General features: G+C 44.0%; 2 protein-coding genes across 4 annotated transcripts; one reads left to right on the top strand and one right to left on the bottom strand.

Moving 5' to 3' along the window:
* The first annotated feature begins 166,941 nt into the window (after positions 1–166,941).
* SLC10A7 (solute carrier family 10 member 7) lies at positions 166,942–431,725 on the top strand. Of its 3 annotated transcripts, XM_073576223.1 has the most exons (12): positions 166,947–167,229; positions 212,321–212,403; positions 218,438–218,574; positions 229,724–229,799; positions 265,077–265,115; positions 346,318–346,353; positions 347,627–347,710; positions 360,829–360,994; positions 364,654–364,705; positions 375,024–375,097; positions 419,049–419,194; positions 431,454–431,725. In XM_073576223.1, exons 1-12 carry the CDS (start codon positions 167,130–167,132, stop codon positions 431,490–431,492), a joined length of 1,032 nt encoding a protein of 343 aa, XP_073432324.1. In that variant the 5' UTR covers positions 166,947–167,129; the 3' UTR covers positions 431,493–431,725. The 3 variants fall into 3 exon arrangements, 2 of the variants coding, with proteins under 2 accessions (XP_073432332.1, XP_073432324.1); XR_012232376.1 differs by lacking the exon at positions 375,024–375,097 and having other exon boundaries at positions 166,942–167,229; XM_073576231.1 differs by lacking the exons at positions 346,318–346,353; positions 347,627–347,710 and having other exon boundaries at positions 166,944–167,229.
* Positions 431,726–524,528: 92,803 nt separating this feature from the next.
* REELD1 (reeler domain containing 1) lies at positions 524,529–576,442 on the bottom strand. Its single transcript, XM_073576210.1, has 7 exons — positions 576,348–576,442; positions 560,563–560,782; positions 533,401–533,623; positions 532,689–532,822; positions 530,400–530,700; positions 528,063–528,126; positions 524,529–527,216 (listed from the first exon to the last, which is right to left on the bottom strand). Exons 1-7 carry the CDS (start codon positions 576,363–576,365, stop codon positions 526,620–526,622), a joined length of 1,557 nt encoding a protein of 518 aa, XP_073432311.1. The 5' UTR covers positions 576,366–576,442; the 3' UTR covers positions 524,529–526,619.
* Positions 576,443–576,716: the final 274 nt, after the last annotated feature.

The raw sequence follows: 576,716 nt of genomic DNA, 5'->3' as shown, positions 1-576,716 counted from the left end.
GATCTCATTCACACCATCACTCAAGAGTAGGTACAAAGCAGATACTTGCATGGAGAGCCCAACAAACAGGCTCTCCATGCATGTGTCGTGACTGTGACACAGCCGCGACACATGCAGCTGCGGTGTCGAGCAGCTGATCAGCTGGAACAATCCAGGAAGCCGGGTTCCCTCTGTAGCTTATTCGGTAAGCGCTATAGCTTGCCAAATAAGCCCTGACCCAATCAGATTTGCTTATTTCTATTTGATACTCTACTGAGCTCAAGGATACCGTTCTCTCTTGGTTCTTCTCCTACCGCACCAACAGCTATGGTGTATCAATTGAAAGATCTTCTTCCCCTCCTCTTCCCCTTACTGTTGGAATTGCTAAGGGCTCAGTTCTAGGCCCCTCGTTTCTCTATACATCTATTGAACAAACTATCAGCTGATTTGATTTTTAACATACACGGGCTGTGATAGGTAATTTCCTGGACAAATAAAGTCAACTAAACAAGGAATAAAATCAAAATTTTATTGAATAATGTGGATAAAAACAATAAAAATCAGAAAAGGTGCTCACAGAACAAAAGACCCGGTAAAAGCCCATTCACAATAAATATAGTGGGATTACAAAAGTGGTGTAAAGGTAAAAGGAATAAGATAAAAAAGCAGTGGTTACCCATATACACAACAGTAACTTAGCATACAATGGTGTCTCAGTGTTCAAGTGCTAGCCAGCAGAAAAGGAGCAATTAATAGAAGGTATTACTTGTGGACCAAAGTAAGCTGGGAACCTGGCAATAAACTGAGGCAAGTTTCACACTAGCTTTCGGCAGAGCTTCGGAGGGCTGCGCAGTTCCTCCATTAAGCCCCACCCCCTGCCGCACCTCTTCCCTCAGCTCCACCAATGTCGGCGTGTGTCCTGCGTACCCTATCTTTAACATTGGGTAAGCAGGCCATGAGAATGTATGCGGCCACCTGCGCATGCGTCGTTTTGACGCTGCCCTGACCGCAACAAAATGCTACATGTTGGGTTCGGCGCAGCTCGGCGCAGTGTCAAAATGACGCATGCGCAGGCATCCGCATACATTCACATGGTGTCATGTCGGACACTGTTCACACCAGGGTGTCTGGCAGACAGCGGTAATACCCTATTCCACTACAGTATTGTCATGTCGGACACTGTTCACACCAGGGTGTCCGGCAGACAGCGGTAATACCCTATTCCACTACAGTATGCTCAGGGACTTTGTTGGGTATTCTGTTCCAGTCGGGATAGGGTTAACCAGGTTGTCATGCTGGCTGAGGGCTGGGCCACGCCCTTGGTCTTTAAATAGTCCGTCCTGACTATGGGCGTCGCCGACTATAGCTTTTGCCTAGTGCTAGCAATACCGGTCAGCAGTGGTGGTTTTGGAGCGTCTGATATCTGGTGCAGTATATCTCTCAGTTGTTCTTTCTCCTATCTGTTATATATATATATATATATTTGGTTGCCCTGGCACATTATTGTATTCCCTTGTGTATTAACGGTGTGGTGTTTCTTTTACCCCTGTCCATACGTATTTGTGGGGTCTGGTGTCTGGTCCCCTCACTGGGTGGAGGGTGGTGGGTTCAGCTTAGGGCTGGACAGTAGACAGGGACAGGGTGGAGGCCCAGGCAGGCACACCTTCAGTGTAAACCCTGTAAGTATAGATAGGGAATATAGGGGTTACTTACTATGGATCCTATACTTTCCCTAACCAAGCAGCTGGAGGCTCTATCCATACAGGTCACTGAACTTAGGGGGGCGGTCCAGCAACAAGGCCTGTCAGCTCCTGCGGTACCTGCTGAGGCTGCAGCCAGGGCAGCTGAACCCAAGTTTCCCCTTCCTGAACGATTTGCTAGTGATCGTGGTAAGTTCACGGTTTTTCGTGAATCATGCAAATTGTATTTCCGTATGCGTCCACATTCCTCAGGTAATGAGGCTCAACGCGTGGGCTTGGTGATTTCTTTGCTGAGTGGTGATCCACAGGCTTGGGCCTTTTCACTCCCTTCTGACTCACCGGCATTTGAGTCTGTAGATTTTTTTTTCTCTGCTCTGGGTTTGATCTATGACGATCCGGATAGATTAAACTTAGCAGAGTCTAAGATACGCTCACTACTACAGGGTGAGCGACCAGCTGAGGATTACTGCACGGAATTCCGGCCCTGGGCGGTGGACACGCAGTGGAATGACCCTGCGCTTAGAAGTCAATTTTTGCATGGGGTTTCTGGAAGGGTTAAACAGACTCTCCTAATGTACGAGACTCCCGCCTCTCTGGAGGCTGCGATGGCACTTGTAGTACGCATAGACCGCCGTCTCCGTCAGGGGGCGCTGGTTTCGTTGCCTCTGGGAGGTGGGGGAGTTGTAGGTGAGGTTGCCTCGGGTGAATCCGTGGAACCCATGCAGATCGCTGGTTTAGCACAGTCACCGAGTAACAAGCCTAAACGTCCTTGGCACAGAAGGCAGGGGGTTTGTTTTTTTTGTGGCAAAGGAGGACATTTTATTAACGCTTGCCCCCTGGTACCTAAGAAGGGCACGCCGGCGGAAAACTGATAGGCTCAGAGGGTTTGGAGGAGTCTAGTCTGAGCCTTTGTGTATCCTCCATCATGGTTTCCCAGTGTATGCTCCCTGCTAGGGTAGCACTTGGGGGGCAAATGCTCTCTATTACAGTGTTTGTTGATAGTGGCTCAGCTGCCAATCTCATTGATGAGAAGTTCGCGCATACAGCGGGATTTCCGGTGGAGAAATTGCCGAACCCCATCCGGGTGGTTACCATCAGTGCTTCCCCGTTGTCTCAAGGGGAGATCACAGAGTGTGTGTTGGATATACAACTCCACATTGGAGTATTACACTCAGAGCGGGTAACTTGTAAGGTGCTTAGTAACTTACCGGCTCAGATGGTTCAGGGCTTTCCATGGTTGTCAATGCATAATCCTGTTATTGATTGGAAGACCCAGGACATAATTCAGTGGAGCAGGGAGTGTCAGGAGAGGTGCCTGGCTACATGTATTTCCGCTTTGACTCCCAGTATCCCGGAGCCGTTGCTGGACTATGCGGATGTATTTTCTGAGAAATGTTGTTCAGAACTACCACCGCATCACCCCTATGACTGTGCTATTAGGTTGAAACCAGGGGCCAAGTTACCTAAAGCTAGAATGTTTAATATCTCAGGTCCCGAGAGGCTAGCTCTCAAGGAGTACATTGCGGATAGTCTGAGCAAGGGTCATATTAGACCTTCCTCTTCTCCTCTGGCTGCTGGCTTCTTCTTTGTTAAAAAGAAGGATGGCGGTTTACGCCCGTGTCTGGATTTCAGAGAACTCAACCAGATTACGGTTCGTGATCCTTACCCTACTTACCCTATGCCACTTATACCCGATTTGTTCAACCAAGTGGTTGGTGCCAAGTGGTTCTCCAAACTGGACCTCAGGGGGGCGTACAATCTTATAAGAGTCCGTCAGGGGGATGAGTGGAAGACGGCATTCAATACCCCTGAGGGTCACTTTGAGAGTTTGGTAATGCCGTTTGGGTTGACTATGGCACCGGCGGTCTTTCAACATTTCATAAATGATGTCTTCTCTCATTTGTTGGGGAGATTTGTTATAATTTATCTAGACGACATCCTCATTTTCTCTCGCGACCATGATACACATATAGAGCATGTTAGACAGGTCCTGCAGTTGCTCAGAGAGAACAGGCTCTATGTCAAGCTTGAAAAATGTGTGTTTGTCGTACAGGAGCTACCGTTCTTGGGTTATATAATCTCCGCCTCAGGGTTTAAGATGGACACCGCAAAGGTGCAGGCGGTACTACATTGGGATCGGCCTGATAATCTTAAGGCGCTTCAGCGATTTCTTGGCTTCTCCAATTACTATAGGAAATTTATTAAGAATTTCTCTATGATTGCCAAACCACTTACTGACATGACTAAGAAGGGTACCGACTTTTCTGACTGGTCTGAGCCTGCGGTACAGGCGTTTGAATTCCTCAAGAATAGTTTTGCCTCAGCGCCCATTCTGGTGCAGCCCGATGTCTCCTTACCGTTTGTCGTGGAGGTGGATGCGTCGGAGGTTGGAGTGGGGGCTGTACTGTCTCAGGGCCCATCTTGGGCCAAGTTGCATCCGTGTGCCTACTTCTCCAAGAAGCTGCCGCCTGCGGAGCGTAATTATGATATTGGCAACAGGGAATTGTTGGCCATCAAATTGGCATTTGAGGAGTGGCGACACTTCTTGGAGGGGGCTGTTCATCAGATTACTGTGATAACCGACCATAAGAATTTGCTTTATTTAGAATCTGCTAAGCGCCTGTCCTCCAGACAGGCTCGCTGGGCATTATTCTTCACCCGGTTCAACTTCATTGTTACCTATCGACCTGGTTCGAAGAATATTAAGGCAGACGCTTTATCCAGGTGTTTTCCTGGTGGAGAGTTATGTGAAGAGCCGGTGCCTATTCTCCAAAAGGGTGTGGTGGTTTCTGCCATCACGACAGAAATTGAGGCAGAGATTGCGGAGGCTCAGGAGGAGGTACCGCCGGGGTTGCCTGCTAATAAATCTTTTGTGCCACTACATTTACGCTCTAGAGTGTAAGGCGAACATCACGACACGGTACTGGCAGGTCATCCAGGGGTTAAGAGCACTCTGGAACTGCTATCGTGTCGTTTTTGGTGGCCTAAAATCCGGCAGGATGTGGCCTCATATGTGTCTGCCTGTACCACGTGCGCACGGGCCAAGACTCCTCTTTCCCGTCCCGCTGGTAGGTTGCAGCCTCTCGGGGTGCCCAGTAAGCCATGGACTGAGATTTCCATGGATTTTATTACAGACTTGCCCGCCTCGGCGGGGGACTCGGTCATTTTGGTAATTGTTGATAGGTTCTCCAAAATGTCACATTTCGTTGCTTTACCATCTTTGCCCAATGCTAAGACTCTTGCTCAGATATTTATTCGCGAGGTGGTCATACTTCATGGTGTCCCGTCTGACATTGTGTCTGATCGAGGTACGCAGTTTGTTGCAAAGTTTTGGAGAGCTTTTTGTTCTCGCCTTGGGATCAAATTATCTCATTCATCGGCTTTCCACCCTCAGTCGAATGGCCAGACTGAGCGGATGAACCAAAACCTGGAGCAATACTTGCGCTGCTTTGTTTCCGACAATCAGGAAGAGTGGTCAGCGTTTCTTCCTCTGGCAGAATTCGCAATAAACAACCATTGCCAGGAATCGTCTGGGGAATCTCCTTTTTTTTGTGTGTATGGTCAACATCCTCAATTTTGTACCTTGCGTCAGGGGTGCTCGGTTGGCGTCCCTGAGGAGGACCAGTTGGGAGCTCAATTGTCGTCTGTTTGGAGGAGAGTCAAGCAGCGCTTGTTGAAGGTGGGTTCCAGGTACAAACGGGTGGCTGACTGCAGACGTGTGCCAGGTCCGGACCTGTGTGTGGGTGATTGGGTGTGGTTATCTACAAGGAACATCAAGCTCAAGATACCGTCACTTAAGTTGGGTCCCAGGTTCATTGGCCCATTTAGGATCTCCGCAGTGATCAACCCCATGGCATTTCGTTTGGAGTTGCCGGCTGTGTATAAGATTCATAATGTGTTTCACAAAGCATTGCTAAAAAAGGTTGTGGGTTTGGTGGATGGTTCTCCCGGGCCACCACCTCCCGTCTTGGTGGATGGCGCGTTGGAATTTGAGGTGTCCAAAGTGGTGGACTCTAGGGTTGTGCGTCGCACTCTACAGTACCTGGTCCACTGGCGTGGCTATGGTCCTGAGGAGAGGACATGGGTGCTGGCCTCGGACATTCATGCTGATCGACTGGTTACTATGTTCCATCGTCGCCATCCGGACAAGCCAGGTCCTCGACATGGTGAGGTTCCGGAGGTCCCTCGTAGAAGGCGGGGTACTGTCATGTCGGACACTGTTCACACCAGGGTGTCCGGCAGACAGCGGTAATACCCTATTCCACTACAGTATTGTCATGTCGGACACTGTTCACACCAGGGTGTCCGGCAGACAGCGGTAATACCCTATTCCACTACAGTATGCTCAGGGACTTTGTTGGGTATTCTGTTCCAGTCGGGATAGGGTTAACCAGGTTGTCATGCTGGCTGAGGGCTGGGCCACGCCCTTGGTCTTTAAATAGTCCGTCCTGACTATGGGCGACGCCGACTATAGCTTTTGCCTAGTGCTAGCAATACCGGTCAGCAGTGGTGGTTTTGGAGCGTCTGATATCTGGTGCAGTATATCTCTCAGTTGTTCTTTCTCCTATCTGTTATATATATATATATTTGGTTGCCCTGGCACATTATTGTGTTCCCTTGTGTATTAACGGTGTGGTGTTTCTTTTACCCCTGTCCATACGTATTTGTGGGGTCTGGTGTCTGGTCCCCTCACTGGGTGGAGTGTGGTGGGTTCAGCTTAGGGCTGGACAGGAGACAGGGACAGGGTGGAGGCCCAGGCAGGCACACCTTCAGTGTAAACCCTGGGTTGAGGGACAGACAGGGTTTTCCCTAGTCTGAGGGACACTGCAGGGGTCCCGGGGTTTTAGCCTAAAGTAACCTAGGCATACCATGACACATGGCCTGCGTACTCAATGTTAAAGATAGGGTATGCAGTACGCATACCAACGTAGGTGGAGCTGAAGCAAGAGGTGCGGCAGTGGGCGGGGCTTAACGGAGGAACTATGCAGCCCTCCACAGCTCTGCAGAACTCTAGTGTGAAACTAGCCTTGAGTAGCACGTCCCTCCACCCCTTTGTATGTTTTTTGTCCCTGCTTCTTCTAGGGACTTGTGTTCAGAGGGGTCGTTGTCTCGTTATTAGGAATGAGCGAGCACTAAAATGCTTGGGTGCTCATTGAACAAACCCAGCAATTCCTAATACTCTCATGCTTGTTTCTAGTAAAGAGTATAACGGGAGTCAATGGGAAAGCAGAGCTTTTTCTGGCAGACCCCATAAAGAGGTATGGGGGGCAGTGAGATTGTTCAAATGGATGGAAAGAGTGCTGAATGGAAGGAGAACAGCATGGGAAAGACCCCTGGAAGCATCTCCGACTCCTAGATCGCTACTGAGAACAATGGGGTCACACTTTTACTCCACTTAAAGGACTGCCAAAAAAAACATTCCAAACTTAAGAGAAATTGCATTTTACAGGAAAAAAAAGTTAGCAATTTTTCCTGTATAATGACTTGTATATAAGGCAAAATTTAAAAAAGGATTTATAAAATATATAATTTAAGTGAACCAAAATTGATTTTTTTTATTAAAAAATAGAAGATTTCAGTTGTGTTTAGGAAGGGAGGAAGAACTGCCAAAAATAAGGGACTCCGAAACATCCTAGACATAAGATGAGGAGAGCCTCATACACATTCTGTTCAAATTGTCATGTATTGGTACTCTTAGGGCTCAGAGAAAAAAAACAGTCCGATTTCTAAACCGAAAAAGGATGAGTGCCATGCAATTGTCATGCGAATGCAATGCGATTTCTGTGCGATTTTTAAATGGAACATCCGTATGACATCCGTATGACATGCGTATGCAATCCGCATGCAATGCAAATTTAACATGAGCTTTTAGATACAGCAGTTCTCAGTCCTTTACACAGTTTTAAAAAAAATTCTTCAAAACACACATATATATATAATATATATATATATATACACATATATAGAATATATATGTACATATAATATATATTTATACTTATAATACATATATATAATATATATATACATGTAATATATATATATATATAATATATATACAGCTCTGGCAAAAATTACGAGACCACTTTCAAATGTTCAGTTTGTCTGATTTTTCTCCTTATAGGTATATTTTTGAGTAAAATGTGAATTGTTCTTTCAGTCTACAAACTTCTGCCAACATGCATCCGAATTTCCAAGCAATAAATTTTGTACTTTTTCTGACAAAAAAAAATGGTCAAAAAAGCAAAAAAAAGCAAAAAACAAGAAACAGTGCTTTCAGACCTCAAATTCTGCAAAGGAAACAAGTTCATAATTATTTGGAAACAACAATGCTAATGTTTTAACTCAGGAAGACTTCTGAAATCAATATTTCGTGGAATAAAGATGATTTTTAAAAACAGCTTTCATGCGCCTTGGCATGCTTTCCTCCAGTCTTTCACACTGCTTCTGGCTCAAAAATTTAAGCAGTTCTTCTTTGCATGATGGCTTGTGACTATCCATCATCCTCTTGATTACATTCCAGAGGTTTTCAATGGGGTTCAGGTCTGGAGAATGGGCTGCCTATGACAGGGTTTTGATGTGGTGGTCTCTTAATTTTGTCCTGAGCTGTATATATATAAATATATATATATATATATATATATATATATATATATATATATATATACATACAATTGTGGCCAAAAGTATTGACACCCCTGCAATTCTGTCAGATAATACTCAGTTTCTTCCTGAAAATGATAGCAAACACAAATTCTTTGGTATTATTATCTTCATTTAATTTGTCTTAAATGAAAAAACACAAATTGGATATAATTCCAGACCAAACATAAAAAAGAGGGTGGACAAAAGCATTGGCACTGTTCGAAAAATCATGTGATGCTTCTCTAATTTGTGTAATTAACAGCACCAGTAACTTACCTGTGGCACATAACAGGTGTTGGCAATAACTAAATCACACTTGCAGCCAGTTGACATGGATTAAAGTTGACTCAACCTCTGTCCTGTGTCCTTGTGTGTACCACATTGAGCATGGAGAAAAGAAAGCAGACCAAAGAACTGTCTGAGGACTTGAGAAACCAAATTGTGAGGAAGCATGAGCAATCTCAAGGCTACAAGTCCATCTCCAAAGACCTGAATGTTCCTGTGTCTACCGTGCGCAGTGTCATCAAGAAGTTTAAAGCCCATGGCAATGTGGCTAACCTCCCTAGATGTGGACGGAAAAGAAAAATTGACAAGAGATTTCAACGCAAGATTGTGCGGATGTTGGATAAAGAACCTCGACTAACATCCAAGCAAGTTCAAGCTGCCCTGCAGTCCAAGGGTACAACAGTGTCAACCCGTACTTTCCGTCGGCGTCTGAATGAAAAGGGACTGTATGGTAGGAGACCCAGGAAGACCCCACTTCTTAAAGCCAGGCTGGAGTTTGCCAAAACTTACCTGAAAAAGCCTAAAACGTTTTGGAAGAATGTTCTCTGGTCAGATGAGACAGAAGTTGAGCTTTTTGGGCAAAGGCATCAACATAGAGTTTACAGGAGAAAAAAAGAGCATTCAAAGAAAAGAACACAGTCCCTACAGTCAAACATGGCAGAGGTTTCCCTGATGTTTTGGGGTTGCTTTGCTGCCTCTGGCACTGGACTGCTTGACCGTGTGCATGGCAATATGAAGTCAGAAGACTACCAACAAATTTTGCAGCATAATGTAGGGCCAAGTGTGAGAAAGCTGGGTCTCCCTCAGAGGTCATGGGTCTTCCAGCAGGACAATGACCCAAAACACACTTCAAAAAGCACTAGAAAATGGTTTGAGAGAAAGCACTGGAGACTTCTAAGGTGGCCAGCAATGAGTCCAGACCTGAATCCCATAGAACACCTGTGGAGAGATCTAAAAATGGCAGTTTGGAGAAGGCATCCTTCAAATATCAGGGACCTGGAGCAGTTTGCCAAAGAAGAATGGTCTAAAATTCCAGCAGAGCATTGTAAGAAACTCATTGATGGTTACCGGAAGTGGTTGGTCGCAGTTATTTTGGCTATAGGTTGTGCAACCAAGTATTAGGCTGAGGGTGCCAATACTTTTGTCTGGCCCATTTTTGAAGTTTTGTGTGAAATGATCAATGTTTTGCTTTTTGCTTCATTCTCTTTTGTGTTTTTTCATTTAAGACAAATTAAATGAAGATAATAATACCAAAGAATATTTTGTTTGCAATCATTTTCAGGAAGAAACTGAGTATTATCTGACAGAACTGCAGGAGTGTCAATACTTTTGGCCACAACTGTATATACATATATATAGATATACATCAGTGACAAATGCAATTAGTATAGTGTGCAAATTTTTGGACATGTATTTAATTAATAAATTATTATTTCACAGAAAAAAATCGCGTGAGGTCCCCTTATAATTTATAGCCAGCAATTGCTATGCAGACAGCTGAGAGCTGATATTTATAGCCTAGGAAGGGGCCATGGATAGTGCCCCCCCGGCTACAAACATCAGCTCTCAGCCATCCCAGAAAAGGCTCATCTGTAAGATTCGCCAATTCTGGCACATAGCCTTGCCCTTCCCACTGCCCTGTAGCAGTGGCATATGGGGTAATAGTTGGGGTGTTGATGTCACCATTATGACATCAAGCCCCGAGGTTAGAAATGAATATGCATCAATTAGACGCCCCCATTACTAATCCCACATATTCAAATAGTAAATAAAACACAAACACCTATTAAAAATTCCTTTATTTGAAATAAACACACAGACTCCTTAATTAAACCATAATGACAACCTCTGCTAATTCCCTGAAGCCCTCATTCTACTGTTAAAAAAACATAAAATAAACCAACAATATACCATACCTGAAACACAGAAAAACACAGTAAAACAAACGTGTAAAAATACTCTGCTGTAAAAAAGTAACAGTAAATAGCAAGTGTTAGTAGAAAGATAACAAAACAGGGTATTTGGTAGATACATTTTTTGCAAAAAATGTATACTAAGCTGCTCTACCAAACGTCAAGGTAACCCCATCAGAGCAGTCCCTAACCGATGTATTTAAAAACCTGATCATCCGTATAGTACCTATATGAGCGGGATTCAGACAGGTAATGTCCGATTTGGACACGCTGTAGAAGACGGCTTATATGTGCACGGCCCACAAGGGAGGGATGGAAACCTCCCTAATCTTGCAAAAACAAGAAACCAATTGAATACAAACACATGGACCATGCACACAGTGAATAAGTCTGTAGAACAGTGTTCACACCACCAGAAGACTGAAACACAGAAAAACAAATGTATAAAAATACTCTGCTGTAAAAAAGTAAGAGTAAATAGCAAGTGCTAGTAAAAAGATAACAAAACAGGGTATTTGGTTGATACGTTTTTTGCAAAAAATGTATACTAAGCCGCTATGTGTTTAAATGTATTTAAAAACCTGATCATGTGTATAAAACCTATGTAGAATGTAAGCCCAAAAGAGCAGGGTCCTCTCCCTTCTGTATCAGTCTGTCATTGTTAGTTTGTTTACTGTAAGTGATATCTGTAATTTGTATGTAACCCCTTGTCAAGTACAGCACCATGGAATCAATGGTGCTATATAAATAAATAATAATAATATGTTTTTCTTTGTTTCAGTCTTCTGTACTTTATGTTAGTGGTAAATTTAGGTAGATATTTTTTGCATTTATTTATGAAAATATCAGAAATTTGATTAAAATTTTGACATTTTCAAACTTTTTATTTTTGTGCCCTTAAAGTTATGTCACACAAAATAATTAATAAATAACATTTAACACATGTCTACTTTACATCACTATAATTTTTTTAACATTTTTTTTCTTATGATTAAAAGTATATCAGCAATTTCTCATTCTTCCAACAAAATTTACAAAACCATTTTTAGGCTACTTTTACACTTACCGCTTTTTTTGCGGCCCGATATTGTGGGCCGTATCACCACAATTTTTACAGGCCGCTGCAATAACGGGTCGCAAAAAAGCTTGCGGATCGCCGTTTTTTTTTTCCAATACTATGGAAATAATATTGGAAAAAAAAAAGGCGTTCCGCAAAACCGGATGTCACTTACGTTTGTTTTTGCAGCCCCATTGTTTTTCAATGGGGGCAGTGTCCGTACGATGTAAAAAAGATCGAGCAAGCTCGATCTTTTATCATGGCCGCAAATACGGCTCCCACGGCTGTACAATACACGGCGCACCGTGTAATTTTTGCGGGCCGATTTTGTGGCCCCATAGGAATCTATTACATACAGAGGTTTGTTCCGCCAGCCTTGGGGATTCAAAGACTTGGTGTCTAGTGACACCTTGCTATGTAGTGCTTAAAGTCTCCATCCCCTGGTGTGTAGCAGTTTTATTCTCCAAGTCAAGCTGTTTAGTAAATTAGTTCTCCAACCCCTGTAGTCTAGCAGTTTAGTTCTCCATGTTCTGGTGTGTATTTGTTTAGTTCTGCAATCATAACTGTTTAGTAGTTTAGTTCTCCAACCCCTGTTGTCTATTAGTTTAGTTATCCATCGTATGGTGTGTAGTGATTTAGTTCTACAACTCTAGCTGTTTAGTAGTTTCGTTCTCCAACCCCTGTTCTGTAGTAATTTAGTTACCCATCTTGTGGTGCGTAGTGGTTTATTTTTCCATCCCCAAGCGCCTTGCAAACCTTGGCGATTGTAAAACTTGTGGAGCAGCCCCTTTTATGACTCCCCCTACAGCCACCAGAGTCACCCAGTGCCCAGTCATCTAGCTGTAATTCCACTGGCAATGCTTGCTTGTCCAGGTGTCATTGTTTAAATGCACCCTGGCAGACAGAATTTTTCAGGGAACGGGTGATGTTGTCTGCGACTTGTTGCGGTAGCACAGGCACATCTTTCTTAAAGAAGCAAGAGTGCCAGAGGAACTGGTATTGGGGGCATTGCGACGGCCATCAGCTTTCAGAAACCGTCTGTATCCATAAGGCAGAAAGGCTGCATTTCTTTGGTCAACAGATTGAAGTGGCCTTGCAATAATCACAGAGAGCACAGGCCATGAATCATACAGAAACAAGCGTTGTGATCTTAATAGCAAATAGCTCTCAGCTGGCCCCTATCGTCCAGACAATGACACAATTGGGCCATGGACCGTCCAAGGAGGCCGCAGGCTGTTCTCAATAATTAGTTCTCAGAAAAGTAATAGTGAGGATATGTCTTATCCACGTCCAGATTACAACACATGGAATACGCGTATATTGCATTCACTGCTAATCCATTAACCCTACACTCCTCGCTTCCATCAACAATCCCGTTTGTAACCCAATAAATAAATGCAGGCCAATTTTACGCCATTCTTCTTTTGAGGCTCACACTATCAGGGTGTTTCATCCCCTCTCCCTCAGAGTAGCAGTCATATACCGTCCCCCAGGCTCACCCACCCACTTCCTTGACCACTTTTATATGTTGTATCCACACTTCATGTCCTCAAAATTGACAAATCTTATCCTGATAGACTTCAACAGCTCCACCTTCCCATCTGCATCCCAGCTTCTACCTCTAGCCAATTCTCATGGCCTCTCACAACTTTCTAACTCAGAGACACTAGTGTTGAGCGATACCTTCCCATATCGGGAAATATCGGATCAGATTGGATCGGACTGATACCCCAAAAATATCAGATATCGCCGATTCCGATACCGGAAACCAATGCAAGTCAATGGGACACAAATATCGGAATGAAAATAAATCCTTACTTTCCTTGTAGGTTAATTCTACATGAAGGAAAACAACTAAGAATAATGTAGAATGTATTGGGGGAGGTGGAGGAGACATTAAAGGCATAGAGGTTTATCCCAATCAAATGGAATAGCAGGAATTAATTTTTTTTAAGACGTTTGGAGTTACAAAGATATTGACTATGTTAAACGGGTTGTCCGGGCTTTTCACATAATCTCAGTGCATATCTGGGCTGCAGAATGCTGACAATAAGTAATTTACCTTCTGTGGCTAGTCTGCACGGTTTCCAAGATATCATCTCTTGCTTCTAAGATAAACGTCCGGGGGGGGGTGTTCTGGCATTGAAAAGAGAACTGGTCGTTTCCTCCTCCCTCACTAGTTTCATTTTCCATAGATCACTGTTCAGCGTGTGTCTGCGGGAGGAGCAGCTGGGTGGTCTGCTCGCAGCCAATCACAGCCATGCCATTAGTTAACATGCCTAACATGCATAACAGGATGTGCCCACACGTCTTAGGATTCCTCATTGGCTGAAGAAAATTAAACTGGCTCATTGCATTATGGGAACTTCCGATTCCGGTATTCGATATTCTAAAAGTATCGGAACTCAGTATCGGAACTCCGATACAGTGAATATCGGCCGATACCCGATATTGCAGTATCGGAATGCTCAATACTAAGAGAAACAAAAAGATGGGAATGTAGGGGATTGGAATGGAATACCCCTTTAATGCCTTCTCCCCTTTAAGAGTTCTTATGTACAGATGTTATTAATGTAAATATTCTATTGTGTTTTAGTACTGTTACACAGCTGTGTATTATCGATAGTCTTTTTGGTACTGCCACGATTATGTGTTACCAAACTGTAAGATATTATGCTTTGTTGTGACCTTATCTTATATTGTATTGTATGCCATATTTTAACCCCTTCATGACCAAAGACGCCACATAGGCATCATGAAAGTCAGTGCCAATCCGACCAGTGACGCCTATGTGGCGTCATGACTTTAAAGCCCCCCTGCGGGTTGGGTGACCGGGGTCACTGAAAGGTCACCCGACCCGCAGATACAGGGGGCTTTGTACTTCACCACAGGGGGCGTGGCTTTGCCCCCACGTGGCTACGATCGCCCTGATTGGCTGTTAAAAGTGAAACTGCCAATCAGAGCGATAGTAATATTTCATCAATGAAAATTGATGAAATATTACAATACAGCCATGGCCGATGCTGCAGTAGCATCGGACATGGCTGGAGACCGTGATCTGACCCCCCCTATGACTCACGGGGCCGATCGGCCCCCGATACCGACTGACAGCGGCAATGTGCCGCCTCCGTCATCATCTGCTCCCCTCCCCCTTCTCTCTGCTCACTCCACCTTCTGACCACCCCCTCACCCCCCGGTACGTCCGATGTCCCACTCTGGCTCTCGGTGTCCCGCCGTCCTGTTCCATGTGAGCCGCCATCTTTGAAAATGGCGGGCGCATGCGCAGTGCGCCTGCCGGCTGCAGATTCCATTCATTCATTTTGATCACCATGATAAACTCTCACAGTGATCAAAATAGAATGAAAAGTAAATAAACCCCCCATTTATCACCCCCATAGACAGGAACAAATAATAAAATAAAGAAATTATTTTTATTTTTACTTTTCCATTAGGGTTAGGGTTAGGGTTGGAAATAGGGGTATAGTTAGGGTTAAGGTTAGGGCTAGGGTTAGGGTTAGAATTAGGGTTAGGGTTGGAAATAGGGTTAGGGTTAGGGTTGGAATTAAGGTTAGGGTTAGGGTTGGAATTAGGGTTAAGGTTAGAGTGGAATTAGGGTTAGGGTTGGAATTAGAGTTAGGGTTAGAATTAGGTTTAGGGTTGGAATTAGGGTTAGGGTTGGAATTATGGTTAGGGTTGGAATTAGGGTTAGGGTTGGAATTAGGGTTAAGGTTAGAGTGGAATTAGGGTTAGGGTTGGAATTAGAGTTAGGGTTAGAATTAGGTTTAGGGTTGGAATTAGGGTTAGGGTTGGAATTATGGTTAGGGTTGGAATTAGGGTTAGGGTTGGAAGTAGGGTTAAGATTAGGGTTAGGGATGTGTAGGGGTTAGGGTTGGGATTAGGGTTAGGCTTGTGGTTAGGGTTATGGTAAGGGTTGGGATTAGGGTTAGGGGTGTATTGGGGTTAGGGTTATGGTTAGGGTTGGGATTAGGGTTAGGAATGTGTTGGGGTTAGGGCTGTGGTTAGGGGTGTGTTGGGGTTAGGGTTGGAGTTAGAATTGAGAGCTTTCCACTGTTTTGGCACATCAGGGGGTCTCCAAACACAACATGGTGCAACCATTGGTTCCAGCCAATTTTGCGTTCAAAAAGTCAAACGGTGCTCCCTCCCTTCCAAGCCCCGACGTGTGCCCAAACAGTGGTTTACCCCAACATGTGGGGTATCAGCGTACTCAGGAAAAATTGCACAACAACTTTTGGGGGTCTAATGTCTCCTGTTACCCTTGGGAAAAAAAAATTGGGGGCTAAAAAATTATTTTTGTGGAAAAAAAATGATTTTTTTATTTTCATGTCTCTGTATTATAAACTTCTGTATAGCACTTGGGGGTTCAAAGTGCTCACCAGACATCTAGATAAGTTCCTTGGAAGGTCTTGTTTCCAAAATCGGGTCAATTGTGGGGGGTTTCTACTGTTTAGGCACATCAAGGGCTCTGCAAACGTAACAACGACCGCAGACCTTTCCATCAAAATCTGCATTTCAAAACGTCACTACTTCCATTCCGAGCCCTTACGTGCGCCCAAACAATGGTTCCCCCCATATATGGGGTACCAGCGTACTCAGGACAAACTGGACAACAACTTTTGAGGTCCAATTACTCCTGTTACCCTTGTGAAAATAAAAATTAGCGAGCTAAAAAATAATTTTTTGAGGAAAAAAATGATTTTTTTATTTTCACAGCTTTGCGTTATAAACTTCTGTGAAGCACTTGTGGGTTCAAAGTGCTCACCACACATCTAGATAAGTTCCTTGGGGGGTCTAGTTTCCAAAATGGGGTCACTTGTGGGGGGGTTCCACAGTTTAGGTACATTAGGGGCTCAGCAAATGAAACATGACGCCCGCAGACCATTCCATTAAAGTCAACATTTCATAATGTCACTACTTCCCTTCTGAGCCCCGATGTGTGCCCAAACAGTGGTCCCCCCCACATATGGGGTACCAGTGTACTCAGGACAAACTGGACAACTTTTGGGGTCCAATTTATCCTGTTACCCTTGTGGGTTAAAAATCATTTCTTTTTAGGAAAAAAATATTTTTTATTTTCACGGCTCTGCCTTATAAACTTTTGTGAAGCACTTGGGGGTTCAAAGTGCTCACTATGCATTTAGATAAGTTCCTTAGGGGGTCTAGTTTCCAAAATGGGGTCATTTGTGTGGGAGCTCCAATGTTTAGGCACACAGGAGCTCTCCAAACACGACATGGTGTCAGCTAACGATTAGAGGTAATTTTCATTTCAAAAAGTCAAATTGCACTCCTTCCCTTCTGAGCCCTGCCGTGCACCCAAACAGTGGTTCCCCCCACATATGGGCTACCAGCATACTCTGGACAAACTGGACAACAACTTTTGTTGTCCAATTTCTCCTGTTAGCCATGTGAAAATAAAAAATAATGTGCTAAAGAATAATTTTTGAGGAAAAAAATGATTTTTTATTTTCACTGCTCTGCGTTATAAACTTTTGTGAAGCACTCGGGGGTTCAAAGTGCTCACCACACATCTAGATAAGTTCCATAAGGGGTCTAGTTTCCAAAATGGGGTCACTTGTGGGGGGTTTTCACTGTTTAGGCACACAGGGGCTCTCCAAACGCGACATGGTGTCCGATAACGATTGGAGCTAATTTTCCATTCAAAAAGTCAAATAGCGCTCCTTCCCTTCTGGACCCTGTCGTGTGCCCAAACAGTGGTTTATGACCACATATGATGCATTGGTGTACTCAGGAGAAATTGCCAAATAAATTTTAGGATCCATTTTATCCGGTTACCCATGTGAAAATGAAAAAACTGAGGCTAAAAGAAAATTTTTGTGAAAAAAAAGTACTTTTTTTTTTACGGATCAATTTGTGAAGCACCTGGGGGTTGAAAGTGCCCACTATGCATCTAGATAAGTTCCTTGGGGGGTCTAGTTTCCAAAATGAGGTCATTTGTGGGGGAGCTCCAATGTTTAGGCACACAGGGACTCTCCAAACGCGACATGGCAACCTCTAAATATTCCAGCATATTTTCCATTCAAAAAGTCAAATGGCGCTCCTTCCCTTCTGAGCCCTGCTGTGCACCCAAACAGTGGTTCATGACCACATATGAGGTATCGGTGTACTCAGGAGAAATTGCCCAACAAATTTTAGGATCCATTTTATCGTGTTGCCAATGTGAAAATGAAAAAATTGATGCTAAAAGAAAATTTTTGTTGGAAAAATTAAAATGTCCATTTTTTCCTTCCACGTTGCTTTAGTTCCTCTGAAACACCTGAAGGGTTAATAATCTTCTTGAATGTAGTTTTGAGTAGCTTGAGGGGTGCAATTTTTAGAATGGTGTCACTTTTGGGTATTTTCTGCCATATAGACCCCTCAAATTGACTTCAAATGTGAGGTGGTCCCTAAAAAAATGGTTTTGTAAATTTTGCTGTAAAAATGAGAAATCGCTGGTCTACTTTTAACCCTTATAACTTCCTAATAAAAATATTTTGATTCCAAAATTGTGCAGATGTAAAGTAAAAATGTGGGAAATGTTATTTAGTAACAATTTTGTGTCACATAACTCTCTGGTTTAACACAATAAAAATTCAAAATTTGAAAATTGTGAAATTTTCTAAATTTTCGCCAAATTTCTGATTTTTTCACAAATAAATGCAAAAATTATCGACCTAAATTTACCACTAACATGAAGCCCAATATGTCACTAAAAAACATTCTCAGAATCGCTAGGATGCGTTGAAGCGTTCCAGAGTTATTACCTCATAAACTGGTCAGAATTGCAAAAAATGGCCTGGTCATTAAGGTCAAAATAGGCTTGGTCATGAAGGGGTTAATTTATAGATTAGAGTAAGCCAATGCATCCTTGGGGTTCAACAGCAGAGAGTACTTGTAGTATATAGTATTCTTAGACTGGGTAAGTGTGGTATTGAAACGGGCCACTAGAGGGGGCATAATAATGGGTCCCTGATAGGTATAGCTGTAGGAAGTTTCTAGATGGTTTAGTAAGAGCACATATATAGTTAATAGTAGGAGGAGCTGCTATGGGTTAAGCTAGTGTAGGGTGTAGGAATTAGCCAGAAGGGCAAGAACGCCCAACAGGTCCACAAGGGCTCTAAGCCCAGGACGCTATAGCAACTACGCAATGTTGTTTAGAAGAAGCGAAGCACGAGCACAGTCAGTCAGATAAGACCGGTGCACCCAGGGAAGTTACAGTCCATGTTAGCAGCAGAAACGGAGAAGGAAACGTTGTCCAAAAGTCATGCAGGGCGCAGAATGTTCATGATATGGCAGATTCTCTATAGAGCTGAAGCCTGGAAGTCTGAGGTGAAGCGGATGGACGGGATCCCCTTTGTACTGAGGTCCTATAGTAGTGAAGCTGCGGTACCGCCAAAGGCGCTTTTAAACCATAATGTACATGAGGACAAAGAAAGTCAGAAAGGGAAAGAGCAGGAGGAATGCTGTATGGACTGTGATGTAACTGTTGTGTCTGGAAACATTAAAGAATAAAGAGTTGAGTTTGCATCAGAACCGGTAACTGTGTCCATTATTTTATCTTTGAGCACTGGAAGCAAGTGTGCATTAGCTGGGTCGCTCCGCAGTGGAATCCCTGACCGTGGACCAGCAACAAGAACAGGCACACCCATAGATGTTGAAGATATTCCTATGGGAGGAGGTTAGGACACCAGAGCCCCGGTGTCCTCAGCTGCGACTACAGTCCTGCCCTCCTCTTACAGTAACACCCCTGATCTGGACTTTGTCCGGTTAAGTTCAATCTCCTACCTAGATGACTCACCTCTTACCCTTTGTCCCCCATGCATCTAGTATAACCACAACTTAGACATTTTTAGGTGCTCCCTAAAAACACATGTGTTTGCATTCCCAAATCAAAGTACTTTTTAAATATAAACTGCTTATTCTCTACTTCTCTGAACATTATTAACCATCAAACTCAACCATACACAAAAGGCTCATGCAGCCTTTATCTACCCCCCATTCTTTCAAGATGTTTGCACCATTATTGTAAATAAGCACCTGTAATTGTTGTCACCCTCACCACATTGTAGATTATAAGTTCTAAAGAGCAGGGTCGTAATTATTTTTGCATGAATTGTTTGATTATCTTAAACTTGGTAACTTATGTGAACTGCTAACATGTGTAGGAGTGAAGAATCTTTTATGTCAGCACAACTGCAGAAACGATGGTTTGCTGCTGTGCCGACACAGGGTGGAGTAGGGTGAACACGACAATCTGCTTGACTGTGAGAGAGATGCAGGCGGGGGATGTTATAGTGGATTGATAAATATGGGAAAAATCAGTCAAAAACAGCAGGCATGTCCAATTCCTTATCAGCTGACAATCACCCCAACAGTAGTGGGTAAACAAGTGGAGTTTCTTTGGCCAGAGACTTGTGTGACAACACTTTCCACGATGAGGGAGGAGGAAGAATCAGAAGATGCGGTTGATGGGGTTGACGGTGGTTGTCGAGACCCGCTAGTCTGTATTTTAGCACAATAACATTCCCATGTTGATCACTCATGTGGCAGGTTATGCATGTAGTACTGAAATTATTTCTTTTTTTTACTTTACTAGGTTGCTTTAAAAAAAAAAAATGACAGATAACATAATTTTTAAGATTTTTGCCAACATGAAAAAAGACCCAAGCTAGGCAACTGCAGAACTGCGAACGCTGCTGTCCACAGCCAGAGTTGGGCCTCAGGATGCATGTCGTGATTGCATAACTTTGTGTGTACGTAACTTCCTCATCTTTATCCTCCTCCTCTGGTGAGCTAATCAGCTGCATGCCTCTGGGTTTACAACAAGTGGGATCTACTACCTCATCATCATCCTCTCTGTCCTCCCACTCCTCGCCCTGAGAGTCATCCTCCTCTTCCTGCCTTGACAGCACAGTACAGTCCGCGTGTGCCAAAAATATCTGAGTCTCGCCACAAATGGATCACCGTCACCCAACGAGGTTAACGTCTGTTGAAGAGGGTTTAGTTTATGCTCAGACAAAACTTCATCCGGCCATAGAAGTCAGAAAAAAATTGGCTATTGGTGCAGATGATTTTCTCCTCTTCACTCTGTGAATGTTTAGAGCAGACCTCTGATACCATGGAATAGAATGTGTGAACAGCTCTGCAGAATGGCCCATATGTGGCTCCCCACAGTCAGTTTGGTGCTTGGAGAGTTGTGATGTGGGCGGGGGGAAAGCTTAATTGGGGTGCCACTATCGAGGACTGGACTGTGTGTGATGTTATGGTGGAGGAAGAGGAGCAGAGGCCACTAGATGCAGCGCTTGCTATCTACTGGAGCACATGTTCTTTCTGGCCCTCATCTACAAAATGTACCATTGTACGGCTGCCAATGAAAGGGAGTGGAGTTGCCCACCCAGTAACAGAAGTTGTAAAAATGCTTCGCAAATTCTGACTGCAGAAAAACAAACAGACTTTGCATCCCTCATATCATACCTGTCTCACAACCCTAAGCAGCTATTCAGTATTTTCAATTCTTTCCTGCGTCCACCAGTTCCCTCTCCCTCTCCACTCATCTGAATACTTTGCCTTACTACCTGTTACCGTGACACAATAACGTCCCATCTCATTCCAAATTTTACAACAGTCTTCATCACAAGCATAACCCACCTCTTCAACCTGTCACTAACAACTTGATCACACCCATCCTCAAAAACCCCACCCTTGACCCATCCTCTGTGTCTACCTATCACCTCATATCATTTTTCCCTTATGCCACCAAACTACTGGACCAACATGTCCATTTTGAACTGTCCTCCCACCTCTCCTCTTGCTCCCTCTTTGACCGCGTACAATCTAACTTTGGACCGCACCATTCCACTGGAACTACCCTGACTAACGTCACTAACAACCTACTAACCGCCAAATGAAAGCGACATGAGTTTGTCCTCCTCCTTCTCCTTGACCTGGCATCTGTCTTTGACACAGTGAACCATTCCCTCTTACTACAGATGTTCTGATCTGTTGACATTACAGACTTGGGCCTTTGTAGGATCTCCTCATACCTAAGAGACAGGACATTCAGTGTCTCCCACTCACAAACCACCTCCTCATCTCGCCCCTTATGTGTCGGTGTCCACCAAGGTTCAGTTGTAGGACCGGGAACTATGCTTAGAGGGCGCACATGTGCGCTCCCTCCCTCTAAAAAGGGACAGCATGCATCAATCTAAAGTATTCACAACCTATAGCTGGGCGACACCTTCTATTTAAGGATTCTCCTCCAATGTGTAGATGCCTGAGCTATCTTGTTAGTTTGCCCTGCATGCTTGCTAATTGTCAGGTTCCCTAGGTCCATCTCTCTGCTTGAGTACCATGTATCCATCTGCTCTTACCTGTCTGTGCCCGTCTGCTCATACCTGTCTGCGCTCCTCTATCCATTCAGACCGTATCTTCCAGTGCTTTTCTTTTCCTCAGCCGGTCCCATCTGCACCCATCGTTCCAGAGCTTGTACAATGCCTGCCTGCATTTTTCATCCCTTCTTTGGGCCTTAGCAGCTTACCCGCTGTAGGGGGTCAGCTGCCACATTCTGTAGGTCAGCCACGGAGTAGCACCTGGTGCCACCTCTTTGTACCTCCTCGGTTCGCAGTTTTTGCCTGTTGCCACTTGTCCGAATAGGAATTTGGTAGGCCACCTAGTTACGCCCCTTCCAGGCTTTCAAAAGGATACGGAACAGTGATCTAACCACCCTGCCTGTTACAGTCTCCATCTGTTTTGTCTTCTTCATGCGTGTTGCCTGTAGCAGTAGGCGTTCAAAACCGTCAGGCCTCCACTTACTTGTACTCAACTACCCGTGTTACTATGCTTAAATTTTTCTGACAATGGTAGTCTAGAAAATTGATATTTGTGCCAGTGCCAGTGAGTGTGGCTCAGCATGAAAGCAGGTAGAGGTGTTGCATGTGGTGTCAGGGCTCCCAGCACCCTCCTCGTCTTACTGTGAAGTTCATTCGAAAACTTTAAATGCTGTCCCAGATCCCGAAACCTCATGCCTGGCTGATTGCTGCAGTTCCATTCAGCAATTTGTACTGGGGTGAATTGGGGCCACTTTCCTGGTGTCTATTCCTCATTTGATGTGCTTTGGCAGCATTTCAGGCCGTTCTAAGGTATTGTGCATGCATTTGCATTTGCCTCCCATTTACATGAATGGTGTTCAGTAATACTCGGTGAATATTCACAGAATTAATCAGCGAATATTGCAAATTCGGTGAACGTAACCCGAATTGAACATTCGCTCATCTTTACTCAGTACATCAATAACCCATATATGGTGCACAACTACTGTTTGGGCGCACGGCAGCGAAATGTAGAAATGTTTGCAAATTTATTAAAAAAGAAAAACTGAAATATCACATGGTTATAAGTATTCAGACCCTATGCTCAGACACTCATATTTAAGTCCCATGCTGTCCATTTCCTTGTGATCCTCTTTGAGATAGTTCTACTCCTTCATTGGAATCCATTGCTGCCAGTAATTTGGACACCCCCGATGTTTCTGTTAACAGGTGATCGACCCGAGTGGGGATTTGATTTTTGTGGGTTGAGTTGAATCTTTTATTGGTGGCATTTTGGGGTAGAGAACATTTTGGATTAGTTCACATTTATCCTGTGCTCTACGCTGAGCACTTACATCGGGGTTTCCAACTAAATAGCTGAAACAATTGATTCAGATGAAACCCCCAATGGATCCATTGACTAATGAGGCACGTGGAGTTACTCTGAACTCTTTTTGGCCTCTGTTTAGTAGTATACAACTTTTAAGAGGTGCACAAAACTGTGGCAGATCATGCTTTTGTGCATACCTATAAAATAGACACTGCCAGATCATAGGCCTGATGGTATCCAGAGTGTCTACATCTGCATCACTATAGTGAATGTTCCATTGGGGGGTTTGGTCTGATTCACATATTTCAAAGATTTACCCCGGTGTAAGCACTCAGCGTGGAGCACAGGATAAATGTGCTCTGAGCCTTACTGCGATCCTTGGGAGACAGAAGAAACAAATCAACGGCACGTCAAGAATTTGTTTTATTTATCTTTTATGCCATTTCTCATGTGGTATAAGTGATTAGGTGACTTTATTCTTTGGGTCAGTGCGAATACAGCGATACCAGATTTATCTAGTTTTTATGTTTGGCTGCTATCACACACTAAGAAATGCTTTTTTAGCAAAAAACCTTTACACACACACATACAGTGAAGGAAATAATTTTTTAATCCCTTGCTGATTTTGTAAGTTTGCCCACTGACAAAGACATGAACAGTCTATAATTTTAAGGGTAAGTTACAGTAATTTTAACATTGAGAGATAGAATATCAGAATTAAAATCCAGAAAATCACATTGTATGAATTATTTATGCAGTGAGAAATAAGTATTTCATCCCCTACCAACCATTAAGGTTTCTGGCTCCTACAGACCAGTTAGATGCTCCTAATCAACTCATTAACTGCATGAAAGACAGCTGTCTTACATAGTCACCTTTATAAAATACTCCTGTCCACAGACTCAATTATCAGTCAGATTCAAACCTCTACAACTTGGACTAGACCAAAGATCTTTATGAGGATGTCAGGTACAAGATCATAGACTTGCAGAAAGCTGGAATGGGCTGCAAAACCATAAGTAAGACGCTGGGTGAGAAGGAGACAACTGTTGGTGCTATAGTAAGAAACTGGAAGAAATAAAAAATAACTGTCAATCGACATCGATCTGGGGCACCATGCAAAATCTCACCTCGTGGGGTATCCTTGATCATGAGGAAGGTGAGAGAGCAGCCTAAATCTACACAGAGGAAACTTGTTAATGATCTCAAGGCAGCTGGGACCTCAGTCACCAATAAAATCATTGGTAACACCTTACGCCGTAAAGGTTTAAAATCCTGCAATGCCTCCAAGGTCCCCCTGCTCAAAAAGGCACATGTGCAGGCCCATCTGAAGTTTGCCAATGAACACCTGGATGACTTTGTGAGTGATTGGGAGAAGGTGCTTTGGTCAGATGAGACAAAAATTGAGCTCTTCGGCATTAACTCAACTCGCCGTGTTTGGAGGAAGAGAAATGCTGTCTATGACCAAAATAATACCATCCCCACTGTAAAGCATGGAGGTGGAAACATTATGTTTTGGGGCTGTTTCTCTGTTAAGGGCACAGGACTACTTCAATGCATCAATGGGAAAATGAATGGAACCATGTACCGTAAAATCCTGAGTGACAACCTTCTTCCCTCCGCCAGGACATTAAAATTGAGTCATGGCTGGGTCTTTCAGAAAGACAATGACCCAAAACATACAGCTACGGCAATAAAGGTGTGGCTAAAAAACGCACGTTAAGGTTATGGAGTGGCCTAGCCTGTCTCCAGGTCTTAATCCCATAGAAAACTTATGGAGGGAGTTGAAGCTCTGAGTTGCCAAGTGACAGCCTCAAAATCTTTATGATTTAGAGATGATCTGCAAAGAGGAGTGGACCAAAATTCCTCCTGACATGTGAGCAAAATTCATCATCAACTACAAAAAAGTCTGACTGCTGTGCTTGCCAACAAGGGTTTTGCCACCAATTGGTATGTCTTGGTTGCCAGAGAGATCAAATACTTATTTCTCACTGCAAAATGCAAATAAATTTATATAATTCATGCAATGTGATTATCTGGATTTCATTTTTTTATATTCTATCTCTCAATGTTAAAAATAACCTACCCTTAAAATTATATACTGTTCATGTCTCTGTCAGTGAGCAAACTTACAAAATCAGCAAGGCTCAAATAATTATTTACTTCACACTTCACAGTATACACACACATATGTGTGTGTGTGTATATATATATGTATATATATACACACTGCTCAAAAAAATAAAGGGAACACTTAAACAACAGAATAAAACTCCAAGTAAATCAAACTTCTGTGAAATCAAACTGTCCACTTAGGAAGCAACACTGATTGACAATCAATTTCACATGCTGTTGTGCAAATGGAATAGACAACAGATGGATATTATTGGCAATTATCAAGTCACACTCAATAAAGGAGTGGTTCTGAAGGTGGAGACCACAGACCACATCTCAGTACCAATGCTTTCTGGCTGATGTTTTGGCCAATTTTGAATGTTGGTTGTGCTTTCACACTCGTGGTAGCATGAGACTTTCTCTACAACCCACTCAAGTGGCTCAGGTAGTGCAGCTCATCCAGGATGCCACTTCAATGTGAGCTGTGGCAAGAAGGTTTGCTATGTCTGTCAGCGTAGTGTCCAGAGGCTGGAGGTGCTAACAGGAGACAGGCCAGTACACCAGGAGATGTGGAGGGGGCCATAGGCGGGCAACAACCCAGCAACAGGACCGCTACCTCAGCCTTTGTGCAAGGAGGAGCGGGAGGAGCACTGCCAGAACCCTGCAAAATGACCTCCAGCAGGCCACATGTGTCTGCACAAATGGTTAGAAACTGACTCCATGAGGATAGTCTGACTGCCCGACGTCCACAGATGGGGGTTATGCTCACAGTCAAATGCTATGTAGGACGCTTGCATTTGCCACAGAACACCAGGATTGGCAAATTCACCACTGGCACCCTGTTCACAGATGAAAGCAGGTTCACACTGAGCACGTGACAGAGTCTGGAGATGCTGGGGAGAGCGATCTGCTGCCTGCAACATTCTTCAGTATGACCGGTTTGGCAGTGTGTCAGTAATGGTGTGGGGTGGCATTTCTTTGGAGGGCCACACAGCCTTCCATGTGCTCGCCAGAGGAGCATATTCTCTTGGCTCTTAGAAATTACCCTATGGAGCTCCAACAAATGGTGTTACTCGGATGTGAAGCATTAATGCTAAGAAAGGAGATGGTGGCGGTTGGTTTTCTGAAAATATTCGTGGATAAATGGCTATCAGGTAGGGCAAAATTACGTAAATCAGGAAAATCCACATCCCTCCTAAAGGTAAATTTAATGTTCAGTGCATTGTGATTGAGTGTATTAATCATAAGATGTAATTCAATTTCCTATCCCTTCAAGATGAATCAGATGTTGATATATAACATTCAGTTTTGTATCTTATCAGAATCTGGGATAGCATCATTTTGGAAAATTTCTCTTTCCCACATCATTAAGAAAGGTTGGCATATGACAGGGCACAATGGGCCCCATCGCTGTCCCTGGTATCTGTAAGTATGTCTTTTGAATGAATTTAAAAAGAATATGGGTAAGAACGAATTCCAGTATAATGATGAGATTAGTCATAGGTTTGTCAGTATTGCTGGATTTAAGAAACTATGTTACAGCTTTCAAACCGTCTGAGTGTTTTATAGATGTATTCAAGGATTCAACAATCACCATCATAATATTGCTGTTCAGTTGTATATTGCCTAATTTACGTAATGCCAATGTTTCATCTTTTATGTATGATGGCAATTCAGCTACCGGGTATTAGAGGAAAAAAATCTATAACATCACAAATGATCTCACACACACCTCTATTACATTTTGCAATTGGTCTTCCTCTCCCCTCTTCAATTCATCATGAATTCAGCAGCCAGGTTCATATTTATGTCCACCACTATACTGTTACCACCACCATGTTCCAGTGTTTGCACTGGTTGCCCATTCGCTAATGAATTCAATATAAACTTATACCTCTTACTTACAAAGCTCTCCATTGCTCTGCACTGCCCTACATCTCCTCACTCATTTCTGTTTACCATCCTACTTGTCCTCTCTGTTCCGTTAATTGCCTAAGGCCTCTTTCACACATCAGGTTTTCGCCGTCAGGCGCGATCCGGCGCTTTTGACAGAAACCGGATCCGGCGAAATGCAATGCCGGATCCGGTTTCCCCCCCATTGACTTGCATTTGCGCCGGATCGCGCCGGATGGCCATGCGTTTCATCCGGTTTGCGCCGGATCCGGCAATGTGTCGCGATCCGGCGTCTGGAAAAAACGGTGACTGTAACGTTTTTTGTCTCCGGCGAAAAAGCCGGACACGCCGGATCCGGCGCGTCCGGCTTTTTCACACAATGAAAGCCTATGAGCGCCGCAATGCGCCGTATCCGGCGAAAGCCGGATCCGGTTTTTTGGTCTGAGCATGCTCAGTAGCTCTGCCCACAAGACATATATAAAAGCAAGACAGTGGGACCCACAGCCACACCCAACATGCCACCCAAGACAGCAACCAGGCGCAGGAGTAGGCAGGAGACCACTGCAGCACCATCCGCACCACCACCACCCCAAATGGAGCAGCAAATAGAACATGCTGAGGAGGGGAGGCCAGCAGCAGGTGAGAGACGGTAATTATCAAATAACCCATTCCTCCAAACTAGGGCTATTGAATATCAAGATATTCATTGGCCCTTTGTTTCTCTTTATTCAACAGCCGCCCAATAGATGCAGCAGCTGGAACACCACCCACAGGCATGGAGTGTGGCCACCAGGAAGACAGCACATCATCTTCTGGGAGCCCTCCCTCGCATCGTCAGCGTTTGACGGTAAGTTTTTATTTCCAAAATCCATCTTCTCTGTAATATATGTCTATTCATTGCCTTTTATTTCAAAACAGGAATCACAAGATGAAGAGGAGCTCCCAGAAGAAGAAGGAAGGGGTGGACAGACACCTGGAGTGGGCTCACAATTGGTAAGTTTTTTGCATCAAAAGCAGAAACACAACATCACACTACACACAACACATAGAAAACAATGTTCTGCAGACCACACACAGCAAACAAATGCCTACATCCAAAGACATAACATTTTTTGTTTTCTTCTCTAGTCTTCCCAATCTGGTGCTTGGCCAATAGGTCCTCGCAGTGCCTCCCAGGGTCGTCGGCGACAGCAACGCGGCGGTCACCAGCGTGTAAGTATAAATATTTTTGCTTTGTTTTTTTGCACTTTTTATTTCATTTCTTTTGTGGAGGCTAATTATGTTATTTTTGTCTTTTTCTTTAACAGCCTTCACAGCGTGCTCCCGACTCTGACGGTGAGGATGGAGGGATTGATGTGGACCGCCTCATCGATCTCGTCAGAGAAAGGGAGCCGCTCTGGAATATGGCTGACCGCCGCCACGCTGAACTGATCGTTACCCGACGACTCTGGGAGGAAATCTATTCGCTCCTTGTGGGCCGCTGGGAGGACCTCGAAGCTCGGGCCCAGATTAAAGAGCGTAAGTATATACAGTACCGGTTGCTTGATGTAAACCAGTGTTTCCCGAACTCCAGTCCTCGTGGTCCCCACGGATCATGTGTTCAGGATTTCTATTTACTATGGAAATCCTGAAAACATGACCCCTGGGGACCATGAGGACTGGAGTTTGGGAAACACTGATGTTGTATACTAACCACTCCTTTCTCGTTTCAGGGAACAGAATTGTGAATCGGTGGCGGTCTGTGAGAGATCGTTTCAAGAAGGAGTTCAATAAAGAGATGCAGGCCCCGAGTGGATCTGGAGGACGCAGGAGCAAGTACAAGTACGCAGAAGCCCTGTCGTTCCTCCGGGAAACAATGGTCACCAGAAGGTAAATATTACACACCACATGTGAAAAAAAATGTTATATGTAAATTTTTTTTTCAGCCAGGGCCATACCATGTCAGTATTTTAATTGTTTTTTTTTCTCTTTATTCCACAGCACGGTGAGCAGCACTTGGGAGCCGGCACGATTGGACCCTTCTGAGGCGATCCCTGAGGAGACCGGCACCGAGGGACACTTCGACCGCCCCGGTACATCTGCACCTTCCCAGCCTTCCCACACATTCGACCCATCTGTCCCATCCACCAGCACAGGAGCATCGTGGCCGCCTACATTACATGAAGCTGCTGGTGAGGAGATCGCTTTCCCTTTACCCCACCCTTCTGCCCCTGCCACCTCTAGTACACCTGCGGGTACTGGGCGGCAGCGGCAGAGGGGTCAGGAAAAGACTTATGCGCCAGAGTTCTTGCATCTGAATGCATCTTTCCAGAACTGTCTAAAAGTCTTGTCAGAGCAAATCTCCGCAGGCTATCAGCAGATCAACTCCAGCATTCTGGAGGTGAAGACACTTCTGCAAACCATGCATTCAGATGCAAGATCTTCGCCAAACCACACCTTTTTCAGGTCTGTTGTGGAGCGCATGGAAACGCTCTCTCCTGCCCAGCAGATGCATGTAATGCATTCATGCCACGCTGCTCTCCAGCAAGTTACCTCCCAACCTCCTCCTCCTCCCACCACAGTAGTTCCTCCACCTGCACCCCCTCCAGCCACTTTCCATCCTCCCCCTCCTATTACATCTACACCCCCTCCAGCCACTTTCCATCCTCCCCCTCCTATTACATCTACACCCCCTCCAGCCACTTTCCATCCTCCCCCTCCTATTACATACCATCCACCTCCAGCCACTTTCCATCCTCCCCCTCCTATTACATACCATCCACCTCCCCAGCACCATCCACCTCCCCAGCACCATCCACCTCCCCAGCACCAGCAACCTCCCCAGCACCAGCAACCTCACCAGTACCAGCAACCTCCACAGTACCTGCAAACTCCCCAGTACCAGCAACCTCCCCAGTACCAGACATCTCCCCACTTCCAGCAACCTGCCCCGTACCAGACATCTCCCCACTTCCAGCAACCTGCCCCATACAACTTGCCATCAACATCATCTGCTCCTACAGTCCCTGCCCAACCCTCCACTCCACCACCCACCACCTCTTCTGCTTCCCACATGTCCACCCATTCTGTAGTTTTTTCCACACCTTCACCTCTAACTGTTCCTTCCCCACCACGATCCCAGTCCTCTCTCCACACTCCCAGTGTCGAAGTGTCCCGCAGCCCCTACAGCAGTATTTCCACCACACACTACACAGAATTATAATGTGTGTATTTAAATAAAAATGACCAGTTTTATGGTTTCAGTTTTATAGTTTCAAAGTTTTATTAAACAAGTTTATTAAAATTTTAAAAAAGTTTACTAAAAAAAACATTTTTCAATAAAAGTTAAATTATTTTACACTGGTTGTCTGTCATTTCTTTCTGCGGCGAAAAAGGTTAAATACAGGGTATATAAAAGGTGAAATGGTATTCAAAACTAGGTATATAACTGTGGGTAAATTTTAGCTTTTTGCCACAGTTGTGTTCCTGGTTGTGTTTGAAGCAAAGTATTTCACCTAAAAAGTTGTGTTTATTGTTGGTGATTTCCTAACAATGTACACAACTTTTGTTAAAAGGTGAAATACTTTGCATAAAACACAACCAGGTACACACCTGTGGCCTAAACCTAAAAATAGAGACCATGACAAGATAGCCAACTTTGGTTGGCAAAGGTATATACTGTTGGTACAGAAGGTACACAAGTTTGGTTAGGGCACAAATCTTTCACACTCTGTCATCCTGCCAGTGTACTCTGCCTTGAGGTGACATAAAGTATAGTGCAAAATTGTCCCTCATTACTGAAACCGTCACAGAACTTCTAGTGGTAATGTCATGGTAATCTTGCAAGGTGGTTTCTTCAGAGGTGTCCTCAATGGAAATGGGTTCCTTGCAAATAACAAAATTGTGGAGTACCACGCACGCTTTGATCACCTCGTCCACAGTTTCTGTCTTGAGGTTGATCGCAGTCAATAGGACCCGCCATTTGGCTGTCAGAATACCAAAGGTACATTCAACCATTCTTCTTGCTCTTGTGAGGCGGTAATTAAAAATGCGTTTTGGTCTTGTCAATCCTCTGCTAGAGTACGGTTTCAAAAGGTGTTCTGACAGCTGGAAGGCTTCATCCCCTACACAGACAAATGGCATAGGTGGACCAGATGTTTGCGGCAGCGGTCTAGGTGGTGGGAACTGGAAGGTGTTTCCATACAGTTTACGCCCCATGGCAGACAGTTTGAAAACTTGAGAGTCATTGGAGCGGCCATAGGCCCCAATATTAACCGCAATAAATTTGTATTCCGCGTCAGCGATGGCCATGAGGACAATTGAAAAATATTTCTTGTAATTGAAATATTCCGATCCCGATCCAGCTGGCTTTACAATGCGGATATGTTTCCCGTCCACAGCGCCCAAGCAGTTTGGAAACTGACATATCTGTTGAAACTTGTCAGCAATTTCAATCCACCTCTCTGTTGTGGGCTCTGGTAAAAACTCTTCAGCTAAGGAGTCCCACAGTGCACGGCATGTGTACTTCACAATTCCAGATATGGTGGAAATCCCGAGTCTGTACTGGAAATGCAGTGATGAAAGGGATTCTCCAGTTGCAAGAAATCTGTGGGGAATTAAAAAACAATAAATTAGTTTTAAATCACAGCATTACATACCAAAACTGACCTATAACACTTGGAGATACAAATTACCACCAACAAGATTGCAGTGAAAGTGTGCTCTGATGCGATCATATCCAATAAATGTGGCTTACCTTAAAGTCACCATCAGACGCTCTGCGGGTGAAACAGAGAAGCGGCAATAGGTGTCCGCTTTTCTTATGAGGTGTGCAATGCGCTCCACCAAGTAATCAAAATTCTCCATTTTCATCCTAACATATCCAAAAAATTTATCCGGGTTTCGTCGAAGGTCCATGCATAGGACCCCACGCGTCATTCTCTTGGCTGTGATGGGGTGGATCCACAAACGTCGTCTACGATGCTTGATGCGCTGCTGTCTCGCTCTCTCCTTCTCCAGAACAATCACCCTCAAACGATTTGCCTCCGCTGTAAAATCCACCAAATTCTTCAAAATATTTCCAATGACAACATCCATCTTTGCCAGTAACTTGCTCTTCTCTCCAACCTGCACTTTCTCCTCTACAACCTGTCAAAGAAGGGCTGTAGGAACATGCTATATATAGTTTTCCAGTAGCCAATCCCGTTCGGAAGGCCACAAGGGTCAATTTTAAAAACCGGATCCGGCGTAATCCGTCGAAAAACGGATAGAAAAATGGATGAACCGGATGAGACGGATCCGGTTTTGTCTGTCCAGAAAAAGACGGATCCGCCAGAAAACCGGATCCGTCACATCCGGTTTTACGAAACATTTGCCGGATCCGGCGTTCCGGCACGACGCCGGATCGCGCCTGACGCCGAAAACCTGATGTGTGAAAGTAGCCTAAGGCAAAAATCCTCTGTAATCCGAACTTCCCACTAACGCCTCCAGGATTTTTTTCATGCTGCACCAGTTTTCTGGAATGCACTACCCGAGACAATTTGGTTAATTCCCAGCATCCACAATATCAAGCATGTCCACACACATTTCCTTAGACTAGATTATCATCTCACTTCACTAATCTAGCTAACTATCCCCCGTACTCTCTTCCATGCACTCAATAGCACTTTGTTGCTATACTTGTAAAGATACTGGCTGATGACTGGTTTATGCAGCGTTTTTCGGATGCCCCTATTTATTACACTGATGGCTTGCCTTATACTACAAGCACTTTACTTTTCCCTTTGTTGTTACCCCTATTTCCTCAAATTGTAAGCTTGCAAGCAGAACCCTCACTGCTCTTGGTATGTTTTGGACTATGAGCTATTCTTTAATGTCTTATCTTATTTGTACAAGTACCCTCGGACTGTAAAGTGCTGCCGAATATGTTGGCAATACAGAAAGAAAAATAATAATTATTATTATTATTATTATTATTATTATTATTATTTTCTAATAAACCAGGGCATACTGGTATAGGACATGACAAAAGATTTAATTTAAAAAGTGCTGGAGCACAGTTTGTGCATTGCATAATCCAAAGGCTATGAAAAAATATTCATAGTGATCCTCACTGGCATTGAAAGCAGTCTTGCATTAGTTACAGTCTTTAATGCAGATTAGGCTATAAACAATACACATGTCTAATTTGGTGAAGTTGAAAGCACCCTTTATCCTGTAAAATATTTTAGAGATGTGGGGAAATGGATAACAATATTTTAATGTGATTTTACTAAGGATTCGTGGTCTTTTATACCCATTTCTTTTAAGAAGAAACCTGCACTGGTGTAGATGTAGATTTTCAGATGAACCCCCTTTGCAGATTTTCCACAATGTTTGCGGACATAGCCTCAGTTTTGAGCAGAGATAGAGGATAAACTTTCTCTCTGGATGGTACAGTGCATGGAAGAAGGAGTATGGCAAACTGAAATGGCAGGCCTACAGGTAGTGTGTCAGCCTTCTGCTTACAAAAGACATCTGCAAAGTCATTCTAAGAAGCAGGGAAATTGAAGACAACGGACAAAGCGCAGAGTTTCAGAGAAGGTGGTTGAGGTAAAGCTTTGAGGCAATTTTGAAAGCAAGTTGATCTCTATTGAATGTTTTGGTTGGACGACCAATCAATGAGCAGAGCATGAAAGTCCCAAGAGCACCAATGCATCACAAGGTGGCAAAACTAAAAAACAAGAGTCCAATGTGTACTGCTCTAATATGGAGAGTCACCTTCTCAGTCCAGAATTTGATACGACTAGTTTCAGAGGTGTCCAAAAAGAAATAAAAGGTATTTTCAGCTTCTTTGGTAGAGAGAGGTCAATAAATGTCTCTGTAGCTCTGGAATCAATGAAAACTTGCTACATGAAAAGAGAGGAACTAAAGTAAATAGACGAAGGTAATACAAGTTTATCTGTAGTGGGGGATAAAGTTAACCACAAACAATTCTCTTCTCCTTCATCTAGAGTCTAACGTTTTCCTTTTTTACCTTCAATTTGAATTGGTTTATATGAGAATGAACCCATTCACTACAATATACCAAAAGTTCTTCAGTAAGGTGACAGGGAGAAGATTTTGTAGAAGCTCAAGAATGTAACACATGGGAGTCTTGCGCTTTCTGCTTTAATCTATCATTAAAACACAAGTCCACTCAAGTGATAATAAAAAACAGATCATCATGATAGCAAATCCCTACCAATAAGTTTGCCATTGATCCGAATGGATAAATGGCATACAAGATAGCCAGGAGAAAATCATTATTCCAAGCCAATTCAGCAGAAAAAGTGTGGAACTAGATGGCATAATGTCCCTCAAAATTAGAAAAATTATATGTCACAGACCAGTCAGAAAAAATTGTTGTGAACAAGGCTCAAAGTATATGGTGCACTGGTTTATAAAGTCCTGGCAGGCCTAAGGATCACCATTAAAATGGGTAGGAGTAGGCAAATGCCCTAGGAAAGAGTTAAGCTATGGCAGTTTTGAAGAATCAGATGGATGACTACAGTAGTTTGAGGCAGTGAATCAATGCGGGCTGAGAGGTCACACGTATTGTTGACAACTTGCTCACACAGTAAAGGCCCCGTCTCACTAAGCAATCTCGGTAGCGAGATCGCTGCTGAGTCACAACTTTTGTGACGTAACAGCGATCTCACCAGCGAGATCGCTGAGTGTGACAGCGATCAGCGAGCAGCCCCCCTGCCAGTATCGCTGATCGCTGGAAGAAACCTCTGGACATTTCTTTGGTCGCTGGTCTCCCGCTGGCCAGCACGCATCGCTGCGTGTGACAGGCGGGAGACCAGCGATCAGGTGTAAAAAATAATAAAAAAAATAAAAAATATAGTTATTCTCACCTTCCGACGTCCCGTTCAGCCATCCTGCCTCTCTCCACGCTCCGGTCCCAGTGATCCTTTGCACGAATGACCGCGAGATGTCACGGTCTCGAGGGAAAACAAAGTCTTGTTTTGATTCTATTTTTTACAGGGATGGCCAGCGATGCTGGGCGCTCGGCATCGCTGTGCTGATCGCTGGTGAAGCTGTCTGTGTGACAGCTCACCAGCGATCACATAGCGACTTACCAGCGATCCTGACACCTTGATATCGGTATCACTGGTAAGTCGCTTAGTGTGACGGGGCCTTAAGTTGCATAACCAATCCAGGTAAGGCCTCTGTATTTATTTATTTTACTCATTTATATAGCGCCGTTAATTCAACAGCACTTTACAAACATTATTGACACTGTCCCTGATGGGGCTCACAATCTAAATTCAGTATGCCCTCCAACAACAATGGTAAGATTCCCATACACCCTTGGAACCCATAGTCAGAGCATTCAGATAAGGGCCAATCTCTAAATCGAAGGTCAGGGTAAGCAATGTGGAACAAAGGAAATGGCAAGATTTCTCACAAGGCAGGGGCGCAACTACCACGGTCGCAGCGGTCGCCACTGCGATCGGGCCCGGGGGAAGTCAGGGGCCCACAGGTGAGACCATGTTATCTCCCAACCGTGCTGATTGTCGTGTCCCGCACTGAGCTGCCACGCCCCCATGCACCCCATTATCGCCCTCCCAGATAGATCCCCCGCAGCCTGCAATGAAGTCCTTTTCTGTGTGCACAGGACCTGTGATGAGGTCACAGGAGGGGAGGAGTCAGGGGGGTCACATGATCAGGAGCCTCGTTGTCTGCAGGACTCTGCTGTGCTGGTTGTCATGATGCTGGATGTGGTAAAGTTTCTGTGTGGGGTCAGGAGGGGTTTACAGTGTGGATGTAGCAGAGCTGTGTGTGTACGAGGTGTACAGAGCAAAGATGTGTGTGTATGGGGTGTGCAGAGCAGAGCTGTGTGTGTACAAAGCAGAACCATGTGTGTATGGGGTGTGCAGAGCGGAGCCATGTGTGTATGAGGTGTACGGAGCAGAGCCGCGTGTGTACGGAGCGGAGCCGCGTGTGTAAGGAGCGGAGCCATGTGTGTATGAGGTGTATGGAGCGAAGATGTCTATGTATGGGGTGTGCACAGCACAGCTGTGTGTGTACAGAGCAGAGCAGTGTGTGTATGTGGTGTGCAGAGCAGAGCTGTGCGTGTACAGAACGGAGCCATGTGTGTATGGGGTGTGCAGAGCAGAGCTGTGTGTGTACGAGGTGTACGGAGCGAAGATGTGTGTATGGGGTGAGCAGAGCTGTGTGTGTACGAAGCGGAGCCGTGTGTGTACGAGGTGTGCAGAGCGGAGCCGTGTGTGTACGAGGTGTACGGAGCGGAGCCGTGTGTCTTACGATGTGTACGGACCGGAGCCATGTGTGTATGGGGTGAGCAGAGCAGAGCCGTGTGTGTATGGGGTGTGCAGATCGGAGCCGTGTGTGTACGAGGTGTATGGAGCGAAGCCGTGTGTGTACGAGGTGTGTGGAGCCATGTGTGTATGAGGTGTACGGAGTGGAGCCGTGTGTGTACGAGGTGTGTGGAGCCGCGTGTGTATGAGGTGTACGGAGCGGAGCCGTGTGTGTATGAGGTGAGTAGAGCCATGTGTAGGAGGTGTATGTAGCACAGCCGTGTGTGTACGAGGTGTACGGAGCGGAGCCGTTTGTGTACGAGGTGTGCGGAGCGGAGTCGTGTGTGTACGAGGTCTGTAGAGCCGTGTGTGTGCGAGGTGTCTGGAGTGGAGCCGCGTGTGTACGAGGTGTACAGAGCAGAGCTGTGTGTGTATGAGGTGTACGGAGCGGAGCCGTGTGTGTACAGAGCGGAGTCGTGTGTATTTGGGGTGTGCGGAGCGAAGCTGTGTATGTGCGAAGTGTACGGAGCGAAGATGTGTGTGTATGGGGTGGGCAGAGCTGAGCTGTGTGTGTACGGAGCAGAGCCATGAGTGTATGTGGTGTGCAGAGCAGAGCCGTGTGTGTACGAGGTGAGTGGAGCCGTGTGTACGAGGTGTACAGAGCGGAGCCGTGTGTGTACGAGGTGTACGGAGCGGAGCCGTTTCTGTACGAGTTGTACGTAGCGGAGCTGTGTGTGTGTACGAGGTGTGTGGAGCCGTGTGTGTACGAGGTGTACGGAGCGGAGCCGTGTGTGGAGCCACATGTGTATGAGGTGTACGGAGCGGAGCCATGTGTGTTCGAGGTGTGTGGAGCTGTGTGTGTACGAGGTGTACGGAGTGAAGCCGTGTGTGTATGAGGTGTATGGAGCAGAGCCGTGTGTGCACGAGGTGAGTGGAGCCGTGTGTACGAGGTGTACGGAGCGGAGCCGTTTGTGTACGAGGTATACGGAGCGGAGCTGAGTGTGTACGAGGTGTACGGAGCGGAGTCGTGTATGTACGAGGTGTACGGAGCGGAGCAATGTGTGTACGAGGTGTACGGAGCGAAGATGTGTGTATGGGGTGAGCAGAGCTGTGTGTGTACGAAGCGGAGCCGTGTGTGTACGAGGTGTGCAGAGCGGAGCCATATGTGTACGAGGTGTACGGAGCGGAGCCGTGTGTCTTACGAGGTGTACGGACTGGAGCCATGTGTGTATGGGGTGTGCAGAGCAGAGCCGTGTGTGTATGGGGTGTGCAGATCGGAGCCGTGTGTGTACGAGGTGTATGGAGCGAAGCCGTGTGTGTACGGAGCGGAGCCGTGTGTGTACGAGGTGTGTGGAGCCATGTGTGTATGAGGTGTACGGAGCGGAGCCGTGTGTGTACGAGGTGTGTGGAGCCGCGTGTGTATGAGGTGTACGGAGCGGAGCCGTGTGTGTACGAGGTGAGTAGAGCCATGTGTAGGAGGTGTATGTAGCACAGCCGTGTGTGTACGAGGTGTACGGAGTGGAGCTGTTTGTGTACGAGGTGTGCGGAGCGGAGTCGTGTGTGTACGAGGTCTGTAGAGCCGTGTGTGTGCGAGGTGTCTGGAGTGGAGCCGCGTGTGTACGAGGTGTACAGAGCAGAGCTGTGTGTGTATGAGGTGTACGGAGCGGAGCCGTGTGTGTACAGAGCGGAGCCGTGTGTATTTGGGGTGTGCGGAGCGAAGCTGTGTATGTGCGAAGTGTACGGAGCGAAGATGTGTGTGTATGGGGTGGGCAGAGCTGAGCTGTGTGTGTACGGAGCAGAGCCATGAGTGTATGGGGTGTGCAGAGCAGAGCCGTGTGTGTACGAGGTGAGTGGAGCCGTGTGTACGAGGTGTACAGAGCGGAGCCGTGTGTGTATGAGGTGTACGGAGCGGAGCCGTTTCTGTACGAGTTGTACGTAGCGGAGCTGTGTGTGTGTACGAGGTGTGTGGAGCCGTGTGTGTACGAGGTGTACGGAGCGGAGCCGTGTGTGGAGCCACATGTGTATGAGGTGTACGGAGCGGAGCCATGTGTGTTCGAGGTGTGTGGAGCTGTGTGTGTACGAGGTGTACGGAGTGAAGCCGTGTGTGTACGAGGTGTATGGAGCAGAGCCGTGTGTGCACGAGGTGAGTGGAGCCGTGTGTACGAGGTGTACGGAGCGGAGCCGTTTGTGTACGAGGTATACGGAGCGGAGCTGAGTGTGTACGAGGTGTACGGAGCGGAGTCGTGTGTGTACGAGGTGTACGGAGCGGAGCCATGTGTGTACGAGGTGTACGGAGCATAGCCTCGTGTGTACGAGGTGTACGGAGCAGAGCCACATGTGTACGAGGTTAATGGAGCGGAGATGTGCATGTATTTTGGCATGGGGGGCCCCATTTGAAATTTCGCACCAGGGCCCATAACTTTGTAGTTACGCCACTGGAATGAGTGTTAGTGAACACCAGGGCAGCAGGGTAAATAGGACAGTAGGCAAACAAGCAGAGCAGGAAACACCAGAAGACACAGAGGCAGGAGTATGGTTATAAACAAAAACTGTAAATGTATAGGGGACTTGCAGAAAAAATGGTTAATGGCAGAGTTGTGTGTCAGTAGCAAATAGCTAGTCAATTGTAGAGGCAATCAGTAAACAAATAGTGAACTGCATGCAGAAGACCACAGATAGAAGAGATGAACAGGCAAATTGAAAAATCACTTGCAGAAAGGTATTGTGAACAGCACAAGTATGGTAGAGAAGAGATTGAAATACTTTCAGCATATGAATGGTTAACAACAGGTCAGCAATGATGAACAGGCAAATGAATACTTGCTTGCATAGATGATTACACATTGTTGCTGCAGTGTTGTACTGTGAGCAGCACATGTACTGTAGAGAAGAGTTTGTAATGCTAACAGCAGATGAATGATTAACACAGGTTTTAAGTAGGAAGTAAATGCAGATAATTGACAAACACAAAGGAGTTTGCTGAAAAGATGATTATCCAGCTGGAAGAAATGGTGAAACCAATTCCAGAAATATATATGGAACTGAACAAAAAACACATAGCTGTCCTAGTCGGCCTTAAAAGGCCTTCGGTGATGTTTAAAAGGTGGTTGCTGGGTTGCATCAGAAGTCGAAAGTGCATATAGAAAAGTTGCCCTAGGGAAGAAACCAAGAGCCGGTACCTGAGCAAGGACAGGTGAGTAACTGGGATAATTTTTGGACTGCTTCTTCAAAAATCATTGATTTTTTGCTTTACAATCAATGAACCAAATGCTGTTCCAAACAAAAGGATGCAACGTTTGCAAATAAAAAACCTGTTTCTCAGTTCAAAAAGGGAAGCATTTTGGACAGTTTGCTAAAAGCTATTATTGCTTCATAGGGTATGCTATCTTTGTGCAGTGAGCAAAAAAACGCTTACAATTTTACAACAAAAATGTTATTGATGTCAAAATATTTTCAAGTTTGTTTTTGCTGATGAAATAAGCTATGGTATCCTCTCGTTTAACTCACCAAAATACAAGTTTTCTTTCACTATTTTTATAAACCTTACTTTTGCAAAAAAAAATATTTAAATTGTTTCAGCAAAGCTAAAATGGGCCACATGTCGTCTGGGCCCTGTACTGGTGCTTCCCATTGCTCCTTCATTGGCTTTATTGTCTGGGCTCTGGTGAATCCCCATTGCCTATTTACTAAACCTGTAGCTACTGCACAAAGCTTTCAAATTCATATTTCAAAAGAATTCCTCATTCCTAATGGTGAGTAATCATTATATGTGCAAGAAGAATGCTGGAGTACATCTTTAATTGTATAATATTGAGGAAATAGGTAGTTGACACCACAGGTATAGCTCTTAAAGCTCCTAAAGCAACTGGAAACCAGTTTTAATTGCTGGGGGAGCTGCAGCCACCAAAACAGATGTTACAGGGAAATATTCTAATATATAGCACTCATTCAAATGTAATGCAAGTTGAACAGAGCATGAGTCACTATTTCTTCGTGGCACATTACTCTGACTAGTGGCGTGGATATATGGACGTGGGTGCTCAACACTAGAGTTGAGCGACTTTTGGTTTTTTAGGGTCGAGTTTCGTTTCATGAAACCCGACTTTTTCCAAAAGTCGGGTCGAGCAAAATCGGCCGACTATAGGGAAAAGTCGGGGGTCCGACCGAAACACGAAACCCAATGTAAGTCAATGGGGAATTAAAGTCGGCAGTGAGAGGAGGACAGGAAACACACCTACAGCGGCCATTTGAATGCCAAAAGCATCAATTCTTATTACTTAAGCTTGTCAACCTTAATTTACTTCATAATACTAGTTACGTACTGAAAAATGGGGGTTATTTGGCTACAGTTGTGGGGGGGTAGGGCTGGCTCCAGGTTTTCGTGGGCCGAGGGCCAAAGAGCGCCCCTTTAACACATACCACAACTCATGATGCTCCGATACGGCAGAGAAATAGCAGTATAGTACAATGAAAAATACTTCACTTCTTACATCTCATGACTGATATCCATTTTAAATTCTCCAATACCTCCAAAAACGGACAGTATATAACTCCATACAGTATTATGGCCAGCGCTTAGTGCGCTATACAGAGTAATGAGGCCCATATATTTCTCCATATGGAATCATTGATCCCACATAATGTTTCAAACCGTATGTGATGAGCTCCACATAATGCTATAGTATATGTTGGTCCCAATGGATGAAGCTCCACTGTCTTATGGGCCCAAATAATGCTCCATATATAATGCGCCCCATTTCTACTGCTCTAGTGTATAATGGGCCCTGTAAATGCTGCTCCAGTGTCTGATGTCCACCTTTGGAATGCTCCAGTGTATGGTGGGCCCCATATGTCATTCACCAGAGTATAGTGCTCCCCAAAAATTGCTGTCCCAACATTGAAAACAATTATATAAGTCTCCTTGCTAGGGAATCCCAGCACTACTCTGAACTCCTTGTCGTCCCCATCTTCCATCTCACTGCACTTGGCTGTTTAGGCCCTCCCACCGGCAGAGACACTTTTGCGTACTATGCGGTGCCCTGTGCCAGTGCCATCGCCCATGAGTATGCCACCCCCACCTGCTCAAGTAACCTGCACTTTCATCTGCACTTTCCTCTTTGTCACCGTGTAAGGTGGTATAGTATGTGGGAAGGGGAACCTGAGTTTCCTGTGGGTCAGATTCTGACAGTGTAGAGTGCGAGGGGAATGTAGTGGTCTGGGTCAATGTACCAGCAGCATCATCCAGCAGTGGCTGGGCCTCAGTGCACTTGTGGCGTCCCCAAGAGTACGGTCGCCACTGTGGCATTACCTTCCTCCTAGGGAGTGTGTTGTCAAGCTTGGGAGCAACGAAGGATCTCTCTAGCAGTGAAACCAACACACAACACACTTCCCACTCCATAATATAAACCACCGATACATATCCATTTCTAATATAGGTAAAAAACCTTCATTATGGACATTAAAATGACTCAGGTAAATCCACTATACTATAAATCTTACACAAACGACGGAGATATAATCCACAAGATATATATATATATATATATACTAAAAATATATTTCATTGTTGCAAATACATAAAGACTAGTACAAAATACTGACAAATGACAAAAGTGCTCATACAAGGCTCACATGTGGTAACCGCTAACAACACCCTATATATCAGGTTGGGTAATGAATGTATATGGAGCGATGAATCTCTATACTGCCAAAATATTCATATCATAACGATATTATATATGCATAGTGCTCAGATTCGTATCATAACGATATTATATATGCATAATGCACAGGACACCATATAGAAAAAACAGCGCTAACACACTCCAAACAATGATTTAAATAGAACACAATACAAAAAATTAATATCATACCCATTTAGTAACTGCAGGTGAGCACGGCACAAGACAGAGCAGCCCCGACGCGCGTTTCGCGTGGGCTTCCTCAATGATGCACTGCGAGTGCTGGTTGGAGGAGCACTTTCTGGCAAATCCACATCCCTCCAGTCACGCACAAACCCTGTACCAGACCTTGCGACACCAACATTTTCACTTGCCCCACGAGATGCATCCTCCTCCCCTAAGTAATCATCCCCATCATCATCCTCCTCCTCCTCTTCTTCCTCCACCTCGTCCAGGAGAGGTCCCTGAGCAGACAATGGCTGAATGTCATCAAGGATTCCCTCCTCCTTGTCAACATTGGCTGCAGACGCCTGCTTCTTAAGGTGCGTCAAAGTTTGCATGAGCAGACGCATAAGTGGGATGCTCATGCTTAGGATGGCGTCGTCTGTGCTTACCAGCCGTGTGCTTTCCTCAGAACACTGAAGGACTTTACAGAGGTCTTTCAGCTTCGACCACTGCACACCTGTCAACTCCATGTCTGCTCTCAAAGTGCCTGGCCGTGTATCCTCCCACAAATGCATTGTGGCCTGCCTCTGTTCGCACAGCCGCTCAACCATGTGCAGGGTGGAGTTCCACCTTGTTGCAATGTCGATAATGAGGCGGTGGTAGGGAAGGTGGAGCAATCGCTGCAGCTTCTGCATACGAATGGAGTGTACAGGCGACTGGCGGATGTGCGCGCACAGTCTTTGCACCTTCTGGAGCAGGGCTGTTAACTCGGGATAATTGTTGAGGAAGCACTGCACCACCAGGTTCAAGGTGTGAGCCAAGCAAGGTATGTGGCTGAGTTTTGAAAGGGCTATGGCTGCCACAAAATTACGGCCGTTATCACTAACTACCTTGCCTGCCTCAAGATGTATACTGCCCAGCCGTGACTCAGTTTGTCGCTGAAAGTACTCGGCCAGCACCTCGGCGGTGTGTCTGTCGCCAAAACACATCATCTGCAACACAGCCTGCTGACGCTTTCCACTAGCTGCTCGATAGGGGGACACCTCGTGTGCAACAGTGGCAGCTGCAGATGGAGTGCTCGTACGACTGCGCTCTGTGGACGAGCTTTCGCTTCTGGAGGAGGAGGAGGAGGGTCAAACGCCTACAGCCAACTGTTTCCTATACCGTGGGCTAGGCAGCACTGTCCCACCACCGCTGTCCCCTGTGGACCCTGCATTCACCACATTAACCCAGTGCGCAGTGATGGACACGTAACGGCCCTGGCCATGCCGACTGGACCATGCATCTGTTGTGAGGTGCACCTTTCCACTCACTGACTGCTTGAGTGCATGGACAATGCGGTCTTTCACATGATGGTGGAGGGCTGGGATGGCTTTGCGAGAGAAGAAGTGGCGACTGGGTAGGTCATAGCGTGGTACTGCATAGGCCATGAGTTCGTGGAAAGCTGCTCTTTCCACCAACCGATAGGGCATCATCTCTAACGAGATTAGTTTGGCAATGTGGGCGTTCAAACCCATTGTACGCGGATGAGAGACTGAGTACTTTCTTGACCTACTCATAGTCTCTGGGAGGGTGAGCTGGACTTGAGAGCTGCATATGGTGGAACTAGCGGTGGACAGGGCGGACTGAGAGAGGGTTGATGATGGTGATGGAGTTGGTGTTCTTTCTGATGGCCTAGATTCAGTCTTTCGTTGATATAACAGTGGGATTCCCTGACTGCTTTGGCCTTGCAACGACACCTCAACATTTGCTGCTGTGCTAACCGGTGGGCTTACAGTGGGGGAAACAATGTAGCGTTGCTGACTACCTTCTTTGCGATCAGTTGCACATGTGATACTTGTGGTTTGGTGTTGTGTCCACGCTTGCAAGTGCATGCTGGTTAAATGTCTAAGCATGCAACTGGTATTCAAATTTTTCGGATTTTTCCCTCGGCTAAAGGTCTTTGCGCACTTCTTACAGATAACCTTGGCCTGATCATGAGGATTTTTGTTCAAAAAAGTGCCACACTGCACTCTTCCTACTTTGGAAGACATTTTGTGGCCTAGCACGTTGTGCTATTTTGACCGTCTGGACAAGCTGTCCAGCAACTCTTTTGATTTTTGGAACCTGTCTTTGGAGTGCTCCGGGCCTGCCAGATAACAGCTGTTGTGATGTCGATGTCTGCTGTGGATGCTCCTCCTCCTCATCTGAGCTATTGGAAGCAGCACCCTCTTCCCCCCTGGAGGCTGAGTCAGCAATGTAAGAAAAAACTTTTTCCTGATGCTCTGGCGGTAAAAGCGGTTTGCCAACTCCTAGAAAACTAAGCCTTCGAAGCCTTATGGAGCCAGACGATGACGCAGGCTCAACACCTCCTGCATTCGGTCCTATTTTGCTTTTGCCACTACCATCAGATCCACCACCAACACCATCATTACCAGCTGGCAACTCCCGCCCAATTCCACGGCCTTTTCCACCAGCCTTCCTCATTTTTGGTAAAAATGTACACAAAATCCCACAAACTATATAGTAAAGTAAAACAAGGTACGAGGTGTATATAGGACAGGGGAGATGTAGAATTTCTGAACACACTTGTGGACACTGTTGGATTTTGTGAGGTCCAGTGAATATCACACCGCTATGTCACAGGCTCAATGTCCCAGGTGTGAAAAATGTCACTATAGGACAGGGGAGATGTAGAATTTCTGAACACACTTGTGGGCACTGTTGGATTGTGTGAGGCCCAGTGAATATCACACCGCTATGTCACAGGCTCAATGTCGCAGGTGTGAAAAATGTCACTATAGGACAGGGGAGATGTAGAATTTCTGAACACACTTGTGGACACTGTTGGATTGTGTGAGGCCCAGTGAATATCACACCGCTATGTCACAGGCTCAATGTCGCAGGTGTGAAAAATGTCACTATAGGACAGGGGAGATGTAGAATTTCTGAACACACTTGTGGACTCTGTAGGATTGTGTGAGGCCCAGTGAATATCACACCGCTATGTCACAGGCTCAATGTCGCAGGTGTGAAAAATGTCACTATAGGACAGGGGAGATGTAGAATTTCTGAACACACTTGTGGGCACTGTTGGATTGTGTGAGGCCCAGTGAATATTACACCGCTATGTCACAGGCTCAATGTCGCAGGTGTGAAAAATGTCACTATAGGACAGGGGAGATGTAGAATTTCTGAACACACTTGTGGACACTGTTGGATTGTGTGAGGCCCAGTGAATATCACTCCCCTATGTCACAGGCTCAATGTCGCAGGTGTGAAAAATGTCACTATAGGACAGGGGAGATGTAGAATTTCTGAACACACTTGTGGACACTGTTGGATTGTGTGAGGCCCAGTGAATATCACTCCCCTATGTCACAGGCTCAATGTCGCAGGTGTGAAAAATGTCACTATAGGACAGGGGAGATGTAGAATTTCTGAACACACTTGTGGACTCTGTAGGATTGTGTGAGGCCCAGTGAATATCACACCGCTATGTCACAGGCTCAATGTCGCAGGTGTGAAAAATGTCACTATAGGACAGGGGAGATGTAGAATTTCTGAATACACTTGTGGACACTGTTGGATTGTGTGAGGCCCAGTGAATATCACACCGCTATGTCACAGGCTCAATGTCGCTGGTGTGAAAAATGTCACTATAGGACAGGGGAGATGTAGAATTTCTGAACACACTTGTGGACACTGTTGGATTTTGTGAGGTCCAGTGAATATCACACCGCTATGTCACAGGCTCAATGTCGTAGGTGTGAAAAATGTCACTATTAGTGTTGAGCATTCCGATACCGCAAGTATCGGGTATCGGCCGATACTTGCTGTATCGGAATTCCGATACCGACTTCTGATATTTTTTCAATATCGGAATTCGGCATCGGAATCGGAAGTTCAGTTGATTGACGGCCTGACGTCATCATGATGCGCGGTGTGTGCGCATCATGATGCGCCGTCATTTCGGGCCTTCCGGGGGTCTCTGCCGGCCTGCCGGGGGGCTGTGCCGGCCTGCCGGGGGGCTGTGTGGACTGCCCGGGGTCTCTGCCGGCCTGCCGGGGGGCTGTGCCGGCCTGCCGGTGGTCTGTGCACCCTGTGGGGGTCTGTACCGGCCTGCCGGGGGGCTGTGCCGGCCTGCCGGGGGGCTGTGCTGATGTCCGGGGGTCTGTGCAAGCATCGTCCGATGGGACTACAAGTCCCATCGGGCGATGCCTGCTACCATGACAGTTATTGACACATTAGCCAATGATGGGACAGTAGTAGTCCCATCATCCGGCTAATGTGTTAAATGTTAAAAAAAAAAAAAAAATACTACATACATACTACATGCATGCTACATACATACTACATGCTACATACATACTACATACATGCTACATACATACTACATGCTACATATATACCACATGCATGCTACATACATACTACATGCATGCTACATACATACTACATATATACTACATACATACTACATACATGCTACATACATACTGCATGCTACATACATACTACATACATACTACATACATACTACATGCATGCTACATACATACTACATATATACTACATGCATGCTACATACATACTACATGCTACATACATACTACATATATACTACATACATACTACATACATGCTACATACATACTGCATGCTACATACATACTACATACATACTACATACATACTACATGCATGCTACATACATACTACATGCATGCTACATACATACTACATGCATGCTACATACATACTACATATATACTACATGCATGCTACATACATACTACATGCTACATACATACTACATATATACTACATGCATGCTACATACATACTGCATGCTACATGCATGCTACATACATACTACATACATACTACATGCTACATACATACCACATATATACTACATACATACAATACATTCATACAATACATACATAGACATACAGTACATATAACATAGAGTAACATACTTACCAATACTTGTCACATTGTTCCCCGAAGCCATTGTCTTTCCGGAATAAATATTAACATAACAAACCACAAAAATACTCACCCACGATCCGAAGCAGTCCACGAGTGTGTCCCACGACAATCTTGGGTAGAGAACGGCAGCATCAGATGATGCTGCCGTTCTCTACGGGCTGCAGGAATCCAATGACGGAAGGTAGGTATCCTTCCGCACTGTATTCCTCCGCCACTTAAAAAAAAAAAAGTCCCTAGTCTCACTTTATGCCATTGCTGCGTGGGAATTTCCCACACAGCAATGGCATAAAGTGAGACTAGGGACTTTTTTTTTTTTTAAGTGGCGGAGGAATACAGTGCGGAAGGATACCTACCTTCCGTCATTGGATTCCTGCAGCCCGTAGAGAACGGCAGCATCATCTGATGCTGCCGTTCTCTACCCAAGATTGTCGTGGGACACACTCGTGGACTGCTTCGGATCGTGGGTGAGTATTTTTGTGGTTTGTTATGTTAATATTTATTCCGGAAAGACAATGGCTTCGGGGAACAATGTGACAAGTATTGGTAAGTATGTTACTCTATGTTATATGTACTGTATGTCTATGTATGTATTGTATGAATGTATTGTATGTATGTAGTATATATGTGGTATGTATGTAGCATGCATGTAGCATGCAGTATGTATGTAGCATGCATGTAGTATATATGTAGTATGTATGTTGCATGTAGTATGAATGTAGCATGTATGTAGTATGTAGTATGAATGTAGCATGTATGTAGTATGCATGTTGTATGTATGTAGCATGTAATTTTTTTTTTTTTTTTTACATTTAACACATTAGCCGGATGATGGGACTACTACTGTCCCATCATTGGCTAATGTGTCAATCACTGTCATGGTAGCAGGCATCGCCCGATGGGACTTGTAGTCCCATCGGACGATGCCTGCACAGACCCCCGGAGCCTGCACAGCCCACCGGCAGGCCGGCACAGCCCCCCGGCAGGCCGGCACAGCCCCCCGGCAGGCCGGCACAGCCCCCCGGAGCCTGCACAGCCCCCCGGCAGGCCGGCACAGCCCCCCGGCAGGCCGGCACAGCCCCCCGGAGCCTGCACAGCCCCCCGGCAGGCCGGCACAGCCCCCCGGCAGGCCGGCACAGCCCCCCGGAGCCTGCACAGACCACCGGCAGGCCGGCACAGACCACCGGAGCCTGCACAGACCCCCTGGCAGGCCGGCACAGCCCCCCGAAAGGCCCGTACAGACCCCAGAGAGGCTGTACAAGGGCAGGAAAGGGTTTTTCTTATTCCGATACCGGAAGTCCCATAGACTTGAATGGGACTTCCGGTATCGGAATCGGCGATACCGATACTTTTTTTAAAGATCGGCCGATACCATCCGATACGATACTTTGAAGTATCGGACGGTATCGCTCAACTCTAGTCACTATAGGACAGGGGAGATGTAGAATTTCTGAACACACTTGTGGACACTGTTGGATTGTGTGAGGCCCAGTGAATATCACACCGCTATGTCACAGGCAGAAATTGGCTAGTGTATGACAAACTACAAGGTGTATATAGAATTGGGCAGAATAGGAATCTCCCTAGAGTGGAGGTCTGTAAGAACGGAACATGTCCTCGACTTATTCTTACAGAGTCACACACAGATAGCTTCACTGTGGCCATGATAACAGCCATTACACGGTACTGAGAGAGGAGCGTGCACGTACACCGCTGTCCGGTGTCCGTAAAATTGTCATGCTCTGTGTTTTTTAAGTATACGGACTGACACACGCTGTCTCTCTATAGTTTTGAATGTGATCAAACAGCAAATATACTTAACTGTTTGAAAAACAGACAAAACTAGAAGGTGGAGGTCTGTAAGAACGGAACATGTCCTCGACTTATTCTTACAGAGTCACACACAGATAGCTTCACTGTGGCCGTGATAACAGCCGTTACACGGTACTTAGAGAGGAGCGTGCACGTACACCGCTGTCCGGTGTCCGTAAAATTGTCAATCTCCGTGTTTTTTAAGTATACGGACTGACACACGCTGTCTCTCTATAGTTTTGAATGTGATCAAACAGCAAATATACTTAACTGTTTGAAAAACAGACAAAACTAGAAGGTGGAGGTCTGTAAGAACGGAACATGTCTTCGACTTATTCTTACAGAGTCACACACAGATAGCTTCACTGTGGCCGTGATAACAGCCGTTACACGGTACTGAGAGAGGAGTGTGCACGTACACCGCTGTCCAGTGTCCGTAAAATTGTCAATCTCCGTGTTTTTTAAGTATACGGACTGACACACGCTGTCTCTTTATAGTTTTGAATGTGATCAAACAGCAAATATACTTAACTGTTTGAAAAACAGACAAAACTAGAAGGTGGAGGTCTGTAAGAACGGAACATGTCCTCGACTTATTCTTACAGTGTCACACACAGATAGCTTCACTGTGGCCGTGATAACAGCCTTTACATGGTACTGTGTGAGGAGCGTACACCACTGTATGGTGTGAAAAAATGCACGCTCAGTACCTCACCAGGACAAAAAAAAAAAAATTTGGATTGCTTTTAAAAAAGCAGTTTGCAGAGCAGTGGGAAAACAGCAATGCAGCTATCAGGAAACCTTATAAGGCAGCCTAACAACCAACACAGCTGATCCAGCAAAATATAGCCTCCACTTGCACTGCACACACAGTGACTGGTGTGTTGTACAGGCAAAATCGCTAGCAGCAGAAGCAGTTTTTGGTGTCTTCTTCCATGCCTAACGCTCTCCCTACAGAATCAGCAGCAGCTCTCCCTATTCTGAGATCAGCATGAGTAACATGGCGGTCGGCGTGCACGCCCTTTTATACCCCCTGTGACGCCCCCTAAAGCAAGCCAAACACTTGCATGCCCTTCTCAAAGATGGTGGTGACCCCTGCCTATGTCATCACGTTGCCCACAGTGTCTGTGGATCTTGATTTGCTGAAAAAGGGCGGAAAACAAACTTTTGAAATGCGACTTTGGCGCTAAAGTCGCCGAGCTCGTGGCCGACCTCACCCTAGGGTCGGGTTTCGTTTCATGAAACCCGACTTTACCAAAAGTCGGCGACTTTTGAAATTTTTCGACCCGTTTCGCTCAACTCTACTCAACACCTTTTTAGGATTCCGAGAACTTCTTTTATGAAAAACATGTTAACACTTACAAATCTTATATATTTGAATCATGTTACAATATAGGCACATACATTTCTATGTTCCTGCAATATAAATTCATATAACAAAGAGCTGTAAAACATAGCTGTAAAAGGCTGTATATGCATAAAGCCTTAAAAGGGTTGTTCAAAACTAACAGTGAATTTCATACTATATTATTATTATTTAATCTAGTAATCTAACCATGTTTCTAATATACTTCAATTAAACAATCCCTACTGTTCACTCTCTACTACAACTTCCAGCCTATTTTTCTTTATTTCCGATGATCCAGCAGACACTAAGTATTCTCAAATGGATGGTCATCAGGGGGCTGTATAAAAAAGTATTGAGGAAAAAAGCTTTTGAAAAAGAACTACTCCAGTTTGAAACGTGTTGCCTCTGCATTGGTGCGGTTTGTCTGCTACTTTCTGTTTTTATGTCCAATAAATTTTTCTAAGAATTTGGAAGCGGAATTGAAACTTTTTTATTGGACGTGAGTCTACACAGAAATTTGTGCTTCCACGCACCACTAAGCCAAGTCAGGTGAGCTGGTTTATTTATTTTATCTGATCAGGGGGCTATGGCTGTTGTCACTCCCAATTTTTGTAGAAAAAAGAAGGTATCCAGCTCAGGAAATAAAATCCAAAATCTTTATTGAAACAAATTAAAAAATAAGCTGCTTGATAACCAGTATATACTGAAGGAAGGAATTTCCTGAATGACTGAATGCGTTTCGAACACGTGTAGTGCTCTAGAGCACTACACGTGTTCGAAACGCGTCCAGTCGTTCAGGAAATTCCTTCCTTCAGTATATACTGGTTATCAAGCAGCTTATTTTTTAATTTGTTTCAATAAAGATTTTGGATTTTATTTCCTGAGCTGGATACCTTCTTTTTTCTACAAGTATTCAACGTCAAGCAGAGACGCTTCCTTGCTCGGACAAAACCATGTGCGGTGTGGACATCAATATAAGGGTGAGCTGAATCTACTTTTTTCTACTCCCAATTTTTCCCTTTTTGCCCTGAAAGTAAATTTTATCAGAGGGCAGTGCTGGGGTCATAAGCCACAACTTTTTTCACCACTGTTCCTTTATGACGTCCTGTTTCAGCAGCAGTGATTAAAAAGTGACTGCAACTTCTATCATCCCACCACGCTTTTTCTGTCCCTGCTGCCCGACATCTTTAGTCCCCACTCTTTCTGCCCTGCCACCTTCTTCATTGATACGAAATGTCATCACTGAATGAGGCAAGGTATGTGACAGCAGCTGCCCCTGATAATGATTAGTTTAAGGACAGTGATAGAAGTCACCATGCTTCTATCACCGCCACCTGATAACATCTCATTTTAGTGAACGAGGTGGTGGGAACAGAAGTAGTGGCGATTGTAGATGCATGGCAGCGGGAGCAGAAGATGCATGGTAGCATGATAGAAGTTGCAGTCATTGCTTCATCTTCTGAAGTAGGGCACCATCAGTAGATGGTGGGAACAAAAACTGTGCTAAATGACATCTGTTTCTAAGTGCAAGCTTCAGAATTTTAAAAGCAACCACTTACTGTATATGAATAGAGAATCGGGCTGTTTTCTTATTAGAAAGTTCATGTGACAATTATTATTATTATTATTTATTTTCAGAGCACCACTGATTCAATAGTGCTGTAAATGAGACGGGGTTACTTAAAAAATACAAATATGAACTAGGTATTCTTCTACTAGGACAACCATCCTTTGGCAGTAATCTATGAGGGAACCCGACAGCCAATGTTCAATATTCTATAGGCACCACCATTGGAAAATTGAAACATTACATGATTCCTAAAGTTTGTGTAATTCATGAACATCGGGTCTCCCATAGCTAGAGTGGCGGATTGTGGCTACATTAAAGGGAACCGCCATGCCCTCCAACCATGCCCTCCAACCCAGCAGCATTCACCTATGTAGGACTAAATTCCCTGCCTATACAACTATTCAGTGAAAATTAGGTTTAAAAAAGGATTTAGAATGTTCCCATTTCCTATGCTAATTAGGGCTTTGACTAGTAGAGTGGAGCAGTAGTTTCCCCACACTAGTCACCCCTCTTTCCATATTGTCACACTAGACGTCATCTCCAGCCGATGTCATCGCCAGCTCATCAATCTAGCGTCACTGCGCCTCTGTAGCCGGGTGTACACTTACCGACTTCAGAGACGCAGTGCACATGACTGTAAGTGCAGAAGATGACTCACATCCCATGACGGAGGAGCCAAAGAATAGCCAGACTCAGCAAGAACAAGAGGAACAGCTAGAATGATGTGAGTTAATAAAGCTGCGCGCATGCACGAGATTTGCATGAGCTGGTGATGGTCTTGGCTCCTGCAAATTATGTTATTACGCCCACAAGGGCACGATAACATGAAAAGAGGACTGGCTAGTCTGGGGAACTAACGCCCCATCGACTAGTCAAAGCCCTCATTAGCATAGGAAACGGGACATTATAAATGCTGTTTTAAAATCTCGTTTTCACTGAATTACGTTATACAGGGCTGGTTTGTCAGGGACTTGACTCATACATAGGGGAATGCTTCTAGGTTGGAGGATATGGGGGACCTGACAGGTTCCCTTTAAGGTATAGACATGGGTTTACTAAACCTGACAGCAACTTTAATGGCAATTTCAGCATTACTACAGCTATGCGTTAGACTTCACACTAGATGGCAATGACAAGTAAGACAACATAAGAATTTCTCCAACTGCTGCTAATACCAATCTGTTACTGCAACAGTTTAACATATTCATCATTTTAAGGTATATTAGGGCAATATATGTCAGTATGACTGATTGCATATTGACGTATTAGCTATGTTTGCCGTTGTTCATTAAAATGTAGCACAGCAGACACACACACACCATTACTTCCTATGAAGTGTTTAACTATTATGCTTCTGGATTTATTTTATCTACTATGTAGCACAAATGTTTACCTTTTAGAAAATCTCATCATCCCCTGTCCTCTGGCTGTGTGTATAACATGGAGGCCACTGTCAAGTCTCGGTGTACAACACTTAACAATTTATGATCCGTCCACGTTGGTAGGCACATATGTTATCAGTGTTAAATGTAATAATCAAAAGTTAATTGCATTAAAGTAATCTATTAAATATCTATTACATATCAAATTATTTTCAGCAAAATAATTACTTGTTTAGGTTGTTAATATTGAAAAAAAAATAACAGACATTTAAAATTGTAAATGAATAAATATACGGTATATATTGATGGAAAGCATCTTTCCTTAGGTACAAATGCAATGAACAGTGTATCACAGCACATGATATCATTTAATCCTGTATTCTTTTGTTTACATATTATGTCTCTGCTCAGCCTGTATCTGAGGCTTTTGGAGCAGGCATCCAAATCAATATGTTACAAGTTCTTTATCAATATATTCAGCTTTTCTTTCTCTTGTATTAGCATTTTCATCTTTAACAATCCTTTGCACTTTGAAGGGGATTTTTATCATGAAATATATTTATGGCACATAGATATGGAATGTCCCCAAGGTAGGATCCACATACAGGTGCTTCTCAAAAAATTAGAATATCATCAAAATGTTAATTTATTTCAGTTCTTCAATACAAAAAGTGAAACTCCTATATTATATAGAGTGATTACAAACAGCGTGATCTATTTCAAGTGTTTATTTCTGTTAATGATTATGGCTTACAGCCAATGAAAACCCAAAAGTCACTATCTCAGTAACTTAGAATACTTTATAACACCAGCTTGAAAAATGATTTTAAAATTGGAAATGTTGGCCTACTGAATTGTATGTTCAGTAAATACACTCAATACTTGGTCAGGGCTCCTTTTACATCAATTATTGCATCAATCCGTCATGGCATTGGCAAGTTTGCTGGCCAATCAAGCACAGTGATAGTGTTGTTTTTAAACCAGGTATTGGTACTTTTGTCAGTGTGGACAGGTGCCAAGTCCTGCTGGAGAATGAAATTCCATCTCCAAAAAGCTTGTTGGCAGAGGGAAACATGAAGTGCTCTAAAATTTCCTGGTAGACAACTGTGCTGACTTTCATCTTGATAAAACAAAGTGGACCTACACCAGCAGATGACATGGCTCCCCAAACCATCACTGATTGTGGAAACTTCACACAAGACGTCAAGCAGCTTGTATTGAGTGCCTCTCCACTCTTCCTCCAGACTCTGGGACCTTGATTACCAAATGAAAAGCAAAATTTACCTTAATCTGAAAACAACACCTTAGACCGCTGAGCAACAGTCCAGTTCTTTTTCTCCTTGGCCCAGGTAAGACGATTCTGGCATTGTCTATTGGTCATGAGTGGCTTGACACACGGAATGCAACACTTGTAGCCCATTTCCTGGATATGTCTGTGTGTGGTGGCTCTTGAAGCAATGACTCCTTGTGAATCTTCCAAAATTTTTGAATGGTCTGTGCGTAACAATTTTTTTCAAGGCTACAATTATCCTTGTTGCTTGTGCACCTTTTTCTACCACACTTTTTCCTTCCACTCAACTTTCCATTAATATGCTTGGGTACAGCACTCTGTAAACAGCCAGCTTCTTTAGCAATGACCTTTTGTGGCTTACCCTCCTTGTGGAGTGTGTCAATGACTGCCTTCTGGACATCTGTCAAGTCCAGCAGTCTTCCCCATGATTGTGGAGCCTACTGAAACAGACTAAGGGACCTTTTTAAATGCTTAGGATGATTGATGCTTGATGATATTCTAATTTTGAGAAAAGCACCTGTACTTTCAAGTACCAAATTTTCAGTAGAACACTGACTGCTTTTATATAGTTTTAATAAAAAGACTTGTGTTTTCTGTGAGAAGGGTGCGCTAATAAGCAGAGGGGGACGTGTAATAATTATATATTAGTAAGTGCCGCAAAATCAAGGCTAACTAAAGTTGTTAAAATAGAGATAAAGTGGACACTGTATTTCATCTTTCTAAAATGATTAAAGAGAACCCGTCAGCAGCATTTTACTAATTAAAGTACAGAAAAGACTATATTGGCACTGTCTTACTGATTAAAATGATACCTCGTGTAGAAATCCATTTTAGATTTTTTTTTAAATTCTTGTTTGAAGTTTCCTTGTATTCATACCTTCGTGCATCGGGTCTGGCCTGTGGGTTTGGTCTTCAGCTTTGTTCCATCTCCTTCGTTGTGTCTGGGCGTCTTTACTTGTTCTTTATTTAAAATGTTGGCGTTTTGGGGGTGATATATATGTAATATGAAATCCAAAGAGTTCAATTTTGGTCTCATCTGACCAAAATAAATGCTCCGGGTATTTCACAGGCTTCTATAAATGTCGTTGAGCAAACTTTAAATGCACTTGAACATACCTTTTGTGTCATGGTTAGGACATGGTTAATGTCCTGTTCTCACAGGGTTAACTTTTGCCGGCCTCTCTTTGGATCTGGGAGGGGTATTTATACTCACTCCAGACTAACATTCCCTGTCAGCTATACTGTTATTCTGGCTGTGTGTCTGACCCCCCTGGTGTGCGTGTATACTGCATTGCTTGTTTGATTCTTGTGTACAGTTGTGGCCAAAAGTATTGACACCCCTGCAATTCTGTCAGATAATACTCAGTTTCTTCCTGAAAATGATTGCAAACACAAATTCTTTGGTATTATTATGTTCATTTAATTTGTCTTAAATGAAAAAACACAAAAGAGAATGAAGCAAAAAGCAAAACATTGATCATTTCACGCAAAACTCCAAAAATGGGCCAGACAAAAGTATTCGCACCCTCAGCCTAATACTTGGTTGCACAACCTTTAGCCAAAATAACTGCGACCAACCGCTTCCGGTAACCATCAATGAGTATCTTACAATGCTCTGCTGGAATTTTAGACCATTCTTCTTTGGCAAACTGCTCCAGGTCCCTGATATTTGAAGGGTGCCTTCTCCAAACTGCCATTTTTAGATCTCTCCACAGGTGTTCTATGGGATTCAGGTCTGGACTCATTGCTGGCCACCTTAGAAGTCTCCAGTGCTTTCTCTCAAACCATTTTCTAGTGCTTTTTGAAGTGTGTTTTGGGTCATTGTCCTGCTGGAAGACCCATGACCTCTGAGGGAGACCCAGCTTTCTCACACTGGGCCCTACATTATGCTGCAAAATTTGTTGGTAGTCTTCAGACTTCATAATGCCATGCACACGGTCAAGCAGTCCAGTGCCAGAGGCAGCAAAGCAACCCCAAAACATTAGGGAACCTCCGCCATGTTTGACTGTAGGGACCGTGTTCTTTTCTTTGAATGCCTCTTTTTTTCTCCTGTAAACTCTATGTTGATGCCTTTGCCGAAAAAGCTCTACTTTTGTCTCATCTGACCAGAGAACATTCTTCCAAAACGTTTTAGGCTTTTTCAGGTAAGTTTTGGCAAACTCCAGCCTGGCTTTTTTATGTCTCGGGGTAAGAAGTGGGGTCTTCCTGGGTCTCCTACCATACAGTCCCTTTTCATTCAGACGCCGACAGATAGTACGGGTTGACACTGTTGTACCCTCGGACTGCAGGGCAGCTTGAACTTGTTTGGATGTTAGTCGAGGTTCTTTATCCATCATCCGCACAATCTTGCGTTGAAATCTCTTGTCAATTTTTCTTTTCCGTCCACATCTAGGGAGGTTAGCCACAGTGCCATGGGCTTTAAACTTCTTGATGACAATGCGCACGGTAGACACAGGAACATTCAGGTCTTTGGAGATGGACTTGTAGCCTTGAGATTGCTCATGCTTCCTCACAATTTGGTTTCTCAAGTCCTCAGACAGTTCTTTGGTCTTCTTTCTTTTCTCCATGCTCATTGTGGTACACACAAGGACACAGGACAGAGGTTGAGTCAACTTTAATCCATGTCAACTGGCTGCAAGTGTGATTTAGTTATTGCCAACACCTGTTAGGTGCCACAGGTAAGTTACAGGTGCTGTTAATTACACAAATTAGAGAAGCATCACATGATTTTTCGAACAGTGCCAATACTTTTGTCCACCCTCTTTTTTATGTTTGGTGTGGAATTATATCCAATTTGGCTTTAGGACGATTCTTTTTGTGTTTTTTCATTTAAGACAAATTAAATGAAGATAATAATACCAAAGAATTTGTGTTTGCAATCATTTTCAGGAAGAAACTGAGTATTATCTGACAGAATTGCAGGGGTGTCAATACTTTAGGCCACAACTGTATGACCTAGTCTGTTGCCTCACTCTGTACTCTGTCTCTCATTTTGGTACTATAGTCTTCTCCGGTTCTGACCTCCTGGCTTGGTTATTGTTACTCCGTTACAGTTTGTCCCTATTGTACCGTCCATTGCCCGTTCTGGTTTTCTGATCTTTTGCTACGTCCTGACTATTCACTCTGTCTAACCCTTTGGTACTGTCCTGCTATCTCGTGCTTTGACCCAGCTTGATCTGGTTTACGTCCCTCTCTATTCCCATTGGTAACTTGTCCTGTAGTTACCTTTCTAGGAGTTTCCCTTTAGCTCCTAGCTCTGTGGAGCTTAGGTCACGCCCCCAGCAGTCACGTGCTTCAGGTCCTGAAACCCTTGACGGACCTCACTCTTAAAGGGGCAGATGTAAAAAATTGGTCCGTGGCTGCAAAAAATTCCTTCCTTACATTAAAGAAGTGTTCTACCACAGCCCCTGTGTTGGTACAACCCGATTCGTCAAGACCTTTTGTCGTCGAGGTCGACGCTTCGGAGGCGGGGGTGGGGGCAGTATTGTCACAGGGCCCCTCTACCCTGCCTAACCTCAAACCCTGTGCCTTTTTCTCTAAGAAGTTCTCTTCGGCCGAGAGAAACTATGATGTCGGTAGCAGGGAATTGTTAGCGGTTAAATTGGCCTTCGAAGAATGGAGGCATTTTTTGGAGGGGGCCGCTCATCCCATTACGGTCATCACTGATCATAAAAACCTGGCCTATATCGAGTCTGCTAAGAGATTGACCCCAGACAGGCTCGGTGGGCACTTTTTTTTTCTCGATTTCATTTTACCATCACGTTCCGACCAGGGTCTAAAAATGTAAAGTCGGATGCCTTATCCCGAAGTTTTGATTCTGTGTCCCCTCCAGAACCTCCTTCCTCCATTCTTCAACCGGGAGTGGTTGTAGCCGAAATCTCCTCTGAGTTACAGAGAGAGATTCTGGAAGCACAAGCACAAGCTCCCAGGAATAAACCCCCAGGTAAATTGTTTGTACCCGAACAATTCCGTCTCACACTCCTTCAAGAATTTCATGATTCTATGTTAAGTGCACACCCTGGTATTGCAGCTACCTGGGTGCAGTAGCTAGGGGTGTTTGGTGGCCCTCTATGGGTACTGATATAAAAAGGTTTGTAAATACTTGTGGGGTGTGCGAGCGCTCTAAAAGCTCTCAGGTCCGGCTGGGGAATTGGTGCCTTTGCCAATTACGGATAAACAATGGACACACCTGTCCATGGACTTTATCACTAATCTTCCATCTTCCAAGGGCAACTCAGTGGTATGGGTAGTGGTTGATAGATTTTCTAAGCAAGCCCACTTTGTGCCATTACCTGCGTTACCATCTGCTGAAACCTTGGCCCGCTTGTTTATACAGCACATTGTTCGATTGCATGGAGTGCCCGTGAACGTGGTGTCGGACAGGGGTGTGCAATTTGTGGCCAGGTTTTGGAGAGCATTTTGTATGAAGTTAGGGGTCACGTTGTCATTCTCCTCTACCTATCACCCGGAATCCAATGGACAGACTGAACGCACCAACCAGTCGTTGGAGCAGATTCTGAGATGCCTGGCCTCCTCCAGACAGGAAGACTGGTGTGAGGTATTGCCCATGGCAGAATTTGCATTCAACTGTTGTATTAATCAGTCTACCGGTCAGGTCAATTGTGGGTTTGTTCCGCAGTTTGGGGAATTTTCCCATATGGATTCAGATTGCCCTGGTGCAGAGGGGATGGTACAACATCTAAAAACCCTCTGGAGGGAGGTGCAGGGGAACATCTCCAAAGCCCAGAAGAAATACAAACATTTTGTGGACAGGAGGAGGGGGTTGGGTCCTGCGTTAACAGTGGGGGAAAAAATCTGGTTGTCAACCCATAACATCAAACTTAAAATACCCTCTATGAAGTTGGGCCCAAAATTTATTGGCCCATACCAGATTGTAGAGGTGATCAACCCGGTGGCATACAGATTACAGTTGCCCACCTCCTTCAAAATATCTAACGTCTTCCACAGGTCCCTATTAAAACCTGTGGGGACAGTTAGAGAAGATCCCTCATCTGTGGCTCCACCAGTGTTGGTAGAGGGTCAACTGGAGTACGAGGTAGGGCGCATCATTGATTCATGGTGGGTGCGCCGGAGACTTCAGTACCTTATTCATTGGAAGGGATATTCCGTTGAGGATCGGTCATGGGTTCCAGCCAGTTCGGTGCACTCTGATCAACTGTTGCGGGCTTTTCATGCCAGATACCCTGAGAAACCTGGGGGTCCAGTGGCCCCCCATTAAGAGGGGGGTACTGTCATGGTTAATGTCCTGTTCTCACAGGGTTAATTTTTGCTGGCCTCTCTTTGGATCTGGGAGGGGTATTTATACTCACTCCAGACTAGGATTTCCTGTCAGCTATACTGTTATTCTGGCTGTGTGACCCCCCTGGTGTGCGTGTATACTGCATTGCTTGTTTGATTCCCGTGTATGACCCGGTCTGTCCCCTCACTCTGTACTCCGTCTCTCGTTTTGGTACTATAGTCTTCTCTGGTTCTGACCTCCTGGCTTGGCTATTGTTACTCCGTTACAGTTTGTCGCTATTGTACCGTCTATTGTCTGGTTTTCTAATCTTTTGCTACGTCCTGACTATTCACACTGTCTAACCCTTTGGTACTGTCCTGCTATCTCATGCTTTGACCTGGCTTGATCTGGTTTACGTCCCTGTCTATGCCCCTTGGTAACTTGTACCGTAGTTACCTTTCTAGGAGTTTCCCTTTAGCTCCTAGCTCTGTGGAGCTTAGGTCACACCCCCAGCTGTCATGTGCTTCAGGTCCTGATAGTCTGAAGCACACATTGTCACCACTGCTGCCCCGCTCCACAGGTATCTTTGAGCACTGTTTTTGTACTCAGGACACGCGCACTGGCTCAGTGAGCAAGTGCAGCGCGGTGTTCCTGACATTTTGTATAGCAATGGAGTCTAGCGTGGTGAGCGTGCATATAGTCCATGGAGGTTGAGTACATTATTTATAGTTTTCTTTTGAAACAAATGCACCTGTTGATTCCAAGTCTTTTCACAGAATGTCATTGGCTCGTAAACAACTCTTTTGATAATTATTTTCATTCTTCTGCCGGTTTATAATTAAATTATGCTCTTTCCACTTACAGATTATAGCCCCAACAGTGCTCATTGGACCCCACATTAGTTTTGAAATTCTTCAGTAATCAATGCCATCAGCATATTTTGCAACAGTAAGGTTGCAAAGGTTTTGAGGCAGCTCACTGGTTTTATCCATCATGAGATGTTTCTTGTGTGGCACCTTGGAAATGAGACACCTTTTTATAGGCCATCAGTTGAATCAGCTGCTACTATTTTTCACAAAGTTGCAGGATTGCTTTGTAATTACTGATAGAGTTCAACTTGTGTCAAGACTTTCCATGACTTTTTGCACCTCTCTTTCTTTATATGTTCAATACTTTTTTCTTTATGTAATTTCTCATTATTACACATAATTTATGAACATCTATGGTTTGATTTCATTGCATGTGTGAATTGGATGGGTTGTTACCGACATCTGGTGACAATTTCATGTCAATAGCACCTTTAGAAATATATTTACTTAGAAAATTGGTGAAGTGTTCAATGCTTATTTCACCTGCTGTTTATCAGTATATAATACAATACACACTAATATATAATGACTTTTTTTGTATGGCTGTCTTGAGGAAGGAGTTAGCAGACTCTGAAATGTATAAAAAGAAAAAGAAAAACGCGGATGGCACCGCTGTTACCGTGGTAGAATCAAGTTGTGTGCGGTGTTCGGAAGGCTGACTAGCCTGCAGCCACGGGTGCCCATCCTGGAAAGTCACAGCAATGCACAAATCCAATGAAAGACAAAAGGACCGCACTCAACAGGCTGGTTGCAGTTTTATTGGCACATGTGATACATGTTGGCTGGGGGAGTGATAGCAGGAGTGAACATGAAGCTGACAATGGCCGTTTCACGCTGAATCAGTGCTTCAACGGGTCAACTAAACTATGTTCCAAATTATTATGCAAAAAGAGTTTAGGAGTGATAAGGTTAGAATATTTTTGTTTGTCATTTAAACTCATTGATGGTGATGTGTGTCAGGGCTCTTTATATCAGTGAAAGCAATTGCAGATACCTGTGCAGGTGTGTCCAAATAAAGGCAAGACTACTTAAGAAGGCTGTTCCACATTATTAAGCAGCCTACATTTTTTGCCAAAATGGGAAAGAAAAAGGATGTGTCGGCTGCTGAGAAGCAACAAATTGTGGAATATTTAGGTCAAGGCATGACTACAATCAATATTGCCAAGACACTTCATCGTGATCATCACACAATCAAGAAGTATGTAGCTGATTCCCAGCACACACGCGTGCATGCTGATATGGAAAAATTGAGGACTCTTTCCAACAGGCAAATGCATCAGGTTAAAAGAGCAGCTGCAAAAATGCCTTGTCATAGCAGCAGACAAGTCTTTGAAGCTGCTGGTGCCTCCAACGTCCCCCGAACAACAAGATGCAGGGTCCTTCAGAGGTTTGCAGCTGTGCCTAAGCCATCCTGTCGACCACCTCTATCCACTTCACACAAGCAGAAACGGCTCCAGTGGGCCAAACGATACATGAAGACTGACTTCCAAACTGTTTTGTTCACCGATGAGTGCCGTGCAACGCTCGATGGTGCAGATGGATGGAGTGGAGGATGGCTGGTTGATGGACACCCCATGAAAACACGGCTAAGGCGCCAACAAGGAGGAGGTGGAGTAATGTTTTGGGCTGGAATCATGTGGAGAGAGATTGTCGGCCCCTTTAGGATCCCTGAAGGGGTAAAGATGAACTCCATAATCTATGTGGAATTTCTAAAACAGCACTTCCTGCCATGGTTCAAGAGGAAGAACCGTGCTTTCCGCAGCAAGATCATTTTCATGCATGATAATGCACCGTCTCATGCTGCAAATAACACATCACATCTGCATCTCTGGTTGCTATGGGTATAAAAGAGGACAAACTTATGGTGTGGCCACCTTCTTCCCCTGACCTCAACCCCATTGAGAACCTCTGGAGCATCATCAAAAGGAGTGTCTATGATGGCGAGAGGCAGTTCACATCTAAGCAACAGTTCTGGGAGGGTATTCTGTCCACATGCAAAACAATTGAAGCACAAACCATCCAAAAACTGACAAATTCAATGGACGAGAGAGTTCAGAAGCTTCTTTCGAACAAGGGGTCCTATGTGCAAACGTAACATCACCTAGAATAAAGTTTTGACTTGAAAACTGTTTGATTTCATTTTGTAATAAGCTGATAATGCTTATAATTTCACAATTGACCTTTTTTTGTTCAAAATAAAAAGGTTGAAAACTCTGCTGTGCGTAATAATTTGGAACATGCATTTTGAGTGTTTATTATTTTTAAAAATATACTGTTTTCATAGGCAGTTTGTTCAAAAACATTGCAATTATACTAGAATAGTAGATGACTGGAAAATAACAATGACTGCAATTCATATAGGCAATTTAGAGAAAATATGAGGAAATATTTTTTGCACAATAATTTGGAACACAGTGTAGTGAAAGGATATGACGGACTAAAAAAGGGTCTCGTCACGGCGTTACTCCTCCTTCCACAGCTGCTGCAATATTATCTATTATAACTCGTGTCAACGCAGGAGAATGCAGAAACACTTCCAAACTGGTTACCTTTAACACATATCAGTATATAATACAACATATACACACATCAGTATATAAAGTAACACACGTCAGTATATACAATAGCAAAGGCACATCAGAATATAACACACAATACACACATCAGTTCATAACACTATATTACACACATGGTCAAAATTGATGGTACCCCTCATTTAATGACAGAAAACCCTCAATGGTCACAGAAATAACTTGAATCTGACAAAAGTAATAATAACTTAAAAATCTATGATAATGAACAATTGAAAGTCAGACATTGCTTTTCAACCATGCTTTCACATAATTTAAAAAAAAAATAAAACTCATGAAATAGGCCTGGACAGAATTGATGGTTCCCCCTGAAAATAATGTGACAAAAGGGACATGTTACATCACAGTGTATCCACAAATCAGCATCACAGGTGTCTGCAATCTTGGAATCAGTGAGTGGGCCTGTAGAGAGGGCTACAGATACTCACTGTGCTGTTCGGTGACATGGTGGGTATCACACTCAACATGGACCAGAGGAAGCGAAGGAAAGAGTTGTCTCAGGAGATTAGAAAGAACATTATAGACAAACATGTTAAAAAGTAAAAGTTATAAGACCATCTCCAAGCAGCTTGATGTTCTTGTGACTACAGTAGGACATATTATTGAGAAATTTAAGCTCCATGGGACTGCAGCCAACCTCCATGGACGTGGCCGCAGGAGGAAAATTGATGACAACTCAAAGAGACAGCGTTAGGGACAGCGGAATGCACTAAATAATAAATAATAGTAAGTGCGTTCACCACCCGGGGTCCATCGTGCAGAGGTGTTAAGCTGCTGCTAAGTAATGTCAGACGCACAATATGGCGGTATAACGCACGCGGGTTGAACGCCACCCAGTGTGCGCTAGGCGGTCTCTCTTACTTCACAGAGACGCCGAGGCGTTAAATACAAAGACCGAGCCTGTTGACGTCACAGAACTCAGCGGAATGCATGCACGGTATATGGTCACAGGACTCAGGCCCAAGACACAGGGTCAGCGTCCCTCTGGACCTACTGTGCGTGCAGCGTCGCAACTGCGGACGCCGATAAGTACTGCTGACTGCAGTGCAGCGACAGACACTGCCGCTGTTTGACAATGCCCGGTAGTAGGCACACTGTCGGACGCTAGTACCGTGGATGATATGCACTGTGGCCTGTAGCTTGCCACTGACTGGCGCTGACTCTATCACTAGTTCCCTATCCACAAATGTAATATCAGAGGGAGGAGAATCTTAATGAGTCATTTGCAAGTCCATGAATCTGTCATCATTCACGCAAGTAGCAACTAGAGTCTAAACTAGAGCATGGCCGTGTGGCCATGCAAACCTTTTATAGCCGGGACCTTACGGAAGCTTCCAGATCCCTGAGATGAACCAATCAGACCTGGAGAAGGACCTGTGCATGTGACTCTCGATCTCCAATGGGAGATTGTCTCGTGAGCATGCTCAGTGGAGCGACGGAAGGACTTAGTGTTGTGAGTTCATTTTCCCCTTCGTCACTGAGGTCTGGTGAACTCCCTATTCTGGTAAAGGAAGGTAATGAGCCTGATTATCAGGCACCTGAGCCTAATGAGGATGACTGGCTGAGTGGAGTCACGGACTGGATATAAGGCTGCCGACGCCCTTCTGCCCTGCGGGTGATTTCTCTGTGGACTTCTAGGACACCAGTCTGATTCCTTCTCCTCTAAAGCTAAGTTTTCTGCTTTGCCTGTTAGCATTTATGTTTTGTTTTTGTTTTCCTTGCTTTTCTGGATTCTGCCATTCCCTGCTGGGGTGAGCTGAATCTCCTTTTGCCTGTAGCTCTGTCTTCAGAATATTCCTGAGTACTGACATAGCTTTTTTGAAGCCTAGCGTCTTCAGGGCCTTTTTCACTGTCAGCCTGTTGGCTCTTATTTTCATAGGGTTTATCACGGATTGCAGACAGCAGCCTTCCTGTCCTTTTCTATCTAGTTAGCTTGGGCCCCGTCTTTGCTCAGTCTATCTTTCTGCCTGTGTTAGTGTTTTCCTCTTGCTTCACCGTCATTATATGTTGGGGGCTGCCTATTGCTTTGGGGTCTGCTCTGGGGCAGTTTAGATTTCCCCTTTCTTTCTTTAGGCCTATTTAATTCTCCGGCTGTGATCGAGGGGTCTAGGGCATCGTAGGAACCCCCCACGGCTACTGCTAGTTGTGTTGATAGGTTCAGGGGTCTGCAATCCGATAGCTGCCAACTTCTCTGGTTTTCTGGACTTAGCTAGCATTTCTTTTTTTGCCTCCTACGGTGACTCAATCATAACAACTTAGCCTTTGGAGTGGCTTGCTGCTGAGCAGCCTGTGTTGCTATTGCTGGCCCATAGATGGCAGCAACAGTCAGACCCACAGAGCTGGCCTGAGCAGAGCGTCGGGAACGACTGGGCTGCTGAGCAGACTCCTCTGTGGTCAATGGAGAATGGGAGACTGCTGCATGCAAGGCTCTTGATTCCCGCTGTGCAGCTGCAGGAACCTGACACCTAACATTACCCCCCTCCTCGGGCCCCCTCCCCTCTGAGCCTCGCTACGCTCAAATGCTGCGATAAGGAGCGGGGCGTGGATGTTCTCCACTGGTTCCCAGGTCCGGGCCTCTGGACATTGACCCTTCCAATCCACCAAATAAAACTTTTGGCCACGCACCACCCTGAGTCCCACAATGGCGTTGACCTAAAACTTGTCCGAAGACAAGTCAGATGACTCGGAAAACCAGGACATAACAGGTTAGAGAAGGGACACGTGGAAGGTGTCAGAGATGGCAAAGTGTGGAGGAAGAGCCAGACGATAGACCACCGAGCTGATCCGCGAGGATTTTGAAGGGACCAATGTATCGCGGCGCGAACTTGGTGGACTCGGCCTGCAGCCTGATATTTCTGGCAGAAAGCCACACCAAGTCGCCAGGGGCAAAAGTTGGAGCGGGGCGCCGATGTGTGTCGGCGGATGCCCTCATTCTCTCCTTAGAGGCTCGAATGGCATCCTGGATGCGATCCCAAATGTCGCGGGTCTCCACTGCCCAGTCTGCCACCCTGGAATCAGTGGAAGACACTGGCATCGGGACGGGGAGGCGCGGATGCTGGCCGTAATTAAGAAGAAACGGCATCTGACCAGTGGAGTCAGCCACTGCATTATTCAGGGCAAATTCAGCCCACAGTAGTAAGGATGCCCAGTCATCCTGCCTGGCCGAGACAAAATGTCGCAAGTACGTGACCAGAGTTTGGTTGGCTCTCTCAACCAACCCATTCGTCTCGGGATGATAGGCAGAGGACAAGTTTAGCTCGATGCTGAGTAGATTGCAGAGCTCCCTCCAAAACCGAGACACAAATTGGGGACCTTGGTCACTAACTATTTTGTCCGGCATACCGTGCAAGCGAAATACGTGCTTTATGAACAGTGTGGTGAGACCACGAGCGGATGGCAGCCGCGCGAGTGGCACCAGATGCACCATTTTAGAAAAATGATCAGTGACCACCCAGATAACCGTGCTGCCACCGGATTTGGGCAGGCCGACCACAAAATCCATGCCAACCATCTCCCAGGGTCTGTCTGCCACCGGCAGGGGATACAGTAACCCAGCCGGCCTCTGCCTAGAGGACCTGTTCGGAGCACAAGAGACGCATGCCTGAATGCATTCTTTCATGTCCCGAGCCATATGCGGCCACCAATAAGACCACTGAGCGAGAGAGAGCATCAGCCCGGACGTTCTTCTCACCGGACAAATAGTGCAAGATGAAGCAGAAGCGGGAGAAGAAGAGCAACCACCTAGCTTAACGAGAATTCAAGCCCTGGGCTGTTTGTAAATAGACCAGGTTTTTATGGTCAGTGTACACCTGAAAGGGGAACCGGGCTCCCTCCAGGAGATGTCTCCACTCGGAAAAGGCCAGCTTCATTGCCAGCAATTCCCTGTCCCCGATGGAGTAGTTCCTCTCCACCGGTGAGAAGGTTTTTGAGAAGAAGAAGCAGGGATGCTTCCGACCTTGAGCATCCTTCTGGAAAAGGACTGCTCCTGCACCGATGGATGAGGCATCCAAATCTAGGATAGTACAAATTAGTCCTACCGGTAATGGTATTTCCAGGAGTCCATCATGACAGCACCACCAGGAGGTTGTCCTTCTTATCCTTGATAGGGACAGGAACACAGAAGAGGTTAAATAGCCCCTCCCCACCAACCCCTTCAGTGATTTTCTAAGCACCACACCGGGACGGATGCAACGCAATTTTATTGAACCTTCTACCACACATGTTACATCACATATCAGATAGGAAATTCAAGGGAGGGTATATAAAGGGTGCTGTCATGATGGACTCCTGGAAATACCATTACCGGTAGGACTAATTCCTACTTTCCAGGACGTCCCTCCTGACAGCACCAAAAGGAGAATTACCAAATTACTCCAACTAGGGCGGGATTATAGTCTGGAGGACTTTCCTCCCAAAGGCTTTCTGAGGACTTGCCACAACATTTAATTTATAATGTTTGCAAAAGGTAATAAATCTAGACCAGGTTGCAGCTTTGCATATCTGGTCCATAGATGCTCCCGTTTTCTGGCGGAGTCTCTCCCGCCGACATATATGCTGCACTGATCGTTGACTTCAACCATCTAGCCAGGGTAGCTTTCGATGCCTTCTTCCCTTTGTTTTTGCCTGCCATCTGGATGAAGAGGATAGAGTCTACTCTCCAGTCTTTTGTAACATCTAAGTATTGGAGGACAGTTCTTCTAATGTCGAAGAGGTGGAGAGAGTGTTCTTTCTCGTTGTTGTAATTCTGGCAGAAAGCTGGTAGTACAATTTCTTGACTCCTGTGGAAGTCTGTAACCACTTTGGGAAGAAAGGCTGGATTTAATTTTAAGACGATGCAGTCCTCCTGGATCTTCAAATATAGATGCTCTATAGACAGGACCTGAATCTCCCCTATGCGTCTAGCAGTAGTTATTGCCACTAGAAATAGTGTTTTAAATGTCATTGATCTTAAGGGGGCCTGCTGTAGTGGCTCATATGGCTCTTTGCGTAGCTCGTTTACTACCAAGCTAAGATCCCAAGGTGGTATCGAGCTACGGATTGTGGGTCTCATCCGCTGAGTGGCTTTTATGAACCTCACTACCCAGGGATGATTGGCTAGGGGAAAGTCGCAGTATGAGCCCAAGGCTGACACCTGTACTTTCAGCGTACTAGGCCTTAGTCCTTTGTCAAAGCCCGCCTGGAGAAAATCGAGAATCTGCAGGATATCTGGACCCCGGATGACTGATACTGGCCCCTTACATTGAGAACAGAATGTTTTCCAGATCTTCTGGTATATAGCTGAGGTTACCGGCTTTCTACTGTTCTGCATAGTAGATATTTTTGATTTTAGGATCTCCGCCTCAGAATGCAGGCCAATAGTTGTAGCATTTCTGGTTTCTGATTAACTAAGGGTCCCTGAGTTAACAGGTCGCGTCTCGCTGGGTAATAGTATTGGGTCTTCCCGTGCCATCCATCTTAGTAAGGAGAACCAGCTTCTTTTGGGCCAGTCAGGAGCGATCAATATTACTGATGCTCTGCTTTCCTGGATCTTTCTTAGGACTCTTGGTATAAGAGGGAGCAGTGGGAAGGCGTAAGCGAGCTCCATGTTCCATTCCTGAGCTAAAGCGTCTTCTCCTGTTGGGTTGTCTGCCGGATTGAGCAAAAAGAATTCCTTTGTTTTTGAATTCTTTCTTGTGGCGAATAAGTCGATCTCTGGTGTCCCCCAGTGTTGGGATAGCTGTGTGAAGACTTCCTCGCTTAGTGACCACTCTGAAGATTGGATCTTCTCTCCGCTCAGGAAGTCGGCTACCTGATTTCTGGAACCTTTCATGTGGACTGCCATAACTGAGGTTATTGTCAGTTCTGCCCAGCAAAAGATCTTGTGCGCTAGGTCCTGAAGGTTATGGTATCTGGGACCTCCCTGATATTGAAGAAAGGCAACTGTAGTCGAGTTGTCTGAGAAGATTCTGACATTCTAACCCTTCAGTTCTTCCTGGCATGTTTTTAGAGACTCCCAGACTGCCCTGAGCTCTCTGTAATTCGAAGACCGATTGCGTACTGATGGGCCCCATGTCCCCTGGAGGTATAGACCTTCCATGTGAGCCCCCCAGCCTCTGAGACTGGCGTCTGTAGTGGTTTTGTGCATGGCAACAGTCTCCAGGGTCTTCCTTATCTGAGGTTTTGTGTGTTTGTCCACCAGGAAAGAGACTGCTTCCCTTCCTTGGAGAGTTTCATGTTCTTGACTAGCGATGTTTCTCTGCCATCCCAGGTTGCCAAGACTTCTCTTTGTTGGATTCTTGAGTGGAACTGGCTCCATTGTACACTGGAGATGCATGAAGTCATGAGACCCAGGACTCTCATGGCTTTCCTTATGGAGATGTACCTGCGTCTCTGGACCCACTGGACCTCTTGTGTGATTGCCTGCTGTTTGTGCAGGGGAAGGAAGGAACATTCTTTCCCCGAGTTCAGTATGACTCCGAGAAACATCTTCTCTCTTTCTGGTCTTAGGCTGGACTTCTTCCAATTTATTACCCATCCTAGGCTCTGTAGGACCGATATGGTGGAAGATCTTGCTCCATTTGTTGTGGAGAGTCCGCCACTAGCAGTAGGTCATCCAAGTACGATATGATAAGGGTATTTCCTTCCCTTAGATGGGCCATGATCTCAGCTATGAGTTTTGTGAAGATCCGGGGCGCCGAGGCGAGTCCGAATTGCAAGCACCGGAACTGGTAATGTTGTATTTTCCCGTGATCTTTTATCGCGAACCTGAGGAATTTTTGGTAAGATAAGTGAATGGGCACATGATAATAGGCACTTTTTAGATCTAGGGTGCACATGACCGAGTCCTCTTTTATTAATGGTATGACTGCTTTTAGAGATTCCATCTTGAATCTTTTGTAGGTCACCCACCGATTTAACGGCTTTAGATTTATTATGGTCCGGTATTCTCCAGGTTTTTTTATGGAGAATAATGTCGAGTAGTGACCTTGAAATCTCTGAGCCTGGGGAACTCGGGTTATGGCTCCTATCTCTATCAGGTCCTGTATGTCTTTTAACAGTCTTTGGTGGGTCACCTGGGACTGGGTCTGGGTTACGCAGTATCTCCCGGGCGGTCGCTCGGTGAATTCGATTTTGTATCCTTCTGCAACCGTATTCTGAACCCACGGGTTCTGGGTAATATCCTTCCAGGTGTTTTGAAAGTAACGGAGTCTCCCTCCTATATTCCTGGCGTCATTCCCTGGAAGGTCTTGCTTTCTGCTCCTGAGGAGAACTTCTCCCTCTTCCTCCCTATGGGTAGCTCCACCTACCAGACTTTCCCTTTCCCCTATAGTCCTGTCTGGGATGGGAGCAGGTCCTCCGAAAAAAAGGCGTTCATTTAGGTTTTTCCTCTGGAAAGCCTTTCTTTTTGTCGGAAGCTTTCTCAAGTAGCTCATCTAATACGGGCCCGAAGACGTGGAGTCCGGAGAAGGGTATAGAGCATAGTTTGTTTTTTGACTGAGTGTCTCCTGTCCAGAATCTCAGCCACAGCACCCGCTTTGCTGCATTAGATAAGGCATTATTTCTTGCGGCAAAACAGACTGATTCCGCCGAGGCGTCCGCCATGAAGTCGGTAGCCATTCTCAGGAGTGGTAGTGATTTTAGGATCTCCTCTCTGGGGGTTTTATCTCTGATCTTATCCTCTAGTTCCCCCACCCATAGGCTTATTGATCTGGCTACCGAGGTGGCTGCTATGTTAGCCTTCATAACTGCTGCTGAAGCTTCCCAGACTTTCTTGAGGAGGTCCTCTGATCTCTTATCCATCGGATCCTTTAGGCCGGATGAATCCTCAAAGGGGATAGCTGTTTTCTTTGACACTCTGGCTACTGGTATGTCAATCTTTGGAACTGTCTCCCACACTTTTGTCTCTTCTGGATCAAAAGGAAGACGGTACGGTGTGGTAGATAGTCTTTTGGGACTATCAGTTTCTTCCCCGATTCTTCCCATTCTTCCAATATCATCGCTGTTATGTGTTTATTAACAGGAAATACTGTATTTCTACGGGCTCTCAGCCCTCCGAACATTTCTTCTTGGATTGTTCATGGTTCTGTAGAATCTTCTACCTTCATTGTATCCCGGACTGCCTGTAGGAGTATGTCTGTATCTTCCGAGGAAAAGAGGTATCTCTTCCTTTCTTCCGGGCGTGCTGGCTCTAGGGACTGGACGTCTGGACGGCTACCACCTTCCATCTCTACTGAGTCAGTGTGCCATCCGTCAGTGTTTCTTAAGTAGTCACCTTACCTGGCTTCAAGACATCTGATTCATCCTCCTTCCGAGCCCAGCTGCAGTTGATCATGTGGCTGCCTGCTGCGCAACTCTCGGCGCGCGGACCTGTGCGGGTCTGCCTTTTCTGACGTCCCTCCATGTTCAGGGCATCAGGACCCATGCGACGCCGGCCCTGTGGGGTTCCTTGTCTGCCCGGGCAGCGTCGCGCTGGGCGCCACAATGTTTTCTGGCCCCGCCAATGGAAGTCATCACCGGCGTGCCCCCTGATGATGCGGTGCACTGGAAATCCGGGACCCGAGGCGCCGGCGTCCTGCAGCCAGGGACCGCAGCTGCTGTGGCGCCAAGCCCTCTGAGGGGATGTGCGCCGACGGGGAGCAGCCAGCTCAACCCCAGTGCTGAGGGACCTCCAGCGGTCTCAGCGCTGCTGCGGCGGTGATCGCCACCCAAAATCTTCTGAGAGGCACCGCTCCCAGCAGCTCCTGCCACCGGGACTGATCCGGCTTCACAGGTACACGCACTGCTGCGCTCCTCTGCGTCTTGTCCCTGATAGGGACAGGAAAAACACTGAAGGGGTTGGTGGGGAGGGGCTGTTTAACCTCTTCTGTGTTCCTGTCCCTATCAAGGATAAGAAGGACAACCTCCTGGTGGTGCTGTCAGGAGGGACGTCCTGGAAAAAGGGTTTATCCACATCGGGACGGGGGAGGATAGGAGCGCCAGCAAAATGGGTTTTAAGAGACAAGAAGGCCGCGGAGACTTGTTCTGACCAAACCTTGGGTTGGCTCCTTTTTTGGTGAGGGCGACCAAAGAAGCTACCAGTGTGGAGAAGTGGGGAATGAACTGACGGTAATAATTAACAAACCCCAAAAAGCGCTGCACCGCTTTAAGAGAATGGGGCTCCTGCCAGTCCATTACTGCCTGCAGTTTGGCAGGATTCATAGCCAACCCCTGGGCCGAGATGATATAGAGCAGGAACGGCAAGGACTCCTGCTCAAATTGGCACTTCTCCAACTTGGCAAAGAGAGAATTCGCCCGCAAACGGTCGAAGACCTTGCAGACGTCTCAAAGAGGCCAAATCTGGAGAAAAGACGAGGATGTCATCCAGATAGACCACCACCGAGGTGGAGAGCATATCAAGAAAGACGTCATTTACGAAGTCTTGGAAGACAGCAGGTGCATTACATAGGCAAAAGGGCATGACCAGATACTCGTAGTGGTCATCCCTGGTATTAAAGGCTGTCTTCCACTCATCTCCTTCACGTATGCGGATCAGGTTGTAAGCCCCCCGTAACTTAGTGAAGATCCAGGCCCCTCGCAACCTGTCAAATAACTCAGAGATCAAAGGAAGAGGGTACTTGTTTTTCACTGTAATAGCATTGAGACCTCCGGGAGAGATAGAGGATACACGTGGCCTCTAGGAGGTTCCGCGCTTGGCAAAAGGTCTATCAGACAGTCGTAGGGGCGATGCGGCGAAAGCGTCTCTGCCGATTGTTTAGAAAAAGACGTCCGCGTACTGCTTGGGAAGCGTGGAGAGATCCATGGGCACTTCTGTGGAGGCTGCTAGGCGTCGGGTTCCTGCAGCTGCACAGCAGGAATCCAGAGCCTTGCATGCAGTGGTCTCCCATTCTCCATCGACCGCAGAGGAGTCTGCTCAGCAGCCCCATCGTTCCCGTCGCTCTGCTCAGGTCAGTTCTGTGGGTCTGACTGTTGCTGCCATCTCTGGGCCAGCAATAGCAATGCAGGCTGCTCAGCAGCAAGCCACTCCAAAGGCTAAGTCCTTCCGTCACTCCACTGACCATGCTCACGAGACGATCTCCCATTGGAGATCAGGAGTAACATGCACAGGTCCTTCTCCAGATCTGATTGGTTCATCTCAGGGATCTGGAAGCTTCTGGAAGGTCCCGGCTATAAAAGGTTCGGCCATGCGCTAGTATAGACTCTAGTTGCTACCTGTGTGAATGATGACGGATGCATGGACTTGCAAATGACTCTTTAAGATTCCCCTCCCTCTGATAATTCGTGTGTGGATAAGGAACTAGTGATAGAGTCAGCGCCAGTCAGTGGCAAGCTACAGGTCACACTGCATATCATCCATGGTACTAGCGTCCGACAGTGTGCCTGCTACCAGGCATTGTCATACAGTGTATGTCGCAGCGCTGCAGTCAGCAGTACTTATCGGTGTCCGCGATTGCAACGACGCACCCACGGTAGGTCTAGAGGGACGCTGACCCTGTGTCTTGGGCCCGAGTCCTGTGACCATATACCGTGTGTGCATTCCGCTGAGTTTTGTGACGTCAACAGGCTCGGTCTTTGTATTTAACGCCTCGGCATCTCTGTGAGGTAACAGAGACCGCCCAGCGCACACCGGGTGACGTTCAACCCACGTGCATTATGCCACCATATTGTGTGTCTGCCATTACTTAGCAGCAGCGTAACACCTCTGCACAGTGGACCCCGGGCGGTGAACGCACTTACTATTATTTATTATTTAGTGCGTTCCACCGTCCCTCACATTATACTAGCGCCAGGGTATGGCTAGTAATGGCGGACCAGCAGCAGCTACTGCAGTACGTTCGGCAGCTGGAGGGCAGGTTGGTGGCTCTCGAGAGTCCTACCTCAGCTGTGAAGGTTACTGCGGCCGCTGCCCAGACAGTCTCTCGTGTGTCCACATCCACGCCTGCACCAACAATTTCCCGCCTCCCATTGCCCGATAAATTTTTCTGGTGACAGCGCCACCTGTAGGGGTTTCGTGAGCCAGTGCTCTATCCAGCTCGAGTTATTGGCCGCGTGATTCCCTACAGAGCGAGCTAAGGTGGGGTTTATCGTCTCCCTCCTGTCGGGCAGGGCGTTAGAATGGGCCACGCCACTGTGGGAGCGTGGTGACCCCGTGGTTCTGAGCGCTGCTCAGTTTCTAATGTCCCTGAAGCAGGTCTGTTTGGGGCCACGGGTTACTCATGATACCTCTCTCCAGTTACTGGCATTAACACAGGGATCCCTCTCGGTCAGCCAGTACGCCGTCCGTTTCCGGACACTGGCTTCCGAGCTGGAATGGCCTGATAAGACACTCGTCCCTGTGTTGTGGAGAGGTTTGCCGGAGCATGTCAAGGATGCTCTAGCCACCAGGGAGGTTCCCGTAAGTCTGGAGGAGCTGATTGCTATTTCCACCCACATTGATCTCCGTTTTTCAGAACGCGAGCTGGAGTGTGCTCAATTCAGACAGAATGTTAGCTTGGCTCCTGACTTCTCTGAACCTCTGGAACCCCCCGAGCTGGAAATTATACTTTCTGAGCCCATGGAGGTGTCTCGCACTGGTCCCAAGCTGCGCCCGGCACAAAGCTCCGCACACTGCTACCAGTGTCGACAGCCTGGTCACCTGACTAACAGGTTCCGCAGCAGTCGAAAAAACGATCACATCCAGTGGCAATTTGTGGGGGTCTATTTGTTATGGAGACCTTCTCCCTCAAATTGGCATTCCGAGGCACGTTAGATAGCGGTGCTTCCTTCTGGGAGGTAGAGGTCACGGTGGACTCCGAGGCAGAAGGGAACTTTATGTCCTCGGCCTTCGCCCAATAGCACGCAATCCCGTTGGTGCCACTTCCTCACCCCGTGCCCATCATGGTGGTCAAGGGTTCAACCTTATCATCCCAGATAACCCACCAGACAGCACCCCTTAGGCTCTCAATTACACCATCTCACCATGAAATGCTGTCCCTGCTCATTATGCCAGAGGGCATCGACCAGGTGCTCCTCGGTGTTCCCTGGCTCCGTTGCCATTCCCCTCATATAGAGTGGTCCTCGGGGAGAATACTGGGATGGAGCCTGCGGCCAAAGGTTCTCGCCTGGGCACACGCATCCAGGTTAGGTGGTCACTTTAGATACAAGCGGACCACAAAACTCCTGGCAAGGTCTTATTGGTGGCCGCACAGGGCTCGGGACACGAAAGAATACATTCGGGCATGTGCCTCTTGTGCCTAGCATGCAATTCTAGCCTCGAAGGAGAGAATGAGGGCGTCTGCCGACATACATCGGCGTCCTGCTCCTACTTTTGCCCCTGGCAACTTAGTGTGGCTCTCTACCCGAAATATCAGGCTGCAGGTCGAGTCCACCAAGTTTGCGCCGTGATACATTGGTCCCTTCAAAATCCTCGAGCGGATCAGCTCGTTGGTCTACCGTTTGGCTCTTCCACCACACTTCATCTGCCGGGACATCAGATTTGTCTTCGGATGAGTTTGAGGTCAACGCCATTGTGGGAGGCAGGGTGGTGCGTGGCAAAAAATTTTATTTGGTGGATTGGAAGGGTCGTGGTCCAGAGCTCCGGACCTGGGAACCAGTGGAGAACATCCACACCCCACTCCTTATCGCGGCATTTGAGCGTAGCGACACTCAGAGGGGAGAGGGCCCTAGGAGGGGGGGTAATGTTAGGCGTCGGGTTCCTGCAGAGTCACAGCAGGAATCCAAAGCCTGGCATTCAGCGGTCTCCCATTCTCCATCGACCACAGAGGAGCTTGCTCAGCAGCCCTGTCGTTCCTGACAGCTCTGCTCAGACCTGCTCTGTGGGTCTGGCTGTTGCTGCCACGTTTGGGCCAGCAATAGCAATGCAGGCTGCTCAGCAGCAAAACACTCCAGAGGCTAAGTCCTTCCATCGCTCCACTGAGCATGCTCACGAGACGATCTCCCATTGGAGATCGGGAGTCACATGCACAGGTCCTTCTCCAAATCTGATTGGTCCATCTCAGGGATCTGGTAGCTTCCGGAAGGTCCCGGCTATAAAAAGTTCACATGGCCACTCGGCCATGCGCTAGTATAGACTCTAGTTGCTAACTGTGTGAATGATGACGGATGTACGGACTTGTAAATTACTCATTAAGATTCCCCTCCCTCTGATATTATGTGTGTGGATAGGGAACTAGTGATCGAGTCAGCGCCAGTCAGTGGCAAGCTACAGGCCACAGTACGCATCCTCCACAGTGCTAGCATCCGACAGTGTGCCTGCTACTGGGCATTGTCGTATAGCGGCAGTGTCTGTTGCCGTGCTGCAGTCAGCAGTACTTCTTGGCGTCTGCGGTTGCTGTAAACATGCACACCACAGCAATTATACAAAAATGCAAAAATGTATTAGTCAACACACAGTGAACAAAGTGCCATAAAACATACTGAAAAACACATGGGTAACCCCTTAGGATTAATACCAGATATGTTGGAAATGTACAGGACATTATAGAATACAATACAATATGATTCCAAAGTTTGGGTCAATATAACACCATGAATAAAATATTATGAATATATTAGACACAATAACTCATCCCACAATAAATTAAGTAAAGAAAAACATATAAATAGTCATGACTACAGTGGGACTATAGGCGGGATATCCTCCCTATGGTAAATACCATGGCAATATTTATATAAATATATATATACACTCACTGGCCACTTTATTAGGTACACCATGCTAGTAAGGGGTTGGACCCCCTTTTGCCTTCAGAACTGCCTCAATTCTTCGTGGCAGAGATTCAACAAGGTGCTGGAAGCATTCCTCAGAGATTTTGGACCATATTGACATGATGGCATCACACAGTTGGCGCAGATTTGTCGGCTGCACATCCCTGATGCGAATCTCCCGTTCCACCACATCCCAAAGATGCTCTATTGGATTGAGATCTGGTGACTGAGGAGGCCATTTGAGTACAGTAAACTCATTGTCATGTTCAAGAAACCAATCTGAGATGATTCGAGCTTTATGACATGGCGCATTATCCTGCTGAAAGTAGCCATCAGATGTTGGGTACATTGTGGTCATAAAGGGATGGACATGGTCAGCAACAATACTCAGGTAGGCTGTGGCGTTGCAACGATGCTCAATTGGTACCAAGGGGCCCAAAGAGTGCCCAGAAAAAATTCCCCACACCATGACACCACCACCACCAGCCTGAACCGTTGATACAAGGCAGGATGGATCCATGCTTTCATGTTGTTTACGCCAAATTCTGACCCTACCATCCGAATGTCGCAGCAGAAATTGAGACTCATCAGACCAGGCAACGTTTTTCCAATCTTCTACTGTCCAATTTCGATGAGCTTGTGCAAATTGTAGCCTCAGTTTCCTGTTCTTAGCTGAGAGGAGTGGTACCCAGTGTGGTCTTCTGCTGCTGTAGCCCATCTGCCTCAAAGTTCGACGCACTGTGCGTTCAGAGATGCTCTTCTGCCTACCTTGGTTGTAACGGGTGGCAATTTGAGTCACTGTTGCCTTTCTATCAGCTCGAACCAGTCTGCCCATTCTCCTCTGACCTCTGGCATCAACATGGCATTTCCGGCCACAGAACTGCCGCTCACTGGATTTTTTTTCTTTTTCGGACCATTCTCTGTAAACCCTAGAGATGGTTGTGCGTGAAAATCCCAGTAGATCAGCAGTTTCTGAAATTCTCAGACCAGCCCTTCTGGCACCAACAATCATGCCACGTTCAAAGGCACTCAAATCACCTTTCTTCCCCATACTGATGCTCGGTTTGAACTGCAGGAGATTGTCTTGACCATGTCTACATGCCTAAATGCACTGAGTTGCCGCCATGTGATTGGCTGATTAGAAATTAAGTCTTAACACACAGTTGGACAGGTGTACCTAATAAAGTGGCCAGTGAGTGTATATATATATATATATATGTGTCCCTGAGACAATAATATCATAAAAAGAAGTACTGGCCCAAAAGAAAACTCCTAATAAGGCATGCATAAGCTAGGGAGCCATAGTGAATGACCACCAAGACAGCAAGTGCATCCAACAGCAGTCCCATAGCTACCAGGAAAAGGATGCGAAAAAGGATAAGTCCAATCTGGTACAAGCCTAAAAAGGGCGCCGAGATGGTGGCCCCACGCGAATCGCTGTCACATTGACGGATTAATCAGGGGAAGTCCATGGATTCCAGAAACTCACTCAGCTTTTATGCACACACACTGATTACAAGTAAACAGGTCAAAGGTGAGGTTGTTACCTTTAGTAGCCATTCAAACCGATTTGTGTCAACTTCTATGCATGTTATCAGGCCAATCACCAGGGTATGTAAACTTTTTATCAGGGTCATTTGGATGTTTTTGGTTGTCATTATGATTTAAAAAGAGAAAACACGATAGTTTGACAATAAATGGCTTCACCCAACCACTAATCATGAGTGGAGAAAAAGTTTTGGTGCTATCATTAGTGATGAGCGAACGTGCTCCCAGTTACTCGCCCCAGTATCACGGTACTCGGTGTACTCTGTGAGCACAGAGCATTTCTGGGATTACTCGGCGGGAACTCGGGTCTCCACCCAGCTTTTTTGGCGGACTTCAGAGACCCAATCACGATGCAGGGATTGTCTGCCAGGCAGTGAAATGCCGCAGCCATCTTTGTTATGGTCGTGCAGTGATTGACTGGCTGCACAGCATCATCAGGGGTATAAGAGGCCAGACGTCGTCGTGCTCGGCGCATTCAGCTCTGGATTTAGATAGTGTAGGGAGAGCTGCTGCCGAGATAGGGTCAGAATTGGGGATTTATTAGTCAGTGTAGGGTCTACCATTGTAAACTACTCAAATCCAGATAAACCAACAGTCCTTCTAAGGACTAATTCCGGAGTATATAGGTTCCAGTGTTAGGTAGGCAGGGTAGTGTATGTCACTCTATACCCTGCAGGCACTGTATGTGTCTATATAGATCACTGCATACATCAACAGGGTCCATTCCCTTCCTGTGTTCTGGTGCTGCTGCTACCTGTAGGATATATTGGCCGTTTATACCTAGCCCCAGGTGTAATTGGCTTTGAAAAAATTTTTGGCCAGGGCTAATAGAGCTTTTTTTTTATTGCGAAGCAATCCAGAGCACTTTTTTTTCCTCCATTTGCTTTTTGACAGTGTAGAATGCAGCCAGATCCTTTTTCTAGCACAGCATGAAAATTCAGCAATGTTAAAGGGGTCCCAAACATCCCTTTTGAGTGCGCAGAGAAATATTTAATTTTTACGACGCACAGTTGAGTAGATTTTTTTTAGTGTCTTACACAATTTCTTGACACTATTTTTCTGAACACCCCCCCAAAAAAACATACAGGCCACATATTTTTTTACAGTGTTGTATATCTGTGACACGCCTCATCCATCCATCTGCTAAAAATTTTGTTGTTTTTAACCCTAAATTCAATTTATGACACACATTTGTCGTAGTGGTATCGCCATACCAGCTGATATCTATGAGTGCTCAAAGTTTGGCTAGTTTAGGCCGGTTTTTCTTTTTTTGTCCTGGGTGTCACAGTACTTATATACTGCACTAGTTAGCCCAAAAATAAAAAAAAAACAGGCCACACATTTGCCATAGTGGTATCATCGTGCCAGCTGATATTTGTGTGTGCTCAAAGTTTGGCCAGTTTAGGCCGGTTTTCCCTTTTTTGTCCTGGGTGTCACAGTACTTATATACAGCACTAGTTAGCCCTACCCCAAAAAAAAAAACAGGTCACACATTTGTCGTAGTGGTATCTCCATGCCAGCTGATATCTGTGCGTGCTCAAAGTTTGGCCAGTTTAGGCCGGTTTTCCTTTTTTTGTCCTGGGGGTCACAGTACTTATATACAGCATTAGTTAGCCCAAAAATAAAAAAACAGGCCACACATTTGTTATAGTGGTATAGCCGTGCCAGCTGATATTTGTGTGTGCTCAATGTTTGGCCAGTTTAGGCCGGTTTTCCTTTTTTGTCCTGGGTGTCACAGTACTTATATACAGCACTAGTTAGCCAAAAAAATAAAATAAAACAGGCAACACATTTGTCGTAGTGGTATCGCCATGCAGCTGATATCTGTGCGTGCTCAAAGTTTGGCCAGTTTGGGCTGGTTTTCCTTTTTTGCCCTGGGTCATAGTACTTATATACAGCACTAGTTAGCCCAAAAATAAAAAAAAAACAGGCCACACATTTGTCGTAGTGGTATCGTCGTGCAGCTTATATCTGTGCGTGCTCACAGTTTGGCCAGTTGAGGCCGTTTTTCCTTTTTTTGCCCTGTTTGTCACAGTACTTATACTTTATACAGCACTAGTTAGCCCAAAAATAAAAAAAAACAGGCCACACATTTGTCGTAGTGGTATTGCCGTGCCAGCTGATATCTGTGCGTGATCAAAGTTTGGCCAGTTTAGGCTGGCTTTCCTTTTTTTGTCCTGGGTGTCTCAATACTTATATTCAGCACTAGTTAGCCAAAAAAAACAAAAAAAACAGGCCACATATTTTTCGTTGCGGTATCTCCCTAACAGGCCTTATTTATCATTGGCAAAAATTTGGCAATTTTAGGACTATATATTGTATTTTTTTGCAGTCTGTTAACGTGCTTATTAAATCTGATAAGGCAAAACACATTTTTATCTAAAGTCCAGATAGGTAAAAGTGTGGTTTTCCAGCACACGTATCACATACAAGTTGCCTCCCAAATCACCCCTTTGTAGTGAACGTGTATAATATTCTAGTCCATTTATAATGGGCAAGGCGTGTGGCAAGGGACGGGGAAGTAGACGTGATGGTCATAGTGCAGGCCGAGGCCATGGGCAAGCTGAAATTGTCCCACCAAAAACACCCACATCTTCTCGGTGGACCTTAGTGTCCGAAGTCCAAGGGGACAGTGGCAAGACAGCACTATCGAAGCCCGAGCAGTGTGAAAAGGTTGTTGGGTGGATAGCAGATAATACTTCCAGTTACTTATCCACCACCACCAGCACCCTGTCTTCAATATGGTCAAGTCACAGTAGCCATGAATCTGGACCGCATATTCCTTACCCTGATCCTCCTTCCTCCCACCATGCTGAGTGCCCTGAGACAACTGATCCCACACTCGGACACTCCGAAGAGCTGTTCAGTTTTCCATTTGGAGATTCGTGCCTCTCGACCGGTCCACTTGAAGCGGGGCAAGATGATATTCCATGTAGTGATGCACAAATCTTTGAGCAGCCACGGTCACAAGAGGTGGACGATGATGAGACACAAATTGCTGGAAAGTCAGGAGGAGGACCAGGGTGGGGAAGTGGAAGATGAGGTGGTGGATGATGTAGTAACAGACCTAACCTGGCAGGAGGACATGCAGAGAGCACAGCAGCACACAGGGGGAGGTAGGCGTCTCACCACTTCAGGCAGGAAGAAACAGTGTGGTGGCTGCAGACAGAAGGCATGCAACCGTTTCCCGTATCACCAACCTGACGGAAGTTGCCAGTCCAACTGTTAAGTCTTCCCGAGTCTGGTTAATTTTTAAAGATTATGCCGATAACCCCAAACATGCCATTTGCAGCACCTGCCATGCCGCATCAGCAGTGGTAGCAAAACTACCAGCCTGACCACCACCAGCATGAATAGGCACATGCCAGCAAAGCATCCGACTTTGTGGGCCGAACCCCAGCCTCCAGGAACACTGTCTGCAGATGACAACACTGCTTCTTCCACTGTTTTGCGTACAAGCCAATCTCCAGTTCACCGTGCCTGTGAAGATGCCTTGGGCCATGCACCTGTTATTGCCCACAGTCAACCAGCACCATCATCAAGCCAGTCCACGTGCTTGTCCCAGCCCAGCCTTCACTTGTCTAAACCCCAGTCATTGGAACGCAAGCGGAAATATGCAGCCAATGCCCCACAGGCCACAGTACTTAATTCTCACATTTCTCGTCTGCTTGCGCTCGAAATGTTGCCTTTTAGGCTCGTTGATACAGTAGCTTTCTGCAACCTGATGGTGGCGGCTGTCCCAAGATACTCAGTCCCCAGTCGCCACTATTTTTCCCGTTGTGCCGTACCGGCATTACACCAGCATGTGTCCCACAACATTACCTGTGCCCTCAACAATGCTGTTATTGGGAAATTCCACCTAACCACGGACACATGGACAAGTGCTTGTGGGCAGGGATGGTACATCTCACTGATGGCACACTGGGTTAACATAGTGGAAGCCGGGACCCAGTTGGCCCCTGGGATGGAACACATTCTTCCCACACCGAGGATTGCGAGCCCTATGTCAATCAGGGTTGCCCCCATAGTCTACAGCTCCTGCACCTCGTCCTCCTCTTCTTCAGCCTCCATCTCTGAAATGAACACATCAGTCAGAAGCTTGAAGCACTGCAACACTGCCTCAGCCAAGCTCACCCTGCTCGCCCGCCAGCCTCCTCTTGTCCGGTTCGTCTTCCGCCGTCCAACTGGGCCCCACCATGGCACACACGCTGCTCTGCTCCGGACCAAGGGGAAGTGGAGCAGCGTCACCGTGTGACGTCAGGCGCCCCATGATGCACCCGGGCCGCTGATTAAAGGTACAGTTCCCTTTTCTGTTCGCTGGATACATTAACAACACTGTGGTGTATCTTTCAAACACCACGGTGTTTTAATGCATCGGGTGTTCGTAAGACTTGAAAAAAATGTACAGGGACCCAGGCCTCATGAGAAGCAAAGAGATGGGGACCCAAGCGTGGACCGGGCGGGCAGGCCCCCCTTTTTGCCTCTACTCACCGGGCCCCATACAGCAGTAAGGGCAGTAATGCCCTGATGGCGGCCCTGTATCTAATTTTCACCTTTTACATTTAAAAATTAACAAAAAATGGGGCAATGTAAAAGTTTGGGTACCCTGCATGGTTAGTACCTAGTAGAACCTCCTTTTGAAAGTATCACACCTTATAAGTGCTTTTTGAAGCCAGACAAGAGACTTTCAGCTCTTCTTGGAGGGATTTTCATTCTTTTTTCCTTGGAAAATTCTTCCAGTTCTGTGAAATTCTTGGGTCGTCTTGTATGCACTGCAATTTTGAGGTATAGCCATAGATTTTCAATGATGTTCAGATGAGTGGACTGTAAAACCTTCAGCTTGCGCCTTTTAAAGGTAGTCTATTGTGGATTTTGATGTGAGTTTAGGATCATCATAATCCATTTGTAGAAGCCATCCTCTTTTCAACTGCAGCTTTTTTACAGATGATGTTATGTTTGTGTAATACACCCCAGGTGCTGAGGATGTCGCCTTGGAACCGAGACAGACCAAGGTTTATTTACAGGGACTTTACTCTCCATGCAGGGAGAAGCATTAGGGGTTAAAAGTGACAGAGTAAACGGTAAAACAGTAAAAGGCTAGGGTAAGCTATTTAAACAGTTTTGCAGAGTTGAAACGGTTAAACTGGAATTCTTGTAACTTATCAGTCCGGGGAAAGCTTGATTGCAGGGTCTCATTCTCCCAAGTTGGTACCGACAACAGAAGTGCTTGCAGTCTCTGTGGTCTGTCCTCTGGATGAAGCTGGAACCTCAGGAGTTAAAGGATAGAGCAGGGAGACACTGCAGACCTGAGTCTCCCCTGCTCTGAGTCTCTGTAAAACACACCATCTGTCTTTCCGCAGGGACGAAGCTGCGCACACTGGGAAGTCTCTCTGCCACACTCAGGGGCTCTAGCCTGTCACCATGGGCACCGGGGCTGCGCGCTCAGGTCACTGTCTCTGCACTGTCAGGGGGAAAACCTGCTCTGGTCATGGAGGCTACCGAGTCCACGTACTCACGGACAGAGCTTTCTATAGCAGAAAAATTGAATAAACCAGCTCACCTGCCTTGGCTTAGTGGTGCGTGGAAGCACGAATTCCGTGTAGTTTCATGTTCAAAAGTCGAATAAAAAAATTTTCAATTCAGCTTCCAAATTTTTAGAAAAATTTATTGGACATAGAAACAGAAAGTAGCGGACAAGCCGCATCAATGCTGAGGCAACACGTTTCAACCTGAAGTAATTCTTTTTCAAAGCTTTGAAAAATAACTACTTCAGGTCGAAACGCGTTGCCTCAGCATTGGTGCGGCTGGTCCGCTACTTTCTGTTTTTATGTCCAATAAATTTGCAAAAAATTTGGAAGCTGAATTGAAATTTTTTTTATAGCGCTTTCTATATCTTGTCCTTCAGTCCCAGTCCTCTGAGTGGAAGTTCTCTCTCTCCTGGTGCATGGTTCTGCAGCCTGCTTTCTACCTGACACACGCTGCTCTGTCTCTGGCATGCTCTGCTTTCGCACTCTCAGCCTGCACAGCTTCCGGTCCACCGCCCCTTCTCTTCCCTCACTGCCCCTTACAGTCACATGGTGCAGTCAGTCCAGGTCAGAAAGTCTTCCCCCCGGCAACCCTACAGCCCAGCTATGTGGTTTCGGACACGGAGCAGGATAGGTAATTACCTTCTGGCTCTTCTTCCTCTTCACCCTCTTCACCCTCTTACATTCTCCCTCTCTTTTTGCTCGCCATTCCACAGGCGAGATTTTCTGTAGTTCTCGTTGACAGTCTTCCAAACCCTGAACAATTTGTTGCCAAACGAACTGGTCTTGGTTATAGTGAGCGGGGGGTACACCAGCCGATGAATGCTCAGATCGTCGCAAATCAGAAGGGGTAGCCATGTCAGCTGTTACTGGAGGAATGTGGGCGGGGTTGCTCCCACTGCGTTGGCAGTTTCAGGCACCAGCCCTACCTCCATGTCCCCTGGGGGAAGTTGGGAGTCTTCCTTATCTTCAAAATCAACATCATCAATGGAACAGCCTGTGGGGGCTCAGGTACTTCCTGTGCTTGGTCAGGATCTTGAGACAAACATGGCCACAACATATTTTGGTGCAGCATACGAGTGGGGGCTCCTTGCTCCGTTTCTGGCTGAACCTCATAGATGGGGTTTTTGGCACTGACTCGACACTTCACCCTGTATGGGTCTTTCTCCCACAGGTACTCCAATTTGTTGAGTGGGTGCTTTTCTCTCACAAAGACTCGGTCTCTGGGCCGTAGAGTTGTCCCCTTTAGAGGGGTGACTTGAGGGTGCTCCAGCTCCTGCAGCCTGTTCTGCACTAGTCGATGGAGAGTCAGTGGCCGACGACGGTGTTCTCGAACCCAGGACTCTTTTCCAGGTCGTCCAAATAACAGTGACTAGGGTGTGAAGCCGGTGGTGCTGTGCTTCCGATGGTTATACACCCATACGAATTCAGGCCATCGTGCCTTTTGCTCCTCTTCCAGGGTCTGCAGCATTTGGATCAGGGTGCGGTTAAATCTCTCGCAAGCTCCGTTCCCCTGTGGATGATAGGGTGTTGTCCGAGAGTTACTGATCTTATACAACTGGTGCAGCTCCTCCATCACCCTTCCAAGAAAACAGGCCCCCTGATCAGAGTGAATACATTTAAGACACCCGTACACCTGGATGAAGTGCTTGTAAATGGCATGAGCGGTGGACTCGGCAGTCTGATCCCGTGTTGGTGTCACAACAGCAAATTTCATGACGTGGTCCACCATTACTAAGCAGTACTCATAGCCTTAATGCGCTGGCCCGATTGTCAGATAGTCTATTGCCAGCAGATCCAAAGGTCCAGATGCCTTTACCGTTTGTGTGGGAGCCCGCTGCTTGGGTAGATTGACTAGTTCACAACTCCGACACTCCTCATATTGGGATGGTAAAACAGGCGCTGCAGCCACTGAAAGGTCTTTTCACGACCAAAGTGAGCTCCTTTTTTATGAGCTTCCGTAGCCACCTGCTCCGCCAAGGATGAGGGAATCACTGTCTGCCAGATAAGGCTGAGTTCTGACCATAGAAACATCTTCCGATACAGGATGCCATCTCGCAGCCAAAGCTTTTCCCATTGTCGAAGCATCCGCAGCATTTCAGGTGATGCAGTCCTCCTCTCATGATGGCTGGGCACCTGTTTAGATGCGACCCATCGTCTCAACTGGGCTATCTCGTGATCCTCCTGCTGCACTCGGACCCACTCATCGCGGAGTTGGTCCATTAATCTCGCACGAGTCTCCTCCTGGTCTGTCTCCCGCGTAGCTGCCACCATCCTGGCAGTCTCTCCAAATTCCGGGACTTCCACAGCCTCCAGCTCTTCATCCCGATTAGGCGCTGGCTTAAGGTAATTCACTCAGGAAAGGGCATCAGCATGGGTATTTTCTGCTCCATTTTTGCAAGTGATCTTGTACCGGAACTTCACCATCCGAGCTACCCAGCATTGTTCTAGTGCCCCGAGCTTCGATTTCTCTAGATGAGCCAACGGATTGTGGACTTCGGAGCCGGCCAGATACTCCGCAAATTTCTCCTTCATTGCCCATACCAGCACCAACAAGTCCAGCTTGAATGAACTGTAGTTATCTGGGTTCTTCTCAGAGTCATGTAGGGACCGACTTGCATACGCTATGACATGCTCTTTCCCATCCTGTATTTGCGACAGCACTGCTCCAAGCCCCTGCAGACTCCCATCGGTGTGCAAGATAAACAGCTGCGTGAAGTCAGCATAAGCCAACACGGGGGCCTTCGTCATAGCTTTCTTCAAGGCTAGGAACGCTTCTTCCTGGCGCTCTCCCCACTATATGTTCCTGTTTTTTACACAGGAGGGTACCCCTTTCAGCAACTCGAGAAGAGAATTTGCGATGCGTGTAAAGTCTTTTACGAAGCGTCGGAAGTATCGTGTGAGCCACAGGAATGCGCGAACATCCTTCACGGTCTTTGGGGTCGGCCACTCCTGTACCACGACAATTTTCTCCTGAGAAGGCCTCACTCCTTCAGCGGAGACAGTGTGTCCTAAATACTCGATCTGAGTACGGAAGAGGTGACACTTTTGCGGCTTCACTTTCAGCCCATGCTTTTGTAGCCGACTCAGAACCTGCTCCAGTCTCCGTAGATGTTCGTCAAAGGTGGGGGCAAAGATGATATCATCCAGGTAAATCAGAGTAGCTTTAAAGTTCAGGTCCCCTAGACATCTTTCCATGAGGCGTTGAAACGTTCCCGGGGCATTGGCCAGACTGAATGGCATGCAGTCAAATTCATACTCGTTGAAGAGAAGGCTCCCAAGATCTTTAAGCACATTCATGCCCAAGGTTACGGTATGGTCTTTGGCCGCTTCTCCATCCACCAGCACTACTCCTCTTCTCCCCACATCCTTACCACAGACCTCTATGTTCATCCATACTACCCCTGCGACCGGGATGGGTAAGTGGTTAGATGCCGTGAGTTTAATCACCAGGCCCCATTCTGGCCGCAGTGCCTCCGTGAAGTGTTGGCGGAAATATCCTTCAGGCATGGTGGTAACCTGTGAGTCAGTGTCTGCTAGGCAACGTACTGCTCGTCCATTTATTTCAGCCCAGACCAAGGTTCACGTTGAAATGAGGCTGGTGGGACTTCTGAAACTCCTCAAATTTTCATGGTCCGGCGACATCCCCGACCTCAGAGCCATCTAGTTTAATGGATGCCGTGGGGAAGGTTGGTTCCACCGAGGGCACCACCGAGCAATGTAACCGGGTTCTCTGCAGGTATAACATGTAGGTGGTCCTCTTCTCCGGGTGGCACCAGTCTCATGTCAGGGGGTGGTCTCTCTGTCGCACACCAGTGAGCCGGACTCTACAATCAGGGCTCTCTTAGACTCAGCCATTTCTTCACAAAACTGTTTAATCTCCTTCTTCAAGTCTTCCACCCATTGAGGGCCAGCGGCTGTGGTGGCAGTTACCTCCCCGCTCCGTACCTTCCCCACCGGCTCTATCACTTTCTCGAGTGTGCACGCCTCACTCCTGACCTCAGAGAAGTTATGTCTGGTTTTACCTGCATGTGCTCTCGCAGGGCATGCTTCATAAACACGTCACGCAATCCCGTCACCAACTGGTCTCTTGCCACAACGTCAATTGACCCTACACCTATGCCGTCCTTCTGTACGATGGCAGTATGGAGCTCCTGCAGGGCATTCATAAACTGTGTCACTGTCTCCCCCTCGCTCTGCACCTGGTGAACCAGTCACATGCGCAGTTCCCCTATGTCAGTGGGGTCCCCATGTGTTTCTTCAAGTATATGTAGATCTTTGTCCAGGGTATCTCACGCCTGGGGGAGCCTAAGCATAACAGAGACCCGTGCCTCCCCCTCTAGGGCCATCACTGCTATCTCTGCCTCCAGGCCCAGCATCATGGGATGCGCTTCATCTAACTGCACAACATAACACTGCTCCCGGAAAATTTTGGCAAATTATTTAACATGGCTCCCAGGGAAATGCTAGACCTGGAGCCCCCCCCAACTGCTTGGTCTGCCCCCTCCATGCTGTTGTGCGACATCCTGCTGACTACGCCACTTGTAATACACCGCAGGTGCTGAGGATGTCACCACGGAACCTTGACAGACCAAGAGTTAAAGGTTTATTTACAGGGACTTTACTCTCCACGCAGGGAGAAGCATTGTGGGTTAAAAGTGACAGAGTAAACGGTAAAACAGTAAAAAGGCTAGGGTAAGCTATTTAAACAGTTATGCAGAGTTGAAACGGTTAAACTGGAATTCTCGTATCTTATCAGTCCGGGGAAAGCTTGATTGCAGGGTCTCGTTCTCTCACGTTGGCACCGACAACAGCGGCGCTTGCAGTCTCTGTGGTCTGTCCTCTGGATGAAGCTGGAACCTCAGGAGTTAAAGGATAGAGCAGGGAGATGCTGCAGACCTGAGTCTCCCCTGCTCTGAGTCTCTGTAAAGCACACCGTCTGTCTTTCCGCAGGGACAAAGCTGCGCACACTGGGAAGTCTCTCTGCCACACTCAGGGGCTCTGGCCTGTCACTGCAGGCACTGGGGCTGCACGCTTGGGTCACTGTCTCTGCACTGTCAGAGGGAAAGCCTCCTCTGGTCACAGAGGCTACTGAGTCCACGTACTCACAGACAGCGCTTTCTATATCTTGTCCTTCAGTCCCAGTCCTCTGATGGGGAGTTCTCTCTCTGTCCTGGAGCATAGTGCTGCAGCCTGCTTTCTACTTGATGCACACTGCTCTGTCTCTGGCACGCTCTGATTTCGCGCCCTCAGCCTGCACAGCTTCTGGTCCACTTCTCTTCCCTCACTGCCCCTTACAGTCACATGGTGCAGTCGGTCCAGGTCAGAAAGTCTTCCCCCCGGCAACCCTGCTGCCCGGCTATGTGGTTCCGGACATGGAGCAAGAGAGGTAACCCCCTTCTGGCTCTTCTTCCTCTTCACCCTCTTACATTTGCATTAAGAATTTAAGAATTTATTGAAATTTAATTGAACCCATTCATCCCTCTACCAGTTAAATGTTCCCTGTGCCTTTGGTTGCAAAACAGCCACAAAACATGCTTAATCCATGCTTAATGGTTGGCAAGATGTTCTTTTCCTGAAATTCTGTGCCCTTTTTTCAAACCTATCTTTGATCATTGTAGCCAAAGAGTTCTATTATAACCTCATCAGTCCACAGGACATGTTTACAAAACGCACCACGCTTGTTCAGATGTTTTTTCATACTCCTGAAGATGAGTTTTAGGCTAGAGTCACACTGCCGTATCTCTCGTACGATAATCACAACGCACTGCACAGACTGTCTGGTACCCCTCCTGCCCTGAGCATGACAGTGTGATGGATTACTATGCAGCTGTCAAGCTCAGGTAAGGAGAGCATACAGCCAGTACGAGTTTTACGATGCGATTCTCGCAAGAAAAATACGGCAGTGTGTCTGCCGTTATGGTGAGGATGCAGGAGAGGTTTTCTTCTGATGACTCTTCTATGAAGGCTATATCCCCTTTACTCCCAAGGGTGGTTTGCATGTTAATGCCGGGACCAATTTTTACAATTCTGACCACTGTCCTTTTATGAGGTAATAACTCTGGAACGCTTCCATGGATCCTGGTGATTCTGACATTGTTTTCTCGTGACATATTGTACTTCATGTTAGTGGTAAAATTTCTTTCATATAACTTGCATTTATTTGTGAAAAAAATGGAAATTTGGCGAAAATTTTGAAAATTTCGCAATTTTCCAACTTTGAATTTCTATGCTCTTAAATCACAGAGATATGGCACTCAAAAAACTTAATAAGCAACATTTCCCACATGTTTACTTTACATCAGCACAAATTGGGAACCAAAATTTTTTTTGTTGGGAAGTTATAAGGGTAAAAATTTGACCAGCGATTTCTCATTTTTACACCATTTTATTTTTACGGACCAAATCACATTTGAAGTCACTTTGAGGGGTCTATATGATAGAAAATACCCAAAAGTGACACCATTCTAAAAACTGCACCCCTCAAGGTGCTCAAAACCAGATTCAAGAACTTTATTAACCCTTCAGGTGCTTCACGGGAATTTTTTGAATTTTTTAAAAAAATGAACATTTAACTTTTTTTCACAAAGAAAATTACTTCAGGTTCAATTTTTTTATTTTACCAAGGGTAACAGGAGAAATTAGACTGGAAAAGTTATTGTGCAATTTGTCCTGAGTACTCCGATACCTGATATGTGGGGGGAACCACTGTTTGGGCGCATGGCAGAGCTCGGAAGGGAAGGAACGCCGTTTGACTTTTCCACTGCAAAATTGGATGGAATTCAGATCGGATGCCATGTCAAGTTTGGAGAGCTCCTGATGTGCCTAAACAGTGGAAACCCCCCACAATTGACCACATTTTGGAAACTAGACCCCCCAAGGAACTTATCTGGATATGTGGTGAGCACTTTGAACCCCCAAGGGCTTCACAGAAGTTTATAACGTACAGCCGAACAATTAAAAAATCATATCTTTTCCACAAAAATGAGCTTTTCACCCCCAATTGTTATTTTCCCAAGAGTAACAATATCCCATATGATATCCCATATGTGGGGGTAAACCACTATTTGGGCGCATGGCAGAGCTCGGAAGGGAAGCAGCGCCATTTGACTTTTTTTGGCTGGAATTGAAATCGGACGCCATGTCGCCTTTGGAAAGCCCCTGATGTGCCAAAACAGTGGAAACCCCCCAATTCTAACTCCAACCCTAACCCCAACACACCACTAGCCCTAACCCTAGCCCTAATGGGAAAATGATAAGAAATACATTTTTTTATTTTATTATTTTTCCCTAGCTAAGGGGGTGATAACAGGGGGGTTTGATTTACTATTTATGGTGGGTTTTTATTTTTGGCAGCTGTCGCAGGCCAAAAGACGCTTTTTATTGTAAAAATAGTTTATGCATCACCACATTTTGAGAGCTATAATTTTTCCATATTTTGACCCACGGAGTCATGTGAGGTCTTATTTTTTGCGGGACGAGTTGACGTTTTTATTGGTACCATTTTCGGTCACGTGACATTTTTTGATTGCTTTTTATTCCGATTTTTGGGACGCAGAATGAACAAAAACCAGTGTTTCATGAATTTATTTTGAGGGGTGCGTTTACACCGTTCCGCGTGCAGTAAAATTGATAAAGCAGTTTTATTCTTCAGGTCAGTATGGTTACAGCGATACCTCTTTTATGTGTTTTTTATGTTTTGGCGCTTTTATGCAATGAAAACAATTTTATAGAAAAAAATTATTATTTTTGCATCGCTTTATTCTGTGAGCTATAACTTTTTTATTTTTTTGCTGATGATGCTGTGTGGCAGCTCGTTTTTTGCGGGACAAGATGACGTTTTAAGTGGTACCATGGTTATTTATATCCATCTTTTTGATCGGGTGTTATTGCACTTTTTGTTCGGCAGTATGATGATAAAGCTTTATTTTTTGCTTCGTTTTTTATTTTTATTTTTTAAAGGGTTCAATAAAGGGGTTAACTAGTGGGACAGTTTTATAGGGCGGGTCGTTACGGACGCGGTGATACCAAATATGTGTACTTTTATTGTTTTTTTTATTTTCAAAAAATGAATTTATTAGGGAATATTTTTTTTAATTTATTTAGCGATTTTTTATAAATTATTTTTACACTTTTTAACTTTATTACATTGTCCCAGGGAGGGCATAACTGTTATGTGACAGATTGCTGATCTGTCACATCACAGATCGCTGTGACAGATCAGCGATCTGTCACAGGCAGTGCTGCAGGCTTCCTCATGCTGGCGCTTTGCAGGCATGAAGAAGCGGCCTCCCTGCAGGCCCCGGAGGTCCCCGCCGACATTTTGGATTTGGGGACCTGCAGGGAAGGAGACCCCCGCAGCAGCGCTGCACATCGCTCTGCTGTGGGGGTCTCAGGGAAGCACGGAGGGAGCCTCTTCACTGCCGATGCTTCCCTAAACCCCCGGTACACTGCGATTGTGTTTGATCGCAGTGTGCCAGGGGTTAACGTGTTGGGGCAGTCCATGACCGCCCCTGACACATAGTGCCGGGTGTCAGCTGTGATAATCAGCTGACACCCGGCCGTGATCAGCTGCGCTCCCCAGGTGAGCGCAGCTGATCGCGCTAGACGTACTCTTCCGTCTTTGGGACTTAGGTCCCAGGGCACATGGACGGAATAGTACGTCTAATGTAGGAAAGGGGATATTTATGCAAGAGTCTCTAAACAGTAGAACAATGCACCAAAACGCTAGAGTCGGCTAAATCTTTCTGAAGGTCTTTTGCAGTCGGGGTTCTGATTTGTCTCTCTAGCAATCCTATGAGCAGATCTCACTAAAAGTTTGTTTTGTGTTCCAAACCTTATCTTGACCTCCACTGTTGCTGTTAACTACCATTTTTTAATTACATTTCGAATTGAGGAAAGAGCAACTAGAAAATGCTTTGCTATCTTCTTATAGCCTTCACTTGTTTTGTGGGCCTCCACCATTTTTATTTTTAGAGTATTAAGCAGCTGATTAAAAGAATCCAAGTGTGCTGTTTTTTGGCACAAGGTTAGAGGAGGTTGAGTGTTTCTAAAGCTGGGAAATTTGCATCACCTGAACTTTCCTAATGATGATGGTGAACAAGCCATAACATTAACAGGCTAATTAAGGTCTCAAACCTTGTACAAATTTATCTGAGCACATAGATCTCCAAGGGTGCCCACACTTTTACATTGGCCCATTTTCCTTTCAGTAATTTTTAAAATGTTAAAAATGACAATGTATTTTTTTTTGCCTAAAATACAAAGGAAAGTTTTCATCTTTAACTTTAGGCCTTTTAGAGATCATATCATCTTCAACTTGCTTAACTGTTGAAAATAACAGTAATTTTGACTAGTGGTGCCCAAAATTTTACATGCCACTATATACACTGCTCAAAAAAATAAAGGGAACACTCAAATAACACATCCTAGACTGAATGAATGAAATATTCTCATTGAATACTTTGTTCTTTACAAAGTTGAATGTGCTGACAACAGAATTGCACAAAAATCAATGAAAATCAAATTTATTAACCAATGGTGGCCTGGATTTGGAGTCACACACAAAATTAAAGTGGAATGTAATGTCCTTAAAACAAGTGAAATTCAAAATCATTCATCAGTATTGTGTGTGGACTCCACGTGCTTGTATGACCTCCCTACTGTACAACACCTGGCCATGCTCCTGATGAGGCGGCGGATGATCTCCTGAGGGATCTCCTCCCAGACCTGGACTAAAGCATCCGCCAACTCCTGGACAGTCTGTGGTCAAACGAGACGTTGGTGGATAGAGCGAGTCATGATGTCCCAGATGTGCTCAATCGGATTCAGGTCTGGGGAACGGGCGGGCCAGTCCATAGCTTCAATGCCTTCATCTTGCAGGAACTGCTGACACACTCCAGCCACATGAGGTCTGGCATTGTCCTGCATTAGGAGGAACTCAGGGCCAACCGCATGAGCATATGGTCTCACAAGGGGTCTGAGGATCTCATCTTGGTACCTAATGGCAGTCAGGCTACCTTTGGCGAGCACATTGAGGGCTGTGCGGCCCTCCCTAGAAATGCCACCCCACACCATTAATGACCCACTGCCAAACCGGTCATGCTGAAGGATGTTGCAGGCAGCAGATCGCTCTCCACAGCGTCTCAGACTCTGTCACGTCTGTCACATGTGCTCAGTGTGAACCTGCTTTCATCTGTGAAGAGCACAAGGTGTCAGTGGTGAATTTGCCCATCCTGGTGTTCTGTGGCAAATGCCAAGCATTCTGCATGGTGTTGGGCTGTGAGCACAACCCCCATCTGTGGACGTCGGGCACTCAGACCATCATCATGGAGTCGGCTTCTAACCGTTTGTGCAGACACATGCACATTTGTGTCCTGCTGGATGTAATTTTGCAGGGTTCTGGCTGTTGCCCTCCTATGGCCCCCTCCACGTCTCCTGGTGTACTGGCCTGTCTCCTGGTAGTGCCTCCAGCTGACAGGCCATTATGCTGACAGACACCGCTAACCCTCTTGCCACAGCTCACATTGATGTGCCATCCTAGATGAGCTACACTACCTGAGCCACTTGTGTGAGTTGTACAGTCCATCTCATGCTACCACGAGAGTGAAAGCACAACCAACATTCAAAAGTGACCAAAACATCAGTCAGAAAGCATTGGTACTGGAATGTGGTCTGTGGTCCCCACCTACAGAACGACTCCTTTGTTGAGTGTGTCTTGATAATTGCCAATAATTTCCATCTGTTGTCTATTCCATTTGAACAACAGCATGTGAAATTGATTGTCAATCAGTGTTGCTTCCTAAGTGAACAGTTTGATTTCACAGAAGTTTGATTCACTTGGAGTTCTATTCTGTTGTTTAAGTGTTCCCTTTATTTTTTTGAGTAGTGTATGAATGTGTGTATACAGTTGTGGCCAAAAGTATTGACACCCCTGCAATTCTGTCAGATAATATTCAGTTTCTTCCTGAAAATGATTGCAAACACAAATTCTTTGGTATTATTATCTTCATTTAATTTGTCTTAAATGAAAAAACACAAAAAGAATTGTCTTACAGCCAAATTGGATATAATTCCACACCAAACATAAAAAAAGAGGGTGAACAAAAGTATTGGCACTGTTCGAAAAATCATGTGATGCTTCTCTAATTTGTGTAATTAACAGCACCTGTAACTTACCTGTGGCACCTAACAGGTGTTGGCAATAACTAAATCACACTTGCAGCAAGCTGACATGGATTAAAGTTGACTCAACCTCTGTCCTGTGTCCTTGTGTGTACCACATTGAGCATGGAGAAAAGAAAGAAGACTAAAGAACTGTCTGAGGACTTGAGAAACAAAATTGTGAGGAAGCATGAGCAATCTCAGGGCGACAAGTCCATCTCCAAAGACCTGAATGTTCCTGTGTCTACCGTGCGCAGTGTCATCAAGAAGTTTAAAGCCCATGGCACTGTGGCTAACCTCCCTAGATGTGGACGGAAAAGAAAAATTGACAAGAGTTTTCAATGCAAGATTGTGCGGATGTTGGATAAAGAACCTCGACTAACATCCAAACAAGTTCAAGCTGCCCTGCAGTCCAAGGGTACAACAGTGTCAACCCGTACTATCCGTCGGCGTCTGAATGAAAAGGGACTGTATGGTAGGAGACCCAGGAAGACCCCACTTCTTACCCTGAGACATAAAAAAGCCAGGCTGGAGTTTGCCAAAACTTACCTGAAAAAGCCTAAAACGTTTTGGAAGAATGTTCTCTGGTCAGATGAGACAGAAGTAGAGCTTTTTGGGCAAAGGCATCAACATAGAGTTTACAGGAGAAAAAAGAGGCATTCAAAGAAAAGAACACGGTCCCTACAGTCAAACATGGCGGAGGTTCCCTGATGTTTTGGGGTTGCTTTGCTGCCTCTGACACTGGACTGCTTGACCGTGTGCATGGCATTAGGAAGTCTGAAGACTACCAACAAATTTTGCAGCATAATGTAGGGCCCAGTGTGAGAAAGCTGGGTCTCCCTCAGAGGTCATGGGTCTTCCAGCACGACAATGACCGAAAACACACTTCAAAAAGCACTAGAAAATGGTTTGAGAGAAAGCACTGGAGACTTCTAAGGTGGCCAGCAATGAGTCCAGACCTGAATCCCATAGAACACCTGTGGAGAGATCTAAAAATGGCAGTTTGGAGAAGGCACCCTTCAAATATCAGGGACCTGGAACAGTTTGCCAAAGAAGAATGGTCTAAAATTCCAGCAGAGCATTGTAAGAAACTCATTGATGGTTACCGGAAGCGGTTGGTCGCAGTTATTTTGGCTAAAGGTTGTGCAACCAAGTATTAGGCTGAGGGTGCCAATACTTTTGTCTGGCTTATTTTTGGAGTTTTGTGTGAAATGATCAATGTTTTGCTTTTTGCTTCATTCTCTTTTGTGTTTTTTCATTTAAGACAAATTAAATGAAGATAATAATACCAAAGAATTTGTGTTTGCAATCATTTTCAGGAAGAAACTGAGTATTATCTGACAGAATTGCAGGGGTGTCAATACTTTTGGCCACAACTGTATATATATATATATATATATATATGTATATACATACATACACACACTACCTTTCAAAAGTTTAGGGTCACCCAGACAATTTTGTGTTTTCCATGAAAACTCATACTTTTATTAATAAAATGAGTTGCCAAATGAATTTAAAATCTAGTCCAGACATTGACAAGGTTCGAAAAAAAGATTTTTATTTGAAATAATAATTTTCTCCTTCAAACGGTGCTTTCGTCAAAGAATGCTCCTTTTGCAGTAATTGCAGCAGTACATAAAATATTCCACCAACACACACATGATATATTTCATTACAAAAGAAAATCAGTGTGATGGATCATGTTACTGGACACACCTAAAAACATATTCAAAGAACAACACAAAAGTGTACTAGTCCAAGATATTCGTAAATAATGCAAATATTTTATTGCTAAAAATTCATAGAAAAATTGTACACAGAAAAACACAGGAGAAAAACATGAGGGGATGATGGACAAAATGTGCAAAATATGCTGCTGTTAATTAAAGGGCACACCACCCCACTGCACAGCTCAATGGGGTTGAGATCTGGTGACTGCGCTGGCTACTCTATTACAGATAGAATACCAGCTGCATGCTTCTTCCCTAAATAGTTCTTGCATAATTTGGAGGTGTGCTTTTGGTCATTGTCCTGTTGTAGGATGAAATTGGCTCCAATCAAGCGCTGTCCACAGGGTATGGCATGGCGATGCAAAATGGAGTTATAGCCTTCCTTATTCAAAATCCATTTTACCTTGAACAAATCTCCCACTTTACCAGCACCAAAACAACCCCAGACAATCACATTACCTCCACCATGCTTGACAGATGGCGTCACTCTTCCAGCATCTTTTCAGTTCTGCATCTCACAAATGTTCTTCTGTGTGATCCAAACACCTCAAACTTGGATTCATCTGCCAATAATACTTTTTTCCAATCTTTCTCTGTCCAATGTCTGTGTTTTTTTGCCCAAATTATTTTTTTCCTTTTATTAGCCAGTCTCAGATATGACTTTTTCTTTGCCTCTCTGCCCTGAAGGCCAGCTGTTATGAATGAGTCACCAAGGAGGAAAAAACAAAAAGCAAGCTAAGCCCAGAAAACCTGAGAGGTTGGTAACTAGCGGATTGCAGACCCCTGATCCTATCCACAACAACTAGCAGTAGCTGTGGAGCATGCCTACGGTGGTCCTAGGCGCCTCGTCAAGGCTGGAGAACTAAATAAGCCTAAAGAAAGAAAGGGAAAATCTAAACTGCCCCAGAGCAGACCCCAAAGCAATAGACAGCCCCCAACATGTATTGTTGGTGAAACAAGATGAAAACACAGACACAGGTAGAAAGATAGGCTGAGCAAACGATGGGGCCCTCGCTAACTAGAAAGGACAGGAAAGAAAAGCTGCTGTCTGCAATCACGCAAAAAACCCTGCCAAAAAGAATGTCCAACACATCTGATAGAAAAAGGCCCTGAAGTCGCTAGACTTCAAATCACTATATCAGCACTCAGGTATATTCTGAAGACAGAGCAAAAGAGATCAACTGATCAGAGACAAAATGGGGATTCAGCCCAGTCCCAGCCAGGGCTGGCTGAACACAAAGACTAAGTAAACCAGACAAAAACTCATATGAACAATAGCAGAGAAAACTTAGCTTTAGGAAGGCAGGAACCAAACTGGAAACCAGGAGCCACAGTCAGGAAAAATCACCAGCAAGAAACTAGGGAGTCGGCTGCCTTAAATCCAATCAGAAACTCCTGATGTCCAATCGCAGTCCTCTTCCCCAGGTGGCCGGTCTCTGCCATTTAGATCAGCTTCATTACCTCCCTTCACCAACAGAGGGAGTCCAGATAGAGAACTCACTACTCCTCTGTCAGCACAGCCAGCTCCATAACCCTCACCAGAAGCCAGAGGCAAACCCGAAAATGAGCTCACAACAGTAACCCCCTTGAGGAGGGGTCACCGAACCCTCATCCACGCCACCGGGCCGATCAGGATGGGCCCGATGAAAAGCACGAACCAATCTATTGGCATGAATATCAGAGGCAGAGACCAAAGAATTGTCCTCCTGGCCATAACCCTTCCACTTGACCAAATACTGGAATCTCCGTCTAGCCAGATGAGAATCCAGTATTCTCTCTACCTCATATTCCACATTACCTTCAACCAATACAGAGTCAGGAGGTGCAGCCATAGGAACTACTGGCTCAACATATCTCTTCAACAGCGACTTATGAAACACGTTATGGATCTTAAACGTAACAGGAAGAGCCTATCGAAAAGAAACCGGATTAAGAATCTCCAAAATCTTGTAAGGTCCAATAAATCTTGGCTTGAACTTTGGAGAAGCCACCTTCATAGAGATATTCTTTGATGACAACCAAACCATATCACCCACTTTAAACCGGGGACCAATGGTCCTATGCCGGTTAGAAAACCGCTGGGCCTTTTCCTGGGAGAGAGACAACTTATCCACTACTTGGTCCCAAATCTGCTGCATTCTCTCTACCACAGTGTCAACACCTGGGCAGGCTGAAGATTCCACTTGCCCTGAAGAAAATCGAGGATGAAACCCAAAGTTACAGAAAAAGGGCAACATCAAGGTGGCAGAACTAGCTCTATTATTTAAAGCAAATTCGGCCAAGGGCAAAAATGAAACCCAATCATCCTGATCAGCAGATATAAAACATCTCAAATAGGACTCCAAAGTCTGGTTTGTTCTCTCCATCTGCCCATTGGTCTGAGGGTGAAACGCAGAGGAGAAGGACAACTGAATTCCCAGCTTGGAACAAAAGGCTTTCCAGAATCTGGAAACAACCTGAACTCCTCTGTCCGATACAATGTTCTCAGGAATCCCATGCAACCGAAACACCTGTTGTAAAAACAAGGGTACCAACTCTGAGGAAGATGGCAACTTTGGGAGTGGTACAAGATGGACCATCTTAGAGAATCTATCACAAATCACCCAGATAACAGTCATTCTCTGAGAGACAGGCAGATCAGAAATAAAATCCATTGAAATATGGGTCCATGGCCTCTTAGGGACCGGCAAGGGCATCAACAACCCACTAGAGCGAGAACAGGGTTTAGACCGGGAACAAGTCCCACGGGACTGCACAAAATTCCTGAAACATCACGAGATAAGGCGGGCCGCCAAAAAGACCGACTCACCAAATCTCTGGTACCAAAAATACCTGGATGACCAGCCAATGCGGAGCAATGAACTTCAGACATCACTCTCTTCCTCCACTGGTCAGGAACATACAATTTTCCCATAGGACAACGCTCAGGTTTGTCCTCCTGGAATTCTTCCAGAGCACGTCTCAAATCGAGCGAGATGGCAGAAAGAACTACCCCCTCACCTAGGAAGGTAGTAGGCTTGGTCACAATAGGAGAATCAGCAAAGAAACTCCCAGAAAGGGCATCTGCCTTAACATTCTTAGTGCCTGGAAGAAAGGAGACCACAAAATCAAAACGCGTAAAAAACAAGGCCCACCTAGCCTGTCTAGGATTCAAGCGTTTGGCCGACTCAAGGTAAATCAAATTCTTGTGGTCAGTGAGGACCACAACTTGATGTCTAGCTCCCTCCAACCAATGTCTCCACTCCTCAAATGCCCATTTCATGGCTAACAATTCCCGATTCCCCACATCATAGTTGCGTTCAGGTGGGGAGAACTTTCGGGAAAAGAAGGCACAGGGATTCATTTTAGACGTCACCGGATCTTTTTGGGACAAAACAGCTCCTGCACCAATCTCTGAAGCGTTTACTTCCACCTGAAAAGGAAGTGAGACATCAGGTTGCCGCAAAATCGGAGCAGAAGTGAACCTCCGCTTCAGCTCCTGAAAGGCCGAAACAGCCTCTGAAGACCAATTCAGCACATTAGCACCCTTCTTAGTTAAATCAGTCAGTGGTTTAGCAATACCAGAAAAATTAGCAAAACCCAAAAACTTCTGGAGAGCCTTCAAAGGAGTGGGTTGAACCCAATCATAAATGGCCTGTACCTTGGCCGGGTCCATTTCAATAGTTGACGGAGACAAAATAAATCCCAAAAATGAAATCCTCTGTACACCAAAAAGGCACTTCGATCCCTTAACATACATGGAATTCTCCCTCAAAATCCGGAACACAGTCCGAACATGTTCCACGTGGGAATCCCAATCCCTGGAAAAGATCAAAATATCATCCAGATAGATGATCAAAAACGTATCCACAAAGTCCCGGAAAATATCATTCATGAAGGATTGGAAGACAGAAGGGGCATTAGTGAGCCCAAAAGGCATCACCAGGTACTCAAAATGTCCCTCCGGAGTATTAAACGCCGTCTTCCATTCATCCCCATGCTTGATGCGAATAAGATTATGCGCCCGTTGAGGTCAAGCTTAGTAAACCAGCAAGCACCTTTAACTCTGGAGAATAAATCAGAAATCAGGGGTAACGGATACTGAAAATTTAACCGTAATTTTGTTGAGGGAACGATAGTCAATACAAGGCCTTAATGAACCATCCTTCTTGGCCACGAAAAAAAACCCAGCACCTAACGGCGAAGAGGATGGTCTAATATGACCCTTCTCCAACGACTCCTTAATATAAGATCGCATAGCCTCGTGTTCGGGTACCGATAAATTGAAAAGTCGACCCTTGGGAAATTTACACCCAGGTCTCAACTCAATTGCACAGTCATAACTCCTATGAGGAGGCAAAGACGCAGACTTGCTCTCACTAAATACATCATAAAAATCAGCCAAATAGTAAGGAACATCATGCGACTGGGGAGAGGTGGAGAAAACAGGAGTGTCACCAAGAGCACACCGTCAACCCCAACTCACCACAGACACAGATTTCCAATCCAAAACCGGATTATGGATTTGCAACCAGGGAAAACCCAGAACAATGGTATCATATAAATTATGCAACACCAAAAATCTGCAATTTTCTTGGTGGTCTGGGGCGACCCGCATTATCACCTGGGTCCAAAACTGAGGTTTATTCTTCGCCAAAGGAGTAGCATCAATACCCCTCAAAGGAATAGGCGTCCGCAGAGGTGTCAAAGGAAAACCACAACGTTTAGCATTATCCAAGTCCATTAGATTCAAGGCCGCTCCTGAATCCACAAAAGCCTTTGCGGAAAATGTAGATAAGGAGCAGATCAGAGTAATTGCCAAAAGAAATGTAGGTTGTACACCACCCACAGCGAACGTGTATGCAAAACGTTTCTCTCGTTTAGGGCAGACAGAAATAACATGAGAGGCATCTCCACAGAAAAAACACAGCTTATTACGCCTTCTAAACTCCTGACGTTGCGCCCTAGAGAAAACTCCATCACATTGCATAGGTTCAGACATTTGTTCAAAATGTGGCAGCGCCTCCCGTGTAGTCTTGCGTTCACGTAAACGCCGATCAACTTGAATGGCTAATGACATAGAATCGTCAAGACCAGAGGGAACAGGAAATCCCACCATAGTATCTTTTAAAGTCTCAGACAAACCCTTCCGAAAGAGAGCTGCCAATGCACTATCATTCCATGTAGTAAGGACTGCCCACTTTTGGAATTTTTGACAGTATACCTCTGCAGGATCCTGACCCTGGTTCAATGCCAATAGGGCTCTCTCAGCTTGACCAATAGCATTAGGTTCATCATATAACAACCCCAAGGCTGAAAAAATGCATCCACATTAGTCAAAACAGGATCTTCAGGTGTCAAAGAAAACGTCCTATCCTGGGGATCGCCGTGCAGCAAGGAGATGACAATTTTAACCTGCTGCGCAGAGCTCCCCGATGAGTTAGGCTTCAAGGCAAGAAATAATTTACAATTATTCTTAAAATTCAAAAATTTAGACCGATCCCCAGAAAACACATCAGGAGCAGGGATCCTTGGTTCAACAGCATGTGAATGAGTGAGATAGGCGGAAATTCCCTGCACTTCAGCAGCGAGCTGCTCCACACGATCAGACAATTGCTTAATCTCCAACAAGGAGAAAAAAAAAAAAAGAATCCTCCTACGGCCCCAGAGAAAAAGAGGAGAAAATATACTTATAAAAAAAAAAAATTCTGACACTTTTTTTTTTTTTTTTTTTACAATTTTCTCCTGCTTTTGAGTACCCTAGAATCTGCGATATGGCTGGTGATTCTGTTATGAATGAGTCACCGAGGAGGAAAAAGCAAGCTAAGCCCAGAAAACCTGAGAGGTTGGTAACTAGCGGATTGCAGACCCCTGATCCTATCCACAACAACTAGCAGTAGCAGTGGAGCGTGCCTACGTAGGTCCTAGATGCCTCGTCACTGCCGGAGAGCTAAATAAGCCTAAAGAAAGAAAGGGAAAATCTAAACTGCCCCAGAGCAGACCCCAAAGCAATAGACAGCCCCCAACATGTATTGTTGGTGAAACAAGATGAAAACACAGACACAGGTAGAAAGATAGGCTGAGCAAACGATGGGGCCCTCGCTAACTAGAAAGGATAGGAAAGAAAAGCTGCTGTCTGCAATCACGCAAAAAATCCTGCTAAAAAGAATGTCCAACACGTCTGATAGAAAAAGGCCCTGAAGTCGCTAGACTTCAAATCACTATATCAGCACTCAGGTATATTCTGAAGACAGAGCAAAAGAGATCAACTGATCAGAGACAAAATGGGGATTCAGCCCAGTCCCAGCCAGGGCTGGCTGAACACAAAGACTAAGTAAACCAGACAAAAACTCATATGAACAATAGCAGAGAAAACTTAGCTTTAGGAAGGCAGGAACCAAACTGGAAACCAGGAGCCACAGTCAGGAAAAATCACCAGCAAGAAACTAGGGAGTCGGCTGCCTTAAATCCAATCAGAATCTCCTGATGTTCAATCGCAGTCCTCTTCCTCAGGTGGCCGGTCTCTGCCATTTAGATCAGCTTCATTACCTCCCTTCACCAACAGAGGGAGTCCAGATAGAGAACTCACTACTCCTCTGTCAGCACAGCCAGCTCCATAACCCTCACCAGAAGCCAGAAGCAATCCCCAAATTGAGCTCACAACAGTCAGCATCCCGGAGTCGCCTCTTCACTATAGACGTAGACACTGGCGTTTTGCATGTACTATTTAATGAAGCTGCTAGTTGAGGACCTGTGAGGCATCAATTTATCAAACTATAGACTCTCATCTACTTGTCTTGTTGCTCAGTTGTGCAGCGGGGCCTCCCACTTCTCTTTCTACTCTGGTTAGAGCCTATTTGTACTCTCTTCTGAAGGGAGTAGTACACACCGTACAGGAAATCTTCAGTTTCTTGGCAGCTTCTCACATGGTATAGTCTTCATTTCTAAGAACAAAACTAGACTGTCAAGTTTCACATGAAAGTTCTTTTTTTCTGGCCATTTTGAGAGTTTAATGGAACCAACGTAATGCTCCAGATTCTCAACTAGCTCAAAGAAAGGTCAGGTTTATAGCTTCTCTAATCAGTCAAACTGTTTTCAGCTGTGCTAACATACTTGCAAAAGGGTTTTCAAGGGTATTCTAACCATCCATTAGTCTTCTTACACAGTTAGCAAACACAAAGTACCATAAGAACACTGGAGTGATGGTTGTTGGAAATGGGCCTCTATACACATATGAAGATATTGCATTACAAACCAGAAGTTTGCAGCTAGGATAGTCATTTACCACATTAACAATGTATAAGAGTGTATTTCTGAATCATTTAATGTTAGCTTCAATGGAAAAAGCTGTGCTTTTCTTTCAAAAGTAAGGAAATTTCTAAGTGACCCTAAACTTTTGAACGATATTGAATATATATATATATGTTCATGAATTGACAAATCATGTTTCTTTCTTATAAATGTATAAATGGTCAGAATTAACAACTTTCGGTATCTCAAAATTTATTACACCTTTTAGTATTTTATTCTGAAGTCATGCTGGACTTCTCATATTAACACAAATACTTGTGTTACGTAGAACAAGATTTTTCAGAAATGAATTAGTAAGGATTGTTCTTCTCAAGAAATCCAATGGGGACACCAGAGTAGTGATTTTTTTCATATGAAAATCCATAACGTTTTCCAAGCACAGGATGAAATAAGCTTGATGCACAGTTTAACAAATCACATCATCTGCTCAGTAAGAAGCCTATTCAAGCAAATAACAGGTATATAGACACAAGTGGACATAGAGTTATTTTGCACAATAGTTTTATATTTGTATACTATTTAGTGCTTAAAAAGAAATTTGAGTGGTAGTAGCAAATGATCAAGTCTAAAAATATTACATTATACAGATAACCTGGTAATAGGTGACATAGCACCAATACATTTCTGATGGCAATAAACAAAATTGCTCATGGAGAGGTATCATGTGAAGAAAACTTATGTATAAAGATATTCTAACCAACAATTTTCTTTAACTATTAGTTGCTTTACAAAGTATCTGCAAAGAAAACTACTTTTTGTTGAACTCCATTCAATGTTCTTGATTTTTCTGTGAACACAATATATCATAGATTTTGTCCACATTTGTGTTTAAGGAAAAAATGGAGAGTACAAAGAACCGCCTTAAAACCTGAACTTAAAATATAGGTTTATCTTTTACAGTGCAGTGTGAAGAATGACTATTGTAATAGACTACATCAATACCTTACTTACCTTTTTATTGTGGCAGCTGCAAGAGCCATAATTTCTTTTTTATATACAGTATATACAACATAGTCATAAGTTGATTTTTTTTCTGGATGAGTTGTTTGTCAGTGGCACTATTTTGGGGTACATACATTAAAAATATTTTATTAACTCTTTACAGTCAGGAATAGAAACAAACCAATTCTACGACTTTTTTTAACATTTTAAATCTGATACTGCGTGCCATGCTGAACAAATAAAGGGTTAACTTTATGTGGGTCAGCACGGATATAGCAATACCAAATTTCTATAGTCTTATTTAGTTTTCATTACTTGCGTACAACTACTGTTAAAAAATGATTTCAGAGAGCTATAAGTTTCACAATTTTCGGTCAGCAGAGGTATATGATGGCTTTTTTTTTTGTTCAAGACAATCTGTATTTTTCACTGGTGCCACATTGTGGTAGATGCAATTTTAATAATGTCCCCCAAAAAGTATTAAAGTGTGAGACAACAAGTTGGGATGCTCCAACAGTGTTGAGACATAAAAAGTGTGTGTAATTACTGTATGGGGGCAGAAAATGTGTATGTTACTACTGTATGTGTGTCATTGGGGAGGAAGCATTACTGCTCTATTTGAGCAAAAAGATTGACATTACTACTTTATGGGGACACAATGAAAAGTTTTAATATTGTACAGGGGTCATAATATGATACATATGCATTAATTCTGTATGGAGGCAGACGTTTGTACCGTGAAAGGGTCACTAAGGGGGACATCGCTAAAGTAATATATTTTATTTGTGCAGATACTAGGAAGAGCACTTTTCTTCTTCAACTGGCGCAGAGTATAAATAGGGGACATGTGATGTGGGGTCTCTTAAAGCAACCAGTGATACATATGAGTGTATCACTATTTGCAGAGATGAGTCCTGTATGGCAGCAGTCAAAGCGGTGTGTGCTGGATAAAAAATGAAAGCCGAATATGAATAACGTCTATCTCATTTGATATAAACAGCAGTCTCCCTTGTGATATATTGTTAGTGTATCCTATGTGATGTGTACAGCAGAACCTCAATGTAACCTATGAAATGTATACAGTAGTCTCAGTGTATCCTAGGTGACGTGTACAGCATTTTCAGTGTATACTACATGATGTATACAGCAGAGTTTCAATGTATGCTCAGTGATGTATGCAGAAGAGTATCAGTATATCTTATATTATGTAGACTGCAGACTCTAAGTGTAACCTATGTAATGTATACATCAGTCTCAGTGCATCCTATTGGGATGTATATACAGCAGTCTCAGTGTATCTTATGTGATGTATACAGGAGAGTTTCAGTGTATGCACTGTAAGAGATACAGCAGTTTATCCTATGTGATGTATATAGCAGTCTCAAGGTAACCTATAGTGGGGAAAATATGTATTTGATACACTGCTGATTTTGCATGTTTTCCCACCTACAAAAAATGGAGAGTGAAACACAGAAAAACAGAGTAAAACAAACGTATAAAAATACTCTACTGTAAAAAAGTAACAGTAAACAGCAAGTGCTAGTAAAAAGATAAAGCAGGGTATTTGGTTGATACGTGTTTGGCAAAAAATGTACACTAAGCCGCTCTACCAAACATCAAGGTAACCCCATCAGAGCAGTTCCTAACTGATGTATTTAAAAACCTGATCATGTGTATAGTACCTATATGAGCAGGATTCAGACAGGTAATGTCCGAATTGGACACGCTGTAGAAGACTGCTTTTATGTGCATGGCCAACAAGGGAGGGATGGAAACCTCCCTAATCTTGCAAAGATTAAGACTATGAAAACTCGTGTTACCAGGAGAGACTCATTCCTTTGCTGCAGAGATCTAACCACAATAATTTAGTTGAGAATCTTTTGCAACAGGCCAGTCTTTTTATTGAGACCGGTATTTAATCTGTTCTAATGATTGAAGACTCACCAGCTATAAAGGACAGACATACAGTAGATATGAGTCCATGAAACCAAAATTGATGCTACAAACAGACCTATTAATGGCATAGCTTTGTGGATGGACATTACTGGCTGCGGGAGTGTAGATGACATTGACTGGATTAACTTCTTTTTACTTTAGACAAGTAAAACTTCTTTTTGTCATGATCCAGTGTTGGATCTGGCGGTATTAAATGCATTAAGTGAACTTTTTTTCCTTTGGTTCTAAAGTGTGTCGTGATAGCCCCCGGTGGCCATTAGAATTATCACACGTGGTGTCGTTCATTCTAAGTTGCCCGGTGGTGGGGAATGGTATCGCACCTTAGGTTTAGGTTAATGTTCACTTAATTATGGATCAGGTGTGACACCCTATAAAGGTGTGCTCAGGGTGTTCAATCACTGCCTGTGATATTGTGAGTTTGTGTCACTCTGAGTTGGAGAGCCTGGAGGAAGGATGGAGCTGGTGAGGAGTCCTGCGCAGCTTAGCCAGGGGGGACGTGTTTCAGCTATGGTGTCTGGACGAAGGGCTTGCATGGCGTGGTGGGGTCGCAGTGATGGTGTCAGCGGGAAGTGTCTGCATGGGCTGGTGGAGTGGCGACTATGGAGAGTGGCACTCACCATGTGGGACTTGGCCGCTGAGCTGGACTCAAGCATGCTCGACTTCGTGTCAGAAGCTGAACTCTTCCTTGGGACTCTGGTTCTAAGCAGCTGCAACTGGTGGTGGACTCTGCTCCAAGGCTGCACTAAGGTGAAGGATCCTGTTATGGTGATGGATCCGGGTGGAGGAGAAGATGCACGCAGGTGGAGGGCTCTGTTGCTGGGAGCGCACGCAGCAGAGCAAAGCTAAGTGGTGTTTCCCCTGTATTGTCTCTTTCCTCATGTGTGGTGTTAGTGCAGTGGTGGGATTAGTCTCCGCACCGACCCATTCCCTAGTGAGGGTTTAGGGTCAGGGTGAGCAAGGGCATTACGGTACGCGTGCGGCGACAGGTGCGGAGCCTGTATAGGGAATGTTAGGAGTGCAGGGACACTGGCTCAGGGGAGCTTAGGCGGTCTCCATGTCCCCATTCCCTATCGCAGGGCCCACCATTGTTAAAGTTTCCCAGGTTTCCCCCTTTATTATTTGATTTATTGTATAACGTGTAATACCTAAATTCGCCAGGTGGAGGCGGCGTATCCACCTGCACGTTTTATTATTTAAATGCGCCCCACTGGAGGCGGTGTATCCAGGGTCACGTGTGTCACATGGGTTCGCCTTGCGGAAACATCTGCGTCCAGACACACGTGACCGTGACATTATCACAGGCCATTCAGTTTTTTTTCTGGTGAGCTTTGGCCTTGTGGAGACCGCTGAGTAATTGCTGCCGGGCCTCACTGATGTGAGTGGGGAGCGGCAAGGTGTTTAGAGCCGCTGCAGCAGCAGTTATCACGGTCTGGGGCCTCTGCTCAGGTAACCAGGAAATTAAAATGGCGGCTTTGGCAAATTGCGGGTCTGGCAAAAGCCCCTGGAGTCGCTGCTGGGGAGCGGGACTTGCTCATGCACGTGGGCGTACCCAGGCAGGTGGGAGGAATGGTGCCCCACGGAGCTGCTTGGTGTTCCCCGAGGTGAAGGGGTGCTTTCCAGTGATGAGCAGACTGGTGTAGAGTCCGCGGGGCTTACACCAAATCTTCAAATACCACGGTAGAAGCCGCCCCTCCTGGCCGTGTGGAGGCGGCCAGTGAGTGTATATTTCCTCCATATGCGTTCCCTCTCCTCCTGGTGTGAGCAGCAGGTGTGCTGCGGGGGAGTAGGGACAAATCTCAACCCTCGCCATTAAACCAACCCTGGGAGGCGCAGACCTCATGGTGAAGAGGGTTGGAGGGTGGTGATCCCTTGGTGAATAGCGGGGGGTGTGAGTGTGGTGACACAGGGGGATGCCTCTGTGATCAGGTTCAGAATGAGTTCACCAATGTTATGACAAACGAATGTGTGTAATAAACGTTCAGGTCCGGACCTGTGTGTGAACGAGCGTGTATGGGTGCCACCAAAAATCATCTTGTGGAAATGTGTTGTGGAGCCTGATCAACTCATAACAAACAAACATACACATACATAAACTCGTTCCCCAGGTCGGAGCTGTGGAGATGAGTGGTGCCTCCAAAACGAACATATTTTGCCAATACCAGCGGTGCGTTTGTCATAAACCTGAGGTGTCAGGTAGTGGTGGGGTGAACTCAGGATCTGGGCGTTCCCGCTGTAGGTGTTTCCCTAATGAGGGGTGGTCTTGAGGGTCCAGAGGCCCCTCATTAAGGAGGGGGTACTGTCATGATCCAGTGTTGGATCTGGCGGTATTAAATGCATTAAGTGAACTTTTTTTCCTTTGGTTCTAAAGTGTGTCGTGATAGCCCCCGGTGGCCATTAGAATTATCACACGTGGTGTCGTTCATTCTAAGTTGCCCGGTGGTGGGGAATGGTATCGCACCTTAGGTTTAGGTTAATGTTCACTTAATTATGGATCAGGTGTGACACCCTATAAAGGTGTGCTCAGGGTGTTCAATCACTGCCTGTGATATTGTGAGTTTGTGTCACTCTGAGTTGGAGAGCCTGGAGGAAGGATGGAGCTGGTGAGGAGTCCTGCGCAGCTTAGCCAGGGGGGACGTGTTTCAGCTATGGTGTCTGGACGAAGGGCTTGCATGGTGTGGTGGGGTCGCAGTGATGGTGTCAGCGGGAAGTGTCTGCATGGGCTGGTGGAGTGGCGACTATGGAGAGTGGCACTCACCATGTGGGACTTGGCCGCTGAGCTGGACTCAAGCATGCTCGACTTCGTGTCAGAAGCTGAACTCTTCCTTGGGACTCTGGTTCTAAGCAGCTGCAACTGGTGGTGGACTCTGCTCCAAGGCTGCACTTAGGTGAAGGATCCTGTTATGGTGATGGATCCGGGTGGAGGAGAAGACGCACGCAGGTGGAGGGCTCTGTTGCTGGGAGCGCACGCAGCAGAGCAAAGTTAAGTGGTGTTTCCCCTGTATTGTCTCTTTCCTCATGTGTGTTATTAGTACAGTGGTGGGATTAGTCTCCGCACCGACCCATTCCCTAGTGAGGGTTTAGGGTCAGGGTGAGCAAGGGCGTTAAGGTACGCGTGCGGCGACAGGTGCGGAGCCTGTATAGGGAATGTTAGGAGTGCAGGGACACTGGCTCAGGGGAGCTTAGGAGGTCTTCATGTCCCCATTCCCTATCGCAGGGCCCACCATTGTTAAAGTTTCCCAGGTTTCCCCCTTTATTATTTGATTTATTGTACAACGTGTAATACCTAAATTCGCCAGGTGGAGGCGGCGTATCCACCTGCACGTTTTATTATTTAAATGCGCCCCACTGGAGGCGGTGTATCCAGGGTCACGTGTGTCACATGGGTTCGCCTTGCGGAAATATCTGCGTCCAGACACACGTGACCGTGACACTTTTGTTTGGAATCCAAAATTATACATAGGAAAACTAATGCCTATGAAGACACCAGAGAAACGTTTCCACATTTTATTACAGTTTAAGACTTTTAACCCCTTCATGACCCAGCCTATTTTGACCTTAATGACCAGGCCATTTTTTACAATTCTGACCAGTGTCCCTTTATGAGGTAATAACTCAGGAACGCTTCAACGCATCCTAGCGATTCTGAGATTGCTTTTTGGTGACATATTGGGCTTCATGTTAGTGGTAAATTTAGGTCGATAATTTTTGCATTTGTGAAAAAATGGAAATTTGGCGAAAATTTTGAAAATTTTGCAATTTTCAAATTTTGAATTTTTATTCTGTTAAACCAGAGAGTTATGTGACACAAAATAGTTAATAACATTTTCCACATGTCTACTTTACATCAGCACAATTTTGGAAACAATTTTTTTCTGTTAGGAAGTTATAAGGGTTATGAGTTGACCAGCAATTTCTCATTTTTACAACAAAATTTACAAAACAATTTTTTTTAGGGACCACCTGACATTTGAAGTCACTTTGAGGGGTCTATATGGCAGAAAATACCCAAAAGTGACACCATTCTAAAAACTGCACCCCTCAAGCTACTCAAAACTACATTCAAGAAGATTATTAACCCTTCAGGTGCTTCACAGGAACTAAAGCAAATGGACATTTTAATTTTTCCAACAAAAATTTTATTTTAGAATCAATTTTTTTCATTTTCACATGGGCAACAGGATAAAATGGATCCTAAAATTTGTTGGGCAATTTCTCCTGAGTACACCGATACCTCAAATGTGGTCATAAACCACTGTTTGGGCATACGGCAGGGCTCAGAAGGGAAGGAGCGCCATTTGACTTTTTGAATGGAAAATATGCTGGAATATTTAGTGGTTACCATGTCGCGTTTGGAGAGCCCCTTAAACATCGGATCCCCCCACAAGTGACCCCATTTTGGAACATAGACTCTCCTAGGAACTTATCTAGATGCATAATGAGCACTTTGAACCCCCAGGTGCTTCACAAATTGATCCGTAAAAAAAAAATTACTTTTTTTCACAAAAATTTTCTTTTAGGCCGCATTCACACGTTTGCGGTTTTTGACATGCGTTTTTGCAGTGAAAATGCAAAAAAACAGCATCACATGCAAAGCTATGGGATTCCGCAATACTGTGCTAATGCTGCAGATTTTACTGCGGCGGAATCGCATCGTGGAAAAATATGCAGCATGCTCTTTAATTTTGCAGAATCGCAGTGATTCTGCACCCATAGGATTGCATTGTTCTGCTTACTTTCCGCATGTGGCTGTGCCCACCATGCGAAAAGTAAGCAGAACATTTGCAGATGGTACCCACGATCCGGAGGAGAGGAGACTGTCCGTCGGGTTATCCCTGTAAAAAAAGAATAAAAAATAAAAAATTGGGTTATATTCACCTTCCAGCGTCCCGCGCAGCCTTACCGATGCTTCCGCCAACTCCCGTTCCCAGTAATGCCTTGCGAAACCGCTACAGTATCGCGAGACCGCTACATCATCAAAGGTCTCACAAGGCATCGCTGGGAACGGGAGCATCACAATGATGGGAATGCTGTGCGGGACATCGGAAGGTGAGAAAAACACCATTTTTTATTTTTTTATTATTTTTAACATTAGATCTTTTTACTACTGATGCTGCATAGGCAGCCTCAATAGTAAAAAGTTGGTCACACTCGTCAAACACTATGTTTGTCAATCAGTTTGCTCCAGATCGCTTGGAAAACGCTAGCATTCTGCAAGCTAATTACGCTTGTAAATCGCTAGTTTTTCCACTGGAAAATCGCAGGAATTTAAAACGCGTTTTTCCTGTGGAATGGAATTCCGGAATTCCCGCGGTAACTTCCGCAGGAATTCTGTAATGTGTGCAAATAGCCTTAGCCTCAGTTTTTTCATTTTCACATGGGAAACAGGATAAAATGGATCCTAAAATTTGTTGGGCAATTTCTCCTGAGTACACCTATACCTCATATGTGGTCATAAACAACTGTTTGGGCGCACAGCAGGGCCTGGAAGGGAAGGAGCGCCATTTGACTTTTTGAATGGAAAATTAGCTCCAATCGTTAGCGGACACCATGTCGCTTTTGGAGAGCCCCTGTGCGCCTAAACATTGGAGCTCCCCCACAAGTGACCCCATTTTGGAAACTAGACCCCCGAAGGAACTTATCTAGATGTGTGGTGAGCAATTTGAACCCCCAAGTGCTTCACAGAAGTTTATAACACAGAGCAGTGAAAATAAAAAATCATTTTTTTTTCTCAGAAATGATATTTGAATCTGCTATTTTTTATTTTCACAAGGTTAACAGGAGAAATTGGACCACAAAAGTTGTTGTGCAATTTGTCCTGAGTACACCGATACCCCATATGTGGGGGGAACCACTGTTTGGAAGCATGGGAGAGCTCAGAAGGGAAGTAGCGCCATTTTCGAATGCAGACTTTGATGGAACATTCTGCAGGCGTCATGTTGCGTTTGCAGAGCCCCTGATGTGCCTAAACAGTAGAAACCACCCACAAGTGACCCTATTTTGGAAACCATAACTCCAAGGAGCTTACATAGATGTGTAGTGAGCACTTTGAACCCTCAAGTGCTTCACAGAAGTTTATAACGCAGAGCCATGAAAATAAAATAAAAACTTTTTCCTCAAAAATGATTTTTTTAGCCCGCTATTTTTTATTTTCCCAAGGGTAACAGGATAAATTGAACCCCAAAAGTTGTTGTCCAGTTTGTCCTGAGTACACTGGTACCCCATATGTGGGGGGGAACCACTGTTTGGGCGCACGGCAGGGCTCAGAAGGGAAGGAGCGTCATTTGACTTTTTGAATGGAAAATTAGCTCCAATCGTTAGCGGACACCATGTCGTGTTTGGAGAGCCCCTGTGTGCCAGATATTGAAGCTCCCCCACAAATGACCCCATTTTGGAAACTAGACCCCCTAAGGAACTTATCTAGATGCATAGAGAGCACTTTGAACCCCCAGATGCTTCACAGAAGTTTATAGCGCAGAGCCGTGAAAAGAAAAAAAATTTTATTCCTCAAAAAATGATTTTTTTAGCCCGCTATTTTTTTATTTTCACAATGGTAACAGGAGAAATTGGACCCCGAAAGTTGTTGTCCAGTTCGTCCTGAGTATGCTGATACCCCATATGTGGAGGGGAACCACTGTTTGGGCACACGTTGGAGCTCGGAACGGAAGTGGTGACGTTTTAAAATGCCGACTGTCATGATACCAGTGCTGGGTGACCGGCACTGCTGGGGTTAATGTTCTGACCTCAGTGCAGACGCTCACCTGCACACCTGGGACCTATTATGGTGGCCTCTTATTGGTTCTGGGGAGGCTTCTTATAGCCTCAGGAAGCTTCCATTCCCCGTCAGTTATACTTTCGCCCTTGGCATTGTGTGGTGACCCCTGAGTGTGTTAGTGCTGTGTTCTGGTTGCATGATTCTCTGTGTATGACTCGGTCTGTTCTCTGGATATTGCTTTGTATTCTGCTTGGTACCTTCTACGTCTGTTTGGTTTTGATCTCTGCTTGGCCCTGACTATCCGTTCTGTCTCATCCCTGGTACTTTACTGATATCTTCTGTATGACCTTTGGCTTTGTCTGACCTCCCGTCTGTTTATCCCTCCTGTACCTCGCTTGCCTGTACTGTGCATGACCCCCGCTTTGCCCGACTTTGAGTTTTCTACTTTCTTTGAAAGCAGGACGCTAAGCCCCACCCCCTTGCAGTCACATGACCATTCACATGACCGTAGGTCCTGTGCCGGCTTGCTAAACTTCTACATTCAGGTCCTGTGCATCTTTATTTTCCGGCTGTTCTTGTCCCCAGGGGTCCCTACGGTGTGGGTGAGTCCCTGCTTAGCGGAGGCTGTACACCGGCGCTGTCAGGACCCTGACATTATAACTGACCATTAAGTTTTTTGGGGTTTTTTTATGCAGAGAGTTATGGATCCCATACAGTCTCTGGCTGACCAGATGAAAAGTCTGAGTCAGATGTTTCAGGGTTTATCTCTGGAGCAGCAAGCTCTGGCTCGTTCTCAGCAGCAGGTTTCTGAGACAGTGCGGGGAGCTCTAGCTGCTGGGTCTCTGGGGGCTGGGGCGAGTGATGTTGTTTTGGTGTCCCCAGAACCACCTGTTAAACTGCCTGACTTTTTTTCTGGAAACAAAAAGGAGTTCAGGGTCTTCATGGAGGGGTGCAAACTTTTTTTTAGTTTGAGACCATGTTCCTCTGGGGACGAAAGTCAGAAGGTTGGGGTCATTATGTCTCTGTTAAGAGGGTCCCCACAAGCTTGGGCTTTCTCCCTTCCTCCCACTGCCCCTGAGAGAGAGTCTGTGAATGCCTTCTTTGAGGCCCTCGGGCACATTTATGATGAGCCTGACCGAGTGCGATTGGCAGAGGACATGGTGATGAGCGTCTGTCAGGGGAAACACTCAGCTGAGTGGTTTTGTACTGAATTCCGTCGCTGGGCCGCCGCACTCCGAGGACTCTTTCGCAGAGGCTTGTCCGAGCGGCTGCAGGATGCCTTGGCGTTACATCCCCCACCTAACTCTCTCGAGGACGCCATGACCCAGGCCGTCCGGATGGACCGCAGGCTGTGGGCCAGAGGGGTGATGCAGGTGGAAACTCCATTGTTCCCCAGTGGAAAAGAGACTGCCCCTGAGCTCATGGATGTAGGCGCCATCTCCCTGAAGGATACCGAGAGGAAACGCCGGAAGGACAAGCAGTTATGCTTTTACTGCGGTAAAACGGGACATTGGAAAAGGGAGTGTCCTGATTGCCCGTCTTCAACCCGGTCGGCGGGAAACGACTAGGTCTGGGTAGTCAAATGGGAGACTACTCAGACCCTCAGGTACCCTTTTCCTCGTTTTCTAAAGTGTTACTGCATGTGGAACTGTTTGTGGATGGTAGTTCTTTTTCTTCTACAGCTTTCGTGGACTGCGGATCATCGATTAACCTCATTGACTCCCAATTGGTCACACACTGTAAGATAGGGACAGTTAGGCTCAAGGTTCCGATCAAGGTTATGGCCATTGACTCCTCCCCTCACTAAGGAGAGAATTCTCTTTATGTCTGACTTGTTTTCGCTCAGAGTGGGCGCTACTCATCTGGAAAACCTAAGTTGTTTTGTTCTGGACAATCTAACTGCAGGGTTGGTGTTGGGCATGCCCTGGTTACAACGTCATAACCCAGTTATTAAAACGGGGGAGATTGTTCAATGGGGGTTTAATGATTCGATGTTATGTGATAAATCCGCACTGCTGGTTGAACCTGTTAAATCTGTGTCTGTATCATCTGTCGAGCTGGAAGGTATTCCGGAATGCCTGAAGGACTTCGAAGATGTATTCTCTGAAAGCGAGGCCGAGATGTTACCTCCACATAGACCCTTTGACTGCGCTATTAAGCTGGTCCCGGGGGCTAAATTACCTAAAGCCTGTCTGTTTAATTTGTCCGGTCCTGAGCGCTTGGCTATGAAGGAGTACATTGCTGAAAGTCTGCGCAAAGGACACATACGTCCTTCAGTCTCACCTGTGGCGGCAGGTTTCTTTTTTGTAAAGAAAAAAGATGGCGGGTTACGTCCCTGTCTCGATTTTCGGGAGCTTAATCAGATTACGGTCCGGAATACGTACCCCCTTCCGTTGATTCCCGATTTGTGTAACCAACTATCAGGGGCAAAGTGGTTTTCTAAACTGGATCTTCGGGGGCATATAATTTGATAAGGGTCCGAGAGGGGGATGAATGGAAAACCGCGTTCCTCACGACCGAGGGACTGTTTGAAAATTTAGTCATGCCGTTTGGTCTTACCAACGCCCCCGCCATATTTCAGAATTTTATCAACGTGGTATTCTCGGATCTCATTGGTTGTTTTGTCGTTATCTACTTAGATGATATTTTGATATACTCCTCCGACAAGCATTCTCATTTGGAACATGTACGAACTGTTCTCTAAAGACTGAGAGAAAATCATCTGTATGCCAAATTGGAGAAATGTGTATTCTGTGTGCAAGAATTGTCTTTTTTGAGATTAATTGTATCCGGTGAGGGTTTTCGCATGGACCCCAAGAAGGTGCAGGCCATTGCGGATTGGGTGCAACCCCGAGATCTTAAGGGTCTTCAGCGCTTCTTGGGGTTCGCCAATTATTACCGCAAATTTATCCGGGGGTTTTCGCAAGTGGTCAAACCTCTCACGGATCTAACATGCAAAGGTGCGGATGTGAGAAATTGGTCCTCGCTCGCAAAAGAGGCCTTTGCGACGCTGAAAAAATGTTTTATGTCTGCTCCTGTCTTGGTACAGCCAGATCCTTCCAAACCATTTGTGGTGGAGGTGGATGCCTTCGAGGTGGGGGTGGGGGCAGTGTTATCCCAAGGGTCTGCCACTCTAACCAACCTCAGGCCATGTGCTTTCTTTTCCAGGAAGTTCTCTGCTGCTGAAAGAAATTATGATGTAGGCAATAGAGAGCTTCTTGCGGTCAAGTTGGCGTTTGAGGAATGGAGGCACTTTTTGGAGGGGGCCAGTCACCCGGTTACTGTGATCACTGATCACAAAAATTTGTCATACATTGAGTCTGCTAAAAGTTTAACGCCCAGACAGGCCCGTTGGTCACTTTTTTTTTTCTCGTTTCCAGTTTACTATTACATTTCATCCAGGGTCAAAGAATGTCAAGGCTGACGCCCTATCTCGTAGTTTTCACCCTGTGTCTGCCCCCGAGCCACCGTCCTCCATCCTGCACCCTGGGGTGGTGTTAGCAGGGATCTCATCTGAATTGGAACGGGAAATTGAGGGGGCCCAGTCGCTGGCTCCTGCAAGTTGTTTGTCCCAGAGCAACTTCGCCTTAAACTCTTGCAAGTGTTCCACGAATCCAAATTGTGTGCTCACCCTGGTATATCAGCCACGCGACTGGCGGTGGCTAGGATATTCTGGTGGCCTACTCTTGGTTCTGATATAAAGAAATTCATTTCTGGTTGTGGGGTCTGCGCTCGTTCTAAAAGCTCCCATAGCCGGCCGGCGGGGGAGCTGATGCCCTTGGAAGTTCATGAAAGACCGTGGACCCATCTGTCCATGGATTTTATTACCAATCTTCCCTCTTCCAGGGGTAATATGGTGGTATGGGTAGTGGTGGACAGATTTTCAAAGCAGGCTCATTTTGCACCCCTGTCCGCATTACCTTCTGCTGAGACCTTATCCAGATTGTTTGTGCAGCATATGGTCCGCTTGCATGGTGTACCCCTGAATGTGGTGTCTGATCGTGGTGTGCAGTTTGTGGCTAAGTTTTGCCGTGCTTTCTGCAAAAAATTAGGGATATCTCACCTGCACACCTGGGACCTATTATGGTGGCCTCTCATTGGTTCTGGGGAGGCTTCTTATAGCCTCAGGAAGCTTCCATTCCCCGTCAGTTATACTTTCGCCTTTGGCATTGTGTGGTGACCCCTGAGTGTGTTAGTGCTGTGTTCTGGTTGCATGATTCTCTGTGTATGACTCGGTCTGTTCTCTGGATATTGCTTTGTATTCTACTTGGTACCTTCTACGTCTGTTTGGTTTTGATCTCTGCTTGGCCCTGACTATCCGCTCTGTCTCATCCCTGGTACTTTACTGATATCTTGTGTATGACCTTTGGCTTTGTCTGACCTCCCGTCTGTTTATCCCAACTGTACCTCACTTGCCTGTAAGGTGCATGACCCCTGATTTGCCCGACTTTGAGTTTTCTACCTTCTTTGAAAGCAGGACGCTAAGCCCCGCCCCCTTGCAGTCACAAAACCGTTCACATGACCGTAGGTCCTGTGCGGGCTTGCTAAACTTCTACATTCAGGTCCTGTGCATCTTCATTTTCTGGCTGTTCTTGTCCCCAGGGGTCCCTATGGTGTGGGTGAGTCCCTGCTTAGCGGAGGCTATACACCAGTGCTGTCAGGACCCTGACACCGACTTGATGGAATGGTCTGCTGGCGTCATGTTCTGTTTGCAGAGCCCCTGATGTACCTAAACAGTGGACACCCCCCCACAAGTGACCCCATTTTGGAAACTAGACCACCCAAGCAACTAATCGCCCCTGCCAGCCGGTGTGGGGGGGTCGGGTCTCGGTCTCCAGCCATGTCGGATGCTACTGCCACATCGGCCATGGCTGGATTGTAATATTTCATCAAATTTCATTGATGAAATATTACTATTGCTATGATTGGTTGTTTCACTTTTAACAGCTAATCAGAGCTATCATAGGCACGTGGGGGCTAAGCCATGCCCCCTGGGGTTAACTATGAAATGTCCTCTGTGTACGGGTCGGGTGACCTTTCAGTGACCCCAGTCACCCGACCCGCAGGGGGGCAATCAATTCATGATGCCACATAGGGCGTCATGGGTCGTATTGGCACGACTTTTCATGATGCCTATGTGGCATCAAAGGTTAGGAAGGGGTTAATATATAGTATGGCATATTATATATGCTCTTCCCACCAGGAGGAAGTTGTATGCTCCAATATGCAAAATATGCCAAAATAAACAGTTGTTCAATACTTTTAACTCCCTCCTCCTCCCACCACTGCCCCCTCCAACTTCCCTAATCTCTGCTGAGGACTTCGCCGCGCACTTCAAAAACAAGATAGACCACACACGGCAAGTCTTTATTATTCAACCACCATAACCCTTTTGTATACCAGACCAATGCCCAAACCCCATAACCTCCTTATCCAACATCACTGAAGGGGCGCTTGCTCACCTTCTTTCCAAATCACACCTCACCACTTGTGCACTCGACCCCATCCCATCCCACCTCCTCCCCAACCTCGGCACCACTTTTATCCCATCCCTATCCCACCTCTTCAACCTATCACTTACTTCTGGTACCTTACCTTCTGCTTTCATACATGCCATAATCACACTTATCCATAAAAAGTCAACTCTCGACCCAACAGCCATGTCCAGCTATCGCCCAATATCGCTGCTCCCATTCGCTTCCAAACTCCTGGAACAGCATGTCCACGCTGACCTTTCCTCCCACCTCTCATCTAACTTGCTCTTTGACAATCTACAATCTGGTTTCCGTCCCCATCATTCCACTGAGACAGCCCTGACCAAAATTACCAACGACCTACTTACAGCCAAAGCTAATGGACAATACTCTATACTCCTCCTTCTAGACCTGTCCTCTGCTTTCGACACAGTTGACCACTGCCTCCTACTACAGATCCTCTCCTCCTTTGTCATCAAAGACCTCACCCTATCCTGGATCTCCTCATACCTTTCCAACTGCACATTCAGCGTCTCCCACTCCCACACTACCTTCTCATCCCACCCTCTCTCTGTTGGAGTCCCCCAAGGCTCTGTTCTAGGACCCCTACTCTTCTCAATCTGTACACTTTCCCTGGGGCAACTCATAAAGTCCCATGGATTCCAGTACCACCTTTATGCTGATGATACTTAGATCTACCTCTCTGGCCCAGACGTCACCTCTCTGCTGTCCAGAATCCCAGAGTGTCTATCAGTCATATCCTCCTTCTTCTCCTCTCGCTTCCTCAAACTCAATGTAGACAAATCTGAACTGATCATCTTTCCCCAATCTCACAGATCTTCCTTACCCGACTTATCTATAACAATTGACGACATCACGCTTTCCCCCGTACCAGAGGTCCACTGCCTCGGAGTAACCCTTTCCAGAATCCGTCCCTTCCTCAACCCTCATTCTACTAAAATGCTTGTACAGTACATGCCCTCATCATCTCCCGCCTTGACTATTGCAACATCCTTTTCTGTGTCCTCCCTGCTAGCACCCTCGCACCTCTCCAGTCCATCCTTAACTCTGCCGCCCGACTAATTCATTTCTCTCCTCGCTACTTCTCCACTTCTCCCCTCTGCAAATCTCTTCACTGGCTCCCATTCCCTCAGCGTATCCAATTCAAATTACTAATATCGACCTACAAGGCCATCTGTAACCTGTCTCCCCCATATGTCTCTGAACTAATCTCCCGATACCTTCCCTCACGTAATCTCCGGTCATCCCAAGACCTCCTTCTCTCCTCCTCACTTATTCGCTCCTTACCCAACTGCCTCCAAGACTTCTCCAGAATAGCCCCCATCCTTTGGAATTCTTTGCCCCAACACGTCCGACTATCAACCACAATCGGATCCTTCAGACGGAACCTGAAAACCCATCTCGTCAGGAAAGCTTACAGCCTGCAATGATCCCCGCTGCCTCCTCTCCATTACTGGAGCTACCGCCTCACCATCACTGGAGCTGCTGCAACCCCCCAAACTACTGTCTCCTCCACCATCCTGTAGAATGTAAGCCCGAAAGGGCAGGGTCCTCTCTCCCCTCTATATCAGTCTGTGATTGTTAGTTTGTTTACTGTAAGTGATATCTGTACTTTGTATGTTACCCCTTCTCATGTACAGCACCATGGAATCAATGGTGCTATATAAATAATAATAATAATAATAATAATGCCCAATCAACTTCTTCAACACCTCAAACCAATAAAAATGCCCCAAAACTTTATCATTACCATCTATATCGTATGTTTTCAACCAACTGCACAGTAGCAACAGCAGTGGATTGTTTTAAAAACACAACATTTTACAAGTGCTGCCACCCTTCAAAAGGTTTTGTGGGATTTTTTTTTAAATGACCAGTGGGAAGCCATCTTGATAAAAGAAAAGATGCGATACTTACCACAGGAGTCCACTCCCCACTACAATGCTGCCATTTCACTGGTTTCCCCCAGATTATGTCCCAACAACCTTTCACTTGACTGCTGAGGCCACACATTGGAAACAGGGTCAAGTGACTTGTGACCAGGATGTTGTAGATTCTGATCTGACAAAGATCAATGGAGCAGAAGCACTGAAGTGCTGAGAGCAATTCAGTGGTAAGTATACCAGCACACCAATGGCAGTGCTATTTTTAGCTAAAAGTGTTGTCCTCAGATGTCCATCCAGTTGAAAAATATTGCGGTGCAGAGAGCCACTTGCTCTCTGTCAAGTATTAGCTATACAAGCCCCTGGCCTATCAGAGGACGGTAGCTGACATCAGACTGTTGCGCTGCCTGTAGTGAACAATGAAAGAGAAGGAGGAAGAAGTAGCTGCTCGGCATTTTGTTAATGATCAGTATGGAGGCATTATTTGGTCATCACTTTATATGCTAGTAATATGTGGTCATGTGTCTGTGGCAATATTTGTCCGTTGTATATGATCTTATTAATATTTTGGTCTTAGTATAGTGGGTTTTGTTTAGTTACAGGATAGTGGTTATACAGTATTACATTATGTGTCTGCAATTTATGGTCATTGTGTGGGGCATTATTTTGCCAATGCATAGTGATACTGGTCTTGGTATGCACTGTAGAATTATTGGCAAGTCAATATTTTGACAGTATCATCATTTTTACGTATATTTTCCAACTCCAAACTGTATAAACTTGAATGCTTATTGGTTCGGTGCACAACAGGTGATATGTATTTCTGGAATGAGGGAGGTTGTGGTATAAGGATATGAAAACTGTCTATCAAGGTGTGCAGAATTATTAGGCAGCTGGTCTTCCTCTTTCAAAATGGGCCAAAAAAAGATTTATCTGACTGAAAAGACAAAAAAAGTTTGTCTTACAGAGAGATGCAGCACTCTTGAAATTGCTAAAGTATTTGGCCAGGATCACAGAACCATCAAAAGTTTTTGTTTTAAATAGGCAACAGGGTCGCAAAAAAACATATTGAGAAAAAACGATGCACATTGCCAAAATTTGGAGAAGAATCAAACATGAAGCAACTAGGAACCCATTATCCTTCAGTGCTGTCATATTTTTTAAAAGTTTTATGGATTGATGAGATGAGAGTGACTCTTGACTGACCAGATGGATGTGCTTGTGGCTGGATCAGTGATGGGCACAGACATCCACTTTGATTCAGCAAGGTGGAGGTCGGGTGCTGCTATGAGATGGCATTATTAAAGATGAGCTAGTTGGACCTTTTCAGGTTGAAGTTGGACTCAAAATCAACTCCCAAAATTACTGCCATTTTTAAGAAGACAATTTCTTGTCAGTGGTACAGGAAAAAGTCTGCATCTTTCATGAAAACCATGATTTTTCTGCAGGACAGTGCTCCATTGCATGCATCAAAGTACTCCACTTGGCAAGCCTTTTCTCCTCCCATTGAATGGAATGCATGGCTGCAAAAGTCTTTCAGCGGCTTGAAACAGACCCTTACCAGGGAGAGGTCTTGGCATATCCTGACTACAGTCTACCTTTCATCTTGCATACTGATGCTAGCAACACAGGACTAGGAACTGTTCTATCCCAAGTATGGAATGGACAAGAAAAAGTCATCTTCTATGCTAGAAGATCACTCTGACCATCGGAAAGAAACCCCTCTAACTACAGCTTGTTCAAGCTGGAATTACTAGCTGTGGTTTGGGCTATAACCGAAAGATTGAAGCATTACCTAGCTAGCTCCAAATTCACTGTATATGCTGACAATAATGCTTACAAATTTGAATAGTTTCACTAGCTGCTCTAGAACAGAGATGGATTGCGAGATTATATAATTATCAGATCATGATAAAGTATAGGGCCGGCAAGAAGAACAGTAATGTCAATGCGTGGCTTAGATGCCAAACCCCCCTACGTCTGAAGACCCTGACTTGATGGAGGAGGTAGAAATGCCATTTTACTGTCACCAGGATGTGAAGCAAGAATCCTGTTAAATGACCATTTCGGGTGGAAGGAAACCAAAGACAAAAATCGAGTTTTGTGCTATGTGAAGCAGCTTATGATGGACAACAAGTCATCTCCTGAAAAAGAAGCACTCCCAATGTCTATCAGCTCTGGAAAGAGAGGAAAAGATTCTTCTTTTATGAAGGCAAATTGATTCAATGCCACATCAATTCACGGAACCATGAAGTCGTATAGAAAGTAGAGTTGAGCGAAACGGGTCGAACAATTTCAAAAGTCGCCGACGTTTGGCAAAGTCGGGGTTCATGAAACGAAACCCGACCCTAGGATCAGGTCGGCCACGAGGTCAGTGACTTACGCGCCAAAGTCGCGTTTCAAAAGTTTGTTTAGCGCTCTTTTTCAGCCAATCAGGATCCACGGACACTGTGGGCAAAGTAATGACATAGGCAGGGGTCACCACCATCTTTCAGAAGGGCATGCAAGTGATTGGCTTGCTTTGGTGGGCGTCACAGGGGTTATAAAAGGGCGTGCACGCCGACCGCCATCTTACTTCTGCCGATCTTAGCATAGGGAGAGGTTGCTGATTCTGTAGGGAGAGCGTTAGGCAGGGAAGAAGAAAAAAAAACTGCTTCTGCTGCTAGCGATTTTGCCTGTGCAACACACCAGTCACTGTGTGTGCAGTGCAAGGGGAGGCTATATTGTGGTGGATCAGCGGTGTTGGTTGTTAGGCTGCCTTCTAAGGCTTCCTGACAGCTGCATTGCTGTTTCCCCACTGCTCTGCAAACTGATTTTTTAAAAGCAATCCCAATTTTTTTTTTTGTCCTGCTGAGGTACTGAGCGTGCATTTATTCACACCATACAGCGGTGTACACTCCTCACACAGTACCGTGTAACGGCTGTTATCACAGCCACAGTGAAGCTATCTGTGTGTCACTGTGGAAGGATAAGTGGAGGACTTGTTCCGTTCTTACAGACCTACACTCTAGGGAGATTCCTATTCTGCCCAATTCTACAATTCACTTTTTTCACACCTGTGCCATCGAGCCTGTGACATAGCGTTCTGATATTCAGTGGGCCTCACACAATCCAAAAGTGTCCAGTGTCCACAAGTGTCTGCAGAAATTCAAAATTTCCCTTATCCTGTAGTCACTTTTTTCACACCTGTGCCATCGAGCCTGTGACATAGCGCTCTGATATTCAGTGGGCCTCACACAATCCAAAAGTGTCCAGTGTCCACAAGTGTCTGCAGAAATTCAAAATTTCCCTTATCCTGTAGTCACTTTTTTCACACCTGTGCCATCGAGCCTGTGACATAGCGCTCTGATATTCAGTGGGCCTCACACAATCCAAGTGTCCAGTGTCCACAAGTGTCTGCAGAAATTCAAAATCTCCCTTATCCTGTAGTCACTTTTTTCACACCTGTGCCATCGAGCCTGTGACATAGCGCTCTGATATTCAGTGGGCCTCACACAATCCAAAAGTGTCCAGTGTCCACAAGTGTCTGCAGAAATTCAAAATCTCCCTTATCCTGTAGTCACTTTTTTCACACCTGCTGCATCAAGCCTGTGACATAGCGCTCTGATATTCAGTGGGCCTCACACAATCCAAGTGTCCAGTTTCCACAAGTGTCTGCAGAAATTCAAAATCTCCCTTATCCTGTAGTCACTTTTTTCACACCTGTGCCATCGAGCCTGTGACATAGCGCTCTGATATTCAGTGGGCCTCACACAATCCAAAAGTGTCCAGTGTCCACAAGTGTCTGCAGAAATTCAAAATCTCCCTTATCCTGTAGTCACTTTTTTCACACCTGTGCCATCGAGCCTATGACATAGCGCTCTGATATTCAGTGGGCCTCACACAATCCAAGTGTCCAGTGTCCACAAGTGTCTGCAGAAATTCAAAATCTCCCTTATCCTGTAGTCACTTTTTTCACACCTGTGCCATCGAGCCTGTGACATAGCGCTCTGATATTCAGTGGGCCTCACACAATCCAAAAGTGTCCAGTGTCCACAAGTGTCTGCAGAAATTCAAAATCTCCCTTATCCTGTAGTCACTTTTTTCACACCTGCTGCATCAAGCCTGCGACATAGCGCTCTGATATTCAGTGGGCCTCACACAATCCAAGTGTCCAGTTTCCACAAGTGTCTGCAGAAATTCAAAATCTCCCTTATCCTGTAGTCACTTTTTTCACACCTGTGCCATCGAGCCTGTGACATAGCGCTCTGATATTCAGTGGGCCTCACACAATCCAAAAGTGTCCAGTGTCCACAAGTGTCTGCAGAAATTCAAAATTTCCCTTATCCTGTAGTCACTTTTTTCACACCTGTGCCATCGAGCCTGTGACATAGCACTCTGATATTCAGTGGGCCTCACACAATCCAAAAGTGTCCAGTGTCTGCAGAAATTCAAAATTTCCCTTATCCTGTAGTCACTTTTTTCACACCTGTGCCATCGAGCCTGTGACATAGCGCTCTGATATTCAGTGGGCCTCACACAATCCAAGTGTCCAGTGTCCACAAGTGTCTGCAGAAATTCAAAATCTCCCTTATCCTGTAGTCACTTTTTTCACACCTGTGCCATCGAGCCTGTGACATAGCGCTCTGATATTCAGTGGGCCTCACACAATCCAAAAGTGTCCAGTGTCCACAAGTGTCTGCAGAAATTCAAAATCTCCCTTATCCTGTAGTCACTTTTTTCACACCTGCTGCATCAAGCCTGTGACATAGCGCTCTGATATTCAGTGGGCCTCACACAATCCAAGTGTCCAGTGTCCACAAGTGTCTGCAGAAATTCAAAATCTCCCTTATCCTGTAGTCACTTTTTTCACACCTGTGCCATCGAGCCTGTGACATAGCGCTCTGATATTCAGTGGGCCTCACACAATCCAAAAGTGTCCAGTGTCCACAAGTGTCTGCAGAAATTCAAAATCTCCCTTATCCTGTAGTCACTTTTTTCACACCTGTGCCATCAAGCCTGTGACATAGCGCTCTGATATTCAGTGGGCCTCACACAATCCAAGTGTCCAGTGTCCACAAGTGTCTGCAGAAATTCAAAATCTCCCCTGTCCTATAGACACCTTGTACCTTGTTTTACATTACTATATAGTTTGTTGGATTTTGTCTACATTTCTACCAAAAATGAGGAAGGCTGGTGGAAGAGGCCGTGGAATTGGGCGGGGGTTGGCAGCTGGTAATGATGGTGTTGGTGGTGGATCTGATGGTAGTGGCAAAAGCAAAATAGGACCGAATGCAGGAGGTGTTGAGCCTGCGTCATCGTCTGGCTCCAAAAGGCTTCGAAGGCTTAGTTTTCTAGGAGTTGGCAAACCGCTTTTAACGCCAGAGCATCAGGAAAAAGTTTTGTCTTACATTGCTGACTCAGCCTCCAGCTCTATCGCCTCCTCTTCTGAAGTTGTAAAAAGTAAAAGCACTGAGTCGTCATTGGAGGCTCATGTTCATGAACCACACCTTTCCTTGTGTCCTTCACCCCAACCAAGATTGAAGGATGACGCAGGCCATACTAATGATTACTCCATGGAGCTGTTTTCACATACCATGCCTGGATTATCAAGTGAAATGGTGAATTACCCAGGCCAAGATGAATCTGACATGGAGTGCACTGATGCACAGCCGCTGATAGATGATTCTGCTGGTACATTCACTCAGAGCACTACATTGTCCTCGCAGTGTACAGAGCCAGATTCTGACCCTGATGAGACTCAGGTGCCCCTTCCCGCACACTATACCACCACACACGGTGACACAGAGGAAGGTGCACATGACATTGAAGAGGAGGTGATGGATAACCCAGTTGTTGACCCAGATTGGCATCCATTGGGGGAAGAGGGTGCTGCTTCCAATAGCTCAGATGAGGAGCATCCACAGCAGACATCGACATCGCAACAGCTGTTATCTGGCAGGCCCGGAGCACTCCAAAGACAGGTTCCAAAAATCAAAAGAGTTGTTGGACAGCTTGTCCAGAGGGTCAAAATATCACAGCGTGCTAGGCCGCAAAATGTCTGCCAAAGTAGGAAGAGTGCAGTGTGGCACTTTTTTGAACAAAATCCTCATGATCAGGCCAAGGTTATCTGTAAGAAGTGCGCAAAGACCTTTAGCCGAGGGAAAAATCTGAAAAATTTGAATACCAGTTGCATGCTTAGACATTTAACCAACATGCACTTGCAAGCGTGGACACAACACCACCCCTCAAGTGCCACATGTGCAACTGATCACAAAGAAGGTAGTCAGCAACGCTACATTGTTTCCCCCACTGTAAGCCCACCGGTTAGCACAGCAGCAAATGTTGAGGTGTCGTTGCAAGGCCACAGCAGTCAGGGAATCCCACTGTTATATCAACGAAATACTGAATCTAGGCCATCAGAAAGAACACCAACTCCATCACCATCATCAACCCTCTCTCAGTCCGCCCTGTCCACCGCTACTTCCACCATATGCAGCTCTCAAGTCCAGCTCACCCTCCCAGACACTATGAGTAGGTCAAGAAAGTACTCAGTCTCTCATCCGCGTACACTGGGTTTGAACACCCACATTACCAAACTAATCTCGTTTGAGATGATGCCCTATCGGTTGGTGGAAAGCGCAGCTTTCCGCGAACTCATGGCCTATGCAGTACCACGCTATGACCTACCCAGTCGCCACTTCTTCTCTCGCAAAGCCATCCCAGCCCTCCAGCATCATGTGAAAGACCGCATTGTCCATGCACTCAAGCAGTCAGTGAGTGGAAAGGTGCACCTCACAACTGATGCATGGTCCAGTCGGCATGGCCAGGGCCGTTACGTGTCCATCACTGCGCACTGGGTTAATGTGGTGGATGCAGGGTCCACAGGTGACAGCGGTGGTGGGACAGTGCTGCCTAGCCCACGGTATAGGAAACAGTTGGCTGTAGGCGTTCCACCCTCCTCCTCCTCCTCCAGAAGCGAAAGCTCATCCACAGAGCGCAGTCGTACGAGCACTCCATCTGCAGCTGCCACTGTTGCACATGAGGTGTCCCCCTATCAAGCAGCTAGTGGAAAGCGTCAGCAGGCTGTGTTGCAGATGATGTGTTTGGGCGACAGACACACCGCCGAGGTGCTGGCCGAGTACTTGAAGCGACAAACTGAGTCATGGCTGGGCAGTGTACATCTTGAGGCAGGCAAGGTAGTTAGTGATAATGGCCGTAATTTTGTGGCAGCCATAGCCCTTTCAAAACTCAGCCACATACCTTGCTTGGCTCACACCTTGAACCTGGTGGTGCAGTGCTTCCTCAAAAATTATCCGGAGTTAACAGCCCTGCTCCATAAGGTGCGAAGACTGTGCACGCACATCCGCCGGTCGCCTGTACACTCCGTTCGTATGCAGAAGATGCAGCGATTGCTCCACCTTCCCAACCACCGCCTCATTATTGACATTGCAACAAGGTGGAACTCCACCCTGCGCATGGTGGAGCGGCTGTGCGAGCAGAGGCAGGCCATAATGCATTTGTGGGAGGATACACGGGCAGGCACTTTGAGAGCAGACATGGAGTTGACAGGTGTGCAGTGGTCGAAGCTGAAAGACCTCTGTAAAGTCCTTCAGTGTTTTGAGGAATGCACACGGCTGGTAAGCGCAGACGACGCCATCCTAAGCATGAGCATCCCACTTATGCATCTGCTCATGCAAACTTTGACGCACCTTAAGGAGCAGGCGTCTGCAGCCAATGTTGACGAGGAGGAAGAGGTGGAGGGAATCCTTGATGACATTCAGCCATTGTCTGCTCAGGGACCTCTCCTGGACGAGTTGGAGGAAGAAGAGGAGGAGGAGGATGATGATGGGGATGATTACTTAGGGGAGGAGGATGCATCTCGTGGGGCAAGTGAAAATGTTGGCGTGGCAAGGTCTGGTACAGGGTTTGTGCGTGACTGGAGGGATGTGGATTTGCCAGAAAGTGCTCCTCCAACCAGCACTCGCAGTGCATCATTGACACTGGGAACATTGGCCCACATGTCAGATTATGCCTTGCGGATCCTAAAAAGGGACCCCCGCATTGCCAAAATGATGAACGATGACGACTACTGGTTGGCCAGCATCCTGGATCCACGCTATAAAGGCAAATTACAAAACATCATGCCACAGGAGAACCTTGACCTAATATTGGCTAATAAACAAGCAACTCTGGTAAATCGGTTGCTTGAGGCATTCCCAGCACACAGCAGCGGTGATGGTTCTCACACGAGCCGTACGGGCCGGGGGCTTCATGGTGCACACAGCAGAAGTGGCGTTGGAGACAGGGGTTTCATGACAATGTTGTGGACTGATTTTTCAAGTACCGCTCACACAACTGGTAATACAGCATCGATGAAAAGTGACAGGAGACAGCAGTTGTCAACTATGGTTACAAACTACTTTTCCTCCCATATCGATGTTCTCCCACACAGGTCATTCCCCTTTGACTATTGGGCCGCTAAACTGGAGACCTGGCCTGAATTGGCACAATATGCCTTACAGGAGCTCGCTTGCCCAGCTGCAAGTGTGCTATCGGAAAGAGTCTTCAGTGCAGCTGGATCAATCCTGACAGAAAAAAGGACCCGTCTGTCAACCCAAAATGTGGATGATCTAACCTTCATTAAAATGAACCATGCATGGGTTTCCAAGGATTTTGTCCCACCTTCCCCTGATGACACATAGGGTGACAGAAAAATGGCTTGCTTTGGTTCACCTCTTCCTGGGACTTGACCTATTTCGCCTTTTGCATCAGCTGAATGTCCAACATCAACATATGCCACTTTCTAAAACTCCCTAACTGTGCAGCCTCCCCCCCCCATGGCCGGGGTCACCACCTAGCGCACGACACCGTGCGAGTGCCGTTGCCCTGGACAGGTGGGTAGGCCGACTCTTGGGCGCGGGCACTGGCACAGGGTCCCTCATAGTGCAATCAAGTGTCTCTGACGGTGGTGGTGCACACCCGCCGTCTGACACACCGCCGTACTATGAGGGGCCCAGTGCCAGTACCGACGCCCACGAGTGGGCCCCCCTTGCTTGGGCAGGGCCCCAGCATTTGCAATCTTTACCTCTCCCTGCTCCTCCGCTGTGTAGTCTGGGCCGTCAAATCCATACTGTGCCTGACACCATCTGAGCCTGCCTCCTGATGTATAGACATATCTTTTGAATGTGTACGCTATCCATACATGTTATCCGGGGATACGGTACCCTTTCTCACCTTTGTGCAATCACTTGCAAGCCATACTGGGCCTAACACCGTCTGAGCCTGCCTCCTGATGTATAGACATATCTTTTGAATGTGTACGCTATCCATACATGTTATCCGGGGATACGGTACCCTTTCTCACCTTTGTGCAATCACTTGCAAGCCATACTGGGCCTAACACCGTCTGAGCCTGCCTCCTGATGTATAGACATATCTTTTGAATGTGTACGCTATCCATACATGTTATCCGGGGATACGGTACCCTTTCTCACCTTTGTGCAATCACGTGTAATCCATACTGGGCGTGAGAACGGCTGGCGAGCTGTTAAGCAAGCTACAGCACCTGTGGTTTGCACACGTAAGTTTTTCATTTTTTCAGGAATGTCGGTTAGGCCTAATTCCGGAACTGCGGTTGACCTGCACTTACTGGGAAATCATCGTTCGCGAGTAATAATTGTAATCAGTGATCCCCATCACTAACGTTGTTCAGCGGGTTATCTGCACCTGTAAGCGACAAACGCTGGCCTTTTCAGTGTAGCGCACATGCAGCCACGGACATGTAAGGGCATGACACACCAGTTATTGGCCAATCTCATGTGCCAGAGCCTCACGTGTCCCTCTAGTAAGCCAGACTCGGACCGCGGGGCATGACGGAGTCTCGTTCGTTAACGGAATTAAGCTTGCAATGTGTGCATCTGTTCTGTAGCTGGCATGGTTGAGGTTGCCCGTGTTGAGTCAAATTACGCCGTAGGCTCCACTCCTGGTGGTGCCCTTCTGGACATTCCTTTAAGGTTCAGCTTTGCAACCATACTGCCCACGTAAAACAAACACTTTGCCTTCATGAACGCTGTTTGGAGGGTCATGACTCGTGGGAATAACGCCGCCCAATCATTTAACCTGCTAGAGAGATCCTTTGTTGCTCCCAAGCATGACATCACACTCCCTAGGAGGAAGGTAATGCCACTGTGGCGACCGTACTCCTGGGGGCGACACAAGTGCACTGATGCCCAGCCACTGCTCGATGAATCTGCTAGTACATTGACCCAGACCACTACATTCCCCTCGCACGCTACACGGCCTGAATCTGACCCTGATGAAACTCAGGTTACCCTTCCCATATACAGTTCCATCTTACACGGTGACAAAGAGGAAGCTGCAGATGAAAGTGCAGGTTCGGCCCACACGCCATCAGACACACCACCGTACTATCAGGGGCCCTGTGCCAGTGCCGACGCCAACAAGTGGGCCTCCCCTGCTTGCTCAGGATCACAGCACTTGCAAGGTTGAAATACTGTGCAGTGAGATGGAATATGGGGACGACGAGGAGTCCAGACTAGTACAGGGATTCCCTAGCGAGGAGACTTATTTGATTGTTTTCAATGTTGGGACAGCAATTTTTGGGGAGCATTATACTCTGGAGAATGATAGATGGGGCCCACCATACACTGGAACATTCCAAAGGTGGACATCAGACACTGGAGCAGCATTTACAGGGCCCATTATACACTAGAGCATTAGAAATGGGGCCCATTATGTTTGGAGCATTATTTGGGCCCATAAGACAGTGGAGCTTCATCCATGGGGACCAACATATACTGTAGCATTATGTGGAGCGCATCATATACTGTTTCAAACATTATATGGGACCAATGATTCTGTATGGAGAAATAGATGGGCCTCGTCATGAGATGTAAAAAGTGAAGTATTTTTCATTGTACTATACCGCTATTTCTCTGCCGTATCGGAGCATGATGAGTTGTGGTATGTGTTAAAGGGGCGCTCTTTCGCCCAGGGCACATGAAAACCTGGAGCCAGCCCTACCCCCCCACAACTTTAGCCAAATAACCCCCATTTTTCAGTGCGTAACTTGTATTATGAAGTTAATTAAGGTTGACCAGCTTAAGTAAGAAGAATTGATGCTTTTGGCATTCAAATGAGCACTGTAGGTGTGTTTCCTGTCCTCCTCTCACTGCCGACTTTTATTCCCCATTGACTTACATTGGGTTTCGTGTTTCGGGACGACCCCGACTTTTCCCTATAATCGGCCGATCTTGCTCGACCCGACTTTTGGAAAAGTCGGGTTTCACGAAACGAAACTCGACCATAAAAAAACAAAAGTCGCTCAACTCTAATAGAAAGTGATGGTACCGAAAGCAGATGTCTCCATGGTCCTAACAGCCTACCACGATCAGAGTGGCCACTTCGGCTCGAAGAAACCTCCAAAGAAACCTTCCCATGTACAAAGCATGGGAAACAAACAGGGAGAATTGGAGCTGTATCAGAAACAGTGTAAACAAGAGGGGAGGAGGTGTTGCATTGTATGTTAGGAAAATGTATATCTCCAAAGAGATCCAAGCTTCAGAGACTGTGTTAGAGTTGGCGGTTTGCACTAAATAAAATAAAAAAGTGCGATCACAACCCGGGGTCCACCATGCAGAGATGTAAAACTGCAGCTAATGTGAATAATGACGAACTAAAGACAGCGAGCGAACGCCTTAATAGGACTGCGTTAACTCCACACAGTATGAACAGAACGCACAATACTCAGCTCTGTTAGTTTCACAGAGAGGTAGAACTAAAGGGATTCGCTCGCTCTGTAACTGACCCATGCCAATCCCACACGGGGCCGGAACAGACGCTGAGTAACAAGAAAAATACAAAAACTGATGCTAACTACAAACCCTGTAGACTTCACAGGTGAGCACAGCTCTGTGGTTGGACCTTGCCCTCTACGTCCACTGTGCTAACCGCACACATGTTGGAAACAGATGCTAATCCAAGCGGGTACAAAATGCCGTAACTGTCTTAAACTCAGGAGGTACCTAAACACGCACGTGCATACAGAGTGGTAGCGTATCCACTCACATACACCAACCATAAATGATACTAGCACACCGGCGTGCGCCTCTGAGAACCTTTTATACATCAGGTTCATGTCCAGTCGATCAAGACCTTGCCCGTTGACCAATCTGGAGCTGCCACGTCACCAGAGCAGCAGAACTCCGACCTCCAATAGGAAGACGCCACATCATGGACATACTCAGTAAGATGATTTCTCGATTTAGACTCCAGAGGGTAACGCTGCCTCTGTATACCACTGGTTATCATAGACTTAACTGGAGACCCAACAGTAACCAAGTGTGTAACACTAGCCTCAGCAAGATGCTGGGACTGATGTCTGTGCTGAGCAGCAATCTGATTGGCCGGACCAGAATGGGAGACCGCAGAGGCAGATAAGCCTTGAGATCCATCCTGTACAGCAGGAAAATCCTGGCACCTAACAGACTGATAGCTCTGCAGAAACTGTTTGAATAAGGAGAGAAGAACAGAAAAGACACTATTGTAGATGGTTACTATAGGACACCTGGACAGACTGAAGATATGGATGAACACTTTTTACATCAGATGACTCTGTTCTCAAAAAAGTATAGTGATTATGGCAGATTATAACTATGCAGATATTTGTTGGGAATCTCTCTCAGGCAAAAGTAATGGGTCCAGAAAATTCATATCTTCTCTTTCTGACAACTTTATCTTTCGAAAGGTAGAAGAGAGAACAACAGAATCTGCAATCTTGGACCTAATTCTTACCAAGAGGGAGGATATGGTTGAGGAAGTAAAGGTGGCTGAGAATTTAGGAGGCTGCAATCATGCTATCCTCGGATTTTGGATTACAAGATTAGGAAGACCTGTGAGGACTCAAACTTAAAGTTGGGCTTCAGAAAGGCAGATTTTAAGGGACTCAGAAAGAAGGTAGGATAGGTCCAATGACTGGATGTTCTAAAGGAAAGAAATGTCCAAGAAGGATGGGAGATTTTTCTAAATTAAATTCTCATTACACAATAGGTAGCAATTCCAAAAGAAGGAAGAATTGGAAGCATTTAAAGAGACCAGGATGAATGAACTCAGAACTTAATCAATTGCAGGGCAAGCATTAGAAGAGCTAGAGCCAGTAATGAAGTGAAGCTTACAAGGGAAACCAAAAGCAGTAAAAACTATTTTTGGGGTTATGTCAAAAGCAAAATAAAAGTCATAGATGCTATAGGATTTTTACAGGATGAAAAGGGTGAAGTGGTCAAAAATGATGCTGAGAAGGTCAACCTTTTAGAATCCTATTTTGCATCTGTGTCCTCTAAGACAGCAATTGTAACATCAACTGATATTCATGGTGCTATTGAAGGAATAAAAGAATCTACAGTATGTATAAACAGAAAGATGGTGAGGGAACACTTAGCTAATTAAAATGAATTTAAATCTCCTGGTCCAGATTAATTACCTCCTAGGGTACTGAAAGAGTTAGCAGAGGAAATTGCTGGACCACTAGCCAGAATCTTTGAAAAATCCTGGAGACAGGATGTATGTAAGTAATTGGATACGAATACAGTAATTAACCAGAGCCATTATCGGTTTGTAGGAAACAAGTCATGCCAGACTAATCTAATTTCCTTCTATGATGGAATCACTGACTGGGTGGATCAGGGAAATGGGGCAGATATAGTATATCTCAACTCCAGCAAAACATTTGATAAAATATCTCACACTATCCTTATTGAGAAAATGATCAAGTATGGGATTGACAAGACTACTGTTAGGTGGATTCATAACTGATTCAGTGATCATACTCAAAGAGTGGAAAAGTGTTCCACGTGGGGTGCCACAAGGCTCTGTCCTGGACCCAGTGTTAAACATTTTTATAAATGATCTAGATAAGGGAACTGAAGGTAAACTAAACAAATTTGGAGATGATGCAAAGCTAGGAGGGATAGCTAACACTAGAGAAGACAGAGAAAGAATTCAGAAGGATCTAGATAAGCTTGGACAATGTGCAGCGACTAATAGAATGGTATTTAACAGAGCGAAATGCAAGATTCTACATCTGGGCAAGAAAAACAAAAACTCCATTAACAGAATGGGAGGAATAGAACTAAGCAATAGCACATGTGAAAAAGACTTGGTTGTACTAATCGATGACAGACTCCACATGAGTAAACAGTGTGATACAGCAGCAAAAAAGGCAAACACAGTTATAGGAAGCATGCAATCAAAATCAAGTGAAGTAATTTGCCCCTCTACTCATCCTTGGTCAGGCCTCATCTGGAATACTGTGTTCAGTTCTGGGCACCACATTTTAAAAAGGACATTGAAAAACTGGAGCAAGTTCAGAGAAGAGCGACCACGATGGTGAGTGGACTGCAAAGTATAAAAAAGAAAAGGAAAGATCAGCTCACCACTGCGAAGAATCCTCACTGCCAGCTAATGCCCAGCACGGTTCCAATTAGGGGCAAACATTTTGAACTGCAGAAAGAAAGGATCCGCTAGTCACTGTTGCTGCAATTGCAGCAGCTCATTCTCCCAGTAGTTCTCAGCCTGAATGGTCACATCTTGGCACCGGCCAAGTTGAAAACTGTTTATCCTCAAACATGGATTATGGCGTGGGACAGAACGACCGACAGGTGAGGGATATGGTTGTTTTATTTTATTACAGGATAGGTTGGCTACAATGAACTGGGCGTTAGGTGAGTATAACTGTGTTTGTTATTTTTAAAGTAGAAATAGGCCCGATGCTATCGCATCGGGAGTGCGGTGAGATTACTGGGAATAGACGTCACTGCTATTATGCACGCAGGCGCAGTAACAGTCGCGTCATTACAGCGCATGTGCGGGTAGAGCGCACAGTTGTGGCTGTTCCTGCGCATGCGTGGGAATAGCGGTGACGTGACTGCCACTTGTGCAGGCGCAGTTCGCGGCCTTGCATCACCGCTATTCCTGTGCATGCATAGTAATGATGCGGCTGTTACTGTACCTGGGAATAGCGGAGATGTGTATGCCACTTGTGCAGGCGCAGTTCATGGCTGCAAGGCCACGAACTGCGCCTGCACAAGTGACACTGCTGCAGTACCTTATGGGAGCCAGGGACAGCAGCCTCTGGTGATTATATTTGTAGACTGTTTGTAAAATGTATTTGGTACCAACAAAGGATTTTAGATTTACCCTGCAGTCCTCTTACCCACATTGAGGTCCGGTTCAATATTCGCTGCTACTTCCATTGGGAACAACTTTTAGTTAGAGCAGGGGTGGGCAATTAATTTTCCTGAGGGGCCACATGACTGTTGTGGAGGGCCGAACCAATAGCTTGAAATGAATTCTACTAATTTATTAATATTAATTGTATCACTTAATATTGAGCAGAATGAAGTATGTTGACACCCCCTATATATCTTTACACCCCCCATAGCCTCCCCATGTACGCCATGAGCCCCACACAGCCTCCCCATTATGCGGCATGAGCCCCACACAGCCTCCCCCATATGCGGCATGAGCCTCACACAGCCTACTACATATGTGGCATGAGCCCCACACAACCTCCCCATGTACGGTATGAGCCCCACACAGCCTCCCCATGTACGGCATGAGCCCCACACAGCCTCCCCATGTACAGCGTGAGCCCCACACAGCCTCCCCATGTACGGCATGAGCCCTACACAGCCTCCCCATGTACAGCATGTGCCCCACACAGCCTCCCCATGTACGGCATGAGCCCCACACAGCCTCCCCATGTACGGCATGAGCCCCACACAGCCTCCCTATATACGGCATGAGCCCCATACAGCCTTCCCATGTACTGCATGAGCTCCAGTTTCCCCCATATACTGAATGAGACCCCCACAGCCTCCCCATATACTGATTGAGCCCCACACAGCCTTCCCATATATTGCATGACAGTATACAGCCTTCCCATAGCCTCCCCACGTGCTGCACATCACCCCCATAGATTCCCCATGTGCTGCACCTCACCCCCATAGAATCCCCATGTGCTGCACCTCACCCCCATAGAATCCCCATGTTCACCCCATAGAATCCCCATGTTCACCCCCATAGAATCCCCATGTGCTGCACATCACCCCCATAGAATTCCCATGTGCTGCACGTCACCCCCATAGAATCCCCATGTTCACCCCATAGAATCCCCATGTTCACCCCCATAAAATCCCCATGTGCTGCACATCACCCCCATAGAATTCCCATGTGCTGCACTTCACCCCCATAGAATTCAAATGAGCTGCACTTCACCCCCATAGAATCCCTATGTTCATCCCCATAGAATCCCTATGTGCTGTCACCCCCATAGATTCCTGATGTTCCCTCCATAGAATCCCCATGTGGTGTCACCCCCACAGAATCCCCATGTGCTGTCACCCCCACAGAATCCCCATGTGCTGTCACCCCCACAGAATCCCCATGTGCTGTCACCCCCATAGAATCCCCATGTGCTGTCACCCCCATAGAATCCCCATGTGCTGTCACCCCCATATAATCCCCATGTGCTGTCACCCCATAGAATCCCCATGTGCTGTCACCCCCATAGAATCCTCATGTTCACCACCATAGAATCCCCATCTTCACCCCCATATTCATACACATGAAAAAAAACACCACATACTCACCTCGGTTCCGTTCCCAGGTGCTCTGCTTCTGCTACTGTCTCCTGAGCGCTGACTCTCCAGCGGTACACAGCTGACACTATGACATGGCATCATCTTGTCAGCTGTTTCACACGCTGATTGGTGGAGGAAGTGGCCAAAGGCCCCTCCTCCACCAATGCTGACAGAGGGCGGGCGGGAGACAGCGGGAGGCAGCAAGAGACAGTGGGAGACAGCGGGTGGCAGCGGGAGATAGCGGGCGGGAGGGCATGGTGCGGCCCGCAGACCTCAGGTTTCCAGCCCCACGGCTGTCTCGGTCTGCAGGATGCACTTTGCCCTGTGTACATCTAACTGTTAGAGAATGCAGCCCCTCCCCCATTCCACTCAAACTGCGCTGTGCGCTCTCCTATGAAGCCAGGCTGTGAGTCTCTGTGACAACGTGCCCGTAGTGTGGCTGGCTCCGCCCCCATTCTGATGCATTGGATGGGGGAGTGGGCCAGTCACGTGGGACGCTGAGCCACCTGACGTCACTCTCAGCTACTACGGAGCGAGCGCTGCCTCAGTGCCTTATGAGATTCGGGGACAGCGGCCATTGGCAATTATATATGTATTAAAAAAAGTTAAGTGTGATTTGTTTTTTTTTTCAAATAAAATACTTTATTTTGGCTGTGTGTTTATTTACAATATAACTATAGGATTAGTAATGGATAGGTGTCTTATAGATGCCTCTCCATTACTAAACAGTGGGCTTGATGTCACTGGACAATACTAAGGTGACATCAACCTCACAAATATGAACCCCACTTGACTTTTCTGGGGCGGCTGTCGGCTGCTATTTTTAGGCTTAGGGGGGCAATATCCATGGCCCCTTACTAGACTGAGTATACCAGCCACCAGCTGTCTGCTTTAGCTTGGCAAGAATTATTTAAATAATTTTAAAAAACAGCTTGGGGAACCCCTCTATTTTTGATAATCAACTTTGCTAAAACTGACAGCTGAGGGTTACAGCCTGCAGTTCTCCGTTTTGTCTGGCTGGTTATCAAAAATACTCCCATCAGCCGCCACCTGCTCTTGCTGTCATTAGCGGCAGCAGGTGTATGGGAGCAGTAGATCCATCAGCTGATGCCAGTGACCAGAGGTAAACTTTTTACCTCCGATTACAGCTGCAGGCTCACGCGTGAGAACCACGCTCTCTGACCGGCGGTAATAATTTTAACGCCCATCAGAAGCAGTGTTTGCTGCACGGACATGCACATAACAGAGCGAGAAACACCCGGTGTTCGGGGAGCCAAGCCCAAACAGTAATACTGACTTGCTGGTGAATCCATGTTCAGTGCCTGTGCCTGAACAGTAGGTGTTTGGTACGGATGCTGAACTTTACTTTTCGGGTTCACCCATCTCTACTGTCGAGTAGTACAATAATACATTTTTGCAGGCAACAGTGAAGATTGGTGGATGTTCCTTGTACATTTGGGGCTGTAGTTCAACAAATGGAGTTGTCAAGTTTAATAGTGTCTTCTATTCTGATAAATATGAAATACATGCAGATGATAATCCATCATGCAATACAATCAAGGAGGCATCTGATTGGCACCAAATTTATCCTGTAGCAGGACGGCCCCAAACAAACAGCCAGCGTCATGTCATTAAAAACTATATTCAGCGTAAAGAAGAGTTAAGTAGTCCTGGAAGTGATGATTTAGCCCCCAAAGAGGCCTCATCTCAACATCATCAAATCTGTCTGAGATTAAATATGGAGAGACAGAAGGATTTGTGCAAGCCTACTTCCACAGAATATCTGTGGATATTTCTCCAAGATGTTTGGAATATCCTTACTTTTGAGTTTCCTAAAAACTGTGTACAATTGTGTTTCAAAAAATATTGCAGCATTTTTTCTCACCTGCCTAAAACTTTTACATAGTTCTGTACATAGCTGCTATGATTTACAAAAACATATGCTTGAAAATGATCTAGCTGTCTTTACTGAAAACATCCTAATACACAGGGTATAGGCACTTTGGTCTTCAGATCTTTTTACTTACAGTTCTCTTTTAATAAACTTTTGTTTATGCCTACGGCTGCTATTAAATTACCAGTCAGACATTAATACACACAAGGGATGTTGTTTATAAGCCATGTCTATAGCTATGTGATTTGCATAAAACTTGCTGTAATTTCTATAAGAAAAATAAAGCAGATTGAAGTTATTTTAATTATTACCTTAATTTACATGTCACAGACAAGAGACCCAGAAGGACTCATGTTGAGGAGGAAAGGGATTTAATAGATAATCTGAGATGTTCACTGGTCAGAACTTACTTTAGAGTGTATAACCTTCATTACTACTATCCAGAGACTTTACTTGTATTCATCAGTGCTTAATGTGGTGTTGAAACAAAATATATGGTACTTGTCCTTGACATTATTTTTGGGTAGCCGTAGTATCATTAAGAATACCTTGGGATTTACTCCCCATATAATGTGTTACTCATAGATCATGCACTTTGCATAACACAAAGGTCACACATTGATTTACTAACAGGCACATTTTCAGTTTTTTTTCATACATGCGGTTTAAAGAGCTGTAGGATTTATTCTTGTTCAGAAATTAAAATATTTTTTGCATTTTTTTGTAATACCAGGTACATCATTTTTATGTTATTATTATATTCTCCTTTATTTGTCAATATTGGTTGATACTGGTTGGAGAATAAAGGAAATGTGTCTGTTTTTCACTATGTAAAAATGTAAAACCAATCCCACCACAACAAGGTGTACCCAATCGGGAAGGTACCTAACTCTTGTAGGTCACCTCACTTATGCCAGCAGACATAGAAATAGATAAGGTAATAGCTGTTCAGACACCTGCTGGTGGAAAGCTATATAAACAAAATAAATATCCAAAAAAAAGGCCCTCATTTGTACAAAGTACAAAAAACTAAACCAGAACCAAAACAAATTGAATCAGAGAAATGCATTACACTAATACCAACACATACTCTGGCTCAGTTTTTCTGGTTTTGGCCTAGAATAAGCCTGTGAACACAGTAAATGTATACATTTGGGAATATCTGATATATATTGTCATAGCCTACATTGTTGGCGCCCTTGAAATTGTTCCAGACAATGAAGTATTTCTCCAAGAAAATTATTGCAATTACACATGTTTTATTATACACATATTTATTTCCTTTGTGTGTACTGGAACACAACAAAAATAAACAGAGGAAAAGGGCTATTTGGACATAACTTCATGTAAAACTCCTTTTAAATGAGCCGGACAAAATTGTTTGCACCCTTAACACAATATTTGATTGCACACCCTTTGGAATAAATAACTGCAATCAATCGCTTCCTATAACCATGAGCAAGCTTCTTACACCTCTCAACTGGAATTTTGGACCACTCTTCTTTTGAAAACTGCTCCAAGTCTCTCATATTTGAAGGGTGCCTTCTAGTGATGAGGGAGTATACTCATTGCTCGGGTTTCCTCGAGCATGCTCGAGTGGCCTCCAAGTATTTTAGCGTGCTCGCAGATTTAGTTTCTGTCGATGCAGCTGCATGATTTACAGCTGCTAGCCAGCCTGAACACATGTGAGGAATGCCTGTTTGTTAGGGAATTCCCACATGTATTCCGGCTGGCCAGCAGCCATAAATCATGCAGCTGAGGCGACAGAAACTACATCTCTGAGCATGCCAAAATACTCGGAGATCACCCGAGCATGCTCAGGGAAACCTGAGCAACAAGTATACTTGCTCATCACTAGTGCCTTCTCCTAACAGCAATTTTAAGATCTCACCAGAGTTGTTCAATGGGATTTAGATCCGGACTCATTGTTGGCCACTTCAGAACTCTCCAGCACTTTGATTACATCCATTTTTGGGTGCTTCTTGAAGTATGTTTGGGATTATTGTCCTGCTGAAAGACTCATGACCTAAAACACAAAATCAGCTTTCTGACACTAAGCACTACATTGCAAATCAAAATCCTTTGGTAGTCTTCAAGGTACCCATTGCCAATGACAGCAAAACAATCCCAAAACATCTTTGAACCTCCACCATATTTGACTGCAGGTACTGTGTTCTTTTCTTTGTAGGCTTCATTCCTTTTTGGTAAACAGTAGAATGATGTGCTTTACCAAACAGCTCTGTCTTGCTCACATCTGTCCACAAGACGCTTTCCCAGAAGAAATTTGGTTTACTCACCTACATTTTGGAAAACTGCAGTATAACTTATTTATTTCTCTGTGTCAGCAGTTGGGTCCTCCTGGATCTCCTGCTGTAGCATTTCATTTCAATCAAATGTTGATGGATAGTTCTAGCTGACACTGCTGCACCATGAGCCTGCAGGACAGCTTGAATTTTTTTGGAACTTGATTGGGAGCTTATCCACCGTCCGGACTATCTTGCTTTGCAACCTTTCATCAATTTTTCTCTGCTGTCCATGATAAGGGAGATTATCTACAGTGCCATAGGTAGTAAACTTCTTATACTGTGCACTGTGGACAAAGGAACATCAAGATCTCTGGAGATGCACTCGTAATCTTGAGATTGTTGATATTTGTCAACAATCTTGGTTCTCAAGTCCTCAGACAGCTCTTCTCTTTCTGTTCTCCCTACTTAGTGTGGCACACACAGTGCAAAAAGTGAGCCAAATAATCCACTTTTTATCTGGTTTCAGGTGTGATTTTCATATTGCTCACACCTGTTACTTGCCACAGGTGAGTTTGAACGAGTATCACATGCTTGAAACAAAGTTCTTTACAATTTTGGAAAGGTGCCAACAATTTTATCAGGCCCATTTTTGAAGTTTTGTGTGCAATTTTGTCTCTGTTTTTTTGTGTTGTTCCAATACACACAAAGGAAATAAACGTATAGCAATACATGTGTAATTGCAGTAGTTTTAAATTTTATTCACTTTTCCAAAAGAATTATTTTTAGATATAGGACACATTTTTTCTTTTACAGGTGAGATTTGAGTGTGCCCTTCATAAGAAGATAAGATACTACTAAAGAGCATTTCAATCCACTATTTTACTTCATTTCCCCTGTAACTGTGGCAGATATACCAGACCTAGTTACAGGAGAAACTCAGTCTCATGGCTGTAGAGCATAGCTGACTGGGTCTCATAGGACCCAACAGCACCTGCTTCCTTGCTATACCTAGCAATTACATGACCACTGGATCTGGAGGAGGAAGTGGTGCTAGTGCTTCCTTTTACTACATACACAACACTTGATTAGCGCTGTGTATAGTGTTTGGAAAAGTAAGTAAAGAAGGTAGTAAGCCATTTCTGCCTTCTCTAAGAGAAGTCAGGTTGTGTCTGACAGCTGTTTTTCAGGTCCCACACCTGCACTATTGTATGCAGCTGCTCTACTTTGCAGTTTTTATTTTGGAACGTCTCTGAACAGTATAACATCGACCACCCAGACGTTTATTGGATATAGGTAGTCGAGAAAAAGTTACATTCGAGTTTAATGGATAATATATCATTATGCAAGCATGTAAACAAAAATGCAGCAATGAATGCAAAAGATAAGTATATGGACAAGTTTAATTTTTTAATTTATTTGGGCTTAATGCAATTTAAAAAAATAAATTTTAAGTGTTACCACATGTCACCCTTTCCCAGCTCTACATCAAACTGCAGCCGTCACACTATGTTACCCTCCTGCCATATCCCAGTAATTAATTAATGATGAGTAACAGTAAAGCATCCTTCCACAACACAATGCAGTGGACAGACATAATGATAATCTAAGCTTCCCCTTTGTTCAGGAAGATAGACACAACATTTGGGGGACGTCATCGCTGACATTAATGAAAGATGTTAGAAAAAAAAAATACTTTGCCTACGTCAGAAACAGGAAACCGCATTATATTAACATGGGCTGTGATCAAGCTCTGTGAACCAGGCAAGTAAAACTACAGTATATCCGGCAACTCCCAACATTAAGCTGGGAGTTTTATTCAGGTATGGTACTGTCCCATTGGATAAAGCATGGAGCTGATTGTTGCAGCTGGACAACAAGCACCCATACTGCCAGGCTGAAGGTTACTACAGGTCCCAGCTAACCAAGTCTCAGTGGCTGGAATTGTAGTACTCGCATGTATGGGGGATGCAGTGACGAGGCGCGAGACTTCCCCAGTCTGGAAGTCAATTGGTGGGGGCAGCGCTCCCCCCGGGTGTTCTACATCCTGGAGCTTTGTATGGACGATTCGGTGGAGGGTCTGCAGCCGGTGCCGGTGGTTTTGGACCCACGAGTATACTACGGTGCAGGGTTGGGGTTCCTCCGGGTTTAACTCCTCTTCCGTGATTCCTTTGCCTTCCCAAACAGCAATGAGTAGGGGGTGTAACCAGTCACCCGGTGCACCCAGTTATTATATACCCACACCAGCTCAGGGATGTATTCAGGCCAGCAGGCCTTTGGTCACTCTCCATGGTACGCAGCATTTGGATTAGTGTCCGATTGAATCGTTCGCAGGCTCCGTTTCCCTGCGGGTGGTATGGTGGAGTCCGAGACTTATCGATACCGTAGAGATGATGTAGTTCTTCCATGACTCTTCCTAGGAAGCACGCTCCTTGGTCCGAATGTATTCGTTGCGGGCAGTCATACACTTGGATAAAGTTTTTACAAATCGCATAGGCGGCCGACTCCACTGTCTGGTCTCGGGTGGGTGTGACCACGGCGAATTTGGTGAAATGATCCATCATAACGAGACAATGTTCATACGCCTGGTAGGCAGGACTTATGGTCAGATAGTCCACCATGAAGAGATTGAGGGGAGCTGATGTTACAATTGTCTGCACCGGGGCTCATTGCGCGGGAGGTTTAGCGAGCTCACACGGGCGACAGGTTCGGCAAACTTCTTCCACAGCAGCGTGCAAGCGTGGATGGTACACTATCTGCTGCAACCATTGCTAAGTCTTTTGAGCACCAAAGTGAGCCCCCTTTTCGTGGGCTTCCCGAGCCAGTTGGCTGAGATGGGTTCCGGGCACGATCACCTGGCATAATGTAGCAGACGTTGTTCATGACACGGCTCTCCGATATAAAAGTCCCTTTTTGATGAGTAGTTTCTGCCACTGGCGCAACATCAGCCACATATCCTGAGTCAAAGTCTGTCTCTGTGAGCCAGTGGGCAATTTGCCGGTGGCCACCCATCGGCACAGGAGTCCAATTTCTCCATCTTCCTGCTGCTGCTGGATCCACTTGTCGTCCAGGTATATCAACGTGGCTTCAAAGTTGAGGTCTCCCAGACACCGCTCCATCAACCACTGGAAGGTTCCTGGGGCGTTGGCCAGCCCGAACGGCATCCGATTAAACGCGAACAGTCCCATGGGAAGGATAAATGCCGTCTTGGCTCTGTCTTCCTCCGACATCGGCACCTGCCAGTACCCACTGGCCAGGTCTAGAGTCGAGAAGTACGTTGCATTCCCCAAGGCGGCCAGAGACTCTTCTATGCGGGGCAGCGGATACAAGTCCTTGATGGTGCAGGCGTTCAACTTTCGGTAATCCACACAAAAACGCAGAGTGCCATCTTTCTTATGAACCAGTACAATGGGGGCCGCCCAGGGGCTCTGGCTTTCTAGTATGACCCCCTTCCGAAGCATTTGAGCTAATAGAGTTTTCACTTCCTGATATAGCTGCGGTGGAATTTGCCGATATCGCTCCCGGATGGGGGCCACTCCTGCCGTGGGGATCCCATGCGTGATGGCCATGGTACATCCAAAGTCATCCTCATGACTGGCGAAGACACTCTAATATTGTCCGAGAAGTGTCTCTACCTGGAGAAGTTGGGTTGGTGCTAGGCCGGAAAGTTCGGCCCGCATTCTCTCCAGGATGGCTTCAAGGTGATATCTTGGTCTTCCAGGTTGACACAACGCACCAGGACGGTCCCTTCCTGCACCGTGGCCAGGGAGCAGGCTACCAGTATGCCAAGGTGCAGGCGCTCTGAGTAGCATGGTTCCACCTGCACCTCCATGCCCTCCAGTGGCATCGGGGCACGGATCGGCAGGGCCATCAAGGTCTGCCCTGGAGGAAGCACGAGCGGGGGAGCCGCTGGTGCGATGACTTTGCCCAGCACCTCATCCTTCTGGCACTCCTGGAGCACTCGCGCCTCCCACACCAACCGCTGGAAGACCTGCCCTTGGGCTGTGCGAGAACCCCACTGGTTCAGGGTCTCTTGCGTGGGGTCATTGAGGAGTAGATTGCCAAACTCCTGCAGTACGTTCATGCCCAGGATAACTGGATGATGGTGGTTAGTTTCTCCTTGGGTCAGGACCACTCCCCGGCGGTTGAGGGATTTACCACACAGTGTCATTTGTAGCCATACCACTCCGGCGACAGGTACTGGAAGTTGGTTAGCTGCTACCAGTCTTATCATGGATCCCCACTGGGGCCTTACTGCTTCAGGGAAATGCTGCCAAAAATAAGTTGCCGGCATGGACGTCACTTGCGACCCTGTGTCCACTAGGCACTGTACGGCACGGCACTCGACCTCTGCTCATACCACTGGACATTTTGCGACCAGATTTTCGGGCCTTCCACCACTCCTCGTCGTGGCTTCTGGCTCCAAGTGGCATCCCCCCTGCCCGGAGCCCTCTAGTTTAATGGCCGTCGGGGTGGGCATCTTCCCACGCCGCGGACACTCTTGTGCGAAGTGGCCTGGCTCCCCACACTCATAACACAGGAATTGCGCGGTACGGCCACTCCGAGCATTGAAACCTGGCCGCCCAGTTGTGGACTTTTTCACTTCGGCCAACTCGCCTCTGATGTTCTTCAGCTCTTGTCTCATCTCTTCAATCCACTGGGGTTCTTCATCAGCGCTTACAGAAGCCTCCATGCCCCAGACCTTTCCCACGGGGACCGTCATTCCCTGCTCCTGCTCTCGTACTCGTGCCTGACTCTCCACCTCAGAGAAGGCCATACGTGGGTTCACCCGGACCTCCTCCCGTAATGCCTGCTTAATTAACGGGTCTCGGAGTCCAGTCACTAACAGGTCACGTAAGCTAAAGTCGATGGGTCCTACCCTACACCGTCCTTCCGTTCGATGGCCGTGTATAGCTCTTGGAGGACATTCATATACTGGGTGATGGTCTACCCCTCTCCCTGCATTCGACTGAACAACCGGGTCCTCAACTCTCCCACATTGGTTGGATCCCCATGGCTCTTTTCCAGAATCCGCAAGACCCTAGCAAAGGTGTTACGGTGTCCCGGGGGCCTCAACATTACTGAATTCCAGACCTCCCCATCTAAGGCCATGAGAGCTACCTCGGCTTCTAAGTCAGGGGTCATCGGATGCATGCGGAAGAGCCCTCGCATGCGCTCGGTCCAGCTCCACCGCATGGTATTAGAGCCTGAAAACCGTGGCAGGTTGCTTAGCATAGCCCCTAAAGAAATGCTGGACCGGGGGCCTCCGTTACCTGCGCCACCTACGACCTCACCTTGGTCGGGTGCGCCGCTGTGCGCTCGTAGACTGCATCCTGCCGACTACGCCAAATGTAGTACTCGCAGGTACGGGGGATGCAGTGACGAGGCGCGAGACGGTTTGAGCTTTAAGGTGTAACTTTTATATCTATAGATGCCTTTGGGGCTCTCTTGAGCAACCGAACAAGCTAACAATAACTGCCCACGCAGGGGATCAATACAAGAAACACACGGTAATGCGAACACGACTAACCCGGCAAAGGCCGGTCACCATAGGGCCGCAGTATAGCCGACTAGGGGTCCTTAGTTATAAAAGTGTCACTTATCCTCTCTGACGTCCAGCAGGGTCCTGAACGATGATGCTTCGGCGTTGCAGCCGGTGGGCCCAGCCGACGAGGATCTGACGAAGACTTCTGGCATTCATGAGCCTAGGCAAGGTGGGGGCACAACAGGCCCCGGAAGAGTTCCGCAAGGCAGCGCCCCCCAGTGGAGGCGGTGCAGTGCCGCTTGGGGACTGGAGAATGGAGGCCGCAGCCCCGAACGGTGCTGCAGGGACCACAGCTGGCAGCGGACAGGCCGCAGCCATGAATTGGAGTGAAGCGGCGTCGGCCACGGGTGGCAGCAGGTAGGCCGCAGCTGTGAACTGGAGCGGGCGTCGTCCGCTATGGGCGGGAGCTGACGGGTCGTACCCACGGGGCGGAGTCGGGCGGTGGCGGCCACTAGGAGCGTGGCTGAATGGTCGGCGTCTCCCTCCTGGACAGCTAGGTGCCGTCTCTCTTCTGCCTGTGGTGAGTCTCCCTTGTTGCTGCTCTCCCCGCTCTGCTCTGGCTTTTGCTCTGGCTCTCTGGCGCTCCTCCCCTCTTATATTGGCTCCTCCCCCAGCCCACCTGTCAGTCTCCACCGTCCGTCCCTGAACTCTGTCCCCCGGAAAGTTTCCCCCAGAACCCAGGTGACGGTCCCCTTGGTTTCGACCCGGACACTCGGTGGGGACCCTCTCTCCCACAGAATGATCATGCATCACCCATTGCTTCTGTCCCCAATGTCTTCCCCATCACCAGCGCCGCTTTCAGAATGATCTGGCAGCTCCTGGCAACAGGAGCAGATATCACACCAGAAAGTCCCAGAGCGGTGACAACAGCCAATTAGTTGATTAGCCACTACATGTGATAATCAATTGGTTTATGTTAGTGCTATCTTAACTAGCAAACATCAATACTTTGTTTCCTGTTGCTTTTTGATGCCAGCATATACAGTACCTTAGCTCTTTACATAGTCTGTAATCATTTACACTGATCCTTGTCCCAGTGGATCTTACCATCTAAATTCTCAACATCAATAAACATAACAGCTTGTGGGTTATGAAGATCAATAAGCTTGAAATGAGACTAGAGGGAGACTAAACCATCAAAGCACTAGTCCATATGAATGCCTATAGGCAATATTGTCATATATATAGCAAGAAAGAACTATGATATTTGACTTGATTTTCTTTTAATTTGGTTTGCATGTCTGCATTTTTAAATATTCATCAATATTTACCTGAATATAATGCCCTATTAAAGACACATTTTCGATAGAGATTGTGATGTTTGGATAAAAGGAGCTGTGACAGAATACAGCACATTTCTAATTTTGAGGCCAATGTATTCTTGAGGTTGAACGAACCCCCACACCTCTTACAGTCTGACAGTATGACTGTTGAGTATCCATATATAGACAGGACTCAGAGGTGTATCTAGGTTTTCTGGCACCCGGGGCAAGAATTCAGTTGGCGCCCCACAAGCACATATGCGATTAGCACACTTAGTCATGTACCGACGAGCTGCTCTCCATAATGATCTCAATGTTCAGTGAAAAACTGAGAGCAGGAAGAGAAGCTTGTTGTCACAGGACCATAAGTATGAAAATCGCATATGAGTGAAGTGTCCATGTGATGACTACTGGAACCTGCAGAGCTGAATCCTGACATTGCAGGCTTCTGAATCCTCACAACGAATGCACTGCACACTTTTTGGATTCCCCCTTGCCGATGAAGAGAGGACAGTCATGTTAGCAAGAGAATGCGATTTGTATACTTCTGACCACATTCCGCCTAGATGTGTCTGGCCTCGCTCAGTTAATTTTCATTGAGTAAGGCCACACATGTCTAGTCAGCATGTGACCGCATCTATGTAATTCGCCAGCACGAGAGAATCCTAATAGCGTGCAGTGAGCACTGTGAGAATTCAGAAGTCTGCAGTAGCATAGAATGACTGCAGACTCATCACAAACCTGGAAAACCCTTTAATTCTTCTAATATAAATAAAAACATGAGAATTAGTCATTATCACAAATAAAATTTATAACATCTCTGGAGTCATTCTCCTTCTTTTCTTCATCTTGTCCAGACCCCATGATGAGTTTTCTCATCCACAGACATCTCTACAGACTTTCATCTTCTCCGGTCTTCTGCAGCAAATCTCCACATGATGCCCTTAAAGATAGCAGTGTCATTATAATGGTCCTGAATAAAAATATCTCCCCTACACTGAACCCCTGAATATGCCGACTGCGGGGGGTCTGTGCCGACTGTCAGGGGTCTGTACAGGCCTCTCGTGGGCCTGTATTGGCTGCCGGTGGTCTGTACGGGCCTCTCGGGGGCCTATGCCGGCTGCCGGTGGTCTGTATGGGCCAGCCGGGTGCCTGTGCTGGCTGTCGGTGGTCTGTGCGGGCCTGCCGGGGGTCTTGTGTGTGTGCAGGCATCGTCCGATGGGACTACAAGTCCCATCGGGCGATGCCTGCTACACTGACAGTGATTGACACATTAGCCAATGATGGGACAGTAGTAGTCCCATCATCCGGCTAATGTGTTGAATGTAAAAAAAAACAAAAACATACTACATACATACTACATACATGCTACATATATACTACATTCATACAACATGCATACATACATGCTACATATATACTATATTCATACATACATACTACATACATGCTACATATATACTACATTCATACATACATACTACATACATGCTACATATATACTACATTCATACAACATACATACATACTACATATATACTACATTCATACTACATACTACATACATGCTACATATATACTACATTCATACAACATACATACTACATACATACTACATATATACTACATTCATACAAAATACATACATACTACATACATGCTACATATATACTACATTCATACAACATACATACATACTACATACATGCTACATATATACTACATTCATACATACATACATATATACTACATTCATACAACATACATACATACTACATACATGCTACATATATACTACATTCATACAACATACTACATACATACTACATACATGCTACATATATACTACATTCATACATACATACTACATACATGCTACATATATACTACATTCATACAACATACATACATACTACATACATGCTACATATATACTACATTCATACAGCATACATACATGCTACATATATACTACATTCATACATACATACTACATACATGCTACATATATACTATATTCATACAACATACATACATACTACATACATATTACATATTGTAAGGATTCGGACTCGCTTAGGTGCGGCGGGAGTCAAACATGAGGCACGTTCCTTTAAAATTTCACAGGGTTTATTACTCCATAAACCAGAGACAGCACATAAACAGTCCTTAGCTGGGCTGTGTTCCCTCAGGTCCTGTGCACACAGGTCAGGGCAATGTCCAGAGCAGTGCTCTATCTGCAGCCGCAGACACAGGAAGGCTTCTCCTTCCTTGGAACACAGACCACTCTCTGTAGTGTCCCACCTGGACACATGGAAGTCTGTCCACACTCTGACAGACTTCCTCACAGTCTCTCTCACATGTACCAAACACCTTAATTACATAGCCCTGTAACCACACCCATAGGTGAGGTATGGATCACATGAGCTGGTCACATGGTCAGGACTTCACCACAGGTCCTGAACATACACATATCTTCAGGCAAAACGGAGTACATTCCGCACCCAGTGCACTAAATGACATCTTTAGTGCTCATGTACACTATAGGCAAAATACTCCGGGTTGCATCGCAGGGAGCATCCCTCCATGTGACATATCTCCCATTAACCACGCGATCACCTGTCACACCACAATATATACTACATTCATACAACATACATACATACTACATACATGCTACATATATACTACATTCATACAACATACATACTACATACATACTACATATATACTGTACATTGTATGAATGTATTGTATGCAGTATGTAGCATGTATGTATTGTATGAATGTATTGTATGCAGTACGTATGTTGTATGTCTGTAGCATGTTGTATGTATGTATGAATGTAGTATATATGTATGTTGTATGAATGTAGTATGTTTGTAGTATGTATGTATGTTGTATGAATGTAGTATAGATATAGTATGTATGTTGTATGTATGTACTATGTATGTAGTATGTATGTTGTATGAATGTAGTATATATGTATGTTGTATGAATGTAGTATGCATGTAGTATGTATGTATGAATGTAGTATATATGTAGTATGTATGTTGTATGTACAGTATGTAGTATGTATGTTGTATGTAGTATGTATGTTGTATGAATGTAGTATATATGTATGTTGTATGAATGTAGTATATATGTAGTATGTATGTAGTATGTATGTATGAATGTAGTATATATGTAGTATGTATGTAATATGTATGTATGTTGTATGAATGTAGTATATATGTAGTATGTATGTATGTATGTTGTATGAATGTAGTATATATGTAGTATGTATGTTGTATGTCTGTACTATGTATGTATGTTGTATGTAGTATGTATACTGTATGAATGTAGTATAAATGTAGTATGTATGTAGCATGTATGTAGTATATATGTATGTTGTATGAATGTAGAATATATGTATGTTGTATGTAGTATACATGTATGTATGTAGTATATATGTATGTTGTATGAATGTAGTATATATGTAGCATGTATGTAGTATGTATGTTGTATGAATGTAGTATACATGTATGTATGTAGTATATATGTATGTTGTATTAATGTAGTATATATGTAGCATGTATGTAGTATGTATATTTGTTGTATGAATGTAGTATACATGTATGTATGTAGTATATATGCATGTTGTATGAATGTAGTATATATGTAGCATGTATGTAGTATGTATGTTGTATGAATGTAGTATATATGTAGTATGTACGTAGCATGTATGTAGTATGTATATATGTAGTATATATGTAGCATGTAGGTAGTATGTATATATGTAGTATGTATGTAGTATGTTTTTGTTTTTTTTGCATTCAACACATTAGCCGGATGATGGGACTACTACTGTCCCATCATTGGCTAATGTGTCAATCACTGTCAGTGTAGCAGGCATCGCCCGATGGGACTTGTAGTCAAATCGGATGATGCCTGCACACACACAAGACCCCCAGCAGGCCCGCATAGACCACCGGCAGCCGGCAAAGGCACCCGGCTGGCCCATACAGACCACCGGCAGCCGGCACAGGCCCCCGAGAGGCCCATACAGACCACCGACAGCCGGCACAGGCCCCCGAGAGGCCCATACAGACCACCGGCAGCCGGCACAGGCCCCCGGCAGGCCGGCACAGGCCCCCGAGAGGCCCATATAGACCACCGACAGCCGGCACAGGCCCCCGAGAGACACCAACCGGACCCCCGAGAGGCCCGTAAAGACCACCGACAGTCGGCACAGGCCCCCGAGAGGCCCGTACAGACCACCGAGAGGCCCGTACAGACCCCGCCCGCACACACAGACACGCAGTGTCTGCCCACGCACCGCCCACACTCTTCCCCCCTCCCGAACAGGCTGTACAAGGCAAGAAAGGGTTTCTTTTAATTCCGATATTTCTGTCCCATTGACTTGAATGGGTATTCCGGGATCGGAATCGGCGATACCGATACTTTTTTTTAGATCGGCCGATCCATTCCGATCCGATATTTTTCAGTATCGGGTGGTATCGCTCAACACTACCCCTCACACATTAAATTATCCATCCACACTCAAAATCTCCCAACACACATTAAATATCCCTATCCCTACTCCAAATCTCCCCCACACATTAAATCTCCTCATCGCCACACCAAATCTCTCCTTACATATTAAATCTCCCCAACCCCACTCCAAATCAGCCCCCACACATTAAAACCCCCTTCTCCACTCCAAATCTCCCCGCACACATTAAATCTTCCCATCCCCACTCCAAATCTCCCCACACATTAAATCTTCCCATCCCCACTAAATCTCCCCACACATTAAATCCCCCATCCCCACTTCAAATCTCACACACATTAAATCTCCCCCCACACATTAAATATCGCTATGCACTTAATATTTGGTGTCTTCAGCTTCACTGGAGCACTTACCACTAATGCGTGCCTCTGTAGCGCGGGCAATGACGTTAGCAGCGTTATCGCATGACCTGATCACGCTTCTGGCGTCGCTCTGACTCGGCAGTCAGAGCTTCAATTGTACTCGCACCTGTAAGCTTGACAGCCGGCACAGAAAACGGCCAACTCCCAGCCAAGGGTGGGGAGGCAAAATGCAGCTGCCAGGGGGAGACACTGTGGCCCGACTGCGTCCCCTTGCCGGCTGCGCCCCGGGGCACATGCCCCGACTGCCCCCCTTCCTCGTAGATATGCCTCTGACAGTACTGCACATATACACGAAAAAGTACACAACAATCAGTCCAATTATAAATACTATAATGAATCATAAACCAATAATCAATCTATAAAGGCAGAAAGACACAACAGCACAAACAGACGGTGACACACTACAGGTTGGAAAAGTATATTAGTACAATAAAAACGTGTAAAAAAAGGCAACAGTAAGGCTATATTCACACACAAAGTTTCTGCTGCATTTTTTTGCTGAGTTTTTTATGCAAGTTTTAAGCTGTGTTTTACAGTACCAGTAAAAGTTATGATATTTCAGAAATCTCATGTTTACACATTGTTTTTTTTCCTGACTGAACTGGAAAACTGCGGCATCTCACTTCTTTCAGCGTTTTTTCCACCAATAAAAAGCAAAGTGCAAAAACCCAGCAAAAAACATAAAAACTAAAGGAAGTTGCATCATGTTTTTTTGCGGTACTAAACTTTAATAGCATACACAGGAAAAATGCAGGAAAACACAGGAAAAAAAAACTCCTTTTTGTGAGCAGCTTCTTTACGGCCAGGGGAGCAGGTTTTGCCTGCAGAAAAAATTCAGGAAAAACGCAATGTGCGAAAATAGTCTAATAGCAGAATTATGTAGATGAATCACACAATTGGCTACAATAATGTTAATAATGTATATACATCCACCTGCAGAATAATGCTTAACCCCTTCCTGACCATGGATGTATCTATACGTCCAGGTTGCTAGGTACTTGCTGACCTTGGACGTTTGGATACGGCCAGGTGATTTTGAGCACACAGGGGCACCAGGCACTTAAACCTCCTAAATACTGTGATTACTGCGACTGTTAGCTGGCATGCAGAGGGAGGAAGTCCCCTCTGCTCTACAATCGGTGCCGAAGCGATGTCGTCGCGGGGGCTCATTTGGTACCTTGGTGACCCATGACGACATCCAAGTCACCAGGCACTAGCAAGTTAGATCATGCACTGCGCGTAATCTAACTAACGTGTCAACAGGGCTGACCGTTCTAATGCATTGCAATGCTGGTGATAGATCAGACTGCAGAAAGTGAAAAATAAATGGAGGAACTTGGTAAAAAAGTTGAAAAACACAGAAAATTTAAAAAAATGACAAAATAATACTTAAAAAATATTGTACCCATAAATAAATGTTTATGAAAAAATAAACAAAAAAAGTAAACATACTGTATTTGGTATTGCCACATATGGAACGATGCGACCTATACAACTGTCCCACCAGTTAAACCCTTCAATGAACATCGTAAAAAAATTAAAAAAAAAAACAAGGCAAAAAAATAAACTTTTTCATCATACTGCTGAGCAAAAAGTGGAATAAAACACAATCAAAAAGATGAACGTAAATCAAAATGGTATAGCTGAAAACGTCATCTTGTACCGCAATAAACAAGCCACCATGCAGATCCATCTGCAAAAAAAGAAAAAAGTTATAAGAATAAAGAAATGCAAAAATAATTATTTTTTCGATAAAATAGTTTTTATTGCTTAAAAGCGCTAAAAAACAATAAAAAACTATATAAATGGGATATCACTGTAATCGTACTGACTCGAAGAATAAAGCTGCCTTATCAATTTTAACACACGTGGAATGGCATAAACCACCAGCCCTCACCACCAAAAAAAGAAAGAACATTTCCTGAATTGCTGGAGTTTGTTTTTTCTGCCTACGGAATATAAATTGATCAAAAAATGTCATGTGCCCAAAAATGGTATCAATAAATAAAACTTGTCCTGTAAAAAACAAGCCCTCGCATGGTTCTGTTGGCAGAAATATGGAAAAATTATAGCTCTCAAAATATGGCGATGCAAGTTTTTGCAAAAAAAAGCGTCTTTTAGTGTGTGACAGCAGCTAAACACAAAAAAAAATTATATAAATCTAACATCGCTGTAATCGCACCAACCAGAACAATAAAACAGTCTAATTAATTATACCGCATTAGAAACGGCAGGGAAAAAAAATAAAATCAATTCTTTACCTACTATTGATTTGTTCATTCTGCCTCCCAAAGATCGCAATAAGGCTCGGCTCACATTTATCTTGCGCTCTACGCTGAGCGCTTACACTAGGGTTTCCATGTAAATCTGATATACATGATTCAGACGGAACTCCTGGTGGAAAATTCCCTAAAATGAAGCAGATGGAGGCACTGTGGATGCGTTCTAGCTGCCAATGATCCGGCGGTGTCCGTATTTTTGGCATGCATAAATGTGCATTGGCCAGTTTTGTGCACCTCTGAATAGGACTCAGCTGAACAGAGGCCAGATGAAGTCCAGAGTAACTCTGCTGCTTCATTATAGTGAATGGATCCCTCAGTGGTTTCATCTGAATCACATCACTCGGAGATTTAGATGAAAACCCAGGTGTAAGTGCAGAGCGTAGAGCGTAGTATAAATGTGATCCCAAACGTTATGTAAAAAGTTCCTAACAAAAGCTTCAAATGAATCCACAAAAAAAGCCCCCAATCTGGTCTGTCAGCTTTCAACGAAAATATAGGGGACTTCCACGTTACTGGTAGAACAAAGGCTCTGAAAAAGCGCTATGACTCCTTGCCCCCCAAAAAGAAATCCAGAAAATTCTGCTCTCCCAAGTCCAAATGCCCCTCTCCTTTCTGAGCCATAGTATGTGCCTAAATACATTTAACATGCACATGTTTGGCATTTCTGTACAGATGAGAGTCTGCCGAATTTATGGGTGCGTGTCTCCAGAAGCATGAGCTGGACACAATGTACTGGTCATTACATCGTACTGGTCACTACAATGGCAGTTTGCAATTTTTCACTCAGCAACATTTACTGCTGCTTATTTTTTGAAAATACACAAGCAGTATAATTTCCAAAACGGGGTCACTTGAAGGGGGATTCTGCTTTTCTAGCACTTAGGGGCTGTGTATAGGGAGACCACAAACTATTCTAGGAAAATCTGCACTCCAGGAGACAAATAGCGCGCCGTCCCTCCCGTGTCTTTTTGTATGGCTAAGCAGTACTGTACAGCCACATACGGAGTATTTCTACATTTAGCAGAAATTGTAAAATTTGGGGCTAAAACAAAATTTTGGTGGTAAAAATGTAATTATTTTTTCCTTTGCTACCCAATGGTATAAAATTCTGTGACCCACCTTTCAGCACCTTTTGCTGAATTTATTGCGAGATGTAGCTTGTAACATTGGGTAACTTATGGGGGGGTTCTTCTGTTCTGGCACCTTTGTCAATATAACATGCATCCTCAAACCATTCCAGCAAAATGTGAACTCCAAAATGGCGCTTCTTCCCTTCTGTGAAGCACCTGTGGGTTTAAGGTGCTCACCACACATCTAGAGAAATTCCTAGAGGGGGTCTAGTTTCCAAAATAGGGTCACATTTGTTTTTTTTTCCAAATGTTTAGGCACCTCAAGGGCTCCCCAAATGCGACATGTCACCCACAGACTATTACATTATAGTCTACGTTCCAAAATGTCACTCCTTCTTTTCTGAGACCTGTCATGTGCCCAAACAGTAGTTTACCCCTACATATGGGGTATCTGCGTACTAAGGAGAAATTGCACAACAAGTTTTAGGTTCCATTTTCTCCTGCTACCCTTGTGAAAATGTCAAATTGTGGGCTGAAAGAACATTTTTGTGGGAAAAATGTGATTTTTTTTTTTATTTTCACAGCTCAATGTTATAAACTTCTGTGAAGCTCCTGGGGGTCAAGGTGCTCAACACACATGAGTTCCCTGAGGGGTATAGTTTCCAAAATGGTGTCACTTGTGGGAGCTTTCCATTGTTTAAGCACATCAGGGGCTTTCCAAATGTGACATGGCATTGGCTAATTGTTCCAGTAAATTTTGCATTCAAAAGGCCAAATGGAGCTCCTTCCCTTTTGAGCCCTACCTTGCGCCCAAACAGTAGTTTTCCCCCACATATGGGGTATTGGCATACTCAGGAGAAATTGCACAACAAATTTTGTGGTGCAATTTGTCCTGTTACCCTTGTGAAAATGCAAAATTTAGAGCTAAAAGAATATTTTTGTGGGAAGAATTAGTTTTTTTTTATTTTCACGGCTCAATGTTATAAACTTGGCGATTAAAGGCGCTCACTACACATCTAGATACATTCCCTGAGGGGTATAGTTTCCAAAATGGTGTCACTTGTGGGAGCTTTCCATTGTTTAAGCACATCAGGGGCTCTACAAACATGATGACATGGTATCGGCTAATTGTTCCAGTAAATTTTGCATTCAAAAAGCCAACTGGTGTTCCTTTCCTTTCGAGCTCTGTCGTGCGCCCAAACAGTGGCTTTCCCCACATATGGGGTATTGGCATGCTCAGGAGAAATTGCGCAACAAATTTTGGGGCCCATATTTTCCTGTTACCCTTGCAAAAAAAAATTGTGTCTAAAGTTAAATTTTTGTGAAAAAAAGTTAAATGTTCATTTTTTCCTTCCACATTCCATTAATTCCTGTGAAGCACCTGAAGGGTTAATAAACTTCTTGAATGTGGTTTAGAACACTTGGGGGGGGGTGCAGTTTTTAGAATGGTATCACTTTTGGGTATTTTCTGTTATATACTGTAGGCCCTCAGTCACTTCAAATGTGATGTGGTCCTTAAGAAATTGGTTTTGTACACTTTGTTGGAAAAATTTGTAATATCTGGTCAACTTTTAACAGTTATAACTTCGTAACAAAAAAAAAAATATGTTTCCAAAATTGTGCTGATGTAAAGTAAACATGTAGGAAATGTTATTTATGAAATATTATACGTGACATAACTCTCTGATTTAACAGCATAAAAATTAAAAGTTTTGAAATTGCAAAATTTTTTTGCAAAATTTCCATTTTTTTCATACATAAACGCAAATCATACCGAACACATTTTACCACTATCATGAAGTACAATATTTCACTAAAAAACAAACTCATTGGGATCCACTGAAATGTTCCAGAGTAATTACCACATAAACTGACACTGGTCAGTGATGACGTCCCCCCAAATGTTGTGACGTCATCATGAACAAAGGAGAAGCTTAAATTATCATTATATCTCTTTGACATATTGTGTAAGGATGTTTTACTGTTACTCATCATTAATGAACTACTGGTATATGGCAGGAGGGCAACGTGGTATGACGGCTGCAGCGTGCATGCAGAGCTGGGAAAGGGTGAGATGTGGTAACACTTTGTGCTGTTGGTTTTTGGTAGACATTAGAGTTGAGCGACTTTCATCCACTCAATGCCGACTTTTATTCCCTATTGACTTGCATTGGGGTCGGGTTTCGGACGAAACTCCGACTTTTTTTGCCCTAATCGGACCAGTTTCATCTGAAACAAATTTTGTTTCATGAAACCCGATATATAGAAATCTATATTGCACTTCCCATCTTGTATTTATGTTGTTTGAATTTAAAGCTTGCATGAAGTAATGTAAAGCCTCAATTGGACCCTGCCATAGAAGTAAAACATCATCAATATAGCGACCCCACAATTAACTTTGTCGATTTAGCGTGTTGGATCTGAAAGGAAGATCCCTCCTTTCCACAGTGTCAGGGACAGATTTGAATATAAAGTTGCACAGGCCGTTCCATTGTAGTCCCCTGGGGCTGTAGGGAGAAGAATCCTTGAAATAGAAAAAAAATATTAGTCAGTGCAAATTGCAAGAGCTCAAAAAAGAATTTACATACCTCATGATTAATGTTAGACATCATTAGAAAGAATCTACAGTTCAATCTCGTCATTGGATTTCTTACATCTTCTTCAGGGAGTCACTTGCGTCATTCAGGTAAGGCCTCTTTCACACTTCAGTTTTTTGCATCAGTCAAAATCCGCCAAAAGGACGGATGGCGGATCCGTTTTAGAACTGATGACAACGGATGCCACCCATCCGTTTTTTTTTGATGGATCCGACAAATGAAGAATTTTAAAGGAATCGCAGCCTGGACAAAGAGAGAGAGAGAGAGAGAGAGAGAATGAGTGTCTGGAGGATCCGCCAGAGAAAAAAACGTTGCAAGCTCCGTTTTCAAATCTTTGAGGATGGTGACGGACAGCAACTTTTGGCGGATCCTCAAAAAAAACGGATGCAACGGACGGCAATCCGTCATAATCCGCCATTAATGGAAGTCAATGGGGGGAAAAAAACGGATCCTCAAAAGAAAATTGAGGATCCGTTTTTTTCAAAACCTGGCGGATTGTGACTGATTGCAAAAAACTGAAGTGTGAAAGAGGCCTAAGAGGGAAGAATTTCAACCATGTATAGACAGCAGTCTGTCAGTCCCTGCAGAGAAGAACACAGGGAGGAGGGTTCTTCTTATTAACACATCAGGTCAGGATGATTAGTCTGCTATGCTTCTAGTAGCCAAATAGCAAAAACAAGTGTTTAATTTTGGCTAATGGACCTGAAGCTGTAATACATCGCCCATACATAGGGCAAACTATTCAGCTGACAGACCCACATAAAAATAAAATGAATGTGATGCCCAGCGGAACAGAAAAAATGGTGTAACTTTAACTAAAACGTGGCATAACGCTCAGACATACTGTACAATGCAGTTCAATGCTAAAGAAATACAGTATTAGTAATGCCACACAAAATTCATATAAATAGCAGCACACATTTTGACCTTCCCAAACCCTGCTACCAAGCTGTACCTGGTATACTGGGTTACAAGTCTTTTCCATCCACTATTCACATCTGGAAATGTAGCTATTATTGTATTATTCAATATGGACAAGACAGATGCCTCTCACTTATACATATCATGGTCAATTTAAGGCAGTTTTTGTTTTTAGACACTAGACACAATTTGTCAATCCACCCCTAATCTACTTGTTACTAGTCACAGTACACCCCTAGCACACATTTTCAGAAGTCATAAGCACAAAATTCTCTTAGCCCCCCCCTTTATGCATTCACAGCCATAATTTCCCTCATTACCATCTCATTAAATCCTATCCCTCTAAGTAGCCACAGAACCAATCCCCAGCTGCTCTATGTGGCGTCCTGCACAGCGCTGCCACTGTATGGAAAACAATGGTTGCATCCAGCTTCATACATTCAACAACAAGTGGAGGCAACTGGCTGCATGTTACTGTGATTTCAATTATCCTGGCAAAAACAATTGCCGCAACTCTGAAATCTGTCACGCTTAAAGGGAATCTGTCACCCATTTTTTGTGATATCAGGTAAAGATATCACCCTATTGTGCGTCCCATAAGTATTCTAGTAGTACCTTTCATAGCCCCTGTGTCATGATCTGCTGAGTTCGTGGGATCAGGTAGTTTAGAGGTTAATATGGACAGCCTCACTCTGAAATTCTGGGAGGCTTTTTATAGCCTCATTGTGGGCTCACTCCTTGTCACTTATACTCAGACCTTGGCCGAGTGTGTGACCTTGGTGTGCTTAGTGATTGTGATACTTTATGCTTGTTTGGTTTTGATCCGGTTCTGTCCCTGTTACGAGTTCTGCCTGTCCCCTTCGTACTACTTTGCTATCTCCGTGTATGACTCTTTTGCCTTGGACCTGACTACGCTCTGATTTCCCCTCTTGTACTGCGTTGCTATCTCGGTGTATGATTCTTTGCTTACGTTCTGACTATTCTGTCTGTTCCTCTGGTACTGCGCCGCCCTCTCCGTGTATGACCCCTCGTTTGTCTGACCTGAGTTTCCCTAGCCTGTACTCCAGGATTCCTGTAATAGAATCCTACAGTCATCTCCTGCAACAGGATGCTAAGCCACGCCCCCTGTGGTCACATGATCGTAGGTCCTTGTACTTCAGCATCGCACGTCCTGTTGTCTGAACTTTCCCTGTAGCTTCGGACCCCCGTAGTCTGGGTGAGCTACCCTGCTCAGTCACGGCAGTCTGCCAGCGCTGACAGGATCTTGATACCCTGATCTCACACCTTTGATGCAAAAACACCTTTTTAATGTCTTTAGATATATGCAAATCGCCGCGGTCTGGCCTGATGGGCGTGGCTTATTCTCCTTCCCCCCTCCTGTCTTGCCCTACGCACTTGTTTCTTCTTATTACTGCGTTCACGTAGGGTTTCCGCATGTGTGCATTGAAAACGGCCCTCGCGTGTGCGCAGTATGCTTTGCCCAACTGGGGGCAAAGCATAAAATTAGTACTGTGCATGCGCCGGTATTTTGCATCACTTTCTATGCCCCGGAAGTCTTCCAAGGCAAGCAGTCTGTTCCTGGACACCAGAAATCTTACTGAAGCCCTGCACATTACACCGGAAGGTTCGGTAAGATTTCAGTAAGATTTCCGGCATCGAGATGCCGCCGGATCTGTTTTTTTCTCATTGACTTGTATTAGCGCTGGATAGCCTCACGTTTCATCCGTCGTTCACCGGATCCGTTGAAAATTGTTTATCCGGCGGCCAGAGACGACGGACAAAGTAACGTTTTTTTTGTCTCCGGCAAAAAAACAGACAATATAGGGTATGTGCACACGTTGCGGATTATGCTGCGGATTTTTCCATGCGGATTTGGATAAATCCGCAGGTAAAATGACCTGCGTTTTACCAGCGGATTTAGCGCGGATTAGCCTGCGGATTTCCCCTGAGTTTTGACACCTGCGGATTCCTATAATGGAGCAGGTGTCAAAACGCTGAGGATCCGCACAAAAGAATTGACATTGAGTTATCATGCAGTGGCGGTCATTCAGGGATCGCTTGAAGAAGGAGTTCAACAAGGAGACGCAGGCTCCGAGTGGATCGGGAAGACGCAGATCAAAATACAAATATGCACGAGCCCTGTCGTTCCTCCGGTCGACTATGGTGAGCAGAAGGTAATTATTCCCCACCCCATTTACTAAGTAAAAATGTTTACATGTGTAACTTTTTTTTTTTGTTTTAGCCAGGGCAAAGCAATATATTAATTTTTTTTTTCTTTCTACCACAGCACCATCAGTAGCACTCGGGAGCCTGTGAAGCTGAATCCTTCAGGAGCGATCCCACAGGAGTCCACCACCGGGCACCACTTCAACAGCCCCAACCCATCTGCACCTTCCCTCACATCTGGTCCCTTGGCCCCATCCACCAGCGCTGGAGCATCTTCTTGGCAAACTTCGTTACATGAAACTGCTGGTTCCTTTACCCCACCCCTCTGACGCTGCTGCCACCTCTAGAACACCTTTGAGTTCTGGGCGGCAGCGCCAGAAGGGTCCGGAAACCTATGCGCGCGAGTTCTTGAATCTAAATGCATCCTTCCAGAACTCGCTCAAACTATTGTCTGAGCAAATGAGTGCTGAATTTAACCTAATTAACAACAGTGTGCTCGAATTAAGCACACGTCTAGATAGGATGCATTTAGATGAAAGTAAATCACCAAATCATTCTTTTTTCCATGCAGTAGTCGAGGGCATAGACAAGCTATCTCCTGACCAGCAGATGCATGTAATGCAAGCCTGACAGTTTGCTCTAGCGCAGCTTAGCACCCAAGACCCTGTACCCGCCCCGGTAGTTCCTCCCGCACCTGCCCCCCCCCTCCAGCCACTGTCCCTCCTCCCCCTCCTGTACAATACCAACTTCCTGCCCTTTACCAGCCTCCTACCCCATACCAGTTGCCACCCACAGCAGCTGTGCCTCAACTCCCTGCCCGACTTGTACTCCCTGCCCACTACCACCAGTCTCCTTCAACACCCATCATGCCCCAAATGCAACTCTCTTCTCCACCCACCACCTCCTCTGTGTCCCAATCCCTCCAATCCACCCCTCAAACCTTACCAAATCCCAGCCCTAATACAGTTTTTTTGCCCCCCCAACTTCTTGGTTTCTCCACCCCTTCACCTTCTGGTTTACATTCAGAGTCCTCACCAACACAATCCGCCCTCCATACTCCCACTGTCGAAGTGGTCCGATCTGTCAGCCCCTCCAGTAGTATCTCCACCCCAAACTATATGAATTTGTAATCATGTAATAAATAATTTTTATTTGGCTTTGTAAAAAGCTTTATTGTCTTTCATTTATTTAATGATAAGGTACAATACTTTGGTAACAAGGTACAATAACTTGGAGTAACAAAGTACAAAACTTGGAGTAACACGGGGAGTAACAAGGTACAAAACTTTAGTTAATAAAAAACAGGAATAGTGTAATCACAAATATGAATACTGTAAAGTTTGATACGCCAACATACATGATATCAAAAGACAAAGATATCAAACCATCTCATCCTGCTATTCTACTCTTCCTTAAGGTGAAATAAAGTACTCTGCAAATTTCTCTCATTCTTGAAACTGCCACAGCACTCCGAAAAGTAATATTCTGATAATCAGACAAGGAGGTTTCTACCAAATAGTCATCCATGGCAGTCTGTTCCTTGCATATTAGGAAATTGTGCAGGACCACACAAGCTTTCACCACCTTATCCACAGTGTCAGTCTTCAGGTTAATAGCAGTCAAAAGAACTCACCATTTGGATGTGAGAATGCCAAAAGCAAACTCAACCATTCTCTGCACTCGTGTTAAGCGATAATTAAAGACTCTTTTCATTGGTGTCAAGCCCCTACTTGCGTATGGCTTCAGCAGGTGTTGCGAAAGTTGGAATGCTTCATCTCCAACACATACAAACAGCATCGGTGGCCCAGAGGTTCCAGGGAGCGGTCTTGGTGGTGGAAATTGGAAGCTGATTCCATTTAAATGACGCCCCACTGCAGACAATTTAAACACTTGAGTGTCATTGGAGCGGCCATAGGCCCCAATATTGATCGCTATGAACTTGTATTGCGCATCTGCAATGGCCATAAGCATGATGGAGAAATATTTCTTATATAATATTCAGAGCCAAATGCAGCTGGTTTGATTATCCTAATATGTTTACCGTCCACTGCACCCAAGCAATTGGGAAACTGACAAATTTTTTGAAAATTTTCAGCGATGTCCAGCCAAAGCTCCGTCGTGGGATATATTCCTCATGTAGACAGTCCCACAATGCGCGGCAGGTGTGTTTAACAATCCCTGATATGGTGGATATCTGAATTGAAAATGAAGTGAGGAAAAGGATTCGCCAGTTCCAAGGAATCTGTAAAGGCAAGGCAAAAATTACTACAAACTACCAGCAACAACATTACATTTATAAGTCTGCTTTAACAGGAAGACATACAATAAAAATGGCTTACCGAAGAGAAACCATCAAACGCTCCACCGGTGAAATTGAGAAGTGGCAATACGTGTCATTTCTACAGATGAGGTCTCCAACACGTGCAACCAAAATATCGAAGTTTTCCGCTTTCATCCGAACAGTTAAAAAACTTCTCGGAGTTTCCTCTCAACTCCATAAATAATGTAGAATACACCCCACGTGTCATTCTCTGTGCAGTGATTGGGTGGATCCAAAAACGACGCTGGCGCAGATGCATGATGCACTGTCTTTGTCGCTCCTTTTCAAGAACAATTCCTTCCAAATGATTCGCGTCAAAAGTAAATGCACATAGATCTTCACAATGTTCGCAATCACACCTTCCATTTTGGCCACTTTCTCTACAACCTGTCAAAGATGGGGTGTAGGAACACTGTATATATAGGTTTTCAGTAGCCAATAATGTTTAGGAGCCCCCCATTGGGCGTTTTTAAAAAACGGATCCGTCGAAAAACGGAAGAAACGGATGAAAAAACGGATGCGATGGATCTGGTTTTTCGCCGGATCCGATAGATCCGGCGAAAAACTGATCAGTCGCATCCGTTTTTCACATTCTGTGATGGATCCGTTGATCCAACGGATTGCGACTGATACAAAAAAACAAGTGTGAAAGGGGCCTAAGACCTGCGTGACATGAAGCTCGCAGGGCCCAGTTTTGGGGCTGATGTTAACGCCAGAGGAGGTTTGGATTTTGCGGTTACTGAGTCCACGGAGCGTTGGGCACTTTTTTTGCACTATGGGCTCCACTTTGTGGCTGTGGTTCCTAAAGGCCTCCACCTTCCTGGAAAAAAAACAGAATTCAGCTGCTGTTTTGTTTTTCCAGTTTTCATTATGCGGTAAATCTGAAATGTAATATAAGACGTTAGTTGTGTCCTGTTGGCGCGGACTGTAGTGATGACAGACTATGTGCATTATAGAAGCCAGCAGGTCGGGGTCAAGTATTGCTCTGAGGAGCGCAGCGAGGGGTAAGGCCTGTTTCACACATGAGTTTTAGTGTTCAGTCAAATTCTGCTAAAATGGCGGATAGCGGATCTGTTCCTGAACTGACCACGTTTGTCACCGGACCGTTATTTTAATGGATCTGTCAAAGGAAGAATTTTAAAGGAACCGCTGCCTGGGGAAGGAGAGAGAGAAGAGAAGGAAGGATTTTAAAGGAACCGCTGCCTGGGGAAGGAGAGAGAGAGAGAGTCCTGCCGCCTGAAAAAACGTTACATAATCCGTTCGGGCATGTCGGCAGACGTCAAAATTTTGGCGGATCTGCAAAAAAACGGATCCAACGGATGGCCATCCGTCAAGATCCGCCGGTAATGCAACTCAATGGGGAAAAAAAACGGAACCACCAAAAAAAAATGGCGGATCCTTTTTTTTGCAAACCGGCGGATTTTGACTGATGGACAAAAACTGATGTGAGAAACAGGCCTAAGGTCATCTCCGCCATATGGCCGCCGCCTCACAGACCTGGGCCGTGCTCTAGTGCTATACTGTGGATCTGGACCTACTGGCTGATATCCAGCCTCCCCCTGACAGCGGCTACTCCCGTGCGGGCAGCTCTGTGCCGCTGTCACCACACCAGGCCGCGCTGAGCCCCCGCAGCCGCACACAGCCCCTCCGCAGCGCCGTCACCTCACACGGCCGCTTACGTCTGCAGCCTGTGGAGTGCGCGCCTATTCTGAGGTGCGTGGTAATGATGGCGGCGCGCTGGGACACTTCCTCAGCACGGCTAGCACTGCCTTGCCCCGCTGGAATGAATTGATTGCTTGTGCCAAACCTCCCTGTGTGGAGTTTACCTTAGAGACCGGACGCGCAGCACGTATGTAGGAGCAGGGGACCGGGGAGACGTGTCACACAGCCCGGCGGAGCCCACCCTCTGTTCCACAGCACCATGGGCCTACTGGAGAGGCTGAGGAAAGAATGGTTTATTCTGGGGATCATACTGGTGATAACAGCGGCCAAACTGGAGCCGGCCATAGGCGAGAAGGGGGGTAAGTGTGCGCTGCTGGAGGCGACGACTCTGTGAGAGGTGTACACTGCCCGCTGCTCGGCCCTCACTGCCAGTCCCCTCACGGTGCCGGCCGCTGTCCCCTCACGGTGCCGGCCGCTGTCCCGTCACGGTGCCGGCCGCTGTCCCCTCACGGTGCCGGCCGCTGTCCCCTCACGGTGCCGGCCGCTGTCCCCTCACGGTGCCGGCCGCTGTCCCCTCACGGTGCCGGCCGCTGTCCCCTCACGGTGCCGGCCGCTGTCCCCTCACGGTGCCGGCCGCTGTCCCCTCACGGTGCCGGCCGCAGTCCCCTCACGGTGCCGGCCGCTGTCCCCTCACGGTGCCGGCCGCAGTCCCCTCACGGTGCCGGCCGCTGTCCCCTCACGGTGCCGGCCGCTGTCCCCTCACGGTGCCGGCCGCAGTCCCCTCACGGTGCCGGCCGCTGTCCCCTCACGGTGCCGGCCGCAGTCCCGTCACGGTGCCGGCCGCAGTCCCGTCACGGTGCCGGCCGCAGTCCCGTCACGGTGCCGGCCGCAGTCCCGTCACGGTGCCGGCCGCTGTCCCGTCACGGTGCCGGCCGCTGTCCCGTCACGGTGCCGGCCGCTGTCCCGTCACGGTGCCGGCCGCTGTCCCGTCACGGTGCCGGCCGCAGTCCCGTCACGGTGCCGGCCGCTGTCCCGTCACGGTGCCGGCCGCTGTCCCGTCACGGTGCCGGCCGCTGTCCCGTCACGGTGCCGGCCGCTGTCCCGTCACGGTGCCGGCCGCTACTGACACGTTGCACACAGGCTGACACTTCCGTGTCCTGTACTGGGGACAGTCAGCCGCTGCCAGCAGTGAACACCGAGGGTTACAGCCTGGAAACGGGCTGCCACATGGGGATGCACGGGTTAATCAATAAGAGATGTGGTGGATACCCCTCAGCAGAGGGGCGCTGTCACTAGAGGGTCTGTGTATGGTGTATCGCCTGTCCATATACCTATCATATGTTGTATCTAGTCCATCCATCTGCTGACCCCTCGGCATGTTACCTCAGTACCTGCAAGCCAAACCCAGGAGTGCTGACGTGTTTCTATTATACTTTCCTCTGATTGCTCCTGGTTTTGGCTTACAGATACTGAGGTAAAATACTGATCAAATGCTGATAGTGTGACCGTGGCCTTATTCTCATGTCTATTGGCTGAGCTTTCCATATTCATAAATTGATCTGTTTCTCCATCTGCTAATCTACATCTCATAACTATATATAGAATTTGTACGTGTAGGTTTCTTTCTGTACAGCATCTATTACAGATGCAGCTCATAAATTAACTTTTTGATGATATTGTAATTTTATATCAGTTCAATACAAAACGTGAAACTCCTATATTATATACAGTCATTACACAGTGATGTATTTCAAGTGTTTATTTCTTTTAGTGTTGATTATTATGGCTTACAGCCGATGAAAACCCAAAAGTCATTATCTCAGTAAATTAGAATACTTTATAACACCAGCGTGAAAAATGATTTTAAAATCGGAAATGTTGGCCTACTGAATTGTATGTTCAGTAAAGGCACTCATTACTTGGTCAAGGCTCCTTTTACATCAGTTAGGCTGGTTTCACATTTGCGTTTTTTAGCGCTGGAAAAAAACGCATACTTGCGCATGCGTTTTTTCCCCTATATTTAACATGGGTGCGCATACCTGCGCGCTGGTAAGCGCATGTATGCGATTTTCATGCGCTGCGTTTTTTTGGGGTGTGCGTTTGTATTTTCCAGACGCAGCATGTTGCATTTTTTGGCCCTGCAAAAAAGCGCATGCGCACATATGCGCACGTTTTGCGCTAAAAATGGCCATTATAGCCTATGGATGCGCATACATGCGCACTGGCATGCTCATGTATGCGTTTTTTTGCACATGCGTTTTTTTTTGTTAACCATGGAATTTAGGGGTTTGGGTTAGAGTTAGGGTTAGTTAAGGGGGTTTAGGGTTAGGGTTGGGGTTAGGGTCAGGGTTAGGGTTAAGTATGGTTTGGTTAAGGGTCAGGGTTAGGGTTGGGGTTAGGGTCAGGGTTAGGGTTAAGTATGGTTTGGTTAAGGGTTAGGGTCAGGGTTAGGGTCAGGGTTAGGGTTAAGTATGGTTTGGTTAAGGGTCAGGGTCACGGTTAGGGTTGGGGTTAGGGTCAGGGTTAGGGTTAAGTATGGTTTGGTTAAGGGTTAGGGTCAGGGTTAGGGTTAGGGACAGGGTTAGGGTTAAGTATGGTTTGGTTAAGGGTCAGGGTCAGGGTTAGGGTTAGGGTTGGGGTTAGGGTCAGGGTTAGGGTTAAGTATGGTTTGGTTAAGGGTTAGGGTCAGGGTTAGGGTTAAGTATGGTTTGGTTAAGGGTTAGGGTTAGGGTCAGGGTTAGGGTTAAGTATGGTTTAGTTAAGGGTTAGGGTCAGGGTTAGGGTTAGGTTTAAGGTTAGTTAGGGTTAAGTATGGTTTGGTTAAGGGTTAGGGTTAGGGTCAGGGTTAGGGTTAGGGTTAAGGTTAGTTAGGGTTAAGTATGGTTTGGTTAAGGGTTAGGGTCAGGGTTAGGGTTAGGGTCAGGGTTAGGGTTAAGTATGGTTTGGTTAAGGGTTAGGGTCAGGGTTAGGGTTAAGGTTAGTTAGGGTTAAGTATGGTTTGGTTAAGGGTTAGGGTCAGGGTTAGGGTTAAGGTTAGTTAGGGTTAAGTTTGGTTAAGGGTTAGGGTTAGGGTCAGGGTTAGGGTTAGTTAGGGTTTGGGTTAGGGTTAAGTATGGTTTGGTTAAGGGTTAGGGTTAGGGTCAGGGTTAGGGTTAGGGTTAGGGTCAGGGTTAGGGTTAGTAAAGTCATGGTTTGGGTTAGTGTGAGAGGCCACCTAATGTTGGAAAAAAATGCAAACGCGGTAAAAACGCACTAAAAACGCATACAAACGCATAAAAACGCTGCGTTTTTTTCATGCATGCTCATAAAAATGCTTGAAAAAAACGCAGCAGTTGTATGCTTTTGTATGCGTTTTTTCAATGCGTTTTTTTGCGGGAAAAACGCGCTGCAAAAAAAAGCAAGTGTGAAACTAGCCTAAGGGCATGTTCACACTCGGCGTTTTTGCTGCATTTTTTTTAATGCTAATTTTCAGCTGCTTTTTACAGTACCAGCAAAGCCTATGCGATTTCAGAAATCTTAGGCTGTGTGCACACGCTGCGGATTGTGGTGCGGATTCATCCGCACGGATTTTGTAAAATCCGCAGGTGAAACCGCAGGTCAAAAGACCTGCGGTTTTACCTGCGGATTGCTCTGCGGTTTTGCCCTGCGGTTTTTCATCTCCTCAATGGAGGAGATGGCAAACCGCAGCAGAATCCGCAGAAAGAATTGACATGTCAATTCTTTCTGCGGATTGAAAACTGCAGATAATCCGCGCGGAAAATTCCGCACAGTCTGCACTGCAGTTTTTGATTCCCATAGGGAATCATGGTACTGTACACCGCAGCAAAAACTGCTGCGGGTCCGCAGCGGCCAAATCCGCTGCGGAACCGCAGCAAAATCCGCAGCGTCTGCACACAGCCTTATTCACACGCATTGGTTTTTGGTGTCACCAGGATTTTGTGCTTGCTGCTTTTTTTGGACATAGAACATGTCACTTCTTTCAGTGTTTTTCACCCATTGGCTTGAATGGGTATTGAAAAACCGCAACAAAAAAAGCAGGTATCATTATTTGCAGCGTTTCTTTCTGAAAAAAAGTTAAGGACATTAGCATGGACAAAGAGACAAAAACTGCACCAAAAACACACCTAAACCTGCGTTTTTGCCGCAGCTTCTTTCTTGCCAAGAAATCAGGTTTTGCTGCAGCAAAGACGCCCAGTGTGAACTTACCCTTAAGGCTAAGTTCACACGTACCGGAACTCTCGCGGAAATTACCGCGACAATTCCGGAATTCCATTCCGCGGGAAAATCACATTTTAAATTCCTGCGTAATTAGCTTGCAAAATGCTAGCGTTTTCCATGCGATCTGTATCATCGCTTGGAGAACTGATTGACAGGTTGGTCACACTCGTCAAACATAGTGTTTGACAAGTGTGACCAACTTTTCACTACTGAGGCCGCCTATGCAGCATCAGTAGTAAAAGATAAAATGTAAAAAAAAATAAAAAATGGTGTTATTCTTACCTTCCGACGTCCCGCGCAGCCGTTCCCAGTAATCCTTTGCGAAAACGCCCGCGATGACGTACGTTCTCGCGGGATCGCGACGTCTCGCGGTAATTCGCGATCCTGCGAGAACGGATGCCATTGCGAGCATTTTCGCAAAGGATTACTGGGAACGAGAGCGTGGAGAGAGGCGGGAAGGCTGCGTGGGACGTCAGAAGGTAAGAATAACAATATTTTTTATTTTAAATTCTATTTTTTTACAGGGATATGGTGCCCAAAGCCCGGAGGACAGTCTCCTCTCCTCCGGACCGTGGGTACCATCCGCAAATGTTCTGCTTACTTTCCGCATGGTGTGCACAGCCACATGCAGGAAGTAAGCGGAACAATGCATTCCTATGGGTGCGTGATCGCCTCGATTCCGCAAAATTAATGAGCATGCTGCGGTTTTTACCGCGAAGCGATTCCGCCGCGGTAAAAACCACAGCATTAGCACAGCAATGCGGAATCCCATAGGAATGCATGGAATGCTTATTTTTCGTGGAAAAATCGCGCAGTTAAAACCGCCGCGGAAACGCGAAAAAAATGCAACGTGTGATCTCAGCCTAAGGGCCCTTTACACATGGCGATATCGCTAGCAATATTGCTAAAGCGTCACCGATTTTATATCGCTCCATGTGATGCTCACCTCCGACCGGCTCCCCCGCTGGTTATCACTGATCGCGCGAGATCGGCCTGGTCCATTTCTTGTCGTCTGCTTCCTGCTGGCGCCGACGAGCGAGCTATGAACGCAGGCGGAAGAAGACATCATCGCTGCGTCTGACGGTAAGTATCGACCGCCGACCGCTGCTGCATCACTGGTGAGATCTGCCTGTGTGGCAGCTCACTAGCGACCATTTAGCGATGCACCAGCGAACCTGACCGGGTCATATCGTGGTCGGGATCGCTGGTGCATCGCTAAATGTAACGGGGCCTTTAGGCTATGTGCACACGGTGCGGATTCTGCTGCGGATCCGCAGCGTTTCTGGCCCTGCGGGTCTGCAGCAGTTTCTGCTGCGTTGTACAGTACCATTGTTTTCAATGGTAAAACCTAAAACGCAGTGCACATGCTGCGGATTTTTCCGCGGGTTACAATCCGCAGCATGTCAATTCTTTGTGCGGATTCCGCTGCGGTTTCACACCTTCACCATTGTAGAGGGGCTAATCCACAGGTAAACCACAGGTATTTTGACCTGCGAATTTACCTGCGGATTTTTCAAAATCCGCGCGGAAAAATCTGCAGCACTTCCAACTACGTGTGCACATAGCCTAAGGCTGGTTTCAGACTTGCGTTCAGGAGGGCTGAGGATGGCTGCCTACTTCCTCCTTTCTTTCTCCCTGAAGCTCTGCCTACGCTCCGCCTACTACCGCATGCGTCCAGCGTTTCCTTGCGTACCTATCTTTAACATTGGGTACACAGGGAGATGCGTTGTATGCGGATGCGTCCGCATGCGGCGATTTGACGTGTGCGGCGACCGCACGGAAATGCAAAATTTTGCGGGAGCTCTGCTGACATTTGTGAAAGGCCAGAGCCCCCCGCAGTTCCATGGTTTCCTATGGTGGACTCCGGGAAAATAGCCGCCAGGGGCGGCGGATGCGCAGATGGAGATCTTGGCACTAAGATCTCGGTAGATGAGGTCTCATCTCCCGATATCTCCCAGACACAACATACGTACACTACCGTTCAAAAGTTTAGGGTCACTTAGAAATATTCTTATTTTTTAAAGAAAAGCACAGTTTTTTTTTCTCCAATGAAGCTAGCATTAAATGATTCAGAAATACACTCTATACATTGTTAATATGGTAAATGACTATTCTAGCTGAAAACATCTGGTTTGTAATGCAATATCTTCATAGGTGTATAGAGGCCCATTTCCAACAACCATCACTCCAGTGTTCTTATGGTAGTTTGTGTGTGCTGACTGTGTAAGAAGGCTAATGGATGGTTAGAATACCCTTGAAAACCCTTGTAGAAGTATGTTAGCACAGCTGAAAATAGTTTGGCTGATTAGAGAAAATATAAATCTGACCTTGTAACTAAGTCATGTCAGACTAACTTAGTTTCCTTCTATGACAGAATCACTGATTGGGTGGATCAGAGAAATGCTGTAGATATAGTATATCTTGACTTCAGCAAAGCATTTGACAAAGTATCTCACACAATCCTTATTGAAAAAATGGCTAAGTGTGGAATGGACAAGGCAAATGTTAGGTGGATTCATAACTGGCTTAGTGATCGGACCCAAAGAGTGGTCGTAAATGGATGCACATTCAGTTGGAAGAATGTCTCAAGTGGGGTACCACAGGGCTGTGTCCTGGGCCCTGTATTGTTCAACATCTTTAGCAACGATTTAGATGAAGGAATTGAGGGTAAACTGATTAAATTTGCTGATGACACAAAGCTTGGAGGGATAGCTAATACTAGAGAAGAGAGAGAGAGGATTCAAAAAGATATAAATAAACTGGAGCAGTGGGCAGCAACTAACAGAATGGTTTTTAACAGGGAAAAATGCAAAGTACTGCATCTGGGCAATAAAAATGAAAAAAGCATATACAGAATGGGAGGAATAGGGCTAAGCAACAGCACATGTGAAAAAGACTTGGGTATACTAATAGATCACAGACTGAATATGAGTCAACAGTGTCATGCAGCAGCAAAAAAGGCAAATGCAATTCTAGGATGTATTAACAGAAGCATACAGTCTAGATCACGTGAAGTCATTATTGCCCTCTACTCCTCTTTGGTCAGACCTCATCTGGAATACTACTGTCCAGTTTTGGGCACCACATTTTAAAAAAGACATCAACAAACTGGAGCAAGTTCAGAAAAGAGCGACCATAATGGTGACCGGTCTGCAAACCCTGTCTTATGAGGAAAGGCTGCAGGGATTTGCGAATGTTTAGCTTGCAGAAGAGAAGACTGAGAGACTTAATAGCTGTCTACAAATATCTCAAGGGCTGTCACATTGTAGAAGGATCTTCTTTATTCTCATTTGCACAAAGAAAGAGTAGAAGCAATGGGATGAAACTGAATGGGAGGAGACACAGATTAGATATTAGAAAAAACTTTTTGACAGTGAGGGTGATCAATGAGTGGAACAGGTTGCCACGAGAGGTGGTGAGTTCTCCATCAATAGAAGTCGTCATACAGAGGCTGGACAGATATCTGTCTGGGATGATTTAGCGAACCCTGCGTTGAGCAGGGGGTTGGACCAGATGGCCCAGGAGGTCCCTTCCAACTCTACGATTCTATGATTCCTTTGAGCTAGTTGAGAATCTGGAGCATTACATTTGTTGGTCCATTAAACTCTCTTGGCCAGAAAAAAAGAACTTTCATGTGAAACCCGACAGTCTATTCTTGTTCTTAGAAATGAAGGCTATTCCATGCGAGATATTGCCAAGAAACTGATGATTTCCTACAATGGTGTATACGACTCCCTTCAGAGGAGAGCACAAACAGGCTCTAACCAGAGTAGAAAGAGAAGTGGGAGGCCCCGCTGCACAACCGAGCAACAAGACAAGTACATTAGAGTCTGTAGTTTGAGAAATTGATGCCTCACAGGTCCCCAACTGGCAGCTTCATTAAATAGTACACGCAAAACACTAGTGTCAGCATCTACAGTGAAGAGGCAACTCCGGGATGCTGGCCTTCAGGGCAGAGTGGCAAAGAAAAAGCCATATCTTAGACTGGCTAATAAAAGGAAAAGATTAATATGGGCAAAAGAACATAGACATTGGACAGAGGAAGATTGGAAAAAAGTGCTATGGACTGACAAATCCAAGTTTGAGGTGTTTGGATCACACAGAAGAACATTTGTGAGACGCAGAACAACTGAAAAGATGCTGGAAGAGTGCCTGATGCCATCTGTTAAGCATGGTGGAGGTAATGTGATGGTCTGGGGTTGCTTTAGTACTGGTAAATTGGGAGATTTGTACAAGGTAAAAGGGATTTTGAATAAGGAAGGCTATCACTCCATTTTGCAATGCCATGCCATACCCTGTGGACAGCGCTTGATTGGAGCCAATTTCATCCTACAACAGGACAATAACCCAAAGCATACCTCCAAACTATGGAAGAACTATTTATGGAAGAAGCAGGCAGCTGGTATTCTATCTGTAATGGAGTGTCCAGCGCAGTCACCAGATCTCAACCTCATTGAGCTGTTGTGGGAGCAGCTTGACCGTATGGTACGAAAAAAGTGCCCATCAAGCCAAACCAACTTGTGGGAGGGGCCTCTGGAAGCATGGGGTGAAATTTCTCCAGATTACCTCAGCAAATTAACTGCTAGAATGCCAAAGGTCTGCAATGCTGTAATTGCTGCAAAGGGAGCATTCTTTGATGAAAGCAGAGTTTGAAGGAGAAAATTATTTCAAATAAAAATCTTTTTTTCGAACCTTGTCAATGTCTGGAGTAGATTTTAAATTCATTTGGCAACTCATTTGATTAATAAAAGTATGAGTTTTCATGGAAAACACAAAATTGTCTGGGTGACCCCAAACTTTTGAATGGTAGTGTAGATGGATATGAGATTTATAGCTAGATATGAGGAGGTTTATAAAGGTAACTATTTAGGAATCTTGGCACCCAGATACTTTACAGGTTGGTGCTGTTATTTTTTCATTCTGTGTGTTTGGATGTATGAAGCATAGTAGAGAAATAAGATTGGTGATTGGAAATGATGACTATAAAAAAAAAAAAAAAATTAATGAAGCCCGTATCTGCAGCTTCATAAAGTTATCGGACATGACACGTTCCCTTTAATGGGGTGAAATCGTCTTGTCTGAATGCACCCTAACTATTTTTGTATGATGGTTCAATATGTTAGCATATTTTAGGGCTAGGTCCGTCACATACTGTTTATACAGTTTTCTGCTTCCATCAGCAGCATTTCTTCTTGTGGAGGATATGTCTCTACATATGACGCCTTACTGTGCAGGGTGTATGGAGGCGTATGGCCCTTCTCACAGGCTTCTATGTGCATTACTGTCCATGCATTTCTTTCACACCTTGTGTTCAACACATTGGGTAACGTTTTCGATAGATAGACCCCCTACAGCCATGAGAAATGTAGTTTTTTTGCTATATCAGAGTACTATGCAGTGCGTGTTAGAAAGACTACACTTCCCAGAATGCAGAGCAATGAGGGAATGTGCACGCAACGTCTTTTTTAGGCGGATTCCTCCAATAGAAAAAGAATGAACATAGCACTACAATGTCAAAACGACTTGCTGTGGGTGTTCATGTGGGAGCTCGTGTTAACCATTTCAGGCTTGGAAAGCCATAGCGGTTAAAAGAAGTGACCTGATCATTTGTCAAGATGCCCCGTAGTTTATATCAAAATGTCCCCCCATCCCCACCCCCCCCCCCCCGTGAGGATGATGGGGGGGGGAAAAAAACAAATCGGAAAGGTGTATCAGGCTTCTCCCCCATGAAGTATCTTCCTCTGGACACTCCTTTAATCTGTACTTTGAAACCGTGTAAAGGGCTTGTCCAGACCTGGGGGGGACAACTCTCCATTCACGCTGTGACTGTGCATGTTGTGAGGATTCTCCTGTACTGGTGCTGGGCGTGGACGGTCATGTAAATGTAAGTATGCGATTTACATACTTCCGGCCACATACCGACTAGACGTGTCCAACCTCATTCAATTCACTTACATTGAGTGAGGCCACACACGTATGATGCAAATCCCATGTTTGTTGTCATAGGCCTGCCTGCTTTTGGCACTGGAGAATCTTGTCACACTGTGTGCTGTGAGGATTCACAAGTCTGCAGACACTTAGTGACTGCAGACTTGAGCCCCAAGCCTGGACAACCCCTTTAACACACTGCTAATGACACAGTGCCAGTCTTTATTTTAACATTTGTACACATTTTACTTTAACACGATAATTTATTTTTCTTCAGTCCGGATTTTTTTCCTCACCCCCCCCCCCCACCTGTAATTTCTCCCCTGGCCATCTTGCTCCAGTTTGTTAGGAACTACGTATCGTCTTTTAGTCCCAGCTTAGGCCTCTTTCACACTTCAGTTTTTTGCATCAGTTATAATCCGCCAAAAAGGCGGACAAGCGGATCCGTTCTCAACTGATGTGAACGGATGGCACAGGATCCGTTTTCAGACGGATCCTGAAAATGAAGAAATTTAAAGGAATCGCTGGCCGGAGAGAGAGAGCGAGAGAGTGAGAGAAATTTTTTTTTTTGTCCGGCACCCAGAAAGAAATTCGGGTTAAATCAGTGTTTGCAGGATCCGCCAGAGAAAAAAACGTTACAAGCTCCGTTTTGAAATTTTTGAGGATGGTGACTGACAGCAACTTTTGCCGGATCCTCACAAAAAACGGATGCAACGGACAGCAATCCGTCACAATCCGCCATTAATGCAAGTCAATGGGAAAAAAACGGATCCTCAAAAAAAAATTGAGGATCCGTTTTTTTTTTAAACCTGGCGGATTGTGACTGATTGTAAAAAACGGAAGTGTGAAAGAGGCCTTAGGTGGGAACTAATGCCTTTTACATCAGATGTCAGATCGTGACTTGTCCTAAGTACTAGAGAACGGATTGCCCCGATGATCGAAGAGGTACAAAGAGTTGAGACTAGGTTAGAGCACGTAGCTCTGGAGGCTGTGTGCTGCTCCAGTGAGTGATAACCTTGTGGTGGTCCCTGTCCAGAGCTGTCTGAGATGGATTGCTCCTATGGAAGGTCAGGGGCTATGTAGTGAGCACTGAGCTGTGGTTTTTGGGGGCTGTGTGATACAGGCAGGAGATGGATTCATCAGTAGTTGTTGGGTACAGTAATGGGTGCTGAGATGGGTTAGGTACATTTTGTGAGGTAAAATATTGTTTAAAAAGTCAGTGAAATGTTTTAACTCACAAAATGAATCCTCTGTGATCCCCTGCTGTAATGTCAGTATTGTATTTTGCTTCCTCCCCTGCCCAGGAGGTGTGGTATGCTCCGTACACGGTCAGACAGACAATTTTTAAAATGAACTTTTGTTCGTGGGAAAACCCCTTTAATGTGACCGGCTTCCTCTGCCTGTAGACACGTCGCACATCTGCCGCCGGGATCAGCCGAATGATTCACTGCGCCTGCTCAGTGCGACGGTGTTCTGGTGGTACCGCTCAAGAGGCTGCGTGAGTGTGGTGCGTATAGAGTGTGTTTGGTGCAACGGTGTTCCGCTGGCGGTACCGCGCAATAGGTTGGTACCAGCAGCAGTTTCCATATTGAGACATCCATCACTTGGGTGTCCAAATATGGCGGTTGGTGAACTTCTTCCACTTGGAATTCTGGGATACGATGACATCTGGACAGAACAAGAAATGAAAACATTAGGCTGTGTTCACACGTAGCTTTTTTTTGCGTTTTCGTAAAAAAAGCATCCCATGCAATCCTATGGGATTCCGCAATGCTGTGCTAATGCTGCGGATTTTTCCGCTGTGGATTCGCATAGCGGAAAAATCCGCAGCATGTTCATTCTTTTTGTGGAATCGAGGGGATTCCGCACCCATAGGATTGCATTGAAACGCTCATTTTTCGCTTGTGGCTATGCCCACCATGCGTGAAGTGAGCGCTTCATGTGTGGATGGTACCCAGGGTCTGGAGGAGGGGGGAGACTGTCCTCCAGGCCCTGGGTACCATAATCCTGTAAAAAATAGAATAAAAATAAAAAATATTATTATTTCTCACCTTCCGACGGCCACCGGAGCCTTCCCGCCTCTCACCACGCTCCCGGCATCTTCCGGTCCCAGTAATGCTTTGTGCGAATGACAGCGATGACGTCGCACTCTCGTGAGCGTGACGTCATCGCACGTCCTTCGCCCAAAGTATTACTGGGACCGGAAGATTCCGGTAGCGCCGCAGATCGGGGGCCGTCGGAAGGTGAGAATAACAATATTTTTTTATTTTTTTTTAAATTTTTTTACATCCCATCTTTTACTATTGATGCTTCATAGGCAGTATCAATAGTAAAAAGTTGGTCACACTAGTCAAACACTATGTTTGAGGAGTGTGACCAACCTGTCAATCAGTTCTCCAAGCGATGCTACAGATCGCTTGGAGAACTCTAGCATTCTGCAAGCTAAAAATGCTTGCGAAATGCTAGTCTTTTGTGGGAATTCCGCATGCGAATTTCCCACGATTTTCCCACGGCAGGGAGTTGCGTAATTGCCGCGGAAATTTCCGTGGCAATTCCTCACGTGTGCACATAGCCTTACAAGGCAATTATAGAAATATATACAAGTTGCTCATTACTGAGACAGCTGGAAAGAATCTCTGCTTGTTTCCTTCTAGTCCATGACCCGCAGCCCGAATGCCACCACGATGATGTCGGCCAGTTTAGCATATAGACAAATCTACAGCAGTCCTGCGGGACCAGGCAACCAAGACCTGAGTTGGCCCCTCAGTGTCCTCAGTTTCGGTCACTATGTATTACACTGGTATACAGTAGGTTTGGTGCCAGCGACCTCTGAACAGTTTTAAGTTTACGGTGCTGATTAATAAGATGACTTTGGTTTTGATAGTTTGGCTCTAGTTTCTGAGGTATTTAATAGTTAATTACAGTGGAATTCTGGTTTCTAAAAGTCGCTTTTATAACATTGTAAGCCTAAAAGTTAAAATACAAAATAATTACATGGGCTATTTCATTACCTAAGATGCTGTTAAAGAGCCAAAAGACCAAAATCCATTGCATTTGTTATCACACACAAGCCGCATTGGGGGAATGCATTATTTTCATGGATGAATTATTTCAAAAACTAGAACCAATTCAGCCAAAGTTATGGGATTTTACAGTTCAACACCCTCAAAATGCCCTAGATCCATTAAAAAAAACCTTGCCATTTGGACATTTTTTTTTTTTTCTGTTTTGTACATTGGGTTTGCGGGGACTCATCAGTTACCTTCACCTCAGTAAGTTTTTTTTCCTCCTCCAGACGTGTGTACAAGGCAGTTAGGTTGTTTTTCATCCACCGCCTGTTTCGATTGCACTGTCACTTTGGTTTGCACTCAGCGCTTTCTACTATATGAGCCATTTACTCTGCTTTTATGTTTAGGCAGTTTTTGACTAGAGCAATGCTGAATAACTGAAGTTTGTGCATGTGTTTACTGGCCACATGTCATCCTAGCTATTAGGACTACCCTTTAATTGGTCACACTAAGCATTTTGACCACTTAATACTCACTGGTTGGTTCCATTCTGATGTGCACTTTGTACTTTATATGAAGTAACTTGTGCTCCTGCAATTCTGTGCTCAGCAGCTTTTTCTATGTTATATATTGTTCATTTTATGCTATATATTTGAATAAAAAAATTTAGATTTTAAAGATTATTAGTGATGGTGGTTTATCCCCTCCTTTTCTTTTTGTCCATTATGTATGTGAGTTTTTGTTCTTCCATTACTGATCCTGGGGCCATTAGTGTTAAATCAGATATAACAAAGAGGTTTATATTTAATATCAAATAATGTCAGACATAACAATGATGCACTAGGGAGCACCGTTTCCCCTGTTCTCACATCTCGCCACAGAGTGACCTCTGCACAGATCACAGAGCATGCTCCCTTTACTCCCACATAGACAATATAGTGTTTCCCGACGTGTTCTCTTCTGGTCCGGATGACTGATGTAAAGTACATAACTGCAGCTATTGCTGAGTGAGATGATTGGGCCATTAATCATATTATATAAATACAGTGAGGGTATGTTATCATGGTCAAACACTGCGGGTTGGACGCTGTGTACATCCGCAGCGTCAAACCCGCAGCGGCCAGATGTTACAGCATAGTGAATGGGATTTCAAGAAATCCCATGTCCACTATGTGTGCACCGACGCCGGCGGCTTATCTACGGAGACGGACATGCAGCACATCTTTCCAGACCGCAGCATGTCTATTTATCTTGCAGAGACGCGAGTCTCCACAAGATAAGTCTCACCTGTTCAATGTATTGGACACAGTGATTCCGCACGATTCAATGAACACTTGCAGAATCACCTGTATTCAATAGCCGGCAGCGCTTTGGACGGAGCGGAAGTGTTCTGCATCCAAAGCTCTGTCAATTACTGACTGTGTGCACCCGGCCTAAAACATGCTGTAGAACGTTAAAAGAAAAAAGTAATTTTATTTGGTGATGTACAACACTTCCTAAAAATAAATATTCAGCATGTGCAGATTTGATAAATGCACAAAACCATCCAAACTGAAAGGCCAAAGTTTTCACAACTTGGATGACTTTGTTTTCGTTTGACAGGGAAATCTGCTGCAGATCTTCAGTCTATACATGTATCTTATATACTTGTGTTTTAACGAGGTAGAAACTTATTTCTGTTAACCTCTGCCAGTACCACATGTTTTATGATCTTAGTACGATCTGTTGTCTTGCTTTAATTATCATTATTTATTGATATATCACCATCCTCTTTTGTAATATAGTACATTGTAAAACATTTACCAGTAATACAATTATGATTAAACTGTCATAAACGAATAATGTAACAGCGAGTCAGAAGTGCTTGACAAGCGGGTACTGCCTATATAGGCAAACAATTGGTAATCAATAGGAGTAGCTACAAAAGGCAATGGACAAGCCCAGCTAAAACAGAGAAAGGAGGAACCAGGCAGTAAGTACTTCTAGAGTTGAGCGACTTTTGGTTTTTTAGGGTCGCGTTTTGTTTCGTGAAACCCGACTTTTCCAAAAGTCGGGTCGAGCAAGATCGTCCGATTATAGGGAAAAGTCGGGGTCGTCCCGAAACACGAAACCCAATGTAAGTCAATGGGGAATAAAAGTCGGCAGTGAGAGGAGGACAGGAAACACACCTACAGTGCCCATTTGAATGCCAAAAGCATCAATTCTTCTTACTTAAGCTTGTCAACCTTAATTAACTTCATAATACAAGTTACGCACTGAAAAATGGGGGTTATTTGGCTAAAGTTGTGGGGGGGGGAGGGCTGGCTGCAGGTTTTCATGTGCCCTGGGCGAAAGAGCGCCCCTTTAACACATACCACAACTCATCATGCTCCGATACGGCAGATAAATAGCGGTATAGTACAATGAAAAATACCTCACTTTTTACATCTCATGACGAGGCCCATCTATTTCTCCATACAGAATCATTGGTCCCATATAATGTTTGAAACAGTATATGATGAGCTCCACATAATGCTACAGTATATGTTGGTCCCCATGGATGAAGCTCCACTGTCTTATGGGCCCAAATAATGCTCCAAACATAATGGGCCCCATTTCTAATGCTCTAGTGTATAATGGGCCCTGTAAATGCTGCTCCAGTGTCTGTTGTCCACCTTTGGAATGTTCCAGTGTATGGTGGGCCCCATCTATCATTCTCCAGAGTATAGTGCTCCCCAAAAATTGCTGTCCCAACATTGAAAACAATCAAATAAGTCTCCTCGCTAGGGAATCCCTGTACTTGTCTGAACAGGTGCTGTAGCTTGCTTAACAGCTCGCCAGCCGTTCTCACGCCCAGTATGGATTGCACGTGATTGCACAAAGGTTAGAAAGGGTACCGTATCCCTGGATAACATGTATGGATAGCGTACACATTCAAAATATATGTCTCAGGAGGCAGGCTCAGACGGTGTCAGGCCCAGTATGGATTGCACGTGATTGCACAAAGGTTAGAAAGGGTACCGTATCCCTGGATAACATGTATGGATAGCGTACACATTCAAAATATATGTCTCAGGAGGCAGGCTCAGACGGTGTCAGGCCCAGTATGGATTGCACGTGATTGCACAAAGGTTAGAAAGGGTACCGTATCCCTGGATAACATGTATGGATAGCGTACACATTCAAAATATATGTCTCAGGAGGCAGGCTCAGACGGTATCAGGCACAGTATGGATTGCACGTGATTGCACAAAGGTTAGAAAGGGTACCGTATCCCCGGATAACATGTATGGATAGCGTACACATTCAAAATATATGTCTCAGGAGGCAGGCTCAGACGGTGTTAGGCCCAGTATGGATTGCACGTGATTGCACAAAGGTTAGAAAGGGTACCGTATCCCCGGATAACATGTATGGATAGCGTACACATTCAAAATATGTCTCAGGAGGCAGGCTCAGACGGTGTTAGGCCCAGTATGGATTGCACGTGATTGCACAAAGGTTAGAAACTGTACCGTATTCCCGGATAACATGTATGGATAGCGTACACATTCAAAATATATGTCTCAGGAGGCAGGCTCAGACGGTGTTAGGCCCAGTATGGATTGCACGTGATTGCACAAAGGTTAGAAAGGGTACCGTATCCCCGGATAACATGTATGGATAGCATACACATTCAAAATATATGTCTCAGGAGGCAGGCTCAGACGGTGTTAGGCCCAGTATGGATTTGACGGCCCAGATTACACAGCGGAGGAGCAGGGAGAGGTAAAGATTGCAAATGCTGGGGCCCTGCCCAAGCAAGGGGGGCCCACTTGTGGGCGTCGGTACTGGCACTGGGCCCCTCATAGTACAGCGGTGTGTCTGACGGCGGGTGTGCACCACCACCGTCAGAGACACTTGATTGCACTATGAGGGACCCTGTGCCAGTGCCCGCGCCCAAGAGTCGGCCTACCCACCTGTCCAGGGCAACGGCACTCGCACGGTGTCGTGCGGTAGGTGGTGACCCCGGCCATGGGGGGGAGGCAGCACAGTTAGGGAGTTTTAGAAAGTGGCATATGTTGATGTTGGACATTCAGCTGATGCAAAAGGTGAAATAGGTGAAGTACCAGGAAGAGGTGGACCAAAGCAAGCCATTTTTCTGTCACCCTATGTGTCATCAGGGGAAGGTGGGACAAAATCCTTGGAAACCCATGCGTGGTTCATTTTAATGAAGGTTAGATCATCCACATTTTGGGTTGACAGACGGGTCCTTTTTTCTGTCAGGATTGATCCAGCTGCACTGAAGACTCTTTCCGATAGCACACTTGCAGCTGGGCAAGCGAGCTCCTGTAAGGCATATTGGGCCAATTCAGGCCAGGTGTCCAGTTTAGCGGCCCAATAGTCAAAGGGGAATGACCTGTGTGGGAGAACATCGATATGGGAGGAAAAGTAGTTTGTAACCATAGTTGACAACTGCTGTCTCCTGTCACTTTCCATCGATGCAGTATTACCAGTTGTGTGAGCGGTATTTGAAAAATCAGTCCACAACATTGTCATGAAACCCCTGTCTCCAACGCCACTTCTGCTGTGTGCACCACGAACACCTCTGCCAAGCTGCCCCCGGCCCGTATGGCTCGTGTGAGAACCATCACCGCTGCTGTGTGCTGGGAATGCCTCAAGCAACCGATTTACCAGAGTTGCTTGTTTATTAGCCAATATTAGGTCAAGGTTCTCATGTGGCATGATGTTTTGTAATTTGCCTTTATAGCGTGGATCCAGGATGCTGGCCAACCAGTAGTCGTCATCGTTCATCATTTTGGCAATGCGGGGGTCCCTTTTTAGGATCCGCAAGGCATAATCTGACATGTGGGCCAATGTTCCCGGTGTCAGTGATGCACTGCGAGTGCTGGGTGGAGGAGCACTTTCTGGCAAATCCACATCCCTCCAGTCACGCACAAACCCTGTACCAGACCTTGCCACGCCAACATTTTCACTTGCCCCACGAGATGCATCCTCCTCCCCTAAGTAATCATCCCCATCATCCTCCTCCTCCTCCTCCTCTTCTTCCTCCACCTCGTCCAGGAGAGGTCCCTGAGCAGACAATGGCTGAATGTCATCAAGGATTCCCTCCTCCTCTTCCTCCTCATCAACATTGGCTGCAGACGCCTGCTCCTTAAGGTGCGTCAAAGTTTGCATGAGCAGACGCATAAGTGGGATGCTCATGCTTAGGATGGCGTCGTCTGCGCTTACCAGCCGTGTGCATTCCTCAAAACACTGAAGGACTTTACAAAGGTCTTTCAGCTTCGACCACTGCACGCCTGTCAACTCCATGTCTGCTCTCAAAGTGCCTGGCCGTGTATCCTCCCACAAATGCATTATGGCCTGCCTCTGCTCGCACAGCCGCTCCACCATGTGCAGGGTGGAGTTCCACCTTGTTGCAATGTCGATAATGAGGCGGTGGTTGGGAAGGTGGAGCAATCGCTGCAGCTTCTGCATACGAACGGAGTGTACAGGCGACCGGCGGATGTGCGCGCACAGTCTTCGCACCTTCTGGAGCAGGGCTGTTAACTCCGGATAATTTTTGAGGAAGCACTGCACCACCAGGTTCAAGGTGTGAGCCAAGCAAGGTATGTGGCTGAGTTTTGAAAGGGCTATGGCTGCCACAAAATTACGGCCGTTATCACTAACTACCTTGCCTGCCTCAAGATGTACACTGCCCAGCCATGACTCATTTTGTCGCTTCAAGTACTCGGCCAGCACCTCGGCGGTGTGTCTGTCGCCCAAACACATCATCTGCAACACAGCCTGCTGACGCTTTCCACTAGCTGCTCGATAGGGGGACACATCGTGTGCAACAGTGGCAGCTGCAGATGGAGTGCTCGTACGACTGCGCTCTGTGGACGAGCTTTCGCTTCTGGAGGAGGAGGAGGAGGAGGAGGGTCGAACGCCTACAGCCAACTGTTTCCTATACCGTGGGCTAGGCAGCACTGTCCCACCACCGCTGTCCCCTGTGGACCCTGCATCCACCACATTAACCCAGTGCGCAGTGATGGACACGTAACGGCCCTGGCCATGCCGACTGGACCATGCATCAGTTGTGAGGTGCACCTTTCCGCTCACTGACTGCTTGAGTGCATGGACAATGCGGTCTTTCACATGATGGTGGAGGGCTGGGATGGCTTTGCGAGAGAAGTGGCGACTGGGTAGGTCATAGCGTGGTACTGCATAGGCCATGAGTGCGCGGAAAGCTGTGCTTTCCACCAGCCGAAAGGGCATCATCTCAAACGAGATTAGTTTGGCAATGTGGGCGTTCAAACCCAGTGTACGCGGATGAGAGACTGAGTACTTTCTTGACCTACTCATAGTGTCTGGGAGGGTGAGCTGGACTTGAGAGCTGCATATGGTGGAAGTAGCTGTGGGCAGGGCGGACTGAGAGAGGGTTGATGATGGTGATGGAGTTGGTGTTCTTTCTGATGGCCTAGAATCAGTCTTTCGTTGATATAACAGTGGGATTCCCTGACTGCTGTGGTCTTGCAACGACACCTCAACATTTGCTGCTGTGCTAACCGGTGGGCTTACAGTGGGGGAAACAATGTAGCGTTGCTGACTACCTTCGTTGTGATCAGTTGCACATGTGGAACTTGAGGTTTGGTGTTGTGTCCACGCTTGCAAGTGCATGCTGGTTAAATGTCTAAGCATGCAACTGGTATTCAAATTTTTCAGATTTTTCCCTCGGCTAAAGGTCTTTGCGCACTTCTTACAGATAACCTTGGCCTGATCATGAGGATTTTGTTCAAAAAAGTGCCACACTGCACTCTTCCTACTTTGGCAGACATTTTGCGGCCTAGCACGCTGTGATCTTTTGACCCTCTGGACAAGCTGTCCAGCAACTCTTTTGATGTTTGGAACCTGTCTTTGGAGTGCTCCGGGCCTGCCAGATAACAGCTGTTGCGATGTCGATGTCTGCTGTGGATGCTCCTCATCTGAGCTATTGGAAGCAGCACCCTCTTCCCCCAATGGATGCCAATCTGGGTCAACAACTGGGTCAAGCATCACCTCCTCTTCTATGTCATGTGCACCTTTCTCTGTGTCACCGTGTATGGTGGTATAGTGTGCGGGAAGGGGCACCTGAGTCTCATCAGGGTCAAAATCTGGCTCTGTACACTGCGAGGACAATGTAGTGCTCTGAGTGAATGTACCAGCAGAATCATCCATCAGCGGCTGTGCATCAGTGCACTCCATGTCAGATTCATCTTGGCCTGGGTAATTCACCATTTCACTTGATAATCCAGGCATGGTATGTGAAAACAGCTCCATGGAGTAATCAGTAGTATGACCTGCGTCATCCTTCAATCTTGGTTGGGGTGAAGGACACAAGGAAAGGTGTGGTTCATGAACATGAGCCTCCAATGACGACTCAGTGCTTTTACTTTTTACAACTGAAGAAGAGGAGGCGATAGAGCTGGAGGCTGAGTCAGCAATGTAAGACAAAACTTTTTCCTGATGCTCTGCCTTTAAAAGCGGTTTGCCAACTCCTAGAAAACTAAGCGTTCGAGGCCTTATGTAGCCAGACGATGACGCAGGGTCAGCACCTCCTGCATTCGGTCCTATTTTGCTTTTGCCACTACCATCAGATCCACCACCAACACCATCATTACCAGCTGCCAACCCCCGCCCAATTCCACGGCCTCTTCCACCAGCCTTCCTCATTTTTGGTAGAAATGTAGACAAAATCCAACAAACTATATAGTAATGTAAAACAAGGTACAAGGTGTCTATAGGACAGGGGAGATTTAGAATTTCTGCAGACACTTGTGGACAGTGGACACTTTTGGATTGTGTGAGGCCCACTGATATCTGAGCGCTATGTGACAGGCTCGATGGCACAGCTGCCTGTGACCAAAGTGACGAGAGGATAATGGAGATTTTGAATCTCTGCGCACACTTTTGGACACTGGACGCTTGTGGATTGTGTGAGGCCCACTGATATCTGAGCGCTATGTGACAGGCTCGATGGCACAGCTGCCTGTGACCAAAGTGACGAGAGGATAATGGAGATTTTGAATCTCTGCGCACACTTTTGGACACTGGACACTTGTGGATTGTGTGAGGCCCACTGATATCTGAGCGCTATGTGACACGCTCGATGGCACAGCTGCCTGTGACCAAAGTGACGAGAGGATAATGGAGATTTTGAATCTCTGCGCGCACTTTTGGACACTGGACACTTGTGGATTGTGTGAGGCCCACTGATATCTGAGCGCTATGTGACACGCTCGATGGCACAGCTGCCTGTGACCAAAGTGACGAGAGGATAATGGAGATTTTGAATCTCTGCGCGCACTTTTGGACACTGGACACTTGTGGATTGTGTGAGGCCCACTGATATCTGAGCGCTATGTGACACGCTCGATGGCACAGCTGCCTGTGACCAAAGTGACGAGAGGATAATGGAGATTTTGAATCTCTGCGCACACTTTTGGACACTGGACACTTGTGGATTGTGTGAGGCCCACTGATATCTGAGCGCAATGTGACACGCTCGATGGCACAGCTGCCTGTGACCAAAGTGACGAGAGGATAATGGAGATTTTGAATCTCTGCGCACACTTTTGGACACTGGACACTTGTGGATTGTGTGAGGCCCACTGATATCTGAGCGCTATGTGACACGCTCGATGGCACAGCTGCCTGTGGCCAAAGTGACGAGAGGATAATGGAGATTTTGAATCTCTGCGCGCACTTTTGGACACTGGACACTTGTGGATTGTGTGAGGCCCACTGATATCTGAGCGCTATGTGACACGCTCGATGGCACAGCTGCCTGTGACCAAAGTGACGAGAGGATAATGGAGATTTTGAATCTCTGCGCGCACTTTTGGACACTGGACACTTGTGGTTTGTGTGAGGCCCACTGATATCTGAGCGCTATTTGACACGCTCGATGGCACAGCTGCCTGTGACCAAAGTGACGAGAGGATAATGGAGATTTTGAATCTCTGCGCGCACTTTTGGACACTGGACACTTGTTGATTGTGTGAGGCCCACTGATATCTGAGCGCTATGTGACACGCTCGATGGCACAGCTGCCTGTGACCAAAGTGACGAGAGGATAATGGAGATTTTGAATCTCTGCGCACACTTTTGGACACTGGACACTTGTGGATTGTGTGAGGCCCACTGATATCTGAGCGCTATGTGACACGCTCGATGGCACAGCTGCCTGTGACCAAAGTGACGAGAGGATAATGGAGATTTTGAATCTCTGCGCGCACTTTTGGACACTGGACACTTGTGGATTGTGTGAGGCCCACTGATATCTGAGCGCTATGTGACACGCTCGATGGCACAGCTGCCTGTGACCAAAGTGACGAGAGGATAATGGAGATTTTGAATCTCTGCGCACACTTTTGGACACTGGACACTTGTGGATTGTGTGAGGCCCACTGATATCTGAGCGCTATGTGACAGGCTCGATGGCACAGCTGTGACAAAAGTGACTAGAGGATAAGGGAGATTGGATTGCTTTTAAAAAAGCAGTTTGCGGAGCAGTGGGTAAACAGCAATGCCAGCGTGTCAGGAAGCCTTAAAAGGCAGCCCAACAACCAACACCACTGATACACCACAATATAGCCTCCCCTTGCACTGCACACACAGTGACTTGTGTGTTGTGCAGGCCAAATCGCTAGCAGCAGAAGCAGTTTTTTTGTCTTCTTCCCTGCCTAACGCTCTCCCTACAGAATCAGCAGCAACCTCTCCCTATACTAAGATCGGCAGAAGTAAGATGGCGGTCGGCGTGCACGCCCTTTTATACCCCCTGTGACGCCCACCAAAGCAAGCCAATCACTTGCATGCCCTTCTGAAAGATGGTGGTGACCCGTGCCTAGGTCATCACGTTGCCCACAGTGTCCGTGGATCCTGATTGGCTGAAAAAGAGCGCAAAACAAACTTTTGAAACGCGACTTTGGCGCGTAAGTCGCCGACCTCGTGGCCGACCTCATCCTAGGGTCGGGTTTCGTTTCATGAAACCCGACTTTGCCAAAAGTCGGCGACTTTTGAATTTTTTCGACCCGTTTCGCTCAACTCTAAGTACTTCTATAGAGCAGTACAGTGGATTACAGAAGATGTTTGCAAGCAGATGGTGAACTGCTCACTTGATGGTGCTGAGATAGGCACAAAACCTTCCGACAACGGTTTTTTATTGCTCCATGCCAGATGCTGCCAAGTTTTGTCCTGCTGTGTTCAAGATCCATGGTGGACAGAATAGACATAAATACGTATGCAGTTTACCAGGTATGAAAAGTCTAACATTACTATTAGAGACAAAACTTTTCCAGACCAGACAAGATCCGTGCCCAAGTGATGACTTGACAAAGGGACCTGTCCAGTCTTTAAAGATGTGAAGTGGTTAAATGAAGTGATCAGTCTAAAGTTGGCAGAATCCATTGGAAGTTAGTTTAATGTGCATGGGGGTCTCACAGTTCTCCCCTCGATAGATGTCAGCGAAAGAAGCATACGGCTTGTTGGAATTCCAGCACCTGACCGTTTTTGTTCTGACAACAGCTCTCATAGAGAACACAGGAGCGCCGGCCGAGCTTATTCCTGTGTGTACGGGAGTGTATAGCTACTAGCTACCTTTTTATTGGGGCCTTTATACTGGAAAGCTGATTTGGATTAGCAAATGATCATTCTTCAGTCTACTAAATAAGAAAAAAAATAATCTTTATACAAGTGCAAATTAATACTATAAAGTAGGTCTTAATAAGGCGTCCTCACTGTATAATGAGAAGTTGTACAACTTTCAGGCTCTGTTCACACCTGCGCTGGAGGCTCTGTGGCTGGGAAATGATCTGACATTTTAATTAAGAGCAATTTTGATATTTTGCTAAATCATGATCTCAATATAAACCCCGCCCTGAAGGTAGGAATCATATTGGGGCCGAGCAGATGTTGTGCTGTGCCCTGATGAACTAGAAGCCTATGGAGCCGAGCTTCTGCTTGTATACTGCCCTGGTACCCAAGATGGAGGCCCAAGTACTCCTCTATTATTTTCACTGAATTTTAAGCCTATGAAGTTTCTTATTCATAGTAAAGAAACTACATGTACAATGTCCTCTGTACAACAGTCCTGGCTCTGCATGTCCCATGCTTTGGGAAGACCCTCTCCCGAGCCCTCATCTGATGCCCTGGGAAGAACTTTGCTTATTTCTCACTCTATCACTGTATAATCCTTTTTTCAGGGTGTTTCTCTCAGGCCTTTATCATTAAAACTGGAAAGCCTCAAAGTCGTCTCTTATGGGGGGGATATTATGGAGTGGCCTTTATGTTGAAAGGCAAGTAGCAGTCAAGCAGGTATACGGGTGGGGAGACAACAGGGATGTGACAACAGTGAGGTCAAATATTGACAGGCTGTTGGTCCACACTTCTTGCTTTGGTGCTGATAAGAGCAGAGTATACATTGTATAGATCGATGTCTGGTGACATCAGCTGGATTTACTCTAATCCGCCTGCTCTGTCGCAGATTACACTACTTCTCATGCAGCAGGATGGGCACCATAGGGAGCACTCAATGGACTTGATGGGTGTTGTGTGTCGCTGGTATCAAACATGTAAGGAGACCAAGATGCCATTGGTTTAGTTATTCTTCTATGACTGAACAGAATTTAATAGGGATGTGTGAACGGAACCTAATATACTGTTTTCTCTTCCTCACCATTTTCAAGTACGGTAACTTATTTTCTGTACAGTCCACTTCTGCTCTCAGCGGATTTGTATCCAATCTAGGCAGTGCCCTATGAGCTGAACAGCCTGGACATCAGTGATGCATTAGTGCTTACTAGCAGATGATTTTGTTGTGTCGATGTGTTTAGATCAGAGCCTTGCTCAAAGAGGAGCTTTCACTGGAATTATTAATTTAAAGTGAGCAGAGATGAGTGGATCAGTTCTCGTTACTCAAGTCAAAGACCTGAGTCATTGGTATGAGTTAGCGAGATGAGATGCCCACGAATCTCCTACCTTCTGGTGTCCACTCCGTGACTTTTGATTTGGTCAGGGCTGGCTCAACGTCATCTGTGTAAGACATTGCACATATGAAGCTTGTAGAAGTGTGTGTATATCCTCCAATAACAAACATATATTTACACAGAAAGCACCAAAACTAAATTGGGCTCCATCCTCATAAAGGGGGAGGTGCTGTGGATAAGTTGTAACCATCATTTACACATTTGGTGGATAATGACCTAGTACTCAGTCTCGCTTAGTCAGGAGATGCTCCGTACACCTTTTATCCTAAATGCCAGGAAGGATATGAGGCAGCTCGGTATTGGGATTGCCCCATAAGCTAATGTCTGCATGGTGAAAAAATGCCCAAGTGATTGGCACACGCCCAACCTGTATCCTCGGTAGCTGTGGTAGCATAATGTTTTTTTCTAAGCTTTCCTCCATATTGATGGATGGGGAATATGATAATTGGCACTTATTTTTGGGAGCTGTGATTGTGATGACATCCTAATGACTCATATGAGGCGTGGGCAGGTGTCACCCATGCAGAAGAATGTGCTGTCCTCATACTTTTGTATTGGATGGACATGCCACATCGACCTTTCTGTGTTATTGGCATGTATGTAATAAAGGGTGGTGGATGGGTGTTCTTTATCTAGTTAGCACTTTTGTCCTATTCAGAAGTTAATTTCAAATACAGTGTTCGATTAGGACAAAAGTACTAAATAAATAAGGACCCCCTTATTGCATACATTCTCATAAAACAATTATTGTGCTGCTAATATTTTCTTTCTCTTTTGTCAAATATATGTGTGTGTGTATATATAGATAATTTATATATTATAGTGACATGTCCACCAGGAATGAACATTACAGTGGTGTTCCAATACTTTTATATTGATGACATATCCTTAGGGTCAATGTAAGATCGGTAGGGATCTGACAGGCAAAACAGCTGATCAGGGGGTTGCTATCGGCAGAGGCCTGATGTAAATGCTGTATGGAGCAGAATAGCATAACACTGTACATTATGTAGCCTCTGCTGAATACTGCAGGTCAGCACTTTTTGGAAAGGATAGGAGCCTCCCATAAGTTACTGTATATTGATAGGTCATCAATGTACAAGTATTGGGCGAAGGCACCCTCTTCAATAGTAGTTGGAACCCCACCGGTCTACTTGTATTATTGATAGTTTATCCTACGACAGCACCCTTTTTAGAAGAAGTTTTCTTTAGAACTTTAGTGAGGGAATAGCCCATCAACATGTTATTGGAGCGGAATCCTGTTAATCGGCTCAGGGAAGAGGACCAAACTTTTCTGTATCTTTGTTTACCACACATGTTCAGGAACTTGTGAACAAAAAAGAAAGAATAAGGAGCATCTAATACCATATGCAAATAGTTTTTTATTGAATATATTCATAAGTTATAAAAAGATTTTTTTATTATTTATATAAAAAAAATTTATTTAAAAATGTGAAGGACACAAGACATAAGGTCCGACACAGTTACTATAATTACAGATCAGGGAGACAACCTTATAATATCTTATCTCTATATGTCTGGTACCATTGGTATATGTGAAGTTATTATAAGGCTGTCTCCCTGATCTGTAATTATAGTAACTGTATCGGACCTTATGTCTTGTATCCTTCACATTTTTAAATACATTTTTTTTATATAAATAATAATAAAAATCTTTTTATAACTTATGAATATATTCAATAAAATACTATTTGCATATGGTATTAGATGCTCCTTATTCTTTCTTTTTTGTTTACAAGTTTTATTGTAGTATACCTTTTATTATTTTTATCACCTAGTTTTAACTCCTTTTTCTGGGATTTTTTCTACATGTTCAGGAACTGTATATAAAGCTGAGAAAGTAAAATACATGCAGAAATAACATGAAAATGTCATTGTTGATGCAAATTCTCTTAAAGGGACCCTGTCAGCACAGAATGATTGTTCAAATCACGTACAGGCGCTCAGTGTTTTATGGCGGGGCCAAACATTTAACTGCACTTTCTTATCTCTTGGTTTCTATCTACCTCTGCCCTTTCTGGCTCCATGAAGCCAGAGCTGTCAATCAAAGAAGGGGATGCAGATTAAGGGAAAACACGCCGGTGGGAAGGTGTGTTTAAGCACTGAGCGGATGGACAGTTTGATCAGTCCTAAGATTGTTTACACAGTATAAAAAGAACATGTCAATTCTGAACAATCACAGAGCCTCAAAAAAAAAAAAAATGGGGTTGATGAGTGTACTGCTCTGAAGAGACTGGGACATTTTTGCATTCTGTGTACTGCCTATTAATTTCAGTACTTCCTGCCCAATGTTTTTTTTTTATAACAGGTAAATCGCAAATTTTTTTTTTTGTTTCCGAGCACTTTGCAATTTTACCAAGTTATCGAGATGAGAGCAACCCTTTAAGGAGCGCAGCTTCTTGACTTGAATGAGAATGGATAAAAATAATTGAAGGAGTGATATTTAGATTGTGGGCATATGATGCCACTAAATGCACAAATAGTAGACGTTTTTGACTTGGCCTGTAAGCACTTGTAACTTGCACAGATAGATGTGGCGTGTGACCTTTCTTGTGTTCTTTTTCATCCAGTCCCTTCCTATAGTGGTGGCTATAGAATGGAGAATAAAATGCAGGTGATGTCTGTCAGCGCTGCTGTCTGCCAGTGGCTAGGTTTCCCTAGTGAGCTACAACATGACTAGATCCAGAAAATAATCCAAGCTGTCACTTTCCACTGAGCTGAAGGACTCGCTGACCTGCATTATGAGGCCTTCAAGTCTTGTTTCAGCAGTGGGGATATATTTCTCTGCCTGGAACATATCAATACAAGTCAGAAAATGTGTTGACAAATATTCAAATTGTTGTCTTAACCTGCAGTGGAGATGTCATGCCGCACATTGCTGTAGGCTCTATACCTGTACGTAATACGCCGAGAAATAAGTTCAGTCTTCAAAGCCTTCTTTTCATTTAAATGAGAAACATGCATTTATTCATTAGAGAGCTCTGTGTATTGTATCGTGCAGCAAAGGTGGACGAGGCATCATTTCGGATTCATGCTAATGCAGAAAGTTACTCTATTAGTTTGCACTTTATTATTGTGTACAATATCTACTTGAGCATACTGCAGATATTTTTTGGAACATTTTCTAAGCACTTGCTTTAAAATAAAAAAAAAAAGAAATGGTTTACCTTAGGAAAGTCCAGTTTTTTAACTTGACACCATGAATTACGGTATGTGAGCCTCTAAATAAAAAAAAAGTTTGTTTTTAATAAGGCAAAGCTGCTATTAAAGGAAACTTGTCACGTGGGTGGCGTCTTATCTGCGCTGAAGGTTGTAGAGTATGTGAACTGAGCTCATGGATGTGCAGTTTTGTTTAACCCCCTTCTCCCCTTTTTGTTTTTGTTTTTCGCTCCCCTTCTTCCCATTGCCATAACATTTTTTATTTTTATGTCAATATGGCCATGTGAGGGCTTGTTTTTTTTGCATATAGTGTACTAGAAAACAGGAAAAAAAATTCTAAGTGTGGTGAAATTGCAAAAAAAGGGCAATTTGGCAATTGTTTTTATGGGGTTTGATTTTTTACCATGTGCACTAAATGCTAAAAATGACCTGCCATTATGATGTGAAGTGGTGAGAAAAAAAAATACAGTTTGTAAAAAAAACTAAAAAAAAAACAAAAGAAAAACTCCATTCAGCAGTATCCGATACGTGTTTTTTTTTTTTTTTTTTTTTTAAACGGTGTAGCAGAATTGATCATCTGAATATGAGCTCCGGCCATGGGGCAGCGCTCACGGCATATCCGCAATGACAACCACTGAGGTCTCCTGCAAACCCTGGGTTTTCATGCCATCCTATCGGCGCCCCGCGGTCATGTGATCGGACCAGCCATGGGCGGAACTAGTGACGTACTTCCGGTGCTATCATGTTAAATGCCACTGTTAGAGGTTTGACAGTGGCATTTTACATGTTAACAGCCGCAGGTAGATCGTGATAGGGGCACATGTCAGCTGATAAAATCAGTAGTTATGTGCCAAAAAAGATGCATGCTCAGTGCCTGAGCCTGCATTAAAGGAGGAGGCACTATATATGTTGTGAATGGGTAAAAAAAAGGTTAAAGGAAAAACAAAAACATAGGCCAGCACACCTGTTGGTATACAGTATATGTAATGTGTAGGTGCGCATTCATGCTGTGATCATTAGCAGACAAATATAACTTAGAATAAAAATAAAAGGCCCAATACATCGAGACCGGTGGTTCACACTTGTCTTGATGATGAGAATGGGTTGGAGTCAGACGCTCCTGATTCATGAAGAGGCAAACTGCAGATTACTATTCAGATGAATGAGAGCTGTTTCTGTTTACAGCTGTCTGGAGTGGATACTAGCTGACCAGTTGGCCCGCTGACCTTCACTGATGACCTATCCAAAGCAACATTGCTGTGGTAGCCATGGACTAGGGAAGAAAATGCATAGGTGTTTGTTAAAGGCATTGTGTCATCACAAAATCTTTCAATTTTCACACTGGCCATTAAGGCCTCTTTCACACATCAGTTTTTCGCCGTCAGGCGCGATCCGGCTTTTTTCTGTAAAACCGGATCCGGCGAAATGCATTGCCGGATCTAGTTTTTCCCCATTGACTTGCATTAGCGCCGGATCGCGCCGGATGGCATTGCATTTCATCCGTTTTTTGCCGGATCCGGCTATTTGTCTCATTCCAGTGTCTGGAAAAAATGGCTACTGTAACGTTTTTTGTCTCCGGCAAAAAAGCCGGAAGCGCCGGATCCGACGCTTCCAGCTTTTTGCCACAATGAAAGTCTATGGGCGCCGGATCCAGAAAAAGACGGATCCAGCCACCGGATCCGTTTTTTTTAAGGCTGCGCATGCTCAGATCCAATTGGCCAGCCCCCAGGAAACATATAACCTGCAAGACGGATCCGGCAGAAAAACGGATCCGTTTCTACAGTTCTCCAAAATTTATGCCGGATCCGTTTTTTCTAAAAATAGCCGGATCCTGCCTGACGGCAAAAAACTGATGTGTGAAAGTAGCCTTAGCTTCTCTGTACAGAAGACTTTTCAGCAGTCTCATTATTATCACAGACAGTATTACAATGACAGATATTTCTTTTATGCAGTACATGACACAGGATCCACCATTCACAATAGATGTTACAGCTTGACCTTTGTCCAGATCAAAACATGCCCAGAAAGCTCTCCTGTAGAAATCGGTGAAAACCAGTATATTGTTGCATATGTCCATGTGGTTGTTGAAAAGAATTTGTATGTGGAGATATGGCCTTCTATATTTACCTCACCAAATATGCAAATTAGCCCTTCAACCAAGCATGCGGTGACAGAATTTCTTCTCTTGGAACATTTACTTGTTCCCTTTTAAAATCCCGACCAATCATAAGAAAGTAGCACCATAGAGGGGGGAAAAAAGCAAAAGGCCACAGAGAATATGAATAGACCTTTTCAGCATGATGTGACTAATCTGATCTGACTAATGTCTCATTTGACCACACTCGGAACCCCTTCCTCCTTTTGCGTCCTATCATTACAGCATCGGTTAAGGAGAAAGCTCTGTACCTACTATAGGTATTGGGAAATAAGGAGATTGTCTGTATGCCCGATAACGGTATAAGGTCCAGAGCCTTGTAGTAGTAGTAGTAGTAGTAGTAGTAGTAGTAGTAAAAGCTACTTTTGATTTAAATAGGTTAATTTGCCATGACCTTTCCATTTGAGGAGTTGATGAGAAATATGAATATTTTTCTTTGGATTTTGAGTATTCATATTTTCCTTATTAAGTCCCATTCTCATAAGGACCAAATACCAACGAATCGGACAAACACACATGATATATCACCTAATCAATATTACGGTCATGTGCATATATGGATTACTAACACCTATCATCAATCTAATATATAAAGCTCAATGTGTGTGTGTATGTACAGTGCCTACAAGTAGTATTCAACCCCCTGCAGATTTAGCAGGTTTGATAAGATGCAAATAAGTTAGAGCCTTCAAACTTCACACAAGAGCAGGATTTATTAACAGATGCATAAATCTTACAAACCAAAAAGTTATGTTGCTCAGTTAAATTTTAATAAATTTTAAACATACAAGTGTGGGTCAATTATTATTCAACCCCTAGGTTTAATATTTTGTGGAATAACCCTTGTTTGCAATTACAGCTAATAATCGTCTTTTATAAGACCTGATCAGGCTGGCACAGGTCTCTGGAGTTTTTTTGGCCCACTCCTCCATGCAGATCTTCTCCAAATTATCTAGGTTCTTTGGGTGTCTCATGTGGACTTTAATCTTGAGCTCCTTCCACAAGTTTTCAATTGGGTTAAGGTCAGGAGACTGACTAGGACACTCCAACACCTTGATTTTTTGCCTCTTGAACCAGGCCTTGGTTTTCTTGGCTGTGTGCTTTGGGTCGTTGTCTTGTTGAAAGATGAAATGACGACCCATCTTAAGATCCTTGATGGAGGAGCGGAGGTTCTTGGCCAAAATCTCCAGGTAGGCCGTGCTATCCATCTTCCCATGGATGCGGACCAGATGGCCAGGCCCCTTGGCTGAGAAACAGCCCCAGAGCATGATGCTGCCACCACCATGCTTGACTGTAGGGATGGTATTCTCGGGGTCGTATGCAGTGCCATCCAGTCTCCAAACGTCACGTGTGTGGTTGGCACCAAAGATCTCGATCTTGGTCTCATCAGACCAGAGAACCTTGAACCAGTCTGTCTCAGAGTCCTCCAAGTGATCATGAGCAAACTGTAGACAAGCCTTGACATGACGCTTTGAAAGTAAAGGTACCTTACGGGCTCGTCTGGAACGGAGACCATTGCGGTGGAGTACATTACTTATGGTATTGACTGAAACCAATGTCCCCACTGCCATGAGATCTTCCCGGAGCTCCTTCCTTGTTGTCCTTGGGTTAGCCTTGACTCTTCGGACAAGCCTGGCCTCGGCACGGGAGGAAACTTTCAAAGGCTGTCCAGGCCGTGGAAGGCTAACAGTAGTTCCATAAGCCTTCCACTTCCGGATGATGCTCCCAACAGTGGAGACAGGTAGGCCCAACTCCTTGGAAAGGGTTTTGTACCCCTTGCCAGCCTTGTGACCCTCCACGATCTTGTCTCTGATGGCCTTGGAATGCTCCTTTGTCTTTCCCATGTTGACCATGTATGAGTGCTGTTCACAAGTTTGAGGAGGGTCTTAAATCCAAACATGTGAAGCTCATTGTTCTTTGTGCCTGAAATACTTCTTAATACTTTAGGGGAACCAAACAGAATTCTGGTGGTTTGAGGGGTTGAATAATAAATGACCCTCTGAATAAACTTTTCACAATTTAAAAAAAAATTAAACAAAGAAATAACATTCTTTTTTGCTGCAGTGCATTTCACACTTCCAGGCTGATCTACAGTCCAAATGTCACAATGCCAAGTTAATTCCGAATGTGTAAGCCTGCTAAATCTGCAGGGGGTTGAATACTACTTGTAGGCACTGTATGTGTGTGTGTATGTATGTATGTCCGGGATTGGCATCCGCACCGTCGTAGCTACAGCCACAAAATTTGGCACAGTCACACGTCTGGACCCCGAGAGCGTCATAGGCTATGTTGTGAGGCAAAGTTTTAACTCTGTGCATTCCAATTCACCAAACAATTTTGCCTCTATCTACATAATGAGGCAAAAGTGTATGTATGTATTGGCATCTGCACCGTCGTAGCTACAGCCACAAAATTTTGCACAGTCACACGTCTGGACTCCGAAAACGTCATAGGCTATGTTGAGGCGAAATTTTAACCCTGCGCGTTCCAATTCACCAAACAATTTTGCCCCTATCTACATAATGGGGGGAAAAAGTGAAAGGAAAAGTGTTGGAGGCAAATTGACAGCTGCCAGATGTGAACAAGGGGGACTTAAAGAATCAGAGTGATGGCGCCAAAGAGTATATACCGTACAGTTGCTAAGGTGGGGCCCTGACATGAGATACTCACCACACACGGGGATATGAACACACACACAAAATGCGCCACACACTACCACGTGCTTCAACACATATACCACCCTCAGCACACATTTCACCACACATACGCCAACCTCACCACATAAAAGTCGAAACACAAAAGTCGCCACTCAAAACTCGCCACGCTGTCCCAGAGCTGTTTAAAAGATGAAAAATGAGCTGTGATTGGTTGCTATCAGCAACACTTCTTTGTAGACAGTTGTGGTAACTGAGGCCTATTATTCTTACCATTTCTATGGTGTTATCGTCCTTCTGTAGAGCTGGAAATAACACAATTTATTACCGTGTCAACACAGACCACCCTCTGACACAGACTGCAGGGGGAGCCCAGTATCACACAGGATAGGATTAGATACACAGCTCAGCAGGCAGGATCACACAGGATAGGATTAGATACATAGCTCAGCAGTCAGTATCACACAGGATAGGATTAGATACACAGCTCAGCAGTCAGTATCACACAGGAGAGGATTAGATACACGGCTCAGCAGGCAGTATCACACGGGATAGGATTAGATACACAGCTCAGCAGTCAGTATCACACAGGAGAGGATTAGATACATAGCTCAGCAGACAGTATCACACAGGATAGGATTAGATACACGGTTCAGCAGACAGTATCACACAGGATAGGATTAGATACATGGCTCAGCAGACAGTATCACACAGAATAGTATTAGATACAAGGGTCAGCAGACAGTATCACACAGGAGAGGATTAGATACACGGCTCAGCAGGCAGTATCACACAGGATAGGATTAGATACACAGCTCAGCAGTCAGTATCACACAGGATAGGATTAGATACACGGCTCAGCAGTCTGTATCACACAGGATAGGATTAGATACACAGCTCAGCAGTCATTATCACACAGGATAGGAATAGATACACGGCTCAGCAGACAGTATCACACAGAATAGTATTAGATACACGGCTCAGCAGACAGTATCACACAGGATAGGATTAGATGCATGGTTTTTATGTGCAATATAATCATTATAATTTGTTATAAGTAACCACAGTTGGTTACTATGACCAGGCATCGCCGGGCTCTTCAGCTAGTTACTACATAGAAAAAAAAGATGATTGCAAGGCAAGATTTGTTAATATATGTTGAAATGTCAAGCTTTGTAGTCATTGATTGATATACTGTATGTATGCCTATGTAATCTATATTCTATAATCTATATTAATGTACATATTTATGAAACATTCTGGTGTACATCATATTGTTTGTATATTGTCTACAATTGTAATTGATAATGTTTAATTATGTACAGAGTTTGTGATGACATTAATGTAAGAATATGGCTATAAGTGTGGCCAGTTGTATTAGGGTCACATTATTTCACCACTGTAATTGTTCCACTAGTAGTCTAGATGTGTATGGTGATCTTATTGAGATTTACTATGTATGTAGGTGTCTTGGTTAACCCCTTCATGACCCAGCCTATTTTGACCTTAATGACCTGGCCATTTTTTGCAATTCTGACCAGTGTCCCTTTATGAGGTAATAACTCTGGAACATTTCAACGCATCTTAGCGATTCTGAGATTGTTTTTTCGTGACATATTGGGCTTCATGTTAGTGGTAAACTTAGGTCGATAATTTTTGCGTTTATTTGTGAAAAAAACAGAAATTTGGCGAAAATTTTGAAAATTTCGCAATTTTCAAATTTTGAATTTTTATTCTGTTAAACCAGAGAGTGATGTGACACAAAATAGTTACTAAATAACATTTCCCACATGTCTACTTTACATCAGAAACAATTTTTTTTTTTGTTAGGAAGTTATAAGGGTTAAAAGTTGACCAGCGATTTCTCATTTTTACAACAATATTTACAAAACCATTTTTTTTAGGGACCACCTCACATTTGAAGTCATTTTGAGGGGTCTATATGGCAGAAAATACCCAAAAGTGACACCATTCTAAAAACTGCACCCCTCAAGCTACTCAAAACTACATTCTAGGAGATTAACCCTTCAGGTGCTTCACAGGAACTAAAGCAACGTGGAAGGAAAAAATGGACATTTTATTTTTTGCACCACAAATTTTCTTTTATCATTAATTTTTTTCATTTTCACATGGGCTACAGGATAAAATGGATCCGAAAATTTGTTGGGCAATTTCTCCTGAGTACACTGATACCTCATATGTGGTCATAAACCACTGTTTGGGCGCACGGCAGGGCTCGGAAGGGAAGGAGCACATTTGACTTTTTGAATGGAAAATATGCTGGAATATTTAGCGCTTGCCATGTCGCGTTTGGAGAGTCGCTGTGCGCCTAAGCACTGGAGCTTCCCCACAAGTGACCCCATTTTGGAAACTAGACCCCCCAAGGAACTTATCTACATGCATAGTGATCACTTTGAACCCCCCAGGTGCTTCACAAATTGATCGGTAAAAAAAAAAAGTACTTTTTTTTTCACAATTTTCTTTTGGTCTCAGTTTTTTCATTTTCACATGGGCAACAGGATAAAATAGATCCTAAAATGTGTTGGGCAATTTCTCCTGAGTGCACAGATACCTTATATGTGGTCATAAACCACTCTTTGGACGCACGGCAGGGTCCGTAAGTGAAGGAGCGCTATTTGACTTTTTGAATGGAAAATTCGCTCCAATCGTTATCGGACACCATGTCGCGTTTGGAGAGCCCCTGTGTACCTAAACATTGGTGCTCCCCCACAAGTGACACCATTTTGGAAACTAGACCCCTTAAGGAACTTATCTAGATGTGTAGGGAGCACTTTGAACCCCCAAGTGCTTCACAAAAGTTTATAACGTAGAGCAGTGAAAATAAAAAATATTTTTTTTTCCTCAAAAAAGATTTTTTAGCACGCTATTTTTTATTTTCACAAGGGTACCAGGAGAAATTGGACCCCAAAAGTTGTTGTACAGTTAGTCCTGAGTACACTGGTACCCCATATGTGGGGGGGACAACTGTTTGGGCACACGTCGGGGCTCAGCAGGGAGGTAGTGACATATTGAAATGCTGACTTTGATGGCATGGTCTGAGGGTGTCATGTTACATTTGCAGAGCCCCTGTGTGCCTAAACAGTAGAAACCCCCAGCATGTGACCTCATTTTGGAAACTAGACCCCCCAAGGAACTTATCTAGATGTGTGGTGAGCACCTTGAACCCCCAAGTGCTTCACAGAAGTTTATAACGCAGAGCCGTGAAAATAAAAAATCATTTTTATTCGGTCGTCCATGACAGCACCACCTGAGAGAGGGGATCCGCCCTTTAGGAACAGGAAACCTACAGATACAAAAAGGGTGGCACCTCTCCCACGCATCAGTTGGTTTCCTGTTCCTAGAGGACAGGACTCTCTACAGATACGTCCGTCATGGAGTCGTCATTGAAATACCCAGGCCGGCTGACCGACCCAGGTAGCGAGGGGGTCTCCTACCTCGGTCAGTGCGGGGTCCCTGGAAGCGCCACGGTGGGGCCGGGTAGGTCACCACGGCAGTGGACGGAGCAGGTGGAGCAGGGGTCCGGTGGATGCTCTCTCCAAAACGCCGGCACCTGGTATGTATGCCCCGGTCCTGCTGCGCTTCCCCAGGCCCGTTCCGCCCGGTCAGTGCTGGCCCCTGGCAGCGCTCATGGCGGCGTGCGCGGGGGGCTGGGGCATTCCGAGCAGGGGCGCTGCGCGGCTCCTTCGCGCGCGCGCTCCCGCAGGGCTCTGGTGAGCGGCGGAAGTGACGCGGCGGGAGGGGAGGAGCGATAGCGCCGATACCGGAAGTCGGGTGCCGGCCGGCCTCCGGCACGCGCCGCGGGTGCACGCCTGTCCGGGGGTCGCACGGCGACCCGGGTGAGCCGAGGGGGGGCCGGAGCATGGGGGAGGGAGCGCGAAGGCCGGGTGGGTGGTGCTATGGCAGGATACCTGCTGACCGGACACCAGGAGGCCATATAAGGCAGATGGGGACGCCGCTGGGGTGCTTCTGAAGGCCCCAGCAATGGATACAATGGAAGCCCCCTTAGACCAGCAGGACGAGGCGCAGGAGCGCCCGCAAAAACAGGCCACGACAAAACCGCATGCGAGTGGCCAGCAGAAAAAACAGAGACGAACTAGCGACCAGAGCCGCGAAAGTTCCTCCAGGAAAGAACCCCCTGCCTCCCTCCGTGATCCGGTACCTGCTTCATCTGCATGGGTAAGAGATCTCCGTGAATGTACCCTGATGCAGTGTTCCCTTATGTTTTTTCGCAGGGGAAGAAGGCTACGGGAAAACAGAAGCACAGGGAATGTGCCCTCTGTAGTTCCCCCCTACCAGATGGCCACCCTAAAAAATTATGCCAACCATGCATTCGGCAAAAGGTAGGGGTTAATAAAGACAGGGAGTCCAGGGGTAGATTGTCAGGCCCTTATACTCTCCCCCGTTTATGCAGGTAGCGGAAGAGACACCTGACATCACTTCAAACCTGAGAGAGATGATCAGGGCAGAAATGAAAGTCTTACCTCAAAGAGAACCTTCTAGGAGAAGAGAGGCTAGTGGTTCAGGCTCGGAGACCTCAGTCGCCCCTGGGAAAGGTGACAACTCCTCGGACTCCTCAGCCTCCTCGTCGTCTTCCTCGGATGAAGACTCTAGCCGCTTCTGCTTCCCCTTAGACCAGATGGACAGATTAGTGAAAGCAATACGGTCCACCATGGGGGTAGCAGACAAAAAACGGGAACTCTCTGCACAGGACATAATGTTCGGGGGTCTAGACCCCAAAAAACGCAGAGCTTTTCCATTAAACGATAAGGTTCAGAGCCTAATTGACAGAGAATGGAAGAGACCGGAAAAAAGGGGCTCTATGCCACCAGCCTTTAAGCGGAGATACCCCTTTGATAACCCGGTAGTAAACAAATGGGATAAAGCCCCGAAACTAGACGCAGCAGTAGCCAAAGCATCTAAAAAATCCGCCATACTATTTGACGATATGGCCTCCTTGAAAGATCCGCTAGACAAAAAAGCGGATTCCTTTCTTAAAGGGACATGGGAGATGTCAGCAGGCGCATTAAGACCAGCGGTAGCTGCCACCTGTACAGCCAGATCCATGATGGTCTGGCTAGATCAGCTAGATTCTGAGCTAAAAGACGGAGCTTCAAGAACATCTATTCGGAAAAGTTTGCCTATCATTCAGAATGCCGCGGCTTTTTTAGCCGATGCTTCTGCAGACTCTGCAAGAATGGCGGCTAAAGCCGCGGGGCTATCTAATGCAGCGCGAAGAGCGCTCTGGTTAAAATGCTGGCCAGGAGATATTCAAGCCCAGTCCCGTCTCTGTTCCATTCCTTGCGAAGGGGAGTACCTATTCGGGCCCGTCTTGGACGAATTGTTAGAGAAAGCTGGAGATGACAAAAAGAAATTTCCCAGTCTCCCGAACCCCTCTTACAGACGTCCCTTTACCAGGAAAGGTTTTTTCCGGAGAAGGCCGTCCAGAGATCAGGGCAGATGGGATGAGAAAAAAAGGAAAGGTACAGGATTCATGTTTGGAGAGGGGCGCCAGGAAGGTCCAGCTCGGGATACGAAAAAGCCGCCCCAATGACTAGTTGCCCCGGTAGGAGGGAGACTAGCTGCCTTCTACCCATCCTGGTCCCTGATCTCTAATAGCAGCTGGATATTGGGGATAATAGCCGTGGGACTACGACTAGAGTTTTCTAGGGTTCCCCTTGATCAATTTAAAATCACCCCACTCAGGTCGTCTGCTTCAGAACGAGCTGCCCTGGAGGCCGAGGTTCATGACCTGTGCGCCAAGAAAGTCCTGATAGAGGTTCCAGAGGGAGAATGGGGGAAGGGATTCTACTCCCCTCTGTTCCTGGTCCGCAAACCAGACAGCTCCTTTAGGACGATAATAAACCTTAAGGCCCTCAACAAGTTTTTGGTCATACGTCCTTTTAAAATGGAAACGATTAAATCTGCAATAAAATTGCTGTTCCAAAACTGCTTTATGGTGGTGTTAGATTTAAAAGACGCATACTACCATATACCCATCCATGCAGGCCATCAGCGGTTTCTCAGAGTGGCGGTTCAGTTGGATGGGTCAATTCGACATTTCCAATATGCGGCCCTCCCCTTTGGAGTGGCTGTCGCTCCCCGAGTATTTACTAAAGTAATAGCGGAGGTCATGGCCCATCTACGTGAATCGAACATTCTGGTGATCCCCTACCTGGACGATTTTCTTATTGTAGGTAAAACGGCGAATCATTGTTTACAACAGCTACAAAAGGCAATGTCTGCCCTAGAACGGTTAGGATGGTTGCTGAACGTCAAAAAATCTCGGTTGCAACCAATGAAAGTCCAACAATTCTTGGGCCTAACCCTGGATTCTGAGAAACAGGAATGCCGTCTGCCTCCGGAGAAGCTTGTTCGCCTCCATTATCAGATCCTGAACGCCTCCAATAACCCCACTATGTACCTCAGGAAAGCCATGTCCCTTCTAGGCTCTCTCTCGGCCTGTATCCCGGCAGTCCAGTGGGCCCAGTTTCATGCAAGGAAACTACAGAGCGAGGTCTTATTATATCAAAAAGTCCTTGGGGGTTACTTGGAGGGTCAGCTAACCTTGTCCCGTAACACTAGGGAGTCCCTAGAGTGGTGGTTAGACAAGGATAACTTGTCTAAAGGGGTGCCCTGGGAGTATAACGTAACCCGCATAGTCACCACGGATGCTAGTCCTTACGGTTGGGGAGCTCATATGGGTGAAATATTAGTCCAGGACCAATGGCAACATGATCAGTTAGGAATGTCATCTAACCTAAAAGAATTGACAGCAGAAGAACAGGCGGCTAAAAAGCTCCTTGTGTATCTACAGGGCCATCACGTGCGAGTGTTCTCCGACAATCAGGTCACCGTGGCATATATCAATCACCAAGGCGGGACCCGTTCCAGACCCCTGATGATTGTAGCAGAGCGGTTGTTCCATCTAGTAGAACAATACTTTCTATCTTTAACAGCGTTGCATATAAAAGGAAGAGACAACATCACGGCAGACTTTTTAAGCCGCAATCAGCTAAAGCAAGGGGAATGGTCCCTAAACACCTCCATATTCAATCTGATTGTTCAAAGGTGGGGATATCCAGAGGTAGACCTCTTCGCTACCAGAGACAACAGACAATTGAAACAATTCTGCTCCCTAAATCCCAGAGAGAATTCTCTGGCGGTAGATGCCTTCCTGATAAAGTGGGACTTCAGACTAGCCTATGCCTTTCCTCCCCTTTCTCTTCTACCCCTGGTGACGAGGAAAATCAGGAAAGACAGAGCGAGGGTTATAGTCATCGCTCCGTTTTGGCCCAGGAGAGCATGGTTCTCATGCCTCAGGACCATGTCAGTGTCCGATCCTTGGGTTCTGCCGGACATCCCGGATCTCCTGTCCCAGGGCCCAGGCTTCCATCCGCAGGTGGCTGGCCTACATCTGACGGCGTGGAGTTTGAACGGTCATTATTAGAAGAAAAGGGCTTCTCCGCAGACCTAATTAACACCCTACTTAAGAGTAGAAAAATCATTACCACAAAAATTTGTCAGAATTTGGAAAAAATTCCTTCAAAACTCAGGAGTAGTCGCTGGGGATTCAGCGCCGATAATGCAGATATTAGAGTTCCTACAAAAAGGTCTGGACATGGGGCTCTCTACCAGTACCCTTAAAGTACAAATGTCAGCCTTGGGGGCCCTGTTTAGCTGTAACATCGCTGGTAATTATTGGGTAAGCAGGTTCATTAAGGCGGCAGGTAGATCCAGGCCAATAATGAAGGATAGATTCATGCCGTGGGACTTGAACCTAGTCCTCACTGCTATGACGGAGACCCCATTCGAACCTATCTCGTCAGCTTCCCTAAAAAATCTGTCCCTCAAAGTAGCCTTCCTGGTAGCTCTAACATCAGCCCTCAGAATAAGCGATATCCAGGCTTTATCTAGGTGTCCTCCTTATTTACAGTTCAAAGAGGATAGGGTAATACTTAGACCTGATCCAGCGTACTTGCCGAAGGTAGTTTCTAGTTTCCATAGGACACAGGAAATAGTTCTTCCATCCTTCCTCCCTAATCCAACTAACGAGAAGGAAAAGAAACTACACACCCTGGATGTCAGGAGAGGCCTCATAGAATATCTGACAGTCACCGATCCCTGGAAGAAAGATAATGCCCTATTTATCTCTCATCAAGGCCCCAGAAAAGGTTGTAGGACATCAAAAAATACACTAGCCAGATGGATTAGAGAGGCGATTTCAATAGCATACACCTCAAAGGGCAGGTCGCCACCCGGGAAGCTGAGGGCGCATTCCACCAGGGCCATGGCGACCTCATGGGCCGAAAGATCAGAAGTCTCCATTGACCAGATATGTAAGGCGGCTACTTGGTCCTCTCCGAGCACTTTTTATAGTCATTATAGGCTAGACCTGGGTGCTTCCACAGACCTCTCTTTTGGTATAAGGGTGCTGCAGGCTGTAGTCCCTCCCTAAAGCTGATGTTACTCTCTGTAAATCTCTCAGGTGGTGCTGTCATGGACGACCGAATAAAGTCTTAGTTACTCACCGGTTAACGGTATTTTTCGGAGTCCATGACAGCACCCGTATATTCCCTCCCTTAGTTTAATTGGGGTGTGCACGTCTATTTCTTGTATATGCTCACTGGTGTTAAAAGTTTATAAATTGTAAAGAATACTGTACATAAATCATGCATTAACCTTGGAAGTCCTCTTGTGCTCTGTAATCCAACTGATGCGTGGGAGAGGTGCCACCCTTTTTGTATCTGTAGGTTTCCTGTTCCTAAAGGGCGGATCCCCTCTCTCAGGTGGTGCTGTCATGGACTCCGAAAAATACCGTTAACCGGTGAGTAACTAAGACTTTTTTCCTCAAAAAAAAAAAAAGATTTTTAGCCCGCAATTTTTTTTCACAACAGTAACAGGATGAATTGGACCCCAAAAGTTGTTGTACAGTTTGTCCTGAGTACGCTGGTACCCCATATGTGGGGGGGGAACCACTGTTTGGGCACACGTCAGGGCTCGGAAGGGAAGTAGTGACATTTTGAAATGCTGACTTTGATGGCATGGTCTGCGGGCATCATGTTACTTTTGCAGAGCCCTTGATGTGCCTAAACTGTGGAAACCCCCCACAAGTGACCCCATTTTGGAAACTATACCCCATAAGGAAGTTGCCTAAATGTGTAGTGAGCACACCGAACCCCCAAGTGCTTCACAGAAGATTATAACGCAGAGCCATGAAAATAAAAAATTTTTTTTTTTCCTCAAAAAATGATTTTTTAGCTCTCAATTTTTTATTTTCACAAGGGTAACAGGAGAAATTGGACCCCAAAAGTTGTTGTCCAGTTTGTCCTGAGTATGCTGGTACCCCATATGTGGGGGGGGAACCATTGTTTGGGCACACGTCAGGGCTCGGAATGGAAGTAGTGACGTTTTGAAATGCAGACTTTGATGGAATAGTCTGCGGTCGTAATTACGTTTGCAGAGCCCCTGATGTGCCTAAACAGTGGAAACCCCCCACAAGTGACCCCATTTTGGAAACTAGACCTTCCAAGGAACGTATGTAAGATGTGTTGTGAGCACTTTGAACCCCCAAGTGCTTCACAGAAGTTTATAATGCAGAGACGTGAAAATGAAAAAATCATTTTTTTCCACAAAAATAATTTTTTAGCCCCCAATTTTTTATTTTCCCAAGGGTAACACGGGAAATTAGTCCCCAAAAGTTGTTGTGCAATTTTTCCTGAGTACGCTGATACCCCATATGTTGGGGTAAACCACTGTTTGGGCACATGTCAGGGCTTGGAAGGGAGGGTGCACCGTTTGACTTTTTGAACGCAAAATTGGCTGGAATCAATGGTTGCACCATGTCGCGTTTGGAGACCCCCTGATGTGCCTAAACAGTGGAAACCCCTCAATTCTAACTCCAACCCTAACCCCAACACACCCCTAACCACAGCCCTAACCCTAGCACATCCCTAACCACAAGCCTAACCCTAATTCCAACCTTAACCCTAATTCTAATCCTAATTCCAACCCTAACCCTAATTCCAACCCTAACCCTAATTCCAACCCTAACCCTCTTTCCAACCCTAACCCTCTTTCCAACCCTAACCCTCTTTCCAACCCTAACCCTCTTTCCAACCCTAACCCTCTTTCCAACCCTAACCCTCTTTCCAACCCTAACCCTCTTTCCAACCCTAACCCTCTTTCCAACCCTAACCCTCTTTCCAACCCTAACCCTCTTTCCAACCCTAACCCTCTTTCCAACCCTAACCCTCTTTCCAACCCTAACCCTCTTTCCAACCCTAACCCTCTTTCCAACCCTAACCCTCTTTCCAACCCTAACCCTCTTTCCAACCCTAACCCTCTTTCCAACCCTAACCCTCTTTCCAACCCTAACCCTCTTTCCAACCCTAACCCTCTTTCCAACCCTAACCCTCTTTCCAACCCTAACCCTCTTTCCAACCCTAACCCTCTTTCCAACCCTAACCCTCTTTCCAACCCTAACCCTCTTTCCAACCCTAACCCTCTTTCCAACCCTAACCCTCTTTCCAACCCTAACCCTCTTTCCAACCCTAACCCTAACCCTCTTTCCAACCCTAACCCTAACCCTCTTTTCAACCCTAACCCTAACCCTCTTTTCAACCCTAACCCTAACCCTCTTTTCAACCCTAACCCTAACCCTCTTTTCAACCCTAACCCTAACCCTCTTTTCAACCCTAACCCTAAGGCTGTGTGCACACGCTGCGGATTTTGCTGCGGTTCCGCAGCGGTTTTGGCCGCTGCGGACCCGCAGCAGTTTTTGCTGCGGTGTACAGTACAATGATTCCCTATGGGAATCAAAAACCGCAGTGCAGACGGTGCGGAATTTTCCGCGCGGATTATCTGCGGTTTTCAATCCGCAGAAAGAATTGACATGTCAATTCTTTCTGCGGATTCTCCTGCGGTTTGCCATCTCCTCCATTGAGGAGATGAAAAACCGCAGGGCAAAACCGCAGAGCAATCCGCAGGTAAAACCGCAGGTCTTTTGACCTGCGGTTTCACCTGCGGATTGTACAAAATCCGCGCGGATGAATCCGCACCTTTTCCGCAGCGTGTGCACACAGCCTAACCCTCTTTTCAACCCTAACCCTAATGGAAAAATAAAAGTAAAAATATTTTCTTTACTTTATTAGTTGTGCCTACCTATGGGGGTGATAATCGGGGGGTTTATTTACTTTTTCTTTCATTTTGATCACTGTGAGAGTGATCAAAATGAAAGAATGGAATCTGCAGCTGGCAGATTCGGGCGGGAGCACTGCGCATGCGCCCGCCATTTTCAAAATGGCGGCGCCCATGATGGACACCGGGAGCGACAGGGGGACTCAGAAGGTGCCGGGGGAGGTGAGATGGGGTGAGGGGGTTATCGGAAGCTGGCGGGGAGCAGAGGGAATGGGAGGGGGGCAGATGATGACAGCGGCGGCAGATCGCCGCTGTCATTCAGTTGCGGGGGGGCGATCGCCGGTGGGGGGGGTTGGAATCGGTGTCTCCAGCCATGTCCGATGCTACAGCAGCATCGGCCATGGCTGGATTGTAATATTTCATCAATTTTCATTGATGAAATATTACTATCGCTCTGATTGGCTGTTTCACTTTTAACAGCCATTCAGAGCGATCGTAGCCACGTGGGGGCGAAGCCACGCCCCCTGTGGCGAAGAACAAAGCCCCCTGTATCTGCGGGTCGGGTGACCTTTCAGTGACCTAGGTCACCCGACCCGCAGGGGGGCTTTAAAGTCATGACGCCACATAGGCGTCATGGGTCGTTCTGGCACGACTTTTCATGACGCCTACGTGGCGTCAAAGGTCGTGAAGGGGTTAAGCAATTAGTGGTTCTCCTTTGGATACGAGCATTATTAGTCTGCTCTGTCCGCAAAATATCCTGGGCATGTGAACAGCCTCATAGATTGTCATAGGTACGATTTTCTATCCGTGGGAAAAGGATATCACCCGTACGTGAAAAACTGACATGTGAATGAGCCCTAACTGTTTGATAATGGAATTTGTTCAATATGATATTTTATCAATTTCACAAGTACATGATTGGAACGGCTAAATTGATGCCATGAATCCTTTCTGACTTGTCTAAGAAATGTAGTTTATGGTGTGAGTAACCCTAAGACAATTGTCGGCCTTTGCGGTGATTATTCAACCAATGTCAGTACAGGGACGTTGGACAGAGCATTAGATTGGATTGTGTACTGCTGCCTTACTACTGTGGTCTACTCCCATAGTAATGTTTACTACGTGTGAAATGTAATACTAAGTGTTGGTTTTCTCTTTTCTTATAGGACCATTGAAGCCAGAAATTACCATAACATATATTGCTGTGTCTGCTATTTTCTTTAACAGTGGACTGTCGTTAAAAACCGAGGTAGAGTATATAAAATTGGCTAACGATATAATGGGCATTTGGACTTGGGTATTTTCATAATGGTCAGTGTTATATTGATGGGAAATATTATATCAGACCTAAGCCACGGCATTGTCATATGGAAATTGCAAAATGTTGAATCGATGAGCAGTTCATAGAAGACCGCTTTTTTTTTTCTTACATCTTGTCTCAAGTCCCCAAATACATGTAATTCTATTAGTATTTCCATATTTAGTTATTTTCTATCTGAAGTTTCATAGTATAGTTCTCCTTGGTGAGGTCATAGGATTTCATGATAACCTCTTGGGAATTCTATGGCTATATGTTCACTGAACGTTATCACCATCTAAATTAATAGAAGTTTCTGTGTGAACAAAAGTGTATGTACTATACCACTGAAGCTTCCACTGGTTATGGACAGAAGCTCCTATCAAACATACTGAGGATGACTTCCCAGCTCCTGTCTACAGTTAGTATTCATTTAAATAATGAGTGCATTAACCATTTGTGCTCTGTCTGTATGCAAAATGGGTGCCATATGGACAGCACACTGTCCAATGCAAGTCATTGAGGTAGTACACAGACATGTTTTTAAACACGGACCGGTGGTCTGCATGTAAAACAAAAAAAAATCATGTACTACTTTGATGTTTTTGCGCAAACTTGCTTACGAGTTACCATCCATATGAGATGTGTTTTTCACGGATCCATTACAATTATTAACATATTAAGCTGTATTTGGCCTTTTATTGCTCGTTAAATTGTTCATATAAAAACTGGCCCATGGATGTAAGAAACAGACATACAGACGTAATATACAGACATATGGGTGACATACAATAGCAAATCATATGTATCATTTCTGGATGAAAATCAAACGGTTTTGCATGTGCTTCTGTGAGCCCAACCGTATGACATAGGAGTCTGCTTATTATCCTGGCTCCTGACTGTATACTTATATTATGGTAGGTGATTTCAGTTGCTAACTAGCTGCCTGTTCTGCAGGTACTGATCAGTGACTGACCACTCCTGATATTCTTCCCTCTTTAGTGAACATGCACATGATAGCTTTTCTGTAGTTCCTCCTGTCACGCTGACTTGTACTAAGGTCAGGTTTCCAGGTGTTTCTTTTCCGCTGTTCGCCAGGTGCCCTCATTCCCACTCCCTGTGTATCGCCATAGGCTTATAGAATAATTATTATGTTGTTTAATCTAATTTCCCGCATGTTCTGCCTTTCCCCACTGTGGATCTGGGCCACTAAAATACACAGCAGCATCTTATTGCAGATAGGCAGCGTGTAAGGGAATGTTAATGGGTCTGTATCCTACAACAGCTACAAATGAAGCTTGGAGACAAATTGCGTTTATTTATCTGAACATCTCAAGAGGACGGTTATTAAAGCACAGCAAAAACCTCAAAATCCTACAAATGTAATTCATGTACCAACAGGGAAAATGCAGAATGGAAGATGGTATAATAGATGTCAAACAAGACCCAGTCTCAGAAATGAAAAGTTAAATATTTGTGCAAGAAATACATGCATGTCTTTATTTCTACGCCATTCTCTTGTTCTATTTCCCATGTTGTTTGTTTTAATATATCCTGAAAGCATTTTTATATCCTTGCATCCTGGAAATCTATATTTTGTTAGACACCATGGGGCCTCCACTTACAGAGTCAGATTGGTGTAATGAAGGCATCATCTGTAGCTTGTTTTGTTGTACATAAATACATCAGGATCAGATGCATCATATTTCCTGATTTATGCTACGTTGTTCCATAAGGAAGCGCCCAGGTGTTTGCATTTCATATATTTTTTACCATCCGAGCAGTTTTCTTTCTTGGACACTGTAGGAGTAGACACTTGTACTTACCCCTCCAATCTTTTCTCGTATTTGTGATGTGTTCTCGTACTAGGAATAGCCTCAAATGGTCTAGTGCTATAAAAGGGGTCCCATTACTAGATCACAATACAAGCTGCATACAGAACAAATCACTTAGCCCAAATGGGGACGGTGCAAATATGTTCAAAATCCATGTCCAATTGGCTGTGTACATTAGAAAAAAAAAAAATAAAAAATTCCCCTATTCTAATGCTCGTTTGTTGAGAGGATTATATGGCCATTCTGACATTGATTTTCAGAGTAAGTACACCAGCCTCATCACAGAGATCTGCTTAATAAAGTGTACTGTGAAAACTGATGAAAAATTCTCTAAATATACATGAGGGATAGCAATGTGTAACCTCATTGGAAATTATATTTACAAGTTTTAAGAAGTAAAAAGAATAGTGCTATGAAGCCCTACCTTTCACATTTCTCATCTTGTTTTTATCTGTTTTTAAGTGATGTCAGATTTACAGTAACTATCCAGCGTTGGCAAACCCCTGAGTGGTCACTTGATGACACCTGCAGACCCAACTACATGAGAACATAGCGGGAGGGTTGTGCTCAGTTGTCAATCAGTAAAAAATCAGTACAAAATAACTAGCAGAAGAGAGAGTCAAAGCGCAATAGACAGACCAGATACCTGATGAACACCGTAAACTTGCTTTCTTGGCTGAGTGACTTTATTGTAGTAGGGAGAAAAAAAAGATTCCCTGCTTATCTTTCTACAAGACAAAGGATTGGGCATATTGAAATCCAACTTGCCTTCTTCCTTCCAACACCTGCCTTGGAAGCATAGGAAGGCATTACATATGTCCAATCATTTCAGCCCTCTGAAATCCATAAACTTCTATCCTATATGTATGGCCAGCCTAAAGTATGTGCTGGATCATCTGCTGGCTACCCTATACATAAGCAGCTGCCCTATACTATTCAGCTTACTTCTGTAGGTCCTAAATCTGAAAGAGGTGTTTGCGGGGTTTGGGTGATCATAATAAAATGTTGCATGGACTATAACAAAGGAGGACAGGGAATATACAAGATGTTAAAATAATAGTTGTTACTCAGTGCCGCTGATCTTATAACACTTTCTGTGCAGTAACTGGGGGGGATTTTTAAACTGTGTGGGTATCCCACCTGTCCGTCTACAATAGTAAGGCATGGGGTGTATTTTTTTTTTTTTTTTTTTTTTAAATTGCGGGAAGGGGACATGGTAGTTTGATACAAAGAATGTATAACATGGTTTTATTTGGATGCTTTTCAATACTACAGTTATTGCTACATATTTTGAGTGTTTTAGGAGGTCGAAGATATAGATGTTCACATCTTATCTCAAACTGAAAATTTCCAAAATTTTGAAGGTATATGACAACAATTACTACTTTTATAAATTATGTCCATACTGATTTGAATTTTTCTTCCCGTTATTCCTCCAAGAGGGCTCGTGTCTACTCAGTACATTTAATGTCCCAAGCGTTGGGTGAACTCTCATTTTCATAACATCCCACACAAATTAACATCTTCCTCACCCCCAGCTTGTTGTCTTTGGAAAGGACATATAGATTTTTTTTTTTCCTTTCTTTCGTTAGCCTGTTCAGTTTTGCCGACCCATATTACCGTACTAGTAAACCTATATTACGCCTCAGCTGTGCAGAGAATTGTTTAGCGTACACCATGTGGTAACTGTAAATTCTCTAGAGGAGGTGAAATATTGATTTTTACAACAGATCAACTAGTTGAGAAACATCTGTTTGAAGAACATCTGCTGCGGTTACTGTACGGGGTTCTGCATTTGATTCTAATTTTGCAAAATGAAGACAAGATTTCAACACTTTTATTAATTTGTGGGCATTGGTTTGTCAGATCAGGTTATGCTGCTGTATCTTGTCCCTGCCGGCATCACAGATATGAAGGCTTTGTTCTTGATGTTTGTTGTAGATTGTTGTGTACATAACGTTTCATAAAGGACACCACATTATAATAACTTTTAATACTGCGTTCAACGCCTGTGGTTCATCCATGCATGATCCAGGAAGTTAGCATTACTTCCAGGTCTCCACAGAGCTGTCATGCGCTGTAAAGCCTCATGAGTCATTAGGTCCCCGCTTATGTCGACTGGTTGTCGACTTGTATTTAATGAACATTGCCCCTCACTTATACACCCCCCCCCCCCCCCCGGAAGAAGCCAGCGGAGAAACGTGCGTCGGGGTGGGGAGTCGCCACTCTTTTGATCTCCAGGTAGCTATGGTATATTATCCTTTGGCTTCAATTCTTATTGTCTTCACTGTTAAGTTGTTATATGCATATTCAACATTAAGGGACTGTTTGTGCCATTCGCTATTATCTTTTTACAAATAGCGTTTTGACCAATTAGCTCGTGTACTTAGTTTATGATCTTGTGAGACCAAGTAACTTTATTCTGTGGCGTCTCTCTTGATGAGACATTTCTGCATTTTCTTGGTTGATATTGATAGTATTTTTTAATGGATTATTAATAAACATTGTATTTTTTTTTATTCATTCTGGATCTCTTCTTGATTCTGGTGATCACTGTCACTGGAAAGGTGTTTATAATGCAAACGAAGTAGAAGAGCACTCAATAATTTGTACAGCCGTAGCCAAAAGATTTGGGACTCTCAAATTTTGTTGCTTCAATAATTTTAGATCTTGCAGTCAGATGTTTGTCGTTAATGAAATACAATTATAAACATTTTTATGTTATTACTCTTTTAGTGACAAGTGCATCCAGTTTGTACAAAGTCTCATTATTTACAGTTTGACCCATAGATTGAGATCTGGGGTGTTTTCTGACCGTAGACCAAAAATTTCAGTGTTTTGTTCACCAAACCACTTAATAATCATTTTTGCCTTGTGACACAGTACTCCATCATGCTGGGAAAAGCATTGTTCATCACCAAATTGCTCCTTTATCATTGGCAGAAGTTGCTCTTGAAGGATATTGGATACCATTCTTTTTTCATGGCAGTGTAGCCAAAATTGTGAGTGAGCCCCTTCCATGGATGAAAAGCAACTCAACACATGAATGGTCTCAGTCTCGGGGTATGTGCACACGCTGATTGGGGTGTGGATTTGGCCTCGTGGATTTTGTAAAATCCGCAGGTAAATCTGCAGGTCAAAAGACCTGTGGTTTTGCCCTGCGGTTTTGCCCTGTCAATTCTTTCTGCGGTTTAGGAATCGCAGGAAAACCGCGTGGAAAAATCCGCACCGTCTGCACTGCAGTTTTTAATATCCATAGGAGATTATGGTACTGTACACCGCAGCAAAAACTGCTGCGGATCCGCGGCGGCCAAATCCGCTGTGGAACCGCAGCAGAATCCGCAGCGTGTGCACACACCCTCAGGATACAGTTGGCACGACACAGGATCATGGTTGTGCTCACCTGTTCTTCTCCGGACAATCATTCTTTCAGATGTCCCAAATAGTCTGAAGAGGGCTTAATCAGAGAAAATAACTTTTTGCATGTTGTTCAGGGTTTGGACCGCAGAAGTCTAGGGTAATGTTATTGTCTTTGACGAAGCCCACTTCAGACTGCTTGGGTCATCAGTCAGGATTTGACCCAGAAGCCAATATCCAGATGCAAGGGTAAATTACAGAGGTCTTGAAAAATAAGGGTCAACACTGTAAATATTGAGTTTTTGCATAAACTTGATATATTTTTCAATAAAATTTAAACAAACACATTTTTAATGACATCCTTATAATTGTACTTAAGTAAACTTGGCAGCAAACTTTGTGAAAACCCTAATTTTTGTCAGTCACAAAACTTTTTACCACGACTGTACGTATGGGTGTTTTTGATGGTAGTTCTTAAAGGGGTTGTCCAGTTTAAAACTATGAATCCTCACAGCGCATAGTGCGTGGAGGATTAACAAGTCTGCAGTCACTCAGAAACTGACAAACCCCTTTATAGGTCTGTGGAAAACCATGTCATTGACCTATGGCATTTTATATATTCACTATGTCCATAGTCTTTCTGTTTTATGTTTTGTACTATAAAACAAAAAAAATAGAAAAATTGCCTTTGCTCACTAGTCTAGGGTATGTGAGTCGTTTTTGGATGTCCAGATAATTTCATAGGTGAGTGTTCTCAAATAACATTGGATTCCATTTTTTTTTTTTTTTTCCAGGAACTGACCAGTGCATTGATGCACGTGAAGCTTCACCTCTTCGTCCAGGTGTTCACACTCGTCTTCTTCCCAACAGCAATATGGTTTTTCCTTCAAGTGCTGTCACTGACGCCTATCAATGAATGGCTGTTAAAGGGGTATGTTTTACATTGTGCTCTGCAAAAATCAAAATTTGTTTGATACTTGTGCGTTAATAAGTATCTTCAGCGTGCTCAAATACTATGCTACAGCCGCAACACATGTAGGGATTTCCTAACAAACAGGCAGTCCCTGCGTTTGTTGCGCCTGTCGAACAGCCTCGAATCATGCAGCCGCAGCGACTCGAGCATAGTATGCAATCACGCTGCAGACAGTTATGTTTTTTTTTTTACTTTTCACTGAAGACAAGCAAAAATCTGCATTGATTGATTTGGTCTAAATAGTATTACTAAAACTCTTCTCACATACATTGGAAGTTAGTTGATTTAATGAAGACTTCTTTGAATTTACTCTCTGATGTGTGACCAGTCCCTAAATACGAATCAAGACGAAGGATTTGCTGCTGTACATTGTCCTGTTATTTTATTTCTGTAAAAATATTTTGCTATGAGAGGGGAACATAAGTGGAGAAAGGTTCATTTGCTCGATTGTGTATTACCCTATTGGATGTGTGGGTAAAAGGAAACTACGCAAAAGAAAGGGCAACTGTCACACCTGGAAGAGCAATACCCACTTGGGGAAAAAAGCATTTGCAAGAAAAATGAATTAATTCACAAATGCCATGGAAAAGAATGGGAAACATATCTTTTAGATGAACTTTAACAGGCTATTCCCATCATGCATTTATGGCACTTGCTATAAAAATATCTGATGTAGATTTGAGCAGTGAGGCCAGCCTCTGTGTCGAGATGGGGTCCCTGACATTTCCTACGGTCAGTGGAGAGATGGTCAAAATTCTTGTTAACTTGTGTGGAAATTCACTGTTTTCAACATAGATGCGGTTCTCACCTCTACCATATATTTATTGCATATGCCTAAACGTACAAGATGGAGAATACCCTTTTAAAGACGTTTTCCCACAACGCGCATTTTCCTCATGTCCCAAAAGTAAACAATTTCTATCCGCTGGTTAGGGGTCGCTAATGAAACTCCAAGAATCTCTAGAATGAAGGACCTATTTCTTGTTAGCAGGTAGGGACAATACAACAGTTTTTTAGATAAAAAGTATGCAAAAACTTTATTATAAATGCAAATAAAACAGGGCATTCTCAGTACTATAAAAATATAAGCTCTTACTCATGGATCCATCCATGGCTCTGTTGTACTTGAATCTAGAATAAAATTTTTGCATACTTTTTAGCCAAAAGGTGGCTAGATTCTTCCTACCTTCTACTTGATTGCTATAATCTTAGCAGGAGCGGTTATATTCCAGCCAATGATTACTTGCAACTTCAGTTTGGGTGAGCCCAATCACAATTTTTTTCTTGTACCTATATTTTCTTCACAAAAAAGACTGAAGAGGAGCTTTAAAGGGGTTGTCCCATGTACAAAGTTGATTTTAAGCAATAGATCTTGGAATAATAATCATTTCCACAATTGGATGTGTATAAATAAAATGTCCCTGTGCTGAGATAATCTTATAAATGTGTCCCTGCTGTGTACTGTGTAATGGCCGTGTCTGACCGTAAAGGGACATGGTCTGACCATACCACAGGTCCTGGGAAGGGAGGAACCAATAGGGTATTCGGACATTAGAGCAGGGGATCACAAATAATACTTTCTTTGAGGTAAAACATTAGAAAAAAAAAAAAAACAGGCAGGAAAATGTTTTATCTCACAAAAAGAATTAGCTTTGATCCCATGCTGTCCTGTCTGTATACTCTTTCTTCCTCTCCTACCCAGGAGCTGTGATATGATCAGACCATGTCCCTGTAGACACAGCCATTACACAGTACAGGAGCACATTTATAAGATTATCTCTGCGCAGGAACATTATGGTATTTTTCCACACATCCAATCGTGGATATTATTATTCCAAGATGTATTGATTAAAATTAACTTTGTTACTGGAAATACTTTCTAATTAATATCCTTGGGATGAACTGAAAGTCATTTTTTTTTTTTTTTTTTCCTTTCTCTCCCTTTTAGTTGTAAAAATCACCCTACTCATGTGTAATGTTGCCATAATACTGTGGCAGTCAAAAATATTTTTTATTCACAAAATAAATACCACAGCACCAAAGCTATTCATGATTTGAGAGCATTCTCATAATAAATAGTCGTAGATTTAAAGGTTCATGAAAAAAATTTAAGTGGTTTTTGAGACTTAGGATAGGAGAGTAGAGAATGAATGTATGGGCTTTAACTGAGTACGCAGAGTAAAATTTTTAAAAGTCTTCTTATTGCTTATGTATCTGACTTATGTTAATTTTCTGTGGCTAGATGACAAGGAGGAAGGATTAAGATGTCAAGAGAAATTAAGCTAAACACATCAGCCAATCAGTTGCATTCATCACGCCGAGCGTGAAACCTTCTTATATTTAAATCGGATCGTCTCATGTTTGACACTGAGCTCTTCGTTAAGCGCTAATAAGTGTCCTTTATTCCCATTCCACTGCAGACAGCCAGTCTTCCCTTCTGCCGTCCCCATGTCAAGAATACTTTCAAAATGGGCTCCTTATAATCATTTCAAGTGCTTAATTTGTTTCAGATTTTAAACTGGTTACTCCCTTAGGATTTGGTAGACTGGATGAATATAGCAAGGGATCATGGAAAAGACTCAAACCTTCATTGAATTACAACTCTCAAAGAAAAAGAATGAAAGGGCCAGCTCCCAAAGACAATAGAGAAAGATGTTCAAGTACATTAAATCATTCCAGTTCATTGATATTCGTCTCTGTGGCCAGGCAGACAGGCTAGATAATCTTAGGATCGCAAAAACCTGAACTTTGCTATTGTACTAGTTATATAAAGAGTAACTTGAATTTATAAAGTAGCTTAAAATTCTCTAAAAGATCATAAAATGATTGTATAGTGCTAGCATATGCAATTCCTTACTGATCAGTGTGAGTCTGACCCCAAGTATGAATAGACATACATTAGTATAGCGCTAATGTCCATTTTATTCTCGCAGTACACATTGGCACTACCCGTCTCCCTGCTTTTTGCAGGTTACTGCAGACTGCCCCATTTACCCAGTTTATTGCACAGGCCAGAGGCTTCTGAGTTATGTAAAAGTATAGAAAGGGATTTGGTACTTCACTAGCACTGATCTGAGGATCGGAGAGTATTAAAGAGGTTGAACCTTCATCAATTATAAAGGGATGACGTATTCTAGCGAAAAGCCATCAATTAATGAGATAGAAAAAACCCCTCTCTGTGTGGAGTCTCGCATTCAATTTTTGTGATGGTTCTTGATCCAAACTTTGGAGTTGACACAAAGTATCAGATATTTCCTTTGTGGTTTTTGGATGCTTATTCTTATCCTAAAAGATGTTTTAAAATGTGCTCTTTTTAACCAAGCTTGGTTAATAATTTGGTTTTATTTTACTAACTTTAAGTTCCCCGTACACTTAAGATAACTGATAGCTGAACGATTGTATCTTAGGCATTTATCTCACCAGACTCTCCCATGCATAGGAGCGCATGCTCCTGTGTTCTTGCTGACCAACAGTCAGGAATCGGACATGTTGAATCCTTAAGTCCAACAACAATAATCACCCGGGGGTGAAGTTTAGGCCCCCCTGTACCTGCGGGTCGAGTGACCTTTCATTGACCCCGGTCACCCGACCCGCAGGAGGGCGATCTATTCATGACACAGCATATGCGTGGGGTGTGTTGGGGTTAGGGTTGGAGCTAGAATTGAGGGGTTTCCACTGTTTAGGTATATCAGGGGGTCTCCAAACGCAACATCTCGCCACCGTTGATTCCAGCCAATTTTGCGTTCAAAAAGTCAAACAGTGCTCCCTCCCTTCCGAGCTCCATCGTGTGCCCAAACAGTGGTTTACCCCAACATATGGTGTATCAGTGTACTCAGGAAAAATTGCACAACTTTGGGGGCCTAATTTCTCCGGTTACCCTTGGGAAAATAAAAAACTGGGGGAAAAAAAAATGATTTTTTATTTTCACGGCTCTGCGTTATAAACTTCTGTGAAGCACTGGGGGATTCAAAGTGTTCATCACACATCTATACGAGTTCCTTGGAGGATCTAGTTTCCAAAATGGGGTCTGAAGTTTCTATGGTCCACAGATAGAACTATTGATTACTAGTACTCGGGGTTGAGCTGTAATTCCAGGCACAGTCACTACTAAAAGTGCAGTGCTGCAAAAGAAAGCAAACAAATAACATAAACGGATATACAGCTCTGGCAAAAATTAAGAGAACACTGCAAAATTTTCAGTTTGTCTGATTTTTCTCTTTATAGGTATATATTTGAGTAAAATGTGAATAGCTTTTATTCTATAAACTACTTCGAATTTACAAGCACTAAATTTTGAAATTTATTTTTAAAAAATGAGTGTCAAAATAATTAAAAAAATTCCAGTGCTTTCAGACCTCAAATAATGCTAAGAAATCAAGTTCATAATCATTTAGAAACAACAATACTTATGTTTTAACTCGGGAAGAGTTCAGAAATCAATATTTTGAGGAATAACCATGATTTTTAATCACAGCTTTCATGCGTCTAGGCATGCTTTCCACCAGTCTTTCACACTGCTTTTGGGTGTTCTTATGCCACTCCTGGTACAAAAATTTAAGCAGTTCTTCTTTGATGGCTTGCAACTATCCATCTTCCTCTTGATTACATTCCAGAGGTTTTCAGTGGGGTTCAGGTCTGGAGATTGGGCTGGCCATGACAGGGATTTGATGTGGTGGTCCTTCATCCACACATTGATTGATTGACCTAGCTGTGTGGCATGGCACATTTTCCTGCTGGAAAAACCAGTCCTCAGAGTTGGGGAACATTGCCTGAGCAGAAGGAATCAACTGTTTTTCCAGGATAACCTTGTATGCGGCTTGATTCATACGTCCTTCGCAAAGATGAACCTGCCCAATTCCAGCCTTGCTGAAGCATCCCCAGATCATCACTGATCCTCCACCAAATTTCACAGTGGGTGCAAGACACTGTGGCTTGTACGCCTCTCCAAGTCTCTGTGTAACCATGAGACAACTAACTTTTGGGCAAAGCTGAAAATTAGACTCATCAGAGAACATTACCTTACTCCAGTCCTCTATGGTCCAATCCTTATAGTCTTTGGCAAACTTCAGCTTGGCTCTCCTTTGGTTCTCATTGATGAGAGGCTTTTTTCTAGCTTTACATGACTTGAGCCCTGCCTCTAGGAGCCTGTTACGAACTGTTCTTGCCATGCGCTTCACCCCAGCTGCCATTTGCCATTCCTGATGACAGTCATCCCGGTCAGTGGAGAGTCGTTTTCACCCTCTGCCGGTCTGTAGCTTTGTTGTCCCCAATATTTGCTGCTTGACCTTGTTGTAATGGACTGTCGTGTAAGAAATTTTTTAAGATGGAGGCAACATGACGCTCACTGTATCCCTCTGCTAGAATTGAGCCCTTCTTTTTCTCACTCAGGACTTTTCTTTTCAACTCCTTTTGGCATGGTAAAAAATTATTTTTTCATTGCTATTACTTTTGGGATATTACTAGCACTTGTTTTGCCATCCAGCTTGTCCTACTGCAAGAGGATTGTGAACACCACAGCAGGTTTTTTCATACTTTCCTTTGTTAAATAAGATTTGGTTCATGTGATCACCTAATTAGAAGCACATTAAGTAGAATGAGGTGTACTCTGGTTGGAATTCAACTGGCACTGGGATGGAATGGCTGTCAGACATGTAGAGAAGCTGATCTTTATAAAACTGTGCAGTGGTCTCTTAATTTTTGCCAGATCTATATTTAGCTTTAAAATCTAAGAAATAAGAATATTTATGCACAGGGTAGTTGCTATATTAGGGCAGGTGTCCTAGGATAGAGGTACTATAGCTGCTATTTTCTAAAGACTGTTTTCCAGCCTTGTGGATTTTAGAGCTGCCTATTAGTCTTCATAAAGCTTTGACTATTGCAATAGATTTCCTGAGTTGAATTTAATGTATTCTCCATAAGTTTGTCTTTCTGCATATCTCTAGTGGTGCTTAGCAATCAAGAGCCACATACATGAAAGTGATATTCCACTGGTAGTCCGCCTTACAGTCACAGAATGAAAATCTAGTATTTCTGCATAATTTTAAGATGGAAAACAAAAGAAGTCAAGTCTGAAAGGTTAAGGCGCACTGCTGAAAAACAAAAATCTGATTTACTCCAAACTGAATCTGCACAAAATCTTTATTGCATCACTTGTGTAATACATCATCAAAATTAAATTTTGGATTCTACATCTACGCCTACCAGCACATGACTGTACAATAGATCATTTTTTAACTCTTTTTGTATTACCAGGGTTTGCAATGCACTGCAGTCTCCCTTAGCACAAATGATTATGAACGCTGCTCAATTTCTCTCTAAGGGAGCTATATATTCACTGCTGTTTAGGTAGAAGCGAGAATAGGGATTGTGGTCAGCACAATTAGCAATTATTTTCATACTCGGGCTCCTTTGTGTATTGGTACAGCAATTATTGGAAATGTTATGTTTTTGTTTTTTCCTATATAAAGTAAGAAATCTAGTTACAGTAACTGTTTAGAGTAGATTTACATGTGGTGGTAGTGTTAGAACAGAGTGGAGCATGATTACCAAACTGCAGTAAAACTGCATGTAAATAATTTCAGTTTTCATGGTGTTGTCTAATTTTGGCCATAATTCTGGAAAAGCTTTTTCTGTAGACAATAAAGACGAATAAAATAACAACATTGCTGTATATACTATTCACTAGAAAGAATGACCTTGTCCTTCGGTTCATGTTAAAATAGAAACTTTGCTTTGAATGTTTTTACCCAAAGTTAAGAAAATCAAATATCTTTCTTTTGTTAGTATAAATAGCACAACGGCGCTTGTATCAAACAGATCTACTTAGCAGCAAAAAGACACCACTTGTCTGCTTGGAAGTAATTCACACTTCTACCAAGAAAACAAAGCTGTAGAATCACTTGGTTAAACTTGGCAAGTAATTCAGTTAGTTTAACCCTGGTCATAGGCATGTGTAAGATTATATACACCATAACTTATTCCTGAAGCAGAGCACTTAGCGTATTTACGGTCAGGGCTGTGGAGTCGGTAAGCCAAACCTGCGACTCCGACTCCTCAATTTCCCTTACACCGACTCCCACATATATTGCTTATATTTAAGAGAAAAATTTATTGTAGTACAATGTGAACATCAGACATTTAATCTTTTTTATGATACAATAATCAAGATATTTAGAACATAATATATATTTATTGGAATACAACTTTAGAACACAAAAAACTGTAATAAATTGTAAATATGTAATACACTATGTAATATAGATTACATATACAGTACAAACCAAAAGTTTGGACACACCTTCTCATTCAAAGAGTTTTTTTATTTTCATGACTATGAAAATTGTAGATTCACTCTGAAGGCATCAAAACTGTGAATTTACACATGTGGAATTATATAATTAACAAAAAAGTGTGAAACAACTGAAAATACTGTGTCTTATATTCTAGGTTCTTCAAAGTAGCCACCTTTTGCTTTGATTACTGCTTTGCACACTCTTGGCATTCTCTTGTCCAAGGTGTGTCCAAACTTTTCGTCTGTACTCATATATATAATTTTAAGGCTAGAGAACAACCTCTCTACACTAACTTGGGTTGAAGGCAAAGCAGTAACCACATGGGCAACATCTCTAACAATATCCAGGTATAAAGGAATTGACTCATGCACAGTCCGTTTTGATGAACGGTTGAATTTTTCTATTTCTTTGAGAGCAAGTGAAACATTTTGCTGAAATATGGTCAATCTGCTTGCTATAGGAGACGGAGTGAAATCTTTTTCCTTGCGGCAACGCTTTGCCTGCTCCATATCATCCAAATACTTGTCAAAGTCAAACTCCTCATCTGATGAGGATGAAGATATGGCAGTAGTAGCACTGTCAGGACCCCAAGTCTTCTTGCACCTGGCAGTCCTCCTGTAGGCCACTCATCCTTACTGCTACCTCAGTCAGAGCCTCTTTTCCTTTAGTAAGCTGTTGATCATCAAGCAATATACGATGACTTGGGTCCACATAAACAGCTGCCAGAAAATTTTTATTTTACATTAGCTGTGTCTCTCTCCGTTTCATTGAAGCAGAAATGCCATCTGCGATTAAATCTCCTCTTTGGGACAGGCAAAATAGCAAGTTCTTCCACTCCCTTATGAAAATGCCAGGAGTTAACTCCTCAGCTTGTAATTTTTTAGTCATGGTAAATGGGTGATTAAGCAATTCCTTCAATTCAGCCACCTGTGTCCATTGACCTTCATTTAGGGTTACCTGAGGGTTCGTCATATCTATAAGAAACGGTTTTAGTTCAAGCAATCGCTCAATCATTAAATAAGTGCTGCCCCACCGAGTGGCTTGATGGACAATTGCCCCTTTCCCAGCACGTCTCTTCAAGATGGAATCAATTTTAGGAGTTCTGGCAGCAATAACTAATTTCCTCAATTTTCCAATCAGATTTCCAGCATGCCCCTCTTGCAGACTATCTCATTGCCAGCTGCAGCGTGCCAGCTGCGCATGTGATGAATAGGAAAGTCTTTTGAAGCAGCTTCAACAAGATCATCTATTTCTAAAGTATAATTTTGCTGTTCTTCTGTTGTAATATCTGTTTGTTACTCAGTTACATGAACAGCACTGTGGCCTTTCATCTCAAACATACTGAATCCTAAATTTTCTTCTAGCTGTTGTTCATTACTCTCATTCATCAGTTTAATTGTACTTATCATGTTTGAAGCATTGTCCGTTACAATAGCAAGAACCTGTTCTTGTGTGAATGCAGCCTTAGATTAGGAATAGAACAGCCATTTATAGGACATTTCATAACTTTCCCAAATTCCTATGAAAAATTATTCAGCACGTTCTGCATTGAACTACTGTACCCAATTTATTATATATTTTAGGAGTCGGTCCATTTTATACCGACTCCACCAAAATGAGCTCCGACTCCACAGCCCTGTTTACGGTACTCTAAAAATAAGTTATGGTGTATATAATCGTATACATTCTGGGACGAGGGTTATACTAACTGCCATACTTCCTAAGTATAACTAGGTGATTCTACAGCACTCTGTTTTCTAGGTTCTAGTAAAGCGCAAATTACTCCCATATTTTCATCTTTCTTTTTTCTGTGATTTTTCAAGGGAGTGTTCGCACCCTTAGCGTGACCAATCAGTTAAGTGCACCTTTCCATCTTGTTTTTCCTGTATCTGCACTCCCCTGTTCTTTTGATTGACAGCTGTGGCTATATAGAGCCAGAGAGGGCAGAGATAGAGGTTCACATAAAGGGAATCTGTCACCACCCCCCTCCTCGTCTTACTGTACATATTCGTTTTTGTGAATATCACAGATAGCGTACAGTTACCTCGTGTGCGCAATAAAATGGTCCCTCGCGTGTGCGCAGTATGCTTTGCCCAACTGTGGGCAAAGCCGAAAAACAGTATTGCGCATGCGTCGGCATACGCCACGGCTTTCTATGGCTTGGAAGTGTATAGGTATACATATTAGACTTGTACAGGTTTTAGGCAGTATTCTCCTGCATTGCATGATCTGTTTTTTCTGCTTCTTTTTTTTTGTACAGAAAATTTGCAACTTTTAACTGTTCAAGGAAAGTTTACGTGATTTTCATGAAAAATCAAGCCCACTGTTAAACTGTTTCTTTTCTGGTGTGGATTTTATCAATATACAGTAGCTGGAAGAAACGCATGTAGAAACACGGTTGCATTTTTAAATGAGGTCTGTGGAAATATGGACAACACTCGGACCTATGTTATCCAGTTGGGCTTGTTCAGAGTGTGTTTTTTTTTTTTTTTTTTTTTTTTTCTTCCTCCATCCGAATCTGCTTGAGAAAAAAATTGTAGCATGCACCAGTGTTCATATATTGAGTAAGAAATAGTACAAGATCTCTTTCACAGTATAGCATCTGTGTATTTTATGGATACATTGCAATTCATTTGCCTAGGAAGCTGTAAATGGTCTTGTCAATTAATAAGAGAAAAAAATAGCTTACAAATGACGAGAGAAAAACAAAATCATCCCAAGTTTTTTTTTTTTTGGATTTCTATTTTTTAATACTCTCATGTGACGGTTCAGATAAATAGATGAATGCAGAAAACGTTGTATTAAAAAAGATTGATAATGCCTATTATACTGCAGTTAAAAAGCAGCATTAAAAACACCACATTTATGTTGTGTGTGTGTGAACGCGTCTTATAGCTTCCAGATACAAGTAGGAATGTGTGCGATCACTGAGAGCGAACACAAATGATATTGGAATTGTTTTACTTATCACTTTGCAATTACTCGCTTGGCAGTGACTTCTCCTCCAGCAGAATGATCCAGTATCCTCATACCTGACCTCCTCTGTTGGAAGGTTGGAATTCACGTGTATGAGATGATTGGCTTTATATTTTTGGGTGTGTGATAGGTGTGCACTTTGTAATTAGCTCTTATCTTATGAAGGTCTTAATCTGTTGGAACGCAGTGACATGTATTGTTCCGACTACTTTGCTATGGTCAAGTCCCACTATTTTTCCACTGTATCTAATGTGATATGAAAGCATCCGGAATAAAGGCCCTTTTACATTTAGCGATGCACCAGCGATCCGACCAGCGATCCGACCCGGTCAGGATCGCTGGTGCATCGCTAAATGATCGCTAGTGAGCTTTCATACAGAAAGATCTCACAGCGATGCAGCAGCGACGCAGCGCACGTTACTCACCTTTCACACACAGCGATCCTGACGTCCTCCTGCCCGCGTCCAGCGTCGCTCGTCTCACAAAACATGAAGCCCAGCAGGAAGCTGATGACGAGAAATGGAGCCAGACATTCTCGCGCGATCAGCGACGGACAGCGGGGGAGCCGGTCGTTGGTAAGTATCACACATAGCGATATTGCTAGCAATATCGCTATAACGTCACAAAACCAGTGACGTTTTAACGATATTGCTAGCGATATCGCTTAGTGTAAAACCCCCTTAAGTCTCATTCTGTCTGATACTTTCTGGCAAACATGTTATCTTGATGTGTATTCTGCCTTCTTTATATGAAGAAATGTGTCCGCCTTTCAGTTGCTTAGAAGCCGTTTAGAAGAGTTACTTGCTTCCTTTTCCCTAACTGGCGTCATGTTGTTGCAGTCTCCAGACAGTGAGCTGTATGCCCCCTCCGGTCTCCTCTGCAGTCATTTTGACCAAAGCTGTTGGCGGTAATGAGGTGAGTGCTTCATATATGTATGTGTTTCTTTAGGTTCTCTTACAACATCCCATGATACCATGATGCATACAAGTTTCTGATCATCATACATGGATTAGGTGTAGTGACAGTGAGCTGAAATCTTTTACAGGACACAATTTACAATAATGCTGGTCATTAGTGCGTGCAAATGTCTTATAATGCTGCAATCCAGTAATTTTCTGTGAATATACAGTATTTTATCTTATGCTTAAAGAGGACCCGTCAAAAGTTGCTGTTGCCCTCCTGAGTACTCCAGTTTTTATGGTTCCAGAGATATGGGCCTTGTGATTTACTACTAATTTCAGTGGCTGCTCTGCATAATTGGCCTAAGAGCAACTCTCCCAAACACCATAAAAAGGCACTAACAAAAAGTTGCATATCTCAGTTGTAGAACCACGTAGCGGATTTTAAGTGACAAAAAATGTCACACTCGGGGAAGCAGCGGGAATAAAATAAGAGCAGAAAGTGGTCACTTGTCACCTGTTGACCTACAGGTCCTCTCTAAGTGATTCTCATTGGAATAGCAGGACAGGGATGCTATAACCTGTCAGATGATCTTGCTAATTTTTGTGGAATCCTTCATGCTCTATCCTTTATTCCATTGGACAATCTAAGTGTACATGTCCATAGGGGTAGTTTAGCAGAGTAAATTGCCACCTGAAATAGCATTTTGCTGATGGCTAATATGCGGATGGTCATCAATACAGTCATGTCAGAACTATGGAACGTAATATGTGCAGTGAATTTCAGTTCTTTGCTTTGCGCCGTCCCTCTGTATTGCTGTGTGTACCTCTTATTTTGTCTTAGATTGGTCACTCACCTGCCACCATCTCTCATCTGCAAAAATGCTTTTGAAATTGATTGCCTGAACCTTGCATGTTGACAGTCTTTAATGGTATGTGCAGACGATCAGTAAACACTGCGAGTTGGTACTTGCGCAGCTTCCAAATGTTCAAGAAATCCCATGCCCATTATGCGTCCAGAGACGGACATGCGGCACATCTTTCCCGACCTCAGCATGTCTATTTATCATGTGGAGATGTGAGTCTCCACAAGATAAATCTCACCCATACAATGTGTTGGTCGTGGTGAATCCACACGGTTCAATGAACACATGCGGAATCACCTACGTTCAATATCCGGGAGTGCTTTGGACGCAGCGAACATGTGCTGTGTCCAAAGTGCTGCCAATTACTGAACGTGTTCACATACCCTTACACCAATGATCGGACATGTTGAAATTCATGTCTAGGTTTCTCCATACACTTTCCAGCATCCACTGATCCTGACGACATTTATGTAATGTGTATAGCCAGCTATATCTTAGTATTTACAGTGGGTACGGAAAGTATTCAGACCCCTTAAAATTTTTCACTTTTTGTTTCATTGCAGCCATTTGGTAAATTCAAAAAAGTTCATTTTTTTTCCTCATTAATGTACACTCTGCACCCCATCGTGACTGAAATAAACAAATGTAGAAATTTTTTGAAAAATTGTTAAAAATGAAATGCTGAAATATCACATGGTCATAAGTATTCAGACCCTTTGCTCAGACACTCATATTAAAGTCACATGCTGTCCATTTCCTTGTGATCCTCCTTGAGATGGTTCTACTCCTTCATTGGAGTCCAGCTGTGTTTAATTAAACTGATAGGACTTGATTTGTAAAGACACACACCTGTCTATATAAGACCTCACAGCTCACAGTGCATGTCAGACCAAATGAGAATCATGAGGTCAAAGGAACTGGCTAAGGAGCTCAGAGCCAGACTTGTTGCAAGACACAGCTTTGGCCAAGGTTACAAAAGAATTTCTGCAGTACTCAAGGTTCCTAAGAGCACAGTGGCCTCCATAATCCTTAAATGAATATGTTTGGGACCACCAGAAGTGCTCCTAGACCTGGCTGTCTAGCCAAACTGAGCAATTGTGGCAGAAGCGCCTTGGTGAGAGACATAAAGAAGAACCCCAAGATCACTGTGCCTGAGCTCCAGAGATGCAGTAGGGAGATGGGAGAAAGTTCCATGAAGTCAACTATCACTGCAGCCCTCCACCAGTCGGGTCTTTATGGCAGAGTGTCCCGACGGAAGCCTCTCCTCAGTGCAAGACATATGAAAGCCTGCATATAGTTTGCTAAAAAACACATGAAGGACTCCCAGACTATGAGAAATAAGATTCTCTGGTCTGATGAGACAAAGATAGACCTTTTTGGTGATAATTCTAAGTGGTATGTGTGGAGAAAACCAAGCACTGCTTATCACCTGCCCATACAATCCCAACCGTGAAACATGGTTGTGTCAACATCATGCTATGGGGGGTGTTTTTCAGCTGCAGGGACAGGACGACTGGTTGCAATTGAAGGAAACATGAATGCGGCCAAGTACAGAGAAATCCTGGATGCAAACCTCTTCCAGAGTGCTCTGAACCTCAGACTTGGCCGAAGGTTCACCTTCCAACAAGACAATTACCCCAAGCATACAGCTAAAATAACAAAGGAGTGGCTTCAAACAACGGTCACAATTCTTGACTGGCCCATCCAGAGCCCTGACCTAAACCCATTTAAGCATCTCTGGAGAGACTTGAAAATGGCTGTCCACCAACATTCACCGTCCAACCTGACGGAACTGGAGGGGATCTGCAAGGAAGAATGGCAGAGGATCCCCAAATCCAGGTGTAAAATTGTGGCATCATTCCCAAGAAGACTCATTGCTGTACTAGCTTAAAGGGAATCTGTCACCCTATTTTTCACCTTTCAGCTGCCGGCACCGACATCAGGGGCTTCAGCATTCTGTAATGCTGTACATAAGCCCCCGATGTAACCTGAAAGATAAGAAAAAGGAGTTAGATTATACTCACCGGGGGGTGGTCCGGTTTTGGTCCGATGGGTGTTGCGGTCCGGCGCCTCCCTTCTTCTAACTGTGACGTCTTCTTCTTTGCTGCCTGTCGTGGCTCCTGCACAGGCGCACTGCTCTGCCCTCAACAGGGCAGAGCAGTGCGCCTGCGCAGGAGCCACGACAGGCAGCAAAGAAGAAGTCACTGTTAGAAGATGGGAGGAGCCGTGCGGGACAGCAACACCCATCGGACCGGACCGAACGCCAGGGTGAGTATAATCTAACTTTTCTTATCTTTCTGGTTACATCGGGGGCTTATCTACAGCATTACAGAATGCTGAAGCCCCTGATGTCGGTGTCGGCAGCTGATAGGTGAAAAATAGGGTGACAGATTCCCTTTTTAAAGGGTGCTTCTAATCAATACTGAGCAAAGGGTCTGAATACTGACCATGTGATATTTCAGTTTTTCTTTTTTAATAAATTTATAAAAATTTGTACATTTTTTTTTTTTTTTCAGTCAAGATGGGGTGCAGAGTGAACATTATTAATGAGAAAAAAATGAAAGTTTTTGAATTTACCAAATGGCTGCAATGAAACAGAGTGAAAAATTTCAAGAGGTCTGAATACTTTCCATACCCACTGTATTAGTCCTTTACACCAGGCTGTAGTGTAGGCTGTTTAGTCTTTAGGTGTATGCCAATATCTGGCAGTTAGATAAGTAAACTTTCTAAAAGGACTCGGGGAGCTGACAAAAGACCTGTCTGTTTGCTGGTAGTTTCATTACAGATCTGTTCCTTAAAAAAATGGCAAAAATCAGCGTGCTCAGGATAAATTGCACAACAACTCTTGTGGTCCAATTTCTCCTGTTACCCTTGTGAAAATAAAAAATAGCGGGCTAAAAAATGCTTTTTGAGGAAAAAAAATGATTTTTTCTTTTCACGGCTCTGCGTTATAAGCTTCTGTGATGCACTTGGGGGTTCAAAGTGCTCACCACACATCTAGATAAGTTCCTTAAGGGGTCTAGTTTCCAAAATGGTGGCACTTGTGGGGGGTTTCCACTGTTTAGGCACACAGGGGCTCTCCAAACGCGAAATGGCGTCTGATCTCAATTCCAGCCAATTTTGCATTGAAAAAGTCAAACTGCGCTCCTTCCCTTCTGAGCTCTGCCATGCGCACAAACAGTGGTTTACCTCCACATATGAGGTATTGGCGTATTGAGGAGAAATTGCACAACAAATTTTGTGGTTCATTTTCTCTTTTTAGGCTATGTGCACACACTGCCGATTCACCAGCGGATTTTTCTGTGCGGATCCACAGGTAAAACCGCAGGTAAAATGACCTGCGGATTGTCCAGCGGTTTTCGCCTGTGGTTTGACACCTGGACAATGGAATATGTGGCAAACCGCAGCGGAATCTGCAGAAAGAATTTACATGTCAATTCTTTCTGCGGATTCAAAACAGCAGCTTTTCCGCAGTGAAAAAAACGCAGAATGTGCACTTGAGATTGTAAATCCCATAGACTTACATGGTACTGTACACTGTCTGCGGAACTGCTGCGGATTCGCAGAGGCCATCGGACCGGACCGCGGCGATTTGCATACCTCTTCACCAAGATAACAAAGGTATTTTTGCATCAAAAGTGCGGGGTCGGGGGAATAAAAAATCCTGAAAGAATCCTTATGAGACGCACAATTGGGTGATATCTTTACATGATATCACTAAAAAGGGGTGACAGATTCCCTTTAATAGCTCCACTGTGCAACAGAAAATAATTTAAAAAAAAAAAAAAACAACTAAGAAAAAACCTTACCACCTGACCGGCACTGTTCCGCTGATGTTGGCGCTGTGTGCCCTGGTGGGCAGCAGCTAATAATTGACATTTAGCTAAAACCATAAAGCTCAGCATCTTCTCAGTTATCCCATGATGCCTTCAGGGTGGCACTAGAGACCTGAAGTACATCAATGTGCTAAGAGGAGCAGATGTAAATCCCATATCCATGTGTGACAATATGGGCACACTGCAACTATAATCAGGCATTGCAAGCCAGTGATATTCAATATGGAAACGTAGACACACAATTGGTTGTGCCAAAATGGACATTGTATCGAAACTGTCTTTATGGAATGCCATCCTGACAAATGCTGCCCAATCTGAGGGTGATGTCTTCCATCAGCAGTGTGCTTATTTATCAAGAAAAGGTAATTCATCCATAAGAACTGTATATCTAACACCAAGTAGTGGTGTGGATCCGGTCATAGGAAAACAATAGTGATGAGTGAACATGCTCGAATAACGTCTTACCAGAGCATGCTAGGATGTTATCAGAGTATCTCGGGCATATATTACGTTCGAGTCCCAGCGGCTGTTGCATGATTCGCCGCTGTTAGACAGGCACAACACATGTAGAGATTCCTTAACAAATAGGCAATCCCCACATGTGTTGAGGCTGTCTAACAACTGCAAACATGCAACCGCGGGGACTCGAACATAATATACAAGCACTCCCAGATACTCGGGTAACAACCGAGCATGATCTGATAAAACGTTATCCGAGCACGGTCGCTCATCACTAGAGAACAGGAAGAAAAAACAAAAACCTAACGACCAGGAATCTTTATGGCTGTAACGTGACGGGTTTCTGTGGGCTAAGTGTATCGCAGTACTGTGTGTATCCAGGTCACAGAACCCAGTGATTGCTCTTCTAGCACTTGTTACCAGCCATGATGGTATAAGTGGTGTCCAATTCTACATTCCTGGTGATACCCTAAGAACATTCAGTAGTTTTATGTGCACACATTCTTTTTCAGGTGGTTGAATCCACCAAGTTTTGCAGGAGGCAGACTCTTCAGGAAACGCTATCATTTTTCTTTTCCTGAACCATTTTTTTTAAAGCATTTTTTGGGGGTTGTTTCATTAGCAGTTTTTGGAAGTTTCTGTGCACCAGCATTTTTTTTAAGCATTTTTCTATCGTTTGTGTCTGGTATATTAATAGCATTTTCCAGGCTTTTTTTTTTTTTTTAACTTCGTTGAACAATAAAGAAACAAAAGCGCTCAGAAAGACGTCAGGCGTTTTTCTGAGCCTTCCCATTGACTTCCGTTATAAAGTATGTAGTGTCTTCAGTGGGGAAGAGAGCAGACACCTCACTATTTTTACCCACTTGGCATCTTTGGAAACCTGAAGCTGTTAAGATGCTTGAAAGCTTGAACATACAGTATGAACAAGTAGTTTTTACACAGAAATGCAGATATTTTCTAAGTGAAATGCTCCTGAAAAAGACATGCACATAACCCGTAGATGGTGTGATTTACGACAGGGCAATGATAATTACATTCATTGCCTCTAATCAGATCCATAATGTGAAAATGAATATGAAAACTAGTTCACTGTTAAAAAAAACCCAAAACATATATACGACACATAGTCCTGAAAATAGTTATGTAAGATATGCCTTCTAGGTATATCTCCCTCGCATACAACAACTAATTGCGCTACTCAATGATTCTGTGACAATTAATACTTTAGGGCAAGAACTAATAGTAACCAGCAAGAAATGTTCCACAGACGTGTCCAGATTCTGTTTGATGGGAATTATTTATATTTTTCTCTAAGCTAATGGAATAATAAAGTACTGCTGATGATCCGATCTGCTGTGCAACCCGAAAGGCATGGCCGGCAATATCGCATACATGTTTGAGCAGCGAGATGTGGTTAGTTGTGGTTCAGGTCACTTCTCTCATACACTGAGTGGGTTAATAGTCCTTCTAGTGATCACTGCTTACATAAACTCCTTTTGTTAGGACCCTCTTGTCTTTCTGCCATTTTTTTCCCTATCTATAATCCTTTGGGGCCGGATTAGTCTAAAACAGCAAAGTAGCCAGATGTCTGATTCTGAGATCGTCCCAGAGGCCGGCTACGGAAGGCAACTGAATTCGTTCAGGATAGCAGATCAAAGGTACCTGAGAATTACTTATGGGCACGTAATTTGTGTCACATCTATTATTATCACAGTCCATGACACTCATCATTGGTACGGGGGTGATAATCGGGAAGTTCCTTTTGAATATTTCAAAGTATTTCTGGTACATTGTAACAATATGTAATCTATTTGATGACTGCATTGATAGTAAGAGTGTTATCACTAGGTCTCTGGCCTGTCCTATAATGTCTAGTACATTGCTGCTCAAATATAATTATCATTGGTTTCTAGTAATTGGCTCCCAATCTGACTGTCAATTAGACAGAGTGCTGATATTCCTAATTTGACTAGATAGCCACTCCAGGGACATGCCCTATAACATCCAAGAGCTCCTCGTTTTAATTTTGTTATATTCTAGGTAAGCACGGTGATTCTCCATTGTCTCTTTATATGCCTGCCATCATTCCTCTTGGCTTCCTTAAGGTGCTTTCTCATTGCCTTCAAGCACCCATCCAGTGGCCCCCCCACAAAACGGGATTCGGACATATGAACCGATGGGATTGTAGACTATAATTGTGTTTTCACATTGCATTTCGGCACCCATTCAGTGACTCATGTCAGAGGGCTTATGTCCAAACCCCTCCCCAAAAATCAGGATTCAGACGTGTGCCGATAGGCTCATAGACTATAATGGTCCCGACAGAGCCAACGTGCTCTCTGCTGTGCATCATTTTCGGGCGCGAGTGTCCTCCTCCAGTAGGCATATACAGTGGCATATAAAAGTTTGGGCACCTCTGGTCAAAAAATTACTGTTATTGTGAACAGTTAAGCACGATGAAGATAAAATTATCTCTAAAAGTCCTAAAGTTAATGATAGATTTCATTCTATTTTAGGCAAAAACAAATGTTTTCATCTTTTACATTTCAAAAATTAAATTTAAAATGAAAATTGGCTAATGCAAAAGTTTGGGCACCCTTGAAGATTTGTGTGCTCAGATAACTGACCAAGGTTTTAAACCTTAATTGGCCTGTTAGGGTTATGGCTTGTTCACGATCATCGTTAGTAAAGGCCAGGTGATGCAAATTTCCCAGCTTTATAAACACTCAGCCTCCTCTAACCTTGTGCCAAAAACAGCAGCCTTGGGTTCTTAGCAGCTGACTAGCACTCTGAAAATAAAAATGTTGAAGGCCCACAAAGCAGGAGTAGGCAATAAGAAGATGGCAAAGCATTTTCAAGTTGCCCTTTCCCCAGTTAGAAATGTAATTAAGAAATGGCAGATATCAGGAACAGTGGAGGTCAAGATACGATTTAGAAGATCAAGCAAAATTTCAGTGATAGCTGCTTGTAGGATCGCTAGTGAGGCTAATAGGAAACCCTGATTGACTGTAAAAGACCTACAGAAATATTTATCAGAATCTGAAATTGTGGTAAATTGTTTTACTGTTCAGCAACACCTGCATACATATGGCCTTCATGGAAAAAGTCACCAAAAGAAAACCTCTCTTGCATCCTCACCATAAAATTCAGCATCAGAAGTAGGCAAAAGAACATCTATACAAGACTGATTCAGCATTTTGGAAACAAAAACTGTGGTCCGATGTGGTTAAAATAGAATTCTTTAGGAAAAATGATCAAAGGTATGTGTAGAGAGAAAAAAGGGTACAGAATTTCAGGAAAAGAACATCTCACCAACCATTAAAACATGGAGGTGGATCAATCATGGATGAATGGAGTTAATGAAATTTCAACCAATTCTTGATGCAAACATAACACCATCTGTAAATAAGCTGAAATTGAAACGCGAATGGCTTCTACAGATGGCTATTGATTCTTAATGAGAGAAAGATCTCGGATAGCTTGTTTTCTGAGCATGCTTATGTGCAAACAGTGTCTTTAACGTGGTCGAATATGTTGGAGTCCCTGCGCCTGCATGTCTCGCTGCTGTTGCGCGAGGGTGGCCTGTTTGACTGCCGCAACACATGCTGGGATTGTCTAACAGCTGCAAGACATGCAGGCGCGGGGACTCGAACATATTATTCGAGTACGCCGAAGACACTCGGTTAGCACACAAGTATGCTCGGATAACATCTTATCCGAGCATATTCGCTCAACACTAATAATGATCCTAAAAACACGTCAAAATCCACAATATACTGCCTCAAAAGGCGCAAGCTGAAGGTTAAGGCCAGGGTCACACTTGTGCGAGTTTCTCGCATCACACTTGCAAGTGTGACCCCGGCCTTACAGTGTCCCAAGACACTCGCGCGAGTTTCTCACATCACACTCGCAAATGTGACCCCGGTCTTACAATGTCCCCTGAAAATCTGTGGCTAGACCTCAGAATAGCAGTGCATGCAAGACGACCCAGGATTCTCACATAACTGGAAGAACTTTACGAGGAAAGATGGATCAAAATCCCTCAAACAAGAATTGAAAGTGTTATGAATGGGTCACCGAGGAGGAGAGCGCAATAGGCTATGCCACCAGAACACCAGAGAGGTTGGTCGCCCAGCGGATTGCAGACCCCTGATCTTAACACAACTAGCAGTAGCCGTGGAGCGTTCCTACGTTGCCCTAGACGCCTCGTCACAGTCAGAGGACTAACTAAGCCTAAAGACAGAAAGGTGAAATCTAAACTGCCCCGGAGCAGATCCCCAAAGGAATAGACAGCCCCCAAACATATATTGTCTGTGAGACAAGATGAAGCACAAACACAGACAGAAAATAGACTGAGCAAGAGATGGGGCCCACACTGACTAGATAGGACAGAAAAGGCACTGTCTGCAATCACGCAAAAACCCTAATAATTCCAACACAACTGATGTACAAAAATACTGAGGTTTTAGCAACCTCGTCCCCACTATATCAGCACCCAGGTGTGAACTGGCGGCTAGCAACAGGCTAATACAGCAGGGGACTGAGCAAGCAAACACAAGATACAAAAATACAGGGCAGGAGCCAGCAGCCCCAGGGGGAGCAAGCTGACCCCTGACAGCAAGGCAAAAACAGATGCAAAGGGTTTAGCAAATGTCACTTGGCTGAAAAAATGCAGGATCAGGCAGCAGACAGAAATCCTCAGTAAGCAAAGAAAGGAGTATCACCAGCAGTCACTGAGAGAAGTCTGCTCTCTTATGTAGTCCCAGTCACTACGACCCCTCCTCCAATTATCTTCTGCAGCTGTTGGGTTAGCATCATGTTGACCAGCACCACTACCAGCAGTATCCACCAGAGGGAGCCTTGCCTCAAAAGTCGGATCAAGAGAGCTCACAACATGAAAGACTCTTGGCTGGCTACAGGTACTAACCATGCAGGGTGCACAAACGTTTGCATTTGACAATTTTTTTGTAATTTTTTTTACCCTGGGTGCCCAAAAGTTTACACTGTGTTCCAAATTATTATGCAAATGATATTTTTCTCTGATTTTCCTAAATAGTCGCTACAAATGACAGTCAGTCTAATAAGTCATCACCGGTTAGAGTATACATCAAATTTTATTGCAGAAACCTCCCAATAATAACAGTATAATCTCCAAAATGAATAAAAACTCAAATTGCACTGTTCCAAATTATTAGGCACAGTAGAATTTCTAAATATTTGATATCATAGAATCGTAGAGTTGGAAGGGACCTCCTGGGCCATCTGGTCCAACCCCCTGCTCAAAGCAGGGTTCGCTAAATCATCCCAGACAGATATCTGTCCAGCCTCTGTATGACGACTTCTATTGATGGAGAACTCACCACCTCTCGTGGCAACCTGTTCCACTCATTGATCACCCTCACTGTCAAAAAGTTTTTTCTAATATCTAATCTGTGTCTCCTCCCATTCAGTTTCATCCCATTGCTTCTACTCTTTCTTTGTGCAAATGAGAATAAAGAAGATCCTTCTACAATGTGACAGCCCTTGAGATATTTGTAGACAGCTATTAAGTCTCTCAGTCTTCTCTTCTGCAAGCTAAACATTCGCAAATCCCTGCAGCCTTTCCTCATAAGACAGGGTTTGCAGACCGGTCACCATTATGGTCGCTCTTTTCTGAACTTGCTCCAGTTTGTTGATGTCTTTTTTAAAATGTGGTGCCCAAAACTGGACAGTAGTATTCCAGATGAGGTCTGACCAAAGAGGAGTAGAGGGCAATAATGACTTCACGTGATCTAGACTGTATGCTTCTGTTAATACATCCTAGAATTGCATTTGCCTTTTTTGCTGCTGCATGACACTGTTGACTCATATTCAGTCTGTGATCTATTAGTATACCCAAGTCTTTTTCACATGTGCTGTTGCTTAGCCCTATTCCTCCCATTCTGTATATGCTTTTTTCATTTTTATTGCCCAGATGCAGTACTTTGCATTTTTCCCTGTTAAAAACCATTCTGTTAGTTGCTGCCCACTGCTCCAGTTTATTTATATCTTTTTGAATCCTCTCTCTCTCTTCTCTAGTATTAGCTATCCCTCCAAGCTTTGTGTCATCAGCAAATTTAATCAGTTTACCCTCAATTCCTTCATCTAAATCGTTGCTAAAGATGTTGAACAATACAGGGCCCAGGACACAGCCCTGTGGTACCCCACTTGAGACATTCTTCCAACTGAATGTGCATCCATTTACGACCACTCTTTGGGTCCGATCACTAAGCCAGTTATGAATCCACCTAACATTTGCCTTGTCCATTCCACACTTAGCCATTTTTTCAATAAGGATTGTGTGAGATACTTTGTCAAATGCTTTGCTGAAGTCAAGATATACTATATCTACAGCATTTCCCTGATCCACCCAATCAGTGATTCTGTCATAGAAGGAAACTAAGTTAGTCTGACATGACTTAGTTACAAGGTCAGATTTATATTTTCTCTAATCAGCCAAACTATTTTCAGCTGTGCTAACATACTTCTACAAGGGTTTTCAAGGGTATTCTAACCATCCATTAGCCTTCTTACACAGTCAGCACACACAAACTACCATAAGAACACTGGAGTGATGGTTGTTGGAAATGGGCCTCTATACACCTATGAAGATATTGCATTACAAACCAGACGTTTTCAGCTAGAATAGTCATTTACCATATTAACAATGTATAGAGTGTATTTCTGAATCATTTAATGCTAGCTTCATTGGAGAAAAAAAAACTGTGCTTTTCTTTAAAAAATAAGGATATTTCTATATGTTTTAAAGAACTGAAAATGCTCATTTGTGGAATTTGCAGCATTAGGAGATCACATTCACTAAACAAAAAGGATATTTTGGAGTTAAATAGCTTAACAGGCCAAGTTACATGTTAACATAGGAACCCTTCTTTGATATCACCTTCACAATTCTTGCATCCATTGAACTTGTGAGTTTTTGGAGAGTTTCTGCTTGTATTTCTTTGTATGAAGTCAGAATAGCCTCCCAGAGCTGCTGTTTTGATGTGTACTGCCTCCCACCCTCATAGATCTTTTGCTTGATGATACTCCAAAGGTTCTCTATAGGGTTGAGGTCAGGGGAAGATGTTGGCCACACCATGAGTTTATCTCCTTTTATGCCTATAGCAATCAATGACTCAGAGGTATTCTTTGCAGCATGAGATGGTGCATTGTCATGCATGAAGATGATTTTGCTCCTGAAGGCACGTTTCTGCTTTTTATACCATGGAAGACAGCTGTCAGTCAGAAACTCTACATACTTTGCAGAGGTCATTTTCACACCTTCAGGAACCTTAAAGAGCCCTACCAGCTGTTTCCCCATGATTCCGGCCCAAAACATGACTCCACCTCCTTGCTGACATTGCAGCCTTGTTGGGACATAGTGGCCATCCACTACTCCATCCATCTGGACCATCCAGGGTTGCTAGACACTCATCAGTAAACAAGACTGTTTGAAAATTAGTCTTCATGTATGTCTGGGCCCACTGCAACCATTTCTGCTTGTGAACACTGTTTAGGGGTGGCCGAATAGTAGATTTATGCACCACAGCAAGCCTTTGAAGGATCCTACACCTTGAGGTTCGAGGGACTCCAGAGGCACCAGCAGCTTTAAATATCTGTTTGCTGGTTTGTAATGGCTTTTTAGCAGCCACTCACTTAATCCAATGAACTTGCCTGGCCGAAACCTTCCTCATTCTGTCTTTATCAGCACAAACCTGTCTGTGCTCAGAATCAACCACAAATCTCTTTAGGCTGAGTGCACACGTACTTTTTTGCCCTGCGGATTTTTCCGCGCAGAATGGAAGAAATCCGCAGGTCAAATGACCTGCATTTTTCCTGCAGATTTCTTCCATTTTTCATGCGGTTTTCGTGCGGTTTTCCATTGCGATTTTCCCCCTGCGGATTTGGTGACAGGGGAGATGGAAAACCGCACAAAAGAAGTAACATGCTGCAGATTTTGTACCGCGGGAAAACGGCGCGGAAAAATCCGCAGCGTCTGCACAGCGTTTTTTTTTTCCATTCATTTTAAGGCTACTGTACATCACAATGCGGATATGCAACGTTTCTGCTCGGTAAAATCCGCTGCGGAACCGCTGCAAATCTGCATCGTGTGCACACAGCCTAACAGTACAATGATCACGTTTAAATTTTTGGGAAATATCTAATGTTTTCATCTCTTGACCAAGGCATTGCACTATTTGATGATTTTCAGCAGCAGAGAGACCTTTTTATTTCCTAAATTCATTGAAACCTGTGCCCTGCTTAATAATGTGGAACATCATTCTTAAGTAGTTTTCCTTTAATTGAGCTCACCTGGTAAACTAATTATCACAGGCATTTGAGATTGATTTCAGTGATCCAAAGAGCCCTGATACACAATACCATATATGAGTTTATTTGAAAAACAAAAAATAACATCTTTATGACACTTAAATCCAATTTGCATAATAAATTGGAACACAGTGTATATGCCTCTATATCCCCGAAAATGATGCATGGCAGAGCTCACGTTTGCTCTTTCAGCACCATTATAGTATATGGCCCCACTGGCACATACATCCGAATCTCATTTTTCTCTTCATTTAGATGTAAGCCCTGACGTGAGCCACTGAATGGGTGTCGGAACACAATGTGAAAGTACCCTAAGAGTTTTGTTCTTCTACACTTGCCCCCTGTACTTTCCCTCTGTATTTTATGGCAAGGGTTTGTAGTACTGCAAACCTCTGACTTATTCCAGCCCCCGACTCATCTCTGCAAAATGTTAGACTCGGACATCTACGGCCGATCACTTATAGAGCACCGTAATCACTTTTCTCCCCAATTCTACAGTATCAGTTCTGTTATTTATTCAGCAATAACAGGATCACCAAAAATAAAATACAGTAGTGAGACCAATACAAAACCTACAAAAGACAAAATGAAAAAAACCCTGCTATAATTAAATAAGTAAAAAGCAAAAGTGCATTTAAATCATTCAGAGTTCTTAATACTGTATTTGATCAAACATAGCATAAATGCCGTCCCACCATCGACAAGGTGACTCTGTGGTCGGGGCGGTCCTACACTGTCTAGTATTAATAACCTTATCATGTGTCAAAGTTGACATCTGTGTGAATAAGGGCAGACAAGGACTGGGTCCCAACCACCGGACACCAGTCAGTGGAAGCCTTTAAATACAGTTTCCAGCTCAGGAGAGGGAGGCCACACCCCAGCTTGCCCAGAATGCAAAAATACAAAGAAAAAAACACAAAAATTGAGCTTGGTTTGAGTTGATACACATGCAGCATATAAATGCATGTTCACATGGCCAAAAAGCATACAAAACCTACAAAAGACAAAATGAAAAAAACCCTGCTATAATTAAATAAGTAAAAAGCAAAAGTGCATTTAAATCATACAGAGTTCTTAGTAATACTGTATTTAATCAAACATAGCATAAAATCCGTCCCACCATAGACAAGGTGACTCTGTGGTCGGGGCGGTCCTACACTGTCTAGTATTAATAACCTTATGTGTCAAAGTTGACATCTGCGTGAATAAGGGCAGACAAGGACCGGGTCCCAACCACCGAACACCAGTCAGTGGAAGCCTTTTAAATACAGTTTCCAGCACAGGAGAGGGAGGCCACACTCCAGCTTGCACAGAATGCAAAATACTAGACAGTGTACCAACTCAAACCAAGCTCAATTTTTGTGTTTTTTTTCTTTGTATTTTTGCATTCTGTGCAAGCTGGGGTGTGGCCTCCCTCTCCTGAGCTGGAAACTGTATTTAAAAGGCTTCCACTGACTGGTGTCCACTGGTTGGGACCCGGTTTTGTATGCTTTTTGGCCATGTGAACATGCATTTATATGCTGCAGGTGTACCAACGCAAACCAAGCTCAATTTATTTATTTATTTTTTTTTTAGTTGTGAGACCAATGTCCATTACTATAGTATTGTTCACCTATTATGTTCCTATTTGTAATATTCTCCCTTTGTGGCTCCAAACAATGTTCCCCTATTTGGGTCTCAAACAGTAGTATTGCATCCTATGTGGCCCTCATCTAGAAGTAATGACTCCACAATGTGCCTCGTTATTATTTAAATAGACAACCAAATCTCTCACCTGTCCCCAGTCTCAGGGGCTTTGTCTTCTCCATCTTTCTGCAGGCTAATTGCCTGCTACTAGTGACGCTACAGCCATAGACCTAACAGAGACCTGCAGCTACAAAGAACACATTCGTCACTCCACAGGCTGGATAAGTGTGATGTCTTTTCCCCGCGTGAAACGTAATGCTGGTGTGCTCAACAGCTCCACACCTCTGATAGGCTCACGGATACAGAGTCAATGTGGGGCAGTGACTCTCTGGGGTTCGGGTTCAGGATCCAGTTCGGGTATAGTTCTGGTACCCGAACCGAACTTTGGAAAAGTTTGCTCGAACCCAAACTTCCACGAGTCCACTGATCTCTACTGGGAGGCCTAAATCGATTGCCAGCCTATGGTAGTTTTAATCTTTTTGCTTAAAGGGTTTTCTACCAGTATAAAATTGACTTCTCCTTGGGGTAGGTTATCAGAATCAAATTGGTTGGCTTCTGACACCCAACCACTAAACAGCTGTTCTCAGCTCCAGGAGTGGACTTGGAGGTTGTCCACTCCTTTATCATTGATGACCTATTCTCAGGATAGGTCATCACTGTCAGTCGGTCGGGGTCAGCTGTTATCAGTGTCAGCAGCTGGAACTGCGCAATTGCAGAGATACTCGGGACTGTAGCACATCTGACCCCGACCGATCACACATTGATGACCTATTCTGGGATTGATCATCAATGCTAAAGTAGTGGATAGGTAGACAACCTCTTTAAACAATGTACAGAGCCAGAACACAACAAATGTGTACACTGCCGATGAGCGCCTACTCAAGATAATAGGCGCTTCGCAGCAGTTCTCACCAGTAACCCCTACACAGTGTCCAGAGCGGAGCTGTTCTGGCTCTCTGCACTGTTTAAATGCACTTCTGGAGCTGATAACACCAGACACCCCCCCCCCCCATTATTATACTGATAACTCATCCTTCGGTTATGTCATCAATGTTAGAAGTCTGAACTGAATATTCAATAATATTAACTTGGTTCCCTTTCCACAGTTTTTCTATATATTGCTTAATATTAAAGGGAATTTGTCACCTTGGAAAATGACATTTAAATGTGGATATAGGGTTAATCTGCAGGTAAGTAGCGTTACTATGCTGCCTGGCCTCCTCAGTGGGATATAATGGCCTTCCACGAGCCACTGGCCACTGTTGGTAAATGGCATTTCTGGACATGACAAGTTGCCTGTAAACAATAAAGCATTGTGCAAGGTAAATATGGAAAGTGTATGTGTTACTTTAATAACACGTGTAACATATTCAAGCAAACAATGCACCTGATAAAGCGAGGCAGAATACCAATAGTTTAGTAATATATTCTCCTTTTATTCAGCTCCCCAGTGGTTGCGTAATTTCTCTCCTTTTTTCCTTGTACTATAGTATTTTCTGTTCCTTTGCCCTTTCTGGTACGGCACATGCAGGCGCTGGTTCATGAGAATAAAGATAAGTTAAAACAAGTTTATTGGCTAACAACTGCACTTAAATCACAGTAAAGCAGTATAACATTAGCAAATGTCAATACATATAAAAATCTATATGCTAAAACTATATTGATTGCACGTACCTTCACCCTCCCACTTATAAAGACAGAGACACACATGTCCCTTCTACCACCACTTGACAATGCAGAACACTCCGTATCTCTGGTTAATAAAGGAGAGGTTAATAAAGGAGAGGTGTAGGAAGGGATAACAGGCAGTGGAACAAGGGGTTAATGTGGGTCTGTAGGAGGATATTCAAACAGGTATGGAAAGCACTTCAGGGGAGGGCTGCAGGGCCAAGGGTCCGGTCAGAGGGGGGATTCTGTAGGGCCAATGGTACTCTTCTTTTGTGATGGGGCTGCTGGTCAGAGTAGACTTAGGAATGTGAACCTCTTGAGCTTTTTAAGCCCAGCAATTGAAGTGAAATGTGGCCGTCTGCAGTGACATGCATTGTGGTGGACCTGTATTGCTCCCTACCAGCTGGCTGAGGGCCATGATGTACCTTTGGTACCTCAGCTGATAAGCCGGAATGTAACAACTGCTTTATTACCAGCCATCCCAGTCCTATTTACTTGCACTGCTACAACAAAGGTTAGTGTTCCCCGCCAGCTGACTGATGGGTATGTCCATGTACATGCATGCACGCGAAACATTTCCATTACAGCACTAAACTACAACAAGATGAGGACGACCGGTTTGATGGGGATGCCCTAAGGCTGCTTTCACACATCCGGCTTTGTGTCTCCGGCGCCGTGCAGCGAAAAGCCGTAGGGGCGGATCCGGGATGTGCCGAAGACACCGGATGCCTGTGTGGCCGGATACGGTGGCGCCCACATTTAAAAGAGCAGCGCGAGACTCAGAGTCTCCGCGCATGCGCTCTGAGAAAAACCGGTCCGGCGCTGTCAAAAAAACGTTGCAGCGAACGTTTTTTGCAGACGCCGGACGGCTACTTTTTGCCGTATCCGGCAAAAATCTGATGCGCCGCATACCCATCCGGCACGGTGCGGCAACAATACATCTCTATGGGACAAAACCGGATCCGGTAACGGATGCGGTTGTTTCAAATTTCGCCGCATCGTGCCGGATTCAAAAAGCCGGATGTGTGAAAGCAGCCTAAGCCTGCACAGTAACACCATAAGGTGGATTCACAGGATCACTGCTGATGAATGGTGTGAAAATAAAAAAATGCTTTGAGGAGTATGGAAAATGTCATCTCAAGTAAGGATGGTCGTGTAAGTCACAAAAAATTAAGGAAGAGTTGTATACTCCAGAGCAGGAGTCAGGTGTAGCCATAGCAACTAGAAATAAATAAAACGCAGCAGTAAAATGCCACAAATGACCAACAAGTAGACCTTGACATCCACATACCAATATCAAACATTAGATCATGTATTGAAGTGAGATATACATGGGGAAAACACATGGTGATAAGAGAGCGAGCTGTGCAAACATCAGATGGAAGACCCACACTGTGTGTGTGTGTGTATACTGTAGTGCAGTGCAGCGGTGTCCACGCTGTGCAGTGACCCAAGCAAGTTCAAAACAAAACAGTCCGGGCTAGTTGCCGTGAGTGACCTCTCCCGTGTATGCAGGGGGTGCCAGACCTTTTGGCTCTGCTTGGGCTTGTGTTGCCTCACACAGGGAGTGCTCTGCGGGCCACCTGCTCCTTCTCTTGCAAGACCAAAACTGACACACCCAAAGGTTTTTTTTTTTCTCCTTCCTCCAATCTGTGACCATAGGCCACTTATAAGATCTGGGTTGGAGGAAACGGACCGGACCCCACTACCTTCCTGCAGTCAGTTTCGAAAATAAAAGCCCATACCGGGTTTTCCTGAACAAGCTCGTTGGTCAAAATAACTTGACCAGGTTCAAACTTAGTTTTATTCTGCCTTGTGAGTCACAGGCACGCTGCTGTGACCACAAGGCACTCCAGCGGATCTAATACGCTTCTGAGCGCATCCTGGGGAACGCATAGCGGCCCGTACATAGTTAGGTCCATATATATTTGGACAGAGACAACATTTTTCTAATTTTGGTTCTAGAAATTACCACAATGAATTTTAAACAAAAGAATTCAGATGCAGTTGAAGTTCAGACTTTCAGCTTTCATTTGAGGGTATCCACATTAAAATTGGATGAAGGGTTTAGGAGTTTCAGCTCCTTAGGCTGGGGTCACACTGGCGAGGAATACGGGAGAGTGAGAGGCGCAAAAAGCACGCATTAGACACGGACCAATGTTTCTCTATGGGGTCCCTCGCACCAGCCGTATATTTCTCATCCGTATTCTACGCTCCGTGCCACTCGCAGCATGCTGCGATTGTCAGCGTACTACGCCCGTAATACGCCAATGCAAGTCTATGGGTGCGCAAAAAATACGGATTACACACGGAACACACGTGTGACTTGCGAGAAATACGCACCAGGTGTCTTTTAGCAAAGCCGGCAATTCAGTGCGCTATACAGTAAACTCACACTGACAGTTTTAATAAAGAAACGAAAGAATAGATATAGACGCACAGAATATATATATATATATATATATATATATATATATATATATATATATATATATATATATATATATATATATATAAATATATATATATAAATATATAAATATATGCATTCTATGTGTCTATATCTATTCTTTCATTTCTTTATTAAAACTGTCATAGGGCTCCATTATATGTCCATTTTGCAAGCCTGCGAGAAAATCTCGCCATACGGATGCTGACATGCGCAAAATACGAGACCACACCTTGATTACGGATGACATACGGAGCACTGTTTAGGGGTCTGTCATCCGTATTACGCATGTAAAATACTGACCGTATTTTGCGCAGGTTAGTGTGACTCCAGCCTTACCATGTGCCACCCTGTTTTTAAAGGGACCAAAAGTAATTGGACAGATTAAATAATTGTAAATAAAATGTTCATTTCTAGTCCTTGGTTGAAAACCCTTTGTTGGCAATGACGGGTTGGGCCTTCCAGCATAAGTTGCTAAAATGAACCGCAGAACTTGGCATAAATTTTAGTTTCTGGTACACAGACAGCCAGAAATGTGACAGATTTGCTAAAAGGTGTGTGCTTCTTCATTACACTCATACACCAGTCCTAATCTAGAGTGTGCTGGAGTAAGAGAAGGGTGGCCCTAATAACTTTCCCCCATGTGAATAACTGGTCAGTTTTATCTCATGGACTCAACTATATGTGCCAGCTATGGTAAATGTTAGTGATGAGCAGATCAATCTGCAGTGGATTGATTTTTAGACAAATTTCCTTAATGGCCTCTGCAAATTTGAACACGTTGCCATTAAAATTTAGATTGAAAAAAAAATTCTAGTGTCACATCACTGGAGACTCCGAGACCAGGCCAATAACTTCAGTCCTGGCCACATAGATTTCCCTATAATGTCCTGCAGCTATCCCATCAAATGGTTTATCACAGCCAATCATGGGTGATGACACAGCCAGAATAAAAGTCAAGGGTTCGAAGAAGCGCCATTTTTTGCTTGTACAATGTAGCGATAGGAAGTCAGAGCACATAGCTCATTCCATATAGGGATAGGAAAAGGCCTAATCTGATTGTTATGCTCTACTACAGTGCTGAAGCACATAGAAAATTTGATGGTAGTCCGAGTCTGTGAATTATAGCCAAAAGGTTCAAGTGACAAGGAAGTGTGGTAGCTCAATAATTACTAAGTGTGACTGAGAATTGATTGATCTGTGATGTATTACAGTAAAAGCACCTTAATTACAGCCTCAAACACTGCAAGCAACGAGGGCAGTTTAATATTCATCTGTCCTAATTTTTTCTACTAAACAGAAATCCTGAAACAAAGGCTTGTGTGTAAAAATATATATATATTATATTTATTTATCACTTCCTTGTGGTGATGGCCCAGTATTACACCCATACACGACACCTGACTACCCCTATTGGTTACCACCTGTTTCCATCCATATTCCCCTGCCAAGAGATTTTGAAGTCACTAGGAAATGCGTAAGACTCTATCTGCCCTAACGAGCTCCATCCAGCCCTAGGAGACGAGTTATACACGTATATCTCGTGTCGGTAGAGGCTTTGCATTATTGCGAATTTCAACAGGCAGCAAATCAAATTTTTTGGGGTAAAGTTAGATAGAAACTGGTGAATTTTAAGTTAGAACATTCCTTCCATCGCTACTAAATGTCTTTTGAGAGGTGTGTGATCCCCTATGCTTGTCCTTGGATCCAAAGAGAGAGATCAGTGACTTTGCCGTCCTGCAGAAAGCCATTTGTAAAGAATTAATAGGTCAAGTGTAAGAAATGCACCAAACGGACATGAAAAGATGGATTCCTGTATTTAGCCACAAAGTAATTGTACATTTGGCTGTGGATGCGGCGCGTGCTATTGAGCAGTCTATAACTGCCAGGGGTTGACAGGCAGCTTCCGCCAGGGTCTGCACAGGAGGCCTACCTAATATGCTGTCTGCCCTGAGGGCCTATGGGAGCGCAGCTGGATTATTATGTTAATGCCGGGCCCTCCTGCCCTCGCCCTATCCCAGCTGGGCTCCCTGTTGTTCAGCTCTGCTTTTTCCTGACAGTATAGTAATATGCTTCATGATTGAAAGGGCAAAAGGCCTCAAAAAGAGGAAAAGGAAAAAAACAGGTCGACAAAGAGATGTCAGTGCACCAGTGGAGAGATTTCTGCCTGTCAGCATCTTAGGAGCATGTATATAAGGAGACATTTAGGTAGCGTGAGTCTTCAACAGCACGGTTTTAGAATGTGGGGAGTTAAAATAATCCTTTACAAGGATGAGACACTTTACCCTAAATAGCGAGGTGTAGTAAATGTGTATGCGGCTCTGCGAACAGCAGCATTTCTCAATTAGCGGCATGCATGCTCTTCCGGAAAAGCTCCTCTCCTTCCATCCAGAAGTGCAGATCTGCCAGTCCTCCATCCGTATAGATCGGTGCTACCGCAGAATGGGCTTCTCACAGGTTTAGGAAAGCTGGATAGCAACTCCCGAAACTCAACTTTCCCAGGGACTAATACAGAAATCTAACATTTTTTGAAGAACGGGACAACACGCAAACCCACCCTGTTATATCTGTAGGATGAATATTAAGACCCCAATTCACCACTTGCATTTTTTTTTTTTTTTCCAGGCTGACGGATTTTTACGCCAGTCAATAAAATGGGAACAAAATTAACTCAAGTTTTGTTTTTTCTTTTGCTCATTTTAGAGTTGAAATTGCACCTCATAAAAAGCGGTGATCAATTGGACCCTAAATGTTGTGCTCCTCTGTTTTACTTTAGGCATAGTAATGTTTTATACCGTGCAGTTTGCAATGCAAAAAGTAGATGGCATGTCTGTTGGTTTAATGGGAATCTGAGAGCAGCATGATGTAGAGACAGAGACTCTGATTCCAGTGATGTCACTTGCTGGACTGCTTGAAGTAGTTTTGATAATCTCCTGCTTATAAAACCATGATTTTATCAATATAGAACTAGTAAACCTGCTGCCATGCAGTGTTCTATATTCATGAGCTCTATGTAACCACAACCCCACCACTGATTGGCAGCTTTCTGCCTATGCACAGTGTACACAGAAGGCTGCCAATAAGTGGCGTAGATGGGGCTATACAGAGCTCTGCATTAGAGAACTGGTGGATCTGCAGCAGATAAAGCAGGGATTTTATCGAACTTGCTGCAAGGAGCCCAGTAAGTGATACATTTATACGTTGTTGGAATCAGGCTCTGTGCCCCAACATTATGCTGCTTTCAGGTGGGGGAGCAAAAACCTGTTGACAGACACCCTGTAAACCACATGACTTTTGTAGTGATCTACTTTGTAGTACAGCTGACAATCGTATTTCACTACTGCTTTTATAAAGCCATATCACTAAACCATGCTAGTGCGATTACACCCACGGGACGGGAGTTTTTGGCCTCATTCACAGGTTTGCACTGAAACCATATTTCCATACACAAGGGTAGTAGGCAGTATTGTAATAAGTTGTAGCCACAAGTTACTGAGTTTCTTAATGAATAGGACTTGTTTTGCAGCACATAACAATGCTTGACTAGATAATATCTGGGACGTTTTGGAGACCAGGTTATAGATCTCATTGTCGTGTTCCATCCCATTTTCGCAGTGTACAGGGCACATTATCCTGCAGAAAGAGGCCTCTGCTATTAGGGAATAGCCATGCAATGAAGTCTTCAGTAATTTTGGAGTAGGTGATACATGGCACATCCAAATCCAGGAGCCAAGGTTTCCTAGCAGAGCTTCCCACACATTGTTTGCTGGTTGCTTTCATCTTCTAGTGTATTCTGGTGACCCTTTGTAGACATTTTGGCTGTGGGTAGAGTCTGCATTGGCACTATGACTGATCTGTGGCTACTGTGCCCCACGATGCCCTATGTGTTCTGCCACCCTTCTGTTATAGCCACCATTTGAGTTTTGCTTCAGTGGCTTTTATCCCTTTAGTCCAGCTCTCTCTGCCCACATACACCAGTGAGCAGTGGGCACCCGTGACCCTGTTCACCGGTGGCTCTTTTTTGGACTACATTTTTGCGGAGAACTCGCCAACAAACCACCATGCAGATTTGGAGATGCTGTGGCCCAGTTGTCTAACGATGACAAGTTTTTCTTGACCCTACCCCTTGACAGATAACATCAAGTCACTTTGTCTGTCACCACTTTTAAAGTGGCCGAGTGTGACTTTTAATTTGCTGGCTTTACCTTAGAGTAGGTCATCAGTATTAAATTGGTAAATGTCACACTGTTACCAAGGAGTTTTTAAAGGGTGCAGTGGGCAAACTTTAAGGTCTTAGTAACGACTATGCCTTGTGTTATAGGTCCATTCTATTCACATGAGCTAGACAACACTGTCATGAATTTTACTACCTGCCCGATGAGAGCGCCACGAGTTTCAGCTCCACTGAGCTAATGTCTGTCCTATCCTTAGGTTAATTTTTTTTCCACCACAGATTTAAACCTTTGTAATAAAAAGGCAGACTGCTTACATGGAAATAGGAGCAGCAAGCTCTTGACAGGCAAGGGAAACCCCAGTTATCCCTAATAACATATATTTAAAGGGGTTGTCTGGGCTTTTCACATAATCTCAGTACATATCTTGGCTGCAGAATTATGACAATAAGTAATTTACTTTCTGTCACTAGTTTGCACGGTTTTCTAGATATTCTGAACAGAACGTCCAAGGCGGGGTGTGTTATGGCATTGAAATGAGAACTAGTCGTAACCTCCTACTCTACTCCAAACATGCCCTCTATAGCAACAACCCCACCCTCCATAGCTACAGGCCCTCCCCGTCCACATGAAGCAGCCCTAATCACACAGTAACAAATTCTTCCCCTCCAGCAGCCTCAGTGCAGAGAGCAGACCACCCAGCTGCTCCTCCCCCAGACACACGCTGAACAGTGATCTATGGAAAGTGAAACTAGTGAGGAGGGAAAATCGTCCTGTATTCTAGGCCACTCCATGATTACAATACATAACTCATTATCAGTGATTCCTTCCCTCACTGTCCCAGGCTGCTGGCAGCAGTGAGAACAGACTGTGTGATGGCCAGTGATGGGGGTCTGCAGCTTCTAATCTGCACAGGGGATGGCAGTCACTGATGTCATCTGTTGTGTGACAAAGCCTCTGCTGTGTGAATGAGACAGCTGTGTGTTACTGATGTCTTCACACAGCAGCAGATTTTGTGCAGTGTATGTGTGAGCACTGTGTCTCTAATGACACAAATACTGATGGGAGCAGCCTGTCCAATCAGCAGCTGTAAGTGTGAAGTGTTGGGGGGTGTATGTATTGTGCTGCTTTCACAAATGCAAGATCACTGCTGTGTTCTTTCCAATGCTGGAATAATAATAAAGATGAGTGCTGGTGCAGTTTACTGCCAGCCAATGAGTGGGCAGTGGGTGGTGCTGGTCACTGGAGCTTGCTGGGAGTTTGGTGGAGCTTCAGCATGTGTCTGGGGGAGGAGCAGCTCTCTGCACTGAGGCTGCTGGAGGGGAAGAATTCGTTACTGTGTGATGAGGGCTGCTTCATGTGGACGGGGAGGGCCTGTAGCTATGGAGGGTGGGGTTGTTGCTATAGAGGGCATGTTTGGAGTAGAGTAGGAGGTTACGACTAGTTCTTATTTCAATGCCAGAACACCCTCACCCCCTTGGACGTTCTGTTCACAATATCTAGAAAACCGTGCAAACTAGTGACAGAAAGTAAATTACTTATTGTCATAATTCTGCAGCCCAGATATGTACTGAGATTATGTGAAAAGCCCGGACAACAACTTTAATGGGGTTGTCCAGCAATTGTTTTATTTTTTTTGCATGTATTCATTAAATTAAATGCAGGAATACTCACCTTTTCGGGTACGTTCCCGCGATCAGGGGTTAGCAGCGTTTTGTACGCATCTTGGCTGACTCGTCTGAGGCAGGTCCCTGACTGCTTTTTAAAGTCTGAAACCCCGTGGATGCAATAATGCATGGTTTGGGCAGCATGATTCAGATGACCGGTTCCCTTTAATCTTTCAGTTTTCTATGTGAACTGCTCCTGCCTTCTCAAGGCTCGTTACATACCTTGAATATGTTATGTGTATTAATACTATATATTGTTTCAGTTTTATAATTCTGTTAACATTCTTGTAAAAACTAGAATCTAATCCTGCTCTTTCTGCATCTGTGTGCCGCAGCCATGCGTGTCATTGGTGCACATTACCTTGTGTTTTATAGGCACGTTTGGGTTATGGCTACTTTTCTTTAACTATTAGCCCCATCCTTTGTGGAACGGTGTGCTGGATTCTTTTGTATGCATTTAAACAGTCTTTTTAAAAGCCCGGGTGTATTTCAGCCAGTCTTACTTGCAATATTCCATTCACCCTTAAGAATTAGAGAGAGCCATGGTCTGAACTCTATGTAAAAAGAGTGCACGCCGAAGATTTCTGTTATTAACTGTCATCATCTTCATAATATATGTCCAAATAACTGCAGTATAATAACTAAATTTCAGAATAATGGGCCCCTTATGAGAGGTGGAAGTCATTCAGGATAGTCAGTGACAAATAGGCCATGGCCGAGTAACATGCTCATATTGTCCTGCTTTCACTCTCTCTCCTCCTTGTCATTCCCATTCGTCAATGTCCCAGTTCCCCTCTTATTAAAGCACACTTCCTCAAAAGCAACTTCATTTCTGTAAAGAGGAGTGACAGAATATTCAATTGTGTGCCTGTAATCCCCTTAACTGTGTTTATTTTGGTGTTGATGTAGATGTATTAGAATAGCATAAAACACATATACGCAGTATTTTCTAGGAAGCCCAAGACTACATCTGTTTCACCCATCCTCGTAGATCATGCAAAAAAAACGGGGGGGGGGTGGAATAAATATATATATTCCACCCCCCCCCCCCCCCCGTTTTTTTTGCCACCATATATATATACATTTTTTTTTTTTTTTTGTATCTATGCACTGCTCAAAAAAAATAAAGGGAACACAATGTTGCTCAAGTCAATGATACTTCTGTGAAATCAACCTGTCCAGTTATGTAGCAACACTGATTCTGAATCCATTTCTCCTGCTGTTGTGCAAATGGAACAGACAACAAGTAGAAATGATGGGCAATTAGCAAGATGTGTCGTATGGAGGAGTGGTTCTGCAGGGGGTCATCACAGACCATTTCTCTGTTCTCATCCTTTTTGGCTGTTTTGGTCACACTTGCATTTTGTCATCGCTCTCACCCCTAGAGGTACTGTACAGTAGCATGAGGTGGTGTCTACCACCCACAGAAGTTGCTCAGGTAGTGCGGTTCATCCAAGATGGCACATCAATTCAAGCTGTGGGAAGAAGTCTAGCTGTGTCTGTCAGCGTAGTGTCCTGGGCATGGTGCAGATACCGGGGGAAAAAAGCCAGTACATCAGGAGATGTGGAGGGGGCCGTAGGAGGGCAACAAACCTGCAACAGGACCGCTACCACCTGCTTTGTGTAAGGAGGAGCAGTGCCAGAGCCCAGCAAAATGACCTCCAGCAGGCCACTAACATTAATGTGCCTACTCAGACAGACTCCATGAGGGTGGTATGAGGACCCGACATCCACAAGTGGTTGTTGGGCTGTAAGCCCAACACCTTACAGGGCGATTAGTATTTGCCAGAAAACATGAAGATTGGCAGATTCCACATTGGCGCCCTGTGTTCTTCACAGAGAGCAGGGTCACACTGTCAAGTCTTTTCACATGTGTTCAGAGTCTGGAGACGCCGTGGAGAGCGTTCTGCTGACTGAAAGATCTTCCAGCGTGACCGGTTTGGTTATGGATCAGTAATAGTGCGGGGAGGCATTTCTTTGGAGGGCAGCACAGCCCTCCATGTGCTAGCAAGAGGGGTACCCTGACTGTCATTAGGTACCGGAGTGAGATCATCTGGCCAGTCTGAGACTGCAAGGTGGCTGATAACCTAGGCAACTAGCTGTAATCTATTCATTATTGTGAGTAGTGATAGGACAAACTGTGGAAACCGTGTTTTAAGCTGACGTCCAGCACCACTGACCACCTATGCTTCACAGGGAGCTGACATACTGAAATATGGAATCCACTATAGTGACAGAAATTTCTATTACAAGCCTCGTTTTCAACATAGCGTCTTCTGCGATCAGCTACTCTGGACTGTCGTGAATTTACAGTATCCTACCATAATAGGAATCCATCAGTTCTGCGGGATTTTTTTCCCTACATTAATGCACAATATCCCATTACTATAGGGAGCTGGACAGCTCACCTATCTACTATAAACAGGGTCCTAAGCTTGACCTTCGTATTACCACAACAATTTTCAGCAAGCGGACTGATGAAGGCCATGTAGGCCGAAACGTTATGCAGACTGCGCAAATAAAAATTCTCTTCTACTTAAGCCTTAAGTTGAGTGCCAAGTTATTCTTTATTATAAGCTTAGGAAGCGGACAGTCTATTGAGGTACGTGGCCAGGTGACCTGATTGTCCCAACCTGGCTTCTCCGAACGTCTCTATGGGTCCAGGTGACAGGAGGGTCCCACTCTGGCTTCTCTGAACGTTTCCATGGGTTCTGTGGTGGTCAGTGGAGCGTATCTGTATTCTTCTGGCTACGGCCGTGGTCCCCTAAGATGGCATTCTGTAGAATGTAAAATCTGTATTCCTCTTGATGGAGCCATGGTATCCTGGTATCCCTCTGTAGAGTCTCCATGCACATTGCAATTTTAACCATTTAAGAAGCAACTTCATTTCATCAGGCCGTGTGACGAAATGAGTACAGATTAAAGACTGATAAAGTTCCCTTTCTTGCAGAAATCCTCATTTGATGTTGCCCCCTTGTGGTATTTTTTACAAATTACTGCTTTTTGTAAGATTAAGATTGAATATAGAGAATGCAATCTCCGTTTCTGTAAATCTGTTCTGCCTACGTTAAAACAGACATCAGTGGAAACTTAGTTCTGGTTGCATCTAGCGGCTAAAAACTAATGCAGAATAGATTTTTGAGTGACATTTTACATTAGAACACAGTTTTGTACTGCATTAAGATTGTACACCTTTTTTGTGATTTCCTGTAATTATTGCATTTAGTATATTATTGCTTTAACACTGATTCTTGTGGCAGTTTTATTGAAGACCTTTAAGCAGGTGGAAATGTGCTCCCTATGTAATAGGGTTGTTTCTTAACCTATCCAAACAGCATTTTATAGATCAAATATGCCATAAGTGTCATCAGACCCATAGACCACGATTCATCAGTGTTTACTGCACAAATCTGGTTTTGAAAAGTCACAAACATTTTGCAACCTTTTGTGCTTTCACACCAGTCTTTTCCAGTTGAACCAAAATGGGCAAACTGAGCAGAGTGGGACAGGACTGAGGATGATGACTCCTACTTCTATAATTAAAGACAAGCAGTGACCTACCTTACATAACAGGTCTTACTCCAGTCTCTGGAGAAAGATTTGTGGCAGGATGCGTAGAGGCACATGTCACTTTTAAGATACTCCTGATTCATTAAGTGGAATTGACGTCTTAATGAATCCGGCACCTCTGACCCCCAATGCACCTCCTCATCAGTACTGGCATGAACAAAGCCCATCTTGATGATTTGGGGTCATAGTCTGGTAGTTGTGGTCATGATACTTTAAGCTAAAATGCAAGTGCATTGCAGCCATGTGAATGAGGTTCTGTTCATATTACCCAGTTCAAATGACGATTAATTTGAGAATCCCCAGTGCATGATTGGATACTCAAACAAATCGTCATCTGCTGGCTGAGAACTGAAACTGCTGTCTCTCCACTTTCTGCCCTTAAATGAAGCATCATCGTGGTGGTGGTGTGGGGGGCTGGGACATCCTAACACACTTGCTTTGTTTGCCGCCCTGAAACGAAGCATCATCAGTGACTCTTATTTAAGGGGCTGGTCCCTTCTTTGTCTCCCTTGTGCAGTGTCTCCCTCCGTGCCCTGTGTGATGAGCACAGTGTCCGGTTTGTTGTCTAGTTAGTAATAGTAATGAATAAGTCGGCAGCAGAGTGGTGTCACTATACCCGGTGTGCAGGAGGAGTAGTGCCTCACAGGTGAGATTACTGGTCTCTGGTGGGCATAGTGATTCCGCTCTGCTGCTGACCAATTGCTGTTCATCTAAACAGACAGCAGACCGGATGCTGCACTCATTGCACATGGCGCTGGGGGATACAGCGTACCGAGGAGACACTGCACAAGAAACACACCTCAGGGACCAGGCCCTGAAACGAGTGTCACCAATGACGCTTCGTTGCAGGGCGGCAAGCAGAGCAAGGGGGAGTGTCGGGATGTCCCAGAACGCCCCCCAACCCTTCAATGATGACCCTTCATTTCAGTGCGGAAAGGGGAGTGACAGGAGTTTCTGCCAGCAGATGACTATTCGTCTGAGTTTACCATCATGCACTACAGATTCTCAAAGGAATCTTCCTAGGAAGTGGGTAATATGAACAGAACCCTAAATTGTAGTGAATGGTAGGGAATTTTACCATTAGTTGAATTTTTTACTTTTTAAAGATTTATTAATTGAAATTTATCTTTGGACTTTGGTCTAATCCTTTAAACACTCATTTATAGCTTGCCAACAGTCGGGCTACTACAGTCACCTAAAAGAAAACATCAGAATCCGGCAATAATAAGCTTAGACTTTTCAGAGAACTGTTCTGTTCCTTTGTTGTTCAGGATCAAGTAAAGTAAGAAAATGCAAAAGTGTAGATCTGATATCTGAGTGCTTACTTCGACTCAATAGCTGTTCATTTGTTCCAAAAAAATGTTGATTTCGGTGATAAAAACTGTCCTACCAAGTTTGAGCAAGGTTTACTACTTCTTGAATGGCTCTTCTGCACAGTATAAAAACAGGAAAAACATTTAGAAATGTTTGCCATCACAAGAAAGATATTGGAGAGGAAACTGAATGGCACTTTAGGAAAAGCACCGTGAAACGCCTTGCAGCTTGAGCTAGCTTCCAAGGGCCATATTCCCACCAACTCTTAACACCCATGCAACTTTTCAACTGGAGTGAGAAAAATATTCCTAACATCCAGTTTATGTACTGTACAAACCAGGAGTACGAAGAAGAGGAGAGTTGGTTAAAACATTGGTTACAGGACGCAGAACCCATTGGCTGTTTCACCTTCAACAGCCAATCAGAGCGATAGTAATATTTCATCAATGAAATTTGATGAAATATTACAATTCAGCCATGGCCGATGCTGCAGTAGCATCGGACATGACTGGAGACACTAATCTGTCCCAACCACACCGGCTGGCGGGAGCAATCGGCCCCCGCCACGGACTGACAGCAGCGATTGGCTGCTGCTGTCACAATCTGCTCCCCCTCACCTTCCCTCCGCTCGCCCCGCAGTTCGATCACTCCCCCTGACCCTCCACGGTGCCTCCGAGTCCCGCTCTGGCTCCCGGTGTCCCGCCGTGCTGGCTCATGGGCACCGCCATCTTGGAAAATGGCTGGCGCATGCGCAGTGCGATTTGTAATATTTCCCCAATGAAATTTGGTGAAATATTACAATCAAGCCATGGCTGATGCTACAATAGCATCGGCCATGGCTGCAGACACCAATGAGACTCCCCCACTGACGGCACCGATCGGCCGCCGCCATCGACTGACGGCAGCGATCGGTCGCCGCAGTCATCATCAGCTCCCCTTGGGATTAGGGTTAAGATTGGGATTAGGGTTAAGATTAGGATTAGGGGTGGGTTGGAATTAGGGTTAGGGTTGGAATTAGGGTTAAGATTAGGATTAGGGGTGGGTTGGGGTTGGGATTAGGGTTATGCTTGTGGTTAAGGTTAGAGTTGGGATTAGGGTTAGGGGTGTGTTGGGGTTAGGGTTGGAGTTAGAATTGAGGGGTTTCCATTGTTTAGGTACATCAGGGGGTCTCCAAACATGACATGGTGCCACTATTTATTCCAGCCAATTTTGCTTTCAAAAAGTCAAACAGTGCTCCCTCCATTCCGAGCCCTGACGTGTGCCCAAACAGTGGTTTACCCCCACATATGTGGTATCAGCGTACTCAGGGAAAAATTGCACAACAACTTTCGGGGTCTAATTTCTCCTGTTACTCTTGGGAAAATAAAAAAATGGGGGCTAAAATAATTTTTGTGGAAAAAAAATGATTTTTTATTTTCATGGCTCTGCGTTATAAACTTCTGTGAAGCACTTGGGGGTTCAAAGTGCTCACCACACATGTAGATAAGTTCCTTGGGCGGTCTAGTTTCCAAAATGGGGTCACTTGTGGGGGAGTTTCCACTGTTTAGGCACATCAGGGACTCTTTAAACGTAACATGACACCCTCAGGCTAGTTTCACATTTGCGCTTTATAGCGCAGCGACGGCCTGCGCACGGCCGCCGCTAAGCTCCGCCCCCTCCCGGCTCCCTGCCCGCCCCATCCGGTCATCGCCTCCTACTAGCGCACATGGACGCTTGCGATCTGCGCACCCTATCTTTAGCATAGGGTGCGCAGATCGTGCGCTAGCAGGATTTTGGCGTGCGCTGCACACTTTTGAAGATGCGCCCGTGTGCGCCGAACGCAGCATGTTGCAATTCAGCGAGCGCAGCCTAAAGGGCTGAATAAAGAACCCTTTACTCTACCAGAAGCAAGCGCAGTCCTTATTGCACTTCCACGTCATTTCTGCATCTTCCTTGGAAGAAATATAAGCTAAATCTCGTTGGATAAAAGGGATGACTTGTGTTGTGATGTTACTTCATATACAGTACATGGATAGGCATCGCATGGTCAACTGAAGGACTCTAGGGCTGAAAGCTTACAGGGGTGTTCTCACATGTGGAAGTTATTTCTTATCCATTGGATACTGCAAATCTTAATTACTGGGGCTCTGGACATTGGGACCTTTGCTGATCCAGAGAACAGGGCTCTGACGGGCTCTGTGTGAAAAGAGCAATGGTTGATCATGTTCACATCTGTTTCATTCATTTTTATTGGGACCGCCAGAGATAGCTGAGCACTGTGCTCTGTTGTCCTTTGGCACTCCCATATGGATGTGAATCTGGATGAATATAAATGAATCGCTAATGTAAGTACTTAAGTTTTTTTTTTTCAAAAGTAAATCTTGAAGTAAAATAAAAAAACAACTTATTGCGACGACCTTAAATTAAAAACTCCAGAATGCGGAGAATCAAAAACCTAAAAACAGCTTTTGATTGAAAAGAGACATTGCTATATTTCAAGAATTTGTGCTAGTTTTGTGACTTGCTTTTATGGTTTTCCAAGCAGTGTTGTGTAGTTACAGACGTCTCCCTGTATGAGCAAGGCCTTCATGCTGTTCCAGGGTCAATGTTCAGTAGACATACACAAGTCCTAAGCTCCTAGAATAAATTCTAAGATTTAGCTGTAGAGAAGTGTCCTGCCACTAGAGGACTTAGATGTTTTGAAAGATGGACAAACTTTGCCTTTAGAAAACGTCTTGGCTAAAACAATTGTTTCATTGTAAACGTTTGTGCTGAATTATTGTTTTTTCCCCACAGTATTAGTCGCATGGCTTGGCTCCCCCGTCCCATCCTTCTATGTATGGCTCAGTTCCTTGTCCTCCCCTGTCCTCCTCCATGCTCCTCAGTGCACTGTCGTCGTCCTCCGTGCTCCTCAGTGCACCCCCGTCCTCCTAAGTGCTCCCCCTGTCCTGCTCCGTGATCTCCCATCCTGCTCCGTGATCCCTTCCCGTCCTCCTCAGGCTTCCCCCGTTCTCCTCTGTGCTCCCCCGTCCTGCTTCGTTCTCCTCTGTGCTCCCCCGTCCTGCTTCGTTCTCCTCTGTGCTCCCCCTGTCCTGCTTCGTTCTCCTCTGTGCTCCCCCCGTCCTGCTTCGTTCTCCTCTGTGCTCCCCCCGTCCTGCTTCGTTCTCCTCTGTGCTCCCCCCGTCGTCCTCAGTTCTCCCCCGTCCTCCGTTCTCCCCCACCCTGCTCCGTGCTCCCCCGTCCTCCTCAGGCTTCTCCCGTCCTCTGTGCTACCCCCCATCCTGCTCCATGCTCCTCCATCCTGCTCTGTGCTCCCCCGTCCTCCTCAGGCTTCTCCCGTCCTCTGTGCTACCCTCCATCCTGCTCTGTGCTCCCCCATCCTGCTCTGTGCTCCCCCATCCTGCTCTGTGCTCCCCCATCCTGCTCTGTGCTCCCCCATCCTGCTCTGTGCTCCCCCCATCCTGCTCTGTGCTCCCCCCATCCTGCTCTGTGCTCCCCCCATCCTGCTCTGTGCTCCCCCCATCCTGCTCTGTGCTCCCCCCATCCTGCTCTGTGCTCCCCCCATCCTGCTCTGTGCTCCCCCCATCCTGCTCTGTGCTCCCCCCATCCTGCTCTGTGCTCCCCCCATCCTGCTCTGTGCTCCCCCCATCCTGCTCTGTGCTCACCCTGCTATGCCATTGCTGAACATCCCTGCATCCTCCGTTGTCCCGGCGGCAGCTGTCTTCCTGGGAGTGGAGTTGTGTCCATATTCATGACCTTAATGAGTGATACCTTGTGACCGCTCAACCCAGGAAGAAGCTGCCAGCCCTGGGACAACGGATGATGCAGGGGATGTTCAGCGATGGCACAGCAATGTGAGTATTATGTCCCAGCCACCGGCTCCTGCCGCCGCTCCCCCTCCCCCGTTGGTTTCTGCACAATGACTCGTGTATAAGCCGAGGGGGCATTTTCAGCACAAAAAAATGTACTGAAAATCTCTGCTTATACACGAGTATATACGACAAATGGATATTTCCATGTCTAGTTTTGCAGTTTATGATGATTTACTTAAATATCGGGTACAGTCCATGAACAATCGTGTCATTCCTTCTGGGGGAATAATCATTTCTTGTCCTAGGCTATGTCTTTATATAAGCACTTCTCCCATCAAAGTTTTTATGCTCTTAATATATTGCAATCATCATATTATAGAGCACTGTGTACTTACAATTGCTCATTTTGCCTTTCTACACAGTTTACTCTTCTCTTTTTTCTGCTCTATGTAGAAACAGTCTCTTTGCCTTGCATTTATCATTCCTCTCTTCAACTCCTGACACATCTGCTCCTTACATCCCTTCCAGGGAGTTTTGCAGTGACTTACGACTCATACAGATAAAATTTACCTCCTATTTTTACATAGAGCTTAGAAGGATTCAGCTAGTCAGATTTTAATCCCATGATATTATAGACCTAATGGAAAAGAGAAGAATTAGCTGGACAGAAAGGCAAAATGAGCAATTGTAAGTACACAGTGCTATATAATATGATTGCAGAATATTAACACATTGACTGCTGCCCACTTATGTATCAGTAGCTGAGTTAATTCTTTTAGCGCTGCCTACTGATATATACGTACCCCAATGAATCAAAATTATACGGTATTATATGAACAATGTTCGCGTCCTAGGGACTTTCCCTTAGCGTCTCAGTAATGTCTTCAGCAAATAGTCGCTGATTGGCCGTCTGGCTGCATGCGGGCTGCCCTGGATAATGAGATCAGCGGTCAGTGTGACCAGAGGATAACAATTTTGATGGGAGTGCTTCTTTAAAGATTCAGTAAATCCACTGTGCATAATATTGCTGTACCAAAACCTGTACTGTGTGCCTTTGCCGTAATTTATGAATCTGGACTTATTGGTCAGGTACATGTGTTTGTGTAAAATCTTGAATAATTAATAACATTCCCATGATTATCACCATATTCGTAACCACGTCTTCTGTTAGGTCCATTGCATTGTTTTATTTTTCAGAGAGCACTCAATGGCATAACACAATGAAATACAAATATTGAAAAATCTAAATATTTAATATAAATTAAACACTAACCTAGGTACCTAAAAGTTGTATGGAAAGTTTGTATAACTAGTGCTGAAAAAAAACTAAAACCTAATGGAAAATCACAAATAATAACACTCTCTTGTATATCACCATAATCTTAACAACTTTTCTATCATTTCTATGTTCACTGTTTTTATATATAAATGTATATTAATCGGCATTGCTGTTTATTTTTTTACAGGCAGCCGCTATATTTAATTCTGCATTTGGGAGTTTCTTGGTAAGTACAGCCCCTATTTTACAGATCCATAATGTCATTGTCTGTTGTGTATTGGTAAACCACAATATAGAGCCGAAAGTGAGGAGGGAGGTAATGGGCTCCCAGCTGCGCGTCGGTCTCTCCCACATTCGATTGCATCCCTTTTTGTAATAAAAATCCTTTGCTGCAGTTAACTGTCATAATGAAGACGTATGTCAATATAGTGATTTATTTTCTTATTGTCTGTAATGAGCTGCGTTGGCTATCCATTATGCAGCTACAAATGGTGCAAGTATAGTGGAGACCAAAGCACACGGCACATGATTAAGGATCTTCCATCTCCGCTGAAGTCTCTTGAGGATTCGTATACGCATTGTGTGGCACATAAATTGATTATTGCTTAAAGGGAGAAACTAGGCCCTGTGGCTGGTGGGATAATATGTATATATGCTAATTACTGCCCACTAGAACTTGTAATTGTAAGTGATCTTTCTCCAGAGTTTAGGAATACTGAAACTAATAATGTCTAGGAAAGATCAACCTCCATCGACCTGATCAGAGAGTATTGGTGGCTTCTTGTGTATATCTCCTGTAATGTAAGAATGCGCCTGCACATACATGTGTCATATCTGTATGTTGGGGTGTCAGCAGATTTTTTTTTTTTTTTTTTCCTTGCGCCTTTTTTTATAGGAATCTTTTTCCAGTGGACAAAACCTTTAAAAATAGAATTAGTGGAAGCAAATACGTTCATGACACGCACAAAATATAGAATTTAGTCTTCATTTTTTACATCTACATCACAAGCGATGAAGGCAGTCCAAAGGAAGGAATCATCATGTTATAGGCAGCTAACAATTTGATGTCTTCTATTTATACATAAGTGACTTATTTGGTATGGGTAACACTGTACTAGTAACTTTACTTTCATTTACACGGAAAGGAAAGCAACAGTTGACATTAATGAGCACGTTACCTTTCTGTGCACGTTCCAAAGGCTCTTTGAAAGATGTTATAAGCATCTCCTTCTTAAACATATTCTCAAGACTAAAGCTACCTAGCATTATTTTCTGGTATGCACTGACTGGCAGGACACTAGGGAAGAAGCTAAATAGAACAAATTGTTTTTAGGCTATATTTACACATCAATGTGTTGCTGTCTGTATGGACTGCAATGCACAGATGGGTCTTGGGTCTCCTGACATGAACACAACATCATTCTATATGCATGTAGAAGACTGCGTTTGGGTCAGGAAACCAGCAGGTAGTCCGTACATAGATGTGTAAATAAAAGCAGATTAAATACATTAGATAGGGACTGCTTCGATAGGGGTTACCTTGACGTGGTGGAGCAGCTTGGTGTACATTTTTTTGCGCAAAAAAAGTATCGACTAAATACCCTGTATTTGTTCTCCAGCACTTGCTGATTACTGCCATTTTTTATTGCAGAGTATTTTTACAAATCTGTCATTCTGTGTTTTCTTGTTGTATTATAGATGTGTAAATGTAGCCTTATTCAGACCCTATCCAGCATTAGTTCATGCAAACTGGCCATACCATATTTGTGGTTGATAAGCATATTGCAGTTTAAAGAAGTCTGTCCATCATATAAGTTTCAGAAGGTACTAAGTACAAGACCTGTAAAAATTTTTAAAGACACTTGATTGTACTATTTGCAGATCATCCTTAATTAGTAAAGTTGGATTCTACTGCTGTAAGTGCACTAAAGTCACAAGTGCTCTTGGCTGTCGGCAATGAGGGCTGCACAAATGATCCCGTGGCCTTTGAGTGTTGGCTGTAACATCCAACCAGTAAACTGCTACAGCTGTCACTCAAGATTAGAGGGAAGGGAATGTGGAGACCTTTATGGTTAAGAGCCGATAGCACTTCACACTTATTGGTCATCTATGGAACATTTCAGCTTTAGTGGTAATCTGTGCAGCTCTTCAGCATTGGGAGCCACCTATGGAGCACTTCAGCATTAGGAACTTCCTATGCAGCACTTCAGCATTAGCAACCACCTATGGGGCACTTCAGCCTTCGTGGTCCTTTATGGGGCACTTCAGCCTCAGTGGCCATTTGTGGAGCATGTCAGCCTTAGTGTACATCTGTGGAGCACGTCGGCCTCAGCGGCTGCCTGTGGGGCACGTCGGCCTCAGCGGCTGCCTGTGGAGCACATGTGGGAAAGGCACGTGCTTGAATCAAACTTTTTTTTTTTTTTTCTTTTTTTCTCTTACTTTACTGTTTTAGCAGCAGTATTAAGGTACTTTTGAACATATCTACAGCTATCCTATCTATCACTGGCAGTAGTTTTTATGGATCAAAACTGCTAACAAGCTACCCTTTTTTTAAATAGTAAAACAAATAATAAATAAAACCCAAAGTAAATGTGAATAATCTGCTGATACATTGAATGTGCCAGAACATTCCATGATTAGATGATTTATTCCTTTTTTTTTCCCATAAAATGGTGTAATCTGTGAAAAAAGCATTGTTGATATCTCAGTTGTGATGACCACGTAAACTTCGCACTCAATTAAGCAATGGATTTTTGCTAATTGTATTTTGTTTTCTTTATATTATTACTCACATATTGAGTTGTTTGGTTAGCATTGTGAGCAAAGTTTGTAGCTTCCATCCATAGCAATACACATTGTTTACAGCTGCTCAGAAGGGATTTCACCTCCCGAATGAGAAGAGCAGAACCCTCTTCACCTAAGATGCAGGTGCACGTCTGTCCTGCGCACGAACCGCTCTTGTTTGCACTTCCAGATGATGTGACTGTGGAATGTAAACAGGCCCGGCTGCAGCCGTGACATACAAGCCCACATTACGCTATCGATTATGCTCTCCTTGGGAGGGTTTATTTGACTTTTTGGCCCCCTTAGTTTATTTTTGAGCTTTATGTCCTAGTAGTTTCCCAGAACACTGCAAAATCTTGTCGTGTTTGTCTTTATCCAACCTTATTGGTATGGCTTCCCACACACATTTTTGGTGACCTGACAATATTGTGCTTGTGAAGATGCAATACTTACAGTATACACTTTATTTTTTAAAAATTTTTAGTATAAAAATCTTTTGCTGAACATTGCCCATTTCCAATTAAAATGCATTGCCTTTAAGAACTAATTGTTTTAGAAAACTGTTTTTTTATTTTTTTACTCAGCGGGTAATAACTAATTATGGATGAATTCAATTTACATAAATTTCAGGCCAACAGAATATCTCAGGATTGTACCGTTGAGAATTTCTTTAAGTTGAGCCAGTAATGTCATTATCTCCTCCTCTCATTTAAACTGCTCGCTTTACAATAATTGTAGAGCTTAATAAGTGATTTGATTTCTTCCCTTGATGAGGTTTTAATAAAATTTGATAGTGTTTGAGTAATTCAGCATAGCTAGTTATCAAAGGGGCCGATCCTGGCAGCATGCATTTATGTATCCCCGGGGAGAGAACAATGTCTGCTCGGTGCGCTGCATGGCGGCACTGCCTCTGACCCCACACAGTGGCACTCGTCTCCATTCACTACGCCATTAGCTTTTCAGATCATGATGACTTTAAGATTATTTCTTTGTCAAGTTTAGATTATTTCTAAATCTAGAGCTTTTGCTGCATCATCAGAGCTCGAATCTGCACCTCGGAGACAAGAGAACCACTGTGGTGCGAAGGAGTATACCTTTGTGGATTCATTCCCTAATGTATTTTTTAATTGTTGAAATAGTTCCCTATGTATGCAGGCGTGATAAAGATGCATAACTTTCTCCCCTAAGTCAAACATCTAGTAAGACACCCACACGTTTAAAACAGGATTTCCCTGCAGATTACCGTTATTTCTGTAAGAAAATAGCATTTTTTTTTGTGCGACACGACTTTTTATATGGAGCTTAATATTTTAACTTTTCACAATTTTAGTGCACTGTTTGGGGTAATTTTTTTTTCATTTTTTTTGCTTTTTTTTATTTTTTTTAAATGTTCGTATGACACAATTTTCATGCATGTTGCTACAGGCTTCTCGACAGGAACAAAATTCATGTGGGTGTTTAAAAAAAAAAAAAAAGACAAAAATGATTCTGTTCACTGTACAGTTCTGATTTCTGTAGTGCGGACCTCTATTCCCCCTGAATCGGCCACACTCCGAAATAAACATATTATTCAATGTCCATTTGTCTTCCAAATTAATGACACGAATTCAATTGCAGAAATAACTGCGGCTTCTAACTCAATTTTTTTTTATGTGTTCCAAACTTTTCAATTGCGGTTCATTTGATTTTTGTTATGCATTTCATTATTTTCTATGTAATTAGTAGGAATCTGCCTTACAATCCAACAGACCCAGATAATTTAAATTGCCGCAGAATAACAATTGATTTATTGTTTGCCCTGTTGTGTTTTAATCTGGACTTCAACTATTTCTGTTTGGCTTAACGCAGGTAGCATTGGGCAAATATTTATCAACAGAACATATATGGTAATATTCAGGAATAGGGCCAGGAGTTTCATCTATTACTAGCTAAACTAAACCCGTAACTCTACGCTAATTGACTATTTCAGAGGAAGTTATTAAGTATTTGAAAGCTGATCTTTACTCCCATTTGTGAGTGTGTCTATGTGTATGTATACGGTATATTTTTGGTGTGTGCGTATATGTATGTAATATATATAGATAGCATAATTATAAATTTAATTTGTCTTTACGTATTTTGCATGTAACAAATCACTGATTATGATGTGCTGGAAACAAAATCTGTTTTATAAAGGGAAACTATTTGGGAAGTAGGATGAATGCCATTTCCTAATATTTCCTATATTTATTAACTTTCCTGATATTCTCCTTTATCTCGCTGGTGCTTTGGTTGTAGTTTATAATCTTTCTATTGTTATAAAGGAAAGTCCTGCTGATTAGCTGGTGATGTTGTAGCGGGATGGTGCTATTTATACATAATATAGGCTGAGCAACTGTTTAAAGTATGGGAGATTGCAGAGATGCAAGTCTCTAATGTAATGTGGTAAATTTCAGACTAAAATCAAAGAGACAATGGGAAATTCATGTTCATATTCCTCACACGTTCACATGAGTTATGTAAGTTGGGATCATAATTCAGAAAGCATGTCAAAGCTGCCAGGATGTTGTAGCTGTAGCTACTGATTGAAAAATTAAGGCATTGACAATCACATATAAAACATGGCTGCAGATGTTTTATATACAGTACAGTGATTTTTCAGTAAAGTGGCATCTATTTACGTGCTGTTTTTCTTATTTCTGTACAGTAATGGTGTTGCTTTGTGCTTGTAAAAGTTTCCAGAGAACAAAGGTCCCACTTGAGAAGACAATTCTAAAAAAGATTTTTAATTGTCCTGAAAATGAGGTCTTGAAAATGGTAAAGAATTAATACAAATATATTTCATTATAGAGTGATTTAAAAGTAACCTGTCAGCCAAAAAGCGATATTTATTTGCAGCCATAATGCTCGTCAGCTGGTAAATACTATTTTAAATATATGTTGGTTTCTAACTAAAAGTGTGGCTACAAGGATAAAGTAAAGTTAGTATCCTGTAGCTGCTCGCTTCCATTTATGGGTTGTGAAGAGTCAGCACACCGTTACCACACTTCCTGCTTCTTCACTGACACGCCACACACACACACCCGCCTGCGCTGCCCCGATGACTGGAAGTGACTGCATAGAGAATATAACTTCATTTTCTCTCTGCAGCTACACTTCCATTTAATTAAAAAGCTACTTATCTTTAACCCCTTAACGACCGCTGATGCACCTTTTTAGCTAAGGGTACTTATTCCTCAGTTTCACTTTTTAACGGCACTGAGAAATAAGGGAATAGCTGAGACCCCGGAGAAAATGATTTGGGTCGATTTTTACTGTCCCCAGTGTTGCGATATCGGTCTTATCAGTGAATAACGGTGATCGCTAAAATTTTTTTTTATTTTTTCAATTTATTTCTCTCTCCTCTGATATGATCTAGCATACCAGAGGAGAGAGAAACAGGGTCCCCCGAGCCCTCCCAGTACCTCCGGCTCTGTCCCCCGGCTCTCGACATATTCTTCCGGGAAGGAAATGTCAGGTTCATGCGCAGTGCGCCTGCCGGAATCGGCCAGCCGGCACCCGGCAACAATATGAAATTTTTCCTATTGGATCATTTTGATCACTGTGATAGACCCTAGCACAGTGACCAAAATAAAAAAAGGTAAATCAAACCCCCCCCTTTATCACCTCATTAGTTAGTTAAAAATAATAAAATAAAAAAAATGTATTTTCATTAGGATTGGTGCTAGGGTTGGAGTTGAGGTTGTGGTGTTGGGGTTATGGTTGCGGTTTTGGGGTTATGTTTGCGGTGTTGGGGTTATGGTTGCGGACCGGTACATCAGGGGGTTTCCAAGCGCGACATGGCTCCCGCCTTTGATTTCAGACATTAAAGTGACAGTGGTCTAATTGTAAAAATTGGCTTGGTCACTAAGGGGTTAAAGCTGAGTGCACACTACCATTGAAGCTTCAAGAATATTTTGATCCTTGATATTTACGGTATGTCAAGAAAATGAGGGTGCCATTTATTGTGCTGCAGAAAACTACCTGCTGTGGCTGTAACAGAGAGGCGAGTACTGGCAGCTCATGTGCTCAGCTTTAGAACTCCCACATATTGGAAGAATTGAAATCTTAGCTTTAACATTGTGGTGAGCATGACAAGGTAAAAATAGTTCCATTTATGTGTATGAGTTACAGGAATAGACAGGAGCATATAGAACGATTAGTTTACCAATTAGTGGAGGTTCCTGAGGCTTAAAAAATGCCTTTATATTTACATCATGGGAAAGCCCTCCAAATAATTATATAACTCCAGAATATTCCAATGCATAGTGTATATCTGTAAATGTCAAAAACAGGAATTCCACAAGTGCTACACATGTAAATATATGAGGATCTTGGAGCACATTTTCATCAAATTGTATGTACCCATCTGCCAATAACAAGCTGACCTCTATTTGTGCTTATAAATACGACACAGAAAGTAAAGATTAACTTCAGGATTAGCTGCAAATAGAGGGGAAAAAAAAAGCGAGAAATACTGTAGGATGCCCTTTACATACAGGGGACAGAAAGGAGAGATATACTGCAAGATGGGCTGTATATAAAGAGAACAGAAAGGGAAAAATATACTGCACAGTGGGCTGAAAGTAGAGGGTGCAGAAGGGGGAAGAGATTTTGTATGTTGGGCCGTACACTGAGTTAAAATGAGAGTGCTAATGCAGTATGGTGCTTTGTGTACAGGGTTTGAGATTAGTTGAGTTATGTTTGTTACTTTCTGCTGAGACCAGTATTGTGAAACTGCAAATGCAGCACTATTGATGCCTATTGTAGTGGATTATTTTTTGTTAAATGCATCAACAGGGCAGAATGTGCAGCAGTTTCACTGCTCTGTTGCAGGACTACTCCACAATGGTAGTGCACAGGGAAGTTGATCTTTGCTATAACAAGCTAATGATGGAAGTCCACACTGCAACTATACTGATGTATGGTTGGGACTCTGCATAAAGTTCAATGATTTGATAACCTCGTATAGCCATATTTTATTCACAACAGAACATAGAACACAAATCAGAAGATGAAAGATATTGGGACAGGGCCATGTCCATTGTAAAGAAAAGGGTCTGCTATTTACAACAGTGTAAACGCCAGGAAAGTGAGACCAATTGGTGGCATTTTGGAAGAAGAATTTTGTCCCATTCTTTTCTGATGCAGGATTCTAGTTGCTCAACATTCCTGGATCATCTTTGCTGGATTTTTCATTTGATAATACACCAAATATTTTCAATTGGTGAAAGGTCTGGACAGGAGGCGGACAGTTCATCTGCCGAACTTTTCTTCAATGAAACCATGCTGTTGTGATGGATGCTGTGTGTGGTTTAGTTATAATCTTGCTGAAATATACAAGGCCTTCCCTGAACTAGATGACGTTCAAATGTGAGATATATTGATCTAAAACCTCTATACCTCGTATAATGATCAGCATCGATAATGCATCTAAGCATGTATCAGCTGCCCATGCCACAGGCACTAATTCTGCTCCATACAATCAGAGATGCAGGCTTTTGCACTGTTCCCTGATGACTAGTTGGATGGTCTCTCCTCCTCTTTAGTCCATAGGGCGTGGTAGTCATGGTTTTAGATAAAGAACTTTTAATTGAGCTTTGGTCCAGAGATAGATAAAGTGTTTCTGTATTGCGTTGCTATATGGCTTCTTCAGCCTTCATTTACATTTTTGGAAGTCTCCCTGGGCCCATGCAGTAACTTGCACAACTGAATCGTGTCTGTTTTTAGTGCAGTGCCCCTGAGGGCCCATAGATCACAAGCATTCAAAATTGACCTTGAACCTTGTGCACATGGATTTCTCTCGAATCTTTGATATTATGTACTATAGGTGGTGGGAAATTAAGACTTTGCAATTTTACATTGAGGATTATTTTTCTGAAATTTTTCCACAATTTTTAGACCGTCATTCACAGATTGGGGAAACTTTGACCATCTTTGCTTCTGAGAAATTCTACCTCTCTAACTTGCTTTTTTTATACAGTTGTGTGACTTAGTTAAAACTTGACCATCCAGCTGTTTTTCACTCGTACCCCACTTACATTTCCAGCCATTTGTTATGCCTGCCCCAACTTTTTTGAGATGTGTTGCTGCCATCAATTTCTAAAGGAGTTAATTTTTTCAAATAAAATTGTCAAATGTCTTTTATCTTCTGATCTGTGCTCCATGTTCTGTTGCGACTAAAATATGGCTGTAAGAGACTTCTAAATCATTGCATTCTTGTTTTCTCTACGTTTTACATTGGGCTCCAACTGGTGAGTTCTCCTTCCATGGAAGCCTTCAAACGGAGACTGGACAGACATCTGTCTGAGATGGTTTAGTGAATCCTGTATTGAGCAGGGGGTTGGGCATGATGACCCTGGAGGTCTCTTCCAACTCTTAACATTCTATGAATCAGTATAGCAGCAGTATAGCGCTCTAACTTTTGTTGTGTATTGTGTTTGTAGAGCAGAAAATAATAAAGTGCATTCTACACTTAGATTTGCTTAATAATCAGAGACTTTGGAGTAGACAGGAGCACACGGAAGAGTGATAGGGAGTCTGTATCACTGAGGAGAAGCAAGCGCTGGTGAGGAATGTAGTTTTAGTAGATAAGAATAGGACCTGCCAGTCCGCTATGTGAAGCTGGATGCACAGGGGTCAGATAGAGATGAAATCTACACAAGACTAAAGAAAATAAATGTTATTGCGCGTAGTCTGTTAACAGTAAGTATGCATTTTAATGTGTGTTGTAAATTGCATAATTAAAAGTTTATTCCCAGAATCACATTTTTCACATAGAAAATGTTTGCACTTTACTCACATCACATCCTGATGGCTAAAAGGGGTACTACAGCGGACCTGGTTGCAAACCTGGGCAGTTCATTTTTGCCTGGGTGGATCCTAGCTAATTATGATCATAGCAATGAATAATCTGTTCTGATACTGCTCAGGTGACATTTATAGATAAAGGAGGCTCCGTAGATGATGAGACAGGCGAGGAAGCTGATCGTGGTGTGCATCCATCGCTAAACCCCATACATATGTCTGCTGCATCGCAGACCCCTGTACAGGGAAGCATTCTACCACGTCTGTACAATGAACCTGATCTCATCCCCCTGCCCCATGTATAATTAATGATCCGCACGATAAGAAAAACTATTACACGTTTGATTTCAGAAAGATAAAAAGCCATGCGTGTTTTAGGTATTATCCCATTGAATAACCATTTTCTTTCAACAAATGATCAAAATATTTCCATGAGTAGACCCGTGTCACCCACGTGAAAGCTAAATAATTATGTCCCCCTGTATAATTTTTTGTGTATGCGTTCTAGATGGACAGTATAAAGATGAAAGGGAAATTTGTTCATAACGGCACTTCACAGATGACTGAAGCAGGTGTTAGAAATGCAGATGAAGTGTGTTGACTAAAGAGTGTACAAATTTGAAGTGAAAATGCCAGTGGTCGGCTGATAGTACTCGGCTCATGTGAAGTTTCTGGGAGTAAATTATTCATGTTATTGTGTGAGCCGGTTTAACATGCAGGAGAAAGTTGCCGATTTCAATGAAGCCTCCTTTTTTTTTTTTTTTCCCCCCCCTTTCCTTTTTTTTTAAATTCGTAATGAGCCGATGATCTTTCCTTATGTAGACATGAATATGGAATATTGATCCAACCACTGAAGAGCAATCAATAACAAATGCATGCTTTTGATATTCATCCAACTCTAGTTATAAGATTCTCTGAAAAATATATATGTTAGATCACAACATGGACAGAATTATTATTTTCAGATGGTTCTTATGTGTGTACTTTCAAAACACATAGTGTATGTATATATATATATATATATATAATTTATTTTATTTAAGTGTTTTGAAAGTGCACCCATTAATCAGAAGAAAATAATAATTCTATTCTGTTTATTTCCATATATCTAAAGCCCAGTGGAGGAGATTTCAACGCTTTCTACCATGGTGTTTGTGAGTTGTTGTGTGAGCCTTTAAGAATCCAGACTTTTTTTTTCTTGTTTGCTCTTTCGTTTTTTTCCATGCTTGTTCTAAAAGCCATAACTTTTTTTTTTTTCCCGCCGTCATAACTTTGTGAGGGATTTTTTGTGGGACGACTTGTAGTTTTGAAAGACGCCATCCATTTTACCATGTAATGTACTTAAAAACAAGGAAATATAATTACAATTGGGATTAAATGATGAAAAAGAATGCAATTGCCCCATTTTCTCCAGTTTTACTTCCATGCCATTCTTTCTGGGATAACCTGGCAACATAATTCTCCAGGTAAGTATGATTACATACCAAACCTATAAGGAGATGTATATCTATATCTCCAGTCACTAAAAGAAAGAAATATATATTTGTTTTAATACAGGAAAGATGTATATCTTTGTACCGTGTTAGCCAGTAGATAGAAAAATATTTAGAATTGAGAGTCCTCAGTGGTTGATACCTTTTAATGGCTAACTGAAAAGATGGTAACACATTGCAAGCTTTCGAGACTACTCAGGTTTCTTCATCAGGCATAGACTAATACAAAATCTGAAGAGTCACATATTTATGCAAAATGCAGCACAGAAAAAATGCAATAAGTGGCATGAAGCAGAATTATGATTATGGGAGAGGGAGAAACACAAATATTGGACCAGTTCATAGATAAGGAGTCCCGGATGTTTTATTGTTCTCTGATTGGGGTCTCCTAATGTGTTGTGATGCCTCCACAAGGTCTTAGGAGCAAATTCCTTAATTGATAGAGACAAACACCTTGGTCGCCTCAAAAAGACCTTTTTGAATCAGGGCTACCATCCAAGAACAATTGAAAACCAAATTACAAGAGCCACCAGAATGTCAAGGAATCACCTGCTACATTACAAAGCTAAAGAAGAAAATAACAAGTTGCCTCTAGTAGTCACCTACAACCCAAATCTGGGAGTGCTAAGGGGAGCTGCACGGAAATTACAACCTTTACTACAAAAAGATGCCCGATTACAATCCATTTTTCCAGACCCCCCCACTACTGTGCTTTAGGCAGCCCCCAAATCTAAGAAGCATCATTGTCAGAAGCTCCCTGTCCTCTCCAACAGCTGGAGGAACCTTTCCTTGCAACCAGGAAAAATGTAAAACCTGTCCATCTATAATGACCACGGACAAGATAAAGATCCCCAATTCACATCAGGACTACAAGATCCCAGGTACTTTCATCTGCATTACATCTAATGTGGTGTACTTAATTATTTGTACTAAATGTCCAACTGGGGGTCTGTATGTGGGGGAGACAGGGCAAAAGCTTAGAACAAGGATGAATGCTCATAGTCACACAATAAGAGAAAAAAAGAATGAATCTACCTGTGGCAAAACATTTTTGTATGATGGACCACAACACCAGAGATATGAAATTACTGGTATTGAAAGGTAACTTCACATCTCAGAGAGACAGGTGGGTCTGTGAGTATAAATTTATGACGACCTTTGACACTCTCAATGCTGGAATGAATGTGTCGCATGGATTTATGTCTTTTTACATCAATTAAGGAATTTGCTCCTAAGACCTTGTGGGGCATCACAACACATTAGGAGACCCCAATCAGAGGACAATAAAACATCCAGACTCTTTATCTATGAACTAGTCCAATATTTATGTTTCTCCCTCTCCCATAATCATAATTCTGCTTCACGTCACTTGTCTCATCTGTTGCATTTTTTCTGTGCTGTATTGTGCATAAATATGTGACTCTCCAGATTTTGTATTAGTCTATGAAGAGACCTGAGTAGTCTCGAAAGCTTGCAATGTGTTACCTTTTAATGGCTAACTGAAAAGATGGTATCAACCACTGAGGACTCTCAATTCTGAATATTTTTCAATATTTGTTTTTGTGATTTTTGAAAAAATTTCAGTCTTGCATTAAAAGAAAAAAGTTTCAAGAAGAGACTGTCTGGTAAGAAGTCAGTTTCAAAGTATGGTAAGTACAGTCTCTTGTAAAAGACCTTGCTTTAAGCAAGTCCATATCTTGTAGTTAAATATATATATATATATATATATATATATATATATATATATATATATATATACACACACTCACTCTGTTAGGGGTTGTCCGTCCGATACCTATAAATTGCTTTTAACATCCTGTGAATTTTCATATGAGGTGAGTCTCAAACGGGACATCATAGGAGGATGGTCTACAGTTATGTCTCCCTTCTAACACCCCTCCTGGAATAGATCCTGTTTGAGGGGGGGAGCTGATCGAGAAGTGACTACACCCTTTGTCCTCTCCAGTCACATTTTTAATGGCCGCCGCCACACTTCTGTTCCCGCCGTCACAGTTCTTGCTTCTGAAACCGCTGCTTTTGAAACGATTCGTCATCAGGGGGCGGCCCTCCTGTCACTTGTTGCTTCTATCACCGCACCCTGATAACATATCCTTTCAGAATGGTGTGAAAACTGGGTGGCGCTGGTGTCACTAACCTTGCTTCTTCCATTGCCCACTGATGACTATTTCTGGGAAAGAGGCGGCTGTGTCAGAATTGTGGACTGTAGTGGTGGCAACAGAAGTGTGGCGAAGCCCACTGAAGATGCGGGCGTAGGAGCCAGATGCTGCAGTCACTTATCCATTACCCTCCGCCCACCCTTGTAACGTCTTCAGGAGAAACAGTGGCACGTATCTTATCTTGATCTTCTGATAACTGACATTTCTTAATTATATTTCGAACAGAGGAAAGGGCAACTTGAAAACGCTTTGCTATTGTCTTATATGTGTATATATTTTACCTAAACTACAAAGGAAATGTGTCGTCTTTTAACTTTAGGCCTTTCAAGAAATTCCATGCCTACTACGCGTTCCCATATACCTGCGGTGACGGACATGTCGCTCTAGACCACAGCATGTCAATTTCTTTTGTGGAGACTCTAGTTTTGAAATAAACTAATACGGTAAACACCATAAAAGGTAGAAAATCAAAATGCCAGAATTTTTGTTTTTTTAGTTACCACAGCTCCATATTATAATGCAATAAACACTACACAAAACTTCGTATATTCCTCAAATTGGTATCAATATAACTGTCAGGACACTACTTAAAAAAAAAAAAAAAAAATGCCCTCGCACAGCTAGATCAAAGGAAAAATAAAAACATTGCGGGTCTCCAGAAATAGCGACACAATCCAATTTTTATTTTTCTGTCTCCACCCACACCCACACCCACACACACACACACACACACACACACACACACACACACACACACACTATTTAAACATAAATCCATGCAAATGTGGTATCACCATAATCATATTGACCTGCAGATTCATATTTCCAGGTAATTTTTAGCATACAGTGAATGTCATAAAAACAAACCCAATTGCATTTTTTCCACCATTTCATCCCACTTTTTCCTTTTTTTCCAATATATTGTATGGTAAAATAGAGAGTGACATTAGAAACTTCAATTCTTATCTCCCCCCAGCCCCCCCGCAAAAAAAAAAAATCTTCATTCTGCTCTGTCAACTAAAAAATAGAAAAGTTATGCCTTTTGGAAGAAGGGGAACAAAAAGATCAAAAACAAGAGTGAGAAATTGTCTGTTAGCAGAGAAATGTAAGGACTTCCCCAAGTGGCAGTATTTCTTGTTGTTCTTATTTGGGGGAAAAGCTCTACATGAAAACACTGTACAACATATTGAAGTATGAAGTGGATGGTTTGTCACACTAATGGTCATGTATATACATATGTATATCCTGTAATATGCTGGAAGCTGTGGATAGCCCACTTTCTGGAGCAAACAGATTTTTCTGCCATAATATCTCTAATTTTTTTGACACATTTCTGATATTTGTGCTGCCGTATTGCTCAGAATGAGAAGTGTATTATGCAAACAAGAGAAATTGAAATAAAACAAGTCATAAAAGGGCAAACTTATGTGGCAGATTTTATAATGTGTTGCATTCTTATTTAAATAACGCCGATTTTGCAAGTTCTATTGTAAGTAATTTCTTTAGTAATATGTCAATATGACTACATTAAGGCTTATGTCAGCAACACAACGATTTTACCTTCTTTTCTATAATAAAATGAAAATCCTGTCAATTCTTCACTTTGTTCATTGTAGCAGTGTATTGATGCGGTAAGATAATTGCAATGTTTTCTTTAACTATCGCTCTAGAAAGCCAATTTTTTTTCTTTAAGAAACCAAATGTCCCATGTGCCTTACTATACCTGTTCTTCTCAATTTTTATATATTCTCTTTTTATACATAGAAATACATTGTCCAGCGTTAGTTATTTACCCTGCATAGTAATGCCTGCTCTGGCCTTGTGCTAATTGGTTCATTACTGATTGTGGCCTTTTGGTGGCTGAAGCTAGCAGAAATTTCATATATATTTAGCTCTGGCTGGGATAGCACGCGTGCGGGCTCACGCGTGCAACAGATATTAAGTGCAACAGGATCAAGTGTTTTGCAGTTAGACAATGCATTTGGACAGGGCAGGAGACAGGTAAGGTGCATAAGTTTTTCATGCACGCTTGCTTCTTGGTCAGTCGTACTACATATGCATTGATCATATCAACCTGCTGCTTATTTGTCTTCACTTCTGCTTTTTAACAACTCGCCTGCCCTTTTACACATTCTGTGCACTCTCTGCATATCCACCCCTCCCTTTTCCCCTCTCCCATGTTTAACTCTGAGGCTCTATTGACATTTCTTACCCACACCAAACCATCCAAAACCTCCATGCAGCACTCAAAACGTTCATACAAATCATCCCACCACCTGCTTTTTCTGTTTTTTCTCCTTTTAATAGTTGCAGGTGACATCTCCCCCAACCAGCATACGTTACTCTCCTCCAGCTGCATATAGAAACCCTGCTAATCTTATTAACATTCAGTGCATGCCTTCTCCTCTCACTTTCCAATGTGCTCTCTGGAATGCACGGTCTGTGTGTAACAAACTGACTTACATTCACGATCTTTTTCTCTCTAATTCCCTTAACCTTCTGGCAATTACAGAAACCTGGATCCAGCATTCAGACACCACCGCTGCTGCCGCTCTCTCGTTTGGTGGGCTGAAATTTTCACATACCCCCAGACCTGAGAACAGACAGGGTGGAGGTGTTGGTTTGCTCCTTTCATCACAATGTGCTTTCCAGGTCATCCCCCCGGTTCCCTCACTTACATTTCCTTCCTTTGAAGTCCACGCCGTCAGACTCTTTAAGCCCTTCTCCTTACGAGTGGCGGTCGTTTATCGCCCTCCAGGCTCCTCCCGCCAGTTTCTAGACCACTTCACCACCTGGCTTACTCACTTTCTATCCTGTGACATCCCCACCCTCATCATGGGAGACTTTAACATCCCCATCAATGATCCGCTCTCCCAGTCTGCCTCTCATCTTCTTTCTCTAACTTCTTCATTCGGCCTCTCACAGTTTACTAATTCTCCTACACATGAGGACGGGAATACTCTGGACCTGGTTTTCTCCCGTCCCGGCTCGCTGCACGACTTTACTAATTCACCTCTCCCGCTCTCGGACCACAACCTTCTTTCCTTCTCTGTCAAGAATTGTCTCCTCACCCGGGACACCCCCACTTACCACACTTATCAGAATACACGTACCATTAATACCCAACAGCTTAGGGACAATCTCCACACATCTTTAGCCCCCATCTCCACCCTCTCCTATCCAGACATAGCATTGTCACACTTCAATAATACACTGAAGAATGCCCTAGATGAAGCAGCACCTTCTATACGCAGAAAGACCCGACACAGACAACGGCAGTCCTGGCACACAACGCAAACACGCTTTCTTCAGCGCTGCTCGAGGTGTGCAGAGCGGCAGTGGAGAAAATCTCTCTTAGCAGAAGACTTCATCCACTATAAGTTCATGCTCAAAACCTATAACTCTGCCCTTCATCTGGCCAAACAATCCTACTTCACCACCCTCATCACCTCACTATCCAACAACCCAAGATGACTTTTTGAAACCTTAAACTCCCTCCTGAAACCTAAAGTACAGGCCCCCATCACCAACCTCAGCGGTGAGGATCTGGCCACTTATTTCCTAGAAAAAATCAACCACATCCATCAGGATATCTCAGCCCTATCTCCTCAGTGCCTGGATCCCCTTCCCTGCCGCACCTCAAGCTCACTAGACATCTTTCAGCCTGTTTCAGAAGAAGAAGTTTCCAAGCTCCTCGCTTCTGCTCGGCCTACAACCTGCAACAGTGACCCTATTCCTTCACAGCTCCTGCAGTCTCTCTCACCTGTGGTCACCACTCACCTGACTAAAATATTTAACACCTCTCTTTCTTCAGGTATATTTCCCTCCTCATTTAAACATGCCATCATAACCCCTTTACTTAAAAAGCCATCCCTGGACCAGAACTGCACTGCTAACTACAGACCTGTCTCTAACCTTCCCTTCATCTCTAAACTCCTGGAACGCCTGGTCCACTCCCGTCTAATCCGCTATCTCTCGGATAACTCTCTTCTCGACCCCTTACAATCTGGTTTCCGCTCTTTACACTCTACTGAAACTGCCCTCACTAAAGTCTCTAATGATTTAATAACAGCTAAATCGAAAGGTCATTGCTCCCTGCTGATTCTCCTGGATCTCTCTGCCGCATTTGACACTGTGGATCACCAGCTCCTCCTCACTATGCTCCGCTCTATAGGCCTCAAGGCCACAGCCCTCTCCTGGTTCTCCTCCTACCTCTCTGACCGCTCCTTCACTGTTTCTTTTTCCGGCTCCTCTTCCTCTTCTCGTCCCCTTACTATCGGGGTCCCGCAGGGCTCAGTCCTAGGCCTCCTCCTCTTCTCTTTATACACTGCCCCTGTTGGACAAACAATCAGCAGATTTGGGTTCCAGTATCATCTCTATGCTGATGACACCCAATTATACACTTCTTCCCCTGACATCACCCCTACCCTAAATCAAAATACCAAGGATTGTCTGTCTGCTGTCTCTAGCATCATGTCCTCCCTCTATCTGAAACTAAATCTCTCTAAAACTGAACTTCTTGTGTTTCTCCCCTCTACTAACCTCACTCTACCTAACATCGAAATAACCCTGGAGGGTTCAACCATAACTCCCAAGCAGCATGCCTGCTGTCTTGGGGTCATATTCGACACTGAACTTTCCTCTACTCCGTACATCCGATCACTCAGTCGCTCTTGTCACCTGCATCTTAAAAACATCTCCAGAATCCGATCTTTTCTCACCTTTGAAACTGCTAAGACTCTTACTGTCGCTCTTATTCATTCTCGTCTGGACTACTGCAACTCTCTTCTGATCGGTCTCCCTCTTACCAAACTTTCTCCTCTCCAATCCATCTTGAATGCGGCAGCCAGGGTCATATTTCTGTCCAGCCGCTTCACCGATGCCTCCATCTTGTGCCAGTCATTACACTGGCTACCTATTCGCTACAGGGTCCAGTATAAACTCATCTCTCTCACCCACAAAGCTCTCCACTGTTCTGCACCGCCTTATATCTCCTCTCTCATCTCTGTCTATCGCCCTACACGTGCCCTCCGTTCTACAAATGACCTAAGACTAACATCCCCCGTAATCCGAACCTCGCACCTCCGTCTCCAAGACTTCTCTCGTGCTGCTCCAGCTCTCTGGAATGCACTTCCCCAGACGATCAGACTGATACCTAGCCCTGACCTATTCAAGCGCGCTTTGAAAACCCATCTCTTCAAACAAGCCTACCACATCAACTACTCAGCAAGCTAACTTTGCCCTGTTCCCTCCTTCCAAATATTATTCTGAATCTGCACCATACTATTCATCTGTCTCCACACCCTTCATGCACATGATAACTGCACTTGATACTTGTCTATTGCACTTAAACACACGGGCTGATGACCGGATCATGCAGCTTTATATGAAAATCCCTATTATAATTGCCAGACCTGAATTAACAAGCATTTCTCACCTACTGTGTCCCCCCATTTCCCTGTAGATTGTAAGCTTGCGAGCAGGGACCTCACTCCTAATGTCACTGTTTGAATTGTCTTAACTTGTATTGAATTTGTCTGTACATGTCCCCGCTTAATTGTAAAGTGCTGTGGAATATGTTGGCGCTATATAAATAAAAATTATTATTATTATTATTATTTGAACTCTAAACCTTTCACTGCTAAGGACATATCTCAAACGGGGTGGCAAAAAGTCAGTCACATGTATGATACTTCCTGATTACTAATGGCCATAACTCATCCTTGATTGCAGCTATAGGAGCATTTCAGGCTAATTTTAAATCTGAGATTTTCAACTTTAAAATGAGATGTCAAGGGATAAACTGAATGCTGCATATTGGGAGGCAGCTCACACTTACAACTCCCACATTAACCCATGATATCTAATTTTGAAAATTTCAGTCCAGCATTAGGGCTCATACTCACTTGCGAGAGACTCACACGATTCTCGCACGAGTATCTCGCATGAAAACTTGGCACTGGGACCGGAGCGTGCGGCTACATGTATTTCTATGCAGCCGCACACTCTGGTCCCAGTGCCGGCGGCAGTGCCAGGTTTTCATGCAAGATACTCGCAAGTGAGTGTGAGCCCTGAATCACATCTGTAGCTGCCATCTAGGCTGTGATATGTGTTAATGTGTTAATGTGTTAATTTACCCCCTACCATCACTACTTCCTGCTTGCTTCAGCCAATGTAAAGGAAGAGAGGAGTAGCTTTCAGGAAGCTGACAGTCTGCAGGGACAGAAGAGAGATTGTGTGTGATCTCTTCCTGTCTCTTTGTAACACTAGATTTTATCTGGTAACGTTTCAAGCCTGTCATACTGAGTTGAGGAGACTTCTAAGTCTTGCAATGCTCCTCTCGGAAATTAAATATGCAAATTGTCTTCAGTCATGTGACAAGGCTGGTTCAAGGGTCGTTATTCACTAGTCGTCTTTCTTTCTGAAGAGAAAATTTGCATAGCTTTTATGTTTCACACTTGATAAAAACGTCCCCACAACATGATGCTGCCAGCACCATGTTTCACTGTGGAGATGGTGTTCTTGGGGTGATGAGCTGTGTTGATTTGGCTCCAGACGTAGCGTTTACCTTGGTGACCAAAAAGTTCAATTTTGGTCTCTTCTGACCACAGCACATTCCTCCATACATTTGAGAAGTCTCCCACATGTCTTTTGGCAAACTCAAAACGAGCCTTTCAATTTTTGTGTGTAATTAAAGGCTTTATTTCGGCCCACTCTTCCATAATGACCACCTATATCTAGTATATGGCTTATTGTGGTTGTTTGAACAGATACTTCAGTCTCTGCTTGGGAACTCTGCAGCTCCTACAGGGTTACCTTTGGTCTCTCTACTGCCTCTCTGACTGATGCCCTCTTTGCCCGGGCTGAGAGTTTTGGTGGGTGGCCCTCTTGGCACATATGTTGTGGTACCATATTCTTTCCATTTGATTGTAATGGATTTGAAGGTGCTTGGGGGATCTTCGGAGACTTAGAATAACATTTTTATAGCTCAACCCTTACCCTAAAGTGCACACGTACCGGAACTCTCGCGGAAATTACCGCGAGAATTCCGGAATTCCATTCCGCGGGAAAATCGCGTTTTAAATTCCCGCGATTTTCCCGCGGAAAAACTAGCATTTTGCAAGCGTAATTAGCTTGCAAAATGCTAGCGTTTTCCAAGCGATCTGTAGCATCGCTTGGAGAACTGATTTGACAGGTTGGCCACACTCGTCAAACAGTGTTTGACGAGTGTGACCAACTTTTTACTACTGAGGCCGCCTATGCAGCATCAGTAATAAAAGATAGAATGTAAAAAAAAAAATAAAAAATGGTGTTATTCTTACCTTCCGACGTCCTGCGCATCCGTTCCCAGTAATCCTTTGCGAAAATGCCTGCGATGACGTCCGTTCTCGCGGGATCGCGATGCCTCGCGGTAATTCGCGATGACCGCGAGACTTCGCGATCTCGCGAGAATGGACTCCATCGCGGGCATTTTCGCAAAGGCTTACTGGGACCGGGAGCTTTGAGATAGGCGGGAATGCTGCGCGGGACGCCGGAAGGTGAGAATAACAATATTTTTTATTTTAAATTCTATTTTTTACAGGGATATGGTACCCAAAGCCCGGAGGACAGTCTCCTCTCCTCCTGACCGTGGGTACCATCCGCAATTGTTCTGCTTACTATCCGCATGGTGTGCACAGCCACATGCGGGAAGTAAGCAGAACAGTGCATTCCTATGGGTGCGGGATCACCGCGATTCCGCAAATTAATGAGCATGCTGCGTTTTATATAGCAAAGCGATTCCGCCGCGGTAAAAACCGCAGCATTAGCACAGCATTGCGGAATCCCATAGGAATGCATGGGATGCTTATTTTTCGCGGCAAAATCGCGCGGTTAAAACCGCCGCGGAAACGCAAAAAAAACGCCACGTGTGAACTCAGCCTTACTTGTACTTCTCAACAACTTTGTCCCTGACTTGTTTAGCGATCTCCTTGGTTTTCATGGTGTTGTTTGGTTAGTGGTACCTGTTGCTTAAAGTGAACCTGTCGGCAGGACTGTGCTCTGTAAACTACAGACACTGTCAGATTGACGCTGTTATACTGATTAAAATGATACATTAGTTGATGAAATCTGTCTTGTGGTTGTTTTAATCTTTATTTGCAGTTTTCAGTTAATGAGATTCTCGTGCTCCGGGGCGGCCTGTGGGGGGGTCTTTATGTGGTGCTCTGCTTAGATAGTCATCCTTATGGCTTATGACAGGCCACTGATTCCTCAGTGACCTGCCCCCTATTATACAACATATCTTATTGTTTGAAAAAAAATTACTTTCATCACTAAGGGGCATGTGCTGTAGCATGATACAATCTATAATATCCATATTTACATTTGATTATGTCATATAAATTTATTGAGGGGGAAAAAAATAAAACAAATCGTACTCAAAATGGCGTTGGTGGAGAAAAAAAAATTGCTCCATCAATATTGCGCCGGCTTTGCCTATGCAGTAGCATCGTTCGAAACAGATGCTACTGCTCAGGTGCTGCTGGCGCAATCTTGGTGGGGCCAAAGTTTATATGACAATCAAATGAAAATATGGATATTCTGTATTGTATCATGCTACATACAGCACAGGTGCCTGCATGATGAATATAATTTTTTCAAACCATATAATATGCAGTATGTAAAATAGGGGGCAGAGGGATCAGTGACCTGTCATATGCCATACCGATGAATATGTAAGCAGAGCACCACATTTGTTCGATGGCTTGTGACTATCCATCTTCCTCTTGATTACATTCCAGAGGTTTTCAATGGGGTTCAGGTCTGGAGAATGGGCTGCCCATGACAGGGATTTGATGTGGTGGTCTATTAATTTTTGCCAGAGCTGTATATACCTTAGGTGTTGGGGAGATAGATATCAATGCATTATTTAGTCATAATAATCCACATGATTATTCTAAAACTTCTATTCATGAAAGCAGTGCAGACAATATACCGTCTACGCTTGTGCATTGTACGGCCTTGTCTTTCCTCATGCAGTCATGGTGGATATGCCTTTTAGTTCTCATTTGTTTGTTGTCTGTAGGTTTCTGTGCCTCTTGGAGAGTTTCTTTTGTTTTGGATATTTACTGCTTGTAGATATATTTCTCCTAGTAACAAAGCAGATGATTATACTCTCTCTCCAGGGTCCTGTTTACATACAAGTCCCAGCTCCCTTATTCTATGTGGCCTCATTTCCCACTAAGACGCTGAATTATTAATCACCAGGATCTGTGTGTTTCAGCCAACATAGGATTTCCATTGGCATAATACAGTAACAGAGGTGTGAATATCTTGCAGTTACAAGTGTATAATACTACATTCATGATAATACAGTAGTTTTTTTTCTTGTAATGTTTTTGGTGTTTTACTTATCAAATCAACCCTTGAAGTTTCTTAAAGCACCATTAGGTCTTTTTTTTTTTTAATTATTATTAATACCGGAGTAGTGTCACTGATATAAGTTCTCTGTCCCTATTAATATACCTGGTAGCATTCTGAACACCTCTTCTGAGTTGTAGGCCTGGTCCGGCATCCTGCATGGTCACGCAGTAATGATGTCGTGCATGGCCTGAAAATCAGAAGAGGCAAGAAGAAAGAGGCACATCACAGGGCTCCTGTACAGCAGCCTCAGAACACTGACATGGATGGTGGACTAGGGTCCTGCAAATTTATTAGCTCATCTGTAGTGATCCGTAGTAATGCTAGAGGAATGAAACTGCTTAGTCCTCTCCACATTGAGAACACATGCACACTCCGATGAGGTTTAGCAGGAATAAATGCTTGTTCAGGACAGTGTATGGCAAGTTTAAAGTATTCTCTATTTGGAAATAATGGCCCTCATCATAATCTAATGGTTACCAGGGTGTTTTGACTTGTAGTTTTTTTTTTTTTTTCAAAATTACTATGCTTCACTTTTTATTGCCAAATCTCTTGTGGATTTTTGTTTTGTGGTGGCCTATTGCAGTGTTCCCCAAATTCAGTTCTCAAGGCCCACCAACAGGTCATGTTTTCAGGATTTCCTTACTATTGCCAAGGTAAAAATTGCATCACCTGTGCAATACAAGGGAAATCCTGAAAACATGACCTGTTGGTGGGCCTTGAGGACTGGAGTTGGGGAACACTGGCCTATTGTATTTGTTGAAATGTTATGTTGAATACTACTTGGGTGGACATATTGGTGCAACCTATGTAGCTGCACAGGGGCCCAAGAGGAACGCCTCTTCTGAGTTGTAGACCTAGTCCGGCATCATGCATGGTCACGCAGTAATGATGTCGTGCATGGCCTGAAAATCAGAAGACATGAGAAGGAAGAGGCACATCACAGGGCTCCTGTACAACAGCCACAGAGCATTGGACTGCAAAGATCCCATATACTGCTCTCGAACAGTGGCCATCTTCTGTTTGCTCCTGCTCCAGTACTATTGTAAGGTTTACTGTATAGTGAAATTTGGATCAGACTGGAATGGCTGCAATAAATGCACAGATAACAGATCTGTAACGGGATTCTCACATATCGTATTTACCTAGTAGTGGCAAGAAGTGCCAAGTGAGACCCTTTCTGTGATGGAGATGGTCTTATATATTCATAAGAGCGCTGACAATGTCAGTAATGAAAGTAGGGGTTGGGTATCACAGTAATTTTCAGTACTCAGTTTGTAAAGAATATGTCTTTTAAAGGGAACCTGTCTTCAGGTTTTTCTCATATACATCATTCTAGAATGCTATGTAAATCCCCAATGCGCTCTTCATAACACAAAATATAGCTTCTCCTCTACGGGGCGGTCCGGTCTGATGGTTGCCATTGGTCTTGATCCATCAACTCCTCTCTTCTTGCTTCATGTGGATTATGCATTGTACGTCAACGACAGTGTCCTCTGTATCACGCTCCTATGCAGACTTGCTTCTCTCTGCCCTGCCTAGAGCAGAGCAAAGTATGGTAGTGTGCATGCACCCTTTCCCGCACATGCGCATTACAGTAATTTGCTCTGCCCTCGGCAGGGCAGAAAGAGCGTGATGTGGAGGACACTGTGTGGATGACGTACAATGCGTCATTCACATGAAACAAGGAGAGGCACCGGATCAAGAACAGCGATGTCCATTGGACTGGACCTCTGTAGGCCAGTATCATAAAAGCTATTTTTTGTGTTCTGCAGAGCGCATTCTGGATTTATGTACGGCACTCTAGATACAGAATGCTGTATATAAGGGCGTACATGAGCTGGCCCTACTTTATATGGGGAAAACCTGATGACCGGTTTCCTTTAAAGCGGAGTGTTACATGTTGTAATGATTTCTTTAGAGGGAATCCATCACCATAAGGGTATGTGCACACGTTGCGGATTGCTGTGCGGAATTTTCATCTTTTTGTAAAAACCACACCTTTTTTATGCTGACTTCCTTCGGATTTATTGTGGATTTTGTGCGGATTTCGCTTGCATTTTTACACCTGTGGATTCCTATAATGGAATGGGTGTAAAAACGCTGCGGAATCTGCACAAAGAATTCACACGCTGCTGAAAATAAACCGCTGCGTTTCCGCTTGGATTTTTCCGCAGCATGTGCACAGTGGTTTTATTTCCCCATAGAATAACATTGTACTGTAAATCACTAGCCAATCTGCAGTGGAACAGTAAATCCGCAACTTGTGCGCCTACCCTAAAAATACAGCACAATCTGCAGGCTCCATGTGATGGAGCAGGAGAAACAGATTCATATATAGTTGTGTGAGAAAAGATTCAGTATTAACGTTTTTTTTTTCTTTCACACTTCTGCTCGCTCTTGTCTTTCAGTTCAGTGGGTGGTCCCATCAGTGACTGACAGCCATCCCTGTATGCACACTAATAGAAAGAAAGCGGTCAGCTGCTGATAGGACCGCTCACTTCACCGAAAATCCCATAAAGAGCACAGGTTTAAATGAACAAAACACAGGCTACACGGAATATTTTTTCACACAATTGTATATCAATCTGCTCAGGTCCCTCTGCCCTATTATATACTGCCTGCAGATTGTGCGGCATTTTCATAGTGACAGATTCCCTATAGCAAGTGAAAGTCCTAATGATGCATCAAGCAAAATCCAACTACTCCTGACTGTATTATTCTGTGCTGTGTCCGCTTCATGGAGTAATGTGACCGCGTTCCCTTGTATTCCTGATCAGATTGGAGGAAGGCACCGTAATTACCCCCGCGTTCAGTAATGATGATCACTCATTGTAAATAAGGGGCACCTTAGGGACTTCTGTTTCTGACGCTAAAGTGACAAATTGATGTCTTCCTGTCATTCTTCTTAGGGCCTTACTATTCATCATGTGCGTTTTATCATAGTCACAGCATCATCAGATTGTAATGATATTAAAGGTAAAGGTGGATACATTACTTATAAACATTAATTATTCTGACTGCCATGCTATGCTTGATTTTATTTGCGGATGTGGTATATTGAATCCAAAAGTTCTGTTTGTTCCTTTTTCATTGCTCCCTATGTACTGACATTGTTGGGACCTGTATGTGTAGGGCAGGATTGTCAGTGATTCTTCCACAGTCCAGGTATAAAGTCCAATTTAATCCAAGACAAATAGTGTCGTCCATTCTGATCACATATCACATGCAATTACTACTTTAAAAAAAATACCCGCCCAGTCAGACTCTTAACATGTTTTCTCACGTATACAGTACTGGCTGGTTCACGCATAGTGATTTTGCTGCATTTTTTTCGTACAGCAAAAATGCCTCATTTTACATTAGCCGTAAAATAAATGAGCTTTCTAAAATGTAATTCGCACAGTGCATTTTATCCTTGTTTTTTGATTTCTGAATTTTTTTTAAATCTCAGTATTTCAATTCTTTCAGCGTTTTTGCTGTTATTTTTACTCATTCAATGAATGGATAAAAATCATTAAGAAAATGAATGAAAACCCTTTTCCCCCTTCTGGTTCATAGTGGCCTATCCTCTACGGTAAATTGGATTAATGCTCTTGATAAGAAACGGGTGTTTCGCCATCCTGGCATGGAATGAGTTATCAGTCTCTTCATTCATTGTTGCATCTTCGATTCTAATTGCACAGACCATGTTGAACTTTGAAGAGCTTCACATAGTTGCTTTCCACTAACTATCCACCTAATCAAGGCATGACTGGCCTTAGATCTATTCTGACTTTGCTTCAGATCTACTGTGTGAATCTCTTGATACCTACTTAAATCACTCTTATAATGCAAAAACAACATACGGTGCTCGTCTCTAGCTTCTGATTACTCTTTTAGGCACTGTGCTCAGGATACAGACAGTAGGAGCTGCTCATCATCATGCTGTTAATGAAACTGAGGCTATGCCATCACTTCTTTTAACCTACTTGGATAACAATCCTAGCTTGAGTTAATTATACAGTAGGGCATTGAGATGAGAGAGCTAGCTAACTGATGGACAACGGCCCCAGCAGCATAACACTAGAGAGAGAGTCGTTTTTTTTTTTTCCTCTCTTCTCTTTTTCCTTTAATGAAATAGACTTGATTTCACATTCCACCGCTATGTTAATTACCTAGGGGATATCTATGGTTCTTCAAACAGGACCCAGTCATCTTAATATTCTATAAATTCAGATCATTTAAGTAAGTGGGGAGCAAATCCAGGTTGAGAAAGTGCATTGCCAGTTCAAAGATGTGGAATTTTATGTTGTATATTAATTTTGTGTTAAACTTCTTTTCTGTATTAGTGAAGAAATGCAATTGATTATTAATAAGCTTTTTAATGGATTTTATCACCTTTTGTTTTAAGTAGCAAAAACAGGTCTGTCTTCATGAAGGATAATTCCACCATAGATATTAGAAAAAACTTTTTGACAGAGTGATCAATGAGTGGAACAAGCTGCCACAAGAAGTGGTGAGTTCTCCTTCAATGGAAGTCTTCAAACAGAGGCTGGACAGATATCTGACTGGGATGATTTAGCGAATCCTGCTTTGAGCAGGGGGTTGGACCAGATGGTCCAGGAGGTCCCTTCCAACTCTACCATTCTATTGATTCTATGATTCTATAACTTTGTTTTCACTATTTGATTTTCCAAAGCTTCTAAATTTATGGTGCAATGCTTCAGGTGATATTTGTGTGTATAAATTTCTTTGTTTTCCTGTTTGGAGCTGGGGTATCCTTCTGGACATGGCAATAATACCCAAGGATTGTTCTCTAAAGCATCATGGCTCCTGGCTTCTACTGTGTCAGTAACTAGGGTTCTTTGTATCCTATCATCTCTCACTACATTAGGGAAATGGAGAGTAATTTTGTTTTTGAGAAGTAACATTTGTGAGCAAATTAATGTAGCTGATTTATCTGGAGATGTACAGACTAGCCCCTGACTACAGATGATATGCCTCAAAAGCATATATGAAGCTGTCAAGTTCAGGTTAGGAGACCCACTGCCAGTCTGTACTAGGACTGTGGAACATAGGTGTGCACAACCAGACAGATATATATGAGTATGTATATATATATATATATATATATATATATGTGTATATATATATGTGTGTGTGTATATGTGTGTATATATATATATATATATATATATATGTGTGTGTGTGTGTATATATATATATATATATAATATAAAAGTTTCAATTACAGTCTACATATTGTTTCCATTTACATCATTGTTTATATTTTGTAATTTTTTTTATTTTTTTGCTGAAAATTGAAACATCATCCATACTATATTGTGTACATTCACATCCCTGAGCAAATTATTTCAAGAGTTGTGCATCTTAAAGGAAAAAGTTGGGCCATAGTATAAACATACAGCTCACCTGTAGGCTTGACATATTTCTACACCAAAAGTTCTTATATCAACAGAATATTTTTTTTAGACTATACATTATATGGGCGTGTTTTCTGGGTGTACAACATTGAATGTCAACAGTCATCGCTGACTTCACTTAATAGCTATTGAGTGAGGAGGGAAGAAAATCAGCTGGGCAATGACAAGATGCACATTGTAAAGACTGAGGGGGCTGTGATCCCAGCTGTGCAGTGAACCATTGCTTAAAAACAAAGCAAATGACCTGGTTTTGTGTAGAGATAGTAAATGGGCATTCTATTATGATTTGTGATGTGGGAAAATGTCTCAAATTATGGCAGCGTAGGTTTAGTGGACAGGTGTGACCAACTGTGGTGCAACAAACTTGTGTTTGAAATTAAAAAAAAAGGTGCATAAAGTTGTTCAAGTCTGTTTGTCAGGTGTAGATTTTATTTTGTCTCTACTACAGCCCCAGATGTACAAATATTTTAAAGAAATAAATGTCCAAAATACATTTGCTGTGCAACTAATAAAACAGAAGTGTCGTTGGAAGGCTTGCAGCTCTTAATAGGGCTGCCTCAACAGGTTTTGCACTACCCACTCCATCTACCAGATCAAGAGGGTGTCTTGGCAGGCACCTTTTAACCCACGTAAAGGGATCTGGACTTGGACAAAGGCTTATTAAAGCGAGCTGGCAAAGAGTAGTCAGAAAGCCACGTCAGGAACATTAAAGGGAATGTGTCACCTTTTTTTTGGCCTTGCATCTGCCGGCATATACATCGGGGGCTTATCTACAGCATTCTGTAATGCTGTAGATAAGCCCCTGATGTAACCTGAAAGAGAAGAAAAACACTTTATATTATACTCACCGAGGTGTGCGGTCCGGTCCGATGGGTGTTGCCGTCCCGTCCGGCGCCTCCCTTCTTCATGCGATGACATCCTCTTCTCCCGTCCTGTAATGGCTCCGGCGCAGGCGCATTGCTCTGCCCTGTTGAGGGCAGAGCACAGTCCTGCAGTGCGCAGGCGTCGGGAGAGGTCTGGCGCCTGCGCACTGCAGAATTCTGCTCTGCCCTCAACAGGGCAGAGCAATGCGCCTGCGCCGGAGCCATTTCAGGACCGGAGAAGAGGACGTCATCGCATGAAGAAGGGAGGCGCCGGACCGGACCACAACACCCATCGGACCGGACCGCCCACCTCGGTGAGTATAATAGAACGTATTTTTCTTCTCTTTCAGGTTACATCGGGGGCTTATCTACAGCATTACAGAAAGCTGTAGATAAGCCCCCGATGTGTATGCTGGCAGCTGCAAGGCCAAAAAAAGGGTGACAGATTCCCTTTAAGGGTATGTGCACACGCTATGGATTCTGCTGCGGACCTGCAGCAGTTCCGCTGGCATTGTACAGTATAATGTTATCCTATGGATTTTCAAATCCGCAGTGCACATGCTGCGGATTTTTCCCTGCAGAAAAGCTGCGGTTTGAAATCCACAGCATGTCAATTCTTTCTGCGGATTCCGCTGCGGTTTGACACCTCCATTGTCCAGGTGTCAAACCGCAGGGGAAAAACCGCTGGCCAATCCGCAGGAAAACTGCAGGTCACTTTACCTGCAGTTTTACTTGCGGATCCGCATGGAAAAATCCGCAGGTGAATCTGCAGTGTGTGCACGCAGCCTAAGAGAACTGTCTTGCCAAAAGAAAATATAAACACTGTCTGAAGTCAGAAACTAGAAATAAATAGGTTGAGCATGAGATGAATTCTTGGAGTGAACCACAGCTAGTATAAACTATAACTGGCATGCTGGTTTAAGTAGGGTGTGGTGCTCTCCCTTTAACCTCAGCAGAGAGCTGATTAATCCTGCTGGATAGCACACACACATACTGCCAGATTGGGCAGCACTACAGGTTTCAACCACACGAGCATCTCTGGCTGGACAGAGCCTGTTGCAACCCATATCTCCTGGTCTTGACATCTCCCCCATCGCTAGCACCATCCACAGAATGAATACAGCAGTATATTCAGAAACAGACGTGGCAGAAGCCGCTCCTGGTGGAGATATGATCGGAAGGAAAGGTGCCCATTGATTATTATGGGATATTTGTGTAGTGTTTTGTGTCTGCCTTTAGGATAGAAAAAACAGTGCAGTCTGCAGAACTTTCACTTTGGTTCTCAAAGCTAATACATGACAACAAGCCAGCCAGTTCCTATGCTAATCAATGGGCTCCTTTGCTTTTTGTTTTTCCTTTTTTATGCAACAGATAACTTTTGGTCACGAATTCCATTTGTTCCGTCCCCTTACATTGATACCTACCTGAATATTTGAGAGGATGCAGTGTTGTATACTGTATGTAAAAATTACCGTCTTATAATTGACTCTGTATAATCCCTTTTGATCATCACTCTAAAGTTCACCACTTGTTTTTGTCTATTGTCAAACTTTATAGTGTATAAAGACTCCAAATTCTAGAATGCTGCTGGGCTGTGGGTTGCGATTGCCAAAAGCATTTTGTTTTGTGTGTGTCTCTCTAGAAACAGGCGAGTGTTAGAAGAGCACTATATTTTCACGTCAGGGTAAGTGCACATGTAGTTTTTTGGTGGTGCTGATTTTGTAGTAAAATCTGCAGATAAATCCACAGGACTAAAGTCCTGCGGTTTATCTGCGGATTTGCCTGCGGTTTGCCCTGCGGTTTCACACCTCATAATGGATGAGGTTTGAAACCGCAGCGGTTCTGCACAAAAGAATTTGACATGCTGCGAATTGTAAACCGCGCAAATCCGCGCGGAAAGATCCACAGCATGTGCACAGCGTTTTCCAGTTTACCATTGAAAACCATGGTACTGTACAACGCACCTAAATCTGCTGCGGATCCACAGCAGAATCCGCACCGTGTGCACATAGCCTAAGAGGTAATGATGATAAATGATCGGGTGTGTGCTTTTGCTGAGTAAAATTGAGATTACTGCTTCTGTAATTAGTTATCTGGGAAATCATTGGTTGGAAATTGATATTTCACACAAAGTGTTACAGCATCTGGCTCACTAGTTTTTGCTGCAGTAATGAGAAATGACAATTCTTTGCCTAAGTATAATTCAATCAATAACAGAGTGGCAGACTTATTTCACAGGTAATCGGGCCAGTGTAAAACAAAAGCTTTTGTATTGATCTGCCACTGCAAAAATCTGGCGTTTGTAGCCTATATGATATGCTGTAACAAGCCATTTCCTTACATGTATTCAGCATTGGAATATCGGAGCTTAGTATTTTGGGGCGTTTATGTGCAAAGATTCCATGCAGCATTTCATATACTACCTTGTGCAGTGCTGTATGTTTTTAGCTTTCATTCCTTTGTCTACTTGTGGGCACATTGGCTAATAAACCCATTATACCACACACAGAAATACAGCATTACATACAAACGAAATGTAGTATCCAATCCGTCTATCCTACGAAGGGGCCACCATCGGTTTCTGTGCTTCCTATCCATGCATGCAGTTATCACTTGCGAAGACCTTTTATTTCCTTCTTGTCTAGGCTATCATTCCTTCTGCTAAGTAGGAAGTTATTAGTTTCTTGTACTTGTCACATGTTGTTTCTGAAGGTCTCTTGGGGTATGTGCACACGCTGCGGATTTTGCTGCGGATCCGCAGCGTTTCTGGCCCTGCGGGACCGCAGCAGAATCTGCTGCGTTGTACAGTACCATTTTACTCTATGTAAAATGGAAACCGCTGTGCACATGCTGCGGAATTTTCCGCGCGGTTTTGCTGCGGGTTTCAAATCCGCAGAAAGAAATGACATGTCACTAAATTTCTGCGGATTCCGCTGCGGTTTACCATCTCCTCCATTATAGAGGTGATAAACCGCAGCCTAATCCGCAGGTAAACCGCAGGTCTTTTGACCTGAAATTTACCTGCGGGTTTTACAAAATCCGCGGGGAGAAATCCGCAGCACCTAAAAACTACGTGTGCACATACCCTTAAAGTTGGTTCTGCTTTCTTTATACATTTTCGAAAGTTGGGCGTTACCAGTTGGATGTGTGTCCAGGAAAACTCTTAACGTTATTAAGCCAGTATTAAAAGGGTTGTCCTCTTTTCAGTAGAGGTTTCTTTTTTTTTACTTAAATGCGTGTACTTGAGGCTAAAAATCATTTTTGCTAACTTTCAAGCAGAACACTTGCTGTTTTGGGATTATTTTTCATTTGGATCTTTCTTTCATTCATTAACTATATCCAATCACTCACTCGGTCATATCACCTGCACATCAAAAACCTCCTTAGAATTCGACCTTTCCTTCTTTTTTGACTCTGCAAAAATTCTTACAGTTGCTCTGATTCATTCTTGCCTTGAGAACTGCAAACCTCTACTAATTGGTCTCCATATAACTAAACTCTCGAAGTCACTCTATCCTGAATGCAGTAGCCGGGATCATATTAGGGTATGTTTCCACGGTCCGGATTACATCAGGATTAGCTGCGGATTGAACGCTGCGTACAGCCGCAGCATTTAATCCGCAGCGTCCAGATATTACAGCATAGTGAAGGGGATTTTAAGAAATCCCGTCTCCACTATGCGTACTAAAACGCGGGTGACACACCCACGAATCCGCACATGCGGCGCGTCTTTATAGATCGCCGCATGTCTATTTATATTGTGGAGACCCTCCGTCTCCGCAAGATAAATAATACAGTCTATGGATATGAGGTGGTGATTGCGCATGTGTTCAATGAACACTTGCAGAATCGCCGCATGTACAACAGGGGGCGGAGCAGGCTTTCCGCTGCGTCCAAAGCGCAGGGATTCCGGACCGTGGAAACATACCCTAACTGTCCAACTGCTGCACTGATGTTCCAGTCTTTGCACTGGTTGTTCATCTGCTACAGACTCCAATATAAATTTATCACTCTCCCCCACAAAGTTCTCCACAGTTCCGCACCACCCTATATCTCCTGCCTCATTCCTGTCTACCACCCTACCTGTCCTTTCCTTTCCGCTAATGACCGAAGACTAACATCCTCTGTAATCTGAACAATTCGCTCCTGTGTCCAGGACTAAAACACATTTCTTTAGACTGGCCTATCACCTCACTAGCTTAACTAACTAATAGTGCTGAGCAAATGTGCTTGGATAAGGGTACCGTTACACATAGCGACGCACCAACGATTCCGACAACGATACGATCTGGCTAAGATCGTTTGTGCATCGCTAGTAAGCAGTCATACAGACCGATCTTCATAACGACGCATCAGCGATCAGCGATGTCACTAATGACCATGGCGATCGTTGGTACCGTGTCACACATTGTCTATAATAGCAATTCAGACTTTGAATAGGCGTCCTTCAGCGCTATCTATATGAGTTCGGAGTCGCCAACGAGGTCGCTCGTCGTTGATAAGGGGCGTCAAACACAGCGATGCATGCTGGTCAGCGTGACGCCAGCTATCAAAAAATGAACCTGAACGTTCGCACACGATCAGCGACATCGCAGCAGGGAGACGGTCGTTTCCGCGTGTCACACTTAGCGAGATCGCTAGCGATGTCGCTGTTGCGTCACAAAATCATTGTCACTTCAGCGATATCGCTAGCGATCTCGCCGTGTGTAACGGGGGCTTAAGTCATTATACGAGCATGCTTGGGTGTTATCCAACTGTCTTCGGCGTGCTCAAAAAATATGTTGGCGTCCCCGCAGCTGCATGTCTCACGGCTATTAGACAGCCGCAGCACATTTGAGAATTGCCTAACAAACAGGCAATCCCCTCGTGTGTTGCAGCTATCTAAGAGCCTTGAGATATGCAACCGCGGGGACTGGAACATATTTTTTGAGCACGCCGTAGACAATTGGATAACACCTGAGCATGCTCGTATAACGCCTTATCCAAGCACGTTCGCTCACTAACTATTCCCTGTTCTCTCATCAATGTACTCAACACTTTGTATCTGTACTTGTAAAACTCACAGACAGCACACTGATGACATCTATGCACAATCATTGTGATGTTCGTGATTAAAATTGCACGATTATAGGAGACGTTTTGCAATTTTTTGTTAAATTTTATCCATGGAAATTATTGATGAAACACTGGTAAAAACTGACACCTTGGTCAAACATTGATGAAAAATTTACCTTTTTTTGAGTTTGTGAAAAATCATGATAGTCTGACATTTAATTACTCTGACTACATTTCTATTAAATAGTCTAAAAATTCTTCTGGTCCTAGAGCCGGAGATGGAGAATATTTTCCCTCAGGTGAATAAAATGTCTGAGTAAATAAGCACTCCAACTGTGAAGAGGCTACCTCCCGATGAATTTATTATGAGCTCTTCTCAATAAGCCCTGACTCCATCACAAAGTGGTAGTGTAGTCGTTGAGAGTACCACAGATTTCCATTAAAGGGGTTGTCCACCATTCGAACAACCCCTACTCAACCCTCATCCTGCAGCCAATCACAACTGGCTCCACTCTCCCTCTATCGGACAAATCACATACATCAGGAGGAAGTGAGCACTGCTGCTCTCTTATTTCCTCCAAACGTTGGCCACAGGGATTGTGTGATACAACAATGTCAGGTGGTCCTTGGGAGAGCTAGTGCCATCACCACTGGAGGGAGTTAGAAGTGTTATTATTTTACATGGGGGCCAATAAAGAAATGAGAAGTGGTTGTTAGAGCTGTGGAAAGATCTCTCAAATATGGTTACTAAAATTTTGTCTATGTTTCTGTGCCTCTAAATTGAAGGTACGTTCTTCAGTCTTCAGCTCCTCGAAGATCATTTGATATTTGGATTAAATTTGTCCTAAGGTAAATGGTAACTGTAGAGGTTATCATTGCATTAATATAAGTGGTTATGTGATTAAATAAAATATTTACAATAATGGTCTTACTACAAAGTTGTAGGACATGTTACCGAATACTAGAGAGCCAGGGTGATCATTATTCTGTAGTTCACAAAGTTTCTGAACAAAAATCCATATTTAGAAATGTGAAATAATAGCGAACTGATAAAGCTATGACCAGCTCTGACATTTTGTAATGCCACACGCTTGTGAACGGTATATACAACTAACACATTAAAACAGGTTGTATCAGCTGATCCGTGCCGCTCCAGCTCTGAAGTCTTCGGCAGCCATCTGTTATTGCTTGGTGAAGTTACAGCTGCTGCAGAGAAAATGCAATATTACACGGTGGCCATACTAGTAAATGATACCTGTTAGGGGGAATCCCTAGTAGGGTATATGGAAAAGGGATGTCCTAATTATAGAGAATGAATCTGCCTACAATGTGAACATTGCTTTACTTGCACTGATCCCTATTTAAAGTGGATATTAAATATTGGAACTGTATCCATATTTCTGCAGTGACACCATATGTACTTGCTTTTCACATTCAGGGTCTCTCATTTGTGATCTTGTGGTAGTGCAAATAGATGTATTGATATAATATCCGCAACTGAAATACAGGTTTTTCATGGCTTTATCATGTCACAAGAAAATCTCAATCTGTTGAAGGGCTTTTTCCTTTCTCATCTACCTGTAGGACAGTTGATAAGTGTCTGTTTGCTGATGGCCCCACTAGACTGAGGCACAGATCTTTATCACTGTGTGATCAGAGTGAGGAGAAGTTTCAGTAATCAAGCCACCGATGGGGATATAGAATACAACGCTGGAACGCCCTGCATTCAAACTATGCTCAACTGCAGTGAGGTGGAACAAGGGTTTTAGGACCTCATTCTCCTTATTGTGGTAGTCCCTGGGGTGGAACTATGAATTGGTACTTTAAGGTGACATAAAAAATTAATTTCATTATTGTTTAATAGTGCGGTCTGTAGTGTTCTTAGAAATCATAGAGCTGTACATGGCCCTAGTTTACACCGAGATGTATTGCAAGCATCAACATGCTTTTTTGTTTTGTTTTTAACACTCACCATTCACAATTGTGTATAGGGGAGCTTTGTGTTTGACATATTAAATAATGTATTTTTACTCACATGCAGGTGCCACTAGGGGGAGCTGTACAGTCGTAGTTTGTTATATTGCTAAAGAGCAACTTAAAGATTTTAAAATGGGATCTGGCAAATTTCAGCAAAGCTATATCTGTGTATCGGGGTGCATACATTCATCCAAGTTTAATACATTTTTGTTACAGTATTTTACTAGCATAAGGTTTTGTGGTTTAAATTTTTTGGTTCTTTAAAGGAAACTTGTCATCCGTTTTGTTCTGTGTCCTTAGTCAGCGCCTGTGCTGCAGTCCATCAATGATTATATAACCCCCTGACTCTGCCTGTATATCCCCCCCCCACAAAAAAAAAAAAAAATTTGAGAAGTTGTCCTGCTCTGGATGTTAATCCTGTTGGTTCAATAGACATGGTTTCTGCTGTCTCCATTCCTCCTCCTGGCTTCTGTAATCCCTCCTACTGCTGTAATTGACGTGAATGACGCCTACTGCATCATCCACATAGCTGGTAAAAAGCTTGCGCTGGCTCATTATGCTTTACCCTACTGCAGACAGAGCCTAACTCATAACGGCGCATGCTAGTTATATAGCCCCCTGACTCCACCTGTATACCCCCTCCCCCCCAAAAAAAACTTTTACTAATCCACTAGAAAATTAAGGGTTTGTGCACACGTAGCGGATTCTGCTGCAGATTTTTCCGCTCAGATTTGTCTAAATCCGCAAGTCAAAAGACCTTCGGTTTATCTGCAGATTTTCTGCTGTTTAGCCTGCGGTTTTCCACTGCGGTTTGACACCTGATCATGGAGCAGGTGCCAAACCGCTGTGGAATCCGCACAAAGAAGTGACATGCTGCGGATTTAAAACCGCAGCAAATCCGCGCGGAAAAAGCTGCATCGTGGGCACTGCGGTTTTCATTTTGCATTGACTTAAATGGTACTGTGTTTCTGCTGCGGATTCGCAACACACCCTTACTGAGTACCTGTCTGTGGGATTGTGTTTTAAATCTGGTAATAAGTAATGTCTGCTATGTATGTTGTCACATGTTTAGATAACTATAGATATTTTGTTCATATTTATCAAAAACAGTAAATGCAATAAAGGAAAAAAAAAAGTTCTGATTTTGGTTACATATGTGAATGATCTGCTCGGCATAATTTCAGATGACTGTCATGCAAATTATAAACCGAGCCTTGGATCTCCGAGGGCAAGGAAATTTGCGCAGCTCCTGCCCACGGCTAAAGAGCACTGACCTGGACTGTAGGACAGAGTGATTTGCTCATCTCTAACACTTAGCATTGGTAACTTCAGGAGAAAGGGTGTATAGAATGAATCTCCTAATCAGACCGCTTTGGAGTAACTGCAGCTATAATAAACTGGTTGCTAGCTTGCTGTCTTTTGCTGAAAACACATGGCGTTAACAATGTTGGTGTCATATTTGATTTGGAGAATGTTTGAATCTTGCGTAAGTAGATCATGACCTGTAAAGTTGTAAAGTGTACAGTATTTTTCTTTAGCCTCAAGTTTTAAAGTTTTCTTTATTTTGCCATGTGGTTATAATGTATTGCTTCTTTAATAATGCAAAAAAAAGTGTGGGGTGGGTGAGGGGGATATCGGAGCACTATTGTTAGAAATGAAAAGTGACACAGTCTTGATAGTCTGAAGTGATAAGCGCTGCTGGTGAACGAAGAGAGCAAAGTTCTGTCGCTCTTCCATTGGTGGAACATCTCTTACCATTAGGCCTTCAAACTCTCATTCAGCTGTCAGTACACGGGCATATTCCAGAGCCAGCTTCTCCCATGCTGTGCAGTGCCTGCAGCTTGCCTGGAGCTTAACTTTGACTAAAAGTGTTGATTTCATTTCTCTTAGCCTTGTTCCCATTTAGCGTTAAAAACCTGCTTCAGAGCCTAGCCTTTTATTCTGCAAAGCACACACACGTGTCATCTCTCGCTGCACACTTCTGATGTGAAGTTAAGGAGCTCAAAATATATGCTAGTCATCGCCATGAATAATTGATCAGAGGGGAAGCCTGGCAGTGTTAATTGTGAAGGTGCTGCTGAGCAAATGCCAAAACAAAAGCTCCCCTCAATGCTTCCGAAAAAAAAAAAAGCCTGTAAAGTCTTTAGCAGTAAGCAACAGGGTCAGCGCGCCGAGGTGGAATTTAAAAGGGCCACTTGAATATAATGAGTTTTGACTTGGATTTGTCATGTGCCTCAATGCATCATTGATTGAACGCTCGTTTGTTAAATCAGCTGTGTGGTCTGCTGTTTGTCCGCCACAGACACTTCATGCAGAGATTCTTTTATTTCTTTTCAATGGTATTTTTGTACAAATATACAGTACACACTTGTGAAGCACAGCCATGGACAGATCCTTAACGGAGAGCGGCTGAACAGGTTTGAAAGCTTTGTATAATTATTACTGAAATAAAAATGCAGATTCGGCGCTCTAGTTTATTAATGTAGGCAAAACGAGCACTGCTTCTCCATCCAAACATAAGCAAAAGTGGAAAATTCCGATGTAAAGCAGTTTGATGCAAAGCGAGAACCCGGTAAATGCGGACAAAATTGTGTGTACCCTTTTTTGATACTGTATGAAACACCCACAATGGTCACTGAACTTGAAGCTGACAAAAGTAATTTTCAATTTAAATTTACTGATTATCAAGTGATGAAAATCAGACATTGCTTTGGAAATTTGGTACAACAGAAAAAAAAAATATAAAGAAAATTACCTGAACAAAAATTATGGTTTCCATAGCTTAATATTTTGTTGTACAACATTTTGAGGCAATTACAGCAAACAAATTACGGTATTTCTGCAACTCTCATTGAGACTTCTGTCCTGGTATTTTGGCACACTTCTCATGCTCAAACTACTCCAGCTGTCTCTTACTTGAAGGACGCGTTCTCCAGACGACATGTTTCAGCTCATTACAAAGATGTTCAATGGAATTATGATGAGGTCTCCTAGAAGCCACTTCAGAATAGTCCAATGCCTTGCTCTTAGCCATTCTTGGATGTTTTTATACTTGTGTATATGGTTATTATCATGTTGGAGGACCCTTGACCTTCGACTTGGACTAGGCTTTGACACCGAGCATAACATTTCACTCCAGAATGCCTTGATCGTTTTGGGATTTCATTGTACCCTGCAGAGATTCAAGACACCCAGTGCTAGATGCAGCAAATCGGCCCCAAATCATAACGGAGTCTGTGTTTCACATAACATACAATGTTCTCCAGTCTCACAGAAGCTTTGTGGATTGTCAAAATGCAGTTTTGCAAGTTCCTGTATCACTTTTTTTATTTGCCTTCAACAGTGGTTTCCTCCTTGATCATCATCCATGAAGTCCACTGGCCAAGACAGTGACAGAAGGCGCAATCTGCTACTAATGTACCTTGCAGTTCACTTATAATCTCTTTGATAGTGGTGTTCTGGGATCTTAAGTTACCATTCATATTATCAGTCTCTTCAAGTTGTTTTCAATTTTCCTCTTGTGGCCATGTCCAGGGAGGTTGGATACTGTCCCATAGACTACTGAATAATTTGTGCAACAGTAGTAACAGGAAAATCAAGCTGTTTAGAGATGATCTTATAACCGTTACCTTTTAACATGTTTGTCTATAATTTTCTTTCAAGTTTCATGAGACAACTTGGGTTTCATAATTTTAAGGTAGACTTAAGTCAGAGTTCAACCTACAGCCTAACATATTCTTCCACAGTAAGGCAAAAACCCCATAGAGGATGCCCCTTTGTCCCTGTCACTAGCATTAGTGACGCCCAAAAACTATACCCTCAAAATGTCCTTGAATGCCAGACCCAAAAATTAAGCGTTATCCAATGACTTTACTAACTCTGGTCTCCCACTCTCTGACCTCAACCTTCTTCACTCTGTCAAGAACTGTCTCCTCTCCCGGGATAGGAATACACTTTAACATTAACACCCAGCAGTTTATGGACAATCTACACTCATCTTTAGCTCCCATTTTCTCCTGCTCCTGTCCATACTTGGCATTGTCACGCTACAATAATACATTGCAGAACGCCCTGGATGAAGCGGCATTTGCTACACACAGACATATCCATCACAGACTACAGTAACCCTGGCACACGATGCAAACAAGATTTCTTCAGCATTGCTCAAGGTGTGCTGAGAGTCAGTGGAGAAAATCACTTTCAGCAGAGGATTTCATCCACTATAAGTTCATGCTCAAAACTTATAATTCTACCCCACAAGTAGCTCTTCTTTCTCCATAAATAGAGCATATCAACTCAGAATTTAGATTTCTTCTAACACACATTTTATCAGTGGCTAAAAACGCTATAGTTTTAAATTGGAAAAGAGCCACTGTTCCTACACTTCAAGATATAATAGAGAAAACGTCATTACACAATTCTTACGAGCATATATTAGCAATTGTTAATAACACTTGGAAAAAATACTTATTTAAATGGAAACCATGGCATATCTTTTTGGAAAAATTCTTGGGCTAACAACCTACCAGTCTAGCTTTTTTTTCTGTGTTCTGTAGTTTTCGTAGTGCCGATGTTGCTATAAGTTATTTCACAACTGTTTTTTTTCTTTAAGATTTTGTTTACCTTTTTCCTTTGTCCCTCTTTTTCCCCCATCCCCTCTCCTTTCTTTACCTTTCACTCCCCACTGTTTTTAAGGGTATCAATATCTGTACATTAATACTAATCCCTGACTTACCTTAATGTCTCCTTTTTGGAAATAGTTAAAATTTGTTAATAAAAATGTTTTTAAACAAAAAAAACTTATAATTCTGCTCTTCATCTAGCTAAACAATCTTACTTAACCACCCTTATAATTTCAATAAATATCAATCCAAAATGACTTTTTGAAACCCTACACTCCCTCCTCAGCCCTAAAGCACAGGCCCCCATCATGAACCTCAGTGGTGAGGACCTGGCCCCTCTCATTACCTATAAAATAATCAACCACATCCATCAGGACATCTCTGCCCAAACTCTTCAGAGCCTGGATCCCCTTTCCTGCCACACCTCAAGCTCACTTGCCAAGTTGTTACCTAGCTGCTCACTTTTTCTCCACCTACAACCTGCTACATTGACCCTATTCTCTTGCAGTCTCTCTCACCAGTTGTCACCACTCACCTGACTAAAATATTTAACCTCTCTCTTTCTTCTGGTATCTTTCATTTAAACATTCGATCATTACCCCTTTACTTAAAAACATCCCTCGACCAGAGCTGTGCTGCTAACTATAGACCTGTCTCTAATCTTCACCTTCATATCTAAACTCCTGGAACGCTTGGTCCACTCCAGTCTAATCCGCTATCTCTCAGATCAATCTTCTTGTCCCTCTACAATCTGGTTTCCGCTCTTTACACTGTACTGAAACTGCTCTTAGGGTCCCGTTACACTATGCGACGCACCAGCGATCCCGACAATGATCAGGATTGCTGGTGTGTCGCTACATGATTGCTGGTGAGCTGTCAAACAGGCAGACTCACCAGAGATCAGGGCCAGCGAGGACGCAGGTAACTAAGCACGCGCGTCGCTTAGTTACCCACTGTGTACCCTGGATACCAGCTCCCAGCGTCTGCTTACAGCACTGAGGCTACTTTCACACTTGCTTTTTTTTGCAGCGCGTTTTTTGCGCAAAAAAACGTATGGAGAAAACACATACAAACGCAAACGCTTCGTTTTTTTCAAGCATTTTTATGTGCATGCAGGAAAAAAATGCAGCGTTTTTATGCGTTTGTATGCGTTTTTAGTGCCTTTGCGCTTTTTTCCACATTGTTTGTCTTCACCCAAAAAAGGATTTGGGGTAGGGTTAGGGTTTATGGTTAGTAGGGTAAGGGTTAGGGTTAGTAGGGTAAGGGTTAGGGGTAGGGTTATGCGCACCCATGTTAAATATAGGGGGCAAAAACACATGCGCACGTACGCACAAAAACGCAGCGCAAAAAAACGCAAATGTGAAACCAGCCTGAGAGCTCGCTGATCGATGGTCTCCCGCTGCCACACGCAGCGGCCAGCGGGAGACCAACGGTCAAAAAATGGCCCAGGACATTCCTGAACGATCAGCGATACCCGGCGGGGGGGGGGGGGGGGCGGTCGCTGATACGTGTCACACACAGCGTGAAGTGCCCCTTACTAAAGTCTTGAACAGTCTGTTATCAGTTAAATCTAATGGTCGCTGCTCCCTGCTGATTCTCCTGCATCTTTCTGCTGCATTTGACACTGGATTTCCAGCACCTGCTCGCAATGCTCCGCTCTATTGGGCTCAAGTACATTGTTCTCCCTTGGTTTTTCTCCTACCTCTGTGAACGCTCCTTCATTGTATCTTTTGCCGACTCTTACTCCTCTCCTCATCCCCTTACTATAGGGGTTCCTTACAGCCCAGTCCCCTGCCCCATTTTCTTCTCTCTATACAAAGCCTCTATTGAACAAACGATCAGTAGATTTAGGCTGCAGTATCATCTCTCTGCTGATGACACCCAATTATACACTTCTTCCCCTGACACCCACAAAATACCAAGGATTATTTGTCTGCTGTCTCTAACATAATGTCCTCCCTCTATCTGAAACTGAATCTCTCCATAATTGAAATTTTTGTGTTTCCTCCCTCTACTAACTTAACTCTGCCTTACATTGAAATTACCTAGGAGGGTTCAATCATAACTCCAGTAGCACACTCGTTGACCCGTTGTATCGGGGATATATTTGACACACAACTTTCTTTTAATCCCTATATCCGATCATTCACTAGCTCATGTCACCGGCATCTTAACATTTCCAGAATCCAACCTTTTGTTACCTTTGAAACTGCTAAAACTCTTACTGTCGTTCCTATTCACTCTTGTCTGGACTAGTGCAATACTCTTCTTGATCGGTCTCCCTCTTACTGGATGCTCTCCTTTAGAATCCGTCCTGAATGGCAGCCAGGGTCGTATTTCTGTCCTGCTGCTTCACTGAAGCATTCACCTTATGCCAGTCATTACACTGGTTACCTATTCGCTGCAGAATACAATATAAACTCATCTCTCCCACAAAGCCCTCCACAGTTCTGCCCCACCCGATATCTCCCCACTCATTGGTCCATCACCCTACACGTTCCTTCCATTCTGAAACTGACCTAATACAAGCATCCTCCATAATTCAAACCTCGCACCTCCGTCACCAAGACTTCTCACGTTGTGCGCCAGTTCTCTGGAATGCTGTACCCCAGACGATCCGACTGATACCCAGCCTCCATGTTTTTAAGTGTGCTTTAAAAACACATTTCTTTAAACAAGCCTATTACCTCAACTCACTAACCTAATTCTTTCCTGTTCCCTCCTTCTAAATAATATTCAGAATCTGATCCCTCCTATTCATCTGTCTCCACACCCTCCATGCACATAACTGCACCTGATAATTGCACTTAAACACAGTGGCTGATGACCTGATCATGCAGCTTTGTATGAAAACCCCTATTTATTACAATTGCTGGATCTGAAATAACAAGCACTTTTCATCTACTGTGTCCCCCCCTATTTCCTTGTAGATTGTAAGCTTGCGAGCAGGGACCTCACTCCTAATGTAACTGTTTAAACTCTGTATTGAATTTATTGTCTGTATATGTCCCTGCTTAATTGTAAAGTGCTGCGGAATATGTTGGCGCTATATAAAATTATAATTGTTTAAAAAAAAAAAAAAAAAACAGTTGAAGTAAATCATAGAATCGTAGAGTTGGAAGGGACCTCCTGGGCCATCTCGTCCAACCTCCTGCTCAAAGCAGGATTCGCTAAATCATCCCAGTCAGATGTCTGTCCAGCCTCTGTTTGAAGACTTCCATTGAAGGAGAACTCACCACTTCTCGTGGCAGCCTGTTCCACTCATTGATCACTCTAACTGTCAAAAAGTTTTTTCTAATATCAAATCTGTGTCTCCTCCCATTCAGTTTCATCCCATTGCTTCTAGTCTTTCCTTGTGCAAATGAGAATAAAGTTGATCCTTCTACAATGTGACAGCCCTTTAGATATTTGTAGACAGCTATTAAGTCTCCTCTCAGTCTTCTCTTTTGCAAACTAAACATTCCCAAATCCTGCAACCTTTCCTCATAAGACAGGGTTTGCAGACCGGTCACCATTCTGGTCGCTCTTTTCTGAACTTGCTCCAGTTTGTTGATGTCTTTTTTAAAATGTGGTGCCCAAAACTGGACACAATATTCCAGATGAGGTCTGACCAAAGAGGAGTAGAGGGAAATAATGACTTCACGTGATCTAGACTGTATGCTTCTGTTAATACATCCTAGAATTGCATTTGCCTTTTTTGCTGCTGCATCACACTGTTGACTCATATTCAGTCTGTGATCTATTAGTATACCCAAGTCTTTTTCACATGTGCTGTCACTTAGCCCTATTCCTCCCATTCTATATATGTTTTTTCCATTTTTATTGCCCAGATGTAGTACTTTGCATTTCTCCCTGTTAAAAACCATTCTGTTAGTTGCTGCCCACTTCTCCAGTTTATTTAAATCTTTTTGAATCCTCTCTCTCTCTTCTCTAGTATTAGCTAGATGCTCATCTGGTACATACCCCACTGTTCCAGTGCCAATGCTTCCTTTACATTGTAGTAGTGAAGACTTGTCTCATACTTTCTGTCTTCATCGCTGCTGCCATGTATACAAAACTAGTGCAGAATAAGGGGAGCTGGAGCCATGGAGGATATAACACTGAGTGTCAACACTGAGAATTAGGGCTGGCACTCATCTGCATAAATTAAATCGCTCCCATCTAGTTACTGAAAAGCAAGGAGTGTCATGCAATTTTTGTCAGGTAATATCTGTATGAAATCCATGACGTGTATGCAATCGCAATGTATTTTTAGCATCAGCTTTTACATACAGTAATTGTCATTTGTAGCTAGTTATCTAACTAATAAAACAATGTATACAGATTTAAAAAGTTGATAGTAAAAAATGTAATTGAGATATAGTGCTTTGCTTGTGTAGTTTTCTGTACTTGTATTTAGCAAATAAAACCAAATTATGGCTTTGGGTCACCTTTATTTTTAATCAGCTGAGAGGGTCCAGTTACATTTAGCAACGCACCAGCGATCCCGACAACGATACGACCTGGTCAGGATCGCTGGTGTCGCTAAATGGTCGCTAGTGAGCTGCCAAACAGGCACATCTCTCCAGCGACACAGCAGTGATACAGTGATCCATCAGGGGTCGCTGTTACCTGTCACACCGCAGCGATTCTGATGACTTCCGCCTGCGTCCATGAGTCGCTAGTTAGCGCCGAACACAGCAATGCATGCCGGCCAGCGGCACGCCAGCGACAAAAAAATGGCCATGCCATTCAAGCACAATCAGCGATATCCAGCGGGGGGACCAGTCGCAGGTACATGTCACACAAAGCGAGATCGCTGTTGCGTCACAAAATCGGTGACGCTTTAGCGATCTCACTATGTGAGAAAGGTCCCTTAAGTCTTAATAGCCTGAGATGTGGGCAGTTACCATGGAGCAGTTTCCCAGCCTATTAATATCAGATCACAGCTGTCTAATTGGCCTTTACAGATTATTACAAAGGGGGGACCCCCCAAAAAAATGGCACGGTGTCCCTCTTATTTTTAATAACCAGCAAAGGCTAATCGGCCAGCAGCAGGCTGGTATTAATAGGCTGGGAAGAAACCATGGATATTGGCCCCCTTCCAGACTAATAACACCAGCCCTGAGCTGCCCCAGAAACGATGCATCCATTAGATGCGCCATTTCTGGCGCTTAATTTGGCTCTTCCCACTTCCCCTGGTGTGTTGGCAAGTAGGGTAATTGTTTTGAGGCTGATGCACGTCCCTTAGAAACCTGATGTGTACCTTAGTTACCAGCTCCCTGCATCAGCGCGCTGGTAACTAAAGTATACAGCGACGACGCGCGCTCGGCGTCGCTGGTGAAGCTGTCTGACAGCTCACCAGCGATCATGTAGCAACTCACCAGCGATCCTAACACGTTGATATCATTGTCGGGATCGCTGGTGAGTCGCTATGTGTGACGGGGCCCTTACTCATGTCATCGCTTTCAGCGTGAGAACTTTCTATGAACTGCTATAACCTCAGTCCTATTCGAGCTGAAAAAAATGGCAGATGAGCAGATATGATTTTTTTTTTTCTTTTTTGTCGGATTGCACTCTTCTGAGATAAATGCAGATGAGTGAGCCCTAACAACCAGCATTCAGGACAGAACTCTTACTGTGTTTTGTGTGTATACACACCTCAACATTGCAACTACAACACCATGAAGGAAAAGTCATGAGTTTATGGAAATTACAGGATTGGTAGACATATGAATGATATGCAAATCGTTTTCTTTTATCATTTTTATATCTTGATTTATTTTGTATTGAATATGAGCGCCATGTTCAGAATTGCATGAATTGGCTGCTATAAATGAGGTTATTAATAGTTGTCTGCCACACTGAATGCACTTGGGCATGCAACTCATCAAGATCCACTACTGGCACCTCCCATTGCAGTTGCCATCTACTGATGTCTCCGATGTGCTTAATGGGAGACAAGTCTGGACACACTGCAGGCCATTGTAACACATACAGGCTGTTCACTACAGCACAAGCAACATGCAGCCTGATGTTATGTTGAAAAACAGCTCCGGGATGCTTTGCAGAAAAGGATCTACCACCGGTTCCACAACCAAATCATTGCAGTACCGAGCTTTTAGTTCCTGGAATGTGGACTAGAGGGATCTGGCTATCATATTGTCACGCCGTCTCTGCATACTCACCCGGCCATCGCTCCCACGCCGCAGCCCCTCGCCACCCGACAGCCACGGAGGTCACCTCTGACAGGCACGCAGCCGACGGCGTCTTTGCATGCAATGCGCATGCACCATAGGCCGTGCCTCCCTTCTGCTTCTTGTGCTCCGACTATGCCCTGACCCAGAAGTACCCCCTGACCAATGGCAGACCAGACAGGGGCATATCAGGCCGCCTCCCCCTGAGGGAGGCCCCTGATCGTTGTGTTTCCTAGCACACTGGGCCTCGCTTTTTCGTGTGCTCTCTGCAGTCTCACAGTCCCACAGTCCCGTTCTCGTGTGCTCCCTGCAGCAGCCTCGCAGTCCGGCTAGCCGTGTCCCCTGCTGTACTCCAGTCCTGCCTCCGGTGTTCCTGTTCCATCCTGCTCCAGTCCTGCCGTCCTACTCCAGTCCTGCCTCCGGTGTTCCTGTTCCATCCTGCTCCAGTCCTCCCGTCCTACTCCAGTCCTGCCTCCGGTGTTCCTGTTGCATCCTGCTCCAGTCCTGCCATCCTACTCCAGTCCTGCCTCCGGTGTTCCTGTTCCATCCTGCTCCAGTCCTCCCGTCCTACTCCAGTCCTGCCTCCGGTGTTCCTGTTGCATCCTGCTCCAGTCCTGCCATCCTACTCCAGTCCTGCCTCCGGTGTTCCTGTTCCATCCTGCTCCAGTCCTGCCATCCTACTCCAATCCTGCCTCCGGTGTTCCTGTTCAATCCTGCTCCAGTCCTGCCATCCTACTCCAGTCCTGCCTCCGGTGTTCCTGTTCCATGCTGCTCCAGTCCTTCCGTCCTCCTCTAATCCTGTCTCCTGTGTTCCTGCTCCAGCCATCCCTCCACATTCCAGTCTACTATCTTACTCCATTCCTGTGTTCCAGCTCTGTCCTGTCATCTACACTTCAGTCCCTCCACATTCCAGTCTACAGTCTTACTCCACTCCTGTCTTCTGGGTTCCAGCTCTGTTCTGTCATCTACACTTCAGTCCCACAGTCCTACTCCAGTCCATCCTGAGCCGCCCCTCTCGGTACCGGCTACCGTGGTACTCAAACCCCTGGGCCTGCTCCTAACGGTCCCTGTATAGACGTCGGTTCCACCTGGCAGCTCGCCCTGGGCCCCTCGGTGCCATGGCCCAGAGGGTTCACTCCTGGAGATTCCGGCTCCAGACCAGCCACACTAACACACATATTATGCCATCCCACACCATAATTCTGTAAGTATAACTGGTGTGACTTTCCCTCATGAAGGTCCTGTACTGTACATTGACCACACAATATTGCTCTTAAAAGCTTTCATGGTGCAATGCAAGATGGCAACAGAGGTTGAATGGAGATCCATTCTCTTCAGCAATGAGTCCTTTTACCTTGGGTTCAATGATAGCCATAGATTGGTCAGGAGACCAAGTGGGCAGTGCCATGAAGATGCATGTCCACTGCTTTTAACCCCTAAAATGCTGCAATGAATTTTATAGACTTCAGATCTTAAGCTACGCATCACAGTTCCCTTTTCCCGCAACATGATTGTTGGGTGCAGATGGGTTATGGTGGCTTACGAAGGCCATTTATTCTGCCATCTTGGTGCTTCTGTGAAGCACAGTCACAATTTTTCAATATTGGTATTCTTAAAAGTATTCAGAAAATAGTAAATTGGTGAATGGACTTTATAGTGAATTAGTTGTGCACTAATTGTGACTTTCACAACAATCGCTTATTAGATACTTCTCATGTCCAGTATCCCCTTAACCACCTCCATATAATGTCGTCACAGCAGCTATTGATGCTGCGTCTGCTGATGTACCAAGACGCCCAATATAAAATAGGTGGCCAACCATGGCAGAGTAGACTGAAATCCATCTGTGTATGGGCATCTTTCATATCTTATCCTCCTTAAGCGCGCCAATTCGCTAAGCCCTGCCCCTCAGTCATCCGCCAGCACAAAATTGTAAGCCATAGGAAACAGCCTCTGTTCTTCTAAGATTTTGTCATGGATATTTATGAAACATGCAGAAAATACTGCAGACTGACGAGCAGCGTAGACAAGTCTGTCTTTGGAATACGTATCTTGAAGAAGCCAATATATAATCTGTAATAATTGAGAACACTTTATGGAGATTTTATTAATGCATTTTTAGCAGAACATTGTGACTCTCTGACTTAGCCAATTCTATTCCTTTACTTTAGAAACAATGGTTTTTGGAGGCAATACACGACATATAATTGCATGTGTTTTCAAGTTCAGCGTGTAGTACAAGTTTATTTGCCTTTTTTCTGCCTTTGCTCTTGGCTGATTGATTGAAAAGCATTTTGTTTAGTGAAGTGTGATACCGTAGGATTTCACTGAAGTCCTAGCTTTAGGTATGCTGCAAATCATCTGTAGAGAAGTGTGAGTTTAAGGAACAGCGAGGGGAGGAGGAGCAGCAACAGCTTGACTTGGGCTAAGGGGCTTCTGAAGAATCAAAATGCACCATGTTATGAACTGGAGGAATGTAGATCCCCTACACTATGACCAAATCTAGAAATGAATACTCTATACACCCAGTGACCAAATTATTAGGGATGTTATATAAAACACATTAATAGGAGGCAGGTCACCCTTATATTGTTATTACAGGGAAACCTCAATAACAATACCTGCTTCCCATTTTATTATTCATTAGGGACACATTTAAATCATAGTAATTAAGGTTGAAGGAAGACTTTAAGTCCATCTAGTTCAACCCATATCCTATTGTAACTTTCCCTAACATGTTGATCCAGAGGAAGGCAAAAAAAAATCCCCATGTGGCAATCGGTAAGCTTCACATTGGGGAAAAAAATTCCTTCCCGACTCCACATACGGCAATCAGACTAGCTCCCTGGATCAACGCAATATCAAGGAAACTAGTGTATATAATATATTATACTTTTCAAGAAAAGCATCCAGTCCCTTCTTAAATTTTAGTAGGGAGATCTTTGTATTGATTATTTTTTTGTCCCTGCTATTTGCAAAGCTGATTTGGGTTGGGTTGTTGAATAGTAATGTTATGATCACTGACATATCTGAAATGCTTTTGACAGCCCAATGACATAAAGTGAGTATCCAGTAGAGGGCTTTATATCTACCCGAACGCTTGTTTTCTTTTTTTTTTTTTTTTTTTTTTTTTTTTTGCAATGGGCCCAATAATTTATGAAAATATACAGTGGCGGAAAAAAAGTATTAGTCAGCCACCAATTGTGCAAGTTCTCCCACTTATAAGATGAGAGAGGCCTGTAATTGACATAGGTAGACCACAACGAAGAGTCAAAATGAGAAAACAAATCCAGAAAATCACCTTGTTTGATTTGGCAAGATTTATTTTGCAAATTATGTTGGAAAATAAGTATTTGGTCATTAACAAAAGTTCATCTCAATATTTTGTTATATCTTTTGTTGGCAATGACAGAGGTCAAACATTTTTTTGCAAGTCTTCACAAGGTTTGCGCACACTGTTGGTGGCATGTTGGCCCATTCCTCCATGCAGATCTCCTCTAGAGCAATCATGTTTTGGGCCTGTTCCTGGGCAACACAGATTTTCAAATCCCTCCAAAGGTTTTCTATGGGGTTGAGATCTGGAGACTGGCTAGGCCACTCCAGGATCTTCATATGCTTCTTACGAAGCCACTCCTTCCTTGCTCTGGCCATGTGTTTGGGAGCATTATCATGTTGAAAGTCCATCCACGTTTCATCTTTAATGCCCTTGCTGATGAAAGGAGGTTTGCAGTCAAATTATCACGATACATGGTCCCATTCATTCTTTCATGTACATGGATCAGTCATCCCGGTCCCTTTGCAGAGAAACAGCCCCAATGCTTGATATTGTCACCCCCATGGTTCACAGTAGGTATGGTGTTCTTTGGATGCAACTCGGCATTCTGTCTCCTCCAAACATGACGAGTTTTGTTTCTACCAAACAGTTCTACTTTGGTTTCATCAGACCATATGACATTCTCCCAATACTCTTCTGGATAATCCAGATGCTTTCTAACAAACTTCAGACAGGCCCGGACATGTACTGCCTTAAGCAGGGAGACACGTCTGACACTGCAGGATCTGAGTCCCTGGTGGCGTAGTGTGTTACTGATGGTAGCCTTTGGTACGGTGGTTCCAGCTCTATGCAGGTCATTCACTAAGTCCCCCTTTGTGGTTCTGGGATTTTTGATCACCGTTCTTGATCATTTTGACCTCACGGGGTGAGATCTTGCGTGGAGCCCCAGATCGAGGGAGATTGAGTGGTCTTGTATGTATCATATTCCTCACCAATAGTTACACCGATGCCTCTACCTTGTGCCAGTCATTACACTGGCTACCCATCCTCTCCAGAATTCAGTATAAACTTATTACCCTCACCCACAAAGCCCTCCATGGCTCAGCACCACCCTACATCTCCTCCCTTGTTTCAGTATACCACCCTACCCGCGCCCTCTGCTCTGCTGATGACCTGAGGTTAGCATCCTCAATCAGAACCTCCCACTCCCGTCTCCAAGACTTTACACGTGCTACGCCAATTCTTTGGAATGCACTTCCCAGGTCAATACGATTAGTCCCCAATCCCCACAATTTTAAGCGTGCCCTGAAAACGCATTTATTCAGACTGGCCTATCGCCTCAACACATTAAACTAATCTATCCCTGTGTGGCACAGCCAAAAGTTTTACCATAACCAGTTTCCCTGCATCATGTTCCCACATGCTTTATGCATCCATTAGCCCTCTGTGTCTGTACTGTTACACACTTAACATTATGGCTGGTCCATACAATCAGGGCAACTGTTACCACCCACCTTTCGTGTCTACCTCTTTCCTCATAGACTGTAAGCTTGCGAGCAGGGCCCTCATTCCTCTTGGTATTTGTTATAATCTATGTGATTATTGTTATGCTGTAATGTCTATTGTCTGTACAAATCCCCTCCGAAATGTAAAGTGCCGCGGAATATGTCGGCGCTATAGAAATAAAATTTATTATTATTATGTCTTGAATTTTCTTATTATTGCTCCCACAGTTGATTTCATCACACCAAGCTGCTTGCCTATTGCAGATTCAGTCTTCCCAGCATGGTGCAGGGCTACAATTTTGTTTCTGGTGTCCTTCGACAGCTCTTTGGTCTTCATTATAGTGGAGTTTTGAGTGTGACTGTTTGAAGTTGTGGACAGGTGTCTCTTATACTGATAACAAGTTCAAACAGCTGCCATTACTACAGGTAATGAGTGGAGGACAGAGGAGCCTCCTAAAGAAGTTGTTACAGGTGTGAGAGTCATAAATCTTGCATGTTTTTAGGTGAAAAAATACTTATTTTCCACCATAATTTGCAAAATAAATCTTGCCAAATCAGACAAGGTGATTTTCTGGATTTGTTGTCTCATTTTGACTCTCATAGTTGTGGTCTACCTATGATGTCAATTACAGGCCTCTCTCATCTTTTTAAGTGTGAGAACTGGCACAGTTGAAGGCTGACTAAATACTTTTTTTCCCCACTGTATATCTGTTTGCATTGATGCCAATAGGTTTTTCAACTGCAAAATGGAAGCAAAAAAATAAACTTACACAGATTACTCATCTAAGTGTTCTTTGGAAACTGCGTTAGGTCAACGAAACTATTGAGTTTTGAAAAAGTATTTAGCAGCAAACTATAGAGCTCTGAAGCAAGTCATTGCATGTGATTAGCTTAGTGTCTGTGATGAACATATGGAAATGATTGATCGCGATTCACTGCAGGAAAAAAAAAAAATACTGATTGCATAACAAACGAGACTTGCCAGGCAATGCCTGCCACTATGCGTATTTATGGGAATTAGTAGCTGGAGGATTATTTTGAGGGCATTTTTGACTGGCACATTAATTTGTTGACGTCTGTTGCATTTGCTGCATGTATTTGCAAAGAATTGACATCATTGAAAAAAAAAAGAAAAACTTTATAAACATATTAGGAAGTTTTGGGAGAAAAAGAAACAAAGCAAAAGGTTGTGCTGCCAGGCAATGTCTTGATAACCAGATTATTATTTTTTAAATTAGTCTCAAATGAACTGACAGTTGCCTGTAATCTGCAAAAACATTTACAGTGCATTTCTCAATTGATACTATCAGAAGCTTTCAGCTGTAGAAAGGATAAAATACTCGTAAAACCTCATATTAGGGAGATTGCTATTTCTGTATTTCCCTAATATATTCTGGAAAATAGCTCCAAGGTGAAGCTTTCATTGATGAATAATGTATGATGCTAGATTCCGATGATTTACTAATCTAAATACTATACACATTTTTAACAAGGAAAGTTGCTTGTAAATTATTGGTGATTGTGGTTATGAAGGGATTGCCTCCTCACTGGATTCTGTTTGTGGAAAGTAATACTGTACGCTGCATATAGCACGCTGCATATAGCGTTTATGTGGTTTTCAGACTTTTGTCTGTTTTTGGCTACTTGTCTGCATTATAGACATAAAAAATGATTTAGTTGCTTAACTAATATGAATGTATAAAATTTACTTACCGTACATACCATATGTTCCTTATAAAAGCGGCACCATTGTCCCGATTTTACTGCTGGTCCTGTGTTTCAGGATGCTTCACCTTCACAATGGCGCTCCCCCTCTGTCAGTAAAGTACAGAAAGCTGGTGGTCCTGTTCCGGTTAAACGCTATGCCAGTCCCCTTTTTTAGTTACAGCTGATGGGGATACTGAGAAAGGGGCTAACTTAGCTAAAAAACTTAGTCATGTAGCCCTCTTTATTGTGTCACTGAACCAGCCAAAAAACTTTGTCCCTGGAAAATCTCACTAAGGCCAAGTTCCCACAATGAGTACTTAACCTAAATTAACAAAGAGTTGCAGAAATTCTACAACCTCAAAAATGAATTTTTTCCATTGCATTTTTTTACATTAGTTTTTATCGAGTTTTCTCTGCTGCGGTTTTTGCCTTTTTTTCATATGTGATTATTTTTGATTCTTCATATTAATTAGCTTTGATTTAAACTTTATCCATAGTCCCGTGTGGATTACCCGCATATATTTTTTACTGTGGATTTTCCTCGTCTCATTCAACTTTATGGTAAAATGTCCAAATAAAACATTTAATGCTAGAGAAATTGACATGTTGTAGATTTCCAAACCGCAACGCAATCCAGTTTACGTTGCGTGTAAAATAAAAGCCCATTGACTTTTCTGTGACACTAATGCACAGAAAAGTGCGTTTTTTTGCACAGCAAAAATGTGTATCTTCAGAAACGCACAAAACCCATCAAGGGAACCTGGCCAACGGGCTTGTGTACCCAACCTCTTTTAGGAAGCGGCGTACTGGCTTGAGTCTTTGAAGCAGAATGCACTTTAGGAAAACCTATGTTTCCTGAAGCATCTTCTTTTACTTGGTCATCTTTTTGGCGGGTTTGATGCCGGCCTCTTTCTTTCTTTTTTTTATTAAACTGTATATTGTAAGCAAGTGAGCGTGTAAATGTGATAATTATTCAGTAGCATTATCAACATATTTAGCTAATTCAAAAATAGATCCACAGCTACTTTGCTTTTAAATTGTGACTTATTTAAAAATAAGGTGTACTTTTGTTCAATTAATTTTTGCATCATTAATATTGTTCATTTAAACTTCTATTTCTCATATGACTTCTCCAGATTTTTTTTTGCCTTTACAGGGGTAGTTTCAAGTTATTAAATTGCTTTAGCTAGTTAGTATGAAAATAAGCAAGATTGCAATTGACTTGCATTTTCTACCTCCTCTCATACTCCTGCAGTGAGATCTTTTTTCGTTCATTGTATACAACTGGTTTCCATGGAGCTTGACCACTAGTGGCTGCCCAGACCCTGGCCAATGTGCACAGTAGTTACATTCCAGGAGAGGAGTTAACTCCAAACATACCAGTCAGCTCTCTCCAGTCTATAGATTACTTCACAGCAGTTATCTGCTTCCCTTCCTCTCAGCTCCTGACAACCTATTGTTAATATATTGCAAAATCACCAGAACGCACCATGGGTTGCATTCAGAGCAGGTCTTCTAATCATGGATGTGTGCCCTTTACTTGTTCAAATGCCCTGTCATTCCTATATGTAAATATACTGATGGTAGGGTAGACTTCAGAGCAAACCACTGATGGATGAATTTGTTAAAGCAGAACTTGTGCTGAGCCTTATAGTTTAATAATACTACAGCTCTGCTGCTCACCAGAACTGTCACTTAAGGAGGAGAGCCCGCCCTGCCAGAAGTGAAGAAGTAATGAGACTGTAAGGAGCTTGCCTTGCTCTGAGCTGGTTGGCTTCAGATTACCTCTGTTCAGACTTTGCAGATCTACAGGGACTTCACAGGCACTGAAGACACAAGTCAGTCTATAAAGGCCTGTCACACATAGCGATATCGCTAGCAATATCGCTATAACGTCACTGGTTTTGTGACGCAGCAGCGATATTGCTAGCGATATCGCTATGTGTGATACTTGCCTCCGACCGGTTCCCTCGCTGATTATCGCTGATCGCGCGAGAACGGCCTGGGCTGTATCTCGTCGTCAGCTTCCTGCTGGGCTTCCTGCTGTGGAGACGAGCGACGCGTGGACACGGGAGGACGTCTTCATCGCCTCGTCTGACAGGTAAGTAGCGACCCCCGACCGCTGCTATGTCGCTGGTGAGATCTGCTTGTTTGGCAGCTCACTAGCGACCACTTAGCAATGCACCAGCGATCCTGACCGGGTCATATCGTCGGGATCGCTGGTGCATCACTAAGTGTGACGGTACCCTAAGTCTTTTAAAAGTTCTTTCCTTGGATTGTCAGATTTTTTTTATGCTAATTGCCTCTTCAGAGAGAGAGAGAGGACTTTAACTCTATAGCACCACTTGTTGGTAGCAAAATCAGTTCACATACTTTGGACTAACAGGGGCCAATAGCCCGAAACGCCGTGTCTGCAAATTGAGATTCTGATTTGGCTTTTATCCCAAATCATATTACAAGACTCGTTAAAGGGTTGATTGTGACTTGTAGGATCGCTACTACCAACAGGTGGCGTTATAGAGTTCAAGTCCTCTCTGTCTGAAGAGGCAATTTGCATATTAAATTTTCCAGACGAGCATTGCACGGCAAATAAGCCTCCTTACCGTGACAAGCCAGAGCTGGTATGTCACTCCACAACGAGAAACCTTACCCCTCAGATTTTTTTAGTCTGTTATAAAACTTCTGGGGTTATTTTTTATATTACTTTCTGAACATTGAGGTTCCTTGCAGATTTTATGAAGATTTTCTACCCGTGCTTCAGGTAACTATGTAGTTGTGATGAGTGTGTTTTGCTGCTGTACGCGTGTTGTTAAAATTGAAGTGGTTTGTGAGCTGTCATGTGACTGGGACAACTCGGCTTTGTGCCCGGTGTGACAGCTGACTCCACCACAACATTCGATCACTACTATTTTTCTCCTTTATTAATTGGGCACCTAAGCAGAAATAAACAGAAATTTCCATCTCGTCGTAGTATTTCTATCCTCTAATAGCAGTGACAGGCGAGTGATTGCCGAGTTGGAAACCTGCTATTTTTAATGCCTTTGGGTTAGTCTGTTAAATTTTCTGCATTCATTCCAGTCATGAATATCAGACATTTCTCTCATATGAGGAAAAGTGCATTTGGGCTTTTCCGAAATTACCAAAATATTTGTTTTCATTCTTCTCAAGCAGAAGCAATTGAAGCCCCCACCGCCATCACCCATCCAGTTAGCTTCCAAATACCTTGTTAGGAAAGGCGTGATGACTATAAAAACTGGCATGTCACAGACAGGGAGAATTATTGAAATTAAAATATACTCTGGAATCCAAGGGTTAAGATAAAGTGCCACAGCAAGCAAGCGTGTTCAGAAAATTTTATTGAAGAAAACACTTCTGGCAGACAAATTCCCCAGAGACGCAAATAGACTTTAATGTGATTTGACCATGCCAACATAATAAAGGGCCACCAGCAATGCTAGCGTCAAAGAAAATATAAAAAAATTACATCTATCCATACGTAAGCATATATAATAGGGACATCCACCACTCTGGTTGTTGATTTTATTTACAAAATATAGAAAAGCAGCTTAAAGGGAATCTGTCACCCCCTTCGATGGAACTAAGCTATTAATATGGGCATACAGGTACAAGAATAATTAAAATAGTCCTACCTGTATGCCTCATATCTGCAATCTAGTTGTGCAGAAATCATCTTTTAATCCTTTGTTAATGTGCTCTTCCAGGCTTCGGGGCACCGTACGCCCCGGAGCCCGGAAAAGCACATTAACATAAAGGACTCAAAGTGGGTGACAGATTCCCTTTAAATGAATAATGTGCAAGAAAACTTTCATTTTCCAAGTTGTTTTAGTTATTTAAAGTATGCAATTGAAAAATGTGTAATATATAATATTGCATCTCATATTAAAAGTATTTATATAATTTCGGTCTCCTGTATACATACGGCACCTATTCTAAAGTTATCGGTCGTTAATCCGTGGAATTAAAATCTCTTCAGCATTAAATCCGAGAACTTTTTTCCATAGGAAGTACATTCTGGCAGCCCCATAGCACAACCTTGTGGCCAAGATGAAATACAAAATGTTCCAGTTTTCAATTATGCATTTGAAATATAACTAGATGGAAACATTCTGCAGCATAATTATGTCTTAAAAAAGTTGCTACACAGCAGTAACAGTATCATTATGTTATATACAACCATTATGTGTTTATGGTTTTAATTATGTTTTCCCTATATACAGTACTTTCATGACAATAGTAGAAAACTGGCCTTGTAGGTCACAATGAAATATACAAAATATATCTTGTATTGCAATAATAGAATTGTAACACGCTCAGACAATCGCAATAAAGATCTGCTGCGGTAGGACAATACCTCTAGTTTATAAGACAGGTTTTGCCTTCTACCATTGTTGGGCGGTAAAGTATATGTGGGAGAATCAACCTGTTAACACCTTGTGGCTTTTTGGTTCTAACTTCAGTGCTGATTCATTTCTTAGCTACTATGTTAGTCCCATCGTTTATAAATTCCCACATAGTTGGCTTAATAGGAGGCATTTTCCCATAGCCGTTTATTTCTTGTACAGCAAATTCCGCTAATACCTTAGGATCAGTTTCCTTTGCTACGGACTCTTCTGTTATTTCATATCAATTATATTTATCTTTCATTAGGATTTTTTAGTTTGTCTGTGAAAAACAGTTGGCCAAAGTCGACAGCCATCCTCCATTTTGTGGACTGTCTGTGGAAAATAAGAAACTTTCTACAAGTGTCTGTAAAACAAGTGTTTGATTTTTGGAGGAGAAAGTTCTACAGGTTAATGCAATTACAATAGTCATTACTTGAAGCTTTGCCAGTGCCCTCTTAGCAATATTTTCAGATAGAGACAGAAAATGTTTAGTCTTTCTTATTGGAGTCTCCAATTTGGCCATAAAAAAATTTACTATCTGTGATTTTTTTTTTTTTTTTTTTTATAATTAGTCAAAGTAAAAAGAAAACTGAAGAAGGGCAATTTTGTGGTTTACGGTCTATGGTCTTTGCAAAATGTGTTCATAAAAAGAAATCCAGTAGACCATGATCTTGATAGTGATGAGTTTTTTTTTTCTAAAACATGGGCTATAAATTCCCAGCATACATGTTGGCACTCTGGTTGCCTCTGCCACCACTGCAGAGGGAGTTTGTGTACAGTAATTACTACACCTTTTCTAACTGAATTTAATATTTAATCACATGGAGTAAATTAATTTTCTCATTTGATAATTAATGTGCTAAATAGTCAATCAGTAAATCACACTATTTAATAATGTTGTCTCACCCCTAAAAACGACTGCCATGTGCCAGCCGATAGTTGTCTGCCTTAGGCCAGGTTCACTTAGCGTTAATGCAGTCCGTACTACACATAGCGTTGACAGACTGCATTAACGCTACTCACATAACGCAATTGCGTTATGTGAGCCCGCTAGCTAGCAGTGACGGACCCCCGGACTGCGGCCGATTTTATGGCATGCGCTAGCGATGCGCTCCTAATGGGAGTCAATGGCAGCGTTAACAGATTTCGTTACATCACGTTATACCGCGGTGTAACACAATCTGTTAAATGGACTGCATTAATGCAGTGTGACCCCACCCTTAGGCTGGGACCAAACTACCGTGTGTGTGGTGCGAGAAACTCGCACGAGTCTCTCGCATCAACACCCGGTGCTACCGTCGGCACTCAGGACTGGAGCTGCGGCTGCATAGAAATACATGCAGCCACAGCTCCAGTCCTGAGTGCCGGCGGCAGTGCTGGGTGTTGATGCGAGAAACTCTTGCGAGTTTCTCGCATCACACATGGTAGTGTGATCCCGGCCTTAGTCTAACTTGCAGGCGAAGATCAATTCAGACACTGCCCATACAAAGGTGGACAGTGTTCGCGTAACTGCGCGATCACACAGCGCATGCGCGGGATTACAACGCCAATCGGGTCAGTATGACGCCTATGGGAGGGGGGTGAAAGTATAATGACGTGAGGAGGCAGGGGATTTCTTCCAGGCACCGCATACCCTGGAACCTTGAAGAAATCATTGACACAAAATATTATAAATCAATTTCTCAGTGCCTACACCACAGCTATGATGCAATACAGGTAAGACTGGTTTAGCTTTTCTATTACCTGTATGCCCAGTAATAGATAAAAATAATCTAGGGGTTGACCGATTCCCTTTAATTTTGTCTATATGAGGCATATACAGAGGAAGAACACCTACATGGATTCTTCGGTGATTTATTATTCACAGTTCGCAATATATACGGTAATTTAAATGTTTAGAAATTATTAGCTATTGAGAATTATTTGGACGACCGCATTATATGTATCAAAATATGTTCTACATAAGCATTGAAAACATTGGTTCTCTTGAAAGATTTTATCTGTGATTTCAGCTGCTGACATTTTACACTTGAAGAGGCGATTCATTGAAGACTTCCCCAACACTTCAGTTAGTTGATCCAAACTATTCCCTATTAATACTTAATCAAGGAATTGTCCACAATCAATATTTCCCATCAGAATACATTGTTTTACCAAGTCAGAGATGCATTTGGATAGATTGATTTCCAATGATTCTATCATTGCTTAGCTTCTGTTTTTTTTTTTTTTTTTAACACTGCTAAAACTCCTGAAATATATTGTAGCAGTCTTTCACATCAAAGGTGTAAATGGATTTCTTGAAAGTTCCTCAGCAGGCTAGAGATAGAAGGAAGCCTCTTTACACCAACACAATTGCTGTTGGAAAGCTCAGCTTTGCAAATGACTTAAACTGTGATGATGATGACCTTGCATCCAGAAGGACATAATCATTCACTGTAGTAAGTGAAAATACACCGTGCACACGTATATACTGTATTTCTAGGACCGAGGAAGGCAGACATAGACTTTACATTCAAGTAATTGGGTTGGATATTTTGTGGAGCCTCCCAGTCTACAACCTTGTATCTATCCTTCTTCTAGATTGGATGCAACTAAACTACATTAGGTTTAGCACCACTATATACAGGGAATCTTCTCTGTGTCAGACAGGAGTTATTTGGGCCTACCTTAGGAAATCATTCTCTGGTCTGAACTATACCTGGGCTTACATAGCTGAATAATCTATCTATCTATCTACTCGTGTATAAGCCGAGATTTTCAGCCCTTTTTTGGGGCTGAAAGTCCCCCTCTCAGCTTATACACGGGTCATATACCTGGGGGTCGGCGGGGGAGCGGGGGTGTCAGAGATCATACTTGTCTGTCATGCCGTGGTCTCTGCAGCCTCGCTTCTCCACTGTCTCCCTTCCTGTCTTCAGCGGTCATGTGGTACCGCCCATTACACATGAATATGTGCATATTCATGAGTGTAATGAGCGGTATCACGTGACCGCTGAAGACAGGAAGGGAGACAGTGGAGAAGCGAGGCTGCAGAGACCGCGGCAGGATGGGTGAGTATAGTGATATTCACCTGTCCCCCGGTCCATCACTGCTCACCGCTGTCTCTGCTGCATCCTGTGTCAGTGACGTTAAGGCAGCAGGGGGCGCGGTGACGTGGTTAGTGCGCGCCGCCCCTCTGCTGGCTGAACAGTCACTGACACAAGAAGCGGCAGACAGCGGTGATGGATCCAGGAGAGGTGAGTGTGGCATTTTTTTTAGCAGCATATGGGGGCATATTCTATGGAGCAGCATGTGAGGGCATAGTCTATGGGGCAGCATATGGGGCATAGTCTATGGAGCAGCATATGGGGGCATAATCTATGGGGCAGCATGTGAGGGCATATTCTATGGGGCAGCATATGGGGGCATATTCTATGGGGCAGCATATGGGGGCATAGTCTATTGAGCAGCATATGGGGGCATAGTCTATTGAGCAGCATATGGGGGCATAGTCTATTGAGCAGCATATGGGGGCATATTTTATGGAGCAGCATATGGGGGCATAAACTATGGAGAAGCATATGGGGGCATATTCTATGGAGCAGCATATGGGGGCATAGTCTATGGATTCCACCTTCGGCTTATACACGAGTCAATAAGTTTTCCCATTTTTTTGTGGCTAAATTAGGGGGTCGGCTTATACACGGGTCGGCTTATACGCGAGTATATACAGTATCTATCTATCTATATAGAATTGAATGTGTGTATCTATGTGTGTATCACCAACAAATCACAAAGCATCTTTCATTTTACCAGAGCTGTTTAAAAGAAGCTGAGCTGTGATTGGTTGCTATGAGCAGCAGTTTTCCCACTCCACAACACCTCAGCAGACACTGACCGAGTGGGAGAAATCTAGCATCCCTGGAAACACAAGCTCCCAGCCATTGGCTCCCCCCAGAAAGGAGCAGAGAGCACATGACAGAAATGAATCACCCCCTCCCTGCCCATATACACATCCTCCATCCCATAGGCACATCTTCCCTCTTAAAGGGATTTCCAGTATGGAAGTAAAGGCAAATCCCTCAGCGTTCTGATTCTGACCTCAGGCTTCTATTAAAGGGATCATTGGTATGGAAGTCAGGGCAAATCCATCCAGTGCTTTGGTTTTGACCCCAGGCCTCTCTTAAAGGGATCCCCGGTTTGGAAGTTAGGACCGTTCCACTCAGCTCTATGGTTCTGACCCCAGGGTCTCTTAAAGGGATCATTGTTTTGGAAGTTAGGGCAATTCCACTAAGCGCTCTGGTTCTGACTCCAGGCCCCTCTTAAAGCGATCCCCGATGCGGAAGTGAGGGCAAATCCACTCTGCACTTTGATACTGACCCCAGGCCTCTCTTAAAGGGATCTCCAGTATGGAAGTTAGGGCAAATCCCTCAGCGCTCTGATTCTGACCCCAGGCTTCTATTAAAGGGATCATTGGTATGAAAGTCAGGGTAAATCCATCCAGTGCTTTGGTTCTAACCCCAGGCCTCTCTCAAAGGGTTCCCCAGTATGGAAGTTAGGGCAATTCCACTCAGCGTTCTGGTTCTGACCCTAGGCTCTCTTAAAAGGATCCCCAGTATGGGTCAAGACAGTTGACTTCAAATGCTCTGGTACTGACCCCAGGATCTCTTTAAAGGAATCATTGGTATTGAAGTTAGGGCAATTCCACTCAGCGCTCTGGTTCTGACCCTAGGCCCCTCTTAAAGGGATCCCCGCTATGGAAGTGAGGGCAAATCCACTCTGCTCTGATTCTGACCCCATGCCCCTCTTAAAGGGATAACCGTATGGAAAAGAGGGCAAATCCACACTGCGCTTTAGTACTGACCCCAGGCATCTATTAAAGGGATCTCTGGTATGGAAGTTAGGATAAATCCCTCAGCGCTGATTCTATTAAAGGGATTATTGGTCTGGAAGTCAGAGCAAATCCACTCAGCGGTTTGGTCCTGATGCCAGGCCTCTCTTAAAGGGATCCCCGGTATGGACGTTAGGACCGTTCCACTCAGCGCTCTGGTTCTGACCCCAGGCTGACGGGATGATGTGTGATTTTAGGGGTAGTAGTCCGGTGACTCTGGCTGACAAGATGATGTGGGATATTAGGGGTAGTATTCCAGTGGCTCTGGCTGATGGGATGATATGGGATATTAGGGGTAGTAGTCCGGTGGCTTTGACGGGATGATGTGGGTTATTAAGGTTAGTAGTCCGGTGGCTCTGACGGGATGATGTGGGATATTAATGGTAGTACTTCGGTGGCTCTGGCTGACGGGATGATGTGGGATATTAATGGTGGTAGTCCGGTGGCTCTGGCTGACGGGATGTTGTGAGATATTAGGGGTAGTAGTCCGGTAACTCTGGCTGATGGGATGATGTGGGATATTAGAGGTAGTAGTTCCGTAGCTCTGGATGATATGGGATATTATAGTGAATGTGGCGATGCGGACTGGGCGGGGCTATACACTCAGATAGATAGAGATAGATAGAGATATATATATATATATATATATATATATATATATATATACACGTACATACATACATTCTTTCATTCATTCTTTCATTCTTTGTTATAACTAACCGTAGTTAGTTACTATGCCCGGCAGCGCCGGACTCTTCAGCTAGTAATAATAATTTTATTTCTATAGTGCCGATATATTCCACAGCGCTTTACATTTTAGAGAGGACTTATACAGACAATAAACATTACAGTATAACAATAACACATGGATCAAAACAGATACCAAGAGAGAATGAGGACCCTGCTCTCAAGCTTACAATCTATGAGGAAGAAAGGGATACACGAAAGGTAGATGGTAACAATTGCTTTTGTTGTTCGGACCAGCCATAGTGTAAGAATCGGGTGTTCGTGTAATGCTGCTTGAACCGGTTATTAGCCTAAGTATGTAACAATACAGACACAGAAGGCTATTAAATGCATAAAGCATGTGAAAACATGATACGAGGAACCTGGTTATGGTAAAAATTTTGAATAGGCAACACAGGGATAGCTAGGTTAATGCGTTGAGACTGTAGGCCAGTCTGAACAAATGCATTTTTAGGGCACGCTTAAAACTTTGGGGATTAATCGTATTAACCTGAGTAGTGCATTCCAAAGAATTGGCGTAGCACGTGAAGTGTCTTGGAGACGTGAGTGGAAGGTTCTCATTATTGAGGATGTTAACCTCAGGTCAACAGCAGAACGGAGGGTACGGGTAGGGTGGTAGACTGCGATGAGGGAGGAGATGTAGGGTGGTGCTGAGCCATGGAGTGCTTTGTGGGTGAGGGTAATAAGTTTGTACTGGATCCGTAAAGAGTGGGTGCTAAGACTGTTACATATAGGATAGCGGCATTGAACTGCAAATATAGGATCAATCTCCAGGTTAATAGTGTTTTGAAGGTGCCTGGCTGCTGCACTGAAAGTGTCACTTTCTCTCCTGAACTTTTTCTCCTGGGAACCGTTGACTTTCAGTCATGTAGGCGTAGCTGCACAGCTTCAGTCATCACTTACTATGCTGTGCGTGGTGGCTGTAAGCATGCCCCAGCATGACTGAAAGCTGGCTCTGCAATGCATCAGTGCAGGTCTTGGCTGTCAGTCAAAGGGCGAGGGCATTCTTACAGTATAGTGAGCAAGGAATGAAGCTGCATCGCCACGCCTGGATGACTGAAAGCCAGCAGCTCCCAGAAAACATAAAGTTCATTTTCTGCCAAGTGCCACTCTTTCAGTACAAGCTTGCCACTTTCATAACACTATTAACTTCCAGATAAACACTATCTTAATACAGACAAGACATTTGTTTGAAAGTTTTGTTTTTTAGGCTGTTACAAAACCTAATGTCACTTGACTTTGCTTCTTTATGTTGTCTGCTTTTCTGTTTATCTGTTTATGCCAGTGTCAGCTCTTGCTGGATTTATCCACTTTTAACTGCTGTCTCACCTTTCATCAAACACTGAATTTGCTATAAATTGTGAACAGCTTTCTGTGCTTTTATTTTCCCTTATCTTGTTTTTACAGTGATGACATAAAACACTTTTAAGTCTACATTCATATCCTAAAAGTGACCTGAAACTTCCAATGCTCCCCATAATAAATGTATCATCTGTTTTCTGATAATGTTTTAGTGATTTCTTGTAAAACTAAAAGTGTAACCGTGAGAAAACCGTGAGAAAAGTCTCAGGGTTATCCTTACTTATTTCAGAAACTTTCGTCTCCTTTGAGCTATACCGATTCCTCCCAGCCACATATACATATATACAATCAACTTAGCCAAATGTGTTTGTTTTCTAAATGGAGAGCTAGTAGTAACCTGATGCTGCCAGTCACCATTGGTGACTTACCGTATTTTCCCATGAGATCAAAAGGTTTGGCACGTTAAATTCCAAGGGCTACATTTGACATCTACTCATGGGGTTGAGTAGGAAACCTACAAGCTAGTTAGATTGATTTTATTCTGTCCTGTATGGTCACCTTTAGCTATATCTGTTTCTAGAGAAGGCTGGTTGACAATCGAGGATTTTAGTAATAATTCTGCAACTGTCAACTAAAGAGTTTCTTGAAACAAATATCATAACAGACAAAGAAGTAATGCCATAAAATATAATATTTTAGTAAGGCACACAGGCCAAACATTAAAAACCACAATAAAAGGAGATTCCGGTTCAAACAGGCCAGACAAGGTAAGTGTACAGATAAGTATAACTTAATACAGAAAAAAGTGTAAATGGCAACAATGATCTACCAGTAGGGAATATCACATTATATCTCATGTAACATCATAATGACTAACAAATATCTCCCTACAAAAATTGTTATACTCATACTGCACAGGTTATAATATACTGAAGACAGGTAGAGCATGCCTAGTAACCACCTAAGATGTAAATCATCCTGTAATGTAGCCCAAGTAGTATGTCAATACAAATGAAGGTCATATAGTAATGGTATACTAGACATGTGGTCTCCCCTGCACAACAGTAAAAGGTCAAGCACCAATGCACACATTAAGTGCATATAATGAGCACATACTATATCTACATAGAGTAAAACTAGTGTCCACCTAGAATGTCCCTATGTATGTATATAAGCTGATCAACAATAAATATGCCAAATGCGATCATAAAGGCAGGTGTACACATAGAGCCATGTTACCCCAGTGTAACATAACCTAAGTGGAAACCTGACCACACATCAATAACAGCAAAAATGTACAGTGTATGGTGCGAACTATCATATGAGAAGTCCGTACCCAAGGTGTCCTTATATGTATACTGGCTAGTCTATTGCACAAATGCCGAAGACGTTCACAAAGGTTAGTGTACACATAATGCTATATTGCCCCAGTATATACACTGAGTAGAGACCTAGACATACATCTATGACAGCAAAGGTGCACAGTGCATAAGAAAAGTATACAACCTAGTCATGCCCTGTCCCCGACATGTGTTTTGCCACAGCTTCATCCAAGGGGGTAAAGTATGTGGTACTCATAGATTGGCGTCCTTATGTAGCCCCAGACTATCAATCAGTAGCCTCACATGTGTGCTCAAATAGTTCTGCCATATATTGCTGAAGGCGGGCTAGCTGACTTCATCAGTGCGGTTAATTGTCAGTGGTTACCTGGCAGCAGTGTAAACCAGGTCACAGGAGCCCAGCGCCGCCATCTGCGGCAGTCAGCCAGCGGCGGTACTTGTTCAGCGCGTGTCGCTATCCTGCGGCACACCCACTCACTGCTCCATTACTCCCCCTTCCAACACGTCAGGAGAGGGGAGGTCCTGGAAGCACCCGGAGTGACGTAACCACCTGACAGCGAACCACAGTGCAAGGGCCCACCGTCTGCCGCTCAGCCACACCCCCATTCGGCGTGTCAGAGCAGGGAAGCTGCATGTGCTGGCTAGATGGTCCATTTAGTACCTCAGCTTTCTGATAGATCATTACCATATGGGCATCTTTGATACATATAATATTGTCCATGTAAAGGTTAAACAATAGGCTTATTGTGTTTGTATTTATGGGCACATGTGAAAATATAGATATGTACACTTCTATGTAATGTTGGTTTTTTTTAAATAATATTCTTTGTATCGCTTTATATATACAGTTGTGGCTAAAAGTATTGACACCCCTGCAATTCTGTCAGATAATACTCAGTTTCTTCCTGAAAATGATTGCAAACACAAATTCTTTGGTGGTATTTTCATTTAATTTGTCTTAAATGAAAAAAACACAAAAAGAATTGTCCTAAAGCCAAATTGGAGATAATTCCACACCAAACTTATATAAAAAAGAGGGTGGACAAAAGTATTGGCACTGTTCGAAAAATCATGTGATGCTTCTCTAATTTGTGTAATTAACAGCACCTGTAACTTACCTGTGGCACCTAACAGGTGTTGGCAATAACTAAATCACACTTGCAGCCAGTTGACATGGATTAACGTTGACTCAACCTCTGTCCTGTGTCCTTGTGTGTACCACATTGAGCATGGAGAAAAGAAAGAAGACCAAAGAACTGTCTGAGGACATTCTGGGTGGACACTAGTTTTACTCCATGTAGATATTGTATGTGCTCATTACACTGTGTTCCAAATTATTATGCAAAAAATATTTACTCATATTTTCTCTAAATTACCTATATGAATTGTAGTCATTGTTATTTTCCAGTCATCTAATATTATAGTATAATTGCAATGTTTTTGAACAAACTGCCTATGAAAACAGTGTATTTTTAAAAATAAGAAACACTCAAAATGCATGTTCCAAATTATTATGCACAGCTGAGTTTTCAACCTTTATATTTTTATTTTGAACTAAAAAATGGTCAATTGTGAAATTATAAGCATTATCAGTTTATTACAAAATGAAATCAAACCGTTTTCAAGTCAAAACTTTATTCTAGGTGATGTTACATTTGCACATAGGACCCCTTGTTCGAAAGAAGCTTCTGAACTCTCTCGTCCGTTGAATTTGTCAGTTTTTGGATGGTTTGTGCTTCAGTTGTTTTGCATGTGGACAGAATACCCTCCCAGAGCTGTTGCTTAGATGTGAACTGCCTCCTGCCATCATAGACACTCCTTTGGATGATGCTCCAGAGGTTCTCAATGGGGTTGAGGTCAGGGGAAGATAGTGGCCACACCATAAGTTTGTCCTCTTTTATGCCCATAGCAGCCAGTGATGCAGATGTGTTATTTGCAGCATGAGACTGTGCATTATCATGCATGAAAATGATCTTGCTGCAGAAAGCACGGTTCTTCCTCTTGAACCATGGCAGGAAGTGCTGTTTTAGAAACTCCACATAGATTATGGAGTTCATCTTTACCCCTTCAGGGATCCTAAAGGGGCCGACAATCTCTCTCCCCGTGATTCCAGCCCAAAACATTACTCCACCTCCTCCTTGTTGGCGCCTTAGCCGTGTTTTCATGTGGTGTCCATCAACCAGCCATCCTCCACTCCATCCATCTGGACCATCGAGCGTTGCACGGCACTCATCGGTGAACAAAACAGTTTGGAAGTCAGTCTTCATGTATCGTTTGGCCCACTGGAGCCGTTTCTGCTTGTGTGCAGTGGATAGAGGTGGTCGACAGGATGGCTTACGCACAGCTGCAAACCTCGGAAGGACCCTGCATCTTGTTGTTTGGGGGACGTTGGAGGCACCAGCAGCTTCAAAAACTTGTTTGCTGCTATGACAAGGCATTTTTGCAGCTGCTCTTTTAACCTGACGCAATTGCCTGTTGGAAAGAGTCCTCAATTTTTCCTTATCAGCACGCCCACGTGTGGGCTGGGAATTAGCTACATACTTCTTGATTGTGCGATGATCACGATGAAGTGTCTTGGCAATGTTGATTGTTGTCATGCCTTGACCTAAATACTCCACAATTTGTTGCTTCTCAGCAGCCGACACATCCTTTTTCTTTCCCATTTTGGCAAAAAATGTAGGCTGCTTAATAATGTGGAACAGCCTTCTTAAGTAGTCTTGCCTTTATTTGGACACACCTGCCAAACTAATTTGCACTGGTATCTGCAATTGCTTTCAGTGATATAAAGAGCCCTGACACACATCACCATCAATGAGTTTAAATGACAAACAAAATTCTAACCTTATCACTCCCAAACTCTTTTTGCATAATAATTTGGAACACAGTTTATATGCACTTAATGTGTGCATTGGTGCTTGACCTGTTGTGCAGGGGAGACCACATGTCTAGTATACCATTACTATATGACCTTCATTTGTATTGACATACTGTACCACTTGGGCTACATTCCAGGATGATTTACATCTTAGGTGGTTACTAGGCATGCTCTACCTGTCTTCAGTATATTATAATCTGTGCAGTATGAATATATCAATTTTTGTAGGGAGATATTTGTTATTATGATGTTACATGAGATATAATGTGATATTCCCTACTGGTAGATCATTGTTGCCATTTACAATTTTTTCTGTATTAAGTTATACTTATCTGTATACTTACCTTGTCTGGCCTGTTTGAACCGGAATCTCCTTTTATTGTGGTTTTTAATGTTTGGCCTGTGTGCCTTAATAAAATATTATCTTTTATGGCATTACTACTTTGTCTGTTATGATATTTGTGTTATTTTGAAGTGCCATTTTTTGGTAGACCTCACTATTTAGGATATAAAGAGTTTCTTGATCTAAAAATATATCTAGATCTGTAATGGAGCACAATTCTGCACACTTTTTTGGTGGTAGAATTAGGCTATGTTCGCTTGGCGTGTTTGGTCTCTGTTTAACAGGTACTCCAGGAAAAGCTTTTTAAAAGCTCATTATGTATCTTCTAAAAGGATGTCTTTGACAGATGGCATACAGTGGCATCAGTTGCCTACTGGCTAATGTGAGATCCATTTAATGGATGCATTGTGAGTAATTTCCTGGAATATCTGATGGAGAATCCATTGTATTCTATGGGTGATGGATACACCTGTTGGCATTCATTTAATGCATGTTTCACTGTAAGTCTATGTTCACGCATTGCGTTTTTGTTGCATTTTTAATGAAAATTAAAAGCTGCTTTTTACAGTATCGGCAAAAGCTATGAGATTTCTGAAATCAAATATATACACATTGGTTTTTTTCTGATTGAATTGGAAAACTGCTGCTTTTTTTAACCCCTTCCCGACCCATGACGCCCCCGTAGGCGTCATGCTATAAATAGCGCTCCTGCGGGTCGGGTGACCGGGGTCACTGAAAGGTCACCCGACCCGCGCACAAAGGACCCCTTTATGCTTCACCACAGGGGGGGTGGCTTAGCCCCCACGTGGCTACGATCGCTCTGATTGGCTGTTGAAAGTGAAACAGCCAATCAGAGCGATAGTAATATTTCATCAATGAAATTTGAAGAAATATTACAATCCAGCCATGGCCGATGCTGCAGTAGCATCGGACATGGCTGGAGACACTAATTTAACCCCCCCCCACACCGGCTGGCGGGGGGCGATCGGCCCCCGCCACAGACTGACAGCAGCGATGGGCCGCTGCTGTCACGATCTGCCCCCCCTCCCCTTCCCTTCGATCCCCCCCGCAGTCCGATCAACTCCTCACCCTCCCCGGTACCTGTCACGTCCCGCTCGGGCTCCCAGTGTCCCGCTATCCCTCCTGCATGGGCGCTGCCATCTTTGAAAATGTCGGGTGCATGCGCAGTACGATTGTAATATTTCACCAATTAAATTTGGTGAAATATTACAATTGGTCCATGGCTAGAGACAGCAATCAGACCCCTCACCCACCGACTGATGGCGCCGATCGGCTGCTGCCACCGACTGACGGCAGCGATCGGACGCCGCAGTCATCATCAGGTCCCCTCCCCCTTCTCTCCGCTCCCCCCAGCCTTCCGATTTCCCCCCCGGCCCCGGAACCTCCTGTCCCTCTGGCCGTCCCGGTGTCCTGCGTGATGGGCGCCGCCATCTTGGAAAATGGCGGGCGCATGCGCAGTGCGCCAGCTGCAGATTCATTCATTTATTTTGATCACTGTGAGAAACTCACAGTGATCAAAATGAAAAAAAAAAAGTAAATAAACCCCCCCCTTTATCACCCCCATAGGTAGGGACATATAATAAAATAAAGAAAATATTTTTATTTTTCCATTAGGGTTAGGGTTAGGGTTGATATTAGGGTTAGGGCTGGAATTAGGGTTAGGGCTGGAATTAGGGTTAGGGCTGGAATTAGGGTTAGGGCTGGAATTAGGGTTAGGGCTGGAATTAGGGTTAGGGCTGGAATTAGGGTTAGGGTTGGAATTAGGGTTAGGGTTGGAATTAGGGTTGGGGTTAGGGTTAGGGGTGGGTTGGGGTTGGGATTAGGGTTAGGCTTGTAGTTAGGGTTAGAGTTGGAATTGGGGTTAGGGTTATGATTAGGGTTGGGATTAGGGTTAGGGGTGTGTTGAGGTTAGGGTTGGAGTTAGAATTGAGTGGTTTCCACTGTTTAGGCACATCAGGGGGTCTCCAATCGTGACATGGCGCCACCATTTATTCCAGCCAATTTTGCGTTTAAAAAGTCAAACAGTGTTCCCTCCATTCCGAGCCCGACGTGTGCCGAAACAGTGGTTTACCCCCACATATGGGGTATCAGCGTACTCAGGAAAAATTGCACTACAACTTTTGGGGTCTAATTTCTCCTGTTACCCTTGGGAAAATAAAAAAATGGGGGCTAAAATAATTATTTTTGTGGGGAAAAAAATGATTTTTTATTTTCATGGCTCTGCGTTATAAACTTCTGTGAAGCACTTGGGGGTTCAAAGTGCTCACCAGACATCTAGATAAGTTCCTTAGGGGTCTAGTTTCCAAAATGGGGTCACTTGTGGGGGGGTTTCTACTGTTTAGGCACATCAGGGGATCTGCAAACGTAACATGATGCCCGCAGACCATTCCATCAAGTCGACATTTCAAAACCTCACTACTTCCCTTCCGAGCCCCGACGTGTGCCCAAACAGTGGTTCCCCCCACATATGGGGTACCAGCGTACTCAGGAGAAACTGGACAACAACTTTAGGAGTCCAATTTCTCCTGTTACCATTGTGAAAATAAAAATTAGCGGGCTAAATAATCATTTTTTGAGGAAAAAAAAATTTTTTTCACGGCTCTGCGTTATAAACTTCTGAGAAGCACCTGAAGGTTCAAAGTGCTCACTATGCATCTAGATAAGTTCCTTGGGTTGTCTAGTTTCCAAAATAGGGACATTTGTGGGGGAGCTCCAAAGTTTAGGTACACAGGGGCTCTCCATACACGACATGGTGTCCGCTAACGATTGGAGTTAATTTTTCATTCAAAAAGTCAAATGGCGCTCCTTCCCTTCTGAGCCCTGCCGTGCGCCCAGTGGTTTACCCCCAAATATGGGGTACCAGCATACTCAGGACAAACTGGACAACAACTTTTGGGGTCCAATTTCTCCGGTTAGCCTTGTGAAAATAAAAAATAGCGGGCTAAAAAATCATTTTTGAGGAAAAAAATATTTTATTTTCTCTGATCTTCGTTTTATAATCTTCTGTGAAGCACTTGGGGGTTCAAAGTGCTCACCACACATCTAGATAAGTTCCTTCGGGGGTCTAGTTTCCAGAATGGGGTCACTTGTGGGAGAGCTCCAATGTTTAGGCACACAGGGGCTCTCCAAACACGACATGGTGTCCGCTAACGATTGGAACTAATTTTCCATTCAAAAAGTCAAATGGCGCTCCTTCCCTTCCGGGCCCTGCCGTGCGTCCAAACAGTGGTTTATGACCACATATGAGGTATCGGTGTACTCAGGAGAAATTGCCCAACAAATTTTATGATCCATTTTACCCTGTTGCCCATGTGAAAATGAAAAAACTGAGTCTAAGAAAATTTTTGTGAAAAAAAAGTACTTTTTTTTTTTTGAAGCACCTGGGGGTTCAAAGTACTCACTATGCATCTAGATAAGTTCCCTGGAGGGTCTAGTTTCCAAAATGAGGTCACTTGTGGGGGAGCTCCAATGTTTAGGCACACAGGGACTCTCCAAACGTGACATGGCAACGCTAAATATTCCAGCATATTTTCCATTCAAAAAGTCAAATGGCGCTCCTTCCCTTCTGAGCCCTGCCATGCGCCCAAACAGTGGTTTATGAGGTTTCGGTGTACTCTGAAGAAATTGCAGAACAAATTTTAGGATCCATTTTATCCTATTACCCATGTGAAAAGGAAAAAAATGATGCTAAAAGAACATTTTTGTTGGAAAAATTAAAATGTCCATTTTTTCCTTCCATGTTGCTTTAGTCCTTGTGCAGTACCTGAAGGGTTAATAATCTTGAATGTAGTTTTGAGTAGCTTGAGGGGTGCAGTTTTTAGAAGGGTGTCACTTTTGGGTATTTTCTGCCATATAGACCCCTCAAAGTGACTTCAAATGTGAGGTGGTCCCTAAAAAAAAAAAATGGTTTTGTAAATTTTGTTGTAAAAATGAGAAATCGCTTTTAACCCTTATAACTTCCAAACAAAAAAATTTTGTTTCCAAAATTGTGCTGATGTAAAGTAGACATGTGGGAAATGTTAATTGTGAAATTTTCAAAATTTTTGCCAAATTTCCATTTTTTTCACAAATGCAAAAATTATCGACCTCAATTTACCACTAACATGAAGCCCAGAATCGCTAGGATGCATTGAAGCGTTCCTGAGTTATTACCTTATAAAGGGACACTGGTCAGAAATGCCAAAAATGGCAGGTCATTAAGGTCAAAATAGGCTGGGTCAGGAAGAGGTTAAACTGCAGCATGTCAGCATTTTTGCTGCATTTTTTTCACCCATAGAAAGCAATGAGTCAGTGCAAAAAAGCAGCAGAAAACGTTGCCATCAGTTTTGTTGAGTTTTTAGTGAAAAGGGCAGATAAGCAGGATGTGAAACTCGTTTATTTTTGTGATTTTTCTCAAGTTTAAATCGAAATGTCTTGGTGTCCTCACCTGAGCATGGCAGTTAGTATTAGTACAGTTTAATTAAACTAGTGATGCATTAAAGTAAACAATTGCCCGATTAGCTCAGTACTTAGTCATTGTAGAAAAGTAAACAATGCCTGACCAACTCAATGGCCCTGACCAATGTGTGAAAGTAAACCGTGTCCACCCTACAAATTGCAATGCTAATATCTTCAGTAAACTATTCCGGACCAATCTCAACTCCCACCGCTCTTGTTACATTTGTAATTGTGTATTTTTCATGAACTTTTTTGTTCATAATAGTCACTATTTTTTCAGACATAAAAAATCTTTTTCCACTAAATAATTTGATAATTTTGCCCTTTTTTTTTTTCCAAAAATGTTTTATGACTTCTCATATGTCTTGCATTGGTTGCTTAACATCTTGCATTGTTCATGTTTGTATGGTGGAAGCAAAGCTAAACTTTGGGATCCTGAAAAACGCAGCAAGAAAAGCCGCATTGTATTTTTATATGGTATGCATATGCCATATATTTCAGTGCCGAGATGTCCGTCTGCGCATGCGCGGCGGCCATTTTCCAGGAAGAAAGCAGGCATGGAGCGACAGAGACCCCCCCACGCTGAACGGGACAGAGCGCGGCGGCGGCGGTGGGGCGGAAGAAACCACCGGGGGACAGGAGCGCGGCGGTGGCGGACAGCGCAGCGGCAGCATCAGGGCACAGAGTGCCGCGGCAAGTACCCTCAGAACGGGACAGAGCGCGGCGATGGCGGCAAACACCGGGGGGACAGAGCGCGGTGGTGGCGGTAAGAACCGGGGGAGAGCGCGGCGGTGGTGGCAAGCAGGCACCGGGGGACAGCGTGGCGGTGGTGGCAAGCACTGGGGGACAGAGTGCGGCGGTGGTGGCAAGCAGGCACCGGGGGACAGAGCGTGGCGGTGGTGGCAAGCATCAGGGGACAGAGGGCGGCGGCAGTAACAGACACCGGCAGCGGCACGCTGCACATCAAAACACCCCCTCATCCCAGCAGCAATGTTCCACTCCGGCCTCCTCCATCACCACCCCTGGAAAGCAATAAGACGCATGGATTATAAGATGCACCACCATTTTATTAAAAATAAAGTTTTTTTCCTATTTTTCTCCTCAAAATTTGGGGTGCGTCTTATAATCCGGAGCGTCTTATAAAGCGAAAAATACGGTACATATTTCTAAGTACTCTGAATTAGACTAGAATTCAACTGGAATTGACTGTAAGGTAATGGGACTATAACACCACAACAATGTTTCACCTTTTTACTATCACCCCCATACTACTCTATTTCTCCCTAACTCCTGCAATCCCTCCACCCATTAATGAACTAGTCATTTCCCCCTCCATCCTTCCCAGCCATCTCACCTCTTCGTCACAACTGTTCCTCCACATACAATCCTTTTTCTCCAGAGACACATGGCCACATCATGTCCTATCCTGCTCCCACCTTCTAATGCTCTGTCTACTACTCCTCATTGCTGGCGACGTATCCCCAAATCCTGGCCCTCCTCAATACATCCCCACACTCATTTCTAACATCCTGCCACGATCCTCTACACTTTTTTGCAACCATGACAACCTCATACCTATTCATCCAGCCCCCACTCCCCCGGTCCCCCTACCTGGAGCACTATGGAACGCACGCTCTGTCTGCAACAAGCTATCATTTACTATCATTTATCCATGACCTCTTTATCACCAACAAACTCTCCTTCCTTGCCATCACTGAAACCTGGCTCACTCCCTCTGACACAGCCTCTCCAGCTGCGCTTTCCTATGGCGGATTCCATCTCTCTCACACCCCTCACCCCAGAAACAAACGTGGTGGAGGAGTTGGCTTGCTCCTGTCTGATACCTGCTCTTTTACCCCAATTCCTTTGCCACCCTCCGCTACTCTTCCCTCCTTCGAGGTGCACTCTGTCCGCATCTATTCCCCTTCGAACCTCCAACTGGCTGTCATCCCCCAGAACTAGCCATCTCCACCTTTCTCGACCACTTCACCACCTGGCTACTCCATTTCCTTTCTGCGGACATCCCCACCATCATCATGGGCGACTTCAACATCCCCATTGACACTTCCACCCCAGCTGCCTCTAAACTTCTATTGCTCACGGCTTCCCTTGGCCTCATTCAATGGTCCTCTGCGGCCACTCACAAAGATGGTCACACGCTGGACCTTATCTTCACCCGTCTGTCCCCTCACTAATCTCAATAACTCACCCCTCCCCCTGTCTGACCACAACCTACTGACATTCTCTTCCCTCTCCTCTCCTACTGCGCAACCCCCGCTCCATAAACTCGCTTACCCTTGCAAGAATCTCAAACACCTCAATTTACAATCACTCTGAGTCCCTTCTCCTTCTTACAGACATAGCTTCCCTTCATGACACAGATGCTGCTGCCACTTTTTATAACACCACAATAACAGCAACACTTGATTCGGCTGCCCCCTTCACGCAGAGCAAAACTCGTACAATCAACAGGCAGCCCTGGTTGACCAGCCTGACCAAAGAACTGAGACGGGTTTCCAGGGCCGCTGAGCGGAGATGGAAGAGATCCCATTCTACTGAGCACTTCAGCGCGTACAATCAGTCCCTTTCCAGCTTTAAGTCCACGCTCTCTGCCGCTAAACAAGCTTACGTCGCATCTGTCATATCCTCCCTGTCTCACAACCCTAAACAACTCTTCAACACTTTTAATTCTCTACTCCGTCCCACAGCACCTCCTCCCCCTCCTCTCATTTCTGCTGAAGACTTTGCCTCCTTCTTTAAGCAGAAGATCGACATGATCAGACAAAACTTTGGCCCGCAGCCCCCAATGCCCCTCTTAGCTGCTCAGCCCTGTTCTGCAAAAGCCAGCTTCTCCACCATGACAGAAGATCAGCTCTCCACCCTTCTGTCAAGATCACACCTCACCACTTGTGCCCTCGACCCACTCCCGTCTCACCTCATCCCTAACTTGGCCAGTGTCTTCATCCCATCTCTAACACACCTCTTCAACCTTTCACTTACAAATGGTGTCTTTCCCTCATCCTTCAAACATGCCTCAATCACACCCATCCTCAAAAAACCCTCCCTTGATCCATCCTCTGGGTCTATCTATCGCCCAATATCTCTTCTCCCTTATGCCTCAAAACTACTCGAACAGCATGTATATCTTGAACTGTCCTCCCACCTCTCCTGTTCCCTCTTTGACCGGTTACAATCTGGCTTCAGACCGCATCACTCAACTGAAACTGCCCTAACTAAAGTCACTAACGACTTACTAACCGCCAAGAGCAAGCGACACTACTGTCCTCCTCTTGGACCTGTCCTCTGCCTTCGACACTGTAGACCATTCCCTCCTGCTATAGACTCTCTCATCTATTGGCGTCACAGACTATGCCCTATCCTGGATCTCATCATATCTAACAGACCGAACATTTAGTGTCTCCCTCTCACACACCACCTCCTCACCTCGCCCCCTGCCTGTTGGTGTTCCTCAAGGCTTTGTCCTAGGACCCCTACTATTCTCCATCTACACCTTTGGCTTGGGACAGCTCATAGAATCCTATGGTTTGCAGTATCACCTCTATGCCGATGATACGCAGATCTACCTATCTAGACCCAACCTCACCTCCTTACTGACTGAAATCCCACAATGTCTGTCTGCCATCTCAGCCGCCTTCTCTGCTCGCTTTCTCAAACTGAACATGGACAAAGCAGAATTCATCATCTTTCCCCCATCTCACTCTACCCCTCCACCAGACCTATCCATCAATGTCAATGGCTGCTCGCTTTCCCCAGTCCCGCACGCTCGGTGCCTTGGGGTGCTCCTCGACTCTGCACTCTCTTTCAAACCACATAGCCAAGCCCTCGCCGCCTCCTGCCGCCTCAAACTCAAAAATATTTCCCAGATCCGCTCATTCCTCAACCACAAAAACACTAGTGCATGCTCTTATCTCCCGCCTCGACTACTGCAACCTCCTACTCTCTGGCCTCCCCTCTAGCACTCTGGCTCTGCTCCAGTCCATCCTACACTCTGCTGCCCGACTAATCCACCTGTCTCCCCGCTATTCCCCAGCCTCCCCCCTATGCCAGGCCCTTCACTGGCTTCCTATTGCCCAGAGGCTCCAATTCAAAACCCTAACCATGACATACAAAGCCATCCACAACCTGTCTCCTCCATACATCTGTGACATCATCTCTAGGTACCTACCCGCACGCAACCTTCGATCATCTCAAGATCTCCTTCTCTACTCCCCCCTTATCTCTTCTTCCCACAACCGCATACAAGACTTCTCCCGTGCTTCCACCATACTCTGGAACTCTCTGCCACAACTTATCACTCTCACCATCAACGGAAACCTTCAAGAAGAACCTGAAGACCCACCTGATCCGACAAGCCTACAGCCTGCAATGATCCTCGGTCTACTAAACCACCGCACGACCTGCTCTACCCTCTCCTACTGTATCCTCACCCATCCCTGTAGACTGTGAGCCCTCGCGGGCAGGGTCCCCTCTCCTTATGTACTTGTGTGTCCCTAATCTTACACATGTTTATTATACTTGTCTATATTTCCCCTTTTCACATGTAAAGCGCCATGGAATAAATGGCGCTATATAAATGCATAATAATAATAATAATAATAATAATAATGCCATTGAAACCTGTTTTTTTTTTTGTTTTTTTGTTTTTTTTTACTGCCCATAGATCAGGTTTTAGCTGCAGAAAAAGGGCTGCCAGTAAGCAATGTATGAACATAACCTAACGAGCTACCGTATATTAAAAGATTTGTCATGACAAGCTAGTGAAAAGCTCATGTTGCATCAATTAAACTGATGCCATACAGTACCATCTGTCACCCATAGACTAATTTCACTATTCTAAACTTTTTTTTTTTCCTAGTATTCTGAAGTACATTTGGCCTCCTGACTAGTGGACCTGTATGGAGAGGCTTGGAGAATATGTTGGCTATTTTCTTGATGTATACTGTACAAATAGGGAAGAATGCAATGTGGACCCATCCATAGACAAGTGCCTAAAACCTATGCTCCAGATTTGTCATCCAGCATGACGCACTGTGGTACATTGGTCTCCTCTTCAGACTGTCTGATCTAAGTTTACACTGTCTAAATATGAGACAGATTTAGTAAATTTGCTCTAATCTCTGCAAGAGGTTTGGAGCGCTGAAGCACAAAATGACAGTTCTTGCCTCTATAAATGGGGCAGATTATTGGGCATTTGGAGATCTAGAAAAGCAGACTGATATTCAAGTGGTTAAAGGCAGAGTTATTTAGAAGGTTGCTGTCCCATTTGAATATGCTTAGAACTACATGACAACACTTTCTCTGCTGTACAGAAGTAGTAGAAACACTTGCTCAAGTTCAATTATTCATAGATAACTATTACTTTGTCATTATCTCGTTATACCCAAACTATTCATATGACTCAAGTATCACATTGTTGCTAACAGTCCTGAATTTTCAGAAATAATCCTGGAAAATTTGGGCATGTCCCGATCCAAAAGTGGCAGAAAAAGGGGAGATGTATGCAAACCGTGCCCTAAAGTGGCAACCAGATATGAAGTGTCATCTGTTGGAACTTGATGGAATCTACAGGACTATATCAGATAGTGGTGTAAACACCTGAGAATTATGGTGGTTTACTTACATGCAAAGTATCTTCAATGTGCAGTAAATCATCTCTGCGTTTTTCTGCGTCACGTCCCAAGCCTGATCTGGAGTATTGCTGTCATACGTCACTTCATGTATGTTTCCTCAGTGATGAATGTAGTGCGTGCGTCATGTGGGAGATTTGTAGCTGTACAATATGTTGAGCATTTTCACTTCACAGCAGACGGAAAGCTACAGAACAGAATCACTGGTCTATAGAAATTGTAATGTGTGGAACCTGGAAGCAATACTCGGTGGTCTAAATGATGTAAAGAGAAATCTGCAGTGATGATTACAAAGAGCACCGCCTGTTGTCCTTAGGGTACAGTTTTCCTTAAAGTGAATCTGTCAATAAGTTTTTGCTGTAATCTGAGAACAGCACAATATATAGGGCACGAGAGCCTGATTCCAGAGATGTGAGACTTATTAGGCTGTGAGCTGTACTTTCTATACAATCAGTATTTTCTCAGCAGGATGTTATCAGTACAGGACTACATCTCATGTGCACACCAGTCAAGGCTAATCTGTGTAACCCTGCCTCCACCACTGATTAGCAGCTTGCTAACAATGGTATATTTTACACAGGAAGCTGCCAGTCGGGTCTGGGTGAGGTTACACACAGCCCAAAAGTCTTTGCTCTGCTATATCTAAATCAGACAAAACAGATATTCTATGAAAACTACACCAAGCAGCCCAGTAAGTGACACATCCCTGGAATCAGCCTTTCTTGACGTTTGTTATGCTGCTCTCAGATTATAGTAAAAATATAGCAAAAATCTGCTGATGGTAGGTTAAACACTATGAAATGTTCACTAGTTACCTGCTCCTGGCCCAATGGATATTGATCAGTGCACACTAAAGAAATCACACCAGAGACACAGTCAGATGTAACCTCTCTTTGATCAATCTATGGCACAGCTCCAAGAGAGCTTTATTAATCCAAACATAGGTTTATATATATCCCCTGTAAGTGGGCTCGGTTAGCTCTTAAATGGGAGTGGTCGGATGTATTCCATTGGTTAGTGGGTTGGGCAGTGAGCTAGTCCGTGGGCAGATCCATGAAGTCATCAGGCTGGGTTAGTTCATGAGGGCATCAGAGTGAGCGTTGTAGTGGGTGGATCTATGAGGTCGTCAGGGTACGCGTCATCTGGGAAACCAGCACATGGTGTGTGGTGAAACAGGAAATAGCAGCCATCTTTAGTGTCACACTTTGATCTGAAAAAGCTCATGTAAGGTGAAATAATACCCTTTATGGGTAGTTCCTCTCAATCTCTTATGTCTTGAGGTTAACTAAGTATTTGATCTTAATGCTCTCCTCTACACTGACAGATTCCTTTTAATTAGCCATTCATTTTACTTTCAATCAGAAGTGACTAGTAACACTAGTGTATATACATGTATATACATTTTTGTTATTTCTGCTGTCTTTTAATGTAGATTATACCATATATACTGTGTCTCAGCCGAACCCCTCTAATCCATTATACTCATTTTAAGTTGAGCTTTATTGTACGGACTTGAACTCTCCCACCAAACTTTACAGTTTGCATTGCACTTTCTAGTGGAAAGCATTCTCTTGCCATCTGACAAAGCCAGATTTGTCCATAGGGCTTCCAGGTCGTGTGACTCGATTTATCCCTCCAGAGAGGATGTTCACATAGTCAGTTTAGTACTCTGCTTCAGAACACTCAGCTTTTTGTAGTAAAGATTCTTCCAGTAGTGGTGTCCTCTAAGTAGTCAGTGATGCAAGTTGGGCCATTTTTTATTACACACCCGGCAATGCAGTTTTGTGACTATGGCCGCCCTTAACAAGGTGAGTGGTTGTTGCTACTAGAAACTTATACTTTACTTTCAGCTGACCAAAAATTCTCTGGCCAGACAAAATGCGACAATTTGACCCTTTGAAAAGGTAGTATCCTATGACATTGCAATACTGTCTCTAGGACTTTTGTAAATATATTGATCAATTTATTCCTATACTTTCAAAACGTTTTCTCCTGACATAAGAAATTAGATGAGATTACTATAAAATTCTGTGTTGTAGATAATAAAAAAAAAAATGTATATATCATATACATGTAAATGTGGATATATAACATTCTTTATCTGTTATGGAAAAAGTAAGAACTTGCCAATCTTGTATAAACACTTGCGGTTTTTGTTGCAGGGTATTGTTGTGACCCCAATGCTGCTACTTTTATTTGTAAGTACTTTTCGATTTTATTCAGCTTGTTGACTTTATCGTCCTGTATGTATTTCATAAAGCACCAACCCTCTAATTATAAAAATATGGGTTAAGAGCACGATAATTGTTAAAATGAAAATTACGTGCCATTCATTCCTCCTTTGCTTCGGGAGCACTGCTCACCGCCAGTGCTACAGCGATTGCATCACATCAATCATTTACATGACCCCAGTGTTGACCCTTACAATACTGCACGTGACCGCTGAGGCTAGTGTTTGACTGCAGTGGTCATATCAATTATTGACTTGATGCTATTGCTGCAGGACCAGCAGGGAACACTGAAGTAGTGCGGATTCAATAGATATTGCCCAGGTTATTATTTTAAATGGAACCTATCACCAGGTGTACCACCACCTACCACCACCAGTACGGCCACCACCTTTCAGGCCTCTTTTACAGTATGTTATATTTCTTTACCTCAGCATAGCACAAAATTGAGCTTTAGTTATACCCAAAGATGGTGCAGTCTGGCCCAATGAGTGTCTCTGGTCTTGATCCAGCGCCTCCTCTTTACCAACAATCGCCGTCCTCCTTCCCGGCTAAATTTGGGTGACACGACCTGTGTCATCCACAAAGTGTCTCACAATCACACTCCTGAGGGCAGATTAACGTTCCGGGTCATTTGCGCTCTTTGGCCTTTGCTGGTGCATGCACATTACAGTACTTTGCTCTGTGCTCGGCAAGGGATGGAGAAGTGCACCCGCACAGGAGCACGATTGGGGGACACTGCATGGATGCTGTAGGTCCCGTCATCCACACGAAGCAGGGAAGGGGGACGGCAATTTTAAGAAGAGAGCACACGACAGATCAAAACCAAAGACGCCAATCGGACCGGACTGTGCCGTCTGTGGGGAAAATAAAAGCTTTGTTTTGTGCTATGTAGATGGGATTACTTACATACAGCATATTAGAATGCTGTAAATGAGTCCTAAAAGGTGGTGGCTGTACTTTATATTGGGAAAACCTGCTGACAGGTTCTCATTAACACACATCACAATCGTAGCCATTTTTTTTTTTTTCCTTGACAAGAATTTTAAAATTCCCTTATGCGACCATAGTATTATCCTTTCTAAAGCAAGCACCGTATAAATGTTCATTTCCCACAGAATGGAATATACAATGCAAGTCTACACAAACCCATGTCATTTGTTCCAAAATTAGCTTTTACTACAATTTTGGCTGCTTTTTGAAGAACAAGGTTTTAATTTCTTTTTTTTTTTCCCTCTTATAGTTGGGATCATCATCATCAGTGCCCTTTACCTCTATATTCTCTCAGTTGTTCATGACTGTTGTGGTTCCACTGATCATTGGTCAGGTATGTTCTTACTTTTGATGGCCGGTCAACTTGTTTCTTGAAGTAGTTGTCTACTACTTAATTTTATTTAAAACCAACATGTTTTAAAACAGTGAAACAAAATATACTCAACCCCACTCATACCTAAATCTTCCTTCAACGCTGCTTATGCAATTTCTGGACTCTGTATCTACTCTTACCAGTTGGGCATGTGGGCACTAATGCAAATCACTGGCCACAGTAGTCACATACCTGTCGTCTGACTGGAAGAGGAGGTACAGAGACCATTAGGGAACCCAGCAATGTTGGAAGTGGATCAGGAAGGTGAGTATACTTTAATTACTGGTATTTTTAAGCATGGTGGATGGTTTTGAAATGAGCTATCAGGAGAAGACAGTTTCTACAACCCTGCTCAGACCTCGGATGATGATCTCCCTGTAATGGGCTGTGAATAGATCTGCAGGTTGCCTGCTTGACCCTCGCGCAATTCACACTTTTTGGTCTTATGGCTGGATAGAACGAAGGAACAGAATCCCCATTCTGGTGATCAGACACCTCGCTGATCTTGAAATTATCTCTTGTCTAAATGCTTTAGGCCAAAATAGCATTATACCGCCAGTGATCCACTTAACATCTCAGAATATGCCCCTCTGTTTCTAATTGAGAATTTAAAATATTTCATTTCACATCTTAAGATTCTTAGGATTGGCATTCCTCGTATATTGTTAGGATATGCCACCAATGTATGACCATCAGCGGCTTGTCGGCTGTAATCCAAACTCTGCTTGGCTTTCTCTAGGCTGTGACATGGTTGACCCATTTTATTCACAGACCATGTACCACCTGGGAAAATACTAGTGGTAGTCGACAAGTACATTCTCTCGCATCAGATCTTTCTTCTGCTTTTGTCCCGCTTTTGTTTCCCAATCTATGTCCTAACTGATATGATGCAAGCTAAAATCTAGAACCGGATAATGAACCTCCTTCTTGTGTAAGAAAATGGATAAATGATGCGATTGTAGTGAGAGATGGTATAGCGAGGAGCAGGTTCACTTTTGCACAGTGTCCTTTCTCATCTGTACTATATGGTTTCCTTGTAGAATACATAAGTATGCTGCACAAAGTAGCTGCTACAGGCAGCGCAGCTTTGGTCAATAGGCAAACAAGAGGAGACTCTCAGATAAAATTGTGGGTGACAGATCAGATTCTGAACACATCCAAGTTATTCTCTGGAGGTGTCTAATGAACGGCCTCTTGCTCAAAGCTCTGCAGATGTCACCAGCAATGTTAGTCCAACATCATGTATATTTAATTAGTTTTCAGATCATCAATATTAAATAGTAATCCAGGCGACATATTTGTGAGTATATTCAGAACAACCGAGTTGAATCACATCCCTCCATTAATATGTATGTTATATTAGAGATTTTTGTGATTATAAGAAATTATTTTCACCATTTCATATGCGCAATGGGCTCTAGTTGTTTTTTTTGCATTTTGCTCTAGCTCAATGTGAGATGGGTTAAGTTTAAGTATATAACTTTTTAAGTAATCTTTCTCAACCTTTAAGTGACCTTTTATTTTTCTTTAAAAGAACCAGTAAACAGAATGCAAAGATAATTCATTTTATAACCCCTTAATGACGAGTGTTTGGGCCTTCTTTTGATTTTGCATGGAAATGGATGAGCAAATTTCTTATTTTGTGTGTAAGGCTGAGTCCACACATACTTTTTTGCCCTGCGGATTTTTCCGCGCAGAATTGAACAAATCCGCAGGTCAAATGACCTGCATTTTTCCTGCGGATTTCTTCCATTTTTAATGCGGTTTTTGTGCGGTTTTCCACTGCGGTTTTCCCCCTGCGGATTTGGAGACTGGGGAGGTGGAAAACCGCACAAAAGAAGTAACATGCTGCGGATTTTGTACCGCAGGAAAACCGCGCGGAAAAATCTGCAGCGTCTGCACAGTGGTTTTTTTTTCATTGATTTAAATGCTACTGTACATCACAATGCGGATATGCAACGTTTCTGCCCGGTAAAATCCGCTGCGGATCCGCTGGATATCTGCATCGTGTGCACATGGCCTTAGGCTTTTTGAACAGCTTTTGCATTTTTTTGTTTGTTTTAATGGGGTAGAAACATTTTGGTTCCATTACATTGATTTTGATAGGGTGTAGTTTAGGGTCAGGTTTCTGGCAGTGGCTATGCTTTTCAATATAACAGGTTCATGCAGAAAACATACAGTATACTATGTAGTATTCTTTCCAATGAGAAACAATGGCAGAAGTATGCAATGGGCATGCATATAGTAGGATACACGAGAAGGATAGAAGTATTGGGACACTCACCAAAAAGCCATTTCACACTGCGATTTATCGTTGTGTAAGCAGGAGTGACCGTTAAAAATTGAATTTTAGTTTTTCAGTTCTGTTGCCATAATTGAATAATAATCCTCCGCTCGCCCTGCAGTTTGCCTTTACAAACATTGTATAAAGAACGCTGCATTCTAAAGAGCTCACTGCATTGTAGCGTGGTCCTGTAATTAAATGCCACTGTTTTCTCAAGTCAATTCATGACATTTTTTCCCTCCTAAATATTCCACAATCAGCTGTGAGTGGCATTTTCTAAAAGTGGAAGCCTTTAAGAACTACAGCAACTCAGGCGTGAAGTGAAAGTTTAGAGACAAGGTTGTTATTCAGGGCTGGTTTCGGCACCTTGAGTAAGGGAAATATAACAGTTCAGCTAGCCAAGACAGTTGTGTGCTTCCCACTTTGTGGGAACAGTTTGGGGAAGGCCCTTTGTTTTTGTTTTCCAGTATGACTGAGCCTCAGTGCACAAAGTAAGGTCCATAAAGACATGGTTGAATGAGTCTGCTGTGGAAGGGCATGACTGGTCCGCACAGAGCTCTGACCTCAAGCCCATCATACACCATTCGGGTTCACTAGAACCGAGATTGTGAGTCTCTTGTCTAACATCATTGTGTGACGTCACAAATGCTCATTTGGATGAATGGGCAAAACTTCCCACAGACTCGCTATAAAATCTTGTAGAAAGCTTTGTAAAAGAGTGGAAGCTTTATAGCAGCAAATAGGGGACCAATTTCATAATGCCTATAGATTTATTATCTCATAAGAGCTCCTGTAGATGTACGTTGTAGGTGTCTCAATAGTTTTGTCCATATAGAGTGTGTGTAGGGCACAGGTTTGCCGACATTGTTCAAGCGCTTACCATTTATATAGCCACAGTACTGCGGGAGGACAGTGTAACACTGGAACAGCATTGTAAGACAGTAGAGTAATCACTTTGGGCACTCCAGACGTGACAGTTACATCACAGAGCTTATGTACCATGCTGAAGATAATCAAACCAGGCCTTCAATTAAAGGAGCATTTACACTGCAAGGTACGGTAATTGTAAACGAGCGTTGTCAAAAATTCTCATTCACGATTATTTTGCCGTGTAAACAGTCTGCTGATCACTCAAACAAGCAAAACGGCTTGTTCATCAAGTGAAGTGATTTTTTTATTCAGCATAAAAGATCATTGATCTCGGCGTTTCATTGTCCTGTGTAAACAAGGCTAGCACTGACGAAAACCATGGCAGCCTATGCGCACTGACCGATCTAATATAGATTGCTCAGTGTGCAGCATTTCTGACTTTGTAAACAGACAAAACACAAGATAAAAACATAATAAGCAAATATCCTGCAGTGAATAAACAGCAATAGTGCATGAAAATAACATAGGGTGCTTAGTTAACATAATTTTGATTAAAAAACAATGTAAAAGCCACCCCACCACTTCACTGTGGCCCTATTCGAGACTATCCTATCCTCCAAGATTAAAACTTTACCATTTGTTAAGTGACAAGCATGTGGTAAGGGCTGAGAAGGACAGGTCCAGCTGTTGGACTCGCAGCCATTGGGAACCGCATGAATGTAATGTCCAGCTCGAAGAAAAGGTAGACCACATCTTTTTATGTACAGGGTGCAAACAAACTGAAAAAAACCTAAAGAGAGAAACTGGAGAATAAGTTGGTTTCCATGCAGTGTATAAGCACATGTTCACATTGGCCACTAAACAGACAAAACCTAAGATAAAAACATAATAAGCAAATATACTGCAGTAAATAAATAAACAATAGTGCATGAAAATAATATAGGGTGCTTAGTTAACATAATTTTGATAAATCAAATTTAAAAGCCATCCCACCACGTTTCAGTGCCCCTATTCAGGATGGTACTAACTTCTAATATTAAAACTTTACCATTTGTGAAGTGACGTAAATAGGCATTCAAATGACTGCTGATCAGTGAATGTTTTCCAAACTGAGGTGGTATTGTGTAAATGGACCTTAAGGCAGAGCTATCCAGCCGGTGAATCATTGATTGGAATTGATTTTTCATTTTTAGTTCTTTAGATTGCTTAAAAACTGTGAAGATGTGTAAGCTATACAATATAAAAGTATTCACCTTTCATACTTGGTTATTATTGGTAAAGATTTTGGAAATGCATAAAATCAATCATTGGCTCTAATCATATTTCCACATTGCTTCACAAATGTACATTACTGTTTTAAGCAGAAAAGCTTTTACTTAAAGGGGTTGTCCACTACTAGGACAACCTCTTCTTGATCAAAATGTTTGGCCCCATGACATAAAGCCTATATACTCACCTCCTGTGCTGGCGCTGTTCCTGCAGTGTTGGTGCTCGTTCTTTCCGGGGCTCACGTTATGTCGGCGCCCAATCAGCACTGGTGTCGCTGTCCCCTGCAGTGGAAGTCTGGGCTTGAGCTGACCTCGGACTTCCTCTTAATGTTCGATTTGTCCGAAGGCGTAGGTAGTGACACCAGCGCTAATTGGGCGCCGGTGTCACGTGTCACAATATCGCACGAGAGCCCCGAGGTAGAGTGAGTGTCAACATCCTAAGAACGGCGCCAACATGGGAGGAGAGTATAAGCTGCTTTATTTTATTGGGACCAAGCAAGGGGTATGATAAAAAGTTGTCCAAGTAGTGGACAACTTCCTTAAGGTCATCAGAACTATACAGGAAAAAATAGAGGGGTCTCCACGCAGTCTTTTTTTTTCTTTAATTATTTAAATAATGGAATTTCGGGCCCCCAATTCATCTGAATGGGGTCCAGGTTCAGGTACTGTTCTGGTAACCAAACCAAACTTTTATCTGTGCTTCCAAATCCACTGGACTCGAACATCCAGGGGTTTGCACATCAATAATTATAACTAGGGAAGTAAGAAAGAGCTGTCACATCCACCTCCATTTGAAGTAGGACCTCCTGCCTTGAATAGGTAATTACCACAGGTAATTTGATGAGAGAACCAGCCAACAAGCCTTGGATTGTACTCCGAGGCGGATTTCTGCAAAGTTTTTGCCCTGTGCAAAGGAATCAGCTTCTTTTGTTCAAAGGATTTAGCTCAAACTTTCTGGAGCCAATGGTCAGTGATGGATATCGGGGTTTGCATCGATCCGATGTTTATGGGAGATATATTTTAGACGTCGTAGCGAAGGGACAAACAGAACGCGTTCACTCACACTCACCGTAATGTCGGCTGAACTCCTCCAACGTAATATCGGCAGATGGATGATGCTATCCATGCCGTGTTTCACCTCTATATAAAGGTAAAATCGTGATGGGAAACATGACAATATCACCCACCTGGGACATCTACGGGGGAAGATATCTTGAAAGTTGGGGATCTTCTAAACTTCTAAAAGACCTAGCACATACCACGACCCGCCCCCATATGAGCTCATCAAGGAGACGTATGTGGACGTAACCTTCATCTAATAAAAATGGGAGTTTGGGTTTTGTTCTTTTGTCAGTCTTGGAAGATAGAGCTTGCTGTAGTTCTGTCCCTTTTTTTAAAGGAGTACCTAACTCTTCTAAGCTTTGAGCCATTTCCGTGACACAGGTTTAGTATTTTCTTTTGTTATCCCTTTTATCACGTGTTGTATATGCTGTATTGTTTTGTTTCCATTTTGAAACAAGGATCTTTTAAGGCCCTCAGGCTATGTTACCACAGTTGAGTTTCTGGTGAATTTTTTTGCATATTTTCACTTAGTCAAAAACTCCAGGTCTACATTCCCACAATGAGTATTTGTTGAGTGTTTGATGTTGCAGATTTTCTGCAGCATTTCTACACCTATTGAGTTACTTGCGTTTTTTTTACGTGCGTTTTGTGTATTTGACGCTGCTGTTTTTGTCTCTTGTTGGTGTGTCATGCTTTAAATAAAGCTGCTTTGTTTTTAATGCTTTCTGGTATCTGGTTATTGATCTAATCATATACAGATTAATTTTAGTGTTTCCTAGGCAAAAATGTACTAAAAGCGCATATGCGGTTTTTACCTGCATTTTTTCCGCAGCTAATGCAATTTTATTTGAAAAATCTGCACATTAAAGCACAGCGTTGCCTGCATGAAAAGTTGATATGTTGCAAATGTGAGACGCACATCGCAAGTCAGTTTACGCTGCATAAAAAAGGGCACAATGGGCATAAGATTTCTATAAATCCTATCCAGTTAGCTGGAACTGTAAGGATAAGTTCACACATCACATGCTTTTTTTCCCTCCTAGAAAAAACGCATTTTGTGGCCCTAGCAGTGTTGATGAGACTTTTTCACATCTCATTCACATGTTGCTTAATTTTTCTTGCAGATTTGAAGCAGTTTCGAATTTGCCGCATGTTAGTTCTTTGCAGCGAAAACACTTTTTTTTTTTTTTTTATGCAGCGTGTTTCCTGCCAAAGACATTTTTGTCACACTCTCGCATTTCTTACCCTTTATAGGCTCTATCTCTGGGGCCTCCTTACACGTCCGTGATCAAACACGTACGTGAAAAAACTGTACTGGTGCCTTCAGTGTTTTCCATCAGTGTGTTATCCGTATATCCGTGTTTACCATCAATATTTTTCCGGTATGGTTAAAAGAATTAAATTGCCAAGATTGTCCTTGACTTTGCAGTGTTATACACAGGTGACACTCGGATGCAGTGTGCTGTACGTGTTTTTCATGGGCCCATAGACTTGTATTGGCTCTTGGCATCTGTGCTGCCCAAAAACAACGAACCTGCCTCTGTGTGTTGCACAGACACATAGTCCTTGTAAAAACAAAGATGTGCAAAGGAGTTTATCTGATAGAATTTGGCCAGTTGTGCAAATTAAACTCTGGTCAAACTCTGATAAGAGTGTCAACTTAATAATCTGATTAAACTCTAGCATGCGCTGAAATGTGCACTGCCGCATAGACTAACATTGGTCCGGGTGATAGCCGATGTTTTGTCGGATCACACTTGGACCAGTAATATGGTCGTCTGCCCAAGCCATATGGGGAGACATACAGTGGGTATGGAAAGTATTCAGACCCCTTTAAATTTTTTACTCTTTGTTTCATTGCAGCCATTTGGTAAATTCAAAAAAGTTAATTTTTTTTCTCATTAATGTACACTCTGCACCCCATCTTGACTGAAAAAAACAGAAATGTAGAAACACCCCCCATGGCATGATGCTGCCACCACCATGTTTCACTGTTGGGATTGTATTGGGCAGGTGATGAGCAGCGCCTGTTTTTCTCCACACATACCACTTAAAATTATTATTACTGATTACAATGCATGGCATATAATGTGATTGTATGTAGATATATATGTGTGCACAAATATTTATTACATTATATATTTTTTTAATTTCCCTTTTCTTGTCCCCCAAATTGGTCATGTACATTAATAATGTCCCCGAATTGGTCACCTACACTCTTTATTGCCTCACTTATCCCCCATAAACTAGTAATGTATGTTACTCATTCTGACCACCACCTAGTAAAAATGTCCTCTAGATTGGCTCCCATCCTGGAATAATGTCCTTCATCCTGGCCCCCAGTCCTGAAATAATGTCCTTCATTTTTCACATACACTTTAAAAAAAAAATACTACTAAACAATTCTCACTTGTCCCTGCTCCCACGACTGCGTGTCCTCTTCCTCCTCCATAGCTGATGACGAGCATGCCTATATCAGCTGCTCACATCTCATTGATTGGCTGGTGGCTTGTGTAGGTATTGTGGTGCAGAGAGCATGTGGCTCTCTGCACCACAACACATTTCAACTGGTTGTGTGTTCGATGATGTACTGTACAGTCTGCTAAAAAAGGCATTGGCGTCAGAGAACCCTACTCCTTCAAGGGTCCAGGTGGATAGTTGTGTGTGTTACAGACTCCTGATTTAAATTTTAAACAATCTCATTCATGAGTATGTAAGATCGGAATTATAAATAAATAAATAAATAAAAAAAATAGAGAAAAATTTGCGGAAAAAGTCATGTCCCAGTAGGAAACAGTTACGTTAAAGATATTAAGACCTAATCTTTAGATAAGTCATTATTAAGTTGTGCATTATCACTCCTTTCAACCTGTTGACACTTGTCTGCTGCTGGAGTTTATATCCTCTGATCACTGGGGGCTGTCCAATCCGATATTGATGACCAGACTACCCCCTAAAGACAAGAATGCAAAATCTCATTTATATATCCGTTTTTGTGTAACGATGTAGCAATGTTACAACCATATCAATGCATTCTTTCATGCATATTATTGGATTATTTCTTGCACTACTTGATTCTCGTACCCCTGACTGACAGGTTACATGCATGTACCGCTTGCTGAGAACGTTGCTTTATTAGTTTTTTTTTTTTTTTTCCAATAACTGGAAACCAAAACATATTTGATTCTGTACCGCAGACAACTCAAATCTGAAGAACATGTAGGGTGATACTTCTCATGGTGGATGTCTTCCAGGTGGTTATGGGTTAAACAACACCCAGTTATGCTATTGATAGTCACTGCAGTGTTACTTCCCTTACGCTTTCATGCCATCTTCTTCTCCTGCACATAAGTGCTTGTGACAGACCTTTATTTTATGTTTTATATTAAAGAGCAATTTATGATTAAATGTTAATGACATAGAATTTTCACAGTGCGCCCGTATATTCTACCAGTTTGAACATTTTTCAAAGAAGCACACCAAAACCCACTGTTTTCCATGAATAAGTAATAAAAAGCATGTCTGCACATTATCATTCATGCATTCTCTAGGTACCCGGCCAGTGATTAACCCTTGGTGGGCTTTAGTCACAAGTTTCCAGTTTAGTGACAGGAGCCATGCCGTGTGCCACTGGTACCACAGGTTCTGTTATGTGTCTGCTTTTAGAACAGAAGAAAGTTCAGCCTGCTGCATGTTTTTCCCATTCTGAAAATGGGCACATTACCGAACCCAGTGAAACCCTGTAATATTCATTGGCCCCTCCACTTCCATTTGCATCATTCGGTTTTGCAACAGATCAGACATTGATTCCGTTTGTCAAGACTGATGTCATTAATTAGGTCTAAATGAATGATAAATTAGGTCTACAAAACACTTATTTTTTTTAAACATATCCAGTTGCAGAGTTTATTCTTATTCCAAGATCTGTTGATAAAAATGTACTTTTGTAGATGGCACAATCCCTTTAAGTATCTTTTATTCAATTAATTTTTGCATCTGTTTCTGAATGTTTCCTGTTTTCTAACTGGTATACATGCCTACCTTGCCTATTGGACCTTTTTAACCTTATTTGTGTCATATACATTGCAGTCCTGATTGTAAAGTCGCAAGCACTTTGTAGGCAGAGGATTTTGGATTTTTAGTTTATGTAGTGTTGGGGTTTCGAGTCACAATGAAATTAACAATCATCAGATGCATTTTGCATTGCATTTGCATATGTCCATAGTCGCCATGTCGTTCAACCCTAAATCTCTCACTTTAAGGCTAAATTCAAAGGTCTGTGAAACACATACACAATGCGTCAGCACACGGTAAGTAAGAATACATGAATTCTACAATTGCTAAACACACAAAAGCGTAAGGCACTTTGTTAACATTTTACTTTTTATAAAAAATTGCAAACGCCATCCCTCCACATCAAGACATCCCTCTCCATGTGCCCAGACACTAATCGCAGTGTGCGGAACAGTGTATGTATGTTTGTATATTGGCCACAGTGCATTTGTTCATCTGCATATTAAATACTCTAGGAGTGTGAGACCTTGTTCATGTTTGTATGAAAAAATGGGAATTGGTAACGGGAGAAGTCAGCTCACCATTTGCAGTCTTTTTCCAAGAATGAGTTCCACGCACGGAGCCGCTTGGGCGTGTATGTTCCAAGGAATAAAGAAAAAAAGGCACTCCAGCGTAGAAAAATATAGAACTTCATCTTTAATGGAAAAAATTAATAAAACCAGGCACCATGTGGGCAACATATAGATCCCAGAGAGCTAGCAATCGATGCATTTTGACACTCTGGTCTTAACCATGATTAAGACCGGAGTGTCGAAACGCGTCAGTTGGTAACTCTCTGGTATCTGTGTTGTCCACATTATGCCTGGTTTTATGAATTTTTTCCATTAAAGACAGTTTTATATTTTTCTACGCTGGAGTGCCTTTTTTTCTTCATTTTTTTTCATGCTTGGGTCGATGAAATACCGTCCCTACACAGACTGGCTGTGGGTCTCGCCTGTAGCACACGTTCTGTATTTTTTTTTCAATATCTATAGGACATTTTAGATTCAATAATGCATTATATACTTAAAAACACAACAAAAACCTTTTTAACCTGGAAATTGTGGTTTTGCAGTAGTTACAGAGGCACGAGTGTTTGTCCTTGGGTGAAAATGTTAGCTTGTGCGCATGGTTTGATTTTCTGATTCAGACTTTTAATATCGCCAATATATAATCATTACATAGACATCCGAGTGTGTGCAAATGGTGTAAACCTTGTGTATTTGAACACGTCACACCAAATAATGTTTGCATAAGTACCATCTCCTATGTAAAAAGACACCACCTAATGAACCAGCAAAACAAACTTGTGAACCTCATTCACTCTTGATATTTAAAGAGGTTTTCTGGTTTCAGAAAAGTTTTGCTCTAATGCAGTTTTGTTGTAAAACAACACAACCTGTGCCTTTTATTCATCCTGGCTGGGTCCAGTGCTGAGTCTCTGCCTCTGTCTGTTGTTTACAGCGCTGGTATCACATCGGCGGTCTGCAGCCAATCCACACACTCAGCGATTCATTCTATTTACATATCACTGACCTCAGTGATCGTCTGCAGCTCTGTTGATGTGACATCATTGCTTCAGACAAACAGAGACCAGGGTAGTAATGAGGACTCGGCGAGAGAGCGAGCAAAACGAGATTTAATTTTTAATTTATTTTTTTACATAACTTTTCTGAAGCCAGAAAACTTCTTAAATCATACCATATATTTACTTTTGCATTTTATTTTATGCTACATTTAGAGAAGGAAATGTTTGGAAGCTTGTCAAACCATTAGTATGACAGATCTGAAATACGGATGTGTATTGTCCATATTTACCATTTAGGTTGATGAATATGGTATTGTTTGGTTTTTTTTTTGTTGTTTTTTTTTATAACCTGTTGAACTGTCTACACCCTTGTTATTTGGTAAATCCCGCATACAGATGTGTTTGTACCTTTTTATTTTTTGTTTGTGATGTCTCAAATTATTGGTATCCGATGACTAACATCACTGGCATATTCCTGTTAATATACAATGTAGGCCTGTTTCACACTTCCGTTTTTGACCATCAGTCAAAATCCGCCGTTTTTTTTCCCCATTGAGTTGCATTACCGGCGGATTTTGACGGATGGGTATCCGTTGGATCCATTTTTTTGCGGATCCGTCAATTTTTTTGCGTCCGCCGAGATGCCTGGACAGACCATGTACCGTTTTTTCTACTGCAGGATCCGCATTTTGATAGAGCGCATGCCCGGAGGAATGAAGTCAGGAGGAAATTTAACAATTTAACCCTGAAATCATTTCTGGCGGACAGAGAAAAAAACTCTCTCTCTCGGCAGCGTTTCCTTTAAAATTCTTCATTCGGCGGATCCGTAAAAAAAACGGATTCCGTGGCATCCGTTCACATCAGTTAGGAACGGATCCGTTTTCCGCCTTTTTCGCGGATTTTAACTGACACAAAAAACTGAAGTGTGAAACAGGCCGTACACAGAAAGCTAATCAGGGGTGTGGGTGCAGCTAGCTTTTTGAGCTCTGCTACTTTGCTTTTATCACACCTGCTGCACCCAGTAAACTAAGTGATACATCCCTGGAATCGGAGACCCTCATCCTACATTATCCTGCTCTCAGATGAGGTAGTGAAAACCTATTGACAGATTCCCTTTAAATGTGACATGCTGTGTATAACATACATTCCTGTGTGGCACCCACTTATTGCATTCATGTATTGGCATGAAGTCTCCCTATGCTGCACAGCCTTAATTCAGCTGTCAGATGAACGCTGTATTTCAAGGTTCCTTTTCACAGTTTATATCCTCTCCCATACACCATTCACAGATTATAATGTTCCGCTTTCACTTTTTAAAGCCATTACATCTCGCCACCCCCTGATTAATTACTCAGGTGGTGATTAGTTCTTTTTCCTGCATTTTTTTAGGGAGGGGAAATAAAAGAAATCAAATGGCATTTATCTTTAGATTCATGAAAACTCTAGATATTCAGACCCTGAATTATTTAAACTCCCCCAACACATACACTTTTGCTTTTCAAGCATAAGTTATAATTTAATTAAAAACTTCTGGCGCATTCCTGGCATTTTAAATATTAACGTGTTCCATGGATCACTTTCGATTATCCACCGTCATGAAATTCCTGAAGATGTCACAATTTTAAGGTTCCTGAAGTTGCTCTCAGAATTGTCTGTTGATGCAAGAGGGATTGTGATAATTACACACATCCATTAGTATCAGCAGAGGAGATAAACATCAGGGAGTCTTAATGGGCTTGTCTCGGTGACAGCCAGCAAAGAACATTTGACATAATTAAGGATAGATTTGATTCATTTGAAAATATACTCTCATTATAGGTGCCCAGTGGAAGTTGCACTAAAATTGTTAAATTCCCCAGAATAAGACTATAGCGGCTGGGAAGCTTTTGAAATCCGCCGTGGCAGTCATCGGAATTATTCACTCCTCTTTATGTCTTTCTGCTGTCAAGTTCACTTTGCGTTTCCTTCTACTGCGAGCTCTGAAAGAGACAACCTGTTGGCTCCTCTCTTGCAGATTGTACGGAGGTACATCAAGGACTGGTTGGAGAGGAAGAAGCCTCCATTTGGCGCCATTAGCAGTTGTGTCCTTCTCATGATCATCTACACAACCTTTTGTGATACGTTTTCTAACCCAAATATTGATCTGGACACCTTCAGTCTGGTTGTGATTATATTTATCAGTGAGTGCACTTTTTTTGCTTTTTTATATTAAATACTTATCAACGTTAAAGTATTGAGATCTGATTATAGTGACAACAAGGCAATCTTATTTGTTATCATCTACTGCCTAGAAAGGTCACATCTAAACCAACATGGTATAAATAAATATTTGCTAATGTGTATTGTGTTAATTGCCCCATTACAAGCAATGTTTATTGGTAATCGAAGAGGAAAAAAATGTAATTGTCTGCTGCTTCCTACCAATCTACATAGCCGGTATGCTGTTTATGAAGTATCCATTATTAGCCCAAATTTATCAAAAGTGGAATTATTTTATCCAAGTTAAGGGGGTTGTCCATCCCAGAGTAAATTTTTGTCAAGTAATGTGCACACTGTTAGGGCCCCTCACACATAGCGACGCACCAGTGATCCCAGCAATGATTTGACCTTGTCAGGATCGCTGGTGTCGCTACATGATCGCTGGTGCACTGCCAAACAGGCAGCTTCACCAGCGATCAGCACCAGCGACACGTGGGTAACAAGCGACGCACGTCGCTTAGTTACCCACTGTGTACCTTAGTTACCAGCGGGCTGGTGCAGGGAGCTGGTATCCAAGGTACACATCGGGTTTCTAAGCGTCGTGCGGCACTTAGAGCCCCGATGTGTACCTTGGTTTCCAGCTCCCTGCTCCAGCGCGCTGGTAACTAAGGTACACATCGGGTTTCTAAGCGCTGCGCGCCGCTTAGAATCCCGATGTGTACCTTAGTTACCAGCGCCAGCTTGCTGGTCTCCCGCCTGTCACATGCAGCAATGCGTGCTGACCAGCGGGAGACCAGCAATCAAAAAAAAAGTCCTGGCCATTCCAGGACGATCAGCGACACCCGGTCGCTGGTACCTGTCATACACAGCGATCTCGCTGGTGAGATCGCTGTTGCGTCACAAAACTTGTGACTCAGCAGCGATCTCGCTAGCAAGATCGCTGTGTGTGACGGCGCCTTTAGGCTATGCTTGCCAGTTCCAGTGGTTATCACGCGACCGTATGATTTGGATACTTGTAGTCATGTGCCGATTAGAGTCTCTGTGCTTGCTCAATAGAACATTGAGTGAAGCAGCAAATCTGATACTTGTCCTGTGACAACAGCTGGAGCTGGCAGGCATAGCCGAAACCTACCGGTGTTCACATTACACACTGTTAAGATTCAGCAAGCTGCACAACTTTCTAAAAAATTTACCCAGGGGTGGACAACCCAAGCCTGGCTAATTTATTGAAATATTTTGCAACACAGTTATGACTGCAAGTATTTTTGCTAAATTTGTCACAACATGCATCGCTGCCATCAACTTTCACAGTAACAAAAATAATGGCACTTATCCGATTCCAGAGTCTGCGTGAAGTAGATAGAACTCTTTTTTTCTCATTTCTGTCATAGAAAACTACATCCCTTACAGCTTAGTCGAGCTCTTGCAGGGGGAGACTTTACACCAAACAATATAATGTGAATGTGAGAGTAGTTTTCACTTCCCTCTGCAGAGATGCTAAACTAGCGAGAAATGCTGGAAAGTTTTACTTTTGACATTCGGAGTATTGTAACTGCTTCTCTGGACGAAGACACAGGTTATAACGAAGGATCAGTACATTAATGTATTTCCAAAAGTGCCAAACTAGAGTCAGTAATTCTATATGCAAACTGTAAAAAGTGTTGAATTTTGAATAGGTAGCCCACTTACAGCCCTGTTCTGTACACTTATGGGGATGGCAGCTGGTACTTGGTGTCAGAGACATAAATGTACAGTATTACAAATTTACAATGACTCCGCAGCCGAACTTACACCATTAACGCTAGGTGTCAGCTATAACATACACACTCTCTGCTACAAAAGCCAGAATCCAAGATCCCACTATTTAACACCTTACATGCTGCAGTTATTAGCAACTACTGCATATAAGCAGTTAGACATATCAAGGAATATACTGCAGTATGAATATTGGAATAAATAAATCCCAAATAAGATTTTTTTTCCCCTATACAAAGTACCTAGAGTGGCTGAAAGTTATAAAATGAAGAAAAAATTGTCCATAACACAAATTATACAATGATCATGTTATTTATTGATTGTTGAAACTTGTTTATTTCATAGCCTAAAAGAAGGAATACAAAGTGATCACCAAAATGATATTGAATGGGTTCTCCGCTACTAGGACAACCCCTTCATGATCTAAATGTTTGGCCCCAATAAAAACGCTTATAGTCTGCTCCCGTGTTGGTGCAATTCCAGCGGTGTCGGCACCCGCGCTCCCGGGGTTCTCGTGCGATTGTGACGTGAGCTTGGAGCTCAATCTTCGCTAGCGTCACTCTCAACCTTCTTACAAAATGAACATGAAGTCCGGTCTGCGGCTGCTCTCAATTTCTCTTCTTCTTAAATTCATATGAAGGTGGGGACAGTGACGCCAGCACTGATTGGGTGCAGAGGTCATGTGTCATAACACCTGCACGAGAGCCCTGGGCACATGAGTGCTGACACCGCTGGAATGGCGCCGGCACATTAGGTGAGGATAATCTTTTTAATTTTATTGGCAGAAACATTTACATCAAGAAGGAGTTGTCCCAGTAGTGGAGAAACCCTTTATTGAAAACTACAATTCATTCCGCACATCAGCATTTTACATAGAGCTTCTGTCAACCGAAAAATACAAATTGCATGGGTCCTGGAATGCGGCAGCACCAAATCATATTACCGTATATCTTACATGTTCCGAAAATGATGCCTTCTTATAGATGGTGATATGAAAAACTGGAAAAAAGGGAAAAAAAAAAAACTAATTTCACATGACCTGATTTATTCAATACGTAATTTTCTGATGTCATACTCCCCTTTTGTAAACGAAAACCTCTAACAAAAAGCAAGCCCTCTCTTGGCTATGTTGTTGGAATAAAAGAAAAATCTATGACACTCTTAATGTGCAGCTGAAAATAAAAAATGCTGCATCTTAAAAAAGGACCTGTCGCCTGGGCATGGGTTTCTACTCCCAATTAAAATGGCGCTCCCATTAATTAACTATTTTCCCCCTAAACCTGTGGAATTGCTAGGTGTAGTGGCATTGTGTTAATATACACGCTTATCTCCGACTTCTCTGGTATCTAGCACCGTTCTGCTCCACTTCTGAGTGATGCAGACTCTCAGGATCACACTGCGCTCTGTCTAACCCCAAAATGACTTTTACATTGTAATATATGAAAGTTTAGAATGAGGCCCCATACATTTACATTGTGAAAGAGCCTTCTGACTCCTACATGGAGCACAATGTGATCCAGAGAGGCTGAACAAAAACGGACATGTCAGTGTGTTTTGCACACAGACACACGGCCCGTGAAGACCCGCTGACATCTGCATAGACACATTCATTCGAATGTGTCTACGTGTGTCAATGTCTCCGGTACGTGAGAAGACTGTCACTACACGTACCGGAGACACTGACGTGTGAAACTGCCCTTACATAGTTTTAGGGGGAAAAACAGTTAATGGGAGTGGTACTTCTTTATGGAATAAAAAAGCTTTCTATGGAGCTTGAACTTTGAGTTATATGATTTTTTATTTAATTTACAGTATGTAGCAGCAATATGTACATGTCCCTTGACTGCTGATATATAATATATGCCATCACCTGTTTCTCTTTCAGTATTTTTTATCCAGCTGGCATTTATGCTTTTAACATTCCTGTTTTCTACTAGGTAAGTTCAGTGTTGGTCATTTTGATAGAAACTGTCAATTCATGTAGATGTGGCCCAAACACCATAACATCAGCACAGCAGCGTTCCCGTCACATAATAATTTATGTACTGCTTCCATAAGTTCTTGCAGAAATAATTAAGCGTTTCATCTAGATTTAAAGAGGTTGTCTGGTTTTGCTCACTTCTGTATTGAGAGTGAGCAGTGCCAATGACGTAGCATATGCACACACTTGCTGGGACGCATGCTCTATTTGCAGGTATTGTGGACTTGTTCTGTTCTAATGAATAGTACAGTTGTGTAATACCTGCCAATCGTAGTCGCATCCTGGCAGGTATGTGTAGACACTTTGTCCTTAGAGCCGCAAAACTCCCAACAAACCCTTTTAATTGTTTTCATTATTTTTTTAAGTCTCCATCTGGGGGCAGTCTTTGGGGCTAAAATATAGCACGCTTACATATTGCAAAATACTGCAATACTTTGACGCAGATTCATCACTTCCCAGCCAGATGGATGTCTCATTTAGTCCAGAATATGCATACATTTTCTGTTTTGGCTCATTAACCTTGGAGTAATGATTCATTTCTGTGTTTTACTTAGAGGTTGACCATTTTCTCTTTAGTGCAGCTTTCTTCATAAAACTGAACAGCACATCTGTCCATACAATGGCTGCTGAAGGAGTAGCAGACCTTTCCATCAGCGTCCTCCAATTGTAAAATGTCTCACATGGAAACGCTACCTTTTTATTTAGAGGAGGCTGATGGACCGGTCAGGTCACGCAATCCTCCATAACCAAATCTTCATTTTATCTAGGAGAACACCACATGCTACAATATTCTTGTCTGCAAACCAAAAGATACTGTGCTGTAGCCCTAAAGGTCCTCCGCATAAGACTGTTAAGTCCACCCGTCACTGCATGGATGTTGTATTATGGATCAGGCTCAGTGTTGTGGCTTCCCTTAGAAACTGAAGTTATGAAATTTTGATACATTGTTATCTAGGCTGCAGATCACCCAATGAACAAGCAAAATGTTTATCTGGTTACACACAGTACAAAATATGATGTGTACTGTACAAACACGACATTAAATCTCCTACAGTCATCTAGGTAGGAAAAGGTCTGCTCATGAAGATCACCAGTTTTTAAAACCCAGTATTTCCAAATGTCTCAAAAAGTAATACTTAGTTCTTCCAAAAGTTTACTCCTTTGTGTAGCCTTTTCTGCAATAGGTCTCGCCAACATTCACTAAAAATCTCAAGGTTAAGAGTTGATTTGCCCTGCACGGTGCGCAATTAGCACAGAATGATGTGCACACGTTAAGTATTTGCTTGCAGAAATTTCTGCAAGGTTTCTGCATCTCTTGTTAGCAAAAACACTCTTTTTGCCTTCGTTTTTGTACAGCAAGGAATGCTTTTTTGAGCTAAATAACAATATTAAAAAAGGTTTTGTGATGTAAATTTTGTTCAACACCTTTTTCATTCTGATGCAGTGGCATCATGGTAATGTTATTAAGGCTTGGCGTCAGCATCTGTCACTGGTTTAGTAATGAAGAGATGTTAGCCAGACACCCTTATTACTAAAGCAGTAAGTAAAGGAGTTAAATTAAGGCTACTTTCACACATCAGGTTTTCGGCGTCAGGCGCGATCCGGCGTCGTGCCGGAACGCCGGATCCGGCAAATGTTTTGTAAAACCTGATGTTCCGGATCCGGTTTTCTGCCGGATCCGTCTTGTTCTTGACAGACAAAACCGGATCCGTCTCATCCGGTTCATCCGTTTTTCTATCCGTTTTTCGACGGATTACGCCGGATCCGGTTTTTAAAATTAACCCTTGTGGCCTTCCGAACGGGATTGGCTACTGGAAAACTATATATAGAGTGTTCCTACAGCCCTTCTTTGACAGGTTGTCGAGGAGAAAGTGCAGGTTGGAGAGAAGAGCAAGTTACTGGCGAAGATGAATGTTGTGATTGGAAATATTTTGAAGAATTTGGCGGATTTTATAGCGGAGGCGAATCGTTTGAGGGTGATTGTTCTGGAGAAGGAGAGAGCGAGACAGCAGCGCATCAGGCATCGTAGACGACGTTTGTGGATCCACCCCATCACAGCCAAGAGAATGACGCGTGGGGTCTATTCTACACTCTGCATGGACCTTCGACGAAACCCGGATACATTTTTTGGATATGTGCGGATGAAAATGGAGAATTTTGATTACTTGATGGAGCGCATTGCACACCTCATAAGAAAAGCGGACACCTATTGCCGCTTCTCTGTTTCACCCGCAGAGCGTCTGATGGTGACTTTAAGGTAAGCCACATTTATTGGATGTGATCGCATCAGAGCACACTTTCACTGCAATCTTGTTGGTGGTAGTTTGTATCTCCAAGTGTTATAGCTGAGTTTTGGTATGTAATGCTGTGATTTTAAACTAATTGATTGTTTTTTAATTCCCCACAGATTTCTTGCAGCTGGAGAATCCCTTTCGTCACTGCATTTCCAGTACAGACTCGGGATTTCCACCATATCAGGAATAGTGAAGTACACATGCCGTGCACTGTGGGACTCCTTAGCTGAAGAGTTTTTACCAGAGCCCACAACAGAGAGGTGGATTGAAATTGCTGACAAGTTTCAACAGATATGTCAGTTTCCCAACTGCTTGGGCGCTGTGGACGGGAAACATATCCGCATTGTAAAGCCAGCCGGATCGGGATCGGAATATTTCAATTACAAGAAATATTTTTCAATTGTCCTCATGGCCATCGCTGACGCGGAATACAAATTTATTGCTGTTGATATTGGGGCCTATGGCCGCTCCAATGACTCTCAAGTTTTCAAACTGTCTGCCATGGGGCGTAAACTGTATGGAAACACCTTCCAGTTCCCACCACCTAGACCGCTGCCGCAAACATCTGGTCCACCTATGCCATTTGTCTGTGTAGGGGATGAAGCCTTCCAGCTGTCAGAACACCTTTTGAAACCGTACTCTAGCAGAGGATTGACAAGACCAAAACGCATTTTTAATTACCGCCTCACAAGAGCAAGAAGAATGGTTGAATGTACCTTTGGTATTCTGACAGCCAAATGGCGGGTCCTATTGACTGCGATCAACCTCAAGACAGAAACTGTTGACGAGGTGATCAAAGCTTGCGTGGTACTCCACAATTTTGTTATCTGCAAGGAACCCATTTCCATTGAGGACACCTCTGAAGAAACCACCTTGCAAGATTACCATGACATTACCACTAGAAGTTCTGTGACGGTTTCAGTAATGAGGGACAATTTTGCACTATACTTTGTCACCTCAAGGCAGAGTACACTGGCAGGATGACAGAGTGTGAAAGATTTGTGCCCTAACCAAACTTGTGTACCTTCTGTACCAACAGTATATACCTTTGCCAACAGTTGGCTATCTTGTCATGATCTCTATTTTTAGCTTTAGGCCACAGGTGTGTACCTGGTTGTGTTTTATGCAAAGTATTTCACCTTTTAACAAAAGTTGTGTACATTGTTAGGAAATCACCAACAATAAACACAACTTTTTAGGTGAAATACTTTGCTTCAAACACAACCAGGAACACAACTGTGGCAAAAAGCTAAAATTTGCCCACAGTTATATACCTGGTTTTGAATACCTTTTTACCTTTTAAATACCCTGTATTTAACCTTTTTTTTAAACATATTTCGCCGCAGAAAGAAATGACAGACAACCAGTGTAAACAATAATTTAACTTTTATTTAAAATATTTTTTTTTTGTAAACTGTTTTTTAAAGTTAAAAAATTTTTTTTAATAAAGGTTTGAAACCAACTGGGCATTTTTATTACAAAACACATCATAAATCTGTGTAGTGTGGGGTGGAAATACTGCTGGAGGGGCTGCGGGACACTTGGACAATGGGAGTGTGGAGAGAGGACTGGGATCGTGGTGGGGAAGGAACAGTTAGAGGTGATGGTGTGGAAAAAGCTACAGAATGGGTGGACATGTGGGAGGCAGAAGAGGTGGTGGGCGGTGGAGTGGAGGGTTGGGCAGGGACTGTAGGAGCAGATGATGTTGATGGAAAGTTGTATGGGGAAGGAGTTTGGTACGGGGAAGGAGTTTGGTACGGGGAAGGAGATTGATACGGGGCAGGTTGCTGGAAGTGGGGAGATGTCTGGTACTGGGGAGGTTGCTGGTACTGGGGAGGTTGCTGGTATGTAATAGGAGGGGGAGGATGGAAAGTGGCTGGAGGGGGTGCAGATGTAATAGGAGGGGAAGGATGGAAAGTGGCTGGAGGGGGTGCAGATGTAATAGGAGGGGGAGGATGGAAAGTGGCTGGAGGGGGTGCAGGTGGAGGAACTACAGTGGTGGGAGGTGGAGGTTGGGAGGTAACCTGCTGTAGAGCACCGTGGCACGAATGCATTACATGCATCTGCTGGGTAGGAGATAGTGTTGCCATGCGCTCCACAACAGACCTGAAAAAGGTGTGGTTTGGTGAAGATCTTGCTTCTGAATGCATGGTTTGCAGAAGTGTCTTCACCTCCAGAATGCTGGAGTTGATCTGCTGAAAGCCTGCGGAGATTTGCTCTGACAAGACTTTTAGACAGTTCTGGAAAGATGCATTCAGATGCAAGAACTCTGGCGCATAACTCTTTTCCTGACCCCTCTGCCGCTGCCGCCCAGTACCCGCAGGTGTACTAGAGGTGGCAGAAGAGTGGGGTAAAGGGAAAGCGATCTCCTCACCAGCAGCTTCATGTAATGTAGGCAGCCACGATGCTCCTGTGCTGGTGGATGGGACAGATGGGTCGAATGTGTGGGAAGGCTGGGAAGGTGCAGATGTACCGGGGCGGTCGAAGTGTCCCTCGGTGCCGGTCTCCTCAGGGATCGCCTCAGAAGGGTCCAATCGTGCAGGCTCCCGAGTGCTGCTCACCGTGCTGTGGAATAAAGAGAAAAAAAAAACAATTAAAATAGTGACATGGTATGGCCCTGGCTGAAAAAAAAAAGTTACATCTAAACATTTTTTTGTCACATGTGGTGTGTAATATTTACCTTCTGGTGAGCATTGTCTTCCGGAGGAACGACAGGTCTCGTGCGTACTTGTACTTGCTCCTGCGTCCTCCAGATCCACTCGGGGCCCGCATCTCTTTATTGAACTCCTTCTTGTAATGATCCCTCACAGACCGCCACCGCTTCACAATTCTCTCCCCTGAAACGAGAAAGGACAAAGTAGTTAGTATACAACATCAGTGTTTCCCAAACTCCAGTCCTCATGGTCCCCAGGGGTCATGTTTTCAGGATTTCCAAAGTAAATAGAAATCCTGAACACATGATCCGTGGGGACCACGAGGACTGGAGTTCGGGAAACACTGGTTTAAATCAAGCAACCGGTACTGTATATACAGTGCCTACAAGTAGTATTCAACCCCCTGCAGATTTAGCAGGTTTACACATTCGGAATTAACTTGGCATTGTGACATTTGGACTGTAGATCAGCCTGGAAGTGTGAAATGCACTGCAGCAAAAAAGAATGTTATTTCTTTGTTTAATTTTTTTTTAAATTGTGAAAAGTTTATTCAGAGGGTCATTTATTATTCAACCCCTCAAACCACCAGAATTCTGTTTGGTTCCCCTAAAGTATTAAGAAGTATTTCAGGCACAAAGAACAATGAGCTTCACATGTTTGGATTAATTATCTCTTTTTCCAGCCTTTTCTGACTATTTAAGACCCTCCCCAAACTTGTGAACAGCACTCATACATGGTCAACATGGGAAAGACAAAGGAGCATTCCAAGGCCATCAGAGACAAGATCGTGGAGGGTCACAAGGCTGGCAAGGGGTACAAAACCCTTTCCAAGGATTTGGGCCTACCTGTCTCCACTGTTGGGAGCATCATCCGGAAGTGGAAGGCTTATGGAACTACTGTTAGCCTTCCACGGCCTGGACAGCCTTTGAAAGTTTCCTCCCGTGCCGAGGCCAGGCTTGTCCGAAGAGTCAAGGCTAACCCAAGGACAACAAGGAAGGAGCTCCGGGAAGATCTCATGGCAGTGTGGACATTGGTTTCAGTCAATACCATAAGTAACGTACTCCACCGCAATGGTCTCCGTTCCAGACGAGCCCGTAAGGTACCTTTACTTTCAAAGCGTCATGTCAAGGCTCGTGTACAGTTTGCTCATGATCACTTGGAGGACTCTGAGACAGACTGGTTCAAGGTTCTCTGGTCTGATGAGACCAAGATCGAGATCTTTGGTGCCAACCACATACGTGACGTTTGGAGACTGGATGGCACTGCATACGACCCCAACAATACCATCCCTACAGTCAAGCATGGTGGTGGCAGCATCACGCTGTGGGGCTGTTTCTCAGCCAAGGGGACTGGCCATCTGGTCCGCATCCATGGGAAGATGGATAGCACGGCCTACCTGGAGATTTTGGCCAAGAACCTCCGCTCCTCCATCAAGGATCTTTAGATGGGTCGTCATTTCATCTTCCAACAAGACAACGACCCAAAGCACACAGCCAAGAAAACCAAGGCCTGGTTCAAGAGGCAAAAAATCAAGGTGTTGGAGTGGCCTAGTCAGTCTCCTGACCTTAACCCAATTGAAAACTTGTGGAAGGAGCTCAAGATTAAAGTCCACATGAGACACCCAAAGAACCTAGATAACTTGGAGAAGATCTGCATGGAGGAGTGGGCCAAGATAACTCCAGAGACCTGTGCCGGCCTGATCAGGTCTTATAAAAGACGATTATTAGCTGTAATTGCAAACAAGGGTTATTCCACAAAATATTAAACCTAGGGGTTGAATAATAATTGACCCACACTTGTATGTTTAAAATTTATTAAAATTTAACTGAGCAACATAACTTTTTGGTTTGTAAGATTTATGCATCTGTTAATAAATCCTGCTCTTGTGTGAAGTTTGAAGGCTCTAACTAATTTGCATCTTATCAAACCTGCTAAATCTGCAGGGGGTTGAATACTACTTGTAGGCACTGTACTTACGCTCTTTAATCTGGGCCCGAGCTTCGAGGTCCTCCCAGCGGTCCACAAGGAGCGAACAGATTTCCTCCCAGAGTCGTCGGGTAACGATCAGCTCAGCGTGGCGGCGGTCAGCTATATTCCAGAGCGGCTCCCTTTCTCTGACGAGATCGATGAGGCGGTCCACATCAATCCCTCCATCCTCACCGTCAGAGTCGGGAGCACGCTGTGAAGGCTGTTAAAGAAAAAGACAAAAATAACATAATTAGCCTCCACAAAAGAAATGAAATAAAAAGTGCAAAAAAACCAAAGCAAAAATATTTATACTTACACGCTGGTGACCGCCGCGTTGCTGTCGCCGACGACCCTGGGAGGCACTGCGAGGACCTCTTGGCCGAGCACCAGATTGGGAAGACTAGAGAAGAAAACAAAAAATGTTATGTCTTTGGATGTAGGCATTTGTTTGCTGTGTGTGGTCTGCAGAACATTGTTTTCTATGTGTTGTGTGTAGTGTGATGTTGTGTTTCTGCGTTTGATGCAAAAAACTTACAAATTGTGAGCCCACTCCAAGTGTCTGTCCACCCCTTCCTTCTTCTTCTGGGAGCTCCTCTTCATCTTGTGATTCCTGTTTTGAAATAAAAGGCAATGAATAGACATATATTACAGAGATGATGGATTTTGGAAATAAAAACTTACCGTCAAACGCTGACGATGCGAGGGAGGGCTCCCAGAAGATGATGTGCTGTCTTCCTCATGGCCAGACTCCATGGCTGTGGGTGGTGTTTCTGCTGCTGCCATTGCTGCTGCTGCTGCATCTATTGGGCGGCTGTTGAATAAAGAGAAACAAAGGGCCAATGAATATCTTGATATTCCATAGCCCTAGTTTGGAGGAATGGGGGATTTGATAATTACCGTCTCTCATCTGCTGCTGGACTCCCCTCCCGTTGTTCAGCATGCTGCTCCATTTGGGGTGGTGCTGGTGCTGCTGCAGATGTCTGCTGCCTTCTCCTGCTCCTGGTTCTTGGCTTGGGTGGCATGTTGGGTGTGGCTGAGGGTCCCACTGTCTTGCTTTTATATATGTCTTGTGGGCAGAGCTACTGAGCATGCTCAGACCAAAGAAACCGGATCCGGCTGTCGCCGGACCAGGCGCATTGCGGCGCTCATAGGCTTTCATTGTATGAAAAAGCCGGACACGCCGGATCCGGCGTGTCCGGCTTTTTCGCCGGAGACAAAAAACGTTACAGTAGCCGTTTTTTCCAGACGCCGGATCGCGTCACATTGCCGGATCCGGCGAAAATCGGATGAAACGCATGGCCATCCGGCTCGATCTGGCTCTAATGCAAGTCAATGGGGGGGAAACCGGATCCGGCATTGCATTTCGCCGGATCCGGTTTTTGTCAAAAGCGCCGGATCGCGCCTGACTGCGAAAAACCTGATGTGTGAAAGAGGCCTAACATACACATATTTGCAACAGCCTATGTAGTAGCGTTAACAGAATGAACCTACATAGGTTGTAACTAAGGAACCACCAACACAGGGTGTATGTTAGGTAGGATGAACTATGAACAAACCTGCAAAAATACTCCTATAGGCAAAAATAATATAAAGTATAAGTTTATGAAACAAATGGAAAATACCAAAAACAGATAAAAAAGAAGTTAAGCTGAGAAATAATCATGAGGTAAATGTTGTAATATACTTTTTACTTTAGTCCTAAAAACACTCAAAATCAGTAAAATATACGAAAAGCAGCTTAATGGCATTTCTTATACCCATGTGGCAAAAACACATATACAGTGGATACGGAAAGTATTCAGACCCCTTTAAATTTTTCACTCTTTGTTTCATTGCAGCCATTTGGTAAATTCAAAAAAGTACATTTTTTTCTCATTAATGTACACTCTGTGCCCCATCTTGACTAAAAAAAAAACAGAAATGTAAAAATTTTTGCAAATGTGTACTGTATTAAAAAAGAAAAACTGAAATATCACATGGTCAATAAGTATGCAGACCTTTTGCTCAAACACTCATAATTCACATACTGTCCATTTCCTTGTGATCCTCAAGTCCAGCTGTGTTTAATTAAACTGATAGTACTTGATTTGGAAAGGCACACACCTGTCTATAGAAGACCTCACAGTGCATGTCAGACCAAATTAGAATCATGAGGTCAAAGGAACTGGCCAAGGAGCTCAGAGACAGAATTGTGGCAAGGCACAGATCTGGCCAAGGTTACAAAAGAATTTCTGCAGTACTCAAGGTTCCTAAGAGCACAGTGGCCACCATAATCCTTAAATGGAAGATGTTTGGGACCACCAGAAGTCTACCTAGACCTGGTCGTCCAGCCAAACTGACCATTCGTGGGAGAAGAGCCTTGATGAGAGAGTTAAAGAAGAGCTCCAAGATCATTATGGCTGAGCTCCACATATGCAGTAGGAAGATGGGAGAAAGTTCCACAAAGTCAACTATCATTGCAGCCCTCCACCAGTCAGGCCTTTATGGCAGAGTGGCCTGACTGGAGCCTCTCCTCAGTGCAAGACATATGAAAGCCCGCATAGAGTTTGCTAAAATAAACACATGAAGGACTCCCAGACTATGAGAAATAAGATTCTCTGGTCTGATGAGACGAAGGTAGACCTTTTTGGTGATAATTCTAAGCAGTATGTGTGGAGAAAACCATGCACTGCTCATCACCTGCCCAAAACATCCCAACCGTGAAACATGGTGGTGCCAGCATCATGCTATGGGGGCTGTTTTTCAGCTGCAGGGACAGGACGACTGGTTGCCATTGAAGGAAACATGAATGTGGCCAAGTACAGAGATATCCTGGATGAAAACCTCTTCTAGAGTGCTCTGGACCTCAGATTTAAAGGTCCTGGAATGACCTATCCAGTCTCCAGATCTTGTCAACCCTATAGAAAACCTTTGGGTGGGATTTGAAAGTCCGTGTTGCCCAGCGACAGGCCCAAAACATCACTGATCTACAAGAGATCTGCATGGAGGAATGGTCCAACATACCACTAACAGTGTGTGCCAAACTTGTGAAGACTTACAGAAAATGTTTGACCTCTGTCATTGCCAACAAAAGATATATCACAAAATATTGAGATGAACATTTGTTAATGACCAAATACTTATCTTCCACCATAATTTGAAAAATATATCTTGCCAAATCAGACAAGGTGAGTTTCTGGATTTGTTGTCTCATTTTGACTATCATAGTTGTGGTCTACCTGTGATGTCAATTACAGGCGCCTCTCATCTTTTTAAGTGGGAGAACTTGCACAATTGGTGGCTGACAAAATACTTTTTTTTCCCCCCCACTGTATATGTGCTATTAAACTTTACTAATTTATACTTTATTTTCTTGCAGTAAAAACACTGGCTTCACACCAGCAGATACAGTTGCAATAGTATTTTGTTCAACACATAAATCACTCACATTAGGTAAGTTAAAGTCTGAATTAAACATGCTTTGAAATATGTATATATCGTGGAAAAAAACGCATCAATATGCACAAAAAGTGCAGAATTCATTAAAATGATTGGGATGCTTCTTGTAAGCGGTTTTTAAGCGTTTTTGCCGTGAAAAAAAGCTTACATTTGCACACACCCTCATAGATCTTTTGCTTGGTGATACTCCAAAAGTTCTCTATAGGGTTGAGGTCAGGGGAAGATGGTGGCCACACCATGAGTTTATCTTCTTTTATGCCCATAGCAGCCAATGACTCAGAGGTATTCTTTGCAGCATGAGATGGTGCATTGTCATGCATGAAGATGATTTTGCTCCTGAAGGCACGTTTCTGCTTTTTATACCATGGAAGAAAGTTGTCAGTCAGAAACTATATACTTTGCAGAGGTCATTTTCACACCTTCAGGAACCTTAAAGGGCCCCAACAGCTGTTTCCCCATGGTTCCGGCCCAAAACATGACTCCTCCACCTCCTTGCTGACATCGCAGCCTTGTTGGGACATGGTGGCCATCCACCAACCATCCACTACTCCATCCATCTGGACTATCAAGGGTTGCTCGACACTCATCAGTAAACAAGACTGTTTGAAAATTAGTCTTCATGTATGTCTGGGCCCACTGCAACCGTTTCTGCTTGTGAACACTGTTTAGGGGTTGCCGAATAGTAGGTTTATGCACCACAGCAAGCCTTTGAAGTATTCTACACGGTTGAAGGGACTCCAGAGGCACCAGCAGCTTCAAATTTTCATCCCTTGACCAAGGCATTGCAATATTTGATGCTTTTTGGCAGCAGAGAGATCCTTTTTCTTTCCTATATTTCTTGAAACCTGTGCCCTGCTTAATAATGTGGAACATCATTCTTAAGTAGTTTTTCTTTAATTGGGCTCACCTGGTAAACTAATTATCACAGGCGTTTGAGATTGATTTCAGTGATCCAAAGAGCCCTGATACACAATACCATCCTTGAGTTTATTTCAAAAAACAAAAATTACATCTTTATGACACTTAAATCCAATTTGCATAATAATTTGGCAGATACAGTTGCAATAGTATTTTGTTCAACACAAATCACTCACATTAGGTAAGTTAGTCTGAATTAAACATGCTTTGAAATATGTATGAAGTATTTTTTTTCTACTTTTCTTTAACTATTATATGAATACAAACAACAGTTTTTAGCAATTGGAATTAGTTTTTTCCTTTTTTATATAGTTTTATTAATTTATTTTTTTAAAGAAGCTATCATGTTTTCGATAATGCCTGTGTGCTACAGAGAAGTATAGGCCCCTTTACTTGTAGCGATGCACCAGCGATCCGACCCGGTCAGGATCGCTGGTGCATCGCTAAATGATCGCTAGTGAGCTGTCACACAGGCAGACCTCACAGCGATGCAGCATCGACGCAGCGCACGATGCTCACTTTTCACACACAGCGATCCTGACGTCCTCCCGCCCGCCTCCACGCGTCGCGGACATTCTCGCGCAATCAGCGATGGACAGCGGGGGAGCCGGTCGGAGGTAAGTATCACACATAGCGATATCGCTATAACATCACAAAATCGGTGACGTTATAGCGATATCGCTATGTGTAAAACCCCCTTAAGAGCAGGAATTTGCCTCTGTGTGTGCCGAGTATAGGACATACCATAGCAGTTATTCTGTGCCCACTTGTTCAGAGAGATCTGAAAATCCGAGAATCAGTAGAGAAGAAAACAGATGATAAATGCAGACTAGAAGTCCTATAATGCCCATTAATAGTGTTACTCCTCATGTGTACACTCCATATGGCACTTTATTATGACTTATCACCTTGTCACCCAGGTTTGGCACAAAAGTCTGCAGTCAGCCTGTGTCTGCAGACTTGTGAATCCTCACAGCATGCACTGTTAGAATTCTCTGGGGCCAGCGGCAAGACTAGGCAGTAATGTGACCTCAAGAATGCAATTTGCATGTTCCCGACTGCCACATTCCGACTAGAAGTGCTCAGGCTCTCTCAGTACAAGTGAATTGAGCAAGGCTGCACACGTTTAGTTTGATTGTGACTGGAAGTATGCTTATTGCTTGTTTGCAGTCAGATGACTGCCCAGTCTGGGCACCAACACAGGACAATCCGAACGGTACACACTGAGAGGAATCAAAAGTCTGCAGCCTCTTAGTGACTGCAGACTTTAGTGCCAAACCTGGGCAACCCCTTCAAGGCGGAGTTCACACGTCGTGTTTTTTTCACGTTTTCGTGGCGGTTTTAAACGCGCAATTTTGCCGCGAAAACGCGAAGAATAAGCATCACATGCATTCCTATGGGATTCCGCAATGCTGTGCTAATGCTGCGTTTTTTTCCGCGGCAGAATCGCTTCGCGGTAAAAAACGCAGCATGCTCATTAATTTAGCGGAATCGCGGCAATCCCGCACCCATAGGATTGCATTGTTCCGCTTACTTCCCGCATGTGGCTGTGCCCACCATGCGAAAAGTAAGCAGAACATTTGCGAATGGTACCCACGGTCCGGAGGAGAGGAAACTGTCCTCCGGGCTTTGGGTACCATATCCCTGTAAAAAATAGAATTAAAGTAAAAAATATTGTTATTCTCACCTTCCAGCGTCCCGCGCAGCCTTCCCGCCTCTCTCCACGCTCCCGGTCCCAGTAATCCTTTGCAAGAATGACCGCGATGACGTTGAGCTCTCGCGGGAGCGCGACGTCTCGCGGTCATTCGCGCAAAGGATTACTGGGACCGGGAGCGGGAAGGCTGCGCGGGACGCCGGAAGATGAGAATAACAATATTATTTTTTTTTTTTTTTTTTTTTTTTTTTATATTTTTACATTTTATCTTTTACTACTGATGCTGCATAGGCAGCCTCAATAGTAAAAATTTGGTCACACTCGTCAAACACTGTTTGACGAGTGTGACCAACCTGTCAATCAGTTCTCCAAGCGATGCTCCAGATCGCTTGGAAAACGCTAGCATTCTGCAAGCTAATTACGCTTGCAAATCGCTAGTTTTTCCGTGGGAAAATCGCTGGAATTTAAAATGCGATTTTCCTGCTGAATGGAATTCCGTAATTCTCGCGGTAACTTCCGCGAGAGTTCCGCTACGTGTGTACATAGCCTAAAAATGGAAGCGCATATCTTACCCTGCATTGCAGGTGGAGATGTTGTAGTGCCTTCTAGATTGGAAACTGAAATAACAGCAGCCGTGATAAGAGAGGCATTAGTGTCATTACCTTAATCTTTCTTTCATTTTCTGGTTTGTACAGCAGGCAAAGAGGAGTAGATCTAAACATGCACAGCCCTCTTGATTCATTTCTTTTATTAGTATCTTTGCCATTGATTGATTAGTACTTGATATTAGTACTTTTCTTCTATTGATTGATTGCGGATGAAGTGACTATTTGACCTTTAATTATGAAGCTCTACATTGAAAATGACATTGAGCTATAGCTTCTTGTAATCCTGCTGGAATACCCGGCAGGAAGCCATTTGGAGTTCATTCAGGATGATCGAGAATGCCTCGAGAAAGTCGAGTACTATCACTTGAACACTTAAGAAGCAAAAAAATCACTCTATAATGGAGTCTTAGCTGCTGATTTGCACATGTAAATCACCGGAAATGTAATGTGTCGTAATTGTGTCTGGGGAAAAAACCTTGATGGATGTTCTGCACAAATTTATAGTGGAAAGGTAAAAGCTGAGATGTGCAATTGTTATCTGAGAAAAGTGAATACACAGAGTGTATATGTTATTCATAGACGATAGGTAATGGCCAACTATACACGCACTTTTCTTATCCTCAAATATACTTCTAACGAGTAACTTTTGTATTCTCTCCTGTTTCATGTGTTTGTGATCTGACTATGACTGTGATATCTTGGAACAGATATGTAAATTTTGATATATTACTGCTTGGTCATGTGCTTCCTCCAGTTATGCCCATTTGTCACTTTGTTTTATAAAGATTTCTTGAAACATTGGATCTTTATTTTTATATGATTAAGGGTGGATATACCCGAAACGCGTAGGATCCTCTTATGACCTCAGCACATGGCTACATGAGTTTTTAACTGATTCAATAAAGGAATGACGTTAGGTGCTGGAATTTTATCAACTTTTTGTATACAGGACTAGAACATGGTACAGTTTAATATAATATATATTGTGATATAAAATCACTTTGGTATCATAGCAAGGGCTCTCTGCACAGTGACACACAGGTTTACTCAATGATATCCACTGGTATTGGACAATATCAGGACCTAAAACTGGTTCCTCAGGTGTCCAGTTGTCTTCTAGTATTGGCAAATTGTAATACCGGGAGACAGATCCCCACAGGGATGCAACATAGAGGATCAGATAAGCCATCTGCTAAAATGGTACAGTTCACATTTGTATTAAGCATGAGATCTTGATAGAAACGGTGTGAATTTATTTGCATGGCCAGATCAGCAATCTTGCCTTACATCATCCACGATGCCTCTTTATATGTGATATGATGCACATGTGATGTCGCTGCAAGTTCACTAATCAAAAGAAGATCTGTGGATTCTGGGAGGCAGGAAGTAGCTTTCAGGAACCCGACTGACGGCGACAGAATAATAACTTGGCCGCTAGACCGAATCCAGTGAATCCATTAACACCAACTTCAGTTTTTGGCAATAATTCATAACTATTGGTTTACCATGCTTAAAATTACTGAGCAATATGTCACAGGTGTGTTCAGATATCTGACTGAAGATTGTTAAAGGGGTTAATATGCCTTTAAAGGTGATGATATAGTAAATGTGACAAAGCTACAATACCACACACAAGCACTACTAAAAAAATATAGCTGATCTAGTAAGCAATGAAAGGGACTTGGCAGCCATGGGTGAACAATAACCGCATTGATCAGCTAATTATCGAGGTGCTGATAGCCACACCTAAGGACAGGCCCTTTACCAACATATGACGTACTATATTGGCATACATTGGCTACTGACTCAAGGGCATTGTTTTGCATTCATTACTTTAACCAATGCGATGGGGATGCGATGATAATGTGGGCAAACTGTAAAGCACTGCGGAATATGTTAGCGCTATATAAAAATAAAGATTATTATTATTTTTTATCAAACTTCATTAACTGCATTAACCCAATTTCCAGTGCATAATAGTTTCCCAATCTGTTCAATATTTTACACATGTAACTGCTAGTTTCTTATTACTATTATTTTATTACACTTTCCTTAATATTACACTTTCCTTTTTAACCTTATTACTAATTATGTTTATGAGCATCAAACTCTTGCAACAAAATCCACACAAAGAAATACATTTGCATTTTTACACCAGCTCTCCATTTAAAGCGGTTATGTATTTCTTTTTTTAACGGCGTTAATTAGAACTCCTGCCTGGATCCTGCGGAGCCATCACCTGTCCCAGTCTCGCATTGTAGTGTGCTTTACACTCATTAAATTATGACTATACTAAACCACTAACAATAGTTTCAAACTTTATTAGAACAATACTACAAGGATTTAATCAATATAAGTTTATATTTTTTCAAAAATATTGGTCTACAAATGTCATAGCTGCTGGATTAGGTAATAGGTGCAAATTAAGCTGGATTTATGCTGAAAGATTATCATTTATCGGGTGAAATGATCTTTTGCGCCACTCAAAAGATCATTCTCTGCAGTGCATCATTCTGTGTAAACATGATTTGTACTGTCGAACAGTGGCAGCCTATGCACTCTTAGCAATAGATTACAGATCTATTAAGAATTGCTCAGTCCGCATCGATTACTGCAGTCTGCATGTGCAGTTTATTAAAAGTGAACCTATTCTGTAAAAAACGCTCTTAAACGCAGGTTAAAGCTTTACAGCTGCCACACTGAAAAGCCTTGCCGCCAGGAGGAAATTAACTTTATTCCTCCCAGCAGCCTCCGGCTTTTATTCATAGAGGTGCAGCTTCAGTCACTGCTCCGTAAGGCTAAGTTCACACGTAGCGGAACTCTCGCGGAAGTTACCGCGAGAATTCCGGAATTCCATTCCGCTGGAAAATCGCATTTTAAATTCCCGCTGAAAAACTATTGATTTGCAAGCGTAATTAGCTTGCAAAATGCCAGCGTTCTCCAAGCGATCTGTTGCATCCCTTGGAGAACTGAATAACCGGTTGGTCACACTCGTCAAACATGCAGGGAAGTAAGCGGAACAATGCAATCCTATGGGTGCGGGATCGCCGTGATTCCGCAAAATAATGAGCATGCTGCGTATTTTTCCGCGATGCGATTCCGCCGTGGGAAAATCCGCAGCATTAGCACAGCATTGTGGAATCCCATAGGATTGCATGGGATGCTGTTTTTTTGCGTTTTCGCGGCAAAATCGCGCATTAAAAAATGCCACGAAAATGCAAAAAAAACGCGACGTGTGAATGTAGCCTAATAGTGAGTGGCGCCTATAACTATGCCCCAGGACTGACTGAAATCCGAGTGCAGAGCCGGCTGTCAGTCAGCGCCGGGACGTGGTTACAGCTACTGGTCATTATGTACTGAAAGCCGGAGGCTGCTGAGAGGAATAAAGTTAATTTCTTCCCAGTAGCCAGATTTTCAGTACAATGGCTGCACAGCTTGTCTGTCCATGTAAACGAACTTTTACTTTCATCTAATACGTTTTTGGACAATTATCTCAGAAGCTCTTTAATGGACTGCATGGGTAGCCCTCGTTAATTCCCTCATTAGTCCATCATCCATTAAAGGGAACCTGTCAGCAGGATTGTGCATAGTAACCTTCACACAGTATCAGGTTGGCATCGTTATACTGATTAAAATGATACCTTGGTTGATGAAATCCGTCTTGTGGTTGTTGTGTAATCTTTACTTTCATTTATGAGTTAACTAGATGGAGGCCCGATGCTATCGCATCTGGAGGGCGGTAATGTCATGATGGGGGCAGGCTTTGCAGTGTTGCGAATCTCTCCCCCACATGTGCTCACCCACCTATCCACTCTCTCTTTCCCCACGTGCTGACTTCTCCCGTCTGTTCTCTGTTCTTTGACCTGTCTGCCACATGTGCTATCCCCTTAGTCTGCTGTCTCTCTCCTTCTTGTGCTGTGTTCTCCCCTCATGTGCTGTTACGTTTGAGCTGTCTCCCCCCTGTGCTCTCTCTCACCCCTGTGTCTGACCGTGTACAGAACATACCACAGCTCCTGGGCAAGGGAGGAAGAAAAGACAATACTGACATTACAGCAGGGGATCGCAGAGGATACATTCTGTGAGGTAAAATATTGTTTAAAAACAGACAGTAAAATATTTTACCTCACAGAATGAATCCTCTGTGAATTCCTGCTGTAATGTCAGTATTGTCTTTGCTGCCTCCGCTGCCCAGGAGATGTGGTATGCTCCGTACATCAGACACAGACAATTTTTAAAATGAACTTTCGTTCGTGGGAAAACCCCTTTAATGTGACCGGCTTCCTCTGCCTATAGACACGTCGCACATCTGCCGCCGGGATCAGCCGAATGATTCACTGCGCAGAATTCGTGCAGGCGCAGTGCGACGATGTTCTGCTGGTGAGGCTGCGTGAGTGTGTGGTGCGTACGGTGTATAGAGTGTGTGTGTGGGGTGCGACGGTGTTCTGCTGGTGGTACAGTGCAAGAGGCTGTGTGAGAGTATGAGGGTGAGTGTGAGTTTGTGAGTGTGACAGTGTGAGTGGTGCGTACGGCATATAGTGTGTGTGTGGTGTGACGGTGTTCCGCTGGTGGTACCGCGCAATAGGTTGGTACCAGCATCAGTTTCCATATTGAGACACCCATCACTTGGGTGTACTAATGTGGCGGTCGGTGAACTTCATCCGTTTGGAATTCTGGGATACAGTGACATCTGGACAGAACAGGAAATGAAAACATTACAAGGCAATTATATAAATAGATGATATGCTCGTGCTCCGGGGGTGGCCTGTGGGGGGGGGTCGTCATGTGATGCTCTGCTTCAGTATTCACCCTGATGGCTTATGACAGGTCACTGATCTGCCCCCTAGTTTACATAATGAATATTATATATATTTAAAAACAAAAAAAATCCCCTTCTGCAGGCCGGCGCTGCACCTTGATCGCATCCATAATGTGCATTTAATTATTCTTTTTGATTTCCATGAATTCCAAAAATAAGAGGTGATAGGCTTATGCTAATGTGGCAAGAACTTTTCTCACAATTAAGAAGTTTAAGTAAAAACAATACTAGAATATAGTCAAAGTTACAAAGTTAATTTGCTTCAAGGTAATGATTGTAACGTGAAAATGAATAGATACATGCCGTGGAGGAGAATATCTGGCTTCTTATGGAACACAAGCACGGTGGCTCAGTGGTTAGCACTGTTGCTTTGCAGCACTGGGATCCTGGATTCAAATCCCACTATGAACAACATCTGCAAAGGAGTTTGTATGTTCTTCCTGTGTTTGCTTGTTTCCTCCCACACTCGAAAGGCCAACCTGATAGGGAATTTAGTTTGTGAGCCGAATTGGGGACAGTGATAATGATGTCTGTAAGGGTACTGTCACACTTAGCGATGCACCAGCGATCCCGACAACGATATGGATCGCTGGTGCATCGCTAAGTGGTCGCTAGTGAGCTGCTACACAGGCAGATCTCACCAGCGACATAACAGGGGTCGGGGGTCGCTACCTGTCAGACGCGGCGATCCTGACATCCTCCCGCCCGCGTCCACGCGTCTCTCGTCTCCACAGCAGGAAGCCCAGCAGGAAGCTGACGACGAGAAACGGCCCAGGCCATTCTCGCGCGATCAGCGATAGCCAGCGGGGGAGCCGGTCGGAGGTAAGTATCAGACATAGCGATATCGCTTAGTGTGACAGGCCCTTTTGATAGCGTTATTTAGGCAAAGCATAATAAATAAACACAGATTTCAATGATAAAGGAAAACATCACAGTACTCTGGTAGTCAGCAGTGCAGTACTTGTAATACAGTTATGGGGGTGTACATATAGCACAGGCAGACTGCATTACAGTACAGGGGCTAATGGGGTTGCCAGCCCTTTTTTTCCACAGCCAGGCTCAGTATGAATATTTGTAAATATATGTGTGTATACATATATATGCTAACCTATTGATCTATCGCTACTCCTCAATGCTTCCTGAGATTTCGTGCTTCCTCTTCCAACAGGGATGGTGGCTGAGTGCTACAGCCAGTTTCAGGTTGCAGTGGGAACCTACACTTTATTTTCCTATCACACTGGACCAAGTTGTGAAAAAAGTATTGATTATTTTGCTTGTCCATAATGTGTGGTACTGATTGACTGTTCATTGGAGCCAACAAAGGCAATTTACTAGTGGAATGTTCATGCAGATCTTCCAGCTAATCGAATGAATGGGTTTTTTTTAAGTTTAAAAAATCCAAAAAGTAAAATTATAAGTTGAAAATGGTGTAACCTCAAGCCATTATAACTTCAGTGAGCACTTATATAAATAGGGAAGGGGTGACCACTCATTTTAATATGGATGCGAGACATTCAGCCAGTTAGTAAACTAAGCTTTAAGCTAGACTTAGACTTCACGATTATGGACGCTCGTTTCTCCATAATCGGGCAGTGTGAACGGGCTGCTGATCACCTGACAATTGAGAAAAATGCTCATTCGTCAAGTGAAATGATCTTTTAATTTGATTTAAATCATTATTCTCTGCAGCACATCCCCTTGTGTAAACAAGGAATGTGCTGCCGAGAAAAATGGCAGCTTACGTGCACAGAACATTCTATTACTGATCATTCTGTGCACTTACGCTTTTTTTAAAATAAATATAGGCATACCTATCAAACAATCACCAAGAAGCAAACAAGTAGTTGATAAATGATTGTTTAACGCCACAGGTTGGGTGGTATGAACCTGCCCCTAGTCTAGTGGAATATTTCATTAGCATATTATCCCATGTACGTCCTGTGGTAGCCTATGTAATATTTTTGTGTTAGCGCGCACTTAGACTAAACAAATGATAAAATCTTCTAATATTGTATTTTCTAGCAAGAGCTTCTGCTGTATAATTCCGTAAGCATTGGTGACAGGTAGATTTAATAAAAATCTAGAAAGGTAAATTACAAGTTTACAAGTCAAGAGACATAGGAATACATTCCGCAGCCCGCTTCCCATACAGAAGAAAGCCCTGTGTATCTGTTACCGCTGTCTTATACCCAGCATATAAATCCTTTGATTCCAGCATTTCTCAGATGTGTCCAGAAATGTCACCAAAGGCTTTACTTCCTGATGCCTCCTATTCATCTGTACATACTGCTAGCAGTAGGATTTTATTAATATTTAGAAAGTTTGCCTCCAGCAGTACTAAAGTGAGCATCAGAGAAACAACAGTTGTTTACCACGTTTGAACTGAAGGATCTCGCCCCAGAGATATGCTTTCACTTGAAGTGTACATCTTTCAATCTCGGCTCCCAACAAAGAGACGCATGAATAACAATTGTCATTTCCGGGCCGTACCTCTCCAATTATTTATTTGGTTTGTGTCTTCCAAGAAATGCGCATAATGGGGACAGACACTCAAAGCCCGATTGCTACTTTTAATGACAGCACGTTCCCATGTCTCTGTGACATGCGTGTGTACATAAAAAGAATAGAATAAACAGCCTGCTAAGAGGATATTGTTAATGGCATTAACCTCCTTTGCTGAGGCATATCCAGGAGCCATTTCTAGATAGAGATGTTATTTTTTTGCCACCTCTTTTGTAGCTCTTTAAAGCACTAGTGCATCCAGACATGCATGTTAAGACATCAGTTCTTTACATTGTCACCCACATGAAGGCAGCTAAATGCCTGACTGGATGTCACCACCTTAGGCAGTGACTATTGATAGGGTAGAAAGATACATCAGACTGTTCTCATTATACACTGGTAAAATAATTATTAATATTTGTAGGTTTTACAATGGCATGGTTAATGATGACTGCACTTGTTACATTTGCTGCCTGCTATATTTTGTTTAGGAGTTGTTCCATGAACAACATTTATCACCTAACCATAGCATGGATCATAAATGTATGATTGGTGGTTGTCGAGTTGTTGAGACCCTTCCCCAACGAACCTGGTGGGCCTGTGTAAATAGAGCTGTAGTGAGCATGTACACCCATCACTGTTCACACAAGAATTGAGGATGGACCTCCATCTATCTTATATTGATCAGCTATACAGTGCAATCAGAATGATTAAATCCACCTTTGGAAATTAGGTTTATTATCAACACTTACAAACTTTCTACTATTTGCAATAAACCAAAGGAAAGCAAAAATAAATATTTAAACATTACAGCCCATTTATAAGGCCACGTGCACACGTTCAGTATTTGATCAATATTTTACCTCTGTATTTGTAAGCCAAAATCAGGAGTGGAACAATCAAAGGAAACGTATAATAGAAACACGTCATCACTTCTGCGTTTTTCACCCCCTCCTAATTTTGGCTTACAAATACTGATGTAAAATACTGACCAAATACTAAAGGAGTGAACTTGGCCGAATAAAGTTTTTACAAATTCAACGCAAAATGACTTTCAACGACTACTGCAATCTCAGAATTATTTGCCTCCTTCATGACATTAGAACTTAATAGAGCACCGTTGGCTGCTATGACCTGCTCCAAACGTGTCACATAGCCATACATCAGTGTCTCCTTGCGTGAGTGAGGAATCCTTCGTCATGGACAGTGGCCTTCAATTCACGCATCTTGTTGGGATTGCATGATGCATCCACTTTCTTCAAATCAAAGGTTTTCTATGGGATTCAAGTCATGCGAATGTGACAGCCACTCCAAAGTCTTAACTGACTTCTTCAAAACCAAGCCTTGGTAGATTTTGAGGTATGATTGGGATCATTGCTCTTTTGTAAAGTCCTATGATGCCGAATCTTAAACTTCCTTTAAAGAATGTATGATGTTTTCTCGCGAGATTTCCTCATACGTGATTGTTTACATCTTTCTCTCCACATACTACAGATTCCTAGTGCCAGCTGAAGCAAAGCAGCCTCAAAACATCACTGAGCCACCGTCATGCTTCATTGTACTTCCGATGTTCTGTTTCAGGGCACAGTCAGACGGCCGTATTGCTCATGCGACAATCGCATCGTAAAACTACTCGTACTGGCTATCAGCTCTCCTGACCTGAGTTTGACAGCTGAATAGTAATCCATCAAGCTGTCTTGCTCAGGTCAGGAGAGGTGCCGGGTCAGTCCGTGCAGTGCAATGCGATTCTCGCAGGAATTATACGGCTGTCTGACTCTGCTCTTAGTGTATGCTTCATTCTTCCAGCTCCAGACATACAGCTGTACCACAGGCTTGAAAAAAATTCCAAAAAGTCTGTAGCTTATTTAACCTGTTCACAACATTTAACATCAGTTTACGTCATGGTTGGGAAGGGGTGCCCACAAAATGACGTAAACTTGCATCATGGCGATCATGCAGGTACAATTTTTGTGGCCACAAGATTGCCGCAGGGATCTTAGCTTAAGTGATAGCCTAACCCCAGCTGTCACAGCCAGAGGCGGTTCCCGTACCACCCCGAGCCATTTAACGCTCTAAAAGCTGTGAGGGGACTCTCTGATGCAATTGGCACCCCCATAACGTTTTTGCAGGCTGCCAATCATCATGGAAACCTGAGGTCATCATGATGACCTCCAGGTCTGCTAGCTGCGGCAGCCTGTTTGGTGGCCAGGAGCATGGTCTAAAAGGTCTATAACACTGACAGGTGTTATGCATTGCAATGCATTATACCAATGATCAAAGTAATAAAAGTTAAACTACCATAGAGGAACTTTTTACAAAAAGTAAAAAAAAATAATAAAAAAAAAAAAGTTGTTAGAATATTTTTTAAAAATAACAAAATAAAGAACCAAAAAATGAAGGACAATTTATACCAATAAATACTTTTACCACATGACGAACGGCATAAAAGAAGATCCCCCCCCAAAAAAATTCCTGAATTGTTTTTTGTTCGTTCTACCTCCCAAAAATAGATAGCAATCAAAAAATGTTACGTGCCCGAAAATAGTACCAATAACACTGCACCTGTAGATAAATTGCTAGAGGGGTGTAATTTCTGAAATGGGGTCACTTGAGGGGGATTCTGCTGTTCTGACACTTTTGGGTTCTGCAAATGGAGTCCGCAAATTATTCTACGATAATTCGTTCTCCAGGAGGCAAATAGCGCTCCGTCCCTCCCGAGTCTCGCCGTGTGGCTAAGTAGTTCTGTAGAGCTACATATGGGTATTGCCACATTCAGCAGACATTGTGACATTTTGGTGCCATTTTTACCCATATTCTCTTGTGAAAATGTAAAATCTGGGGTTAAAACAAAATTTTTGTGATAAAAATGTAACTTTCTTCACTACCAAATGGTATAAAATTCTGTGACACACCCAAGATTTCAATATGATAACTGCTTCCCTAGATGAATTCATTGAGAGGTCTAGTTCGTAAAATGGGGTCACTTATGGGGGGAGGGGATCCTGCTGTTCTTGCACCTCAGGAGCTCTTCCAGTGGGTGATGACGCACGCAAACCAGAACGAAAAAATCTACACTATAAATATGGTGCTCCTTCCCTTCTGAGCTTTCCACCACGCCTGAAAAGTTTTTCCCGATTAAATGTAGGGTATTGGCACACTCAGGAGAAATTGCATAACAAATTGTGCAGTCCATTTTTTTCCTATTAGCCCTTACAAAAAAAAAACTTGATGCTAAAACAACATAGTGGTAAAAAGTAATTGTTTCCTCACCGCCCAATGTTCTAAAAGTCTGTGAAGTACATGTCGTGTCAACATGCTCACTGCACCCCAAAATGAATTAATTGGCTGAAATAGTTTGTATACTGGGGTCACAGATTGAGGGGTCTGTTGCTCTGGCACCTCAGGTCAGGAGTTTTGCCAATGTGACATGGCACCCTCAAACCATACCAGCAAAATGTGCACTACAGTATGGGGCTTCTTCCCTTCTGAGCTTTGCACTGTGCCTCAAAAGTAGTTTTTGACCACATATGGGGTATTGGTGCGCGTCGAAGAAATTGCACAACAAAATGTACTGTTCATTTTATCCCATTATCCTTTTAAAAATTAAAACATTTTATTTGAAAAATTGGTAATTTTCCATTTACTCAGCCCAATGTTATTCAATTCTATGAATCGCATGAAGGTTAAAAATGTTCAGTATACCTCTAGATGAATTCCACAAGAGGTGGTGTTTCCAAAATGGTATCACTTGTGGGGGGTTTCTTCTGTATTGGCACGTCAGGGACTTTTCAAATGTGACATGGCATCTGCAGTGTACTCCAGCCAAAATTGCTCTCCAGAATTCAGTTGGCGCTTCTGAGCCCTGCTGTGCATCCAAGCAGTAGGTTTCCATCACATATAAGGTATCTGTGAACTCAGGAGAAATTACATCAAAAATTGTATGAACCATTTTCCTCTGTTAATTGGGGGCTGAAAATCATTTTTGCACAATAAATGTATTTCATTTTCACAGTTCGTTATAAAATTCTGCGAAGTACCCGTGGGTTCGAGGTGCTAACCACAGCACTTAATAAATTTCTTGAGGGCTGTAGTTTCCAGAATAGTCACTTGTGGGGGATTTCCACAGTTGAGGCACAGTAGGGGCCTCGGCAAGCATGACATGGCATCCGCTTTCTATTCCAGCCCATTTTGCACTCCAAAAGTCAAATGATGCTCCATCCCAACAGTGTCACTTTTGTTACATAGGCCCCTCAGTCACTTAAAATGCACGGAGGTCCCTAAAATAATTGTTTTTGTAAATGTTAGAAAAATGAATAATTGCTGATGAGCTGATTAACCTTTCTAAATTCCTGAAAAAAAAAAAAAAAAGTTTAAAAAATGATGCTGATGTAAAGTAGATATGTGGTAATTGCTATTTATTTTGTGTGGTATAGTTATCTGGTTTAAGGGCATAACAATTAAAAGTTTGAAAATTCCAAAATTTTCACTTTTTTGTAAAATTTTCAATATTTTTACAAATAAACACAATCATACTGGACAAAATTTACTTCTAACATGATGTCCAATGTGTCTCGAAAAACAGCCTCCTGATCAGTGGGATCCGTTACAGTGCACCAGGTGTTATGACTAGTGTTGAGCGATACCACCCGATATTGAAAAAGATCGGATTGGATCGGCCGATATCCAAAAAGTATCGGGTATCGGCGATTCCGATCCCGGAAGTCCCATTCAAGTTAATGGGACAGAAATATTGTAATTTAAAAAAACCCTTTCTTTCCTTGTAGGTTAATTCTACATGAAGAAAAACAACTAATAATGATGTAGAATGTATTGTGGGAGGTGTAGGAGACATTAAAGCCATAGAGGTTTAGCCCAATCAAATGGAATAGCAGGAATTTTTTTTTTTTTTTTTAAAGACGTTCGGAGTTACAAAGATAGTGACTGTTAACCTCTTTTATATTTTGTCAGATATGTATGTTTCACTACTTCCATGCTCTTCACCTTCTTTTATACTTCTACCACACTATCTCCTTCATCATCCTCAGCAGCATCTATTTCATCAACTTCTTCACCTTATTCATCTTCTTCTTCTCCACCTTCTTTCTATTATTCATTTTTTTTTACATTCTTCATATTCTTCTTATTCAACTATTCTTCATATTCTACTTCATCTTCCTATTCTTCTTCTTCATCATATTCTTATTTGTGACAGGCATTCCTGTAGTTATCTATAAAAGTTTGAAGATTACACCTTCCGTTCTGCCTGTCACAAAAGATTTACAACAGGATTTGTCCGCGTTCAGTTTGACCTGCAGCAGCAGGCATTTTCCAGGGGCACCACGAGGAGGAACGGACTCACCCCCATACACTGCTTAGTCGTCTTCTGCTTATAATTTAGATAATATCATTTGCTCTGATTTTTAGTCTTATGCTTAATGTTCTTCTGCTTTTGGTTTTTCTGCTTCTTGGTCTTCTGTCTCGTTGTTCTGCATCTTGGTGGTTGTCTTCATGTTCTTTGTCCTCTTGGTCATCTTCAGGGTCATCTTTTTGGTCTTCTTCGGTGTGGTCTTCTTCGGTGTGGTCTTCAGGGTCGTCGTCGTCAGGGAGTTCCAGAGTGAGAACCAAAAACCATTTCCACAAGCTCGAACTTGGAAAAGTAGCAGAAGGTACAAGAAGGCTGAGGAACTGCTGAGAACCAGCTGACGGTACTGGAACCCGGGTGGTTAGCAGAAGGAACAAGAGCAAATGGAACTAGCGAGGACCAGCTGACGGTGCTGGAACCCGGAGGGGCAGCATAAGGAACAAGAGCCAATGGCACAACCGTGGACTAGCTGACGGTGCTGGAACACTGTTACTAAGCAGGAGGTACCTGTGCTACAAAGCACTACCAAGGACCAGCAGACGTTGCTGGAACTCGGATACCGTGAAGGAGGCACCTCGGCCAAAGGCACTGCCGAGAACCAGCTGACGGTGCTGGAACCCGGATGGGTAGCAGAAGCTGCAAGAGCCAATGGAACTAGCGAGGACCAGCTGACGTTGCTGGAACCTGGAGGGGCAGCAGAAGGAACAAGAGCCAATGGCACAACCGTGGACTAGCTGACGGTGCTGGAACACTGTTACTAAGCAGGAGGTACCTGTGCTACAAAGCACTACCAAGGACCAGCAGACGTTGCTGGAACTCGGATACCGAGAAGGAGGCACCTCGGCCAAAGGCACTGCCGAGAACCAGCTGACGGTGCTGGAACCCGGATGGGTAGCAGAAGCTGCAAGAGCCAATGGAACTAGCGAGGGCTAGCTGACGGTGCTGGAACCCGGAGGGGCAGCAGAAGGAACAAGAGCCAATGGCACAACAGTGGACCAGCTGACAGTGCTGGAACATGGTTTCTAAGCAGGAGGAACCTGTGCTACAAGTCACTACCAAGGACCAGCAGACGTTGCTGGAACTCTGATACCAAGAAGGAGGCACCTCGGCCAAAGGCACTGACGAGAACCAGCTGACGGTACTGGAACCCGTATGGGTAGCAGAAGGTACCCATGAAAAAGACAAAGTTGCAAGGCCGCGAGCAGGCCGCAGTTACCGAAACCCACAGTCCTACAGGGGGTGCTTGTCCTATTGGCACTACGGAACCAGCCTTTATTACCAGAACCCTCAGCCCACATAGGAAGCACCTAAACTGCAGGCACCATAGACTCGGCTAACCCGACTGCAACACAACAGGACAACGTATTGGTGGCAAAGTGACGTTGACACTCCCCGGAAACAGCAGGCGTGCTTGGAACCAGGATGGGCAGGAGGGAGTACCTGTGCCAAAGACACTGCCGAGAACCAGCTGAATGGGGCTGGAACCCGGATGGGTATCAGAAGCTACAAGAATCAATGGAACTACCGAGAACCAGCTGACGGTGCTGGAACCCAGTGTGGCAGCAGAAGGAACAAGAGCCAATGGCACAACCGTGAACCAGCAGACGGTGCTGGAACACTGTTTCTAAGCAGGAGGTACCTGTGCTACAAAGCACTACCAAGGACCAGCAGACGTTGCTGGAACTCTGATACTGAGAAGGAGGCACCTCGGCCAAAGGCACTGATGAGAACCAGCTGACGGTGCTGGAACCCGGATGGGTAGCAGAAGGTACCTATGAAAAAGACAAAGTTGCAATGCCGTGAGCAGGCCACAGTTACCGAAACCCACAGACCTACAGGGGGTGCTTGTCCTATTGGCACTACGGAACCAGCCTTTATAACCAGAACCCGCAGCCCACATAGGAAGCACCTAAACTGCAGGCACCATAGACTCTGCTAACCCGACTGCAACACGACAGGACAACGTATTGGTGGCAAAGTGACGTTGACACTCCCCAGAAAGAGCAGGCGTGCTGGAACCAGGATGGGAACAAGGGAGTACCCGTGCCAAAGACACTTCTGAGTAGCAATTGGCGATGTTGGAGCCCAGGGTCAATCAGTGTGTAGGCTGAGGCCTAATTTCATCAAGTTTAATATCTGTTGTAGACTACTACTGATTTTAACCGTAGTAGTGGGAATGTGGACAGAGCAGGAGACATTGCTGGACACACATCAGGGGATCAACTGACGTGACTGAGCCCCAGTAACACAGGAACAAGTGTGAATTGTGCAGACGCCACTTCTGAGCAGAAACTGGCGGGGTTGGAGGCCAGGGGAAAAACTAGAGACAGTGGAGCCAGAGGCCTAAGTGAAGCACAGTTAAAAATCAGTAGTAGTTTGAATGTGGAGGGAGCAGGAGACTTTGCCGTCCACACAGCAGGGGAGCAGCTGACGTTACTGAACCCCACTAACACAGGAGCTAGTGTTTTTCTCTGTGCAGACGGCACTTCTGACTGACAACTGGCTGTGTTGAAGCCCAGGGATTACAGTTCAGGTGGTAGAAACATGAACACAACAGGAGACCTGGATACTGTTGCCAACCAATTATTTATTCTGGAAGAGGACTGGCAAATTTTGGCGAGATCCAGGCCTTGTTCATTTTCAGAAAAGTAAGCCGGTCAACATTATCGGAGGATAGTCGCGTGCGACAGTCTGTTAGTACACCACCTGCGGCACTAAAGACGCGTTCCGATAATACACTGCAGCAGGGCAAGCCAGCACCTCCAATGCATACTGGCTAGCTCTGGCCATGTATCCAGCTTAGAGACCCAACACTTGAAGGCGGGAGAGCCGTCTGGGAAAGACATGTAGTCTGTCACCATCTGACGGAAACGTTGCCTCCTGCTGACTGGAGCCATCTATGATGTTGTAGACATTTGTGGCGGACACACAAAACTTTGCCACATTTGGGCCATACTGGTCTTGCCTTGTGCTGAGGCGCTGCCTCTGCTTCCTCTTTATGCAGAGCTTCCTCCACTGCCTCGACGCACAGAGCTGCTTTGTAAAGCACTAGCAGCACTGCTGTCGGGTGGAATGGAGAACATGATGGACTGCACCAGTGTGTCTTGGTACTCCCGCATTTTACGCTCCCGGTTCAACGGTGGTATGAGGCTTTGTAAGTTGTCGTGGTAGCGAGGATCTAGGAGGGTGTACACCCAATAATCAGCCGTGTTGAGAATGTGGGCGATGCGGCGGTCGTTTCTCAGGCACTGCAGCATGAAATCAACCATGTGCTGCAGACTTCCAACTGGCCAAGAAATGCTGTCCCCTGCTTGAGGCGTCATTTCTGCCTGCTCTGCATCACCCCACCCTCGCTGTACATACTGACTAGAGCATTGTGTACCTCCCTCCTCTGGAGAGATATCTTCCTCCTCCATTGACTCCTCCTCATCCTCCCCCCAAAGTGTCCCCTGCCTAGGCCTTTGTGAGGAACCACGTAGCGCAGACTGTCCAGAAGCAGATGGCATTTGTGACTCCTCATCCTCCACCTCTTCCAAAACCACCTCCCTTAGTGCTTGCAGTGTTTTTTGAAGCAGGCAGATAAGGGGGACAGTCATGCTGATTAGTGCATCATCTGCACTCGCCATCCGCGTGGAATCATCGAAGGCACGCAAAACGAGGCAGATGTCCTTCATAGAGGCCCACTCAGTGGTGCTGAAGTGTGACCGGCGCACAGTGCAACTTGTTTGCGCCTGATGCAGCTGGTACTCCATTACTGCTGCCTGCTGCTCACACAACCGCTCCAACATACAGTATGTATCGTTGAATTCCACCTGGTGTGTAGGTCACACATGATGCGATGTTCCGTAAGGCGGAATCGGTGCTGCAGAGCAGCAAGGCGCGATCTTGCCGTGCTGGAACGCCACAAGTGAGCGCACTCTATGCGGACCATGTGCAGCAGTGCATCAAGATCTGGATAGTCCCTCAGAAAGCTCTGCATGACCAAGTTCAGCACATGTGCCAAACATGGGATGTGAGTGAGGTTGCCTAGGCCCAGAGCTGCCACCAGATTTCGGCCATTGTCACACACTACCAAGCCTGGCTGGAGATTCGCTGGCAGAAACCACACGTCGCTCTCCTGCTTGATGGCCTTCCAGAGCTCCTGCGCTGTGTGGCTTTGATTCCCCAAAGAAATTTTCATTACGGCCTGTTGACGTTTGGCCACGGCTGTGCTCATATCAGTCGTAACAGGCTCCTGCAGCGCTGTTTCTGAGGAACTTGAGTAGGAGGAGGAGTCAATGTGTACAGACTGGATTCCTGCAATCCGTGGAGTTGGCAGAACACATACAGCGCACTCTCCAGATCTGTACCCGGCTCCACAACATTGACCCAATGGGCAGTGAGGGAAAGGTATCGTCCCTGTCCATGGTTACTGGTCCACGCATCGGTGGTCAGGTGGACCTCGATACTGACGGCATTTAGTAGCGCATGTTTTATTTTTCCCTCCACATGCTTTTGCAGGGCAGGGACGGCTCACCTGCTGAAATAAAAGCGGCTGGGTACGGTGTATTGTGGGACTGCCAATGCCATGAAGTTCTGGAAGGTGTCAGTCTCCACCAGCCTGAATGAGAGCATTTCAAGGGCCAGTAGTTTGGCAATGCCAGCATTCAGAGCCTGTGCTCGGGGATGGTTTGCCGAGTATGGCCGCCTTTTATCCCATGCCTGTGCTACCGATGGCTGTAGAGTGGCCTGGGAGAGTGAGGATGACTGGGAACGTGGTGCTGTGGGTGGAATGTCACTGGGTCTCCGGACAACAGTGCCAGAGGTTCTTCCTTGGTTATCCTGTGAGGAAGCCGGACCAGCTGTGTGTGAGCTGGACGAAGAGGCCCCAACACGAGCTGAAGAGGTGGTAGGTGGTGCTGTACATCGGCCTACGTCTTCAGTGTGTCTGTGTAACTCCAGCTCGTGCTTGGTCCGCACATGTTTCCACATATTTGTGGTATTGAGGTTGCTGACATTTTTCCCTCTTTTGAGTTTGATGACACAGCTTGCATTTGACAAAGCAAATGTCATCTGCAACTGTGTCAAAAAAGGACCACGCACTGCATATCTTGGGAGCGCCCGTTTTGGCTTTTGGAAGAGGAATGCTCCTAACGGGCGCCGAAGTGGAGGCTACAGGCAACCAAGTCTGCCCCCTCCCTCTCCCTCCTGTTTTGGCCATTCGGGGAATCTCTTCCTCAGAGCTGCTCCCACCACCTTCCTGTTCCTCACGCCATGATGGGTCAAGGACCTCATCATCTACACTCCCCTCTTCAAACACCTGCTTTTCCTTCTCGCCAGCACCGTACGCACCAGAAAGTGGCACCTGAGTCTCCTCATCTGATGCGTACTGAGGTGTGCTGACCATAGGCACTGGCCCACCCACCTCTTCAGATTCAGAGGGACAAAGAAGTTGCGCATCACTGCATACTCCCTCTTCACATTCTTGAATGCTGCTTGGCTGGCCCCCTCTTTCCAAGCCAACAGATTCAGAGAGCAGAAGTAGAGACTGTGATGGCTCCTTTCCAGGGCTCTCTGACTGCCTGGGCACTTTGGCAAGTGGTGAAGAGACAGATGGTTGCTCTTCAGTGCTCTGGCCCTGAGAGGACGTGGAAGTCATTGAAGTCGATGCGTTAGCTGCCATCCATCCGACAACGGCTTCAATTTGTTCCTCCCGCAGCAGTGGGGTACGGCGAGGTCCTACAAAGCTGCGCCTAAAGGACGGTTGCCTGCTAAAATTGGGGGATGCTGACTCACTGGTGCCTGCAGCAGGCACAGAATCCCCACGTCCTCTCCCTGCAGAATCCCCACGTCCTCTCCCTGCTGAAACTCCACGCCCACGTGCCTTACTCTCTGCCTTCTTCATCTTGCTAGACTGATAAAGATAGGCAGAAAAGTTCAAAGGGGGGGCTTAGTGTGCTTATTCCTGAACAGCTGGTAACAGGTATAAGAAACACTATTTTTATGAAGTGTGTGTGTGTGGACTACACTTTAGTATGAGCTAATGTGGCCTACACAACTGTCAAATGGAGTGTTTGGTGAACTTTATTTTGTTTTTTTTCAAAAAAACTAAAATGATGTGACCAAAGATTTGAAAGTGATAGTATCACAAACTTTTTGGAGCTATTACAATGCAGGAAGGTAACCTACAATGCAAAAGATGAGGCTCCAAAAAATAGGGTAATACTAATCTGGCTGCAGCTGAATGGCACAAGCCAGAAAAAAGGCTCCTCTATCTACTATATAGTGTTTGCAACCAACCAATGTAGATGTATACGGATGGATGCACACTAATAGGAGAATGAAAAATGAGCTGCAATAAAAGAACAATGTGTGAGGCAGTGACGCACGCTGAGCGGCCTATAACCTGACGTAGCTGTAGGACACACTACAGCGCGAGCTGCACTCACACACAGAGACCTCTCAGACAGCCATGAACAGTGCAGCAAACTGTGCGCTAGCACTGAAAGGCTGCAGAGAGGCTCCGCTGTCTACTCCTATAGTGTTTGCAACCAACGTATATGGATACGGATGGATGCACACTAATAGAAGAATGAAAAATGAGCAGCAAAAAAAGAAAAATATGTATGAGGCAGTGACACACGCTGAGCTGCCTACAACCAGACGTGGCTGCAGGACACATTACTCAGTGTGAGCTGCACTCACACAGACCTTGCAGACAGCTGTGAACACTGCTGCAAGGCAAAAGAAAGCTACAGTGGTGGATTATGTAGCCTGGGTAAAGCACGCTATGATTGTGAAAATCGCTATCTCTAACTGTCCCTCAGTTTTGAACAGCAGCCTGTCCCTAACTGAATTCACAGCAGAGTGAACCCAAAATGGCGGCGGCTTTTATAGTGCATCATGACATCATTTCAGCAGCAAATCACAGCCATGCGAGTAGTTAACATGCCTAACAGGATGTGCCCACACTTCTGAGGATTGTCATTGGCTGAATCAAATCAAACTGGCTCATAGCATTATGGGAGCTTCCGATTCCGGTATTCGATATGCTTAAAGTATCGGAACTCAGTATCGGAATTCCGATACAGTGAATATCGGCCGATACCCGATACTTGCGGTATCGGAATGCTCAACACTAGTTATGACCTCACTGGCCTAGTCAAGAAGGTGAAAATGAGCTTGGGGTGAAGGTGTTAATATGGGATTAAGTATTTTGAAGCTGACTTTTCTAGTGCTTTTGCATCAGTAGAGATCTACGTCTTGTCTGGGCAGTGAGACCTTCAGCATTTAGTATGTTCATTACTGTGCAAACTGAAACCTCAGTGTCTGCTGCTCCAGATCTTGCTGCAGGTTTTTTGTTTGTTTTTTTTCAGTCACTGGAGTTTTTCTGGTGGAAGCCAGTGCTAGCTGTCAGATGAGGCACTGCTACGTACTACTGTCATGAAGGTGCTGAGACTGCAGTAATTATTTACTGTCGTTTTGTGTAGAATTTGGATAAATTATTTGTTATGTTAAGCACATATAACTATATCCACTTTTGTTTGCTTGATATACACATACCTGCAATGTCTTCCATATAGCTAAAGTTTTCACACAATGGTAAGCTGACTCCTTTCACATACCGGTGGTGGTTTATATAATGTCAAGGTAGCTCTCTTATCAAGGCAAAGGTTTGAAGGTTCAAGTTTTGCGCTCGTCTTTTTTTACTTATGTAATAAAGGCAACTGTTTTACCTACAAAATGTAAAAAATATTTTAGGAAAAAGTGTCATTCACTTTGGCGTTTCTCGGCTGTCCGTGCTTTATATGTTCAGCAATTCATTTGTAGAGAATCTGTCAGGATGATTTGCTCTTATAATATAGCACTAGCGCTTTATCAGACTCCTAATAAGAGTTCCTATCATCCCCTCTGTACACTGTTTTAATATTGCTTAGACACCCACCGTATTTAAATTACCTTAACTAGTCAGAGAAGTGAACGCTCATCCAGGAACAGTGAAGCCTAATCCTTCATTATAATGCATTAAAAGCTGTGATTGACATCTCATTTTAAGTATTCAAGATCTAGGAGGAGAGGGACTTACTGGGATGTTGACCATTCCTCTATAGGCATTATAATTCTGCAGTTAGTGGACGAGCGCCCTCCTCTCCGACTAGTCAAGATGATTTCAATATGCCGATTGGCTATCTATATTAATCTGTACTTTTTGACAATTTGCTAGGATAGCTGACTACATTAAGTGGATGAACCATTAGTAAGCTTCCTTATACTATTCTTGTGGTACGTAAGTGATAAGTTAATCACAATGTGATTAACATTTTAATAAACCATATTTTAGGCGCCCTACTGTATGTCCAAACACATTTTATTTTTGTTAACCACCATAAATGCAGTTATCAGTAAGGTTTTGATCCCTACGAGTTGACCTGTGTCCGTAAGCTTCAAGTAATTTCTCTAAATTTCTAATTTATTTTTTTTTTTTGCTAAATTAGCAAAAAAATAAATCCTATTACTCTAGCATATAGGAGGATTGATCACAAGAGCATTATATCAGCAATTGATTGCTTTATTAAAATATTTTATGGTAGAGATGAAATTATTAATGTAGTATTTATTACATAATTGCCGTAACATTTGCGCGCTGGCTGGCGCGAGCGTGGGGAATGTGGCCCCACTGGAGGGCAAACCAGACTACCCTGGAAGGGGCGTAACTAAGCAAGCTACCTTGGTTCACTGGAGCCTCTGATGGTGAGGTGAGGTTTGTATGTCAGGTAGGTGCCAGGTGCCACTCCAGGGTGGTGTCTGGCTGCGGCTGCTGATCCCATTGAGGGACAGGATACTGCGAGCAGGTGCGGGCTAGTACATACTGACATGACGGGTACTCTAGCGGGCACGGCTGAGACACTGGCGGGCTGAGACACTGGCAGGCAGGACAGGAACTGACTCAGTAGTGACAGGACAGAGACTCGGAATGGGATGAGTAGCATATGTGAACAGGTAGGGGGTTGTTCACACTGGCGGTGCAGTAATTGGTTCAGGAAGGACGGGAACATAGACAGGTATGAAGGAACAGGTTGGGACCTGTTCACACTGGAGAAGCCGGTACTAACTAGAAACCAATACAGACGGCTAGGACAAGGATCCGCAAGATACGGAACGGAAGCAAAGTAGAACCGCAGGATTGCGGAGCAGGGTAGAACTGCAAGGCTGTAAGGCTGTGGAGAGGCGCTGCAGTTTGCAGTGTTCTGCCTTCTTCCACGTATGACGCTGTGTGGAGTCCAGCATACGGCTTAACCTTTCATCCACTCCCAGAAACAAGACTGTAAGGGTGATTAAGTCTATTATTTATTGGGATGATATGGACAACGATGGGAGATGATGACAGATGGATAATTCAGCAGATTGTTGTTCAAAATGTGGATGATTCAGGTAAAAACTACAAAAGACAGACAATACAGCATGTCAGTACTTAGACAGTATACAATACGAATACTGGCAGGTAATAGCAATGCAGGGTACTATCACAACAATAGCAATGATACAGGATGCTGCTATCATGCATTATATAAGAGCTGGGCAATATAACATACACAGCAGCAAAGGGGAAAGAAATATCTAACACAACTTTTGGCTGCCAGCTTTACACTGACTGAACAGAGGATGCATAACTAGAGAATGCTCATAACAAACATGCAGTGAATAACATCACAGGAGCTGAGCATGCATTGTAAACATCATGGGGGGCTGCATTATGGCTTCTAACACAGATGCATAACTCATAATTGCATTATCCTTACCAGAATCTGCTTGTTATAGCAATGATTTTGCAAAGAGCTGAGCTAAACACATGTGGGCTGCTCAGGAGATGCTGGAGAATGGTTACATGTTGTTGACCAAGGCTAGAAGAAGGGGCGGTTATGAACAATTAACCATTCGGGGAACAGAAAATTCCAAACAAAGGAATAAAAGGAGAAGGGCAACTTATTACACCTACTGGCGATAGCTGGAACAGCACTTAAAAATATTTAGTTGCACAAAATGGGCATAACACTCCCCCGCTTGGCATCAATGGATGCCACTATTTGACTCTTTTGGGGATAATAGTACAAGTTCAGTAACTGGTCTGAGGAACAGTTTGTTCTCCCCAAGTTTGCTCACTTTGACCTCTACCTTGCACACTTTCCCATCCTTGCTGGGAAGAGGCTTGGTAACTAGGCCGAGTGGCCACTCATTACGATATGACTGAGTGTCTTTGACAAGTACCACATTGCCTGGTTGGATGTTTGGGCGGTCTTTTTGCCACTTTGTCCTGGTTTGTAGAGTGGAGAGATATTGTTCCATCTGTCCCAGAAGACATTGGACACGCTTTGTACTTGCCTCCATTTTCATCTGAAGAGATCCTTATTGTTGAATTCTCCAAGTGGAGCTCTCGGGACACAGGTTTTCTGCGTGAATAGCATTGCCGGAGTAAGGACAGTTGGGTCTCCGGAATCGCTGGAGAGTGCTGACAGTGGCCTGGCGTTCATGATAGCCGATACCTCGGCCAAGAACGTAGTTAAACTCTCAAGTGAGTCTGGTGTTTGTTTGCAAGAAGATTTGAATCTAGTATCTTACGTGCTATGCCTATCATTCTCTCCCAGGCACCTCCCATGTGCGAAGAGTGTGGCGGATTGAAAGTCCAGGTGTATCCTTGCTCACCTAGGTACCTTTCAATGTTAGCGATGTACAAATTGGAAGGGATTTGGAATTCTCTTGCCGCTCCAATAAAATGCATACCTCTGTCGGAGCGAATATGCTTCACAGGGCCTCTGATTGCGGTGAAGTGTCGCAACGCATTTATGAAACTTGAAGTGTCCATAGACTCAATTACTTTGATATGAACAGCTCTGATGGACAGACAGGTTAATAGAACTGCCCAACACTTTGCTTTGGATTTCCTAGTGCGTCGAGTAGCTACGGACCAAGGACCGAATACGTCAAGTCCAACGTTAATGAAGGGGGGTTCGGTACTGAGTCTTTCGGATGGAAGATTGGCCATCTTCGGATTTTGGAGCAAGCCACGGAGTTTGCGACACGTAACACAGTTGAAGATGAGTTTGCTCACGCTTCTCTTTGCACCGACTATCCATAGACTAGCCATCCGCAGATTCCCTTCAGTGAACAAAACAGCATTGGTGTCTCACTAAGTCATGGTGATGCTGAATGAGCAAAGTTGTGACGTGATGACGTCCAGGGATTATTACCGGGTGTTTCTCTGAAACTTCTACCTCGGTTTCTTGAAGACGGCCACCCACTCTCGGCAGCCCGGCTTGGTCAACAGTTGGAACGAGCTTCCTTAGCACACTGTTTCCAGGAATAGGTTGTCCCTTGTTGAGGTTGTCTTTGACTATTTGCATTTCCATGATGTCCAGGAACATCCTATCTTCTATGGACATCGCTACCTTGTCGTCCTCCTTTGTCCTGTGGAAGACCGTACCTCCCCTGTGGTCTTGTTCACCTTCGCAGGCGTGGTCTTCATTGGTAGGTGCTGAAAAAGGGCAAGGTAATGGAGTGCTGTTTGGCAATTCCTTTACCAGCAGACTATTGTGACATGGCCAGAAGAGAGATGGACGTCCACTTTCTAATGTGCTGGTAAGCATACTGTTGACTGAGGCTGACTTGTGTGCTCCTCCTAGACAGATGTCTCCTATGATGACCCATCCAAGGTCGAGCCTCTGTGCGTACGGAGCGTTCCTAGAGCCATTTATACACTCTCTAGTTTTGTGGACTTGTATATCTCTTCCCAGGAGTAGAGCTATTGGGGTTCCTGGATCCATCTCAGGTATCAGGTGGCCTATACGCTTCAGATGGGGGTGATGTGTTGCCACCTCCCATGAAGATATCTCTGACCTGTTGTCAGGAATCTGGTTGCACTCCAGGATGGTCGGTAGCGATAGGCAGGTCTGGCCATCTATAGACTCCACCTTGTATCCGGTTGCTTTTCTCCCCGCCGTCTCAACGGTACCTGAACACGTCCTCAGGGTGTAGGGAGAACCAGGACCTACAATGCTGAAGTTGTCAAAGAAGATGGACCTGACTAGAGACCTGTTACTTTGGTCATCCAGGATTGCATATATCTTGAAGGCTTTGTCTTTGCGGCCTGCAGGATAGACTCGTACAAGGCAGATTTTTTAACAGGATCTTCCTCCTGTGAGTCCCCTACAGATCTCTGTACATTTAGATCTGACCTTGGGGTTGTCTTGGTCAGTATCCTGCTCCCCATCGTGCTTCACTGCTTGCGACAACACTCATGGAGGTGATCCAGGGTGCATGGCTGTATTGTGATCCGTGCTGCTGCACTCTGCACATTTCACGCTAGCTTCACAGTTCCTGGCAAAGTGAGAGGTTGTGGCACATTTGCAGCACATGTTGTTCTCCTTGAGGAAACCTTTGCGATCCTCCAAAGTCTTCTCCTTGGTGGCTCTGCATTTTAGTAGAGGATGTGGTTTCTTGTGTAGAGGACAATGTTTACTAACATCCTGAGGCTTGCTCTCTTCTGGAGGGGGTTTATTCACCTTGTGAGGAGGGCCTGTGGAAACAATGTTGGTTTTGTGGACTGCCACGGGTGTTTTACCGGGTTTGACACCAGGGGCAGTGGAACATGACAGAGTAAAATCAAAACTAGGGTCATTTCTATTCCTAGATTGGTGACAAAATCAACAAATACAGTGAAAGGAGGGAATGATACATTATGATTTTGTTTATACTCTGAACCACATGTAATCCACTTTTCTTGTAGGTTGTAAGGAAGTTTCTGTACTATGAGATTGACACCCTTAGCGGTGTCTAAGAATTCCAATCCAGGCAAGTCTCCTTCCTGCTGGGCAACCTGCAACTCATTCAATAAATCTCTCAGTTCTCTAAGCTTTAAGGTACTCTCATACTTAGCGATGCACCAGCGATCCCGACCAGCGATATGATGCGGTCAGGATCGCTGGTGCATCGCTAAGTGGTCGCTAGTGAGCTGCCACACAGGCAGATCTCACCAGCGACATAGCAGCGGTCGGGGGTCGTTACTTACCTGTCAGACGAGGCGATCCTGACGTCCACGCGTCGCTCGTCGGTGCCACAGGAAGCCCAGCAGGAAGCTGACGAGAAACGGTCCAGGATGTTCTCGCGCGATTAGCGATAACCAGCGGGGGAGCCGGTCGGAGGTAAGTATCAGACATAGCGATATCGCTAGCAATATCGCTGCTGCGTCACAAAAACCAGTGACGTTATAGCGATATTGCTAGCGATATCACTTAGTGTGACAGGCCCTTTAGATAACCTTTAGGTCCTATCTTAGGAAAATCATCAATTCTTTTATATAAAGCATTCTCTGACTTCTACTGTCCCATAGCATTCATCAAGTCTTTCCCACACTTTATGTAGGGCTGTGCGAGGATGCTTTACATTAATGTCTCTCAGTCTTTGGCATGCTCGACTGACTCACTTCTGAGCCACTTTATCAGGAGATTTAACTCCTCACTACAAGAAAGGTCCAGACCATGAATGACGTTCCGGAATGAGGCTCGCCATGACCGATAGTTCTCAGGTTTGTCAGTGAACTTCACAAGTCCTTTTGTAACCAGATCTCGGCGGGCAAAGAACTTTACAATTTCCGTGGTGACTCGGTCAGTGTTGGCACGAGCCGGTGTGTAATAGTCATGTCTAGTGTGTGGTGCATCACCATACCTTTAAGACGGTTCTGACTCCGGATAGTCTGTGCGGTACCTTGTTGGTGAAGGTGTCTCTTTAAGGCCCGATGGGAGCTGTACCTTCTCAGTGGAATGGTAGCTGTGGTCGACATCCCTGTGCTGGACATCTCGCCTATGGTAGTGAGGCTTGGGGTTGGATCGCTGGTAATCGGCATGGGCTGATCGACATACTCTGCGACGTGTTGCGCTGGATCTTGCTCTAAATCTGGTCCGAGAATGCTGCTCCGTCTCTCAGAATCAGGTTTTTTCATAGCGTCCAAACACTCAGCCTTAGCTATTGCAGCTGCTGTCTCTTTGTCTCCAGCAAGTGTTTCTAGTTTTGCCTGCAGGCATGCGGTTTCAGCTTGCAGACATGCGGTTTCGGCTTGCAGACGTGCGGCTTCCGTATCTTGATCTGCTTGTCTCAGCATTAGATGCATTTCTGGTTCGACGAAGGAAGATCTTGCTTTGGCTGCCTCAGCGCGAGCCACAGCAGCTAGCTCTGTTAATGATGATCTGCTGGAGCTTGCTCGTGACCTCGTTTTGAGTAAGGATGTGCTTTTCCGAGACATTGTGCATTTAGCTGAGTACTGCTGAGTATATTGGAGGGAAACAGTCTATGTATGGCGGGCAAGATGTAGCACTTCTTAGCGGGCTGCAGTAGCATTCTGCGGCTGTATGGCGGCTGCTGTGATAACCCGTATGCGGAGCAGTGTGGGTGTTAGCGGTCCCGTACAGTCTATGCAATTACTGCATGCGACCAGCGGTCCTTTACTGAGCCCTGGACTCTTATTCCCTGCGGCTGTATGACGGCTGCTGTAATGCCCGTATGCGGTGCATTCTGGGTGATAGCGGTCCATTACAGTCTGTGTAACTACAGCTTGCGAACAGCGGTCCGTTTAACTGAGCCCTGTGCTCTTGGCTCTGTGGCTGTGTGGCGGCTGCTGTAGTACCCGTATGCCTAAGTAGTTTGGGTGGTAGCGGTGCCGTATGGCCTGGGTAACCACCACCTGCGACCGGTGGTTCCGTTTTTACTGAGTGTTCGGCTCTTATCCCCTGCAGCTGTATGCAGGCTGCTGTAGTACCCGTATGCAGAGCAGTCTGGGTGATAGCTGTCCCTTACAGCCTGTGTAACCACCGCCTGCGACCGGCTCCGTTTTTACTGTTCTGCCTTCTTCAATGTATGACACTGTGTGGATTCCAGAATACGGCTTAACCTTTCATCCACTCCCAGAAACAAGACTGTATGGGTGCTTGTCTATTTATTGGGATGATATGGACAACGATGGGAGATGATAACAGATGGATAATTCAGCAGATTGTTGTACAAAATGTGGCTGATTCAGGTAAAAACTACAAAAGACAGACAATACAACATGTCAGTACTTAGACAGTATACAATGCACGAATACTGGCAGGTAATAGCAATGCAGGGTGCTATCACAACAGTAGCAATGATACAGGATGCTGCTATCATGCATTATATAAGAGCTGCGCAATATAACATACACAGCAGCAAAGGGGAAAGAAATATCCTAACACAACTAGTGGCTGCCAGCTTTACACTGACTGAACAGTGGATGCATAACTAGAGAATGCTTATAACAAACATGCAGTGAATAACATCACAGGAGCTGAGCATGCATTGCAAACATCATGGGGCACTGCATTATGGCTTCTAACACAGATGCATAACTAATAATTGTATTATCCTTACCGGAATCCACTTGTTATATCAATAGTTTTGCAAAGAGCTGAGCTAAACACATGTGGGCTGCTCAGGAGACGCTGGAGAATGGTTACATGTTGTTGACCAAGGCTAGAAGAAGGGGAGGTTCTAAACAATGAACCATTCGGGGAACAGAAAAATCGAAACACAGGAATAAAAGGGCAACTTATGACACCTACTGGCGATAGCTGGAACAGCACTTAAAAATATTTAGCTGCACAAAATGGGCAGAAAATGCTGCTAGAAGTTCTGCAGCAGCAATAGCTACAGAAGGGAAATAGAGCTGAACTGCAAGGTATGTGGAGATGAGCTGCATCAAGAGGTTCTGCAGCACGGATCTAATACCTGACAGCACAGCAGGGCTTCTACTTTATGGTGAGTGCTCCCTGTATAGCAGGGGTCCCCAACCATCGGGCCATTGCAGTTCTGTTGCCGGTCTGCTGAGCCACGGTCAGAATGCTGGACACAAGGGGAGCCGGCGGCTGTAGCACTGTAGTGACAACTGCAACCACCGGCTTCCAGAAGACATCGATATTCACCCTCAGTTCCTGCATCCCTGTTGGGCGCGGCAGCTTCATCCAGTGCTGAGCGGTCACATAGTACCACTCATTAAGGTCATGAATATGGATGCGACTCCACTCCCATAGGTGTGGCGCCCATATTCATGACCTTAATGAGCGGTACTATGTGACCGCTCCACACAGGAAGAAGCTGATGTGCCCGGATAGAGATGCACAGAAGTTCAGCGAGGGTGTGAGGGTTAGTATGATGGGACCGTCTTGTTGCAGGAAAACAAGCCCAGTGCTCCCACTCATTCAAAACCTATGGTGAGTTGAGTCACATTCACATTATAAATGTTATAATTAAATAAGTATGCACTACTAAACTACAACCATGTCCATAGCCCGCCCCCTTATGACCAAAGCCCCACCTGTGCCACACCTCCGTCCCCACCCTGCCGGGTCATGAAAGAATGGTCTTGCTTGAAGCCGGTCCCTGGTGCAAAAAAGGTTGGAGACCACTGCTGTATAGGACCTGTGGTGAGGTCCTGAAGAGGGTGGGCTGGAGCATCACAGCACATAGCCCTCCCTCTTCATGATGTCATCACAGGTCCTGCAGACACCACACGTCAGAGGGGGTGTGCCTGGCTCCTGGGCATCTTTCTACTCACATCATGGGGTAAGCATTAGAGCAATTAAAGGCAATTTGGTGTGCAATGTCACTATGGCAGCCCCAGGGACTTTTTTTCATGATAGGCATCTTTGACAAATCTGACTTTCTTTTGGTAATATGTGCATTGGGTCAGCATAATTATTGATTTGCATTGGCTTTAAATATTTTTTTCTGTAATTATTATGGCTGATAAGGTGCACTGATATCTTTATGATTTAAAGTGCCAATTTTATTACCATGATGATAGTCACTATGTACATGCATTGATGCTATAGACCAGGGTTCCCCAACTCCAGTCCTCAAGGCCCACCAACAGATCACGTTTTCAGGATTTCCTTAGTATTGCTCAGGTGATAATTGCATCTAATAATTGATAATTGTATTCTAAGTGATGATAAGTGGTGATAATTGTTTTCTAAGCTGAATGTACCCAAAACTGGTGCAATTTAAACTTTGCACCTAAAGGGAACCTGTCACCAGAAAAAAAACACTATTAACCTGCAGATATGGGATAAATCTGCAGCTTAATGGCATTAACCTGCCCGGCTCCCGCACTTAGCCGAATGCTGCCTGCAGGGAGGAAATGAACTTTATTCCCCAATCAGCATTCCGGTTTCAGTCACAGGGGTGGCGCCAGTGCTGGTTCAGTATAGAGAGCGGCGACTGTAACTGCGCCTCCTGCCCTGACTGACAGCTGGCCCAATGCAGAGTGGGTGTCAGTCAGTGCAGGGGGCGCAGTTACAGTCGCTCTCTGCATATACTCAGAGTGATCACTGAAACAGCACTGGCGCCGCTCCCGTGACTGAAACCAAAATGCTGCAGGGGGAAATAAAGTTCATTTTTTCCTAGCATCGTTCGGCTACGTGTGAGTGCCGGGCAGTTACTGAACGCTATTAACCTGCAGATTAATCACATATCTGCAGGTTAATAGCATTTTTTCTGGATACGGGTTCCCTTTAAGAGCTTAGTTTATTGACTATGTATGCTCTGTAGCTGTGTTTATATGTGTAAACCAGTAAAGCTAAGTTCCTGTAACATGTTCTCTCATGAGGCTTCATTTGAAAAGAATGTCGCCATAAATATTTTAGCCAGTGAGTGTGGGTCACAGATTTTCCATTATGAGATACATAGCACTGTAGTAACTTCTAATAGCATATGTGTTGAAACTTACTCCAGTAGTGAATTAAGCTAGGACTGCAAAGAGGTTGATGAGGCAAAGCTTTACTATGAAATATGTGATTTTTGAACTTTTTTTTTAAGTCAAGAAAACTTAGCAACTGACAATACAAGTTTCTTTACAGTGCAAAAGTTACAATAGTAATGTAATCCACAATCATTAAAGCAATGTTGTTATACATAACCCCTGTAATTTAAACTGAGTTAACCTCCATCCCCACCATTAAACCCTCACCCCCTCCATCCCAAAGGACCACCTACTACCTTAGGTTCATGGAGAACTTTTCATAAATAAATCCAAACTGTAGACCAAGAGTGATTTTAATGCTTTGATATTTGTATCCTGGTAATTGCACAAAAATATCATGTACATGTACATGCGACTCTCAAGTAACGTATTGGCCTCGATTCATTAAGACTGGTGTTTTGTACACGAGTCATAAAGAGGGTAGTGCAGCACTAATATACACCCGATTCATTAAAAGAAATCTATCATTAGGCTCAACACTCCTAAGCGGTCTATATGAGCATGTAGGTCATAGAAAGTTTAGTAAAATTATACCTTGATATCTGCAACCTGATGTTTTATTCCAGAGTACGGTAATCCACATTTTCTTTATATTTAAATTACCTGTTAAAGGGAATCTGTCACCCATTTTTAGTGCTATCATGTAAAGATATAACCCAATTGTGCGTCCCATAAGGATTCTATTAGGATTTTCTATTCCCCCTGACCCCGCACCTTTGACGCATAAATACCTTTGTTATTTTGTTGGAGATGTATGCAAATCGCCGCGGTCTGGTCCAATGGGCGTGGCTTAGTCGCCTTCTCCCCCCCCCCCTCCTCGACTTGCTGAACGTAATCTTCATCTGTGAATATCACAGATAACATTGTTTTCCGCGCTTGCACATTGAAATAGCCTCCGGCACCTGCGCAGTTTGCTTTACCCAACTGTGGGCGAAGCATATAATCGGTACTGCTAGCGATATCGCTATGTCTGATACTTACCTCCGACCGCTCCCCCGCTGGTTATCGCTGATCGCGCGAGAACGTCCTGGACCGTTTCTCGTTGTCAGCTTCCTGCTGTGGAGACAAGCGACGCGTGGACGCGGGCGGGAGGACGTCTTCCTCACCTCGTCTGACAGGTAACTAACGACCAACGAACCCTGTGATGTCGCTGGTGAGATCTGCCTGTGAGGCAGCTCACTAGCGACCACTTAGCGATGCACCAACGATCCTGACCGCGTCATATCGCTGGTCTGGATCGCTGGTGCATCGCTAAGTGTGACAGTACCTTTAGTCAGCGCCTAGTAGTGGCATTGCCTAAGCGCCACAGTGCACCCAGCTCCTCACATGTGTTAGCGCCAGAGTGTGCCATTCAGCACAAGGCACTACCATACCACATTTACTGCAGCGTCCGTCAGAGCTTAGGTTGGTTAGTGGCGTCCGCCAGTGCAGATCTGCATGCACTTTGAGCGGTTTATCTTTAGTTACTTTATCCTGGCATCGCAGTTGCGACACCGAACGCTAGTGGGTCTAGAGGGACTCTAGCCATGTGTCCTTGTGGCAGAGTCCTGTGACTGTACACTAGCACTCACCTTGCCGAGCTCTGTGAGTGTTAACAGGCTCCGGCATTTGTTCCGTGGTTCTGTGCAGTAATAGAGTCCGCCTCTGTGCACACCCAGGTGATGCTAACCCGCCTGTGTTCAGTTGGCATATTGCCATACAGTGTCCGCCATTACCGAGCAGCAGGTAACAACTCTGCATGGTGGACCCCGGGCTGCGAACGCACCTTGATTCCAGCTTTTATTACTTGGTGTGTTCCGCTAGCCCTAACCTTATACAAGCGCCATTGTCTGGCTAGTAATGGTGGACAAACAGAGACTTCACAGGTACATCCAACAGCAGCTGGAGGGCAGGTTGGCGGTTCTCAAGCGCTCAACCTCAGCTGTGGATGTAACTGCGGTCACTATTCAGGCAGCTACGGAGGCTGCCCTCCCGTGTGTCCACAGCCATCCCTACCCCGACTTTGTCCCGCCTTCCACTGCTCGAGAGGTTCTCGGGCGATGGCACTTCTTGTAGAGGTTTCGTCAGCCAGTGTACTATTCATCTTGAGCTGCTGGCTGCTCGATTCCCCTCCGAGCGGGCTAAGGTGGGATTTGTTGTTTCCCTCTTGTCAGGCAGGGCTTTGGAGTGGGCCACACAGCTGTGGGAGCGTGGCGATCATGTGGTGAAGAGTGCCTCGCAATTCTTGGCCACTCTGAAGCAGGTCTTCCTGGGACCGCGAGTCACCCATGATACCTCGATCCAGCTGCTGGCACTGTCACAGGGCTCGTCCTTGGTCAGCCATTATGCCATCCAGTTCCGGACCCTGGTCTCAGAGCTGGAGTGGTCAGATAATGTCCTTATCCCCATGTTCTGGAGAGGTCTGGCTGATCATGTGAAGGATGCCCTGTCCACCAGAGAGATTTTCGCCACACTGGAGGAGCTTATTACCGTCTCCACCCGTATAGACCTTCGCTTCATTGAGCGAGGGTTGGAGCGGGCACAGTCTAGGCAAAGGTTTAAGCTAGCACCTAGTTTTTCTAAACCTCTGGAGTCTTCTGATAGGGCGTCCGAGCACCAAGAGGCTATGGAGGTTTCTCGCGCGGAATCTAGGTCTCGGTCCGCTCGAACACCCGTGGTCTGCTATGTGTGCCAGCAGTCTGGTCACCTTGCCTTGATAATGCTCCTGTCTAGTGGTCATTGGAGGAGGCTTACTAGACTCAGCTCCGGTTTCCTCCAAGCTGTCCTTTGAGGGGACACTTGAGTTTGGTTCCTCCACTCTGGCGGTGGAGGTTTGCGTGGACTCTTGAGCAGAGGGCAATTTTATGTCTGCTTTCGCTCAACGGCACGCAATACCCCTGGTTAAGCCATCTAAGCCAGTCACCGTCAGAGTGGTGAAAGGTGCTACTCTACCCTCACAGATTACCTACCAGACCATCCCATTTATACTCTCGGTGTCTCGATCCCATCAGGAGATGATATCCCTCCTCGTCATGCCCGAGGGTATCGATCAGGTCCTTTTAGGGGTTCCCTGGTTACATTTTCATTCTCCCCAAATAGAGTGGTCCTCGGGGAGAATTGGAGTGAATCCTGTGAGGTTAGATGTCAGAGGGAGTGCGTTCAGGTAGCCTCCACTGAGGTTCCCGCAGATCTTGCCTCTCTCCCTAAACACTATTGGCAGTATGCAGACGTGTTCTTCAAGAAGGCGGCGGAAACCCTTCCGCCTCACCGCCCCCTATGACTGTTCTATTGATCTCTTGCCTGGTGCTGAGCCTCCCCGGGGTCGAGTCTTTCCTTGATCTCTCCCGGAGACAAAGGCCATGTCTCAATATATCAGGGAGAATCTGGCAAGGGGATTCATTAGGAAGTCGGTGTCACCAGCAGGGGCGGGATTCTTTGTCCAAAAGAAAAATGGAGAACTACATCCCTGCATCGATTACAGGCATCTTAACGCCATCACCGTTAAGAATAAGTATCCTCTGCCCCTGATATCGAAACCGTTTGATAGGCTACGGGGAGCGAACTAAACTTGATCTGCGGGGGGCTTACAACCTGATTCACATCTGTGAGGGGGACGAATGGAAGACTGCATTTAACACCAGGGACGGGCACTATGAATACCTGGTAATGCCCTTCGGGCTCTGTAATGCTCCGGCCGTCTTCCAAGACTTTGTGAACGATAACTTCCGGGATATGCTCACCACCTCGGTAGTAGTCTATCTGGATGATATCCTCATCTACTCTCCAGATATTGACTCTCACCGGCAAGATGTTTACAAAGTTTTCGAGCTCCTATGGGCAAACTCCTTCTATGCCAAATTGGAGAAGTGTGTGTTTGAGCAGGAGTCCTTGCCTTTCCTGGGCTATATCATCTCCGCCCAGGGACTGGCCATGGATCCTGCCAAGCTACAGTTGGTGATGGATTGGCAGGAGCTCCATTCTCTCAAAGCGGTGCGGTGCTTTATGGGGTTCATTAATTACTATCACCAATTCATCCCCCACTTCTCAGCGTTGGTAGCCCCCTTGGTGGCCCTCACCAAGAAGGGAGCAAATCCCAAGTAGTGGTCGGAACCTGTCTCCAAGGCCTTCTCCATCAAGTCCCATTTTGCTAGCGCTCTCATTCTACATCTCCCCAATGTAGATAAACTCTTCAACTTAGAGGTAGATGCCTCTTCTGTCTGTGCCAGAGCGGTCTGCTTTCAGAAAGACGCTCAAGGTCTGAAGCAACCCTGCTTCTTTTTCTCTAAGACCTTTACACCGGCGGAGAGGAACTATTCCATCAGGGACAGGAAGTTGCTAGCTATGAAGTTGGCCTTCTCGGAGTGGAGACATCTCCTGGGGGGGGCTCGGTACCCTTTCCAGGTGTTTACCAACCACAATAACTTGGTGTATTTGCAAACTGCCCAGCAGCTAAATTCTCACCAGGCCAGATGGTCCCTATTCTTCTCTCGGTTCCACTTCACCTTCCACTTTCTCTCCGGAGAGAAGAACGTCTGGGCCGATGCTCTCTCCCACTCCGTGGTGTCATCGGAGGAAGAGGAGCTCTAGCTGAATGTCCCATCCGAGAGCCTGAGGACCGTGGCTCCGGTCGCCCTCGAGTCGATGCCTCCGGTCAAGACATTCGTCCCTGCCTGTCTGCGAATGGAGGTCCTTTCTTGGGCTCACTCGTCCAGAGTGGGTGGACATTTTGGAACAAAACAGACCTGTGAGCTTCTGGCGAGAACGTACTGGTGGCCGCATATGGCCCGTGACGTCGGAGACTATATTCGGGCGTGTGTCTCTTGCGCCCAGAATAGGTCTCCTTGGCAACGGCCCACTGGGCTACTTTACCCCCTGCCGGTGGCGGACAGTCCCTGGGAAATGGTCGGCATGGACTTTGTGGTGGGACTGCACTAGTCCAATGGCAGCACGGTCATTTGGGTTGTCACTGGCCATTTTTCCAAAATGGTGCACTTAGTGCCTCTTTCTCAGCTACCTTCTGCACGGGCCCTGGCAACGTTGTTCATTAAGCATGTCTTTCGCCTACACGGCATGCTGGACAAGATTGTCAGTGACCGGGGCCCCCAGTTTGCTTCCCTGTTCTGAAGAGAGCTCTGTTGCTTGCTCAGCATTGAGCTAAATCTCTCCTCTGCCTATCATCCCGAGACGAACGGGTTGGTAGAGACGGCCAACCAAACCCTGGTCGCATACCTATGACATTTTGTCTCGGCCCAGCAGAATTACTAGGCATCCTTGCTACCGTGGGCGGAGTTCGCCTTGAACAACGCTGTGGCCAATTCCACCGGTCAGACCCCATTTCTCAATTACGGCCAGCATCCGCGCATCCCTGTCCCCATGCCCGTGTCGTCCACCGATTCTAGGGTGGCAGACTTGGGCGGTGGAGGCACGTGACATTTGGGACCGCAGTCATGATGCCATCCGGGCCTCCAAGGAGAGAATGAGGGTCTCCGCTGACGCACACCTCTGCCCCCCCCCCCCGTCCTTTGCTCCCGGTGACTTGGTGTGGCTCTCCGCCTGTAACATCAGGCTGTGGGTTGAATCCACTGTTCGCGCCTCGCTACATAGGTCCCTTCAAGGTCCTTGAGCAAGTCAACCCTGTGGTCTGCCGTCTAGCCCTTTCTCCACGCCTAGGTATCAGACACCTTCCAAGTATCCCTCCTTAAGCCCATCCACATGTCCCGGTGTTCCGAGTCATCTGCCAGGACATCAGGCTTGTCCTCGGACGAGTATGAGGTGAATGCCATCGTGTTGCAAGGTGGTACGTGGCAAAAAATATCTGGTGGACTGGAAGGGTCATGGCCCAGAGAATAGGACCTGGAACCTGTGGAGAACATCCGTGCTCCCCTGCTCATTGCGGCCTTTGAGCGTAGTGAGGCTCAGGGGGGAGGGGGCCTAAGGAGGGGGTAATGTTAGGCGTCGGGTTCCTGTCTCTGCACAGGAGCAATCCCGAGCCTTACCTTCTGCTGTCTCCTATTCAGTCCAGACCGCAGAGGAGGCTGCTCAGTAAAGACGTCGATCCCGGCGTCTTGTCCAAGCAAGTGCTGTCGGTTTGGTTGCTGCTGCCATCCCGAGGTCAGCTTATAGCAACCTGCGCTAGCCCAGCTAGCAGCTCCAGGGACTAAGTCCCGCTTTCGGGCTACTGAGCATGCCCGTGGGTCGACCTGTCATTGGAGGTCAGGGGTCACATGCTCAGGTCCTGTTGCTTTCCTGTGGAAGGTCCATGTGCTCGGCCAAGCACTAGTATAGACAGTATTTTGTACTCTTGTGTGTGTGATTATGGATGCTTGAAACTGGTGACTGACTCATTTAAGGGGGCTTCACACATAGCGATATCACTAAAGCGTCACCGATTTTGTGACGCAGCAGCGATATTGCTAGCGATATCGCTATATGTGACACTTACCTCCGACCGGCTCCCGCGCTGGCTATCGCTGATAGCGCGAGAACGTCCTGGGCCGTTTCTCGTCGGCGCCAGCAGGCGCCGACGAGCGATGCGTGGACACAGGCGGGAGGACGTCTTCATCGCCGCGTCTGACAGGTAAGTAACGACCGCTGCTACGTCGCTGGTGAGATCTGCCTGTTTGGCAGCTCACTAGCGACCATTTAGCGATGCACCAGCGATACTGACAGGGTCGTATCGTTGTCGGGATCACTGGTGTATCGCTAAATGTAACAGTTGCCCTATGACTCCCCTTGGTTGTGCATGAGATAGTTAGCAGAGTTAGAGTCAGGGCTTAGTAGTGGCATTGCCTAAGCGCCACAGCGCACCCAGCTCCTCACACGTGTTAGCACCAGAGTGTGCCATTCAGCATAAGGCACTACTGTATCGCATATACTGCAGCGTCCATCAGAGCGGCGCCATGCGCTTTCCAGTCCTAAGTTTAGGCTGGTTAGTGGCGTCCGCCAGAGCGGATCTGCATGCACTTTGAGCGGTTTATCTTTAGTTACTTTATCCTGGCATCGCAGTTGCGGCACCAAATGCTAGTGGGTCAAGAGGGACTCTAGCCCTGTGTCATTGTGGCAGAGTCCTGTGACTGTACACTAGCGCTCACCTTGCCAAGCTCTGTGAGCATTAACAGGCTCTGGCGTTTATGCTCCGTTGTTCTGTGCAATAACAGAATCAGCCTCTGTTCACACCGGGTGATGCTAACCCGCCTGTGTTCAGTTAGTATATTGCCATACAGCGTCCGCCATTACCGGGCAGCAGGTAACATGTCTGCACGGTGGACCCCGGGCTACGAACGCACCTTGATACCATCTTTTATTACTTGGTGCGTTCCGCTAGCCGTAACAAGGCGTTACATAGAGTATCATTTCAAAGCTTAACAGCAATTGTTAGATGTGCCAAATTCATTAGAAAGAATCAGCGATGGTCAGACACTCGCAATTCTCTGAACTACGTTAAAAATATTGTGAAACAATTTCAGTACAATATTCCTCAACATAAAATTGCACCCTATACAGTACATAATAGTCCCAAAGATTCAACAAGGCCAGCTGTCAATATTGGATGCTCATGATAAATCGGCCCTGCATTAAAAATGTGGATCATTTTATCATGCAAAACTTTGCATGAACTCAGGAATACTTCCTGAAATCATTATCTGCGAACAGTTTGCCATGCAATCTACAACTGTAAGTTACAGCTCTGTCATGCAAAGAAGAAGCCATATATCAGAATACGGTAGTCGAGACGTGCTGCTGTCTTCTTTTGGCCATGAATCATTTAAAATTCACAAAATGGAAAAATGTTCTATGTTCAGATGAATAAAAATTTGAAATTCTTTATGGGAACCACAGACGTGTCCTGCGGACATAGCAGGAGAAGGACCATCCACCATGGTATCAGTGCACAGTTCAGCAGCCTGCCCCTCTAATAGTATGGGGTCACAGTAGTATGGCATGGGTAGCTTACAACTCTTTAATGACATAATTAGTGCTGAGCATTAGATAGATGTTTTAGAACAAAATATGCTTCCATTCAGACAACTTATATTTCATGGAAGGTCTTGCATATCTCACCAAGACATTGCTAAACTACATACAGCATCCATCAAAACATCCTGGTTTTGCAATTAAAGAGTTCAATAAATGAACTTGGCCTCTTGCTGTCCAGACCTTTTACCAACAGAAAAAAAAATGGCATATAATGAAACTAAAAATCCGTCAAAAGAGAACTAGGACTGTTGAGCAACTAGAATCCTACATCAGACAAGGATGGGACAATATTCCTCTCAAATCTCCAGCATTTGGTCTCCTCACTTCATAGACGTTTACAGTCTGTTGTATAAAGAGGGGATGCTACATACTGGTAGACATTGCCCTGTCCATACTGTTGAGACGTTTTGCAGCCATCAATTTCTAAATTACTTTATTTTTCAAATGAATTGAAAAATATCTATCTTTTAGCTTCTGATGTTTTATTTTTGTTGTGAATAAAATATGGCTATAAGAGATTTCCAAATTATTGCATTCTTGTTATCTTTACATTTTACACAGTGTCCTAACTTTTTGGGAATTGGGATTGTATATGCTCATGTAGATCCTGCAAAGACTAGGCCATCCATACCTTTAGATAATCCTTTCTTCCATTACCAAGACATCTGCATTGAAACAACATGCAAAGGACGCTTAAGTGCTTTCAGCTTGCGGAAACTCTTCCAAAGCCTCTGTCACTCTGGCTGTACTCTCCATCCACCACCATCTTCTACTGCTTGACTGACAGCTCCTTTACTTGAAGTCGCCCAACAAAAGAGCTGTCCGTGAAGCATAAGGTGATGTTGGTCGAGGAATAGAACTGGAGCATCAAAGGCTCTGGTAGGGTTTCCAGAAGTCTTAAGCTCTTCAACTTCATTTGCTTATTGATTCAAATGCAGATTCCTGGGTGATAGAGGAACAGACTGGCTAGGTAAAGGTGTGGATGAGGTTTGCCTGAGCTACAGGCACATATAAACAATTTGGGAGGTGAAATCATGCTGTCAGATTCCCTTTAATGTTCACATGAAGTGTTAGAGCTCATTCAAATGAGATGGAAGTTCCAGTCCCCCTCAGTGTAAGATAAAAGATTTCTTGTACTGTCTTGTTAGAAGAAAATAAGCACTTGAAGGCCTTACTTGGCAGATACCAGCTGAGAGATCTGCTTATGGATAATACTGCAGTGTCAAACTCTGTTGGGTAATTTTAGACAAATGTGTCATGTGTGACATGAAAAAGATGGCAGGCTGTACATTAGTGATTTCCTCAGTGCTCCGAGCAGGTAGTAATGTGCTGGGAAGTGCTCTGTCAGGGCTGTATCCTGCGATAGCATTGGGAAAATCTGTTTGGAGAGAAATGACTTTAGTCAGAGTAGAATCCATTTGCAACGTGTGCCTCCTAACATCTTTCAGACAATGCATTGTATTAAAGAGGCATTTTTTGATTAATGTTTTATAAACACTTTTCGGAATGACAGCTTAAAGTTCCTCTAAATGCGTGGCTCCATAAAGTCAAATGCCGTCTCATAAAGTCTCGTCAGAGTCTTTCAATCAGTGTGACTTAGAGTCCCTACCTTTAGAGCATTAAAATTAGTCTGCTTCATTTCTACCGCTCCAGCGATAGCCAGATGAAGAGACCTGTGGCCTCGCATTTGCTGAAATGTGTTATCTGGAGTGGTTTTTATTCTCGGATATTTGTGCTCTACTTTTCTGTCATCCAGAGTGTTGTGAGAGGCTATAGTTTCACGCATCATTCATTTCACCAGCGCTAGTTCATAGCGTTGTAGAAATCAAAACTTTGTTTTCTCCCATCAACCTTTTTCCTCCAAAACTGTTGTGTACCTGTTACGACCTATTACTATAACCACCGTCCAGGACACGGCACTGAGGAGTGGGGCCGAGCACAACTAAGAAATTCATCAAAATGAGTAATGCTAATTATGGCATAATGTATTGCCTGCTGTAACTTACTCTGGTGCACGGCCTCTAAAATAGGCTCCAAATTCATCAAGAGGTGCATGCTTCTTACTGAATGTGGCGCATCTTAATCTAGCCGACCTTTCATCAAGGCAAGCTGTTCTTCATAAATTCGTCCCTTTGTTTCTATTGTGAGAAATATAAAGTGCTTGAGATATTACATAATAGAAGAGTAGATGATATTCTACACGATCTTCTTATACATGTTCTATAACACCCGACTGATCTCTGACCTGATGTGATGTATGCTGTGAGAGATAAGTGGTAAGTGTTCATTTTCAGATAAGTAATAGAATTGTCTTTGTCTCCAGGTATTCCAATGCTGAAGATTGTGTTTGCGGGATATGAGCATCTCTCATTAATATCTGTTCCCTTACTGATTTATCACCCGGCTCAGATTCTACTTGGGAGCGTATTAGTGCCAACAATAAAATCCTGGATGCTTTCCAGACAAAAGGTAATGTACACGGCTTATTGATCATCACACTATCGGAGTGTTCTGGTACTGAAGTAGTGCAAACAATTGTTGACGGTGTTTAGGGCTATGTACGCGTCGGCACTGATTGTTGCCTGATTTTGCATTTAAGGAGCAATCTATATAGTATGCATTTCAGACTTGGCAAAACTATGGGAATAAAGCCGTACTTGTGTATGAAACGTGTGAAGGCAGCAGGCATATGAACATGTGGACCTGAAATCACGACTACACCTGAAAGTCAGCAGGGGGTTGAAGCTGTGTTGATGCATGACAACCATTGAACACTGCAGCATCCAGGACACAGAGACCTGACATCCAGCATGTATTACTGGAGGATACGACATCAAAAGTCTGAAACAAGGAGAAGGTCCTGCAGTCTAAAATTTACTGAAACTTTTCTTTACAGAAGCAACCACTAACATAAGTAACAATTGTATTATTTGTCTAGTGTCTTTAGTCTTTAACCTGTTCACCCCCAGCATTTTTAGTTTTTGTTTTTTTTAATCACCCTTTTTAATTCATATCATTTTGGGCTACATAAGACATTTTGATCACTTTTTGTTGCATATTTTTAGTGAGGCACGCTGACTAAAAAAAAAGGCAAGTCTGCCATTTCAACTTTTTTCTCAATGCAAAGTTTCTCATACAGGTTAAGTAAGTTTGATGAATTGGACTTTGACAGACATCGTGATACCAAATATGCTTATTTAATTAGTTTTATGTCTTTATTATTAAAGGGGGACAAAGGTGTGATTCAAATATACACTGCTCAAAAAACATAAAGGGAACACTTAAACAACAGAATAAAACTCCAAGTAAATCAAACTTCTGTGAAATCAAACTGTCCACTTAGGAAGCAACACTGATTGACAATCAATTTCACATGCTGTTGTGCAAATGGAATAGACAACAGATGGAAATTATTGGCAATTATCAAGACACCCTCAATAAAGGAGTGGTTCTGCAGGTGGGGACCACAGACCACATCTCAGTACCAATGCTTTCTGGCTAATGTTTTGGTCACTTTTGAATGTTGTTTGTGCTTTCACACTCGTGGTAGCATGAGACTGACTCATTGACTCTACAACCCACACAAGTTTCTCAGGTAGTGTAGCTCATTCAGGATGGCACATAAATGTGAGCTGTGGCAAGGTTTGCTGTCTGTCAGCGTAGTGTCCAGAGGCTGGAGGCGTTACGAGGAGACAGGCCAGTACACCAGGAGATGTGGAGGGGGCCGTAGGAGGGCAACAACCCAGCAGCAGGACCGCTACCTCAGCCTTTGTGCAAGGAGGAACAGGAGGAGCACTGCCAGAGCCCTGCAAAATGACATCCAGCAGGCCACTAATGTGCATGTGTCTGTACAAATGGTTAGAAACCAATTCCATGAGGATGGCCTGAGGGCTCGACATCCACAGATGGGGGTTGTGCTCACAGCCCAACACCGTGCAGGACTCTTGGCATTTCCCACAGAACACCAGGATTGGCAAATTCGCCACTGGCGCCCTGTGCTCTTCACAGATGAAAGCAGGTTCACACTGATCACATATGACAGACGTGACAGAGTCTGGAGACGCCGTGGACAGCGATCTGCTGCCTACAACATCCTTCAGCATGACCAGTTTGGTAGTGGGTCAGTAATGGTGTGGGGTGGCATTTCTTTGGATGGCCGCACGGTGTTGGGCTATGAGCACAACCCCCTTCTGTGGACATCGGGCACTCACACCAGGACTAACAGTGGGGGGGGGGGGTGATGCCCAGCTGACCCAGTCCCTTTCCATTAGCTTATGCTGAGCAGCAGAATAAAAGTATATTTTTAAAAGATTGAATCATTAGTAATGTAATTTAAGAGATTATCAAAAAGCAGAAAATTGCATTCATACCGCTATAGTAGCAATTGGGGACGGTCCGGGAACTGGTTTCCTCAAAATTATTCTGTTTCCATTTAAAATTATAGCGTTAATTTACATGGATAAGCTATTTATGGGTTTTATACTCATCGGTCACAAAAAATAGATTAGATATTGTTCAACCAGAGGTAATAAGGTAGTCATTATTTGTTGACTACTTTAGACCTTAAAGGGGTTATTTGGTACTTTTAAATTGACTGCTTATCCTTAAAGGGAACCTGTCAGTAGTTTTGGCAGATATATATGATGCGGCCACCACCTTTCAGGGCTTATCTTCAGAATTCTATAATGCTGTAGATAAGCCCCCTATCCGACCTGCAAGATAAGAATAATAAGTTTTATTATACTCACCCGTTGGGACGGTCCGGTCCGATGGGTGTCGCAGGTCCAGTGCCTCCCATCTTCTTGCGATGCCGCCTTCCTGTTGCTTCATTGCTCCCCGGCTTTGTGCTCCTGAGCAGGCGTACTTATCTGCTCTGTTGAAGGCAGACCAAAGTACTGCAGTGCGCAGGCACTGGGCCTCTCTGACCTTTCCCAGCAGATGGCCGTATAACCCGGTGTGAATCGCTATGTAATGCTTGGACTGACTGGTAGCACTCCCAACCCAAGTGTGACTGCTGTGTAAAAATACATGGTGTCACTTTCAGGTCAGGAGAGCCAGTGGCCAGTTATATGGCCTTCTGCCTCTTCTTTCAGGATAGATCATCACTACCAAATTTGTGGAAGTGCAACACCTGGCACCCCACCAATTAGCCGTTTCCAGTGAGCAGCTGAATGTGCTCAGTTGCAGAGCGGAACAGCACAGCTCTATGAACTAAATAGTGGCCACATTGGGGTCCTCAGATCCACGCCTATTCATTTGAACAACTGAGGGCATGCAGCCAGTGCCAAGAACAGTTGATCAGCAGAGGGTATGGGGAGACTGGCGATGCACCCTCATTGATCTAATATTGATTATCTTTCATAGAATCATAGAATCGTAGAGTTGGAAGGGACCTCCTGGGCCATCTGGTCCAACCCCCTGCTCAAAGCAGGATTCGCTAAATCATCCCAGTCAGATGTCTGTCCAGCCTCTGTTTGAAGACTTCCATTGAAGGAGAACTCACCACTTCTCGTGGCAGCCTGTTCCACTCATTGATCACTCTAACTGTCAAAAAGTTTTTTCTAATATCTAATCTGTGTCTCCTCCCATTCAGTTTCATCCCATTGCTTCTAGTCTTTCCTTGTGCAAATGAGAATAAAGTTGATCCTTCTACAATGTGACAGCCCTTTAGATATTTGTAGACAGCAATTAAGTCTCCTCTCAGTCTTCTCTTTTGCAAACTAAACATTCCCAAATCCTGCAACCTTTCCTCATAAGACAGGGTTTGCAGACCGGTCACCATTCTGGTCGCTCTTTTCTGAACTTGCTCCAGTTTGTTGATGTCTTTTTTAAAATGTGGTGCCCAAAACTGGACACAATATTCCAGATGAGGTCTGACCAAAGAGGAGTAGAGGGAAATAATGACTTCACGTGATCTAGACTGTATGCTTCTGTTAATACATCCTAGAACTGCATTTGACTTTTTTGCTGCTGCATCACACTGTTGACTCATATTCAGTCTGTGATCTATTAGTATACCCAAGTCTTTTTCACATGTGCTGTCACTTAGCCCTATTCCTCCCATTCTATATATGCTTTTTTCATTTTTATTGCCCAGATGTAGTACTTTGCATTTCTCCCTGTTAAAAACCATTCTGTTAGTTACTGCCCACTTCTCCAGTTTATTTAAATCTTTTTGAATCCTCTCTCTCTCTTCTCTAGTATTAGCTATCCCTCCTAGCTTTGTGTCATCAGCAAATGTAATCAGTTTACCCTCAATTCCTTCATCTAAATCGTTGATAAAGATGTTGAACAATACAGGGCCCAGGACAGAGCCCTGTGGTACCCCACTTGAGACATTCTTCCAACTGGATGTGCAGCCATTTACGACCACTCTTTGGGTCCGATCACTAAGCCAGCTATGAATCCACCTAACAGATGCCTTGTCCATTCCATACTTAGTCATTTTTTCAATAAGGATTGTATGAGAGACTTTGTCAAATGCTTTGCTGAAGTCAAGATATACTATATCTAGAGCATTTCCTTGATCCACCCAATCAGTGATACCGTCATAGAAGGAAATTAAGTTAGTCTGACATGACTTATTAGTTACAAACCCATGCTGACTCTGTTTGATCACTTCATTCTTATCCAGGTATTGACTTAAATGTTGTTTAATAATTTGTTCAAAGATCTTTCCTGGTATAGAAGTCAGACTCACCGGCCTATAGTTGCCTGGGTCCACCTTCTTCCCCTTTTTGAAGATAGGAACAACATTTGCTCTTCTCCAGTCTTCTGGCACTTCTCCTGTTCTCCAAGAATTTTCAAAGATTATGGAGAGTGGTTCAGAAATTTCTTCTGCTATCTCCTTCAGTACTCTGGGGTGTAATTCATCTGGACCTGGAGACTTGAATTCATTTAGGTTAGCTAAGTGTTTCCTCACTATCTTTCTGTTTATAGATATCCTGGATTCTTCTATTCCCTTAATAGGACAGTGAATAACAGTTGGTGTTACATTTCCTTTCTGAGAGAAAACAGATGCAAAATAGGAATTTAAAAGTTCAGCCTTCTCAACATCCTGTCTTACCATTTCATCATTTTCATCCTGTAAAAATCCTATAGCATCTTTGACTTTTCTTTTACTTTTGACATATCCCCAAAATCCTTTACTATTGCTTTTGACATCTCTTGCAAGCCTCAATTCATTTTCAGCTTTAGATAATCTGATTTGTGCCCTGCAGATTCTGCAGACAGCACTATATTCTTCTTTAGATATGCCTCCCTCTTTCCATTTTATAAACATTTTTTTCTTCCTTTTTAGCATGTGCTTAAGTTCTGTGTTCACCCATCCTGGTTTCCTTAAATGCTTCCTATTCTTCCCTCTTTTCGGAATTGTTAACAACTGTGCTTTGAGAATTTCATTTTTCAAGATTTCCCATCCTTCCTGGACATTTTTGTCTTTAAGGATATCCAGCCATTGGATCCCTCCAATTATCTTTCTGAATCCCTTAAAATCTGCCTTTCTGAAATCTAACCTTGACGTCTGAGTCTTCACAGGTCTTCCGCCTCTAGTTATCCAAAATTCTAAAATAGCATGGTCGCTACCTCCTAGGGTTCCAGCCACTTTTACCTCCTCAACCATTTCCTCCCTGTTTATAAGGATTAGATCCAAGGTAGCAGTTCCCCTTGTTTTCTCCCCTACCTTTTGGAAGATAAAGTTGTCAGCAAGAGAGGATAAGAATTTCCTTGACCTGTTAGTTTTGCCTGAGAGAGATTCCCAACAAATGTCTGGATAGTTGAAATCTCCCATGACAACTATGTCATATTTTTTGGAGAACTTGGCCATTTGATGCATAAAGAGTTCATCCATATCTTCAGCTTGCACAGGCGGCCTGTAGTAAATGCCTACAATGGTGTCCTTTCCATTGTTCTGTCCTTGTATTCTTACCCAAACAGTTTCCACAGAACTCCCAGTCTCTGAAGCTTCAATCTCTGTGCAGATATACGCGTTTCTAACATACAGTGCAACACCCCCTCCTCGTTTATCAAGTCTGTTTCTTGCAAATAAGTTGTATCCTTCTAGTCTTGTATTCCAATCATGTGTATCGTCCCACCAAGTTTCAGTGATTCCAATGACATCATATTTCTTTTCCTGTGTTAGTAGTTCCAATCCTCCTTGTTTGTTGCCCATGCTTTGTGCATTAGTATAGAAACATTTTAGTTTGTGATTGGTTTCTCTTTCTCCAATATTTTTATTAATTAGATTCTTTCGTCTTTGTTCTTCCTTTCCACTTCTATTAGCAGAGTTCTCAATAGCATTTGTCAGGTGTATGGCTTTTTCTGGTCTTTTGCTTCCCTTCCCATGTTGTTCTAGTTTAAAGCTCTCCTTACAAGTGTAGCAAGGCGACTTCCAAATACATGCTTTCCAGTCTTCGTAAGGTGCACCCCATCTCTAGCAAGTAGTCCATCGTATAAGTAGTTCACTCCGTGATCCAGAAATCCAAATCGTTGCTGACGGCACCATCGACGTAGCCAGTTGTTCACCTGCAGAATCTTATTCCACCTCCTTGGTCCATGGCCATCCACTGGGAGGATGGAAGAGAAGACCACCTGCGCTCCCAGTTCTTTCACTTTCTTGCCTAAGTCTTCAAAGTCTCTGCAGATGGTTTCCAGGTCGTTTCTTGCGGTGTCATTTGTCCCCACATGTAGTAGCAGGAAAGGGTAGTCATCTGTAGGTCTGAAGAGTCCTGATATCCTGTCAGACACATCTTTAATTTTTGCACCTGGAAGACAGCACATTTGGAAGTGCCTAAGGATGGGCCATATATATATATATATATAAGTTCTAGACAACCCCTTTTAAAGAACCAACCAGTTATGTTCTCCAGAAATCCAAAGACCTTTTTCTGCTCCATTCTGAACATAATTCTCCTACTTGGCATTATTAATTGATATGAGTTTATATACTTGATGAAATTTGAAAAGTAAAACTTACAGGGGTTTTATTTTTCAACAGTTAAATTTTCTTCCTCTTTTTTTTTTTTCCTTTTTCTATATTACCCTCCGTTATATCTAGGTACAGAAGACTAAAAATCAGCTTACTTGGTGTTAAATAGCAACAATCAGCTATGCTTGGTAGTCCTGCTCCAGCAATGAAAGTGCAACAGTTTTGTTTTGATTTTTTAACTTTAGTCCTTTATTTGGGGAGGTTAGAAGCACCAATATATACATAAAGTGTGTCAGCATACTGCAGTTACTGAATACGAAAATTTCACTATTGCTCTAGACATATAAAACGTTGTTAACATTCAGAAAAAAACAATATATAGATAACATTTTAAGTGGAAATGTACTTTAACAATTAAGTCTTCTTGAGCCAGAAGAACACGGTTCTTTTCTGTCTTACTTTATCAGTGACGTGCACTTGAACTAACATGGTGTCTGACTTCATAAGAGAACTCTTTGAGAAGTCTTTTGATGCTTTCAAAGTCTGTGGAAAAAGTAAAGTGTCTGTTTAAATACTTCCTCTTCTCTCATACAAAAGAGTGTTTTGAAATCTATTTTTTCCCCAGCAATTAAGTCAATCACAAACAATTCCTCACTGTCATATTGTAATATTGTTTTGCCCCCTGTGGCTTCTTGAAAACAAAGATGACACCTATGCCGACTGTTAATGTGGGACTGACGTTAAATATTTACAGCCTTTGGATTCTGTATTTCTACTTCTGGAGTGTGACTGAAATCTCAAAGTAGAGAGTCTTTGTGCAAATAAGTCTTAAGAAGTGAATGTTTACTAATGCCAGACTTTATCAAGAAAGTACCACTTTTGTTTGACATCGCAAAGGGCTGTGTTACGTCGTCATTGTTTTTAAAAGTGCTTCTTTTATTCCTGGATTTCTGAGCTGACTTCAGTACATCACTCACAAAAAGACTGTCTTCCACCTATCTTCTTACGCTCCCTTCTTTGTGGAGGGACAATAGATCACACAAAATAATACATATACCGTATTTTTCGCTTTATAAGACGCTCTGGATTATAAGACGCACCCCAAATTTTGAGGAGAAAAATAGGAGAAAAACTTTATTTTTAATAAAATGGTGGTGCATCTTATAATCCATGCGTCTTATTGCTTTCCAGGGGTGGTGATGGAGGAGGCCGGAGTGGAACATTGCTGCTGGGATGAGGGGGTGTTTTGATGTGCAGCGTGCCGCTGCCGGTGTCTGTTACTGCCGCCGCCCTCTGTCCCCTGATGCTTGCCACCACCGCCACGCTCTGTCCCCCGGTGCCTGCTTGCCACCACCGCCGCACTCTGTCCCCCAGTGCTTGCCACCACCGCCACGCTGTTCCCCGGTGCCTGCTTGCCACCACCGCCGCGCTCTCCCCCGGTTCTTACCGCCACCACCGCGCTCTGTCCCCCCGGTGTTTGCCGCCATCGCCGCGCTCTGTCCCGTTCTGAGGGTACTTGCCGCGGCACTCTGTGCCCTGATGCTGCCACTGCGCTGTCCGCCACCGCCGCGCTCCTGTCCCCCGGTGGTTTCTTCCGCCGCCGCCGCGCTCTGTCCCGTTCAGCGTGGGGGGGTCTCTGTCGCTCCATGCCTGCTTTCTTCCTGGAAAATGGCCGCCGCGCATGCGCAGACGGACATCTCGGCACTGAAATCTCGGGAGATGATATTTCAGCGCTGAAATCTCATCTCCCGAGATTTCAGTGCCGAGATGTCCGTCTGCGCATGCGCGGCGGCCATTTTCCAGGAAGAAAGCAGGCATGGAGCGACAGAGACCCCCCCACGCTGAACGGGACAGAGCGCGGCGGCGGCGGTGGGGCGGAAGAAACCACCGGGGGACAGGAGCGCGGCGGTGGCGGACAGCGCAGCGGCAGCATCAGGGCACAGAGTGCCGCGGCAAGTACCCTCAGTGGCAGCGCAAATGTATATCCTCTTTGTAAGACGCACCCCCTTTTTCCCCTCAATTTTGGGGGAAAAAAAGTGCGTCTTACAAAGCGGAAAATACGGTACATAGAAAAATATATGTAGAAATGTGTCACTAAACAAATTTCAAAATGTTGTAGTCATATGTTTTAGAAATGTACTCCGTTGGGTATTTCAGTATAGTGAGTTGCCCTGTCTTGTACAGTTAGGTCCATATATATATTTGGACAGAGACAACATTTTTCTAATTTTGGTTCTAGACATTACCACAATGAATTTTAAACAAAACAATTCAGATGCAGTTGAAGTTCAGCTTTCATTTGAGGGTATCCACATTAAAACTGGATGATGGGTTTAGGAGTTTCAGATCCTTATCATGTGCCACCCTGTTTTTAAAGGGACCAAAAGTAATTGGACAGGCTATTTCATGGACAGGTGTGGGCAATCCCTTCGTTATGTCATTCTCAATTAAGCAGATAAAAGGCCTGGAGTTGATTTGAGGTGTGGTGCTTGCATTTGGAAGGTTTTGCTGTGAAGAAAACTTTCGGTCAAAGGAGCTCTCCATGCAGGTGAAACAAGCCATCCTTAAGCTGACCTAACTGTACATGACATTCTGGCCCAGACATTTATGTTAAAGTGGTTGTCCGGTCCAAAACGATAAGTCTGCAGTCACTGTGTAAGTGCAGACTTATGAATCCCCACAGCACACGCACTGTGTGGATTTGCTGGTTTCTGAGCTGGGACCGGAGGGTATATATGAGTTATACATACTCCTGGCCAGTGGGTGTGCCCTCTAGTCAGTCATGCCCAGTGGATAGCTGCGTCACTAGTTGGGGCTTGGTCTCGTTCAGTAAGTGTATGGAGCGAGGCCACAGCCACTAGGCAGGCCCTGGCTGGTAGTATGTATAACATATCATACACACCCTCTGATCCTGGGTCAGAAACCGCCGAATCTCAGTCAATTTACGGTAGCTATGGGTCTTGCTGAAAGGGAATCTATCTCCAGGTTTTTGTTATGTAATCTGAGAGCAAAATTATGTAGGAGCAGAAAGCCTAATTACAGTGACGTGTTATCAGCAGGAGATTATCACTACAGGACAACTGGCCTTGTGTATTCTAGTCCCCCCCCCCCACCCTGATTAGTAGCTTTCACTATCCATTGTATACAGAAAGCTGTGGTGTGAGCAGGTTATACACAGCTCCTCTGTTAGATCTGCATCAGAGAAAACTGTGACTCGGTCATAACTGCTGCACCCAGTATAATAAGTGATATATTGGTGGAATCAGGGTCTCTGCCCTACCTCATAGCAATATCTAGTGGTAGATTTCCTTTAAAGGGGTATTACTAGCTTTTATATTTTGTGGCATATCCTGTAGAGTTTATCTATAAGGCGACATTTACACGATCATTATTTGATCAGTATTTTACATCAGTATCTGTAAGCCAAAACCAGGAGTGGGAGATAAATCCAGAAGTGGCGACGTGTTTCTATTATACTTTTCCTCTGATTGTTCCACTCCTGGTTTTGGCTTACAAATACTGATGTAAAATACTGATCAAATACTGAACGTTTGAACATGGCCTGACTAGTAGATGTGGTTCCTGCAATGGGACCTGCATTTATCCTGCACCAAAGGGACCTTCATCTGTCTCATGAACAGGGCACCATTAGGCTCTACTGGCAGTGCAGAGCTTCTCATTCCACTCATACAAATTAATGGGAATCACAAGCACCTCTCTCTTTGCAGCAGCAAGCATCAAGGACTTTTTCCTGAAATAGATGATGGTCCGTTTTATATTTACATTTTGTCAAATATGCCATGATTGTATGACATGGGAATACACCACACCGCTAAAGCTGAAATAGACTGTCCATTGAGTTCAGCCTATAATACTAACGTGATCATCCAAAGGAAGACAAAAACCACATGAGGCAGATGTTAACCACCCCATATTAGGGGAAATATTACTTCTGTACTCCAGATATACAGTACTATATATTTACAGTTGTGGCCAATAGTATTGACACCCCTGCAATTCTGTCAGATAATACTCAGTTTCTTCATGAAAATGATTGCAAACACAAATTCTTTGGTATTATTATCTTCATTTAATTTGTCTTAAATGAAAAAACACAAAAGAGAATGAAGCAAAAAGCAAAACATTGATCATTTCAAGCAAAGCTCCAAAAATGGGCCAGACAAAAGTATTGGCACCCTCAGCCTAATACTTGGTTGCACAACCTTTAGCCAAAATAACTGCGACCAACAGCTTCCGGTAACCATCAATGAGTTTCTTACAATGCTCTGCTGGAATTTTAGATCATTCTTCTTTGGCAAACTGCTCCAGGTCCCTGATATTTGAAGGGTGCCTTCTCCAAACTGCCATTTTTAGATCTCTCCACAGGTGTTCTATGTGTTCTATGGGATTCAGGTCCGGACTCATTGCTGGCCACCTTAGAAGTCTCCAGTGCTTTCTCTCAAACCATTTTCTAGTGCTTTTTGAAGTGTGTTTTGGGTCATTGTCCTACTGGAAGACCCATGACCTCTGAGGGAGACCCAGCTTTCTCACACTGGGCCCTACATTATGCTGCAAAATTTGTTGGTAGTCTTCAGACTTCATTATGCCATGCACACGGTCAAGCAGTCCAGTGCCAGAGGCAGCAAAGCAACCCCAAAACATCAGGGAACCTCTGCCATGTTTGACTGTAGGGATCGTGTTCTTTTTTTTTTTGAATGCCTCTTTTTTTCTCCTGTAAACTCTATGTTGATGCCTTTGCCCAAAAAGCTCTACTTTTGTCTCATCTGACCAGAGAACATTCTTCCAAAACGTTTTAGGCTTTTTCAGGTAAGTTTTGGCAAACTCCAGCCTGGCTTTTTTATGTCTCGGGGTAAGAAGTGGGGTCTTCCTGGGTCTCCTACCATACAGTCCTTTTTCATTCAGACGCCGACGGATAGTACAGGTTGACACTGTTGTACCCTCAGACTGCAGGGCAGCTTGAACTTGTTTGGATGTTAGTCGAGGTTCTTTATCCAACATCCGCACAATCTTGCGTTGAAATCTCTTGTCAATTTTTCCTTTCCGTCCACATCTAGGGAGGTTAGCCACAGTGCCATGGGCTTTAAACTTCTTGATGACACTGCGCACGGTAGACACAGGAACATTCAGGTCTTTGGAGATGGACTTGTAGCCTTGAGATTGCTCATGCTTCCTCACAATTTGGTTTCTCAAGTCCTCAGACAGTTCTTTGGTCTTCTTTCTTTTCTCCATGCTCAATGTGGTATACACAAGGACACAGGACAGAGGTTGAGTCAACTTTAATCCATGTCAACTGGCTGCAAGTGTGATTTAGTTATTGCCAACACCTGTTAGGTGCCACAGGTAAGTTACAGGTGCTGTTAATTACACAAATTAGAGAAGTATCACATGATTTTTCGAACAGTGCCAATACTTTTGTCCACCCTCTTTTTTATGTTTGGGGTGGAATTATATCCAATTTGGCTTTAGGACAATTCTTTTTGTGTTTTTTCATTTAAGACAAATTAAATGAAGATAATACCAAAGAATTTGTGTTTGCAATCATTTTCAGGAAGAAACTGATTATTATCTGACAGAATTGCAGGGGTGTCAATACTTTTGGCCACAACTGTATATCCAGGCCCATACTAAATATTTCTGAAAAGTAATGTATAACTTGTGAAAAGCTGTGCCAAGAACAATAGAAGAAATATGTTTATCTAATTAAGTGTTGGATTGTCAGTGGATATTTATTCTCCCACCTTTTTATAACCTTAACTGATATGTTTTGCTTTTATTTCACAGGCCCTGAAGCTAACGAGGCAGCCTAAGGTCCCATTGTAACACAGACCTAAGAAGTGTAAATATGTACAATATTGTACATACAAACATCGTACAAAAGACTTGTGTTTGGGAACATTTGCTTTAATGCATATTTTATTTTTTTTAAATAAAGACTCGACTAAGTGCCTTATGGATGCATTTGGTGATTATATAGTATAAGAAAAAGAAGCCATGTTGATGTCCCATGTCATATTTGTATTTTTTTTATTTGAGAAATAAAGATCTCAAGAGGTCGATGTGTCAAATCTTTTCAAAATGCAGTAAAAACAAAATTATAGTAACATTATTATAATAGTCTTCATAGTCCTTTTTATACCCTTAAAAGGGTTGTCCGGCATTGCATCCAGTGGAAGCATACTCTCCTCTTGTCACCACTGTTGGCCCCGTTTCAGTGTTCCTGAATGTTTAAAGGTGATTTCCAGCATTACATCCAGTGGAAGCATACTGTCCTCTTGTCATCACAGTCAGCCTCTGTTCCTGAATGTTTAAATGGGTTGAATGGTGCTGCTTTCTTCTGCATTGGGAAGAAATGCAAAAGAAAATGCAACACGATGCGTTTGGTGCAGGTCGGCACGCCGTCAAAAGGACGCATGCGCCGGCAAAAGCATACCTGCGCGCACTGCCTAAGTACCCAATGCTAAAGATAGGGTATGCAGGTTGCATGCAGCGTCATGCGCCATAGGCGGAGCTGACCGGAGGAGGCGTGGCAGGGGGCGGAGCTTCACGGCTCCTGAGTCCAAGTATATTCCAAGTATATTCATTCTTCACCCAACCGGCTTATGAGATTTCAGCATGGAGAAAGAACACTGAGGAGCCGTCAGGCTAGGCAGCTGGAGACTAAATTTAAGAAAGCATTTTACAGCCAATCTAACATGATTTTCAAACTAAGTAGGCCTCATTATTTCTAAGAGATCTGTTTGTTAATATTTTTTTTTGTATTGTGAATTCTGGGGACAGATCTCCTTTTAATATAGCGTTTCTCAAAATAATAATGTTTCCCCTCTTACTTCCTCCTGAAATGGCATGAATACATTCACAATTACAGGCTTCCACTATTCTTGTCAGAAAGAAAGATGTGTTCCTACACATGCACTGCCCAATCAGTGTTATCAGTGTCCAATTCTGTAAGGCTGCCCCCCATTAACAAGGACAATAACATCCGGAGGTCAGTTTATTATTTTATTATTCGTTTAGCAACAGGAACAACAAAATGCAGAGTTCTAAGAAAAGATTACAGAATTGTATTTTAATAACAAAATTTAGAACCGTATTTTTTGTACTATAAGGCTGTGTTCACACAGTGGTTTTTGTTAGCGGTTTTTACAGCGGTTTTCACTATAAAACCGCTAAAAATAAGCTTCCCAGTCATTTCTATGCACTTTGCACTTTTTGTGCACATTGATGCGTTTTTTACCGCGAAAAAAACATATTGCGGTAAAAACTGCAGCATGCTAATTAATTTTGCGGATTTTTCCGCGGTTTTGGCTGCTTCCATGCGGTTTGAAACCGCTGCGGAAAAAACGCATCCAAACAGCGCAAAAACTGCCATGGAAAAATAGGTGCGGTTTCTGGGAAGGGATTCAGGTTTTTGAGCAGAAATTTTCTGCAACGTGTGCACTTAGCCTAAAACGCACTTTTTTTTTCCTCCCATAATTTTGGGGGAAAATGGGGGTGCATCTTATAGTTGGAATATACTTACAAATACTGTGGCGGCGACAGGAGTCAGGCGATTCTGCTGTGGTCCCGGTCTGATGTTGCCGGTCGATGATCACACTCCCTTCCCAGGCTGTTTCGGCGTTTTGTGAAATCCCGGAGGCCCTGCACATCCATTGCTGCGATGCGGTGGCCTTCGGGGGGCGGTGCATGCTTAGATTGAGATCTCGGCAACGAACGTGACCCTGCTACACCAGCGCTGCTGATCACTCCCGGGAAAGCTGAATTCGGACTGTGAGACGGACCCCCATTTGACACACTAATTTTTTTCCCCTTATTTCACTTCTGAAAATTTGGGGTGCGTCTTGTAGTCCGAAAAATACGGTATGTAGTGAAACAAATTTCAAGAAAGCGCTTTACTATTAAAAAATATTACTTGTTTCAGATAATTGCATTAGAATTACATGTAGACAGTGTTCACTTATTACAACTGCTTTTTATGTTTTTACACTTGTAATAGACAGTTCATATGTGTCAAGTGATGGATCTTACTGCAGACTGATCTCTAAAGAACTGTTTATATTCACGTTGCCCGTACTTGCACTAGCTTTGTTAAAGCCAATTTTTTAGTAGCTGAGGTTTGCCAAATATAAAGGAAGAAAGAAGTATGCAAAAACAGGGATTGCCTATTAAATAACTGATATTTATTAAGATACAAGCCAAGTGCCAGTTTGGTCATCAGAGCCTTCTGACCATGTGCCTGTATAACCTGCAACACCTGTCTTACAGTAATTCTTGGCATAGCACATACTATAACAAGCACACATGATTTTACTTAATGATAGTGCAATGTTTTATAAACTTTAAATACCATGTCAGAAGCGGTGAGAAATATCACAGATATACAGAGACTTATTTACAGGCAAAGCCACAAGGAAAAAGTATACAGATTACCTATCCTCCAAAAAAAGAAAACTATGGTATCTTGTATCGGCCAAAGCAAAGATGTCTTCAAATATGAGAGAGACCGCTGTAGGCAGCTGTTTCAGGGTTATTGCCTGTTGTCACTACAGAGTATGATAATGGTTGGCTTCACGAGATGCTTGCCTTGGTGAAAAGGAGGGGGCTACTGGCTCTCATTAAAGGGACACAGCTAGTGTATGGAGACAACGTATTTACATGCAGTACTCTCTGGCTACAAGTGTGCAAATTATCTCCATCAATAGGAAGGACACTATCTTATATCTGCTAACACAATGCTGTGTCTAAAACCTCCTTTTTAGCCATCTGGTTAGGACCCTGGTTACAGATTGTTCTCTCTTCCTTTTGGAGTAGCCTTTGATTTGGGTGATATGTAACAGATAATTTACATAAGAAAACAAAGTGGGACCAGAACAATCTGTTTTGTCAGTTTCCTGACAGGCCACGTTTGACCTGATCCCTTATATGAAACCAAATATATTAAACCTAGAAGTCTTTAGAACGGGATATAAATCTGCCAGAGATAAAAAGAAGCCTTTGGTAACCATTTATTAGCACAGTCACCAAGGGGGCATTTACACTGCACAGTTATTGGGAACCAGCCTTTCTCTGTACACTCATTTCTTGATTCAGTGTAAACCAGCAGCTGATCACTCAACAAACAAGTAAAGTATGGCTGGAGCTTACCTCACCGAAACAAAGTTCTGACATGTCATCCGTTTACCTCAGCAAAACACCGTTCTTATGTCATCCGCTTACCTCACCGAAACACCGTTTTTATGTTATATACCTACAAGAGACATGGAGTACGAAGTCCAAAATGTAAAAAACTTTAACATCTTTATTACAAAATAATGACCGTAACTCACATAGTAAAAGAAAGGAAATGGCGCACAGTGTCATACCGTTCTTATGTCATCTGCTTACCTGACCGAAACACCGTTCTTATACAGTGCCTACAAGTAGTATTCAACCCCCTGCAGATTTAGCAGGTTTACACATTCGGAATTAACTTGGCATTGTGACATTTGGACTGTAGATCAGCCTGGAAGTGTGAAATGCACTGCAGCAAAAAAGAATGTTATTTCTTTGTTTAATTTTTTTTTAAATTGTGAAAAGTTTATTCAGAGGGTCATTTGTTATTCAACCCCTCAAACCACCAGAATTCTGTTTGGTTCCCCTAAAGTATTAAGAAGTATTTCAGGCACAAAGAACAATGAGCTTCACATGTTTGGATTAATTATCTCTTTTTCCAGCCTTTTCTGACTATTTAAGACCCTCCCCAAACTTGTGAACAGCACTCATACATGGTCAACATGGGAAAGACAAAGGAGCATTCCAAGGCCATCAGAGACAAGATCGTGGAGGGTCACAAGGCTGGCAAGGGGTACAAAACCCTTTCCAAGGAGTTGGGCCTACCTGTCTCCACTGTTGGGAGCATCATCCGGAAGTGGAAGGCTTATGGAACTACTGTTAGCCTTCCACAGCCTGGACAGCCTTTGAAAGTTTCCTCCCGTGCCGAGGCCAGGCTTGTCCGAAGAGTCAAGGCTAACCCAAGGACAACAAGGAAGGAGCTCCGGGAAGATCTCATGGCAGTGGGGACATTGGTTTCAGTCAATACCATAAGTAACGTACTCCACCGCAATGGTCTCCGTTCCAGACGAGCCCGTAAGGTACCTTTACTTTCAAAGCGTCATGTCAAGGCTCGTCTACAGTTTGCTCATGATCACTTGGAGGACTCTGAGACAGACTGGTTCAAGGTTCTCTGGTCTGATGAGACCAAGATCGAGATCTTTGGTGCCAACCACACACGTGACGTTTGGAGACTGGATGGCACTGCATACGACCCCAAGAATACCATCCCTACAGTCAAGCATGGTGGTGGCAGCATCATGCTGTGGGGCTGTTTCTCAGCCAAGGGGCCTGGCCATCTGGTCCGCATCCATGGGAAGATGGATAGCACGGCCTACCTGGAGATTTTGGCCAAGAACCTCCGCTCCTCCATCAAGGATCTTAAGATGGGTCGTCATTTCATCTTCCAACAAGACAACGACCCAAAGCACACAGCCAAGAAAACCAAGGCCTGGTTCAAGAGGCAAAAAATCAAGGTGTTGGAGTGGCCTAGTCAGTCTCCTGACCTTAACCCAATTGAAAACTTGTGGAAGGAGCTCAAGATTAAAGTCCACATGAGACACCCAAAGAACCTAGATAACTTGGAGAAGATCTGCATGGAGGAGTGGGCCAAGATAACTCCAGAGACCTGTGCCGGCCTGATCAGGTCTTATTAAAGAAGATTATTAGCTGTAATTGCAAACAAGGGTTATTCCACAAAAAATTAAACCTAGGGGTTGAATAATAATTGACCCACACTTTTATGTTTAAAATTTATTAAAATTTAACTGAGCAACATAACTTTTTGGTTTGTAAGATTTATGCATCTGTTAATAAATCCTGCTCTTGTGTGAAGTTTGAAGGCTCTAACTTATTTGCATCTTATCAAACCTGCTAAATCTGTAGGGGGTTGAATACTACTTGTAGGCACTGTATGCCAGCAGCTTATCTCACCGAAACACCGTTCTTATATGCCAGCAGCTTACCTCATCAAAACACCGTGCTTTTATACTTCAGCAGCTTACCTCACCGAAACATCATTCTTATATGTCATCCGCTTACCTCACTGAAACACCGTTCTTATGTCAGCAGCTTACCTCACCGAAACACTATTCTTATATGCCAGCTGCTTACCTCACCGAAACACAGTTCTTATATGACAGCTGCTTACCTCACCGAAACATCGCTCATATAGGTCAGCAGAGTACCTCACCGGGACACCATTCTTATAGGTCAACAGCTTACCTCACCGAAACACCGTTCTTATAGGTCAGCTGCTTACCTCACCGAAACACCATTCATATAGGTCAGCAGAGTACCTCTCCAAAACACAGTTCTGATATGTCATCCGCTTATCTCACTGAAAGACCATTCTTCCGCTTACCTCACCGAAACACCGTTCTTATATGCCAGCAGCTTACCTCACAGAACCACAGTTCTTACATGGACATGGCTGTAGCTTACCTCACCGAAACACCTTTCTGATATATCTGTAGCTTATCTCACCGAAACACAGTTCTTATATGTCTGCAGCTTAACTCACGATACACAGTACTGATATGTCATCCGCTTATCTCACTGAAACACTGTTCTTATGTGGAGAGAATGGCTAATGGAATCAATTATTAACCTTACATAAGCTAGTAATATATGTGGTGTGGCAAGATGGCGTCTACATCCTGGAACTACGCCCTGGAATCCTTGGCGTGTGAGGTGGATACACTGAAGGCCATATATGGAATAGACTTACCATGGACTTAACACAGACTGATGCAATGGCTGCTGAGGAGCTGTGCAATGCCCTACTGCCTGCTACATGACCTTTTGTTTATACTAATGAAGTTCAGTTCTGTGCCTTCTCTTGTTTAGATAGGAGAACACATATGACCCTGTGTCCACTTGGATCACATTTATCAGGTCAGGGAAGGCAATCACTATCTCACCTTAAGAGATCTCCCCACCATTCTGGCAATTTCCTGGTGAACCTTTTGACCGGTACGAAGTACCCGGGTGGCAGACTCTGGGCGGACTCGTCTTGGTCAGGATCTGGAATGGAAGAAAAAAACCTTTGCATGTGTTACTGACCGTTCTTTGGTTAATGCAATAACAAAATTTACCAACCCATCATGTCCTGCACTAAGCAGTTGAGGGATAATAGCATCTCAACCTGGGTGGGCCACCAAAAAGAATCTCGGTGTCAATCTGTGTACCCCCCGGAGAGTGTTTTGGGCAGAATATAGGGCAATTGGGAGAATATCCGACCAGGGTAAAGACACTTCTTGGCTAATCTTGAGGATTTTGTTTTTGTGGGGGTGGTGCGTGTCCTTGGGTGGACAATACAGCGGCCAGATACCGGGGCTCAGATGACCATAAACATTGCGGACAGGCAGGCGGGGGCTGAGTACCGGGGGACTGGATGTAAGGATATAACTGACATTGAGGATATAGGTGCCGATGGATCAGGTGGCAGAGTGTAATATTGACCATTAAGGGTGAGAACTAGGTAGGCCACTGCAGGCACCGGTGTGGCTTCAGCCAGGGCCTTCTCGGGGTGTGGTTTGGGTGTCCCAAGATGGCTGCCGATGGAAGCTGGGGACTGGACGGGGTGTGCTTTGGATGTTACAAGATGACCGCCGCTGGGAGCTGGACCTCTGGGCACATGACTGTCACCAGAACTGGGAAATGTGGGGGCAGGACAAGTGCATTGTCTAGTTGAGTGGAGTACACCACAGGTGGAGCACGTATCATGGAAATTAGGATTCTGTTGACCACAATTTTGGCAAGTTCAACCCCCTCGGCTACCATTGTCGGGCGGTGGCTGGCCAGCAGTGCCTTTGTAATACACATAATACAATACATTACCCTTCCCATCTTTCCTCTCCGCCACCCAACTATCCTTAGACAAATTTTTCTGCTGTTCTGCACCAGAGTAAAACTGCTTGCAATAATCCCTCATCTTTCAACTTCCCTTTCTTTTCTTTCATAACTCCCCGCCATTCTAACAGCTGTAATCTGCCTTTCTAGGGGAATCCACATGCTTTCATCAATTGTCTCATGTTATGTACATGCTTTTTCCCCTCCCTGGTAGCCACTATCATGCTGCAGTCTAATCTACTATCATCACATCCCCCCTTACAGAATTGTAAAAGCTTTTCCATTATCTCGCTGCCTTTAAGGGCCTGTCACACTAAGCGATATCGCTAGCAATATCGCTATAACGTCAGAGGTTTTGTGATGTTATAGCGATATTACTAGCGACGTCACTATGTCTGATACTTACCTCGACCCGCTCCCCCACTGATTATCGCTGATCGCGCGAGAACGTCCTGGACCATTTCTCGCCGTCAGCTCCCTGCTGGGCTTCCTGTGGAGAGACGAGCGCGGACGCAGGCGGGAGGACGTCAGGATCGCCTAGTGTGACAGGTAAGTAGTGACCCCCGACCCCTGCGATGTCGCTGGTGAGATCTGCCTGTGTGGCAACTCACTAGCGACCACTTAGTGTACCAGCGATCCTGACCGCGTCATATCGCTGGTCGGGATCGCTGGTACATCACTAAGTGTGACAGTACCTTTAGAAAAGCAAAAAGAGACTGAGTGTTGTCTGTCACCAGAGATCCCAAGCCAGATCTGTGCAGAGGTTCAGAGAGGTGTCTGTCATCTTGCATCCTCATGGTTTCATCATGCTGTGCCTCTGCACTTGGAACTGTTTCAAGAATCTGGGAGGCCACAGAACCCGCGCTCACCAGGTCACAGACTACCTCCCCTTTCTTCGCTTGCTATCACAGGTGGGATGGGTAATCCCAGAAGAGAAACAACACTCTCAGACACACACACATAATTGGACAGACGAACACAAAAAACTGAGCGTCCTCTGTAACTGGATTTCCGTCTCAGACCTAGTGTGCAGTCCTAGGGTTCAAATAGGTGCCTTCTTGTTTCTTGTGCCCTTGTGGTTCAACCACGCTGTGCCTCAGCACACAGAACCGCTTTGAAAATCTGGGAGCACACAGAACCTTGCACTCAACGTACCACAGATCACCTCCTCTCCCCCCTGCTTGCTACTACACAGGCAGAACTCAGATAGCCTAGAACTGTGATGACACACGTACATACAACAGGTTACAGGCAGTCAACCACGGTTTGTGTTCCTCACAGCCAGTAGCTGTGGGTCTTTTAGGGCCACCCAGGGTATGTATCCCATACCCTACCATGCCAGGTTACACAACCCGCAAGCATGAGTATGGAAGTACACAGACTTGTTCCAGTGACACAGACAAGTGCTACAGATTCACAAGGAAATCAGACTTACCATGTTCTCATGGAGGTGATCAGTCTCCGAGTAGAGCCACCCTGGACATTCCCCCTCGATCTAAGCTGGGTGTCGATGACTGGTGAGTGTACCCCCTCGGTAGCCCCATGTTGTTGCACCACCGAGCTGTCATGATACTAGTGCTGGGTGACTGGCACTGCTGGGGTTAATGTTCTGACCTCAGTGCAGACTCTCACCTGCACATCTGGGACCTATTATGGTGGCCTCTCATTGGTTCTGGGGAGGCTTCTTATAGCCTCAGGAAGCTCCCATCCCCCATCAGCTATAATGTCAGGGTCCTGACAGCGCTGGCGTAAAGCCTCCGCTAAGCAGGGAGTCACCCGCACCGTAGGGACCCCTGGGGACAAGAACAGCCGGAAAATAAAGATGCACAGGACCTGAATGTAGAAGTTTAGCAAACAGGCACAGGACCTACGGTCATGTGACTTCAAGGGGCGGGGCTTAGCATCCTGCTTTCAAAGAAGGTAGAAAACTCAAAGCTGGGCAAAGCGGGGGTCATGCACAGTACAGGCAAGCGAGGTACAGGAGGGATAAACAGACGGGAGGTCAGACAAAGCCAAAGATCATACACAAGATATCAGTAAAGTACCAGGGATGAGACAGAACGGATAGTCAGGGCCAAGCAGAGATCAAAACCAAACAGACGTAGAAGGTACCAGGCAGAATCCAAAGCAAAATCCAGAGAACAGACCGAGTCATACACAGAGAATCATGCAACCAGAACACAGCACTAAGGCCGGTTTCACACTAGCGCATTTTCAACGCGCGCACGGCCGGGGGTAGCTCCGCCCCCGATCCGGCTCTCTGCCCGGCGTGCCCGCCCCTTCCTTGTAGCGCCGCCTCCTAGCGGACAGCGGCGCCTGCGATCGGCGCACCCTATCTTTAGCATAGGGTGCGCCGATCGTGCGCAGGCCGTGCGCTAGTTGCGCTTTGACCTGCGCTGCGCACTTATGACGGTGCGCCGTGCGCGCCAAAATCGAACTTTTCGGATTTTGGCGCGCACGGCGCACCGTCATAAGTGCGCAGCGCAGGTCAAAGCGCAACTAGCGCACGACCTGCGCACGATCGGCGCACCCTATGCTAAAGATAGGGTGCGCCGATCGCAGGCGCCGCTGTCCGCTAGGAGGCGGCGCTACAAGGAAGGGGCGGGCACGCCGGGCAGAGAGCCGGCTCGGGGGCGGAGCTACCCCCGGCCGTGCGCGCGCTGAAAAAGCGCTAGTGTGAAACCGGCCTAACACACTCAGGGGTCACCACACAATGCCAAGGGTGAAAGTATAACTGATGGGGGATGGGAGCTTCCTGAGGCTATAAGAAGCCTCCCCAGAACCAATGAGAGGCCACCATAATAGGTCCCAGGTGTGCAGGTGAGAGTCTGCACTGAGGTCAGAACATTATCCCCAGCAGTGCCGGTCACCCAGCACTGGTATCATGACAGTACCCCCCTCTCAACGGGGGGCCTCTGGACCCCCAGGCTTGCCGGGTATCTAGCACGGAAAGCCCGAACCAGACGATCCGCATGCATGAACCGGGCCGGCACCCAGGACCTGTCCTCCAGCCCATACCCCTTCCAATGAACTAGGTACTGTACTGACCGCCGTACCAACCTAGAATCTACGATGTGACCAATGTCATATTCCACATGTCCCTCAACCAAAACCGGAGGAGCAGCGGACTCGGATTCTCCCCGGACTGCTTCAAACGGTTTCAGTAGAGATCTATGGAAGACGCTAGGGATCTTGAAAGAGGGTGTAAGGCACAGCCTGTACGCTACTGGGTTGATTTTTTCCACAATCTTGTACGGGCCAATGAATTTGGGACCCAACTTGGCTGACGGAATCTTTAACTTAATGTTTCGTGTGGAGAGCCAAACTTTCTCTCCAACCTGAAACATGGGACCAGGTGTTCGTTTCCTGTCCGCGAAAAACTTATACCTGCCTTGAGACCTAGATATACGCCGCTGGACTTCTGCCCATGTATCTTTTAACCGCTGAACAGAGTCCTCAGCCCCGGGGCACCCTGAATCCAGATGAGAAAACTCACAAAAATGAGGACTGAACCCATAGTTGATCAAGAAAGGGGACATACCAGTGGATTGACTCACCCGACTATTGAAGGCAAATTCAGCCAACGGCAGTATATCACACCAGTCATTCTGTCTAGCAGAAGTCAGACATCTGAGGATCTGTTCCAGAGACTGATTAGTGTGTTCCGTCTGACCATTACTCTCAGGATGGTATGCAGACGAAAAGGACAGAGATATCCCTAATTTTTTGCAGAAAGCACGCCAAAACTTAGCCACAAACTGCACACCACAATCAGACACCACATTCAGGGGTACCCCATGCAAGCGGACCACATGCTGCACAAACAATCTGGATAAGGTCTCAGCAGAAGGTAATGCGGACAGGGGTACAAAATGAGCCTGCTTTGAAAATCTGTCCACCACTACCCATACCACCGTATTACCCCTGGAAGAGGGAAGATTGGTAATAAAATCCATGGACAGATGGGTCCACGGTCTTTCGGGAACTTCCAAGGGCATCAGTTCCCCCGACGGCCGGCTATGGGAGCTTTTAGAACGAGCGCAGACCCCACAACCAGAAATGAATTTCTTTATATCAGAACCAAGAGTAGGCCACCAGAAGGTCCTAGCCACCGCCAGTCGCGTGGCTGATATACCAGGGTTAGCACACAACTTGGATTTGTGGAACTCTTGCAAGAGTTTAAGGCGAAGTTGCTCTGGGACAAACAACTTGCCCCCTGGCTTGGCCGCAGGAGCCAGCGACTGGGCCCCCTCAATTTCTCGTTCCAATTCAGACGAGATCCCTGCTAACACCACCCCAGGGTGCAGGATGGAGGACGGTGGCTCAGGGGCATTGACATTCTTTGACCCTGGACGGAATGTAATAGTAAACTGGAAACGAGAAAGAAAAGTGACCAACAGGCCGGTCTGGGAGTTAATCTTTTACCAGACTCAATGTATGACAAATTTTTGTGATCAGTGATCACAGTAACCGGGTGACTGGCCCCCTCCAAAAATTGCCTCCATTCCTCAAATGCCAACTTGACTGCAAGAAGCTCTCTATTGCCTACATCATAATTTCTTTCAGCAGCAGAGAACTTCCTGGAAAAGAAAGTACGTGGCCTGAGGTTGGTTAGAGTGGCAGACCCTTGGGATAACACTGCCCCCACCTCGGAGGCATCCACGTCCACCACAAGTGGTTTGGAAGGATCTGGCTGTACCAAGACAGGGGCAGGCATAAAACATTTTTTCAGCGTCGCAAAGGCCTCTTTTGCGAGCGAGGACCAATTTCTCACATCCGCACCTTTGCATGTTAGATCCGTGAGAGGTTTGAGCACTTGCGAAAACCCCCGGTTAAATTTGCGGTAATAATTGGCGAACCCCAAGAAGCGCTGAAGACCCTTAAGATCTCGGGGTTGCACCCAATCCGCAATGGCCTGCACCTTCTTGGGGTCCATGCGAAAACCCTCACCGGATACAATTAATCTCAAAAAAGACAATTCTTGCACATAGAATACACATTTCTCCAATTTGGCATACAGATGATTTTCTCTCAGTCTTTGGAGAACAGTTCGCACATGTTCCAAATGAGAATGCTTGTCGGAGGAGTATATCAAAATATCATCTAAGTAGATAACGACAAAATGACCAATGAGATCCAAGAATACCACATTGATGAAATTCTGAAATATGGCAGGGGCGTTGGTAAGACCAAATGGCATGACTACATTTTCAAACAGTCCCTCGGTCGTGAGGAACGCGGTTTTCCATTCATCCCCCTCTCGGACCCTTATCAAATTATATGCCCCCCAAAGATCCAGTTTAGAAAACCACTTTGCCCCTGATAGTTGGTTACACAAATCGGGAATCAACGGAAGGGGGTACGTATTCCATACCGTAATCTGATTAAGCTCCCGAAAATCGAGACAGGGACATAACCCGCCATCTTTTTTCTTTACAAAAAAGAAACCTGCTGCCACAGGTGAGACTGAAGGACGTATGTGTCCTTTGCGCAGACTTTCAGCAATGTACTCCTTCATAGCCAAGCGCTCAGGACAGGACAAATTAAACAGACAGACTTTAGGTAATTTAGCCCCCGGGACCAGCTCAATAGCGCAGTCAAAAGGTCTATGTGGCGGTAACGTCTCGGCCTCGCTTTCGGAGAATACATCTTCAAAGTCCTTCAGGCATTCCGGAATACCTTCCAGCTCGACAGATGATACAGCCACAGATTTAACAGGTTCAACCAGCAGTGCGGATTTATCACATAACTCAAAATCATTAAACCCCCATTAAACAATCTCCCCCGTTTTCCAGTTAATAACTGGGTTATGACGTTGTAACCAGGGCATGCCCAACACCAACCCTGCAGGTAGATTGTCCAGAACAAAACAACTTAGGTTTTCCACATGAGTAGCGCCCACTCTGAGCGAAAACAAGTCAGACATAAAGAGAATTCCCTCCTTAGTGAGGGGAGGAGTCAATGGCCATCACCTTGATTGGAACCTTGAGCCTAACTGTCCCTATCTTACAGTGTGTGACCAATTGGGAATCAATGAGGTTAATCGATGATCCGCAGTCCACGAAGGCTGTAGAGGAAAAAGAACTACCGTCCACAAACAGTTCCACATGCAGTAACACTTTAGAAAACGAGGAAAAGGGTACCTGAGGGTCTGAGTAGTCTCCCCGTTGACTACCCAGACCTCGTCCTTTCCCGACGACCGGGTTGAAGACGGGCAATCAGGACAGTCCCTTTTCCAATGTCCCGTTTTACCGCAGTAAAAGCATAACTGCTTGTCCTTCCGGCGTTTCCTCTCCGTATCCTTCAGGGAGAGGGCGCCTACATCCTTGAGCTCAGGGGCAGTCTCTTTTCCTCTGGGGAACAATGGAGATCCCACCTGCATCACGCCTCTGGCCCACAGCCTGCGGTCCATCCAGACGGCCTGGGTCATGGCGTCCTCGAGAGAGTTAGGTGGGGGATGTAACGCCAAGGCATCCTACAGCCGCTCAGACAAGCCTCTGCGAAAGAGTCCTCGGAGTGCGGCGTCGTTCCAAGAGACCTCTGCAGCCCTGCGGCGGAATTCAGTACAAAACCACTCAGCTGAGTGTTTCCCCTGATAGACGCTCATCACCATGTCCTCTGCCAATCGCACTCGGTCAGGCTCATCATAAATGTGCCCGAGGGCCTCAAAGAATGCATTCACAGACACTCTCTCAGGGGCAGTGGGAGGAAGGGAGAAAGCCCAAGCTTGTGGGGACCCTCTTAACAGAGACATAATGACTCCAACCTTCTGACTTTCGTCCCCAGAGGAACGTGGTCTCAAACTAAAAAAAAGTTTGCACCCCTCCATGAAGACCCTGAACTCCTTTTTGTTTCCATATAAAAAGTCAGGCAGTTTAACAGGTAGTTCTAGGGACACCAAAACAACATCACTCGCCCCAGCCCCCAGAGACCCAGCAGCTAGAGCTCCCCGCACTGTCTCAGAAACCTGCTGCTGAGAACGAGCCAGAGCTTGCTGCTCCAGAGATAAACCCTGAAACATCTGACTCAGACTTTTCATCTGGTCAGCCAGAGACTGTATGGGATCCATAACTCTCTGCATAAAAAACCCCCCAAAAACTTAATGGTCAGTTATAATGTCAGGGTCCTGACAGCGCCGGCGTACAGCCTCCGCTAAGCAGGGACTCACCTGCACTGCAGGGACCCCTGGGGACAAGAACAGCCGGAAAATAAAGATGCACAGGACCTGAATGTAGAAGTTTAGCAAGCCGCCACAGGACCTATGGTCATGTGACTGCAAGGGGGCGGGGCTTAGCATCCTGCTTTCAAAGAAGGTAGAAAACTCAAAGTCAGGCAAAGCGGGGGTCATGCACAGTACAGGCAAGCGAGGTACAGGAGGGATAAACAGACGGGAGGTCAGACAAAGCCAAAGATCATACACAAGATATCAGTAAAGTACCAGGGATGAGACAGAACGGATAGTCAGGGCCAAGCAGAGATCAAAACCAAACAGACGTAGAAGGTACCAGGCAGAATCCAAAGCAAAATCCAGAGAACAGACCGAGTCATACACAGAGAATCATGCAACCAGAACACAGCACTAACACACTCAGGGGTCACCACACAATGCCAAGGGTGAAAGTATAACTGATGGGGGATGGGAGCTTCCTGAGGCTATAAGAAGCCTCCCCAGAACCAATGAGAGGCCACCATAATAGGTCCCAGGTGTGCAGGTGAGAGTCTGCACTGAGGTCAGAACATTAACCCTAGCAGTGCCGGTCACACAGCACTGGTATCATGATACGAGCATTGTTGAAACTGCCGCGCACCACCCTGGGATGGATGTGTGGGGACTCCGGGCTTTCACAAAATGTCACAGGAGCCCCTGTGCCACCGACCATCTCCAAAACTGCCATGCACCAGCCTGGGATGAGACTCCTATTAAGTATATTTGGATTATAAGACGCACCCCCATTTTCCTTCAAAATTTTTGAGGAAAAAAGTGCGTCTTATAGTCATAAAAATACGGCTTTTTGTTTGCGGGACAACCACTTTAATTATCAAAAAATACCAAGTTTATCAAGTTCAGCAAATCCATGATACCGAAAAGTCTCAAATTAAATCCCAAAAATATGCAGAAACTGTTTTAGAAGCTTTCCAGCTACATCAATATCAAGGACAAGAACTTGCTTAATAAAAAAGTCAATTGCTACCATCAGTTGTTTATACACTTTAGAGGTTTCTGCACAGAATCTACTGTAAAATAAACATCAGAAACCCTAGCATAATGCAATGGAGACTTCAAGCATGAACCTGAAAGAGCAGGGACCACCAACTTTAACATATTTTACATAGTGCTGTTATGGAGGGAATGGGAAACAAGTAACATTTTCCTTTTAACAATTCTACAAAGGAAAGTCAACCGTACATTGACTGTTACATTTTCATCTCTTATATCTAAACTGACTAATGAAAACATTAGAATGAAACATGAAACATTTTTCCAGTGCCTCTGCCTATGACAATGCCTCTTTTTTCTGTTCTTCATGCACACAGCATGATGCCATCCATGTATTATGATTTGAAAGGCTGAAAATTTGCATTGCTTGATTTGCTGTCACCACAAGAAAGCATTATTTTCATTTTTTTAAAGAAACAAATAAAAGTGGCCTATACAAAATACAGTGACTACAAATATACATTGTGACGCTCATCACTTGTTTGCCCGCTGTATGCAGTAGATATAATAGAATACAGAAAAAAAACTAAAAACATTGACCACTAATTGTGTTTTAATGGGAAAGTTACAGTTAGACAGTGACTGAATCTTTGTGATTTGTGCTCTGTATACCACTATACAGGGTGGGCCTTTTATATGGATACACCTAAATAAAATGGGAATGGTTGGTGACCCAGATCGGCATGCTAAATTTGCAAAACAAAACTTGGAACAAGACCTTCAGTTTACACAGAACATTGTATTCAGTGATGAGGCAAACTTTTTTGGGTGGGCCATTTATATGGATACACCTAAATAAAATGGGAATGGTGATAGTTTTCTTGCGTAGGGTGTCTTGCATTGAAATCGGCTGCAATGACCTGGGTACTGCGTTCACCAGGCATCAACACAATTTCTGTCCACTCCTCATGTGTTAACCTCTGCAACATGTCAATGGCTATAAACAAAGATAAACTTGTAAATAACTCATGAAAGAATAAAGTTACGTTAAAACCAAGCATACCTGTCATGATCCATGCAGGATCATGTCAGATAAGAGCACTGGTAACCTTTTTTTACCTTTCTCTAAGCTTTGTGCTTAGAGATAGTTTTGCCCCCGGTGGCCAGTATGGTCATTGAACTGGAGTGCTTAGAGATAGTTTTGCCCCGGTGGCCAGTATGGTCATTGCACTGGTGGTTTTAGAGATAGTTTTCCCCCGGTGGTGGTTAGTCTAATTGCACGGGAATCACTAACAGGTGTGTTTACTCAATAAAGGTGTGTCAGTTGTTCTGACTCACGTTGGTATTATTGTTGGGCTTTTCCAACCATGCTGGGTGAAGGAAGGAGCTGAGGAGAGTCCAGGACAGCTCAGTCAGAGTCCTGGAGTGGCAGCTATGGTGTCAGCGAGGAGTTCGTGTAAAGCATAGTGGAGTGGCAGTTATGGTGTCAGTGAAGAATTCTTGCAAAGCTTGGTGGAGTGGCAGCTATGGTGTAGAGCTGCACTCCAATGCTGGAAGCTGCACTCAGGTGCTGGACTGTTGTGAGTTCATTTTTCCCTTCATCGTTGAGGTCTGATGAATTCCCTCCTCTGGTGAAGGAAGGTAGTGAGGCTGATTACCAAACACCTGGGCAGCTAGATGATGACTGGGTGGCTGGAATTGAGGAGTGGATATAAGGCAGTCGACGCCCTTCTGCCTTGCTGGTGATCCTGCTGGATTCTTGGAGACCAGTCTGATTCCTGCGTCTCAAAGCTAAGTTTTTCTGCTCTGCTTTGTACACTTCAGTTTTGTTTTTGTTTTGCCTTGTTTTTTGGGAGTTCTGCCATCCCCGGCCGTGGGTGAGCTGAATTCCGTTTTTGTCTCTGATCTGTTGATCTTTTGCTCTGTCTTCAGAATATACCTGCGTGCTGATTTAGTCTTTTGAAGCCTAGAGACTTCAGGGCCTGTTTTTCCTATCAGTCGGTTGGCACATTTTGGATAGGGTTTTTGCGGATGGCAGACAGCAGCTTTCCTATCCTGTCCTATTTTAGTTAGCTTGGGCCCCATCATTTGCTCAACCTATCTTTCTATCTGTGCTAGTGTTTTCATCTTGCTTCACTGTCATTATATGTTGGGGGCTGCCTATTGCTTTTGGGTCTGCTCTGGAGCAGTTTAGTTTTTCCCCTTTCTGTCTTTAGGCTATGTAGTTCTCCGGCTGTGATCGAGGGGTCTAGGGCACCGTAGGAACCCCCCACGGCTACTGCTAGTTGTTGTGGATAGGTTCAGGGGTCTGCAATCCGATAGCTGCCAACCTCTCTGGTTTTTCTGGACTTAGCTAGTATTTTGTTTTTTCCTCCTTCGGTGACTCATCATAACACTGGACTCCGTTGCTGGACAGCTGCACTCGGGTGCTGGACTCCGTTGCTGGACAGCTGCACCCAGGTATTGGACACGGTGGGAGGAAGATGCCCTCTGGTGTTGGACTCTGCTGCCTGGAGCAAGTGCATCAGAGCAAAGCTAAGTGTTTCCCTGTTTGTCACTTTTCTTCATGTTGGTGTTAGAACAGCGGTGGGGCCAGTACCTGCACCACCCAGCTCCCTAGTAAGGAATAGGTGTAGGGTGTGCTAGGGTGACAGGTATCCTGATCGGCGACAGATGAGGAGCCTGTATAGGGAACGTCAGGAGTGTTAGGGACACTGACTCAGGGGAGTGCAGGAGGTCTCCACATCCCCCGTTCCCTATCGCAGGGCCCACCATTGTAAATGCTTCCCTATCCCCTGTGTCTTGTTGTATTAGTTACCGGCCTGCGGGCCGTGTCACACAGGATGGGGCACGTGACAACACCTGTGTTTTTCTTGTGAAATTCTCAATAAGCATGATGTGTCACATGACCCTCTTCCCATTGAAGAAAATAAAGTTGGATCCAAAATGGCCAACTTCAAAATGGCCGCCATTGTCACCACCCATCTTAAAAAGTTTTCCCCCTCTCATATACTAATGTAACGCAAGCAGGAAGTTGATATCACCAAAAATTCCTATTTTATTTAGGTGTATCCATATAAATGGCTCACCTTGTATTTTATTTAAAATTAAACAACTGAGATGCAATTGATTTGTAGACTTCCAGATTTAATTAATTAAAGGGGTTGAACAAAAATATCCTGTGAAATGTTTTGGAACTGTAACCATTTTTCTACAAAACCTCATAATTTCAAAGGCACATAAGTAATTGGACAAATTAACTTTATCATAAACTAGCTGAAGAGCTTGGCGCTGCCCGGGCATAGTAACTAACTGTGGTTAGTTATAGCAAATTATAATTATCCTCCATCCCATAGTCCCGTGCCCATATACCCATCATACATATCCCCGATCCCATAGGCCCGTGCCCATATACCCATCATACATATCCTCCATCCCATAGTCCCATGCCCATATACCCATCATACATATTCTCCATCCCATAGTCCCATGCCCATATACCCATCATACATATTCGCCATCCCATAGTCGAGTGCCCATATACCCATCACACATCCTTCATCTCATAGTCCCATGCCCATATACCCATCATACATATCCTCCATTCCATATTCCCGTGCCCATATACCCATCATACATATCCGCCATCCCATAGTCCCGTGCCCATATACCCATCATACATATCCTCCATCCCATAGTCCAGTGCCCATATACCCATCACACATCCTCCATCCCATAGGCCCGTGCCCATATACCCATTCTACATATCCTCCATCCCATAGTCCCATGCCCATAGACCCATCACACATATCCTCCATCCCATAGTCCCATGCCCATATACCCATCATACATATCCGCCATCCCATAGTCGAGTGCCCATATACCCATCACACGTCCTTCATCTCGTAGTCCCATGCCCATATACCCATCATACATATCCGCCATCCCATAGTCCCATGCCCATATACCCATCATACATATCCTCCATCCCATAGTCCAGTGCCCATATACTCATCACACATCCTCCATCCCATAGTCCCGTGCCCATATACATATCCGCCATCCCATAGTCCCATGCCCATATACCCATCACACATCCTCCATCCCATAGTCGAGTGCCCATATACCCATCACACGTCCTTCATCTCATAGTCCCATGCCCATATACCCATCATACATATCCTCCATCCCATAGTCCCGTGCCCATATACCCATCACACATCCTCCATCCCATAGGCCCGTGCCCATATACCCATCATACGTATCCTCCATCCCATAGTCCCATGCCCATAGACCCATCACACATATCCTCCATCCCATAGTCCCGTGCCCATATACCCATCATACATATCCGCCATCCCATAGTCGAGTGCCCATATACCCATCACACGTCCTTCATCTCATAGTCCCATGCCCATATACCCATCATACATATCCACCATCCCATAGTCCCGTGCCCATATACCCATCATACATATCCTCCATCCCATAGTCCAGTGCCCATATACTCATCACACATCCTCCATCCCATAGTCCCGTGCCCATATACATATCCGCCATCCCATAGTCCCGTGCCCATATACCCATCACACATCCTCCATCCCATAGTCGAGTGCCCATATACCCATCACACGTCCTTCATCTCATAGTCCCATGCCCATATACCCATCATACATATCCGCCATCCCATAGTCCCGTGCCCATATACCCATCATACATATCCGCCATCCCATAGTCCCGTGCCCATATACCCATCATACATATCCTCCATCCCATAGTCCAGTGCCCATATACCCATCACACATCCTCCATCCCATAGGCCCGTGCCCATATACCCATCATACATATCCTCCATCCCATAGTCCCATGCCCATAGACCCATCACACATATCCTCCATCCCATAGTCCCATGCCCATATACCCATCATACATATCCGCCATCCCATAGTCGAGTGCCCATATACCCATCACACGTCCTTCATCTCATAGTCCCATGCCCATATACCCATCATACATATCCGCCATCCCATAGTCCCATGCCCATATACCCATCATACATATCCTCCATCCCATAGTCCAGTGCCCATATACTCATCACACATCCTCCATCCCATAGTCCCGTGCCCATATACATATCCGCCATCCCATAGTCCCATGCCCATATACCCATCACACATCCTCCATCCCATAGTCGAGTGCCCATATACCCATCACACGTCCTTCATCTCATAGTCCCATGCCCATATACCCATCATACATATCCTCCATCCCATAGTCCCGTGCCCATATACCCATCACACATCCTCCATCCCATAGGCCCGTGCCCATATACCCATCATACGTATCCTCCATCCCATAGTCCCATGCCCATAGACCCATCACACATATCCTCCATCCCATAGTCCCGTGCCCATATACCCATCATACATATCCGCCATCCCATAGTCGAGTGCCCATATACCCATCACACGTCCTTCATCTCATAGTCCCATGCCCATATACCCATCATACATATCCGCCATCCCATAGTCCCGTGCCCATATACCCATCATACATATCCTCCATCCCATAGTCCAGTGCCCATATACTCATCACACATCCTCCATCCCATAGTCCCGTGCCCATATACATATCTGCCATCCCATAGTCCCGTGCCCATATACCCATCACATATCCTCCATCCCATAGTCGAGTGCCCATATACCCATCACACGTCCTTCATCTCATAGTCCCATGCCCATATACCCATCATACATATCCGCCATCCCATAGTCCCGTGCCCATATACCCATCATACATATCCTCCATCCCATTGTCCAGTGCCCATATGCTCATCACACATCCTCCATCCCATAGTCTCGTGCCCATATACATATCCGCCATCCCATAGTCCCGTGCCTATATACCCATCATACTTATCCGCCATCCCATAGTCGAGTGCCCATATACCCATCACACGTCCTTCATCTCATAGTCCCGTGCCCATACCCATCATACATATCCGCCATCACATAGTCCCGTGCCCATAAACCCATCATACATATCCTCCATCCCATAGTCCAGTGCCCATATACTCATCACACATCCTCCATCCCATAGTCCCGTGCCCATATACATATCCGCCATCCCATAGTCCCATGCCCATATACCCATCACACATCCTCCATCCCATAGGCCCGTGCCCATATACCCATCATACATATCCTTCATCCCACAGTCCCATGCCCATATACCCATCATACATATCCTCCATCCCATAGTCCCATGCCCATATACCCATCATACATATTCGCCATCCCATAGTCGAGTGCACATATACCCATCACACATCCTTAATCTCATAGTCCCATGCCCATACACCCATCATACATATCCTCCATCCCATAGTCCCGTGCCCATATACCCATCATACATATTTGCCATCCCATAGTCCCGTGCCCATATACCCATCATACATATCCTCCATCCCATAGTCCAGTGCCCATATACCTATCACACGTCCTCCATCCCATAGTCCCGTGCCCATATACATAGCCGCCATCCCATAGTCCCGTGCCCATATACCCATCACACATCCTCCATCCCATAGGCCCGTGCCCATATATCCATCATACATATCCTCCATCCCATAGTCCCATGCCCATATACCCATCATACATATCCTCCATCCCATAGTCCCGTGCCCATATACCTATCACACATCCTCCATCCCATAGGCCCGTGCCCATATACCCATCATACATATCCTCCATCCCATAGTCCCATGCCCATATACCCATCATACATATCCTCCATCCCATAGTCCCGTGCCCATATACCCATTATACATATCCTCCATCCCATAGTCCCATGCCCATATACCCATTATACACATCCTCCATCCCATAGTCCCATGCCCATATACCCATCATACATATTCTCCATCCCATAGTCCCGTGCTCATATACCCATCATACATATCCACCATCCCATAGTCCCGTGCCCATATACCCATCACACATCCTTCATCTCATAGTCCAATGCCCATATACCCATCATACATATCCTCCATCCCATAGTCCCATGCCCATATACCCATCATACATATCCGCCATCCCATAGTCCAGTGCCCATATACCCATCACACATCCCCCATCCCATAGTCAACCATTATGACATCATAATGAGCGGCGGGGCTTGCAACCTATGATGACATCAGCATTGCCATGGCAACCATTGTGACATCATAATGAGGGGCGGGGCTTGATACGCACACACTGTTTCCCCATTATGCAAATAGGGGCATTATGACAGCATAATGAGGGGCGGGGCTTGACACGCACACACTTTTTCCCCAGTATGTAGATAGGGGCAAAATTGTTTGGTAAATTGGAACGCGCGGGGTTAAAATTTCGCCTCACAACATAGCTTAGGACGCTCTCGGGGTCCAGACGTGTGAGTGTGCCAAATTTTGTGGCTGTAGCTGCGACGGTGCGGATGCCCATCCCGGACATACACACATACAGTACATACACACATACATACATACATACACACTTTGAGCTTTACATATTAGATATAATGTTCATTGTTAATACTTTGTAGAGAATCCTTTGCAAACAATGACTGCCCGAACTCTGGAAGCCATGGACGTCAACAAATGCTGGGTTTCCTTTGTTATGCATTGCTAGGTCTTTACAGCAGCTGACTTCAGTTGTTGATGGTTTGTGGGTCTTTCTCTCTTAAGTTTTGTCTTAAGCATGTGAAATGCTGCTCGATGGGGTTGAGGTCTGATGATTGACTCACCCATTGCAGAATATTCCTCTTCTTTGCCTTTAACTCCTGGGTTGCTTTCACAGTATATTTTAGGTCATTATCCATTCGTACTGTGAAGCGCTGTCCAATCAACCTCCCTGAATTTGGCTGAATTCAAGCAGAAAGTATAGTCCTGTACACTTCAGAATTCATCCAGCTGCTTCTCTCTTCAGTCACATCATCAATAAACACTAGTGACCCAGTGCTATTGGAAGCCATCCATGCCCATGCCATCACACTGCCTCCACCATGTTTTACAGAGGATGTGTATCATGAGCCGTTCCAAGCCTTCTCTATGCTTTCTTCCCATAATTCTGGTGCAGGTTGATCTTAGTTTTATCTGTCCAAAGAATGCTTTTCCAGAGCTGGGCTGGCTTATTTATATTTTTTTGGGCAAAGTCTAAACTGGCCTTTCTATTTTAAAGGCTGATTAATGGTTTGCACCTTGTGGTGAACCCTCTGTATTTGCTCTCATGAAGTCTTCTCTTTATGGTAGGCTTAGATACTGAAACACTTACTTCCTGGAGAGTGTTCTTCACTTGGGTGGATGTTGTGAAGAGTTTTTTTCACCATGAAAAGGATTCTGTGGTTATCCACCACTGTTGTCTTGAATGGACATCCAGGCCCTTTTGAGTTCCAAAGCTCACCAGTGCGTTCTGTTTTATTTTTTGCAGAGTGTACCAAACTGTTGATTTGGCCACTCCTAACATTTTTGCTATTTCTGATGGATTTCTTCTTTTTTTTTAGTTTAATGATAGTCTTTCACTTTCATCAAGAGCTCATTTGACTGGATGTTGTGGATTAAATGTAACAGCTTCCAAGTGCAAATGTCACATCTGGAATCAGCTCGAAGCCTTTCACCTGCTTAATTGATGATGGATTAATGAGGGAATAGCTAATGCAACCTATTAAAGAGATTTTGAGATAATTGTCCAATTACTTTTGGATCTTGAAAAAGTCAGCTACATATTAGTGCTGTAATTCCTAAACCCTTTTTTTTCAATTAGAATGTGAATACCCTCAAATTAAATGTGAGAGTCTGCACTTTAAGTCCATATTGATTATATAACTGTATCTTGAATATGTTTTAGTAAACAGCAAAAATGCCAAAACTTGTGTCACTGACCAAATATTTCTGGACCTTGTCTTTTATCTACAACTGTTCAATGCTATACAGTGCCTTGCGAAAGTATTTGGTCCCCTGGAACTTTTCAACCTTTTCCCACATATCATGCTTCAAACATAAAGATACCAAATGTAAATTTTTTGTGAAGAATCAACAAGTGGGACACAATTGTGAAATTGAACGAAAATTATTGGTTATTTTAAATTTTTGTGGAAACTCAAAAACTGAAAAGTTGGACGTGCAATATTATTTGACATGACATGTGGGAAAAGGTTGAAAAGTTCCAGGGGGCCGTATACTTTCGCAAGGCACTGTAAATTTCAATTATATATACTGAATTTGCTTTTTCTGAGAAAATTTACATATGGAAAAATAAAATCACACAGTATATTCAAAGTAAAATGTTAAGTATTTTTTTGTCGTTGGGGCAGCACTGTCTTTAATTTAAAATCAAGTATAAGCTACAGTTACACAATAACAAAAATCAGATATGTGTGTGAAACATCTCTGTTCATCTTCAGTTTTGTGAAAGTCACAGCATTTTCTCTAACTACCAATTATGACAAGTGAAGTTTGGGGTCATCTTCTGGATTTGTTTTAATCATCATCCGATTATTAAAGGAATCATAACCCTCATTTCTTCATCACACCAAAAGTTACAAGGTTCATTGCACATCAACACATTTTCAGATAATTTCATATTTTTTAGTCTTTCACCATTTTTCCACCAGTTAAATTGTTTACACGCATGCCATTGCAATATACAGTATAATGCAGTTTATGAACCCAAGTCAGAAATTTCAGAAATCTCCGGACGCTGAAACTGCACATGTGTAATGATTCGTGATGAGCCAACGTGCTCGCCACTACTCATTACTCGCCCGAGTATCATTGTGCTCGGTGTACTCGGCGAGCACCCAGTATTTCCGGGATTACTCGGAGGGAACTCGGGTATCCACCCAGCAATTTTGGTGGACTTCAGAGACCCAATCATGGTGCAGGGATTGTCTGCCAGGCCATGAAATGCCGCAGCCATCTTTCCTGTGGTCGTGCAGTGATTGGCTGGCCGCATAGCGTCATCAGGGGTATAAGGGATTGGACGCCGCACTGCTTGGCGCATTCAGCTACGGATTGAGAGAGTGTAGGGAGAGCAGCTGCCTTGATAGGGTCAGAATTGGACATTTCTCAGTTAGTGTGTGGGGTCTACCATCCTAAATACTCACACCCAGCTAAACCAACAGTCTTTGTAAGGACTAATTCCGAAGTATATAGGTTCCAGTGTTAGGCAGGCAGGGGAATGTACGTCGCTGTATACACATCACTGCAAGGCCTGCAGGCACTGTATGTGTGTATATAGAGCATTGCATATATCTCAACTGTGCGTGGTGAAATTTTGGCCAGTTTACGGCTTTTTTCTGTTTTGTATCTGGCTGTTAGTTTTGCTTCAATAAGGCTGGTTTCACACTTGCGTTTTTTTGCGCTGTATTTTAGCGCTAAAAAACGCATGCACTTTTTTTCCCTATATTTTGCATGGGATGCGCTTATGTGCGCATACACATGCGTTTGTATGCGTTTTTACACGCATGCGTTTTTTTGTGGTGTGCGCTCTCGTGCACAAAATGCATCCTGTTGCATTTTTTGGGCGTCCGACTTGCCTCAAAAAAACGCATGCGCGTGCAATGCGGTTTTTTACAGCAAGACACCCATTATAAGTCTATGGGTGCGCATATGTGCGCATTGGCATGCTCATGTATGCGTTTTTTTGCGCATGCGTTTTTTTGTTGACCATTGGTTAGACAATGGAAATTAGGGGTTAGTTAAGGGGGCTTAGGGTTAGGGTTGGGGTTTGGGTTAGGGTTAGTATGGTTTGGTCAAGGGTTAGGGTTTAGGGTTAGTTAGGGTTTAGGGTTAGGGTTAGGATTTGGGTTAGGGTATGGTTTGGTTAAGGGTTAGGGTTAGGGTATGGTTTGGTTAAGGGTTAGGGTTAGTAAAGTCATGGTTTGGGTTAGTGTGAGGGGCCAACTAATGTTGGAAAAAAACGCAAGCGCGGTAAAAACGCACTAAAAACGCATACAAACGCATAAAAACGTTGCGTTTTTTTCATGCATGCTCATAAAGATGCTTGAAAAAAACGCAGCATTTGTATGCATTTGTATGCATTTTTTCCAAATTTTTTTTGCGGGAAAAACGCGCTGCAAAACAAAGCAAGTGTGAAAGTAGCCTTAAGCAGTATTTAGGCAAAAAAAATGGCCACCCATTTTTTGTTGCGGTATCTTTGTGTGAGCTCTTATCTGTGCGTGGTGAAATGTTGACCAGTTTACGGCTTTTTTCTCTTGTGCCTGGCTGTTTTGCTTCAAAAAAGCAGAATTTAGGCCCCAAAAAATTAAAAAGGCCACCGATTTTTTGGTATGGTTTCTTTGTGCCAGCTCTTATCTGTGCATGGTGAAATTTTGGCCAGTTTACAGTTTTTTTCTCTTTTGTGCCTGGCTGTTGGTTTTGCTTCAATAAAGCAGTATTTAGGCCCAAAAAAATTAAAAAAGGCCACCCATTTTGGTGCGGTGTATTTGTGCCAGCTGTTATCTGTGTGTGGTGAAAGTTTGGCCAGTTAACGTCGGTTTCCTTTTTTGTGCCTGGCTGTCACAGTCATTATATCCAGCAGTCTTTTGTATCCAAAAAGTAATAAAAAATTAATACAGTCTGTTATCTCAGGCTGAGGCCTGGTGTATCTGTGGTCTAAAGTTGATTGCTTTGCAGGTACACTTATCACATCTAATTTTTCTCACAAGAAATTCATTTGTATTGAGGTTTTGAAATCTTTCAGCAGTCCTTTTAAAATGGGCAAGACAAGGGGCAAGGGACAGGGAAGTGGACGCGATGCTGATGGTGCATGCAGAGGACGAGGCCGTGGTCAAGCAGAAAGTGGGGCACAGCAAAGACCCACATCTGCGCGCTCAACCTTCCTGTCCCAGTTTCTAGGGAACCTCACCACACCACTATTGAATCCAGAGCAGTGTGAAACGGTTGTTGGTTGGATAACGGATAATGCTTCCAGCCGGTTAGCCACCACCACATCATCCACACGGTCAAGTCTGAGTAGCATTGACTGTGGACCGGATATTACTCACCCTGATCCTCCTTCCTCCCACCATGCCGAGTGCCCTGAGGCAACTGATACCACACTCGGACACTCAGAAGAGCTGTTCAGTTATCCATTTGGAGATTCATGCCTCTTGCCTGCTCCACTTGAAGTGGAGCAAGATGATATTGCATGTAGCGATGCACAAATCTTTGAGCAGCCACGGTCACCTGAGGTGGATGATGATGAGACAGAATTGCCGTAAAGTCAGGAGGAGGTGCAGGATGCGATTGTGAAAGATGAGGTGGTGGATAACATAGTGACTGACCCAACCCGGCAGGAGGACATGCAGAGTGAGGAAAGCAGCACACATGGGGAAGGAGGCATATCACCCCAACAGGTAGGAAGAAGCAGTGTGGTAGCCGCAGAGAGAAGGCGTGCATCCATTCCCCGTAACACCAACAGGATGGAAGTCGCCATTCCTTCGGTTAGATCTTCTCGAGGCTGGTTATTTTTTAAAGACTCTGCTGACCACCACGATGGGCACATGGCAGCAAAGCACCCAACTTTGTGGGCCGAACCCCATGTTCCATGAACACTGTCTGCAAGTGACAACACTGCTTCTTCCACTGTTTCACGTCCAAGCCAATCCCCAGTTCACTGTGCCTGTGAAGATGCCTTGGGCCCTGCACCTGTTGTTGCCCAAAGTCAACCAGCACCATCATCAAGCCCATCCATGTCCTTGTCCCAGCCCAGCCTTTAGTTGTCTATACCCCAGTCATTGGAACACAAGCGGAAATACGCAGCCAATGCCCCACAGGCCACAGTACTTAATTTGCACATTTCTCATCTGCTTGTGCTCGAAATGTTGCCTTTTAGGCTTGTTGAGACAGAAGCTTATCTCAACGTTATGGTGGTGGCCGTCCCAAGGTACTCGGTCCCCAGTTGCCACTATTTCTCCCGTTGTTATGTACCTGCATTACATCAGCATGTGTCCCACAACATTACCCGTGTCCTCAACAATGCTGTTTCTGGGAAAATCCACCTAACCACAGACACGTGGGCAAGTGCCTGAGGGCAGGGACGGTACATCTCACTGACGGCACACTGGGTTAATATATTGGAAGCTGGGACCCTGTCGGACCTTGGGATGGAACACATCCTCCCCACGCCGAGGATTGCGGGTCATACGTAAATCAGGGTTGGCCCCACAGTCTACAGCTCCTGCACCCTCGCCTCTTCTTCAGCTTCCATCTCTGAAATGAACACATCAGTCAGAAGCTGGAAGCACTGCAGCACTGCCTCAGCCAAGCGGCAACAGGCTGTATAGGTGACAAACCGCACAATGCAGAAGAGCTGTGGACAGCACTGAAAGAGCAGTCAGATATTTGGCTCACACCACAGAACCTACAGCCATGCATGGTCGTATGTGACAATGGCCGGAACCTTGTGGCGGCTCTGAGGCAAGGTGAGCTCACACACATACCTTGCCTGGCTCATGTGCTTAACCTCGTGGTTCAACGTTTTCTCAAAAGCTACCCGGAGCTGCCGGATCTGAAAGTACATTGTCTGTCTGCCCATTTTAGAAAGTCAGCCACGGCTTCAGCCGCACTTGCTGAACTTCAGCAGCATTTGCATTTTCCGTCTCACTGACTGGTGTCTGATGTCCCCATGCTTTGGAACTCTACACTGCATAAGTAACACACTATGCCACCATGGACTCAGATCCTGCAGTGCCAGACGTGTCCCACTGCTTAAGCCTGTACATGTCCGGGCCCGTCTGAAGTTTGCTAGAGAGCATTTGGATGATCCAGAGGAGTTTTGGGAGAATGTCCTATGGTCTGATGAAACCAAACTGGAACTGTTTGGTAGAAACACAACTTGTCGTGTTTGGAGGAAAAAGAATACTGAGTTGCATCCATCAAACACCATACCTACTGTAAAGCATGGTGGTGGAAACATCATGCTTTGGGGCTGTTTCTCTGCAAAGGGGCCAGGACGACTGATCCGGGTACATGAAAGAATGAATGGGGCCATGCATCGTGAGATTTTGAGTGCAAACCTCCTTCCATCAGCAAGGGCATTGAAGATGAAACGTGGCTGGGTCTTTCAACATGACAATGATCCAAAGCACACCGCCAGGGCAACGAAGGAGTGGCTTTGTAAGAAGCATTTCAAGGTCCTGGAGTGGCCTAGCCAGTCTCCAGATCTCAACCCTATAGAAAACCTTTGGAGGGAGTTGAAAGTCCGTGTTGCCAAGCGAAAAGCCAAAAACATCACTGCTCTAGAGGAGATCTGCATGGAGGAATGGGCCAACATACCAACAACAGTGTGTGGCAACCTTGTGAAGACTTACAGAAAACGTTTGACCTCTGTCATTGCCAACAAAGGATATATCACAAAGTATTGAGATGAAATTTTGTTTCTGACCAAATACTTATTTTCCACCATAATATGCAAATAAAATGAAAAAAAAACAGACAATGTGATTTTCTGGATTTTTTTTTCTCAGTTTGTCTCCCATAGTTGAGGTCTACCTATGATGTAAATTACAGACGCCTCTCATCTTTTTAAGTGGTGGAACTTGCACTATTGCTGACTGACTAAATACATTTTTTCCCCACTGTATGTACCAACCTCCAGAACTTTGAGGACTGCACCAAGATGGTGTGCGGCGATGACACCATCATTAGCATCACCATCCCACTTGACAGCATTCTGAAAACCACTCTGCTCACAATTAAAGATGATGCATTGCAGGCAGAGCACGAGGACATGGAGCAAGTAACCATACAGGATGATTACACTCAGCCCAGCCTCATGTCGTTGTATTGTGGATTGGTAGACAATGAGGAGGAGGAGCAGGAAGAACAGGAGCTACTTTCATGCGCTATAGACAGTACTACAAGCACAGAACAGCTGTTATACCGTCTGTTCAGCGGGGATGGCCTGAGGACAAGGAGGAGGAGGATGAGGAGGAGGAGGACACCACAGTTAGCCATCCTGCTGGTGAGGACATGGAAATCTTGCCTGTTACTAGTCTGGCACACATGACTATGTTGCTTTGCGTTTCCCATGACCCTCGCATTATAAAAATTTTTGGGGATACTCATTAGTGGTTGGTGACACTTCTAAACCCACACTACAAGGAAAACTATCAATCTCTTCTTCCAGAGGCAGAGAGGTGTACAAAAATGTTGCTGTACCAGAGGGCCTTTGTAGCAGAATTACTGAAAATATTCCCATGTGAGAACGTTGGCAGCATATGCTAGAGTTTGTTGAACAGCCAAGGAGTCCAAGCGAGAGAGACAGACGTCCAATCCAGCTGCCAACAGAGGAACAATGGCAAAGTTCTGGGACAGTTTTCTCAGACCCTCACATCGTGCCGCCACAGAGGCAAGGGGTGGTGGTGTCACAAGAAGTGCAATGTTTGGGAAGATGGTGATGGAGTACTTTGCAGATCATACAAATGTCCTCCTGGATTCCTCTGTGCCTTTTAATTATTGGGTATCCAAGCTGGACATGTGGCATGAACTGGCTCTCTACGCCTTGGAGGACCTGGCCTGCCCTGCTGCTAGTGTTCTGTACGAGCGGATTTTTAGTGCCGCTGGAGGAAATATAACAGATAAAAGCATCCGCCTGTCAACTGACAATGCTGACAGACTGACTCTTATAAAAATGAACAAGGGCTGGATTGGCCAAGACTTCTGTACACCACCGAATGAAAACATCGAAACATAACCTCAAATTAATTTTTTGCTTTGTTGGGGATGTCTATTCTTATGCACCGCTTCACAATCACACTTGGTTATCCGCTTCCTGATTGGGTCTGTTTGGTGTTATCCTCCTCCTTATCCTCATCCTCATCATCCACAACCAGTAGAACACCAGGGTCAACGTAGTCTATGATGCAAAAGTCACTTTTTTTTAATTTATATCCCTGTCTGTGAGCTGTTGCTAGGGACAAACATATCTTGTTGGACACATTCTGGCTTCATATCTATGAACCTGTGTTTGCCCCTCTCTTTTGTTATTTTCTTTCATAGGTGGATTCACATTTTTAATTTATTTGTTTGATTTCAGTCTGATTTCTCATGTCTCCTCATTCTCCACCACTAGATCACCAGGGTTAACGTGTTCTGGGCTGCTACAGGCAGTCAAATTTTTGGAAAAGGTGTCTCTGATGCCCATATTATACTTTTAAAATATACCAATAACTAAGTGACAAACAAGATCACTCAATAACTCTATAGCATAATAGGATATTCATAAGTAACATCATAACCTTCTCAAAAAAATGAATAAACAAACAAGAGTCCAGAACTAAAAACTCGAATAATTTTATTTATTAATACAAAAAAAAGGGAAAAACAGAGCAAATGGACATATTGAAATACCATAAAAAATATTTTAAGAATTAAAAGAAGATCGATGCATAGTAAACACATTGGCCACAATAACAAAAGTAATCATATGAGCATAATAGCAATGATAAAGTGCATAATATGAATAGGCTGAAACCAGCCTGTTAAAGTGCTTAAAAAGTATGACTAAATCATAGATACCCGTAAAAAGTGGCTCCGTGTGTCCCAAGCTCCCTCCAACGTTTGTTTCGCCTACTGAAAAAGCAGGAATGAGTCGAATGCTTTCAGGTTCTATTGAAAATATACATGAAAACCAGGAGGACATTTTCAACAGACTGAACTCATAGGATGAAAGCTGGGTCCATCACTATGATCCTGAGTCCAGTCGATGTAATGGAAGCATCATGACTCACCGCCTCCAAAGAAGGCACGTGCCCAACCCTTGGCAGGCAAGGTCATGCTCACGGTATTTTTGGATCAGCACTAAGTAGTATTGATGGATTTCCTAGCAAAGGGTACCATGATCACTGGGGCAAAAATTGCGGGAGGCCATCAAAACCAAGAGACGTGGCATGCTCACCAAAGTTGGCCACCTTCTGTAAGACAATGCACCAGTTTACAACTCACATGATACCCATATGGAAGCATGCTCATGTGGCTTTGAAATTCTACCGCATATTCCTTATTCACCCCCTGACCTCGCACCTTCGGACTTCCACCTCTTTCCAACAATTAAATTATTTTTGAAGAGCAAGTATTTTCCAGATGATGAGAATCTGACTTCCGAAGTTACAACGTGGCTTTTGAAGCAACCTGTCAACTTCTACAAGCGAGGTTTTTACAGTTGCTTACAGAGATGGGAGAAGTGTGTCCTTAGGTGGCACCTATGTACAAAAGGACTAATAACTGTTCCAAGTTTCATTGCTCTAAGTCCAAAGGAAGTGGTTCAGGGGAAATCTTTAATGAACGCTCCTCATAATATCTTTGCATTTTCCATGTTGTTCCCATGCCACCTCTCCTGTCTTTCTGCTTCCTACACAGAGAAAATGTCACTCTCACATGTAACTGCAGCATTCAGTCATTGACACCCCTGAGGTCACAGATGTGGACTACCTTCAAAATATAGGACAGTACTCTGGTTCATAATGTAATGACATCATTGCGAAAAAAAATTCCAGTTTGGAGCAGATTTATCATACTGACTGATTATGAAATGTTCTGCAACCCAGTTCATTATTACCAGAAAATCTCTCATATGTAAAAGATCTGTTTTCATTTACCTAGTAATGTTTTGCTATCTTGCTAACCAATATCGCTAAGGTTTAGCACAATAGTCTACATAAAAATAATGTGTCAATAAATAATGTCAAAAAGATTCACAAAATATTTAAAGTGGGTAGTGTGCAATTCTGAGTGCCTAAAAATAAATATGTATGAAAGCAGGAACCTGAAAGGGGGAGAGAGAAAACCTAAGCACTGTAAAAAAAACCTTTACAATAACAATGGTGGCAAGGACATCAGTGGTATTATTATTATTATTATTATTTATTGTTATAGCGCCAATTATTCCATGGCGCTTTATATGTAAGGAGGGGTATACATAAAAACAAGTGTTATCCCACACATCCAGTAAGTCTATTCCTATGCTCTTGTATATGTGCATTATATCTTTTCTAAACCCCTTGTGGGCTTCAAACTTCCTATCATTAACTTATTAGCACCTTGTGTGCAATCAGTATTCAGCACCGAGCACTTTATTTTACTGATATTTGCATAGTTCGGTGTATTCTTAACTACAAATACCTAATTTGGCATATTAGGACTTTCTTGGTCACTAGGGCAATTTATTATTAATCTTGCTTCAATAATTTTTTATTTTTATTACTTGTACATTGCACTTTTCTTTAATTGTTGCTGTTATTGTATATTATATTAGGACATACATAGAGCTGTACTTATCTGGTTTTGAGAAGTTTGCCCTTATTGTTGTATTTTTTGGATAACACTTTGTTCCTGTCTAAATTGGTGTCCAGCAGTGTGGTATTACCTATTTTAAATTGTTTATGGCTTAATACAATTCTATTTTTATGGATTATACTCTGTGGTGATAGTTTATAGACTCCCTTCCTCTCTTTTTTGTGGTTTAAGCATTTAGGTTATGCCTGTGTAGCAACTCACTCGAGATTGATAGGTTAGATACTAAAAAAAACTAATCCCAATTGAGCCTGCTGGTTCCTGTACAGACTAGATATCCTGACACCACAGTCCCAAGTGGTGCCTGCAGTTACAGATATAGACCTAACCAAAGAACTATTAGATGGCACCTCGGACCTAAACTCCCTAATCGGCCGTAGAGTTGATTCCTCCTAAAGAATAAAAGGGCACAGCAACTACAAGAGGAGAAGTTTGCTGAATAAAGGAGAGATGTTACAGTGAGTAAATTAAATAACAAAATACTAATAAAAGAATAAAGAAATTACTCCTAACAAATATACAGTCTTCTTACTAAAGTTAAACAGAAGAAAAGTGCAAAGTATAGCAAGAAAACAACAAGGTGAAAATCCTTAGCTCAAAGAGCACAGACTGTCTCCAAACATCAATACAATGTCAGAACATCTAGATGACTCTATCACCAGCAGGAAACGCCAGTGGGGAGACAGAATATAAAGCTGCACCCAAAAGGTGATAGGTGGACAAAGGAAAACAGTTGTGCTAAGCTAGACAGACTGCAGACAGAAAACAGAACCCAAACACTCAGAGAAAAGGTATGTTCCTCTGGCTCGGCAGAAAGAGAAGCCAAACACAAGCTCAAGGGATCAAATCAATGAGCATGACAGCTTCAACAACTTGGTGGAAGACTATGTGTCCACACATCTCCACATACTGATTGAGATGATTGATGACAATGATTTATTTCCCAGACTACTAGAAAACAGATACCGTTCCTGAAAAATTATTTATTTGGATTACTCATGGCAATGAGAAGACTAATTCATATTATTTATGTCTTAGACAACTACAAAACACACACTGATCCTGAAATATAAATTTTGGGGCCCAGAAACGAGATGGCTGTTGCCAATTTTTTATTTCTCAGACTAATAAAAAAATACAGAGAAAAGGGGGTGGTTGGTGCTTACCATGCTTGTAAGATTAGAGTCCATGGGAGGCAAAAATCAGTGGGTGCTATGTCTCCAGCTGGTGCAGCACAGCAATAACAGAAGAAAAAAAGAGGGAAAGTGGCACTTCCAGTGGCTCAATACAACAAGGATTTTATTTAGCAAGCCATAAAAAAGACAAACGGTTAAGAAAACGCATTTCTGACGTCCAGGATGCCCTTAATCATAATAATCATACAATGAAATCTACCCAAAAATATGTAAAAGTCTATGGATGAGGATGGAAGTGCAGACTCAAAGTTGGATCTCCATCTGGTGGCTTGCCTGTAGTAGAAGGTGTGCAAGAGGCCCTTTATACTGTTTCTACTCTGGGGAAACTGATGCCACTTTAATAGTGTGTGACAATTATTTTTTGAAATGTGAAAACTCCAGGTTGGATCTCCACCTGGTGGGTTGCCCGTGTAAGTAGTGCTCCCAGACAAGCAGACCTGCACTTACTTTCAGTCAACTACCTGTGTTACTTACCTTACATTTTTTCCAATATTAGGCTAGGTTCACATTAGCGTTTGTGTGTGCAGCGTATCATCTGCATGCGCAAGCACATGCAAAAACGCATGCAAAGCATTTTTATCCGCATCATCTTACGCATGACAGCAAAAAAAGCTGCGTGAAATACTCGTCTTTGGCTGCTGTATCAAGCTGCAAGATGGATCTTGACATGGACAGATTCTATGAAGATCTGGATTTACAATTGAAATTGGCTTTTGCCTTTGCTGTGGCTTGTAAAGAAGAAAGAAGAAGACAAAGACGGAGAAGATGTCGTCGTCACTATTGGCAACACCCCATTCTTGAACTCTGAGAGAACCGTGGAGCCTACCATTCGTTGTATACCGAGCTGCGTGAAAACCTGGAGAAGTTTTTTGACTACATGAGGATGTCAGAACAGAGCTTCGATGACTTACTACAACGTGTCCGAGGATCCATCACCAGGCATGACATACAACTCTGTCGAGCAATTCCTGCTGAGGAACGTCTGCTGGTGACCCTGAGGTACAGTTGTGGCCAAAAGTATTGACACCCCTGCAATTTTGTCAGATAATACTCAGTTTCTTCCTGAAAATGATTGCAATCACAAATTCTTTGGTATTATTATCTTCATTTAATTTGTCTTAAATGAAAAAACACAAAAGAGAATGAAGCAAAAAGCAAAACATTGATCATTTCACACAAAACTCCAAAAATGGGCCAGACAAAAGTATTGGCACCCTCAGCCTAATACTTGGTTGCACAACCTTTAGCCAAAATAACTGCGACCAACCGCTTCCGGTAACCATCAATGAGTTTCTTACAATGCTCAGGTGGAATTTTAGACCATTCTTCTTTGGCAAACTGCTCCAGGTCCCTGATATTAGAAGGGTGCCTTCTCCAAACTGCCATTTTTAGATCTCTCCACAGGTGTTCTATGGGATTCAGGTCTGGACTCATTGCTGGCCACCTTAGAAGTCTCCAGTGATTTCTCACAAACCATTTTCTAGCGCTTTTTGAAGTGTGTTTTGGGTCATTGTCCTGCTGGAAGACCCATGACCTCTGAGGGAGACCCAGCTTTCTCACACTGGGCCCTACATTATGCTGCAAAATTTGTTGGTAGTCTTCAGACTTCATATGCCATGCACACGGTCAAGCAGTCCAGTGCCAGAGGCAGCAAAGCAACCCCAAAACATCAGGGAACCTCCACCATGTTTGACTGTAGGGACCGTGTTCTTTTCTTTGAATGCCTCTTTTTTCTCCTGTAAACTCTATGTTGATGCCTTTGCCCAAAAAGCTCTACTTTTGTCTCATCTGACCAGAGAACATTCTTCCAAAACGTTTTAGGCTTTTTCAGGTAAGTTTTGGCAAACTCCAGCCTGGCTTTTTTATGTCTCGGGGTAAGAAGTGGGGTCTTCCTGGGTCTCTTACCATGCAGTCCCTTTTCATTCAGACGCCTACGGATAGTTCGGGTTGACACTGTTGTACCCTCGGACTGCAGGGCAGCTTGAACTTGTTTGGATGTTAGTCGAGGTTCTTTATCCAACATCCGCACAATCTTGCGTTGAAATCTCTTGTCAATTTTTCTTTTCCGTCCACATCTAGGGAGGTTAGCCACAGTGCCATGGGCTTTAAACTTCTTGATGACACTGCGCGCGGTAGACACAGGAACATTCAGGTCTTTGGAGATGGACTTGTAGCCTTGAGATTGCTCATGCTTCCTCACAATTTGGTTTCTCAATTCCTCAGACAGTTCTTTGGTCTTCTTTCTTTTCTCCATGCTCAATAAGGTACATACAAGGACACAGGACAGAGGTTGAGTCAACTTTAATCCATGTCAAGTGGCTGCAAGTGTGATTTAGTTATTGCCAACACCTGTTAGGTGCCACAGGTAAGTTACAGGTGCTGTTAATTACACAAATTAGAGAAGAATCACATTTTTGAACAGTGCCAATACTTTTGTCCACCCTCTTTTTTATGTTTGGTGTGGAATTATATCCAATTTGGCTTTAGGACAATTCTTTTTGTGTTTTTTTCATTTAAGACAATTTAAATGAAGATAATAATACCAAAGAATTTGTGTTTGCAATAATTTTCAGGAAGAAACTGAGTATTATCTGACAAAATTGCAAGGGTGTCAATACTTTTGGCCACAACTGTACATAATTTTGAAAAAGAAACACCTGTCATTAATATTATTGTTATAAAAGCCATGTACTGAATTTTTTTTCCATTTTTTTCTAAGCCATGTACTGTTTTTTTTTCCGTTTTTCTCTAAAAGCCATGTACTGATTTTTTTCACTTTTTTTCTAAAAGCCATGTACTGATTGTTTTTCCATTTTTTTCTGAAAGCCATGTACTGCTTTTTTCCATTTTCTGTTTGGCAGATTCCTGCCTACCGGAAAGACCTTATCATCTCAACATTTCCAGTTCCGGATTGGAGTGTCCATGCTTTCTGGGATTGTTGCAGACACCTGCCATGCTTTAGGTGACGTTCTGCATCAAGAATTCCTCCCCCAACCAACAACTGAAATGTTGATGGAAAATGCTGCAAAATTCCAGGACATTTGTAATTTTCCTAACTGTGTGGGGCTGTGGACGGCAAACACATTCATATTCTTAAACCTGCTGGAAGTGGAACCGAGTATTTCAATTATAAAAAATACTTTTCCATTGTTCTAATGGCGATTGCAGATGCTGACTGTAGATTTGTCGCTGTGGACGTTGGCTCATTCGGACGAGAAAATGACTCACAGACTTTCAAAAACTCTGACATGGGCCAACATTTGTATGGTAATAATTTTAATTTTCCACAGCCACGACATCTTCTCAACAGTGAAGGACCACCAATGCCGTTTGTTGTGGTTGGGGATGAAGCGTTCCAAATGTGTGCCAACCTCATAAAACCGTACTCAAGTTGGGACTTAAATCACACAAAATAGATTTACAACTACTGACTGACAAGGGCACGGAGAACAGTGGAGTGTGCCTTTGGATTGCTGGTATCTAAATGACGCATTTTGGGAACAGCCATTAATCTAAAAATTGAGACAATTGATGAGATTGTGAAAGAGTGTGTTGTTCTGCACAATTACATCATGGTAAAAGAGTGACCAACTTAGAACTTGAGGAACCTGTTACATTGCATGATTACCAAGATCACCCTCTGAGGACTACAGTGGAAGTTGCACAGATGAGGGATAAGTTTGCTGAATTCTTTGTTTCTGATAATGGGCGTGTGGCATGGCAAGATGAACTGGTTTAAGCCCCTATCTAAAATGTTCCTATCATGTTAAAATGTACCTGTAATGTTAAAATTTACCTGTAATATTAAAATCTACCTGTAATCTTAAAATGTACAGCACCTGTAATTAATTTTAAACTGTACCTTTAATCTTAAAATTTACCTCTAATCTTTTTTCCTGAGTTAAATAATAAAATGCCTCCAGTAAAACACTCGTTACAAGTTCCCTCAACAATACAATACACACGTGTGTGTTTGCGGTGGCGGTGCATAATGATACAAAGAAAACACAGATATTGTGCAAACAAAATAAAAATTTAATTTAACAAAAAATTGAGTTTAGGATCGGGGTAAAACTGAGAGTGAGATGGGGTGGACTTTGGGGGAGTGGAGCTGTGAGGATTGGGTGGTAGTTGATGAGGAAGGGGTTACAGGGGAAGGGGCAACAAATTGAAGGATTTGATCATGGATGGGGTGGAAATATTGGGAATTGAGGAAACAGTGGAATGGGAATGGTAGACAAACTGGAAATCACAGACACAAGGGAAGGTAGTGACACAAGAGAAATATTGGTAGGTGAGGGTGGAGGTGGTGGGTCCAATATTTGCAAGGTTTTTTGGCTCCGGGTCTTTGTCCTGGTGGGAATATGTTTTGCTTTTGGCCTTTGTTTTCTTGACCAAGTAGGAGTGGTGGTCTGTTGTGAGTTCATTTTCCCCTTCACCATTGAGGTCTGATGAACTCACTCTTCTGGTGAAGGAAGGTAGTGAGGCTGATTACCAAGCACCTGAGCAGGATGATGATGACTGCGTGACTGGAATTGCTGACTGGATATAAGGCAGCCGACGCCCTTCTGCCTTGCTGGTGATTTCTCAGAGGGATTCTAGGAGACCAGTCTGATTCTTGCTCCTCAAAAGCTATGTTTTCTGCTCTGCTTTTTGCATTTGTGTTTTGGTTTTGTTTTGCCTTGTTTTTCTGGATTTCTGCCATTCCCTGCTGGGGTGAGCTGAATTCCTTTTTGCTCTGTCTTCAGAAAATACCTGAGTACTGATATAGTCTTTTTGAAGCCTAGCGTCTTCAGGGCTTTTTTTCCTATCAGTCTGTTGGCTCTTGTTTTGATAGGGTTTTGGCGGATTGCAGACAGCAGCTTTTCTATCCTGTCCTATTTAGTTAGCTTGGGCCCCATCATTTGCTCTGCCTATCTTTCTATCTGTGTGAGTGTCTTTTCATCTTGCTTCACCGTCATTATATGTTGGGGCTGCCTATTGCTTTGAGGTCTGCTCTGGGGCAGTTTAGATTTCCCTTTCTGTCTTTAGGCTATTTAGTTCTCTGGCTGTGATCAAGGGGTCTAGGGCACCGTAGGAACCCCCCACGGCTACTTCTAGTTGTTGTTGATAGGTTCAGGGGTCTGCAATCCGATAGCTGCCAACTTCTCTGGTTTTCTGGACTTAGCTAGTATTTCTGATTTTTCCTCCTACGGTGACTGATTCATAACAGTGGTCTCTGTAGCAGTCTTCTGGCGTGGTGCTGGACTGGGCAGCGTTGTGGATACTGCTGGCTGCAGGGTTGTTGAACTCGACCACGTGGTGGATCCTGCTGGCTGTAGGGGTGCTGAACGCAGGAGAATGTTGGATGCTGCTGGCTGTAGGGGTGCTGAACTCGGAAGCATGGTGGATGCTGCTGGCTGCAGGGGTGATGAGCTCGGCAGCGTGATGGATCTGTGAATTTGAGGCGGTGGTAGTGGAGGATAGTTCAGTGCTGTGGGAGTTGGAAAGTAGATGTTCGGCTGCTGGTAATATCCTCCTACCTGTGGATTGTAGTTTTGGAACTGCTGCTGCAATGCATGGCTGTAAGCAGCCTGGCAGGCCTGCATGACGGTCAGCTAGAGTTGAGGCGTAAGGTTTACCGACACGTCCCGCTCTATTGCAGAAAAAAATGTTGTGCCGGTCTCTCATGGTTGGCTTCCAGGCGGTCAAGGCGTTTGTTGACATCCTGTATGTGTATTCACATGGGTAAAACCACTCTTCAGTCCAGCACTCTGGCACCACTCCAATCCATCCTGCACTTTGCTGCCTGACTAATCCACCTGTCTCCCCGTTATTCCCCAGCCTCCCCCTATGCCAGGCCCTTAACTGGCTTCCTATTGCCCAGAGGCTCCAGTTCAAAACCCTAACCATGACATACAAAGCCATCCACAACCTGTCTCCCCCATACATCTGTGACATGGTCTCCCGGTACCTATCCGCACACAACCTTCGATTCTCTCAAGATCTCCTCCTCTACTGCCCCCTTATCTCTTTTTCCCACAACCACATACCAGACTTCTCCCATGCTTCCCCCATACTCTGGAACTCTCTTCCGCAACACATCAGACTCTCACCAACAACGGAAACCTTCAAGAAGAACCTGAAGACCCACCTGTTCCGACAAGCCTACAGCCTGCAATGATCCTCAGTCTACTGAACCGCCACACAACCAGCTCTACCCTCTCCTAGTATATCCTCACCCATCCCTGTAGACTGTGAGCCCTCGTGGGCAGGGTCCTCTTTCCTTCTGTACTGGTGTGTCCCTTGTCTTGCACATGTTTATTGTACTTGTCTATATTTCCCTTTTCACATGTAAAGCGCCATGGAATAAATGGCGCTATATAAATGTATAATAATAATAATATCACCAAGCACCTTAATCCCATCCTGGAAGACCAAGCTTAAGTGCATAAACTCGGGAATGACTAGCCTCTCCCTGGCCCTCTGCTGCTGATGAGAAGACCCAACAAAAGCAGCGGAAGAGGACTGGGAGAGGGGAAAACCAGATGGACAGGATGCCTGTTCCCCAGCCTTTGAAGCCTGCCAGGTTGCTCCATCGCTGGTGGATGATTGGGACTGCGTCTGTTCGGTGGCTGGTCAATGAGGGGCCGCTTCAACAGAGGACGATCCAGGTTGTGTTGAGCTGCACCAGGTTCTGTGTGGAAAATTAAAGAAAAACATTAGTAAAGCAAAAAAAAGTTTAAATAATAGTTAGACAACACAAAAGATACTCACGTTCGCTGAGCAAGCGCAGGCCTCAGAAAAGCAAGGTTATGGTGGTATTTGTATTTCCTTAGTCTTTGAGCAGCACTACTTTTAACTTGAATCTCCTTTCTCATCTCCTTGTTGAAGCGATCCTTCATCGAACGCCAACAGACTCTTATTCTCTTCACTGTGAAGGGGGAAATAAAGGAAAAAATTAATTGTAAAACAATGCACCTACATTTACATGTTCACTGGCGCGTCAGACCACACTGCAATACTTACCAAAATCATTTCTGGCATGTTGCGTGGAACGGTCCCAATCACGCAACAGCGATCTGGCCACTTCTTCCCAGAGTCGTCGAATCACAGCATTGTCGGAGTGCTGACGATCATGGGTGTCCCACAAGGGTGCTCGCTCTTGCACAAGGTTAATTAGTTGGTTGTTGTCAATGTCCTGTTTGGCTTCTTCCCATTGTGGACCTATAGATCAAAAAAAAAAAAAAAGAATTTTAAGTAAAACTGAAAACAAATTCAATTACAACTCTGATGAAAAGACTACTTACACCTCGTCTTGCCTCCTGAGATACGTGAGCCCGATGGAAGGTACCTGTAAAGAAATTATATGATTTAACACATGTGTAGTATTGCCAGTCAATACATACCAATCAGTATAGCAAATGTGATTACATAATCGGTGTCAAGTCCACCCTGGGAAGCAGTCAGTTCTTCACTTGAGGACATGATTGAAGAGCAGGCAGCAGTCAAGTGAAACACTGCAGGAAAGAACAGATAAGAAAAATTAAACTTGTTAAGAGCCAAACACAATGTAGCCAAAAAAATCCCCCAATACTTACATTACAGGCAGTAGTCCAACAACACAGCAGGCAGCACTAGCACAGACGGCAGCCCCAGGAAACACCGCAGTACCAGCACAGATGGCAGCACCAGCAGAGACAACCAGTCTACAAGGAGAAGAAAAAGCAATGAGAGAGACAGACATTTTCAAAGCTTCAATACTTACATAGACAGTGTTGTCCTCACCAGGAGAGACTGCAGCACCAGCACAGACGGCAGCACAAGGAGACAACCAGTCTAAAATTAACAGAAAAAGTAGTACAAAGTACAGACTGCAGTGAGAGAGACAGACATTTTCTATACTTACATAGCCAGTGTTGTTGTCAGATCCAGAGTCTTGAAAGTAATGGCTTTGCAGTTTCCACACTTCATTTTATAGTTTATTTTGGGGGTGGCTGACCTGCTCATTCTGAAGTACACATGCGTATCGAACGCATGCATACACATGTCCTTGCGTACCAATACTTTCACATAGACAGTAATGTGTTGTTTTGACACACTTCATCCGCAATCATCTGTATGCGGATGACCGCATAATTGACGCCTCAAAAAATGCAACATGTTGCGTTCACTGGACCCCGCCGCACACCGAGAAATGACGCATGCGTACGCATCCGCATGCGAACTGATGCAAACGCATGTCCCTGCGTACACAATGTCAAAGATAGGTACGCAAGACGCATGCGGATCTATGTGGATCAAGCGCTGCACACAGATATGCAAATGTGAAATCGGCCTTACTGTATGAAACTGATGTTTGTGCCATCTGAGTGTGGCTGGAAAAAAAATTGTGAGGTGTTGCATGAGGTATCAGATCTCCCAGCTAAGAAGGCTTACACCGCTCCCTTATCCACCAGGTCCTCATTGAAACTTCAATTCCAAGCTGTAAATGCTGGACCAGACCCTGATACCTCATGCGTGGCCCATAGCTGACTGCTTGTGTGCCATTATAACAGGTTCTACTGTGGGTCAATTGATCAGTCAACAACCTGTGTTACTTTCCTTACATTTTTCTACCAATAGTACTATATGAAAATGATGTTTGTGCCATCTGAGTGTGGCTGGAATAAAAAATAAAAATTGGAGGTGTTGCATGAGATATCAAGTCTCTCAAATATGAATGCTTGCACCGCTCCCTTTTAACCACCAGGTCCTCATTGAATCTTCAATTCCAAGCTGTAAATGCTGGCTCAGATCCTATCACATGCACGGCCCATGCCTGACTGCTGCGCTGTTATAACACTTCTACTGTGGGTCATTCGGTGCCACTTTACATGATGTCTACCCATAATCTGAGCTTTTTGGGCAGCTTATTACATCCCCTGAAGGTGTTGTCTATGGGCTTGCTTTTGCCTCTCATTAAATTTAATGAGGTTTGGATACGTTCGACGAACCATTCGGCAAAATGTTTGGCGAACATTGTTCCGTTCGCCAAATCCAAACCAAACCTTGGAAGGTTTGCTCATCTCTGCTCAGGACCGTCCAAAATACCTTTTTTAATCAAAGTTATGTTAACAAAGTACTCTATATTATTTTCATGCAATATTGCTATTTATTTATTGTGGTGTATTTGTTTATTTTGTGTTAATCTTGGGTTTTGACTATTTAGTGGCCAGTGTGAACATGCGGCTACATGCTGCATGCACACCAACGTATATTCCAGTTCATCTCTAGGTTTTCATTTTGAGAGTAGCAAACCTGTTGCGAACCCCAAAAATGAGATTATTTTTTGCCTACTAGTTGAGAACCATTGATTCTTCAATTCAGGAAGTGTTAACCACACCTGTTTTTGTCTACAAAATGAAGGGATAATTTATGGACATTTGTGAAAATGCTTTTGCTTCTTTGCTAAGCAGAAGAGCAAAGCTTTTTAGGGATAAAACACACACTGATCCTGAAATATAAATTTTGGGGCCCAGAAACGAGATGGCTGTTGCCAATTTTTTATTTCTCAGACTAATAAAAAAATACAGAGAAAAGGGGGTGGTTGGTGCTTACCATGCTTGTAAGATTAGAGTCCATGGGAGGCAAAAATCAGTGGGTGCTATGTCTCCAGCTGGTGCAGCACAGCAATAACAGAAGAAAAAAAGAGGGAAAGTGGCACTTCCAGTGGCTCAATACAACAAGGATTTTATTTAGCAAGCCATAAAAAAGACAAACGGTTAAGAAAACGCATTTCTGACGTCCAGGATGCCCTTAATCATAATAATCATACAATGAAATCTACCCAAAAATATGTAAAAGTCTATGGATGAGGATGGAAGTGCAGACTCAAAGTTGGATCTCCATCTGGTGGCTTGCCTGTAGTAGAAGGTGTGCAAGAGGCCCTTTATACTGTTTCTACTCTGGGGAAACTGATGCCACTTTAATAGTGTGTGACAATTATTTTTTGAAATGTGAAAACTCCAGGTTGGATCTCCACCTGGTGGGTTGCCCGTGTAAGTAGTGCTCCCAGACAAGCAGACCTGCACTTACTTTCAGTCAACTACCTGTGTTACTTACCTTACATTTTTTCCAATATTAGGCTAGGTTCACATTAGCGTTTGTGTGTGCAGCGTATCATCTGCATGCGCAAGCACATGCAAAAACGCATGCAAAGCATTTTTATCCGCATCATCTTACGCATGACGGCAAAAAAAGCTGCGTGAAATACTCGTCTTTGGCTGCTGTATCAAGCTGCAAGATGGATCTTGACATGGACAGATTCTATGAAGATCTGGATTTACAATTGAAATTGGCTTTTGCCTTTGCTGTGGCTTGTAAAGAAGAAAGAAGAAGACAAAGACGGAGAAGATGTCGTCGTCACTATTGGCAACACCCCATTCTTGAACTCTGAGAGAACCGTGGAGCCTACCATTCGTTGTATACCGAGCTGCGTGAAAACCTGGAGAAGTTTTTTGACTACATGAGGATGTCAGAACAGAGCTTCGATGACTTACTACAACGTGTCCGAGGATCCATCACCAGGCATGACATACAACTCTGTCGAGCAATTCCTGCTGAGGAACGTCTGCTGGTGACCCTGAGGTACAGTTGTGGCCAAAAGTATTGACACCCCTGCAATTTTGTCAGATAATACTCAGTTTCTTCCTGAAAATGATTGCAATCACAAATTCTTTGGTATTATTATCTTCATTTAATTTGTCTTAAATGAAAAAACACAAAAGAGAATGAAGCAAAAAGCAAAACATTGATCATTTCACACAAAACTCCAAAAATGGGCCAGACAAAAGTATTGGCACCCTCAGCCTAATACTTGGTTGCACAACCTTTAGCCAAAATAACTGCGACCAACCGCTTCCGGTAACCATCAATGAGTTTCTTACAATGCTCAGGTGGAATTTTAGACCATTCTTCTTTGGCAAACTGCTCCAGGTCCCTGATATTAGAAGGGTGCCTTCTCCAAACTGCCATTTTTAGATCTCTCCACAGGTGTTCTATGGGATTCAGGTCTGGACTCATTGCTGGCCACCTTAGAAGTCTCCAGTGCTTTCTCACAAACCATTTTCTAGCGCTTTTTGAAGTGTGTTTTGGGTCATTGTCCTGCTGGAAGACCCATGACCTCTGAGGGAGACCCAGCTTTCTCACACTGGGCCCTACATTATGCTGCAAAATTTGTTGGTAGTCTTCAGACTTCATATGCCATGCACACGGTCAAGCAGTCCAGTGCCAGAGGCAGCAAAGCAACCCCAAAACATCAGGGAACCTCCACCATGTTTGACTGTAGGGACCGTGTTCTTTTCTTTGAATGCCTCTTTTTTCTCCTGTAAACTCTATGTTGATGCCTTTGCCCAAAAAGCTCTACTTTTGTCTCATCTGACCAGAGAACATTCTTCCAAAACGTTTTAGGCTTTTTCAGGTAAGTTTTGGCAAACTCCAGCCTGGCTTTTTTATGTCTCGGGGTAAGAAGTGGGGTCTTCCTGGGTCTCTTACCATGCAGTCCCTTTTCATTCAGACGCCTACGGATAGTTCGGGTTGACACTGTTGTACCCTCGGACTGCAGGGCAGCTTGAACTTGTTTGGATGTTAGTCGAGGTTCTTTATCCAACATCCGCACAATCTTGCGTTGAAATCTCTTGTCAATTTTTCTTTTCCGTCCACATCTAGGGAGGTTAGCCACAGTGCCATGGGCTTTAAACTTCTTGATGACACTGCGCGCGGTAGACACAGGAACATTCAGGTCTTTGGAGATGGACTTGTAGCCTTGAGATTGCTCATGCTTCCTCACAATTTGGTTTCTCAATTCCTCAGACAGTTCTTTGGTCTTCTTTCTTTTCTCCATGCTCAATAAGGTACACACAAGGACACAGGACAGAGGTTGAGTCAACTTTAATCCATGTCAAGTGGCTGCAAGTGTGATTTAGTTATTGCCAACACCTGTTAGGTGCCACAGGTAAGTTACAGGTGCTGTTAATTACACAAATTAGAGAAGAATCACATTTTTGAACAGTGCCAATACTTTTGTCCACCCTCTTTTTTATGTTTGGTGTGGAATTATATCCAATTTGGCTTTAGGACAATTCTTTTTGTGTTTTTTTCATTTAAGACAATTTAAATGAAGATAATAATACCAAAGAATTTGTGTTTGCAATAATTTTCAGGAAGAAACTGAGTATTATCTGACAAAATTGCAAGGGTGTCAATACTTTTGGCCACAACTGTACATAATTTTGAAAAAGAAACACCTGTCATTAATATTATTGTTATAAAAGCCATGTACTGAATTTTTTTTCCATTTTTTTCTAAGCCATGTACTGTTTTTTTTTCCGTTTTTCTCTAAAAGCCATGTACTGATTTTTTTCACTTTTTTTCTAAAAGCCATGTACTGATTGTTTTTCCATTTTTTTCTGAAAGCCATGTACTGCTTTTTTCCATTTTCTGTTTGGCAGATTCCTGCCTACCGGAAAGACCTTATCATCTCAACATTTCCAGTTCCGGATTGGAGTGTCCATGCTTTCTGGGATTGTTGCAGACACCTGCCATGCTTTAGGTGACGTTCTGCATCAAGAATTCCTCCCCCAACCAACAACTGAAATGTTGATGGAAAATGCTGCAAAATTCCAGGACATTTGTAATTTTCCTAACTGTGTGGGGCTGTGGATGGCAAACACATTCATATTCTTAAACCTGCTGGAAGTGGAACCGAGTATTTCAATTATAAAAAATACTTTTCCATTGTTCTAATGGCGATTGCAGATGCTGACTGTAGATTTGTCGCTGTGGACGTTGGCTCATTCGGACGAGAAAATGACTCACAGACTTTCAAAAACTCTGACATGGGCCAACATTTGTATGGTAATAATTTTAATTTTCCACAGCCACGACATCTTCTCAACAGTGAAGGACCACCAATGCCGTTTGTTGTGGTTGGGGATGAAGCGTTCCAAATGTGTGCCAACCTCATAAAACCGTACTCAAGTTGGGACTTAAATCACACAAAATAGATTTACAACTACTGACTGACAAGGGCACGGAGAACAGTGGAGTGTGCCTTTGGATTGCTGGTATCTAAATGACGCATTTTGGGAACAGCCTTTAATCTAAAAATTGAGACAATTGATGAGATTGTGAAAGAGTGTGTTGTTCTGCACAATTACATCATGGTAAAAGAGTGACCAACTTAGAACTTGAGGAACCTGTTACATTGCATGATTACCAAGATCACCCTCTGAGGACTACAGTGGAAGTTGCACAGATGAGGGATAAGTTTGCTGAATTCTTTGTTTCTGATAATGGGCGTGTGGCATGGCAAGATGAACTGGTTTAAGCCCCTATCTAAAATGTTCCTATCATGTTAAAATGTACCTGTAATGTTAAAATTTACCTGTAATATTAAAATCTACCTGTAATCTTAAAATGTACAGCACCTGTAATTAATTTTAAACTGTACCTTTAATCTTAAAATTTACCTCTAATCTTTTTTCCTGAGTTAAATAATAAAATGCCTCCAGTAAAACACTCGTTACAAGTTCCCTCAACAATACAATACACACGTGTGTGTTTGCGGTGGCGGTGCATAATGATACAAAGAAAACACAGATATTGTGCAAACAAAATAAAAATTTAATTTAACAAAAAATTGAGTTTAGGATCGGGGTAAAACTGAGAGTGAGATGGGGTGGACTTTGGGGGAGTGGAGCTGTGAGGATTGGGTGGTAGTTGATGAGGAAGGGGTTACAGGGGAAGGGGCAACAAATTGAAGGATTTGATCATGGATGGGGTGGAAATATTGGGAATTGAGGAAACAGTGGAATGGGAATGGTAGACAAACTGGAAATCACAGACACAAGGGAAGGTAGTGACACAAGAGAAATATTGGTAGGTGAGGGTGGAGGTGGTGGGTCCAATATTTGCAAGGTTTTTTGGCTCCGGGTCTTTGTCCTGGTGGGAATATGTTTTGCTTTTGGCCTTTGTTTTCTTGACCAAGTAGGAGTGGTGGTCTGTTGTGAGTTCATTTTCCCCTTCACCATTGAGGTCTGATGAACTCACTCTTCTGGTGAAGGAAGGTAGTGAGGCTGATTACCAAGCACCTGAGCAGGATGATGATGACTGCGTGACTGGAATTGCTGACTGGATATAAGGCAGCCGACGCCCTTCTGCCTTGCTGGTGATTTCTCAGAGGGATTCTAGGAGACCAGTCTGATTCTTGCTCCTCAAAAGCTATGTTTTCTGCTCTGCTTTTTGCATTTGTGTTTTGGTTTTGTTTTGCCTTGTTTTTCTGGATTTCTGCCATTCCCTGCTGGGGTGAGCTGAATTCCTTTTTGCTCTGTCTTCAGAAAATACCTGAGTACTGATATAGTCTTTTTGAAGCCTAGCGTCTTCAGGGCTTTTTTTCCTATCAGTCTGTTGGCTCTTGTTTTGATAGGGTTTTGGCGGATTGCAGACAGCAGCTTTTCTATCCTGTCCTATTTAGTTAGCTTGGGCCCCATCATTTGCTCTGCCTATCTTTCTATCTGTGTGAGTGTCTTTTCATCTTGCTTCACCGTCATTATATGTTGGGGCTGCCTATTGCTTTGAGGTCTGCTCTGGGGCAGTTTAGATTTCCCTTTCTGTCTTTAGGCTATTTAGTTCTCTGGCTGTGATCAAGGGGTCTAGGGCACCGTAGGAACCCCCCACGGCTACTTCTAGTTGTTGTTGATAGGTTCAGGGGTCTGCAATCCGATAGCTGCCAACTTCTCTGGTTTTCTGGACTTAGCTAGTATTTCTGATTTTGCCTCCTACGGTGACTGATTCATAACAGTGGTCTCTGTAGCAGTCTTCTGGCGTGGTGCTGGACTGGGCAGCGTTGTGGATACTGCTGGCTGCAGGGTTGTTGAACTCGACCACGTGGTGGATCCTGCTGGCTGTAGGGGTGCTGAACGCAGGAGAATGTTGGATGCTGCTGGCTGTAGGGGTGCTGAACTCGGAAGCATGGTGGATGCTGCTGGCTGCAGGGGTGATGAGCTCGGCAGCGTGATGGATCTGTGAATTTGAGGCGGTGGTAGTGGAGGATAGTTCAGTGCTGTGGGAGTTGGAAAGTAGATGTTCGGCTGCTGGTAATATCCTCCTACCTGTGGATTGTAGTTTTGGAACTGCTGCTGCAATGCATGGCTGTAAGCAGCCTGGCAGGCCTGCATGACGGTCAGCTAGAGTTGAGGCGTAAGGTTTACCGACACGTCCCGCTCTATTGCAGAAAAAAATGTTGTGCCGGTCTCTCATGGTTGGCTTCCAGGCGGTCAAGGCGTTTGTTGACATCCTGTATGTGTATTCACATGGGTAAAACCACTCTTCAGTCCAGCACTCTGGCACCACTCCAATCCATCCTGCACTTTGCTGCCTGACTAATCCACCTGTCTCCCCGTTATTCCCCAGCCTCCCCCTATGCCAGGCCCTTAACTGGCTTCCTATTGCCCAGAGGCTCCAGTTCAAAACCCTAACCATGACATACAAAGCCATCCACAACCTGTCTCCCCCATACATCTGTGACATGGTCTCCCGGTACCTATCCGCACACAACCTTCGATTCTCTCAAGATCTCCTCCTCTACTGCCCCCTTATCTCTTTTTCCCACAACCACATACCAGACTTCTCCCATGCTTCCCCCATACTCTGGAACTCTCTTCCGCAACACATCAGACTCTCACCAACAACGGAAACCTTCAAGAAGAACCTGAAGACCCACCTGTTCCGACAAGCCTACAGCCTGCAATGATCCTCAGTCTACTGAACCGCCACACAACCAGCTCTACCCTCTCCTAGTATATCCTCACCCATCCCTGTAGACTGTGAGCCCTCGTGGGCAGGGTCCTCTTTCCTTCTGTACTGGTGTGTCCCTTGTCTTGCACATGTTTATTGTACTTGTCTATATTTCCCTTTTCACATGTAAAGCGCCATGGAATAAATGGCGCTATATAAATGTATAATAATAATAATATCACCAAGCACCTTAATCCCATCCTGGAAGACCAAGCTTAAGTGCATAAACTCGGGAATGACTAGCCTCTCCCTGGCCCTCTGCTGCTGATGAGAAGACCCAACAAAAGCAGCGGAAGAGGACTGGGAGAGGGGAAAACCAGATGGACAGGATGCCTGTTCCCCAGCCTTTGAAGCCTGCCAGGTTGCTCCATCGCTGGTGGATGATTGGGACTGCGTCTGTTCGGTGGCTGGTCAATGAGGGGCCGCTTCAACAGAGGACGATCCAGGTTGTGTTGAGCTGCACCAGGTTCTGTGTGGAAATTTAAAGAAAAACATTAGTAAAGCAAAAAAAAGTTTAAATAATAGTTAGACAACACAAAAGATACTCACGTTCGCTGAGCAAGCGCAGGCCTCAGAAAAGCAAGGTTATGGTGGTATTTGTATTTCCTTAGTCTTTGAGCAGCACTACTTTTAACTTGAATCTCCTTTCTCATCTCCTTGTTGAAGCGATCCTTCATCGAACGCCAACAGACTCTTATTCTCTTCACTGTGAAGGGGGAAATAAAGGAAAAAATTAATTGTAAAACAATGCACCTACATTTACATGTTCACTGGCGCGTCAGACCACACTGCAATACTTACCAAAATCATTTCTGGCATGTTGCGTGGAACGGTCCCAATCACGCAACAGCGATCTGGCCACTTCTTCCCAGAGTCGTCGAATCACAGCATTGTCGGAGTGCTGACGATCATGGGTGTCCCACAAGGGTGCTCGCTCTTGCACAAGGTTAATTAGTTGGTTGTTGTCAATGTCCTGTTTGGCTTCTTCCCATTGTGGACCTATAGATCAAAAAAAAAAAAAAAGAATTTTAAGTAAAACTGAAAACAAATTCAATTACAACTCTGATGAAAAGACTACTTACACCTCGTCTTGCCTCCTGAGATACGTGAGCCCGATGGAAGGTACCTGTAAAGAAATTATATGATTTAACACATGTGTAGTATTGCCAGTCAATACATACCAATCAGTATAGCAAATGTGATTACATAATCGGTGTCAAGTCCACCCTGGGAAGCAGTCAGTTCTTCACTTGAGGACATGATTGAAGAGCAGGCAGCAGTCAAGTGAAACACTGCAGGAAAGAACAGATAAGAAAAATTAAACTTGTTAAGAGCCAAACACAATGTAGCCAAAAAAATCCCCCAATACTTACATTACAGGCAGTAGTCCAACAACACAGCAGGCAGCACTAGCACAGACGGCAGCCCCAGGAAACACCGCAGTACCAGCACAGATGGCAGCACCAGCAGAGACAACCAGTCTACAAGGAGAAGAAAAAGCAATGAGAGAGACAGACATTTTCAAAGCTTCAATACTTACATAGACAGTGTTGTCCTCACCAGGAGAGACTGCAGCACCAGCACAGACGGCAGCACAAGGAGACAACCAGTCTAAAATTAACAGAAAAAGTAGTACAAAGTACAGACTGCAGTGAGAGAGACAGACATTTTCTATACTTACATAGCCAGTGTTGTTGTCAGATCCAGAGTCTTGAAAGTAATGGCTTTGCAGTTTCCACACTTCATTTTATAGTTTATTTTGGGGGTGGCTGACCTGCTCATTCTGAAGTACACATGCGTATCGAACGCATGCATACACATGTCCTTGCGTACCAATACTTTCACATAGACAGTAATGTGTTGTTTTGACACACTTCATCCGCAATCATCTGTATGCGGATGACCGCATAATTGACGCCTCAAAAAATGCAACATGTTGCGTTCACTGGACCCCGCCGCACACCGAGAAATGACGCATGCGTACGCATCCGCATGCGAACTGATGCAAACGCATGTCCCTGCGTACACAATGTCAAAGATAGGTACGCAAGACGCATGCGGATCTATGTGGATCAAGCGCTGCACACAGATATGCAAATGTGAAATCGGCCTTACTGTATGAAACTGATGTTTGTGCCATCTGAGTGTGGCTGGAAAAAAAATTGTGAGGTGTTGCATGAGGTATCAGATCTCCCAGCTAAGAAGGCTTACACCGCTCCCTTATCCACCAGGTCCTCATTGAAACTTCAATTCCAAGCTGTAAATGCTGGACCAGACCCTGATACCTCATGCGTGGCCCATAGCTGACTGCTTGTGTGCCATTATAACAGGTTCTACTGTGGGTCAATTGATCAGTCAACAACCTGTGTTACTTTCCTTACATTTTTCTACCAATAGTACTATATGAAAATGATGTTTGTGCCATCTGAGTGTGGCTGGAATAAAAAATAAAAATTGGAGGTGTTGCATGAGATATCAAGTCTCTCAAATATGAATGCTTGCACCGCTCCCTTTTAACCACCAGGTCCTCATTGAATCTTCAATTCCAAGCTGTAAATGCTGGCTCAGATCCTATCACATGCACGGCCCATGCCTGACTGCTGCGCTGTTATAACACTTCTACTGTGGGTCATTCGGTGCCACTTTACATGATGTCTACCCATAATCTGAGCTTTTTGGGCAGCTTATTACATCCCCTGAAGGTGTTGTCTATGGGCTTGCTTTTGCCTCTCATTAAATTTAATGAGGTTTGGATACGTTCGACGAACCATTCGGCAAAATGTTTGGCGAACATTGTTCCGTTCGCCAAATCCAAACCAAACCTTGGAAGGTTTGCTCATCTCTGCTCAGGACCGTCCAAAATACCTTTTTTAATCAAAGTTATGTTAACAAAGTACTCTATATTATTTTCATGCAATATTGCTATTTATTTATTGTGGTGTATTTGTTTATTTTGTGTTAATCTTGGGTTTTGACTATTTAGTGGCCAGTGTGAACATGCGGCTACATGCTGCATGCACACCAACGTATATTCCAGTTCATCTCTAGGTTTTCATTTTGAGAGTAGCAAACCTGTTGCGAACCCCAAAAATGAGATTATTTTTTGCCTACTAGTTGAGAACCATTGATTCTTCAATTCAGGAAGTGTTAACCACACCTGTTTTTGTCTACAAAATGAAGGGATAATTTATGGACATTTGTGAAAATGCTTTTGCTTCTTTGCTAAGCAGAAGAGCAAAGCTTTTTAGGGATAATGATCATTTTTACACTGACATGTTCCACAATGTGAAAAAGTCATAGCTTCTTCCATTATATACATACCTGCATGGTAGACATCTGCTCCCCAAAAAAGAACATTTTTGGAGCGTTTCTACATTTTAAGAATAACCAAAGAAAAAAATGGACAGTCTAGCGATATTGAAAATGATGTGTTCAAGTTTATTACACATATAAATATGAACAAAGCACAAACAACAAGGGGTAAAAGGTCAAAAGTAACAAGTAAAATTTAAATTTTAAAGGGTGGCGAAACCTTAGTGCCAGGTCAAAAAAGGTTGGTGAATAAGTCTATGAAGATATCTAGTCAAAGTAAAAAAAAAATGAAATATTATAGTTAAAGGAAATTGTGCACTGATCAATAAAATTGCAATCAATCCAGTTAGTAAAACTTATTGACTGTGTAACAGATTATATAAGGTGCATAATGCAATAATTATACATGGTCACCTGACCTACAGATAATATAAAAACCTATATGGTACAGATACAAGGGTACTAATCAATGCTACTTCATAAAGTGAAATTATAAAGCCATATATCAATCCAAAGTGAATGGCAAAAGACCCTGACATGTGGAAGCTGGGGTGCTAAATAAACATGAGGGGGCACAGAAAGAGACCAACCTGTATATGTATGTGGGAGAGGGCCCCCAACGCGCGTTTCGCAATGTGCTTCTTTGGGGGGACGTTCTACATTTTAAGAAGCCTAACAAGCCTGACATTGCAGTGTCTTGCTAAATAGCCTTTAATTTACAATCGGTTACCATCTGTTTTCGCCTAGCCTGATATGTTAAGGTCACTTGGATATTAAGAAGGCAGTAATTGCATTAAAGTGCTCAAAAGGGGGTTCAATCTAATATGAGACCTCCAAGTTCTACACCAACTTTCAGTGCAATTAGATGCTTCCCAGTATTGCAATTTGCTGCAAATTTATTTGCCACCAATCCAATTTTTGTGGAAAATTTAGCAAAGCTGGTGAATTTGAACTGCAAATGGTTTGAACAGCTACTAATGTCACTATTTGAACAGCAGGTTGCACATAATAACCACCAACAGAAGTAGAAAAATCAACCTATCACCAAAAGAATATCGGTGCCAATTACATGAAAGCAAAAAAACAAATTGCAGCAAATCACTACAGCCTCTACCACACATGTACAGTAAATCCCTGTATTTTGGTGAGGGGTCTGCAAATGTATCCAAATCCTCACACAGCAGTGCATCAAGGCTGTATTCCTCTCTAGCATGGAGCCATAAGTTCCAAGGGTTGCTGTGTGTACAGAGAAAATTTACACTGAAAGAAATGCTTCTACTAAAGAACAGCTTTGCACAATGTCTACTTAAGCCCCCGTCACACACAGTGAGATCGCTAGCGAGATTGCTGCTGAGTCGCAAGTTTTGTGACGCAACAGCGATCTCACCAGTGATATTGCGGTGTGTGACAGGTATCAGCGACCGGCCCCCCTGCCAGGTATCGCTGATCATGCTCAAAAGGCCTGGACTTTTTTTTGATTGTTGGTCTCCTGCTGGCCAGTATGCATCGCTGCGTGTGGCAGGCGGGATAGCAACAATCAGCGAGCTCCCAGCTCGTATCAAAGGTAAACAGCGGGTTTCTAAACTCGCGTGGCGCTTAGAAACCCGCAGTGTACCTTAGATACCAGCGCGCTGGTGCAGGGAGCTGGTAACCAAGGTAAATAGCGGGTTTCTAAGCGCCGCGCGGGACTTAGAAACCCGCTGTTTATCTTGGATACGAGCTCCCTGTACCAGCACACTGGTATCTAAGGTACACTGCGACGCGCGCGCTCGTCGTCGCTGGTGCTGATTGCTGGTGAAGCTGTCTGTTTGGTAGCTCACCAGCGATCATGTAGCGACACACCAGCGATCCTGATAAGTTCATATCGTTGTCGGGATCGCTGGTGCGTCGCTATGTGTGATGGGGCCCTTAAGCATGTGATGATTATCTGATATGAATGGAATGCAACGGGCTCAACTTCCATTTCTCAGCTATGTATTATATTGGGAGCATATGGAGGTGCAGTGGTTCGGTTAATACAGCCATGTCCATAATCCATAATATTAAAAATATTTGGGAATTGTTGTAAAGTGTATTCCCTAAGATAAACACTTAAATAATTTATATGTTTGATGTAATTGCATTAAATTATACTTTTCACAATTCACAAAATAAGATATAGACAAGTTGTAGATTTTAGCATCAGGGTGTACTTTTTTGTTTAAACCATTAAAACAGGAAATGTTCAATTTAAAAAGAATATATTTAACAATACTGCCCTCGTATGGTGAATTTGTGGATTTACATGTAGTTTATTTAAAGGACATACTGATTAGTTGAAAGAGTAAATTGAAGACAATGAAGAGGGAAAATCTTACTGTATGACACTTCAACTGCAGACTTTTATTATTCTGACATAAAAAGTATATTTAGTTTTAAAATTAAAATAATATGTCACTAATGCATTGAGTAGGTAATGCTCGTATACATTATACTTTAGGACAAATAATACTTAAAAGTCAATGTTTTTTTTCTCCTTTTAACTTACAGTAATTGTCTTTAGGGTATGAGCATTTACTGCTAAAGATAAAGCAAATCAAAGTCTCATTATGTCAGGGAGGCAGAATATATCTTATTCTTAGATATTATACTCCCAACATTTCAGATGTGCAACTGAGGCATCAAAAGGGTTCTACAAATCTGACATGTCCTGCATGGCTAGTCTGAAGACAAACCTGTCATTGAATTTCTGTGGCCGATGATCTCAGAAGACTGACATAGAGTAGCTTAATAGTCAATATTACAGACTGTCCCCTGGCTTTGAAACCCTCAAATGTTATCTAAAACCTCACCTCTTCAGGGAAGCCACTAACCTAAAAACTCTGCTGCTGCTACTCTGTCATGTGAGCAGCTTCTATTCTCACTAGTTTCCTGTAAATAGTAAGCTCTCAGGAACGTGTCCTCTCTCTTCCAATGTACTAGCCCGTCACTCATTTAATTACATGTATTGTACTTCTTTTGTACTTTATGCTATATGGCTATACTGGTTCTACTTATGTGCTGTAAATCCTGCGCACACCTGTGTAGAATTAAAGGAGTCGTCCAGAACTCTTATATTGATAGCCATGTAACATGGCGTGGAGCGGTATATGTGAGTGAAGTACCCGTCTTTCACGCCCTCGGCACATGACATGAAGATTAGGGTCCTGGATGGGTGTGTGGACTTTTTCTGCGGGGGTCTACGCCCTTGCAGGTAGCATGGTGCTGGTGTCTCTGGATGGCCAGGACCAGATGTTGAGAGGTTCAATGAAGAAGATCACCAGTAAACAATAAACAGTTTTTTACCGAACAGTAACTTGGTGGGGGATATGTACAATAGATAGCGGTGCATAACTTCACTAATGCTTCCTTTTACAACACTGCGCATCTCACACACGGTCTCTCTAACCCTTCCAGGCTTACTTGCTAGTGTTCACAAGTGCCTCTGCCTTCACCACAACCCAGCATAGTACTACAGTCCAGTAAGTGGGAGTCATGTCCTCAACCTGCGGGTCCTCATCCTTTTCCCCATAGGGCAGCTAGTTTGCCGCTATGGCTGTTACTTAGCTTCTCCGCTTGATGCTGTAGAACTCCAACCTGAGGCACTATCTTTATTTCACACTCTCTGTTCCATCCTGACCCGTTATTTCTCTGAGTTGCAAACTCAGGGACCGTACTGCAAGGTCTCCTGGGACAAGTCCTGTCTTCAGTGCATCATTCTATCTTTCTGGCACTTTTCTTCATCTTTACTTTGGATCTTGCTATCCATTGCCTCGGTCTCCACTCATGTCAGAGACACCAATGTCATGCGGCTCTGATGACTAGTCAGACCATAAAGCCCCCGTCACACATAACAATGTCCCAGCGATCCCACCACCGATACGACATGATGGGATCACTGGGACATCGTTAGGCTGATCGCTGGAGAGCTGTCACATAGACAGCCCCAGCGATCAGTACCAGCGACGCTGGTTTCTAATGTAAACGTTGGGTATCCAGGAGCCGCGACTCCTGGATACCCGCTGTTTACCTTGGAAACTGGCGTACACGCTGGTTTTCAAGGTAAACATCGGGTATCTAAGAGCCGCGGCTCCTGGATATCCGATGTTTACCTTAGAAACCAGTGTCGCTAATCGCTGGTTTTTCGCTGCCACACGCAGCGATGCGTGCTGGTCAGCGAGCGAAAAACGGCCCGGGACGTTCGACGACGATCAGCGATAACCAGCAGGGGGGCCAGTCGCTGATCCCCATCACACACAGCGATCTCGCTGGCGAGATCGCTGATGTGTCACAAAATCAGCGATCTTGCTAGCGAGATCGCTGTGTGTGACGGGGCCCTAAGTCTGCTTCTACTGCTGGCTCAGCCCTATCTGCTGTCCTGATAAGAAACTGTCTCTGTTCCTTCACTTTAGCCCTTGACACTCTGGACTTTTCCCAGCTATTAGCCCTAACTGTCCCTACTGTTGGGTAAAATACACCGCCGTCACTAATAACGCATGTCACAATACACATAATACATCATAATATGCGTGTCTTCAAGGGGGAAGTGGGCAGTATGTCCACCTCCTTACAACCTATCCTTAAGATAGTTCAGCTACACAGCACAGCTACTTCAGATATGAAGTACCGGGCCTGACCACTATGTAGATAGATGTCCAAGCTGTGCTGTGATGCTCCACAACTCAGCACATCCGGCCGCTCAGAGCACCAGGAACAGCTGATTGGCTGGGTACCAGGTGTCGAATCACTAAAAATCGGATGTTGATGACCATTCGCAAGGACAGAATTTAAAAAATTAGGAAAGACTCGTACAAAAGATTGGTTGCACTTATTAAATTTATACAATGGAAATCTTTTTCAAGTAACAAACACAAAAGCCTAAATAAGACAATAAAAACATTTAAAATTGTGCACGTTGCACCAGAACCTGGCTCCTGGGGCAAAAATTGGCACTGGTACACAACCGTTATGAGCAGCATGATAACCAATAATGTAACTGCAGTGCATGCCCAAGATAAGTATGAATGGACACTAACCCTTAAAGTGATGTCACGCAGTATTCAGTAACGAAGAAATGTGCAATGCTCATGCACAGACAATAAATTATGCAGTATCAAAAGAATATATAAAGAAAATAAGCAATCGCTATGTGCAATAAAGTGCCATATACTGAGTCCCCCAGGTAGACTGGCTCATAGAAAGCGCATCAGATGGGAGAGAAGACCCTGTGTTTGTTACTTAATAAAGACTTACATTGATCTTTAGTCTGTGTCTTTCCTCTTCTTATGAATTGCATTTGCTGTTCTCGGACTTTGGTTAGCACTGCATTACTATACATGGGCAGCACGGTGGCTCAGTGGTTAGCACTGCAGCCTTGCAGCACTGGGGTCCTGGGTGCAAATCCCACCAAGGACAACATCTGCAAGGAGTTTGTATGTTCTCCCCGTTTGCGTGGGTTTCCTCCAGGTTCTCCGGTTTCCTCTCAAATTCCAAAGACATACTGATAGGGAATCTAGATTGTGAGCCCCAATGGGGACAGTGTCAATTATGTTTGTAAAGTGCGGTGGAATTAATGGCGCTATATAAGTAAGTAAAATAAATACAAATAAAATGTGGCACTCCACTGTTCCTTCTTGATATCCTAAGGATAGGCCATTGATTTAAAAGATTCTTGTACCACTTCTTAAAATACTGAATCATTATCTATATCGATTTCATTGCTGCCAGAATCTAAATATTTTGTTATCTAATAATTTACTATAATTGCGTTTTCTTTAAGCGTTTTTAGGCATAAGTTAACTCTTTGCTTGGAATCTTTTACTTTGGCTCCTTGTCCTGGGTTCTCTCCTTACTGCTCTGGTTACTGGCGTCGTATTCCTCACTATATAGCGGTTTACCAGTAGCAGCCGCTGGTGAAGATCTCTGACATTGTAATGTTTGTTTATATTATAGGTAATTGAACATTAAAAATTGGAGGTGTCCCCTGTACCAGGCAGCACAATTTACAACTGCACGCAGGCACTTGTGACCTCTCCGCCCTGTAGAACAATCTGGGGTCGCTGCTTACCAACCCTGTGATTAGAGGCACATCACCTTAAGATGTTCTAATGAATCATGGCTGACATCCTCATTTGTTTCTGCACAGCAGTGAAAGAGTCCTGTCTGCTGCATCAGTGTATTAGGACGTTACAGTGACTTGTAAGCAATCTATCAAGCTGTCTATAGGGGAACACTAGTATAATTCATTACTTTATGAATGATTATTCTTTCTCTGCAGTTGCAGAATATTTTGCCGCTGAGAAGTCTCTGCCATCCTGTGACCAGACAGCTAATGAGAGGTATAAGAGCCAGGCTGACAGCTTAGGGCAGAGACCACGCAAGTGCCCTGAAGGGTTAACTCAGGTAATGGCACATCAGAGCCGGTTGGCTTCTCTGGATGGACTACAATAGCAAGTGTCTAAGGTTTACATTGTCTGCCCCGAAATATTTTGCTACAATCAGCTTTCTCTACACCAGGATTATGGTGTTGTTTTCTGATGTTTTAATTTTTTCTCCACAAGAAGCAATATCTTTATAACAATACATTCGGAAAATGTTACCATGTCACATGGAGTCTCTGTACACATGAGAATGAGGATTTACTGTGTTTATGAGTCCAGTGGGCGGAGACTCCAAATTACTACCTGCGGTGAATGTACATACATAATGTTAGAGGCAAACACCAATTAGGTCCATCTACTGGACTCATAAACCCAGTCATGTTTTTCCAGAAAACTATATTAGTCTGTTAATTTTGTTTAGCACCATAAGACCATGTTCACGAGTTCAGTATTTTACCTCAGTGTTTGTAAGCCAAAATCAAGAGGGGGTGAAAATGCAGAGGTGGTGCCGTGTTTCTATGATAATTTTCCTCTGACTGTTTCATGCCTGGTTTTGGGGTGCAAATAGTGAGGTTAAAAAACTGACCTCATGATACAAGTGACAAATTTACTTGCAATATGTCAAGAAAATTATCAATTCAGTTCCATTACATTGAGACTATTTTCTGCCAAAATAAGCTCATATATGTACACACACAGACACACTTGCATAAAAGTGTTTATCCCCTTCCTGATTTCCTATTCTTTTGCATGTTTATCGCACTTAAATGTTTCAGATCACAAACCTAATTTTAATATTAGACAAAGATAACACAAGTAATCACAAAATGCAGTTTTTAAATGAAGGTCTTTATTATTAAGGGAGAAAGAAATCCAAACCTACAGGGTCCTGTGTGAAAAAGTGATTGCCCCCTAAACCTAATAACTGGTTGGGCCACCCTTGGCAGCAACAACTTCAATCAAGCATTTGCGATAACTGGCAATGAGTCTTTCACAACGCTCTGAAGAAATTTTGCCCCCACTCATTTTGCAGAAGAGGTGTAATTCAGCCACATTGGCAGGTTTATGAACATGAACCACCTTTTTAAGGTCATGCCACAGCATCTCAAGTGGATTAAGGTCAGAACTTTGACTAGGCCACTCCAAAGTCTTAACTTTGTTTTATTAAGCCATTCAGAGTAGGACTTGCAGATGTATTTTGGATCATTGTTCTGCTGCATAATGCAAATGTGCTTCAGCTTGAGGTCATGAACAGATGGACTGACATTCTCCTTCAGGATTTTTTGGTAGACAGCAGAATTCATGGTTCCATTTACCAGAGCAAGTCTTCCAGGTCCTGAAGCAGCAAAACAGCCCCAGACCATCACACTACCAACACCATATTTTACTATTGGTGTGATGTTCCTTTTCTGAAATGCTGTGTTACTTCTTCATCAGCTATAATGGGACATACCCCCTTCCAAAAAGTTCAACTTTTGTCTCATCAGTCCACAGAGTATCCTTCCAAGGGACTTGGGGTTCATGAGGATGTTTTCTTGCAAAACCTGAGACAAGCCTTTATGTTCTTATTGCTCAGCAGTGGTTTTCGTCTTGGAACTCTGCCATGCAAGTGAGACCTGCAGTTCTTTGGATGTTGTTGTGGGTCTTTTGTGACTTCTTGGATGAGTTGTCACAGCAATCTTGGGGTAATTTTGGTCGGCCGGCCACTCCTGGGAAGGTTAACCACTGTTCCATGTTTTCGGCATTTGTGGATAATGGCTCTCACTGTGGTTCGCTGGAGTCCCAAAGCTTGAGAAATGGGTTTATTACCTTTTCTTGACTGATAGATCTCAATTACTTTGTTTCTTATTTGTTACAGAATTTCTTTTGATTGCAGCATGATATCTAGAGTCTGAGGATCTTTTGGTCTACTTCTCTTTATCAGGCAAGTCCTATTTAAGTGATTTCTTGATGTGTGGCAGTAATTAGGTGTGGCAGTAATTAGGCCTGCATGTGGCTAGCAAATTTGAACTCAGCTTCCCAATGATGTCATAAACCACAGTTAATTTATTTTAAGGGGGGGGGGCGATCACTTTTTCATGCAGGGCCTTGTAGTTTAGGTTTCTTCATTTCTTTTTCCCTTAATAATAAAGACCTTCATTTAAAAACTGCATTTTGTGCTTACTTGTGTTATCTTTGTCTAATATTTAAATTTGTTTGGTGATCTTAAACATTTAAAGTGTGACAAACATGCAAAAGAACAGGAAATCAGGATGGGGCAACAATTTCTTTCTACATCTGTCATTGCATCTTTATCCTTTATCTGCTTTCTTTTTTATGTATCATATTTTGTGCTTAATTTTCATTTCATTCTACTGGCTACTTTCATTAGATTTCTTGTTTCCTTTCCAATAATAATATCATTATTTGCACATTATCCTTCATTTCATCTCATGATTTTTCTCTAGTCCCTAATTCTTTGCCTGTCAGTTTGATGTATCTTTTGTTTTCTATTGCTTTTCTGTTTCTCTCCTTTGTATTGTTACCCAGTATTTATATCTCCCATCTTTTGTATTTTAATTCTTTTTATGTCTTCTACAGCTGTGTACTCTTTCTTCTGTTTTGACTTAATCCTTCCATCCTTTTTTCTTTTTCTCAGCTATTCTCTTTTTTAGTTTAATGTTTTTTTCTCTTTACTTCTCCATATTTGTCTTATTTTATTATACATGTATTGTGTTGTTGATACACTGGAGAACAAGACTGCATAATGTGGATGTGGAAGTGAATAGCTATACAGAAAGACTTTATTCATTTATTCTCTATTCATACGCAGCAGATTTGTTGTAAAAATCTCTGTGACTGTCCAATTCTTCCGAATATAGCTTGCAGAAATGTATTTTTTTGCTGTGTCTCACTATGTAGGAAAATATAGTAGACTATGCTTACTACTGAAGGGAATCTGTCAGTTCATTGTTGTATTTATACTATTAGTATCCTGAAATAGGGCTTGGGCAGCCCTTTCTGGATATCAAACTTTTATTTCTCTATGTGGCCCTGTTATGTAGCTGTAAGCCCCGAATAAGTTTATTGTCTCGCACCAACAAGTCAACCATATTTAAATTGCAAATGACTATTCATCCCTTCCCCCACTCATAATCCTGCCCACCCCTGAAAGGGGTTACATATTATGAAAGGGCTGACCAAGCCCTATTTCAGGATACTATTAGTATACTACACAAAAATCGCCTGACAGACTCCCTTTAGGCTATGTGCCCACGTATGCAGAAAAAACCCGCACTTCTTCCCAGGAAAAACGTGCGGGGTTTTTTTGCGTCTTTTTCCGCGCTTTTTGCACTTTTTTCACGTTTTTCCCTCAATTTTCACGTGCGAAATTCAAGCACTTTCCAAGCGATTTGAAGCATCGCTTGGAATGTGATTGACAGGTTGGTCACACTCGTCAAACAAAGTGTTTGACGAGTGTGACCAACTTTTTACTATTGAGGCTGCCTATGCAGCATGAGTAGTAAAAAGATCAAATGTTAAAAATAATTAAAAAAAAAAAAAAATCGGGTTATATTCACCTTCCGGCGTCCCACGCAGCCTTCCCGGCCCTCAGCGATGCTTTCCTTCCCAGTAATGCCTTGCGAGACCTTTGATGACGTCGCGGTATCGCGATGCTGTAGCGGACTCGCGAGGAATAGGGACCGCTACATTATTGCGAGACCACGACATCATCAAAGGTCTCGCAAGGCATTACTGGGAACGGAAGCATCGCTGAGGCCCGGGAAGGCTGTGCGGGACGCCAGAAGGTGAATCTAACCCGATTTTTTAATATTTATTCTTTTTTTACAGGGATATGGTACCCAGGGCCTGGAGGACAGTCTCCTCTCCTCCACAAATAGGAATGTTACAGGTAAATAACATAGGATACTTAGCTAACATTGTTTTGATAAAAAAAATAAAACCATTCCCACCACAACAAGGTGTACCCAATCTGGAAGGTACCTAACTCTTGTAGTTCACCTCACTTGTGTCAGGAGACATGGATATAGATAAGCTAATAGCTGTTCAGACACCTGCCTGTGGAAAGCTATATAAACAAAATGAATATCCCAAAAAATGTGAGCAACGCCCTTGCTTTTACAAAGTACAAAAAACTAGACCAAACCCAAAACAAACTGAGTCAGAGCAGTGCATTGCACTCATACCAACATACAGCTCTGGTAAAAATTAAGAGACCACTACAAAATTTTCAGTTTGTCTGATTTTCTCTATATAGGTATATTTTTAAGTAAAATGTAAATTGCTCTTTTATTCTATAAACTACTGACAACATGTCTTCGAATTTCCTAGCACTAAATTTTGCATTTATTTTCAGAAAATGAGAAATAGTCAAAATAACAAAAAAAATGCAGTGCTTGCAGACCTCAAATAATGCTAAGAAAACAAGTTCATAATCATTTAGAAACAGCAATACTAATGTTTTAACTCAGGAAGAGTTCAGAAATCAATATTTTGTGGAATAACCATGATTTTTAATCACAGCTTTCATGCGTCTTGGCATGCTTTCCACCAGTCTTTCACACTGCTTTTGGGTGACCTTATGCCACTCCTGGTACAAAAATTTAAGCAGTTCTTCTTTGTTTGATAGCTTGTGACTATTCATCTTCTTCTTGATTACATTCCAGAGATTTTCAATGGGGTTCAGGTCAGGAGATTGGGCTGGCCATGACAGGGATTTGATATGGAGGTCCTTCATCCACACCTTGATTGACCTTGTTGTGTGGCATGGTGCAATGTCCTGCTGAAAAAAAACAGTCCTCAGAGTTGGGGAATATTGCCTGAGCAGAAGGAATCAACTGTTTTTCCAGGATAACCTTGTATGCGGCTTCATTCATATATCCTTCGCAAAGATTAACCTGCCCAATTCCAGCCTTGCTAAAGCATTGCCAGATCATCACCGATCCTCCACCAAATTTCACAGAGGGTGCAAGACACTGTGACTTGTACACCTCTCCAGGTCTCCGTCTAACCATTAGCGACCAGGTGTTGGGCAAAGCTGAAAATTAGACTCATCAGGGAAGATTACCTTACTCCAGTCCTCTATGGTCCAATCCTTATGGTCTTTGGCAAACTTCAGCCTGGCACTCCTTTGCTTTTCATTGATGAAAGGCTTTTTTCTACCTTTACATGACTTGAGCCCTGCCTCTAGGAGCCTGTTGCAAACTGTTCTTGCTGTGCACTTCACCCCAGCTGCCATTTGCCATTCCTTTTGTAGGTCACTTGATGTCATCCTGCGGTTGCTGAGTGACATTCGAATAAGATGATGATCATCCCGGTCAGTGGAGAGTCATTTTTTCCCCATGCTGGTCTGTAGCTTCATTGTTCCCAATGTCTGCTTGACCTTGTTGTAATGGACTGCCATCTTAGAAATTTTAAGGATGGAGGCGACATGACGCTCACTGTATCCCTCTTCAAGTAAAGCCAGAATTGAGCCCTTCTTTTCCTCACTCAACACTTTTCTTTTCAACTCCTTTGGCATGGTTAAAAGTTATTTTTTAATTTCCATTACTAGCACTTGTTTTGCCATCCAGCTTGTCCTATTGCAAGAGGATTGTGAACACCACAGCAGGGTTTTTTACACTTTCCTTTGTTAAATAAGATTTGGTTCAGGTGATCACCTAATCAGAAGCACATTAAGTAGAATGAGGTGTACTCTGGTTGGAATTCAACTGACACTGGAATGGAATGGTTGTCAGACGTTTGAAGAGCTGTATATTCTGTCTCAGTATTTCTGGTTTTGGCCTAGAATAAGCCAGAAGGAAACTATTTTGGCATTTGCTGGGTGCATAGGGACCTATGAACACATGAGACACATACATTGGGGAATATCCCATACATACATTCATGGCCAAAAGTGTTGGCACTCTTGAAATTGTTCCCGAAAATGAAGTATTTCTCCAAGAAAATTATTGCAGTAACAAGTTTTGTTAGACACATGTTTATTTCCTCTGTGTGCATTAGAAAAACACAAAAAAAGAGAAAAAAGGGCATATTGGACATACAGTGGGGAAAAAAGTATTTAGTCAGTCACCAATTGTGCAAGTTCTCACACTTAAAAAGATGAGAGAGGCCTGTAATTGACATCATAGGTAGACCACAACTATGAGAGTCAAAATGAGAAAACCAATCCAGAAAATCACCTTGTCTGATTTGGCAAGATTTATTTTGCAAATTATGGTGGAAAATAAGTATTTGGTCATTAACAAAAGTTCATCTCAATATTTTGTTGTATATCCTTGTTTGGCAATGACAGAGGTCAAATGTTTTCTGTAAGTCTTCACAAGGTTGGCTCACACTGTTGGTGGTATGTTGGCCCATTCCTCCATGGATATCTCCTCTAGAGCAGTGATGTTTTGGGCCTGCCGCTAGGCAACATGGAATTTCAAATCCCTCCAAAGGTTTTCTATGGAGTTGAGATCTGGAGACTGGCTAGGCTACTCCAGGACCTTCATATGCTTCTTACAAAGCCACTCCTTCCTTTTCCTGGTGGTGTGCGTGCAATCGTTATCATGTTGAAAGACCCATCCACATTTCATCTTCAATGCCCTTGCTGATGGAAGGAGGTTTGCACTCCTCACGATACATGGCCCCATTCATTCTTTCATGTACACGGATCAGTCATCCTGGTCTGTTGTGAATTCTCTTGATCTGACTTCTGAGTCGGGGCTCCCTCTGGTGGTTACTGCGGGTAGTGGAGATGGCCGGATTGACAGAAGTCTGCCACCTGACGACGATGATTGGAAATCAGGGGTTACTGACTGGGAGGATATGTGAGCAGGCTTTCCTCAGTTGCTGCTGGTGATTGTTTCTTCCTGTGCATTTTGAGGTCTGCTGTCTCCTGCCTGATCCTGCATTTTTCAGTTAAGTTGTTCATTTGATAATCCTTTGCATCTGATCTTGTTTTGTCTCTTTCTGCTTTGCTGTGAGAGTTCAGCGTGCTCCCTGCTGGGGCAGTGCTGCACCCCGCTCAATATGTTACAGCTTGTGTCAGTTTGTTCAGTCCCCTGTTATATTAGTCTCTTTTGCTTTGCTGCCAGTTCACACCAGAATGCTGATATAGTGGGGAGAGGTCGCGAGACCTCAGTGTTTTTTGTACATCAGATATGTTGGATTTTTTAGGGTTTTTGCGTGAATGCAGACAGTGTCTTTCCTTTCCTATCCTATCTAGACAGTTTGGGCCCCATCATTTGCTCAGTCTATTTTCTGTCTGTGTTTGTGCCTCATCTTGTCTCACCGACAATATATGTTTGGGGGCTATCTATTTCTTTGAGGTTCTACTCTGGGGCAGTTTAGATTTAACCTTTCTTGCTTCAAGCTTAGTTAGTTCTCCGGCTGTGCCGAGGCGTCTAGGGCATCGTAGGTACGCCCCACGGCTACTGCTAGTTGTGTTGTTAGGATTTGGGGTCTGCAATCCACTGAGTTACCAACCTTTCTGGTTTCCTGGTGGACTAGCCTATTCCTGTTATCCTCCTCGGTGACCTATTTATAACACTGGTCCCTTTGCAGTGAAACGGCCCCAAAGCATGATGTTGCCACCCCCATGCTTCACAGTAGGTATGGTGTTCTTTGGATGCAACTCAGCATTCTGTCTCCTCCAAACACGACGAGTTTTGTTTCTACCAAACAGTTCTACTTTGGTTTCATAAGACAATATGACATTCTCCCAATACTTTTCTGGATAATCAAAATGCTCTCTAGCAAATTTCAGATGGGCCTGGACATGTACTGGCTTAAGCAGGGGGACACGTCTGGCACTGCAGGATCGGAGTCCCTGGCGGCGTAGTGTGTTACTGATGGTAGCCTTAGTTATGGTGGTCCCAGCTCTTTGCAGGTCATTCACTATGTCCCTCTGTGTGGTTCTGGGATTTTTGCTCACCGTTCTTGTGATCATTTTGACCCCACAGACTGAGATCTTGGGTGAAGCCCCAGATTGAGGGAGATTATCTGTAGTCTTGTATGTCTTCCATTTTCTTATTATTGCTCCCACAGTTAATTTCATCACAAAAAGCTGCTTGCCTATTACAGATTCAGTCTTCCCAGTCGGGTGAAGGGCTACAATTTTGCTTCTGGTGTCCTTCAACAGCTCTTTGGCCTTCACCATAGTGGAGTTTGGAGTGTGACTGTTTGAGGTTGTGGACAGGTGTCTTCTATACTGATAACAAGTTCAAACAGGTGCCATTACTACAGGTAATGAGTGGGGGACAGAGGAGCATCTTAAATAAGAAGTTACAGGTCTGTGAGAGCCAGAAATCTTGCATGTTTTTAGGTGACCAAAAACTTATTTTCCACCATAATTTGCAAAATAAATCTTCCCAAATCAGGCAAGGTGATTTTCTGGATTTGTTTTCTCATTTTGACTCTCATAGTTGTGGTCTACCTATAATGTCAATTACAGGCCTCTCTCATCTTTTTAAGTGGGAGAACTTGCACAATTGGTGGCTGACTAAATACTTTTTCCCTCACTGTAATTTCACACAAAACCCCATATATGGGCTGGACAAAATTGTTGGCACCTTTCCAAAATTATGGGTAAACAACTTGGTTTCAAGCATGTGATGCATGTTCAAACTCACCTGTGGCACGTAACAGGTGTGAACACAAGATTAAAAGGGAAAACTCTCAATCTTTGCCTTGTGTGTCTGTGTGTGACACACTAAGCATGGAGGACAGAGAGAGGAGAAGAGAACTGTTTGAGGACTTGAGAACCAAGATTGTTTAAAAATTACAATTTCAAGGTTCCAAGTACAATTCCAGAGAACTTGATGTTCCTTTGTACACGGTGCACAGCATAATCAAAAAGTGTACTACCTATGGCACTGCAGCTAATTTCCCTGGAAATGGATGGCAGAGAAAAATTGATGAAAGGTTGCAATGCAGGCTAGTCCAGATGGTAGATAAGCAGCCCCAATCAAGTTTCAAAGAAGGTCAATCTGTCCTGCAGGTTCAAGGTGCATCAGTGTCAGCATGAACTATTAGTCAATATTTGAATGAAATTAAACACTATAGCATAAGACTCGGGAGGACATACAAAAGCTCGACTGCAGTTTTCTAAATTGTGTGCGAATAAGCCAAAAGCCGTCTGGAAAAGCATCTTGTGGACAGATGGGACCAAGATAGAGCTTTTTGGTAAAGAATAACATTCTCCTGCTTACCGAAAATGGAATCAGGTCTACAAAGAAAAGAACACAGTACCCACAGTCAAATATGGTGGATATTCAAAGATGATTTGGGGTTGCTTTGCTGCCTATGGCATTGGGTGCCTTGACTGTGTGAAAGCCATCATGAAATCTGAAGACTACCAAAGGATTTTGGGTCACAATGTAGTTCCCAGTGTGAGAAAGCTGGGTTTGCATCCTAGGTCATGCACCTTCCATGAGTACAATGACCCCTAACATACAGTTGTGGTCAAAAGTATTGACACCCCTGCAATTCTGTCAGATAATACTCAGTTTCTTCCTGAAAATGATTGCAAACACAAATTCTTTGGTATTATTATCTTCATTTAATTTGTCTTAAATGAAAAAACACAAAAGAGAATGAAGCAAAAAGAAAAACATTGATCATTTCACACAAAAGTCCAAAAATGGGCCAGACAAAAGTATTGGCACCCTCAGTCTAATATTTGGTTGCACAACCTTTAGCCAAAATAACTGCGACCAACCGCTTCCAGTAACCATCAATGAGTTTCTTACAATGCTCTGCTGGAGTTTTAGACCATTCTTCTTTGGTAAACTGCTCCAGGTCCCTGATATTTGAAGGGTGCCTTCTCCAAACTGCCATTTTTAGATCTCTCCACAGGTGTTCTATGGGATTCAGGTCTGGACTCATTGCTGGCCAACTTAGAAGTCTCCAGTGCTTTCTCTCAAACCATTTTCTAGTGCTTTTTGAAGTGTGTTTTGGGTCATTGTCCTGCTGGAAGACCCATGACCTCTGAGGGACACTCAGCTTTCTCACACTGGGCCCTACATTATGCTGCAAAATTTGTTGGTAGTCTTCAGACTTCATAATGCCATGCCCACGGTCAAGCAGTCCAGTGCCAGAGGCAGCAAAGCAACCCCGAAACATCAGGGAACCTCTGCCATGTTTGACTGTAGGGACCGTGTTTTTTTCTTTGAATGCCTCTTTTTTTCTCCTGTAAACTCTATGTTGATGCCTTTGCACGAAAAGATCTACTTTTGTCTCATCTGACCAGAGAACATTCTTCCAAAACGTTTTAGGCTTTTTCAGGTAAGTTTTGTCAAACTCCAGCCTGGCTTTTTTATGTCTCGGGGTAAGACGTGGGGTCTTCCTGGGTCTCCTACCATACAGTCCCTTTTCATTCAGACGCCGACGGATAGTACGGGTTGACACTGTTGTACCCTCGGACTGCAGGGCAGCTTGAACTTGTTTGGATGTTAGTCAAGGTTCTTTATCCAACATCCGCACAATCTTGCGTTGAAATCTCTTGTCAATTTTTCTTTTCCATCCACATCTAGGGAGGTTAGTCACAGTGCCATGGGCTTTAAACTTCTTGATGACACTGCGCACGGTAGACACAGGAACATTCAGGTCTTTGCAGATGAACTTGGAGCCTTGAGCTTGCTCATGCTTCCTCACTATTTGGTTTCTCAAGTCCTCAGACAGTTCTTTGGTCTTCTTTCATTTCTCCATGGTCAATGTGGCACACACAAGGACACAGGACAGAGGTTGAGTCAACTTTAATCCATGTCAACTGGCTGCAAGTGTGATTTAGTTATTGCCAACATCTGTTAGGTGCCACAGGTAAGTTACAGGTGCTGTTAATTACACAAATTAGAGAAGCATCACATGATTTTTCAAATAGTGCCAATACTTTTGTCCACCCTCTTTTTTATGTTTGGTGTGGAATTATATCCAATTTGGCTTTAGGACAATTCTTTTTGTGTTTTTTCATTTAAGACAAATTATATGAAGATAATAATACCAAAGAATTTGTGTTTGCAATAATTTTCAGGAAGAAACTGAGTATTATCTGACAGAATTGCAGGAGTGTCAATACTTTTGGCCACAACTGTACTTCAAGAATCACCCAGAAATAGATGGAAACAAAGAACAGAAGAGATCTGAAGTGGCCAGCAATGAGTCTGCATCTAAATCCCATTGAACACCAGAGATCTTAAAATTGCTGTTGGGGGAAGTACCCTTCAAATATGACAGACCTGGAGCAGTTTGAAAAAGAATTAAGTAGTGTAAGAAGCTTGTGAATGGTTATAGGAAACAATTGATTTTAGTTATTTATTCCAAGGGGTGTGCAACCAAAAATTAAGTTGAGGGTGCCAACAATTTTGTTGATGGATCTCTCATATGATGTACACCAACAATAGGCCATGGATACCATTGACTATATTACAGTATGCCAGGGTTAATCTTTTTACAGGAAAATAATAGCACTGGCAACTCGGTTGTGAGCCCTAATGTACATAGTCCTGTTTTCATCTGAGAAGCAGGTTACAACTGTATCCAGTGTGAGCGAAGATATAAGAAGACAATACAAGACAGAATCAGCGGTGTGCGGCTCTGTTTAAGGCTTGAACTATCCGGGCTGTCATCACTGCTAGCAGGGGAGATTTCCTCTGGGCGGGAGAAACCATCTGGTCAAACAGCAGGGGGCATGGGGTAATTAAGGGGGATTGAGCACGGGAACAGGTCAGACTTGGCGGAAAGGCGACAGGAGACAGTTGACTCCCTCTCCTCAGCTCCTACTGACGACTCCCCTGATTCCAAGCCTCCGTGCACGGACATTGAGACTTCCCCTGATGCTATTGAGTTACTGTCTGTGAGCAAACCATCGGATACTGTTGTTTTGATGAGGATACAATCCGCACAGCCTAGAGACTACTCAGAGAAACCGCAAACTGTTGTGGACAGCGCACATGCTTGCGGCCTGTGGCTGGCACCATTCCTGGGATGTTCATTCAGAGGACTGCATCCTTTGGCACTGTCGGGTGACAGTGCTATTCTTTCTTGCGGAACAGAGCCAGAGACTTTGTGCGCCATTTGCGCAGCCGCCGTGAGATATTCCAGCCTTACCCCTGCCAGAATTTCAACTGATAAGTGCACTATTTATTTTGTATATCTCTGTTACCCTATTTCATTGCCTCCCTGCGAGGAGTATTTTTGTGAACTACTGTTTAGTAAAATCTGTTAACCCTTCTCTGTCTCCGGTTACTCACTGCATCAGACGAACTGCTTTCCCCTCTAACATAGATAAATGCTTTGTGAGCCCAACTACCTTGCCACCTGACTGAGACTGATGCAGATGTGTGCTGCTGGGGTCTTTAGCTCACAAGACATTGCCTATAATGAATAATAATATATCATGTACCCAGCTGAGAGCAGAAAGTCTTTCTATGCAAATTGCCTCTACAGTGATAAAGAGGACTTGAACTTTATAGCGCCACCTGTTGGAAGCAGCGATCCTATAAGTCAAATAAACCCTTTATCGAGTCTTGCAATATGACTTATGATAAAAACCAAATCAGAATCTTAATTTGCAGACACTGTGTTTCGGGCTATTGGCTCTTGTCAGTGCAAAGTATGAGAACTGATTCTGCTAGGTGAAAGGCTCTGGACTGGGGTCTAAGGGGTAAAGTTTCTCCTTGTGGAGAGTGACATATCAGCTCTGGCATGTCAAGGTAAGGAGGCTTATTCGCAGTGACAAAGGGCTCTACTTACTTCAGCACCCTTGGTTTCTCCAGTATGAGATCACAAAGACAGGGAGGACAGCAGTATGAGCAGCCTCTACTTATCTCAGCACCCTGAAATCTCCAGTATTAGATCAGCAAGACAGAGTGGACAGCAGTGTGAGCCTCTTCTTACCTCAGCAAATCTGATATCTCCAGTATTAGATCAGAATATTGACTGGAAGGAAATCTTTCTACAAATGAAGGAAGGGTTGTTTCCTACATTGTTTCTTACCTTGATGTCCTATCCTCTGCCAATCAGCTGTTATCGGGTTTGGTGGTGGCAGACGCATGCCGGTAGTACTCACTTACCGAGCTGCTCCATCTACTTGCAATGGCCAGGGCTTGGTACTGCACATCCGCCTCCTGTTCAAATCAATAGAAGGCGGATGTGTAGTACTCTGCAGCTGCCATTACAAGTAGATGGAGCAGCGCGGTGAGTGAGTGCTTCCGGCCGGCAGACGCCGCCACCAATAATTGCTGATCGGCAGGGGTGCCGGGTGTCGGACCCCAGCAGATTAGACATTTTATATAAATATATGCAAATACCTCAGTGACATCTCAATATGTCAGGAAGAGGTAGGGCCAAATTTGAAGCCCAGGCCTCGGATTTGAGGTCACGTTTCTCTGATCGCGGGTACTCAAATAGATGCATCAAAAAAGGATATCAGAGGACGAGGGCTACTCCAAGCGGCAGTCTCCTCAAGTCCCAGAGGGGGAACCTTCGTACTGACAAAGAAGTGCCCATCAGGTTTATCTCCACTTTTAATCACGAATGGGAGGCGATGAGGCAGATCCTTGTAAAACATTGGCTGATTTTGAGTACCGAGCCCTCTTTGGGTGTATCCTTGGGTAAATATCCCTCGATGACCTCAAGGAGGTCCAAAAGTCTCAATGACCTCCTTGTTAATAGCCACTATGTACCTGCTCCTGTCAATCCCTTTGGCTCCAGGGGCCCTACATTTGGATCTATACGATGCGGCCACTGTCTGGCATGCACAAATATCCTGCGCTATACCACCTTTAGCTCTTCAGATAGACAGAAACAATTTGAGATCCGGCATAGAATCTCATGTAGTAGTACAAATGTAATCTACTATGCCACATGTGGCTGTCCGAAAATTTATATTGGTCTCACGCCCAGGGAACTCAGAATACGGGTACATGAGCACGTGCGGGACATTTGTGCATCAAAGTCAGTGGCCGATGTCTCACTTCTCAAGACACTTCCACGCCATTTCAGGCAATTTCATAATAGTGAATCTACTTACCTAAAAGTCAGAGGGATTGACCAAGTCCATCTCGGTATAAGAGGTGGCAACTATAAAAAAAAGATTGGCCCAAGTTGAGGCCTAATGGATTGTAACACTGGAAACAATGACCTCTCGAGGCCTAAACGAGTTTGTCCTTCTCCACTTTTTTTGTAGGATTAATTCCGGGCTACATGTTTATATTTATCCGACATTGATTATATGTTCCCATTTTCCTGCTTTTTGTCCCTTCCTCTGTTACCCCCCTAACTGGGTTTTTGGGGGTGATTCTTGTTTTTAATTTTATCTTTTTATTGTTTGTTTTTAACATGTGATATTTTTCCTATTTTCTGCTTTAGTGGGACCTTCTGACTTCTCTTGGACGCATATTCTACACTCCTGCCGACCTTTCTATTTGATATCGATCTGCATTTTATGTGCTTCCAAGCAAAATTTGTGTACTTCTCTGTTTGATATTGATTTGCACCTTGTGTGCTTTCTAGCAAACATATGTACGTTAATATGGCTGTACCTATGATTGTTTGTACATATCAAACCCCTTCTGTTCCCCTTATGTTTACATCTCGTTGGTGATATAGTGGTTGCGCGTGTGCGCTCTGCTCTCCTGTGTTGCCGGCAATCAGGGAAGCGTCTCCTTGCCTTCCTCCGGGCGCTCGGGGACTTTTCTCCCCTCCCCGCGTGCCCGCTGTAATGCACGATGCTTTCTCTGTATTTGCCATCACGCAGGACGTGCAGCGCGCATGCGCCGCCTAGAACCACCGTGATTGGCCTATCGGCCATCACGTGACCTGTCACATGGGGCTTACGAAGGTCCTGCTGATACCTGTATTCACACTTCCCTTGAGAAAGCGTGCTCTGTGACATGCGAAACGCGCGTCGGGCCCTCCTTCACCTGGCCCAGGGTCCACATTGCCTCTGCCTCCGGTAAGCCACTACCCCATTATATGGTCTTAATACTTAGACCGATTTAACTCTTCCTATGCACATACGTTAAGAGGGTTCTTTACCGCGGTGCATGAGTATGCAGTACTTTGTTATTCGCACTGGCTACTTATTGTGACATCTCTATTGTCCTGTACTTCATGCACCTATGTGTAGTTTGGCATATTGTATACCCCGTGGTTTCCTGCTCTCACCCTGCGGTGTTGTCAAATTTATTATCTATTGTTACCCTGATCATGCTTTTACTGTATTAAATAAAGATGCAATTTTTACACTATTCATCTAGTTACTCCTGTTCCTCCTGGTATTCATTTTGTATAAGTAGTGGACAGCCTCTTTAAGTTTTGAGTAAGCTAAGGATTTAGAAATATATTTGTTACGACATTTTCTTACTTTATTTTCTTTTATTTCTGGAGAACGCCTTTAATGAAATATATTTCATCCTATACTGAAAAGAGAATTATATACTGTCATAATTGTGTCAATAGCAGTTTAGAAATTTTCTATTTTTTAGAAGACAGAGTAAAGAAATTCAGCAGGGAAGAACTATGACAAATTTCAAGGTAAATAGCAAATTTTAAGGCTATGTACCCACGTGCGAATTTTTTGTGTTTTTTCCAACGTTTTTATCTGCCAAAACGCTGCGAAAACACATAAAATAAGCAAACCATTGAATTCAATGGCATTCCGCACATGCTGTGCTAATGCTGCGTATTTTTCCGCGGCTAAATGGCATTGCGGAAAAATATGCAGCATTTTCATTCTTTTTGCGGAAAATGTGCGGATGGTACCCAGGGTCTGGAGGAGATGAGGCTCTCCTCCAGGCCCTGGGTACCATATCCCTGGTAAAAAAAAAAGAATTAAAGTAAAAAATTGTTGATATTCTCACCTTCCGGAATCTCCAGGCCTCAGCGATGCTCCTGACAAGTCCCGTTCCCAGTGATGCCTTGCGCGACAATGACCTGTAATGACGTAGCAGTCTTGCGAGACCGCTACGTCATCAGAGGTCATTGTCGCAAGGCATCGCTGGGACCGGGAGCTGCCGGGAGCATCACGAGGATTGGGAAGGCTGCGGCGGACGCCGGAAGGTGAGAATATCCCGACTTTTTTTTTTAAATTATTTTTAACATTATATCTTTTTACTACTGATGCTGCATAGGCAGCATCAATAGTAAAAAAGTTGGTCACACTAGTCAAACACTATGTTTGACAAGTGTGACCAACCTGTCAATCAGCATGCAGATTTTTCGCGGATTTTTCACGGATTTCCCGCAGCAGGGAGTCGAGGAATTTTCCCGTACGTGGGTACATAGCCTAAAGAGGACCTATCACTAGGTCAAAAATTAGTAGTGTTTGCTGTTATTTTACTGCTGCTGCTTCCATGGGTATGCCTTTTTTTAAAATCCACCATATGGTGCCAGAGATATGGGTCTTGTTATTTAGTGATAATTTTTATGGTCTGTACCAAGAGAGTGTGGCTCACAGGGTAATAAAATGCACTAAAAATTAGAACTACATAAAAAGGCCCATGTCTCTGGAGCCATATGGCAGATTTGAAAAAACAAAAGAAAATGAATATTCAAGGAAGCAGCAGGAATAAAATAAGCAAAAATTGTTAACTTTTGATCTAGTGCCAGATTCTCTTTAAAATGAGTGTTGTCTCAAATGATCATTCCACTAATTCTAATTCATTCTAATGAACATTGTAAGGATTTTGTATGTAAAGTGGACTCTTGTAAATACTCACCAACTTTTAAAGAGCAATTTATGTCACATGTGAGAAATCCAAGTAACATCTAAAAAATTTCCAAAGGATGTCCTGCTGATCAGTCGGGTTGTAATCTGAATGCAGAATCTAAAGTGGAACTTAAAATTCTGCTAATATATCTTGTACGTTTACTTGCAACATAGTTACATCAAAGCTGAATCTTTAAAAGGTTGTCTTTTCTGAGCAGCAACTACTAATCATCTAACTGCTAAACATGGTAAAATCCTCACCATTTAGATTACATGATCCTGACTTTTATAAATATAAAACTTTACAATAACATGGACAGGGATTTAATGAGAGCATTTAATAATGCAAATGGCCCAGCATGCTTACACCTTATATTAGATAATGCAAATTAGCTCTGATCCAGAAGGATGGAAAATGTCTCTCTAGTGCCACCTACAGGTAGCGACCTTGTAAATTGGTGTCTGATCTAAAAAAATAGAGCCTTGAAACACAACTAGGAATACCACCATGCATTGAATCTACTAGAGCTGCAGCATTGGCAGTTGGCAACCAAAAACATTTTTTGTGAATTCTTCAAATTCTTCATACAGGAAAGATGTGTATCTTTGTACCGTGTTAGCCAGTAGATAGAAAAATATTCAGGATTGAGAGTCCTCAGTAATTGATACCTTTTAATGGCTAACTGAAAAGATGGTAATACATTGCAAGCTTTCGAGACTACTCAGGTCTCTTCATCAGGCATAGACTCATATAAAATCTGAAGAGTCACATATTTATGCACAATACAGCCTAGAAAAAATGCAATAGATAAGACAAGTGACGTGAAACAGAACTATCAACATGGGAGAGGGAGAAACATAAATATAAACATTGGACCAGTTCATAGAGAAGGAGTCCGGATGTTTTATGGTCCTCTGATTGGGGTCTAGTTCTGTGTTGTGATGCCCCCACACGGTTTTAAAAGGAAATTCCTTAATTGATGTAAAAAGACATAAATCCATGCGACACATTCATTCCAGCACTGAGAGTGTCAAAGTTCATCATAAATTTGTACTCCCAAACTCGTCTCTCTCTCTGAGAATTGAAGTTACCTTTCAATACCAGTAATTTCATATCCACGTTGCTGTGATCAGGGATACAGAAATGTTTTGCCACAGGTAGATCCATTCTTTTTTCTCTTATTGTGTGACGATGAGCATTCATCCTTGTTCTAAGCTTTTGCCCTGTCTCCCCCACATACAGACCCCCAGTTGGACATTTAGTACAAATAATTAAGTACACCACATTAGATGTAATGTACTTTCACCTGCATTACATCTAATGTGGTGTACTTAATTATTTGTACTAAATGTCCAACTGGGGGTCTGTATGTGGGGGAGACAGGGCAAAAGCTTAGAACAAGGATGAATGCTCATCGTCACACAATAAGAGAAAAAAGAATGGATCTACCTGTGGCAAAACATTTCTGTATCCCTGATCACAGCAGCATGGATATGAAATTACTGGTATTGAAAGGTAACTTCAATTCTCAGAGAGAGAGACGAGTTTGGGAGTACAAATTTATGACGAACTTTGACACTCTCAGTGCTGGAATGAATGTGTCGCATGGATTTATGTCTTTTTACATCAATTAAGGAATTTCCTTTTAAAACCGTGTGGGGGCATCACAACACAGAACTAGACCCCAATCAGAGGACCATAAAACATCCGGACTCCTTATCTATGAACTGATCCAATGTTTATATTTATGTTTCTCCCTCTCCCATATTGATAGTTCTGCTTCACGTCACTTGTCTTATCTATTGCATTTTTTCTAGGCTGTATTGTGCATAAATATGTGACTTCAGATTTTGTATTAGTCCAGCCTGATGAAGAGACCTGAGTAGTCTCGAAAGCTTGCAATGTGTTACCATCTTTTCAGTTAGCCATTAAAAGGTATCAACTACTGAGGACTCTCAATCCTGAATATTTTTCAAATTCTTCACTAATTAGACCAAAACTCACACTACATCCAGGGTTTATGCCTAGTAATGTGAAACATATGGCCATACAAAAGGAGGTAACCCCTGGACTCATCACCCACATTGTCTGTCTTTATTTTGCCTTAATTTTTGCAGGTCTTTGCTTAAGTGGAAGAGTTGCAGTTTTGTTTGATGCTGCCACTTTTTGTGCCAACTCTGGATATTATGCAAGAGGATTTCTTGCTTTTTCTAACTTTGCATGCCAACATTGCTGATTGAGCATGTGATCAGTGTTGAGTTCGCTGTGGATTATTTTTTTTAATTTTTTTTTTATTCAAGTAGTTTTTATTGATTGGACACAATACAAAAAAGCAAAGGACAAAACCTTGTCCCCCGCCCCTTTAAGTCATTTCAGCTAACCACTAATAATACATTAATTAAATACCAGCCAATTGCTGTTAAGTTACACGGCTGGTAGATTGTAACGGGCTTGGTGGTGGAACCACAGTGCCAAAGCTCAAGGAAGACCTGGAGGGGCATGACTAGGAGCCTCAGGCAATCTGACCACGGACATGCAGCAGCTTATGACACTGAGGTCCATGGAAGACAAGGGAAGTGATCCAGGTGCTACCCCAGGACTGACCTTGGTTAGATGGCAGCTGACCCCTAGGAATGGGTAGCTGGGATCACACGGGGGAATGTCCAACAGAAGCAGGCAGGTAGAGAAGATGACAGGAACCGCAGGTGCAGTCAGTACAGTCTAACGGAGAGATGAGCACTGGTTGGTGCAGCTGGCTAGACTGCTGTTGAGGTGAGCACTGGCGGGTGGCAGCTGGCTCGACTGCCATTGAGGTGACCACTGGCGGGTGGCAGCTGGCTCAGCTGCTGTTAAGGTGAGCACTGGCGGGTGGTAGCTGGCTCGGCTGCTGTTGATGTTAGCACTGGCAGGTGGCAGCTGGTTCGGCTGCCGTTGCGGAGAGCACTTGCAGGTGCAGCAGGCTAGGATACACGTACTGGGACTGACAACCATGTTAGGAACAAACTCACAACATTGCACAGGCACCTCCATATTGGAGGAGGTGCTTTAAATAGTAAGAGACCTCCAGCTATTGGCTGGGGACACTTTAGAGAAACAAGTGCGGCTCCTTTAACTGCTTCATGACCGCCAATGGCAGATAAACGTCGGCGCTAGCAGGGCTTTGTACAGCGCCAAGGTTTGTCTGCGGTCCATGGTTTTATGTTGATCGGGACCCCCACATACCTTATAACGAGGGGATTCTGGCGCACAACGCTTCCTGTGACCCACAACCTCATCGAGACCTGATTGGTTCAGGTCCTGATGACGTCAGTGTAAAACCATCCAATGAGACAAATCACTGGGAAAATTTATTTCAACAACAGACTTTCCCGGGCAAACTGCCTCATAATAACGCTATTTCTCGTCTGATCTCTTGTCAGTGAGAGATTAGAGGAGAAGCAGTGTGACAAGTACTGCTGGAAACAGCTGTGCCAGTAAGCGATCTTGTTATAAAGTAAATAAAACAGATAAGACAGGTTAGGGTTAGTGCTATAGTTAGGATTAGGGTTATGCTGAAGTTAGGGTTAGGCTAAAGTTAGTGTTACACTTCGGGTGCCGGAAGCGAGAGTGGACCCACTGGGCCGTGACGCCGAACCCTCCCCGAGCGAGCGCACCAAGTGGACCGACCCCTATACAGGGATCATTAGGGAACAGACTCGGGGAGTTCAAGCGCCACGGCAGCCAGGACCAGGGGTCGGCTCAAGAGGGTGAGCGATGAAGAGGAGTAGTGGGAGATCCGAGGAGGAGACGGGTACACCGGGATCCGTAGGCGGAAGGAGTGGAAGGTGGAACGGCGGGACCAGCAGGAGGCAGGAAAGGGAGCAACACTAAAAGGAAAGAGGACACAGAGGGTTAAACAGCGGGCAGGAGCAGGAGACACAGCGATAACACGATGGCACAGCAGGAAGCACAGAGACAGGGAGCACAGGGACAGGGAGCACAAAGGCAGGCAGCACAGAGGGTTAACAGGATAGCAGCTGCTACAGCAGCGAGCACGGCCTCGACACAAGAGACAATAACTCAATAGTCAGGCGCCTCCCCTAGGGGAGGGCGGCCTGAAATACCTAGTGGAGGGCGCTGATAGGTCGGGCGGAGGTCCGAGCAGGTCACGCCGACAGACTGCCATAGGCGCACGATCTAACCCTCCGGCGCGTGCGCAGAGGTACCATGCGCGCGGCCGAGGGAAGTGGAGGAGGACGTCGGGAGACCAGCTGCCGGAAAGCGCACAGAGCGGGAGCGCGTGTCAAGGCAGAGACTGAGGAGGAAGCCGGACCAGGAGCGGGAGCGGTGAGTACAGCCGGGGAGCGGGGAGCGGTGGGAGCGGTGCTAACAGTACCCCCTCTCTTACCCTCCCATCCACTGCGTCTGGCTAAAAACCTCTTAAGAATGCGTGGAGCATTGATGTTTTCCTGTGGCTCCCAAGATCTCTCCTCAGGACCGAAACCCTTCCAATTGATTAGGAAAAAAGTTTTACCCCTGACTTTTTTCGAGGCCAAAATGTCTCTTACCTCAAAGATATCATCAGAACAGACAGGTAGAGGAGAAGGGTTGGGAGCCGGGTGGAACCGATTCAAGACAACTGGCTTAAGGAGAGAGACGTGGAAGGAGTTGGGGATCCGAAGCGAGACGGGTAACTCCAGTTTGTAAGATACGTTGTTTATGCGTTTGAGAATCTTGAAAGGTCCAATGTAGCGAGGTCCCAGTTTGTAAGAAGGGAGCTTTAGCCTAATGTACTTGGCCGAAAGCCAAACTTGTTGACCCGGGAGGTAGATCGGAGAGTCCAAGCGTCTTTTGTCAGCGTGTCTTTTCATGCGCTCCCCAGACTTTTTGAGAGCCTCCTTAGTCTCAGACCAGATCTTAGAGAACTCCAGGGTCAGAGAATCTGCTGAAGGCACACCAGAGGTAGTGGAAATAGGTAGCGGGATACCAGGATGCATCCCAAACACCACGAAGAATGGAGACTTGGCTGAAGACTCGCTGGGGTGATTATTGTAGGAGAACTCTGCCCAGGGGAGGAGATGGACCCAGTTATCCTGATGAGCGTTGGTGAACTGCCGTAAATATGTCGCTAGTACCTGATTAATGCGTTCCACTTGGCCATTGGACTGAGGATGGTACGCGGAGGAAAAGTCCAACCTTACCTCCAGAAGCTTACATAAGGCTCTCCAGAATCGCGAGGTGAATTGTATGCCTCGATCAGACACAATATGCTTCGGAAAGCCGTGGAGGCGAAAGATGTGCTGGATAAAAATCTTCGCCAACTCTGGGGCGGAGGGCAAGGCTGGAAGAGGCGTGAAATGGGCCATCTTGGAGAAGCGGTCGACAGTTACCAGGATAGTTGTATATCCGGAAGAGTCAGGTAGATCCGTAATGAAATCCAAAGCGATATGTTGCCAAGGGACTGAGGGAATCGGCAGGGGAAGCAGAAGGGCAGAGGGTGATCGCCTAGGAACCTTGACCTTGGCACAAGAGGAACAGGATGCCGTGAAGTCAGACACATCCTGGTGGAGAGAGGGCCACCAGTAAAAACGAGCAATGAGCTCCATCGTCTTTTTGACTCCGACATGTCCAGAAACTTTAGAGGAATGTCCCCAATGCAGTACCTTTTTCCTGTCTGCCTCGGGCACGTAGGTCTTGCCTGGGGGAGGAGTAATCAGTCTCACCGGGGCCACCGTGATGATCTTGGCAGGATCGATGATGTGAGTCGGTTCCTCCACCAAATCAGGAGACTGCAGAGACCGGGACAATGCATCCGCCTTGAAGTTCGTTGGCCCGGGGCGGAAATGCAGCTTGAAATCGAACCGAGCGAAGAATAGAGACCATCTGGCTTGTCGAGGATTAAGTCTCTGGGCCGACTGGAGATATGCCAGGTTCTTGTGATCGGTAAAGATGGTAAACGGGTGGACCGACCCCTCAAGGAGGTAGCGCCACTCCTCCAATGCCAATTTTATGGCCAGCAGTTCACGATCCCCGATGGAGTAGTTTCACTCTGCTGGAGAGAAGGCTTTCGAAAAGAACCCGCAGGTAACCAGTCGGCCGGATGGGGATCTCTGAGAAAGCACTGCACCTGCTCCGATGGAAGAGGCATCCACCTCCAGAATGAATGGCTTGGTAGCCTCGGGTCGGTGTAAAACAGGTGCCGTTGCAAAGGCTTGTTTCAGACAGGAGAAGGCCTCCTCAGCCTCCGGAGACCAGGACGAGGGGCTGACGTCTTTGCGAGTGAGACTGGAGATAGGTCTGATGACGGATGAAAAATGTGGCACAAATTGGCGATAATAATTGGCGAAGCCGAGGAACCTTTGAATCGCCTTGACTCCCACCGGCCGGGGCCACTGAAGAATTGCCGACAACTTTCCAGGATCCATCTCCAGACCAGAATCAGAAACAATGTACCCCAAAAAGGGTAAGGAAGACTGCTCAAAGAGACACTTCTCCAGCTTCGCGTAGAGGTGATTCTCCCGTAGGCGTTGTAGAACCAGTCGAACGCTCCTCCTGTGAGAAGCCAGACCCGAGGAAAAAATAAGGATGTCGTCCAGATACACCACCACGCAGGAGTATAATAGATCTCGGAAGATATCGTTGACGAATTCCTGGAACACCGCGGGAGCGTTGCAGAGACCGAAGGGCATGACCAGATATTCGTAATGCCCGTCCCGGGTGTTGAAGGCGGTCTTCCATTCGTCACCCGGACGGATGCGGACGAGGTTGTAGGCTCCGCGTAAATCCAACTTCGAGAAGATGCGGGCCCCACGCAGCCGATCAAAGAGTTCTGGGATGAGAGGCAAGGGATACTTGTTTTTTACAGTAATGTCGTTCAAACCCCGGAAATCGATGCAAGGACGGAGAGAACCGTCTTTCTTCTTCACAAAGAAAAACCCGGCTCCGGCAGGCGAAGAAGACTTCCGTATGAAACCTCTGGCTAAATTCTCACGAATGTACTCAGACATGGCCGCAGTCTCAGCTGGGGACAAGGGATAAATTCGCCCACGGGGCGGAATGGTCCCGGGTCATAGCTCAATAGGGCAGTCATACGGGCGATGCGGAGGAAGGATCTCCGCCTCCTTCTTATCAAACACGTCTGAGAACGACAAGTATGCGGCTGGTAAGCCCCCAGGACCCGAGGAGACTGGAGGAGGACTGACTGGACGCACAGACCTCAGGCATCTCTCCTGGCAGGGATGTCCCCAGCGGAGGACCTCCCCGGAACGCCAATTCAGGATGGGTTCGTGTGTTCGAAGCCAGGGTAGGCCAAGTAGCAAGGCATGGCCTAAGTCGGGAAGAACGTAGAATGCGATCCGCTCCCAGTGCAAGGCCCCGATTTGCAGACACACCTCCTCCGTAACCAGGGACACAGACTCCTGTAGGGGTCTTCCATCTACGGAGGCGATAACACGCGGAGTTTTCAGGGTAATAACGGGAATCCGGTACTTCCTCACCTCCTTCAATCTCATGAAGTTCCCCGCCGCGCCCGAGTCCACATAGGCCACCTCCGAGCCACGTCTCTGACCAAAAACCAGCTGAACCGAAAGGGTAAGGGGATGAGAGGAGTGAGATACACCTAGGTCGGCCTCTCTTACCTGCCCTAGGTGGAGGAGTTTCCCGGCCTCTCAGGACAAGAACGCAGGAAGTGGGATGCGCTGCCACAATACAGGCATAAACCCTCCATCAGTCTCTCCTTACGGCGCTGTTCAGCCAACTTGACTCGATCCACCTGCATCGGCTCCGGTGCCAGACTGGAGGACAGACCAGGAGGACAAGGACTGGATGGCCTGTGAAAAGAAGCAGATGGTCTGAGCGGACGCCTCTCTCTCGCAGCCTCTCTAGCGCGTTCCTGGAACCGGAGGTCAATTCGTGTGGCCAGAGAAATAAGATCCTCCAAGGTGGTCGGGGTATCACTCCCTGCCAGTTCGTCTTTGATTTTGCCGGAGAGACCACGCCAGAAGGCCCCGACCAAAGCCTCGTTATTCCACCCCAACTCAGAGGCTAAGGTACGGAACCGGATGGCATATTGTCCAACCGTAAGGGTACCCTGAGTGAGGCAGAAAAGGGACTCCGTAGCGGAAGCTACCCGACCGGGCTCGTCAAAGACTCTACGGAAGGTGTCCATGAAGTTCTGGACACTAGAGACTACGGGATCGTCCCGCTCCCACAGAGGATTCACCCAGGAGAGGGCCTCTCCCTCCAAATGGGACACAATAAAGGCCACCTTGGCCCGATCAGTGGGATACTGTTGGGGCAATAGTTCGAAATGCAACCTGCACTGATTTAGGAAGCCCCTGCACAACTTTGGGTCGCCGCCATACCGAGGCGGTTTACCCAGCCTGGGTGACGGGGCAGGTACGGAATCGGAACCGCGGGACGGATCGCGCGCGGCAGCCGACTGCAGGGACAGCAACCGATCGTCGACCGAGGCCATGTAAGAGAGGATGTGGGATTGGGTGTCTCGTTGCTGAACCAGCTCCTGCTGGAGGCTGGCCAGTTGGGAGGCGTTGCCAGGGTCAGCGGCCTGTAAGGCCGACAGGCGGGAATCCATGGTCTTCATAAAAGACATAATTCGAGTCTGGTTCTCCCTCAGGAATACCAACTCCTTTTGGGCGGCGGCCCCGGTGGGGTCCATGGCCTGACTATTCTGTTACACTTCGGGTGCCGGAAGCGAGAGTGGACCCACTGGGCCGTGACGCCGAACCCTCCCCGAGCGAGCGCACCAAGTGGACCGACCTCTATACAGGGATCGTTAGGGAACAGACTCGGGGAGTTCAAGCGCCACGGCAGCCAGGACCAGGGGTCGGCTCAAGAGAGTGAGCGATGAAGAGGAGTAGTGGGAGATCCGAGGAGGAGACGGGTACACCGGGATCCGTAGGCGGAAGGAGTGGAAGGTGGGACGGCGGGACCAGCAGGAGGCAGGAAAGGGAGCAACACTAAAAGGAAAGAGGACACAGAGGGTTAAACAGCGGGCAGGAGCAGGAGACACAGCGATAACACGATGGCACAGCAGGAAGCACAGAGACAGGGAGCACAGGGACAGGGAGCACAAAGGCAGGCAGCACAGAGGGTTAACAGGATAGCAGCTGCTACAGCAGCGAGCACGGCCTCGACACAAGAGACAATAACTCAATAGTCAGGCGCCTCCCCTAGGGGAGGGCGGCCTGAAATACCTAGTGGAGGGCGCTGATAGGTCGGGCGGAGGTCCGAGCAGGTCACGCCGACAGACTGCCATAGGCGCACGATCTAACCCTCCGGCGCGTGCGCAGAGGTACCATGCGTGCGGCCGAGGGAAGTGGAGGAGGACGTCGGGAGACCAGCTGCCAGAAAGCGCACAGAGCGGGAGCGCGCGTCAAGGCAGAGACTGAGGAGGAAGCCGGACCAGGAGCGGGAGCGGTGAGTACAGCCAGGGAGCGGTGGGAGCGGTGCTAACAGTTAGGGTTAGTGTTAGGCTAAAGTTAGGGTTAGGCTAAAGTTAAGGTTATTGTTAGGCTAAAGTTAGGTTTAGTGTTAGGCTAAAGTTAGGGTTAGGCTAAAGTTAGGGTTATTGTTAGGCTAAAGTTAGGGTTATAATTAAGCTAAAGTTAGGGTTATTGTTAGGCTAAAGTTAGGGTTACGGAGGGGAGTCTTGGAGCTGCCACGAAATCAGTCCATGTGTCCAAATTAGTTGAGCCACAAAGATGTAACAGGTGGGTGCACGTCCAGGCTAATAAGCATAGCAAATATAGAAAAAGGAAGGTGACGGCACACCAAAAAATAAAATTAAAAAACTTTATTGAGGCAAATCAAGCCATATTAAAAACAAGTAATCTGATGTGTTTCGAGTGCGTTCATTGAACCGTGACTAAGGGTGCAATGAACGCACTCGAAATGCGTCAGCTTACTTGTTTTTAATATGGTTTGATTTGCTGCAATAAAGTTTTTTAATTTTATTTTTTGGTGTGCCGTCACCTTCCCTTTTCTAAAGTTAGGGTTAGGCTTAGGTTAAAGTTAAGGTTTTTGCTTTTACTTATTTAGTTATAGCAGAGTTTTTGTTTATTTAGTTTCTTGTAGGTTTTTTCAATGTTTTATGGCCAAAGTGATCATGCGTTTATATGCTGCATGTATACCAACTTTAACTAAGCTCAATTTTTGTGTTTTTTACCTTTGAATTTTTGCATTCTGTGCTAGTTGGGGTGTGGCCTCACCCTCTTGAGCTGTACATCACATTTAAAAGCCTCCCTGGGCTGGTGTCCTTAGGTCGGGACCTGGTTCTTTTGTCTACCCTCATTCACACATTGAGGTCGACTTTGACACATGGTAAGATTTTAATATTAGACAGTGTAGGGACCGTCTCGATCAGGGTCACCTTGGCGATGGTGAGATGTCTTTCATGCAATTTTTGATCAAAAAACGTATTACTAAGAACCCTGTGTTATTTAAACGCACTTTTTGCTTTTACTTATTTAGTTATAGCAGGATTTTTGTTTATTTATTTTCTTGTAGGTTTTTTCATTGTTTTATGGCCAAAGTGAACATGCATTTATATGCTGCATGTATACCAACTTTAACTAAGCTCAAATTTTATGTTTTTTTTCTTTGGATTTTTGCACTCTGTGCAAGTCAGGGTGTGGCCTCACCCTCTTTAGCTGTAAATCACATTTAAAAGCCTCCCCCTGGGCTGGTGTCCTTAGGTCGGGACCAGGTTCTTTTGTCTGTCCTTATTCACACATTGAGGTCGACTTTGACACATGTGTAGGGATCATCTCAATCAGGGTCACCTTGGCGACGGAGATATGGCTTTCATGCAATTTTTGATAAAAAAAAACATATTACTAAGAACCCTGTGTTATTTAAACTCCGTTTTTACTTTTACTTTTGCTTTTATTTAGCTATAGCAGCGTTTTTCTTTATTTAGTTTCTTGTAGGGTTTTTTTAAAGTTAGGGTTAGCTAAAGTTAGGGTTAGGCTAAAGTTAGGGCTAGGGTTAGGATAAATATAGGGATAGAGTTGGGCTAAAGTTAGGATTAGTGTTAGGCTAAAGTTAGGGTTAGTGTTAGGCTAAACTTAGGGTTAGGGTTGGGGATAAAGCTAGGGTTAGGGTTGGGACTAAAGTTAGGGTTAGGATTGAGGCTAAAATTAGGATTAAGGTTAGGGTTGGGCCTAGAGTTAGGGATGGGATTAGGGATTCTCCTGTTACCTTGTGAAAATAAAAAATTGGGGGCTAAAATATCATTTTTGTGGAAAAAATATGATTTTTTTTATTTTCACGGCTCTACGTTATAAATTTCTGTGAAGCACTAGGGGGTTCAAAGTTCTCACCTCAAATCTGGTTCCTTGGGGGTCTAATTTCCAAAATGGTGTCACTTGTGGGGGGTTTCCACTGTTTAGGCACATCAGGGGCTCTCCAAATGCGACATTGCTTCTCCTCTCAATTCCAGCCAATTCTGCATTGAAAAAGTCAAACGGTGCTCCTTCTGAGATCTGCCGTGCGCCCAAACAGTGGTTTACCCCCACATATGGGATATCGGCATATTCAGAAGAAATTGTACAAATTTTGTGGTTCATTTTCTCTTTTTACACTTGAGAAAATAAAAAAAATGGTTCTGATTTAAAATGTTTGTGAAAAAAAGTTAAATGCTCATTTTTTCCTTCCACATTGCTTCAGTTCCTGTGAAGCACATAAAGGGTTAATTAACTTCTTGAAAGTGGTTTTGAACACCTTGAGGGGTGCAGTTTTTAGAATGGTGTCACTTTTAGGTATTTTCTGACCACTATCAAAAAGTACAATACGTCACAAGAAAACAGTCTCAGAATCACCGGGATCCGTTGAAGCGTTCTAGAGTTATGATCTCATAAATTGACACTAGTCAGAATTGAAAAAATTGGCCCGGTCATGAAGGCAAAAACAGACTCTGGAGTGAAAGGGTTAAGAAAGAGGAAGTGTGCATGCTCTTAGCACAGTGCCTGGAGACCTGCTAGAAGTGCGTGCATCCCGGGCAGCAGCAGACCCGGAAGGAGCAGTACTGAAGCCTTGGCAGTAAGTACGCTGATGTCTCTGCAGTGAGAGAGGGACTGCAGGCAGAGATTCGGGCCCTACACAGATGCCACTTGAGGCCTTTTATCATGTCTGAGATGCCTTTATTAAGAGTACCCTATGGTTAATTTAATTTTCTTAATACTGATTTGCTCACAATATTCTGTTATCTAGAGAGTACAGCTCAGAAAGCCACGGAATATGCTGCCACATATATAGGCTGAGAGGCATAATGGTGATGGCAGTGTAACAATGGTGACTGGGGTTTAGGTGTGGCGAGTTATTTAAAGGCGCAGTATATACACAGAGTTCACTGAGCAAACGGTCAGCGAGCACCCCGCCGGGCTCTTGTACATAGATAGGCGGGACCAACACAGCTTTTACCCACAGGTTACCTTCTCTTCCTCTGGTCACAGCAGTCCAGGCAATTAAGGGTCTGGGAATGCAGCTGTACTCCAACAGGGAAAAATAACTTTTATTGAACAACGATGAAAGATGGATGAAAAGATAATTTCAACACTGGCTTCCTGCTCTCTCCCTGACACTTGCTGCGGCTGGTTGGTATATGGGTGCCTGAGACCCCTTCAGCAAAGGCTCTTCCCAAGTCCTGGGGGTCTGTATTGTAATTCTTCAGTCCGTATCACTCCTTGATCCACGGCAGCAGATCTCTCCCATCTGGGAGTCTGGCGATGCCCCTTCAGTAGCACACGTCTGCCCTGGCCAAGTACCCAGGCTTTCTCTCTTGCAGACCGAGACTTTCTGTCTGCTCTGAAGGCTGCTGACCCAGCCCTCTAAGTTACCTAACTCTTTCCCTAACTATATACAGCATAGGCAATACAAAGACAGGAAATAAACGAACATTACACATGGTACAATAGGACAAGTCAGACACAGCACAATACATTAAGAATACATAACATATTTATATAAGGTGCACAGGGGGGTCACACGGATGGATAGGAGGGCACAATTGAGGGGACCTGCCACCCCCATACACTCCCCCCACTTTAAACATGGCCATACCCGGCCATGGCATCCTTGACGAACACATATAACAACATAGTCCCAGTCTCTCTGCAGGTAGGTCCATAGTCCACAAGGGCCATTTGACCCTTTAACACTGGTGGCCGGAGTCTCTAAAGTGGGCCTCATTCAGACCCAACAGTCTATATTGCGGCCATAGTCCTTCTGGGGCAGTCTTCCCCTCTCTCCTTTCTGCGGACCACGGGCCCTTTTAGCGATGGTGGGCTGCATGTTAAACATGGGGCCAGGTGAAGGGTTAAAGTGGGGGCAAAGTTCAGGAGCACACAGTCCTGTAGCCACATCCGGAGTCCACCGCTACTATGCCCCATGGGGTTTTGGTCCCGTGATCAAGTAAGGGAGGCATCAACAGGTGCAAAACAAACTGGGAGGGGAAACTGTGCAAATATGGTGGTCATCCAGTCGCCACATTAGACGCCATTGTCCTTGAGGACCATCTAGGGCTTACTGCCCTTTTAGGGGCGCAAAACAGTCCCTTACTCTGGGGGTTCAACCGGCACCAATATCAAATCTTAAAGGAGCCACTCAGTTTGTACACAGTTGCTGAGTTGCATAGTCAGCCACATTTGGCCTCTGCACCACTACATAGACATTAGATGAGAACCCACTGTTTTTCCAGCTCCGCACTCCCTCCAGTGGTGGTCCCAAAGCTCCTTGAGCCTATGGCTCTGTTGACACATCTGCTGCCTCACTGCCCTGAGGCACTGCTCTTTCCTGTATGGCCTGGGCAGCTGCGTCTGTAGCAGCCAGCCGTTCCACACCTGGGGTCTCCTGTGGTGGACCAGTCTCCTGATTGGAGGCCATTCTTGTGGCCACTGCATAGGGCCCAAATCTTAGGATAACTGTCAGTGGACAGCTCAATCTCTTCCAGTTCAGGCAGCGCATCACAAATTTCAGATTCACAGTCCCAGTCAGCTGTCATCTCTAATCCGTCTATGGCGGACAGCATTCCGAAATCACAAGTCTCACATATTCCATCCATCAGTCTCTAGCCCGGGGGGGGGGGTCCTTCCTACCGCACTACGCCAAGTGTAATAAGGGTGACTGGAGGGGTAGCTGTGGCGAGTTATTTAAAGGCACAGTACATAGAGTCCACTGCGCAAATGGTCAGTGAGCACCCCCCGGGTTACCTTATCTTCCTCTGGTTACAGCAGTCCAGGCAATAAAGGGTCCGGTAATGCAGCTGTACTCCAACAGGGAAAAATAACTTTTATTGAACAATGATGAAGGATGGACGAAAAGACAATTTCAACACTGGCTTTCTGCTCTCTTCCTGACACTTGCTGCGGCCATACCCACTGTTAGGGGGTGGCACGTCCCCTCAGTTGCGCCCTCTGCTCCTTCAATGTGACCCCCTTGTGCACGTTACATAAATACGTTATGTATTCTTAATGTATTGTGCTGTGTTTGACTTGTCCTATTGTACAATGTGTAAAGTTCTTTTATTTCTTGTGACTTTTCATGTGTTGCCGGCCGTGACAGGATTGCGGATAATAATAATAATAATTTTTATTTATATAGCGCCAACATATTCCACAGCACTTTACAATTAAGCGGGGACATGTACAGACAATAAATTCGATACAAGTTAAGACAATTTAAACAGTGACATTAGGAGTGAGGTCTCTGCTTGCAAGCTTACAATCTACAAGGAAATGGGGGGGGGGAACACAGTAGGTGAAAAGTGCTTGTTAATTCACTGCGGATGGCGGATGTTGTAGAATCAGAGATGGCCCTAACTGCTGCTGAAAATATATTACAGCTGTTGGCGCGAAAAGTAAAGACAAGCCTGCTTGTCGTAGGTGTGACCCAGGAAACTTGGCGCTAGAAGAAAGGTCACACCCGGTTGTGACAGAGGCCCACCCGAAATGGGTGCAGGCGAAGACAGAACTCCCACCCCTGCGACCAAACCTAGAGAAACGGGTGGAGCCGCAGGAAATCTCCCTACCCACGAATGGGTGTAACCCGAAAAAGATGGACTGTCTGTCAGAGGATGAGACGCCATGTATGTAGATGTATGAAGGTGAAGTACGGAGGCAGAACTATCTTCCAGGCAGCGTCCTTCCCAGAGCCTGAAAGAGGTCATTTATATAGAGTGATAAAAGATGATTTCTCAGCAACATGATATGAGACATACAGGTCTCACTCTCCTCAGCAGTCTATAACCAGTTTGCCCATATTAATAGCTTAGATTGGACAAATGTGGTGACAGATTCCCTTTAATCTTCCTTTGTGTGAACTTATGTGAACTTTGGTATCCAAATATTATATATTCTATTGGCGCCCTATGAGGCATCTGTATGGCTTACAGTCATGTTAGAGGTCAGCTATCATAGCATCCAGATGCCTCCAGCAAATCTAGCTGCTACATATATGACCGATTCCTATGCACTTATTAGGATAAAATATGATTAGGGAAGTATAGCTCCAAAAACGTTAACATTTTACATTTTTACCCAAAACATGAAATGCATTTTTCACTTTGATTTGTCACTTAAAAGACTCACGGATACAAATCCAGTCTTCATTGTTCTCTAGAGCTCTGTCAGAAAACATGTGAAAATAGTGACAATGAAAGTATTGAACTGACCTGAGGTAATACTGCAGAGTCTTCTTGCTGTTAGAATTAAACATGTCTCCTTATCAGGTGTGAATGGATGCAAAGAATCTCTATCCATTTGCACCTGATGAAAAGTCATGTTTGGTCCTAGAAGCTGACATTTATTTTTTTTTACTATTTTGGTATGATGTGTCACCTAATGACACTTTCCTTCTGTGATTTTATTATCATTATTGCAATCAATATCTTTATGACACTTCCAATACCCGCGACAAGTTCCCTTCGATGTAGTGGTCAACAGGCACAGAAAGTTATATTACGTAGGAAGGAAGAAAGTTACATGGTCGGGTCAGGCGAAAAAAGGAACCAATATAGACTCATAAAAAGTAGATTTATTTTCAATATATTATTTAAGAACTAAATAGCAGTGAAATTGTAAGGTTATTACTAATGTTACATAGTTACACTTACCCTAAAAAAATAAATAGGACTCGCAGGCATACAAAACTAAAGAACACTGCACATTATTCAGTAAGTCTAGGTGCCTCAAATAAAAAGAAAAGCCAATTCTCCAGGAAATCAAGTAACATCTGTTATGGATTAGTATTATTTAAACATACCTGTCATAATGATAGAATTTGCATATATCAGTAGTGGATGTGGATGCATGCAGCATGTGTCTGCCTCTCCCTGCCCACAATCAGGCAAATATCCGTAATCCTCCTCAGTATCCAAATATCTATCTAGTGTACAACAAGAAGTATCCAATGATCCGATATGGACTCGTATAAAATACATTTATTATCATTACAATATTTTATCATGTTCTAAGGTTAAGAAGGATTGATCGGCATGTTATATTGTCAATCGGTGGTCGTGCTTGTTTCACTCCCATTTTACATGCAGCATTTATCTACATGTGTAAACTCCATTGTAAGGAAAGGTCATTACTGCGGCCCCTTGTACAATTGGCATATTCTTACAAGTGAATGTGTTGCTGACTAACGTTCATTTCTAGGTCCGCAGAAAATGTTAGATCAGCCTGATTCCTGGCTCATTTACATAAGGCAATGATCAGGGATAAACATTATTATCAACATTTGTTCAGTGGGTCATTAACCGATGCAAAATTTCCTTAAAGGGAAACTGTTAGCAGGTTTTTGCCATTTAATCTAAGAGCAGCATAATGTAGGTGAGTTGATTCTGATTCCAGGGATGTGTTCCTTATTAGGCTGTGTGTTGTAGTTTCAATATAATCAATGTCTTATCAGGAGGAGATTGTCAGTGCCTGACTAGGGCTCACATGGCCGATCCAGCTAGTCTGTGTAACCCCGCCCCCACCACTGATTGGCAGCTTGATGACAATGCAAAGTGTACAATCAGGGGTGTGGGCGGAGTTATACTCAGTTCAGCATCCTGACCACAGCTACAAGAAAAAAAATGGGATGTTACCAAAACTAAACCATGCAGTGCAGTAAGTGATGCATCACTGGAATCAGGCTCTCTGCCCCTACATCATGCAGCTCTCAGATTGCATAGTAATAACATTCAGATTCCATTTAAACAGTAGACAGGGGGAGTGCTAAGGAGGGGGATGCAGCTGCAACTTCCAAAGCAGTTTTAACAGCATCAGGAAGCATGGCAAAGTAAAAGACTTACTTTATGCAGGGTACACACTACATTTCTGTCCAAACTGCAGCTAATGTACATTTCAGCTGCCTATAAACTGACTGTATCTTTTTTCATAACAATAGATACACTGTAAGACAACCTTAAAGTAAATCGTAGGTGATACATAAGTATCATGGCTGTTTGACTGCTGGATCCAACCCCACTGACTAAATATGGACTAGTAGAGTTTCGCGGAATTTATTTGAGTGAAAATGAATTCTACAGAAGTCTGTGTTCTTCAGAATGCAGGGTTTTTGTAATTAAGCAAGATAGGCCCTGTTGGTCGCTATTTTGCTGAACCGTAGAAGGCTTCCCGGCCACTTCACTGCATGCTCTCCCCGTACGGTCCTTGTCGCCTCTTCTCATTATTACAGTGGAGATGAGCAGAGGTGAGTATTGTTGGGTTTCTTTTCTACAGCTTAGTTTTATGATGCCTTGGGGTCTGAAGAGACGAAATAGGAGACGAAGAAAAAAATTAGGGGCATTAAATTCGTGGAGAATAAATTCACTTCAAAAACAAGTTTCACGGTAATATCCGGCAGATTTGTTGAATTTGAATCTTGTCAGATCCGCTCATCTCTAATTATGACCTGCCCTGTGGATGGGTGATGCATTTTGATTACAAGAAACCACCATTACATGGCCAACAATTTTCACCGGTAGTGTTATAATTTAGCTCTCCTACATATGTACCTGCTATGTCATTACCCACGTTCCCTAAAAACAGGGCTTTTGCTCAAAACATTAGAAAATATCCAAACCAATGAGAGCGCTGTACAGTATATATAACTATTACTGTGATTTTCCAGTAACAGCCGGAGTGATCCAGTTATATTCTGCTTGGACCAGCACAAAACTGTTCTCCCTAAATTTCTTAAAGTGCATCATTTCTCCACTTTCCCTCAATGTAATAACATTGTTGTCTGGTTCACTAAAGGAAACTTCCGTCCTCTTCTGGCAGTATTGGGCATGAATGCATCGCAGACCGGCTGCAAGGGCCATCCCAAGAGCTACAGAGCACCCTAGTAGGATACCTAGCTGGGTCATGGCAAGCTGCATCCCTCTACCGTTATTTTCTTTCCCATTAGTTGGGACACCAAACTCCTGGACAGGCCTAGTCACCCAGGAAGGAGTACTGATCTCTGTGTTTCGTTCCAGAGCTGGAGATTGTGGCTGGTGTAAAAAGTTGGCAGAAAGTTCTTTGGTGGCTTTGAGCTCCTTATATTGTGTGTTAGGAGAAGAGGAAACAAGAATCTGAGAATCCTTTAAGGTTAGTTTTATGGGTTCTTTCATCATTTCTTGATTTTGGAAAAGTTGCGTCTGCAGAGCCAAGGAAGCATGCTGAGTGGTCGGCCTCGGTGAAGTCAATTTTCGCACTCTATAAATCGTCTGGAAAAAAAATGTGACAGTTTTTCATTGTGTTCTTGATATCGCGTTGAAAGTATAGCGACAATAGCAATGACTAATATATGTTCTCTATAACAATCCCATATTCTTGTGCAACTTTCTATTAATTAATTCACTCATTCTACAGATTATCCAGTAGCTTTGGCTCTGTAGTTGTTCAGAGATGAATTACCATTGCTTATTATTTATTACCAATTATATTTTTTATAGCTATGAGCTAAGAGAAATCCCTTTAAGTTACATATACATTCAATCAATTAGGATCTTCATGTGCCCTTAATGGAAACTAGTGAAGAATAGTGTGTGCTAGGTACCCCTCAACCCAGAACGCAGTAGGTGATGGCAGCAAGTTGTGTATCTACAGCGTTTGGTTTGATTTCTGCTTAGCTTGCAAACTCAGTGGAAGGTGCAAGATTGTATAAGTGGAAGTAGCTTAACCTTTTACGGTTGTACCCACATAATGTGCTGTGAAGGTGTGTACATGGCAACACTATTATATGTAAAGGGATGGCACCTAAAATGTATTTTCTAAACACCCTAACCACTTTTGTAATTTGCTTTATTACACAACACCCTTCCCTGTTCCTTATCTATCTAGTCCTCGCAAATGTGATGTCACAGGAGCAGGGGGCTGCACTCATTCCCCACCCTTGTATATGTTGGGGGTTTACATCTTGCATCTGCCAAACGTGAACCAATAGCATGAAGCCAGCGCAGAGTCCTGGTAATTCTCTGAATATTTTACTATGGAAACTACTGTTTAACTATTTTAAAATAAATATTTACTAAATTTCATAGTGTTAAAACAATTCTTCATCAGTCACTTACCTTGCTTTCTTCTCCACAACCACTGCAAGGAGTTGTGAGTCTTCTATGAAATAAGTGTGGAGTCCTAAAATAAAAAAAATAAAATGAAAAAAATATTCCTTTGGTCGTACAATGATAAACCAACAGCACACTGTACCATCAATGATGCAAATGCTTAGATCATGATGTAGAGAACAATTTTACTCAACTTTGTTCTCAAATACTATAGGTATTGAAGTAATTTGATATGCTCCAGATTTCAAATCCATATTTTTTATATGCAGAGAGGAGATGAAATTTGGTAAAATCTTACCCACTAGGCTGCTACTGTAAGGCTGTAAAATATTATGGATTTTTGGCCAGCATTTCTGTCACGTAAACTATACTTTACAGCTACAGCACTAAAATAAAGGATTAATATTAATTTTTGCAGAACAATCATGCTCAGCTTTCTTTTGCCTTTATAGAGATCACACTAACACTGTCAGCTAAGTCACAGTTTCTCGCCACTTATAAAACCTCTGTCTGCTTGAGAATCAATACACTAAGGCCATGTTCACACATTGCAATTTAGATGTGTTTTTATGCAAATTAAAAGATGCATTTTGCAGTACCAGCAAAAGCTATGAGATTTCAGAAATCTCATGCGCTCATATTGTTTTTTTCCCTGACTCCGGGGCCGGCCCGAGAGATTACGGCGCCCTAGGCGAAACTATTCTGTTGCGCCCCTACTATTCTTGGCAGTAGATGAAAACATGGGATATAAATTTAGGAGCAAAATAAACCACAACAACAATGATTAATTAACTCTCTCCTAACTCTTTAATCTTCTGAGAAGTTGTATAGGACAAATATATACAAAGTAATCAATAACACAAAACAAAAACGACCATAGGTAATTAAAATTTTTGTTTCCTTGCCTTTTTTTTGAAAAGGATGACACTAAGTCACCGAGATTAATTTGTTTAGCAACTTCAGATTCTATCGAAATTGTTGCCAACCCAACCAACCTCTCTTGTGTCATATTTGCCCTTAAATATGGACACTTTTCTTTCCATCCCCAAAACTTTTTGCCTTTTGAAAAGATTTTTTATAATTTTTTCTATTTTTTCTCTGGCGCCCCCTTTGGGTCGGCACCCTAGGCGGCCGCCTAGTTCGCCTATACGTTCGGGCTGGCTCTGCCTGACTGTTTTGGAAAACTGCTTCGTTTTTGAAAACTGATTCAGGTAACTTCTTTCAGTGTTTTTGCAGCGTTTTTTCACACATAGAAAGCAATGAGTATAGCTATGCTCAGTGTTCACACGCTGCATTTTTGCTGGTTTTTTTTTTTTTGCTGCGTTTTTTAATGCAAATTTTAAGCTGTGTTATACAGTACCAGCAAAAGCTATGAGATTTTAGAAATCTCAGGCAAACATCTTGCTATTTTTCCTGACCGAATTGAAAAACTGCTGTGGTTTTGAAAACTGCAGCTTGTCACTTCTTTCAGTTTTTTTTTTTTTTACCATAGAAAGTATTGAGTAAGTGAAAAAATGCAGGTGTGAGGTTTTGCTCCATTTTTGGTGCAAACGCCTCAGGAAGTTGCATCATGATTTTTATGCACCAAAATTTATCAGCATGCACAAGAGACAAATGTACCTGATAAAAACGCACAAAAACAGCCTTTTGTAAGCAGCTTCTTTACTGCCAAGTGAGCAGGTTTTGCCTGCAGAAAAAAATGCAGCAAAAAAGCAAAATGTGAACATATATTAGGATCAAAGACACAGGTATCAGGTTTTGCTGCGTTTTTGGTGTAGAAAACTCAGGAACAGCAGGCACTAAACTGCGCATGAAAAACACAGCAAAACCTGCTTTTTTAAGCAGCTTTTTTACTACCAAGAAAGCAGAAAAAAACGAAGGAAAAGCGCAACATGTGAACATGTCCTAAGGCATTGTTTCTTTACATTCTGTTCTGTAGGACTTGTTACTCCCTATGGCGTTATCCCTGGGCTTTAGCATACAAATGAGTAGCCTCTATTTTATGATTCCCTGAGTCCCAAGGGTCTAACTTTTTGTCACTGTTCCCTCCTGTCCTTCTGTTCTTTGTGTCACTCAGAGGTTAGCTATTTAAAGGGTTGGCCATTGCTTAGATTTTGATGACCTTAGGATAGGTCATCACATTCATGTGGGTAGGAGTTGCATCTGTGGCTGCCTGATGCAAACAGAATATGAAGCCAGAACAACGCAGCGCTGTACAATGTGTAGCTGCCATTCCAGGGTGCTGCAGATCAGCTTCCATTCCAACCAAAAAAATCTGAGTTTAAAGTACAGGGTCAAATTTTCTTTATTCACATTTTGAAATTAATATTTAATATACAATACCTGCTATTTATGCTGTAAGTTGAGTTTGGATATTGGGTTTTGGTCTTCTGTAATGTGACAGGATGGGCAGTTGATCCACGATACTGGAGGAATAATTCTGATTCTACATGACTATCAGCACTGGTAGGACTACTGGGCAGATGCTGCGGAGAAGTTTTCATAGAAGATGTGACATTAGGAAAGACATGCTTTATTTCCTCTATAACTGCCGCAATGGAAATTTCTGGTGGCTTTGTTTTGGTAAAGCTAACTAAAGAAGTCTTGTGTGTATCAGCTGAAGTATTGGGGTACTTAGGACCTGCTAAAAAAGCAAAAAACACATTACAAATTCTCAATTGCTAATGTTTGAGAAAAAGTTGAAGAGTGAAGTAAACCCTCTTATTCTGTATAAGTGATAACTGTGTGCTATATTTATCTGTTAAGCGCAGACATAAGTTTGCCAAAACTATACATGTTTGGTATTTGCGTAATCATCCTGACTTGGAGAATCATACTGTTCAATCAGTTTTACTGGATAGTGAACATGGGGAAAAAAAAAAAAAAAAACTATTGTGGGATTGCATATTTTTTCTATTTCAACTTAGTCTTCTCCCGCTTTCCAGTGCATCACATGATAAAATGAAAAGTATAACTCGTCCCCCGAAAAAAAAAGTCTTCACATGATTATGTGGATGAAAAAATAAAAAAGTTATAGCTCTTGGAAGAAGGGAAAGAAAAAACGAAAACGAAAAGAAAATGAAAACTAGCCGAGTCAGGAAGGGGTTAATATTAGATTATTTTGCCTTCTACTCTTACAAACCCCAGACTGCAGTGATATTTTAATAGCTGAGTTCATGCTCTCTAAGGGCCCCGTCACACACAGCGAGATCGCTAGCGAGATCGCTGATTTTGTGACGCATCAGCGATCTCTCCAGCGATATTTCTGTGTGTGACAGGGATCAGCGACCGGCCCCCCTGCCGAGTATCGCTGATCATGCAGGATCGTCCTGGGCCATTTTCTGATCGTTGTTCTCCCCCTGGCCAGCAAGCATTGCTGCATGTGGCAGCGGGAGATGCACGATCAGCGACGCTGCACGCTGGTTTCCAACGTAAACATCGGGTAACTAAGAGCTGCGCGGCTCTTAGATACCCGCTGTTTACCCTAGATACCAGCGGGGTAAACAGCAGGTATCCAAGAGCTGCGCGGCTCTTAGTTACCCGATGTTTACGTTGGATACCAGTGTGCACGCTGGTATCTAGGATAAACAACGGGTATCCAAGAGCCGCACGGCTCTTAGATACCCGCTGTTTACATTGGAAACCAGCTTGCTCGCTGGTCCTGATCGCTGAAGGGGCTATGTGACAGCTCACCAGCGATCAGCCTAACAATGTCCCAGTGATCCCATCCATGTCGGATTGTTGGTGGGATCGCTGGGACATCATTATGTGTAACGGGGCCTTAAGAATCTACTTTCATCTACTACTTAGCAAGCATTCCTACTCTATTTACAAACCATCTGTTGGAGATCGTCCCTATCTGACTATACGGTAAGGGAGCAGAGAGGCTCAGATAGGGAAAGTCCCATACTCTCCATTGTAAAAAGGATTCATGCTGAGCAGCAGTTGAAAGCAGATTCTTAAGGCCCCGTTACATGCTTCAATGTCCCAGCGATCCCACTAACGATCCAACGTGGATGGGATCGCTGGGACATAGCTGATCGCTGGTGAGCTGTCACATAGACAAACCCACCAGCGATCAAGACCAGCGAGCAAGCTGGTATCCAAGGTAAACAGCGGGTATCTAAGAGTCGCGCGGCTCTTAGATTCCCGCTGTTTACATTGGAAACCAGCTCCTAGCGTCGCTGATCGTTGGTCTCTCGCTGTCACACGCAGCGATGCGCTCTGGCCAGCGGGAGATCAACGATCAAAAAATGGCCCAGGACGTTGGAGCGCGATCGCTGTGGCGTCACAAAATGAGCAATCTCACTGGTGATCTTGCTGTGTGTGACGGGGCCTTTAGGGAGCTTGAACTAGGCCGTTAAACCAGAATTGGGTTATAGTGTTTAGAAGATGGGAAAGTAATGTTATTGAAGTATATTACTTAAAGGCTACATCTAGAAATAGTGCTCCTCATCCATGTCTACATAAGTTCTACCTGATATTTAATCAATCTAACACATATAGAACCAACAAGAAATCTGCAGATTGTCATTGTGAGCTAGAATTTCAGGCCTAATAACAACATGTAATAGAATAAATGGCAAATAGCTGCTTTATTATTTAAAAGTACCAAATATGTAAGACATGTACTTGTAACAGACGTTGTCTCCATGTCTGATGCTTTTATTTCTTGGTTCACTGATGTCCCGTTCTGTATGTTGGTAGAGATGACAGAGGACTCAATTTGTGCCCAATAAACGAAGTATGACTGAACTACAGATACACTGTAAAAAAATATTAAAAAGTCATAATACAGCATGATACTAGCTCCCAATTTGGTCAGATCCATGCCAATGCGCTCCTCTGATGTCACAGAGACAAAGCCTTGCAGTGCGGGGGTACTGGGTTCAAATCCCACCAAGGACAACATCTGCAAGGAGTTTGTATGTTCTCCCAGTGTTTGCGTGGGTTTCCTCTGAGTTTTTCTGGTTTCCTCCCACATTCCAAAGACTCACTGATAGGGAATTTAGATTGTGAGCCCCATCATGATACATAATGTATGTAAAGGGCTATTCGGAACATTCATTTCTCTTAAGTATCGGCACACGTGAGGCAAAGGGCAGTCACACAAAATATTTATTTGATTGAGATTTCTCTTTTGTTCATTGAATTTTCATTTATTTACAGTAGTTAATAAAAATAAAATATTTAAAAGCATTCTTACTTTACAGCACAGTACTGTATAAATTCTTGTATTTTCAGATATATTGCATATCAATTCTCAATAGTCAGTGTTCCTTTTTGAGGCTGTTTTTAACAAACATGAAAACATTTAAGCTGAATATGTATTGTACACACTCACAAGAATTTAATGTCTCCCACTGGCTGATTAGGTGACTTCCACACAAAGGACAGATTTCTTTTCAAGGACTTATCTGAATGGGTCACAGTGTCTCCATCCTCAAAGCAGCTCAGTAGTTTGGAGCCAGGTGGAATGAGTACAAAAGACCCAGCTACTTGGTCATTCGATATTCTGCGAGCTTGAAGGAAAAAGCCCATGAAATCTCTTGTACTTCTTAAAGTAACTGTAGGGAAAAATGCAAAGGAATTAAATAGCTCAATACTTTAATTTATAATCCCTAATGACTTCAGAAACTATGATCAAGTGAACAGTATATTGGGGGTCAAATACTTTCCCATGAACATGTGTTTTCTCATTTTCTGCATTACTGAATCTATTAGATTTTCAGCCGAATCCTTAAATTAGATTAAATTAGATTAAAATAATACTTAATACTTATTTGGGTATATGCATTCTCAGAATATTTATATATTTAAATTCAATTTCTATTTACTGATGAATTAATATACAACAAAGTCTGACAACCACACATGGTTCAATAACCATGTACGGCTGGATTGATATAGCCTATCATCAATACCACATAGACCCAAAAGAAAAGTGATGATCAAAAGGCAGTGATCTTATAAAAAATATATTTTTTATTAGGACATTAGTAAAATTCATATTGCCAAATATCAGACAAGGTGGAATTGTACAAGAACAATTGTCACTCACATAACTCATACGACGCCCAGGAACTAATAAAGACAGTTATATAGAGTTAATCAATAATCCAAAGAGGTGCCGCTGAATAGGTACACACTATTAATACCACAAAAGTAATACCACAAAATGGCCAATACTAGGGAAAATACCCCTCAATTTATTGATTAAATAATCCCATTGCACATCCCCCAGAGGTCCAGAGCACTCTGGAAGAGATTTTCATCCAGGATATCTCTGTACTTGGCCACATTCATGTTTCCTTCAATTGCAACCAGTTGTCCTGTCCCTGCAGCTGAAAAACACCCCCATAGCATGATGCTGCCACCACCATGTTTCACTGGTGGGATTGTACTGGGCAGGTGATGAGCAGTGCCTGGTTTTCTCCACCCGTACCGCTTAGAATTATCACTAAAAAGGTTTATCTTCATCTCATCAGACCAGAGAATCTTATTTCTCATAGTCTGGGAGTCCTTCATGTGTTTTTAGCTTACTCTACGCGGGCTTTCATATGTCTTGCACTGAGGAGAGGCTTCCGTCAGGCTACTCTGCCATATAGACCTGACTGGTGGAGGGCTGCAGTGATAGTTGACTTTGTGGAACTTTCTCCCATCTCCCTACTGCATCTGTGGAGCTCAGCCACAGTGATCTTGGGGTCCTTCTTTACCTCTCTCACCAAGGCTCTTCTTCCACGATTGTTCAGTTTGGCTGGACGGCCAGGTCTAGGAAGACTTCTGGTGGTCCCAAACTTCTTCCATTTAAAAGTTATGGAGGCAACTGTGCTCTTAGGAACCTTGAATACTGCAGAAATTCTTTTGTAACCTTGGCCATATCTGTGCCTTGCCACAATTCTGTCTCTGAGCTCCTTGGCCAGTTCCTTTTACCTCATGATTCTCATTTGGTCTGACATGTGCTGTGAGCTGTGACGGTTTATATAGACAGGTGTGTGCCTTTACAAAGTCCTATCAGTTTAATTAAACATAGCTGGACTCCAATGAAAGAGTAGAACCATCTCAAGAAGGATCACAAGGAAATGGACAGCATGTGACTTAAATATGAGTGTCTGAGCAAAGGGTTTGATTACTTATGACCAAGTGATATTTCAGTTTTTCTTTTTTATTAAATTTGCAAAAATTTCTACATTTCTGTCTTTTTTTCAGTCAAGATGGGATACAGAGGGTACATTAATGAGAAAAAAAATGAACTTTTTTGAATTTACCAAATGGCTGCAATGAAACAAAGAGTGAAAAATGTAAAGGGGTCTGAATACTTTCCGTACCCACTGTATGTTGTTGTATACCCCCCAGGAGGAAATGTTTGTCAGCCCATACACTTGCTGCATGGGAAATACAAGTATAGGAGACCCTCTCTTTTGTAATGGGAACAGATTTTTATGAGGCCATCCTCCACGTCTCTTCATCCATCACCACTAGATCACCAGGGTGACCGTGGTCCGTGATGCAACACCAACATTATTGTTTCAAAGGGTGTTTGTGATGCACGTAAAAAAAAATTTGTAGACAGTATGTTGCTATATCCCCCCAGGGGAAAATGTTTGTCAACCCATACACTTACTGTATGGGCATTACACGCATACAGTAGGAGACTCGCTCCTTTGTAATGGGAACAGATTTTTAGGAGGCCCTCCTCCACGTCTGTTCAAAGAGTTTTTGGGGTGCATCAAAAATTTGGAGCAGGCCTTGCATTCACTTCATGGGCAAATATTATGGGAGTGCCAAATGAATAATGTGAACTTTGGTTTTATGCGGCCATCCAGGATGTCTGTTCAAAGTGTTATTGGGGTGCGCCCAAACTTGGAGCAGGCCTTGCATTCACTTCAAGGACAAACATTATGGGAGTACCAAATGAATAATGGGAACTTTGTTTTCATGTGGACATCAAGGACGTTGGTTCAAAGGGTTATTGGGGTGCGTGTAACTCTGGGGCAGTGGGAATAGAGAGGCTAAGTGCCAGGAAAGGCGCATCTTACAGATGCGCCTTTTCTGGGGTGGCTGGGGGCAGACATTTGTAGCCGGGGGGTGGGCAATAACCATGGTCCCTTTCTAGGCGATTAATATCTGCCCTCAGTCACTGGCTTTCCCTCTCTGGCAGAGAAAATTGCGCTGGAGCCCATACAATTTTTTTCCAGGAATATACCCGTTAATTTAACACCTACATGTCCCAAATTTTACTCACATACACTAATCTAATTATTAGTCAAATACATATATAAATCTAAATGAAATGAAATGGCTTACTGTATGTAAACCATGTGTCACTTCATATCGGGTTCTGTAATGATTTTACAGAAGCCGACAATTGAATTATCGGCTATTCTGTTATCTATCTGTCTATGAAATATATACACTGCTCAAAAAAATAAAGGGAACACTCAAATAACACATCCTAGATTTGAATGAATGAAATATTCTCATTGAATACACTGTTCTGTACAAAGTTGAATGTGCTGACAACAAAATCACACAAAAATCATCAATGGAAATCAAATTTATTAACCAATGTAGACCTGGATTTGGAGTCGCACACACAATTAAAGTGGAATGTAATGTCCTTAAAACAAGTCAAAATGAGGCTCAGTATTGTGTGCCTGTATGACCTCCCTACTGTACAACGCCTCGGCATGCTCCTGATGAGGCGGCAGATGGTCTCCTGAGGGATCTCCTCCCAGACCTGGACTAAAGCATCCGCCAACTCCTGAACAGTCTGTGGTGCAACGTGATGTTGGTGGATGGAGTGAGACATGATGTCCCAGATGTGCTCTATCAGATTCAGGACTGGGGAATGGGTGGGCCAGTCCATAGCTTCAATGGCTTCATCTTGCAGGAACTGCTGACACACTCCAGCCACATGAGGTCTGGCATTGTCCTGCTTTAGGAGGAACCCAGGGCCAACCGCACCAGCATATGGTCTCACAAGGGGACTGAGGATCTCATCTCAGTACCTAATGGCAGTCAAGCTGTGCGACCCTCCAAAGAAATGCCACCCCACACCATTACTGACCCACTGCGAAACCGGTCATGCTGAATGATGTTGCAGGCAGCAGATTGCTCTCCACGGTGTCTCCACACTCTGTCACGTCTGTCACATGTGCTCAGTGTGAACCTGCTTTCATCTGTGAAGAGCACAGGGTGCCAGTGGTGAATTTGCCAATCCTGGTGTTCTGTGGCAAATGCTAAGCATCCTGCATGGTGTTGGGCTGTGAGCACAACCCCCATCTGTGGACGTCGGGTCCTCAGACCATCCTCATGGAGTCGGTTTCTAACCATTTGTGCAGACACATGCACATTTGTGAAAACCAAAAAGAAGAAAAAACCGGGATTGAAAAAAATCACATATAAGGAATACTCCAAATAATATCAGTCATTCGGACTCAATGCCCAAAAATCCCAGAAAAATCATAAGGAATATATTATAAATAATATAAATCATACAAACAAATGATCAAAAAAAATCCCAGATGCTGGAAGCGTGCCTGATGCCATCTGTCCAGCATGGTGGAGGTAATGTGATGGTCTGGGTTTGCTTTGGTGCTGGTAAAGTGGGAGATTTGTACAAGGTAAAAGGGATTTTGAATAAGAAAGGCTATCACTCCATTTTGCAATGCCATGCCATACCCTGTGGACAGCGCTGGATGGGAGCCAATTTCATCCTACAACAGGACAATGACCCAAAGCACCCCTCCAAATTATTCAAGAACTATTTAGGGAAGAAGCAGACAGCTGGTATTCTATCTGTAATGGAGTGGCCAGCGCAGTCACCAGATCTCAACCCCATTTAGCTGTTGTGGGAGCAGCTTGACCGTAGGGTATGCAAAAAGTGCCCATCAAGCCAAACCAACTTGTGGGAGGGGCTTCTGGAAGCATTGGGTGAAATTTCTCCAGATTACCTCAGCAAATTAACTACTAGAATGCCAAAGGTCTGCAATGCTGTAATTGCTGCAAAGGGAGCATTCTTTGACGAAAGCAAAGTTTGAGGGAGAAAATTATTATTTCAAATAAAAATCTTCTTTTCGAACCTTTTCAATGTCTCGACTAGATTTTAAGTTCATTTGGCAACTTATTTGATTAATAAAAGTATGAGTTTTCATGGAGAACACAAAATTGTCTGGGTGACCCCAAACTTTTGAACAGTAGTGTATATATGTATTCTATGTGTATATATCTATTCTTTCTTTTCAATTTTAACCTGTCATTGGGATCCATTATATGTCCATTTTGCACGCCGGGGAGAAAATCTCACCATACGAATGCTTAGATGCGAGAATATTGCATTCTCGCATTTCACATGGATGACATACGGATCACTGTTCATGAGACATAATAATAATCTTTATTTTTATATAGCGCTAACAAATTCTGCAGCACTTTACAGGTTTGCATACATTATCATCGCTGTCCCCAATGGGTCTCACAATCTAAATTCCCTATCAGTATGTCTTTGGAATGTGGGAGGAAACCGGAGTACCCGGAGGAAACCCACGCAAACACAGGGAGAACATTTAAACTCCTTGCAGATGTTGTCTTTGGTGGGATTCGAACCCAGGACTCCAGCGCTGCAAGGCTGCAGTGCTAACCACTGAGCCACCGTGCTGCCCTGTGACATTTGTGCGATTCTCGTCCGTGAAAAATGGATCGATTTTGTATACGTTGTGTGTGACTCAGGCCTAAGTATAAGTATTTTGTTAGATAATAAACCTCTGTGATCACAACAGCATGGACAATAATTTAAAGAAAATTAACCCTTTATTGACAGAGCCAATTTTCACCTTAATGACAAGGCCAATTTTTACAATTCTGGTCACTGTCACTTTATGTGGTTATAACTCTGGAACGCTTTAACGGATCCCGCTGATTCTGAAAATCTTTTTTCGTGACATATTGAACTTCATGTTAGTGGTAAAATTTCTTCGATATGACTTGCGTTTATAACGCGTGATCAAAAAGACGCATATAAATATCCATGGTACCGCTGAAAACATCATCTTGTCCTGCAAAAAACGAGCTGCCATACAGCATCATCAGCAAAAAAATAAAAAAGTTATAGCTCGCAGAATAAAGCGATGCAAAAATAATTATTTTTTATATAAAATAGTTTTCATTGCATAAAACCGACAAAACATAAAAAAAGACCTAAATGAGGTATCGCTGTAACCGTACTGACCCGAAGAATAAAGCTGCTTTATCAATTTTATCGCACGTGGAACGGTGTAAACGCACCCCCCAAAAGAAATTCATGAAACGCTGGTTTTTGTTCATTCTGCGTCCCAAAAATTGGAATAAAAAGCGATCAAAAAATGTCACGTGCCCAAAAATGGTACCAATAAAAATGTCAACTCGTCCCGCAAAAAATAAGACCTCACATGACTCGGTGGGTCAAAATACGGAAAAGTTATAGCTCTCAATATGTGGTGATGCAAAAACTATTTTTACAATAAAAAGCGTCTTTTAGCATATGACAGCTGCCAAATATAAAAACCGCCATAAATAGTAAATCAAACCCCCCGTTATCACCCCCTTAGTTAGGGAAAAATAATAAAATTAAAAGAAAATGTATTTATTTCCATTTTCCCATTAGGGTTAGGGCTAGGGTTAGGGCCAGGGCTAGGGTTAGGGCTAGGGCTAGGGTTTGGGCTGAGATTAGGGTTAGGGGTGTGTTGGGGTTAGGGTTGGAGTTAGAATTGGGGGTTTCCACTGTTTGGGCCCATCAGGTGCTCTCCAAATGCAACATGGCGTCTGATCTCAATTCCAGCCAATTCTGAGTTGAAAAAGTCAAAAGGTGCTCCTTCCCTTCCAAGCTCTGCCATGCGCCCAAACAGTGTTTTACCCCCACATATAGGGTATCAGCCTACTCAGGACAAATTTCAAAACAACTTTTAGGGTCCAATTTCTCCTGTTACCCTTAGGAAAATAAAAAATTGGGGGCAAAAATATAATTTTTTTTGGAAAAAATCATCTTTTTATTTTCACGCCTGGGCATTATAAACTTCTGTGAAGCACTTGGGGGTTCAAAGTGCTCACCACACATCTAGATAAGTTCCGTGGGGGGTCTAGTTTCCAAAATGGGGTCACTTGTGGGGAGTTTCAATAGTTTAGGTACATCAGGGGCTCTCCAAAGGCAACATGACACCCGCAGACCATTCCATCAAAGTCTGCATTCCATGACGTCACTACTTCCCTTCCGAGACCCGACGTGTGCCCATACAGTAGTTTTCTCCCACATATGGGGTATCAACGTACTCAGGACAAATTGGACAACAATTTTTGGGGTTCAATTTCTCCTGTTACCCTTGGGAAAATAAAAAAAAATGGGGACTAAAAGATCATGCTTGTGGAAACAATACGATTTTTTTATTTTCACGCCCGGGTGTTATAAACTTCTGTGAAGCACTAGAGGGGTGAAAGTGCTCACCACACATCTAGATAAGTTCCTTGGGGGGTCTAGTTTCCAAAATGGTGTCATTTGTGGGGAGTTTCCACTGTTCTGGTACATCAGGGGCTCTCCAAACGCGACATGGTGTCCGATCTCAATTCCAGCCAAAAACGTCAAATGGCGCTGCTTCCCTTCCCTTCTGCCATGCGCCCAAATAGTGTTCTACCCCCACATATGGGGTATCAGCGTAATCAGGACAAATTGCACAATAACTTTTAGGGTCCTGTTACCCTTGGAAAAATAAGAATTGAGGGTGAAAAGATTATTTTTGTGGAAAAAATATGATTTTTTAATTGTACGGCTGTATGTTATAAACTTCTGTGAAGCCCTTGGGGGTTCAAAGTTCTCACCACACATCTAGATAAGTTCCTTGGGGGGTCTAGTTTCCAAAATGGTGTCATTTGTGGGGGGTTTCCACTGTTTTGGTACATCAGGGGTTTTCCAATCGCGACATGGTGTCCGATCTCAATTCCAGACAAAAACGTCAAATGGCGCTGATTCCCTTCCGAGCTCTGCCATGCGCCCTAATAGTGGTTTACCCCCACATGTGGGGTATCAGCGTGCTCAGGACTATTTGCACAATAACTTTTAGGGTCCTGTTACCCTTGGGAAAATAAAAATTGGGGGTGAAAAGATCTAGATAAGTTCCTTGGGGGTTCTAGTTTCCAAAATGGGGTCACTTGTGGGGGGTTTCCACTGTTTAGGTACATCAGGGGCTCTCCAAACGTGACATGGCATCCGATCTGAATTCCAGCCAATTTTGCACTGAAAAACGGCGCTCCTTCCCTTCTGAGCTCAGCCATGCGCCGACACAGTGGTTCCCCCTCACATATCAGGTATCAGCGTACTCAGAACAAATTGCACAATAAATTTTGCAGTCCAATTTCTCCTGTTACCCTTGGTAAAATAAAAAAAATTGAACCTGAAGTATTTTTTTGTGAAAAAAAGTTAAATGTTCATTTTTTTTTAAATATTCAAAAAATTCCTGTGACGCAACTAAAGGGTTAATAAACTTTTTGAATGTGGTTTTGAGCACCTTAAGGGGTGCAGTTTTTAGAATGGTGTCACATTTGGGTATTTTCTATCATATAGACCCCTCAAAGTGGCTTCAAATGTGATGTGGTCCGTAAAAATAAAATGGTGTTGCAAAAATGAGAAATCGCTGGTCAATTTTTAACCCTTATAACTTCCTAACAAAAAAAATTTTGGTTCCAAAATTGTGCTGATGTAAAGTAAACATGTGGAAAATGTTACTTATCAAGTTTTTTGTGTGCCGTATCTCTGTGATTTAAGGGCATAAAAATTCAAAGTTGGAAAATTGCGAAATTTTCAAAATTTTCACCAAATTTCCATTTTTTTCACAAATAAACGCAAGTTATTTGAATGAAATTTTACCACTAACATGAAGTACAATATATCACGAGAAAACAATGTCAGAATCACCGGGATCCATGGAAGCTTTTTAGAGTTATTACCTCATAAAAGTACAGTGGTCAGAATTGTAAAAAATGGCCCGGTCATTAACGTGCAAACCACCCTTGGGGCTTAAGGGGTTAAGTGGCCCTTTAAGTCAATATCCAGCTCTTTACAAGTTTACAGATATGACAAGGGAAATACCAAGGCCAGGTATCCATCCACAGACAGCTCTTTCGGGGTGTTGCCCCTCATCAGTGTGGAGTAGGATTCTGGCTAGGTGGGAGCAATGCCTAGTAGACCAACATCACGAAATAATCACTGACCTCAGGGAGACCAGTCAAAGAAAACACTGCGGCTGTTAGGGACGGCGGAACGCACTAAATATAAATAATAGGAAGTGCGTTCGCCGCCCGGGGTCCACTGTGCCGTAGGTGTAACAACCGCTGCTGAGTAATGGCGGACTCGCTTATATGGCGGTATACTGCACTCGGGTTAAACGTCACCCGGGGTGCGCAGAGCAGACTCTGTTAAACTCACAGAGGCCCTAAAGCATAAACGCTAAGCCTGTTACCTTCACAGGTCTCAGCTGGCGTGCACACACGGTATATGGTCACAGGACACGGCCCAAGACAGAGGTCGGTGTCCGTCTTGACCTACCGTGCGTGCGGCGTAGCAACCGCGGACGCCAGTAAGTGCTGTTAACTGCGGTAACTACTGCCGCTATACGATAGTGCCGTGAGGTGTGACACCATTGGACGCTAGCACAGAGGTGTGGTATGCACTGTGGCCTATAGCTTGCCACTGACTGGCGCTGACTATCTCTCTAGTTCCCTATCCACATGCGTAATATCAGAGGGAAGGGGTTTCAATTGAGTCAGTCACCAGAATCATACATCCGTCACCATTCATACATAGCAAGTATAGCCTATACTAGCGCATGGCGGAACGGCCAAGCGCGCTTTTTATAGCCGTGCGGGACCTTCCAGATCTCTGAGATGGACCAATGAGATCTGGGACAGGACCTGGGCACATGACTGTCGATCTCCAATGGGAGATCGTCTCGTGAGCATGCCCAGAAGGAGCACAGAGGAACTTAGTCTCTGGAGCGGTCTGCTGCAAAGTAATCTTCTCTGCAATAGATGGGCAGCAGGAGACCACAGAATGTGAGGCTCTGGATTCCTGCAGAGCAGATGCAGAAACCAGACACCTAACAGCGGCAGCCGGCAAAGGTGCTCAATCAGTGAAATCCTAGGTGCATTGCTCCGTGGGAAATACGAATATGCAAATAAAGTCCATGGAGCCTCATTTAAGAGTCTCAAACACGGGACTAGCCAGATCTTCCTCCAGGGAAGGACCCAGCCAAGGAGTGGCTCCTTTTGGAAACCACCATTACCACCATATTAAGTGGCCCTTTAAGTCAATATCCAGCTCTTTACGAGTTTACAGATATGACAAGGGAAATACCAAGGCCAGGTATCCATCCACAGACAGCTGTTTCGGGGTGTTGCCCCTCATCAGTGTGGAGTAGGATTCTGGCTAGGTGGGAGCAATGCCTAGTAGACCAACATCACGAAACAATCACTGACCTCAGGGAGACCAGTCAAAGAAAACACTGCGGCAGCCGGCAAAGGTGCTCAATCAGTGAATTCCTAGGTGCATTGCTCCCTGCGAAATACGAATATGCAAATAAAGACCGTGGAGCCTCATTTAAGAGTCTCAAACACGGGACTAGCCAGCTCTTCCTCCAGGGAAGGACCCAGCCAAGGAGTGGCTCCTTTTGGAAACCACTATTACAACCATATTAAGTGGCCCTTTAAGTCAATATCCAGCTCTTTACGAGTTTACAGATATGACATGTTTAATACAAGGTGCATCTGAGTCTCTCTGAGTCTCTAAATTTTTGCCAGTTCTTGCTTCTTTCATAAATTACACTGAAGTTTCCTGTTTTTTAATAAAACGACTACATTTTGGTTTATTTAACCCCTGTACTCCCAAGGGTGGTCTGCATGTTAATGCCCGGGCCAATTTTTACAATTCTGACCACTGTCCTTTTATGAGGTAATAACTTTGGAATGCTTCCATGGATCCCAGTGATTCTGACATTGTTTTCTCAAAACATATTGTACTTCATGTTAGTGGTAAAATTTCATTCATATAACTTGCGTTTATTTGTGAAAAAAAATCGAAATTTGGCGAAAATTTTGAAAATTTCGCAATTTTTCAACTTTGAATTTTTATTCTTTTAAATCACAGAGATATGGCCCTCAAAAAACTTAATAAGTAACATTTCCCACAAGTTAACTTTACATCAGGACAATTTGGGAACCAAAAATTTTTTTTATTAGGAAGTAATAAAGGTTAAAAGTTGACCTGAGATTTCTCATTTTTACAACACCATTTTATTTTTAGGGACCACATCACATTTGAAGTCACTTTGAGGGGTATATATGATAGAAAATACCCAAAAGTTACACCATTCTAAAAACTGCACCCCTCAAGGTGCTCAAAACCAGATTCAAGAAGTTTATTAACCCTTCAAGTGCTTCACAGGAATTTTTTGAATGTTTAAAAAAATGAACATTTAACTTTTTTTCACAAAAAGAATTACTTCAGGTTCAATTTTTTTATTTTACCAAGGGTAACAAGAGAAATTAGACTGTAAAAGTTATTGTGCAATTTGTCCTGAGTACGCTGATACCTGATATGTGGGGGGAACCACTGTTTGGGTGCATGGCAGAGCTCGGAAGGGAAGATGCGCTGTTTGACATTTTCACTGCAAAATTGGCTGGAATTCAGATCGGATGCCATGTCACGTTTGGAGAGCTCCTGATGTGCCTAAACAGGGGAAACCCCCCACAAGTGACCCCATTTTGGAAACTAGACCCCCCAAGGAACTTATCTAGATATGTGGTGAGCACTTTGAAACCCCAAGGGCTTCACAGAAGTTTATAACGTACAGCCGTAAAATTAAAAAATCATATTTTTTCCACAAAAATGATCTTTTCACCCCCAATTATTATTTTCCCAAGGGTAACAGGACCCAAAAAGTTATTGTGCAATTTGTACTGAGCACGCTGATACCCCCATATGTGGGGGTAAACCGCTATTTGGGCGCATGGAAGAGCTCGGAAGGGAAGCAGCGCCATTTGACTTTTTTGGCTGGAATTGAGATCAGACGCCATGTCACGTTTGGAAAGCCCCTGATGTGCCAAAACAGTGGAAACCCCCCAATTCTAACTCCAACCCTAACCCCAACACACCCCTAACCGTAACCCTAGCCCTAGCCATAAACCTAATGGTAAAATGGAAATAAATACATTTTTTTATTTTATTATTTTTCCCTAACTAAGGGGATGATAACGGGGGGTTTGATTTACTAGTTATAGCGGGTTTTTATATTTGGCAGCTAAAAGACACTTTTTATTGTAAAAATAGTGCATCACCACATTTTGAGAGCTATTATTTTTCCATGTTTTGACCCACCGAGTCATGTGAGGTCTTATTTTTTGCGGGATGAGTTGACATTTCTATTGGTATCATTTTCGGGCACGTGACAGTTTTTGATCGCTTTTTGTTCCGATTTTTGGGATGATTTTTTGGGGGTGCATTTACACCATTCTGCGTGTGGTAAGACTGATAAGGCGGTTTTATTCTTTGGGTCAGTACGGTTACAGCGATACCGCATTCATGTCTTTTTTTATGTTTTGGCACTTTTATGCAATGAAAACTATTTTATATAAAAAATAATTATTTTTGCATCGCTTTATTCTGCGAGCTATAACATTTTTATTTTTTTGCTGATGACGCTGTGTGGTGGGTCGTTTTTTGTAAGACAAGATGACGTTTTCAGAGGTACCATGGTTATTTATATCCGTCTTTTTGATCGCGCGTTATTGCACTTTTTGCTCGGCGGTATGATGATAAAGCATTATTTTTTGCTTCGTTTTTTATTTTTTAAGGAGTTCAATAAAGAGGTTAACTAGTGGGACAGTTTTATAGGGCGGGTTGTTACGGACGCGGCGATACCAAATATGTGTACTTTTATTGTTTTTTTATATTTAAAAAAAATGAATTTATTGCCGAATATTTTTTTTTTTTAATTTATTTAGCGATTTTTTTATAAATTATTTTTACACTTTTCTTTTAACTTTATTACACTGTCGCAGGGGGGACATCACTGTCATGTGACAGATCACTGATCTGACACATCACAGATGCGCTCTGCGGGCAGTGAGGAAGCCGGCTCCCTGCATCCCATACTGGATCCGGGGACCTGCAGGGAAGGAGGCCCCCAGAGCAGCGCTGCAGCGCTACTCGGGGGGTCTCAGGGAAGCACAGAGGGAGCCCCCTCCCTGCGCGCTTCTCTCCTATGCCCCCGGTACACTGCGATCATGTTTGATTGCGGTGTGCCAGGGGTTAACGTGCTGAGGACACATAGTGCCGGGTGTCAGCTGTGATAAGAAGCTAACACCCGGCAGTGATCAGCGGCGCTCCCCACGGTACTATTCCATCCTTGGGACTTAGGTACCAGGTCACATAGACAGAATAGTACGTCTAATGTAGGAAAGTGGTTAAATAATATTTTTTTAAATTCTTTTTTAAATTTTGCCTTAGATACAAATAATTAGATAGGAGAAAATGTTTCTCAACGTTTTTTTCCCTGTAAAATGCAATTTCTTGTCGGTTTGAGATGTTTTATTGTCACTTCTTAACCCCTTCACGACCCAGCCTGTTTTCACCTTTCTGACCCTGCCAATTTTTACAATTCTTTCTGACCACTGTCCCTTTATGACTTAAAAACTCTGGAACACTTCAACAGATTCCACTGATTTTGAGAATGATTTCTCGTGACATATTGTACTTTATGATAAGAGTAAAATTTCTTTGATGTGACTTGTTTATTTGTGAAAAAAAATGGAAATTTGGCGAAAATTTTGAAAATTTTGCAATTTTCTAACTTTTAATTTTTGTGTCCTTTAATCAGAGTCATACTGCACAAAATAGTTAATAAATAACATTTCCCACATGTCTACTTTACATGAGCACAATTTTGAAACCAACATTTTTTTTGTTAGGAAGTTATAAGGGTTAAAAGTTGACCAGCGATTTCTCATTTTTTCAACAAATTTTACAAAACCATTTTTTTTAGGGATCATATCACATTCAAAGTGACTGAGGGGTGTAGAAGTCAGAAAATACCCAAACGTGACACCATTCTAAAAACTACACCCCTCGAGGTGCTCAGAACCACATTCAAGAAATGTATTAACCCTTCAGGTGCGTCTCAGGAATTTTTGAAATGTGGAAGGAAAAAAATAAACATTTACTTTTCTTTCACAAAAAAATTTCATTTAGACCTAATTTTTTTTTTACTTTCACAAGGGTAACAGTAGAAAATGGTCCATACATTTTGTTGTGCAATTTCTCCTGAGCATGCTGATACCTCATTTGTTTGGGAAATCTACTGTTTGGGCGCACGGCAGGGCTCAGAAGGGAAGGAGCGCCATTGGACTTTTTGAAAGTAAAATTTGATGGAATAATTAGCGGTTGCCATGTCGCATTTGGAGAGCTCCTGATGTGCCTAAACAGTGGAAATCCTCCCACAAGTGACACCATTTTGGAAACTAGATCCCTTATGGAACTTATCTAGATGTATATTGAGCACCTTGAACCCACAGGTGCTTCACAGAAGTTTATAGCGTAGAGCAGTGGAAACAAAAAAAAAAAAAAAATCACATTTTTCGCAAATAAATCTTTTTTAGCTCCATAGTTTGCATTTTCATAAGGGTAACAGGAGAAATTGCTTCATACAATTTGTTCTGCGATTTCTCCTGAGTACGCCGATACCCCATATGTGGAGGAAAACCACTGTTTCGGCACATAGCTGAGCTTTTTTATTGCAAAAACTATATTTTGAGAGCTATAATTTTTTCATATTTTGGCCGAGAGAGTCATGTGAGGGCTTGTTTTTTGTGGGACGAGCTGATGTTTTTATTGGTACCATTTTCGGGCACATGACATTTTTTCATTGCTTTCTATTCCGATTTTTGGGAGACAGAATGAACAAAAAACAGAAATTCAGGAATTTTTTTTTATACCGTTCCGCATGTGGTAAAATTGGTAAGGCAGCTCCATTCTTCGGCTCAGTGCGATTACAGATATACCTCCTTTATATATTTTTTTTTTTTTATTGTTTTGACGCTTTTACACAATAAAAACTATTTTATAGAAAAAAAATATTTTTGCATCACTTTATTCTGAGAGCTAAAACTTTTTTATTTTTCTGCTGATGGAGCTGTATTGCGGCTTGTTTTTAGCGGGACAAGATGACGTTTTTAGCAGTACCATTTTTATTTACATCCATCTTTTTAATTGCGTTTTCTTGTACTTTTTGTTCGGTGGTATGATCATAAAGCATTGTTTTTTACCTCATTTTTTATTTATTTTTTTACGGTATTCACTGAAAAGGTTAACTAGTGGGACAGTTTTATAGAACGCGTCTTTATGTGTACTTTTATTGTTTTTTTATTTACATAAATAAATGTTTTTATTGGTAAAATATTTATTTAATTTTTTTTTTTTTATTTGGGGATTTTTAAAAAATTATTTTTACACATTATAGTAGATTTTTTTTAACTTTATTACATTGTCTCAGTATGGGATATTACTATATAATGTCAGATCGCTGATCCGACACTTACCACTGCTGAGTATTAGATCAGCGATCTGACAGGCAGAGAAGGAGGCATGTCAGGTCCTGCTCTCAGCAGGCGCTGTGAAGCCACTTCCCTGCAGGACCTGGAAGGACCCTGCGGCCATCTTGGTGCTGGGGGTCTCCATGGAGACCATCAGAATAACACGATCACATTGCGCTATTCTGATGGAAGCGCGCAGGGAGCCCCCTCCCTGCATGATGCTTCTCTATGCCGCTGTCACTACTGACAGTGGCATCAGAGGAGTTAAATGCCCACGATCGGTGCTAGCTCTGGGGTGTCAGCTGTTACATACGGCCTCACCGCGACGCTCAGTGTGAGGCTGCGGTGATCGTGCCGCCGTACTAGTACTGCTGCGGGCAGAAATGCAGTTCCCGCAGAGCAGTACTAGTACGGCGAGGGTCGAGAAGTGGTTAAAGTGAAGTAAAAGTGTGACACCATTGTTCTCAGCAGGGATCTGGGAGTCAGAGATGCTTCCAGGGGTCTTCCCCATGCTGTTTTCCTTCCATTCAGCACTTTTCCCAGACCTCTTTGTGGGGTCCCCTGGAAAAAAAGTTGGCTTTCTCATTGATTGCCATTACACTTGTTACTCAAAACGACCATGGGAGTATTAGGAATTGCTCGGTTCTAGCGAAGAGCACCCGAGCATTTCAGTGGTCGCTTATCTCTGTTTACTACCTGTCACTGGCACAATGATAATTTATTGATTTGGAACATGCAGTACATTGATGTGTCATCTATATATTTAACAGCATAAATAGGAAAGTTTATTTTTTCCAACGACTACTGAGAAAATACTGCCAGATGTTAATTAGTGGTTGGCAGCAATGCTGAGTGAGGAGGTGCAGTACATCAGCCATAATTGTAAAGAATACCAATGATGTAAACACATTCAACAACAGAGTACACAACTTTGTGACGCATAACCATCCTCCCAAAATATATATGGCATTGAGAAAGTTAGGTTAATATTTCTTTAGATGATTTGAAAACATCTTTCAAACAGTAATGGTTTAGTAATATAATTTTACATTAAATGCGTCTACACTGAGTTCCTGAGTTTTAACATTACTTTAAGTACAGTATATACTCGTGTATAAGCCAAGATTTTCAGCACTTTTTTTGTGCAGAACACGCCCCTCTCGGCTTATACACGAGTCATTGCCGGCGGGAGAGGAGGGATGGGGAGCAGAAGACCTCATACTCACCCTCCTGGCGTCATCACTGCATATTAGTCCCTGCATCTCGGGCGCCGGCATCTCGCTTCCTGTCTTCTTCCTTCCAGTGCTGAGCGGTCATGTGGTACCGCTCATTAAAGTAATGAATATGCACGCGACTCCACTTCCATAGGTGTCGAGTGCATATTCATTACTTTAATGAGCAGTACCACGTGACCGCTCAGCACTGGAAGAAAGACAGGAAGAGAGATGCTGGCGCCCGAGATGCAGGAACTGATATGCTGCGCCAGGAGGGTGAGTAGGACTGAGGAAGGGGGGGAGCCATGCAATATTCACCTGTCTCCGTTCCACGGCCGCACTGTGCTGTCTTCTGCATCCTCTGGCTGTGATGTTCAGGTCAGAGAGTGCGATGACATGTTTAGTGCATGCCCTCTGCCTGAACAGTCACTGCAGAGAGACAGAAGACACAGCAGCGAGTGGCCGTGGAACGAGGACAGGTGAATATCGCAAGTGCCGGGGCCTGAGCCAGCAGCGACACCGGCAACTGGCCCCATAGCGCGCCGGTGTCCCCGCCTGCTCAGGACACCGGCACCTGGTCTTCAGCGATGAGAGGTGAGTATGTCATTTTTTTTTAATCGCAGCAGCATTATATGAGGCATATTTTAATATGGAGCATCTTATGGGGCCATCATTAACCTTTATGCAGCATTATATGGGGCATATTTTTGTATGGAGCATCTTAAGGGGTCCATCATGAACTTTATGGAACATCTTATGGGGCCCATCATAAAATGTATGGAGCATTATATGGGGCTCCTGATTAAATATGGATATTCAAAAATACTTAACCTACTGATTTCTCAATTAATTTTACTTTTATTGGTATCTATTTTTATTTTTGAAATTTACCAGTAGCTGCTGCATTTCCCACCCTAGGCTTATACTTGAGTCAATAAGTTTTCTCAGTTTTTTGTGGCAAAATTAGGGGCCTCAGCTTATATTCGGGTCGGCTTATACTCAAGTATATACGGGACATCACATACAGAACAGTCACAATTCTATATCTTTGCAACATAGATACAATGAGCACACAATATTCTAGTGTGACTACTTCAGTAGCCCAGTTTTCCAACCTGGACAATCCTCTTTTGAATGAATATGACCATTTATTATCAAACTGATATCAAAGCTATTTCACTTCTGTGTTTCTATTGTGAAGGTTAAAACCTATTTGATAAAATGTTACGGTTCTAAGTAGGAACCAGAGAGTGGACCCTCTGGGTCGTGGCTCCAGAGCCCCCGAGGGCGAGCGGCCCAGGTGATGACCACCCCCTATACAGGGAGTGTTAGGGGCAGGCCCAAGGGGGGTGAGACCACGACAGCCGGAACCAAAGGGATGACCCAGGGAGTGTACAGAGGGAAAGGCCAAAGGATACTGACTAGAGTAGACCCGGAGCAGGAGGGAAGAGAACGTAGGGAACCAGGACCGATCAGGATGGAGCCAGAGCAGGAACGCTGGAAGAAAGAAGGAAGGAAGGTTAGGGGGAACTGACCTAGGGGTACAGACGGAACCCTAGCTAAGGGGCTACCGACGACAGCAGCAGGGAAGGACCAGGCGAGGGTCAGGCACGGAGGCAGCAGAGGGAACTGAGCGGGGGTCCAGACGGGGCTATGGAGCGGAGAGCAGAGCGCAGACTAGGAGAGAGGGGGGACCTGAGAGTCGGGGCGACGCTGCGCAGGAACGCTAAGTGCCACAGAGAAAGACAAACAGGCGTCTTACCATTCAAGACGCCAGACAGAAATACCCGGTGGGCGCAGCCATGTTGGGGCGGAGCCACCGGGTCACGTGCTCCCAGGATGCCCCGCGGTCAGAAACGAGCGAGTGCGCATGTGCGTGCCTCTGACGCACCGTGACCCTGCAAAGCCAGACAGGGCACGGCGCGAGGATGAAGGAGGGATGCACCGGGAGGAGGGGGACCCCAGGTGAGCATCGGGGCGCATAATAGTACCCCCTCTCTTACTCCCCTCCTTCTTCAGGCGGGATAGAAACCTTCTCATGATATGAGGAGCATTGATGTTCTCCCGGGGCTCCCATGACCTTTCCTCAGGACCGAATCCTTCCCAATCTACCAGAAAGAAGGTTCTACCTCGGACGGTCCTCTTTGCCAGGATGTCCCTGACATCAAAGACGTCCCCAGTGGAGCTAGGTTGCGGAGCGTGGGACGAGGCTGGCTGAAAGCGATTAAACACTGTGGGTTTGAGGAATGAGACATGGAAAGTGTTGGGGATCTGCAGGGAGGCAGGCAATTTTAGTTTATAGGTTACATCATTGATGCGAGTCAAAACCTCAAAGGGGCCAACGTAACGTGGACCTAACTTATAAGAGGGGATTTTAAGTCGGAGGAAGCGCGAGGACAGCCAGACCTTATCGCCTGGATGATAAGGAGGGGTGTCCAGGCGCCTCTTGTCGGCGTATCTTTTCATCCGATCGCTAGCTCTCTCAAGGGACCTTTTAGTCTCCTCCCAAATTTTAGAGAATTCTGAGGACAAGGAGTCCGCCGCCGGCACGACCGAGGTGGGGGACACGGGAAGGGCAATGCCCGGATGCTGCCCAAAAACTACAAAAAAGGGAGATTTGGAAGAGGACTCGTTGGAGTGATTGTTGTGAGCAAATTCCGCCCAGGGAAGCAGTGAGACCCAGTTACTTTGGTGTGCATTAGAAAAATGTCGAAGATAAGTGGTTAACACCTGATTGATCCGCTCCACTTGGCCGTTGGATTGTGGATGATAGGCGGAGGAGAAATCCAGGACAACCCCATTGAGCTAGAGAGCTCTCCAGAAACGAGAGGTGAATTGAACACCACGGTCAGACACGATGTGCTGGGGAAAACCATGAAGTCGGAAAACATGATGCACGAAGATCTTCGCCAACTCGGGCGCAGAAGGCAGACCAGGTAGCGGGATGAAATGAGCCATTTTGGAAAAACGGTCTACCACCACCAAAATGACAGAGCAGCCGGAAGATGGAGGTAGATCCGTGACGAAATCCATGGCGATGTGGCTCCAGGGAACTGATGGAACCGGCAAAGGATGTAAGAGACCAGAGGGTAGCTGTCGTGGAATCTTATTCCGGGTGCAGGATGAGCAAGAAGCGGTAAATTCCAGGACGTCCTGGCGGAGTGAAGGCCACCAATAATGGCGGGAGATGAGGGATAGAGTCCTCTTGGCTCCGACATGCCCGGCGACCTTAGAAGAGTGTCCCCAGTGCAGAACCCTTACTCTGTCATGGTCCAATACCAAGGTCTTGCCTGGTGGTGGGTTGACCAAACTTAGAGGGGCTAGGGTGACGATCTTTGCTGGATCGATGATGTGAGCGGGGCTCTCCTCTTCATCGGTCGGGAGAAATGATCTTGATAGGGCATCAGCTCTGATGTTCTTATTACCCGGACGAAAGCGGAGCTTGAAATCAAAGCGTCCAAAAAATAGGGACCATCGGGCTTGCCGGGGATTGAGCCTTTGGGCAGACTGAACATAGGCCAAATTCTTGTGGTCGGTAAATATCGTAAAGGGATGGACAGCTCCTTCGAGAAGGTAACGCCATTCCTCTAAAGCCAGTTTGATTGCCAGTAGATCCTTGTCCCCAATGGAGTAATTGCGTTCGGGGGGAGAAAAGGCTTTAGAAAAGAACCCACAGGTGACAGTCCGGCCAGAGGAGGTTCTTTGCAGGAGAACCGCCCCCGCTCCCACGGAGGATGCGTCGACCTCGAGAATGAAGGGTCTCTCGGCATCAGGACGGTGGAGAACGGGCGCTGTAGCGAATTCTCTCTTCAGAGTTTGAAAGGCGTCTTCTGCCTCGGGAGGCCAGAGGCGGGGATTGGCTCCTTTGCGCACGAGAGCAGAGATGGGCTTGGTTATGGTGGAAAAATGAGGAACGAATTGCCTATAATAGTTAGCAAAGCCGAGAAAGCGTTGAATGGCTTTGAGACCAAGGGGACGGGGCCAGGCCAGGATCGTGGACACTTTCTCGGGATCCATCCTCAATCCAGACTTCGAAACGATATACCCAAGGAACGGCAGAGACGGTTGTTCGAAGGCGCATTTCTCCAACTTGGCAAATAGGTGGTTCTCCCTTAGACGCTGCAACACTTGCCGTACATCTCGTCGATGGGTGGAGAGATCTGGAGAGAAGACAAGAATGTCGTCAAGATAAACCACGACACAGGAGTAAAGGAGATCCCGAAAAATATCGTTAACGAGCTCCTGGAATACCGCTGGTGCGTTACAGAGGCCAAACGGCATCACCAGGTATTCATAGTGACCGTCACGGGTGTTGAATGCGGTCTTCCACTCATCCCCAGCGCGAATTCGGACCAAGTTATAGGCTCCTCGAAGATCAAGTTTGGTAAATATTTGCGCCCCTCTCAGGCGATCAAAGAGTTCGGGGATGAGGGGTAACGGGTACTTGTTCTTAATCGTGATGCTGTTCAGACCTCTGTAATCAATGCACGGGCGGAGCGACCCGTCCTTCTTCTTGACAAAAAAGAAGCCTGCACCCGCAGGGGAGGAAGACTTCCGTATGAAACCCTTGGCTAAGTTCTCTTGAACGTATTCCGACATGGCTTGCGTCTCTGCTGGCGAGAGCGGATAAATCCTACCCCGCGGAGGGGTGGCTCCAGGGACGAGCTCGATGGGGCAATCATAGGGTCGGTGAGGCGGAAGGTTCTCGGCCTCCCTCTTGTCAAAAACATCCGAAAAAGAGCTGTAAGCAATGGGCAACCCGGAGGGTAAGGAGGGGGAAGGAGAACCACCCACGGGACACACCGGCAGCAGACACCCAGACCTACAGGACTCCCCCCAGCGCAGGATATTACCCTTATGCCAGTCTAAGGTAGGGCCGTGGGCTCGTAACCAGGGAAGGCCTAGAAGGATAGGGTGAGAGATGCTCGCTAGGACATAAAAAGCAATCCTCTCCTTGTGTAGGGCCCCTACCTGGAGTTCTACCTCATGGGTGACCAAGGTAATGGTCTCTTGGAGAGGTTTACCGTCCATGGAAGCAAGGATCCGTGGAGTTTCTAAGGTCTTGACCGGGACCGAAAATTTAAGAACCTCTTTGAGCCTAATAAAATTTCCCGCTGCGCCGGAATCCACATAGGCTGCCAGAGAAAAACGTTTTCCACCAACGTGCAACAAGACAGACAGAGTGAGGGGTAGAGAGGTATCATACACACCTAGGGAGGCCTCTCTTACCTGACCTAGGCGGAGGAGTTTTCCGGACGTTCCGGGCAGGTACGGACCAGATGGGAGTCACTACCACAGTAGAAGCAGAGACCGTGAGTGCGTCTTTCCTCCCGGCGTTGTCCAGATACCTTAAGCCGGTCTACTTGCATGGGTTCAGGCATGGAAGCAGAAGCGGATATTCCGGGCCGGAGACAGGGTAGACCGAGGATGGTTGGGGAAGCACTGGGAAGTCTCCTCTCGCGAGCACGTTCCTGGAACCGAAGGTCGATACGTGTGGCTAGCGAAATGAGATCTTCTAAGGCAGTGGGAGTATCCCGCCCAGCTAACTCATCCTTAATTCGACCCGCGAGGCCTCGCCAAAAGGCCCCTACCAAGGCCTCGTTATTCCATCCCAAATCAGAAGATAAGGTTCGGAATCGGATGCCATACTGACCCACGGTTTGGGACCCTTGGTGGAGGTTAAATAAAGATTCCGTAGTAGAGGCCAGGCGACCCGGCTCGTCGAACACTTGACGAAACGTCTCGAAGAAAGTACTTAGCTGGGAGACTACCGGATCATCACGCTCCCAGAGGGGGTTAACCCACGCTAAAGCGTCTCCCTCAAGATGGGAGACAATAAAAGCCACCTTAGCCCGCTCAGTGGGATATTGCAGGGGCAGGAGTTCGAAATGGAGGTGGCATTGATTCAGGAAACCTCGGCACAGCTTGGGATCCCCGTTATAGCGGGGTGGCTTAGCTAAACGGGGTGGCGGGTGAGGCGCCTGGGCTGGAACGGGGGCTGCAGCAGCCGACTGTAAGGAGAGTAGGCGGTCATCTATGGAGGCCATATAACTGAGGATATGGGTCTGGGTATCTCTTTGCTGGGCCAGTTCCTGCTGCAGATCAGCCAGTTGGGAGGCATTCCCAGGGTCAGAGGACTGGAGCCCGGAAAGACGAGAATCCATGGATTTCATGAAAGCCATGATACGAGTTTGATTCTCCCGCAAAAACAGCAACTCCTTTTGAGCCGCAGCGGCTCCAGCGGGGTCCATGGCCTGTTTGTTCTGTTACGGTTCTAAGTAGGAACCAGAGAGTGGACCCTCTGGGTCGTGGCTCCAGAGCCCCCGAGGGCGAGCGGCCCAGGTGATGACCACCCCCTATACAGGGAGTGTTAGGGGCAGGCCCAAGGGGGGTGAGACCACGACAGCCGGAACCAAAGGGACGACCAAGGGAGTGTACAGAGGGAAAGGCCAAAGGATACTGACTAGAGTAGACCCGGAGCAGGAGGGAACAGAACGTAGGGAACCAGGACCGATCAGGATGGAGCCAGAGCAGGAACGCTGGAAGAAAGAAGGAAGGAAGGTTAGGGGGAACTGACCTAGGGGTACAGACGGAACCCTAGCTAAGGGGCTACCGACGACAGCAGCAGGGAAGGACCAGGCGAGGGTCAGGCACGGAGGCAGCAGAGGGAACTGAGCGGGGGTCCAGACGGGGCTATGGAGCGGAGAGCAGAGCGCAGACTAGGAGAGAGGGGGGACCTGAGAGTCGGGGCGACGCTGCGCAGGAATGCTAAGTGCCACAGAGAAAGACAAACAGGCGTCTTACCATTCAAGACGCCAGACAGAAATACCCGGTGGGCGCCGCCATGTTGGGGCGGAGCCACCGGGTCACGTGCTCCCAGGATGCCCCGCGGTCAGAAACGAGCGAGTGCGCATGTGCGTGCCTCTGACGCACCGTGACCCTGCAAAGCCAGACAGGGCACGGCGCGAGGATGAAGGAGGGATGCACCGGGAGGAGGGGGACCCCAGGTGAGCATCGGGGAGCGTAATATAAAATATGAGATTTTTTTATTTATTACTGTATATTATACAAACATATATAAGTATATTTGTGTCTCTTACACATACATATACCATATTTTTCGTATTATAAGATGCACTTTTTTCCCCAAAAATTTTGGGGGAAAATTGGGGTGCATATTATAATGCAGATGTACCTTACCAGCTGCGGTGGAGCAGGGTCCCAGGATCACTGCTGGAGGAGGCAAGAGTGGAGTGTTTCTGCAGTCAGCAGGCTGGGATGAACGGGTGTTCCGATGTGCACTGCTGCGGGTATTCGGTGGTGCGGGGGCCCTGCCTCCTCCAGCAGCAACCCAGCTTAACCTCAGCCACCACCCCCAGTAAACAATAAGATGCATGGATTAAAAGAAGCACCATCAGTTTATTAAAAAAGGTTTTTTTTCCTATTTTTCTCCTCAAAATTTGGGGTGCGTCTTATAATCCGGTGCTTCTTATAATCCGCAAAATACAGTATACATGTTCCAGAAAATGAAGTGTTTCTTCCAGAAAATTATTCCAATTACACATGTTTTGCTTTGCACATGTTTGTTTCATTTAAAAAAAAAAACAGAGGAAAAAAGCAGATTAAGCATAATTTCACACAAAATAGCAAACATGGTTCAGACAAAATTGTAGGCACTTCTACAAAATTGTGGGTAAACAACTTTGTTTCAAGCAAGTGATGCTTGTTCTAACTCACCTGTGTCAAGTAACAGGTGTGAGCAATATGAAAATCACACCTGAAAGCAGATATAAAGGGGGGAGTTAACTCAATCTTTGCATTGTGCATCTGTGTGTGCCACACTAAACATGGAGAACAGAAAGAGAAGAGAACTGTCTGAGGACTTGAGAATCAAAATTGTTGAAAAATATCAACAATCTCAAGGTTACAAGTCCATCTCCAGAGATCTTGATGTTCCTTTGCCAAAGAAGTTTATAACACATGACATTATAGCTAATCTCCCTGGACGTAGGAGGCAGAGATAGTCCGGATAATGCATAAGCAGCCCCAATCAAGTTCCAAAGAAATTTAAGCTGTCCTATAGGCTTAGGGTACATCCATGTCAGCACAAACTACAGTGCCTTGCAAAAGTATTCGGCCCCCTGGAACTTTTCAACCTTTTCCCACATATCATGCTTCGAACATAAAGATACCAAATGTAAATTTTTGGTGAAGAATCAACAACAAGTGGGACACAATTGTGGAGTTGAACGAAATTTATTGGTTATTTTAAATTTTTGTGGAAATTCAAAAACTGAAAAGTGGAGCGTGCAATATTATTCGGCCCTTTTATTTTCAGTGCAGCAAACTCACTCCAGAAGTTCATTGTGGATCTCTGAATGATCCAATGTTGTCCTAAATGACTAATGATGAAAAATATAGTCCACTTGTGTGTAATTAAGTCTCCGTATAAATGCATCTGCTCTGTGATAGTCTCAGGGTTCTGTTTGATGCACAGAGAGCATCATGAAGACCAATGAACACAACAGGCAGGTCCGTGATACTGTTGTGGAGAAGTTTAAAGCTGGATTTGGATACAAAATGATTTCCAAAACTTTAAACATCCCAAGGAGCACTGTGCAAACAATCATATTGAAATGGAAGGAGTATCATGCCACTGCAAATCTACCAAGACCTGGCCGTCCCTCTAAACTTTCATCTCAAACAAGGAGACGACTGATCAGAGATGCAGCCAAGAGGCCCATGATCACTCTGGATGAACTGCAGAGATCTTCAGCTGAGGTGGTACAGTCTGTCCATAGGACAACAATCAGTCGTACACTGCACAAATCTGGCCTTTATGGAAGAGTGGCAAGAAGAAAGCCATTTCTCAAAGATATCCATAAAATGTGTCATTTAAAGTTTGCAACAAGCTACCTGGGAGACACACCAAACATGTGGAAGAAGGTGCTCTGGTCAGATGAACATCATTCTATAGATTACCGAAAATGTAATGAGGCATACAAAGAAAAGAACACAGTACTTACAGTCAAATATAGTGGAGGTTCAAAGATGCTTTGGGGTTGTTTTGCTGCCAGTGGCACTGGGTGCCATGACTACTTGCAAGCCATCATGAAACATGAAGATTAGCAAAGGATTTTGGGTTGCAATGTAGTGAATAGTGTTAGAAAATTGGTTTGCATCATAGGTCATGGGTCTTCCAGCAGGACAATGACTACAAACATACTTCAAGAAGCACCCACAAATGGATGGAAACAAAGTGCTGGAGAGTTCTGAAGTGGCCAGCAATGAGTCTGGATTTAAATCCCATTGAACACCTGTGGAGAGATCTTAAAATTGCTGTTGGGAGAAGGCACCCTTCAAATATGAGTGACCTGGAGCAGTTTGCAAAAGAAAAGTGGTCCAAAAATCCATTTGAGTGGTGAAAGAAGCGTGTTCATGATTGTAGGAAGCTATTGATTGCAATTATTTATTCCAAAGGGTGTGGAACAAAATATTATGTTGAGGGTGCTAACAATATTGTCAGGCCTATTTTTTGGGTTTTGTCCGAAATTATATCCAGTTTGCCTTTTCTCTCCGTTTTTTATTGTTTTGCTACAATACAACTGTGTATAACAATATACAGTTGTGCTCAAAGGTTTACATACCCTGGCTGAATTTTTGCTTTCTTGGCTTTTTTTAGGGAATATCAATGATGACACCAAAACTTTTTCTTCACTCGTGGTTAGTGTTTGAGTGAAGCCATTTATTGCCAAACTAGTGTGTTTTCTCTTTTTAAATCATAATGACAACCCAAAACATCCAAATTACCCTGATCAAAAGTTCACATACCCTGGTGATTTTGGGCTGATAACATGCGCAGAAGTTGACACAAATGGGTATGAATGGCTACCCATTTGGCTGAGGTTCCCCTATACCCACGATTAGGCTGCACCACTGTAGTTGTGATCAAAATTACTGGTGTTAGGGACTGACTCAGAAGTTTTGCATTCTCTCAGCTGAACCACTAGGTACACCTCTGTGTGTATATGTGTATATTTGTGCATGTGACGCTCATAATCGATGCTGAATAAATCGAGATGTGCTGAAAATTTTGATTACATTTTTAATAATTTGCATATAGTTAACATGTATTTTGATCCTGTGATTTCTATAATGCCACAACTTTTTCTACTTGGTGTTGCCATTTCAATGTTGAGAAGCTTATATATAAAGTTGACCAAAATAGTGTTAAAATTGGAGTCCACAAAAACATTAATTAACAGGATATTCTAAAACAAAAATTCTAATTCTTGGTGTCCAACTTCTTGGACCCCTACTATACTGTAGACAATGCTCCAATTGACTATGTGCCATGCCATTTTTATATTCAATGTCTGTGACTGACAGAAACATTCATGTACAGAACTCAGCTGTTTGAATCTGTTTTACAGACACTAAATGGATCAGTAAAGTACATGCTCAAACGTGACTTTTTACGAGACCCACCAAAACACTGACTGAAGCAACAAGATGCATGCTCAACTGCCTCATTATTAAAACTCCTCTTAATTGGGTTATGCAATTAGAAGAAACAGGATTCTAGTAATTGTTGCTGATCTTATTTTTCTTTGGATATGTGATAAATGTTCATTGTGGCTCAACCATATCATTTGTAAAATAATCAACCACCGATTAGTTACCAGGGACTTTCTCTCCCGGTATGTATAAGGACTGATTGGTGTATATGCTGACATAGTTCTTCTTTGGATTCTGTGGCAAAACTCGGATGTGTTTTGGCTTCATGTCTAAGCAAGCAGCAAGGCTTCCACCATGAGAGAATGCTGAAGAGTATGAATTAAAACCAAGGCTGATGTAGATCCACACAAGTTCCCACAATCTACACTTCATGAAATCTTTCACCTTGAGAAAGCAGAGAACATTTATTAATATCACAAAATGTATATTTCTATTTATTGAATATGATCAATGCAGGCAACATGACAAGCATATGTCAAGCCTAAATAGAAACAAATTCCATTACAATTGAAATTAACCACCCATTGATGCCATCTTTCATATTTGCATTTTCATTTATTCCTCCCCTTCTTCAAAGAGTCATTTGTCTTTTTCTGTTGACATAGTCAAGAGGGATTGTAAGAATGGAGCCTCACTGCATATGCCCAACCACCTCTCCGTTCATTCCCTATGGGGCCAATGGAAAAAAAACAAGCAATGCGCTTGGCAGCCTTATGGGGAATCAATAAGGAGGTGGTCAAGCATGTGCAGTGCTGCCATGTTCTAACGGGGATAAAGGTGCCCTTTTCGGTCCATCAGGGCAGGTCGCAGAGGTTAGCTCTCCACTTATTTTTAAAGAGTACCGTAAGTAGGATTTTAGAAAGTAAAGTAAGGACATGACTGCAATGGCCATAATAGAGCTTTAATGTGCAATAAACTAATAATTTTTTGAAGAAATCCATGTTGTTATTCTTTAGTAAACACCTGATGAAGTTATATACTAATGTGGTGCCCTGTCGGGATAAATGTTCCCCATTCTACCGATTGGTGGAGATGTCAGCAGTCAGACACCCACCGATCAATAAGTTATCAACTAATACGGAGGAAACCAAACTTCTTCTGTCTAAGCCATGTAAAAAGGTTAACTATTTTTCAACTGTTAGTGATTTTTGCTTTCCAGTACCTCTTGTGACCAAAAGATGGCAATCTTACGCCCAAGTATTGAGGTCCCGTGTGGTGTACTGCTTGTACATGCTGCCTTGCCTGTCTGTAATATTTTATTAACATTCAAGTCTAAAAATGAATAAAGTGTTACTACGTAAAAAAAAACAGTTATAAAACCCCAAATGTAGCCATCAGATCTGCAGGAAAAATTCACATTATAGCAAACTAACATTTCAATTTTAATTAATCCGATCTGAGAGTTATAAATCTGAAAAATACTGATGAACTCCAACATTTTATAGCATGTGCTGCAATCACAGTGTTATTGCTATCCACATTGCAGGCACCAAAAAAGGCCAAATATCTATTAATCATAAGTTAACTGGCACAACAAAAGAAATGTTCCAAGAATGTCTGGTTTGCAGAGGGACAAACATCTACAGAGCATTAATCAATCAAGTCTTCTAGGCATTTACCTGTCACTGAACAGTGATGGATCAGCGGTGCCAACTGTACAGCAGCCTGGCACACGGCTATGACTTGTTAGGGTGTTTGGCAGAAACTGAACTGGGATCATTCTGCTAATCTTGGCAAGTTGAGAGGCAATTACAAAGTATCCAAAGAGACATTGTAGTTACTATCCTGGAACAAATATTAACCCTTTGATGTATAAAGAATTATAGCAATGGGATTTATATCCCCATAAAATATAGAACAAAGCTTGATTCCTTAAAGAGGTGGTCTGAAATTGATTTGATTTTCATCAGAAATGTCTCTCTATTTATTTTAATAATATAATTGTCACAATGTGACTGGCCCTGTGTGACACGACCCAGCAATCGGTCGGTCACCAAACAGCAAACAAACAAGGGAACACCGGGGACACAATTACAACGGTGAGCCCTGCAATAGGGAAAGGGACACCTCCTGCACTCTCCTGAGGCTGTGTCCTGGACTATCCTGATGTCCCTATATGGCTTCTTTCAAACCGTCAGCCCTCACTTGCCCTGCCCCTATTCCTCAGTAGGGAATTGGCAAGTGTGGACACTGGTGCCACAGCTGCACTAATACAACACCAAGGGAAGAAATAACAGACAAGGTAAAACAAACAACACTTAGCTTTCTCTGCTTCCATGCAACGCGCAGCAGAGTTAGGCACCCGAACACAGCTTCCAGCTGAATCACCACTGCACCAGACGGCTCCACTCTTCGGTTGGTCTGCAAAGAGGAAGTGTATCACCAACCATGTAGTAACACCTGTGGCCACTGGGGGAAAAACTAATATTAGCCCCCGATGGCCTGAAAGGAAAAAAGTTTATATGTAAGAAGCCCGAACTGACACAGATCCAAAAATGGATCGTCACAATAATAGTGATGAAAGTGATGTCAGTTTCAGGGGTGTGGCTGATCTCTGCTTGCTGTGTTCTTTCTGTCATGACTCTGGGCAGGATGGTTCCGCCTCCATCCTGGTCAGGTCAGGGTTAATTCTAGCTCGCCTCTAATTGGTTCTGGGGTGGCTATTTAATGTTAGTAGTTCCTGGGTTTGGTGTCAATGATACTTCCGTATAGTTGGTTTGTGGTTGCTGACCCAGGTTACTCGTCTGTAATTGTTGTGCCTCTGTGTGTGTGAGCTTTGCTGTGTATGACCTGGTTTGTCCCATGAGTTTTGCCTCTGTATCCTGCATTGTACTGCCGTCCTTCCTGGTTATCTGACCCCTTGGCTTGTCTCGCTTTACTCTCTGTCTTAACCCTAGGTACAACGCTAAAGTCTGGCTTTTGACCCTTGGCTCTCCTTTAATGTTTACACTCTGTGGCCTGTACTCCGTGCTCTCAGCTGCCTTCCCTGCCCGCACTTGCAGCGACTCTGACCCCCCCTGTTATCACGTGACTGCTTAGTTCCAGGTCCTGTGCTCACTGCTTAGTCTCAGGTCCTTGCACACTGCATGCCTTGTTCCTCCACTCCCTGCGCTCGTTCCCATGCCACCCTGATAGCACCCCCTAGGCTGCACCAGTGACACCATCGGTGTCATTACACTTTCCTTACAGTACACATTGACAGTGCGCTCTCTTGCTGGCTTGCCACTTCTAATTACAGCCAGCAAGGAAGCACACTGTCACTGTGCATTGAGAAGAATATTGCAAAGTAAGATGGGAGCTGGCATTGAGCATACATCTGAATCGAAAGCTGACACATTCTCAGTAGAACAATGACTAGCCCAGCTTCTGAAACGGACATCACTTATGACGCTTTGTTTCAGTGCTGAGACAGATGCTGCAGCAGTGACATCAGTCTCTGTCCCCTGATGAGGTCCCACTTGAGTATCTCAGCATACACTGGGGATTCTCCAACTAAGAGTCATTAAAACACAAATAGACAAAAAAATAAAATAAAGTAAAGCAGATTAGAGAGGGAAGGAAAGTGAGCTTTTAATTAAACCATAAAAAAACTATTACATTAGTAAAATAAATTGTCATTTAGGATGAAAATCAATATTAGCTTCGGACAACCCCTTCAATGATATTTGAGCATTTTAAAGACCTTTTGATTAGATTTTTGAATTTAAATTGAGTGCTCCCTCCAATTGCTGCTGCTTCAGAGACCCTCCATTTAAAAGTTATGCCCCCTGATCATTAAGATGCAAAATTTACCTTGAATTGGCTAATCAAAACATGACCGCGCCCACAGAGAAGTTCTGCATACACCCAGTTTTAAAGGGAAAATTTGCACCTTGATTACTGGGGGCATAACTTCAGAACAGAGAGGCACAAAATAAAAAGAAAACCTGCTCCAGAATCAGTGGAAGAGTAAGAATTGGAGGAAGTAATCCGGTTAAATAAAAAAAAAAATCCAGTGAAATGTCCTGTTTAAGAGAACTATTTTATCTATAGTTTGTTTTATATTTTGTAATAGTTTTTAAATGTTTCAAAGTCTAATAGTAGCCTTATTGGAGACTTTCTGAATGATACAGACAGTGCAGTGTGCATTTGTGCCTTATGGCGGCTGCAATAAATGTGAGCTAACCACCAGAAAGTATCCCATAGACTAATACTGTTTCCAAGAACAATACTGTACCTTCCCAAAGATAACAATTCAATAAAATGAGGCTCTGACCAGTAAAAACATTAAAAACATATGCATTAAAAATATATTCTTCTTTAAACACTTACTGGGCATGCCTCAGAGGCATCTGTCACAGCTATCTATTAAAAAATATACATCCTTTTTCCTAAGTCATAATCTATTTATGATGAATGGCTGACACATGACATACATCAGACATCCGGTAAAAAAACAAGATTTAGGTGAAATGTAAAGTACAGTAGTCTATGGGTGACGGCTGGCAGATTAATGTTATCTATCAGATTCTTCCTATTTTTTCTTAACATTTTTATTTAATATATGGGGCCATACATCAGAGAGTATAATGAGCCTAACAATAGGTTAAATATAACCTTACAGCTGATAGTGACTCACAGATCCCTCAATTGTTCCCTGTATATGCATGCAGGAGAAGACTTGTTACTCGAGGGGGACAGATGAGTAGATACCACCGGAGATTAGAATTTTTGACTAGTTACCTGTGTAGCTTGGTCCCAGGCGGCTTTTAACTCACTTTTTTTTATAATGCTGCAGCGTTTCCAAGTCAAACATACACAACTGAAATCATACAGCCAGTGTCTGATACATGCTGCCGTGGAACTGACAGCATGTATCAGCCACCAGGTTCCCTTTAACCGCTTCAAGACATATAACAATGTTATGTCGTATGTCATGTCCATGCCTTGATGCTGGTCTTCACGTGGAGCCTCCATCTTTCCATGCACATGTTGGCTGATTGAATCATTCATCATGTGTCTCTAACAGCAGTAGGAGGAAATGAGCTTTGCCCAGGACTGTTAATCTGTTAAATCCCTCTGTCAATCTCTGACAGTGACATTTAACACGCCCCTGCAGGGGGACTTTCACACTCCCATCAGCATATCCATGATATGATTGTTAGGCGTTGATGGTTTTTCATGATAGTCGGTGGTCTGCTGACGACCCCCATGTCTGTTATTACAAACCACCTGTGAAATTCAGCCCATTGCTGGTGTTCAGCAGAGATCATATATACAGTGGGTATGGAAAGTATTCAAACCCCTTTAAATTTTTCACTCTTTGCTTCATTGCAGCCATTTGGTAAATTCAAAAAAGTTAATTTTCTTCTCATTAATGTTCTCTCTGCCCCCATCTTGACTGAAAAAAAACAGAAATGTAGACATTTTTGAAAATTTATTAAAAAAAGAAAAACTTAATTATCACATGTTCATAAGAATCCAGACCCTTTGCTCAGACACTCATATTTAAGTCACATGCTGTCTATTTCCTTTTGATCCTTCTTGAGATGGTTCTACTCTTTCATTGTAGTCCAGCTGTGTTTAATTAAACTGATAGGACTTGGTAAAGGCACACACCTGTCTATATAAGATGCCACAGCTCACAGCACATGTCAGACCAAATGAGAATCATAAGGTCAAAGGAACTGGCCAAGGAGCTCAGAGACAGAATTATTGCAAGGCACAGATCTGGCTAAGGTTACAAAAAAATTTCTGCAGTACTCAAGGTTCCTGAGCAATCGTGGGAGAACAGCCTTGGTGTGAGGTAATGAAGAACCCCAAGATCACTATTGCTGAACTCCACAGTAGGAAGATGGGAGAAAGTTAGATTAGATTAGATTAGATAAACTTTATTGATCCCGGAGGAAATTACAGTATTTAGAGGAATATATAGTATATATATATATATATATATATTTATATATATATATATATATATATATATATATGTATATATGTATATATATATATATAGAGGAGTATATAGAGGAAAGTACAGTAAGTTCCACAAAGTCAACTATCACTGCAGCCCTCCACCAGTTGGGCCTTTATGGCAGAGTGACCCAACGGAAGACTCTCCTCAGTGCAAGACATACTGTATGAAAGCCTGGATAGTTTGCAAAAAAAACACATGAAGGACTCCCAGACTCTGAGAAATAAGATTCTCTGGTCTGATGAGACGAAGATAGAACTTTTTAGTGATAATGCTAAGCGGTATGTGTGGAGAAAATAAGGCACTGCTTATCACCTGCCCAATACAATCCCAACAGTGAAACGTGGTGGCAGCATCATGCTATGGGGGTAATTTTCAGCTGAAGGACGACTGGTTGGAGTTGAAGGAAACATGAATGTGGCCAAGTACAGAGATATCTTGAATGAAAACCTCTTCCAAAGTGGCCAATCCCTGATTGTAGGCTGGCTGTTTCATTAGGTATTATTGCACCTGTGCAGTTGCCATTTTACTTGGGTCCGCTGCAGCCTGATAGTGCATTTGTATTGAGGCCTGTCTATACAGGTAAGCATCTCTGCCTGTTTTTGTCTCAAATATTGGAGGATTTTTTCCTCTGTTCTGTGCTCTTCCAAAGTGCTCTGGACCTCAGACTTGACCAAAGGTTCACCTTCCAACAAGATGATGACCCTAAGCATGCATTCTTGACTGGTCCAGCCAGAGCCCTGACCTAAATCCAATTGAGCATCTCTGGAGAGAACTGAAAATGGCTGTCCACCAACATTCACTATCCAATCTGATAGAACTGGAGAGGATCCCCAAATCCAGGTGTGAAAAACTTCTGGCATCATTCCCAAGAAGACTCATGGTTGTACTAGCTCAAAAGGGTGCTTCTACTCAATACTGAGTAAAGGGTCTGAATACTTATGACCATGTGATATTTCAGCTTTTCTTTTTTAATAAATTTGCAAAAATTTCTACATTTGTTTTTTTTCAGTCAAGATGGGGTGCAGAGTGTACGTTAATGAGAATAAAAAACTGAACTATTTTGAATTTACCAAATGGCTGCAATGAAACAAAGAGTGAAAAATTTAAAGGGGTCTGAATACTTTCCGTACCCAGTATATATAGCATTGCTGATGCCTTGCTATGTATAGAACAAGCAATCATACGATTGCAGTTTCAAGTAGGGGACTATTAAATACCGTAAAAAGTGAATAAAAAAAGTTTTTAAAGGGAAGGTGCCGCAATTTTATATAATTTGCAAAAAAAGAGTAAGTAACAAAACATGTTGTTAAAGCAAATGTTGTACTAACCAGGATTTATGGTTTGTTTGTAATAATGTTTTAATGTAGCCACTGGGCGCTGACATCTTGATTTGCAGATCTGTGGAGGACTCATACAGTCTGCAAATATGGCCGTCCCTGGACATAGGAGACTGCGGTCGGCTCCGACCCCACCATGCAGCCTCATTAGCAGAGAACTGGGCACGCCCCTGTGGGCTGCACCATTCATTGCTGTAGGTGTGGCTGGGCGCCATTTTACTGTAGCCCTGTGCTATCTGCTGAGCTCCACGTTCTGCACCGTGCTTCCTGCTCCAGCTGCACTGTGCTTCCTGCTCCAGCTCCACTGTCCTCCTGCTCTGTCTCCGCCTCCTCACTCACTCACAGCCCCAGTGATCTCCGGTAATCTGACACCTTTGCTTTTATAGTGACAGTGACATATACAGCCCAAAGTCTAGTGTATGGGGGGGGGCAGTTACACCAGTGTGAGCATATCTGTAATACTGTCTCCTGTGATACTGCCTGCTGAGCTGTGTATCTAATCCTATCCTGTGTGATACTGTCTGCTGAGCCGTGTATCTAATCCTCTCCTGTGTGATACTGCCTGCTGAACCGTGTATCTAATCCTATCCTGTGTGATACTGACTGCTGAACCATGTATCTAATCCTATCCTGTGTGATACTGTCTGCTGAGCCGTGTATCTAATCCACCCCTGTGTGATACTGACTGCTGAGCCGTGTATCTAATCCTCTCCTGTGTGATACTGACTGCTGAGCCATGTATCTAATCCTCTCCTGTGTGATACTGACTGCTGAACCGTGTATCTAATCCTCTCCTGTGATACTGATTGCTGAACCGTGTATCTAATACTATCCTGTGTGATACTGACTGCTGAGCCGTGTATCTAATCCTCTCCTGTGTGATACTGTGCTGAACCGTGTATATAATCCTATCTTGTGTGATACTGTCTGCTGAGCCGTGTATCTAATCCTCTCCTGTGTGATACTGCCTGCTGAGCCGTGTATCTAATCCTCTCCTGTGTGATACTGACTGCTGAGCCATGTATCTAATCCTCTCCTGTGTGATACAGTCTGCTGAGCCGTGTATCTAATCCTCTCCTGTGTGATACTGACTGCTGAACCGTGTATCTAATCCTCTCCTGTGTGATACTGATTGCTGAACTGTGTATCTAATACTATGCTGGGTGATACTGACTGCTGAGCTGTGTATCTAATCCTCTCCTGTGTGATACTGTGCTGAATCGTGTATAAAATCCTATACTGTGTGATACTGTCTGCTGAGCCGTGTATCTAATCCTCTCCTGTGTGATACTGCCTGCTGAGCCATGTATCTAATCCTCACCTGTGTGATACTGACTGTTGAGCCATGTATCTAATCCTCTCCTGTGTGATACAGTCTGCTGAGCCGTGTATCTATTCCTATCCTGTGTGATAGTCTGCTGAGCCGTATAGCTAATCCTCTCCTGTGTGATACTGATTGCTGAACCGTGTATCTAATCCTCTCTTGTGTGATACTGACTGCTGAACCGTGTATCTAATTCTATTCAGTGTGATACTGACTGTTGAACCATGTATCTAATCCTCTCCTGTGTGATACTGACTGCTGAACCGTGTATCTAATCCTCTCCTGTGTGATACTGTCTGCTGAGCCGTGTATCTAATCCTCTCCTGTGTGATACTGACTGCTGAGTCTAATCCTCTCCTGTGTGATACTGTCTGCTGAACCGTGTATCTCATCCTCTCCTGTGTGATACTGTCTGCTGAGCCGTGTATCTAATTCTCTGCCGTGTGATACTGCTCTCCTGAAATACTCTGTGCTGCTGTCACCCTGCTGGTTTTATGTGTGATCTACATGGTGGTATTGTGTATAATCTATATGGCGGCATTGTGTGAAGTATATGGCGGTATTATTTGTGATCTGCTAAAAGGGGACCCATTCTAGGGTGGTTCTGGCTGAGCACCTGCACACGGGTCAGGGGTAATAGGTGCAGTCAGGGGAGGGCTGGTGAGACAGCTGAAGAGAGGGGTCTCATTTTTATCGTTACTGTATGGCTCCATTCCCCCCCAGCCTGCTTCCCAGCGTCACCCCGGACTGCGCCTGTCGCCTCGCTTTCACACATCGCCAGGACAGAATCTGAGGAGGGGAATGGGGTCTTTGCATGCAAAGTCTGGATCAGAACAGGCCATCAATCAGCAGAAATGTTTCCTCCCCCATATATCTCCCTCTGTGCCCACCATAGACCAGCGCACTGCTCTCCTGAAATACTCTGTGCTGCTGTCACCCTGCTCCCTCCACCATATATCTCCCTCTGTGCCCCCATAGACCAGCACACTGCTCTCCTGAAAAACTCTGTGCTGCTGTCACCCTGCTCCCAGAATCCTTCCTGCCTGCCATCCTCAGTGACCGAAGACCCCATTCCTCTCCTCAGATCCTGTCCTGGCGATGTGTGAAAGCGAGGCGACAGGGGCCTGATATGTGGTGGAAGGAGCAGGGTGACAGCAGCACAGAGTATTTCAGGAGAGCAGTGTGCTGGTCTATGCGGGGCACCCTGTTCGGTGCCAGGGATTGTACATAGAGCGCTGTGTTTTATACACATGGATGGACCGTCTTCTTGTCTGCTCCACAGAAATCCAGGAAACATTTCTGCTGATTGATGGCCTGTTCTGATCCAGACTTTACATGCAAAGACAGTCAGTAACTTTGCAGGCCCCATCAAAATGGCTGCTCACTGTGTTCCTAAATGTCATCCTCTCTTTTCCCTTAGCAAGCACCCAGTAGGGGAGGAGAGGAGTGATACCACCCCCATGTCAGCAGATTCCACCCATACAGTGTCCATTTTAGGGCATGATCATATATCAAAATCAAACATCATGGACACTGTACGCCCATAATTACTGCAGGACAGTAATGTGAGCTAGTTGTACACTAGGTTTTTGTGCCAAACTTCAGTAGCTGCTCCCCCTAGTGTTAATAAGTGGAAATGCCAAACTTTTTAAAATTATTTTTCATATTTTACAAAATTAAAAACAAATGATAATATTTTTTAAGAAAATGTAAACATTAATTCTTTACATTTTTTCAATTGCTGAAAAAATTTTTTTGGGATGGCACCTTCCCTTTAAGTATCAAAAAACAAAAAAACACAAAAGTTCAAATCACTCCCCTTTTGCTCCATTAAAAATTAAAAAATGTAAAAAAATAAAAATGCACATTTTATTTAGCTGCATTAGTAAAAGTCTAATCTATAAAAATATAAAATAAATGAATACAATCGGCAAATGACGTACTGAGAAAAAATCAAAGTGTCAATATTAAGTTTTTTTGCTCACCCGAACATTGCAATAAAATGCAATAGGATGTGATCAAAACACTGTATCTACCCCAGAATTGTATCAGTAAAAACGGTGGCTCAGGGCACAAAAAATAAGCCATCACACAACTCCATATCTCAAATAATTAAAATTGCTACGTAAGCAAAATAACTGTTTTCTCTCTCTTTTTTTTTTTTTTTTTTTTACAAATTTCAGAATATTTTTTACTACTTAAATAAAAAAATACCGTACATCTTTAGAGTCTCAACAAAATCTCAAGGACAGGGTGCACATATAAAATTAACAATATAATGATGGAAAGTGATGAGTAATATAGTAAAGAAAATATGTATTCTGATCTATTTTCATCACCACATGTGTACAACGGACAATGGTATTGGGCATATTGGTAAAGATAAATCATAAACTGAGAAAGAAAACCAAATTTAAAACCCATATGGTAAAGGTAGGGTATATAAAGTGCCTGTGCATGTAATATCACTCTAGGTGTATAGCAAAACAAATTGTCTACTAATGGGGTGTGGGATAATACCATCCTGCCAAAAGAGTCAAATTATGTGATAACTGCTAGAGAGTGGAGAGGGGGGTCATCAGCTGTCCCGTGAATGCATCCACCCCTATATATATATATATATATATACACAGGCACTTTATTTACCCTACCTTTACCATACTTTTTCTCATACATTTAACCAGCCATTCTGTTTGGGTCTAAAATGATTTGCACCAATCGTCCATTTTTTGGTCTTTTGGCAGCACAGCTTTTACAATTTCCCATTGAAAATATTGTAAACCATTTTTCTGCTACTACTTTATTCCTAATTCTCAGCTTGTCCCTTGTATTGCATCCATTTTCTTCCCTGGTAATTTGTGTCCATCTGCACCTTATTTTAATGTGTTTCTGTGATTAATAAAGTATACATTTTTTTCACAAAATCTGGGTTTTAAATTCAGTTTTCTTTCTCGGTTTACGATCTTTGGTGTCTGCGTACTCGTACTGACGTGGAGAATCATATTGCCAGGTCAGTTTTACCACGTAGTGAATATGGTAAATAAAAAACCCCCAAACAATTACAAAACAATTGTGAAATGGCTCTTTTTTTCTCAATTTCATGCAATTTCATCCCACTTGGAATTTTTTTCCAGTACACTATGTGATAGAATGAATGTTGTCATAAAAAAAGTACAACTCGTCCCACAAAAAAAACAAACCCTCATACGGCTATATTGATGGAAAAATAAAAATGTCATGGCTCTTGAAAGAAAGGAAAAAATAGAAAATCGCCATGTTATGAAGGGGTTAAAAAAGAAACATCTCTAATGGAATAGACTTTAATTGCATGATTTATTGCATGTTAATATGTTGAAATAAAGTTTTAAATCTGTATTCATTTTTTAGATAATTGCGCTTTTTATAATACATATGCAGTGTAATATTCTTTGTAGTTTTCTTAGTCTTTGCGATGCAAACTAGGGGAAATTGCTACTAATGTCTGTTCTCCAAAAGAGTATGGTCAGTGTGACCGGTATGACAGTCATGTAACAATTTAACACTTGGTGATTCTGTCTGTGTCAAGCAATCTGAAGTTAAAATGTTCTACTCAATATGAGGAATGCAACAAATGCAATCTATATATTTACTTAAACTTTTCTTTTTTCAAACTCTTCATTTTGTCTTGATAAGTTCAACTTTTAAGAATTTTAGTTGAAACTCTGTGGCTGTATTTATTCATGTAGTAATTGGATGAAGGTTATAAAGTTAAAGTTTGTTCAATTTAAAGGGACACTGTCATGTCACCAAATGCTATTGGCCTTCAGATATGCAGTTCATTTGCAGATTAATAGCGTTCAGAAGATGTGTGACCGTCATACTAAAAGCCCGGCTACCGGAAGGAAATTTACTTTATTCCTGCAACCAGCCTCCGGCTTTCAGTCATTGTGATGTGCCAGCACGTTTCTGTGTTAATGTTGATTTCTGTGCAGCTTAGGAGCTCTGCCGTTATTGAGTCAGCAGAGCATGGGCAACTTCTATGTACAATGTACTTCAACACCTGGTGACCCCACTCTGTAACTTTACCTGGTCTGACACTTCGTGTCTAAATTACTCCCAAATTTTCACATAATGAAGACAGGAAGTGATGACATCGTTACCCACAGTATTGAGTGCTATGGATGTCCCTGACTGCCATTATTCAGTCTTTACCATGCTTATAGACCGCACTGCATGTGTAAGCAATAGGGGTTTTCTTTATTGTCTTTGAACCGAACAGGTTAGGGTATTTTAGAAATTTGGAAAGAAAGTGTCCCACCCCTATACAAAGATAGCAGTGAGCCAAATATTCTTTTGGTGAACAGCTATCTCCCCTTCATGCATGTTTGTTCATACAGGAGTGCAGGACAAGAGGTGGGAAGACACTTTTGACTTTGGATTATATTACAGCAGAACTAAGGAATTGACTATATAACGATTATACATGTTCATTTCTCATATCCACTGACATTCATTGTCAGGGGATGATCAGAAAGCCCTCAAAAGTATTAGATGGTTGTTAGGATCTACAAACAATACACTATGAGTAACTTTATTCGATAAATGTTGATAGCTGTTGCTAAGCTGAAGAGTAGCAGAAGCACGAGTAATACCCAAAGGTCATGTCCGTGCCCTCTGCCACTTAAAAAAGCCAGAAATGCTATAAATGGCAAATTACAGTTGGGACAATCCTATACATTTTGCAATAATGTTCAGAAACTCCATGAAAGCAAAAATCATGTTTTTAATAAGGATTGTTATAATGTTCTAATTAAAAATGTATGAATCTTTATCTACACTCCCTCTAAAGCACTACCCTTGTGTATATTGCCAAGGGATGATTCAAGGGATATAGGCTAAGTCTTACAAAGGAGTAGTGACAAGCTGCCACACACTATAACAAGAGAATCTAAAGAATTGAAGTAATAGCTTATAGTTCACCTTATTGTGCTCAGGTGTGTAGCGATTGTGGTTGCAGAAGGTGTGTCCACAACTAAGCCCATGCTAGAGGAGGGCCCACCAACTCCAACACCCATATCATGTGGATGTGAGTTCTAAGATACACATTCAGCTAAAATGCATTGCTGCACAGAGACCCAAAAGGTCCCTATACCACAATACACTCCGCCCGTCAATCAGAAGCTGGCACCTGATATCAGCGTGCCAGTTACAGGCGGCACACAGCAGTGACGTCATGTGTTACCCATAGCAAGGAAGCCAACGTCAGCTGCTGGAGGGACTGGTGCATTTCACAAAATAGATGCCATCATGAGAAAAGAAGATTATGTGGCAATGCTAAAGCAACATCTCAAGACATCAGCCACGAAGTTAAAGCTTGGGCGGAAATGGGTCTTCCAAAAGGACAATGATCTGAAGCATACTGCCAAAATGGTAACAAAGTGGCTTAAGGATAGCAAAGTTATTGTTTTGGAGTGGCCATCATAAAGCCCTGATCTCAATCCTATTGAAAATTTATGAGCAAAGCTTAAAAGGCAGGTGCGAGTAAGGTGACCTACAAACCTGGATCACCTACACCAGTTTTGCCAGGAGGAATGGGCCCAAATTCCGACCAACTATTGTGAGAAGCTTGTGGAAGGATATCCCAAAAGTGTGACCCAAGTCATTCAGTTTAAGAGCAATGGTACCAAACACTAATGATATGTATGTAAACTTTTCACTTTGAAGTAAGTAATAAAAATGCCTTAAAACATTCTCTCTCTCATTATTCTGGCATTTGGCAAATATTAATAATTATGATAATCCTAATTGACCTGAAAGGTTTATTTTGATTTCATGTCAGATATTGAGAAACAGAAGCATATGTGTCTTTTTATATAGTGTATGTAAACTTCTGGTTTCAACTGAATATTATGGGGGGGGGCACACGTATGTCTTCATAGGATTTAGAAAAAACAAAAAACCTGAGGGCACTACCAATAATGGAGGGGTCTGCTGACCACACACATAATTAGAAATGCAACCAACAACAGAAAGAAGTGTGTATAATGGACGCGATCAACCCCAGGGTCATAACCATAATATAACACAAAAATATATAAACAAATGAATAAATTTTATTAACACAAAAAATTCCACACAAAAAGTGACTTTGATATGAATAAAAACAATTAAAAAAAGGCCAGGACAAATTGGCCGTGTGTAACACTCCTAAAAAGGTTCTAAAATAAGAACCTAATGCTCCACTCCTCCACAATGCTAAGGCTAAGGGTTTGTATAGCAAAAAATATACAGTACTCTATACAGCAAAAATAATGCACAAGACAATAATTCAATAGAAAACTTCATAGGATTTAGAACACTACAAGGGCTAATACATCTGACCAACTCATAGACGGGGGGCCAAGTCCCAAATTTTGCAGTGGGGCCCATTGTACTTTTGTTATGCCACTTTTTGTACTGAACACCATTCAAAAAAAATCTTAATTTTGTGCAGAGATCTTTACATAAGTTAAAGGGGCTGTCCACTATCTTGAAAGTGGGCCCCAAACATTGTAAAATACATAAAATAACAAGCTCGGCAGGTACTCACTCATCCTGACTAAAGTACCGGCTCCCAGGGTGTTGATTACAGCGGTGACGTTACATCAACAGCACCTGTCACTGCCAGAGCCAGTCGCTAAGCTCAGTACATGAGCCATATGTCAGAAATCATACGTAAAGTGATACATGAAAACTCATACATCCTATAGGAAGGGCCTACATTGAGAAAATATACGGTACATATTTGCCACCAATAGTATCTTTTAGAAAAAGTAGAAATTTATATGATGAAATAGGAAAGGAATATCTTTCTGAACATGGAATATATAAAAATTGGATAAATCCACCCTTAACACAAGAGACTAAAGCTCTTAAACATATAACAGTTATGCATTATACTTATTTGGGCGTTTCCTCTAAAGAGAATGCAATAAATTTGTATTTAACACTTGGGGCATTGAAAAAGTGTATTCACACGTGAAACGACCGTAGGTCGCTTTGGGATACTATTCTTCCCAGTACTGGCGATCCATGGATAAAGGAAACTAAATGGATTATTAGCTGAGTGTCGTGAATTATATTCTCTGAACTTAGATTACTGAGTACCTGCTGAGCTTGTTATTTTATGTATTCTACTCAATTTGGGGCTAACTTTAGTGGAAAACTCCTTTAAGCATGATGCCTACATGCTGGATAAAACATGATAAATTAATGAAGTACCATTCATGCCTTCCAATTAAACAAAATCACTTCTGAACTGACAAAGAAAATATTGATCTGATACAATAATTTTTTTTCACAAAAATAAATTACCTTCATGCTTTTCTTCATGTCTTTTTTGTAGACAGTATAAGTGAAAATGAAATTGAATTAATGCTGTGTTGGAAGTCCTCAGTGCTACTGAGAAGGAAAAACAGCACTTTTAATGGTGAGATGATGCTAAACATTTATCATATTCTCATCTTCACTTGTAACATCATTCATATTCACATCATATAGACTCCTAGTGAACACACAGCTATATGCCTTAGTTCAGTCCATTACTTATGCTTTTTATTCCTGGGTTCAGGCACAAATCAAAGATATGATTTGTTCCCCAGGATACTTCAGTGAGTTACCTGACTGAACTGGTGGAGTGGCAAGGAGTTCTCAAGGTTATCTTTTCTCACCAGCATGAATTTT

Source organism: Dendrobates tinctorius, unplaced genomic scaffold (assembly GCF_039654945.1).
Source record: "Dendrobates tinctorius isolate UK_male_01 unplaced genomic scaffold, ASM3965494v1 ptg000008l, whole genome shotgun sequence".
In the NCBI taxonomy this organism is placed as follows: Eukaryota; Metazoa; Chordata; class Amphibia; order Anura; family Dendrobatidae; genus Dendrobates; species Dendrobates tinctorius.
This window is presented reverse-complemented; position numbering and strand designations above follow the sequence as displayed.

Coding starts and splice junctions, on each gene's coding strand:
- SLC10A7 (XM_073576223.1), top strand. CDS start 167,130: ATGGGCCTACTGGAGAGGCTGAGGAAAGAATGGTTTATTCTGGGGATC. Junction 218,575..229,723: donor AATGAATGGCTGTTAAAGGG/GTATGTTTTACA, acceptor ATGTTGTTGCAG/TCTCCAGACAGTGAGCTGTA. Junction 265,116..346,317: donor CTGCATTTGGGAGTTTCTTG/GTAAGTACAGCC, acceptor TTTTTGTTGCAG/GGTATTGTTGTGACCCCAAT.
- REELD1 (XM_073576210.1), bottom strand. Junction 532,823..533,400: donor GTGGGAGACATTAAATTCTT/GTGAGTGTGTAC, acceptor ATTTTTTTACAG/TGTATCTGTAGTTCAGTCAT. Junction 528,127..530,399: donor ACTTACAGCATAAATAGCAG/GTATTGTATATT, acceptor TTTTTATTTTAG/GACTCCACACTTATTTCATA.